We start from the raw sequence: 576,716 nt of genomic DNA on the forward strand, positions 1-576,716 counted from the left end.
CAACCATTTCCAGAAAGTGGCCTCATAGTAAGTGCATGCAAAAGATGTGACCACCAAAAACACTTGGATTTAGAATCTAAAATATCAATTTCATCAATTTTTAGATGTAAAATGATTTAAAAAACTCTGAGCCAGATGTTAAAATCAGCTGGATGTTTCCTAGGGCTGTAGCATCTTCTCCAGATGCACTTTGGATTACAAAGCAGTATCTCTGAGATACAACCATTTATGCTACTTACGAGAAAAAAAACATAAACTTTCGTTTCTACTTCTGAATCTTAATCACAAATTGCTTCAAGCTAGACATTTATTACAAGAACAAAGCATTGGAATCAAACGTAAAAAGGTTATTGTCTCCCAAGTTCTGATAACTTATCACTACACTTAGAAAATAAATAAGAACGAGAGGCAACTATTCAACTCCTATTAGACTAAACATGATGGGAATTATAGTCCACAGCAGCATGTGTGTGACTGCATAATCCCCTGATGTATTACATCACATGCAAGCAGCTTCCAGCTCCAATTAGGGCTACTTTAATAAATAAATAAAAACCCTAATTAACATTCAGTCACAAGAATGGTTCAGTTCCTGTTATCTACACAACTGCTGTTTGACAGTTTCTCAAATAAATGATTAGTCATTAACAACTTTCTACATTTTCTACTAACCAAGAAAAGGGGGAAAAAAAAAACCCACAGCCAAGCTTTTCATTTTCAGGCAATTACACACAGCAGGGGTTACATTATGTAGCGCAGAACACTTACTTTCCACGCCGGTTGCGTGAGCTCAGTAGTTACTCATCACAAACTGCCTCTTACGTGAAGTGCGATGCCCCCCCCCCCGCCCAATCCGAAATTCATTACTGCTTGCAATTGTCAAGGTCCTACCAGTTAAAAAATGGTTATTGTCAGTTGTTTGCGCTCACAATGAAAGGTCCTAGACCAAAAACAGTCAAATAAATCCTCTACAGGCCCAAGAGAACTAAAAGGACAGCGTTCTGTCCCGGACACCCCTAACAAAGACGACATATTAAAGCACTCCGTGAGAACCCTTAATATGCATTCTTTAAAATGAAAACTTACCCAAGATAGAAGCTGCAGCCCTGCAGCTGCTCCTGGCTTTGGTGGCCTCACAATTTTTTTGACACTGATTGGATTCACGCATTAGGAAAGGGTACACTACGATCATTTAAAGGGACTACTCGGCTAGCATATACATTAAAGGGCACGTAATGGCCGGGGTATCACTTTCAGATCAAAGACACATTATTCTGTTGATTGTTCCAACCGTCTAAGGTGGTATTTGCCCAATACTTGATGACGGGGGTTAAACCAGCTTTGACTAAAAGTGAATTGTAGCAGCGAACCAATATTTTAGACAACAAGCTATTTATGTATTTTGTCCTGAGAACTGCAATTCTTAAATTTAACTGTAAGCAGCATATAAATGTGATGTGCCGCGAGTAGATTTGTTTCTGACCCATTGTCTAGGATTAAAAGGAGATAACAATTCTTAAAAATTAATCCTAGGAAAATCCCGGATACCAGGGGCGGGCTGGGCAGGGGGGCAATTGCCCCCCCAGGCCGCCCTAAATCCGGGCCGGTGGGCCGGACGGACGACCGGCAGACGAGCATTCAATGCGGCTGCGGCCGCAAAGTTAAAAACTAAGCGGCCGCGAGCAGGATTGAATGCGGCCGTCATGCGTACCTGGCGGGCGGGGGAGGGGGGCAGTCCGCCCCGGCTGCCGCTCATCTGAGGGGTGCCACCATGCCGGCACGCCTCCAGAAACGATGCGCGCGGCAACTGCGGCTGTGCGCCGGGACTTGATGTGAAATCCTGGCGCACAACACTGAAGCCACGCCCACCGTCTTCCGCGCTCAGTGCACCGGAAGGACAGGAAGAAGAAGAAGAAGAAGAGGAGGAGGAGGAAAAGTGAGAGTGAAAGAAGAAAAGGTAGGAGAGAGTGGATTAGTAAGTGTGTGAGAGTGATGGGTGTTATGCTGAATGTAAGTGTGTGAGAGTGATGGGTGTTATGCTGAATGTTTGTGAATGAGGGTTCCAGATAGCATGGATGTGTACGTGTTGGGGGATAGCTTGGCATAGGGAGTCCGTAATCACATTCCTTTCATGCCCAGATTCCAGCATGTAGTGGCTGCCTAGGCATGATAGGAGTGTGATTGCTGTTATAAATTATTTTTTGGTCCAACTTCGGTGTGTTAACACTTTTATTGGACGGAATAATTCAATGACAGTATTAATAAATATATATATATATATATATATAATTGCAAACAGCAATCACACTCCTATCATGCTAAGTCAGCCAGCACATGCTAGAACCTGGGCATGATAGGATTGTGATTGTTGTTATATATGTGTGTATGTATATATATATATATATATATATATATATATATATATATGTTAATATTGTTGTTGATTTTTTTGTCTAATTTTGGTGTTACTTTTAATAAAGTATTTTAAAGTTGTTTTTTTCAGTTTTGGCCAAGTGAATGCTGAATTTTTAGTTTCAGTCCAGAATTTTCATTTCGGTGCATCCCTACTATATACTATGCCAGTCACTAAAGTGGTAAGCCTACACCACATCAATGTTTGGCTTAGTATATAGTGATAGGGGTTGTCAGTGTCTGGCTCAATGTATAGGCACACATTGACGGTGGTACCGCGTAATCCCTAAGCATATAATGATAACAAATATGCTGTACCCCTGTCAATGTTTGCCTAACCATAGAAACTATGCAGTTTTAAAGTGTGTGTGGGGGGGTGCCACATACAGGGTCTGCCACAGGTGCCAAATACTCTAGGTACGCCCCTGTATCATGCGGCTGTCAGACCCAACGGCCATGCCTCAGCTCCTCTTCCCACGTCTTAAAAGGGGTGTGATGAAGAGCTGAGGCATGCGGTGCGTGCACACCGGCCACTTTAATTTCATTAGGCGCTGGTGGTGTGACTGCCGCACGACGGCCGCTTTCAATGTCGCTCGCAGCCGCTTTGATGGTGCAATGGGCCAGTTGACTAGACTTGCCCCCCAGGCCTTAGGCTGCCAGCCCTCCCCTGCCGGATACCCAGTGCAGCACCAAAGAACAGCATGCCCTCAGCTTTCTTTGGACACACTTGGAGAGTTTCCCTGCATAGCGGGCGCTTCCAGCGATTTCTAAGCCTCGGCAGAGACTTTAATAGTGGATGTACTACTCTGGGGTAGTAATCTCATATATAAATCACTCGTGGGGCACAAAAGGCCGTGAAAAACACAGACAATTCGGCTTCAGCATCAAATGAAGCCACATAGACAACCATCAGAACCTATTTTACCAAGTTACGAGGTCATGGACTGTGCCTTTAAATATGAGGCTGATACAACTTAATTGTAACATTTTCCGGAGACATGAAGTATGATTCACGTTACGTCGCAGACATACCGTATTTGCTCGATTATAAGACGAGGTTTTTTTCAGAGCAAATGCTCTGAAAAATACCCCTCGTCTTCTAATCGGGGTCGTCTTCTAATCAGACCTCAAATAGAGGTCTGATTATGAGACTAAGATCCAGATCCCCCGCACCGCTGCAGGGGACCTGGATCCTCCTGTCTCCCCCCCCCCACACTTACTTACCGGTGCTTCCTGCTGTATTGCCGGGGCAGCGGGTTGACAACGTCCGCTGCAGCCGGAAGGAGGTGTGGCTAGCAGCGGGGGTTGTCTGCGTCCGTCGCGGATACCTTCCCCGACTGTCAGAAATCAGAGTTCCCCGCACAGGTGCCGGAACTCTGATCTCTGACAGCCGGGAAAGGTATCCGCGACGGACGCAGACAACCCCCCGCTGCCAACTCCACCTCCTTCCGACTGCAGCGGAAGGAGACGTCAACCCGCTGCCCCGGCAATACAGCAGGAATTTGGAAGCACCGGTAAGTGTGTGTGCGTGTGTGTGTTAAATGGGGGACATAGGGCATTTCTGGAATATGCCACTCTGGCACTTAGGGGGTTAAAAGGCATATTATGGGGCAGAGTGGCATATAGGGAGTTATAAGGCATTTCAGGAAGCAGAGTGGCGTTAAGGGGGCATTTAATAGAGCACTCTGCCTCCTGAAATGCCTTATAGAGTGCTCTATACAATGCCTTTTAACTCCCTTAATGCCACTGCCTCCTGGAATGCCTTATACCTCCCTATATGCCACTCTGCCCCATAATATGCATTTTAACCCCCTAAATGCCAGAATGGGATATAGGGGTATAAGGCATTTCTGGAGGCAGAGTGGCACATAGGGGGTCAAAAGGCATACCATGGGGCACAGTGGCATATAGAGGGTTAAAAGGCATATCATGGGCCACAGTGCCATATTGGTGTGGCAAGCCTGGGGGCAGATGTGCGTAACTGGGGGACAGGTTGGAAAATACAAGGAAATAAAAACAAAAAAAATATTTTTCTCAATCATAGCTTTTATTTAAAAAAATAGTTTACATGAATTAACATTTACTGGTAAAACTTTTTTCCTTTAGGGTCGTCTTATATTCAGGCTTTTTCTTTTTTTCCTAAGTTAATATTCAGATTTTGGGGGGTCGTCTTATAATCAGGGTCGTCTTATAATCGAGCAAATACGGTAATTCTTCCACCCAAAATGTAAATAGGAGAACAGGGTGATTGGACTTTGGTACAGAGGCCATATTCCAAAACTCACTAGCATAATTATATACATCTCGATCGTGTTCTAGTGTTATCATTCTCCAGCCAGTGCTTTCCATCTGTTACAGAAATGCTGAAATAGCCATCGTGTGACGTGATGCAGCATTTATGGATGTTTCATAGCATGCCGAAGAGTGACACATCCCCACATCCTGCGGCTGACGAGACGCTGATCGTCTGAGTATATACACCACACGATCACCGCCTTCACGGGAGGAAAACAATATAGGCCATCCTGTTACTTATATACTATTAGCTTTAAGTGCAAACACTATTAGAGCTCGTGAAATGATCTGCTGGAACAGGGGGATGACAGAGCCCAGACAGAAACATTTAACATGGATGTTACAGCACTGCCGGTCCACCAGAGCAAACCATCAAAACCAGTATCACCCAGTCCCAGTCTCACTCCTTACCCAAGGCTATGCCTGCAGCTCTCTGCTGTTACCCTGTTTATGATTTACTCCGTGTCCCGCACTGATTGATCAGGTTTTTTAAAGATCTGATCTTTAATCTGAAATTTATATTATAATATAAAAAATGGAGCTGATATTATTGTCAGTGCTTTGTGTTAAAACTAACCTTATATGAACGCCAATGCTTTCCGTGCACACATACAGGCCACGTAGGCGTAACCGGGTCTAACCAGGACGCCTGAATTCTATATAAGCACTCAAAAGAAAAAAGCCCATGATGGTCCAGGAGAGTCATTTCTGTCAAGTATTTTCTGTAACATAACTTAGGTTTATTGGTAACAAGGTTGCCATATCGGTCATTTTTTCCCCAGAACACTAATTTCTACACAATGCTGCCCTATAACCTGGAGGATGAATAAACCTGATTAAAAATGAAGTTACGTCCAGTGAACTTTTACCGCAGGGATTCATACACAGTGATCAGCGATACATAAAAACTAGAGGAGTCCTGGAAAAATTGCCCTATACGAAAACCCATAAACATTGTATCACGGAGCACATTTCTATACCATCTCCATTATGTCACATTTACCTATAGAAACCAGAAGCATTATTCAAAAAATGAGCAATATTCTGAACGTGCATCGATGAAGAATTCATTCACCTATTACAATATAAATATATATATAAAATGTTAATAAACACTACTTTTGGTGAACCTTTTATGGCTATATCAGCATTCTAAGTCGGGTGGGCCGCATTCTATGATGGTGCCAAGTCTATGTGTGCACACACGAGCGTATCAGAGGTATAATTATGGCCGCTAAATAATTTGATCTATACATTCGCTGGCACAATACACAGAATGAAGGTTATTTCGGCATCAAACCTTGTGAACCACACACATAGGGAATGGTGGGAATTATTGCCCCTGGACCCCCGCTCTGCGAGTACCAATATACATTATTCAAAAAGAAAAAAAAAAAACATCTGAGGTAGAAGCTGCAGCCATCCTCCTTCTACACAGATTGAAGCAGCCAGCGGCAGGAATGGGAGCGCTTTCCACGCATGCGCATGATATTCCAGGCAGACTCTCACCTGCACGGGGTAAGTAGATCACGTGTATGGAAAACAGCTTGGGGCAAATAGGGTTTGTGCCCCCATGCCCATGCATTTATAAGGGGGACACCTTGAGAATGTAAAGGGATCGAGAAGCTGTCATGTGCATTAAAGTGCAAGGGACTGCAGAATAGAATTTCCAACAATCTGAAGACAGCGCTAGTACCTCTGCGCATGTACAGGTGCACACAGGGGGCTTTACCATAATAAATTCATAATATATAAGCACTATACACACAATCTAATCATGCCCCATACATGTGCCTTACAGGGACTGCTTCACTTCCTGGCGGTTTATTTATACATTTGCACATCTCCCTCATGTGGCCCGATTCATTTGCTCTCTTATGCACAGCAGCCATTGTTGTTGGATATTGTGCTTTATGTGTCAGGTTTTACCCTTTCCCTCCAGGTAATCACACACCGGCAGTATACTCACAATTTTAGCATCCACTCTCCCTCCAAAACTAGGGACCAGTTGCTGGAGGTGACAGTCCTGACTGCAGACGCTTCCTGGGCCGCACACACCCGGGGGACACAGGCCAATGCTGTCGTGACTACGAGCCACATCGCGACTGCTTGTGTCACGGCGGCAGGCCTGACAGGAGTGGGCTTTGGCCACGCAGCCCCCGCTATCCGCGCTGCTCCCCTCCTGCAACCCTCCATACTGACAGCACTGGAACCCTCCCGCCACCAGGAAGTGCAGCGGCTTCTCGTTAACTCCTGCACCGCCGCACCAGTGCGATAGGGGACACCCCCTCACAGGAAAAAAACCAACAACGCGCGAAGAGAGGGGTGGGTGAGGGTAACATGCCAAATATTACACAGTAACATCCAAGGACAGTAAAGTAAGAGAGCTTAATGCCCAGGAGGGTGGCCCGGAGGTGGTGAAAAGATGAGCTTTGACTCCGAGTTACTAAAGCTTACGGCAGCTGTATTTTGCTTCATTGATTTTTAAATAAAGCTTTGCAGGGTGACGAAGAATCTCGGCCCGGCAGCCATCGTGGAAGTATATGGGGCTGAGGAAGCTCGTGGGGTGGCTTTATAATAACTCACTGTGCGTTGAAATGGTCACGTGGTAGCTCTTGTATGAGTAGTGGGGGCAAGAGATGAGAATAACTGCCCCTAGGGTTTTGCGGTCAGAGCCAGGTGCTTTTACTTCCTATAGACATATAGATTGTAGGTGGCATGTAAACCAATTATATATATACATTTATAGTAGGGTCAGGGAGTCACTTCAGCTCAAGATTGTAAGCTTGTGAGCAGGGCTCTCTACCTAACGTGTCGGATTGTCTTAGTCTGTCAATTCACATCTTGTCGTACCCCTTGAATTTATGTATTGTATTAAGCGCTGTGTAAACTTTTGACACTATGTAAATAAAAGATAATAATAATTACCATGCCTGCTCTCTGCGCTAGTTTCGCTTCTAGTAGCCAAGTGCTCCTTTTAGAGCATCAATTGCACATGCGCTAGATCCCTCATATCAACACAACTACGCTCGCTGCCACCATGGAGAATCCAATGAGAGATAGCGGCAGGAGAGAGCTTCCGTTTAAGTAAGCGGGAGCACCTTCTACACATGTACACAGGGGTCTAAATAACCCCGCCCACAGCGTTCCCGAGCCAGAGGTGGGGAGATGTGATTGGTCGAATACACAGAAACAACATGAAAATTTAAAGGTAACCAACCTTTATGGTGACCGATATTGATTGTTAGGGCTTACATAAATAGAGGCAGACGTGCAGCATATCGTGTGACTAAAACCTTAAATTTGGATAGCTGTCAAAGAAAATTAATAAAGTTAAAGAGCAGCATATTTTAAGATGTAAAAATATTGTGAAAGTTGTTTTATTGAAATTCTGCTGAATACCTGCTATAGCTGATAACCAGAGGTACTCTGGCTTATGGAATACTGTAAACTTTTTTCCCCATGAGATGTGTTGCTGGCCCCGGAGCCGCCTATACATCCCACATACTGCACAAAAACATGCAGTGCAACGCGGTCCATAGCGTAAACATGGTGCGGGTTTGATCGCCCAGGAGGGAGCTCTGTCCCCTGGTTTTATAACACGGGGACTGCCACCCCCTTGGACCTGCAGCCCTTGACCTGGGCCGGGATATTTCACTGTTTAAACGTGGTGGTCGGCAACATGTGAAATGTATATGTGTCCAGAAAAAAAAAATGGCAGATGTGTTCGTGTTATACCCAGGATGGGTCCATATGATCAACATTTATTTAAAGCCACATTCCTAAAGCTAAAGGGGTCTTCATTATTATTTATTGCTCTGTGTTATGAAACCCCATTTATCTCAGGACAAAACTAGAGTGTATAAATCCTGTATCTAACCCCCCCCGGATAATTATTGTAAGTTGGGCTTTTAGATTGTTGATTCTAGAAGGGCATTGGTGGATATATGGCTAGAGGTCAACCCCCTATTCTAATTAAGGTGTACCAAATGTCAGTGGGTATGATATATAGATAAATAATAGCATTTGCCCATCAAACGTCTGAGCCCTTCCATAAGATATGGACACCTTGGCTTTCTTAACTTAACACCAGTGTGAACCAACAAGGATTCTTTTCCCTCCCTCTCTCCTACTATCTGCTTGTTTTTGTTATGTTCTTATAATCTTATTGTATACTTTTTAAAACGTAGGCAACATTTCATTGAGTGCAGTTTATTGTATATAAGTGTGATTCATAAATATAATGTTGAAAAACATAATCTATAATGTTAATAAAATACATTATTCTTTGTCACAAAGCTTTGGTGAATTACATGACATGACTGATGATGCAATGAGGGAGATATTGCTGGTTATTTACACCCACTAGAAATGAATGAGCAGATCTAACACCAGTGGCATCTGTTTGGAGCCTCAATCAATAGAGCTGCTACCGTGTTTCCCCGAAAGTAAGACAGTGTCTTACTTTCTTTTTATCCCTAAAAGCCCCACTATGTCTTACTTTCGGGGTATGTCCTATATTGGGAAAAAATTGTCCAATTTTTTTTTTAACCATAAAATTAACATATACACCAATCCACACGTATACACAAATCCACACACATATACACTAATCCACACACATATACACTAATCCACACACATATACACCAATCCACTCTCACTTAATGCTTTCCTACCTTTCCTTTCTTCTTTCAGCTTCTTTTCCTCCTCTTCGCTCCTCTTCTTCAGTTCTTGTCTCCTTCCGGGTCAGAGGGCACGGACAGCGGTGGGCGCGGCTTCAGTGTTGTGCGCCGGGATCTGACAAGAAACCCCGGCGCACAACAGCTGTTGCCGCGGTGATCACAAGGGAGCGGTATCGGAGGTCATTAACAGACCTCCGGCTCCCTTGAGTGATCTTAAGCCGGGTTGAACCCGGCTTAAAATCACTCAAGGGAGCCGGAGGTCTGTTAAAGACCTCCGATACCGCTCCCTTGCGAGCCTGCTCCTCCAGCGGCGGACATTACTGTCCGTCTCTGGAGGGGTGCCGGGTGCCGCAGGTTGGCACCCCCTGGAGTGTGGCGCCCTGTGCGGTCGCACACCCCAAAGGTCGGCCCTGCTCTAAGGGGCCGGCCTTAGGGGTCTGCGGCCGCACAGGGTTTAAATAAAAACATCGGGGGTTTTTTTCAACTTTATTTAACATCCTCCATGTTAAATAAAGTTAAAAAAAACTTTATTTAACATCCTCCATGTTAAATAAAGTTTTTTTAACTTTATTTAACATGGAGGATGTTAAATAAAGTTAAAAAAAAACCCCGATGTTTTAATTTAAATCCTGTGCGGCCGCAGACACGTAAGGCCGGCCTTGGTGGGGACTTCCCGGCCCCTTAGAGTGGCGGACCCGGTCGCAGGTGCGGCGGGCCTAAGGGGCAGGCGCCCCTTATGCCCTGCGTTAATGCGGCCGTAGGCCGTAGGCAAATCCCCCGTGTTTCCCCGAAAGTAAGACATATGTCTTACTTTCGGGGTACGGCTTATATTAGCCGACCCCTCTGAAACTCCCGATACGTCTTACAATCGGGGGTGTCTTACTATCGGGGAAACACGGTATAATATAAAATATCTAGACAGTATCCATCATGTCATCTGACTACTAAAACCACAGTGCCTATGACACACAGCCACTCTTTGCCATATAGTTGAAGTTCAGCGGTACCCAAGGGTCTTTTTAGAACAAGCAGGATATGTATATTAAGCAGAACAGATTTTTCTTGAAAAGTTCTAAATTATTTTGTATGAAAGCATATGTTGCATATTTGACAACATTTTGTCCTGAACCTTTGGACAGAACATAAATATGGAGTAATTGTGTCACGCCCTACCCACATTTCTTAATCTATTATTGATTATTTAAGGGTAATCAATAAAATGAATGGCTATTAAGGATATGATTATGTTGATTATAGTAGTGATAGTTTTATAATATGAATTATAATTTACCTTTAAACTTTAAATCTTACTGTGACAGCTTCATATGTGATATGTGATATGTGGTTGGCAACGTGGAGAACAGGTTCCATATTTCATTCAGTGTAGGGTATCCTCTCTTGGTATATTTCTGTAGTATATTGGAGGGTTCTGAGCTGATCAGAAGACATGTTAACCCGTGCCGGTGGAATTCTTGCAAGATGAGGAGACAGCTACATATCACAAACCGATCAGCCGCTTCTTTAGAGATAAAACAAATTTCGTATCTCTGCTTTTAGACAACCTCACATGGCCACTTATTGTGAGGTCAGTAGGCTGACACCCTCATAAAAAGGCCTCGCTCTTGCTACCATGCATTGGTGGACAATGGGGAAAACCCACCTGAATTTTCTACATTATGCATAATTATTTGTTTTGCTTTGTTTAATAAACCATGGCATTTATGATGGCACCAGATTATGGCATCATTAAAATCTGCTGAACAAATACTCTTCTTAGTAGACTTAAAATCTGTAATTTATTATGCAAATTTCTACCCATAAGGCTTCAACGTTATCACCCGTATAATACCCATAAACTATTTCTTTAATAGTAGGTTAAATAAAAAGATTTACCTCCTCCCCTTTCCTATTTATTCTGTCCTTCCTAAAACACATATAACTGCCCAGTCACGAGAATAGGCAGCTCAGGCTTCTGTGATACCAATTAGGTCACACTGTTCTTCATTTGCTAGTAATGCTGGTTCCCCCGTTTTGTTAGACTAGCTTCTTTGCATTTTCTAGCAGACATGTTGTCAATTTGCTTTGCGTTAAGAGACTTTTAGCATGTTGTGGCTTAGCTATTTCACTATCTATACTTATCCCACAATTCCCTTTACAGTTCCGAAAAGTTACGCCTTACCATGATTCCCCTTTCTATGCCTTTTTCTGTGTTGCCACCCCCATCCTAGTTTAAAACCTGCCTCCAACCCTCCTCTTCTGCAGTACAGAAGCCCCTCAAATTCTCCAAAAGGACCCCTTACGTGCTATTTGTATTCAGTACCAATGTGTACTATAACTGCTGGATCATCACCAGTCCCCAACACTCTGAGGTGTGTGGGACCCTTGAGGTTTATTCGCTAAAGGAAGAGTTGACAAGAGAGCTGTGTTTGAGCTTTTTGACATCACTAGAGATTATGAGGTCCAACTCCAGTGATCTTCTGCTACAGAGCTTGGCTTGCCCTGTATAATGTATAGTTAATTCTGCGAGATGTATTTAAAGTGTCAATATACATTAAGATATACATTTTTAGAGGCAGTAGAGGCTAGGGTAACTGGCACCTGCAGTATTTGTTTGGGGCCCCACCCATAGCTAACACACATACATCCTAACATGCAAACTTGCTCTAACACCCACCTACTCTGACACTCACCTACTCATGCATGCATACACAAACTTTCTTATTTTCTGCTCTTCTCTCCATCTCCAAGGCGTCAGAAATGATCATTGAGATGATTAAGAGCTCCGTGTAGCTTGAAAAGGAGTGTAATATTGGTTCCCTGCCTCTGCTGTCACCCCCGTGTTACTGTGGCTTTCTACAATAAACATTACTTTAGGTGTCCTCGCAGTGGGTCTTTGTGATGTTTTTGGATCCTTTGGCTAGCACCAAATACAGACATACATATACTTGCACACTATAACACAATACGCTGACACTAACACATACTCTATCACCCTACAGTAACAGACAACACTCATGCGTTACAGCTGTTATGAACTATAACTCACATGATGCTCAGGCAATGTTTCAGCTGGAGTCCCAAAAGTTGCCCACCAGGGGACACTGTGAATCCCCACTCCTAATCAAGAAAAGAGTGATCTGAAATGAACCTAAACATAACGAAGCGGAAAGCCACATGACACCATTTTGAATATCCGTCAAAAAAAAGATGACCTGTTAGAAAGGTACGTTGGAGATAAATTATTACATGACAAACGACTGCATATTTTTTCTATAATTCTCCAAGGGACATTTTACTTAACCTACAAATCGAGATGAATTAATGATTTAGTTGATCTTTGCAGCTAAAGTGGCATTTTGTGTAAAATTTTGTATAATATTTCTTCCTCTGAAATTGTCACTGAATTATTTAAAGCGCATTGGTCACCAACATCGCGTGTACAGTTGGTCTCTCTGTCAATAGTATCTTTAAATCATTTGCAGTAGTGTGACGGTACGCCCTGTACCCTGACTGGGTACTCCCACCAAACTACGCGTCCTACTGCCAGGACACCAGTTAACGCCTTTGGCGCATGTACTGTCCTAAAAAGGACGGTGATTTATTACAGCAGCCCACCCCAAGCATCAGACAGCACCAATGTTGAGGTGAAAACAGGTCTAAGTTTTATTGAAAACACATCAAAATTTAAACAATACAAGGGGGTAATTTATATAAAATAGACACAGCAAACCACGCATAGTTCTCCATCAGGTCCTCTTTGCAACCATGGAGCTCTCTGTCCTGTGAGTCCTGACACAATGGATTGTAAAACACCACACATAAACCCCCTCCCAAAATGCAGGTGCCGCAAATCCACGTACAAGCGCCAGACTAGTCTCCGGTGATTGGTGAAACGTGGCACTCTGTATCATGGGGAAGAATTAGTCCTTATGGAGTCTCTGTACCCACCTCCCCAGAAACACATATCTTTCAATGTAGGGAAACAACCAGGTAAATGATTATATAGATTAAATGATTAGGGACAGCAGCACTACATTACCGCTTATTAAAGAGAGAATCCCGCAATTAAACTTGTAACAATACATTTGTCTTAATCCAATAAAAAGTATATACTTGGACTAAAGACTCTATTTTCTCTTGAAGTAATACAACAATATCCATTTTCCAATGAACCCTAAACCCATCATTTTGCAACTCTCCAGAACACAACATGTACATTTAGCTAGCTCCCTCAACAGCTTGACCCTTGGTGTCACTCATGGAACCCATGTTGATCTAGCGGTTTTGTTTTCCTGTAACAAGGGTCGTTCTTGGCAAGTTCCCAATGTGCCATATTCCAAATCTACTGTAGTGGAGATTATAAACCAAAACGTTCTTAAAAAATACAATTAACAAAAAATTGGTGATTTATGATCATCATTAATTTTATTCTCAATTGTAGACTGCGTAATTGAAGATATCACATTAGTTGCTAATGGCAAAAAATATAATGGGTTGTTGGGTGTTGATTGCAACAGTTACAGTGGGTAATATGCATTAGGAGACATTCTTTAACTGAAGTACTAAAGAGAATCATTGCCTGCTCATTAAGATGGAGTTGCTGGTAATTGGCTCTTGATGGATAGGAAGGTGTTATAAGGATAACTAAAAGGTATACAAGTAATGGAATAAGGATTAAAGCTGTCAGAATGGATGTAAAGGCATTTGTACATTGTGGGAAGCAAGGTACATTAGCTCTTGCTCTAATTCTGAGAGCATGCTTTTAAATGTTCATAAATTAGTACTTCTAATAACGTTTTACACAACCCATTGAAGCAGAATAATTATTGGAAGTAAATGTTTCTCCTTACATGTTCACATGCCTTTTATTTTCTTGACCAGCAACAGTTTTTGTTTTATCTAATAGATGTCCTCGTGCATAAATTAATTTGCCTCCCTCCACACAAACATACTATAAATTGTAAATTTAGAACTTGAATATACTCTCAGAAGTCAACAGATGACAACCCACTAATAGCAAAGTTCTAGTTATAACATTGCCGATTTAAATTGTGGCATAAGTCAGGTCTATAAAAAGCACAACTGGCTAAAACTTGGGCACTCAACAAATTCACCAGGGCAGCTCCAAATTTTGGATTTTCCTATAAGAGCTATTCTAATCAAGCTGCATTATTATTTCTGCACTTTGATCGGTGCAGTATGACTAGCGATCCCTCTAGGGGCCTCTCGAATACGTTTTTATGTTAGTGATGTCACAATGACATCACTTAGCTCACTTTGTTGTTTATTTTTGTAACTATTTTTACTGATATATTTTAAAAAAATGAATTTTTTTATTTTTTTTTTACTTTCCCACTAGTGGGAACAGGGAGAAACATTATTTCTCACTCTCTTCCCTGTGATCCCCCTGCACTGTAATCATCAAGCTAGCCTCCATAGACTGGCATTGGGGATTACTATGCATGTTATTGGCCGGTAAGATGTACATGTACATCCATACTGGACTGAAGGTGTAAATATACAGGATGAGGCCCTTAAGAGGAACATAAGTCCTGGTATTGTACAAAGTAGACTACACATAAAGATGAGCAGCTAGAATTAACATATACTTGAGATGGTACAGAAGTTTACCTAGTAAGAGGGTATTATTAAATAACCAGGAGAGGACAAGAGACGTTTAGACCAAAGTAGTGAAGTCAAAGGTAGTGAGAAAACTGGGTCACATTATATTTTTATGTTTTATCGTTTATTAGAATGACAGAGAATCTGATTTCTTTCTCTGTACTTTAGTTTTATATGATATGTTTATTACATATTTCTTGGCTGGTGCTTGGAGGCGAAGATATCCACCTGGACATGCAATCTTGGGTTTGCCTGAAGCCCTAAAGTATCAAGAGAAAAAAGGAAAATGAGAGGAACTGAAGTTATAACAGTGTAACAATAACTTTGACTGTATCATACTGGATTTATTGATCATCTTGGTTTGTTCTGATGCTTTTGACATAGGCAACCTTTTTTTTCTGATAAAGAGTTTTAAATAAATATGTAGTAGAAGTATTATTAAACACTCATCTACAGACACCAGACAAGCCAGAAGGCTTGCTTTTCCCTCAGAAATCTCATGGTGCTTTCACAACCACAAGGGATTCTGGGTAGGCGCATGCAAATAAGGTTAACAATGATCACCTTTGCCTCTATATCCACTTTATACATGGATCCCTTGAAAGTAATTGCCGCTGTACAAGACAGCCTTTAGACAAAACTCAGGAAGAGGTGCAATAGCCAGATCACCGCTCATGGACAGCTGTTTCGTCCTTCATGGGACTCGTCATATGTGAATCATTAGCAAGATGGAAGTGCACGTAGTAGTATAGTATGCCTACATTCAGAAAATCGACAATGTTTACTTACGCATAGCTAATAATGACCAGGGTTGGCACTTCATATTGCATCGTTAAGCTGCGAAGCTGAACTGTTTCATCTCACTTCCATTAGTGAATAAAGCTCCTTGAGGATGGCAATTAATGTCTGCATCGGCCAATTAATTCATTTTTAATTACTAATTTCAAAATATGAATTAAAGGAAAATAAACATCCTTCTTTCGTGGGATTATATATATCACTTTTCACCTACCTTATATTGACAGCATAATTTGGCTATAAATATTATAGATGCCAGGTTTTTGTTCATAGCACTTGTCTAAGTTAGGCTTGTTCTTTAAAATGAAATATAGTGAAAGAAAAAAAACATCTTAAATACTTAAAAGTCAAGTGGCATTTTTAAAACAAGTAACACAAGTAAACGTAAGATACAATAACATTGTACATCGTGTTTCGGTTAATATTAATCATTTACGGAATAAAAGCAACCATAAGTATGTAGCTTTAATTGTCTTAAGGGTGCATTTATACTTACTGAACTTCACAGACTAAAGATTTTGCATACTGTTAGAGTTTGAAAAATGTCAATGATTTCAAACAGTTTGTGTGCTTCACATTCAGATTTTGCCTTATTCACATTTGAAGTAATGATTTATATGTGCAAAAATAGTACTTACAGCTAGAAAAGCATTCTTTTAGCTTCTTAGTTTTAAAGCCATCTAGAGCTGCTTTTGTCTTAGCTCATAAAGAAAGTGTGAGCAACCTGCTGCTTTAAATTGGTTTCTTCTTTTCTCATTCTGCTTTACTGTAGTTGCTTGTATTTCAAGATTCACTGTTACCACATGACCTGGATGTGGCCCTCCAGGGGTTTGCTATAGCCCCCAGGCTGTCTAAAACCCATGCGGGTTCTATTGCAATAGTATCTGTCCCACCGATATAATATATATGGCTTTTCTGGGGATCTGTATCATCCACAACCCCTGGAACAAGCTCCCTGGAAGAAGCTATTTACTTTTCTTGCATTCTGAGGCTTCTGTTTTTATTGTTTTTATATGTCTATATATTGTTTTTATATGTCTATGGTCCCTATGATATATGGTGACCAGGTATCTCTGCTTTCAGGGGCTTCTGTCCCTGCAATTATTCCCTATAGTCCTAAAACTAAAGGTACTCTTTTTTTTTTAAAAAAAAGCTACTTGTTTCTCATGCTTCTAAAGCTACGTATTCCCACCAGCTGGGTTATTTAATTGAATAATGTTTGTTTGACATGCCAGTCACGTTGTTTTTTTCATTCCTAAGAAAATGAAACCTTACTTGTATTAAAAATGTAGTAAAAAGGTTTACACCATTGTTACCTTAAAAGATTCACCTTCCAAATGTGTCTTCTCACTGTCTCATTCAAAAGTGGTAGTCATCTAAAGTATGAGCAACAGCAGCATCCATGATGAGTTGTCAGATCTACACTGTTTTTTGGGCAACACACAGCTTCCATATGGGATGTTAGATGCCATTTCCAATGATGTCAGAAGTCCATTGTGTGAATTCACATATTGCGGAAAAGGCTACATATTGAAACATTTTGGCAATACGCAGTCTCCAGAGTTATACGATAATGGCGCACGCTACGTTGCATGCAATGTTCTCCTGCAGCGTTCTGAGTTCCAGGAGGCTTTCAGGTCACAAATTAGGTTGCTATAGAGTGCTTGAAGTTAACGGATAGCTTAGTATTCCAGGTAAGTAAAATAAAAAGTACCCTTTGACAAGAAAGGTCTTGGGGAGGTGGATATGGCCATAGCACCGAGTCAAGTTTAAGGCAGCAGTCCCAATGAATACATTACTAAATGATGGAACTAGAATTGGAGGACACTGCTTTACCATACAAGCTCTTGTGTGTAAGGCAACTAGTGGGGTTGCCAGCACGGCTCTCCTCTTCTACCAACAATAACTATGATAATAATTGTAACATTCATTTTATATTTTTGTGGAAATTTGTATACTCATTAACAACTCTTTTGAATACTAAAACATGTACTGATGTACATGTACTTTTCTGAATGTGCTATTTACTCACTAGCTTAAAATAGACACCCATCTGCTGTTCAGCAGAATTAAAAACAATTATTCATAAAATGTTTTATTGTAGTTTGTTAATTTACATGCAAGGACTCTATTCTAACTCCAGCTTTATTCTTTGTAAATTAGTTAGCTTTGTTAGCTCTAAATAAATAAAAATATACATACCTTTTTGTGATTCATTTTAGGCTTCTCTTTTATAAGATCTATGTGCAAGTTAGTTATTGTGAAAGTTTATCTCTTAATGTGACATCATTATAGGCGTCATAGATTTCTATCTTCTTGACACTCATCCACATACCTGAGAACTGTCTGGGTTTGGCGTGAAGAACAGCACCACTTTTACGGTTCTCTGGGTCAACACACAAATCCTCCATGTCCTGAAATGCCCCACTCCATGGGGCAACTCTATGTCAGTGTCAGATGGTGGTCTGCAGAGGTTTTAGGTCATAAAATGGGGCAGGGTTATGGGTGTAGGATGCCAGATAGGGGGTGGGGATCAAGATTAAATAATGTACTTTCCCAAGGTAAACATCATTTGGCTAAATAAAAAAGCAATGTCCCCTAAATACACATTTGGTACATATACAGAAAAATGCATAATTATACAAAATATGAATTAGTAGTTTTTAATGTATTTCATTTTATTTTAACTCACATTATTAAAAATGCATTAGATTTTTTTCTTTATGAAACAGAGAAGTACTTACGCATAGTGATTATGTACATATGTTAAGGAATTAGTTTATTACTAAAAAATATAATGAACACAATCCAATAGTTTATCCTTAAATCTGTGTCTGTCATAAACCCATCTGGCAGTCAGAAGGACAAAGAGCATTTCCCAGTTTCTTTAAAGGCTTTGTGAATTGTAAGAAATCTCTGAAGAATATAATGGTTTCTGGCTTCATCGTTTAAACACACATTGGTGTTTCTGAGGCTTCTGGAAACGAATGTTTTTTGCTATTTCACTCTGATCGTTATAATGTCAGGTGGAGGTACAGCAGGGGGTCTGCAGTACAAATGCTTGTCTAAGAAGACCACATTTCCACTTTAATGCATGTTTCTTATGAAATATTCATGCTGCAAGAGTGCATTTGTTTTAAACACACTTTGGCAAAATTAATTTTTCATATACATATTGCACTAAAGAGTATTTGTCACATTAGGTATGAAAACCCCCACCATTCCAATGAAGAGACACATTAGGTAATGGTGATTAGTTACTGATAAGCAGGAAATTAGGTGAGGAAGGTGAAACATACCCATAACTCCCAACATAAGAAATGGTTATTTTTTCGTTTCAGATAGTGTAGCCGCAGGTATGGGGAACTTCCCAGGAGAGGCCGGGCTACCAAAATTCCTCCAAGAGCGCATCGACGACTCATTCAGGAGGCCACAAAATAACCCATACTAACATGTAAAGAACTGCAGGGCTCATTTGCCTCCGTTAAGGTCAGTTTTCATTATTCCACAATAAGAAAGAGACTATGCAAAATGGCATTCATCTTGATGGCCACCAAGACTTTTGAGATAATATTCTGTGGACTGATGAGTCAAAAGTCCAACTTTTTGGAAGACTGTCCCGTTACATTTGACATAAAGCTAAGACAGTATTCAGCAATAAGATTATCATACCAGCAATCAAACATGGTGACGGTAGTGTGATGGTCTGGGGCTGCTTTGCTGCTTCAGGACCTGGGCAACTTACCATAATTGATGGAACCATGAATTCTCCTAACAGAAAATCCAGAAGGAGAATATCCGACCATCATTGGCCTAGTCAAAATCCTGACATGAATCTGATTGAGATGATGTGACATGGCCATAAAAGAAGCAGTTTATGTCTGAAAATCCTCCAATGTGAATGAATTAAAACAAATCTGCCAAGAAGAGTGGGACAAACTACCTCCACACTGGTGTAAAAGACTCATTGCCAGTTATCGTGGTGGCACAATCGGTTAGGTAAAGGGGGGATAATTACTTTTTCACATGGATGATTTAGATTAACTCTTTACCTTCAATAGATGAAATGATCATTTAAAAGCTGCATGTGTTTAGTTATGTTGTCTTTGTCTTATATTAAAATTAGTTGGATAATCCAAACTTATTTTTGCTTATTTGTCACAATTAAATGTAATTGTGACAAATAAGCAAAAATAGAAGAAATTAGGAAGGGGCAAATACTGTACAAATTACCATGACTGTAGAACAGTGTAATACACAGCATCTACAAAAGAGGGACATCAGGGACTCATTGTCATGTAATATATAAGTTCTCTGCCGAGACAAACCAAGATAAAATCTTGATTGAATCCATAATTGGATCCACCACTAAAAACCGTATGTCACCTGTATTATTATTTGTATTTAATGTTTTATTTTGCAATTACACAAATTTATATTTTCCAGTTGTAACATCCACCAAAGGCTCAGCCAAGGTATTTTCTTCAAATCTCCCTTCATATGCTATTCCTCAATTAAGATTTCATTGGAATCCTACAAAGAATCCAACCAGAATGTTATAACATACTTCCTGTAGTGCTTCAAGAACAGGGTTTCAGGGTAACCTATTTTGTGATACATTCATACACTAATCTGCCTATTCAGATACAATGAATATACAACAGAATAAGTAAAATATCTTTCCAAGTCACCTCTACTCTTAACGGATGGGGAGTGTATGATCTGTGAATAACAACCAGAGTGAGACCGCATATACTATTTTCATGTTTTAAAAAAATATATATTTTTATTAATTTAAAAAAAAGAAATAAGATAAAATCTACCCCCTTCACCCACACATAGAAACAGGAATGAAAAAAAAGTAAACCCAAACACCCACCCCAATCCCTCCATCGTCATTTGTCCACAGCCACCCTGTCACCCCGTTCCCAATTATCTTGATCGATCGTATAGATATATATAACATTTGCAGCAACTACCAAGCCATGTATTTAAAAGCATTCAAAACCAATATATTTCCTTACATTTTACATAATTCCAGTGTTTACAACTACTTAGTCGATGGTTAATCCATTGCTTTTGACTTTGTCACATGTGTGACATTTAAAGAGTTAACAGACCATTGCAAGTCAGTGATGTTCTGCTGTTCTGTGAGTAATTTTCTCTGCCATGGCATTGCTTCCTTCGTAATTGAAAAGCTTGTGCGATAGCCAGAATAGATACTTAAACTTTATGACAGACCGGTTTCTGAAAAATAATTTGGAAACCATTTCCAAAAAAAAAGAGACGTCAGAGCATTTTAAAAGTGATGGGAAATGATTGCGATATTGCTGTGTAACAAGATATGTTATTAGTAATTTAATAGATTAATTCCAGATAGGATTTACGTGACTCACAAGCATCTGTTACTTTTAAGTTCTTGAAAACTGTATACTACATTTCAAACATTAGTAAATAGTACTAGAGATAAGAAAGCTTTGAAATATTTCCAAGCTCAAGTAACCTTGGCTTACCTAAAATATTCCATGTTCTGTGCCAGGGATAGCTAGGACCGCCAGCTTATACTGAAAAGCAGAACCCACCATCCTTGGTCAAGCTCTACAGTTATTACCCACTACTGAAATATATGCCTGTCACTAGGAAGCAGGCATTACCCATCAAAGGCATTATATGGAGGCTTGTCCATCTCTGAATTTAATTATAAGAAAAGCAATGATCCCATTAAAGGGAAACTGTCACTCAGCTTTAGAACAAATGAGTTAGTTTATTAAAAGTATCTATAGCTTGTGTTGTTTTTCAATTAGTAGAATTGTTTTAGAGATAAATTAGTAGGCTATTTCCATCAGATGTGTTTTATTCTGCTTTATTACCCCAGACAGTTGACTTTTGCCCTAGGCTGAATTTTTCAGCCATCCATGAAGGATGTTCAATGGGCCCCAGAGGACAGCTGCCGTGGGCCCCTAAGGTAAGGCTTGTCCCAACAAGTGTGTTAAAGATGGCTTGATCCATCCTTAAAAAGCCACCTTAACCAATGGTATTTTGTAACTCATCAAAATAGGAGGAACAGCTTAATGGGAAGGAATAATCATGGAAAATAGGAGACCATAATATGAGGATGGTTGCTCTCCTAGTATATCTATGGAGTGGGTTCTAATTAATATATATTGACATATTTGGGAAGTTCCTGGATTTCTACAGAAATGAAACCTGATTAGCAGGCCTTTAGGTCATTGTGGGGTGGGGGGGACCTAATTGATAGTGGGTGTGGCCTAATGACACTCTCCACCAAGGTTTCAACCACCCTCTTTCCATTTCTGTTGGATGAAAAGCCTCATCCCAGCCCCACCCCTCGTATAAGGAGCGATTAGGGGCAAACCCTATGACATTTCCTGAGTATGTATGTAGAATGGTTAGATTTAAGATGTAAACTCTATTATAATTTGTAATGTTCTCATATCAGCTAAAATAAATACATGCATTATATATATATATATATATATATAGTGTATATACATATATATAGTGTGTATATATATATAGAGAGAGAGAGAAAGAGAGAGAGAGAGATCTCCTAGTAATGCAACAAACACAAAAACATTACTACAATTACAAAGAATTCCTTGATTGAAATATAAAGTAGAAAGCACTATTCATAGCAGCTGTCAGCTTTAGTAATGGTCCAAAAAGGTTAATAAAGAGGGTGTGGGTCTTATTAAGAAACAAACTCATGAAAAAATGTAATCTTGCTGCATTAACAAGCTGGTACCAAGGGATCACTTAGCCATTCTCAGGAGGGAAATTTACTGGGGCAGGCTGCTGCTCGTTTCGTTAATGCTTCATTAAGAGCTCCAGTAAGCTGTTTAATTCATGGCAGCAAGAGGGGACAGCCTTTTCAGAGTTTGGCAACACAATGCTGATAATGCCACTGTTTTTATATTTTATGAAATAAAGTTTCTGGTCTTCATATGGGATTTCTGGAGTTATGGCAGAAGATCATACGATCAGATAGTAAATTAATTGATATAATCATATAACTGCTGGAAGAGAGCACTTGTGCTTTTAGAATATTAGGGAATAAGGTAGAGTTCCGACCATCTGAATCTTGAACGGTCACATGTCCTCCATGCGCTCAATTCCTGCTTTGCTTTGTGTATTTATCGGTCATTATTATTCTAGCAGCAACCAGGAATCTGAATGTTTATGCCTTTGATGCTTTTAAGGTTGTGCTCTCCTCTATTTTTGTATATTTTTTATGCTGTACATATTTGCAGGTTCTGCCCAAACCAGGTTCTGCACAAACCTTAGGGTTGAGCAGCCCTTCTGCCACACAGGTTCCAAGAGTATCACCCTCCTCCTCCTCATGGATAAGGTCCATAATCCAAGCTTGCCACTACATTTTTGTAAAAGACGAATGCTCCCAGTCTCCTGCCATACTCATAAGCGTGGCCTCCTCCGATTTAAACATTCTGGGCCACAGTTACACTATATGGTGTGTTTTGCTTGCAATTCCATATACAGCCATTAGGGTATCTAGATTAACAGGGGCTTTACAAAGAATTGACTCATAGACAATGTCCTTGCTATTTTCCCCTGTTTCTTGCTTAAACTCTACTGTCATCTTTCATTTTAGTGAATACAGTAGATCCTAGATAGTTTTGGACTAGAAGCTTGCATTGAAAAGGGTTTTTTAAAAAAAAAAAACACTTTCAATATAGATACACAAAAAGCAAATATTTGAACTACCATATCCCACACAGTCTATATTTATTTTAAGGCACACTGTGCCAAAACCGATATATGCCTGGTTTATTCTCTAACAAACAGAGAACATAAAGTATTATTCTGTCAACAAAAAGAGTCTGACATAACCAGATGACATTGTTTTATCCGAGTATAACACGGTTAATTTTTTGCTGAATTGCTGAATCCTAGATGGATATAGATAAGTCTACACATATATAAACACATTGTGTATGTCCAATCACTATCTTAAAAAAATAGTTATGAAAAAGAACCATGCAAAAATAATCATTCCACTCCAAAGCCACATCTCAGTCTAATAATACCTTTTGTATTGCTATATAATTGATATGTGAATTATATGTAAATGTTATGGGGTTTTAGAATTTTGGTTTTTAGTACCATTTCAGGCAGCTGGCTTATTCTCATTTATAGAACGGAAAAGAAACACCTTCACGAGTGGGTAGGTCTTGAAAAATGAATATAAAATAAATTACAGTACCCTACAAATCTTGCTGCTCCCGCAGATCAACACTCCTCATAAGTGTTATAACAAATGATGTATAGGCAAAGGTCGGGGCGCATAGATATGTGGGAAAAAATAAAACAAATATAGTGTAATAAGTCAATACGAAAAAAATAAAAATAGAGATGTTAGTTGCACTCACAAGTGTATAAGAAATTAAAAGCTCGTGAAAAATCCATACTTTCTTTCGTCTTGGGAGCTTCTGTGTAGAAGATAAGAAACTTTATAAAGTTAGGTGGATGATCATCAAGTCCATGTACAGTCCAGGTTATCGATAATTGTAAAGTTTTCCAAAATATCTCAACGCGTTTCGCCAATATTGGCTTCCTCAGGAGAAAATTTAAGAAATCAATCTGTCAGATTGATTTCTTAAATTTTCTCCTGAGGAAGCCAATCATCCACCTAACTTTATAAAGGACACTGCTCTTACGCATAACCTAGTTGTTATGCCTACTTGTTTGTAAGTTTTTAATCTATATTCATTAAACAATATCTTTTTTTACTGCACTATTTCGTTTCTTATCTTCTACACAGAAGCTCCCAAGACGAAAGAAAGTATGGATTTTTGACGAGCTTTTAATTTCTTATACACTTGTGAGTGCAACTAACATCTCTATTTTTATTTTTTTCGTATTGACTTATTACACTATATTTGTTTTATTTTTTCCCACATATCTATGCGCCCCAGTAACCATAATTTCAACTATATTTTTTAAAACAAAAACTACGTTTTGGCAAATTAAGTGGTGAATTAGTATTTATAACAGCAAAGTCAAAGTTACTGACTATGGAGAGCAGAGTGAGATTGGTCCTACCAAAATAGTTATTTTTAAGTACAAAAAAAATCTTTAAAAATAATGAATAATTTGAAATCAATTTTATTTAATGTAGAGTTTTATATAAGACAAATTCCCTTTTTTCTGTAACATGTTAGTTCCATTAGATATAACCATTAATGAAACCGTAATGTCTTCTATTCATGCATATGTTAAACATTTGAGTTTCTAATGAGTGTGAAAAACAACAATAATAATACATTACATTTTTATAAGCTTTGTAGATGATCTTTTTTCCGCAAACTGAAACACTTGGAGTGTTAAATCTCAATGTAGTCTCCAGATCTGTTATATATTATACATCATTCTTGGCTACCCTTTGCGCTATTGTATGCCTGCATGTCTGTGAACACTGCATTCCTTCACATCATATAAACCATTCATATGTAAGCTCAGGAATGCAATATGGTTTAATGTCCATAAATTACATTAGATAAACATGCAATAATTAACGGCTTGGAACCATAATTTCCGACATCCAAACAACAGAAGATTTAATGCGGTAAGGAAAATATCATATAAATGATTCTTTTAGTATGAAAGAAATACATTCTCAACAGTCAAACCTACTCTTTGGGGAAATGGATCTCAGGCAGTACAGAGGATACGCTAATAGTTCTTCAATGTGTTATGATGGCAATGGAGCGTTGAGGATGGTCACACACCAGTAGCCTTCCCAGTCTGTTCTGTGATAAACTCGCTGAACCACAGCTGATATATTTTTCCTTGCCATACTGTTTATAACTTTAAATGGAAGTCAATTACATTTTAATATTTTCAACCTTGTTATTTAAAAGTCTGTGGTCTAGTCTGTGGAAGTAACATGTTCATCAAATTAAATGGCAAACATATATCAAACCACTAGTATGCTGTATATATATATATATATATATATAAAAAAAACATCTTTGAAGTAATTAAGGAGAATAATTATGTAAATGATGGGACATAATACTTATGATTACAAGTCAACAAGGTATGTTATAGTGATATAAACTGTGGAAACCACCACCTCCCATGTATTATGAGGGGGCCCTTATACCAATGGCAGCCCTAAGTATTATATGTTTAAATGGCAGTGCTATGTACCATAAAAGAAGATACATGTTAGTTGTTAGGTTTTAGCTTTTGGCATTAAATAGAGAATTTCTGGCTGAAGTTAACAAAGCATTTATAGCGAGTGATCTAGACGTCTGTATTTTTTATTAAAACCCAGTAGTTCACCAATAGACCATTCTGATGATCTCTTGCTTCTCAGGCTCAGCTTATACCGCTTGGTCCAAGAATCTCTTTCACTCCACATGCCCATTTCACTGTGGCCTGCTCAAGAATGAACGTGTTGCCAGGTAAAGGGGCAGATGCCAACACTGGAAACTGAATGCATGTACCACAGAACAAAAACAATGTATGTGTTATCGTACACTAAGAGCTTAATAAAGAAAACCTCATTAAGACAAAGTATGATGTTCAAACGAGGCAGAGAATAGGCTGGCCCTATTTAATTTTTGCCAAGCACAGCTTGACAACGTCATTATGTACTGTGCCGTGCCCTTGCCTTTACTTCTGTAATAGATCAAATGATAGGTAAACATCGATTGCACTTTATTTTCCTAATATAGTCTACAGGTATTCTGGTCATTGGAAAATATGCCAACACACAATGCACTCTTAACACTAGCCTGAAATGTTATGATACATCACTGAAGGTGATTAGAATAGCTTATTTCTTTTGTTCTATACATGTTTATTAAATTAATGAATATTAAATTCACCAAGTTTCTTTGCGATTAATAGATGATCTAAACTGTTGTTGAATTGTAACTCTCACCATGATCAGACAGCCTTAGGTTTCCAACCCAAAGACCAGTTTAAGTTGTACTTTGTTTCATTTTGCATAAGACTTGAAACATGCTAAGAAGCACATGGCAACCCCCCTTAGCTGGCTAAAGGGAAATAAATTCCCAGCCCTTTTTTCTTCTTATATCCCTGAACTTTTCATTCTCTGAAGTTGCTCCTGATCCTCATGGCTCTGCCTCTACTGTTCTCTGTGTTATAATATTTGGTTGGCCCTAAGGCCATTATTTATGATTCGATAGTAGAGTTCTGGACGAATTTGAACCCTGTTTTAAGGAACAAATGCATTCATGAGATTATTAAGGATGATTCCAAAAGTTTGACCTGACTATATTGCCTGTGTTATGAGAAACTTCATTCCAGAAATTATCTTCAAGTGACATTCCGTAATTTACATCCCAGCATCTGTTTGAAGTGGGTTGCATTTCATGTGACATTTATTTAAGTTCAAGCATCTGACTTGATTCAACTCACAAGGAGATCATTTCTCTCTGCTATGACACCGATAAAATTGTTGCTAACTTACAAGCAGGCCCTCAACTCCATCCTTTTAGACCAAACAGGAGGCGTGTATGAGGAGGGGTATATGACATCACTATTAACAAACATCAGCTGATTATGTAACACCTTACATTGCAAACGTAACAATTAAAATGCATGTTAAATTAATAAAAATACTTAAAAATGACGATTTTGAGATAATTAACTTACACCATGGACCTACCCATGATAATATTCCATTTATATATCCTATAACCTATAAAAGCCACCCACCCTGATTGAGCCAGTCTTAATGGTACATTTATATATTCTAATAAAAAAAATAGTCAAGAAAAGCTCTCCTTCCTCTCCCTTCGTGTGACTCAATAACATACATTGGTTAAAACAAAAATACCAGTTACTAACACTCTATAAACCCATTTAAAATGTCAAGACAACCAAGATGAATCTATTATTGGAATATTGTCTCATCTAAATGCTATGGTCACAATTTTATTGCATTATGAACATACAGATTGATATGGTAACCTTGTGTCACCCATTTCATGATGACTTTTTAAATCCAGTATAATGGCTGACATATTGACCCACTGGTGAACATTTGAGGAGAACCTATGAAAATGCTATCAGTCTACATTATTCACCTGTCCATCAATTTAAATTAAGGAATAAGCCATACAATATGTCTGGGTCTATAAATATGTAGCGTCAGGAGTACATGCCAACACATATTGGGGTTCTATCTTGGAATAATGCTATCCACATGTAAAGGAAAACAATTTATCAGTATGATAACTCAAGAAGATACTTGGGAACTTTCTGGGTTCGACTCGGAGATCAGGCGAAGCGGTTTCTTTTTTCTCCATGTAAGAAAGCGCTATTTGGTCATGCCGAAGTCCGTCTAGGGCTAGCTCTGACCCAATGACTCGAACTGTCAGTACATGAAGCCACCCTTCCAGAAGAGAATGAGCACTAAGTAGCTTACCCTGGGAAGTTCCCAGGTATAATTATGAAAAAGTATTCTAGGTTGATATCACTCTCTAATTTCCAAGTAAAAAAAATGGAGATGACAGGACGTGCTAGATGTGGGGTTTTGTATGAAGAATTGCAACTAATGTAATGTTACCCTTTAGGGCAGCCTTAGGGCTTCCAGTGCCCAAGGCAAGCTATGTCTCTGATGTTCCCCTCCAGCATGTACTTGCCTCATGCACCGGCTCAATGCCACAGTTGTTCTACTTTGTAAGTGCAGAAATAAGTGACCTTTATGTATAACCTCCTAACTTCAAATGTTATATATTTGAAAGCCAAGGTGTTCTTGCATATTTTAATAAATTGGATAAAACATACATTTTATAACAACACATTGACATCACTGCAGAGATATCAGAAATAAGATTATCGAGTAATCTTTATTATCTAAATGGCAAAACATCGTCCTGGTGCAATGTTTTTTTATATAGTGCATTCAAAGGGTCTGACAAGACTAGAGTTGACAGGCTAAGATCAACCGATACATTAGGTAGAGAGTGACCTGCTCACAAGAGCTTACAGTCTAAAGTGTATGAGAAGTAGCTTATAATTACCATAACAACCATAACTAGCCATAACCAAGCAACTGTGTTCCTAGTGATATCGCATTATATTCTTATCGTGATAAGGCTAATTTTGAAACTTTACACCATAATCACTTTTTTATACACAAGCCACATTTCCTTAGCTTCTCTTCAAGTTTACATGAAATAATTTATAGAAATCTGCCAGTCATTGAAAACAGAACCAAGTAGGAAATCTTATTAGTGGTTAAAATCAGATGTATTCAATCCGAAACGTGTACATTTTCCATGCAATTTCTGGGAATTGTTGTCCTGAATACACATGCTGATTGCTCCAGCCTGAGCTGGTAAGGTCACAGATGGGATAGCACGCAGTTGCATGTGGCTGCCTCTAGGTGGCGCTGTTCCGTAAGTCATGGCAGGCTAATTATAAAGTTGGCGTGCTGTGATTGCAGGGAGGGACACAAGGCGTATACATATGCATGTGTGCTCCTAGCTGTCATCTGTGCATGGCAAAGGGGGGAGAAGTGCTGAATGGTGCTAGCTGGAGGAGTAGGAGGAGGCAGCTAGAGGAGTAGGCTGTGATCAGTGTTGCCGGCTATCTCCAGGGCTCTGGCTGTCTACTGTCAGCTGGGCTTTCTTCTCTCCCATACCCTTTGCATCAGCTGTGGATGAAGGACTGAGGACAAACCCCCATTTCACTATCTGGGAGGTGGACACTCTATTGCCCTCGCACCCCGACACTGGGGACTGTTGGATTGTCTTCTCCTGTGCTTTTAATTTCTTGCATTCTGCTATTGGAAGTATAAATGTGTGGACATGGCTGGGGCACAGCCAGGGGTTCATGCTCTGCAGCTCAAACGTGTCTGCGTCTCTGAAAACATGAAGAAAGGCTCAAAGTGCATGAAATGGGATGATGTGAGTAGCTCTCCTGTCACCCCCTGATGCTTGATCTGCCCTATGTGTCGTAACCATGCTGCATTGAGAGATGGTACAATGTGTGACTGTGTTGGTGACATTGTCACAATGCATTAACCCCTTTCTGCATGCACCGATCCACTTAACCCAGACCATGCATGCATTTGGGATGACATGCTGTGACCTGTGCGTGGCTGCACTATTTGCCCCCAGGGGCTACTGAGATTGTGATCGGGGCTTGTGTGAGTGTAGGACGTGACTCTGGGGTAGGATCGACCAGGGAAGAATGAATGGAGCTCTTTGGACAACAGCTGGTGTGACAAAGTGCTCAGGATGTCTTAAAGTGTGGCCACCAATCTTTTATGCTTGATTTGGGGCTAATGCTTTGGGGACATGAAGCCATTTCAGACTGATCCCGGCTGACCTCCCCTTGGTATTACCCCTTGGTATTACCCCCTGTAATATGCACTAGTTAGGTGTTAATAGATGTTAATGGCATCTATGTAGTGAGTTTAACCATTAGAGTGCTGGTGCTCACAAATGGTTAATGCGAGTGCTTGCATTTTAATTGCAACCCTTTTGTTGTTCCAACACGATGACTCAAAGCAGGATATAAATACTACTCCAGAACAGTGTAAGATTTCTTCATCCCACACTGAATAAGGCTTCATGTCACACAGAACCAATGGCATCTGCGAGTGGGTGCCTGAAGAGCTCCTTCCTTCTGGTTTAAAGACCATGGAATGAAGTAGTGAGACTTTTAAATACCCCGGGCTAGATCCGGATGGAAGAAATGGCTATTGCCAGCCCCAGATGTCTCCCGATTATTGCCCTACAGGAGACCTAGAGGGGAGCTTTATAGATGCAGTGACAGCTGGCAGCTCCCATGCTTCAGCTAAATGAAGCCATTAACCTATGTTCTAATACACAAAGGGATTTAACAAAGTGCAAGAAGGAAGTTTATTTTAAAGGAGGAGAAATGTTAGAACAAGAGGTCATAGTCTAAAACTAGTGGGTCAGAGGCTTAGAGGTAACTTGAGAAAGTTTTAATTTTCTGAGATGGTGGTAGATAAGTAGAACATCTTCCCAGCAGAAGTGGTATCAGCTTTACAACGAGGGAATTTAAACATGCATGGGATAGACATAAAGCAATCGTGAACCTAAGACAAGACCCAGGACTAGATGGGCTAAATGGCTCTTATTCGCAATCAAATTCTATGCTTTGATCTGATGGCGTGGAGAGTCCGGAACAGGTGGTTGCTGTAGACCCCCGACAGGTAGCCTGATTCTGAGCCCATGCTGGGTAGACTGTAGAATTCCAGCTGCCGATTTGTTCTCACAATACATTCCACAATCCTTAGTTTGCAGGTATTTTACTAAATCAAGATCATTAATTTTAGAGATCTATTTATTTGAAATGATTATCTTTATTCCCACTTTACGCTGAGCACAAGTTACTTTATGCTAATGTAGCGAATAGGTAAATATTGACATTGTAACAGTTACATGTTTCCATCTCTTATCGCTTTGGGTGATAGCGTGTGCTGACGTTGGGCAGTAAAACACTACAGAAAATCTGAATACTAGCAGCCGTGAAAGACTTTTCTATACAATACAGGTCTGCATGGAAGTGCAACTAATTTTTCCTTTTAAAAATATATTAGAACAAACAAGTGCATGCATGAATGTCTGAAATAATATTGGAAAGTAAGAGCGTACGTGGTAATTGTATTGTAAAATATATATGTGTATCGTATACGTACATACGTAAAATACAGCAAGCTGTAATACTGATATAATGTCATTTAGTAACAGTCTATAAACACCGTGTCTGTTTCAAATTATATTAACCCCTTAAGGACAATGGGTGGTCCCGAAACCCATTGAAAACAATGCATTTTGAGCCTGTACATGTACGGGCTTTGTCATTAAGGGGTTAAATTAGGAAAACCCATAGCTCCATCTGGTAACACCTTTTCATGGTGTCTCGGTACCACTGGTACTTTGGGTGGGCTTCAGTTTGGAAAAATAAAATAATAGATTTAGAGGCTAGTAAACTGGTACATGGTTAATGCTAAACTACAATACCCATCACCCTCAGCCATCAATATTCTTAATATGATAAGCATTCCTTAAAAATTATGGTCAACTGATTGCATAGTAGCTTAGAGCTGGTGCTACATTGCTTGATAGATTGTCCTCTTCTGGCAGAATACAGTACGCTATGCTGAACTACAGTACTCATAACTCTCAGCCATCAATGGTCTGAATATGATGAACGTTCCCCAAATTATGGTCAACTGATTGCATATGAGCTTAGAGCTGGTGCTACATTGCCTGATGCAAAGCATGTTTTCTGTCCCCTTCTAGTGTAAAAACAGTAAGCAATGCTGCATTGCAATACCCATCACTCTCAGCCAAATGATGTAAGTGTGGCAGATGGCTGGATGTAAGGGGATCCATGCTTTTTTGCTCACATAGCTTGTGCCTGAGCATATCCGGCCAGTAACTACACACTGCAGCACCTGATCTGTCACTGGAGCAGCAGATTGGGTGGGCAATATTGGCCAGCAGCCCACCCGGCATTTCCCGGTGTGCCAGATGACCACTGGCTGCACACCCCTGTAAAATAAATGCATTTAAATAATAAATGCACCTAATGTCAACACACTCAGAGCCACTTGCCATGTTACAGATGTTATCAGTCATCGGCAGCATGTATTACCTTAGTGGCTGAATGGGACGAGCATAACGTTATCCTGAATCTAAGACGAGGTCTGAAAACCTACACTGGGGACTCGATTGGCCGAATTGGTTTTATGTGCAGTCAGATTCTGTGTTTTTACTGTTTTGGGCTAATAATTGTGTTTTTTAAGCAATATGATAAATGTATAAACTTTTAAGACACAGCCAACATCACTTTAGAAGCGTTAAGATGAATGGGAAACTAGAATAAAAATATAAAAAAATATATTATCAATTACAGATATAAAGGCTTCCGATGGTTCAACGATTTTAACTGAAGAGGAAGTATTTATCTCAATTGCATGTTTTAAGCATTTGCGTCTACATCTAGCTGTGATACCAGTACAGCGAGCAACTTCAGACTATCACTCCTTAAAGGAACAGTAAATGGTTTTGCGCATGTAGAAAAAAATCTGTGTAAGCTCTGCATACCAGAGAATAACAGAAACACACACAAAATGAAAACATATATTTGAAGTATTAGGGGTACCATCCCGATCATAATAGATTACTCATACCCTAGAGGGTGGTAGATGAACGGAAAAATGTTTCTAGGAATGCATGGAACATTAAGGCTGCTGTTCCGCCTAGGGTACCCTATAAAATGTCACTAGATAACTGCTGCAAATGTAATTATTTCCCCCCACAACCCCAGTCCCATAAAAACAGCATTACAATGTAAATGAACTTTCCAGTATTTCTTAGAAATGCCCTGTATGTTACATTGCTTGCAGGAGCGTTGTAAAAAAAACAACAACAAAAAAACAAACATAAGCACAAGCAGAGCTCGTGATGTCACAAATGGGCGGGCTAAGCATATTTAAGTGTTCCCGTAGGAAATTATTTGCACAGCAAATGACGAAAAAACAACATTGTCTTTTAAAACAATTTAGTGCATACAAGCAGGGACTATAATCAATAATTTAAGTAGTTAGTAATGTTTAAAAGAAGAGTAAGTGGGACAGCATCTTTAATGTATATATACCCACTTACTCACATAAGGTAAGCACGTATAATATGAATATATAATATATAAAACATATATTAAATGTCTCCTAGACACAAGGGAATGCTTCACCAAGATACCAGGGATAGTTCATTTTATGACTGGAGTCAAGCATTTTTTAGGACACCAGCTCATAGGTTAAATGCTTACAAGTTTTCTGTTACTGGGAAAACAGACCAGTGGCCCACTGGGAATTTTCCCTATGTGCCCTACAGCCAGTCCGAGCTAGGAGCTTTTTAGTCTTGCCAGCTGGCATTTTTTTAAATGACTTATTTGGATTAGAGTACATTTGATTTGTAATTTTAACATTTTAACAGAAAAAAATAACATAAAAAAAAAAACGTCTAGCCGGTCAACAAATATGTTCTTATATTAGATTTGCTGCATGTGCTTCTGTAACCATAGAAACATAAACAATTAAAGGGCCGTTTAGTGCAATAATTGGTAATAAATATACAGGATTAATCTGTGTTACTTTGCCATAACTTGGTCACTGTGACTTTAAGTAGTTCCACGAGTCCATGGAAATGTGATTAAAGGCTGGTGAGTCTGGCACTGGTGGTTGGAAAATTGGTGGAAATTTTTGTATTTAAAAATATTTCATGTAAAGAGTAAGTAAAGTGTCTGCTCGGGTTAAATGCGAGAGTTTACACTATGGAAGTGTACAATGGCAAGGAATAGGTTGCAAGGAACAGCGATTTGTGTGAATGACCAATGCCAGAGGGTGCTGTACTATCTAATATTACATTTGTAATACTACAGTATTCACAAACAAGAATCAGTCATGTTTCCATTGATTACCCTTGGGGTGAGGTGTTACATATGGAACAATCAGCAGAACAATATCACTGGTGGCTTCTGAATAGTTAACTTGTTGGCCAAAGTCAGGCCCAGGCTGCCCATCTGGCACACCGGGCAAATGCCCAGTGGGCAACAGGCCGAAAGTGTCCTATACTCACCTGATCTGCTGGAATTGCTCAGCTGCACACTATGTTAGCATAGAAATGTAAAGCATTACTGAGTATATTGAGCTCTCGGCCACATTAAATCATCAGACGGCCGCCAGCCTTAAAGTGCTAGGGCTGCCTTGTCATAGTCAGTCCTGCCCTGGCCCAGTTTAATAAATATTGGCCTACAGTATGCTGCTTTTTATGTAGACCTGTTTAGCGGAGATGGTAGTGAAGCTGAATTTTTTGAGGCATTTAGAATAGTTTTTTTTTTAGGACAGGTTCTTTCCATCTATGAATTCGGGTAGACAGATTGGAGGCACATATGTATGTCCAGTATATCCAGGACGTATACATACATGCTGATTAGACTATATGACTGAGTACATTTTATCACTCCACATCAGAATTATTCTTTATACATACATATCCCCAATATCTGTTCAAAGCAGTCTCATGGATCCTGTTGGCAGAAGAGACAAGGAGTTTTAGAAGTGCAGTTCATGTTGAAAAATAGGGTATTCCATGTTATTATTCCGTGTTTGCCTCCTGGCAATGATTAATGATCAGGCTTTTGACAGAGACTGACCTTGTGTTTGTACAAATTTAGTCTGCTCAGAGGGAATGTTCCTGGTCAATAAGATGCTTTATCAAAAATCATGGCGCTCACTTCCTTCTCTGTAAGTCTTTCAATTGGACATGACAGGATCGCATCAAGAGCAGAATCGTTATTAATACGGTTTCAACAGACCTCTCCACAAATAAATGATATTTCCTAAACTGGATATCTGATTTTTTTTCTACCTATCGTCTGTGATTTCAACTCAAGGATATTGATTCTTAAAACCGATTACTCCTAGAAAAACCAATTTTTTTGTTTTTTACCAGAAATGTAAAGGACACGCTGTCCGGCACACCAAGCTAATGTCGAGCAACCTCACAAATCTAGAAGAATATATTCGAATACTAACTACAAATACTAAAACACTGTAGATGTAGAATGTGGTTGTCTAGTCTTCTCACTGCTATACTTTAAAGGTGGTGGATGTAAAAGTGTACTATGTGGCCATGCGTACCCAGAAGGTGGCTTCAAGCCCGTAATTATCAGCCGTTAGCCGTACTGTAGTGCTGTGAGTGTTTCGTTTCCTCTTTTTTCAATATCGTAAAAATACCAATGGTTTTGGGGGGATTTACATTGACATATATCCTAAAGGACACATTAGTGCTCTTTTCTAATGATACTATTCAACTTCCATGACCTTAAAGTAAACCTGATCATTTAAGAATGTTTTATTTAATTGTCAAGGATAGTCTATTCACTAAAGTGAATATGTGAGTTGGCGGAAACTGCTAGTTCACGATTTACAACTCTCATGTGACCTTACAAAAATTAATTCTCCATTTGCATCCATTTAAATGCGGGACAGTTGATTTGATGCAAGTTGGAAAAAGAAAGCAACATGAACTCTCATGAACCCACAAGTTGCTTGCAAGTTGCAAATGTCAGCTGTAATTGTCTTTTACCTCTCATATTTGACCTTGCATCCTGAGGATTCACCCTGAAAAATCATTGTAATAAACAAAATAATCATTAAAAAAGAGGAGGGGGCTCCTATACCCTGTGTTAACCATGTGTAGTGGAGTGGGGGGATATTAAATAAAACTCACAGGGGGTATGGAACCAACCTATACCCACATCCTGTGCTCAAATAAATGAAACCTCAACCACTGCCCATTGGCATGGTGGTCAAGGTGCGATTAACCTTTTGGAGAAGCATGGAGCCCAAAATCAAAGGCTCTGTGTATAAGGGTAGTTTATTATAGTTGCCCCTCGCTATATTATCCTGGGCAAGGGATGGTATTCTGTGCCTCCAATAGGTTTATTTCATACACTTTAACCTCATCCCATCCCAGTGAGCACATGGCGGGGCAAGGGGGGTGGATAGGTATCTTCTTCTCCAATATAAACAGACAAATGACTCTTATAGTCACTTACACTGTAGGTCCTATGCAAGAACAGATAGTACAGCTTGTATGTAGCCTCAAGAGGACGATTATAAAGACTTACACTTGTCATAATGTTCAACAGGTGCTCGTGAAAGACTATTTTTTCCTTATGAGTCTGGGTTATGTCATGTGGGAAGACACAAGATGTAAGCCAGTGCGTATAAATTAGAAATTTGCAGAAAATGGGTTACTGCAAATTGTTCCAGCAAACCATGAAAAATTTTCATTTTAAGAATGATCATTTCAGGGTTCTCTATAATATGGCAGTTCTATAATTCTATGTGAAGGAACCCTTCTGTCTTTTAATAGGGTTCTAGCAATGCCTTAACTTGGGATCTTGGCATATGGAGTGAGAACTCGTTCACCTCACTGATGTTACATCCACTTCCAGAACAGAATGAAAGAACAAGGTGGTATAGGAGCATTGTAGCCAGGCTTTTTCAAGTGTGCCCTTCACCATAGCGCACCTGAGACAGCTGCCCTATTTGCCTTGTGGATGTTACAGTCCTGGATTCCAAAGTTGGTCAAACTACCATCACAGGCAGTTAGCCTGTAAACATATTAAGATGGGAACCTCACTTTTTCATGATAAGACTAAGTGAGAAAGCTAAAAGAATGAGTAGTAGTGCAGATGTATGTAACATATATAAGGGATGTAAGCATACCGTGAAATTATTCTGGGGGAATGGTTTTTTGAAGGCGCAAGGCAGGCTATATGTAGAGACAGAGCTACCCCCAGACAGCCTTTAGAGAGTGGGACAGAGAAAGAAGAAACTAACCCAGAGACCCAGTGAAGTAGGGCTTCATCCAGAGACTCTGGGTCCAGCCCAGAGAGTTCCAAGTATGTGGAAATGCTAACCACAGTTCCTCTACATTTTTGCTTGTTACATATCTAGGTGAGAAACTGCTTAAACTGCAACCTTTGCCAGGTTGTCCATAAAAGGAACTGTTGTGTTAAAAAAATCATAGAGCATAGCGGTCTAGATAAGGAAAAGCGATCCGTCTAAAAATACTCCTTATGTACGTCTCTATTGAAATAGAAAAGGTGAATGTAAGACAGCTCAGTATGTTACAGGATCAAAATTTCACATTTCCCACAACTGGTCTATATAAAATGCAGTTCTCCCTTTAAGGACTGAAACAATTTTCTCTTCATAGTCCGTTTCATGTAGTCCAAAAGGCTGAACAAATATTCCTTTTAACTCACAATTGTCACTTTTTATTTTTGTGTTTTATAATATGCATGTTTGTGCAGTGTTTCACTGAACAAAAGTGCAGATTCAGTACTCCAATTTCTATGTAAGCTTTTTATAACTGGATTTAATTTGAGTCAAATTAAGCTTTTTATATGTAAAGACATGTCGAATATGACCTTATTTACAGTTTCCTTGGAAACCGAAGAGCTTTAAAGCTTTTGTACAATCTGTTTAGAAGAGATATGGATTTTTTAAACTGTAGTTATAAATTCTGTAAAGTATATAAGAGCACATTGCTTCCATCATTTACTGAACCATTCTGCCCTTATGTTGGTTTATACACCCTTTATTCTGATTTATTTCAGTTATTTTGTACTATTCCACTTGGCAGAAGGGGTAAGTTCCCATGTTAACATTACCCTCATGGGTTTATAGCTTCATTCAGTGTTGCTACTAATGTCTCTTGTGCTAAAACACAACTAACTAGGTTGTTAGCTGAAAATCGTTCCTGGTCTTTGCTTATCCCACACACAACCATTGTGTCATTACCATTGTGGAGTGGACTAGCGCAGTCTAGAAGGAGGAAGAAGACATCATATCCTGGAACTATTGGTCACTGACTAAGGTGGCCTTGGTCACCTTGAGAACATGTCATAGGTTACATTTTCTTTTGCCTCCAGCTAAATATTGTGACTGAAAAGTGGTGTAGTGTTGCATCTGGAAAATGGTGGAGTAGTTGAGTCCTGGAGAAAATCATGTTATTGTAATGTTTCATGAAACAAGATTTATAAGTCACACAGGGCTGTTTACTGAGTCCCTTGGAATCTTCGCAAAACAAGATCTATCTTATGAGATGATCAACTAGATGCACACCGTGATGCTATTACAAATGGTCCAGCCAACCAGAACAGATGAAAAGATCCCCATTATTGATTTTGGTAATTAAAAAGCAGTGAGAAAGTGCTGGTGATTGGTTTAATGTCCATTGTTTGCCAACCTGAGAAAGCAGCTTGTACCTTCTGAAGTACGTGCTGCTTCTCCAAAATTTTTTATTAAAATATTTCCAATTGAACTATATCGTAAAATACAGTATGCACTGCGACACAGCAGAGAATCAAAAGCATAATCAGGAATACATTATGAGTACTGCGATGCAGGACAGTGAAATTATCAGATTAGTAGGAAGCCCAGAAAAAATACGATAGCAGTGGTTTAGGTTTACATACAGACATGGTGCATATGGCTTAACACATTGGCAGCAAACTTGGGGAAACAGGGTGGTATTGTGACTGGAGTGGGTGAGTGGTGTAGGATTGGACGAGGTGGAGATAAATACGGGGGTTGTGGAGAGTGGGTCAGGAGGGGATTGGGACTAGTCCTCCTCCTTTAGACTGCCCATAAAAGAGTAGTCCTCAGTAGGCTGTGAATGAACCTGTGGCAGTCACGGACTGTAACCTGCTCCCTCCTCAACACCAGGCGGTTGCTTGAAGAAAATAAGGTGTCCTTTGAACAGCACTTTAGATACCAAGCATTGACAATTGCGCCCTCCATGTGTGCTCGAGTGGTAGAACAGGTACTTTCTCTGAGCACAAAGCTTCTGCAAACAGGGCCGGCCAGAACAAGTGAAGGGCTGTTTCCACCTCCACAATGCACTGTGGGCAGTGTCTATATCTGCACAGCCGTCTGGCATGCATACATCCATACAAATGGCTTTATGCCTGTTTGTCAGCCTGCTTGATGCAAAATTTGCCCAAACGGTCATGGGTGGGTGCCCTGACATGCTCTCAACATTGTCCTTGGCTCTGATGAACTTGTGAATCACGCATGGTGACCACAGATCTGGTTTAACACCCTCCAATTCTTCAAAATTCCAAGTGCCACTGAAAATAACTGTTTCATTCTGGTATAATGAGGATGTGCCTTTGTGAAACACTATTACTTAAGAAAATACTTTAGTCTTGTTTAGAAGAGAATGTTACAGTCAGAAGCACTCTTTTCTTGGTAGCAAGGTATTAAGGTATTAGTGTCATCCATCTGATCTCTTTATGATATAGATGATAAGTGGAACAGTAAGCAACAATGTCCATCTGCGCAGAAGTCGTCCCTTTAGTACACTATGAATATCATTTGACGTGTTATGGGCCAGTGGAACAGCTGGTCTCATTTTGGAAGCAGAAATAATTTCAGTGTTACCACTAACATGTTTTCTGAGTGTTTATTTAGTTTTTAATAAACCCAAAATTGAATTATAATTATTTTAATTATGTTTCTCATGTTTGCTAAACACAGGATTCCACACTCGTCTATCCGATTTTCCTTAAAATGGATCCTAATGGATTTTTCCTATATTGGACAGATCAAAACAAGGTAAAAAAAAAAAAGTTTCTTAAATTCCATGTGTGATTATAGTACATGTAAGTGTAAAAAATGTATGTGTTCTTAAAGAAATGTATGGGCAAAAAATAATTTTCTTTTGTATTAAAAGTGATAAATGGCTACCTTAACTGAGAACACTTATGACAAGTGTTTAATACAGGGTACCAGTGATTGTAATGCAATGCAGTTAGTGATGTACTCTGGCCTAGGTCTGGGGCAAGCAGAAGCTCCTGTGTTACATTAGTGGGGCAGATCATCTTACTGGGCGACTAGGCCCCTCTGGTGGATTGCTGCTCAGTGGGTTTGTTTGGGGAGATCACAAATGAACCTGGTTCCTAGAAGTAGTACTATTCTTGGACCTTCTGGAGGGGAGCATCATACTCTGATGTTATCTGCCTATGCTAAACACAGAGGAGACATGGGGCTAAGATGAAGATATCATCAGGTAGGACATGGAGGGTGCCTGGAGACCTACAGGGCTGGACTAGCAATAATATAGCAGCCCTGGCACTTTAAGGCCAGCAGCCGTCTGATGACATAAGTGAGGCTGACAGCTGGATATGCGCGGCCGCACACTGCTGCACCTGGTCTGCCACTGGAGTGGCAGAACGGGTGAATGTTTGGCTCTGTGGGTCAGTGGCCCACCGGACATTTGGGCCTGGAGGCCTAGCACAGAGCCCTACATAAATACACCGCTGCTTACAGTATACATAGGTGTCCTCTGTTAAAGGAGCCATCTGGTTCTTTGTCCAACAGTCCATTGAATAGTCTTTTTATTTTTCATGTTCATGGGACATCAGAAATTTTCAGTCCTGATTTAACCTTGATATTTGTTTGAGTTTTGTGTTTTGTTCTTTCATAGCGATTATTTATCCTTTTGTACATTTGGTTTCATTATCTTGTGCACCTTTGAGCTGCTTCTCTTGTTTGGAACTGTTGTTATGGTGAATAGCTCTTTGCCACAAATTTGTGAGTAGGAAGGAACCGTGTAAGTACCGTATTTGCTCGATTATAAGACGAGGTTTTTTTCAGAGCAAATGCTCTGAAAAATACCCCTCGTCTTCTAATCGGGGTCGTCTTCTAATCAGACCTCAAATAGAGTCTGATTAGGAGACTAAGATCCAGATCCCCCGCACCGCTGCAGGGGACCTGGATCCTCCTGTCTCACCCCCCCCCCCATCATACACACACTTACCGGTGCTTCCTGCTGTATTGCCGGGGCAGCGGGTTGACGTCTACGCGATCCGCGTAGACAACGTCCGCTGCAGCCGGAAGGAGGTGTGGCTAGCAGCGGGGGTTGTCTGCGTCCGTCGCGCAAACCTTCCCCGACTGTCAGAGATCAGAGTTCCCCGCACCGGTGCGGGGAACTCTGATCTCTGACAGCCGGGGAAAGTATACGCGACGGACGGATACAAACCCCCGCTGCCAACTCCACCTCCTTCCGGCTGCAGCAGAAGGCGACGTCAACCCGCTGCCCCGGCTGGAAGCACCGGTAAGAGAGGGCTGAGAGGGGAGGGGAGGGGAGAGTGTGTGTGTGTGTGTGTGTTAGTTAAATGGGGGTATAGGGTGTGTGTGTGTGTGTGTGTGTGTGTGTTAAATGGGGGCATAGGGCATTTCTGGAGTGGCGTTAAGGGGGCATTTAATAGAGCACTCTGCCTCCTGAAATGCCTTATACACCTATATGCCACTCTGCCCCATAATATGCATTTTAACCCCCTAAATGCCAGAGTGGCATATAGGGGTATAAGGCATTTCTGGAGGCAGAGTGCTCTATACAATGCCTTTTAACTCCCTTAATGCCACTCTGCCTCCTGAAATGCCTTATACCTCCCTATATGCCACTCTGCCCCATAATATGCATTTTAACCCCCTAAATGCCAGAATGGGATATAGGGGTATAAGGCATTTCTGGAGGCAGAGTGGCATATAGGGGTATAAGGCATTTCTGGAGGCAGAGTGGCACATAGGGGGTCAAAAGGCATACCATGGGGCACAGTGGCATATAGAGGGTTAAAAGGCATATCATGGGCCACAGTGCCATATTGGAGTGGCAAGCCTGGGGGCAGATGTGCGTAACTGGGGGACAGGTTGGAAAATACAAGAAATAAAAACAAAAAAAATATTTTTCTCAATCATAGCTTTTATTAAAAAAAATAGTTTACATGAATTAACATTTACTGGTAAAACTTTTTTCCTTTAGGGTCGTCTTATATTCAGGCTTTTTCTTTTTTTCCTAAGTTAATATTCAGATTTTGGGGGGTCGTCTTATAATCAGGGTCGTCTTATAATCGAGCAAATACGGTAAGTTTTTTCAATGTAAAGTGCAGATACAGAATTACTTGTGTAACTTGTTTTCTTTATCATGTTTGAAACACCATATATTTTGTGTACTTCCTAAGTCTATATTTTGTCTCATATTAATTCTCAATACTCCCCTTTTTAATTATCTAATTTACACTCCATTGTTTTTCCTTTTGAAGTCTATACGCTGTGATTGTGTAAGTTAATGACCTTAGCTCAAAAGTGTATTTGTGATATCTGCGGAGAAAACCCTTAAACACATTGCTCGAGATGCCGCCTGTTCGCACAGAGAACGGAGTTAACTGTATTATGGGCAGAGTACATGGGCCAAATGGTTTTTATCTGCTGTCAAATTCTATGTTCCTGTGTTTCTACTCATTAAAGTGTGCTGCCTTTATGCATTTGGGTCAGAATCCTAATACTGTCAAGACTCAGTAGTATTTTTTGTTGGCGATTTCAGATTTTTTTTAAATAAATTGACTCTGTCCCGCTAATTCAGTCAAATTGTTACTCATTGTAACTTTTTATAAGTGCAGATTTTGGTGCTGTAACTCTATTATAAATCACCCTCATAGAGCACTATTTCACTTCACTATAGTTTTCCATACGAAGCTCACAATATCACTTCATTTCCACACAATGCAGCTGTCATTTTTATTGCCTTCTGATAAATCAATAGGTAGAGAATGGTGGAAATAAAAGACTACCGCTAAACTTTGAGAAATGATATTTCTACAAGGTCTTGAGTTATAACAAATTCTAGTTCTAATTATAACTAATTCAAGTTCTAATATATAATATATATTATTAGGATTCTTATTTATAGTTTTATATAGCGCCATCATATTCCATGGTAGTATATATAACATAATTTGACTTACAGAAACAAGTATATATATATATATATATATATATATATACACCTTTCATTACCATTTTGTGTAACCATGGCTACCTTTCTTTGCTTTAACTTGTGTGAATCTTAGGAATCAGGTAAAGAAAATAAATGGCTAAAGGAAAGGAAAGTGTTTTTTTTTTAATTGTTATAAACATGGCCTATTTATGGGATGAAAAACCTCTAAAGGCATAAGCCACTGAATAACTGCACACAGCCTTCCCAGTGAATGGCTCTTCATGTATTCTTGTTTTTGCATAACACTAGACCAGGGGTTCTCAAACTGCGGCCCTCCAGCTGCTGCAGGACTACATCTCCCATACTCCTCAGCCAGCCCCTTAGCTGAAGGAGCATTATGGGAGATGTAGTCCTGCAGCAGCTGGAGGGCCGCAGTTTGAGAACCCCTGCACTAGACTAAGAAGGCTTCCTTCTTCACTCTTCAGTTCTTGGATGGCTATCATACCCAATGAGCTGAATTAATTGTGAGACAGGCGCATGTCCATTACCAAGCTTGTTGTTGACTCTGACTTAATTCTCCAATGACCCAAACACCTAAAAAAAACTACATAAACATTCTTAGCAGCCAGGACTATTATATTTACCGATTTATATAGTGCCATCATATTCCACAGCGCTGTACAAAGAGGTTAATATATAATGCCCAATGAGTGAAATTTTAGAAGGCAGGGATCCCTAGTTTCTAAGATTTGGTCAGCCTCGTACGTACGAATACATGTTGGCAGGAACAGTTCAATTTATATACAATTTGTACAGTTTCTGTTTTAAGATTACTTCCAATTTGTATGAAGTTCTGTTGTAGTTTTGGATTTAGATTAGAAATATAATATATGATTTTACTATCACAGTATCACATTTTAGCTGCATGAACAGTATAGCGATCATAAGTGCAGGGCTACCCTTACTAGACCACAGAGGTAGTAGGGTGGGCAACTTCACCCTCCTTAAGATAAAAGGCTGCTCTGGAATCCCAGTAACCAGCTTTGAGTGTTCTAAATCATGCAAGTAGGATGTATATATCTATGTGGCCCCTTCATAACGGGGGCTAATAGGGTTTATAATAGTGCGTTATTTAATAATGGTTGGATCATTAACACGGAAGTTGATCAAAATCACCCTCATTAAATGTATTACACAGCAAAGACTTCCACTTCCTTTTTAATAGAAATGTATTATTTTATTGAGGATATTTTTTCAGAAATATGACTTAAATGTGTAACATTATTCATGATCCAGGGAAGGTAGGTAGAAATTATTTGAGAGAAAAAAAAAAAGAAATCTTAAATGGACGCGATTTTATCCCTCTCACTTTATGTTCCCGTACCACTTTTCTTCCTACATTGGTTACCATAGAAACTGTTCAATATGTACGGCATACGCCACAGCAAGAACTATTAAAACAACTACCTATACTGTGCTGTGAAGTGTGTAAGCTGTTCTTAAATAGAGCTGTAAGTCATCATAATTCTTGTGCCTAGTATGTTATGTTCTTACTAAATTATGCATTTCTCTGTCATAACATTCCTGAGCCCAAAAGCCATTTTAAAATAATGATTTCCGTCCGATTTGTGTTTCTAGAATTACTGCGCAACATTGAAAATGTTCTGGATTTTTTTTCTTTGTGTTAGTAGTTGAGTTTGGCACGGCTTTACCCCACTTTTTGCTCCCTTCTTCTAAGCAAAGTGTCCACTTTCATATTGGTGTCCACCATCATATTGCTATTTCGTGGTTGCTGGTGTCATTAGTTAATTTAGTCTATCGAATGGTAGATAAAGATGACGGATAGGTTAGTCATTAATGCGTTTACTATTTGGGAATGAAAAAGAGAGAGCGTTTTCTTCTTTATTCAATGCTCATGAGTCCCGGATGAGTATACCAATTGACTATAGATAATGTTGGTTCTGTTTTGAAGGATTTGGTCTCCATGCTTCTCACCAGTACCTAACTATCCATCTCCACCCCAACTATGGCCTCTCCAAACTCATTTCTACCTTCTTCCCAACTTCAATAATTACGAGGAAGGGGAGATGTCGGGATAGCATTCCTGAAATGTTTATAGATATACTGACCTGTGAGCCGCCCGTTGGTCTATTACTGTAATTAATACGTTCAGCTGACTTATCGTGTTTATTTGCTAGAGCTATGCACTTACTGGCATCAGTCTGCATAGAAATGCTATTAATGCTTTAACTGCATATATAATGCGGTATACACATCTCTCTATGTGCTCCAGAGACTATTTCACACAAACAATAATAATCCAGTAAAAACCCATTATGTTCATTGTTCAGCACCATTAGCACCTGAGAAAAAGATTTGTTAGTAACTGTTTCCAATAAGTAGAAAATAGCATGCCATTAAAATAGTTGAAAACTATCAAACCGATAACACATTGCAAGCGATGAGTGCATAAAATAATCTTGTCACTGTTATCGGTCTTGGGTATTAACAGTGGGGATGCACTACAGTCATTAACAGTAACTGTCGGAGTCTTAGGATGTGGATATTATGGGGAAATATGGATACCTTAAACTGGGGCTTTGCAGAATCATTTTATTTCTCTGACTATACAACGCCCTCCAGAAAACTTCCAATTTAGTAAATATACCCCTAAGACGCATAGCAAATTGTCTTTGTGTCCTGTCTCTAAAATGTCTGATAACGTAAGGCGATATAATCTTTTATATATCCACATAAAGGGGCGAGTCCTATCCATGTAAAAAGAAAGGGTATACTTTTTGTAAACAAGTGTGTATTCAATCTTAAATATATTCTTACTGTTACTTTGCTGTTTGTTTGTCGCTGGGAATTATAGTTTGGAAGCAATGCTACTGGGTATTGCATTCTGGATTATTATTGCACAAACCATATGCTTTGTCTAATATACTTTGCATTCATCTAGTGCTGTATCCCCGATGGATAACACAAATGGTACTCCAAGTAGGCTGTTTCTTGAATGTCAAACTGATTATATCAAGATAAGATAGTGATTTATAACATTGATAAAGTATGCTTTGTATGTCTGATCCATTTAATAAAAATTTGATCAAATGTGCTTTCCTTTCAAAAATGAGGACATTTCTAAGTGACCCCAAACTTTTGAATGTTCGTGTATATGTAATAAGACACGTTCTAGTGTCTCGCATAGAAGGTGGGGGACTCAGAAGGTGTGTGACACTACCCAAGCCGGGGGTGATTGTGACCCCAGGTTTGTTTTAACAAGTCATACGACTAGCCTGAATTACAAGTAAAGTCCTCACAAGTATCCAAACAGATTAAAACCATAGCAGAGGAGTTTGAGTCAGTTTAGCTTTGGCAGGTACTCTGTTACCGTGTCATTGCCAGCTCCCTCAGCTATAGTCTCCCAGATAGTATATTCACTGGTGAATCTAAGGCTTCTTCTACTTTCTCTGTTAAATAATTAAGTAAAGTGGGCGATATGTGCATGAAAGCGTTAAATCCAGATTTTATATTAGTTTGATGTCATCCTGCATTTGATCATGGCTGCCTGTGTTAAGTCACCCTAAAGGACAGTTCGACATACCACACTGAAGCAGTCCTACAGAAGCAGTGGAAGAGAAGATGAGTAGCCACATTGATCTTCTACTTATTAGTTAAATAGTATTATTTATTAAATACATAGGCAGTACATTAATCTTATCGTCTATTTATGCACTCCTGCATAGGGCCAGCTGTGTGTTTTTTAGTGCCCTAGGTGTACGTTGCTTTGAGTATCTCTCTCCTGCATGCACTTGTGTAATAACATAAGAGAACATCATGGTGTAGCCCTTGGCGGCTACCAGCTGGCCTCCTCCTGCTCACCATGCGTAACATCCTTCATGTTCATGGAATGGAGGACGTTCGCAGCAGAGCATTCTCTCTCTCTGTCACTCTAACTTAAACACCACCGGAGTAGTATAACCAGACTAATTCGGACTAACCGCACTAGTTCAAGTAAAATTAAGCCAACATTACCCCAAAGTGGTACAACCAAAGACTCAATGCATCGTCCAAACAAGAGAAACCACAATCTTCACTGGTAAAAGGATAGGTTTTACCCATGAAGACTGACAGAATTCTAATGGCATAAAAAACACACAGAAAAAAATATTTAAAACTCCAATGATATTGAAAAAAGTTTTAAAAATAATTATTGCAATCGTCCCCCCACAAAATAAATACATTCACTTTGCTGGTACCTGGAATCTGCCAATGAATGGATTAACATGCCCTTTGTGCATGTGCTAATGTCAGGGTTACCTTCCATCAGTGTATTTAATGATATATATATTTCTAGACATGGTGCTTCACCACCTAGAAGATCTAAAAATTAATTATTTCAACAAGCTCTACATGCCTATGGACACCATGGAATTACTTGAGTACGCAGATCTTTTCATTGTCTTTAATTGTAGCATTTTTTGATGCCACCGTCTTGTTTCTATGGCTGAGGATTTTGGACAGACTATTGAATCACAAACCATGCGTTATTCACCTCCGTTAAAACCAATTAAGGTTTAGACAGATTGTTGGATCACAGCCAATGTAAGTTATCTTATCACTAGAATTTGCGAATACATTTGCTAATTACACCAAGGAACGGTCTAAATTATTTATATGGAATTTATATGAATTACATTTACTTTGCATATCTTTCTGTTCTAAATACATCATTAGTATCAAAGTGCTTCTAACAGGTTTATAAGTCATGAAGCTAGGATTGGTGAACCCAAGTGTACCTGCTGAGTGCTTGGTCTACAAGCAGTCTTCAGTTAATGGGGAGATGGGGGAGATGGCGGCTGTTGGATCACCAGAAACAGTTATGACAATAAATGATGAATGATGTTATGATAAATGCTAATGCGTATAAATCCTCGGCAAGGCTTTGGTGCCAAAAAACTGTGTAGTTTGTGGTTTATGAAGTGTAAATCTAAACCATAATATTTAGTGTATTTGTTGTTATTAAAAAATACGGTGTATGTGTGTGTTGAAACAGTAACACTGAATCCACCTTATTGTGGAGTTTAAATTGTGAGGTTTTTATATAAAAAAGAAATTCCAGCCTTTTTATTGATGATTTCCTATTCTTGAGAGAGAGAGACCGAGACCTCGTTACAAGACCATTATAAGATCTCAGTAACAAGGTCTTTCCTTCAAGAAAAGGAAATCATCAATAAAATGCTAAACACCATTGTAACTCCCCAACTAACTTGTTGAACAGTTACCCTGTTTAAAATGGAATTAAAAGCCTTTATGTAAGTAATCTTCAAATGTTGTCGGAACGCCCCATTTGGTCGTACAGAGATGCCCCAGACATTTTAATGCATATGGTAGCTGTCACCTTTAAATTATTGAAGAATATTACAAATACATAGAGGGATTCTTTGTTGGTAGGGCTGTATAGAACATTATACGTTCCTTGAATTAACCATTATAGGGAAGGCTGAGCCTAAATCCTTAGGACTATGTCTTATACTACATTCCAAAACTCCTTACCTGCAACACAATAATTCCTAGGAACATACTACATTTTAACCTCTCACATCTTTCTAGCATCTTGTATATATGTGTATGGGTTGTTTTAAGTTCTTTTGAACATCCTCTTTTGTCTTGCGTTTATTGTAAGGAAACTCTTACACTCTTGTTGCTGGTGGCTGCGGTTTGGGTGCCCACGTAAGATAAAACAGTAAAACTAGCGACTATATAATGTTATACAAAATAATAAATTATTAGAATAGTCCTTGTGGAAATGAATCAGAATCTGTTTTTGATTCGTTTCACTTTAAAGTGTATACAGATCTTGACACAAATGCAGATGTATACGTCACACATGAGCCTTTTTTTAAACACAACTTGTATGTAACATATTTGTGTTTGACAAGCGTTCCCACCTCTAGTGATTGCCTGTAAATACTTGCAGACAGAGCCGACCCAAGGCAAAATGCCGCCTGGGGCAAATTTTAAAATGCCCCCCCCCCCTTATCTACCCTTCCTCTCCCTCCGCCCCCCCCCCCCTTGTACTTACCTTTCAGCAGTCCTGCGGCGAGTCTCCCTGTTCGGAAATCTTCCGCCACTCAGCATTACAAGCCGGCACCGAGACCGAACAGGAAGACTCGCCGCAGAGGAGAGAGAGGGGGGCGAAAACCACTCGGCGCCCCTTTCTCTCTTTCACTTTTTTAAAAAAAAAAAAGGGCTTGGGGCGGCAAGTGCCGCCTGGAGCCGTTGCCCCACTTGGCTCCATTGTCGGGCCGGCCCTGCTTGCAGATGTATCTAACATTACTGTAACTACATCACAACAACACAATCTCAGTCTAAATTTATCACAAGATGACAAAACTATGTACTGAAAAATGCAAATCATATGTTGCTGTATAAGCAAGATCTATAAGTATCATGTGAAGCCCAATAACTACTATATATATATACACTAAAGTGATTCCTTGTGGGGGTCTTTGGCTTTCTTATTTTTCCTTTTTGGTGGTTTTCACCTTTAAGGCGATGTCTAATCATATTACAGAGTCCTCTTCTCCGGCTATGACAGTGTTAAAGGTGCTGATGGAATAAACACGTGCATAGGTCATATCTTTATCGTGCTTCCTTTCTTTGTGTTTAAGAAGTTGCTCTGCAAATACTAAATTTCCTGTGGATGACTACTTAAGGTATTGTTTCAAACACTATATAACACATGTTACAAAAACCAACATTAAACACATCATTTGTACTACTGTTGAATGTCCAGGCTGTAGTCAGACTTAATTGCTTAACCAAGTAAAAGTTTGTCTAATTTATATTTTTTGCTGGGAATGGTTAACTGACATATGGCAAAACAAACAGACACTGATCTCCAATACATATTGTACTAAAAGCTTGAGTATTTATTCCAGACATGTATCTAGTACCAGTCTGTGTTCTATCCTTTTATGTATTCCTTATAGATACTTAAGTGAAATATATATAATTATTAATATACCAGTATATATATATATATAAAATTAAGTATGACATCCTCCAGATTGTAAGCTTGCCAGCAGGGCCCTTTTTAACGAATGTATAGGTTAGTGTTAGTCTGTAAGTTCCATTTTTGTCATACGTGAGATAATAATAATTACATTAGTTCGTAGCACACTCTGTGTACTCTGTGTACATGGAAAGACATAAAACAACCTTTTTCTGTCTTGTAATTAGACTTTACATTTTATGTTGGGGAGGAGTATAGAGGAGGTGAGTAGTCACGTGTGCCCTAAATACTCAACGACTCTGAGTTGATTACCACTTTGCATGCAGAATGCCCAGATTCAGCCACTGTGCATGTAAAAAGTTGACCATCCTTACATACTGTGTTTTTAATGCACTGGTGTTGGGTGACCAATTAAAAAAAAATCACGAGTTATAGCCCAAGCTTAACTCAATCTGCCAACATTGGTGCAACTTATATGTGCACATAATGGTGTATATTGGCATTTATGCTTATTTTGAATAGTTCAGCTGCATCCAAGTGATTGCCAGCCCCTGGTAATTATACCTGGGAAGTCTTATCGGGCTAACCCAGCCCCAAAGTGTGGCTAACCCAGCCCCAAAGTGTGGCTAGCCCAACCCTTAATAGGAAACCATACCCCATGGAGAGAAGGGGAACTCAAGGTAGCCAAAGTTGCTGAGATCCCGATTCCCAGGTGTCGTACCATTATGACGCACAAAATTTCTTGGTCATTTTTTAATGCAAGGGGTCACACTAGAAATGGGCATCCCGTAGCCCCAAGTGTTTATGGGTAATGAACAAGCTAAGCCAAACCTGTGTCCCTCAAGGGGTTAATTGATATTGTCTTTCTATAGCAAGTCATTTCGCTACATGATATGCATTATAAATGAAGTAACAGAGTTATGCCATCAATTTCTATGTGTATAATTACAGGATGTAGAGGTGAAATAGGAGCGTGGATAATGGCATGAAAGCAATCTAGGCCACAGAAGGTGCTGATCCTCATGTAATTGTAAATGAGCCATTTCACAGCAGATGATATTTCCTCTGTAAAAAGGTTGCCCCTTGGCTGCTGGTTTGTTTTCTTTTAAGATTACTTATGATTAAGATTTTACAATGCTAGAATAGGTATCTGGCCTATATATTCACTTTTATAAATATGAATGTTATCCTTCAACATAATATATGCTAATCACTCCAAAGATAAATACACATATTATGATGACTACTTAGTGCGCACAAAAAGAAAGGTAAACATGGGGGTATGTTTATGTGAGTGTGTTTTAACCCTAACCCTATTTAAAGGCACAGAAGACGGTCACATAGCAATGGAGAAGCAGTTTATTATAAAGTAGGATTTTCTTGGAGTATACAAAGGGTTAAACAGTGCAATTTTTTCATGAAAAAAAATGCATTCAGGGAATTGTAATAAGACGAGGCATCTATTGTCACTTCCTTAGCAGTGTATGCATTACCTAAACCCAGAATCGTTTTGCCCAAAAGAAGAGCTGTGTTGACCCGTAATATTGCATAATTAGAACAGTGAAATAGAAGTTGCTTATAGCTATAGCTATTCAAACATATGGTATATAATTCTTATAGTTACGTTTAACTCGTGACAATTTTCATGATGGTGACTTTTTATTCAGGACGACAAAACGTTACCAAATGCGAACTAAAATCCAAAATCCTGCTTTAGCTTGTTAAGATGAAATAAATAAATAAAATAATAGATTTCTTCTTATTTCAGATCATACAAAAATATGCAGTCAAGGAGAGAGGAGATTTTAAGCACATTTATCTAATATACTTCATTAGATACTTTCTCAAAGACCGTTGTATGTGACAAACCTCACTCTACAGCTGTCCATGAGCGGTGATCTGGCTATTGCACCTCTTCCCGAGTTTTGTCTAAAGGCTGTGTTATACAGCGGGCAATAACTTTCAAGGGATCTGTGTATAAAGTGGATATAGAGGCAAAGGTGATAATTGTTAACCTTATTTGCATGCGCCTACCCAGAATCCCTTGTGGTTGTGGCAACACCATGAGATTTCTGAGGGAAAAACAAGCCTTCTGGCTTCTCTGGTGTCTGTAGATGAGTGTTTAATAATGCTTCTACTATTTCAACCCTTCAAAGCTTTGTACTAATCATAGGACTTTATGTGGCAGGTGTTCATCCTTTTTCCTTTTAAAAATTCTGCAAAATTGGACGATTTAGCACAAAATTAACCCGGGGTCACACTCTTCCAGGCTTTACTTAATCATCCCTTGACACTTTTGATGTGTGTGGCTTATTTATAATTGATTTTCTTTAGTTTTGTATTCTTTAATGTAATAGATGTTTGTATTACAAATTAACAAAATGTTGACATATTTATTGTAATTCTTTTTTTTTTTACATCTTAATAAAATGCAAATACGTGGCACTAGCTTAACGTGCTTAATACAAACAAATGCTGAATGACATCTCAATTAATGCTTGTAAAATATTATGATATGATTAAAAAAGTAGGGATGCATTCACTGTTCAACATGCGTGATATATGTCGTTAATGTTTTGTAATTCATGTTGAAAGGTAAATATGCGCCAAAAAACATCATAGTTATGACACTTGGAAGTATCTTACTTGATAGGATATATTTGGAACACTTAAGTGGCTGTTTTGATATACAGAAGGATATTTCTTAATAAGTAAATGCTAGTAGCTGTCAGTGATGCATATGGGAAGCCACTTTAACCATTTGTGTGCCATAGGTGTGAGCGACCATTATCACATCCATAGGGCACTGAAGGGTTAAACTATGCTTTACAGTATATAGTTGATTGATAATGATAAGACAAATAGTTCAACATAATATCTAAGACCAGTGAACATTCTGAACGTACCAAATTTTTATGAAAGCATTATTAGTTCCTTAAAGTGACCCTTGAGATTTTTATTTTACTAAGATGATAAAATATTTGTTTTGTAATAATTAACATCAGTAGGAATGACATTTTGGAAATATTGGTAAAATACTGCCTATTGTATAATTTATTATTTATATTCTTAGGTACCGAAGGTAGGATGGATGTGCACCATTCTTTACATTGTTTCTTCAGGTCGTTTTAGTATTTCCTTTATGGATTTCTAAATTTTCAGGAAGCTAAAGGGTTAATGCCATCAACTAGCCAAATGAACTGGCAGCCGTGCTTAGCAGGTTTATACAATTATTTTTATTTTCTATTTGTATTAAAATTATATAAGGCAGTGTTAAAAATGGTTCCTGCATCCCCGGCTAAGTCTAGGCGTACATTGCTATTACATTGTTAGTGTTATTAAAAGACCTTTACTATGATTCACGTCAAGGTATCGCATGAGCATCGTTTGTCGTTTGACTCAATATGTCTGTGAACTATGATTATATTTTTCAACATTAACAAGCGTGTGTGCGTGTGTGTGTGTCAGCCTTTTCTGTATGATGTACAAATAAATGTATTACTATGTGTATGTTCTATGCTTTCTTTGTAAGAGTTAAAGCAATTTTGTGGGGGTTCCCCAGTTTATTGTGTCTCCTTCAAGCTACATTAATTGCTGTAGTGAATGCCCTTTGATGTTAGAGATCAATAATAATAATAAGCTCATTACACGGGATGGCAGCCAGCGCCTTTGTCTGAAGGACCGGGCCGTGGAGATAGACAGAGGGCCACCCTTTAACGCACTTGGGTGTCTGTTCATGATAATTTTGGATAGAGCAGCCAAAATGAATGCCCACGTTAGCAATATTTTCTTACATTGTATTTTCAAATGAAATGTATTTGCACAAATACAATGTAATTTAAAAACCAAATAAAATGTGTGACTTTATAGGCAGGTTTAAAGAGAATCCACTCCATCTTATTAAAATAAAGTAATAGAAAATGATTACAAATGCAGTGCTAGAGTTACATCTGTTCCTGTCGCACATGAAGTCCAGAGTTTGACACCAATAAATCATTAAGTGATCTCTTTTTCACGTTTGGACATGGAGGATGATTTATGAAGATGGTATTGGCTCAAATCAGGGAAGAAACATTAATTTGGTTTTGCGCCAACATTTTACAAAATGTGACAGCCCCTTCAAAAGAAAGGACCTACAATCCCACCACATCCCATGTGTATATGTAGGGTTGCCATCAGAAATCTTGGGGTCCAGTAGTATCTTAAAGACAGGGCCAGTCTGCCCCATCGCAGCCCTTGCTTCTCCCGCTGCGCCATGCATGCCAACGGCAATCCCTCGAGAGGGGCCACCAAAGCACACAAAGACCCTGACGTCGGTAGTGGACTGCAAGGGCTCAGTCTCAGATAGCACGCTGCAGGGGTCCAGACCCAAGTATTGGGTCACAAGCGCCAATGAGGTCGTCTGTGACAAATTAGAGAGACCTCATTTTAGGTACAAACTCTACCTAAAATGGTATACCTTTCTATTTTACCCCCATCTAATGAGGAACCATATTACATTCATGTGTTTTAGTGAATTTAGTAAGCATGTCTGTAGAGTAAGCTTTTCAGTTTCAGCCCATTTTGTTGTGAATATAACTGATAGCCTCTGTAGATACTTCTTTAGAATAGTTTAGAAGGTTAAGTGGTTTTTTCATCAAACAATATTGTCATCATTCAGCGCATCTCATCATCTGACAGTAGAGTATTTGGTTATATGTGTGGCATTCGCTCTTGGGAACTCCTTTGTCAGAGAATAATTAAATCACAATATGATATACCTGGCAAAAAAAACAGATCTATCACAATCTGTCCAAAATCAAATCAGTTCTTTTTGCGTATATCATTACTGGCCTTGGTTTTTATTGTAAAACGTGAAAAAGTTCTCACAATGTTCTATAGACATTCAGATTATCAAAAATTTACCACCCTACCTCCAGCTCCCTACAATGCACAAGGTCATGGCGAGCTCTTAGTGTTTAGATGTTTCTCTTCCTCACATAAATCTCAGCTGATATTTATAACTGTATTTCAGCCTTTAGGCTTCTGGATTCCAGATGTATTTTACTCTTTAACTATATGTTCTATGGAAGTGTTTATTATTGCAAAGACCATTGTAAATTATATAATGCTTGTTTGGGCCAAGCAAACATATTACTCTACATTTTAAAGAATTTGAACTATTATGTTTTAAGAGCTGTCTCTGTTTTTATTTATTTTTTTAGAAAGCTTAATCATTCCATATATATGTACAGTGCTTTGAAAAAGTATTTGTCCCTTCCCAATTTCTTACATCTAAATGTTTTAGATCATCCAACTAATTTTTATATAAGACAAAACAATGTGAGTAAACACAAAATGCAGCTTTTAAATGATCATTTAATTTATTAAAACTAAAACGTTAATCAAAACCTATATCACCCATTTAAAAAGTAATTGCCCCCAAACCTAATAACTGGTTGTGCCACCCTTGGTGCCTACAACTGCAATCAATCTTTTGCGATAACTGGCAATAAGTCTTCTACATCGCTGTGGAGGAATTTTGGCCACTCTTCTTGGCAGAATTGTTTTAATTCAGACACACTGGTGGTTTTTTGAGTATGAACTGTTTTTTAAGATTATACCACAGCGTCTCAATTTAAGTCAAGTCTTTGACTAGGCCTTTAAAACGTTTGTTTTTGTGTCTTTTGAGGCATTTTGTAGCGGACTTGCTTATGTGCTTTATATCATTGTCGTGCTTTATATCATTGTCCCAACTAAGCTTGAGCTTTGGGTCACAAATTGATGGCTGGCCATTTGCTTTTGGCTGGACATCTGGTAGAGAGCAGACTTGATTCCATCAATTATGAGATGTTGCCCAAGTCCTAAAGCAGCCCCAGACCGTCACACTACCACCGTATTTTAATGTTGGAATTAGACTTGGGCACCAGGGGGCTCTTCGTGTTCGTCTTCGGCAAAAAAAAACAACTTCGTATTCCGCGAATATTCGCCTGGTCCTGTCTTCTCTTCGGGCGAATATTCGCGGACATTCTTCGTGTTCGGGTTTTCTTCGTTTTCCCCGGTTAAGGGGTTAAAACGGGGTTAAAGCCGCTCTGGCACCAGGAGTTTAAATGTCCGTATGAGCAACTCTATTGGTCATCAGCAGGGGGCTCGTCTGCCATTGGTTGGCGTCCCTCTCTCTCCTCCGCATCAAAAAAAAAAGACAGTGTTTAAAAGCTGATCGCTGGTGCCCGCTGCTTCACTGCTGATCGCCGAAATATAACGTCATATTACGGCGCTCAGCATGAAATGCCGGCACCGGGACGGAGGTAGAGGCCTCGTGGAGGAGAATGAGGGGCGCCGAGCCGTTGCTTCAAAAAATCTCCGCATCAAAAAAACCCCAAAAACACGGCGTTTAAAAGCCGCTCACTGGCGCCCCCTTTCAAATGGCGCCTATGGCACGAGCCATAGCTGCCATACCCTAGATGGTTGCATCTGTCTTTAGAAATCTGATTGCTTAGTCCAGGCTTTAATCATCTCTAATCAACCTGAAACCAAAGTCTCCCCACCAAGTTTCTGATAAAACTGTCTGTGCTTTTATGAATTATTTTCCTGGCTGCTGAGGGCACTTACCACCAATATTACCACCTAATACAATGTATTCATATACACTATATGAGCAAAGGTATGTAGACCCCCCCAATTATTGACTTTAAGTGCTCCAGCAACACACAGTGCTAACAGGTGTATAAAACCAAGCACATAGGCAGTCATCACTTTAGATGTTTTAGATCACTGTAAGCTTCCAGCTTTGTGGGAACAGTTTGGGGAAGGTACTTTCTATTCCAGCATGCTGTGCCCCAGTCCAAAAAGCTAGCTCCATAAAGACAGGGTTTGACTCGTTTGGTGGGGAGGAACTTGAGTTGCCTCCACAAAACCCTGACCTCAACCCAATTGTGACATGCCTAGTTACTTGTAGAGCACCAGGAGCAAAATGCTTATGACTACCTGACCGCAGGAGGCATTTATTCACCCTGCCCAAGGTACCAACATCATATAGGATGAGGATGAAAACTCATTCTAATCATCATTGTGACAAAGCAATGCAGAGGTAAATATTACCACAATATATACAGTATTTCTGAGCCAGTACAATAAAGTGGAAGTTGGCAAACAGGTCTCTCCTCTCTGTACTAATAAACCACTTACATTTCTATTTTCATATTTATAAATCAGCAGGGTGAGTATTTTTATTAGCCTCTGTAACTTATTAAGACCTCTCTGGTTTCCAGGTTTTAAAGCAGCCTAACCATCTGGATTTGTAGTCAGACACCGTAAAGCCTAACTTCGTGCCAGTGTGTTTTCTTTATTTTATTCCAAAGACTACAAATAGGACCATGTTTTGTGACGATATAACTTTGGGAGGAATCTGTAATAATTGTAACATTTTTTTTAGTAGGCACTGTATTTCTGTTATTAAATTACGTGCTGTGCTAGTAAATTGTCCGGTTACAGGCTCAGGATGCTCAGAAAGACACAGCCTTTTTCTACTAATTTATTGAACCAGAATGAAATACAGTTGTTTTCTTTTTTATTATATTTGTTTTAATAATATTATCTTGCAAATGTATTCCAGAGACAAAATAGTATGCTCACAAATAGTTATTATGAAAAATCATAAAAGATCCTGGCCTGTGACAGTTCTCAGCAATGTAAAGATTACTGGATAAAATTAAGGAATAGACTGGACTGCAAGTGGTTTCTGTTATTGAAATATCCTTACATGGGTTAAAAAACCCTTAGGACTCCCTTTATTACTTAAATGGCTATCAATAGGTAACAGCCATAAAAATTCTAATTGAAGCTGATGTACCAACCAAGTAAAAAGTCTTGGGGAAGCCCTGCTCCTGGCCACGCCTCTAACCACAGCCATACCTGCCAACTTTCTGGGTTTGACTCTGAGTCTCTGGGGGAATTTTCTGGGCAGTTTCTGGCTGTTTGCCTTATTCCCCACTCCCTTCATACTCTCTACCCAATGTGGCAATAGCCCCAACCCTATAAGAGACTAACCCCACCCAATGCATGGTTAGCCACACCCCTTCACTAAGACACTCCCACAGAAGAGGACAAGCTTCCTATAGCCTATTCTGGCTAGCAGCAGACAATTAGTGACAGAAAAGCACTGCCATTGAAGTCAATAGGAGTGCTTCCCATGCATGTGCAGGGGGTACCAAAGAGACCCTCGTCTGGAGGATTCACAGAACCAACATTTAACCTGACTGTCAATTAGTACATCATGTGCCAGGAGATGTGTGTGTGACTGAACACACCTTCTGCATGGCAAATACTTTAGGGTGGGCAAGTGGCAAATGTATGGTGCATTCTACAGATTGGAAATGTAAAGGGATCTCTCAGCTGGAGCGCCCCTTTAAATAAGTACAAATCGAACAGTTAAATGACAAATGTATCAAATATATGAGCTAGTGGTTAGGAAAGTTCCATCATCCACCACAGCTTCACCATTTCCGCTCACTTCCTGGACTATCCAACAGCATCGACTGTCATCAGGAAAGAAATGTCCTTGCATATATAGGCGTTACGTGTGACCTGGTGTAAATTGACACTTTTTGTCAGACTCCCTTAAAGGTTCATTTCATGGTAACATTCAGAAGAGTTAAGTAACAGGGTGTCTCCATGGAAACCATTTCCTCTCAATGTTAGGAAGAAAGAAACCCAGGATATTTAGTATGGCAATGGTTATTTCAATGCATTCATGTAAGATAATAAATACCCTTCATGTACAACATGTCAGCACTTTAATCATGTAGTTATAACTACATGACCAAAACATTTCCATGTATGCTTCATACATGTATGCTTCATGAGTGTACATTTAACACATGCAAATACAGTATATGCTATAACATATATATATAGTTTTTTTTAAACATGATTATTTTATGCATTTCATATAAATGTGATATTTTATATATTTATGTTATATCTATCTATATATCTATCTATATATATATATATATTTAGTTTATATACTTTATATATATATATATATATATATATGTATATATAAAATGCCTTTTTGTCTGTCTGGGATAACACTATGGGTTAAATAGTTCTCAGAGGTAGTATAGTTAATATGGCACTTGAATATAAGAGGGAGATGTACTGAGTTGCACGTATTTCTATGAGTCGGAAAGGGAAGTGTTTCTGTATTTAAAGGGATAGTACACTTTGTTTATGATATTATCCTTTAAATGCAGAATTGTGTGTATTACATTTCAGAAAAAAACATTGTATTTCTCAAAGGCTGCAGCTGCCTCTATGGTTTCACCAGATAAATGCTGAGCACGGTTTGAATGTGTTGTGTTGCGGAATCGGATGAATGGACCATGTGAAAATAATGAAATGATATGACAAAGCCTATGCTGGTCTTAGGTGGGATGGGGCACAGAAAGGCCCGAGGGTCAGATCTAGTGCTCTAGTGCTAGATATGGGAATTACTTTTAATTAAATACTAACATCTGCATTGAGATACTGACAATGAATACAATACAGAATAGAAACTTTGTCATGGCAACTTGTTCTAGAATGACACTTGGCTGAGACCTTGGGAAAAATGCCATTAGCATTATCATCCTAAGGCCATCCCCGCACTGGGGAAGCTAATACATTTGTCTTGCAAACTTTGAAATAACAACTGTAATTTCTTAGTGATATTATGGGGGGGAAACATCCTTAATGCATATTTCTGTATGAAGAAGAAAATGTTCTGTTCTTCTGAAACTGTTCTAACATAGATTTGTGCTGTATATATCATATATGTTACCAGGATTGTTTGTTATATGTTACCAATGGCTTTATAGTTGTCAAGCTGTTACCATCATAATTGGATCTAAGTATCAGCTAGATCAGAGGTCCCCTACACATTATGTAGGCCCAATTCAGATATATGTACAGGTGACTCTCACTGGGGTTTGCTTCTCATTGTCAGGAAAAGCACCCCCATGTCTAGGCTCTCCTATTCTGGGAGAGTGGCTCTGTAAGGGGCAGGGCTAGCAGGCGTGTAGGTGAGGATAGACCTACAGGAGGCATGGCTAGTTTATAGTATGGGGTGTGGCCACATACTGCTCCCCTGCCCACAGAAAGAGGAAAGTGACCGAGAGACCAGGGGTAGCAGTGCTTCACTTGGAGACTTTGGGTTAATCCCGCAGGGGAGCCATGGAGCCTGGCCAAGCATCATCCACATCCTGTGTCCAGTGGGAAGGGTGATTGGATATATTAAAATATCCTGTAGGGAGATATGGAGCCCACCAATGCTTCATTCCCATCACATGCCCATCACATGCCCAGAATGAGGGTTGGCTTATGTAGCATGTTCATATTATTTAATCTTAAAATAGCTGTTTAGCCCCCATTAATTCTTCCAATACCATATTTGCTCGATTATAAGACGGCCTCCGCGGCCTCCACTGCCTCCGCGTTCCTCTTACCTGATTGGAGGAACAGGGGAGACTCTTCCTGTGATGCGCGCCATGGCCCTGTCGTGTGTCACAAAGATCTCTAAGAGGACAGAATATTTCAGTTTTGCGGAGAAAGAGAAGCATTTCGTACCTCCTTTTTCTCTGTGAATCCATATGCAATATTCTGGCAGGGTTAACAACAAGCCCTTAGGCTTAGCCGGCGTTGCCGTGGATCTTAGGTCTGAATAAAAGACGACCTAGATTATAAGACAAGATCCTTTCTGAAAAAAAAAAACCCAAAACATATAATTGAGTAAATATGGTTTAGAAACAGTCAGGCTTTTTCATTCTTTCCACGTCTGTTGCAGAGGAAAAGAGCCCTGTTCCCTAAAGATACAGAAGTAGTATAACATCTTGAAATGAATAGGCAAGGCAGGTGTTTGAGTGCTTTCTTGTTCAGTATTTATATGATAAAGTGCAGCTCAATTTTGCTATGTAGGTTCTTATTGTTAAATACTGTTTGGTTTTGATGAGTTGGGATGGCATGAAAGGGTTTAATAGGGAATAATAAATATGTGAAATATGTTTGAACCATTTGAGTGGTAGAAGAGTGTGTAATGGTTTGCAGTGCTACAGAAGAACCTTGTAAATAGTTCCTATACTTCTGTTCATATGATGTGTTTGCATTATTTCAGAAATTTAAAGGGGCAGTCTTGCCCTTTACTGCAGCCACGCACATTCCTGCCTCCTAAAAAGAGCAGGAGAGGGTCAGCTCCAGGCTCCAAGATGTATAGGAAGGCTCCCAGGTATAGTAGTAGTATAGTAAGTGTTTGCAAGTGAAGCACAATTTATATAAAACCTAAATTTTCACGTTTTTCACATTTCGCAAACCTATTCCTTGCTTGTAGGGTCACAGGTATAACTTTGCAGGTTGGGATTTCCTTTAATATCACCTTTTAATATCTTCTTAGATCACTGAAGTTTGTACTGATATGTTTATCTCCTAGACACCCCTTCTACACAACAAGGACTGTTTAGCAGTAATTGCCAATTCAGAAAAGTTGTCTTATTATGTTAAAGAAATATAAAAAAGGTAAACATTAATAATGTTCATGCTTATTATTTTGGCCATTCTGTTGGCCACTTTTCAAACATTACACCACAATTGTTCTTCGCAAACAATTCCTAATTTATTACGGGTGAAATATGGAGCACTTCAAAGGTGGAGCCGCACCTTGTTTTCACTAATGAAGTATTCTAATGGTAACATATCCCCAGAAAAAAAGGTAAGATAAGAGGGTTAAGTAGTTTCACTTATACCTTTGTCTACCTCCAATACCTCCCCTTGTTTTGTATTAAATATTTAATATTTGCGAGTGGCTTTTGGGTACATCAAACCTATTTTGCCCTACAGACTTACTTCAGTAAGAATGATTAGTGACTCACTTACCTGGTGGGTGACATTTGCCTTTGGTCTCCATGCATTACCCTTTACCAGCTATGGACCTTCTGACCATCTATCCATGTCAATGACACATTAGCCTGCTGAACAGGCTTTCACATTATAGGCATCAAAGGCACGTTGAAATGCTGCACCAGTATATAAAAGCTGAGAAGACCTAAGTATAATCACAGAAATAATGAAACATAAGTACATAAAATAACTGTTCATTTAACTTGCAACAAAAAACCACAAGCAATACATTGGATTCTTCCATCAGACGCACAAGAACTTTGTATATATATAGCTAACCACAAATATTTTGCATCTACGCTGTTTATTTTATCCTGTTGTCCACTTAACTTACCCCAACTATCCATAATGTAGGTAATCAAACTTAAAACCTGTAATCAGGCGGCACTAAAAGACCACATTTTGTGGGTCACCTATCTTGAGCACAGTTTTCTGGTTTGAACATCTATGTAGCCACTTTGGAACATTTATTCTTAATAGATAACTTTTCAGGTACCTAACATATAGTAGACATATGTACCATGTCACAAAAACCAGCAGAAGGAACAGTTTACCATTAATCTAATCAATCTATAAATGCACTAGCTAGTCTGTAAGATCATGCTGTTAAAAATATTGTTAATATCTATGATAATAACAGACTGAATATTGAAAAGACCCCTTGTGGAAGTACATTTAGGATGTATATACAGTTTTTCCTGTTGGCTTCTGTTTTCTATTCTTTACTAGAAGCACGGAATACAGTGCTCTCCTTGGCAGTTGAAGAGTTAATACACAGCCACTAGTAATGTTGACTAAGACAAAGTTAATCAATTTAACACATGACTTGTTTGTGACCCTATATCAACACACAAAGGACTGATAGAACTGGCGACAACCACATATAAATAATACCATCTGTTTCTTTTCTAAATAGCAGAAATGAGGGCCATTGAGCTCATTAGAAGCAATATGTTCTAAGATGACCTTTACAGAATTAAATATTCAGTTGACATTTGCTAATACAATAGGCATGTTTTGTGCTATAGGAGTGGATGTTGTAATACCCATACATAACTGTCTATGTGGATTATCTAACCAAAAAAAGCTACATAAATGGTTGCTCCGTAAGGGCTAAGTTGGCACAAGATGAGTGCCAAGATCGTATTGTTTATCCCTGGCTAGTAACGAAGAAATGTGAATGCCCTTCTTGGACAGAGATCTGAAATTGCAGTTCTATACTGTCATTAGGTTTCTACATGGATCAGTGAAAAAGGGCATGATGCCCCTTTAACGAAAAGTGATTGTTCAGGTCGAGAGGACTGGTTAAAGAATCTTTGGTTTGACAAAGCAAGAGCTTGTTATCTGACTCAATAAAATTCAAGACACATCGCATTATTCTACTGAATTGGCTGGTCACATGGAACAGTATGTATGAAGAGCTAAGGCTATAACAAAAATGAAATACAAATGGCTCAGACACCTCGGATAAAAATGGATTTAATAATGTCTGGAATTAGAAGAAGACAGGAAACAGATAAACTGAGAGAACCAAATTAGCTTTTTTTTTTTTTTTTAAATAAAAATGCATATTCTATCATTTTATTAACTGATGTGAGAAAAGGCCCAGTATGTTTGATTTGGTGCAGTAACTTCTGTTTGATTCCATTAAATATCAGAAACAGAATAATATAATATTGATAAATCAATTGTTCACTTAGTCCATTCAATGTAAATGTGCTATATAGGGCTGCAACAACTAATCGATAAAATCGATAATAATCGATAATGAAAATCGTTGCCAACGAATTTCATTATCGATTAGTTGAATCGATTTTTATCGATTATAAAATGAGGGTTTTTTCAGAGCAAACGCTCTGAAAAATACCCCTCATTATATAAACCGTTTCAGTGACTCGCAGCAGCTCCTACTTACCAGTCCCTCCCTGTAATCACTGTGACAACTGGCCCCGCCCCTTCCTTCTCCCAGAAGGCCAGAACCACATGGCTGTGAAACTCATCTAACTGTAAGTATAAAATTAATATTTGGGCTGCTGAAAGTTAGGGGAGGTGGGGGTTAATTTAGGGGCAGTTATGGTTAATGGGGTGTTTAGGGTTAATTTAGGGGAAGTTATGGTTAATGGGGTGTTTAGGGGCAGCTATGGTTAATGGGGTGTTTAGGGGCAGCTATGGTTAATGGGGTGTTTAGGGTTAATTTAGGGGCAGTTATGGTTAATGGGGTGTTTAGGGTTAATTTAGGGGCAGTTATGGTTAATATAGGAGCAGCTGTGGTTAATGGGGTGTTTGGGGTTAATTTGAGGCAGTTGTGGTTAATGGGGTGTTTAGGGTTAATTAAGGGGCTGTTGTGGTTGATGGGGGTCTTTAGGGTTAATTTAGGGGATGCTGTGGTTAATGGGGTGTTTAGGGTTAATTTAGGGTAGTTGTGTTTGATGGGGTATTTAGAGTTAATTTAGGGGTAGTTATGGTTAATGGGGTGTTTAGTGTTAATTTAATGATGAGGACTGAGGGTTAATTTAATAAAGTTAACTTAAGGTGCAGTTAGAGGTAAAGGGGGGCAGACTAAGGGGAATCTAAATCCTGGGGGCAGTGAAGATTGACCCAGTACTTATTTATAAAAGTATGGTCTGTGACTCTGAGGGGACTATGAGATATCTGGGGGTATAAGGCATATCTGGGGAGGATGGAGTGACATATCTGGGGGTATAAGGCATATACGGTATATAAGTCATATGTGGGGAGGGCAGTGTGGCATGTCTGGGAGGCAGTGTGGCATGTCTGGGAGGCAGTGTGGCATGTCTGGGGAGGATGGAGTGGTGTATCAGGGGGTATAAGGCGTATCAGGCACAGTGGCATATGTGGGGGTAGAGTGGAGTGGAATATGTGAGAGGCAGCGTGGCATATGTGGGAGGCAGCATGGAGTGGTATATGTGGGAGGCAGCGTGGAGTGGTATATGTGGGAGGCAGCGTGGCATATGTGGGAGGCAGCGTGGCATATGTGGGAGGCAGCGTGGAGTGGAATATGTGGGAGTCAGCGTGGCATATGTGGGAGGCAGCGTGGAGTGGAATATGTGGGAGTCAGCGTGGCATATGTGGGACGCAGCGTGGAGTGGCAAATGTGGGAGGCAGCGTGGAGTGGTATATGTGGGAGGCAGCGTGGAGTGGTATATGTGGGAGGCAGCGTGGAGTGGCATATGTGGGAGGCAGCGTGGAGTGGCATGTCTGGGAGGCAGTGTGGCAAGCCTGGGCTCAAATGTGCATAAATTGGGGGGGCTGGTTGGGAAATAAAGACAAGAAATGCATTTTATCAGTTTTTTTTTGTTTATTCTGCGTTTGTATTTAACATTTGTTTATTAAATTATTTTAAATAAATTAAAAATGTACATTCATTTTTTTATCCGATTAATCGATTAATCGAAAAAATAATCGGCCAACTAATCGATTATGAAAATAATCGTTAGTTGCAGCCCTAGTGCTATAATAATGTAGAGGTTCTCTTTTTTTATCTTGTTGTTCATGTCTATGAAATAGAAAAGTGATATTTTTAAATTTTCTTAAGCTAACCAATTGTGCTTCTGAAACTAAAAGGCATTGGAATAGAAAGAAAAGAAGACCAGATTAACACGAGAAAATAAACATGTATTTTTTTGTACATCATATATCCTGATTTTTCTCAGGATCAATTCTTCTAAGCACACAGAACAGTCAATTTATTCAATACATTAAACACATTATAAAGTATTGCCCATACCTTTCAGGCGTGTGCCAACTAGGTCAAATAGAATATTATACTTGATACTTGCAAAAAAATTAGCACACATGCCCAAAAGAAAATTTTTGATGTAGTTTTTGGTGCTCCTAACCCCCAAACACCAGTACATGTATTACAGCTAGACCCATAGAAATACACCCGTATTACAGTGCATAATTTCCTGTAGCATGACACCAATCACATAATCCCTTCCATGTTTAAATGCCCATCCTACAGCCCAATGTAGTGGACAGATTTCTATGGTGAGATATTGACCCTTACCCAGAGCCCCAGACACTCCAGTCATGGATAAGGATCTCACCTGGCTCCTCAGCACCGCCTGCCAGTCAGTCAAGGTTACTCACTAGCACCTGCTTGCAGTCTGACCACCTCTTCTTCTTGGCCTCTCTGGACCTCTTGACAGTGGACCTCTTTGTCTGACCAGCTCTACTTCATGCCTGATGGGTGTCTCCTGTACTCCCAGGCCCTTGCTGTTCTATTAACTGATGGACCTGCTTGTGACACAGGATCATTTCTACATAACTGAATATGGACTACATTGGCTGATCTCCTTTGGTTAGCTGGTCACCATCATCCTCTTTCGCAATGTGCTGAAGTGGCCTCAGTTGAGACACAAGACCCGCTGCCACCTCCTTTCTCACTTCTACTAAATCTTGAGCTCCTTACCCCCTTTCCACTGCCATAATGAGCACTGCCATATCTGAACATTAAATATTACACACAATAGACAGATGTGCCTTTGCATTCCTTAAAATGCATTGGAATACATGCAAAATCCATTTAAAAAGCTAAAGATTTGGGCATTAGGCTGTACCTTTAAGTAGTGCTGAAAAATAGTATTTTTTTATTATATGCTTTGCAAACGAGCTAATATATTTCTTGGAATTTTCATTGTGGAAACTCATCCAAAATGGGTTATTTCCCAGGGCATGGAAAAAAAACTTTAAATTCCATGGGAAAGCCATGAATGTATTTTGGGTATAAACTATGTAAAAGTGACTTTTCTAAACCAACATAACTAGTCCTAATACATTCATGATGGCATTTACATTATAAGGGTTTGAAATAATACATGTTATTTTAATGTTTTAAATAGGGGCGTTAATTTTTTAAAAAAAGATAGAAGATTAACTTGCGAAACAAAAAGAAAAAAAAACATAGAAAAAAATGTTACAAAAGCTTTTAAGACCTCAGAGGTCTCTCCTTTTTATGGAAACATTCAGGGTAAAAAATAAAAAGAGACATCTACTAAAGTGTATTTGCATAACATGCTTGAGAGAGCAAATAATAATTTATCTAAATGGAACAGCACCTTAAGATTTCAATTCCAATTACATTCCGGTGAGCATGATAGAAACATTACAATGATAAAAAATTGTGTAGCAACAAATGTTCCTTATCTGATTAGACATTTTAATAGCCACAGTGCATTGTTATATTTTTTATTATATTTATTTTAGTCGCATAAATACAAATAACTTGATTTTTTAATTTCATTTTATTGGCTGTGTAATGAATGTGTTCCATCTGGAAGCTAGAGACTTCTCCGATTTTGTATTCCTCGGATTGCCTGCTTTTAATTTGAGGTGTTGCATCAGGGGACATCTCACTGATAAATGTGTTACTTCTTGTCATTAACACTTAACCTTGTAAAAAAGGAGTCTTATAGAAACGATCCTTTCATTAATTTGAAAAACTGAAAGAAATAGATTTAAAGCATTTTTTTCTCAAATTAATCCACTCAGCTAAATATTGTAGAATTCTAATGCAATCTTAATTTCTGTTTATTTTCTTACATTACACACAAAAATAAAACTAATGTAACTGCATGATTAATGCGGGTGAACTATAGTAATTATAACCAGCTTTTAATTAACGAGGGGCAAAGAGAATTCAAATACGGTACGTGTTGCATATCAAAAGTGATTCTGGTGCAAAGTTTGAAAAGTTGTCTTATCACCATAGCAACCAATTGACTATTTCTGATGAGGTGGTATAATGTAGTGGCATATAGTAAAAAAACTAACACATTAAAAGCAATGTAGTTTAACAGTAGGATAAATATGAATGGAAAAAAAGAAGGTAATTATGCAGAAGTTATAAGTCACATAAACCATGTCTCAGAAGAAAACATTAGCACCAAAGCATGCTGGTGTCTGCAGAAATAATTGAAATGCTAATGTAAGAAAACTAAGTAAAAGTAATACATTCACAATATAATTATAATCTTACAAGAGGAATATCACAGATAAATGAAAGTCTATGCTAGTTTCCCTTAAAAATGAATCGGTTAATGCATTCACCCATTTAACACCCAAAGGAGCTAGGTTCTCAACCTGGAATCCCCCTGATTATTATTATTATATTTTATTTATACAGCACCAACAATTAACGCAGCTCTTCTTGCTGTCCATACATTCAAAGAGTACGGCAAAACTCGAATTTGCAGCCAGACAGAAAGGCGAACCCACACATTAGGTCATGAGGACTCTCCTCTCAAGCTTCCAATTCTGATACACATACAAATTCAAACTGTCACATCTCTAATGAAGAACTGGAATTGATATATTTATTTACCATTATATCTATTATTGCATTTTAATATCAGTGTCTAAACAAATGTGTTGGATTTGTACCCATTTTAGCTATGAATTTATATAGATATACAAATAAATTAATGAAGATATTCCAAATTATTTCTGTTCTTTGGACATTTTTAAGCGCTGCGTAAATTGTTTGTTTTATATAAATAAAATATAATAATTTTATTAACTTTTCCCCGCTCTCATTTTCTGGTGTTGAAACCTGCATTTTGAAAATGCCCACAAGGGAAGGCTACTGGAGAGTTTTATTGTACAGTGACAGAGACTTATGGCTTATGGGAGTTTATGACATTTAATGGGATAGATGGTCATGTCATTTTCTTTTATAGGGTATTTCCTTTAACTGAAGCTGATTATCTTCCCCTTTCTATGTGAAACCTCCAGAGAGCCACTTGGCTTTATAGGATGATGGTCTGCACAGCAATTCTAAACCCTGCCACTAGGGGAGAAAGACTTGCCAGCGATGCCCAAACGTGCGCGGTGTCGTGTGCTCATGTGCGGCACGCCTGGACACACTGTATCACTCAGCCATTAGTAAGCTGGATTTTGTCTGGAGTTAACTTAGTATCATTTCTTCATTGAATTATGCATTATACAGGGCCAGCTCAGTTCTTCATTTTGGTCCGTTATGATGAATACTGAAGTGAGGGAGTGGAAAGCACAACTCTCCTGCAGACTTCCCCGTTAGTGAATAATCTGTGGGTGGGGAACAGTGTTTTGCTGTGTGTATTCTTCACAATCTGCTTCATCACTTTCAAGTCTTTTGGAGGCTAGCCCTACACCTGGGTGACACATTCTCTCAGAGGGACCATCAGTGGAAGGTAAGTGGAAAGTGGGTATACTTACTTGGTCCTTGACCTTACTCTAAGCAGGGCTATAACTTCTGCGAGGCAAGAGAGGCGGCTGTCCCCGAAGCCAGCAATGCGCCTGCGCTTCCTCGTGCTTCCCCCAGGTTCTGGAAGTGGATTTGACATCAGTGCTGGACACAACTTCTTACCTTGTCCCAGGTGCCAAGATCTCAAGTTGCGGTTCTGCCATTAAATCATGGTAGCCTTAGGCTATACTAGGGCTATGGCATTATGTTCACCCGCTCCCCTCATGCAACACTTTTTCCCAGGAATATTTTGCACATTCTTTGGACCTTTCAGGAGTTAACAAGCCGTTAACGCTATCACTGAAGCCTTTGAGCTTTACAACAGATGTCACCATACCAAGGAAGGGAAAGTACAGGTTTATTACAACAATGGTAACATTTTTGAATATATAGTGTTGTGATAATGCATTTCATGGACCAGCATTGTCTTATTTAGATGATGTGTTTACCATATAGATGCATTCTGCAAATTGTGGACTTATCTGACTTAGCAGAATTCATGTTCCACATGAAACTTGTCAGCATTTAGCCTCTGGCATCTGCATCACTAAACCGATTGTGAGTCCCACGGGTTGTTAGCTGGTTGTGCCAGTAACACTTTAAAGAACGTGTTTGTGTGAATGATATTTTCCTAACACTAGCAGAGTTTGCCTGGAGTATTATTGTGTCAGACCTCTTCTCCACCCCCCCCCCCCCTTGTGTACAGTTCTTTGGTTTCTTCTTCTAAATGCTAGAACGTTAATCTGTGATGAAGATAAATGCTGTTGCGTGTAATGACATTTTTTACAAGCAGTGCGGTGATGTGCTTGGGGCTGCAATGATTATCCAAAGTGTTTGGATAAGGGCACCGCTGGTCGATTAATATTGAATTATGGTGTGCACTCAGCACCTTAAAGAAAGAGTCAACCCAATATTCTTTATTGCATTTCTTAGTCCCCCCAGCCATCCTTATCACTTCTTCCTTGTTCCTTTGTAAAATGATATGTATTGGGCCTATGCCCTTACTGCATATGACACTGTCAGCTACTGAACCCAGACAACAGGGATAAATACAGATTTGTAGGTGGCCACTAGGTGAACAAGATGAATTCCACAATAAAATGCTCCATATGTTGCAGTGAGATAGGGAAGCAAACCTAGCCATGAAACTAGTTATACCAGTTATTTATCCCTTAAGGACAATGGGCGGTCCCTAAACCCATTGAAAGCAATGCATTTTGAGCCCGTACATGTACGGGCTTTGTCATTAAGGGGTTAAATGCCTTGATTGCTGCCCTAGGACTGACCCAAGCCCCCTAGTTGCCCCTCTGTGCTACCATCCTTATGGCTGAGTGCTGGGATATGTATGCTGGTGGAACGCAAGGGAAGGCTCCGGGTAGCCGGAGCTAAAAAGTTCCCAGGTATGTTCATAAGTTTGCTGTGAACCAGGTGTTTGGAAGGTAATACATGTTGAAAAAAGTAACAATATATGTGCCTGTGTAGATACTTGGGCCCTTGGCTGATGGGCCTTTGACTGTTACCCTTTTTGCACCATGTGAAACATACACTGGCTTAGCGATTGTCCCCTTGTGCATGCACAAAAACTGCTTCCATGAATTTTAATGGGAGTTCTTTCCTGCCACCGATTGCCAACCAATGGTACAAATCATCAAGGAAGCAGGCTTTTTTCTCCAGTATTTGAAAAAAATTTATATTTATTTTTGAATTTGGATTTTCTTTACTTGTCATATTTTAAGAACGCTCACTTTATTATGCATTCTTTATTGGTAAGGGTTCCCAGGACACTTAACTTTGCCTTTTAAGACAGCCTTCCAAAAATTCCAGTGACTTACTACTTCTATGATTAAAAGCGATCATGCTTTAGTTGTGACATCACTGCTTTTTAATAAGAAAATGATTCATAGCGAATAATAGATGCATTACAGTTTAACAATGCATTGTATGTATTTCTGCGTAGGGATATAAAATATTTATGAAGCCTCTCTCTTAAAGTTGTTAAAACGTCTCGGGTCAAGGTTCCAAGCTCTGCACTAACTCGTATTATTCATAGCATTCTGTTTAATTACAAACGATGAATTAAGCAGACTTACCTGAAAAAAAAAACAGTTTATCATAATGGATCATGTAGGAAAACTGAGTCAGGATGGTTAGAAATCCAAATTTAATTTGTTTTGTCACTTTAATGTTGTTATAATTCATCCTCTTGATTGGATGGTGTGATCCCCTGCCAATTTGTATGAAGGCCTTGCAGCTTCCTAATTATTTCTGCGGTAGGTGACCCAAAAAGCATGCTTTTAGTTTCTGGATACAGATTTATTTCATTTTAAATCCTAGGTTGATACAGGGCCCAAAAAAAGTCGCCCAAATCCTTTTTGGTCCATGTGCACAGGTCTCTTCTGGTATATATATACAATATGTGGACCAAAGTATTGGGACACCTGACCATTACACCAACAAAGACTTTTACAAAGACATCACATTCTAAATACATAGACATTAATATGTAGTTGGTCCCCCTTTGCAGCTATAACAGCTTCCACTCTTCTGGGAAGGCTTTCCGCAAGATTTTGGAGTGTGTCTGTGGGAATTTTTGCCCATTCATCCAGTGAAGCATCTGTGAGGCATTGATGTTGGATGAGAAGGTCTGGCTCGCAATCTCCATTCCAGTTCATCCCAAAGGTGTTTGATGGGATCGAGATCAGAGCTCTGTGTGAGCCGGTCAACTTCTCCTACACCAAACTCATTCAACCATGCTCTACTGGATGAATGGGCAGAACTCCCCACAGAAACACTCCAAGCTGTGAGGGACCAATTACATATTAATGTCTATGTATTTAGAATGCAATGTCTTTAAAGTCCCTATTGGTGTAACAATCACGTTCCCAATACTTTAGTCCATATAATGTATAATACATATTGTGGTGATGGACTGCCGCTAGGCCTGGACTGTGCATTTTATACACCCGGGTACGTTACACAAAAGAGGATCTTTATCATGTTTTGTAGCCTATGATTGTGCGATATACAAACTCACATTATTTAGTGCATTATCTGTTTTGTATATTATTTTATCCAAACTACGTTCATCTGTGGCTTTAGTTATATGAAATATAATTTGGCTAATCAAAAATATGAACTAGGAAACGTTTAGTCTCCTTATAAAGTAGTAATCACATAAGCACTGGCATTTAGTTAATATAAATATTTGATCACTGGCATGCACAAACAGGTAACACATTATTACTAATAGATCTATTTTTACTTTTTAATAGCTTTCTTATGTAGTAGAGAAACCCGTTTCTCCAGAAGAAACATTTATATTGTACTCTTAGATATGTTTAACAATTCTTCCTTTGCTAAAATTCAGCCATTGTCCTGGAATCTTGTCCTCATGTCTGAGAACGTGTTTCCTGGCTCCTGAATTCTGTCTACTGTAGTCGTATTGCACAACAAGTATAATGCATAATTATTGTGAGAAGTATGCAAGTCTGTTTATAGTTTAATTCAGCTACCAAAAAATGAGCATGCCTATTCTTGGTATGACAGTGCCGCATCAAGCAAAGGAAGCCCAAAGCCAGTGGTAGGTTAATAAGGGGGCTAAATGGGCATTTGCCCCATTGGCTCCTAGTGGCAAGACCCCCCCACACACACACTTGCTGCTTACCTGATACTGCACAGCACTACAGGAACCCAGTGCTTGATGGTGGTGTTGGGGCTCAGATGGGGCCTACTTGGTGTATGGGGTACCTCTTTGTCTATGGGATACCCCAGGGGTATTTGAATAGACACATTTCTAGAGTATTATCAGTGATGGCAGAGGAAGCTTTTTACATCCTCTGATGGGAGAAGATCAGCCAGTAAGAACCGACATTTACAGCACCCCAGGAAAGAAGCTGTATCTCTGCTGCAATGACCATGACATTTGTAAAGAATTATTTTGATAATGTCTTGTCTAACATGTACTGTGGTACCTGGTTACAATAGCCGTCTTGGTTTGCACTGCTTTCTTTCATGGTCCTCCTAGTTTAGTCTGTGGTCCCCTTCTAGGGGATTTCCAGTACTAGGCTGAAGTGTGCTGTAATTGTAGAAGAGAAATGTAGCTATCCTACTGGTATCCTATGAGTTTACGTATTAGTATGTGTGTGTGTGTGTAACTTATGGGGGTCACCAAAGAAATACTGCACCCAAGCCCCAATAACCTTAGTCTCACCCTTGTGGTAACCTAGTTTTCCATTATTCCATGGATCCATAGAACTGTTCTCTGAAACCTTTTTAAGTCTTAGGCTAGGTTTCCACTTGTTTTTTTTTTTTGCTAAAAACGCCCATAATAACGCTAATTCAGCCACACGGCGGTTTTTTTGTGAAAAAACGCTGCGGCCAGATGTTAGCTGTTCTTCAATAGGAAATCGCACAATGCCATATCCACTTGGCGTTTTTCTGTCTGGCGTTTTTTCAGTCCTCTTTGGCGTTTTTCTGCTTTTTTGGGCTCTGTGGCAGTTTTTCAAAATCGCAGCATGTTGACACTGGCGTTTTTTGCAAGGAAATCTTGGCGTTTTTCTCCAATAGAAGTCTATGGGAGAAGAAAAACGCCATAAAAAAGCCATGTGGGTTTTGCCTTGGCGTTTTTTTCCACAGTTACAATGCAGAGGATGGACCCAGTATCTGTGTGTCCTACAAGAAATAGGCTGGAAACAAACAGTTTCACACAAAACAAAGTTCATATTGAACTTTACACCATTTGGAACAAACATGCCATTACAAACAAACAAACCAACTGGATCCTGCCTGCCAAAAGCAACAGCAAACAATTTGCACCATCATTTGGGGCCAATCTTCCTAGAGGAGCAGACATTCGGAATAAAGCATGCCTTACAAACCACAGAAAAGAGACAAAAGGGCCCGTCGGGGCGAGTTTAAGTAGAACTCTACCAAGGAAATGACATCAGGAGGGGGCAGATACTTGCCATTTATCCTAATCCCTTTTAGCTGGGTGACAATTCTAACGTGTAAAGGCTGGAAAAACTGCCTAAGCTCAAAAAAGCAATTTCCACAGAAAGCCTAAAACGCAAGAAAAAACTCCAGAAAAAACGACAAAACACAGGTAAATGCAGTGGCAGTTTTCTTGGTGTTTTTCCTGGGTTTTTTCCTGGCGTTTTTCATCAAGAAAATAACGAAGGACAAAAACCCAAGTGGAAACCTAGCCTTAGGGTAATTTTGTTTTAAAATAATTCACTATAGTCAATGACCGCCAATTTATTTTATTCGATACTGATCCTAAAAATATATAATCGATATTAAATGTAATAAAAATATTTGTTTATATTTACATCTCAGATAAAAACAGAGATTTAGTGCCGGTTGTATCCTTTATTATAAAGACATTGAGTTTTCATATCACTTCCTACTCCTTTGCCTGTAACTTGTTGAATTACGTTTTCACATGCGTAGTATATGTTTGGATTAACTCTTTACCTTCAATAAATGAAAGGATCAGTTAAAAGCTGCATTTTACATTTATTCACATTATCTTATTAACATAAGTTGGATGATCTGAAACACTTAAATGTGACAAATAAGCAAAAATAGAAGAAATCAAAAAGGGACAAATACTTCTTCACAACACTGTAAATAAGACAAGGTACCCATAAGGACAAGGTATGTTTGTGTCTCGAGACTGATGTAATTTGGGGAAGTGTGCATTTCTCTGCAACTCTACTATATGTAGGCTCTAAACAGTTTTTCTGACCCGACTGATTTCACCTGGACCACGGTCAGAAATCTGGATAGTTCCCAGGTATGTTACCCACCCTTAACACACAAGGGTCAGCCAGGGTATTAAGACAATCAGTGGGGAATGGCATTAGCTTTGTATTCTACCACTTTTGATTTTTAGTAGATTTTTTTTACTAAAGGGATTTTATTTCTAGGTTAAATACAGGACTTGCTTAAAATGTACTTTGCTCGAATGTGCAATCACATTTTTCTGTTTACTTTGTATTCTGGGTTCAGAGCCGTTTGCGGGTGGGCCTGAATGTTACTAAGTATACTCAGCAGTCTATTCATAGAAATATTTAACTATTGTTCAAGTAAAATGTGATATGAAAGGTCACCTATACAAAGCAAAATGTGCACTGCCTAAACAGAGCTAATAGGCCAATACATCTGTACAGCGCAGAAGAGAACACCGAAACGGAGATTTTTCAGTATCTGCTAAATTATCACACCAAATGTTTATTCTACTGCTTTACGCATTTACGATGATGAGGTTGGAAGCAATGTGTATACCAGGGTGACCAACCTTTAAAAATGTGTGAGCTGTAGACTAAAGAATGAATTAGAAATATTCAGTGTTTAAAGTAGGGGTAGCCACCCATTATCTCTTCCACTGTAGCCGCGAGGTTAAACCTCAGACCCTTACACCCCTTGCACTGCACCAGGTCCTGCAGATCCTCTTCTCTAAGTGGTACCTAGTAAACCAAAGATATGTGCAAGATGTTTATGATCATCTCTAGATTATTTTTTACTGTATATATGCAAAATGTGTACATATAAATAGTAATGCATGAATAATATGAATGCCCACACAAGTGTTTTCAATGCCCAATAGATTGAAACATAAACTTTTATGGCAGAGAAGAACCATCTGGCCCATCTAGTCTGCCAGTTTTTTTCTTGATGTAAAGGTTAAAAACTTCATCGGTCCTTGGCCTCGTTTTATGATTCTCCCATATATGTCTAGATTCCCTTTACTTCTTTTGATGAGAGGCTCTTCCACTTATCTACCACCCCCTCAGCAAAATAAAACTTCCGTACATTAAATCTAAGCCTCTGGCCCTCTAGTTGTAGACTATGGCCTCTAGTTCTAACATTTTTCCTCCTTTCAAATAAACTTTGTGAAATCCCTAAACATGGTATACATGGGGCCCTACATGTATTTTATATTACATGGAAGCTGCAGTTCTGTTGGAGAGTGTCTTGTTGGCTACTCCTTTTAAAATAATGAATGGCAGTGTTTTATTAAAATGTATTGGAAATAAACCAAACCTGTTTCACATTCCTTGGGTGTAAAATCCGTTGTGTTATAAAGTTACAAAAACCATCAGGGACAGGTGGCGGACCTTATCTGGCTCTGCATGAGCTGAAAACCCAGCAGCATCAGATCATTAAGCAAAAGGTAACCGTGTTCTTAATATTTTGAGTTTAATGATACAGAAAAACAAGAATGACAGTGAAACATTCTGTAATCAATATCTTTGGAGATATTGAAGATAAGAAGATTTAGTTGGAAGGACTCAATGAAGTATATTACTAAATGCAAGGTTTTTTTTTTTTAAAATAATCTTGTGTATATTAAGCTACCTGCACCTATTTATTTTGTTATGCTTAATTTAGCTAGGAAAGCCAATGTAGATTAATTAAGTGCTAGCCCGATATAGGGAAAAAAATAACAAATGATATTTTAGATGTAACATAAAAATCCTCCAGTAGGTCATGAGAACGTATGAGAACGCTGAGAGATGTATTTACATCCAAGAAAAATACAAAAATTGACAAAAACAAACTGATACGGTTGATAAAGAGGGCTCTACTAGAGAGGATGGTGTGTAGACACAAGGAGATGTAAGGGTTGTAGTAGTGGCAGATAAGAAGAAGATTCTCTGAAGAAACGGGTTTCGAGATTTTTCCTGAAGGTTTAAGGGGGGGGTGAACACTGGAGGTTTGGTGGTAGTGAGTTGGGGCAGCACGACACGAGTGGAGTCTTGTAAGTTCAATAGACTTTACTTAGTGTTTCCTGGAATGCAGTTAAATTGCCTAAGGACATATACACTGTGTGACCAACCATATTGTCAAATCTACTTTTTGTACAACTCAGTTCACTTTTACATATTTTCATGGAACTGTCACAAATAGCCATTGTAAACATTATTCCTACTACAACTGAACAGAAGACCCATCTCACAGGTCAGAATGTAAGCTGCACATTAATAGTTTTCTCAGAGCCGAAAAAAGTTATCCCATTATATGAATAGATTTTATTTTCAGATGACAGCAGCCGTTGTCACATTTTAGATCCTTTCGGTTTCTGACTCCCTCCGTGAAATCATTTGGCCACAGTGCTTGTTAGTCTTCTCTCTCCATGCTTACTGTATGCTGTAATCTGGAGATGACTCATATGCACACAGCAAGTACGGCTATTAAAATAGAATGTGTGCTGGTATATTGCGAATGAGATGAAGAGCGCTTATATAAACGTGGAATGAATGCCCTAAAGTTAGTTTTGCTGGGTCAAATATAGTTATGATTTTAAGTAGTAACATTGTGATCTAAAACTATATGTAAAATAGACTAAAATGATTCAAACGGCCCTTTCGGTTTGGACTTCGGTTCAGGCTTTTTTCAATTGGAAAATTCATTGTCACCCACCCTCACTCATGCTCTCATGCTCTCTCTCACACTCCCATTCATGCTCTGTCACTCTCTTTCTCTCATGCTCTTTCTTATTGTCTGCCTACATTCTCCCTCAACTGCTTCTGTGTTCTGTCTCCTTTCCCGAAGTTCCACTTTTTCTCTTGTCTCTTCTGTGTTTTTTCTTATTTGTTAGTCTTCTTCTGCCTGGTATCAGCTCCTTGGTCCAGGTACTTCCTCAAAAGGGAGGAGCCTCCAGGTACAACCTCTCCACCGATTGGATGAACGGGAGGAGATGCTGTCTACGTGGTGCACGCCATGGCTCCGGCCTTTTTCTCCGCCAATCAGTCTCTGATATTCTGGCCTCTTAGAGTACTTCTGTATGACGCGCACCACGGAGACAGCCCCTGCGGAAAAGGAGACAGGGAGGCGAAAGTGGTCGGCGGAGAAGTTAGGGAGACATTTTTAGGGAGTGTGAGAGAGTAAGTAAGAGTATGAGGGAGAGTGTAAGAGTGAGTGAGAGAGTGAATGAGAGTATGAGGGAGAGTGTGAGAAAAGTCAGATCTCTCTATTTTGTTGATTTTATTTGTTTTGTTGGCAAATTTTGTTAAAATTACAATTCAAAAGAATTCAAATGTAGAAGTGCAATGTTAAAGTGAAAACAATTCTGTTCAAGAAAACGACTTAAAGTGATGCAAAGGAAAAAAAAACATTTCTGTTTGTATGTTTTGTTTTATAAGCAGAATAGTGAAATGTTGCAAAAATTCTTTGTTTATACTTTAAAAGCAATATAGCAGTGTGTCTGCTTCCTGCAAAATGAAATCACACATTTACTACTATATTTGGTGGTATACATGCAAATCACAAGAAACACGTGGTTTCAAGTAAAATCTACTGGAAAAAAATTATTTTCATTAAACATATACAAAATCCTGTATATTGGTACATTTCTCCTACTCCTACCAATCCTACAAAGACTGCTATGTGATTATGGTGGACTAAATGGCTATATGAAGCCATTTCAAATATCTCTATTTTTGTTAATGTATGGAAACAAACCGTATACATGGATGTTAAAATTAGTTCTCATTCTTAAAGTGGATGTTTGACCTAAAACAAATATGTATACCTATATAAACAGTCTTTATGATGAATTACACTGGCAGTGAGCTCTGTCTATACAGCTTTACGGTGGGAGAAACTGCTATGGGAAAAACTTGGATACATCACTAATGCATACTGTAAATTATTTGGGCATTATCTCTACCCTGATCTGAGGACAGGAGAGACAGAGTATGGCTTCCTCCCTAAAGAGAGACAGAAACACACACAGAGACAACATGTATTTACAGTGGATCATCATTACCATATCATTATGTTTAAATCCTCTTTATCTTTCGGATATTACTTTCCTTTTCCTATGTTAAACTTTATTTAATAACCACTTGTATTCTTATACCTAATTTTTTACCTTTTGGGTAATTTTACACAATGTTTTTTAACTGTAAAAGGCAAAGATATAGTTCGCATAGCATCCATTTTATTGTAATTTTCCCTTAAATTATTACAATTGTTATTATTATAGATTTTATTTATATAGCGCCAAATGTTTATAGTCCATACGTTTAAAGGGAATAACAAAACAGACTAAGACAAGCCAGTACATTAGGTAAAGAGGGCCCGGCTCACAAGCTTACAATCATAATGTGCCATTCCATCCCCATAGCTGAATTTAATACTTTTTTGACTACATGCAGCTTTAGAAACATTATTGTCAGCATTCTTCCTAGAACTATGTCCTTAATCATGTCAAATTTTAGCTCATTCATAATTTTTCAGGGAATGCTTAATGGTCATGTGACAGGAAAGCAGGCACCTAAATACCTAAATATTGTATCAATGCTTCATTAGCATACTTGGGAACTTTCAAGCTCTGGCTGCCTGAAGCCCTCCCTCTTCAGGGGGACTGATGACATTTGTGGGCGAGAGTGATAACGTATGATGGCGAGAGTGATGACATTTGTGGGTGGGTTATCCTCAAACTCTTTAAATTTGTATTGGGTGGGCAGTGGGGTGTACCTAAACGCTGCCCCTGTGACCCCAACTTTTTGTGTCTTGACTAGACCATTTTTACATTTGGTTTATCGGCTTCTTTTGCTGACTCATATACCTGGATGATGGTGACATCTGCTGTTTTGTGTCCTCATGGATGTTGGCTCAAGCCGTATTGATTGCATGAATGATGTACAGTTGTCTGTTCGAGTTGTGTTCTTAGAGTCAGTAAATTATGTAAATGTATTTACTCTACAGCTTGCAGACTACTTATAAATATGTATATAAATATATATGTAAGAAAATAACTGTATGTTAAATGAAGTTAGTGATTAAATGTCATACATCATATGTAGATCATTATGCCCTAGACCATTAACTTGAGTAATGTACTTAAAGACCTCTGTCAGAGGACATTAAAGGACATTCAAGGAATACAAACACGTTAATGTGTCCCACTTAATGCGGGGCAGTCATAATTTCCTGGTCTCACCACATAGTTCTTGTAGGCCCTGGGTATCATGGGAATATTCTATAACCTCCCCTCAGGTACCAGATGGCCACCTTGAGGCATGGGTAAGCTGTGTGTCTGGATATGATGTAATATTCCATGTGCTTTGGTATATTGCAAGGGGTAACGTTGGTAGGTTGCCCTACCCTGACCCCTCTTTTAATGCCTCACTTGCCCCTAGCTCTGCACCTACCCAGGCTATATCTTTGCGCTCCAATGGAGTTGTTCTGGTTTTGTACAGCCTATGAAGGGCTTGAGCATTCACGAATACTAAGAATGATTAGGATGGAACTACACATTTCTTTGCCCTTGACCATGAGCCTCCAGGGAAAAACCCAGAAAGTTCTCAGTTATTCTTAGTGTCAATGATCAATAGGAGGCATGTCTTTGCTACAACAGGCATATTGCTGGGAAATAATGTATTCATCCTCATAAGTAAAGTGGTCTGTGGTGTCATAACAAAGTTTGGTCTTTTAATCTATTGATTGCCTCTGTGTCATGTTTACCAAACCCCTGACAAGCCTTAAGTTGATTTCCTTTTAATTACACACTATAAACATCCCGAAATGTCATAATTTTAGAGCCACCAATTTAAGATCTGACTTTGACCTATGAAGACAGAAAAAATCAAATGCCACTGTTAATGCTAGCTTGTAAAATCTAATGCAGTTTATAAGTAATATTTCATAAAGTGTAATTTATGCAAATATTCATTTTTAAACAACTTTAATGGTATTTTAAAAATCAGGGACATTAGATGAAAATGGGTATGATATTATGGAAAATACAAAAACATTTGTTCTGATAATATATTTTACCAGAAAGAAATGGTAGGGTTCTACAGAAACAATGAGAACCCTCGATTTCCTGTTGATGTAAAGTGCAGGAAGTAGTGCTTATGGGGAAGCAGGTCAAGAGGGTACGGTGTCTGGTGTGAATGTATGTAATCTTCTCCTACATATATACACAAAGTAACACACTTAGGCACACTAATAAACTTACAAGCACCCACAACCCTAATATATATACACATTGTCACAGGTTGGTCAAGATGTCAAATTCAAAGTACAACGCCATGACATAGAGATAAGGTTTTACCGTGTTTTATTGCATACAAGATACTGCATCTTTATACCAGGCATCTAACAAATAAAAGAGAAATCATACACACACTGTAACATACTTACACACCAACATACTAATATACTTACACACACACTCTAATACGCACACTACCATTTCAACATTGTTACACATACTAACACACATACAGTAACACGCACATACACACTAACATAATTACACACGCTAACATACTAACATACTTATGCACACACACGCCAATACAACTAACTTTGTTGGATCAGGAGGTAAGCTGGCTTTTCTGCTCACTCATGGTCCTCACACGCTGCCTATGTCTGATTCCAAATGAGGGACCGCGATTTGCTGTCCCAGCGGTATGCCTGGCACGGGAAGAGATAGGTGACAGATGGGGTGCTACAGTGTGGAGCCATCAGCTGCACATGTCTGGCTAAACCATTGCCAGTTTAGCCCTGCTTTGGCCCATGCCAGGGTTTTCTAATTTACTGTAATATAAATACTGTTGCACAGCTTGAATGTTTCACACCACATCCAGAAACTGCCCCACCTCTATAAATGGACTCAGTTTTGGATTGTGTCTTGGAACATATTATTATGCAGAGCGTTCCCAGGTATGACCATAAGGACCTCTGCAAGGAAACCAAACTCATTCTTAGTGTAAGTTGAGATCATTTTAGTGAAAAATCTCAAATAAACCAGAGTTTGAGGCATAAGCCCTGAAAAGATTTGAAAATCAAGTATTTGATCGAGAAGTTCCGTTACTAAATTCTGCAATTTTTCTATTGCTTATAATATGCTTAAGTAATACTTGGTAATTTCACATGAGGATAGTGTAAATTGTTGTTCCAAACGCCTTACAGTTTTTCCTGCTTTATACATTGAATTAAGAGTTATCTCTGGGAGGATCAAGAAAAGTCTGGCTTCATTTGAAAAGGCATTAACTGTTGTGCAAGGTCAAAATCTTTATCTGCGAGGCCGGATGGGTTTTAATCACTATCGATTGTACATGTAGAAAAAGGGTATTCACTTCTGTGAGAACTGTTGTAGTATCGACAGCAGAATACTACAGACTGCCATATTTATATGTGTAAATGTATGATTGGATTTTGGTTTTATCTAAAGTCAAGAAATCACAAAATGTTGCATCGTTCAATTTACGGAGGTTGACAGGCGGTAATTGGGAAACCTATCTGCTGTGTGAGATTATCACGTCCTCAAACCAGGAGTGTGTGGACGCGATAACCGTATCTTCAGACGTCTTGTGTTGATGAACGTTAGAACATATGGATTATAAGGATGGAGGAGGACTGTGTTTAAATTAAATTTGATAAAATGATCTGAGTTAAGTATAAAATACTTGGCACGTAGTAAGAGATACAGGGACTTATAAACATCTTTAAAAAGGTTATGGAAACCCCCTGCTCTCTATGCCTCAAAGGGTGTGAATGTTATAATATAATTTCCATCCAGTATGCCAGTGTACGGGAGGTCGGCTATGACTATTATTGACCAACATTAAGGCGAATGAATGTGACCCACATGATTTTCCTCCTGGAAATATTATTGTGAACAGTGTAACAGGGTAGTTACTAATTTATGGTATCTACAATCCAGTTCACAGCTAATATGACATGAAAACCAATTATCTGAGCGCAATATAGTTTATTCAAGAAAATGAGTATACTAAATGATTATTATGTTTACCGTGTGCTCACATATGTGTGTTTGTACAGAGAAGTGATATAAATGTTTAACGAGTTGAAAATTCAGTTTTATTGGTCCGAAGGGTAATATTTTTTATCTGAATATCATGCTTTTGCACACACACATACCACTAAAAAAATACATTGATTTTTATGAAACTGACCTAAATTTTAAAAATGCTCAAAAACATACACCGTGTATGTGTAAACATACAGAACATCATATATTTTGGTTATGTGATGCAACGTCTTCCACCTTCTATAGTTTAATGAGGTCATTTTTAAGATGGTTGACTGTGTAGGATCCTAAATTCATTGTTCTAAATACATAAACACATTGTAACCTAATATCTGATGCTTAGGCTTTGCAGGGAAAATACTAACACTGTTACTATGGTATTCATTAGTATCTAGAGAATACTCTTTTATTTAACACACATTCCATATTATGATTTTTATTATCCCTTAAGAATTCTAGTAGCGGTGTTCTTGACATAAGTGGTACTTATGTGTTGAAGTAATTGTATGCTGGTACCAAGCTTGAGTCTAACGCCTGGCTTGGCTCCAGCACATGAAGGAAGGAAAAGAGCTGGATTGTGGTTGTAAATGTACTCATGTTTCTGGGGCATCTGGTTTGGCCCATGGGAACTAAGAGACAATCCTCGTTCAACAGAACATGTGGTCACTTTATGCATTGTATATCCATGATCATATGTGAGTGGCAGCATGGCACAGAAAACAGGATATAGCAAAAAAAAAAAAAAAAAAAATACAAATATTTCAAATTGTATGTGTACTGAAAAAAACCCAACAAAAATGGTCCAATATAGATGTGTGTAGTTTTATTTGTACCATTTTCCATTTTTTTTAATTTTGTTACCATTGCCATTTTTGTCCATTCACAAAAATGCACATACATGTGTCGTTATTCTTGTTATGCTTATGATTTAAGTGAATCCAGTATTTACATATATATATTATAGTAGAGTACCATGTGCTGATGTGATCAGATATAGATTTTGTTTTTGGAAACACACACACACATACATATATATATACCGTATTGGCTCGGATATAGGCCGCCCCCGTATATAGGCCGCACCCTAAAAGTTTGGTGCTTTTTTAAAGAAAAAGTTTTTTTCTTTAAAAAAGCACCAAAAAAACATGCTGCCACTCTGTCCTCCCTCCCCGAGATATGCTACCACTGTCCTCCCTGCGCGAGATATGCTACCACTGTCCCCCCCCCCGAGATATGCTGCCACTGTCCTCCCTCCCCGAGATATGCTGCCACTGTCCTCCCTCCCCGAGATATGCTGCCACTGTCCTCCTCCCTGCCCGAGATATGCTGCCACTGTCCTCCCTCCCCGAGATATGCTGCCACTGTCCTCCTCACTTACCGGAGCAGACTCCCGGGTGTCTTGCGGGGCCGGCGGGGGACATCTACGCAATACACGTATACAACTTCCGGTGCCGGCACTGGATGTGCCGGCACCGGAAGTTGTATACGCGTATTGCGTAGATGTCCCCCGCCGGCCCCGCAAGACACCCGGGAGTCTGCTCCGGTAAGTCGGGGGGGGGGTCCGCACGATGCACTTAGACAACCTCCCGTGCCGGCACCCCCCCCCGTGGCAGGGGAGGCTGTCTCAGCGTATCGGGGAGTAGGATGCAGGTCCCCTGCACCGCTGCGAGGGATCTCCATCCTAACCCCGCTGCCTGCCCGGCGCCCGGGACTGCACGTCCCGGGCGTCGCGCGCTAGACCCCGAATATAGGCCGCACCCCCACTTTAAAAACTTAAAGTAGGGGAAAAAAGTGCGGCCTATATTCGAGCCAATACGGTATATATATATATATATATATATATATATATATATACAGGATATATATTTACTTTAAACTAGTTTGCACTTACTGCTTTCTATTCCAACTATGTTAGGTAACCTTCATAACAGTCTCATTATATCACGTGTGTTTATGTTGTGTTACCTGTAATAGCTAACAAGCTATTTATAACATTTTAAATCAGGTGACTAATATTGTACACACTACGGTACAGTGCGGAGGAACAAGTTAATAGCGTATAATTTAATATTGACATCAAAATGTATTTCATTAAATCAGACACCTATGCTAATATATTATTTATGGAGGTCTTGTCTTTAACACGCTTCTATATAATGTTGAATTTCGATAAATATGTCAGATTAAATATCACGTGACCAATAAAATATACTTGCGGACATCAAGGGGTAGGCAAACACATTCTTTGTGAAGAACATTGAAATGTCCCATAAGCAATGACTTGCCACAAGCCTTGTCACAGACACTGAGGCTGGGTACGGACACTTGCCTACCCGTAGGAGTCACTCAAGGCTGTGCTAGGAATAACTTATTTGATCCAATATTTATTTTCATGTCAATACTTTAAAGTTATCTAACTTGTTGACATACATGTTACCAGCGTGTAGCACTGAACTGGGTTAGATGGCAGACAGTGGGTTTCAGGGCATGTTTTGGGTTGTGATCCAGAGAAGTTGAATAACCCTCTTGGTGCAAGTCAACCACTTCCCGAATCAACAGCAAATACAACCAGACTCTGGCAATGCAGTACCATGGACTCACACAATTCATAACTGTCTAACAGAGAAAGTTCAGCCAAAAACATTCAACAAATGATTCACATTTCTAATTAGACAGCTGATATCCGATCCTTAGATTGCTTCTTCTGTCCCTTATCATCCGTAAACAATTTTGATATCAAAATTTCTAAACATCTCCAATATTTACAAACATAATGAATTTTAAATATTTTTTGTGCTGTTGTAACAGGCCATAACATTTCTGCATGTATGCATTGATATTTCCAATCATGTTATAAATTCAAAGGTGTTCTAACCTTAAAACAGAACAGACATTTTCCAAAATTCTTAAATATTTTCAGTTCAGTACAAGTCAATTTAGGTACCAGTTACAATAAGTAATATACATTATCACCTGGCTACATCTATACTAAATCTATCCACATAATTACCGTATTTCTCCCAATTAAGCCATTCCCACCCTTTGTTATTTTGCCGTTCTCCTTTGATTCTTGCAGCTGTTATATTGCAAGGGTGAAGATTTCAGAATCTAAGCACAATTTCACAAATCTACACAATATGCTAGATTTGCCACCTTTTGCCACTTATTCGAGCTTCTCTAAGACAAAATATTGCTTACTTTTAAATAAAATACATACGGATAACATTGTGGTATTACAAAAGAGACAACCTACTGACAATACAGCTAGAAGAAGGAAAATGAAACATGTTTAGCACGCATACAGTTTATGATTCTGCCGTCTCTAGAGGGCCGGGGCGTAAGTTATTAACATTGAGAAGAAGGTTTCGCTGCGGCTGTCAATTCCTGCGTTATAAACAACTCTACGTAGTGAGGATGTTCAGAATCAGATCCTTCCTCTCTCGACAGTGCTGATCCTGTGTGACTAACGTTCCTTGAACACTTGCATATCTGTTTTATTTTTCAAGTGGATCATTACAAAGCAACCATGATTTCATTTTATGTGTTTTAATACTTTTGTCTAGCCACCTGTTATTGAACCACCTACGTAATGCTGCCGGTAAAGAAACAAAATCACCATACAGCCCATTTCTACTTCTGCTACTTTTAACTTTTTATTTTTGTTTGTCTGGGAGCAATATCTCCTCATTCTCCTGTAATATTGGTCATCAGTCACAATATATATATATATATATATATATATATATATATCCTACCATTCAAGCGGTTTTCAGGCACTGTTCCTTGTAGCTGGCCCGCTAGCCCACTAAAAGCAGTGGGGATCATGGGCCAGTTGGAGAGATCATCAGCTCTTGGGCCCAGGGGCTGTAAAATCAACAGAGGTCTGTTTTCTTGGGCACATACATTTTTGCCTGTTGCTGACCATCAAAAGTAACGTGTGGTCAGCAACATGGGAAATTATATATAGCCTGTAAAAAATGGCTGATGCGGTCACCCTAAATTTTGTGGACTGCAAGTCTTCTGCAAACATAATGGCAAACTTTTGCTTTAGCGAACAAAATTGTTAGTAAAAAAAACAATTTATGCAATTTTAGGTTTGGTTGATCAGTGTAATAATTTGACAGATCAACAAAAAAATAAGTGCAATTTCTTCAAAGCCCCAATACATTTTCAAGTACACTGACATACTATCGGCTTTATTCCGTGTAAGGATTAAGGCAATTGTGTCGGAGACCTAGGAGAATAAATCCCCAATCTGACTTTCTATTCATGTACAATAAGATCAGAACCTGCAAATAACAATTTTTTTAGAGTGTTATTCATAAGCTTCTTGTAAACCTTGTACCTTTTCATTCACATCCTCTGTGTTTTTTTCTGTAATTAAACCTAAGAGGATCAATACATCAAAAATCAGGCACTGAAATGTATTTTGTGATTTCTGATTTATGTTGGTACCATCCAATTCAAAATGGATCGACAGCCTTTAACGCTGTTTCTACCCATGGCAACCAAAGGGTTAAACCTGCAAACAGTAAATAAAATTGATAGGTTCTGGCAGCCTATCTAACGTTGTTATAAATCATATTATTTCAATGTTATAATTTGTGTGATTTATTAATTAACATTGGTGTTCAATTTAAAAGCGTTCTCTTTTGAAACTAAAATAAATGTTATTTATATCCATACCTTTCAAGGAGGTTTCATTCAAGTTCTCTTTTTTTCCTGGGAAAGCCATTTAGCATTCTGTCTCTTTCTGTTTCTTATTCTATTACTCACAAGTTATTATCGCTTAGTGTATGTCTGCTACAAATTACAATGTGACGCGTGTCTAAATATGTACTAAGTAGCTCGTTATCTTCTGACATGTATTGACTTTAGTTTTTTTTTTTAAATGTCCAGCGATACCTACAATGGCTGGAAGTTATAGGAAACATATTGGACTTAAGGCATTAGTCATTTCAAGGTTAATCAGCCATCTGGTAAAACCGACGGTAATGAATGAGAACATTCCCGTCCTTTGAATATTAGCTGAACCGGGTGTGGACAGATCAGGCATATGGAAATCAAATTTTGACAGTTCATTAGTGACATGTGGTTACAACAGATTACAACAGATTTTCTCAGGACTCTACTCAATAGGAACATCAGTTCAGATATCATTTTTATTGTTATTGTTATCACTCTCTAGTAATGCATTATTTCACTCTGGAAGTGTGCCAAAATATACATGTGTCTAGGGCACTAGTGGGCACAGGTGGGGTAACTTAAAGGTGCTGTTCCAAGTATGGTATTATTTTTTTAAAAAGCATACCATTTTGGTGTATTTTCTTGTTTCACAGAGGCTTCTTGATCCTGTCTGTCTTCACTGCTCAGCCGGCCCATCTCTGGCATCACGGAAGGGTTGTTACCTTTAAGGCCTCTAACTCACTCTCATCACACATAACACTCATCACTCCCATTACATCTATCAGACAAAACACCTGAAATGCTGAAATGGCAGGTGGACGTGGCTGTAGGTGGTCAGACTGCTGCATGTTACACATAGGGGAGAGCTTTGGAAGAATGATAGGACTCTGGGCAACTTGCATAAATCGAGATGGAAAAAAATGAGGTAAAAAACAAAGGAGCAAATTCATTCAGCTATTTGTGATATTTTTTGCCATTTCAATCTATTTGAGAATTAAACCGGTTCATTTTAGATATGGAATTAAGCCAATGAATCTTATTGTACATATTAGTATGCACTAGACTTGCGCATTCGTCTTCGGGCGAACATGAAAACGAGCACGAAGAGGCCGTTTTTTTGTTCGTTCCGAAGACACGCCGAAGAGAATACAGTGCCGGCAAAACGTAGGAGAAGACGAAGACTCACAACCACGAAGAATCGAAGATTCTTCGTGATCGTCTTCGTTTTTGCCGCGCAGCCGCCAAAATTTCAAACAGGAGTGAGCTGATCTCGTCTGTCCAATCAGCTCACTCTTGTGACGTCACGCTAAGGGTCTCATCCAATGCCTGTGCTGCTGTTTTTTGAATTCTGAAGGCGCCTTTATAAGACCAGAGCTTGCCTGAGAGATCCATTCATTTTTCGCTGTGACTGCTTTGGCAACACTGCTGTGCTGCATCCGAGCGTTACAGAGAGAGATTGTTCTGTTCTGTGTGAGACTGGTAAGCCTTAGCCTGCCATTTCTCACTGTGTACTTCATCCTCACTTCAGTGCTACTTAATATAATTAATAATAATAATTTGATTCATTTAATTTTTTTTTATTTAATTTGTCATCAACTGTAGTGTAAGTGCTGTTGAGTTGACAGTGCACCCAGTGCCTCAGTGGCACTGGGGTGCCCTTGCCCTGGGCTGGCACTAGTGCCTATTGCCTGTCCTGCTTAAATAAATTAAATAGAATTTATAAATAATAATTTAATAGAATCTATAATTTAATAGTTCATTATTATATATATATATATATTTGTCAGTCATATATATATATATATTCTATAGTATACTAGTGTAGAGTGTACTGTAGACATTCATCTACTAGTGTCTAATTTAAAATCAGTAATATTAATGAATATAATTAATAATTGAATTCATTATAAAATTATATATATATTTGTCAGTTATAGTTAGTAATAGTATACTAGTGTAGAGTGTACTGTAGACATTCAAGACATCTACTAGTGTCTAATCTAAAATCAGTAATATCAATAATTCTATAATTCTTTCTTGTCTTAATAGTTAATTAAATTAGCTATAAATAAAAGTAATAATATTAATTAATTACTACTAGCGTATAGTTCAGCTAATCTTATTAGTACTGGTGCTGCAGCTCTATAGTTTGTGCTTTGTTTTAGCAACAGCAAGAGACCAAGTCAATTTTTCTTAATTAATCTTTCATTTTATTTCATTTGTTTTGCTCACCTCAGTCCATCAGTGAAGTGAACTTGTTGGGCTAGTGAGTGCAGCCGCATAAGTGCTGTGTTTTTTTTTGATCAGCAAGCAGTGACGTTAACTGTTTTGCAAAGATTTTCTCATTTATTTTACATTTTATTTCAATTTTATTAAAAGTACCCTTAGTGTTTTGCTCACCTCAGTCCATCAGTGAAGTGAACTTGTTGGGCTAGTGAGTGCAGCCAGCAGTGAAGCTAACTGTTTTGCTGTGACATTTTATTTTATTTCTAATTCTTTTCAAGAAAAATTGACTGTGACGAGCTGTACTAAGCAAAGCTTCAAGCTACTAGCTGTAGTACTAAAATAATTCTAATCTTCTTTAATCTTAATCTATAATATATTAATAATATATAACAATATAAATTCTAATTCATAATCTATAATATAAGTAATTCTAATTCTAATTCATAATCTATATTCTTCTATCTATAATACATAATATATAAGTAAATTATTTCTAATCTATTAATATTATATAACTTAATATTAATTAATAAATCATATACTGAATCTGATTTAACCTCACTTTAGCTTAGTGGGTTTGAGAGCGTCTGCCTAGAGGTAGACTTATAGGAAGGAAATATAGCTTTAGGCTAGCATAGTAGTAGGCTAAACTCTTAGGCCCGTGTAAATTCAAATTAAAAATAAAATACTGCTAGTTATTAAATAGTTAATCTTGAGTTAATAATTTAAATAACTTTAGCACTTTGGCAGATTGCACACAGCACAGTGCAGTAGTGCATAGTTTTACTTTTTAAGCAGTAGCACTGAAGAGAACTTCCTCTAATTTTTTGTCTTTAATTCGTTTTTCCTTTTTTTTTATTTTTATTTATTTTTTATTTTTTTTATAGTTTTTTAAACACTACACTACACACACAACACAAAATTTGAAATGGATCCTCCTTTTGGGACTAAGGAGGGACAAGCTCCATCTACCACCGCCACCACCAGCACCACCACCAGTTCTAAGATGCAGCCTTTGCGTCAGTCTAGTCGGCCAAGTAGGCCAAGCTCTTGCTTATCATTTGGGGAAGCATTGCTTGAAGGATCATCAAGTAAAGGAAAGGCACCAAAAGCAGGCAGTAGTAGTGCGGCTAGGCCCACAAGCTCTATGGTTTTTTACGGAAAGCCTAAAGCACCAGAAGCACGTTCAAAGTTAAAGGGTAGCACAAGTAGTACCAGCCCAGTGACTAAAAAGAAGTGCCTTTTGCCCCAAGCAGCATCTTCCCCATCCACCAGCAGCATGCAAGGTACCAAGCAGAGCCAAATTAGCAGCAAGACTCAGAGGGGTCCCAAACCAAAGCGATCTCATTCCTTTGTAGGGAAAACCACCACCACCCCCACCTCTACCGCCTCTACCACCACTAGTGCTGCGCCTACTGTTCCCACTGGTACCGCCACGCCATGTCCTCCTAGTACCTCTAGCAAGCCACCAAGTCCTTACAAAAATTTTGTAAAGACAGTTAGAGAGAGGGCTACACATAGTGGAACTCCACCTAGCGAGGTAGCAGAGGAGCCTGAGACTGAGAGGCCAAGTGCAGAGTCTATTCTTCCTGCTCGCACTACTACTAGTCACGAGTCTCACGACGATATCAGTCTTAGCTCCAGCCTAGCAGGAATTCCATTCGATCTGGCTAATGAAGAGCTAGACTATGAGCCAGAGGAAGTAGAGGAGATGAGTGGTCAGGAATCAGATTCCTCAGGGAGCAGTGTCCAAATGACTAGTGCACAATTTTCCCCTGAGCCTCCACCTTCTCCGCTACGATCATCACCACCACCACCAGCAGCAGCAGCAAAACCTAGCAAATCTAAAGCAATTAGCAGTCCCACTATGGCCAGTACTGTTACCACCAGTCCCACCACCACTAGTTCTGCCTCTGTTCATCCACCCCGAGCAGTAGGAGCAGCACCCAAGGCACACTCCAAGGCTATGCGCGCCCCAATTTGGGAGCACTTTGAAAATGTTGAAGAAGGGCGCTATGGAAAGTGCAAACATTGTGGGAAGCTAATAAGCAGAGGGAAAGTGTCTGGCCATTTTACCAGTGCTAGCATGAAGCATCACCTCAGCACTCAACACAACGCTGTGCTATTGGGGAAAGATGCAGAGGGAAAACTTAGTGCAGGCAGCATAGCTGGTGGCCGTGGAAAAACCCCAACAGCTTCTTCTTCTGAGCCAATAGCAGCAGCAGCAGCAGCAGCAACTAGTGCTGGCAGCCAGAGACCAAGGCAGGTTGGAGCACTGCATGTCCAGCCCACCCTGGAACAATTTGTGGCATTCCAATCCAAAAGGTCAATGCCCAAACAGCAGGCCAATAAAGTAACGCGACTGATTGGTCAGTTCATTGCTGTTGGAGGGGCATCCTTCTCTATGATCGAAGGGGAGCCTTTCAAACAATTGATGGCGGCTGTGGCTCCACAATATACAGTTCCGTCACGTTCCACTTTCAGCAGGAACATTGTCCCCTCATTGTATCGGTCCTGTGTTGCAGCAGTGAAAGAGGAGCTTTCCAAGGCTGCTGGTCAGTCTGTTCATTTCACTACAGATTTGTGGAGTGCACCTAGCGGCCAGCATGCCTTTCTTTCTTTGACAGCACACTGGTGGCAGCCCGGTGTGTCTAAGGAAGCTGCTGCAACAGGCTACCGATCTTTCCTTCTCCATGCAGAAGTGATGGATGAAAAGCACACTTCCCAAAACATTCTGCATGCGATGAGGAAAATGTTTAGCCTTTGGGTGGGAGCAGAGGCGGGCACCAATGTTGAAGTTGGTTTTGTGGTAACTGACGGAGGTGCCAATATGGTGAAAGCGCTGCGAGATGGTCATATTGTTGGTGTGCGCTGTGCAGCCCACATCATCCATCTTGTAGTGAAGGCAGCAATGTCAGAAGGAACTAATGTGGCAGCAGTAGTTCTGTCCCGCTGCAGAAAGATCGCTGGGCACTTTCACCATAGTGTTAAGGCTAGCCAACTTTTGAGGGAAGAGCAAGAGAGGTCAGGTCTTCCCGTACACTGCCTACGTCAGGATGTCAGTACACGGTGGAACTCCACGTTAGACATGCTCGAGAGGATTTTGGAGCAGCAGAGGGCAATCCATAATCTTGCCTCAGAGCACAATATTGGGATTACCTCTCCATTGAATAGGGAGGATTGGACAGTGATCGCCCAGCTAGTGGCAGTCCTTAAACCATTCAGGGATGCCACAGAAAATTTAAGCTCAAACACTGCCAGTCTGGCCCAGGTAATCCCAGTGTTCTCCCATCTAGGCAGCAAGATGGATGTGTTCCTTGGAAACCGTGAGGCTGTTCAAGGTGGCACTCTACATCCTGACATAGCAGCCATAGTCAGGAAGCTGAAGGATCTGCTAAAAGTACACCTTCGCAAACGAATGGAAGAGAGTCCCGAAATGATGCTAGCGTGCCTTTGCGATCCAAGAATTAAGGGAAAGCTAGCTTTGAAATTTAATGATCTCAGTAGCTACCGGGAGCAATTGGTCAACAAGGTGCGTGACTGGCAGCGTAAAATGGGAATGCTGTCCGAGGAGGGAGAGGTGCAGGAGGAGGAAGAGATGATGTGGTCTGCTACTCCTAGCAGCAGCATCAGCAGCAGTGCCACAAGCAGCACAACACAGCTGAGTGGAGCAGCTGCGTTTTGGGAAGAGGCACTTGGGAGTATAGTTGGACCATCTGACAGAGCTAGCAGCAGAAAGGAGAGTAGTGCTGCTGAAATGGTCAAACTTTACCTCTGTGAAGTTCCTTCTGCGCCTAATGTTGATCCTCTTAGCTACTGGGATGAAAAGAAGAGTGTGTGGCCTGCACTCTCATGGGTTGCGCAGCAGCTACTATCATGTCCGCCAACCACTGTTCAAAGTGAGCGCGTGTTTTCTATGACTGGAAACATACTGAGTCCACAGCGCTCACGCATGGCACCTCATCTGATGGAGCAGATTGCCTTCCTTAAATTCAATCTGCCCAAGTTGGGTTACCCAGCTCTTAGCTTGGAAAGTTAATTTTTTTTATCTGTAATGTTTAAGGTAGTTTCTCCCCCTGGTTGCACGTGTTTGCGGTGTGGCAACGTCTGCTACCTCCGCCGGTGTAGCCAATTTACGCTAGGGCCTAGTGTCTGAGTTCTGGAAGTCCGCTCCCAAACGCCATGGACTGACAGACTTTCATGCTTTGCCCTGGGGTGAAACAGGTGAGCGGGTCGTCAATTGCCCACTCATTCACCTTTTTCCTTTTCCAACGGTGCTGCTGGTGGTGGTGCCAGCATCTTTTGCCAGTTCGCTTCCTGGCTGAAATCATGCCTCAAATGTCCCTAATGGAGAGGGTAGTTTCTCCCCCTGGTTGCACTTGCTGCGGTGTGGCAATGCCTGCTACCTCCGCCGGTGTAGCCAATTTACGCTAGGGCCTAGTGTCTGAGTTCTGGAAGTCTGCTCCCAAACGCCAAGGACTGACAGTCTTTGGATGCTTTGCCCTGGGGTGAAACAGGTGAGCGGGTCGTCAATTGCCCACTCATTCGCCTTTTCCAATGCTGCTGCTGCTGCTGGTGGTGGTGCCAGCGTCTCTTCTCTGCCAGTTCGCTTCCTGGCTAGTGTCATGCCTTAAATGTCCCTAATGGAGAGGGTAGTTTCTCCCCCCCTGGTTGCACTTGCTGCGGTGTGGCAACGCCTGCTACCTCCGCCAATGTAGCCAGCTTACGCTAGGGCCTAGTGTCTGAGCTCTGGAAGTCTGCTACCAAACGTCTAGGACTGACAGTGTTTGGATGCTTTGCTCTGGGGTGGAACAGGTGAGCGGGTCGCCAATTGCCCACTCATTCGCCTTACCCAATTCTGCTGCTGCTGCTGGTGGTGGTGCCAGCGTCTCTTCTCTGCCAGTTCGCTTCCTGGCTAGTGTCATGCCTTAAATGTCCCTAATGGTAAGGGCAGTTTCTCCCCCCTGGCTGCGTCTGTTTGCGGTGTGGCAACGCCTGCTACCTCCGCCGGAGTGGCCAGCTTACGCTAGGGCCTAGTGTCTGAGCTCTGGAAGTCTGCTGCCAAACGTCTAGGACTGACAGTGTTTGGGTGCTTTGCCCTGGGGTGAAACAGGTGAGTGGGTCGCCAATTGCCCACTCATTCGCCTTTCCCAATTCTGCTGCTGCTGCTGCTGCTGGTGGTGGTGCCAGCGTCTCTTCGATGCCAGTTCGCTTCCTGGCTAGTGTCATGCCTCAAATGTCCCTAATGGTAAGGGCAGTTTCTCCCCCCTGGCTGCCTCTGTCTGCGGTGTGGCAACGCCTGCTACCTCCGCCGGAGTGGCCAGCTTACGCTAGGGCCTTGTGTCTGAGCTCTGGAAGTCCGCTGCCAAACGTCTAGGACTGACAGTGTTTGGGTGCTTTGCCCTGGGGTGAAACAGGTGAGTGGGTCGCCAATTGCCCACTCATTCGCCTTTCCCATTTTTCAATGCTGCTGGTGGTGGTGGTGGTGCCAGCATCTCTTCTCTGCCAGTTCGCTTCCTGGCTAGAGTCATGCCCAAAATGTCCCTAGTGGTAAGGGCAGTTTCTCCCCTCTGGCTGCGTCTGTTTGCGGTGTGGCAACGCCTGCTACCTCCGCCGGAGTGGCCAGCTTACGCTAGGGCCTTGTGTCTGAGCTCTGGAAGTCCGCTGCCAAACGTCTAGGACTGACAGTGTTTGGGTGCTTTGCCCTGGGGTGAAACAGGTGAGTGGGTCGCCAATTGCCCACTCATTCGCCTTTCCCAATTCTGCTGCTGCTGCTGCTGGTGGTGCCAGCGTCTCTTCGATGCCAGTTCGCTTCCTGGCTAGTGTCATGCCTCAAATGTCCCTAATGGTAAGGGCAGTTTCTCCCCCCTGGCTGCGTCTGTTTGCGGTGTGGCAACGCCTGCTACCTCCGCCGGAGTGGCCAGCTTACGCTAGGGCCTTGTGTCTGAGCTCTGGAAGTCCGCTGCCAAACGTCTAGGACTGACAGTGTTTGGATGCTTTGCTCTGGGGTGAAACAGGTGAGTGGGTCGCCAATTGCCCACTCATTCGCCTTTCCCATTTCCTTTTCCATTTCCATTTCATTATTTTCCTTCTGATACACAACCAACCAAACATAACACACACAATAACACAAATAACACAGTGACATAACATATAACACACATAACACATATAACACAGTGACAAGTGACAACACACATAACACACATAACACATACACGTACAATGCAAAAATCACAAGGACCTTTCCTCTTGTTATTTGTCCTGGCCTTCATTTCTACACTCACTAGCTATAACTCACACTTCATACTATAACATTTTTCCATCCACATACCTGCCAACAGACCCAACTTTTTCAGGGACAGTCCTGCTTTTTTCCAGTCCTGTCCCATCTAATTTAGCTAAACTAGGTATGCAAATACACGTTGGTAGTTATAGCTCGGTAGGTAGCACTAGTATAAACATTAAATAAATATAATAAAGTACTAAATAATAAATCTAACTTTAAAATACATTTAAATAAACCCCTAATTTTTTTTTAAAACCCATTAAAATTAAATTATTATTTAGACATAATACATCTTTAACCAAAGCAGTGCACTGCTACTAATCTTAAACATAACCGTACATTAACCCTAAGCTATTTTTTAGTTCTTGTCCAACATTTTTCCATCCGCATACCTGCCAACACACCCAAGATTTTGGTGGACAGTCCTGCTTTTTTCCAGTCCTGTCCAGTAAAAGTTGGGTTGTTGCAAAGTATGCCATTGTAAATAGGTAGCAAATGTTAGGCATGTATTACAAGTGGTCCAAAATCAATTTAAAAATGTAAAATAATCCCTATTCTTTTATTAAACATCTATGGATGTGTGATTGTGTATGATAAACGGAGGCCAAGTTCCTTGGAGCATTTGTCTCTAGGTCATTTTGTGTACAGTACACCTCAGTACGTGTGTGCAACTCTATTGGTCGTTTCGGCAGGGGGCTGGCCTGCCATCAACGAATGAAGTGCGTTCTGCAATTCACTAGTTGATGCCAGACCAGCCCCCTGCCGAAACGACCAATAGAGTTGCACACACGTTCCTTCACGGCAGCTGCTGCTGCTCCGATGTGTTGTTAACCCCGTATTAACCCCTGCAAGGCAACCGGGAAGGAAACGAAGATTAAACGAGCACGAAGAATGTCCGCGAATATTCGCCCGAAGAGAAGACAGGAACGGGCGAATATTCGCGGAATACGAAGGTTTTTCCCCCCCCGAAGACGAGCACGAAGACGAACACGAAGAGCCCCCTGGTGCCCAAGTCTAGTATGCACTGTTGCTTCAGTTTTACTTGGCCTTACAAGAAAACCTGGGAACTCTCAGGGTTTGACCCAGAGTCTCCAGATAATGCACGGCTTCCCCGGGTCTCCGGATCAGTTTCTTTTTCGCTTTTTGCAGTGGAATGGTGTTGGCCATGCCTACTCCCAGCTCTCTTCTCACCTAAACTCAATGTACTACAGGCTGCCTGGGGCTAACCCGGCCCTTAAGCAAGGCTAGTCCCACCCCAGCACAGAGACACCCTCCCAGAAGAGGGAGAGTATAAAAGTACATCATTTCATGGGTGTACTACAGGTACAGGTGGGAGACATCAGCACACACAGTGTAAAATGACTTGCAAGCCCTTTGTTACACTGTAGAAAATTAAGATCTACACAGTGAAGTAGGACTTGCCTTTATATACTTACATTGGGGAGTTTGTTTATGTAGACTTTTCAAAATGTCTTATTTGCTGCATTTAATATTTTTTTACATAATGAAAAACATTGACCTCGTTCTTTAACTTGAACACATAGTAGTTGGATTAAAATCTTAACAAGGTTGATGTTTTGCACAGCAAACAAAAGCATCCTAGAGAGTTGTTTTCAAATGAATTCAATTTAGATAAATAACTGCACATTATAGTGAGATGAATGAAGGTAGTGGGAACAAAAATTTCTTTTTGATGCTGTATCTTAAAACCCACTCTCTCAAATATTCCAGTAATGAATGTGAAAAGAAAAAAATAAACAGAACAAACAAAACCTTGTTTATGTGGATCTACGCTGCTTTATTTAGATTTTTCTTTCCCTTTTTGATCTCTTCTTAATTATGAATTTATATATGCAGTGGAACACATCATTAATCACCATTGCCATAGGAGAAACCCAAGCAGTTTTATCAAAGGTGAACAGTTCCATAAAATTTGATGACATGTTTGCCTCTTTGAACTAAAACTGCTTCTGGCTTCCTCTATTAAGCACATTTGCCGTTTGTGTAAGAACTGAAGGTAAGTGAGACCTCTCCCTCAGTCATAGTGGCATCTATTTCAAAGTGAGTGGGAACCTCTTTCTCTTGAGAGGGACTTCACTTGGTTCACACACTTGCTCCTGGAGCCAAGACTTTGTCTTAGCACAACCCCCTATTCTCCCTTATCTCTCCATATGTGATTTCTGACAAATGATACCCAAATAAGCATTAGCAGCTAGTCTTTATGATGTGAATATGAATTTCTATTCATCTAAATAGGCATCATCTGGAAAGAACCATTGGGTTCCCACAACCGACAGTCTGAAATGAGACTCTGTTCTCCACACCTTCAAGCTCTTACTCCACACACACTTCTCTACGTGATTCTAAATCCCCTAAGCTTGCGAGAGCAGGTCCTTCTCCAATCTCTGTACCAGATGTCTTAACATGTGTTAATGTTGTTGTCAATTTTGTATATGTTGTTTATGTTATTATTAATGTCCATTCTTCCATATTGTAATAGCTCCATGAATATTCCATACCATGATTTTTATAAAGATTGAGAAGCATTTCTTACTTTGAAAGGGTAGATGCTATTGGGGATACATTGCGTTTGACTAAAGTGGCAGTTCTCAATAGTTTCTCTTTGAGGACTATTATAGATGCGCAGTTTAGAAGGCAGTCTGACAGCTAAATATAGAACACTCTGTTTTTCTAGAGTGAAAATAAAGGCTATTGTTACTTGTAGGTATAAGATTTGTAAAGGCTGAAAAGCTTAAGTGTTGAGCTATCAGAGTGTATTATTTGTTTTTGCTTGCTCTTTCTAACATTTTTTTCCGTGATGTAGTTTGATTATGTGAGAGGGCAGAAGTCAACACTTGGGGTCCTTGCTTTACTCCTCAGGAGCACTATGAACACATTAAGACACAAATATTCTATATTATTCTTATTTCATTAAGTTATTCAACACATATTTGACTTAATTGCAGCCATGCCATGATTTGCCCGATATTTTGTGTTAGACCCTATTGTCCACTGATAAGATGTCTACTCCTGTCAACAATCTGCACAATATAACCAGATTAAGCAACTATATATATATATATATATATATATATATATATATATATTGATTATATGAGGAATGTGTATTAAAGTACTTAGCAGTGCTTTAATATAAATTTTGTAACTTCTAAAAGAGAATGACATCAGGGGGGAAAAAGTGGACAGAGGGATGTAGACCTGAAACATTTTGGAGTTATGATGTAAATCTCACATATCAAAGTTAAGCTAAATTTGGCAACATAAACATAATTTTCCCCCCATACCCATATGTATTACATACAATGTCTTAATTAAACACTAATCTATGTGTGAAATATAACTAATTTGAATAATTTGATTATAATCTTGTTAACTGCAGTTAGAAAGGGATATCATTCAACGGCCTACATCTGTATCAAAAAATGCCTTATCAAAACGGCTGAGTAGAAATATGCAGATAAAAGAATTAAAATATTAAAAGAGTAATGTGTGATAATACATTTATCTGTGCTTATCACTGTCACATAAGTACTGAAATAGGATCCCGATAGCAGGTATTCTGTGCTATTCAGGAGCCGTCACACATACGAGCCCCGAGAATAGTGCAGGCACCAATGGTCGCGAGAAGGAAGTCCAAAACAGAAAAACATAAATGCGGCAATCAATACTCAATATCAGAGAGCCCATGTCCAGAGGGCAGGCAGCTCAGTATCTAAATTGGTAAAACAGTCCGAGGGTCAATGCAAAGAGCAAAACAAAAGAGGAGTCAAAACGCAAGCAGGTCCCATAATAATACAAAAGACTGCTAAATTGCAAGGCCAGAACAAGTAAGCAAAAGACTATGGGAGACCTGGGCTTAAATACCTGCGTAACTGTCTGATGTTGGACAGGTTAGTCGATAACTTTTTGTGCTGGCTAGAGTTATTGGCGTGACTGACGGCTCAGCAAAGCAAACCAGCGCTATAGCTCACCAGGGAGAAAACCTGCCTGAAACATGAAGGGCTCTCGAGTCAATCCCTGGGAAGGAATCTTGACACACACATTGCTTCTGAGGTCTTTTCCAGATACGAGCAGGATTACGACAATTAGATTTGAATAAACATATTTAATAATACTGTACCTTATTGATACACGAAATGACAATTATAGAACATAGATATCACAACACAAATGCAGAATACTCAAACTTCCAACTTTACCCAAGTGTTAAAAAGAAAGGTCAATGTTATTCTAGACATCAAGAGGCCGTAACTTGTGAGTTTCACAATATAAGTGGGTTGAAATTTATTTGTTTTTATGAGACTTTACTGCCCCTTTAAGTCATCAACTAAAGAATCTGAACATTTTTTTATTATAGGTTTATTGGTTAGTTCTATTAATAATCCAGTGTGGACATCAATGTTTGTTTCAGTAAATGTTTATGTGTGTTCAAGCTTTGTTAGGTAGGTAAATTGTTTTTACAGGGCTACTGTTCTCCCTCTAAGATCACAAACGGGTTAAATGGTTAAAGGCAACTATAAACGAATAACTAGCAACTCTAAGAACAAACTGGTTTTGTCGGAAGTTTGACGGGTGGAAGCTGCGTGCCAGAGAGCGGAAGAGGTATGGTACTGAAGATTTGTTAGAGTAACAGCGCACGAAAATAGAGGCTCTGCATGTAATAGGTAACCTTGAGCATTGTTTCCATTCCTGTGTGAAACTAGATCGACTGTAAACAGAAGCTAATAAAAGAACACGAACAGGAAGCAAAAGAATTGATTTTAAGGAGAAAAAAAACCTCCAAAACTACTGAAAGGAGGCATGTCATCCTCAGATGTCAGACTTTGAGTACTTTGCCCTACTATATATTTATCTATACATTTTAGGTGACCTAGAGAGCTTCTGAGGACACTGAGCTGATAAGAAGCCACAACCAGATATCTCCTGTCTTCTTTTAGCAAGAAGGTGAATGTAGTCAGATGAGTATTTATCTCAAATGCTGCCCTAGGCCTGACCCAGGACAGTGCCCTAAGCTGCCCCCGCCACCGCTGCCTTCCTCACTGGCGGTCATATTCATACTCTTTCTAAATGAACTGAAACTAAAAAAACAACCTTTAATAATCCATTGTGAAGATTATGTGTAGTTCTTCTACAAATATATTAACCAAATGACTCTAATAGTGACCATCAATGAAACCTTGACCTAATTGAGTCACCTGTATTTAAGCAGGGATATTAAAAAAAAAATACTGATAGCAAAACACAAATTGAGAGTCCTAGATATGACGCAGCAGTGTAGAATGGGAAAGAGTCCGCTCCAGACTTTGTGACTCTGAGAATCTGCCCCTTCACCTTGAGACCCTGAGATTGGGGCAACAACTCTGAGACTCTGGGTCAATCCCTGCAAGTTTTCAGGTATGGTCTAATTTCAGTGCGCCTTTTCTTAAAGGCATGCAGCGTCCTGTACTGAAGACTGTCAACCATAAGGCAAATGAGCTGGTTGGGGAGATCCCTTATAACTGACCCACTAAGCAGCGGCACACTGGGTGACCTAATGGCCCAAGAGGGCAATCTGCTCCCCCATTTTACAACTGGGGGACTATGGCCCCCTAGACCTGTCACCGTAGGCCAGAAAATGCTGCACAGTATGCCTAGAATGCTGGATACCCTAGGCCCTGGTGGGCTGCAAGTGCACATTCTCATGCCTACTGAGTGGAAAAACATGAAACCTTATAAAGCCTATCCTCCATGCCAATAGGCATTCACATATTGTTGCATAATGGCATGCGAGGCTGGTTTTTCAACGCTGTCCGTGATTTTCATGAACGCAGATCGTTGCACTGATAGTCATCGAATATGTTGGGAGGTTGGCATATTGTAATGTGTTCACTTTTGTTCACCCATACAAGGAAATCCAGGAATGTGCAATCTTAGCTCATCTCTTTCAAGCACAGAAAATATGCCGCAATGCAAGGTGTGTTTCACTTTCTAAAAATAAATGGAGTGAAATATTAACAGAGCTGCGCTGCCATCAGCATGATTTAGAGGTGTCAAGCTCAGGTTAGTCACAGTTACTCATTTTATGTAAGCAATCCTCTTAAGCGCTGCCCTTCCCCATAAATAGAGTATATTTCCAACTAAATGATTCTACGAAGTGGAGAAAGAATGCATTACCATCTTGTGAAAATGTTTTTAAAAGGAACAGGAATATCTTAATTTAAAAAAAGACGTTTGTTTATCCTGAACCGTGGGTCTGGTTCTATATCCCTTTAGGATTAAATGTATTCATTTAAAAGGTGATATCATAGTAACATAAGCAAAATATGGTAAGTATATTGGTACAGTGTAGCAATATGTAAGGAAAATCACAATACAGGTATAAATGCATAAATAATATGGAAAAGAACAATTGTTTACCGATGCAGAAGGGTAAATGCCAGAGGCATAGTGTTATCACCAGTGGCATATTATGGCCAAGGACTGACTTATGTCTATGACATCACATCTCGGCACTTAGCGTAGAGGACGGTAGCGGCGTAGTTAAGTGGTGGTGTTGGCTGGGGCACTGTCCTGGGTTAGGCCTAGGCCAGCGCCCAACCTTAATACACCACTGGGTATCACTCAACATTTTGGCATATAACATTTATCAAGAATATACCTTATTTCAGTAAGCAGTTGTCAAAGTGAGATTACATAATCTTACTTTATTTTTTTTTACCAAATTTTACATAATTTTGTGTATTTTTATGTATTTTCATATACTTAAAAAAATAAAATTAATAATAATCGAAATAATACATTTTAAAATATGTGTTAAGCTTAGCAAAGTCCTAAAACATCGCTTTTCCCAGACTTATGGTATGAATAAATAAAGCTTTCTTTTTAACAGTGTGCACATTGGATATAATTGGAAGGAGTCCTAAAAATAGAACAAGACACACTGAATTACAATGTTGCACGGCTAAGCGCTGTATTTAAATATAAATACGATTATACACCAGTTGATGATAGATTTCTTTTAAGCAAGCTTAATGGGGGAAATGTGGCGAAAGAAGTTACCAACAAAGGAATAGAAATACATGTACGGAGCAGGAAAACAAGTTAAAATCAGCGTGAAAAATACTGGAAGTGATGTTATTGAGGGGGGACAAAAAAAACTAAAGATAATTCAGGCCGGGAAAAAGGCTCAAGCATGTTTATTTTCCTTTTGTTTAAAAGGAAATCCTGCTTTTTATCTTTACCCCGAGACCTTGCAGTGTTAGCTGTTATAGCCGCTTGCAGAATTTCTTAAGTATATATTTTTGGTCATTTTAAAGGACCAGTCATGGACATTATTTTAGAAACCAGCAGTGTTTGCATGCCCGTGAGAATTATCCCCTGAACCCTTCCACTAAATTATCCAACCCTGCGTACCCCCCCAACATTTCGGGGGTCCAAATGTTTGTTCTGTAATAACTGCTAACTCCCAAGGGGAATACATAACATTTAATGGTAACAGTATGTACAGGGAGAAATTCAAAAAGAAATGCTATTTTTTTTTAGCAAGAAAATACTATTACCATTTTATTTTAAGATTCAACACAATAAAAATACCGCTCCTCGTCTGGAAGAGCTTTGGATTCTTTATAATTGGTTTTCTTGTGTTCTTGTGATTTTCTATACTTGGTAAGTTATTTTACGGCAGTAGCAATACAGACATTTCAGCTGCGATTTTTCCACTTCATGTGGTTTGATTTAATGCCATAGGACAATAAGGATTTAAAATGCAATTCTATTGCAGACGAAAAATATATAGGCAACTTATAATGGGATGAGTTTCTAACATAACCTTTGTATCCTTATTATCATAGCCTCATTCTGTTCTTCAATAAACTAAAGCCAAGGAATTTACAGCCCCATACATTCCTGGTGTAAAATACTATCCCCTGTCCTGCAAAAGAACCCCACCGTCCATCCTCCGTTATAATCAGTGTTTCTTAAAAACGTAATGTTCCACTATACTATCCACAAGCTATAATCATAGCTCATGTCAATATAATAAAATATTTGTAATTTTAAAGGGTTACCATTCGAAGATACTCATTTTTAGCTCATTCCCAATAATGCTATTCACCCGCATGTTCTTAATTGAAACTTTTATTGACTTTTTGCTTTCTTTGTTTATTTTTATTTTATCTCTGTAGTGTTCTTTAAATGTTAAGTGCAGGAGGTGGAGGTGATTTTAAAGGATTAGTGGGGATAATTAGTTGATGGGCCAGGTCAACTTTAACTTATACAGAAGCATCTTTATCACCATGGAGCCCTTTCTTCCTGTTCATTAATTACATTAGAACAATAATCTTCATTCAATGTGTGTGTTTCACTTTCATTGCTGGAGGATGAAGTAGAATTTATTTTCTTAACAATGACCTTTGATTTTTAACAGTCTATGCATTATGGCACGCATGCTCGGATATTAAGAATTGCCACAGTGATAGTAACTAATAATCTCACTTTGACATTAAAAGGACAGTCTACGTGTACCTGACACCCAGAAAGAATGCATATTTAAGTACTTTGTGAATCGTTTTTAATATGCATTCTTCCAAAAGAAAAAGCAGTTTCCTGACACGGAAGATGCAGCCAAGCTGCAGCAGCTGCCCTCCTTTGTGGTCCAAGATTTGTTGCCACCGATTGGCTGCTTGAGGCTGCTAATCAGTGACAGTAAAGCGTTCCTATTGAAACCAATGGGAGTACTTGCTGCCCATTAATATGGGGCTCTAAACAAATCCCCTGCCTGTGACATTGGGCCAAGCCATCGCTGGGGCTGAATGGTGGTAAGTATATCTCATGCTGTCAAGGCTGAGTGGGGTTCGGAGCGCAGCGCAGAGAGACACCGGGTGCAAGGGAGTGAAGTAAGGGCAATCCAACACACAAAGTCCAGTATCTTAGCCAAGGGTCAAAAGACCGTGTAATCAAATAGAAGGTGCGCAGTACAACAAGGGTAATCCAAAGACAAAGTCCATAAATCCAGCCGAGGGTCAAAGTCCGTAAATCGATCAGAAGGTTCGCAGTACAAGGGGTAATCCAAAAACAAAGTCCAGGAATCAAGCCGAGGGTCAAAAGTCCATATAATCCAAATAGAGAAATAACAGCTACAGGGTATAGGAATCCGGTAGGGAACTTGAACAACCAAGTAATGAAGTTACAGGGTTGCAGGTTTAAATAGCCCGCCTAATTGATACTCCTCCTCTCTCTGTGGCTGTCAATTAGTCCCTAACCCCTCCCCTGGCTGTCAGTGAGGTTTGGGACCGCAGGACACGCCCCCCTGGCTGCCAGTGGTGGTTTGGGACCGCAGGACACGCCCCCCCTGGCTGCTAGCAGCGGTCTGGGACCGCAGGACACGCCCCCCCGCCATACTGCTATTCCCTGCGTCTGCCGCGTGCGGCTGCCGCCGCAACGGAGACCGGGGACGCGGCCTGCGGCACGGAGATGCCGTGCCGTGAGGCCGAGGACGTGGTTGCTCGGCGGGGACGCCGCCGGGTAAGGACCTCCGCCGCCGACGGGTTGGGACCCGACCGGAACGTGGCCAAGGACGCGGGCGCCCGGCGGTGTCGCCGCCGGGTGAGGACCCCCGCCGATTACCGGAAGGGTCCTGACACATGCAGGGAGATGCGTTTGGCTGAACAGATCATCTGCACTGCAAATAGCTGGGGTGAGGAAAGGGGCAAATGTATATGGGGGTCCCTTAGACCCCCCATGCATTTGCAACACAAGCAACACGAAGATCTAGAGTCCACGCAGCTATCATATACATTAAGGTGCATATGATGGCTGGAGTTCTCCTTTACCATGTTCTTTAATCTGTTAGCAGCGATGTGTATATTATTATATCTAACAGTAATGCATGTTCTGTGAAGCATTACCAGTTCTAAAAATAACACAAGCACGCAAACATTTTTTGGTGAATATACCCGAGTTTGTTTGCATGTATTTGATTAAAAACTCTAGTTCGTTGTTTGCGTTTATCTGCTGGTTGACTAATTCTATTCAAGATAAGAATACTGAGGTTTATAAGGTGAGCTGTAGATATGTCGCTGTGATGATATATCGAAATGATTAGTGAATACCCTGAGATGAAAATTCTAGGGAATATTTATCATGAGGCTAACCTTGGGCCAACTTGTTCATCAAGTTAAGGCAGTTCTGTACACAGCCATTAAATCTCCTAAGGGGCAGACTAGGTGGCGCGAATGCAGGGGAGGGTTGGCACCTTCTGGCCTGGGGGGCATGTTTTTTTTTGAGCCAGAGTATTAGTGACAATTAAAATACAGAAAAAAAGAAAAAGCAAGAACATGTGAACAACATGCGAATGTAATACTTTTCTCAAGTACATTTAGAATGTTTTTCTTTTCTGCATATATTTTAGACTTTTAAAAAAAAAATATTTATTTAACGAACATCTGCTTTGCATAACATGAAACAAAGTTCTACCAGCTCATATAATAAGGATAATTAATTCTTAGAATGGTCTGGAGCAGTCCGCTTAGGATTTAAATATTTGCCAATGTTTATTGTCCATATATAATTAAACATACGTTTAATAATAAAACATAAGATTTAATGAGGGCACATAATTTCTTAATTTGCAAAGAAAGCAAAAACATGTAGGAATATGTGTTACAGAGGAACTGTTCTACAATATATATATATATATATATATATATATATATATATATATATATATATATATTGACCTATAAGGCATTTGTGTTATGCTGGATGATATATTTAAAGGTGCTGTTCCTCAGCAGATTTGACATTATGTTCTTCCCCCGGAAAAAGACAACAACGAAAGCAGTACTAGGAATCATGTTTCTACTGCTTAATGTAATACCAAACATGGTAAATTCAGCAGAGTAGGTAGAAATCCTTTAAAAGATATCAGACATTCTGGGTTATAGTTTTGGAAAGTGGTGTTATCACCGAAACTAGGAACACTGCGGATTTGACCTTGAGTCTCCAGGTACAGCCCTGCTACCCTGGATCTCCGGGTCAGACCACGCTTTTTCCGCCCACTTCCCTCCCACTCACCACCCACTAAAGGCTGTCTGAAGCTTGCTCCGCCCATATGCATAGCTAGTCTCATCCCTTCACACAGCCACTAACCAGAAGAGGGAGAGCTCCGGGGATGTGGGATATATCACATTCTAGTGGCAAGATACTGGAAAAAACTGTATATATTGTAAGAAATGTTACTTACTTGTGACTTACAAATAAATTGCCATTTTCTAGCTTTTTTCTTAAAAGAGGTTGAAAGAAGATGGAAGTCCATCAAGTTAAATATACCTTGTTGATGCTTATTTATCTGTAACTAACATATATTAAGACTACATGATAATTTTTAATAACCAGGAACAACGTGCGATTACAAAATGCATCACCCAATAGCATGGTACCTTTTAAAAAATACATTATGACGTCATTGTGACATAGCCATCTGATTTAAAGTTCATGTTTTAATGTTAACTAGTAATGCCTATATTTTATTTACAAGCAAAAGGCAATCAAATCGAATTCAGCAATAATTGTGTAAACTACTAGTGGTACAACTGGCTGCAAAGTAAAGTCATTATCATTCATTATCAGCCTTTCAAGCCTCTATTTATCAGATTAAATTGCGCCTCTGTGTCGCTAGCAAACCCTGTTGGGAATGAAAAAGATGCACTTACACTTGAAACTGAGATATTATTGTAATAGCCAATAATTGTCCATCATTTTGTTATTAAATCATAGCGTTATAAGTTACTTGTACTGTTCGCAAGCATTAACTGTAAACGTTTTTATGTCAGTTTCAATACTTAAAATGAGACGCTAAACCAGAATCACTATAGTAAACTCATTTTATAATACCAATTTCTAGTAAAAAGGTGACAGGTTATTCAATAGGGCTTTAGACTAAAACGATTTCACACAAACAAATGAAAGGAAAAAAGGATCAAACTTGTATCATCCCCATATCTCTACACATGAATTGCTTACAACTTCATGGCTGCCTAGAGATACAATGAATTATTTACTAACTTGTTAAAAATCAGCAGGTTCCTTAGTGCTATTACGATGAAGTAATACTACAGATTACATAATAATATTAAGACTAACAATAACACAAAAACATATTTGTTCAGAAGGAGCAGAGTGTTTTGGGAGCTTACAATCTATTCGGAAATTGTGGGGAAAAGAGACAGAAGTTGAGGAACTCCTTGGGCGAAGACGCTTTTATTTGTAGTCAAGTTAAATGCAGACATTAGCGGTCTAGATATCACTAGTGGTGATAACAGATGATTTCTGATTGGGGGAAACTTAGTAGAAAGTAGACTTGTGCAAATGGACCAAAAAATGATTCAGACAAATGTTATTATTTCGTTTTTGTCCTATTCGTTTGGACACGATAAGGAAATGAGATTTTTTGATACTCAACCTCACTCATGTACTCTCTCTCATGCTCTCACACTCTTATGCTCTCACACTCTTATGCGCTCCCCAAATGTTTCCCGACCTTCTCCACCGACTGCTTCTGTGTCCCCATCTCCTTTTCTTCTTGTCTCTTGTCTTCTATCTTTTTTGTCCTCTTCTCCTCGGCATCAGCTCCATAAATCTGGCCTCTCAAAGCACTTTAGCAAAAAAGCCAGAGCCTCCACACATGCCCTCTCTCCTGATTGGAGGAACAGGGGAGAGGCTGTTCCCGTGGCTCCACCCTTTTGCAAAAGTACTCCAATAGGGGGGGTCCGCGGAGAAAGACAAGCATTTCTGCACCTCTTTCTCCATGAATCTGTCTGCATTATTCTGGCCTCATGAAGTACTTTTTTTTACCCTTTTGCAGAAGTAATCCAGGAGGCCTTGTTAACTGAGCTGTTACTGGGAGAGGCAGACAAAGATAGCCCAGGATAACTTCTAACGAGCTCAGTTTGGGTGAGCGAACATTTTTTGTACCAAGGAAAAACCAGAAGATATATGGAATCACCTTTAGTTTTTAAAGAGGTGATTGATGAACAAAATTCAAATACAATAACAAAAATTTATGAGCATAATATTTTTTTCTGGTTCATATTCTGTCTTTTATTATAATATCTGTTTGACTTTTGCCCCTGGGGGGGTCCTTTATTGCCATTAAAATTTGGAATTGGATCGAGTGACTAAGGGTGTGTCTGCCAGTATAGTTTATTTCAATTGTCAACATTGCACGATTCTGTTTCAGTTGAACATTCCAGGCTGTTACCTGTGACGTTAGATTAACAATTAAAAAATAACAAAACCATTCATTACACTTATGACAAATGAAAAGCATTAGTCTCTTTGATTAATTTGTCTGGTTTACATCACGGTTTAAACCACAAACAGTCAATAATGCTTATTACGTTAAGAGACAAGACTTTTAAGGATTAATTATGTTCTTGATTCTACTGTTGGAAACTGAGAGATTAAAATTTACATCTACATGTAGTCTGCGCTAGGAATGGCGGATTTTACGTTTTGACGGCTGCCGGAAACATTGACAGATATCAGATATTCACATAAAAGCAGAATAGGTGACCTGTAGAATACACCAAATCAATGTGCAATAGTTTACCTAGCGCATATTCTTTTAAATGAATAGGGATTAGAATAATTATTACTGTTACTAGTTACAAATACATATAAAATACACAGATTGATTCTAGATTCCTTTATTTTGCTTATGTTTGTAACCGGCAGATGATCAATGACATCGCTCTGTCTGTCATAATTAGGCTATAATAACATTGTGAATTTGGAGATAATAAGCAATTATATGCTATGAACTCTTGGATGATTGAAAAATTTAACCTGTGATCAAACTCAATAAAAATTTTAATTGCTTCCAATAAACTGCTCTAAAACATTTTCGTTTCTGGAGACCAGACATCATGCTTCCTCTTTAGTCCTCTGATGGTGTTCTGGTGTAACTTGTAACATTATGTCATAGAACTAAGAACAATGCACTCTCACTATATCATCTAACAAGGGACCAGGCTATGCAGACTCCAAAATTACTACAAACTCTGAAAGATACTGGCTAGTCATGCAAAAGCCAACACTAACTACCGTTAAGATAACATAAATCTTGATAGACAATGACCCTACCCATCCTTCAGAAAGAGCACAATGCCAGAGATTAACATCATAAAATAAAGTGACATACACCAATGCCTCTCACCATGACTGCCGTTAATGTTCGTTGAGTGATGCTGATGGAAGTGCTGATTACACAAACATAGAATTAGCCCAGCAATATGTATTGACACATTTCAAAGCTAACATGTTAGCAACTTTTAGTACAAGCCCTGAAGAGCATCCAGGAGGTCTAATAAGGGATCACGGAATGAGAGGTGTTCTGCAGCTCAGGAGCTGCAGCTTCTCCTGAAATTAAGTACTTTATTTTTTCTCCTCCGGGTACAAGATGCATGTTATATACTGTAATATTAATTAATCATTTGTGGGGCTGAATGCCACACGACTGCCACTTTGATAGATACATATGGGCGCATCTATATATACAGACAGGCTGGGAGGGGATGGCTCACCAGCGTTATTGCTGTATTATACTAAGCAGAACCGATGTTATGCCACCATTTTGCCTTTCTGTATTTCGCTAAAAACGTTAATCTTTAATTCTTTCAAATTCAATGTATCTTTAATCCATAAGAAGAAATGTTTTTCAGCAATTGCCACCATTAATATTAACCTAAATGTATCAAGTATGCTTGGCAATTAAATTCCCGTCCTTGACAGGCTGTTAATTCATTTTTAGTGCATTAAGTGAAACAGTATATATCCAACTACGCACTGATCTGAAATTCAAATTTGCAAGGAAAGATGTTAATTGGTGCTATTTGACCTCGGATTGTACATGTAGTTATATTTTCTTTTGGGAATTGAAGTTGTAATATAATGTTTATTTACTTTTTAGGACTGTTTTGGCCTCATACGATACATACAATATGTATCAAGCTAGAGATAGTCTGGTTAAAAATGCTTAGTGTTTGTTCCCTAAAGATAAGTGGCTTAAAATGTGCAACATGGTACTATTATGTTATCATATTTGGCGTCACTCCTACCAGATCAATCAGATCTATGTCGACATCGCACGGCTTATGTTCAGATATGTAAGCGCTTGCGGTTTCTTCCAGAGTAACCAGGGCCGGCCCGACAATGGAGCCGAGTGGGGCAGCCGCTCCAGGCGGCACTTTTGAAGGGGCGGCACTTCGCCGCCCCAAGCCCTTTTTTTTTTTTAAAGCGAAAGAGAGAAAGGGGCGCCGAGTGGTTTTCGCTTACCAAGCTGTCAGTACCCGCTCGGCGCCCCTCTCTCTCTCCTCTGCGGCGAGTCTTCCTGTTCGGTCTCGGTGCCGGCTTGTAATGCTGAGTGCCGGAAGATTTCCTCAAACAGGGAGACTCGCCGTAGGACTGCTGAAAGGTAAGTACAAGGGGGGGGGGGAGGGTAGATAAGGGGGGGGGCATTTTAAAATTCGCCCCAGGCGGCATTTTGCCTTGGGCCGGCCCTGAGAGTAACCTATCAAAGAAACTGCCATCCTAGGTTATCATTCTCTTTGCTGATATCACTTTCCATTGAACATTACCAACTTTAGTCATTCATTGCCCCTGGAGGCCTGGCAAGGTGATCTTCTAAGTGGTACTCATGTTTGAACAGGACAACTTCACCATCTGTTTCCTGCATTTCCAAATTATGTAAAATGCTTGTTATGTCGGTTTCCCCATTAAACATCACAACGGAATATGACGGCGCTAAATAAATCGGTAAATAATAATTGACAAAGACATTTCATCCTCCAGCAGGACTGTGTGTGCTGGAGTAATGCTCTACAGAACCTTAGGCAGTCCTACGTCTTCTAATAAAGAGTTCTTTCAGGTGGCCATAGGCTCCTGCCTAACGTGCCAATCAAGGAATCCAGCTCTGATAGAGCTTTAGTTTCTCTCTGTTCATGTGAAATAGATATGTATCTAATGCAGTCCTTGCAGCTATCATTGGAGATCCAGTAAGGTGCATACCTGGGGACTTGTGAGCTCCAGGTACTCAGAGCCTACCCTTGCCGGACGCGGCCAGGACTGCCCAATGATGTCGGTGGGTGTTCCCGCTGACATTGCGGGAAACACCCACATTTAAAGGGAATATGGGGCATTTCAGGACTTCTCCCGGAGAACCCGGAGAGTTCCCAGGTATGCTAATATGTATTTGAAATACTAATCCAATAATGTACAAATAGTTTAGCAAATCCAGTGTTTCATAATATTCAAAGAAAATCGCTACAACCACTAGGTCCCTATATATATATATACTGGATTCCCCTTCTAGATTGTAAGCTCTTTTGAGCAGTGCCTCCTTACCTATTATTTCTGTGATCCCTATTTGTTATACAATGCACTACTTATGTCCTGTTTACCCATTTCACAGCACTGCATAATATTATGGCCCTGTATAAATAAGAAATTATGATGATGAAATAATTAGTATTTCATTTACTGCAGGGAGACATTACAATGTATGTATATATATTTGTCAATATTTCATTACCGTTATCTCCAGGTAGGATAAGATACTTTATCTTTCGGTTTTAGCAGGACCAAGGTTTTTTAGACTGAGATTAGCTAGGAATAACGTGTTGCCAGTTCTTCTTCCGTGTTCCTGCTGGTGCCTAGGGCTAAACAATGGCATATATTAATAACAGCAATGAGGTTTCAGACAGGAGCCAACCAAGAGTAACATACCACCTGGTGGGCTGCATCTGGCATCTCTCATGAGTATTGTACTCACAAAATAGTAAAATACTGTAGCCTGTGCCCCGAATACCTAATCATTTTCCATATTATATATTTTTTTAATAGGAACATTTTTTTTAATGAAGAGGAGCCTTCTGAGGTTTTGAAAGCTTACTTAACTTTTTATCTTCTTTTACATTGGCTTAATAAGTTATATACATGTAAATTGATGGTTTCACACTTACGTTCGGTTATCTTCTCCCAATAAACAAAGTAAAATGCAATGATGTATGTCAAATAGGATTTTTACATAGAAATAAATTATGTAAATGTTATGTTCCTGACCCAAGGCCCAATTTTCTTATAGAATTGTGTGATGCTGTAGCTGGGGTGCAAGGAGAGACACTTATGTCCGTCAACTGCAACCCTTGCCAGGTTGTTCCTAAAAGGAGCAGGGTTGTACGCCTCCCATCATAAGTATAGTTATCTAAAGTGTACTGCTTTATATTCAGACATTTAAACATGGCAGAATTATACAATTCATAGCGCTCATCCATAATCGCATAGTGTGGGAAGGTTATTTAAATGGCATAGGCTACAATTAGATTAACTGGTTAAAAATCCATAATAATAAGAGGCACTTTAATCAAGCCCGAGTTGCCATGATGTGATTTGAAATCAAGACTAAAATAAAGCCCTAATGTGTGAAAAATAAGGGCTGTCTGAACACACAATTGTACCGAAGAATTGCGATGAAAAGCCTGGCATGGTAGATTTCAATCAATGAATCTATTAATTCTCCTGCAATCCAGTTTGATTGAATCCCTTATTCCCTTATAATATTTTATCCTGGCCATTCATATTTGAATAAGTGGCATAAATTAACCCATAATGTATCCTTTTCTCTACCTGATACCTGAGATGCTGCATAATGGAATAAATGAGGGCTGTGGAATATTGAAAATCAATACTAAGGGACCGTGGAATTACTGGCAGTGCTGGATGTCCCATTAGATCCAGTAAGACTGTGCCAAAACGACAGCCATTAGATCTAAATCTTATAAAGGAAGAAATAATATTATCGAAAGCAATCTAATTCCAGGCTGAGAGGGTTGGAACACTAAACCAATGTATTCATTAACCCTTTGTTGAAGGGAATCTTGTGAGTATGGAAACTCATACTCCTTTTTTGGGATTCCAAAGCTGTACCGGTCCCATCGGACAAATTCCAAGTGGGCTGCTGTTCCAGGAACTTCTTTTAAATGCACTGAAGGCATTGTCACTTGATCTCTAGTTTTTAATCCCAGTTCTCTCTTACACAATAGCAACAGAACTCACCATTAATAGCAGTCCACAGGCCAGTAAGTTTAAACATAGAAACCTTGAACTTCATGTACTCTGCCCATTTTCCATGACAGTTAAAATTTTGACAATTAATGGCAATGGATGGAGTAAACGAATAAAACCATTTTTTTCTCAATACGGTAGCATATTGTAGCCATTTTGGAGAATCTGACTTTGTTAAGGGTTTGATATAAAAAATGGTCTGATCTTACCCTTAAACATATCCATTCTATTTTTGTTTTCACAGGAAACAGAGCTTCTGGATATCAGTCTCGTGAAGGATGCGAGATGGGGGAAACATGCTCGAACTCCCAAGGTAAGTGACATTAATGTGTATACTCAATGACACTGGTGTATCACGGTAATATAACGTCTTCTATATCAACAAAAGCTGTTCTACCTACTCTGATCAATGATAAAGTACACCATTCTCATAATAAGCAATACTTATCTATGCTCATTTTAGCCCAATTATTTTAAATATTTAAAGCTCTAATATTCCTTGTGCTCTTATCAGAAATTGAGAGAATGCTGATTGGTTTTCATGCTTTGTTGCCATATAATTAGATATATCTATATATATGGAATAGTCTTTTAACAGTTGAAGATAAATGCATTTTGTCCTGATTGTTCTAAAAGGTTCTGTGTTGCTTCTCTGTGATTTATCCTTCTAGGGAAAAAGAAAATATATGTTTAATTGTATTTGTTTATTGTTGTAAGTGAGCCCAAAGCCAAAGATTTAATATATATATATATATATATATATATATATATATATATATATATACATACTGTATATACACATCAGAAAATGTGTTTGGAAATAATATATACCGTATTTGCCCGATTATAAGACAAGTTTTTTTTCCAGAGCAATTCCTCTAAAAAATACCCCTCGTCTTATAATCAGGTTGTCTTATAATCAGACCTCAAATAGGTCTGACTATGAGACTAAGATCCAGATCCCCTGCAGCGATGCAGGGTACCTGGATCCTCCTGCCCCCCCCCAACTTACCGGTGCTTCTGTGTCCCCGGTGCTTAGTCCGGGCAGCGTGTAGAGCTGTACCCGATTCGCGTAGCAGCGGAAGTTGTCTACGCGAATCGGGTAGAGCTCTACACGCTGTCCGGACTAAGCACCGGGGACACAGAAGCACCGGTAAGTTTGGAGGAGGGAGAGGGAGGGAGTGTTAAACGGGGGGGCATAAGGCATTTCTGGAGGCAGAGTGCTCTGTGAAATGCCTTTTAACCCCCTTAATGCCACTCTGCCTCCAGAAATGCCTTTTAACCCTCTATACGCCACTCTGCCTCCTGAAATGCCTTATACCTCCCTATATGCCACTCTGCCCCATAATATGCCTTTTAACCCCCTATATGCCACTCTGGCATTTAGGGGGTTAAAAGGCATATTATGGGGCAGAGTGGCATATAGGGAGGTATAAGGCAATTCTGGAGGCAGAGTGGCACATATGGGGTCAAAAGGCATATCATGGGGCACAGTGGCATATAGAGGGTTAAAAGGCGTATCATGGGGCACAGTGGCATTTAGAGGGTTAAAAGGCATATCATGGGGCACAGTGGCATATAGGGTGTATAAGGCATTTCTGGGGGGGCAGGTTGTAAAAAAAGGAAATAAAAACAAAATATTTTTCTCAATCATAGCTTTTATTAACAAACAATTGTTCACATAGTTTACATGAATTGACATTTACTGGTAAAACTTTTTTCCCTATAGGGTCGTCTTATATTCAGGCTTTTTCTTTTTTTCCTAAATTAATATTCAGATTTTGGGGGGTCGTCTTTTAATCAGGGTCGTCTTATAATCGAGCAAATACGGTATATATATCTATATATATATATATATTGTATACACACATCAGAAAATGTGTTTGGAAATTAATAATGATTATCAATAGATATAAATATATTACGCAGAATATATACATAGTATTGGCAGTTAGGAATGGATGTCCCTGGTACAGTCTTGCCAAAGGATTAAGGGAGGGAAAGGACACATATTGGATGAAAACGAAGCTGGTCAATATTCTTCTTCTGTGGTAATAAGCAAACCTGGGAACTTTGGTAATGAGGTGACCCTGAGACTCTTGAATTATTAACCCTTTAAAACTTGATCATGAAGATTCTATGTAGTGGCTCACACAATGTGTTAACCATAGGTCCTCATGGAAACTTTTACTTGTCATTATTTAAGATACATTTTATTTAGTCACCTGTATACAAGCCGGGATCAACCGTAACATACTGGTAGCGAAAACACTCATTGGGAGTCTAATATGATCTTGACGGTTTAGAATAGGAAGGAGTCAGCTTCAGACTGTGAGAATCTGCCCCTTCATTCTGAGATCATGAGATTGGGCCAATAATCTCCCCTATACCGAATTTATTTAAACTAAGTGTGACGTCTATGAAATGAATGTTATAAATTAATAATACCTAATATAAGAGTTACAAATCAAACCTACAAATAAAGCTGCAAACATGTAGACCATAAGGAACGTTTAACAAGAAGAAGTTTAAATCATAATAGAAAAAACGAAATAAACTCTAGAGATGCATTCTTAATAAGAAAAAAGAGTCTATTATTACAGGAATGTCTAGGAAAGATTGTGTTAAAATAAAGAAAAAGGTGTGGTGCTTCTTAGACATCTTTTGACAAAACCAGATTAACCCTTAGTCCGGACACAGATATTGATAAGCCATATAAATTCTAGCAGTGGGGACCAATGAATTAGAAGAACAGGTTTTAGATATAAGTAATCACTGTTCCATTTGTTTTCTATTTCTTTGGCCCTTTGGTATGTTTGCCCAAGTTCCCCATATATATTGAGAGTGCTGGGAGCTGCTGTCCAACATAAGCGCACACAACATGGTTTGGAAGAAAACTAAAAAAAAATAAAATAAAAAAAGCAGACAAAAATACTATAACTAGGGCTTAAAGCTCCATTGTTTATTTTACATTGTAATTGGTTTAACTATTCACATTTTTCACAGTGCAGCTAAACACTTTTCCAGAAGCAATTTCATTTAATGACTTATTCATATCTGCAGAGTTCTTAGTGATAATAATTTGAAATTTTCCACTGTAGTAACAAATAGTACACCAATGAAATATGATATTATGATTTTTTTTACATTACAATTTATATATATATATAAACTTAGTTTGTGCTGAATGGAACACTATTTCATGTTATATAACGAAGGTTAATAAAGTTGCTCTGATTTCAAGGATTCCAGGATATAATTGTTTATATATGTAACACATGTTCAGATTTTGTTGCAAATAGATTTTATACATCTCCCGCCCAGTGCCATATCCTCATCTGGGCCAACTAGGCAGCCCCCCTGCTGCAAAACTGTGGGGCATTTGCCCTCTTGTGGTAACCAGTGACCCCCTATGTCAGGGTTGTCCAACCTGCGGCCCTCCAGCTGCTGGAGGACTACATCTCCCGTAATGCGAAGGGGCTGGCTGAGGAATATTGGACATGTAGTCCTGCAGCAGCTGGAGGGCCGCAGGTTGGATACCCCTGCCCTATGTGGTTCACAGTGGGTGGGTTACAGGGGAGATCTCTGGTCTCCTTAACCAGGGACAGCCTCCGCAGAACACCAGGATATGATGTCATATCCCAGCGCCTTGTATCGAAGAAGGGGCCGCTGGGGCGCTGCCCTGGGTCAACACTTAAGGTAAAAACACTGCGTCTCCGCTTATCACATACATTTTAATGCATATTTTTTTTTAATTTTTATTTTTTTTTGTAAATTCTCCGTTTATTGTAATAGAAGCAACAGAAGACATCACAGCACAATACTGCGAAATAGGATGTTATACAACATTAACGTCGGTTCAGCATATTTAATGCATATTTTAGCTGAATGGTTACTTAAAGTTTTCATGGTGTCCCTTTTGCAGAATCCCCCCATATGCATTTGCCCTTTCTTGCCCCCGGGCTAAACATATATATCTGCACGTAATGTACTCATCTGCAGTCAGCTCCAGCACTGGCTTACCAAACACTGCAGGTGGAGAGTCTATTTAGACCGCTGCGCGCATGCATGGAAATCCATTAAATCAATGGGAGCACTTTCCTGCCACTGATTGCAATCAGTAGCCAATCAGTAGCAAGAATCGTCAGACGACAGAGGAGCTTCTTCCTCCAGTAAGTGTGTTTTTTGAAGAATGCACATTTTCTGAAGAATGCACATTAAAGTATCTGCTGGATATGCAAAAACATTTCACATTATTTTTTTCATTACATTTTCCCCAATTCAGATATACTTTTTTTATAATCCAAAAGTCTAAAACACTGTTCCTTTTTATATTAGATGATTAAAGAAAAATAATCATGTTACAAACGATCAAGTCTTTAAACTAGGTGGCATTTTAATCGTATGCCATATATTGAATATTGAAGCATTGTCCAGGGTGGAAACAAACATGACATTTTTTTTTCTGTAAACTGATTACCTTTAATACATTTTTATGCTTATAACAATGCATGCAGTTTTATAAAGGATGTTTTTAATATTACGGTCTTCAGACCACTTACTGCAAAGGATTTTTATTAAGCAAAAGCTTCTTAACGGAAGTGCTTTTTGATGTCCTGAAGGATTTTTTCACACATGGACTGGGCTTTGGAAAATTAATTTTTCAGCATATAATATTTATAACACTCTAATTTATTCAAGACTGCATTGTGAAGTCAATTGAAAAGAACAATATGTTGGCTCAGGACTTAAGACAAGACAGATTCTTTTTTATTGAAACACATAATAGCAATACCATTTTCTTTAAAAAAAAATGATGTACGCCTTGTTTCTACAGGGTAATACATCTGATATATTTATAAAATTAAATTTGAAATGTCAGGTGCATCGTATGGATGGAATTGTGGAGCACAACCGAGTCAATCTCATGACCAGGTACTCTTCACAATGAACCCATGAAGGACGTGAAATTTCACTGAGGCAGTGACAGTGGAGTTTAGCCACCGCTTGTCCCGTTTCAATCTGTGCCAATGATTTACCTAGTCTCCACCTGCTTGGTTTGGGGTCTGACCTTACCTTAAAAGGGAAGATAAAGGTAATAGACGGCAGATCACTCATCAACATACCCAGGAACTGGAGCTCTCCTCTTTCTGGGGAGTGCCTTTGTGAGGGAGCATGGCTATTCACGAACATGAGTGGGGTTAGCTGTCTGAGGAGTGATAGACTGGGTTAGCTGCCAATAAGGGTGAAACTAGAACCAGATATCATCAAGGTGTATAGAATGGAAGGAGAGTTGAATGGGGAGTGGAAGGAGAGTTGGATGGGGAGTGGACGGAGAGTTGGATGGAAAGTGGGTGTGGCTAAATACTGCCCCCCTTCCCTGAAGAAAGAGCGGAGTGACCCAGAGAGCCAGGGAGAGTTTCCCTGGAGACTCTGGGTAAAAACTCTACAGTTTAGGCATATCTGGGACCTCTGGATGATCCCTGGGTCTCTGGACCACTATCCATTTTTTGCAGGACAAGGGAGTGGTATTTAGCCTAATCCCCACCAATGTCCTCCCACTCCCAACCCATTCATTGCTATCTGCCTCTAACCTCCCCCGTCTGCAGCAAGCTCTTCCCCTCCTCAGCTAGCCACACTCCTTCAATGATTAGCCACTTCCTCAGAACAGGTAGAGCAACAGGTAGCCTACCCTAGGAGTTCCCATGTATGGTTATAGGATGGTCACTGATGAAATAACAAAATTAATCGTTTTTCAGTCATTCGGTTTTTATTTTGAGCAATCATTTGTTCTCGTCTGTTTTTTTTTTTATAATGGTATAATTCTGGTGCCGTTATACTCACTGAATTTGTTAGTTTTATAATATTGTTTTCTGGAGTTAAATTCGTTTTTTTCTACCTTTTTAAAAAAAAAAATATATAATTATAACTCATTGTCTATTTTGTTGTTTTCTAGCATATTTCAAGTTTAAGACTTCAATTCCCCAGAGCTGTATAATCGTTTATACTAAGGACTTTCTATAACATTTATTCTTGTCACTTTCCGAACCATGATTACACTAATTTTCATGTCTCAAACCACAAACTAATTTGTCACCACAAGCTCCCAAGAACAATGGCTGTTCCACTAGTAAAGCCAATTTTGTCAGATTTTGTGGCAAAATAATGATAGTATAAAAAAGGTGTATTGTTTTTTATGTGAACTTCTTACATTATCATGACACTTCCACAAATAAAGCGTAATTACATCCACCCATACATGTATATATAGAATGCCACAAAACACGTGTTGTCATACTACTTGATTATATATAACACATTCCTGTACCTTTGGTACATTATGGCAAAAGGGGAACCATTCTTAAAAACCATAGAAATCTGTAATTCAATTTATCAACATTAAGCTGCTTGTATTGTATTGTATTGAAGCAAAGTTTCAGTTTGGAGAACTGAACACCAAACAATCTAATGACTTTGGAGGAACCTTCATTATTCCACTTGTTATTACTTGATAAACATGGTTCTTAAAGCAACACTCCAGCCATCAAATGCACATTAATGCAGAGTGGGCTCTTTACATTTCCATGTGGTCCCTATTGCAAATGTATAGGGGGGGGGTCTGCACTAGTCCCATATGCTTTTACCCATTTTTCTAGAGCGTTCGGCTCATCACATCTCTGAGGCGTGTTCAGTGACATGAACATATCAATGATTTTTATAAGTTGATATGAAGAGCCCAGCCCGATGGGCTGCCCTTGTAGAACTGAGCTACTGGTATATAATGCATAGTTAGTTCAACGAGATGGTTCCTGAGAGGTCTCCCTACATTGACTTTACATTATGTACAACCCATCTGTAATTGTGTTGGACTTCCATAATGCATGGCAAGTATTCAGCTCACATACAAATGTCCAGTTCAGTTAAACCTCTCTCTTCCTGTCTCTTTACATATTTAACTCACTTTATGGTGATAATGCAATACATTACAATTATACATGTCATGGACTTGTTATCAAGTCATATTGGCCAATGTGGAATATTCAGCCACATCAGGTGAGTCACATATACTGCATTTTTAACCTTTTTTCACAATTTACAAGGACACTCTTACGAAACCTTAAGCCGTTTGGGAGGTATGTAAAACATTTATTTGGCAATAAAGAACTATAGCTATTTCTGAAATGGAAGAGTATTGGGTAATTTAAAATACACCCTGAGGGCACTCCAGGGCATTATGCTGGATTTAGAACCAAGCTAAATTCCTTGGAATTTTTAAGAGGCTCATTATGTATATTTGACAGCAGTGTATACACTCATCCCCGACCAACGAACACACAGAACAGGAGCGCCCAAGTACACAAAGTGTGAAGTTTTATTAACCTATTTTATTTGCATAATGCTAATTTTGTTTAATTAATCCAAATAATGTAATTTCACACCAATCTGAGCCTGAAATACTTCCTGCAAGGGTTGTAACACCAGCTTTGCCAAACATTTTGTATTAATCCTTAAAGCATTTAAAGTGTTAAAACATATTTGTTGTTTATATGTAAATATTAAATACAATGTTTCATCAAATAGATATTCTTCTTCTAATAAACACAAAAAAATGTGACAGGATGGTAATGATGATATCCAGCTACTATTAATCGCTTGAAAATATAGGGTTAATGTGAATTTAAAAAATTGGATAAACGAGGGAAACATTGCCTATATTATTCCAGAGAGATAATAAAATGGTTGTGTAGGTGAGAATCGCCACATATAGGTAAGAAAATTATAATAATGTCTGACTAAGATGCAAACACAAATTCTATTTACAAACATAAAGTGAAGGGAGCTATTTTAAAGGTGAAGTTCCAACATGAAGACAAAATATTATTATCGCATATCAAGCAAACAAATCTGTCATTTTATTCTTTCCACTGGAAAAACAGGAACACAGGTGTTTTTCTGCTTCTATGGCAAAAACTTTTTGGTTTACGGTTGTCACATGACAAAAATAATGAATGAATGGATGAGTTTACACAATTATATGTCAACAACTGAAAAAGACAGATGAAAGAGGATTTTTACATTTTTTAAATTGTGTCCCGCACAATTAAATTATCCTATACTGGATTCATCTTGGCTTCATCAAGAATGTTGGCTAAACAAAAATTACAGAAAGGCACAACACAAAGCTTATGTTATTTTAAGAAAGAGTTGTTTTCTGGATTTCATTCCTTTCAGCAAATTTATAATGAAGAGACGTCTATTTTTAAATCATTCATCTAAAGAATGTAATGCTCGAAACGAAGCAAAAATCACGCAAACAAAGAAATACTCTTAATGTGCGCATATCTGTTACCAATTATCTTCTGCGGCTGAACCTGAAATCGCAAACTTCTTTTATTTGTCCCCTTGTATTATTCCCAATGCTTCAGGCAATTTTAAACCATGATTAAAGTTGAGTTTTAATGCACCATAAAATGTGGATTTAATTATAGCCGTGGCAGAGCTATTTTTTGCTTTTGAAAGTCAGGGCATAGGGGACATTGTTTTAGTTTACCTTGGAACAGTTACATAAGTAGTAACAGAATTAGCTAAATAAATAAAACTAATTTCCAAATTTTATACTTTTTGCCATTTAAATCCTATGCCAGAGGACACAAATTTCATATATTTTAGAAATGCATTTCTCTAACAGTATGGCGGATTTGTTGAACCGCGTTATTTTGTAATGAAGTCGTTCATTGACCTTCAGAAGTACAGACAAGGTTAGAGGAAGTCCAGTCCAGCAGACGTGGACCGGGACTTGTGCGAAGGTGGACATTGTAGCCCACAATGGAGAAAAGACCTGGCATGTTGAGATCTGAAAACTCAAACCTTGGAAAACCTCAAAATCTTGGATTCAGGTTGTACTATCTTTGCAGTAGCAGAAGGAATGTAATAAAGTAAACCGATTAGCATAGTCGCTTATGTGAACGGTGAAGAATAAGTTATCTATAAGCATTTAATGAGTTATTGCGTCCTATACGTAGACTCCAAACAGGAAGAGAATCATTGTCAAATGACCTTTGTCTGAATCCACAGGAAATATACATTTATGTGCATCCTGCTCAGAGTAAACACCTTCCAAACAAACTACAGCATGATACAGTTAAAGGCCTCGTGAAATGCTGTGTACCGTGACAAAACACTTTAATGGTGTAGCCTAGGCTAACACTGCAAAACAAACAAATAAAATGACCAATAAAACACTGTGAAACTATTCACGTTTAATGCAGCAAGTAACAAAAACACCCAGGAGATTGATATAATGTATGCAAACACTTCCCTCGCAGATTACTGACCCTTTAACTGCGCCATTTATAGGGTTGCCACCTTTTCCTCAACCCATAGTTGTGGGTTGGTGTGGGCGGAGCCATAAAAGGGGTGGGGCCATTAAATGTTGCATCCCTTCGCACTCCTCAGTACTAGGTGCCTGGAGCTCAGTTATCGTAAAGCACTACGGATAACCAGAAGCACGGCAGTAGCCCAAATATTGGTTGGCATCATACTAATTAATCACTTGAGGATTTTTTAAGGTCTAGAAAAAAAACCCACTGATAAATGGAAAAAAAAACCTAAAATTGCTCAGCTTAGTCCATTGGTAACAGTTAATCTGTCTTAACCCCTTAAGGACTGGGCTCATTACTTTTGTGGTGGTTGTGTTCAGCTGTAATTTTCTCCTCACCCATTTAGTGTACCCACATAAGTTATATATTGTTCTTTTCAGGACAAGATGGGCTTTCTTCAGATACCATTATTTTGATTGTATCATCTTATTTACTATAAAGAAATAAAAAAAAAACATGGTGAAAAATTGAAAAAAAAAACATTTTATGACTTTTATTTGAAAAATCTTTTACTCACCTAAAAAAGCAAGTAAAAAAACTAGCTAAATAGATTCTACTACTTGTCCTGAGTTTAGAAATACCCAATGTTTTTATGTTTTTTTGTCCATCTCCTCTTTGGAATATCTTTGAAGCCGGTTAACTCAATTTAACCCATTCCGGAGCGGTCACAGTCCATCCAGAGGTAAGTGTTTGGTGTCGCTGGATGCCTCCTGATCGAGGCATTCCAGCGACACCATTTAAACACTTTTAAAACGGGCGTCCGCCACCATACAATGTATGGCGGATGTTGACGCCCCGGGGAGGGGCCAGACATGGCCCCCGATGCCGATCTCGGCGTTACTGAATGCCTTGACATCGAGGCATTACAGCAACGCCGTTTAAGCGAAGAAAGTGATCGTTGATCACTTTCTAAGCTTATTTAATTTTTTGACGGTTCAGGACCGTCAAAGGTCGTTAAGTGACCGTTTTTCCGTGATGGTCAAGAACTGGCAAAGGTCGTTAAGGGGTTAATAAGGGGATTTGTTGTCGTGTTAACATGGTTTTTCCACCATATCATTCTTTTTTCCGCTCCAGAAAAAGCTTTAACCCTATACATATGTTTAAATTGACAGTTTATTAAAATAAGTTTAATTGCTGGGTACCTGCTTAATTTATATTTTTTATACATATTTTATTCACATATTCCAGTGACTGCATAATATAAAGTAAGCATATCACCAACTTACTGCATGTGACATTCTATATTATTGTATATTTAAGGACTGTCTTACCGCTAGGCCTCAAGCTCCCCTCCATGAACATACTCTCTAACATAGAGAGTTTCATGGTGGCCCCAATGACCAACTCAGTGCTGCCCCCTAGACTGTCTCTCCGGTAATTGTAGCCCTACATTATAACATACAATTTATTTCATTTTCTAATTTTTAACATGCTGGCTTTATTTCTAAGGGTTATTCTACCCCATTTCATTTTTGGAAGTATCACAATTTTTTTCCTGTGTATAGCATACCCTCTGGCATGCCAGTGGTTAAAGAGCAGACTATCCCCAACCGCTGAAATAAAGTCTCTAGTGAATACCATGAAGCAGTTAAATGGTTTAACCTATTCCACAGCTAGCTGAACCTCCCAGGTCATATCTATTGAGCAACTCAGTGACATCAGTTAACAAAATGCTGTTAACCCAGGTCAAGGTTGCTGCGCAGGCTCGGGATTATTCTGGTTCAGTCTTTGCAGTGTGGACTGAATAGTAAACTGCATTGGCTCCTGTTGAAATTACATGTTATTGCGGTTGCGGTTAGCGTAAAATGAATTTACTGAGTGCCAGCTCATGGTGGACAGGGGGTGGACATGCATAGATTTTTTTTATTATGTCCAAGATCAGAAACCTACAGCAGAAGAACAAAGTGATCTAATGCCGCCAGCAGCATCGTGTCCTTTGCTTTTCTGTCAGTGGAGCTGTCACAGAACCAGAGCTGGCATCAGCAGCATTGCAGCATTGCTGTTGGCCAGAACGTTATATTTTAACCCTTTAGCCTTCAATCATTTTATCACCAAGTAACAATTTTGCACTTGGAGTTTTTACATTTTAAATTAATTAAGAGACAGGTAATAATACATTTATTTTCAAATATTAAAGGGTTTTTTTTTTACAATTTGTAATTATTTTTTTTCACATGCAATCTCCAATTTGGCCACAGGGTGGGTTTGGAAAAATATGCAGCCATATATGTGCTATAGATATACATTTTGCATTCAAATCCATACAGAGATTCATCAGAATCCATCTAGTATTTGGTGTTTGAAGAAGAGACATTTGAATGAACACATCTCCTGCTCAGCAATGCACTTGCACTCACCTCCAGCTGACTCCTGTGCTTGCCAGCGTCAGATTTCCAGGGGTCTGGCTGCAACACACTAAATTTTGGGATCTAGATACTTCAATAACAGTACCTAGAACGTACCAATGCATCAGCCCACCGATTATTTGCACAATTTGCCTGATGACTCTGTAGGTATCAATATGCAAATGTGCCTTAATACATATTTATTAGCAAAGCAGGCAAAAAATAGGGTTGCTGGCCGATACGGCATTGGAGCGAGCGAACTAATAAAGTGTGATTATATTTTTTAACAATGTTGTATTATTCAGAACACAGAGGCTACCCTTAAAGAACTGGACCTTAGTCCATTGTAAAGTGCCCGTGATATCCTTGTTGCAGAATATACTGTATGTGTAGTCTAAGTGTCCACGAATAATGTGCATGCTATTTCCAATGGCTAGTCAGGGGTTAATTATAACGGTTCTATACTAAAGGGATGTGTATCTAAAGGACTCATCAAGTCTTATGACGACAACTGCATCCTTTTTTTAATATAATGGAAGTGGTGCCATACATTCGCTCCACTAGCGTTCTTTCTTCTAAGATTTTCCACGGTTATCCCACACACTCGAGAAGTACAGGAAGAATGAAGTTGTGTTACACTTCTGTTCATTCTCCTTATGGTGCAGTGAGCAGGATTCAAACATAATTTACATTTGCATGGCAGTAGCACAGCGTGCAATGAGCAAGAAAACAGATTTCACAGCGAAGGTGGCAGCAGTGCTGAAATACCAGCATGGAGATATGAAAAGAATCCAAGTTCAATTAGGAAGGAAAAAGTAATTAAAAGTAATAATTATAGTTTAACCCTTTCAGTGGAGGGTTAGTACCTTAAATATATTCCCTCCACCCCTTGCTGAGAAAGGGTTTTATTTTTCTCCGCACAGTATTATGAAGAATCACAAGGTTTAACAATTCATTATATTCTATCCTTTTGAGATCATTATATCATTTACCGTACCCTTCCCAATCATAGCTGGATTAGATTCAGCTATCTCATTGTTATCTGATGAATGATATGGACTCTAGTTTGAATATTTGAGTTTGCCAACACCAGCTCATGGTGTTTGAAGTCGTTTCTGAAAAAGAACAAAGAAGCTGAAGGCTCGGTTTTATACAGCGCCTATGCGGCAAATGAGCAGCAAAAGCTACAGTGGAGTAAATCAGAGGCCAGTGGCCGCTACTAAAAACGCTGGGTCAGAGAGATCAGGAATTTAATGTGATGAAGGCAACTCATACCTACCAACTTTAAAGTGTCTCATTCTGCATGTATTCATGACAACATGTTACAAGGACGGTGTCATAAGATATATCTTTTTAGGTTACCGTCTTAGGCATTACCCATAGCTTTATTTTATAGCATTAACATAGCATATAACCATAAACCAACACATAAACAACCTGACAGCTGCTGAACCTTACCCAGCAGGCGGTTCTCACCCCGGCACTCGAAGAGTCCTGGTCCAGCGGGTGCTATGAGCCTCCCGTCAGACCCACCTCCCCATCTCACCACTTTCAGGCATCATCCTGCCTGTAGAATCCACCAACACCCAGATTAAAAACACTTTCCAGCCTACGACATTGTTGTAGACGCCAATGGCATAACTGCTGACATGCCCATCCTTTACCCATACTTGGCATGCCTAGGCCAGCAGTCATATTTCTCCCTTCCTAATGGTTCAGAGGGTCCTGAACTGTTGGTAGTTGTGGAACATTATGTGCTTATGGGATGTGTAATGTGATATGATAAACCATCTGAATGTATGCACCTTTATTATAAACATATTGCAATGGTTACAGCATCATGTTGTAATTTTACATTTAGAAGAAATAATGTCCACACAAGGTTACAATGAAACTGATTATTTTACCTTTTGAAGCACGGTTAAGTCAAGTAAGCCAAACTTGATATTTCCCTGTATTTAAAAAAGACAAAGATCAAACAAAGTTGAAACTAAAATAGTCACATCACTAATCCTCTTACCCCAACACTGCTACCGCTACATCTGCTGTTAGTTTATTTTAAAGAGTTATCTGAGAAGGAAGATGTATTTTTCATAACGCCCCAGGTTTGAAGTGCTGATTCTCTGGGTCTGTTGGTCACATTCCTCTTACTTTGGCCTGGAGAGCAGGTGTTAAGCCAAGCTTACTGCACCTACAATTACTCATTTACTTAAGACTGGGCCTAGCCCTGCCCCATACACAGCTAGCCCTGCCTACATGGCCAGTTAGCCCAAACATATGCATGGCTAGCCATGCCGCTATGCAAAGCCACTCACCAGAAGAGAGAGATTTCCAGACAGCCGACCCTGTCTCATAATTCATCGGTCTGACAGTACTTCTATTTTCTTCCTGGTGCCTACAAGCTTCTGGAATGTAAATTTTACCCTAAAAGAGGAGAGGTTATGAAGCCCTCAATCAAACACTACAAAACGTACATAAACCATGATTGGGCTTTATTAATCCACTGTAAGAAAAAATGGCGGCAAAAAAACAAAAACAGTGTTTAACAGCCCCATGACGTGATCAAACTGAGAGAAACCTAGCATTTGGCCCTGCATATGTCCCATTCCATTAATGTATATAAAAAAACAGCCAAATATATTCTAAAATCAGAATTCGTGGAGTTACTGGAGTTACAGGAAAGGGAACATGGTTTTCTAAATCCTTACAGACATGGGTGAAACAAGAACACAAGAACAGGTATTCACGCTAAAACATTAATAAGAAATGGAAAGCTTAATCAGCTAAATAGCAAGAAAGGCTATTAATCTTAAAATCTCAACTCTACACAAATGGTTTTATTTGTGCAAATGTAATTACAAAAAGTTCAAGAAAAAAAAAAGATCTGCTTCATTTGCTATTAAACATAAAATATGTGCATACTGATTCCCATAGATCGGTGGCATAAAGATAGCTTGCGGTCGGTACATTAATCCTTCCTTTAGTGAGGGGAGGGCTGGCACCTTCTGGCCAGGAGGCAAATAAAGCCCGTCGGCCCCTTACATACGCACTGGCACATGTATGTATACACGCTTACCCCTCCTGCCTTTAGTACTGTGTGTTCTAACTTACATTAATAGACTGAGCAGATCTGAGCAGATACTTGCAAAACTGACTATTTGGCTGTTAAAACATCTCGCTTCTTATTGTAATGTTATTTTGTCTCTTTTTATTAAAAACACAAATCATGTTGATGTCCAGAGATTTTCATTTAATTAAGTCATGAGATGCCGTTCGTTTGTAAACTACTTAATTACTGCATGTGGTAGTAACTCTTTGGCCTTGAAGTGATGAAAAGAAGTCCCCAGTGGGAATTTGTTGGGTCCATTGCTTCTCTGTAAAATAATGTATCTCAGCCAGAAAACTATGTGGATCTTATTATCTATATCAGGGGTAGGCAACCTTTGGCACTCCAGATGTTGTGGACTACATTTCCCTTGATGCTTTGCCAGCATTATGACTGTAAGAGCATTATGGGAGATGTAGTCCACAACACCTGGAGTGCCGAAGGTTGCCTACCCCTGATCTATATCATGCTATATAGTAAGGGTTAATCAACCAAAATAAAGATATATTTATCCTATGATTACTATATGAGAACAAAGTGGAACACATTAGTTCGTGCTACATTTAAGAACCCTTTTCCGTTACCCATAGATAAACGTTAAATTTTGTGTAGGTCGCCAGTATGTGATCATCAACTACATCAACATAAGAAAATGTTGTTTCATATGAGGCAATCTTATTAGTCAGCCAAAGCATGGGTGCAGGACTACATATTATGATATGTAAAAAAAAGTGATTCTGGTCTAAAATAGTCTTTACCATAGCAACCAATGGATTGGCCCAATCATCAGCAACGTGGTAGTTGTACACAACCAGTTGCTATGGTGATAAGGCCACTTTTTCAGATCTACTGCACCACATTAAACCTATTAATCTGATGCATCTGTTAATATGCATTACTTTTTATTTAATTTAATTTTGGATCTTGGTTTGAATATTTTTTCAATAGCAGGTCACTCTAATAGAAACGCAGGATGCAAAATATTAAAGGAGTTGGTTAAAAGAAATAAAATATCTAGTTCAAATATAAAATATTAAACTGGAGGATATGAAAGAGTTAGCTGTTGTAGACAAGACTATGATCTCCTTCATGGTCCTTGGTCATGATAGCCAGCTGTGTTTTCTATTTGTAGAAATAATGTTATTCATGCTATTAAGTGTGATGAACAAACAGTAAGCGCTTAAAAATTCTAAAATGTATGTATCGGCACGTCTTCTCATCTCAGAGACCACACAGTGTTAAAATATAGATACCAACAAGCTATGGGCCTAGTTGGAAAATATGAGCAATCAAGAATTCCCATATTATATATTAGCGCCTTCTAAGTAAAAGACCACGCCTCATAATCAAAGAAATTGATTGCAGTGATTGTGGTAAAATAGCCAAGAAGCTTTTTTTAGAATTTAAACTTAATTGGCAGCCTAATTTTTTATAATGTATTTGTTTTACGAGGGAAAATTGATATGGAATTGTTTCTATAAACAAAAGGACTATAATACCTATAATACTAGAAATTTAACAGCTACAGGCATGGCTTTGGAGTAGGTTTTTCAGGTAAATGGAGGATAAAACCAGTACCTGGACTTTACTTCTTTAGGTGTTCTGCAAACATTACAACGGTTACACTTCTAAACTTGTTTGACACCATACTTCTGTTCTGTGTGTAAAATTAAATGCGATTAGTTTTGGGCCTCTTGGGTATCCTGAAATTCTGTTACAACTTTGGTTTTGAAGTTTCCACTTCTCTAGAAATTGAGAGTTAGGACTTGTAAATAAATCAGCCATTTGTTACTAATTTGAATAAGCAACAAGCAAATAAGACATACAGCTAAATTCACAATTATCTAGCACCCAACCCCTGTTTATAAGCATTCTTGGTGCACAGGTTATTAGTGATATGCTTTTACACTTCACAGGTCTTGAGGCCAGAGACAAAGGCTACACACTGATGTGGAGACATCGGAAACTCTATGTCTCATGATGAGCAGAGATTGCACAATATACAGTTATTCTAATGTTACCTAAAGTGAGAAAGTAACATTGAGACAGTCTAGTAGTCATCTCAGGAACCTATGGTTCAGGAATAGGTAGGCAGGCCAAAGGATCCAAAAGGCAAACATGAGGTCAGGAGACGCTGAGTATCTCTAGCCGGATGGCAGAAGAACTGAATGCTAGTTACTAGCACCCAGGCGACGTTGTACATGTTGAACTACTTGTAAATAATCTGGTCTGGAGAGGCTTGATCTCATAAACTCTCTGATGACAATGAGCACCTGGTTAGCACCCATGTGGTTGATTATGTGGCCATCAGGATCAGATTGATGAAATTGTTGAAGATTTCTAAATGACCAGTCATCCACAAAACTCTGGGCTTTACTGGTGGAGCCACGTGCTTTTCCTTGGAAGTCCTTGCACATGTTCATACGAAATTAAGAGACAACCAAATACAGAAGGAGAGAAGGAGCTTGAGCCCACTTGACTCCCACTAGCAACCCGTATCTCTTAAAGAGGAAAATTTATGTTCAGTGCATTGATGATTTACAAACAGAGCACTGTGCATCATTACAAGTAGGAATACTAGTTGGTCTATCTGGAAAGTTGGTGTATGCTTTTGCTATGAACATAGCTCCTACAGTCCATAGCTTAAATACATTAAAATACCTTAATAGATAAAAAGCTCCATTATTGTTATTATTATTTCAAATAATTGTAACATTTATCATTGTATGTATGTATAATGGAATATTATACGTGATTTCTTTTGTATCCGATAACCCATTCAACTATTTTACATGAAACTCTAGATATTACGTTCCATTTCTACCCTTTTCTGTATTTCCATTTCAATTATCATAACATTTATTTTCATTATTCATTCTCATTTGTTTTCAGAAATTGAGGGATGAGAAACCAATAGTATTGCGATCTTAGAACAAAAAAGAACCTTCGGGGTGTTTGTATGATAATAAACTATAGAAAATTACCACGCAGTTCACAAAGGTCTCCCCTGTGTTTGCAGAAACTGGTTATAATGTGCATTCATGGACATTAAATCAGTATGTTAATAAGTGCAAAATACATTTGTCTTGCGTGCTATTGTAGAGATTATTATTATCGTTAATATATTTTCCCACAGAATACTTCATTATGTATAACAAGAAATTACATTAGAATCTTGGTAATAATAGGCACACATTTTCAATGTTCCAAGTTATTTGACACCCTAATTAATATTATAATAAATACCTAAATTATCGAATATTTATCTGGGCCATCTTCTAGCCACGTGAAGGAATAGCTTTTCATTAAGTGGGAACTGGTGGGGATCAAGGCAGAGTGGGCAAAGAGTAAAGAAACATCAAAGGTTCTCAAAGACAAACAAAGTAATGTCAGTAGAGTAGCTCTTGCAGTAAAGCAGAAGTCCACATCTAGACCTATATGGTTATAATGTGCATTGATATATATTAAATAAGTAGATTAAAAACGGCAAGGTATATGTGTTGTAATATACAGTATTTATCAGCATTGCACTTGGTTTTGTAAAGTGAGAAATTATATTAGAATCTTGGTTGTTACAAGTAAGCGTTTTCATTTTTTCACGATACTTGAAACAGGTATGCTTTAAGTTACTATTATATAAAAAATGTTAATACTTAACTGGGCCATCAACCAGAAGCATAGGGATCCGTTTATGTACGTGGATGTCAGATGACCTGTTATCGGCATGCAGGGCTACATTGCACAAGCAGCCGTATGGTAAGGTTGGGGTTAGGCATAAAAACTGAACTGCATATTCAACAAGAAGTCCCAAAGTGAAGCATAGAATGTGATGGCAGATTAGTATAATTTGACCTGATTCTGCTCTTCCAAGGATGTATTAAGGTTTGAGTCTTTACAGCATGAAAAAAATGTAATCAATCCTTGGTCTTAGATTTAGGATAGTCATCTGCATATGGCACACGGCACTATGAAGAACAGATTTATTTCCCAGGTACAATTCAGAAGACGAGAATCAGGTTAGTAAAAAAAGACCTTTTAGTATACTCTATTATACCAAATATAAACCCAGATTATCCTCCTCAAATGTGGCTCCATGTCTCACTTTAGATAATATTCAAGTAAAGATTCTCTGTCTGCAACACTGATACATTCTGGAGTGCTCTGGATTCCATTTCAAAGCAATCCTGGGTGTGTGTAAACATACTTTGATTAATATAGTTGCATCTTGGATAATATTTGATGAAAATAATTTCAAGGTCCAAATCATGTCATATCAAATGTGTCTGTTTAAACCCTTCCATAACAAACATCATATCTATCATGTGAATGACTCATTACATAATAGTACATAAACAAATGAGCCTTATTAACCCTTTAAGTGATAAAGAAGTGCTTTGCACTTTAGCCATCTGTCAGTCAAATAATACACTGTAATACGTTAGTAAAATTTACTAAAATTACTGTCGCAATAGACCTGTCGCTCTCCCAAAGCCCTCCTTTATGTATTTTATCACAGTAGTCTGACCTCCTCCAACTACTCCCAGTCTCCATCAAACTAATAGACCTGCAAGCAAACCCCCCTTCTGTGGTGTCAGAAATTAGCAGGCAGCTAGAACAGAGCAGTGCAGAGGGAACAAATTAAGAGATCCACTGAAAGATGTTTCCCAAAAAACTACAGACACATTTTATTTTTTTTAAAACAGTATTACGTTTATTTAATGTGTACTACAGGAATAGTACGTAATAATGTAAGTATTTAGGGCAGTTGGGGAAAATATCTAGGTGGTACAGCACCTTTAACTTGGTGAGTTTTAATGTTTCATCTCAAACTCACTGTAAACTCAACTGATACGAAGAGAGACATAAGATTGGGATACATTTTTTTTAGCAGGAACATGATTTTACAACCCATCTATTTTGTATAAATTCATTCTGTAAATTAAAGAAAATGTTTTTTGATGTGCAAATTGCCTTGTGTGCAAATGTACATTTATCAGCAAAGAAAATAAATAAATAAATAAATACTTCGGCATACCATAAAATGTCAGCATTTAAAGCATTTCATTATTTCACCCACAAAATGTCACTATGTAACTTCATTTTTGACACTATGACAATAATCTATAATAATCTAATCTTTTTTAGCAGCAAAAAATCCTCTTGTCAACCAAGTGCTCAACTCAATTAAACCCACTTGATTTATTACAATATATACCGTGTAACTGTCCATGTTCCTAGCTGCAGATTCACTTGTGAGCTATATTATATGTAACACTTTTTAATTATAACTTTTTTTTTATATTTCGATATAAAGACTGAGAGAACAGAAATATGCAATATTAGCTAGAGATCAGGCATATGTCAAATAATGTATCGAACACAACAAGAACTCTCTCTCTCTCTCTTTAAATATTATATTTTATATTATTCCTGGTGAAAGTAGTGACTTGAGTCTCTCTGGGCTCTAGAATGTCTATTGTCTGCCCCAGTGTCACAGCTCTCCCCTATGACCTGCATTAAATCCCTAGTCGTTGAAAGTTTAGACAGGCAGAACAAATATCTGAGATGCAGCAACCTGCACACCTTCATAACACATAGATTTACTCTTAGATATTCAACAAAACACATTTTGACGCAGCAAATGTTTAGTATTAATATGCCTTAACTAGTAAACTATGTGATATGTTTTTTTTCAGTAAATAAATGAGAAGGACATTATATATAAAGTACTTGTATTTATTTTTAATCTCTACATTGTTCATAAATATACAAAAACTACATATATAATAATAATAATAATTATTATATACATATAAGTCTGATACGTCATAACATCCTGTTATAAAATAAAAAAACGGTCTGCTGATTTGTTGGTAATAGAACATATCCAGAGATTACTTGGCCTTAATGTATGGCAGTTAATATTTAATGCTGGCAGGCATCAGCACTGATTTCGTTTTGGTCTTTTATTAAGTATTTTGGCAGTTTTATTGGTGCTGATGTTTTGTGTTTGAAAGGTGCCTCCTCACTTGGCACTGATTGCTTGAAGCTAATGAGTAAATGGAATTGCACCTCAGCTTAATTTACTAGAAAGTGATTGTAGTAACTTTACTAAATGTTTTACGTTCGCCATACAGTAAGCCTCATCAAAACAATTCCAGATTCAAATTTTTGGTTTGGTTCTTCAAAGTTCCAGACCAGCAGACGACTTCTCCTCAAACAATTGAGACGGGAAACTGCTGAAAGCGTCCTACTGAGAACTGTGTAGACTTGCTGGGTGCTTCGAGAGTTGATGTTGTTTCCTAGCAGCACTAACTTAGCACAGTCATGCATTTAAACGAAGGGATCATTATACAGAAACAAAATATCCCTTTGAATAAAAGCTAGGAGAATTGAGGTAAACATTTACGGTCCTTCCAAAGAATGTTGGAACTTAAAGGAATGGCTCTTGCTAAAAAAATATGCATTCTCATAAACCCAAATATCTTGCTTTAAGTGAAAATAACATTTTATTTGTGAAATGTGTTTTTCAGCTGACCCAGATAAGAACAATGTATTCATCATATACTTTCATTAACAATATTAAGAATATTAATGGAATTGGAGGACATTCAATCACAAATCTCTCAGGACCTACAAAAAAATAGAGCAGCATTTTTAAGCCTTTTAACAGGTGTTCCTCATTTCCATTTTATTGACCTCTGTTGGCACAGCATGTAACTTCTCCGTTGTATAATGCTTTACATTTAATATTGTTTGTGGGAGATTTATTTTCAAAAGCCCATTGTCCAGCGGAATAGTCATGGCGATCTGATCTCCTGCTTTTGAGGAGAAGAGGATAAAGAACAGAATACGCAATCCCACAGTAGTGCGTCATTAACCAGCTGAAAGCTTTCAGCGTTTACATTATCACCTCTGCCATGGCCTCATAAAATACTAAGCTATAAAAAGGTGGTAAAATGATAAATCAATCCTCTTTTACATGAGAGGTCCACTCTAATGTTCAAAACAGCCCTTGAACCAAAAGACAAACATCCATGATCTAGTTTGGCTCAGGTTTCATCCTAGATACCTCCTCATTCTGCTTATATATTTGAATCCAGGAATAATTAGTGATCTTGTGTAGAATTTTGTATTAGCTGCTACTTTTTACCTCCAAACACTCTTTGCATCACAGAGCTCCTCAGAAATTATTGATTTCTGCCAACCTATATCTTTTGACTGTGAATTGTGTACAATCTCTGTGTTGGTTACTCATCTGTTATGTAATTAAATTAGGTGATACCGAGTAAGGTCAGGGACATATTTTTGTGTTTTGATTTAGAGCCAATGAATGCATTTCAGAAGCTTTTGGGGGTCTTGATGTTTGTTTTTGCAAACGTCAGCTGGGCTTGGATGTTTTTCTTTGTAAGAAAAGGCTTCCGTCTTGTCACCGTACCCCATTCATATGAAGAATACGGGAGATTTGTCACATGTAGCACACAGCCAGTACTTGCCAGAAATCCCTGCAGTTCCTTTAATGTTGCAGTAGGCCTCTTGTAAGCCTCCCTGACCAGTTTTCTTCTCGTCTTTTTCATCCATTTTGGAGGGACGTCCAGTTCTTGGTAATGTCTCTATTGTGCCATATTGTCTGTACTTGATGATGACAGTCTTCACTGTGTTCCATGGTATATCTAATGCTTTGGAAATTATTTTGTACCCTTCTCCTGACTGATATCTTTCAATGAGATCTCTCTGATGCTTTGGAAGCTCTCTGCAGACCATGGTTTTTCCTCTGAGATGCAACTTAGCAAATGTCAGGTAAATCCTACTAGAACAGCTGAACTTTATTTGTGATTAATCACAGTCACTTTAAATGATGGCAGGTGTGTAATGACTTCTATTTAACATTAGTTTGAATGTGATTGGTTAATTCTGAACACAGCCACTGCCGTTACACACACGCTTACAAATACCTATACTGCTCTTACACACACCTGCCCATACACACACACAAGCTTACAAACACATACACTGCACTTACACCCCTTTCTCCCAATCTCTTACCTATTCCTCCATCCTTCTTTCTCCACCCTGTGGTGGGAGTGCAAGGTCTGTCACTTCAGACCTCGCTTTACTGCTCCCTCATCACTACACACCGGTAATAAATGCAGAGCGCAGGAGTACAACGCCATATCCCCGCGCTCTGCATTATTTGCCGGTGCATAGTGATTAGGGAGCAGTAAAGTGAGTGTAAACGTGAGCTATATATCAGCTCAAACGAGTGTAAAAAATAACTAAGGGATGAATTTGTCCATAAGAGAAAAGTGTTGGTTTTGGTCTCTGTTTATAAAATGAAAGTGCCTATTTTGTACTTTTGTTATATTTCAGTGTAACAGAATGCAGGTTCGGAAACAGGGTATTAATATTTTCATAAATATTGTGCTTCCTGGTAATATAAACTAAATCAATTAGATACCTCTATAGAGGGAGCCTGATTACTGTATAAAATGGCGTGCTGAAGCAAGTGAACACATTTTGTTGGTCTGTGATACCAGTAAAAAATGATTTTTTTCCATTTGTCTCAAGAAGTGCTTCAAATAACTGATATGTAATCCTGCTTAGCGATCAAATCATAAAACAGAAACCAGATCCGTTGTTAATGCATTGCAAACCTAGGTCAAAGATCTGCTTGTCCTCATCCAGTCTCATGGCCCCAAGTCCCTTACACAATGACCTGCTATACACCCAGCAAGCATTAGCGGATAGGAGGTGGTCTTGTCCTCCTTTCTGCCTCTCAAGAGGGCTGGACTTTGTAAGACACAACTAAATTGTATTAATTATAAATATGTAATTAATTAATAGTAGCTAATGCATAGAAGGATGTATTATGTCCGAATCAGAAGCATCCAGAATATGTGGGTCCCAGCGTGATGTCACACTTTATCATGTTACGTGGATGGCACTGTGATGTCAATGGGATGTTCTACCAATCATGAACTCCTTTGTGAGCCCTTACATAGTTTATGGACTGTTTTTTTAGTATTTGAACCTGGAATAATCCCCTATCAAGGTCAGCACACAATTTACTGAAGGTTGCTTGGGGCATCTGAATTTGGAAGGAACCTCTAATGCAGTGGAGCCCACACTAATGCAGTGGAGCTACAGAGACAAACCACAAATCTTAGAGAATTGGTTTATAGGACAAAATAGTGCCAAAGATGGTAAGATCCATCATTACATTTTAATAATTTCTAGGCCGGTTTGGAGCCCCAAATTCCATGTGCTATGCCCCCATCCCATCAGTACCTTTAATAAAAAAAGTATAGAAATCAAGTCATAATAATAATAATAAACACAAAAATCAGTTATGGTTATTATGAATTCAGGTAATAGAATAGACCGACATTTATTGTAAATTTTTTTAATGTTCTTTTCGCGTTATCCAGCATGGATCCAAATGTGCCATGTTTTGTTTTTTTTTTTCTTCCACAAATGTAAGGCTGTGTATCTTCCTGGAGGGCAGACACAACTTTGCAAATGTCATACATCTAGAAATGCAGCAACATGTAGTGTTGATATGTTTTATTCATACTAACACAATAAATGCATTACAGGCTGTTTTAACATGGACCCTTTGGTGTATTGTCTGCCTGATGTGCAATATTGTTTCTATTCTCATTATTTGTTCGCTTCAAGTCATTCTGGCTTTTTTTTTTAACAAATATTTTTTTATTCAGCCATAACAGCCATCTAGTTTAATAGCCCCTGTGGAGACAGATAAATCAGTTTCTCTTCTCTGCGTTGCCCCCCCCTCCTCTTTGGAATAGGCAAAAAGGGGAATAGACTTATTTACTTATCCATGGATCCATCTCTTGGAAAAGTTAGCAGGAGCCTACTGAAACGGGAGAGAATCTCGCTGGTACCTGACTTTTTAAACATTTTTTTTGTTTGGTGGTATGTATAGTTTATATTATAAAGTCATGTAATATGTGTGAATAAATCTGCATTGCAGTCATTTATTTTTTGTGTAACTTGCTTTATTTGTTGGTTTGCAGCACTATAGTTATATATACCACATATAACAACAACCATATTATGCACATGAGCAGTTCTGACAAATGGGCTACTAGTTGGAAAATCTAGAAGCCTTTAAATAACAGTGCCAACAGTGCCAATTTTCATGGCACAGTCCCAGTTTGCACTGTCCTGTTTTTTGGGCAGTGGGGATCATGGGCCAGTTGGGGAGATCCTCTGATTTCCCCTAACTGGCCAAAAAATCTGTAAAACCAAAGGAGGTCGGTGCTGTAGCAGTAAAGTCCTCCATTGCAGCTCCTATGTGGCCAAGGGGCAATGTGGCTCTTCAGGCATGGTGGACAGGTGCCTACATATCAACCCCACTTCCGCCTATGCCCCTATCCACTTCTGCCTCTGCCCCTTCTCTCTCCTCCTTTTGCTACTCCTGTTTGGGCTTCTTAAATGTTGGGGGTATACATATGTCTAGTTGTTAGGACAGTCCCAGCAAATTTGTGACTGCTGGAACTTAGCCTCTGAAAATAAACTCCTATTTCAGTCTACAGCATACAGTATTTACCATTCACTAATGAAATGGCACTGAATGAGAGAGAGATTCATGCTCTGTCTCATTTCGACGTTTAATCCACTCCAATTAATCTAGATGATTAATAATTCACCAGCAAAAATCCGTTCAAACAGTATCCAAAGTAAACCAGCCAGAAGATCTTCAGGCCCCCTTTGGTAAATTGTTTATTGTTTATTTATGGCAAATGTAAACAAATATTCCAGCTGAAAGATACAGAGTCCATGGTCTCTGACAAGCTGAGCTTCATTTCAGTGCTTATACAATAAAAACATATTGCTGTCAACAGATAAATTATGTTTTAAAACTTTTCCAAATTTCCATTCAGGTTTTATCTTTCAAACGGATGCCACAATGAAATATGTCCTATATTGTAATAAAATCAAAAGTTAAAATAAAAACATACTGTGAGAATAATGAAATCCCATTCTGTACCAATAACAACAGGGTAACCCCACTGTGAGCATGAAATAATCATCAATAATTTATCTCAGTGTCACCAATAATGAAATGACTATAGACGCATGCAGTAAGGTTCATAATCCTACCTGTCGGCATGCACCACCATGATTGCAGGGACTCCTCCCCAAGTCCTCCATCCTCATCCCCAATGGCGAGTGTGTAACGTCATCTCCCTTTTCTGACCTTGTGTCACTTATCGTCCGGGATTTCCTATTTTAGCGTTGGGCTTTCAGTGCCTCCTCGCCCTGGGTTGGTATGACGTTGTACACAGTTCCAGTAGTTTACTTGATTGAGCTACGGTTCCTGACCTGGCTTGGTTTTCTGACCCTGCTACTTGTTTATTATATAGACATGTTCTGACGTTCTGCTTTTTGGTATTGACCAGTAACATTGTGTTTGCCTCCTGATCTGGTTTATGCTACTTTCTACTTTGCGGTACCTGACCCGGTTAGTCTCCTGACCTTGCTCCTGCTTATTGCGGTTGTCGGCCTCTGTCCCTGTCTCTGAACTTGGGTTCCTATTTTCATTATATGTTACACCATTATAATTCTGAAGAGTCTCATTGTTCCATCATTCCCAGAAGCCATTCTATTAATAATAACACAAACGATCTTCATATTTGTAGATAAAGAACTTTCTACTGGCAGATTATTTATAACAATGTCCATAGCTCCCAATATGCCTTTTCTTTATTTACCCCAGGTCAGCGATACTCTTATGGTGTCTTAATAATTAATGTCATCACATTGACAGAGCTAGGCCACTGTAAAATTATCTTTTTAGTTCTAAATTTATTGGGCAGTATCCTTGGTCTCTGACACCAGACTGGGTTCAGGTTGTGTTTTTTGCATTGTATACTGTTGTGTATATTTCATGAGATGATTGTATTGAATTACCATCTTGATTAACATTTCTAGATTCTGGTAGATTTGCTGTTTAGGCCCCTGATACCACAATGCATGGCCAGACTGGGGATGACTTGGCAGCTATGGACTTGGCCACCCTGACATACAACTAGCCCTGCCCCTATGTGTGGCCATTTCCACCTCTACACAACACCACTCCTTTAGTTAAAGGAGAGCTCCTGGTAGCCCACCCTAGGTAGTATGCCTGCGTGTTAGGGTCTGCCTTGCATTATTGAGTACTTGAATGGGATGCTTCTGAATATCAGTGTAGGATCGGTGTGTCTGTTAATTGTTTAAGCTTTTCCCCTGTGATAAATGTATTTAAAAAAGGTCTGAATCACTTCACAATCTGTGAAAGCACACAGTGAAATAAAATGAAATAATAAACATTCACATCTAAACTAGCCAACATTATTTAGATGGAACACCAGCTTGTGAAGAATACAAAACAGGGTGTTAATAGATGAAGTCCAAGATTTAGACAGCAGCTGGTGATATAAATACCAACTAGTTACTTAATCTGCCTATTTAGTAATGAGATCTCATATTATGTGTGTTAACCTGCACTTTTTTCTGATTGACTTATTAGCGGACCATATATTTTATTTTAATAATACAAGAGGCAATACCATAGTTGTCTGTTAATACATGATAAACTCTATGGAAGTTTGCTTATCCCAATTGTATCTTCTTATATTGCTAAATGAGGAAGTCACATTGTGACATCACAATTCTTTCATCCTTCTTTATGTTTTTCACAATCATATTTTCCATGACAGCCGAAGAGTTAAATCAACTCTTAAATTTACCAAATTCCTTCATTCCTGCTATGATGATGCAGTTTTAATGAGATTTTAGAGTCTGTAGGAACATCATCATCTGGTATTTATGAGAATGTTCATTGAGTAATTGCTGGGAGGAAATCATTTATGCCATTCTTACACAGTCCGTCCCTGGCCTTCTCATTTGTATCTAAGCATCCGTAATCCTAATGACTCATACTTCCTCCACTAACTTTTTGAAAGCATGTAACAGGGCCTGTGTTATGTCCCACAGTGCAGCAACGTTGCCAGCAAGCCATTCACCGCCACACAATGGGATGCTGTGTTTCAAACAATTAAATTCTACTCCAATAGGCTCCAGAAGGCTGTTTTTTCTTTGTAAACCGAGGCATTTTTGGAACCAAATACTACACAGAGTGGATCTTTATTATCTCTCCATTAAAGAGATACATTACACTGAGAAACGAACAATGTTTTATTTTAGCGTTATAACCAAGCCAATGCCTTCTTTTCCTTTTCTGACCTGTTAAATATTCACGATAGGGGGAAACTGGTTTATATTTGTTTCTTGAGACATGGAATTTCTTTTGATTGAGTGTAGCTGAAACGAGCATGTTATCCCTGTGGAGGTACTGAGATACTATCTTTTTTTTTGGGCAGAAGAAAGCAATGTTGCTGGCTTATATTCTGAAGCTAAGATGCCACAGGAGACAGACAGGCTGTGTGTAGAAAAATAACAAGTGGGTTTTGTAAGACTGGAGACTCAGAGTCTTCTGAGGAAGGTTTAATAGGAATGGAATAGTCTATGCAGCTAAGCCATATTAATTGCGTGGATACAGTGGCAGCATTTAAAGTAAACCATTGACCAGTGGCATATCCTGGCTTAGCCCAACTTGGGCTGGGGCAACAGTCCCTTTGCCGTATAACAGGGGGGGGCAACTGAATGGTCAGGGAGTCTTTAACTCAATGGGCTGTTTAAAAATTAGATCACAGATCATCCCAGCTGCCTATTAACTTTATGGAGAGTCAGCACAGCCTCTACAGTTTACTTCTGCCTGGCGGCGTACATCCAAAAGTATATGACATCATTTATCAGCGCCCAGCCGTAATGAACGCAGCTTGGAGGGGGTGGCTGGTGGCCAGTGACCATATATCGTGGTACCACAGGAAGCAACAGGGATGCCTCTTAATTATTGTTCTACCCGCTCTTGTCACACTGACCAATCTCCTCCCAGCTTCTATCTATGCCAGGCCAACAAAAAAGGAATGGCATTTATGGGGTAGGGGTACAATTTTCCTAGATTTGCTATTAAAAGCAACCATAATGTACTTCTTGGGGGGGGGGGTGCTTTGGTTCTTTTCACTGAAAACCATGCTTCATATAAACATTGCTAGAACATAAAAATTACAGCTCCCTGTAGCCACATTTATATGAAAGGATTGCAGCCCTGAAAATAAGATCACATTTCATAAGATAAGAGATGCTTATTTTGATGTATAATTCCCAGTTACTACATACATTTTTAAAATGATAAATGTGCGTGATGACTTCATGATACATTGTTACCTATGGAGCACGGGCTTGGTTAGTAATAAACAAAAAAGGGTATTTTTTCAGTAGAGTTCCATACATAATGTAGCAAGAGACAAACTATCGGAAACACCTATTATGTTTAATATCGCCAGCATTTGAAATGAAATTTCATCTGCTTAGCATTTTTCTAAATGGGTATTCTCTAACATTAATAATGGCATTGTAAACAATAATTAATATTTTATCATGTCATATGTAATTTATTTCTCCTCGAAGCAAAATAATTCTGGCTAAAAATGTTATCTATGAAAAATACGATCTGGTTCTGTATAAAGACAGAAATGTCCGCTCGTAGCCATTGAAATCAGATGGTTTCAGCTATAATGAATTTCCGTCCCCGTTATTTGTATATTTGCAATTTAATTCTTTAATATGTAAAATGTTTCCTCATTCATGTGCGTAGCTGTCATGTGATACAAAAGCAGGCACTGATAAGTTGTTGTTATAGAAACCAAAAAGGCTCTGTTATATTTTTTTTTTCCATCCAAATGCAGAAATTTAATCACCAAAATCCTCTCTATGCATTTGCTCCTTACCCCTTGTATCTGTAAGTCAACTTTTTTTATGTTATATTGTACATGTTATGTCCTGTTTACAGCGCCGCAGAATATGATGGTGCTATATAAAACAATAAATAAGAATAATATTTTTCTCTGTTTCCCCTACACCAATGCATTTATATAATGCATCTGCTGCTCAGCAATGTACATGAGCACATAGTTGCTTCCAGCCATCTCATTACCTGTCCTGTTTCTGATACCTTGGCTTTTAGCACCCACCAGTTCATGATACACCCCAAGGGATTCTTCTCACGCAAAACTAAGGCATGCATGCAGCTCCCAACCGGTAGCATTACTAAAGTTGCCTTGTTTTTTGTTTTGATTTTTTTCATGATGCAAACGAGATTTCTGTTGAAGCTGTCCTAGCAGTGAAAATGTATCTGAGGCTGGGCATAGAAATGTAATCATTCCTTAGTGTTGATATTGACAATTCAGAGAAATAGCCATAATCTTATACTTTATTCAATCATTATTGAACACTTCATATTTGTTAAGTCCCCTGCCAATGGAAGCAAGAAACATAGAGAGACTTATGAAAGCGGGTCTTCACCCGAAGACTCCCGGTCAAACCTGAAGAGTCTTCCGGTATGTTTCTCAGTATTACATACATTTTACATCTGTTTTTTCCCCAGAGAAAAAGTCACAATTTTGAGCATTTACTGTTTCATCTGTAAAAACACTAGAAGAAGAAATAAAGTGAATTTGATATGTTTTTCCCTATTTCTGTGCGTCTTCTACATGAACATTGCATATGCAGTGGATCTCAACAGGAGCAAACCAGGAAATGTGGTTGATCTGTTACAGCAGATTTTTGCTGAAGCTGTTATTAAAACAGTGTACCCATTGATTAGTACCCCCTGCAAATAATTTGACATCAGTACTCCTCATCATCACATCACACCGGCCATACCAGTAATACTCTACATTGGGGTTTGAAAATGTATGTTAATGAGGTCCACTGCCTGTTCGTATTATGTATTTTATGTATATGTAGGTTATCATTGACAAAAAACTGGTTTTATCCCATCTTGTTCCAGTAAACATCCTTTATCTGCAGACCCGGAGGCTGCCATTGTTGTCAGTTGTGATATTTTGGGTGACTTTACCTGCTGAATCACCACACTGAGCTGATTCTTTATGGTAATGCTAATGAAGTCCATTCATCCCTCCCTAGACGCAGTTAGCAGCTGGGTGATTCACAGTAAGCTATCTTATTGTATCATACAGGCAGTATTATAAGGAATTCTACCAGAACTGTTTTAAAAAGCGCTATATTTTTTATTTTTTTTATTTGAAACAAGTAATAAAAAATGGTGTGAGTTTTTAAGAAATATATGTATACGTCCATATTACGAATAAGCAAGGAGCAAGTAAGAGAGAGTAGCCAAAGATGCAATGTGAGAATGTGATAAAGAATGGCACTTTTCTGCCTTTTATTTGTGCTGTTGCTTAGAAACCTGAGAATATTAGCTTGTGCATTAAACAGTAAAGCGAAAGAACTGCAGTTTTTAGAGTTAATAAACGTCTATCCATGCTCCAGAACAATAGTGCTATTTTAGGTGAAAGAAGCCATTTAACAAATGTTAAACAACACGCTTTTGGATAAGGTACAACACCAGCTAGTTTTCCCTGTGGAAATTCACTTAACTTTTCTTCTATTTCTGAGTGGCTCCTGGGCAGCACTTTCTAAGCCCATTATTATTCCATACACAGCCATAGCAGTGCCTTCAAACAACAAAGAACAGGAACTTGCATTTTCATGTTAAACTTGTTTTTTTTTTAAGTAAAAGGTCTTTCTTGTTGCTTATTGATTTGGGAGGGCTGTGTTCTTCCGTAGTGAATTCCTTTTATTACCTTATTTACCAAAAGCCAGTTCAGTGTTTTCTTTCGTATTGTAAGAACTGACAAAGGTTTCAACCAAGACTTTCACTGATCCACAGATACACGTTTGTTTTGTGCCTTAATGTTTCCGGGCAGATGATAATTTTTCTCGCTTTCAATGCTGATTTGTGTCAATAACAAAATATTTTTACTTCTTGATGGCATGTTGAATATGAAAAGACCTTTCCTACAAATAATTCTTTAATCATGGCAACTCTTGCCGTAATATTTTTTTCAGGGAATGCTTATTCGTCATGTGATGAAAAACGAATGAACCGTTTGTTTCCCATAAAACGTCAACAAAAGCTTCTTGGACATGTCTGTTTTGTTTTTATGTAATTAAAACTCCAGAGGAAAGAATAAAATGACAGATCTGCTAATGTTTATTTTGTTACTTTGTAAGAGAGCTCAATTAATGCTTTGTCTCAGTGGAAAAGAACAATTAACTTCCCTCTCAACACATATATCATTTCTCGTGCCTCTCGCCTGCACACTTAAAGGCTTGAGTGTAAATATTCTTTCACTTGTTACAGCTGCTACATAGTGGTGCCTTTTAATGCATCTATTTAGCTGCTGATATTTAAGAATTGGGTATCATGGAGAGTCCAATTTATTAAATTTGGGCAAGCTTTACGTGAATATTTTGGGGAATTTTACCAGTTTTTCATTTTGTGTGAACTGAAACGTGACTTTTGGTAGATGAAAATATAAAAAAGGTGCTTACAGAATATGCGATGTGCATGTTGGCAAATCTGAATCTGTGTTGTTTATTTGTCATATTTCTTACATGGAACTTTTTTGGTTTGAACCGGAGTCTCCGAGCAAAGCCGTGTTTCCTGGGTCTCCGGCTCAGTTTCTTCTTTCCTGGGTGGACGAGTGGTATCTGGTCATGCCCACTTCCCACGCACGTCCTACATAACCTCCTTTTTCCTCCTATTTTACTATACTATATTACTTCATGTCATATACAGTATGAATCTTAACAGAATTATTCTTTTTTGTCAATTAAATGTTTTTTGATAGACTTGAAGTCTTACAAATTTCATGAAATATGCTTTTGTTCCTTTCCTCCTGTAGAGACCAGCTTTAGTACTGTGGAAAATTGGCAAACAAATGATCATAATAAATATTTGTTTTCTAACCATATTATTTTCAGTTGTCTTCTTGCAGTTTGTGCTTTAACAAGGTTCCTTACAATTACTGAAATGCTCCAGTTAAAAAGGGGCTAAATGCCAAATGTAATTTTCAGAACCACTATCTCCAGTCCATGTTAATATTTACCTCCCTGCGGCATTTTATTTCATTCTGTCCAAATATCCTGCTTACTTCACAACAAAATATTTTTCCCGGGGTAAAAAACCCTTTAAGTAACACGTAAATAAACACAAAATAAGTTTTGCAAATGTAGGTTTTATTTTCTTCAAACAAATCCATAGACAGTATTTACAGGTAATTTACAAATATATAAAAAATACATTAAAATGTGCGAAAGCAGATGTAAAACTTACCAGTTTAACTTCTGTAAATCTTACCCCCTCAAATGGGCTGACTGTAATGAAGATACATGTTAATTATTTATTTAATATTCTATCTTTTATTCCCACATTTGTTTCACACAAAAAACATTTGTTTTAAAGTCAAAATGCATGAAACGTAGTAATTTAGAGTTTTTCTTGTACCACCTCTTTGGAATATAACACATTTTGTTAACAGAATTCCGCCTTGTTACTTTTGAATTCTTACAATGAATCCAGAAATAATTCTTTAATCACATCATTTAGCGCCATTCATATTTTCTAAGGGGCTGGTATATTCTGACCATGCGATGGATTGAAAGGTGATGACAGGAATGGCTTTGTTTCAGTTTCTGCCGGAAAATCGGAAAATATTCCAAAAAGTGCAATACTGCCGAGATTAGGTTTACTGTTAATTTGTTTGGCTGAAGAGGGTCCCTCATCATAGTCCAGTGGGAAGAACCAGAAGAGGTGTAGACACCGGTGTATTCATTTTTAGAACACCGGACATGAAACTAAAGAAGTATACGTCTATGAGTTCAACTACTCCTGGTGGTGCTAAAGATAACATCACATTGTGTAAAGTTTGGGGTCCCTGGTTTGGTGTTTGGATCCTAGTAGGGTCAACCAGGGGCCCAGTGAACATGACTGTTGGAGAATGCTTTCTTCATCTCCACTTTATTTAGAAAACACTGAGAACTTATTCTCTGTAAAACATTTTTTTTGTAAAGCCCATATAGGAAAAGATTATTCTTTTTATTGGTACCCTAAACCAAAGACGCGTCTCTCAACTCTTTAGAAGACACTGTCCCTCCTTGGGACCAAAATCCCTCTGTCTGTCTTCACTCTAGTGATGTCCCTATTTTCTGGGTATAAGATGACATCATATGGATAAGGAAAATGTAGTCAAGATTATCCTAGAGCCATGAAATAAGAGGACATTAAAAACAGCACAGATAAATGCATCTTATGCAGATTATTCAGACAAGTAAGTTAATTAGAGTCCCGTTTGTATAACGCTTAGATTGATGCCACATATCAGCCTATGTGTATAATAGAAGCCGAAAAGCAAATATTAGTCTCGCTCTGTGACAGAAGTGCAGCCACATGCAATTTCATCCTGGTCTAAGTGGAAGCCATTGGCTTAGCGAATAATGTTTTTATGGTAATGAAATAGTCTGTCACTCTAATGACAAGACGTGTCCTGTGTGTTCGAGCGCGGTGAGTCAGTGTTGTCTAAGCAGGTGTTACGCTTATTGTTACTTGGTAATTTTGTGAATAAGATAAAAATAAAAACCCTTACATAGGCTCTCTTTTGGCACACGGAGCTAACAGATGCTTTGCTGTTGGAGTAAAACTCCCACAATGCACAGTCGGCAAAGGGATTGCTGTTCCTTCATTTGAAGGGCCAACAATTTTGTTGTATATAAGTTTATACTAATTTATGTAAATTGTCATAGAACTGCTGCAGTTTTGTCATAAGTGTATATATTGTGACAGGGAACAGGGCATGGTGGTTGATAACACATATATTTCTCACAAAATACTGCAGTGCAATGTATTTGATAACCCCAGGGAGAATGTTTTGTTACCGGCAAAATAATGGTAATGTTGTAGTTACGTTTGGGTCCCTGGGGTGGAGCATTTGGAGAGAAGGGAGGGCCAGTGCTCCACTCCACACTTTACTTGCAGCAGGTGATGAAGCCGGTCCAGGAGTTCTGGTTATCCCACAGAGTTACTCACCTGTTACCAATGAGCAGCAGGGGGCCCTGTGAGTTATTCAGGTGAGAAACATACAAGCGGTGAGTGAGACTGCATTTTTCTCCTAACAAATCTGCTGAACAGTTCCTAAAGCAAAAAAAGGTCTGTACTAAATGTTTTTGTTGGTAGCGGGTAAGCCGTCCAACGATAGTTAGTTGTTGGTCAGTAAGTACTCAGAGAGCAAGGTTTTTCATTTTGTTTGTTTTATTTATGTTTGTTTACAGACCTTTTAATAAAAGGAGTACAATATCTAAAAATAATTCAGCCTTATGTGGTATTTCAAACCTTAAGACTGTGTGGTTACACGATCCCAGCTCACAATATACACTGGAAATCTGGCAGAGGGGGCAACTGCCAGGTAGGCTTGTAGGCAATGGCGCCCGGCACTCAACTTTCCTGCACTCAGGCAGTAGATCGGGTCGTCCAGCGATACATGATATCAGTTTGCTTGCTTCCCTTTATTGTCGGGGTAATTGTAATGTTTTTTTTTTAATTTTTCACAGTTTCAAATATTATTTTTGAGAAGCAAGCCTATATTCAGATAGTTGTTGGTTAATGAAGGGTCATAATTAATTCATTACCAATATCAATATGCAAACTCACATATAAAACTCATAAGCATGCCCACAAGCATAATGACTAATTCATGAGCGATAATCTAATTATATGCTCTGAAATTTGTTTTTTGCAGCATAAATTTGGTTTCCTATGGAAATGAGAAACTGTAATGCTCCAATGCAATTGTAGAAAAGAAAAAATGATAATCTGTGCCATGGTAGAATAAAAATGTATCTACGAACCACTGGATTGCCAGGGTGGACAACGCATGTTGATAATTTAGAGACATAGCTGGCCAGAATCGGCAGAAGAGTAGCATGCAATGATCCAGCATGCTGCTGGCCTTAAAGTGCCAAGGTCAATTTCCATTGTCTGTCTATTCTTGAAGTTGATTCATATATATATATATCCTTTGGAAAGTGAGACAGTTGGAGGGTACATAAACACTTGACACTGGACGACCTGGAAAAATGTATTTTTTTGTCACTATTACGTATGGTTCACATGAGTGCCTATATAGTTTTCCCAGTGTTACTGTAAATCACCAAGGCCTTTTCTACATTCTAGATGCCACCAAAGAAACCACACATTCTGCATATTTAAATGTAAAAAATGAAACGTGATACGCAGATCGTTTAAGTTCTGTAAGTTGCGAGGTGGGGCCTCCATGGATGCGTCCGGGTGCCATGTGTTCTCCAGGTAAGCGACATACCTGGCCATCCACGTGATATAAAGGAAAAGTGATTCATCAGACCAGCCCACCTTCTTCCATGGTCCAGTTCTTATGCTCGCGTGCCCATTGTAGGCGCTTTCGGCAGTGGACAGGGGTCAGTATGAGCACCCTGACTGGTCTGCGGCTACGCAGCCCCATGCGCAACAAACTGCGATGCACTGTGTGTTCTGACACCTTTCTATCAGAACCAGCAATTTGAGCTACAGTAGCAGTAGCTCGTGTTGGATTTGACCACATGGGCCAGCCTTCGCCCCCAACGTGCATCAATGCACGCCGCTCACCACCTTATCTTCCTTACACCACTTTTGTTAGGTACTGACCACTGGAGACCGGGAACCCCACAAGAGCTGCAGTTTTGGAGATGCTGTGACCCAGTCGTTTGGCCATCACAATATTACCCTTGTCAAAGTAGCTCAGATCCTTACACTTTCCCCTTTTTCCTGCTTCTAACACATCAACGTTGAGGACAAAATGTTCACTTGCTGCCTGATATATCCAACACACTGACAGGTACCATGATAACAAGATTATCAGTGTTATTCACTTCACCTGTCAGTACTAATATGTCATGGCCGATCAGTATATATATATATAAAATTTCATTTTAGAGGTTGGTTGCCTTTTTGGTTTTCTACTTCCAATATTTTAATCATTTCATTACAGCCAATACTGACATATTGTGCATTTTTGTGGACCAGACTAGATTTACAGTGATTTCTCAATAGTTAATCACTAATACAGTCTGGTTATTTAAAAATCACCCCATGATAGTAACATTGGAGGATGTAAATGACAAGAAATGTTGCAGATGTGATTGATAGAATGATGGCTGCAATCAGGAGCATATTGTAACTGTAATATTCCTCATCTTTTTTTAACAATGATTAAAATTATAGTTGCTTTTGAAAAATTAATTTGCCTACCTCAAGAGCCTTAGATAACCTCTAAACAAAAAAAGAATTTTGAATTTACTTGTATCACGAATCTTCTATGAAGCAAGATTAATCACTTTTAACATGGTTATAATATGCAAATATATATAATACGAAATGAATATATGGTCGTATTTTGGGCTGGATATTCCAGGTACATGTGTCATACACATGCTTGGACTGGCCATATGGCACACTGGGTAAATGCTCCCTATACTTACCTGCCGCTCCAACTGGAGATACCCCGCTGCACACTACGTGAGCGTAAAACCCGAATAGGTGCCCTGTCATATCCAGCCAGCGGCCACACTTATGCCATTTGGCAGTCACCGGCCTTAAATTGCCAGGGATTCCTTGTCATTCCAAGTCCGGCAGTCGGACTATATATCTGCAAATATGTTTTGTATTGGTACAAAGCATCAAAAGGGATGGCTGATTTCCATTCAGAAGAGACGACTTGCCAGATCATCCAAAACTACTTTGGTAGACAGTACACTATCCTTAGAGCCATGCGGCTTCCACTTTTACTGACTACAGCATGTGACCACGAAAGGGCTAAACCTATCACGTGGCAGAAAGTATGAAGCTCCTTCTTCCATCACTGGCCATACCATACTCCAGAAATGGAGTCTTTGTCTCTGCAAATAGCTCTGCTGGAGGAGAGGGCCCCAGCGCACCAAGTCCGAGCCTCATCTAAGAGCCACATCATCCAGAACAACAAGAACTTAAATCACTTAAATTAGACTGCAGCAAGTGGGGGTCTCTTTCCACCTGGGACCCTGGGGCAAATGCCCTTTTGCCCCACTGTTAAGCTACCTCTGAATAAAGTAACCAAAAATATTCCAACTAGAGTAGCTCTGGGGATTCTAGTCTGGCCTTCAAGTGTTTAAGTGAATAGTCACGTGTAAAATGTAGTTATTTATTTATTTACTGCCCTTTTTAAGTCATGATGTAGAAGATATCACCATACCAGGGACTCCAGGTTCTGGCGGGAGCGGGGTCCTGACACGCCCCACTCTTCCCGCACATTTCCCCTTTTAAGTGTTGGTGTTTCCCGCAGTGTCAGCAGGAATGCCCACTGACGTCATTAGGACCAGTCCTGGCCACGTCTCGGAAGGGTAGGCTCCAGGTATTGATATCACTATGGGTATGTTGATAAGCTAAGGAGGCAGACTCCAATAAATTCCCATAAACAAAACAGAATCCTATCGTACAAATTTAAAAGACAGGATCTGAAAGTTAATTGTAAGATTCATTCCCAACAGAGTATTGTAGTCGCACTACTCATATAAAAGCCTTGTGGTTTTTTTCGACATGTGAACTTATAATTTAAGATTTAAAGATTTCATATATCACGCAGGAAAACATCAGTTTTTTGTTTTTTTTTGGTTAAAAAAATTTCGGAACAAAAACAAATCATATTTACCGTACTTCTTAGAAATATGTTCCTTTTTGGAGGAGTCACATGCAATGTTCCATCTAATTTTTCTTAGTTGACGTGCGCAGAAAACTTCTCTTGTGCAAAAATTTTCACAGAGCAAAAATTTTGTGCGCACAATATCCGCGCCGCATAAAGTTTTTAAAAAATTATAATTTTTTTCTTTTTTGGGGAAAAACTTAAAAAGCTATGTGCGCGCGCACAAGCGCACAGCTTATAGGGAACACTGGTCACATGAGGATATCTGAGACTCGAGAAAAATTATGCATCAGTTTGGTAACAGGACAAAGGATACACTCCAGGCTTGTTTGTGTTTAATCAGTGATATAATGCACTGTTTTCAAAGCAAATACAAGGTTGGCGGTTAACCCATTGAGATACTAAGAGACTGAGTAATACATTGAATTAACAAAGTTAAAGGGAATTGGCAGCTGAAATTAATCAGCCACAGTTTGAATTCCGCTAATATTACCATCAATAACCGTTTGATTTTTAAACAATTATTCCTCCCCATTCAGTTATATTATGTTAAGTAAGAGGCAGCTGCCTTTGTAAGGATGAAAGAGGAGAAGGTGATATAATATCAAGACATGAAAACTAAAATCCCAGTTTTGTCACCTTTTGCCACCCATAACAGCTTCAATAAAAATAGGTAACATAAAGAAAGTCCATTCCCACCTATTCGGTTTGCCACTTTTCCTCGGCTGTGCATTATAATTGACGTGTCTATGTAGCTGATGACTACATTCTTTATTAGAATACCTGTCTTATTGGGTATAAATTTCATGATAATGCTCTTATCAGTATATTGATGCCAAGGGCAAACTTTAAAATCCCCTTAAGGTTTCTATCTTTTATCTCTAGTTACAAAGGCATACCTTAACATTTCAGCCACCATTGTTGGGGACAGGTGGGGTTGGAGTCAGTGCAGGGCGGACCATAGGCATAACAATAGTCTTTCGATGGGATAGGAGGGCAACAAGCCTCCAGTATTTGCTGTCGGCAACCGTTCACCCACTGATCGGCTCAGGGTACTGGTGCAGAAGACCCACAGAGCTTCAGCTTATGAGTAAGCGCCATCCTGAGCGAAAAACGCCTTAAGCTTTGTGCTTTTCTCTCCCACCTATGTGTATGGAGTGTGAAGCCTGAATATTTATTTGTTCAGGGGCGGACCACTCACTTTCCTTACCTGTCCGTGCACCTTGTGGTCCTCAGCTGAAATGCACCATAAGGTGGCCACACTGCACTGATTGAGGTCTGTGGCTTGCAGCACAAACATCAATCAGTGTCACAAATTGCTGGTCCGGTCAGGCCTGATCAGAGGATGAATGTAGATTTATGTAGAGCCGTCATACTTCACAGCGCTGTACCATGGGAATCCCAATACGTACATTTAGTTTAGAAACAGATTGGGGTTTGCCAACAATCACTTCATTTTGCAGAGAATTATGTTTTCATACATTTTCAGATATTGACACTTCATGTAAAGACATCTTTATTCTAAGTACCTACCCTTAGAGAGAAGGAATATTGTCACAATCAGCAGCGTATATAAAAACTGATTAGCATGGCAGCTGGTGCTGCGCTGTTACAAATGCAGTGGAAAGCCAAGCATTTACACACAAAAAATCTCCACGCAATGTTTTTAACGATCCGCTAACGATTACAGTGCCTTATTAAAAACTGGCAATGTTACTGCTTTAGAGTTATTGGAATTTTGCATAAAACTACAAATCTTTAGATTATTGGTCTAGCGGTGCTGTTTTTCATTCAAAGTAGCCATGGGAATGTAGTCATTAATAACCCTGTGTTTAACAATGAAAAATGATCAAGTTATGCCTTTACCTAATCAGATGGAAATCTCCGTTTTATTTTCTTGAGTCTGCCCAGAAATATTTCTTTGTCCCCTCATCTACCTTTTCTGAACAGCCGCTAGGTGGTCCCTTGAAAGGACATGCGTGATTTAGCAAAATTTGGGCATAGGCTTTGTACTACAATCCCATTTAACATGGTGAGATATGTGCGGCTGTGCATGGCGCTCATCCATTTTTAATTAGCCGTATTCCAAAGGGCCTTTGAGAGGCTTGTTAAAGTGTCTCTTAAGACACTCTCTTATTGTGTTATATAACGTAGAGCAATAAGAATGCAGTATGGTAAATGCCGTTGTACACAGTCAACATCAGACTGGTTGATTATTTTGGAAGCTGTTGTCCAAAGCCAGTACCAGAGTTAAGCTACCCCTTGAAAGGCTGGCACATCTGTTAATTCTCTTCTAATATAGTATTATAATTATACTGACACATTACACTGGGGACTCCAAACAAAACTATTCTTGGTAGACGAGATCCTGTTTCATGTTTTTACAGAACGCATAGGCTAGACACACAGCCAACATAACTTATTCATGAAGATCCAACCCATTGAGCTTCCGCTCCACGAATATCTCGGATGGACCTATGAACGTTAACTCATTGATAAAACTATGCATGATTAACTCATTAATGTCATTCTTGCAGACACATTTCTGAATTATTAGACTTGTGGATTCGGATTCATATGAATTTAAATGTTAACAAAATCTGCTAATTTCATCAGTTAGTACAAATCTACAAAAATCAAGGAGGACCCCCAACAAAACAAATGAAAACAAAGCAAAGGAAACTTAAATTGTTGTCTAAAAAAACCAGACCAAAAACAAAACAAAAAATTGTCCAAATCCTTTTGGTCCAATTGCAAGTCTACCCTTTATTATACATATTGAATACATGAAGTTAAAACTACAACTTCCCTGCCAACTCCCATTGAATAAATTGGATTATGAAGACCGTGACTGAAACTTACTTTGGTATTATCTCCGGAAAACAGTGACAACTATAGTCCATCAACAGACTGACTTTTCCCTGTGACAAGGTTTGCTTCGTCTTATAGTCAAACAGCGGCTAGTGGTCCAGTACTACTGTAGACACTTCCCAATATCACACAAATGCACACTAGTTATTGCCTAGACCTTTGGTTCCAACATGTCCCTCAAGATAGTAGAACCCTCCATGTTTTCTAGATATCCATACACAACCATAAAACCTGGTCTGTGGGCACCACTAGCCTACAGCATCACTTTTTAAGTTTGGTGACTTGGTGACTTCCCTTATTTTCCGTTGGTAACGGCACATAAATCTATCCCTGAGTGCTGAACAATGCATATTATACTATAGAATTTCTGCATACAAATTACTTTCTGTTTCTAGATTAACAGACGTCTGCATTAGCATTGCCTGATTGCAGGGACATCACCTCTCGGGAAGAAATGCATTTTATTGATCTTTCGTTAAATAAGGCCACTGCTAAAATATTACTCATTGGCTAATGTTTTTCCATTAACATAAATATGCCAGGTCCTGCATTTGCTCCATACATATTTAGAGTTGATGAATTCATACCTAATCGTAACTGCTCAGAGCATTTTGAAACCCCGCAGGTTTTTCTAGTTGTCTGTCTTCCTAATGTTATGGTAAGCATGAGCAAATTACGTTGAATTGGATTCTGTAATTATCCTTCACACATTAAAAGGATTGCCAACAAAGAGGAATGCAGTGTGTCCGTGCATATTTCTTTCATTGTTAACCTTGTCCGTTTATTTATTTCAAAGTAATACTTTGTTAATTCTATAATGATTATTTGACTTAGTAATTCTCTGCGTGTAATTGTTATCTCACAACTTCATCACAGACTCTAATAATGCTCACACTTTTAGGATTAAATATAACAAGTTCTTAAAACTTTTTTTTAAGACAAAAGACGCTGTATCAGTAGTTCCCTTTGTATCTAAAGCACAGTTAAGCCCTGGTTTACATAAAAGCCATGTGCCATTAGTAATCTACCCCCTTAATTGACGACAAACCGACGCTTAAACATTTCCCAGACTGCAGAACAGGCACACGTGCAACCTTTATCACAGGTATGCCTCATAAGTAACAAAGGCATTTATCACACTGTGGGCACACCTGGGAACTTTCAGATTTTGACCCTGATTCTCAGGATTTTTGTCCCAATATCAGGGTTTCAGGGTGAAGGGGCATATTCTTAGGGTCACACGGTCTGGAACTGACTCTTTCATATTCTACACTGCTACGGTCATATGTAACACTCACAATTGGTGCTTTTGCTACCAGTATGTAATGGTTGGTATCCCTGCTTAAATGCAGGTGAATCAAGTAAATGTATCTCTAAATAATAATAAAGTCAAGGTTTTCACGTTCACTATTACAGCCATTGGAGCAATTCATGGATTAATATTTCAAGAATCTCAGGGCCAGTATGTCCATCCACCCATCACCTCTACTCAAACAGCTGGCATTCTCACCATCTCTTTCTACAGCCTTGGATCAATTAATTGTTCTGTTTGCCTACACACTGGGACTGGGGACTGTTGGATTGGGACAACATCCATTCATGCTTCACCAACTTATCTCTCATTGAGCTCTGTATCTAAGCCCTGTCCAGCATGACTGCAATTCTCACAGTGATAGATTCATAAAGGAATGTAAGGATTCCATACATTGTTATTATTATCAGTTATCAGTTATTATTTATTCATATAGAGTCTACAGTATTACACAGTATAAAAAAAAATCAGCAGAGAAATTAGAATTATTAAAGATTTGCTTACTTACGTGAGGTTACTCTTTTTAGGGTTAGATATATGAATTCAGAGTCTCATTTTTTATGTTTCAAAAGACACATACAGAACAATATGACCATATTTATTGTCACAATTAAGTGTTGGAGGAATTAGAGTAGATCACCCTGTTTCTAAAATGTTTGTCCTGTCTATAAGCAAATATACCATTATTCAAGGCTGTATTGATTCTAGAACAGAAGACGTAAGTATCCAGAGCATTACAAATCATTGGAAATACTTCTTTCATTTGAAGCCCCCATGCTGTTCAATGTAGACTGTTCTAGATTACCAACTGGGTTAGAAAGCTGCATTTATCTTCGCAGATCCACATTTCCAAACAATTGAACATTATCTTACACGGATACTGTGTTCATCTTTTCTATGCTTGGAAACGCTGAAAACAATTGTGTACAGTACCAATAATGAATGCTACCATTCCTACTGATTGGGGTAATGAGCTGTAGCTATAATGTATTTTGTAGTTGAATACACAAATACATCAGTATAGATTGATAGACAGTGGATATTAATGTGCATCTGTATTCATCCAATCACGCTGGTGACATTTTTATAAGAACACATGCTGTGTCTAGAACGCTGGGTCGGTCATAATTATCATAATTACAATCATCCATATTGAAAATATTTGGCATAAATATGGAATTATTGGAGTCATTTGCACAACATTTAAACCTAAACACCCTTTTCAATATAGAAATACTATATATATAAATGTATTTGGTATAATGAAACGGCATTTAGAATACTTTTATTGGAAATCAACATCGCATTGTGAATACAACATCCCTAAAAGGTGCTCTTCTACCACAACAAAACATTAATTGTGTGTTGGCAATTATGGCATTTACTGTAAGTTCGGTCACTTAATACCAACACAGGGGCTTTCAGCTTTTTTGGCAACAACCTATATCACATGACAGTTATGAATTCCCTGAGAAATAATGAATAAGGCAACATTTATAGTTCTAAATCTATTTTAATTCAGTGGTGTAGGTGGCACAATGCCTTTAAATATGAAAATTAACATAGTTCCTAAAAAAAGATGTCCATCCCATGTATAGCCAGGGCTGACATCAGAAATCTTGGGGCCTAGTACATGCTTAACGCCTGGGCCCCCGTGCCACTACCATCAGCTCATCCCTTGTCCATCCCACTGTCCAAACCATTGCTCCTCTATCACTCTGCCTTTAGATCCTCCCATAAGCACACCTTTATGAGAACAGGGGCAAGCCTAGGGTAAGTAGCATCTGGGTGCAGAATTACTTAATAGCCCCCTATAACACACACTAACATACTTACACAGACTAGCACACACATGAACTAACATACTCACACAGTAACATACTGACATAGTTACATACACACACAAACATACACACATACAGTAACATACCTACACACCCACATTAATGTACTTACACTAACATCCCTAAACACATATACTAACATTAAAACATATACAGTAGCATACAGACTAACATCCTTGCTCACATGTATCCATACTAACATACACGCATACAACAACAATCTTACACACACACACAACCTACCTTTGTTGACTCAGGAGGCGGTAGGCCTGTGCCAGCTCTTCTGCTCTTCACACGCTAGTGCGGGGGAATTACGTCATATTCCGATGTTCAGACTGATCGTGTTGGGCCTGCAGTACAGGCCTAGTGGTATGTTGGGGGGTGTTGGTGAAGCTGGTGCTAGGGGCCCAAGAGGGCCTCCCTTACACTAGTGTCTTTACTATCGTAGTCTTGTAATGCACATTACGTGACCCCACTGAGCGCTTCCCTGGGGCCAACCAAGGGGCCTGGTACACAAGTACTGATCTACCCCCTTGACCTATACCCACAAAATAGTGAGGCCCCACATACTACGTTAAATAAGAGTGATTTAATTGTCTTCTAAGGAGTAGTAAAGTAATAATAATATGCCCTTTGATTTCATTAAGTATGCATTATGACGGGTCAAATTATGTGCACAGACCCAGTTGAGTTTCACTGAGCCCTACTGAGAGCTAGATCAAGCTACTCAGCTTTAAGCATACCTCCCAACAGTCCCGGTTTTCATGGGACAGGTTCAATTTTTGTCCCTCCTTTTGGTATTATTTCATTCTTTTAACAATAATAAAATTGTTAATTATGATTCGTTTGTGGATCTTTACCTTCATATTTGAACATGTTTTCTTCTCCTTTATTCTTTATCAGTTTTCTAATGCTGCATATCAAAACCAGTGATCATCAGTTTCCAAATCCTTCTTTAGAGGCAAATATTCTATTTATTTTTTAGTTTTAATGCTTGCTTTATAGAATTAGAAGCTTATCATCAAAAACAGTGTGTTGGCCCCACGCAGGTTACTGAGCAGTTTATTAATGGTTAGCTGATCATATTAAAGACATCTTTAAAAAGCCTCGTAATTTAGAAGTTTTGATGTTTTTGCTTTTAATTTTATCAGTGGACATTAGGAACAGATAGGGAATTAATGAGATCCTTTTTTCTGTTGTAGAATTTCTTTATGAGTTTTTTGAATACATTTGTAAAAAAGCTTTATAGAACAATGTCTTCAGCACAGTATGCTGATGCCTGTTAAGGTGCGAGTTCGGATATTCCGCCTTTATAGGTTTTTACTTAATATGCTGTTTATACATGCTGTAAAGTCACACGCTGTGAAGTCTTTTTTTTAAAGACACGCTATAAAGGATGTTTTTGGAAATTATAATTACTATTCTGTTGCAGATGCCTAACTCTAAAATATAAAAATAAATTTTTCAAGGGGGATGTTGGAAACATACCCATGCCGTGTTTCATCTCATCATCTTTACAACCATAACTGGCATGTCTGGAGACAAACATCTGGCATTCTATTTGAAAAACCACAATCGCAGCAACGGGAGAGGGCTGGCAACATTCAGCTTGGGTTATAAGTCCAGCCAAGCGCCACAGTAATAAAACAGCCCAGAATAAATGTAGTATACAGTGGTGTGTTTACCTCGCAGACCCAGGGCAGAACACCAAGCCAGGTCCACACGGGCCACTAGTAGCACACCGTTGAAGTGGAGCCAGAGATAAAAAATCAGTTGTGTTTGTCCATGTTCCTTCTTCTGCTTGTTGTATTAAACCATTTGTTTGCTATGATGCAGTTGTGACAGAACATTTTACTCTACTTGACAGTCCCACTAAATAATACCCAATCAAATACTTGAAGTAGTCAATGAGTGTTTTAATATGCATTCTTTAGAAATTACAACAAGAGGTAGAAACTGCAGCCCGGCAGCTGTCCTCTCCTGCCATAGTCTGACATTTCTTGACACTGATTGGCTGTAGGTAGCATCCAATAAGTGTCAGGAAAGTGCTTCAACTGAGATCAATGGGAGTTCTTTCTACACATCATCAAGGGGTCTAAACAGACCTCCCCTTGTAGCATTCGTCCAGCCTGCGTGGAAGACTGGAGGTAAGTAAATCACGTGCAGGGCTGAACATATCTCCTGCACAGAAAGTAGCTGGAGGAGGGGCAGGCATCTATTATGAGCATTAAAGTGCATATGTTGGCTGAAGTGCCATTTTAATTTCAACACAGATGAAATTGCCCACTGTTGTGTTGACCTTAAACCCTTATTTTTATTTCCTCTATGTTAATATATGGTTACCAGCGGACAACTTCTTATCTAGGGATGAGAAAATTGATATAGCCGTATTTGCCCAAGAGAAAATGGAATCCTCATATGAAGTTCAACATTTTCCTTAGGGTTTTAAGCTGTAATTTAACATTAAATGTACAAATTGTTGAGCGGTGGGTTGTAAAAAGCTGATAAGGCGACCATGCGGATATATTGGATGGAAAGACTGTTTCATTAATTATTTTGTTGTTAAAATTACTTATGAGAAGCTGTCATCGATCAGGCTAGAAATGTTTTAGAGAAAACACATCATTTAGCTAACATAATGCAACTTTTGAATTCCCAGAAACAGAATTAGAAAGGATCAACCACAAAATGCTGTAGCAATTAGCTTGCATTACATGTTCCTAGGCGTTATGTGTCATATACAAACCTATGTGTTTTTTAGACATATTTTAAGACCTTTTATGAATGAAAAACTTGTAGGTTTTTTTTATTTAGGGGTTTCTAGTGTAGCAGCCATACTTGGATATCTTTCCTGGTTAGTTTAGCGACTAAAGGTTTATATGTCTAGTGTCCCTCACACTATGATACATACGACTAACCGATCTAGAGCATATGAAACGACCTTGAGCTTTTGTTTAATTTATGATTATACATTTCTTTATTATTTTTTGCATGGTGAAACTTGGAAAACATCCACATTTCCCATGAGATAAAGCGGCCCTATGCATGTGCAGCTCATTTAGTATACATGTGATTGGCATAGATTTCAGGAAACTAATGTTTTGCTAGAATACCTGGGATTGAAAGCAGCTTTGGTGACTTCAGTGGGAGTGCTGCTGATCATGCGCAAGACGTTTACATACATACAGTAATGATTCTTGGTTTCAGTTCAGGCAGCCAAGGGAGGAAATAAATAAAACAGAACTCTTATCTTCTAACTCCAATAAAACAATGCAGACACCAATTTACACAGAATAAAATTTTATCTCATGTCTAAATATTGGTGGTTTAATGGCCAACATGTCCAATACATTGGTTTTCCGTATGAACAAGAAATTAAAAAATGTTACTTCTTCTCCCCAAGCTAAATAGCATCATGTTAAGAACCATCGATGCCCAGGAGGAAATGACTTCTAGTGGAGTCTGTGGGTCTCGTCTTACCCTTCATCTGCCCCCTATTTCCTGAAGACAGAGCCAGAGTTCAGAACAGTATTCCACTACCCAGTTGTCTTATCATGTGTTTGCTAATTGAAATTTACTCTTGAATTCCTTGGCTTAGTGTACTTACGTTACGATGTCACACTTTCCAATATGTCTTCCCATATGATCTAAGATGTTTGTATGTCATATTGTGCTGAAACAATGTCTACTTTGTGTATAGCTGCTGTTGTGTTTCTGAGTCTGCAAAGTCTTTCTGTTGACTCAAGTACTTTTAAAAAAAAAATAATAATGGCAAGGAAAAAAAAAAATGCTAACATGTTTTATTGTGTCGGTTCAATAGCTTTTAGTTTAAACCTTGAATCTGCCATGTACTAAGAGGGTGAAATATGAAATTGGAACCATTATATAAATGACTCTGTGCTTTGGCAGTTTATTATATATAGTGTTTTTGTTCCATGTTGTTATTGTAGAAAAAGAATTCAAACCATGCCCAACATAACCGGAAAAAATACGATTTCTTGGCAATAAAAAGAAGTAAAACTGGTTTGTCCAAAAAAAGAAACATTAATTATGTTTACCTAATAATGCATAAAATAAAGTAAAGTACAGCACTGAATAAATGGATGTAAAATGTTATTAATTTTGAAATCTCTCTATATAGAAGTTAAGTGCACATATTTTTTAAAGCTAATGCAATCGTTATCTTGCTATTCAGCACCTGAACCTGACCGACTAGTCTTTCCTAATATATTTGGCTTGCATTTCTCTTCCTTGTTATAATAAACATCCATTTAATAGTCATAAAAATGAATAGATGCTAAATCTATAATATATAATCTGGCCATTATGTTATAAAATGGAGCAATTTAATCTGTGCACAGGCTTTGGCAGCAACACACACACATCTTTCTGCCTTATATTTTCATGTCTTAATTGATAGTTCTGGGAATAAGGGCTGAATGAAATATTAAAAACATGCATTTGCTGAAGTTACCATGAAAATCTGGCTTTTTCATCTGGTTCCATGGTAATTTAAGTGAAAACGTGGACAAGCAAGAAAGTGGACATTCTACTGGGAATGCCACCGTTAAAGAGGGACTTTCACAGTTACGGCATTAAGCATAACTAAATTCATCTATTTTGATTACCTTTAGCGTGTCCTTTTTCTGTGTCATTGAATGTAATCGTTTAAGGTTTAAATGCTTACTTCAGGGAAGCTGAGATCATTGCGGCACAACAAGCATGTTTCATTGATTCTTTGCCTGATTTTTTCCCCCTGATTCCCTCCCCCTGACCCCCCCCTCTGATTTTCCCCCCTCTCTGATTTTCCCCCCTGACCCCCCCATGATTTTCCCCCCATCCCACGCACACAAAGGCTGCACAGACCAAGCAACAACAATCAGCAACTTAACAATTGAGGAGATATAGCTTTAAGGGAAGGAACAGTCATGCAGCTCATGATAAACTGAGGTAAAGATGGCTGCCCCCATGGTATGCGCATAAAATGAATTTCCAACAAATGGTATTGTTTATTTTAATCTGCATTTATTTAGTGTAAAGACCTGTAATGTGTAGGATCTGGAGCTTACATTCTAAAACATTCCCGATCCCAGAACTGATTTTTTTTAATGTGTCTACGTGTGAAGGTCGCTTTTTGACATTCACTAAGTAATTATGTGTTTTGATGGCCTTGACGACTGTCTTATCAATTGTAAGTATGCATCTGCATGAAAAGAGTTGATTTTCGATTAATGTGTTTTACTCGGTTTAACATTATTTCTTCTTCAGTACAGATGCATAAGGTCGCTCCTATTAACGCTAGCCTTTTGTTCCATTTTTTTTTTACTGTGAATATGTTTAATTAAAACATCGATTGAATAGAATGTTAAAACATTATAAACAAAATAAAAATAAATCTGAAGAATATAGAAAAAAATGGGGTTACTAGAATTGCTTGTTTGTTTCTGAAGAAAATAAGCAAACTACGGTGGAGTTTATTTGCAGATCAGGAATTATTCCTCAAAGTTTCAGTGCTGAGAAATACGGTATTATGTATACGTAGTATATTAAAGGTATATGCTCTGTAGAAAACAGAAACACTCTACAAGCCACTTGGCTCAGGCCTCTTCGGGTTGATGGTATATTATAGCTTATATGCCATTGGCATGGCCAGCTGCCAACAGGCTTCAATCCTGAAACCCACCAAATACATTGGCAGAGCATGCCCCAAAAGCCTATGCATACATGTTGTAGACCCACTAAACATGCCTGCCGTGGGGTCTCGCGAAATGCCATTTATTTAGCTGAAAGACAAGCATTTTGGTGAGGTAGACCTTGGCGTTTGAAAATTCTTCAACAATTTCGGCAGAATGTCCACACTGAGATACTTCAGTTTAGCTCACCGTATAGAATCATTTTAATTGGCTAGAAATAGGTTACTTTAATATTTTCAATAAGAATTTGCATTTAAATGTTAACACTAATAGCAATAGACTTTGAAAGCCATGTATTACCCGTGATTAGAGACAAAACCAAGTCTACCCAGAGAAAAAAAATGTTACATTGGTTAAGTTGAACAAGATATATTTTATCTTGTCATGAAGAGTTGAACCATTTACTGAGGAACCCTGAGGATAAAATCAGTTTGATCAGCGTGTATAATAGTTATTGTAATAAACATATTGATGGTCAGGGTAGTGGTAGACATGTGCTGCATTAGTAACCTTTGGGCGCAAGCAAACACAATTTGCTTGAGATTCTAGCCTTTAACTAAAAAAAAAAAATCACCCATGCTCATTATGCATGCAGTCTCGGCTAATATCGATACCATTCAGTCTGTGAACTTTAAAGATGGCATTTATATTAATTATGAGTTTTCATTAAAATTAAACAGAGTGATTTTACATAATTTTACAATGCATTATGGCTAAGTTATACTCGAGCTTTTTACTATACAATTCTATACTTTGATCTCTAGTAGTCGTAGTCAAATCTCTTCGATAAGCTAAGCAATTATATATATATATACTGTATGTATATATATATATATATACTGTATGTATATATATATATATATATATATATAAGATCTGTGAGTGAGCCTCATTTATTTCCTTTATTTTTCCATCACAAAAGCATCAGATGGGTATTATGTATAAAAAGTGGTTCCAATGCACAGTATAAAAGTGGCTTTATCACCAGAACCAGAGCGATGTTCCTGACAACTGGAGCATTCCACCGGTTGCAATGGTACGATGACCACTTTTCAAGCTAGAACCCCTTAAATACATAACCTCTATGGCATTATTTTTTGTAGCGCTTGGGTTATAGCTTAAACTTTGTTTGCGTTGTCTAGTTTGGAAGAGAGGTGGCCAATACCAGAGGCTAAGAGAGGCTATCTGGGTAAGGTCATTTAAGAGCTGGGCTTTATAATGGATCATTGGATTTCCGATCAATCTTAGTTTTGGTTCTAATGGGAGATCAGTGTCTAAAGAATAAATCTCAGAATAGCGTCTGTGTTTATTTTACTTTAATATGGGGACAATCAGTGTGTAGGAAATCTGAAACTAATGGAATGGTCAGTGTGTGGGGAATGCAGACTCATATGGCTCTAGTAAAGCCTGCAATGTCATACTGTACCGGACCCGCTAGCTATTAAGAAATACTTCAAATTGTACTATAAATAGAGCTATAACGAAGTCGCAGAGGCAAAAAAAGGTCCCACCTGTTTGCTTAATTTAAATCATTTGTACCAATAAGCAATATTGGAAACCTACTTCCTAGCATTGTTGAATGCCCAGACTGTTATACATTAACATGTCAAATTTAGTCTTACCCATCATTTTTGCTAGAAATCCTTAATTGTCATGTGACACAAAGGCAGGTAATCCAGAATTGCCATAATTTGTAGCCATCTAAATATTATTTTATTCTGTAGCAAATTAGGGGGGTTTTTTTAACCATGGAAGCTAAAAAGCATCTGAAGCTCAAATTAAATGTAAAATTAAATTGTGCGTGTATGAAATAAATGGCAGACGTGCAATCAGAGTCAAACATTTCTTCATGTTGTTCGAGGACACCATTTTAGTGTAATTATAATGGTGTGCCAAGTCATAAAAATACTGAAAATGTTACCACTATTTAATTCTCTACCTAAATATTATTTTTATATATGTGTGTCATCTCTCACATTTACAGTTTCACACTATATTTTGTTATTTAACAGTTTTTTGTAGTTTAAAATATTTTACTTGTGGAACATTTGTTTTTTATATTTTTTATTTTTTGCTATATATACGCAGATTACCCAAATAGGCATAATTTTGAATGGAATTTTTTATATAAAAAAAAGTTAAACTCTGCATTCTATTATTTTCAGTAAATAAATAATAACCGTTCTCCTATTGTGCTCTTGTCTGATGCTCATGCTGGCACACTTCTGATCTCTATGTTAGCTGTAGGTAAAAGCTTTCAAAGATTCCAAGTGATGAATTTAGGCTGTCATAAGAAGAGCCAGGCATGTAATCACAATGTCAAAATGAGCGCTTGATGTGAAGAGCTGAGGTATTTTGTTTTGGCATTTCAAAATATATGAGTTCACAATTTTGCAAATTTCTAATAAAAATGCATGGCAAGAAAATAGTCAAGGTACAATATGTAGCATAAATACATCTACATACTATATATATATATATATATATATATATATATATACATACACATACATATATAATGTAGTAAAAATAATAATGATAAAATAAATATATATATATATATATATATAATTTGGTTGAAGGGTACACCCAGGTAATTATCATTGTGTGCACGGCTACTTAGTCTCTTTATCGCTCTCTCTATCTCTGCTTAAACAGTTCTGTATATATATATATATATATTCTTTTTGTGTATATAATGGAATGTGTTGGTTTAAAGATACTGAGAGCTAACACTGTTTGAAAGCATATTTGAAACAGAATTGGTCATGATTTGATATCCTATTCTGTAATGAAAAGTACATACAGACAGTTCTTGGCTTTTGGTTCTCCGCCATTAAAATTTTAATATTTTCCTGCAGTATTTTGAAGCACATGCTGAATTGTTCATCATTTGTACATGAACAGAATAATGTACACCATTGCTAACATCACATTTTGTGTTATCTCATGAACCTTTATATATCAGTGTGATTTAAAAAACAAACATCTTTTCTTATTAGTTTTTTTACCATTTTTGGCAACAGAGGAACACTTAATTCCTAAATGGTGAGCTACACCATGAGATTTTTCTCGGGTATCACAGTTTGGCTCTTAACCTGGCCTATTCTCTCACTTGCCCTCATTTAGCCAGTTATCCATGCCTTGCTACTGTCTAAAGAAACTAACATAAAATCCTATGCACTGACTCCTAGCTGCACTTTTCTGCCCCATCTACTGGGCCACACAGCATGTGAGTATAAAAAACGTAACAAACAGCCGTGCATATCCAGCCATTGGCCAGAGGTTTAGCATTTGGCGGGAGTTGTGCGTAAAGTGCCATAGCCACTGAGCCATCCCCCGTCCAACCATGATTTTGTTTATCACAATTAGTGTTAATATTCCCATCCCCAGCCTCCCCATTCTCATTATAATGAGGGTCTTCTGTACTGCATAGAGGAAGCGGAACCTAGCAGAGTTCACGTGACATCACATGACTCTGCTACAGTCCTGCTTTCTCTGTGCAGTACCAGGGAACGCAGAGGGAGGCTGCACCCTCTGCTGAAGTCTGTGAGCGGCATCGAGGAGCTGCAGTGCAGGTAAGGGGGTGGGGAGGCTGTTTGAATGAGTATGCGTGATTGAGGGAATTAATCTGTGAATGAATGCGTATATGAATGAATGAGTGTGTGTGTGATAGCATGGATGTGTAAGTGCTGGAACCTAGGCATGATGGGACTTTGATTGCTGTTAGCAATCACACTCCTATCATGCCAAGTCAGCCAGTCCATGCTGAAACCTAGCTAGCTGCCCCCCTTGTGTATTGATGCTGCCAGCAGTATGGGGTCTGCACATCACTTACAGCCACCCTGTACCAGCATGTACTGGCTGACCTGGCATGATAGGAGTGTGATTGCTAACAGCAAGCACAGTCCCATCATGCCTAGGTACCAGCATTTACTGGTTGCCTGGGTATGATAGGAGTGTGATTGCTGTGTGGGCAGTGTGGACGCCAGGGCTGGCTTTGGGGTGTGCAACCTGTGATCTATGCCTGTAATTTAGGGGGTTTTAAATATACCTTTTAATGACGTGTTTTTATGTGAATTCCAATTGATCTATACCTGCAAAGCTGGGTTTTTGCGTTATTCTATACACCCATGTCTATATATTTCCATACATTATTTATGTATACCTGCAAATACAGTGTTTGTATGTCTTATACATGCAGTGCTACATTTCATATACTATTGTATACCTGCAAATACAGGATTTGTATGTCTGATTCTGTTTATTTGATATATACCTTCAGTGCTGAGATCACAAGTGAATTTCAGTTGATCTATACATGCAAAGCTTGGTTTGTGTGTTAATGTGTTGATCTATACCTGCTATCAATACACAAGGGGCAAAAACACTAAGGGGGGTATAAACGACAATGCAGTGTGAAAAATCCATCCTGATGTAGACGTCTGTGACGTAGATTGTGTCCTGCTGTTTGTGTGTTTTTGGTTATCAGTGTAGCAGAGCCTGCCCTCGGGTGTGTGTGTATAGGTGTTGGTGTGGCAGAGAGTGGAAGTTTCGACAGGGGCGCAATTTCAGTGCTTGCCATAGGCGCTATTTTCACTAGATCCGCCTCTGCTCCCATGATGTCCAAATTAAGATAAATATGATTGGGCATAAATAGGCAAGATCTCCAGTTTTTCTCACCTTTGATTACTGATTTTACAACAGGATCTCCTTTGAGTATCAGATTTATATTAAAATACAATGTAAAAAATACATTAAGCACAATGCATATTAAAAAAATATGTAATAGTGTTTACAGATTAAACTAAGCATACATGTTCTCCATTTTAATAAAAATAAAGTAATTTGCCTGTATAGTGTGTACGTATGACGTTGCCTTTATTAGACAAAGTTAATTCATTGTTACTGAAATACGCATGCTCCCAGGCAGAATGTATAATGAGAACAGAAGAGCCCCATAGCAAATTAATACTACAAATGATGGTGATCGTGTGCATTGCATGAAAAAATAACCCAGGGAAGACATGAAAAATCTCTGTAGGAGTAAAACATTACATTTATTTATATAGCGCCAGAAGGCTTAGATAGGACACTGGCTGAGAGTATTAGAAGGAAAGGTTGTACGCTTCTGCAAGAGGTGAGTTTTCGAAATTTGAATACGAGGGAGAAAATCTGAGGGAACAGGGAAGGGAATTCCAGAGAAGGCGTACAGATCGGGTGAAATCCTGGATGCGGGATTGGGAAGAGGTAATGACGGTAGAAGAGAGACGAACGTTATGAGAGGAACGAACAGGGCGGGTAGGGGTGTATTTGGATAGAGATATAAGGGGGTGCAGAGTTGTTGAGGGCTCTGTAGGTCAGGGTCAGAAGTTTAAATTTGATTCTGAAGGGAATGGGGAGTCAGTGGAGCGATTGGCATAGTGGAGCAGCAGATGAGGAACGGTGGCAGTTAAAGAATAATTTAGCTGCAGTGGATGGATTGGAGCGATGAAAGGAAGGAGAGGGGAGACCGGCTAGTAGGGAGTTGCAATAATCCAGGCGGGATATCACAAGAGAGTGGATTCGTGTTTTGGGTGTTTCTTGTGTGAGTAATGGGCGGATTTCGGAAATGTTTCTCAGGTGAAGGGGTTAGGATTTGGTGAGGGACTGGATGTGGAGAAGAGAGTAACCAAGGTATTGTATAAAATAAAAACAACCAAGGAAAGATATCATTAATCTGTTGCAGTAGAACAGGTGTAACTAAATTTCAAATCACATGATGACATTTACCGTGTGTCCAAAGACTTACTTGGGATCGTGGTCATTTTAATTTAAAAATAGAAGAGCTACCCTTTCGTTAGAGATGTGTCTGTCTTCACCAGAGAGACCATCAAAGCTTTACCGTTTAGAAGAGATGCTATTTGGTTGGGTTCCACCATAGCCTAGAGCTCTAGACCCAGGCTTCACCCTCGTAGTCCCTCTGGATCATCAGCAGGTAATCAGTTTTTTTTCCTTTGTTTTAACAGGCATATTTATAAAAATAAAATTTGTTTTTATATGGAACATAAAAAAATATTATGACCAACAGGAATTACTAAGCTTAATAATGTTATTAAGTATGAGCATTATGCTTTACATTCGGCAACCTTAAAATATTCAAAGCAATTTGGCCATCTTGATTAGAAACAACATGTTTGGAAGCTGGATTAAAAAATGTATGGCTTCAAAATATGAAATAATGATGTTTAGAACCATAATGATTTGATGATATAAATTAACATAAGATAAAATAAAAGATGCAGGTATTTTGAAGTCCATTTTTGCCCTCTAGCTGCTGCTTAAATTATCATTTTTATCTATGCAGTTAAAAGTACTAATATTTTCCAGCATTTTTAAATGACATTAAACCAAAACTGGAACTTTGCAGATGAAAGAAACTTTATGATTAGCAATGCTTTTAGATGTTTTATTCAAAATGACTTTTACATATATAGAAACATGAAAGTACAAGAGATTAAAATAATTATGTAGCTGAACAATGTTTAAGAGATATATCTATATCTGTATATTTATGTATGTGTGTACACTATAAGGGAAATACATTGGGACATCTGACCGTTACACCAACAGAGAATTTTATGACATTGCATTCAAGACTTTGTAGAGTTTCTGTGGGAAGTTTTGCCCTTTCATCCAGTAGAGCATTTGTGAGGTCAGGCACTGATGTTTGATGAGGAGGTCTGGCTCGCAATCTCCGTTCCATTTCATCCCAAAGGTGTTGGATAGGGTTGAGATCGGGGCTCTGTGCAGGGCGGTCAAGTTCTTTCACAATACACTCATCCAACCATGTCTTTATGGACCTTGCTTTGTGCGCTGGGGCACAGTCATCCTGGAACAGAAAAGGGCCTTCCCCAAAATGTTCCCACAAAGCTGAAATCATAGCATTGTCTAAAAAGTCTTGGTGTGCTGAAGCATTAAGATTTTCCTTCACTGGATGTAAGGGGCCAAACCCTTGAAAAACAGCCCCATACCAGTATCCCTCCGCCACCAAACTTTAGAGTTGGCACATTGCAGCCAGGGAGGTAATGTTCTCCTGGCATCCATCAAACCCAGACTCGCCCATCAGACTGCCAAACAGAGAAACGTGATCCGTCACTCCACAGAACACGTTTCCACTGCTCCAGAGTCCAGTCGCGGAGTGCTTTACACCACTCGATCCGACGCTTGGCTTTGTACTTGATCTGAGTCTTGCATGTAGCTTTTCAGCCATTGAAACCCATTCCACTACCACCGCACAGTTTTTGTGCTGATATTAATGCGAGTGGAAGTTGGAAACTCTTTAGCTATGGAATCAGCAGAGCATAGGCGACTTTTACTCACCATGCACCTCAGAACTTGGTGACCCCGCTCTGAAACTTTACGCAGTCTTCGTGGCTGAGTTGCTGCTGTTCCAAAATTCTTCCACTTTCCAATAATACCACTTACAGAGGTGTGTCCCAATACTTTTGTCCATATAGTGTATGTGTATATGTATAAGGCTTATCCATGAAAAAGTAAGTGTCCATTGGGTCACCTTGACTTGCATGTACCTAGCATGTGATAATTCTCAAGTCGGCTGAGTGGCAACTCTTCAGACTCATCAATGTAGTCTGCACCAGGGAGCTGGCTTAGATCAATACTAATTGAGAGAGATATGATTGCTGGCTATATGGGTAGAATAGACATGGATATATATAAAATGTTTAAACATACATCCATCTGTTTAACACTGATACAAATATATTTTGTGGCATATGTACACAGTTCACTCCTTGTCTGCAGAACGGCCAAATATTCCATCTCCTAATGTATAAATGACAAAGCCATTAGCAGTGTTTGCTTTCTTCTGCTTTCAGGTTTTAAGTGTCCATTTGCTTGAAACAAGGGGCACCATTTTAGTACTTCCCATTCCACGCACTCTAGCCAGGAACCCCACAGGGACCTGATTAATGATTGTGGATTAGATTCAGCTCTGTCAAGTGGGCTTCACTGGTCTTACGTCTTCAATTGCTCAAGTCGACCATAAGAAAAATGTTTTCTGTTGGGCTGTGGATCATCTTCTCAGTAGTATACAGAAGGCTTTCATCTGCATTTCAATTCAACAGTTTAATTGAGACAGAGAGATTAGTCTTGATGACTTAGTGTTCAGTGGTGGGAACTCTCTGGGTTTGAACTTTTGTTACTTTTATTGTTTTGTCAAATATGGAGATGTATACGGAAAAAATATGTTGTTTTTTCATTCTTAGAATTATAACATGTGCTTTTTGGTTTGCATTCAATGAAGTATTCATAAATAGCTTTACTTGTTCTAGAAAAAAATGGTTGCGTAAATAGAGTGTAATGTACTAATTGGGTTGTCTCCTAAATATTAACAAGGTTAAATATAAACAAATGTGTTTTATCAAAGCTTGTAGACAATGCACACAAAAATCACTACTCTGAAATTAAACACTGGCAATAATAAACAGTAAGTGATTGACACTTGGAGATTAAATTTACCCTTTTAATGTTCCTTAGAAAATAAATGATAGGGATGATTAAATAAGAGAAGCTGAATTAGAAAGAATAGAATAGGATTATGGATTGCTGTGACCATAAAATAATGCCTACAGTATAAATAAGCCATAATTTATGTTATGTGGGTAAATATACTCCCCCGATCTGTCTGATATGGAAATATAATACTGATCTTTTACATGAGTTCTGGCGGTGAGTGCTAAATGAACTCCTAAACTAACTGTAGAATAAAAAAGATACTTCTAATGGGTGAGTTTTTTAGGGAAGGTGGATTTTAAGGTCAAAATCAGATACACGTCAGATTGTCTATCTCTCCAGTAGTCATCCTTCCAGGTATTTCTACACCACAGGGATGCAAATCTATGTTTCACTTTCATCTGGCACAAAAGGCTTATGATGCCAAGCCATATCTTTTTTTATTGAACATCACTTTTCAGCAGTATTGGTTTTCAATTTCTGTAGTTGTTCTCAGTGTCTGCCTTCAGAGATCGAGTAGAAATTCCCAAAATGTCAAAGCTTCTATCTTAATTAAATCTTTGTTTCTGCATTTATTTAGCCTTGCCAATCAATCCCATGCCACTTTGATAGCTATTTAGAATTATTTGAGATTCTTTCAAGTTTGGGATCAAAGGATTCTTAACAAAATCTATTTAACTGCTATCGGTGTTCAAAAAATAGTTCAGTCTTAATTCTCCAGCACTGCAGTACTGGGTAAGAATTTAAACATTTGGCTTGTATTTTAATTGACCCAGAGACTTTGGGTAAAGCAACGCTTCTGGGGTCTCTGGGTCTTCAGCCAGAAACTCTGGGTGGTGCTCCAGGAACCTCCACTCCTCACCCTCTCACAATCTAACCATGCTATGTGTCCTGAAACGTCCACCTACGTCAGCAGGACCACCTATCCAGAGAAGGGAGGGTTCCAGGTAGCTGGAGCCTAAACGTTCCTACGTATGCTGATTTGTGACAGCAAGAAGACAGGGATACACTGTGCTAAAACATCTTGTTGTTTCCAAAATGCTAAAGCTGAGTTTTACACATGCTGAAGGCAGAAAAATACTAGGTAGGATGGTGGGGGACACGGTGGTGGAGAGAGTCATGTCAGACAGGCCTGCAAGGCTCCTGACCTGACATACAGCTTCCCACAACGTAAGAAAGCTTTAGGTAATCTTGTCATTACAAATATTAAATTTCCTTTTTTATTGCATGCATATATGGCATTTCATGCCCTACAGGGTCTAAATCTTAGTACCTATTCATATGTAGGTGACAGGTCCTCTTTAAAACAATATGTGTTCATTCCACAGTTTACAAACTCAAAATCCCATTCATTGATTCATATGTTCTTTCATTCACCATTGTTTGTTTTTTTTCAACCCACAACTATTTTTAATAAATGTGTATGAGGAAATGTGTATGCAGGAGGAATTCTAGCGGTGTAATCTGGCCTAGGGTGGCAGGTGGAGAGTCCTTGCAAAATGGGGGGAAGGGTTTTTTTTTCCTGAATATATAAATAATATTTATAAATAATATATATTCTGAGCTTTTATGTTTGACTTTAGATTTTCTGAATATTGAGTTCTGATAATTTGGCATAAAAAGTTTTTGATAGTTCTTAAAATGTAGCATCAATAAGGTGTATCTCTCGCCATCAAAACAGATCCAGATAAACCCCATATTGTTTATTTTTGCCCCTGCATAGCTGCCCATGTACAACTACTCATGTTCATTATTGTACCCATTTAACATGTTAGACGTCAATGTGATTTTATTGATGGTCGGGAAAAAAAACATCTTGTGAAAATGATAGAAGGTGTCTATAATTTTATAGGGAACACATTTGAGAACAATGTACAGTGAAATATCACATCTATATTGTCAGATATCCCTAACAATATAGACCTATAGACCTCCAATTACAGCCTATGTTATTCTTGTTCCACCAAGGCATCAGTTCTAGTTATTCAAAATATACAATTTGTGCATGGTTTATTTATTGGAAATATCCTAGTACGAGGTTGAACATGAACACCAGAAAAATCTACAATTTCAAATAGTCTCCTTCTGACATTGGCTTTTTGTATTTGGTGGCTAGATGAATCTTTTTAGTCTTTTTAGAGGTGGAGCAATGTTTAGCCCCACCCATACTCCACCCCCTTTCCCTCCCACTCAAGATGGTTTTGGGCTAGCCCCACTTCTGTGTGCAGTTAGCCCCTCCTATATGACAGATAGCCCTGCCCCTTTGTGGAAGAACAAGTGCTACAGGTAGCTTTTCCAGAGGAGGTCCAAGGTATAAGCGTGAGCTACCTACTGGGGAATGGTCTGGACACTGCAGAATGCGGGCTGTATGTGTGATTTGTTTATGTAATTTAAACTTTAGTTATTTCATAAAATCTCCCATCCAGTTGGACATTTTTCGTTATTAATGAAAGCTCTGAAAATCCTTTTATCTGCCTGTCACTGAAGCTGATTCGCTAGCCTAGTCTTTTCACTTCAATCTATGAAAAAGGATTACTAACAAATAAACCGCAGAGACATTCTCTTTCTTTATCAAAGGGCAGGCAAAAACAAAATATTGATTTCTTTGAAAGATGAGCCTTACAGCTTTTTGATTGTAAGCCCCGTAGTCTTATGTTGGTTGATGGTATGTGACAGATTTAATATTTGAATCAGTCTTTTATATTAGCACTGAAGAAATCTGAATTCACAGTAGATGAGTACCAAATACCTTTAAGCTACTCTAAAACCTGAAGATTTAGAATGTAATTTTCCCCAAAACAATTCTATAAGGTGTAAAGCAGAATGCCTCTTTATAGTAAAGAGGTATAAAATGAATGTTTGTATTTGTTTGTATTGTTTATTATCTTCCTCCTCGTGACACAATCCAGGTGAACTGTGCAAGTGACCACGCCTCCTGTCTGCCCCCACCTGCCTCTTGCCACACCCCCAACACGGATGTCCCAACTTGGACACCTGGAATGCGTGGGGTGGATTTTCATGGCAATAGAAGAGTTTTCTTGAAGAAAAGGTGTTTTTGGACAATAACGTCAGTCACATTTATAGATTGTTACACATACTGTGCACTGAAACTATTTAAATGCTACTATATATATATATATTTTTTTTTTAAATTAATATTTTTTGTAAGATTTATTAAATCTACCGGTAGCTTGTGTCTTTTTATGTTCAGCATTGTTGCTTTGACAATATTTCTTTTAAATGGTAAAGGGCTATTTTACCTCATTGAAAGTAAGTTTGCTGTATGGTAATGGGACATCTGGTATGACCAATTCATTTGCTGCCTCTTTTTCTTGTCCCATCCTTCCAAGTTTACCAGAGCTAATCAACTTGCACTAAAGAGGAGGAATAACAATGAGTAGTGATGTTTATGTTAAATCACGGGCCAGAATACTATCCCTCCCAGTGCAAAGCTACCAGCAGATGCAATTATGTTGGAACAGAGCTGAAAACAGAGATTATGTCCTGTCCATCAGATGTTCTGGCCAGTGTCCCAATTATCATTGTACGACATAGTAAAGACCATTTTATTGGAGTTTCCTGAATTATAAAAAAGTTTCCCAGAAAAAAACCTTTAATACAAATTCTTTTTTTACACCATGTAAGCAATATATTATAGACCTTCTCATCCAACATCAGTGTCTGACCTCACAAATGATCCACTGGATGAATGGGAAAAACCTCCCACAGAAACTCTCCAAAATATTGTGGGAAACCTTCCCAGAAGAGTGGAAGCTGTTATAGGTGCAAAGGGGGGACCAACTCCGTATTAGTGTTTGTGTGTTTAGAATGAGATGTCATAAAAGTCACTGTTGGTGTAATAGTCACCTGTCCCAATACTTTTGTCCGTATAGTGTACTTAAGATAGATGCGTTCAATGCTCATAGCATCACAGATTTATTTAGAAAGCAGTTGTAATCTATTTTTAACTTATACTAAATGTTTCTCAACAAAATCAATTGCTAAGCAACAGTTCATCTCTCTACATTGATTAGTGTAGACTTTTTTCAGGTTACAGCCAGCTGCATTGAAAATATTTTAAATGCCGGTCGTTTCTGGATTTTTAAGACATTCTTTGAGAGCTGATCCATAATATGACGTGCTTTTATTCACTGGCAAACTACAGAATTGTGAAAAAATACACATTTGAATGTTTTCATCTGGAGAAAATCATGAGCATGTGTTTCCAATAATGGAATATTTGTTATGCAATTTCACATTGTGCTGTTGCACAGAATTTTTTTATTATCTGTATGTACATCAGCGGAAAAGCACAGGAATATAAAAAAATGCCACAATTTTATATGAATTAATCTCACTCATTAGAATTAGCTCAAAATCTGGAATTTGGTACCAAATATTCCTCATATTAATTGCAACCCATATACAGTATGTCTTCAGATGGCCAAAGGGGAAGACTTTTGTTGGGGGGTCATGTCAGGAAGCACAACTTCATTAAGACTTTTTATGTGGCTTTATGACTTATTGATGCATGTATTTAATCCACTTTATATGTAAGCACATTTTCTGCTCTTATCGAAGATAAGCAATTACCTTGAGCGTAGTGTTAGGGATGGTGTCAGAGTCTAATAGGTGTTACTAAATGCTAGTCTTTGTATATTATATTTAAGCTGGCTCAACTTCTTCTATCCACAGCTTTCAACATACCCCAAGGAAAAGCCACCACTAAGGTCATGTGTCTCTATAGAAATAAACCATATGCTGTCACATTAGATGCATAGGGGGGTTTTTTTTACTTGTATGACTAGGGTTGGCTAGGTTGGATGGCATTTATATTCAATGTATGTAAAGGGGAAACTTATGGAAACTACACATTTTTGTACAATTGCACCAAAGTATCTCCGTTGCTGTACTAGTAAACACCCAACAGGGTAGAGATCCCCCCTGGGCTTCGGAAAGATTTGGCCCTGGAAATACTGAAAGCTTCCACAAAGGGGTAACATAAAAAGAGGAAAAGAAGGACCATTGGGAATTTCGTAAAAGTGGCACTACCCTGTAAGCATATTCGTCAGCTCTCTAGGGCCCACGTTCGTTTAACGGCCCCTCTCAGAATATATGAGTGTTAAAACACAGCTTTTGTCAATATACACTACAATATATCTCTTAAGAAAAAAATGATTACAATGTTTCTATAATGTCCCTTCTTTTTACCAAAACAAACTTGTTATTGTAAGCTCCTTTTTACATTATTATGTAAATTTACATAATTGTTTTGTTATTTGATTGTAAAATATTTTCTTAAACTGTGGTTTGTAACTTTACATCCTGTACAGATTAACAATCTATTACTTTGCTTTCAGATGTGTCTAGTATGAGTGGCACAGCAAGTAACAGGTTAGAAATTGCAGGAAAAAATCCTGTGTCTGGAGTGTGCTGAAACAGCTCTGCAGAATGTAAATAAGCATCCTTTTTGTGCTAATAGGTTCTTGCAGAGAGATCTGGTAGTTGGACTGGATGACACTCTTCTGAAGAATGCTTTTGTCGTTTTCAGCGATTGATATAATTCCCTAAAGCTTCTTGCACTTCAAGCCAAGGATGCTTTACCACATTTAACCCTGAGAGCAGCACGTTGTATAACTATGGACTGTGTTGTTTTCAAAGGGTTAATACATGAACTTATAATAAAATAGCCTTTGTCATTTGTCAGAAGCGTTAACACACATATTTAAAGGATTTTTTGTTGATCTAAGAAAGGGTTAATACTGGAATTCATTGAAAGAATCTAATTGCTAATTAAATGTCTGTAATACCATATTTTTGCAACAGCTCCCCCTAGTGGCGTGAATTAAAAACTTCTTCTCTGTGCCATGGAAACTGTCATAAATGCACATTTTTCTATTAGTCTTATATCCCTGAATGTTTTATTTGGAGATAGGAGATTTGTCAATATGTGTATTATACAAAACAGTCCTGTATTTTTTTTTTGTTTGTTTGTTTTTACTTAATAAATAATTACACATAATCTAAGATAAATTGATTTACTTCAAATCCCTAACATCTGGAAAAGTCTAACAAATAAATAATATTACTGATTGGCTACTATATACACACAGGGCTAAAGGCACAGGCTGGATTAAACAATTAAATAAACCCTTAATCTAATTTTCCAACATAATAAACCAATGTAGTAATCTAGTCGATTAAGCCACACGTTTTAACAACCGATATGCCGGGAGTTGCAGTACATGCCAAAGACTTTAGGACGGGTATTAAGACACGCAACTTATTCCCTATCCTGTGCAGATATTAGTTAAATATTAGACGAAACATTAACTGAGCTCTCTAGCATGCTAAGTAAATTAACCGTAATATATGTCATTTTATTTTTTCCTCTAAAGATTTATTCTTTGTATTTTACTTGATAAGTGGAACAGCTTCCCGGCAGAAGTAGTAGAGGCTGATCCAGTGATGGAATTTAAACATGTATAGGAAGACGAGGCCAAGGTCTGAGTCTTAACATTACAAAAAAATGAGCAGACTAGACGGGCTAAATGGCTCTTATCTGCCTTATTGTTTGTTTCTAAAACAACACAGAAACCACAAGTAGCCAGTTCTGTATCTATCAGCCTATCAGTGACTGCTTTTGTCTCACATGTCAATACAGCATTCCCAGCAAGAAAATATGAATGAAATTTTGAAAAATAGGTATTTTTTGGACATTCAATAGTACGATCAATTAAGTAAAGTAAAGTGTTAAATTGTGCAGAGTAGGAACGTTCCTTTTGTTAATATGTGAGTAAGATGTGTTTTTTTTTAACTTGCTTCTAGGATCCCAAATTACGCGAGCAGTTGGAAGTTGGGAATTTTGGAGGCCGCCTGGAGTATCGCATGTTTACAGTTGTTTACGGACCTGACCTCGTTAACATCTCTTATTTGAACTTAGTGGCATTTCAAGAAGAAATTGCAAAGGTAATCTGATGTTATTTTATTAAATGCTCCAATTAAATAATAATGTTGAATTTGGTTTTTAATGTGGGCCTTTGGCAAAGTCATAGCAAAAGTCGTGACTAGAATGTCCGTTCAGACCAGAGGTAATATTTCTAGGTGAATTTATGAAGAATCTAATTCTGCAGACCATTAGCATGCCTCCCAACTGTCCTGCTTTGCGAGGGATAGTCCCAATTTAGAAACTCTAAGCCTGGTTTCCCGTTTTTTTTTCCTGGTTACCACTGTCCCGTGGTCTCAATTTAATTATGCAGCATCTGGGACACCGGGCAACGGATGTTCAGTATTGTGCGCATGCACAGTAGCATGAGTAACACTCTACGTTACACACTCTGCCCCCTGTCACTGTGATTAGCCAGGTTTGGAGATTGGGAGTTATGCTGTAGATTGTAAGCTCTTGGGAGCAGGGCCTTCTCTAACTAATGCATCTTAATGTATAAGAGTCTGTCAATTCTAGTCTTGTCATATCCACTAATATTGGCACCCTTGGTAAATATGAGCAAAGACGACTGTGAAAAAATTGTCTTTATTATTTAACCCTTTGATCTTAAAAAATACACAAAATATATATTTATAGATACACAAAATAGATATCAAACAATTGCAAACACAAGACAGGTTTCTTTTAAAAACAATGTTAAATATATGTGTGGCACAATTATTGGCAGCCTTTTAGTCAATACTTAATGCCACATCCTTTTGCCAAGATAACAGCTCTGAGTCTTCTATAAGGTCTGGTGAGGTTGGAGAATACATGGCCAGGGATCTGAGATCACCCCTCCATACACAATCTCTCCAGAGCCTTCAGATTGCGAGGTTGATGCTGGTGGACTCTCCTCTTCAGCTCACCTCACAGATTTTCAATGGGGTTCAAGTCAGGAGACTGGGATGGCCATGGTAGGACCTTGATTTTGGGGTCAGTAAACCATTTTGGTGTTGATTTTGATGTCCTGCTCGAAGATCCAACCACGCCCCATTTTAAGCTTTCTGGCAGAGGCAGTCAGGTGCTCATTTAATATCTGTTGATATTTGATGAGTCCATGATACCATGTATCCTAACAAAATGCAGGAAAACAGCCCCAAAACATTAAAGATGCACCACCATATTAAACCATGGGCATGAGGTACTTTTCCATATGGCTTCCTCTCTGTGTGCAGCAAACCCTCCTCTGGATAAACCTTTGTTGTGTTTGCTGTTGTTTGATATCCATGAGAGTGGAGTATTTGTGTATTCTTTGAAGAAAAGCGCTGTGTAAATTCTTGGTGCTATATAAATGAAATAATACTAATAGTGATTTTTTTTTATAAATAAAAGCTGCTTCTGTACTAACTTCTAACTGTAGATAGTGGTCATACATGGGAACTCTCAGATGCGGTTTGATATCAGTACAAGCCCAAGTGACTTCTTTAAGAGCTCTGAGACAGCTTGATAAATAGATGTACCATAAACAGGCAATCATTAACAGAGATTTATTCCATCTGATAATTCAATTCATTACCTCCATTTAGAAAAACTGCGTTTCTGTCATTTGTTACGGGAAACGTTTGCTTAGTTACTAAATTGGCCATGTGCAAATTGAAGATATTTGGGGAGACACTTTCCATAAAATTAATTTCTTCCTGTATGGGCCACACCAGACATGGACTAGCAAGTGAAAAATGGAACACTACCTGCAAGTTTAATGTTCACTACACTTATTAGTGATCATGCAGTCTGGAGTCATTTCGGGAACCCTTATTGAAAAAGACATAAATCTGAATTACAGATCCAGTTATAGCAAAATGGAGACATAATTTGCGAGTCTCTCATTATTAAACCGCTGTGCTTTCTTGGAATTGCTTGTTCAGTCTGGAGCATGAAAGACATAATAAACAGCGGCAGATATGTTCTGTCTAAAGCTTTGTGAGCTGTGGTTCTGCTAATAAATCCAGAGCATTTCTTTAATTTCCAATTAGGTCAGGTAAGGTTGCTATTTGCATGGCAACCTGGCTAATATATCGTTCAACCAAAGATCGCATGCAATTAATGCCCAGTTTCTGTCTGCAGATTAGAAGGGCAGATTCAACCAGTCCCAGCGTTCCCATCCACATCCTGACTTAAGAAAACAGCGTGTTCTCAAGCCGTCTTTTGTATTCTGTTCTGATGTGCGCAGCCAAGTCTTACTAAACGTCATTCACTATGAAAGGGCAGAAAGTGTCCTATGTCTTTTATTCATGATCTGTTTTGGAAGTAGAAAATCTTTCAAATGCTGTCAGGGCCATTTTGTGTGACATTTAGGGCAGAATAATAATGTAAAAGCGCTTTGTTTATCCTGTTTTTACTTGGTTGCTAATCATAGAAACCATTTGGCTCATGTATTCTGCCCATTTTTTCCCATTGTAAACACACAGTTATCGGCTCTTATGTCATATGCCTATCCGACGCATGTTTAAATTCCCTCGCTGCATTAGGCCACTTCTGCTGCGAAACTAATCCACTTAGCTTCCACTCTCTCACTAATATATATAATGAAATGAATGTTTATGGCACAGCATCTTCATGGTGCTTTTACTGAAGCCTATAGTCTACTTAGCACTCATGGATAAACAGGACAAATCAAGTATTTGCATACTGGCAAATGTATATAAACAAACATAGGTCTTATTTACTTTAAAGCAGGCCATTTTAAAATAGAGTAGCCAAGCATTTTGACTCTCCGTGAACCTGGCCTCATGGAACACTTGTGCAAAAGGGCGGTGCCTCATAGAGCAGTTGTGCAAAGGGCGGTGCCTCCTGGAGCACTCGTGCAAAAGGGCGGTGCCTCCTGGAGCACTTTTGAAAAACGGCGGTGCCTCCTGGCAAATCCACTTCCTGGTTTGAGAAACTGGGGAGAGGCGGTCTCCGTGGCTCCACTGTTTTGGGAAAGTACTCCAAGAGACCAGAATAACGGAGATTCATGGAGAAAGAGGGCTGCAGAAACGCTTCTCTTATTCCGTGATTCTGTGAAAGAGTCAGTTAGAGAGAGCGTGAGTTACATTTTGAAGTGGGGGGGGGAAGGGGTGCTAAACATAGGACCCCCGGGTGCCAAATTCTCTTCTGCCAGCCATGCCTCTTACCCAGGGCCAGCCCAAGACAAAATGCCGCCTGGGGCGAAGTTTAAAATGCCGCCCCCCCAATTATCTACCCTTCCTCTCCCTGCCACCCCCCCATTATCTACCCTTCCTCTCCCTGCCGCCCCCCCATTATCTACCCTTCCTCTTCCCCCCCGTACTTACCTTTCAGCAGTCCTGCGGTGAGTCTCCCTGCTCGCTCTCGCTGCCGGCTTATAATGCTGAGCGCCGGAAATGACGTCATCTTCCTGCGCTCAACATTACAAGCCAGCACCGAGACCGAGCTAGAGGGCTCGCAGAGGGGAGAGAGAGAGGGGCGCCGAGCGGGTACTTGGTAAGATAAAACCACTCGGCGCCCTCTCTCTCTCTCTCTTCTCGGCCTTAAAAAAAAAAAAAAAGGGCTTGGGGCGGCAAAGTGCCGCCCCTTCAAAAGTGGCGCCTGGAGCGGTTGCCCCACTCGGCTCCATTGTCGGGCCGGCCCTGCTCTTACCATACCCCTTATAACATAAGTGTCCCTTTTTTGCCTTTAAAATGTTGGGGAGGATTGCTTAAATTAAAAGGCAATGTGAGTCACCATAAATTACCTGTAGATTTCACAAGTGCTTTTCCCTAAAAGTTCTTTAAAGCGGATTCCTACTCCTATGGGATTCATACAAGGAATGTCATCCCCACACCATGCATTGGTTTTTAGTTCAGTGTTCTCAGGTAAGAATAGTATTTTTGGATTATGTTTATCCCTGTGTTTACATCCGTACCATGCAACATAGAAAAATATTTGGTTGGCTACAGACATAGATCAAACTAAACATCTTATGGCTTCTGTACTTTAGCTAAAGCATGTTTATTTTATATCTACTTAGGAGTGGACAGATGAGATATTCAGTCTGGCTACAAATCTACTGGCACAGAACATGTCCAGGGATGCATTTCTGGAAAAAGCGTAAGTAGCTTCGTTATTTATTGCAAAGGGTGTGACTTCTGTTTTCTGAGTCAATTTCCGCTTTTTCTTGTTAGACATTTCCATGGCTATCGCTTATTCCCAGATGAGTTGTCACCTTTTTTAAACTTGGCTTTTATTCCTGGAAGTAGCTGAGAATATTTACGCAAAACAATAACACAATGTAAGATCTAATACACAGGGAAATCAACAGTTTCCATAATTCAAATATCATATTTTTTTTATGTGTGCATGTGACTATTCAGATATAACCTAAAAATGATGTACTTCCTTGATGAGAATGATTTATGGGTGAGGTATATACCCTAAATATATATATATATATGTATACACAAAATATTGTAAATATGCCTTAGAAAGCTTTTTGAGCTATACATTTGCTAGCATGCTGTATTTACATGTGCATATACGCCTATAGGTTAATCATTAGGCACCCATACATTACTATACACAAAGTAAAATTTGGCAAAGTTCACTGTGTCCATTCTGCATGAGAGAGGATCCTGCTCTGGATTTGGCCTTGCCAAGTAACTAAGACAATTTTAGCTACTTGTGTACATAAGGGCCTTCAGGTTCTTAAATAAAGTTGAGAAAGGCTCTTTTGGAACATTCTGCCAAAGAAAATAGAAAAATTCATTGGAAAATAATGCAAATATAGATCTCTGTTTAGCTTTATTCCTAATATCTGATTTTATATCACAGGTTGTCTTGGTATTATTGTGTTTTCCAGTATTAAATATTTACAGTAACTTTGAAGAGGAATTAAAAAGCCATTGCATCAAATAATTCTGGGTTATCTTCATTTTGAAGGATGACGCCATATTTGTACAGAACCTTTAAAGCATTATTAGGAACTACGTGCTGCTTTGAAATTACCATCGCATTCACTATGTAGACAATGATATTGTCCAGAGCTGGGGACGTTATGCCACTATAATTAGAGTCATTGGGGATAATATTAGGACAGATGGGTGAAGTTAGGAAAACATTGTACTAAATCAGCATAGTATGAAGACTAAATTACTGGTAGCTGGTGGTGTTGCAAGAAGGTTCAAAGCCCAGTTACTCTGAAGTAACCCTACCTGGTGTCCTGGCTTTTGTGGCATTGATCTGTGATAGCTTCTCCATCGTGGGCTACTCATTCTGTCACTGATGCAATGGTGCATGCCTCTTAAGCACAGCTCTTCTATTCCCCTCTGTACAATGCATGGTGAATATAACTGACACCCATTCATTCCTGCCTTATTCCCACCAAAAAAAGAGGACAAAGGGAGAACAGGTCCATCAGAAGATCTTCCAGTACCATGTAAACTCTATTGGAATCTCCCATCACAATTCAGGTGTGTTGTGTCTTAAAAGAGCTTAGCAGCCTTTAATGCAGTCTATGCCAGCACAGCCTCCATAGGATGGCCAGTTAGGGTAAACAAAGATCTTCTAGATAGAAGCATTGCATGTAGTTTGGTGCAGAGAACTTGATTTCTGCTTTGTTTATTATTGATGGTCTCTGTGGGGAAAATTATTTGGTTTTGGTTACAGCTATTAGACACTTGTGAGTTGTGACACCTACAATAGTCTTTTTTCACAGCTTCTTATTTCTTTTCTCACTAGGTACACAGGTGTCTTCACCTGCTTCCCTTTTTATTGTCGCTATCATGTCAAAGACCTTTCTAATTCCAGGACAGCTATCAAAATAAATAAATATAATAAAAAACAAAATCTTAACAGTGCATTCATTTGTACTATATACCTGGGCCAGATAGGACATTAAAAGTAGCAGGATAAAATGATGTAAATGCTTGCAGGCCACACAATACACTATTTTATGTCCTCTGTGTGCAGATGCATGTATCCTGCTGGTGGTCCCACATTAAAGAATGGGATCTGCAGCACGAGGAGCAATAAAGGTACATTATAGACATCTTTGGCCACCAGCCCACCAAGCTCGGTTTTCCCAATGACCAGTCTCATCTTGCTATATACTCACTACATAGTCAATGTAGACCCAACATTAATGTGCCAAAGACATTGTTCTACAAAGACATTTTATGGATTACGTGGGATATCAACATCCAAACAGGACACTTCATGCCAGCAGTGGGCTAAATCAGGAACATATAGCACAGTATAGACATAATTACTAGTAGCACTATGATAAAATAAACTATTTTATTGCAAAGTTGTTAGCAGAACATTTGGCTTTTAAATTAAAAAAAAAAGTTTATATGTATTAACCACAAACCTGACAAAGACATTTTCCAATAAGTAATAGTTCAAACAAGGTATAGTTAATTTAGGCTATTTTCGGTATTAGGGTTATTTTGACCTTTAAGGTAACAAAGTTTCATATAAACCTTCATAGGAAAGAATACAATTACAGATCTGTTATGCTAATATTAATTTGCTTAGCATACCTAGAGAGTGTACAGTATATGGAACAACACCTTTAAACGGCAAGCCTTGGAGTCTCATCAGTAATATTATGCTTGATATTACATCTCATACATAAATGTATGACAATATTACAATTTACATTACTAGCCATGACAAAACAGATTGATTGTAATATTTACAGTTGCTATTTGTGTGTATTTACCAACTTTAGCTGGATCGCAGCCAGAAGCTCTAACTTAAGATATGCCTCAGGAGGATATAAGCAGCATCCTCACCCAACAAACTGCATCTATCATTTATGAAACAAATGTCGGTAGAAAACCTGCCTATTTAAGCGATATCGTCTCTATATATTAATGCTACATGATACAAAATAAATACATGAGAACCATCATGACCCATTAGGTTGCATCACGGTTAACCCCTTCAGTGAATGAATGAGAAATGCATTCCCTTTTGACACCTAAATAGTTCCATTTCCAAATCATCAAGTCCAAGAACACACCTTCTAATATTTGTTTACTCTTTGTCCAATAAAATAATTTAATGCATAATATAGAAATACTGTATGTAAGATCTTCCTTGATATTTGAAGGATTATGTGTGCATAAAACTAATTATGGAAATATACAGTATAATCTGCTGCTGCTCACTGCAATTTATCGCTCATAGACATGGTGCTGAAAGAGTTAACTTACAAAATACAAGCACTTGAGCCATGTATCTGACGATAGGTATGTATTCCTTTAATTCTGGCATTGGAAGTACAGTATACCAATTTATGAGGACCGGGAATCTACAGTGCTTACTGCTTAGCTCACAGGTTTTTCTTGCGAAACAGTTAAGTGTACCATAGCCGTGACCTTCCATGCAGATGAACCATGTCATGGTTTGCTGTCCCAACAGCTGAACTCGAATACTTCGTATGAAACTGATCACCCTGCATTGCATCAAACAATGAGGTTATGCAGAATGAGTAGATGTACAAGCTGCTGTCTGCTTCTTATTAGACATATCTGTTGTTTGATGGATTTCCCCCTCATTTCCCAGTATTCTGCATATTTTTTACTTCTAGAAAAAAACACTCAACCTGCGGTTTGTAATGAACATCTAACATAGGAGGATACCATTTGCTTCTTGTCAATGGTGGCTAGATTTTTTTTATCACTTACTCCTTACTTACACCGAAAATGTGTTATTTTTTATGGATTTATATAGCACCATCATATTCTGTAGTGCTGTACAATGGGTAAACAGGACATAACAAGTAGTATATAACATAACAATTTGACTTACAGAAACAACAAGTGTGGAGGGCCCTGCTCAAACAAGCTTACGATCTAGAGCATGGATGATCCTTTCATTAGTAATGTGTGTGCAGAGAGGGAGATCTAGATATATAGAAGTATAGAAGTGATGTCTAGAACATAGTGTCTGTGAATATACAGCAACAGCATATACACTGGTATTTTTGCCCCTTTGAAGGTAGAACTGTTTTGACCAATAACAATTTAAAACAAAATAATCAGCAGTTTTATATTCACTTCTTGAATATTTCCTAGGAGTTGCACAACAACAACTATGGTCAATTTAACTAGTTGTCTTTGTATTTTCATAGTTAACATTTTTAATACAGAGTTTAAATTAGCTAGTTCAAGTAGAATCGATGAATCCTGTGCTTAAACATGGTGCACATGTGTGGAAAGTGCTGCTATTGATTTCAATGGGAGCATTTTCCTGTCACTGATTGATTTCTTCAAGCAGCCAATCAGCTGAAAGCAATGTCAGATCATGGGGGAGGAGGGCAGCTGCTGCAGCAGGACTGCACCTTCTGTGTCAGGCACATGCTTTACTTTATTATTACTTTTGAAGTGATGCATTCGGTACTTTAAATGCATTCTTCCTTAGAGAGGTTGTCAGAGAGTCCCTTTAAATCCTGGGGAGCTCTATATTCTTGTGATTATAATTCCAACATGTCTACTCAAAAGAGACCAAAAATAAATTCAACGGGCTTTTTTCCAGTGACCATATCATGTTATTAGTAATATATTTTGCATCCAGGATGCTGTACTTCAGTTTGGAGTATATGAAAAATTACAGAAACATTAGTTGCGATACATATGCGGGGAGTAACAAGTAAACATTACAATGTAACTGAGGCTTAATATTTTGTAATCTCAAAAAAAGGAAAAGCTAATTTGGATTTTATGCAAAATATTTGATTAATCTTTAATAATTTCAACATTTCAGGAGTGTTCTGACTCCCATCATCAGGACATAACCTGTTATGAATTTTGCTCCCGGTGCTAAATAGCTTTGCAGTATCTACCTGATATAAGAATGCTGGATTTACACTCTCATTATCGTGCTTTAAAATGTTTCGCTACAGAAGACAAGTTTAGAATATCCACAGAATACACATCGGCTACAGTAAAACAAATTTAACTAGGTTTATGATTTTTTGATCTATTGAATATTTATATTTTTATTTTATATATTTATATTTTTTCTAGGTACACAAAGCTTAAGCTCCAAGCCAACCAAGAAGGACGGATTCCTGTTAAGAAGTAAGTTGTCTCTGTTAAAATAATGTAAAACGTAAAAAGTATGTCAGTAAAGCCCTGACTGCTCAGGGTACCAAGAAATAAGACTGTTTAAAAGTGATTGTGTGACCTGAAAAACAAGGCCAGACATGATGATGATGATGATGATGAACAGAAAGACAATGCATGGAGTGTATGCATGTTTTTTTGGTCTGTATACATACTGTATGTGTGTGTGCATATTGGGATTATAATGGATATGTTTCCTGAGTTGGGAATCACAAATAGCATTTGATATTCCAATGGGAAAAATTAAAAAATAAACAGAATAAGACAGGAACTTAGCAACTGAGTAAGAATAAGTTACAGTAGAGGAAGAGACATTAAGTTGAGAGAGCAAAAGTGGCGTAGTCTGTGATTTGGTGTTCTTCACTGCTTGCTTGGTAAAAATGTTGTAAGCATTATCCAGGGAGACACTATCAGGGCCGGCCCTACCATGGAGCAGAGTGGGGCAATTGCTCCAGGCGGCACTTTTGAAGGGGAGGCACTTTGCCACCCCAAGCCCTTTTTTTTTTTTTTTTTTTTTTTTTTTTTGTTAAAAAGCAGAAGACAGAGAGGGGGGCCCTCTCTTTCCTCTGCGAGTCCTCTAGCTCTGTCTCCGTGCCGGCTTGTAATGCTGAGCCCTGGAAGATGATGTAATTTCCGGCGCTCAGCATTACAAGCCGAGACCGAGCAGGGAGAATCGCCGAAGGACTATTGAAAGGTAAGTACAAAGGGGGGGGGTAGGGTAGATAATAGGGAGGGAGGGAGAGTAAGGGTAGATAATAGGGAGGGAGAGGAAGGGTAGATAATAGGGGGCGGCAGAGAAAGGGTAGATAATGGGGGGGGCATTTTAAACTTCGCCCCAGGCGGCATTATGTCTTGGGCCGGCCCTGGACACTATTCTAATATTCTCTGTCTCTATCCTTCTTTGTTCTTATGGGTTTCTCATCTCTTGGTTTCCTTTTCTTCCTGATAAAAAATATCACTCGAGTCATTAGGTTGTGGTCACTTCTTCCAGCACATCGTATATTGAACATCATTATATTACTCTTTATGTATACAAATAGGAAATTGTAACTATTGTCTTTTCTGATAGCTGAGAATTTGAAGAATATATGCCAAATAATCCATGCCATCGGTATTGTTAAAGTCCTGAAATTAAAAATTGTTAATGCTTTATACTGTAACTTCCCCTATGAAACATAATACAAATCTAATAATAAAAAAGGAATGTTGAAAGCTATCATTGGCTTTTAATCTGAAGACAACAGAAAGTCTGGAAAATACTTGCCTTTTGGGCTGTGATACAAAGAAGAGGGAAATGATTGACTCTTCAGTTTGATGGAAAGGGCACTAGGCTGTTGAGTAATCTTAAATCCAAAACTGTTCTACTGCTCAGTGCTTTTGGTTATTGTTTTTTCTTTTTTTTATAGAAATAGAAATGTATTGGAAAGTAGTTCCATTAAATGCCTATTCACTACCATTTTTTTGTCTTACTTATTGTTCTTGCTAAATGTCTACTTAGTTTGTCGCTTTCTTGTTCTATTTCATTAAGCTTTCTTTCTAAAAGCAGGTTTTGTGTGTCATACCATAAACACATTCAGACTTAGAGAACAACCCACACTCTGCCTGCAGTGAAAATACCAAATCGCCGTGTGCGCTATTATTCACACTTGTGACTAAGCTCTCTAATCACGAGACATTTTGGCAATTGTTAGCCTTTTTCTCCCCGTGCCTGTAACAATGTATTAATAAAGTTGTGGATTCAATGAAAATAAATAATGCACATTTTCGTCCAAGTTCGTAACAATCGTCTCTTTAGTAGAAATGCCTTACTGAGCGCCTTTAAAAACATGATTTTATAGCCAAAATTTCCAATGGACACAAATGGGCACTTTTGTTTTAGGGGCTTGCATCAGTGTTAATTTATTTAAGAATCATGTATTTATATCAATAAAGCATTTTATTGCGGCCTTAAACCTTGTTGTATGTTGGCCCAATAGGAAGGTTCAGCTTAAACTAAAGACTCCATTTTCTCTTGGGCTATCTCTAAGAAATGTTCTTATTTATCTATAAGATAAGGTCCAAGAGATCAAAATGAAATATACTTATGATCACTTTGCATCCTGACTGGTTTTATTAAAAGACTTTAAAAATACAACCCTATTAATCTTAATGACAAATATTATATGTTACATATTTATATAAAACAATTCAAAACAAGCTTAAAAATCTTAACTGAATAAAAAATACTGTTACTGGAAAATTGTACGGTAACCTTTTGAAGCTAGTTGTAGCAAGTTATAAAAAAAGAAAAATAGCATCTCATTATTTCCTGCATAATAAGCACGATTTATGTAGGTTTATCGTTTTAAAAGGAAAACAAATATCATTTGGGAATATACCAGAAAAACTTAAAAGAGCAGAAAACAAAAGATAAAAGAGATGTAGAAATGGTCTCACCTTGTGTTTTTACTAGGTCACAAAATTAAATTCTACTGCTCAAAAGTTTGTCAGACTTTACTAACATATAACTCATTAAATTCCTGATTATGGTAATGATTCTTGATCTACCGGAAAACAAAGATTGGAATCAAAACGTTAGTTATGGAGGTAGGTCTCCATGCAATATTCAGTATTCTATCTGTAAACACATTTTTAAAGACTGTTTAATAAATACCGTAGATGTAAGTGATGGTAAAAAAGATTTTCAAATTTGACAATAAAAAGGCTGGTATTTAAGATTACAAATTAGGTAAAATAGGCAGATTAGGCATAATTAAGTAATATTGCATAACAGTTTATCATAATTATTTTATTAAATGTAAATATTTTCTAATATGTAAAAACATTAAAGGTTAGAGTCACAGTAAAATTGATGATGTGGCTTAATTTATATAACCTGAATGTAAAAATAAAACTATTGATCTATTTACTTTATTAATTATTATTTATTTTTAGAAACACAGTGCAACACATATGACTGCAAATACTGGTATCTTTTTTTTTCTTTTTTCTAATTTCATATTATTTAACATAACATCCATCATACAATAAATCAATAACAATAAATATACCGCGCACACCCTCTGCCATATGGTGCACTTGTGTCACTAAACTTTTTATTTTACATATTACAAAGTTGGGCAAATGTTTCGGGGTAGTTGTGAGGAATATTTGTCGTTATTGATCATTGGAGTAGGAAAACATTGGCCAAGCAGTGATTTATATACGTATAGCGCCCCATGAAAGGATGTTGATTGTGTGAGTACCACACTATTTGTTTGTCTGTATACAATAAATCATGCTGTCAACAAAAATCTTGCTGTGCTACAAATCTGTAAATCTGTACATGTAATGTAACATTGCATGTCATGTATGTTGCAGCTTCAAACAACTATACAATAATTCATATAGTTTTGGACATACATTTCCGTGGCTCTACAATTTATAAAATAATGCAAAACAATATGCAAATTAATCACTTATATAAACTGCTTGTAATTATTATTGCATCTTTAAATGCCTTGCTTGAAATGTTGCACTATTTTTTAATATATATATTTGTTTATGCACGGCCCTCTTAAGGTCCCGCCACAGCATTTCAATCGGGTTGAGGTCTGGAATGTTGCAACACCTTGAGTCTTTTCTTTCTCAGCCGTTTTGTTGCAGATGTGCGGGTGTTCTTGAGATCATTGTCCTTTTGCATGACCCAATTTCGGCCAAGCTTTGACTGTCAGACAGATGGCTTTACATTTGACTCTAGAATAAGTTAGTATATACAGAGGAATTCATGGTCGACTGCATGGTTCCCTGGTCCTGTGGCTGCAAAACGAGCACAAATTATCACCCCTCCACCACCGTGCTTGACAGTTGGTATGAGATGTTTGCATTTGCTTTTCGCCAAACACGGCGCTGTGCATTATGGCCAAACATCTCCACTTTGGTCTCGTCTGTCCAAAGGACATTGTTCCAGAAGTCTTGTGGTTTGTTCAGATGCAACTTTGCAAACCTAAGCCCTGGTGCCATGTTCTTTTTAGAAAGAAGAGGCTTTCTTCTGGCAACCCTTCCAAACAAACCATACTTGTTCAGTCTTTTTCTAATTGTACTTTCATGAACGTTAACATTTAATATGCTGAGGCCTGTAGTGTCTGAGATGTAACTCTTGGGTTTTTGCAATTTATCTGAGCATTGCACGGTCTGACCTTGGAGTGAATTTGCTGGGACGTCCACTCCTGTCTTGAATGTTTTCCACTTTAGAATAATCTTTCTCACTGTAGAATGGAGGACTTTAAATTATTTGGAAATCGCCTTATAAACCTTCCCTGATTGACGGGCAGAAAATTTTTTTTTCTTAGATCATTGCTGATGTCTTTCCTACTTGGTATTGTGTTAACAAACACTGGAATGCTCCAGATCAGCATATTGATAAAATGTCAGCTTTTATAGAGGTGGTCACACTTGCTGGTGATCAACTAATCAAGAGCATTTAATTAGCAGCACCTCTCTGCTACTTAGCTTCTTAGTTCACACAAACTATGGCTTCTCCATTTTGACTTAATTTTTGTTGAATAAATCATGACACAGTGTTAATATGTCATGTGTTGTTGTTCATCTGAAGTTGTATTTACCTAATTTTTAGACCTGCTAAGGAACAGATGTTGTTATTATGTCCTGATATTTAAAACCATATAATTCAAAGAGGGTGTATTTTCTTTTTACAGGACTGTATATTAAAAGTGCCACTAAACCACCTCAGGATGCTTAGGTTTTTTTTTTTATAAAAGTTATGATTATTTTAATAGAGCCGCTAGCATTTTAGAAAACGTTAAAGTTTTTAAATTTAATTCTTTCCTCTGACTTACTGCCTTCAGCTAAATCAAATGAGAAAACTGCGAGAAGATACACTAATTTTTGGTACTACTCTATCGATCAAAGTCAGATGAATTAGAAAACAAAGATATCTTGTTGCAAAAAAAGTGAGCGTTGACTGCCAGATTCCTGCCATTAAATTTAAGCAGACCGAGCATGTCGTGATATAGAAAAACTCAAGTTCTCTCAGACTTTACAGGGTTGCTTACAAGTCATTTGGCTCAGGTAAAGTTAGCGTTTAGTAGATCTGCATTTGATTGGACTGGGCAGAGGACCCATCGTACAGGTTTATTTAGTAGATAGAGCCAGTCTGTCTTCCTTTGATTATTGTGCTATACAACATGAAAAAAATATATTCAGATGAGCCAGAAGTCTTAAAGCATGAAGTTAATTTTAGTTAGGGATTAAAGGATTTGCATTGCATTTATTTCAGGTCATGCTTCAGATAGGGCAGTACCCTTGTGGAATGTTTATTTCATTAATCTGGTTGAGTTCCAACAATACAGTAGACTTACTAGTGCACAGTTATTTAGAAATAATTGATGCTCCGCTGGTGTTCGATAATATGAAACTAATGCAATTTAGAATGGAGCATGAGTATTGCCAGAAAGAACTCTCCATCAATCATTAAACAATATGATAACGGAATATTTTTGCTGTGTATCTGTTTCAAAACAAAGAAAACTCTTAATTGTGCCATTAGACATGACCAACCTAGTTAAATGCTGTCTGACACTGGATCACAAAATTTTGAAGGTGTGTCTACTGATCTTCTAAATTTCAATAAAATCTTTATGACTTATATAACCTCCAACAGGGAAATCTTGTTTGTATCCTTTTTGGAGTGGAGAGGTGGAAATTTAATTTCTTGGGGGAAAAAATGGTCTTGTGAAACTGTACAAATGATAAGGAAAGCATCGCATCAAAATATTGGGCAGAGTATTGTTAGATCCAAAGTGAATTTCAAAATTGCATACATGGCAGAGCAAACACATAAGTCTGGTAAATGTCCATAGCAAATGCTGGTGTTTGGCATACTATATTAAACAGCTGGAGCAGGTCATGGGAATTGTTTATGTAAAGAGCAGGAGGGTAGCCATAAACCTAGCATTAAACTTCTGCATGCTTTGATATAGAAGATGCATTTGTTTCCCATGTATTAGCATCTCATTGTTTTGCCATAAGAAAAAAAAAAGCAGATGAATTAGATGGATTGCAGGTACTATATAGGTACGTAAATGGGTTACGCAGACAGGTAGTTACTGCAGGGGGAATTGGTCATCATGTCTTTCCATGGTTGCCGATGTCTTCAAGCAGCAGTGCAGTTATAAAGCCCAATATAAGCAACTAATGGATATGCCCTAAATCATTTATTGCTTCTGCCTCACAATAAGGATCCGTGTGAGAGAAAATAAAATACAGAAATGTAACGCTTAAAGGTGCATTGAAGCTTCCACGGAATGTTTTTGGCATAAGTTGTGTTGTCTTTCATTATGTACGATCAATCGAATAATATGACGTTTTTCTTCTTTTTTTATAGTATATATCGTCTGTTTTCCGCTGATAGGAAAAGAGTAGAAACTGCATTAGATGCCTGCAGTCTTCCATCTGTCAGAGTAAGTGCCCGAGATGTGCCACGGAACATAATTCACTTTAGAGTTCAGTTCAATTTGCAAATGAACAAGAACAAAAAAACAACTGTAGTGTTTTCTTCTGTTTCTTTCTTCTTATGGTAAAAAACATGTATTATTTTATTCCCCGATGTAACATACAGTGGCATACTGAAATATTAACAAATTCCTAACAAAGTAGTCCAATTGGGTTCCTAAAAAGCGAATGTACAATTTGGGGCAGCACTTTTTCAGTTGTGCTTTATTCTGGCTAATTTGTTTGTAGTACTAGTATATTTTTTATTCTTTTTTATGTTTTAGGCATACTTTGTGTGACTTTAACAATAGGGTAGATTAAGGCCGTAATACGTAAAACAATACACAAAGGTATAAAGTGATGGAGAAGCAGTTGTGAGACCTGAATCTGCGTGCTTATATTCTGAGAGAGCCCACATCACGACGCTCTGAAGTTGGCTGTTCATGTAAGGTTGGCGGGCGGTCATGCCCCAACCCTTCTAGGGATGGTCCTCCCCCTCCCCACTTTAAACACCCCCAACTCAGGTGTCTAGATGATAAATACCTGAAATGTTGTAAGGGATGTGCCTAGGGCCCAATCCACTGATCAGGAGAGCCTCAAGCATATTGTGAAGGTGTTGCTCACCACCCTACAAAGATTAACAACCCTTATTTTACTTACCTGTGAGCATTATATACCACTGTGGTTCATGCTTTCTGAGTAACTACACTTTGCATTTTTATAGGCGAAATAACCACCTGGTAGCAGAGCAACAGAGTCAAATGCTCGTTCTGACCACAGCGGTATATTTACTTTAAGCCAATTGTGAAGATAGTGTTTCAGACAGTTTTAAGAGGTTCAGTTTTTGAGCACACAGAGATTCCTATAAAATTGTAGTTTTGATTATTATTTTCTTCTTCTTTTATCAGCTAATTACCTTGGAAACAATTGGTTTGTATGTATATATATATATATATATATATATATATATATATATAATTAGGTTTTAAAAGAGTCGTTTTATTACCATGACAACCAGTGGAATGGTCAGCATGAGGTTTATCTAGATATTTTTATCTAGATATTAGTTTGTAATTACTGCAATATGTATTATCTTTTTTTTTTTCAATAGAGTGATTCCATTCCTCAAGATGACTTCACTCCAGAGGTGTACAGAGCCTTCGTAAACAACCTGTGCCCACGGCCTGAGATTGACAGTATTTTTTCTGAATTGTAAGTTTTTTTTGTTTTTTTTTAATGATTATCTAATATTATTAAATGTAACAATCCAGATTGTCTGACCCTGGGAATGTCACCCATTAAATAACATGTTTATTAGGTCACCAAAGGGTTTTGGTAAATAGGGCAATGTAGGTATAATACAGATGTACTATTAAGCCAGTATCACAACCTCATGCTGACGAGTCCCATGAAAACAGCTGTCCATGAGTGGTGATCTGGCTATTGTACCTCTTCCCGAGTTTTGTTTAAAGGCTGTCTTGTACAGTGGGCAATAACTTTCAAGGGATCTGTGTATAAAATGGATATACAGGCAAAGGTGATAATTGTTAACCTTATTTGCATGCGCCTACCCAGAATCCCTTGTGGTTGTGGAAGCACCATGAGATTTCTGAGGGAAAAACAAGCCTTCTGGCTTGTCTGGTGTCTGTAGATGAGTGTTTAATAATACTTCTAACTACCCCTTATAATACAGATGCAAACCCCGAATGAGCCACGAAGCACTAAGAAAAAACATTATTTCACCAAGTGTTTAGAATTACATAGAATGGATGATCTGGTTTTTTTTAGGGCACCTTTTTGTCATAAAGTATTCCATTAAAATAAATATTACATACCCATTTGAAAGGATATCAAATGACTAAAACGTGAAACAATACTAATAACCACAAAGGAATGATTTTATGTTTTTCTTGCTGTTAAATAATTAACAAAATTATCATGTTATTTTTCTACAGTGGTACAAAGAACCAACCGCACCTCACTGTTGATCAAATGACTGAATTCATTAATATTAAGCAAAGAGATCCACGCTTAAATGAAATTCTCTACCCGCCATTAAAGCAAGAACAGGTTCAGCAGCTGATTGAGAAATATGAACCTAACAGTGCTTTGGCAATGAGAGGTGAGCGAGTACAGATTTAGTTTGATTTCTAGTTACCGTTCGTTCTTCCTACGCATGCTGCACACGGTAATAACAATCAAGTCTCTAGCAGCTTCAGCCCCTACCTTGCTCACAGCATATTATACCTTTTATAGCAAAGTTGGTATTCATGCTTAGTCTAGGTGTTGGGATTGTAACAGGGCCTGGGTATGTATATAATGTATGTGTTATAATATACCGTATTTGCTCAATTACAAGACTTTCATTCAGACCTTGGATCTCCACTACCTACCATCTGATATAGCACTTCTGCCACCTACTATAGCGCCCCCGACATATTATATACGCTTGCATGCATTCAAAGGCTTGCCAGTCTCTGAACTGCAAGCCATATGCAGAACCACATAGGCGCGGGTCTGTGAGGAACGACCTTCACAAAGTGTATGCTGCATAATTCAGCATGATCTCCCACTCTCCTTCCTATGTAGAGTTGGTTGAAATAGTGGCAAATCTGGGTGGACTTTATATCCCATGATTCTCAACCTTAAGGTTGACTGAGCATCGTAGGACTTGTTCTTCCTAAAGATGTGGTACTCATGTCTGAGTCACTGACTGAATTTTGTACATGAAGTTACCACTCCATATTACTAACCCCACTCCTACTCCCACACTACTGTACATAAATGTCTTATATTCAGGTATTTTCTTTTTTTTTTCTTTCAATAAGATCCAAAGATTGGGGGGGGGGGTTGCCTTGTGAAAATACAGTAAAATGTATTTTGAACAGAGTAACACTATTATCTACAATAATTGAATTCACCATAAAAAAACATATAATAAATGTAACTAATTATATAATTTATTAAACATATTTTTTCTTCTTTTCTTCATAATTTGATTTCATACCATGTTTTCTTACTGGAAAAAGCTTCCATTCAATCAGGTCTTTTTGTTCAACTTTTATAAAAATATTTAATATTCTTAGAAAATATATATTCTTTAAATCATAGTTATCAGATAAAATTTGTGTGCATTTGTGAAATTTCTTACATGGCTGCCTTTTACCTAGCATTTAAAACTATATTTTTTATATATTTTCACTGTGAACCTGAACATTGTAATTAGCTGGTACCCTATCTGGGTTTAGACTGACTTTTTTTGTTACTTATAGCTTGTGTATTTATGGAAACAAACATTAAGTGTTCCAGAACATTTAACTGGAACCTGTTAATGTGTGTATTGCAGCTTGCAGTATATAGAAAATATAAAGCTGCCAGATCATTGTTTCCTTCTCTGCAAACAAGCTTGATCTAAGTGACCTGAAGCTGTAAGCACGTTTCGTTCTATACCTAAAAGCACGAACGGACTGGAAATGGCAGCCACACACAAAGGCATGAGTTGAATGATCGACTGGCTACTATTAGGGAACCGCTATTAAACATTGGCCCACATGTGACATACCCGGTGTGCCCAGCAGTGGCGTCGGCAGGGGGGGGCCAGAGGGGGCCATGGCCCCCCCTACATCATGCTGTGCCCCCCGGTGTGCCCCCCCAATTGAAACGCCGTCTTTTTTTTTTTTTTTTTTAATAGACCCGGAGGAGAGAGTGAGAGGCGCCGAGCGGTTGCTGAGGAATAAGTTCTCAGCAACCGTTCAACGCCTCTCACAATTCTCCGCGACCGCGAGGCCTCTGCCTTGTTTGCAGTGCCGGCATTTCAAGCCGAGCGCCGGTATATGTCGTCATATCCGGCGCCCAGCAGTGAAGCCGGCAGAACCAGGGATACAGAGACCTCGCGATCTCACCGATGGACAAGCCCAAGGTAAGTGAACTTCAAAGGGGGGGGTTAGAAAGTTAGGAGGGGGTTAGAGAGTCAGAAGAGGTAGATAGGAAGTGAGAAGGGATAGATTGGGAGGGAGGGAGAGGGGGTAGATAGGATAGATTGGGAGGGAGAGGGGGGTAGATGGGGTAGATTGGGAGGGAGAGGGGGGTAGATGGGGTAGATTGGGAGGGAGATGGGGGTAGATGGGATACATTGGGAGGGAGAGGGGATAGTTAGGATTGATTGGGAGGGAGAGGGGGTATATAGGATAGATTGGGAGGGAGAGGGGGTACATAGGATAGATTGGGAGGGAGAGGGGGGTACATAGGATAGATTGGGAGGGAGAGGGGGTACATAGGATAGATTGGGAGGGAGAGGGGGGTACATAGGATAGATTGGGAGGGAGGGGGGTACATAGGATAGATTGGGAGGGAGAGGGGGGTACATAGGATAGATTGGGAGGGAGACGGGGGTACATAGGATAGATTGGGAGGGAGAGGGAGTACATAGGATAGATTGGGAGGCAGATGTGGTAGATAGGGAGGGAGAGGGGGTAGATAGGATAGATTGGGAGGGAGAGGGGGGTAGATAGGATAGATTGGGAGGGAGAGGGGGGTAGATAGGATAGATTGGGAGGGAGAGGGGGGTAGATAGGATAGATTGGGAGGGAGAGGTCTTTATGGGACAAAAATGGCGTACGTTCAGCTGTTTGGTGACAAAGTTGACACAATGTGTAACTTAGGTGCTGGTCAGGTTCTATGTGGGCAGTGTGGACACCACTGGGGTGTGTGACCAGTGATCTATGCCTGTAATTAGGGGGTTTTATCTATACCTTTAATGCAGAGTTTATATGTAATTTCCAATTGATTTATATCTGCAAAGCTGGGTTTTGTGTCATTCTGTTCATCTGTATCGGCTATATTTCCATACATTATTAATGTTTACCTGCAAATATAGGATTTGTATGTCTTATTCAGTTGATCAATACCTGGAGTGCTGTTTCCATGTGTTGATTATTTGATCTAAACCTTCAGTGCTGAGTGTACATGTGATTTCCAGTTGATATATACCTGCCATGCTGGGTTTGTGTGTTCTGTTGGTTTATACCTGCAATGCTATGTTTCCATACATTATTTATGTATACCTGCAAATACAAGTTTTTTTTAATCTCATTCAGTTGCATGTGCTGTTTCCATGTGTTGTTTATTTGATCTATACCTGAACTACAGGGTGTAAGTAAAAGAGCGCTATGGTTTAGTGAATGAGGGGACAAAGGGACTCTGGGTATGATTACAGGGGAGAGGACCTCTCAATGTCACGGTGCAGGACTGACTCTCGCGGTCTTCCCCTGATCTGCAGTCAGTGTGGGAAATATTTTTTTTTTTAGTACGGTAGCAGAAGGAGTGATTGCATGCAAGGAAGCGTTGAGCGGGGCCCAAGGAAATGCTTGGGTAGGGTCCAATTTTTTCACTATAAAATATATTGGCAGCAGGGTCTAATATTTATATATATATTTGCAGCAGGGGCAAATATTTATATATGTTTTGGCAGCAGGGGCTAATATTTATTTATATACTGGCAACAGGGTCTAATATTAATATATATTGGCTGCAGGGGCTAATATTAATATATATAGGAAGCAGGGACTAATACTATATATATCGGCAGCAGGGTCCAATATTAATATATATCAGCAGCAGGGGCTAATATTAATATATATCGACAGCAGGGGCTAATATATATTGGCAGCAGGAGCTAATATTAACATATATTAGCAGCAGGGGCTAATATTAATATTTATTGGCAGCAGGGTCTAGTATTTATATTCATATTGGCAGCAGGGTCTAGTATTTATATATATATATATATATATATATATATATATATATATATATATCGGCAGCAGGGGCTAATATTAATATATATTGGCTGCAGGGGCTAATTTTATATATATTGGCTGCAGGGACTAATAATATATATTGTCAGTAGGGGCTAATATTAATATATACTGGTAGCAGGGTCAAATATTAATATATATCGGCAGCAGGGTATAATTTTTATGTATATGGGCAGCAGGGTATAATATAAGTATATATCCGCAGCAGGGGCTAATATCAATATATATCCACAGCAGGGGTTAATATTAATATATATCAGAAGCAGGGTGTAATATTTCTATATATCGGCAGCAGGTTCTAATATTTATATATATTGTCAGCAGGGGCTAATATTAAAGAATGAGAAATAACTGCCAGTTTAGCTGTTATTTTGAAATCATATTTCAATCATGGTCTTTACTTCAAAGAGATAAGTGCATATTATGTAGTTAAAAATGCACGTCTAACGTGTGTGTGTATATATATATATATATATATATATATATAATATATATACATACATAGTGTATATGTACCGTTTTTTTATTTGCCCCCCTACTTTGGTCCCTGGCCCCCCATGTGCCCCCCCTAAATATGAAAGCTGGAGACGCCACTGGTGCCCAGTAGGCACTCCAGACCTGACTGAAAGATATGGTAATGATCTGCATTGCAATTACCAGTATTGTCCAATGAGAAAGCGCAGCCCAGAGAACTAGAGCCAAGAGTAAAGTATTTTGGGCAACAGATCTAATACAAATCTAAATACCCCCCATTATTAGATAAAAACAGATATATACAGGGCCGGACTGGCAATGACAGGGTGACCCTAGCACTTTAGGACCAGCCACCTCCTGGTGATCTTTTTATGCACACGTAGCGTACAGCTGGGCATAAACAGTCCTGGCTGCGGTGAGTGGATGGCTTTGCCGGCCAGCAGCCCACAGCCACTTGCCCAGTGAGCCAAATGGCCAGTCCAGCTTGCACACAAACAAACTATATATATATACTGGATGTGTGTGTGTGTATTTTTGTGCAGGTTAAAGCTCTAATGCTTCGAGTGGTTTTACCCAAGGTACATAGTCAGATGAAAACCCTTATTAGAAAGGGATGACATCTTGCTTAGATCTGGGATGTTTGTCAAGTTCCCCCGTTCATTTTTAGATACAGTCTGTTTCACTTTGGATTTCACTGTCAAGATAGAATTAAGTGTTCTGAGAGATGAATGTGAACATTATGCAGATATTGAGGGAGATGAGCGAGAGCTGGTGGGAATGTTAAATGCACACAGATCTTCAGAGAAAACGAATGATTCAGAACAATGGTGCTTTAACCCTACTGACACCTTGATCATATCAAATGTACAGATTTTTAGAGAGGAGTACAGACTCATATTTTAAAGTTTTTATGTTATGTGCTTTTAAAGGTTTGGATGATTTTGCAACACAGCGATGAACTTTCATTAGTAAAATGTAAATGTGGCAATCAGAAAGAATGGGCTTAGGTCTTCATTCAGTTACCATTACTTAATAAAAAGTTACTTTTTATAGATGAAGAGCAAATTTATTGATAGATTAAAAGCTTGCAAAATCAGACCCTCTGCTCCTTCTCTACCCATATGTCTGTGTTAATATTATTGTCAATTATATATGGTGTGACTGGCTATGTAATTTGATTATTTTGCTAACTGAAGTGAAGTCATGATTTTATTAAGGACATGAGGCAAATATTATGCTTTCCTTTTATTTGCAAACCCCATAGCAGCAAAAAACAGTACAGGAATTAAGCAGCCAATTTTTTTCCTGACCGGTCCTGAAGGAAAGCTTCCACGGCTAATACTTGCCGATTCGGTCTCAAAATGAAGAAAAGTGGGAGTTGGTGGTTCAGGCAAGAAACAAACAGGTCTATGTGCAGTGGAACCCATAGATCATAAATGTGATTGATGATGAAGCAGTTTCTGATAGGGTCTGATAGGTATCTGCTACTTATTTGCAATTTATTTGCTACTATGTTGGATAAACCCGAGACATAATCTGCATGTATAGTAATTCCACTATCTAAACAGAAACACCAAAAACTCTTCACAAACTCTGTCAAAGGTATTGACTTGGTGCCGCTGAGGCGGTTGATATATTAAGCTGTGGAGACGTTGTCCATTCGAAGAAGGATGCAGCAATTACCTTGTCTTTGGAGAAGGATATTAGAGTGAAGGAATCCACTAGAGGTTTCAGGCAGTTTATGTGGAGATGCGATTCCTCCGGGAACCGTCCGGTGAAAGAGAAATGACATCTGTGTAGCTGAGACCTTTCTGTAGATGTTTGCCTCCAGCCTTTGCAGGGCTTAATAGTGAAGAAGAGCTGGGAATATCCCAACTATCCTTATGAGGCGCAGTAACAATATCAGATGCTTTAGAAGAATGGAATATATTTCTTTTGTTATCATTTCCAACTTGGAGTTTAGAAGGCTTAAAGTGCCCTGTCAATAATTTGTAGTAAATCCTAAAGGATAAAGGGTAGACGACTGAATTGATACTTTTTTCCTTCCAATTGGAATTGAAATTAAGGCTGATAAAAAGGTGACATTGGGACTGATAGGTACTGATAGGTTTAACTCCATTAGCCGATCTCTTTGATCTTGAGTAGGAAGATGAGAAAGGGCCATAGACACTGATTTGGCAATTGAATCTGACATTAAAAGTCATTGCCAAATGTGGGCATGAAATGGAGGCTTTTGCGGTATATCCTCCTCCTTATGATAATTAAGCGCAAACTCTTATCACCCAGTATAGCCAAGCAGTATACAATAATAATGAACCAATAACTCTCTCTCTTTATATATATATATATATATATATATATATATATATATATATATATATATATATATTAGATGTGGTGCTTAAAATCAATTAAATAACTAATGGATTGATTGATGTGTAGGTAATTATGTAAATACATTTTACTTATAATCAAATACAAAACTAATCAAATGATTGATGCAGAATCATATAACTTAAATTCCAAAGAATTGTAATCAGCTCAACAAAATTCGAAATCAAGTATTTTAGGCAAAAAACCCAGTTAATGTTAATAGAAATTCCTATAAAGAAAAGGGATATTTCTGGTAATCTGGGCAAACTGCCCAGACATCTAGTAACAATATCATTAAAAGGCTGAAATAGAGAAAATAGCAAGTTGATGCACAAACGCAACAATGTACAGGCCTGTCTGCCCCAGCAATGTGTAATCCTGGAAGTGAGTTGGAGAAGGGGGATAACGCAAAAATGAGTAGATCAGTAGAAATAATATATTGGATACTGTGGCTGAGTTAGACTGGAATAGGTGATGTTTAGGCAGCAGTGGGTGGACCTATCGGCCCCATGGTCATGCCATGGAACGTTAGCTCAATTTCTTCTTTCTGTGGGCAGGAAGGAGCCTTTAACCGTGCCCACTCTCCGCCCACTTTAACACTTTTCCCCACCCACGTCCCTCCCAATAAAGGCGTTGTAGGACTTGCCCCACCCTTACACAAAGCTACGCCCTTCGAGGAGAGAGTGGTCCTGTAGCCTACCCTGGGATCATCACAGGTATGCCCATAGTTTTTCATCTACTGGAGCCACTGAAGATATGGTGCCGATTGTGTCCAGAGAGAAACCGTGCTCTGACCGCCTGTGTCTAACTGTGTTAGATATGCGACGTGGTCATTAATCTTCATGCACAACATGCAGATGATCCAAATAGGTTTTTAACTGTGAAAAGGAAAAAGCTTTTTTGCTCTCTTAATGTTGTTTTTGCCCATCTGGCTCTGTGTCGGTATCAATAGTAGAACCTCCTCTTCTGAGTATTAACATTATATGTCCACGCTGCGCATGTATTTTGTTTTATTCAAACCTATGAGTCATAACAAGAACTTTATGATATAATTATACTTTGAGACTCTCAGCAGTGGAACTGAGCTGTGATAAATATGATATTGGATGTTTGTGTGTATGTATACTGTGCAAAAGGTTTAGGTTCAGGTAATGTAAGAAAGCTTTCAAAAAAAGACATGTTCATGGTCTATTTTTATCATTTAACAAACTGCAAAGTCAATGAACAGAAGAAAAATCTAAATAAAATCAATGTTTCTGTGACCACCCTTTGCCTCCAAAACAGCATCAATTCTTCTAGGTACACTTGCCCATGGTGCACAGTGGAACCCAACAGGCAGTTTGTGTCAAACATCATGGAACAGTTTTTCTGTAGATTTAGGCAGCCTCAGTTTTTTTCTCGCTCTCTTCATGTAATCCCAGACAGACTCGATGATGTTAAGATCAGGACTCTGTTGGGGCCATCACTCATTGTTGTTCTTTACGCTGAAGATAGTTCTTAATGACTTTGGCTGTATGTTTGGGGTTGTTGACTTCCTGCAGAATAAATTCTGACCAAACTCCTCTGGACACAGTTGGAGTGTCTCAATGTGTCGGTGGTCCTCAACATTTTCTTTGTGCTTCTTCAAGAGAGTTCGGACAGAATACGTAGAAACCTCTGTCTGCTTTGGAATTTATGTTTGGACGAGACCTCGCTGATGCAGTATAACTTCTTTGTGTCTTGTTGCTGTGCTTACCATGGTGTATGACTTTTGACATTAAACATCTCCAGCATCCTCAACTTGTTGGTGAGTTTAGCTGTTCCTTATACAGTTGTATTCCTCCTACACAGCTTTTTCCGTTTCACTTAATGATTGTGTTTCAGCCTTCATATTAAATTGATGATCATTAGCATCTTTTTGGTATAATTGTTTAATCGTACACCTAAAAATATGCTACAGAATCTCTGACTTTGTGCAAGGGTACCTAGAAGAATTGATGCTGTTTTAATGCCAAATGATATTTGGTCACACCAAATACTGATTTGATTTAGCTTTTTCTTCTGTTCACTCACTTCGAATTTTGTTAAATGCTAAAAATATATTAACATGTGTATTTTTAAAGGAATTCTTACTTTACAGCATTTTTTCACACCTGCCTAAAACCTTTGCACAGTACATTAATTATATATACACATTTTGTATTAAACATAAAATATTAACGTATATTAATGTATATTGCTAGCTGATTCTTACTTTTTTACTGAAAAATGAGTACTACCTTAAAGGTGCTAATATACATTAAGAAGAAAAAATGTCAACTGAATTATGGAATTTCAATAAAAAAGTTATTTAAAAAAAAAAACCCTGACTTTACAAAATGACAATTTATGATTTTTAAACGTATATGGCCATATATGGTATTAAACTTTAGGGCATGCTACTAACGCAATAAGCTTTGGTTTAATTTAAATGTGAATTTTAAAAATAAATATGTATCTGGTACATATGGCTATGTCACTGGTTATTAACTATGATGCTGCATTTTCACAATCGTTATAGATTTCACAGTCTGCTGTTTACTAGGAAGTACTGAGTGGCAACATGATGTGATAAGACACCCCCACACCCCATCTGGGATCATGTTATCTTCGGATTTTCACTATGAAAGAAGAAAGTTGCTGGTGTCTCATTACTCTTTTCCAACCTAGTTATCAGTTCCCTGACTCTCACAGTGAGCTTAACGGGTCTATTTTTTTGTGTGGAAAGATCTCTTTTCATACAATATATAGATAATATTTTTTACTCTTTGGTCAGTTGAATAATGTTGTATTTGGCAACAGGGTTACCGTTAAACTATATAATTTATATATAATAAGCACTAAGTCAGGGTGTAATATTATAATGACAGACACTGCAGAAATATTTTAAAATAAATAATTATTTGAGGTTGTAATACCGGTATATTGGTTTGTAACAGGCTTACACGCTGCCAGAGGGCTTTCTTATGCATTTTTTAAAAAATTGCAAACTTTACATTGTTCTGTAGATTGCCCTGTCCATGACAACTCCATTTTAATTGAGAACACAAATGCAAATATTTATTATTTAAAATATTGAGTTAAGAATGAACCCAAGTGTGTGCCATTTGCAGCTTTCCTTCACAAAGCAGATGTAAACCGGCTTGTTTGCAGACGGCATTTTGCAGGCGAAATGAAAGGTGGCATGTTGTATATCTAATTAATCAAGTTATTGATTTAATTAAGGAACAGTCTCAAGTAACACATGCTGTGGGCAGATGGTAAAAAACATAAATTATCTACATTGTTATTATAGGGGACCATGGGCAGCTCAGCTCATGGAATATCAGTTATAACCATGATACATAAAAAATGAGGACAGACTTTGGGGGCGAAGAGGACAAAGAATGAAGAAAATGAGGCAGAATAAAATAGGGAAAGAAAAGATAAATGTGAGAAAGTTAATAGGTATTAAAAATTATTGTTGATGGACGTTGATCTTCCTTAAATTAACTAATTTCTTAAGAATTTAACACATTAGACAAAATCATAATTTAGGTCAATACTAATAAAAGTAGTCGAATTTCTATAAAGGATGTTGGGTTAAGAATGTGTTACAAATTTAGTGTTAAGTTTTAAAAAATGTATGGATCCATAAACATAAGGTTAAAACATGGTCATAAATAATATTCAGTGGGTGCGCCACGTGTGTATGCTGTGAATTTTGCATACCGTGAGTGAAAATTTGGCATCCGGACACCGGTTTAGCACGTTTTGTACAGAATGACGCACTCCATCAATGGCTCGCCTTTATATAACATTTAACCACTCGGTGACCACTCATTTCCCCACTCATACAGCCAGGCCACAGAATGTTTTTGCATCTGAGATGCTATTTATCTTAGATATTTACACAGAGTTTTCCCCAGAAAGAAAGCAGCAAGCCTGTCCTTCAAATTTTATTTTATTCATTTTTGTAAGAAAAAAACAGTTTGTCCCTTTAAAATGGGCAAACGATATACCGGTATTTATCCAATTCTTCTTCTATAATTATGATTTGCGTTTCTTCCTAACTGTGCATATATCCAAATAATCTCCTTATTATGTATCTATTGTTTCCATGTTGCCTGTAATGTATCTGGTAGCAATGAATGGAAGGAGATAATTAAACATCATCAAATATGAGAAGTTCACAGCTCAAGACAACGTCTTTGAAATCTTTTTTTCTGTGTCCAAATGGACGCTCACTGCTACCTAGTGGATGTTTAATGAACCAATGCCGAACGTGGCAGTAAGAAATAAGAAATCGGTGTACTGAAATAAAATAACTGAATGTATCATAAAAGTATGTATTAATATAGTTTTATTTTATCAGCCCAGAAATATAAAAACTATTTAGTATACACCACATAGCCCCTGCCTATGAACTGGGTATTATTACAGTAGGTCTATACTTTTTAGTTTAGCTAGCTTTATACAAATACAATATCGTAATAGTACATAATAACATATATCATAGATATATGTATATTGTTTCTTTTTTGTATGCTCATTTCTTTTTTACAGGACCTTTCCTCCACTCCACCATTCAGTTCCTTCATTAATTCATTTATTCATTCATTCATTTATAAAACTAATTTATTAACTGTATTTTGCAACAGTGGAAATGACATATTTTGTGGTCACTGAATGGTTAAATATTACTAAAATTGCATGCCTTCTCTTTTTATGGGAGCTAGGAAATCTAGGCTAAGGGTTTATGAAGCTAAAAAGGGAAAACTGCAAACTCCAGATGGACCTTTAAATGAAGTTAATTTATGGTTCACACAAATTTCACTGATGAAATGTGGCCCGGTTTTAAGTAAATAGTCAAATCATCATAGCACAATTCCGAAAAATGCAAGCATAAAAAACACGTTTTGTATGAATAATTTAAAATGAAGCATATTTGTTTCATTGCGATGTGCGTAACGCTTGCATTCCATTTATACACAAACTATTATTTGCACATATTTCTCCTTGACACATTTTATAACTATTTCTATAGAAAATAATCAGAAAAGGTTATCACAGTTTATATGGCATTTAGAATTCATAAGCGTTTCATGAGCAAAATCAAAGCAATATATAACTACGTACCACGGTAATCAGAGTTAGATAAATATTGCAGGATCACAATGAAATTGATTCTGCACAGTGATTTCAAATGTTGATGATCTCATTCCAAACGTGCACATTTTCTAAAGACGCGCTGAACTAAATATCAAATTTGTTTCAGCTGGTAAATTGCTGTTAATGGGGCATACTGAACCCACATCTGTTAGGCTAAACGCGTCCAAGTTTCCATTTGATTTCATTGGTTAACAATGTAGTTCGAGGTTTGCAATACTCTTCCAAATTGGGTGTTTCCAAAGCTCAAGAAACTGTTTCCAAGTGTTCAGTAATGTCACACAAAGTGTAGTTTGTGTGATGGAAATTAAAATATAGACATTCTAAAGCAGGTAGCTCAGGGTTCATTGAGGAGCAAATGAATGAAAAATCCTTTCATTCTGCTATTTTATGAACAAAAATAATGTAAAATTATCAATATATACATAGTAATTATTACTAATTACTTTTGTATTGTATTCTTATTAATTTTACAGAGAAAACATTAGTCACACAAAAATAAACAAAAAATAGTGATAAGATAATAAGAAGTAATTAAAATAATTCATAATTGAAATAAGTTCTGTAAGTTGCGAGGTGGGTCCTCCATGGATGCGTCCGGGTGCCATGTGTTCTGAAGGTTAGCGACGCACCCGGCCATCCACGTGATGTAAAAGAAAATGTGCTTCATCAGACCAGGCTGCCTTCTTCCATTGCTCAATGGTTCAGTTCTTATGCTCACGTGCATGCACTGTGTGTTCTGACACCTTTCTATCAGTAGTATATAACAATAGCAATAACTTTTTCAGCAATTTGAGCTACAGTAGCTCTTCTGTTGGATTTGAACACATGGGCCAGCTTTTGCCCCACATGTGCATCAATGAGCCTTGGGTGCCCATGACCCTGTTGCCGGTTCACCACTTTTTCTTCCTTGTACCACTTTTGTACTGACCAGATCGGAAACACCCCACAAGAGCTGCAGTTTTGGAGATGCTCTGACCCAGTTGTCTAGCCATGACAATTTAGCCCTTGTAAAAGTGATCAGATCCTTACGCTGCCCATTTTTCCTGCTTCTAACACATCAACTTTGAGGACGAAAGGTTCACTTCCTTCCTAATATATCCCCCACTGGGGACAGGTGCCATGATAACAAGATTATCAGTGTTACTCACTTCACCTGTCAGTGCTCATAATGTTATGGCTGATCAGTGTAGATTGTCCTATTATGGAGGACATACCAAATATACACTTTGCTCAAATACAAAAGTCATCATTGCCAGATGCTATAAGCACCAGCTTCATAGGGCCAACTTTTTAACCAAGAAGTATTGAGGTGGAGTCCTCTAAGATTTGGGGGCCAATGTACTGCCTCTGATTCCAGGTAGCCCTCTAAACAAAGGCCTTATACACTAAAAATTATTTAAAAAAAATAGGAGACTGGAGGCAGGGCAAAGGCCGTATCTCCATAAGCACTTTCTCAGTTGGGAGGTGAATGAGTCCCAGGGAGCCCCAAAAGAAAGTACTCTTGAACCATATGTACAGGCTGTAACAAGCCTAATTGTGAATCTGTCTTTATTTAACTCAGTGTCAGGGTGGTCACTACAGTACTTAATCTATTGATATTGTAAGACAGCATTTTGGCTCCAAATCTTTTTTTATGAAAAGATCATCAAACAGATGTAAGCAAACAGAAATACTATTTCACCACTTCATGTGTATGAATTTCTAGCAGATTTCAGCCACTATTATAAAAATATCCCAGAAATAATCTGAGATTGCTTCATCTCTATTGCCATATGATATAGCACAAAAAACCCCACCAAAACAAAAAAGGAAGTTAAGGCTCATTACTTAAGTTCCAAGTAAAGTAACGTAATGCCTTATAAATGGATCTTTTATAAGATGTTATTATTTGGGGTCCTCTTTGGCTACTCCTGGTGCAAGTGAATGTAGTTAGGTTCTTAATGCAGAAAGGACACCAAGCTTCCTCATTCATATGAGTGATTCCTCATCAAGTGAATGACATCTAAAGAGACCCCGTAAAATGTAGAAATAATTAAGCATGATATTATCTTAATTAGATAGTATCTTTAACAAGATACAGCTTTATTAATATGCCAGGACAAGATTTTTGCTTTAGTTTTTTGTTGGATGCGGTACAAAAAAAAACATTATACAACTAATATGTGTGATCCCACCTGGCTCAATATTAATTCAGAAGCCCAACATAGATGATATTGTCTATATTATCTACTCACCGTGAGAATAATAATATACTAATTGTTGCCTTGTAAAGCCAGATTTCATTCTTCCTGACAAAACTGCATTGCCAATATTAATTTCCACACTAAGAAAAGATAAATCTGAATCACTTGTGCCATGTGTGCTGCTATCATGACATAAAAAAACACTAAATTAGTTAATCCTTCGTGCGTTGTGAGCATTTATATGATTTTCTACATTCTTGTAAGATAAAGGTTCTTGTTACAAGATGTTTGTCTTGATTATACTTTATTATAAAAGTGTAAAAATAATGCAGGGATTATGCATACGTAGTTATTCTACTCCAGAATTCTAAAAGGGGAAGAAAACAACAATAACATCCCAAAAGCAATAAAAATCAAATATTTGTTGATTAATAACTCTGCACGTACTTTTGTCATTATGAGAGATTTCCTACTGTAGGGTTTTCTATTCTAGGGTATACATTAATGTTACAAAAGATGCTTTTTAAGAAGCATAATGTTATTAATCCTCATTTACGCATTCATGCAAAATTACTGAATATTTGGAAAATGTTCCCCTACAAGAAGAAATTGTAGAAATATCGTAATAGTGGTCTTACACGAGACAAAGTCCGTAGTTATTGTTGATAATTTTTATTTGGGAAATATATTTATGGCGTAAGCTCTCAAGACCGTTAGGTGTGTATGTTTGTGTGATACACATGATATGTGTGTGTACATCACACTATATGAATGTAGGGATCTGCTTGAAGGTACAATACGGCCATTTTGATTTTATAGAAGTAACACTTATTGTAGGCAGTGATGGAGTACATTTTAGTATCACTGCAGGAAGCAGAAATGTTCTCACACTAGAAATGGTAGGATATCCATTTCTGAATAGTGTGGGTGAAGCAGAATTATACATCCCACAAAAGAGATGGTTAAAGAAAAATAATAACATCCAATCTAAATATGCATGACCGCAGCTTTAAAGAACACTCTGTTTTATCTACAGAAAGTAAAATGCAGATTTGTGGATCTGTAGACAAAAATGGCAGTATGTATTTTGAGAAACACAAGCAGGCTCTTGCTCTTTTTAATGCAAATAAATGTTTTGCAGATGATTAGAATCTACTTTTGCAGAAGATCTTTGATGTATACTCTCTATCCATTTTTATTTAATGAGAACAAACTGAATCCTTCTTGCATATGCATGGGGGCCGCATGCAACAGCTGTTACACAATCCACACATGTGCCAACAGCACGTTGGTTGTCATGGCAGCAGGACTCCTCCCTGCCACCCGTCATCTCAGTATATTCTGGATGATACCGCCAGATTGGCCATTGGCTTTTATTTACAAAGAGCTGAGTGGCCCAAGAAATCCTCAAATATTCAGAAAACTCGGCCCCTCTTAGAGACCAGTAACAAGGTCGCATAAGACCCTGGCAAGTGCAATACTAAGTGCATCAAAGAGACCGTTGCTGAGTGTCCATGTGTTAAATCAAGTTCCTTACAGACAATTGGGACTCAACTGAGTGAAGGATGGAACTAGTAGGCCTAAAGTATTGGTGCTGTATAGGTTTATAGAATATAATTAAGAGCACGAAACACATGAGGCAATTGGCAAATCTGAGCCACCATAGCTTGTGGGTATCAGTCCTTACTATTTTATGCATGAAGAAAAATAAAGCTTACATTTTAGACACTGAGGAAGAGCTCCTGTGCAAATACATGTATAAAAACAAAATAAACAATAATAGTGTAGTATATTTAACCCTTCAAAGTGAGCAATGAAATGTTTCTTTATCTACTCACAAAAATCCCGGATCACACATCAAACAGTTCTTTAATTCCACCTTAATTTACTGATTACTAACTTTTAAGCAATTTCAGCTGAATGGAAGTGTGGATCATTGCAATTTTGCCATTGACAGTGCAGTTCTTGGAACCTCCTATATTTTTGGTCTTCCATAAAGTAATAGACAATAACGCTGTTTCATCTGGAAATAGTGAAAATGATCTTGTTCATATTTTTTACTCCCACTAACAAAGTCTGCTAGCAAACATGTCTTGTCTCCTTACTTGGGAATGCAGGAAGAAAATGTAGGATATATATGTGATCATTCAAAAAAAACTGATTATTAATAACATACAATGAAACATGCCTTTGATGAATATTCTTCACTTGAAAGTCAAAGCACAAAAATATCCGTGTGTATCTGTGATGCATGCTGAGCTTCAAAGTCTTAAAATGTCTTTTTCTTATTGAAGAAAGCTTTGAGTTATTTAAAGAATATGTGAAAAAATGTAAGAATATGTTTTCAGTGGCATAGCCAGACATAGCTAGATAGGGGGAAAAGATCATCTTGTCCCTGCTCTGATTTGGAGCAGCGGTTTGAAGATCCCGTCAGTTCACAAAGTTCTACGCTGTAATTGTTACGGACTTTTGTTCAGAGATGGTGCCAGATTCTTATAAAATGAGATTTCATGGCACCGAGGAAAGAAAAATCTCTGTGTTCTGTGCAATACATATATACTAAATTTTGTTGTGATATATATATATATATATATATTAACGTTTTATAAAATTATATTATAAATTATTATAAACTATTATAATCCAAACAAGAAATATTAGCATTCAGTCATTATTTTACTTTTTGTAAAAAATCGACTTTATATTCCCTTAAATAGTGGGCATTTTTAATAAATAAAATGTAGACCTTTTTTAATACCATTGGTAGCCTTTTTTTCTCACTTTGGTAGTTTCTTCCCCATTCCCTTGATCTTCTGGAAGAACTCATCATTGCTAAACTGATTAAGACATATAAAATATAAAAATATTCCAGAAATAACGTTACATCGCATAATCCAATGACAATTTGGAAGACTATGATTGTGCCATTGCTGTCTATGCCATGGTGCTCCATGGTAATTTGGTGGTCCAACAGGGCTGGCTACAAGTTTTATTTTAATAACTGTGAACTTGATACTGGATAAAATAATTGTTTTACAATTTTTAACAATGATAGCTAACTTCACATACCCTCTAGCTACTATTTTGTGATTGCAGATATGAAATATAAGGCTAACTACGACCGACACTAGTTTTGGGCTATATAAATAACATGTAAGCATCAGCATGAGGACATTTCTACCACATTTTGTAATGATTTGATGATATGGCAGAAAAAATGAAGAAAACATGTTCCATTTAAATCTACTGTACTAAAATAAATTGTCTCATTACTTGATGAAGGAAATAGGGTATGCATCAGTAAGAAATATTTACAGTGACATTACTTTGTCTTTAACTTGTAGATTGTCTTAAACAAATAATGGTGAAACATCGTTAAAAAAGTCATTATTACATTTTGATGTCATACTACTTGATAAAATATTCTGAACCATGCCTGGCATTTGTTTTATTAGTTTTGTATAAAACCTGTGTTTTTTAGTGAATTTAATGTATACCGTTGTCTCTCTGACACTTCCCTATGATTCTCTAGTGTTGCAGACTTGTTTTATTTTAATTTCATGTATTTCCTTCCCCTTTTCTCTTTTCCAGGTCACATATCGGTGGAAGGATTTATGAGTTATCTCAGTAGTGAAGAGAATGGGGTCGTACCGCCTGAGAAACTGGATTTAAATGAAGACATGTCACAGCCCCTCTCACATTACTTTATCAATTCTTCCCACAACACCTACCTCACAGGTAAAATCCCACATTTCATAAAAATGATTTTGTTTTCATTTTCATGGTATACTTCGATATGAAAAAAACTATGGTTAGCTAATAACCAGCAAAACACAACTAATTAGCTTATAAAGGGTAAAATTTTATAATTTGCTATTATATACATTATGAATATTTTGCTTTTCTGGGATTTTCAAACCCCAATGTACACCATGTCCATAAATTACCTATATGCGCCCATGTTTCGTGGTTCAATATACAAATCTGTATTGTAGTACTAATTTAGCAGTGATGCATGTTCAAAGACAGTCCTTCTTTTTACATACTGAAAAAAGAAAATATAAAAGAGACTATGAAAAACAAAAATCTAATGGAAACTCTATTGCAAAATAAAAAAAACGAAGAAACAAAGAAGCACGTTTACATTCCATATAAGTTTAAATGCATGTAAATGTTTAACATATACATGACCTTATGTAAAAGTAAATAGTGTGGATTACTGGTTAAACTGAGAACAGAGACACTTCAAAAGGAAGGTATTCCTCTTAGTCAACGATCCAATAACATACATGCAAGTTCTCTTTTAGGATCATCGCTTAAGGCCATTGACTGAGGGTTCCTTTATTTAACCCCTTAAGGACAATGAGTTGTCCTTAAACCCATTAAAAACAATGCATTGTGATTATGCATTTGTCATTAAGGGGTTAAACCTTGAGCCTGTAGAAGTGTTTTTTTAAGTGATTTCTTCTTTGGGTGGCCAGATCTCTCGGGGAATAACTGTAGATAATGCGTTATACAGGGCTGCAATTTTAACTCACCCATGCATAACATTTAATGCATCCACGCACTCTGTACGGATGTTTTCCAGGTTAAATAACATTCTTATTTGCTCTGCCATTGTACTTGGCACTGGAAATAATTTTGATCTTGAAAGTGCTACCTATTACATTCTAATACATCTAATTCCCTAGATACATACAAAAAATCTGTAATAAAAATTGTATCCCTACCCAAATTAGAGTTTAGTGTCAGATTTCCTGTTAATAGTGATTATCGCGTATGGACAGCGCATACAAAATTATTTTAAAACGGAAATAGTCTCAGCTATTTATACCTGCAGGCGACCAATAGAGTCGCTCGCACGACCCTTTAACTCCTGACAGCGAACCTACGGATTTCCGCTTCCGTTAACCCCTGCGATGCTGCGTAGATAAGGTAGGATAGATGGGGAAGGGACCAGAGAGATTAGTAAATGAAGACGAACACGAAGATGAACATGAAGACGAACTTCGTGTTGTGTGTCTTCGTCTTCATATAAGTTTTGCCGCCGCCATGTTCGTATGTTTGGTATTCGGGCTGAACAACGAAAACACACCCTTCGTGTTCGTTTTCATGTTCGCCCGAATACGAATGCACAAGTCTAGTTTTTACAGTATATTATTAACCATCTCCATATGTCCCCATCTTTGACTTCAAATATCTCATTATAGTTTTTTTATGTGTAATAATACACACACAGTTACTATTGATAAATGCATTTGAGCATCAGAGATTCTGTAAATTTGGCTGTGTGTTATGTTTACAGCTGGGCAGTTGGCTGGTAACTCTTCAGTGGAGATGTATCGTCAAGTCCTGTTGGCAGGCTGCCGTTGCGTTGAGCTGGATTGCTGGAAAGGAAGAACTGCCGAGGAAGAACCGGTTATTACACATGGATTTACGATGACCACTGAAATATCCTTTAAGGTATGACACATGCAAAACGGGAGATGAGTAATGTTGCCATCTGTTGCCTTGTAGGTGTTTTCATCCATTTGATGAAGAATGGAGTGTAAACATTATGTTTACGATCTATGCTACTAGTTTCTCTTGACTTGTCCGTAAAGACCATCACCATATCTATATTTGATAGAAATCCCACCAATCTATTATACTGCATATATATATATATATATATATATATATATATATATAAAGTCCAAAAATAGTTACCGGCACTCCAGGGACTTTCCAAATAACCACACAAACAACTTCGGTTTTCAAGTCAACGTTTCAGTCTTGTTTATTTCAGACTTTCATCAGGACATATATATATATTCTTTAGAGCATCAGGAACCGCTCATCGGTGTTAGTAGCTGCTATTTCTTTCTTCTATCGCTCATCTTTTCTTATCTATACTTTTCTATTCTTCTACTGGCACAGACGTATGCAGAAATTTCTCAGAACCTTTGATTTTATACTTTCCCATCGTCCAGCTCCCTTCATTAAAGCGCCTTGTATTTTACTTTACTTGGCTTATAAAATAGAATTTCCTCTGGAGACAAGTTCTCAAGGCAGGTGAGCAGCCCCTACTCCAGTTCAACGAAAGCATAGGTGGGGACTGAGCCTCTCTGTTCTTGAGTCTAAATGTTTGCTCATTTACTTCCTGTGTATCAGAATCCTTAAGAATGTCATAGCTATTACAAATGACCTAATACATCCTTGAAACATCGTGAAAATCAGAAACCAAATTGCAATTTCAACTTGGTAGGAAAATGAAAAAATTGGTTTATCACCGAAAGGTGTACAATGTAGAAAATCTCTCGTCATGCCTTATGTTGTTGAAGCAGCATGAAGCAGAACATTGCTATCTTTAAAAAACTGAAAACAATACTTCTAGAATTCAAGACACATAATGCAATGTAACTCTTAAGCCTCTTATAATTGGAAGGTCTGAAATACATGTTTGGAACACAATAGGAATTTGCTATGTTCTCCTCCATTTGAGAGGCTTATTAGTGCTCAGCCGTGAGGGATAAGCACCATAGTTTAATTTAATACAGAATATAGTGTGACGATTCACAGCAAATTAGGTTTGTTAGCTTATATGCATTATTTGTTCTTTTTTTCCGATCAGTATTCCAAATGTTTATCATAACTTTCTGTAGTTAACACCCCAGCCATCATATGGACTTCAACGCATTTGATATTTGGGAGCTCCATTGCGTTAAAGTACTCACAGAGTTCTTCAATACAGATTCTTCTTTAGAGCGGCTTTCAGACCGTAACCTTTCCCTTAAAAGTCAGTGATGGATTTCCATCCAAAGTTTCCACCAGTCAACGTAAAGTCAATGCAATCATATTAAAGGTACTGTTACAGTTAAGCATCTTTAATGCATACGGTATAGATGGTTTAGGGTCTTGGAATAGAAAGCCATTAAACTAATCAGCCTGGATTAATACTATAGTATCTAAATTCCACCCTATCAATATCAAATTCCTTTTGAGTTTGGACAATGCTTTTATGCATAGACTACATAGACATCCATTTGGAGGTCTTGTGGTTGGGTGGCCCCTGTTTATTACAATGTTTTTAAGAATGTGTTTGAGAAGTTCTGAAATGTTATTCTGATTTCAGGAAGTTATAGAAGCCATTGCTGAATGTGCATTTAAGACCTCACCGTACCCAATTCTCCTGTCTTTTGAAAATCATGTGGATTCGTAAGTTGTTGGACAGTTTTATAATTTGTCAATACTTTTAGGCGAACAGTCTTATCAGAAAGTAATGATTAGGATACCTTTTCCTTGTTTGTAAAACGTATTCATTGTGTCCTTTTAATTAACCCCTTCAATCCCAGGGGTTTTTGGTACCTCAAAGCCCAGAGCAATTTTGCCATTTTTGGGGTATGTCGGTTTAGCGATGATTCTCTTTTCCTGTGAATAGTGTACCCATGTAAACTATATATTGTTTTTTCAAGGAGAGACAGAGCTTTTATTTGATACCATAGTTGGATGATTAGCTGAAAACTGAGAATGAGAAATTTAGTAAAAACTAGCGAAGATTAGAAAAATAAACAATTTTTTTTTTACATTTTCCCTCTGAATCCTCACAAAATTAGGTAAAGTGATGGAAAATCCCCTCCAAGTTTATCAATTCAGGTGTCCTGATTTCAGAAATACCTAATTTATATAGATTTTCCAGACTTTCCCAGCACCAGGGAGCATACTATTAGGTGTACAATTTTGTATCATTGTTATGCCTATGGCTTAACGGGTTTGGGGGTTGTGAACAGGGGCAGGAGGGTTATACTGGCTAGATGTTATGCTAGGGCAATGGGAAGTAAGGTTTTTTTAAGAATTTTTTTATTATATTTTTTTATATATTTTTTTAATTTTAATTTTTTTAAATTTTTTTGTATTTTTTATATATTTTTTTTTTACACAGTAATGGTTAGAGGTCCTCCTAGGGACCTCCTGAACATGCCAGTGATGTCACAATGACATCACAGCTCACATTATAATTTTTTTTAGTATTATTTATATCATTATTTTAATGATTTATTTAATATTATTTTTTTAATGGTTTAATTTTTTTTTTTTTCAGCTTTTCCGTTTCAGGACGGGAGGGGGAGTGAGAGACATGGACAGTCTCTGTGCCTCATCGGAGGGCAGGATATCCCCGCAGGGGATATCCTGTCCTCCGATGACCTTCCGGGTTACGTCAGCAGTGACGCAACCCGGAAGGGAATGCCCGATCGCGCGTTTGAAACTACGCGATCGGGCACTTTCAAATGTAACAGCTTACCGGCTTTCATGCCGGAAGCTGTTACAGGAGATCGGGCAGCAGAAAGCCGGCGATGCCGGCTTCTGTTGCCAGGGGGGAGTCCAGGCTGTCAAACGACAGCCTGGTCTCCCGTGCAGCGGCAGGGATGTGTCCCTGACGCTGCACGAAGGGCTGGACGTAACGGGACGTCCATAGGGGTTTCTTAGTGGGCGTTTTTTGGACGTCCCGGTACGTCTATAGGGTATTGAAGGGGTTAAACCATATTCTGCGTCAGGGCCAGCCCAAGGCAAAATTTTAAATTTTAAAATGCCGCCAACCCCCTTATCTACCCTTACCCCCCCCTTGTACTTTCAGCAGTCCTGCGGCAAGTCTCCCTGTTCGGTCTCGGTGCCGGCTTGTAATGCTCAGCATTACAAGCCGGCACCGAGACTGAACAGGAAGACTCGCCGCAGAGGAGAGAGAGAGGGGCGCCGAGCGGGTACTGACAGCTTGGTAAGTGAAAACCACTCGGCGCCCCTCTCTCTCTCTTTCGCTTTAAAAAAAAAAAAAAGTGCTTGGGGCAAAGTGCCGCCCCTTCAAAAGTGCCTCCTGGAGCGGTTGCCCCACTCGGCTCCATTGTCGGGCTGGCCCTGTTCTGCGTCATATCTTTAAAAAAAACTGACAGGTCAACTATTTTTGCTTTTAAAACCTGCCCTAAGTGTTCAGAATTAGTTTCGCAACCTGCGTTACTGCTCACATCATTAACACTGCATGTATTAGTTCTGTGCTTTCTGACCTCATACATTTCCCCCTCACCTTAAAGCTACATATACGGCATTTTTATGTTTGGTAAAAAATTTTATATACAACATTTTATATATACGACCTGATCCTAATACTTTATCAGGGGCTTATTATACATTTCATAGACTAACATGACTCCTATTTTATTCGCTAAAGGAGTAATGTATATTTCAAGGCCTGATGTGTATCAATTCTTTCTCCGTGAGCGATGGAATAAAAAGTCCAGGTGCTTTGCATATGAAAAAGCCTCATGTTGTTCAGTTCAAAAAGTGTTACCTTACAGATAAGCCCTTCCATAACAAAATCACCGGTATTCTGCCTGTTCCACTCAACACACACAAAACACACAACACACACAAAACACACAACACACAAAACACATGACATTTTTCCACTTTAGATTTAACACAAACAGATGCATAAAGAACAGTAAAAGAGTACGTAGGTGGACTAGGCAGCAGACATGTATGTGTTTACCATTGAACAGAAAAAACAAAAGATAGCCTTTCTGTTTCATGGGATTAAAGTTCTTAAGAAACCAAAGTGTCATTCCAAGAGATTTCGTACTTTATTTCATGGCTTTGCTTCTGTAATTTAAATACAATAAAGGAAGTATCAGTGTTCCTTTAAGCCCTAATAAATATTTGTTGCTGTGCCATTTGCTGTTAAATACCCCCAAGCAGTTATTGTTTATTCATTTCATCTGCCATGCACCCATCTGTTGTTTTAGTCCCCGGTGAGACAGACTCTTCTGTTCTTTAATATATATATATATTATTATTCGGGAGGCTGCCAAGTTAAAACTAGGTTACTTCTCTATATTTGGTTACTCTTGGGAGTTTCATCTCATGCCATTTCAATCATCCTTTCAGCGGGACAGCAGACCGAAAAGGCAATGGTAATAGACTTCAGGGCTTAGTAAGATCCTCTGTGCCATTGCACAATTTCCCCATCCATCTGCACTCTCCCAGGAAGTATGTTTTAACAGCTATTGATAGTTCGATGTTCCCTTGAGGATTTTGTCAGATCAGCTATGCACAGCTGCCTACCACGCTGTCGTATGTGGTCAGCACAGAGTGCTCCACGGGCAAACACATGTTTCCATACCCTCCAGGCCAACTCACGTCAAACTCTATCTCTTACTCACACTCTGCTGGACAAAAGACCATGGTGCCTCCAGCGTGATGACCTCTTAAGGGACTGTATATATTTCTAATGTGACAGAATGAAGTTCATGAACATTTAATGTAGTATGGAAGCTCTGGGACTTCATGCTGGAGAATTACGTGAAGATAATAAGCAGTGTACCTATACATGTGATCTCATTTGGACGCATATTATTTAGTTATCCAGAAGCTAAAGTTGAGTGAGGATGGATATACCTCTTCAAGGTCACTCAGTGGCTAAGGATTAAGGAACAGCCTTAGGGATGCTCATGCATATTTTACCTCCATAAATGTCAATTATTGAGGCCCGTTATCACAAGTGAGTGCATACTTTCGCGCCCCGTGTGTTGAGTGATATAGCTAAACAATCATTGAACGGGTGTGCTGTATATTTGTATTATCTTATTTTTTAGACCAAAGCAACAAGCAAAGATGGCAGAATACTGCAAACAAATATTTGGAGATGGACTTTTAACGGACACATTAGAAAAGCACCCAGTAAGTTTTACTTCTTCAGTCATGTTAAATATATCTAGAACATCCATAGAAACAATTATGCACAATGCCAGGCTGATGTCTCATCAAGAGGTACATGGGGAGTTAGTCGATCTAAGCCTTACAATAATATCTCCTATAATGTTAAAGTAACCAAATTATAGTAAAAAGTGGAAGCCTCGTTTTGATAGCTGTACTTGGGTTCTGGAAGGGTCTTAGATATGGAACAGCCTCTCAGTGGTAGATGTTAACACAGTAAGGGAATTTTAACATGCATGGAATAATCTGCTTATTAGTTGCTTATTATTCTATTTTGGGCACATGAACCTGCTACCTATGTTTGTCTTTTATGTCGTAGCTTGAGCCTGGAGTTCCTCTTCCAAGCCCTTTGGATTTAAAGTATAAAATTTTGATAAAGAATAAAAAGAAATCTCACAAGTCATCAAATAGGAGCGCTAAGAAGAAACTTTCTGAACAAGCATCCACCGCGTGCAGTGACACCTCTAGCGTGTTTGAACCATCATCCCCTGGAGCAGGTGAGGCAATAGGGTTGTTACACACGCTTGGGGATTAATGAAATATTGGCGTGTCAAAATAGAGAAATTAATTAACAAAAATGCCTTTGTACAAATTAAAACAAATATTGTATATACCAGAAAAAAATAAGTAAACGGGGAAAAATGGGGTAATTGCCGATTGGAAATTGATAGCAAAAGGGTCTTGAAATAATGTTGTAGCTTTAGAGTATTATTATTATTGTTTTATATAGCACCATCATATTCCATAGCGCTGTACAATGGGTAGACAGGACATTACAAGTACTATATGACATAATTTGACTTACTTACAATGTTCATAAGGAGTCAACCTTTAACCCTTTAAGGAGTCATCCTTTAGCCCTTCCTTAACTGCTCATCTCAGAGGGAAAATCTGCACTGCTGGGTTTACCAAATTCCACCTAAATGTACATACATAAGCTAAGCAAAGTCTCCAGGCCTAGTGAGACTTGTTTTTTGGCTGGCATTATGGTGGCTGTCACTGAACGGAGAGGGGACTAACGAAGCAGGAAGGCTTGTAGCTGTCATAGAATGCTTCCAGATGTATGAAATTCAGTACCATATAAAAAAAATAATATCAATTCTGGGATGGAAATTTTAAAATGCCATCTATTATCCAGCTCCGCAAGGCAAATACCACAAGAATGGGCAAACAGGAAAAGCTTATTAAATCTAACTTTTAGTCCAGAAATTGGTAATGATTTAAAAAATATGCATTTCACATATATTTGGGAATATGAGCCATATCGGTTGGAGTTTGATGTCTTTAAGGAAGGTTGACCTTGTACCGTGCAGCTTCTAAAACTTTTATACAGATCTAGCTTACAGACAGATGCCGCTTTTTATGGGAAAATAAATTAAAAGCAAGCTCCACATAACCTGCAGAATACAATTAATCTTTTCTTAAGCCTACTGGAATTATTTAAGTCTCTTAGATTGTACCATTTTACAATCAGTGCATACGGAGGAAATAATATAACTGTTTGAAACCTGAATCGTCTTTAATGCTGAGATGATCAATGAGTTCTCCTCGTTGTGTATGGAACAGATACCTAAAGATACAGCTATCTAAGGCATAAATATTGGGGATTATGTCACACTATATGGCCATATGTTGCTTAGCCGGCCACTACATCAAAGTACCACTAGTTTGGCGAGTCCTATGTAATTTTTCATGGGTATATTGCTTACCAACGAGCTGAATCATTGGGACTGCATTTTAACCTAAAAGAGACTCTTAAGCAACTTAAAGCCTCACCTGGACACCATTAATGGCGTCTATATACCTCTATATACCTCTTTCGGACTGTTCTTCATCACTTTGTTTTTTCACCATTAATGAGGCATCTGTGTGCTGAGGTTTGGTCAGTGCATACCCAGTGAATAGCATTCAAAACCCCCCATGAAGACTAAATACCCCACAGGCACCAATTTTTTCCATGATTCCAATTTTCACATTATTTTCTCCACTGCCGCTTGTCAGCTGGAATCTCCAAACGACAGACAAGGAAGTTATAGAGTCCATGCATGAGCCATTCTTTTTCAGGTTTGCCCATTCCACTGCATAGTTTACCTATGGTATCCTTTTAAAAGTGTTCCAGGGTCTGAGTTCTCAATTTGGCTTGGCCTATGGGATTTCATTGAAACAGCCACAGTGTGCTAACGTATAAAGTTAATACTGTAACAAATAGTCTGATAATTCTACTAGGTGTCATTGCATGTTTAAAAAGATTAGACAATTAAAATCTGTTTGCGAACCCAAACAATACATGGTTATCCAGTAAGCCTAATACACTCTTTTTCATATAGGTATAGGCATTTAATTTTCATGGTATCAGTCTAGTTGAAGGACAAAATGCAATATTAAGAAGGATTAAATTACTGCCTTTTCTCACACTTCCAGCCATGCAAAACCCGCTTTCATCTTCCAGGAGCCCATTTAAGATTAAATGAATTTTAAAAGGTGAATATATATTAAAAAAAAAAAAAAAAAAAGGCAATTTGTTCTAGCTTTTGGGAAGATGATATGACTGCTCCTGTTCTGCTTGTTCTGGGCTGTTGGCAGCATGCCTGCAGATAGGATTAGCCAAAATAAAGTAATAAAATGTTATACTTGGATATTGAAAGGGAAAAGATATAAAAAAAAATACAAGTTTTGTGTACGCAAAACATTCAAGAATTCTTATGTAAACCTTACCATTGCCTTTATGGGATATAGGCTAACAGAGATGGCTTTGTCTTTTTCACAGGGGATGGGGGAAGACATTTGTTTTGCAGGAGACCGTTTGTCTATACCACGATATAAACCACAACAAGGCTTATTGTAAGTCTGTAGAGCTTTAGTATATTTTAGAAAATCAGCCTTGGTTTCAGATGAACCCTGGAATACACTTAAAGCTTTTCCTAATATGAAAAATGTCCTAGTGTGTATCACCTATGCATATGTTCCCAAGTGTCCCAATTTCTGGACAAAGATGTCCATTGCGGCTTCCACGTGGCTACCTCATGATGGTCTGCAGTGAATATGGTATGACTGGTGCCCCTTTCCACCAGTAGCCACACTCCCCAACATAGGTGTCTCGATTTGGAGACCTGAGATGTTGAGGTGTGTATGTCCTTAAAACAAGTCCGTCGGGTTCTTCCAGAATTTCTGCCAATGTATTGGAATATATATGCAGACTTGCTTTCCCAAAACAGCTTGCTCTCAAAGAACAAAACCACTCCCTTTCATGTTTTCATGTGAGAGAGTAAAGATGGGAAAATACTCAAAGCTAACTAATAATAGGGAAGTAAAAGTCTGCTTCCACCCGTGTGCACCGATCACAGAGAAGACAGTGTAAAGCTGCATCACAGAAATACGCAAAGCATACAAGTGATCCCGCCCAAACCAAAATAGGCTAGGCTTTCTTTTCATTATAATGGAATTATAGAATAGAAATGGAAACGCCAGTAAATCTTTTGTGTAATGTAAAGAAATTAGGAAAATGATTCCTAAATACGTTTTAAGATTTCTTTACAAAATGTGACTGTTATGTCTGCATTTCATGGCCTAAGGGATGACATGTTTAGTATTTGCGGCTGCCAAGTCATAAATACAGAAGTTAAAGTGGAATCAATATTCAGTGGAGTTCAACCATTCTGGTGATTTTCATAGCCCAATAAATGTATATTTGAACTTAAGTGATGAATTAAAAGACATTTGTTATTGACCACTATTGGTTTTCCAATAGCTCATCAGCTTTATATTCATCACACTTAACACATCAAGATGCATAGGGGTCATGGCTGTCTCTGGTAGATAAAACATATCTTCATGGAAGCCTAGGCAAAGTCTTACCCTAATGGAGGCAATTCCTTCTACAGTGCAGACAGCAACTGAGGGGCAATAATCTACTTTGCTTCGGGAACCAAAAGTACTTTAGCCGTTAACCTGCATAGTGGCATATGCTAATTTACCACCTAATAAATTCCATGCAATCCATGGTAAGATTAAGTTATAGTTAGTTCGCAATTTATAGCGAAGGAGCATGACGTCTACACTGGATGTTTCAGTACAATCAGAAACAAACATCACAAATCCAATTTTTACTGTCATTTTGTCATTCTTAAGGATAGCATTATATAAAATAAAAGGTTTGGTGTGGATTATTTATAGTGCTATAGACTATGGCGTATTGCTTTAATTGCATTTAAGAGAAAAAAAAAGCTTTTAAAAAATACTTTACTGTCGGAAGATAATTTTTGGGAACAATTTCAAGGACCAATAGAACCTGGGGAAAACATACTTCTGATCTTCTGTCCCAATCAGGGACCACCTGCCCACTATTTTCGGAGCTAATCTTCAGAGTGTTGCAAGGTGGCCATGTGGGAGCTTCCATGGAGGCCTGTGCTGTACATCAGAGGATCTCCTGACAGCCTCATAATCCCCATTGCCTGAGAAAGAGTGACAGTATAGCAGCTAGGTGGGACAGTGCCCAAAAATCTGGAATATGCCACTCTAAAATCCCCATTGAAGTGCCTGCATACTGCAACATACAATTTCATGCTTGGGTAATAGAATTTTATTTCTGATTCTCTAAACCTTGCAATGCAATATAAATAAATATATCGTAAATATAATATCTACTTTTTCCAGAAATTAATTAATTGTGGAAATTCTTGATAGAAAACTCAGGAGTAGACAGCTGTGTATTTGCCTAAAGGGCCAGTAGGTTAGGCGCACTGGGGGACTGCTTTCACGAAAAGTGGTGCCAGTTGGTCTCATTCTCTTCCAGTGCCACAACCTGAACAACCAGTTAAGCTGAAGGACTAATGATTGGCTATTGCTGTAGTTCACACCAGATCACTTAGCACTCCTGGCATTGGTATCTTAGTGGACCAGAGGGGAGGGCGGACGATGCAGAAATGAATTGCGGTTGCAGGAAAAATACTTTTCGTACCAACTGGGCACCAAATGAACGGCCTCTGGTGAAACTGGAATTTGACCTCTCTCTTATTTTTTACATTTAGAAACCAGGCAATTCCATCCAGACACTTTAAGAAATACAAAACAAATAAACACAAGTGTTTATCTTTCTGTATAAATGGACTTTTTCATAAATAGAGCCTAGAGGTACATTCCATTTCCAAACGAAGTTAGTGTTATGAGCACATGTTAAAAAGCTGCGTGAATGGTTATAGCGCACACTGGGAAGCAGCTGCCTTTGGGAACGGGAACATTTAGGTTTTTCACTGCTCTAATTATTTGTATTTTAAAGGCAACAATTCACTTGTCGCCCAAATGTCCGTATTATACATCAAATACCTGCATAGTGTATAGTAGGACTGTAAAAGCGATTTAAGGTGTCAGGAAATAAACAGATGCGAGTCACTAATTCTGTCTTCAGAGACAAGCGTCTGTCTTAAGACAAACCAAAGCTGGGCGATAGCACCATCCTCTGGTCAAAATGTACAGATATTTTCAATACAACATTATGATTATCTGTGTTTTTTTTGCTGTTACTATTGTTCTTAATGTTTTTACTGGTTGTAGCAATAGTAGGAAAATTCAGTATTTTAAAAATAAGAATATTTAAAAATCAAATATGTTGAGGGAAGTCGCCTTCCAACCCCCAAGGTAAATGAATCTGCTTTTTTTCCCCCACTTGCATCAACGCTCCTACACATAAGAGTATGTTAAGAGTTTTTTTGGGGGGGGGGTACGTGTAAATGTGTGAATTTGCCAGTTGGACTTTTGCCCAACACGTGTGAGTTTGCTGACTCACAGTTTAGTGAATAGATCCCAATGATTGCTACTCCGCTAGCGCTGCTTAAGAACCAAAAGGATAACCATTGCCTTACTGTTTATATCTTTTCAGAATTATATGACAGGCTGAAAACTAAACGTTCTTAGAATCAAATAAACATTTGTAACTATGATTTATTTATTAAATGCCTGTTGCTCAAGAGGTCGGTAATACAATGCACATTTCATATGTCTTGGCACAAATAGTCCTACACTTAGTTTCTTGTTTTTTGCCAAAGCAGCTGTTTGTGTTACTTTGTCATTCTAATTCCACTGAGTAAGTATAAATATTAGAGATAACTGGGCAGTATAGCACTGCTGCATTTCAGAGCAAAGAATTTACCGAAGTTGGCAGTGATTTCCAATCTGTGAACTATTAAAACTTACCTTAAGAGTCAGGGGTGAGCTTAGCATTAGTGGTACCTGGTTGTAGTACTCTTTGATGTCCCCCCTGTAACTAACACAGACGATACCTTTAAACATATGCACATACCCATATGTTCACACACACTAACACCATGCTGTAACACACACTTTAATTCTCTCCTAGACCAAACACTAACACACACTCACTCTATCACTATACAGATGCATACACACTATCTCTCTCTCAACTCCTAGGATCATCCGTGGTCCTCATAAAGCTCTGCCTCCCTGTCCTCATCTTTCCTTCCCTTCCCTCTTACCTCACGCAGAGCTCTGTCTTTGGTGCAGCTTGGATACATGGCACCGCACACACTCGCCACACCTGCCTTTGTGCACCCTGTTAAGAGTTGGAATGACCAGGGAACCATACACATCATATACATCATACACATAAATCCCTGTTGGTTCTATTCACTGATTACTAATTAGTCACATATAGATATTAGATGACACAGTGGTTAAAAACCCTTGAAAATAGAAGGTTGTAACATCTACACACCCTAATCATTCAACTCCTTTGGGTAGATGGGATTGGTAGGCATTATTTTATACCTTTCAGAAATGCATTTATTACACATGATAATTCTAATATGATACAGTTCATAATGGTACTTATTACATATTTAGATAAATAGGGTTTTATCAAGGGTTTCATGAGATCGCCTATAGAAGTTGTTTTTCTTCCCTACTCTTGTGGGCATGGTTGACTAGCTGGAAAGGGGGTGTTGGGGGGCATGGGTGGGCACCAACATTTCTCATGGTGGGCATTTACTGGGGTCTGTGGTGGACAATTTAATGATGTTCTATGGACGTTCACAAGCCTTGCCATGGAGACTGGTGCCCTTGTACAAACACTTTGCCTATCCTTGTGGGGGGGAGGTTGCCTTCATCTCGGATAATTAAGTAATTTAATGGCCAAGTTGCATTTCCCTTATTTAGATTTTGTTTTCAAAACCTTAATAACTAAGAAACCTTTTGTGTTTCTAAATTTTACAAGTACATTTTGGACGTTTGGCAATATTTTTTTATGTTTCCAGTAGAACCCTGCCACAAAAATGAGAAGAAGGTCAGTTTATCAGTTGGAGTGAGGTGACTTTCCATTATCTCCTCATTCTCCTCATTGTGGCACAAGCAGTGCAAGTGTATAAATAAGTTACTATCATAATGAAATTACTGAGTCTAATTCGAGCAACAATGTTAATACATAAACATCAGCTCATACAAGAACACGAAGGCTGCGAATATGTAAATATTTGAATATTTGCTTTAATCTTGCATCATGTTTCAGTACATGGGCCACTGGAATAATATTATTTATTGTTTTATATAGCACCATCATATTCTGTAGCGCTGTACAATGGCTGTCCTAAAACTGATAACATGGTAAAAAAATCCTTATGAAACACGTATATATTTTCCAGGGGAAGCAGAAATCGAGAGTGAGGAAGATGATGATGACGATGATGATGACTGTAAGAAATCTTCCATGGATGAAGTAAGATCTTTTTGTGTCCCTTCAGTTCCAAAATCATACATTATATTTTTCATGAAACCATTATGGTAATCATAATAACAATGGATTCATTTAAATATGTAATTTTTAAAGGGTAGATGCATCGATAAAGGGGCTGGAGCACCAAAACATTTGTGTGTATGTCAGTGCAACCTATCTCAAAATGGCATTATTTTTGTAGGACCTACATCATTTTTGTAGGAATTTTGTAAATTATCTTGGCAACCAGTAAGACACTTAGGGTATCGAGTGCAATCTGTTGTCCGAAAGATGTAGCAAATCATAGAATTGGTACATGGTATGGTATATAATTATGTCACTTCTCTAGTAGTAAATACATTCATTTGTTCTATAGAATAGCTGCCAAGTGTGGCACTGTGGGAAGGGGGCAGTACCTCTTTGGAACTAGGGTTAGCTCAGAAAGCTTGCCGAGTATGAGTGTATCACAGTGTTCTAGAGCTTTACGATCACTTATTAAATAAGTAACTTGAACAGTTGAAAGGTGTTTATATTTTTTTAATTGCCTGGATAAGATACACTACTGTTCTTGTAAATGCATTACTCCGATAAATAGGTATCAGCAGGCCTGGACTGGTCATCTGGCACACCAAGCAATTAGCCAATGGGGGACATTTACGCAGAGCTTACATTTTATTTGGATATATATATATATATATATATATATATATATATATATAAATTACTCACAGTTCTTCACAAATATATTAAAGATTAATAGTGCGTACATTTCTTTGGATAGATATTCTTTGAATACACTGTACCCAGGCGGTTGGGTCATTGTCACTGTCATTACACTAGGTGGTAAAAGGGCATGTTAAAACCATGAAAACAATCCCATTAAGCAGAAGGTAAAAGATTTGACTCATTTTCCTGTTTTAAATGCAATATTGTAAAACACATCTATCAAATATGCCCAGCATAAAAGAAAGGCTAGGTCTGAATAGAAGAACTTATACAGCGCTATGGAATATGATGGCGCCATATAAACCAATAAATAATAATTAGAAGAATCGCCGTAGGTGTGTTAGCGCTGGGATTCTTTAAAGTGCTTGGCTGCCATCTACTGACCATGATATAGAGAACTTTATCTGTGTTAACCTATATCCACAAGGCACAGTCATCACTGCCTACTTTAGTTACTAATTAAATACATACTTCATATACACACAGGCAAGAGAATATTACTTTTTCATTCCGAATGAAGAATGGTGATAATAATGCTCAGATTTGGGTTGTGCAGAATGTAAACAGTAATTTGGCTAGGTTTTTAATTTCAAAGTGTTAATAAATTTGTGCTCAGAAACTGATGCATTTTCAGGGTGCTTAACTTTTTTTATGTATTCTTAAAAAATAAGATATAAAGCAAGAAATGTTAAGTGTTTCTAATTTTGGTTGTTTGTGTAGATTTAGAAACTAGACAAAACACGAGGGGGTCTATATTTACTGCCAGTGCTTGTGGGTTGGCAAAAGATTCTGTAGTTTGCATCGCCTGCGGGAGATGTTTTTACTTTACTGAGATGAAGGTTGCAAAGTGACTTGTAAGTCCAACTCGTACCATCACTGAACAATCATCACATGGAAAGAAGAAAAAAAGACCCAATATTTACCCCTGTGTCCATCTAGTGCCATGCCTTGTTCAGAGGGATGGAGGGGTAGAAGTTATAAAATTTCCATATTGGACACACAAACATCAAGCTGTGCTTTTACCATTGGCCCTACATGGGCTGTATGTCTGAGGAAGGGACCTAAGTAGTCTCAAAAGCCTGCATTTGGTTAGTAAATAAAAGCATTAGCTGTACCAAAGTTGCTGTCTTTCTTCTCATGGCTAAGAATATAGTTGTGACCAAAAGTTTTGAGAATAACTAAAATATAAATTTTCGCTAAGTCTGCTGCCTCAGTTTAGATTATGGCAATTTGCATTTACTCCAGAATGTTATGAAGAGTGATCAACCAATTGCAAAGTCCCTCTTTGTCATAGAAATTAACTTAATCCAAAAATACATTTCCACTGCATTTCAGCGCTGCCCCAAAAGGACCAGCTGACATCATGTCAGTGATTCTCTCGTTAACACAGGTGAGAGTGTTGACGTGGACAAGGCTGGAGATCACTCTGCTGATTGAGTTACAGTAACAGACTGGGAGCTTTAAAAGGAGGCTGGTACTTGAAATCATTGTTCTTCCTCAGTTAACCATGATTACCTGCAAGGAAACATGTGCTGTCATTATTGCTTTGCACAAAAAGGGCTTCGCAGGCAAGGATATTGCTGCTAGAATATATACCAGTTCATCAAGAACTTTAAGGAGAGAGGTTCAATTTTTGTGAAGAATGCGTCAGGGCGCCCAAGAAAATCCAGCCAGAGCCAGGGATGTCTCGTAAAGTTGATTCAGCTGCAGGATCAAGGCGCCACCAGTGCAGAGCTTGCTCAGGAATGGCAGCAGGTAGGTGTGAGTGCATCCACACGTGCGGTGAGGCGAAGACTTTTGGAGGATTGCCTGGTGTCAAGAAGGGCAGCAAAGAAGCCACTTCTCTCCAAGAAAAACATGAGGACTGGGGTAAAGTTATTTTCTCTGATGAATCCCCTTTTTGATTGTTTGGGGCATCTGGAAAAAAGCTTATCCAGAGAAGACAAGGTGAGCGCTAAGATCAGTCCTGTGTCATGCTAACAGTAAAGCATCCTAAGACCATTCATGTTTGGGGTTGCCTCTCAGCCAAGGGATTGGGCTCACTCTCAATTTTGCCTAAGAATACAGCCATGAATAAAGAATGGTACCAACACATCCTTCAAGAGCAACTTATCCCCACATTTTGGTGATGAACAATGCATTTTCCAGCATTATGGAGCACCTTGCCATAAGGCAAAAGTGATAACTTAGTGGCTCGGGAATCAAAAAATCGAAATTTTGGGTCCATGGCCAGGAAACTCCCCAGATCTTAATCCCACTGAGAACTTGTGATCAATCCTCAAGAGGTGGGTGGACAAACAAAAACCCACAAATTGTGACAACACCAAGCATTGATTTTGCAAGAATGGGCTGCCATTAGTCAGGATGTGGCCCAAAAGTTGACAGCATGCCGGGGTGGACTGCAGAGGTCTTGAAAAAGAGAGGTCAACACGGCAAATATTGACTCTTACCATAAACTTAATGTAATTGTCAATAAAAGCCTTTGACATTTATGAAATGCTTGTAATTATACTTCAGTATACCATAGTTACTGTACATCTAAAAAAAATATCTAAGAACACTGAAGCAGCAAACTTTCTGAAGACCAATACTTGTGTCATTCTCAAAACTTTTGGCCACGACTGTACAAATTGTCTGAGCAAAATCTGGAGATGTTTGGACCTTGCAGAAGTTCTGCAAATTACAGTGGACTTTTCTTTGCCTGTTATATATGGGCTAGTTTTTGGGGTTTTTTTTACAATGAAACCGTCATTTACACGCGTTATATTATATAGTTATAATTTGATTATTTTAATGATAAACTGGACTTGAAGAAACGGAGAATGTGAGATGGAGTCCACTAGTGATTAAGCAGAGCTGTAACAGATGTCACTTCTGGTTGTGGAAGGAGGCATGGGTGCATTGCTGTCAGGCAGCTCAAGTGGACAACTTAAATGTATTTTAATATCTTGTGGGTCCTGAAGTGTAACATAAACAATAAAGCTGCAGGGAACAAATATGTGAACCCATAATGTATTATGCAGAACCAGATAGGGTTTGGCCCTTTAGTTACCATCGCCTTAAGCCAAAAAATCCCAGAAAAATGTCTCTTTGGGAATCATCATTTTTGTTTTATCAGCCATTTCATTGCTATAATTTCTCACTTATGTGTATGTCACTTTCATATAAGGGAGTTAGATTAATGTATGCATAGATTTGCATTATTAATGATGCTGTATGATTTTGTCTGCAGGGCACTGCTGGAAATGAAGCTAGCGCCACAGAAGAGATGTCTAACCTGGTTAACTACATTCAGCCAGTGAAGTTTGAGTCTTTTGAAGTATCAAATAGTGAGTGAAAAAATAATTTCAGATTTCTTAAAATGATTTAGACTGTGTTTATTTACATATCTTGATGATAAATATGCTTACTTTTTCTGTGCTTTAAAGAACGTAGTTGGGTTGCCCATATTTTAAAAATGACAGAAAATGTTATTTTCTACTTTGTGAAAAGTTTCACAGAAAAGGGCTGTTTTCACGCATAATCTTCTGTGACCATGTTATGTGGCATGATGCTGACATCCAGTGGCGTAACCAGAGTTGCAGTGGCCCGGGGCAGAAACATTTTTTGCACCCCCCCCCTCCCCGACTGCAGATTAGCGGAACACTGTGAGAGTCAGTACAGTTTTCCCTCCTCCTGACCCTACCGTGACTTTGACAGGTCCTCTCCCTGTAATCATCGCCAGAATCTCTTTGTCCCAAGTCACTTTTCCTTTTTCAACTGAATAAGACATACAAACCCTGTATTTGCAGGTATACATAATGTATGGGAACATAGCATAGCAGGTATAGCTCAACAGAATAACACACAAACCCAACTTTGCATGTATAGATCAATTAAAAATACTGAACTGTATACAATAACAATGTATGGAAACATAGCATAGCAGGTATAGCTCAACAGAGTAACACACAAACCAAGCTTTGCAGGTATAGATCAACTAGATTGTTTCATTTAAACTCGGCACTGAAGATATAGATCAAATAAACAACACCGCAGGCCTGGGTCAACTGAATTAGACATTCAAAACCTGTATTTGCAGGTATACATAAATGATGTATGGAAACATAGCATAGCAGATATAGATCAACAGAATAACACAGAAACCCAGCTTTGCAGGTATAGATCAATTGGAAAGCACATGTAAACTCAGCATTAAAGGTATAGATAACCCCCCCTACAGGCATAGATCACAGGTGGCACACCCCAAAGCCAGCCCTGGCATCCACATTGCCCACATAGAACCTGATCAGCACCCAGATTACACACATCTTGTCCCATAAACACCCTGCCTATGCCATCTTGGTCCCCAAGGCTCAAACACCCTGCTGATGCGATCTTTGCCTTTTTTCTAAATCACTTATACATCTATGATACACACAAACACTTATAAGTCACTTACTCATTTACTCTTTCATTCACACAATCAGGTAGTTATCTCATTCACACAGATAATTTACACATATTCATTAATGCATTTTTAAACATCATTCAAGAAATTCAAGAAGTGTATGAATTCTCTCATTCATACACACAATTCATCCACACATTAATTAATTCATTCTCTCGCTCATTCACACAAATCATTTAAACATATTCATTAATGCATTTTCAAAAATCTTTTAAGAAATGCATCCACACATTAATTCACTCATTCATTCACACATTAATTCACCCATTCTCTCATTCATTCACACAATTCATCCACACATTAATTCTCTCACTCATTCACACAATTCATCTACACATCTATTAATTAAATCTCTCATTCGTTCACCAATTCATCTACACATTAATTCATTGTCTCAATCATTCACTTAATTCATCACATTCATTATTCATTCTCTTACTGATTCTCATTCTTTATTTCAATATTCTTACTAACCTTTCTCACTAGCTACCTCTCCCCTTTTTCACTATCGATGTTTCCTCCTTCTCCCCATCTTTCCCCTCTCTCCCCTTCTCACTATCTTTCCCCTCTCCCCCTTCTCACTATCTAACCCCCTCCCCTTTGTAGTTCACTTTCTCTGCTGAAGACATGCGGAGGGATGTGCAGGGGCTCTTTCTTGCTACTCTGCCACGGTGCGCGCTGCTTCACTGCTGAGCTCACCGACAAATGCCTGCACCGTGACCAATAAAGAGACACAGAGGCAGGGGGTAGCAGGGAGTGGAGGGGCGCCGAGAGGTTGCTGAAAACTTTTTAATTTGCGCCCGCTATCTCTCCTCTGCTCCCTTCTGCCTAAGTGTGGCCCTGGCCTTGGTGTCAGCGCCCCCTTGCTTTCTGTGACCCCGGCAGCCTCACCGCAAGCCCCCCTATAGATAAGCCACTGATTCCAGGTAAAGTGAACTTTCCAGGGTAAGAAAATGTTTAGGAATTTAATAAATGAACTAAATGATATATTTTATTTGAAAAGACCAAATGCGCCAGGCGTAGGTTGAGACCGGGTGACAAACGAGTCTAGACGCAATGTCCAACTCAGCTAAACTGGGTCACAAGAAGCAGCTTGTGTGGCCACTAAAGTACACTCTATGGCTAAATAGACTACATCCCCCCATTATGATTGATCACACTGACCACGCAAATTGTGAATGGAATTCCATTTAATTGAACAGGACCCGCAATGATTTACCGAGATGGAATACGGTTTTGGTAGATGTGACAAGCTGGTAACTTATCTAACAACTATCTTGAAACTAACAACTATCTTATAACTTACTAAAAATTCAACAGTTTCTTCTTAAGATGAAAGGCGTTTGCTGGCAAATATCTTCTGGAGAGCTTTGGTGGGCTGCCGTTGGGTAGATGTCCTCTTGGCATAGAGCTGCTTAAATTTACAGATGACATCATTGGGCTTACTCTCCTTCTTTGGTGGCTGCCTCTTGATTATAAGCTCTGCAGGCTGCCCCTTGGATGTAGGCTGCTGTGGCTGTGGTGTTTCACAGCGCAGTGGAGGCAATGAAGAGGCAGTGGTGGCTGGCGGTAGTGTTGGTGCCGAAACACCGACAAAGCTTGGGGTGACGACCGCTTTAGTCTGCTCACGAGTCGGGGTTCCAATCTTACTCAGGATCTGTGACAGGGCCAGGCTAGCTGGCTCATATGTCATATGAAGTTTAGCCGGGTCACGGAGCACTTTTGTGTCCGATTCTGTATACTGTGACCCGGTAATATATTATATTGTGTTTATTGTGTAACCGGCCCAGAGACTGATGTGGATTCAGCCCCAGCCTTCAAAGAGACGATCCTATAATCTGGCTGGGGCTCTTAATCAGCCAACACAGCCCTGTCTGCCCAGACGGCACCCGCACTACAGGGGGGATAACACAGGTGGGGGAACCCATTGTATTCTGTAATCCCCTCACCTGATACATCCCCTGTATACTGATGGGATTTGTGATGGGATGTGGCTGATGGGATTGGGGGTTGGGTTCGGTACACATTGCATTGAGATTGTATATAAGTTCTGTGTGTTTGTAATAAAGAGAGTTCTTCTTGGTTTACTACGAATGGTGGTCTGGATGATCCGTGGATAGCTGAGTGCTATCCGTATGAGGGACTGACTGGTGATTCCTCAGCCCTCAAACAGGGGGTACCCAGCCTTGGGTACGGTGACCCTGTAACATTGGTTGGCAGCGGTGGGAAGAATCCCACGACTTGGGTGAAATCCAAACCACCAACTGGGATTGCAGACGAGAGACACCAAGAGAGCTCCTGGAGGTTTGTAGCAAAGGAAAGGCTACTCTGATTGCGGACTGCAGAGAGATGGACCGGTACCAGGATGCCCCAGAGGAGAGCCTCGGACTGAGTGCTCTACAAAAGAACATTCTATGGCACCTATCCCTGTACCCAGGAGGGGCTACATCGGAGCAAGTGACGGCGGTGATTGAAATGTGTCACCGGGAACTGAGCCAGAGTGGGTCTGTATCTCCCAGACTAGGGGAACAGAACACCAAAATATCATACCAGGATATCCAATCCTTCCGAGAACCAGAGGGTGAGACAGACCGGGTTACAGCCGAGGTGTGTGAGCTGGAACACCAGCAGAGGCAGTTAGAGTCTGCGCCCGCAGACTGGAGGGATGATTTCTCCCATCCCCACTTTGAAACGTACTGGGCACAGTACTGGACAATGTGGGATCTACGAGTTCCACTCCTGGGGGAGAACCCGTTGCCGGAGTGGGAAGAAGAATTGAGAGGTCTCATATATGCAGAGCTTGACCTCCAGAGCCGCTACCAGGGATTCTTCCAGCAGTTAGCAGGTGAAGACCACAGCGACCCTCTGATGCTGTATAGCCCCGTCGACCCAGGACTGATATATGATGCCTTCCAATTTGACTCGTCCTTCGGAAGCCCCTGCCAGTACCGCAGGGATACAATCTGGGACAACCGTGCAGAAGTCCTGGTTTATGCTATTCCCCCCGAGCTGGAGGCTGTTATGGATTGCCTGGTCCAAGAGGAATGGCAGCTCGAGAGGGACTATAAAGAATTGCTGCGGAGAGTGGAGCTCCAGGAGTTCCAAGGAGACTGGGAGCATGGTACTACAACTTGCGGGAGTGGGACCGAGGTCCTCTTCACCTACTCCTCGGCCCCTGCCCTGGTGAGAAGAACCGAGGTCCTCGCCAGCAAAAAGAAGCGGAGGAGGAAGCCAAAAGCTCCGACCCATGTCCCCACCAACAACCCTGGCTGCTCTACCCCGGCAGAAGAGATGACTGTCCCCACCGCCCGAGTAAGTGGCACAATCCCCCTCACCAAACCCTTATCTATGCCCGTAGAAGCCAGTGCCCCAGACTGTCCCCCTGATTTCCCGAGTGTCCTGGGAGAAGTCCAGGTCACTGCCCCAGAGGTTCCCACTGAAGTCCCCGGTGACCCGGTAGAGGCACCGTTCCCCGACCTAGTGAGGACGCCAGAGGGGCTGCCGAGTTCCCTGGGTCCTCTCAGTAGCCTGGCGCAGGCCCTGGTTCCTATCCCTGTGTTCTCCGAAGTGATCCCTGGTTCCCCAAGTGTCCTCCTAGAAGCCCAGGTCACTGTCCCAGAGTGTTCCTCTGACTCTCCCCGCGCCCAGGCAGAGGCACCTGTCCCAGAGAGGAAGATCGAGGGTCTGCTTAACCCTCCCGGTGGTCCAGTATTGGCACCTGTCCCTGCCCCGGAGTATTCCCCTGGGTCCCCTGAGTACCCCGCAGAGCTGCTTAGCTCGCCCAATAACCCTGTAAGGGCACCTGTTCCTGTCCCAGAGTGTCCCCTAGGTCACTCCAGTGTCCCGGTAGAGGCCTCGCTTACTACCTCTACGTGTTTCCCTGGTTCCCCGAGTGCCCCCGGCCCGATCAGCAGGGCTTTCCTTCCATGCAACCACCCTGGCCTTGCAGCTGCCCCAGACTCAGTTCCCAAGACTAGGGAGCAAGAGTCTCCACGTGCCCCTGTTACCCCGGTGAGGGGGATAGCCATGTGCCCCCGGCTGAGCTGGGACCGTCCTCCAATTCACAGAGGACTACTGACTATCCTTTTGGGCAACCAGGGCCCTGGCCCACCTTCAATGGATGATTCTGACAAAGGGGGCCATGAACTAAGGCCTGCACCTTTGAACTTTGTCCACTCGGACAGCCTGCAGCAGACCCGTGTGGATCTGCCTGGTCTGCCGGACCGTTGGTCAAGGGGGAGATCTGTGACAGGGCCAGGCTAGCTGGCTCATATGTCATATGAAGTTTAGCCGGGTCACGGAGCACTTTTGTGTCCGGTTCTGTATACTGTGACCCGGTAATATATTATATTGTGTTTATTGTGTAACCGGCCCAGAGACTGATGTGGATTCAGCCCCAGCCTTCAAAGAGACGATCCTATAATCTGGCTGGGGCTCTTAATCAGCCAACACAGCCCTGTCTGCCCAGACGGCACCCGCACTACAGGGGGGATAACACAGGTGGGGGAACCCATTGTATTCTGTAATCCCCTCACCTGATACATCCCCTGTATACTGATGGGATTTGTGATGGGATGTGGCTGATGGGATTGGGGGTTGGGTTCGGTACACATTGCATTGAGATTGTATATAAATTCTGTGTGTTTGTAATAAAGAGAGTTCTTCTTGGTTTACTACGAATGGTGGTCTGGATGATCCGTGGATAGCTGAGTGCTATCCGTATGAGGGACTGACTGGTGATTCCTCAGCCCTCAAACAGGGGGTACCCAGCCTTGGGTACGGTGACCCTGTAACAGGATCCACTCGAGGTAGTGCTGTGTGTTGGAATATATTGCTGGCCTTTTTGACTTGGACCAGCCCTGGCCCGAGCTTGTCACTCCGATTACATGGTACGTGGAGCTCTCCGGGTTTATGCACATCAGTAGCCTCCGCTGTCGCCCTACAGGAGAAAAGCACAGTGGCGTCTCCAGGTTTCATATTTAGGGGGGGCACATGGGGGGCCAGGGACCAAAGTAGGGGGGCCAATTATAAAACGGTACATATACACTATATATATATATATATATATATATATACACACACACACACGTTAGACGTGCATTTTTAACTACATAATTTGCACTTATCTCTTTGAAGTAAAGACTGTGATTAAAATATGATTTCAAAATAACAGCTAAAGTGACAGTTATTTTTCATTCTTTAATATGAGCCCCTGCTGACAATATATATAAATATTAGACCCTGCTGCAGATATATAGAAATATTACACCCTGCTTCCGATATATTAATATTAACCCCTGCTGCGGATATATATTAATATTAGCCCCTGCTGCGAATACATACTTATATTATACCCTGCTGCCGATATACATAGAAATTATACCCTGCTGCCAACATATATTAATATTAGCCCCTACTGCCGATATATATTATTAGTCCCTGCAGCCAATATATATAAATATTAGCCCCTGCAGCCAATATTTATTGATAATAGGCCCTGCAGCCAATATATATTAATATTAGCCCCTGCTGCCGATATATATAAATATTAGTCCCAGCTTCCGATATATATTAATATTAGCCCCTGCAGCCAATATATATTAATATTAGACCCTGCTGCCAATATATTTGCCACACTGACTGCAGATCAGGGGAAGACAGTGAGAGTCAGTGCAGTGTTCCCTCCTTCTGACTGCACCGTGACATTGAGAGGTCCTCTCCCCTGTAATCATCCCCAGAGTCCCTTTGTCCCCTCATTCACTAAACCATAGCGCTCTTTTACTTACACCCTGTAGTTCAGGTATAGATCAAATAAACAACACATGGAAACAGCACATGCAACTGAATGAGATAAAAAAAAAAAATTGTATTTGCAGGTATACATAAATAATGTATGGAAACATAGCAGATACAGATCAACAGAATTTGACACACTATTTGACATCCAAACAACTATAAATCATTCTTTTTTATCACATTATTAAAATCCCAGAAATCAAAAAAGTTAAAAGGCCCAAATAAATTAAGGAGATTAGACATAATGGAAACTTCAACAAAACTTTTAGCCATTAATGCATCACAACCATCTTAGCGCTGCGTCACCAAATGAACACCTCATCACAGATAACACAATGCATACAGCTGCATATAACTAAGCTGAGTACCACTTGGTCTGTGAAGGCCTGTGAAACCAAAGGGGAATAGCGTCCTGTATACTGTAATCAAGAATTGAGTTTCACAAACTCTGAACCAACATCTAACTTTTAATAATATATTCAGATTGAAATAACACAAAACCTTTACTTTTCCTCTGATTTCTAGGCCTAGAAAGTTTTGTCCTCTGAAGTGACCACAAAATCTGGATAAATAAAAATTACAAAGTTCTATTTAACCCTCTACAGCAAGTAAAGTGCCAGGAAACAGATGACCAAGCACATATCAGGACAGGCTCTGCCACACTGACACCCAAACACATACCCCAGGACAGGCTCTGCTGCCACATGGACCCCCACATCAGGATGGGATAACCTACTAATATTATAAAAAATGCCTTCCACATTGCTTTGCTGTTTGTGTGTATTGACCCTTGTGTATTTGTGCCCCCCCAGCCACCCCCCTTTGTGCATTTTTGCAATACACCCTTGTGTATTGATTTATTTGATGACCCCAGCCAGCCCCCCCTCCCTTGTGTATTGATTTATTTGATGCCCCCAGCCAGCCCCCCCTCCCTTGTGTATTGATTTATTTGATGCCCCCAGCCAGCCCCCTGCCTTGTGTATTGATGCACCAACCCCTTGTACTGGTTAATATAGTGGCCCCCATACCCATGTGTATTAACCCCCTGATCTAACCACCCTGATGTGTAATTATGTCCCCAGCCACCATCTTTTTGTATTATTTAATTTTCCCAATGCAGCCACCCCTTGTTAATGTCCCTCCTTCTGTCACCTCCACTATTTATTTAAAATAAAATACTTTTTTTGCTGGCCTTCATTCTTTCACTGTAACACAGCAGACTGCTCTTCTCCCTGTCAGGCAGTGACAAGCAACTGTTCCCCCAGTAACGCATGTTTCAGAGAAGATTTGAATCGTATTTTATTATCCACCAGGGGGCGGCAATGTCCGAGATTCAATCTACCGCTGGGTCCAAATAAAAAGGGCTGGGAAAATTAGGTCATAAACAGGCAATTTATCCTTAAAAACAATTCATATCAGGCCAACCGAGCGGTTGCTGAAAACTTTTTCACATACACGTCTGCCCATACACTACACACATACACATGTTTTCCCGCAAACACGCTTGACCTTACACACACTGCATTTTTTCAGAGTTGCAATAAATTTTTCACTGAATTGGTTAACTTTATGACATTTCATGCAAAAAGGAAACACTGCTGGAGATATCCTGAAAAACAATGTGTTATAGTCCTACATCCTTCATCTTACACACACCCTCGCCCTTTCGTCAAGCACCCTAACACTTAAACACTTTTACCCTAACATACACACAGTTTTCCATACACACAAATGCCTGCCCATACTTACAGCATACATATATACATGCGTGCCCATACACACATGTATACATGCTTGCCTGTACAAACACATGTATTACCCTTATTATTATTGATTGATCATCATATTCTGCACCCCAGTACTATGGGCACACACACTTGCTCTTACACACAAGCACCCTAACACACACTTACCCTTACACACTCTTACCCTTACATACACACATATACATGCATGCCTTTACACACATCCCTACTCATACATATGCACATGTATACATGCTTGCCCTTACAAACACATGTATTGATGTTTGCCCTTGCACATAATAAAGTGCATGCTTGCCCTTACACACAAACACCCTAGTGTACACTTGTCCTTGCCAATATCATAATGGAGGGTGATATTACAGGGTTTTTGTCAAAATATATAATTTTGACTTTGCTGGGTGGTTGATGAGTGGAACAGCCTCCTAGCAGAAGTGGTAGAAATTAATAAAGTGTGGTAAATGAAACATGCATGGGAGACGCATATGGGTTTTCTGAATCTAAGACGAAACCAAGGAGTGTTTAAGGTTTGAGTCTTTACATCAGGAATAACAGGAAGACTACACCGACCGAATTTCCCTCTATTACATCATAACGAAGCAACACAGCTACATCAGCTACAAAATATATGGCGTTTTCAGCACTGAGTAAATACGGTACTCTCATATACTTATTTGGAGTATTTCATCAGTGCTAAAAGAGTACAATGACACCAACTGGACACTTCAATGTTGTAGATTATGAATACTTAAGCGATGTTTTCAGCCTGCGTCTGTTTTATGTCTGGGTTACGATGACTTGGGAAAGGCTCTTAGTAGAGCAGAGCCAGTGCCTGGTTTGTACCCGTCATTATCTGGCATAAACAAAATGCGAGCGAGAAGCATGTGTATGAACAAAGGATTCCACCGGCTATTCACTCATCAGCATTCCTGCAAGATTAGTCTGCATAGATGTCTTTTCAGGCTGCGCATGATGATATACGGTATTTCATAGCTCTGCTCTTGTGTAACTGCATTAGATTGGTTTAGTTTGAACTCCCGGGGGATATTTTGGCAATAATGGATGGGATTGATGAGTGTGCACTGCATTGTAATGATTATAGAGTCATGTAGAAACTGCAATAGAGTAATACAAACACAAAGCAGACTACTGGAAAAAATGCTTATTAAGACTCTTTGGCTTGAGACTATCTAAGTCTCTCTATAAGGCATATCTTACAACAGTCTGTGAGCCCTAGATTGTCTTTAAAGCTTGCAATCAACTATACTTAAGTTAGCCAATAAAGATATGACACTTACCAAAGTACAAAAATCTTGTCTTGGAACATCAGTTTAAATTAAAATCCACTGTGTCCTCCAAAACACGTTTTGGTGGAAAAGAAAATTCCACACATTCTGACTTTGTCCTAAAATTTATGTCTTTTATTCTAAATTGTTTAATATTGGTATTGTTTGGTAATATGGCGAAGAAGGATAGAATAGTTACATGTATGAAAAATCTAACATTATGATTCACTAGTTATATATATATATATATAATTATTATTTTTTAAAATAAAACCTTCAATTAGCAAAAGAGTATGACTGCTTTATGATCTAGTTTACAGCACAGTAAAAAACCATGACCCTTCTCACTTAATTATCCTATAAGGCATTAGTTTGATAATTAAAGTGCTTGCGCAAACCTTAAAAATTAGAACATTTAGAGAACGTTTGGAACAGAAGCACCTGTCTTAATCATCTGTTTTATGATTGTAAATACCCAGGTAAAATCTTTATAAACAATCATGTCTAAATTTTGCGTTGCTCTTTTTTTGCAGAAAGGAACAAGAGTTTTGAAATGTCCTCCTTTGTGGAAACGAAAGGTCTCGAGCAGCTTACAAAGTCTCCAGTGGAATTTGTTGAGAATCCTTTTTTTGGTGATTTCTATTTCCAAGCGGACGGTTTATTTCCTATTGCTTCATAAGCTAGTTTATGGCAGCAATTTAATTAAGGAGGCTTTGGGGGTATTTGTATTCTTAATGCAAATTAAATACCAATATTGCTTTACCTAGCAATAATAATATATTTTTGAAGGTGTCCAGAATATGTCATTACTGAGCCAAAATCAGCTCCAACAGTTCAGCTACCTCAAGGTCATTATATATAGAAGGTTGCGCAATAGAAATAAGCGCTGAACTAAGCAATTACTTTACAGTGCTATATAATTATTTGCCACTAGAAGGAGCTGTTTCACCATCTGCCTGATTATTCCTACCCCTTAAGTTGCTTTGATGCTAGTTCTGCCACAGATCTCCTTCTGGTGCAAAAACCCTGTTAACCTAAATATTCAGCTGTGTTATACTGAGTGAAATAAAGCCCACACTATATGTAGTTTTTAGGCACAAATATAAAATATTCACGATTAAAAATGACTTAACTGCTGCCTCCCAGATATAACAAAATGCAGCTCAGCCGGATATATCCTAAAGGAACGCGCGTAGATTCCTCAAATTACATGCCTCAGGTGTTTTGGAACGCTGGCTGTCAGATGGTGGCTCTTAACTTCCAAACAATAGGTAAGGACTACTTATTATTCTCTATGGCTACAGTCCTATATACTTTAGATGTATTAGATATTAGTTAAATGTATGACACCAAATGCTAGGGATAATGATACTACAATGATATGACATAAAGTGAAATAGGGTGATTTAGGGTTGACCATTTGTAGACCCATAAAGAAAAACATATATATAGATTATAGAATAATTATATATTTGTTAGATTCCGCTATGATTTTGTGACCTAGATTCAAAGCTTTATCATGAATAATTAAGAAAATTCCAAAGTACTTAGTGGAAAAGATGATTATTTCTGGATGCTACATCACAAGCCTTGAATATTAGATTTTTACAAAGGGTTTTCTTTGATTGCAAAATGTATGAGTGGTAGGTTGTTTAACAATGTATGTCTTACACTTAATATGTTTTTGGGGGAAATAAAATAAAGATGTGTTTTAAAGCTTTAAGTATACGATCTGTAGCATTGTAGTTTTGATAAACCACACTCTTTTCAGGTACTAAACCTCTAGCTAGCCGTAGGTAAATGGACCTCTTGGACTTTCAGTTGCCTTTTAACATTGGTGGGTTGGTGTCAATGTCTTCCGTCTTCTGGAATAATTGAGGGATCAAACGATCTTCACTGCTGTCCCCACTCAGAATATTATATCAAATTAGCTTAAACATCAAGATTTAAACCCTCTATCCAAGCTTCATATCCAAAAACGAAATACTTTTATATAAGGTTAATGGCCACAGAGCCTCAAAACCAGACACATTACTGTATTGTAACGTTAGGTAGGTTCTGGAGCTTCTGCATGGTCCCCAAATGTTCTTCTCATTTTACAGATTTCTCTATGCAACTGAATATGGGGATGTACGAGTACAATGGCAAGTGTGGATACAGACTCAAGCCAGAGTTTATGAGAAGACCTGACAAGCATTTTGATCCGTTTACTGAATCAACAGTAGATGGCATTGTTGCAAACACACTTTCCGTAAAGGTATAGATTTCCATTATGTTTACAGTGGTTTCATCCCCTTGCGTCCGATTAATCCGCTCAAAAGTTTGGGGTCACTTGTTGTAAATGACTATTTCAGTAATTTGTCACTGTTGTACCAATTATGTGCATAATATTTTCCTTTGCTTCTCTTTTGGTGGCTTTACACCTAATGGGATGTTTCTATCTACCGCAGGGTTTTTACGTTAGTCTGGCCCATTCAATCCACAGTGCCCAGTTAAGTCACTATCGGCTGAACAAGCGTGCCTTGTGTTGTCCACAGTTTAGTCTCAATCTATTTAATGCCAACGGCAGACGAATGCACCAGTACTGTGTCATTTGATAAAGTATTTAGTACATTTAGTGTTGTTTTGCCCGTCACCTGGGCTGTGGTGGTCGTTAAAAGATATGTTTTGGCCCCTAATGGGAATTGAATCTTCTTTGTAAGCAGCTGTATGTACAGTAACTGAAACATTTCAGATATTTACATATACACGTCTATTTCTTCCAGGTCATTTCAGGACAATTCCTTTCGGATAAGAAAGTTGGCACGTATGTAGAAGTAGATATGTTTGGGCTGCCTGTTGACACAAAAAGAAAAGCTTTCAAAACAAAGACTTCTCAAGGAAATGCTGTTAACCCAGTTTGGGAAGAGGAACCATTTGTATTTAAAAAGGTTACACAATTTATAAATCCTCCTGAGATTCCATTCTTATACATTAAAAGCTTTAGTAAATGATTTTATGAATACAGGAGTGTATATTTGCGTTTGAGTGTATGAAATATAGTTTTTTATATTGATGTGAAATTGACACTCAAGGTCGTTTGATAAAATTCAATAATTTGAGTTAAGTATTAAGTGAGACTCACAGTAAAACATAGAATTTCACGGATAAGACGGATAAGAACCATTGGGCCCATCTCGTCTGCTCATTTTTCCTAATGTAAAGTCTCAGACCTTAATCAGTCCTTGGTCTTGTCTTAGACTCAGGTTAACCATTTAGGCCTACCCCATGCTTTTTTCAATAATACTAATAATAATTAAAGCTTTTTTTCCCCAAAATGTATTTTGTTTTGTCAAAAAGCATAGAATGACTTATAGGATCATCTTACTCAACAGAATATTATAAGGAAATGACACTTAAATACACTGGTTTTGTTTAATTATATCTATTTTTTAGGTGGTACTACCATCTCTGGCCTGTATCAGAATATCAGCTTATGAAGAAGGAGGAAAATTCATAGGACATCGAATATTACCTGTATCAGCCATTCGGCCAGGTAGGGTTTTACCGGCCTAAATGTCTCTTATGCTTATCGTCCCTGTCAGGCCGAGATAAGCCAGGCTGTGGGAAAGCTCCCTTTTGGCAGCATGCGCAGGGCCAGGCAGGTACTGCCACACTTGGCTCAGGGACTCTTTTTCATGGCTCTCCTTGCCACGGGAGCACAGAGGAACTTCTTCATCTCTCCGCAGTCTCCCTGATAGTGAGGCTTCAGGGCGATTAAATGAGCATGGCCTTTACCAGTCTGTTGCAAAATTGGAGTTGGGACATTGGCCTACCCTATTCTCCAAATCTCCAGGGACCCATACATATAGTTTGCACATGATCCAAACATCTCCCTGGGGCTCTATAGTATCACAATAGATACATATCTCCATTATCTGGTGGAGTTTCATATCCGCAGGTGTTGCATGAAAATTATTTTGTTGGACCCGTTAAAATGTATACAAACTGTAACTTGACATTACAGGAAGCCTATTTTAAAACTGTTGTAAACACTACCTTGACTTGTGCTTCTTTGTTTTATATTTTCCCTAGGGTATCACTATATTTGTTTGAGAAATGAGAAGAACGTGCCCCTGACATTGCCAGCTTTATTTGTCTACATAGAGGTGAAAGATTATGTTCCTGACACATTTGCAGGTAAAGGTTAATAATACGTATTTAAGTGAGTAAAAGGTGTTTAGTAATGAGGAGCTCAATTCCAAAGAAGCAACATATAACCTTAAAGTTTCAGAAACATCTTATCATAAATCGGTATTGATTTTTGTACAATTTCATTGAAAAAGAAACATTTGTTCTATGTATGGATTTAATAAATAAAGGGATAACATTCAAGAATTAATTCTACACAAAATCTCAAATACTCATAAAATTCACAATAATGTATGTAAGTGCACACCTGCATGCACTAAAAATTGAGAATTTAGCTGGCCGCTACCTGAACTTGAGAGAAACCTCTCCCAATGTAACCAATATTTAAAAAATATCATATACAAATAAAGAAGATATAGCCGCACTGAGGTCGCAAAAGGATTTGTGACCGCATCTTTTTCTTTTGCGTTTGATTAATGGCTGGAATGTGTTAAATAATGTTCCCGGAATAATGTAATGGCTGGAAGTTGGGAATGTATTTATTTTTTTCTGTTATAGATGTGATTGAAGCATTATCTAATCCAATTAAATATGTAAATTTGATGGAGCAGAGGTCAAGGCAACTGGCTGCCCTTACACTCGAAGATGAAGAAGAAGTTAAGAAAGAGGTAAATTGTATATGACTATGTACACAATAAACAGAAATAACCCCGTGCAAATGAAAGTGGAAGAGCCGGTATAACTTTCCTTCAATACACATTGGGAGTTATATAAAAAGTTTATTCTGGTGCAAAGTTTGTAAAGCTGTCTTATAGCTTCCAGCAGAATGGTCCAATCAATAGAATTTTACATTGGTTGTAGCAGATATTTGTTTTCTCATAAGCTCAATTGTGTTACTCCACTCCTTACAGATTGATAAATGATTGTGGGATATCACAAAACATACTCTTACTATCAGCATTGGGTTAATTGTTACTGATTTTGGCTACATGCTGTACATTCACCATAGCACAATTTTCTCAACCACATCTACATTTGTTAACTAACAGCACTGAAGTACTATTTTTTTAAATCAATCTGTGTGTGTTTCTATGTACTGATATTTCTGGTTTTAATTGATTAAAAAAAAATGCCCACATCCATTACCAGCGAGGCTAATACTAACCTCCCTACATGTATAAATCTGTATGTTTTACTTACATTGCTTTTCTTCTCAACCATGCTCTCCTCATGTCCTACAAGGATTAGGGCCCTAACAATTTGCACTAAAAGTAAAACATGCTACCTTTAAATGATGAATAACGTATTGTAGGTTGACCTATATTTGTCAAATTGCAGTTCTGTTCTTACAAAGCGGAGTTAACTTAGGAAAAAATGTAGTGCTCCTCGCATGCCCTGCTGTCACCGCTCACTGTGAATGGGGGCATTAAGCCGCGCCTCACGTACACTTTTGTCTCAAAAGAGCAAGCTATCTGGGTTATCAGCCGCTAGAGATACTATTTCAGTAGAAAGAACATAATCCATCTTTGACCTTTTTTGTGTGAAACAAAAATGTCTTGCTGAGGGAATCATGGGAGAAAGCTTCTGATGTTTTAGATTAAGGCTGGAAAAAAAAACTCTCTTGCTAGACCTTGAGAAATGGCATGTTTCGCACAGGTTTAAAAGAGTTTTCAGAGTTAGAATCATCTTACAATTTACTTTGGGTCAGGTGTAACAGTTTTTGATATCAGAAGGCCCCGGCCACCTTGAATTGGGGAAGGTGGCCCTCCACCAATCAAACACTCCAGCTAGTGTGCTCCAACTCCCATTTTATTTAGTGAAATCAACGTTTGCAGGCCTATGAAGTATCAGCTATATTTTGAATCCATTGGCTTGGTTACTGTTACTGTACCATTGGCTTCTCAAGTCACTAAAAACATAACTATAAGGCGTGTATAGCTATTTTGTATGTAGTAGGAAAGGGGCATTAGCAAGCAGACACTCAATTAATGTCCTACAAAACAAGCAAAATTCTAAAACAAGCAGAATGTGGATTTTATATACTTTAAGGTGTTCAGTACTGTTCATATTTGACACAATGTTCTATACCAATTGCTGTAATTCCTGGGTTCAGTAATATGAGTGCATGTATTAAAGCAAATTATATAGAAAAGGATAAAATGTAACATAACAAGATGACATACAGAAACAAAAGGTATATATATATACTGTGTGTGTATATATATATATATATATATATATATATATATATATATCATTATAGAGTATGTATATGCGTTTACTGAAAATGGAGAAATTTTATTTAAAATAATGAACTAATGAGTATTTTATATAAAGATTTCAACCCCACTTGTAGATTGTTTATAAAAGCACTTGCTGGTAATTTTCAGAATGTGCAGTAGGTGGCACTAGAATTTTGTTAAAAAAACAAGAAAACCGTTGAGTAGAGTATTTACTCACATGCATGAACATATGGGCCGACGTTTACCATGGAAATTGATCGGTTTTGGAGCAACTCATGAAAAGCATTCTATTGTAAAAACAAAAAACACAATTTTTTTTTTTTCAAATATAGTTTTTTACGCAAGAACTGCTGCCACTGCAGATATCATCATGTATGTCCAGAAAACCCTATGGTACTGTGAACACAGCCTGTCATAGACCTTGGGTTACCTGGGTTCAGGGATCGTTCAAAAACATAATATTTCAGAAGTAACAATAATTGTATTTAAGAATAAATTGTAAAGGATTAGTACTAAAGAAAAAATGTACATGTGGCAAACCTTGTTTGAGAAATCAGGTAGTAGTAACGATGGGGGTTTATGGTCTGTTAGGTATAGTAATGCTGTTTTAATACAGGGTTGTTTAATTGTAAAAGCTGTATTTTATTATGAGTCACCAAGGCAGTATGCGATGTGTCGTATCGTAGGCAGAAGCTGGTGAGGTGCCATCAGAAGCTAACAGCGAACCCAGGACAGCGCCAGCTGAAAATGGTTTAAATCACGCGTCCACTCTGACTCCTAAAACATCATCTCAGACAGTTCATAGCCAGCCAGTGCCCGGTAAGAAAAACATTTCTGTGTTACCCCCATAATAACTTCAGCCAAATGTGTCTAGGTTCCAAAGGAAAATTACCCTCACACCGTGAAGCAAAGTTTGAAAAGCGGTCTTATCACTGTAGTATCTGATGGAAAATCCCTACTAATTGGATGTAGTAGATACAGTATCTGCTCTTGATGGCTGGACAACTGCTGTTTACGAGGAACCAGAATCACAACCCAAATCCCTCTGCCCCTATATACTATTTGCCATGGTTTTAAACCCTAAAAGTAATAAAAAGTTGAACAGATGTGGTTTATATGAAATCTAAATATAATATTATTGTGTAACTTACTCAAGTTACAGAAGTAGCTGTCAATGGGTCATAAGCCAACACAAAATAGTAAGGCCTTGTCCCATAGCCATACGTCTAACCACGACTCCTAAAACTAAAGTCCTACTCCTTGACCATGCACAGTAGACCTGATGGACCTCCCTGTCTGAAGACGGGCTGTAACATCAGTGAAAGTAAATAAACAAATGAAAATAAGCTGTAAAATGTAAATTATCAAAATGACAATTTCAAAGAATGCTGAATATGTATTTGTTTTTCATTTGTAGGTTCTGTTAAAGTTCCTGCTAAAACAGAGGACCTTATAATCAGTGTCTTAACAGGTGCGTGATGTGCAAAGTATTGTAAAATGAATGATACCCATGTAGCATTTTTTTAAAAATAACAAGAAATGAATTGCAAGGTACATTTACGTCTCCTGACCACATGTTTCTTTTATCAGGAATCTAGAATAAGGACAAATATTCTGAAAAATATTTTTAGTATGATCAGCCCTTACATGTATAAACTAATATTGTCTCCATAAAATCCCCTTTTAATCTGGATTCATACAAACACACCATGTCTATGATGTGTCCACACATCAGAATTCAGCCTTATTATGTCATTATTCATCAACATTTTAGTTACTACAGCGAACGCTTGTTTGGAAGTTGGGAGCTAGCATCTGAATGTGTACTCATGAGTGGTGGGGTTAACACAAAATTTCCCTACTTAAGGAGTCCAAGTATTATTTGATGTTGTATCTTGATAGCAGGTTGATAGGATACATCGATATCTTGCTTTTCGCTCCAAATTTCTTGTTTTTCTTGTTGGTTTTTCCAAGGTTCCAAGGTAGATTTATGTTGCAGTTCTTCCATTATGGTAGTTTCAATGCTCTTTAATTCTAATCGTGTTTTCGTATAATTTTCCTTCTAATGCTCACTGTAGAAGTGGAAGCTCAGACTATTGATGAGCTGAAACAACAGAAGTCTTTTGTTAAACTTCAAAAGAAGCATTACAAAGAAATGAAGGACCTTGTAAAGCGGCATCACAAGAAAACCACAGATCTTATAAAAGAGCACACTACTAAGTACAATGAAATTCAAAACGATTACTTGAGGAGAAGGGCAATCCTGGAAAAAACTGCAAAAAGGGATAGCAAGAAAAGGTAAGTAACAGAGAGAATTTGTGAATGTCTCCATTTACCTTCTACTACGATTAACACTTCAAGTGCCAGCATCATCATCATTGACCAATTGCCAGCATTCGTGTCTCCTGGAGCTGTTGCCATTCTCTCACATGGGTATAATGGGCATCTCGCAGATACATTAAAACTACGAGAAAGGCATGGTTGGCCTCTTGGGTCCATTCGGCCAACCACAAATCTCATAAGTGGTTGGCACTCAAAAGATAACGGAGAATGGCAATTCTACCATAGATGCAGAAAAAAGGTGAGAGGCCCAGATCAACTAGCTGAGATAGAACATGTTGACTGTTTTTATATTTTTTCAATTGCAATTTCAGTCCGTGCTAAAGTAGGAAGTGTTTACTTTTAGTCGTGTTAATTAAAGTGCTATATGGTAACCAGCCTGAAATAGCAGAGAGTAATATAGTTGATTACCAAGACTCAGACAAAGTCACCATATTCAAAAAGGAATAAAGTAGGTGATCATTTTCTGAAATTGTATGGAATGATGTAAATATTTTTTAGCAGGCTGTAGCTATTGTGTCTCCAAGATCATTTAAACTGTCCAAACGTTACATTTGTATTAGAACAACCCATAGGGAATGGTTGTTTGTGTTTTTTCACTACAAAGGATGCCCAACTATAAAATCCGTGCTGGAGTTTTGATAGTTGGGCTGGGGATTTTACTCTATATGGTACATCAAAAATCCCACATCTATACACATTACTAAAAGCCATACAGAATACACCACCATAATCAAGCTTCTGCCTGTAATGCATGGATTAAACGTGTTTTTGTTTCTGTAGATGTGAAAATAACAGTCCGGAACATAATTCATCATCTGTGGAACAAGATTTAGCTGCGCTAGATGCTGAAATGGCGCAAAAGTTGATAGAACTGAAGGAACAGCAGCAGCAGCAACTTCTTAATCTCCGACAAGAACAGTACTATAGTGAAAAATATCAGAAGAGAGAACATATTAAACAGGTTGGTGAGAGTTTGTGGACAACCGTGGACTGTGTCCTTACTCCACTCACCTGACTAATTGTCCTGGCTTTCTTTAAAACCCCTGGCTGTTGGCTTCAAGAGGCAAGGGAAATTCTGCCTTTATAAGATATGGTCATGGTTAGTTTGAATTCCAAAATAACATTTGGAGCCCTCACTACGATGTTGAGTGACTCCATATATGTGTCAGGACGTGCGTGTGCAAGGAACGTGGATTGTGAGGAAGATGATGCAGGCTATTTCCTGCTGTCAGAGACAACTATTTCTTTTTTTAACCTTAAAAAGGACTCCACACATACAGCAATTAATTTAGTTATTTTAAGGTCAATTTAAATTCCTGATTTGTTTAATTATCCCCAATGTTTCTGTAATGTTCTTGGAGTAAGAAACAATTAAAGTATGCCCCCAGAGCTCAGTCGAAATTAATATTTGTTCAGATTGAAATTTGCATCACAGATCCAAGTGTTCTTTAATAGGTATTTAATTGAAGAATTGTTCCATTCTTTTAAATAAGAAATAACAATACACAATAAGCCTTTGCATTCGTTCAGGTCAAGCTCTAATTATCACATTCTTAAATTGCGTTCACATAGCTGTGGTATTGGCGTCTGAATAAAAACGCACCTCCCAGAGACAATCCACCACCACAATAAATCGATCACCAATAGGATGTAAGGTACAATATTTTATTATAACCAAGAGTAGTGTTATTGCTATAGGCAAGACTTCTGAACACACCTGGGAACTTCCCAGGGTAGGCTACCCGGAGCTCTCCGTCTTCTGGAGGAGGGGCTTAATGAGGGGGCGGGGCTCAGCACATGAAGGTCAGGTAGCTAGCCCCAGATAGCCTTAAGTTATCTGGGGGGAGGGGAAGTGAGCAGGAGTGGATATGACCAAACACTACTCCGCTGCACTTGGTAACCCCGGGTCAAACCCGAAGAGTTCCCAGGTATGACAAATGTGAAGGTGAAGGAAATTTCCTATTTGATATGTTCCATAAAAACATCGTACTCAGAGTACACATTATCTGCATTATTATTTAACTTTAGTTTAGATCCACGTGTCTTTTGAGCTAGTGTGCGCATTTCATATACACTGCTTGGATGCATGAGGACACTGATATGATTTGCAACAATTCTGATGAATATATCTGTCTGAGCCACAAGTATCCCATTGCCTTTTTTTTCTTTTGAGTTACTTCTCATTTAACAGACTAAAGCTTTGTTTATTGACTTCTTCGGCTGCCTTGACCCTCTGGCTTGTCATTATTACAAGTTAGTTTTGTCCTTAAGCAATGTAGTTTTTTGTCCCAGCAGCCATTCAGGGGCAAAGGGAATGTCTCAGGTGAAGAGCCAACTCTCTGTTTAGTAGGATCCTCCTCACTGAGGTTCTAGACCAGACCTGGGCAAAGCACGGCCCGCGGGCCACATCCGGCCCGCTGAATAGCTCGGACCGGCCCGCAAAGAGTGTCCTGGTGACTCACCAATGAGTCCGGTGTCAGCAACGGGAAGCATCGAAACTATGCACTCCGAAGCCTTGTTCATTTTGTTCACTTCTGTGCTGTGCTAATAGTTATTCAGGCCTTACTTATTCAAGCACCTCTACCAATGACGTAGGCTTGAATAACTTTATTGAACAGCACATAAGTTAACAAAATGGACAAGGCTTCGGAGTTTGTAGTTTCACTGCTTCCCGATGCTGAGTAAGTGATGCCACTGTAACTTCTGAGTGCCAGGATGCTCGTTGCGGACCTTGGGGAGTGCCAGGACAATCGTTCCACGCTCGTCATTTACCATTTTTTTAAGAAGGGATAGTATATGTATGCAGTATACAGGTATTGGTAGAATGAAGTTAAGGGCTCATGCACACTGCTGTAGTTTCGCCCGGGCCGTAACCCAGGCGAAACTACGGCGTGCTGCTGCGGAGAGGAGATGGGAGTGCTCCTTACCGCTCCCCTCTCCATTGGCAGACACGGGGGCCGCGCCGTAAAACGGGGTGAAACACCGGTTGCTCACCGCGCCGTATTACAGCGCCATTCATTTTCAATGGCGGCCGTATTCTGGCCGCAAATCGGGCGGCTGGAATACGGCCCCATTACGGCAATGTGCATGGAGCCTTCGTATGTTGGTCTGGCCCTCTAAAACCATTCCAATTTCTCATGTGGCCCCATGGGAAAATTAATTGCCCACCCCTGTTCTAGACTTTCACAGCCATTTGTTACACCGGGTCCTGTGAACTTACCTACAGCCATAATCACCAACTTCTGGGTTCCCTGTGTTGGTACAAATGTATGTGTGTGATGCTTGGATCCTTCCTTATTGTGTAGGCAATGTTGTTATGCCTGCTGGAGCTAAGGAACATCCCACAAAGAGTAAAGGCTCTTGTAAGTGCACAGTGCCAATTTGGGCATTGAACATGTGCTGTTGCCAACAGTTCAGAGAATCACTTGCTAGCTAGTTGACACAAAAGTCTCTCAGGCCTGACCCACTAATTTGTGACTGTTGAGAACTTTGGTATATTTAATATCATTAGAAAATTGGAAGTGAGATTTTTACTTAGTTTAGCTAAAACTTGATAACATTTCTGAAAAGGTGGGACCGACACAAGTTCAATACATCTATTCCTTGGGTTATCTAATAAACAGATAAACTAAATGATATGCTAAAATAACATTATAACATATACCCGCAAAAATATATGACATTAAAAAATGTAACCAAAAAGTAACGTAATTTAAAATAAAATATTTCAATATAATATTGCTACTTGCATTAGTTGTATCATTGTGTGGAACAATAGGTAATGCTTTTAAAATATATATATATAGAAAATATACTCAAATACAATACACATGTATACATGCCGCTGCATGCTATACTCTTGCACTTCTGTGGGATTGGAGGAATGTGAGAGGGACAATTGGGCACTGGCTCACTGGGCATTTGCCCAGTGACTAGCCCGACCTGGATCCACTGCTTGAACATACAATCCGTAACTATTTTTGTGTGTCCTTGCATTAATACTGTGTGTTTCTTTTTCATGCAGCTCATTCAGAAACTGACCGATGTAGCGGAGGAATGTCAAAACAACCAGCTGAAAAAACTAAAAGAAATCTGTGAAAAGTAATTCTCTTTCTTCTTTTTTTCTTTTATGACTCGCTTGGATGCAGATAAAACCCATTTTCACATTTGCATATTGTTTTCTCCTCTAGGGAAAAGAAAGAGCTAAAGAAAAAGATGGATAAGAAAAGGCAAGAAAAGGTTACGGAAACAAAATCCAAGGATAAAAATCAAATGGAAGAGTGAGTATTTCTTTTTTAGAAATGTATATATATATATATATATATATTGAAAAGGGTCACACTAAAGATTATATATATATATATATATATATATATATATATATATATATACCGTATATAAAGAAAGACATTTTAATTAGAGACATTTTATCTATTTACAGTATGTGACGGTGTTTAATTCTTTAGAATTAGCTATAGAAAGGCCCTTGTGAGTTTCTTAAGAAATACAGAAGAGGGGCTAATGCTCGTTGTATCTTATTATTAATCTGCTCCGGCAAATATCCATGTGTTTAGTAAATCATGGCTAAAGTTAGAGAATTTGCCGATTGAATTTGTATGACGGCGATGAACTGGGTGAAATACCACTTTTTAGAATCTTGTGTGCTTAAAGGTGGTAAGATTAGAGGAATTGTATTACTTTAACAGAATATGCTAAATAAGTGAGATGTCTCATTGGTTGTTACAGAATGTATTACATATATTATATGTTTTTGCAAATATATATATATATATATATATATATATATATATAGATATATATATACTAAATTTTGATTTATATTAATTTATTTACAATATGGTCTCTATATTTCCCATAGAGAGAAGACGGAGATGATTCGATCATATATCCAGGAAGTGGTGCAGTACATTAAGAGGGTATGTAATGCATATGATTTCTTATTTCATATACTGTGTTGACAAGTACACTATATGACCAAAACTATGAAGGCTCCTGACCATCGCACCTATATGAGTTGATTGGACATCCCATTTCAAAACCATTGGCTTTAAAAACAAGTTACTCCCTCTTTGCAGCTATAACAGCTTCCATTCTTCTGGGAAAGCTTTCCACAATATTTTGGAGAGTTTCTGTGGGATTTTTTGCCCATTCATCCAGTAGATCATTTGTGAGGTCAGACACTTGTGTTGGATGAGAAGGCCCGGCTCGCAATCTCCGCTCCAGTTAGTCCCAAAGGTGTTTGATGGGGTTGAGGTCAGGACTGTGAGGGCCAGCCAAGTTCGTCCACACCAAACTCATCCAACATTGTCTCTATGGACCTTGGTTTATTTGGTGGGGCACAGTTGTGCTGCAACAGGAAACGGCCTTCCGCAAACATACACTTCTCTAAAATGTCTATGGAGACGGCTGTGTCTGATTTTACGCCTAAACTCAATAATTTGGAGGGATGTCCACATACTTGTGGACACTTGGTATATTGGTAAATCTGTCTTTTTCAAACATATTTGACAACCAATGTGAACCTAAACCTGAACGCATGCTGTGGTTTGATTAACCTTAGTGTACTTATTTGCCTTCATCATACACCCATGGCCCCGGGACTTCCTCCCATTATGCATCACACATGTGCCTTGGAATAGCACAAAGATTTCCCAGAGATGTTGCCACAAAATATAACAGTATCTGCCAAAATTCAACAAAGGATAGCAGAAAAACAGAATGGGTATTTAAAAAAAAAAAAAGAAGCAATATATTCGTGGAACTTTTCTTTTACAAAAAACAAAGTATGGTCTCATGTACAATAACATCATTGGGGTTTCAGGTAATATGGAATGATAAAACTATCAAGTAATTATTATTATTATTATGCGATAAACAATCGCTTTTATTAATACCGTTTTCATAAGTTTTATTGTGAGAACTAAAAATTATTTTTTTATTATTATTAAATGTATTAAAGTAACTTGTACGCATGTCTATAATGCAGGAGGGTCAGGTTCAATTCCTGAGGATAAGCTCCAGGTTTTTAGGGAAAATAAATGACCTCACATTTTTGGTTCTGGGCTGCACTTGTAGCTGGGATCAGACTGATAGGCCAATGAAGATCCTTCCTCTATAATGGCAGAGGTGAGCTCAAATCTGAGGGCCACCATAGGGCAGGCTATTAAGTTGCTGTCCACTCTTGGTTGAGCTGGTCTCATACCTCTATGAATACATAGGGCCCTAAAGCATATATATTAAAAATACATTGTAGTGCAGAACATACCTGGGGACTCTCCGTTTTTTCATTTGGAGACTCTAGGTTGCGTGAGCGGCATTGTGACGCACCCCGCTCCCCACCCATTTCCCCCTTAAATAGAGGTTAGCGGGACAACCCACCGCCATTAGCGGGACTTCCTGCCCACATCCCGCGAGAGGGGCTTTGGGTGGCCAGATCCATAAAGTCCCCAGTTATGGTGATATATCGTTCATGTATGGTGTCATCCATCCCACAGCTTCAGAGGGGTACAGAAGCCCCAAGCAGCTCCTTAATAAATAGCATAAATAGCCACCTCTGCTTGCATTTCATACTCTACCCGAACTTTTCAGTGTTAACAGGATTGTTTTTTAAGTATTTCCACAATAGTTTGTGGTTTGAATCTTTTTCTCCTATACTATATTGTGAGATTTTATGGGGTGATTTGCTTGTTGATGGCTTCTTGAGCTAGCCTTTAAAATGAAATAACTAAACTGTTCAAAGCTCTATAAATAAACCTCCAACCATGATGCATGACCTGCGCGCGAGAGGTAGAACAGGTTTGCTAGAAAAAAGAATCTGGTTTGTTTATGTAATACATCGATTTCTAAAGAAATGTGTTTATTCAACCGAAGAAACTCAATTATACTGGCTTTGTCATTATTCACCTCTAACATACCATGTCTCTTAAATTCAACGGAAAAACCAACACAAACACCCTCATTCATATAGTTTAAAAAGTGAACATTCTCTCCAATTCCTAGAAAACATTTGCAATACCTGGAAATATTCCACCAATCAACCTTTCTGTAGAATATCTGTAATCTGTTTACATACGGGCCTGGTCAATATTGATGACCAGTATGAAATAAATACAGACATATGCTTTCACTTATACTCATTGTCATGCAGTTGCAAAGTTAGTAAGGTTGAGTTATACCTGTCTAAGACATCTATAATTGCACCGGTCAAGATAAAGGAAAAAACATTTCAAGTGCTAGACAAGTTGTGGTGGAGAGAATCCTTCACAACTCCATGGGTGGTCAGAATAACCCCTGGATCAACAACCTTCAAATTACTGTATTTACCTCCGAATCCCTTTCTTGTCCCCACAAAAAATCAACAGCCACCAACCTGTTTATTGCAGAGTGCATTTTATACATTAAAAAAAACAGCTAGCAGTGATATCTACAAAGAAAACACAAGGAATGAAAATTGACAAATCTTTTTAAATTACTGCTTGGATGAGTCTTATTTTGGAGCAATTACAACAATCTTTAGAGGTCTTCTAGGTATGGAGCAGGAGCAGAGAGGAAGGTTGTCCAAATCTTTCCTCTGGTTTTGGATCAAGGGCACGGCCGCCCCTTGGACTCAACCTAGAATAAGTCGTTGTGTATGCCGTGGCTACTTTTCTCTCCATTTGTTATGGGAAGATTGTTGAGCGTGACTGAATTTAGTCTATAAGTCACACCATGGAAAAATCTACAGAGCTACTGGGACAGCTGGTTTTGTGGCATTTGCAAAGTGGTATCTGTATGTGTTAGCTGTATTTTTGTTGGTTACAGAGATCAAAATTGAGAATGGGGCTAAAAGCAAGGGGGTCATTTCCATGTCCTACCATCGGGAACCTATATGACCCTGATTTACTTTTATGTTTAAAAGTATTTATGGTTTTCTCAGCAACCTGGTTTTTTGTATTATGTTTTTTCAGCTAGAAGATGCACAGAGTAAAAGGCAAGAAAAACTTATAGAAAAACATAAGGAAATTCGTCAACAAATACTGGATGAAAAGCCCAAGGTACAGTGTCCTGTTATATATATATAACTAGTTGAACAAAGTTCTGTCTTCAAACCAAAGAAGTGTAAACACTAGCATTGGAGGAAATATGATTTTATATAACTTACACCACAATAGTATAAAAAGCCATTGCACAGTACACACTCCCATCTTGGATAGTTGGTTAATAAAGAAACATTTGTCTCCTTTCCAGTAGCTCCACTTCTTCTCTTGCCTTTTCTGCCTTCGTTCTTCTATCTTTTTTCTTTGTCTGCTTTTCTGTGAACCAGGCCCTCTGAAGCACTTCCGCAAAAGAGTGAAGCCTTCGGGTGCGAGGATTGTCCATGTCGCCCACCCTCTTGAGTAAGCACTCCGGGATGCCAGAATAAAAAAGACTGATTCGTGTAAATCTGTCTGCATTATTCTGGCCTCTCACATAAAATAAAAAAAACAGTGGTAATTTTTAAAGACACATCCGCTAGATTGTAAGCTTGCAAGCAGGGTCTTCTTTATCAGTTTGTCTTAGACTGTCAATTCCAGTTTTTGTCCTACCCTTTGAATATACTGTAACAAACACTACATTGGTGCTATATAAATAATAATAATAAACATACACATAATGGATGGGCAGATGGGAACTTATATAATGTACAGAAACCGCCTCTTCTACCAGCAGAGGGCACTGTTTACTAGACTTGTGCATTCGTATTCGGGCGAACATGAAAACAAACACGAAGAGTGTGTTTTCGTTGTTCAGCTCGAATACAGAACATACGAAAGTGGCGGCGGCAACACGTATACGAAGACAAAGACATACAACACGAAGAATCTTCGTATTCGTCTTCGTTTACTAATCTCCCTGGTCCCTTCCCCATCTAGCCTACCTTATCTACGCAGCATCGCAGGGGTTTAACAGGAGAGGAAATCCGTAGGTTCGTTAAAGCGCCATGCGAGCAACTCTATTGGTCGCCTGCAGGGGCCTCCTCTGGCATTAACCAACTGGTATGGCCATTTTTTTTCGGATCACTTGGTTGATTCTAGGAGAGACTAACTGCCCAGGTCCTCCTTAAGAGCTTGGTACTTGATGTTTTGTGCAATCATTTGTTTTTTTTTAGTGATTCTCAGGTCTATTATGTCATTATCGATGGAACGTCCCTGCAGATCACTCCCTTGTCTTTTAGGGGGTTCATTTTAAAGTTAATGAACGTTAAGTCCCATGGAAATGTATCTCCATAAACTTTCATTAGCCAGATTGTCAAGGTTTGAGTGATTAAGACTGAGCCATTCTGTTGCTTGCACAAGACAGTATGATAAGGAGGAAACAGCCAGCTACTTTTGAAAATGGATAAATTGTGTGATACTGCTAATTAAAATGGTGTTCTCATTTAACTTGACAAACTTTCAAATTCCTATCTTATTTCCTATTAATTTTATAATAGAAACTGTATAGCCTTTTATTTCTGAAAATTAAATAAAGTAACAAGGAAAGCAGAGGGCAAGTTCCCACCATGTCCAAGCTACAATTCAGTGGAAAATCTCTCTCTGTATGTTCTACTTAATGACATTCTACATCCACCAGAAAACAAGCTTGCAATTATTGTGGAAAGAAAGTCCTTGTATAACGGTAATTAGATACTATTGGGATAACTACCTATTAGGTGAAAAGTGTAGAAGAAGAGTATGAAGGCAAATTAACACACTATTTGTAACAAGACTTCTAACAGTCATACTAAAAGAGTGCATTTTAAATATATAAATATTTTAATATGCATTCTTTATATATATATATATATATATATATATATATATATATATATATATATATATATATATATATATATTGTGTCAAACCCTGCAGCAGGAGGGCCATACATGTCACTTTTAGGGGTCCTAAGCACAGTCCTCTAGGGCAATCAGTCTTGGAAACACCAGCTTGTAACAAAACAGATCTTTATTTTTAATTGCTGAAACCCCAAAAACCAAATCATAAAAAGAAAACCTAGCTCCCAATTGGAGCCCTTTCTAACTGAACTATGCTGGTCCAGACTGACCAGCCTAATCACCCACTACCTCAACCTCCCAGCCAGACCCAGCTACGCCAGGCTCTGGAAAACCTCCCCCAGACAGCACACAAAATGTCCAGGCAGGTATTGCCTCACTTGGCTCAGGGATGGTCTTCTTCAGGGTCTCTCCTTGCCCTGGGAGAGCAGGGAACTTCCTCTTCCCCCAACAGTCTCTCTGAGTATCAGGCTCCAGGGCTTTTTAATGCCCAGCACCTGTGCCTGATGCCGGCCCCATAGGAATCCCGGACCGGATCCTGCAGATTTCTTGCCTTCTGGAAAACCTGGCATGGAATTTCCACAGAATGGGGAAACGGAGCATTGGCCCACCCTGCTCTCCAATTGCTCCACCCCAGGGACCCATATTTATGATCTGGATAGCACCTGTAACCAGATGTCATGCCAATCAACTCCCTGGGGTTCACAGTCTCACAATATATATATATATATATGTATATATATATATATATATATATATATATATATATATATACATATCTATATGTGTGTGTGAAGAAGACTGGGGTACCTTTACTTTCCAACAAGTTTGGAGTTTTGATAATGACCGGTTTTCAAAGCGGTTTAAACTTGACATATGAAAAATGGTTAATATTTCCATGGTTCATGTGACCTCTAGAAACCTTGCTTCAAGGGCAAACTGAATGGAAATCTACCCATGATGACTCTTCACTAAATGTTTTGGGCATTTCATATGATCGCTTATTAATGTAGGTCATCTGTAAGTAAGGAGGGGATTTTATTGAAAGTGGATATGACATGATGGTTGATGGAAAAGGTCCCTAATAAATTCCATTTCCTCTCTCATTGTGCTGTAAATGCTACTGCCTTGGCTGCGCCAAGCTATGCTTAGAGCTTTCTTAATAAATTCAAGGAAATCCCTGCCATGTAGAAATAACTACACAAAGCAGCTGCCTGACAGGCATTCATCTAAGCCATGGTTTATACTGCCTGTTTCCTCCAGGCTAAAGATCTCTTGATTAGCCAGTAATTAAAAAAAAAAGAACAATTGAATCGCCTTAATAGGATTTGTTTTCTCTGTTACAATATATGCATATATTTATTGAAGGCAGTGGCATTACAATTGGGTTGGCATAGAGTGCAGTTGAGGAAAGTACTATTTCCTCAAAGGTCTGCTGACCTGAAATGTATCTACCATGGATCTAGTGGAAGGGAGATGAGATCTGTACCTCAGGTGCTAGTTGGTGGATTTTGATTGCCTCAGCAACAGAAGTGAAGGCAGCCCGTTGGTTTTCTTGTCATATTGGCCATGATAGACAATTACAAGAAGTTAGGCCAGAAAGGATTTAAAAACCACACATGTACACTGTAATCAGTACATTAGGAATAGTGTTTAATAGCACCTACTAGTGCAAAGTATATGAAAAGGTAATACATATCTCACACTCACATTGCGTTATACCTCAAAGGTTGCTGTGCTTATGCCTGAGTCCCTGGATTAGTTCAGTCTTGCCTGCTCCATACTTAACATTACCTCCTACAATACCATGAATGCTATTACACTAACTACACAATACATTGGGGACAACAGTCTATGGGGAGAAAGCCTCCAGGTTTCAAACTCAAGACAAACCTACAAAGTAAGAGAGGTAAAACACAAAGGTTCTTTCTTTGTCAAGGGTGGAACTGAGGTTACACGCATAAATTTACCATCATTGAAGGAGGACCAAGCAGATGTCACTGCAAATCAACAAAAGGCAATACACGGACTTGTGGTTACTTCTGAATTTTAAAACGATTATGTTCTCAACTATCTGCTTCTTCTATGCACCATTGGCTTTTTTTCTGAAACAACAATTTTTTCAAGCATCCTAAAAATATCTCATTCTTATAGTGCAAATAATACAAGCAAACAGAGTAAAGGAATTAAATAAATCTTTGGATGCATTAGTATCAGGAAGAGGTTCAGTCACTTTACAGAGAGAGAGGTGAGCTACGAAAAATCAGGAAAGTTAATACTTACAGTGGCAAGAAAAAGTAAATAAACCCTTTGCAATTACCTGATTTTTTTCCATTTATTGTTTATAAAATGTGATCTGATCTACATCTAAGTAAGTATAGACAAACACAATGCTATTAAGCTAATAACACACAAACAAAAATAATAATTCATGTCTTCAATACAACCATTAAGCATTCACAGTGCTGATGAAAAAAGTTAGGGAACCTTTGGATTTAATACCTGGTTGAATCTCTTTTGGCAGCAATAACCTCAAACGAGTAGCTGTGGACCACACCTGCACAATGTTCAGGAGCGATTTTAGACCGTTCTTCCTTACAGAACTGCTTAAGCTCAGCCATATTCCTGGGATGTCTGGTGTGAACGGCTCTCTTGTGGTTTATTCCACAGCATCTCTAATGGGTTACGTTCTTGGCTCTGACTGGGCGACTCCAAAACTATTCTGTTGATTTAGTTTTGATGTTTAGGGTCATTGTCCTGCTGCATCACCCAACTTTTACTGAGCTTCAGCTGGCAGACCCTGGCATTATCCTGTATGATACCTTCATAGATTTGGGAATTCATTGTCTCCCCGATGATGGCAAGCTGTCCAGGCCCTGAGGCAGCAAAGCAGCCCCAAAATTGTGATGCTCCCTCCACCATACTTTACCATTGGGTTGTTGTTTTTGTTGGGTATACGGTGCCCTTTTTACACCATGTGTAGTGCTGCATGTTCTTACCGAACAATTTAACCCTCATTTCATCAGTCCACAAAACATTTTCCCAGTAGCATTGTGGAGTGTCAAGGTGCTCTTTGGCAAACTTCAGGTGAACAGCGATGTTTCTCTGTGTTGTCCTACCATGGACTCCATGCCTGTTCAATGTTTTTCATATGGTAGACTCATGAACAGAGATGTTAACCAGTTCCAGTGATTTCTTTAGCTGTTGTTTTTGTGGTAGAATACAAACCACTGAACATTTCTGCAGGTGCCGTAGTCCTAGGCTTGTTGTGTATTCTTGGTTTAAAAAAGTAGCTCAACGTTTTAAGCCATATTTTCAAAGCTGCGTTTCATTACATTTAGAAAAGTACTTTAATATGAATTACATTTTTAGGGGACTGCCTGAGACACTGGAGTGTTCCTTTAAATGGAGGTAAAGAAATGATGGCATTAATAGTTTTTAGATGTACTTGAGGTTGGTGGCTGAAAGAAGAGAAAATGAGGTAGAAAAAGAGACATTAGACACAAGAGGTATAAACTGCACCAAGGGAGATCCCTGGTTTATAAAGCTAAAAATCCTACAGTTGAAGTAGTGACCTCTCTGGATCATAACGGGTAACATGAACAAATCTAGATGAAAATGTGAATTCTTCCATAATATGTTTGCTTATTCCCATTTCTTGTAAACTAGGCAAGCAGTTTGCTTTAAAATATTATTAAATGCCTTTACCCTGCTTTGCCCAGTGGTTTATAAAAGAAATATCCACTTTTTTGTAGAAATGGAAATTAAAGTGCTTTGTGACCTAGTTTTCAAAGCTTTTAACTTATTTTAAAATGTACTTGACTGTGCAAAAAAAAAGATTTAAAAAATAGTTGGGATATATTTTGCATTGGCGTTTTCAACAGAAGAGAATTATCCACGTATTACATTTATAAACATTTATTCAAATTAGGCTTTTTCATATAAATGATGCAGAAGCGGAATATTCTGTGTCTGCAGATACTCATTAGAAAGATCTTCCCGTATAAGAGGATAATTTCTCGAGCTGTCTCTCAAAATGTGGCACAATTTGCTGTCAGCCAAGTTTGTCTATCTTCTCCCTGTAACTGGTGTGATTACTTCTTTTTGTCATCATAATTCAAAACACTGCTGAAGTCTTATTATCTTTCCAATAAGCAAATTTATGGTAGTAATGTGGTGTACTGATCTGTTTGTTACCATAAAGAAAATAACATCCAACAAGATTGTGTCTTTTAGAAGCTAAATTTATGGCACAAATTCATGGGTTGGGGTGCCTAAGGGTGAAATACTGCACCCAGGTGCCAACAACCCTAGGCTCACCTGTGTACCTAGGCTCTCTGAGCATACCTGTGCTTCTGCATACTCCCAAAACAGCAGGTGCCTGTTTTTGCAACTTGTTGAATCACGGTGACAAGATATTCCTTCAAATTTAGTGAATACATGAAGATTTTGGTTGTTTTTTTGGACACTTGGTAAATAGCACTCATACAGTAACATTGCATTTGTGCTGCACGTGGTACACAAGGAGCTAGTAACAAAAGCTAACTCTTTTAACAGACCTGACACGTTATAATACATTGAGGACCCTTTGTGTAATTTTAATGTCTTGGTGGGCTAGTTATATATTGTAAAAAAGAAAGATCTCCGTAGCTGTGCAATTTATGGATTAAATATAATTTTCTATATAAAAAAGCAGTAATAACTGATTTGCCAGTTTTCAGATAACATAAACTAATGAGTTCTCCTGAGATTTAATGTACATGAACATTAATAGTTATCTTTATCTGTATAAACGCATACATTCAGTGGGTCGCTGTTAAATAAAACATATACTTTAGTTAAGATTTGTCATTGTCTCTTCTATTTTCCAAAGCATTTCCTGCAATTTACTGGTTATTATAGTAAAAACTAGTTCCAACAGTTTATCAGAACTTTAATCTTAAATCTTTTTTCTTTAAAAATACAATCTTAGTCAAAGCATTTTTGTATGCATTACAGTTATTTATATAGCACCAGCAGAGGAGTCAGTAACATAAATAAAAATCACACACAATAACAAACTGATACAAAAGGAGAAGTGGGGCCCTGCTCCTGTGAGCTTACAATCTAGTCGGTGGTTGAAGGGACATGAAACAATAGGAGAAAACTGCTTGGATAGGGATGAGTTGATCGAGTAAGGATGATCTGTAGAAGCGGGTCATTTAGATGAATTAATTAATTGATGTTGCTACATTACATTTTTTTATATTTTTTGTATATTTTTTTGAGCTCCGATATAGAGATGTTTAATAAATAAAGAGTGGGGTACATATTGCTGTGATTTTGGAGTGGTCACCCCAAGGTCAGCAGGATATCAATGTCATTAACTGCAAAATGGGCTGATAAAAAGGACATTCTCTCACATATACCGCATGTTCTAATGGTTTTATTTGGTTATAACTCTGGTCCGTAGGACTTTAGGCTTTATTAACACAGCAGCACTGTGTCTCCATATCTTACACTTATTATGTCTCAACTGCATCTGCGTCTTCTAACTCCCATATATCTTTAGTGTTGAACTTCTCTGCATACTAATGATATACAAATTGCTATAATCCCTATAATTGTCAAGGGGAGCTTTTTCCTGACACTGATTGGCTGCTTCAGACAGCCACAAGTTGCATTGAAACAGCACCATGGAGTTGGTGAACTGCAGAACTGGAGCTGCAGCTTCTCCTTAAGGAAAGTACTTGTATCTATTTTTCCCATACAAGTTGAAGAATGCATATTAAAGTATTCTTCATTGGTAGGTCTGTATTGATGAGTAAACTGTCCTTCGAGTTTAAATATATCAAAATAAAAAATTATTATTTTATTGTATGCATGCTAGATATCCATGAATACTCACTGCCTCACTGTCGGTGAGAATCATTTTGAAGGATTCAGGACCAGGCTTGCAAAGGCTGCAATGATCATGTTATCACCTTTCAAAACATGTCTAACCTTAGAAAGCAATTACCAGTAATGTGAATATGCATATAAACCAATATAACACCCATCAAAATCCAGAATACCGGTACATGTGTGAATGAGATAACGTAGAGGGTTATATGATCTTTGTTAAAATGTGCAATACATTTTTTTCTGTTAAATAGCATTTATTTTATATTATTACATTATCAACTTGTACCATTTTTTTAAATTATTCTTATTTATTTTGGGTCATTAAAAGGCTCTCAGCTCCTTTAAGACACTGAGCCCCGGAATATGTCCTCAAATGTCTATGGAGGCGGTAGAATTTAATTTTGATAAAGCAAAACACATTCATCTGTAAAGTTATCTGTAATATAGGAAATAATGCCAAAATAAAAGAACTTTTGTTGTCAGAGTATAGTCCTTTGATGTAAACTTGATAGATAGCACAATATACTTATAGTTAAAAAAATTATTGATCTTTTTTAAAGGAGAATGTTTTTTGGGTTAGATGTATGCACAATTGAGCAACAAAACATTTTCCACTATATAGCAATTTGTCTCTGATCTTTTTCACTTATCCTTGAGAAATGCTTTTGACTTGATAAAGGGAGGACTCCCGAAAGCTCGTCTATTATTTTAAATACTGTTAGACCAATAAAAAAGGTATTACAAGATTCTGCAACATTCTGTTTTTTTGCATTCTCACTTATCCTATAAACTGAATTATAAACTAAAAATTAACATGTGTCCTGAGCTCTAATGAGTTGGTATACAGGGCTAAAACCCAAGAGATCTTTACCCTCATACAAGGAATGTAGCCTCCATGTGTAGATCAGAGGGATTCCAGCTCTGTGTGCCAGTACCTAATCCTTACCCCGTTCCCTGCAGAGCACAAACCACACGGACTTGGAGTGATTCCCAGACACCGATTCTCAGTCTCAAAGCACTGAAACCTGATCTCATACACGGTACCAGCAGTTCCCTTGTGATATCATTTCCATGCAATTATTCGTTTAATGAAAGTATAAAGATTGCATTCCCACATCAGTGACATTTACTAATAATTATCTTCTTACTATACTGGGTATTAGTGATTTTGGGTAAACCGGAAAATATTTTTATACATTTGTAATCCACAGCTCAAAGAAGTCACATGTTTTACTAATTTGTTCTTTTAGGGCACAGAAGCAAAATTATATGTTGTGCTTTATATATTGTGTTGCATAATTTAATGGGGTAATAGAAGCATTGCTAAACAGTAAACACTGATCTACAAACACCAGACAAGCCAGAAGGCTTGTTTTTCCCTTAGAAATCTCACAGTGCTGCCACAGCCACAAGGGATTCTGGGTAGGCGCATGCAAATAAGGTTAACAATAATCACCTTTTGCCTCTATATCCACTTTATACATGGATCCCTTGAAAGTAATTGCCCGCTGTAAAATACAGCCTTTAGACAAAACTCGGGAAGAGGTGCAGTAGCCAGATCACCGCTCATGGACAGCTGTTTCGTCCTTCATGGGACTCATCAGCATGAGGTTGTGATACTAGCTTAGTAGTTGAGGATTGGGGTAGCCAAGAAATACCATTACATAAGTTATGGTGGGTAAAGGTAATGGAAACCCTTCCACTTAAATTTAAGGGGTAGTAGAAGTATTATTAAACACTCATCTACAGACAACAGACAAGCCAGAAGGCGTGTTCTTTCCCCTCATGGTGCTAATAGAATGAAAACAGAATACTTTTACGGAAGGCAGCATGTTTTTTTTATTTTCGCTGGGCAACAGATTGTTGGTCTCTTAAGTAGGTCACACATCGTATAGACTAAAAGTGCTTTATCCTTTGCCATCTGGCAATACATGCTAACATCTGATTAACTGAAATATACTCTGGAAAGTTAAACATTGTGGCTATCTACTTATGTAGGGTACAGGGTGCAAGACACATGTGTATGCAAGTATATACAGTAGATATCAACTTCCATTTATTTAATAGACATACTTTGGAACTCTATGGGTTTGAGGTCTCCAAGTAAAGAACTGCTTCCCCGGTTCACTCTCTTCTTTCTCCAGGGCAGGGGATCAGTGTTTAACTATGCCCACTTCCTGCCCATTTCTACTCCCAACCCATGTAATGTTCTCTGGGGCAAGCCCTGCCCTTGTCGTGACACCCCCATCCCTCACATGTCTTGCCAATCCCTTCTCATGGCTACCCCTGCCTCCTTATGGAGCCTCTCGCTCAAAAGAGGGAAAGCTCCGGGTAGCCTACCCTGGGAAAGTCCTAGGTATATTTATAGAGCTCCAGTAGATTCCATACCATTATTACAATAGGGGCAAAAGCATTGATACTCATTAGGACATATTGGTACAGAGCAAGAACAACGTCCTGCTCTTTGGAGCATATAATCTATAAGGAGGTTGAGGGGGAATCAAATAAAGAGAAATTCTGGTTTGGAAAGGTGGTCTGATTGTAGTGAAGGTGAATTGGAGTAGTCAGTGGCATGGAGATTTCAAAGGTGGGAGGACGGATGGTTTCTTCAGGATACACCGACACAAATCAAACATGTTTGTGATGAAATAAAGTGTTGCATTTTACAATCGTATAAAAAATATTTTTTTATTACTGACATTTTTTTGATGAGATGACAGATGTCCAGGCATTTTATAAAAATAAAATCACTTCCCGGCAATGTTTCCTGTAATTTCTAGTAGTGGGTGTGAACAGAAATGTTATTTACCCCACCCTTCTTTCCCTCTCTCTCACCTTTCTGTTTATCTCTCCCCCTCTTTCTCGTTATATCTCCTCTTCTTTATCTTTATCTTTCCATTTTATCTTATCCTTTTCTTTGTTCCCCCTTTCTCATTATATCTTCATTCCTCTTTCTCTCCAATTTATCTAAATCCCCCCTTTGTCCTCATTCCCCACTTTGTCCCCATCTCTTCTGCTTCTCATCTCCCCCTTTCTCTCACATTTTTCATTATCTCTCCCCTTTCCCATGATCTCTCACCTTTCTTCCCATATCTCTTCTTTCTCATTATCTCCCTTCATCTCTCTCTCCTCATTATCTCTCCCTATATCTTTATCTTTATCTCTAAATCCATTTTTTTTATTATCTCCCCTTTCTCTTTATCTCTTACCTTTCTGAAGTCCAGTGGTGGGAGCCACTTACAGTCCTTTCTATCTCTCACATTTCTTTTTATCTCTTTTTGTCTTTCTTTATGAGCCCACCCTTTCTCTCTCCCACTGCACTCTCTTACATGCTTCACCACTGAGCTCCAGAATATGATGTCATCAATGGCTGGAAGCATCGCAAGAAAGCAATGACACGGACCTCAGACTCCCTTTATTTTGGGTCTGTTAGAGAGAGATCCATGATCTCCCCAACCAGTACTGTGTTAATAGCTTTATACGAGGGATCACAAGTAGACTAATCATTTTATGCCGTCTAATAACAAGGATAATTCCGTTTCTTTGGCTGCAGATTTATAATAAACAAACAAATAGGTCCATCTAATTTGTCATTTTTAATCACTTTTACTTATTAATTCTTGAGAAAAGCATTATGCACATCCCAAAGGTTTCTTAAGTGCATGTTCACTGTACTAGAGGAAATCAATTAAATCTCTATCCGCTGAGGGTATTTCTTGACATATGATGTAGGGCTCTAACATGCCTACCAAGCGTCCCATGTTTTATGTTTCGTGACTGATGTATGGATTTTGACAAAACACACATTCTAACATGCCAATGGCCATTATCATTTTGTGTTCTGGTTTAGAAGTGCCTATGTGTATAAAATATGCAGTAGTTACTCTTTTTAATGTGTGATTCTGGCACCATGACATATATAATGTGTGAACAGAAATAGCGTGGTACTTGCCATGCGTGATTTTGTGAGCGGTCAGTGGAATCTTTCTATAGACTGCCCCACAAAGGACAATCTATCCTGTAACTGGAGATTTTTGCCTGTCTGCCTCTGGTCTATTTTAAGTTTTAACCATGTTTCATATCAATACAAATAGAGTTAAAAATAAATTGTTTCCTTAATGTGTCCTAGAAGGGCAATTTCATGACTAAATGTTCTTCTCTGAAGCTCTTTTTTCCAAGTAGGATTGTATTACAGGCTATTTTTGTGATTATCTGTTTACATTGAAATATCAGTTCAGGATTCTATTACTAAGTAGAAAGTTATATGGTAAATATTGATAAGTTAATAGTATGAAACCTGTGCAATAAGTGACCATTTGTCAACACAGATCTATAACATGTAATACCCTGAACTAATAGATAGTAAAAGATTAAAAGCTTTAAGGATGAATCCCAAGCTGCCATCCTCCCTCTTCAGAATTTTGAAATGGACAAATGATAAGTATTGTTTCTGCCATGTGAACTGGAAACATTATTCACTGTTGCACCAGTTTTATCTATTTGGACCAAGGCTTTGGAACCAGTATCACTTTTGTTTTTCATTTATACTGAGTAGGACAGTGGTATGTATATATTGCCATAACACCTGTCACTTTTTTCAAATTCTACATTTTACAATTCAGTAAACAAAAAAATTTAATTGTGTTTTCAGATTAACATAAGTAATATACTGTATGTGTATTATAAATCAGCCTTAAGTGCATTGTATAAACTGAGAACATCCATGCTAACCTTGTTTTCTCAGGATCTGTGTAATTGGCCCCCTCTCTTGTTACCCCTGTTGTTGAGTTGCTGACTGTTGTTGATTGGTTTATAAATCTTTTGTGGAAATTGATTAGATACTACTGTCTCTGCCAAAGGTTGCTGCCGATCTCCAACACCAACTGACAGTAATTTATATGAATAAGTGTGGTGCACGTTGAGATTGCGTTGCTTCTACTGTGCAAAGCTAGCAGGGCACATCTCAGGAAGGGAACTCACACTAACCGACACTCACACAGCCAGACACGCTAAATCACATGCACACAGACATTGACGCTAACGCACTAAAACACTAACACATATACATACAGATGCACACACTAACATACCCAGACCCACACACTAACATACTCATACACAGCCACACACACTGACAAACGCAGACAGGAATCGTTTTAAAGTCATATCCCATTTTGAATATTTTTGTTTACCGCCAGGTGTTATTTCTTACAGTATGCCACAACTTCCATATGTGTTCTTTTGACTGCTTAGGTCCAGAGGCTGGTACCCCAAGCCCCTTTAACCACCCACTTTAATTAAAGACAAGAGTCGTTATTGTGTTTTGGGGCAATGGCCACAACTTTATTAATTCCCAATGTAGGGGTCTCTTCACCTTCTAAACCCCTTCACTGAAATATTGTTGCACCCGCGCATCCAATTGGGAAAATACTGACAATACCCACACTCCAACCTAGCAGTCATATTCCTCCTTCCCTAAAAGTACAACGTGGCCCTTCCTAGCAATGTGATTCCTACACAAATGTAAATGGAAGTAGACATTGCCTTTTCTTATCTTAAGCCTGCCACCACCCACCATCTCATCGACCACCATCCTTACTGTTGGGTGCCACCAATTAAAGACATGCAGCACCTAAGAACTGGGGCCAATGGGGAAGTCATTGATCCCTCTTGTAAAAGGCTCATTGAACAGCAACTCCCTGATGAGCCCCCTGAACCTGCCACCCTTGGCCAACACCAGAATATGTCTGCACTGAAACACCTAAAATATGATTCAACTGAAAACAAAAAAAGATGCAATAAGAAGAAACATTTAACAGTTATAAATAATTAAGGACTGAATTTGGAGCGACGGGTCATACAGTGTTGTACATGTCTGTTTTATTGCAGATGTGAGTAGTCATTAGTAGCTCAGTGAGTGTTCTGATTAATATTCTGTTAGCAATGAGCTCAGACTTTGTAACCAACAGACACATACGTTTTCTGCTGTATAATTGTTTTGATGAGAGCTCAATGGTGAAGTCTGTACACCACAAATGGAGACAATATAGAGCCTACATGAGTTATCTGAATGTAGGTTTGTTTTGATTTCTTTTTCATCCATTTATTATTGTCTCGAAAGCCTTGTAATGGAGAGTAAAAAAACTGTAATTATATCATTATGCACAGTACACAATTATTGTTACATTGTGTTTCTGTTTAACTTACAAACTAAAAAGGACCCACCTTGTCCAGAAATTCATTTACTTGAAGAAGTAGACTAGTTAGAACAGAAGTTTGTGAAGTTCAGAAGTTTCATGTTATAGGAGAACATTAGTAAATACAGAAAAAAGGTGTTGTACCAGTCACCTGTTCGTCAACAAGAGTAGAACGGCTTGGTTGTTCCAAAGCTGAGGTGAACTTTAATCTTGTAGTAAATCTTGTTGATTGAAGTAGCCATGGTGGCTCTGGTTTGCAGGTGTTTGGTTTGTGGTGGAAGCCTTGAAAATATTCTTGATTGAACCCTCTAACTTTCCACTAGGATACCATATTGCTTGTTAAGAATGATCAGTTAATATTCTAACTTGATTGCCTTTGTTGCTGGTTACATCTGAATATAATATGCCCCTAGTTTTAGTATGGATGGATTTGCCAGAAACCATCACAGTGGTAAACATCCGCACCTAGGATTTTTAATACACCTCAATCACTATGGATTGTGTTATTAAATGGAGATCTACATGCAGTATTGATTATTACAACATACCAGGCACATTTATTTAATTAATATGTAGAAACCATCCGCCTTGACCCCATATTGTGAGTTGTGGTTTAGTTTGGTTTTTAATGTCATATACATCCTTTAATTAGGTGTCACGATAGCTGAAGCAGCGGGCTGACCTTCATCTGTATTACAGTGCTATTCTGTATGAGTGCTTTAAAAATGCTCTTAGCATCACTACAAGTGAATGAAATAATAAAAAAAATGTCAGAGATGTCATCAGACTACACAATTTTGTTACATAATGCAAGGTTGCCTTAATACTACACAATGATAAAGCCCATATAAAAATATAAATGTGCCATTGGATGCACAATATTGAGCAGAGCCTTGCCTTGAAACTTATGTTGTACACAAAAAGTTGTTACCATACACGCTTGTTTTTATTATATAACCTCAACCTATTTCCTTCATGTGTTCCTTCTTTGCACTCCATACCCTTTAGTAGCCAGTTATTCACTGTTTAATGGTCTCCTTTATCTCTTATCTCTCCTCCCTTTCTAACTTCCTATGGTTCCTCATTTGTTTCCTGCTGTCTTTCTTATCTGACTTAAATCACCTCCGTTTTTAAATGTGCTCACCAAGTCAGTCCTTCCAAGCTTCACACAATGCTGAATAATCCCATCAGTAACCCTACCAGTGGACTGGATTATTTTAGCATAGCAATTTAGAAAGAAGGTGCTCTTGAGCTAGAAGAAGGCAAAAACCCTACATTAAAGTGATTACTCATTGTGCCTCAGAAATACTTCTTACCGACTACAAAATGGCAATTGGATTTCTTACTGGATCAACAAGCTATTAGTAATTGTGTCCTTATAACCTGTTATATCCTGTATATTCTTCTCTGCTTAAAAGTTATCCAACTCATATTGTGCCTAGTGGCTCCCAATTTTAAGCTTTACACACAGCCCCACATCCCTTGTAATTGGCCGATTGAGCAGTGGCACACTGGGGGGCCGATCGCCCCCATATGATGATCTTGGATAGGTTAGCATTAGAGTTTTTCCTGTTACCATAATCTCATAATGCAGCTCAGCCCTTCCTAAGCAATGCAGTTTCTTCTCAGACCAGAAAAATGTGATGATAATATCTGATCTGAAGGTCAAAAGAGTAAACACATGAAAAAGTAAATTTGTGAATACCGTTTTTTATTCCCACTGAAGATCACATTTCTTCAGATTAGGTTACCGTTTCATTGCTATGAGTTTTGTGTACATTGTATTCTACAGAACACAAATACTCTTATTTATAATGGTTTCTTGTCCTATATGGAGTGAGGGAATTCACTGAAATACAGTACAGAGTCTGCTGAGTCTCTTTGTCAGTAAGACTTACTTGAAGTGGATACATAAATAACAGCATTTTCATATTTACCATATGGAACACATAACCAGTTGGATTGTAGTGTGATTGCCCAGTGGATAATTAATCTCATTCAGACACATTTCGAATAAATTAACTTCATAACTCATGTTTATTCTAGTAATTATTTTTTCTCAGTGGAGCGTTAATACTTTTACATATTTATGCAATCACTAGTAAAGACTACTAAGGCAACCATTTCTCTACTACTGCTACTTATCAGTGCGCTGCTGGACACTTTGACATTGGAAGGGAACTCCCACCATTTTTCATTTATTTCTATGTTTATTCAAGTACTCACATACCCATCATTCTCTGCTATTTGTAAAGCTTGTTTGCCCGTTCTCAAAACTTCTTGGAGATCGGACCACGGCATTGATCGTAACACAATGTGTAATGTAATTGTGTAAATACATATATCACAAATGACGTCAAATGTCCTTATGCAAGCTACAAAAATGGCTAATTGCGTCTCTATTTGCGACAATAGTCTGGCTTTACATATGGCACACCTAAAGTGTATGCAAAATAAAACCTGATGTACATCAGAAATAAACACACATTTAGGAGCTGGAATATGCCTTAAAAGTGGACCCGTTAGCTGTCTACACTGTTAGAAGGACACGTCCGTTTACGATATTGTTGAGAACTGCTATCTTATATTACCTCCCATTTGTGCTTTTATATTTCCCATAATGAACCGGAACCCTCTCCCTTATGGCTTATGATGTTATATGTATACATTTTGGAACTTGTTATTAAAATCTTGTGCAGAAATCACAATGAATATGTAAAGGGTTGCCATTGTACATAAAGGTCTATGGCATAACAATCATAACATATGCAGGCTTATACAATGAATAAAACAGATAATTCGAGAATGTTGGTATATTATCCAGAATTATATTACATAAACTTCAATTCAGATATTCAACAGCATTTTAGAAATTCATATGTCAGGGTACAAAATTAAGATCTAATATAATATAATGAATGCAAGCGTTTAATTTGATCATGTTGCCTATATGAGGCAACCGTAAGAGCAAATTTGGTAAAGGCATTTATTGGCTAACTGAAGTATAATAGATTGCAAGCCTTCAAAACTATCTAGGTCTCTTCTTCACAATAATATGCTTGAAGAGACCTAGATAGTCTTAAACTGCTTGCTGTCTGTTATCTCTTTCTACTGCCAGCGCAGTATAACTCTATGCCCAAGAAATTAGCCAACAGACAAGGCTTTATGGTATATTGTATATAAGTGTAATTCATTTTTTATAATAGATAAGTGATTGTTTAGATAATATGCTAACTGGCAGAAAATGTAAAACCATATCATAAGTCATTTGTAAGCCCATCCTGTATTATTAATTTTGTGTTTTTCCCCGGTTCTCTTTTCCCTATGCTACAAGAAAATCCCGTTTGCCATGTGGACTTCATAACAAGCCATCGTTCTTTGGTAAATATTTATCTTATGTGATGCATGATTTCAAGGGTTTTTTTGTATTTTTTTCCAATTGTTTTAATGATTTGGTTCCTAATTTAATTATAAGGGTTTAGATAGACAATAGGCAGACCATACTAAAGGTTAAATATACTTTTACCCTAAAGGTTAATAATAATGTTGTTATTTTTGTTTGCTGTATAAGGAGTGTATCCATATTACACCATAGATAAAGGATAACCTTAGCATTACATATGCTAACTGAATTTTTATTATATTGTATATTATAATTCTACCATATTCTAGTTCTCTCCTGAATTGTACAAAGGCTGAAGATTAAAAGGACTCTCCAGTCATCCTATATAATAGCTGTGTTATTTTTGGAATTTAACGTTTTTAATAATTTTATGGCTCCAGTGCAAATGCATGAAGGAGTTCATCAGAATCCCCTCTATGTATCTCTTCTCTTGCTTTGCTATCCCAAGCTATTGGTATTGGGGAGACGAGCATTTTTTTTGTGCAGTAGCACACATGCACCCATAATTTTTTTTTTAGGATTCAACCAGAACTCACGTAGAATGTTGAATATTTACCATTCTCATTTTCATATTATTCAGGGCAAAATATACAGGAGACTAGCCCAAGTTTTATTGATACCAATACCATTAGATGAGAAATAATCCTTGCTGCAGGTACATTTAATATAGATCGTTTTGGAACTTGGCTAAATAGATGATTGTCACAGGAACAGAGTGAGTACAAGTAAAATGGTCGGCGTAGCTTCTGTTCATGGAATTCTTAAATCAATATAAACATAATCAATATTTTGTTATTCAGTTACTGCAAAGACACAGCATTATGTTTTTGCAAAAAAACCCATCTCTTTATTCTGAAAGAACCTAACGAGTTTGCATTAGAATTAACTTGCATAAACTATTAGGATTGACTTTTTGGCAAGTAAAACATTTCTGTAAATAATGCTACTTATTATTATTTAGTTATTATAATATTCATAATATTAATGTATTATTTAATTTATATTATTATATAATTGGTGCAACTCCCACCCCTTAAGGACATAAAGCTACCTGTACAGGGCATTGGTGAGAGGAGTTATTGATACTGTCCAGCAATCAAGGGGTAACTTTAAACCTTTTGTTGAAGTTTCATCATTTTCATTGACCTCCTTTTACTGCGGTAAGATGGTCTTTTCTATAAGGAATGATGTAAAAGGTAACATTGGCTGGTTAATAAGCATACATGGGAACTCTCAGCGTTGGCTATCCAGGGCTCCTCCTCTTCTGGGGGTGTGGCTTGATGCAGGGGGTGGAGCTAACTGCATCTAGGAATGAGGCCATTCCTAGCTGGGAATGACCCAGAGTCTTGGAGAAGCAACACTTCACTCGGAGACTCCGGATCAAACCCATCAAGTATATTCATTGGGGTAAAGTAAGACTAGAAAAATAAAGATATATTTGAGTAAATGATAAATGAACCTAGTTTTGAATAATTAGCTTCTTCTCCTTTGCTTTAACTTTGCAGTATACTCTGGTTGATGTAATGAATCAGCAGCTCTTTATTACAGGAAGACTGCAGTTATGTATTATATAGGGACGCTATTAAGTAGAGAGAAAAAAGCAGAATGGTCCCTAATAAGGTCTGAAGATTCCAAAAAATGAAGAGTGTAAAAAATGTATTTGTCAGGATATTTTGGGGGAAAAACCCCTAAACAAGCCACAGGAGAAAATGCAATTCTGCGCTTCAAACATATTGAATGCATATTTTTGTAGAATTCTGGGAAGATCATGTTGAATAAAATACATTTTGACACTTGTATAATAATGTGTTCATGGGAAACGAAAGAAAGTTTGCTGTGAAACTTATTTCCCCAGAGGGACATTTTATTTTGTTCTATGAACTGGTTCTGTAGTTTGTTTTATTTTGTGTGTGGCCTGTGCAGTGTCATGGAAAACAAATACAGCTTATTAAGGCCGCGTGGTTTAGACTTTTAATCTATAGATTTATCGGTATAGACAATCTGTTAGTCCATTCACTTGGCAAATATTATTTCATACTGTTAACAATCCTGTGCGTGCATTATAGGTTAGGAAATGGGGTGCTATGTAAATACATGGCCAGAGACTGCAGGACACACCATATATTTATACATCCCAGCATGGGACACGTTAAAGTTGTTACATAATTAATTATTATGGGGAATAAACATCAAATATGTGATTTATTTTATGAGCAGAGCCGTATAACCCACCTCACAAATGTTAAACGCATCTCATGATCCAAACACCTCTGTCCCTCTCTCCTCCACTGACGTCTCTCTTTTTTTTGCAGCTCATAATAAAAGAGGGCAAACCGATGATTAAAACCTTTAGTTTAAAGGTGACCCACAGCTATCATATGCGTTAAAGTGTATTGGATGACCGGATTGTCACTTTAGCATTGTTATTCTGTTTTACATAGTAGCAAAACTAGATACCAATAGATCTTAAAGTTACATAAAAAAAGAAACTTTTTCCCCCGTTTGGCTATTTAAAATCTTGGGGTTTATAATAGATTTAAAGCACATATGAGAAGGGCCCTCTCCTCCTTCTGTATAAACGTGTCTTAACATAGGTTACTGTTAATTTTTCACACTTAAAAGCGCTACAAAACCTGCTACAGCTCTATTAATAATGTAATGTAATAGTATACTAGAAAATATATACCAGTATATAACATATGGATTATACAAACAAAAAACACATTTTATGCACAGTCGATAAATGGAGGCCTCCTTATTTAGCACTATAATTGTTACTGAGGCTTCTGTATGTTCACACATAAGGTTGTGCTCAGGGTTACCAATTCCTTCCACTGTGTGAAGTGAAGTGTGACTCTTTAATAAGACTACATGTTCCAATACATGCACGGCCATTATTACTTGCTGATACAACTGAATCGTACGCAACGGTCCTGAGCCATAATTGTTTTTACATTGTATTCAGCCTCTCTGATGTTTTAAAAAGAACAATAAATTACATTCTTTAAAAATAGGGGAGCAACATGGTCAGATTAGTTGGGGGCAAGGAGCTCACCTACTTGCCACAGGGTGTGCAATAGAGGAGCTGTGTTTCTTCAGGTCACCCCAAGTCCTTAACCCAGATCCATTGCTGTCTGCCATTTTTGAGGCTGTTTGAAGCAAGCCCCCTCCTGCGCACTTCTAGACCCACTCTCTCACTCACTCCTCGTCCTTCCTTTAAAGAGCACAATAGGGAGACCTCCAAGGATTCTCAGAAGTTCTAAGCTATGCTTATAGGAAACCTGGCCCTAGTCTTTATAAGCTCTTATTGTTATGTTATATACTACTTGTCATGTCCTGTTTACCCATTGTACCGCACTATGGAATATGATGGTGCTATAAAAAAACAATAAATAATAATATAATCTATGCTTAAAAATATGAAATGCGTATTTGCAGATTGGGAGTGTATATTTTTTTTCCAAACCGGTTGAGCGAGTTCCTAGTTGTGTAGCTCCAAGTGCTTAATAATTCGTCACAACATTTCTTTGTTTTTATTTCAGCAAGTCCTACCTAAGGGGCTTAACACGTTCAGTGCAGGACTGGTGACGTTACAGTATGTTTACGTGTCAGTACCAAAAAACCAGTGTGACCTGTTTCTAAAGGGCTCCACCTTCATTATTTTTTACTGGAAATATATATCATTTTTTGCTTATGTTATTGTACAATAAACACAAAGAATCGTTTATTGCTGTTATAATAATGGGATAGAGTGAGTAAAAGTAGCCAATTCCTTTTTAATACTTAGAATGAAGAGGCTCAATCAGGATTGTTACTGTTCTCATAAAAGAGTGACCCCTTTGCTCATGATGCAGATTTGTGTGCTTTGGAACTTTAAAGAACCTAGATGGTATGCTGTGGATTCTTTAAACATATAACACATGTGCACTGTGAATAACCTCAACCGGCCATTGTGATGAAGCCATCATTTGGGCGCATGGTGGTTCTTCTTTTTGAGGTTTATTTACTAAACTGAGAGTTGGCAGTAGAGTTGTGCGTTCCTGTATTACAGAGGGCCATCTTTGGCTGAGATGGTCTGCATAATGCATCGTTTAACCAGCGAGGTGACTTTCCAGAATTCTCCCTGATTTTAATATGCTTTATGCAGGGTATTTTTGGAGCAGAAGCTCACGGGGGTTGACCCTTTATAATGTAAAGTCATTGGGGTTATTCACTAATGGAGGAGTTTGCAGGAAAGTCGCGGTTTCAGCTCTCGTTTGGTTTGCTAGCTATGGGAAAAGTGTGTCTTTTACGTAGTACCACCGATGCTATGTTTGCAAAACAACACATGAGAAATAGCTTAGTTATAACTGCATCAGTTTGCTACCTTTTATGGACACTTAATTACGCTAAATATATTCTGAAAATATGTTGCCTCGAATTACCTCTCAAAAGGGAATACATCCAGGATTGGTATAATCTCCCATGGTCTCTGATGTTTTGGTACAGTACATGTAATTGATATATTATGGTTGCAATGTATTTTCTGATGGAAACTAAGAGACGGTAAATGACAGCTATAAAATTCAACAGCTATTACCTTTGGTGCACGTTTTGCCCCTTTACAATATAATGCGAGGTGCAGCTCTAACGGAACCAACGTAATAGGTACTTAAGCATTTCCAACTGACCAACTTCATTATTTAGGGAAAGGGAGATGTTGGGTTTCCTCGCCTTGAGTTCTACATAAAGTGTCTCGTTAAACCTTAGCGAGAATCGACATTCTTCATGTTCTATGTTTTATCTTCCAGTTGCAGGTGGAACTGGATCAGGAGTACCAAGACAAATTCAAACGACTCCCCATGGAAATTCAGGAGTTCGTACAAGAAGCCATGAAAGGGAAATTAGGAGATGAAGGAGAACACAGTGCTGCCACCAACATTGTAACGCCCGACAGCAGCAAGCCAGCAATTTCAGGGAATCACAAAAGCCAGGAGAACGATCCCGTGGCTGAAGAAGAAAACCCAGAAAAAGTATTTAATACTACACTTTAACAGGCAGCGATGGCTTGTGTTATTTTACTTTTGTGCTCCTGGGCATATGATGTTTACATGTTGCCTGTCACCTATTGTCTGCAAGGGATAATGCTGACCCCGGCTCTTTAAATGCACATTTCCCAAAGGAGCAGTTTTGTATGACACACAGCAGTGTAAAACTAAGTTTTACTATTCAGTTACATTAATCTTTGTCCTAGTGCAGTTACAATGCAGCGATTAACATGCGCGCTGCATATTCCGTCATAGGCAGTTGTATGAAGACCACTTGTTTTGTGTAACAATGGTCCTATACGTGGTTCTCATTAAAGTACAAACACAGTGGGGGTGAAATACACCATTGACATGTTTGCTTTTTAACTGCTCCTAAGCAGCTCTCTATTTGTTTTTTTGTTTGCACTGAAATATTCAACCCTGTTGGCTTTGCAAGCACTGGCTGCTTGCTCTTGATATTTTATGTACTTGTAAAAATTGCTACTCCTAATATCTTTTTCAGAACTGTGGATATTCCAACTGTGTTCCAGTAGGCATGCAAAAAAGGGAGCCCATGTAATAGTCTATTAATATCATTTTTCAGTAAAAATCTTTATTGAGTTGTTTAACATGACTACCAATTGAAAAAATGCTTCTTCATGAAAAAAGCATGTATTTTTGCTTGCTTCAGCGTTAACTGCCATATAAACAGTGAATAGTGCAGAAGTCATGCCACACGTGATATTTACTAAATGACATATACTTTAGGATGTTCGTATCATATACAAGTTTTTCCCAGTGAGGAGTTCCCCAAATTAAGTCACCTAACTCTAGTACCCAGAGGAGAGGAGACAAAATTTGGGGGTTGAACAATTTAACTTTTGAGTTTGAGCGACAGTACCTTAAAACTATGAAGGATCATGTTAAGCTCATGCCGACAGGGCAAACTTAATTTCTTACCTTGACATAGAAAGATTATGAATGTTACATTAGACTGTGCCACTTTTTTGTTTCCACTGGATACAATGGCAATATTAGCAATAATATGTATTAAAATTAATAGGAAATGGCATTTCAGGTTCAGGTTTAATAGAAGAATGAAATAAAGATCTCAAGTGGGCCAGAAAAAAAGTCTAAACCTTCTTCTTTCTGGTCTAGGGCAGCTAGATATGCTTGAATTTAGAAGGCTATCTATCATTTCAATAAATGGCTAGTGTTTCAGATGTTCTGTTGGAGAGCGTCCAGGCTGTCTTTAGTAGAAGACGTTATCACGGCAGTATGGGGTTGTACAGACGAAGCAGAGTGTCGGGTTGTATAGAAGAAGCAAGCTACAGAGTTGTACACCAGTGCGGACCTTTAGTAGAAGACACACTGTGATGGCAGAGTGTAGGGTTGTACAGTTTTGATGGTATTCTTTCACCAAGGTAGACCTGGCTCCATCTTTCCCACTAACCTAATGATGGCATTATATAGCTAGTTTGTGTATATTTACTTTTTCTGCAATTAGGCGCCTTTTAGAGAAGAGAATGATCTGATTGTAATACGCCCTTCATTTCTGCACATCTGTGTTTCAGCTGCCATGTTAGGGCCTCATCTGCAAATCTTGCAATATGTCCATATTTACATTTCTTCCATTCAAATATGTATATATGAGTTATACTACTTTGTATTTTTTTATTATTATTTTATTTGCACTACATTTTACACTCAAAACTTTCCAGTATTATTCCTAGCAGTGGTAGAAAAGAAACGTCACAACATAAAATCACAGAGCAGTCAGATGTATAATGAACGGCCAGATTTCCACCTAGACACATTAAGCATGTGCCTAGAGCTCTAGCGTGTTGTCAACAGAAAAACAGGGGCATGTGACATTAATCCTACTCATTTTGGCTATTCTTCTGTTCATACACCATGTATTTCATGCTTTTTTTTTTCTTCCATCTGTAGTCTTTGTATATAGCGGTGTCTGAGGTGTAACTATTACAGTATAATACATTTCTCATGGACAGCTTATGGGGGTTTATATCCCGAAACTCAGCTATTGCTTTAATATAATAAAATCATTTTTGATATCGTATAACCCTAGTTTCAATTGGACTAGTCTTCTACAAATGTTTGGATGACATCATCCACTTCAATTAAAATGGAAACTTTAATATATACATTGCGCTAGAGAAATGGCTAGCAAATGCATGTTTTAAAAGCTAAACTTACCTGACGTTTTCATGCTAGTCCCGTGGTTTGGTAGCCACGTTCCTCTGTGTTCTGCCACAGAATGCAATGTGTACATTGGGTGCCCATCTTTGTAATTCATGCCTATAGCTCAGCTGGACACCATAGAGATATAGATATTTGCATTGTTGGGAAGGGTTTGGTCTATAAAGTTTGCTAGCAAATTGGCTATCACAATACATAGGTATTAACCCTATATATAAAGTGTCACTGTGACAGTGACAGCTTCAAAAGGATGTGGAAGGTGTTTTTTGGGGAAATGGGATTGAGCCCAGAGTTTACTCTGCTCAGTCTGTCTCAGTTTTCCTACATGAGAACGGCTTCTGAACAATTTAAGCTTTTTTTCCGCTATTAAGGCACATATAATTTGTGGCATTATTATATTTTGAATCATGTGGAATAATATAACAAGGAAAAGTCGACATTTCTGTGAATAGTAGTTGATCACAAGGTGCCCATAAGGCCTACACTGCTACACTTTGTAAAATAATTTAATTTAAAAAAAGGTCTTCATTTTAAGCTATATCTATTAATGTTTTCCAAGACGTGTATGTCATTTAACAGTTGTGTTCCTACCAATACAAGTATCAATTTAAGATTTATTTCTAAGATTAAAAAAAAATATATTGTATTAGGAGAGAGATGTATATTGACTATATTCATTTAAAAAAATGGTTGTTCCAGTCATTTATTGTATATACTTTTTATACATTATGAAGTGACACTTTTTTGCAGTAATGTAGTGTGTTATAATACATCTTGCATTGTTTTATCTATATCCGTGATACAGATATCAGTTAAATCTTAATATTACTTGAACTAGATTTAAAACAATTAGCAAGACGAAAGGGTCTTTCTGATGTATTAGTCTTGTGCCTTTTCTGTGTTTGCCTTGTTACGTGTTGAATGTGTGAAAATTTGTATGGTGGATCTTTTTGTTCTATACTGAACCATATACAATTGGTATTTAGATTGTACACATTGGGTATATGTACACTACTGAGAATAGCTTTGTTTTCACAGATGGAATGAAAACAATCTCTTAACAAATGCCGGCCATTTTGAATCTAATGTTCTGTAAATGAAAGCTTACTTATTAAAGGGACATTGTCGGAAATAATGAAAAAAAGTGAATGCTATTATTGAACATGGTATAAGTATTGTCAGTGAGGTATTGGACATTGTGACTTACATGTCAACGGCATAGGAAAAAAAAGATGTATGTATAGTTAGGTTGTTTATTTCAAATTTATTTATGGTTCACAATTTCCTATTTGGGGTAACAATTCTATGCAATTTTGTGGCATGCCGTTTCTTCCAGCTGTAACTTTATGTGCTTTCATCACAGATCCAAAGGACAAATAAAAATATTGACACAATTGTGGATTACTGTTTTTTTTCCATTCTAAATTCAACAGAGATTTCTATGTTCTGGTACTTTAAGGCCACTGGACGCTAAATGACATACATACGTCCCTCGGCTGCGTACAATAAATAATCTCTAGTTAATGACCTATTTACAGACTAGTCAAGAGATTTTGTTGACCAATGCAGGCAAACCTTTTTTGACCTGCATTTTAAAACAGAAAGGTGAAAAGGCTCAATACCATATAACGTCACCATACAGTCTTCTCCTGTCAACGCTGTAGCAAGAATCAGTACGCTTCAAGTGATGCTTATCAATTGTATACTGGAACTGTTGATTTAGTGTAAATAAATATGAAACCTTACAAAAACCCTTCCTCGAAACAAAATATTTATACAAACAACATTTTCAACAAAAGCTTTGAGTTGTCACGAGCGCTGTCCTTGTCTTTTGAAGTGTTTGTTTCCATGCCACAAAGTTTGTTTTTTTTCCTTCTCGTAAAAGTAGAGTGTTAACATATTTGTTCGGCATGGTGGCAGCTGCCATAAAAGCCCCTTTTCAAACATTAAGGTGCATGTAGTAAACCAATGCAAGAAAGTAGTCCCACCAATATCATATATGGCTTAGCCCAGGTACACATACAATTCAGATACATTTAGGTACAAAAAACACACATATAAAAAATATGTATATGGCTGGTGAGAGAAATATATGCATATAACTGATGGGCATGAGTACAAAATAAGCCAAGGTAGCTGTTTAGATAGGAGTAGCAGATTTATTTTAACGCCACTGATCGTGCCCTCAGTAACATGCCTAATCTGCCTAGTGGTAAATCCGGCTACATCTATGGTAGGTTGAGAAGATCATCTGGTCGCCTGCAGCTGGATCTGCTCAAGAAAACCTAAATACCTGGCATCTCTCCACCATGACATGTGAAGGGAGTATGATCACACATATTACCCATTCCCATATTGACCTGAAGAAGTGCGTATTGTGTATATGGTTCCAGATATGAATATCTCTAGTTACAGACACGTGGAGGTACTACCAAAACCTACTGCTCCCCAACCGCTCTCCAACTTAACACATCTTTTGCCACCATACAACAGGTACCCTTACCCTAGGGTTGTATAAAAGTGTTATATAGATGTGATGAACAATGTTTATCTGTTGTAATGTTCAGTAATCCAAATACCTAAATGCATGTTAAATGTTGACATTTCCCATGAATGTTAATTTATGACATTGCGTTCTGCAGACCCTACTAAAATTACAAGCATGAAAATGGAAATAGAACATTGTATTACAAAATGAAATGTTCTCAAAAGGTTAAACAACTTTATTTTAGTACTATATTGGTTTTATTTTTAGAACCAGCACTTTGCTTTACGCAGACCTTTGGGGGTTTTCAAATGTCATTATGCGCGGCTTGCTCAGAGTACATTAGTATTTGTAAAGAAATCTTCAGAATTCTATCCCTAAAACTAAACAGAAAATGCAGTAGAAAGGTTTACTTCGTGAAATGACTTTAGTTTGTTCACCAGTAACGGTGCCTTTACAAGTTTCAAATGGTAACCCTGATCCTTTTTAATTTTGTTTTGTAGGGTCAATTATTGATTTATTTCCCAATGCAGTGCAGCATACAAGGTGTTTGGCTTTTTCTATCAAGATGTTGGCCACTAAATGGTATCACCATACCAGTGATTTTCCAAGGGCAGGCTTGCTGGAACTCTCCCTCTTCTTGGGATGAGGCTGGCCCCAGACCTAGTTGGAGGGAACTAGGTGGGATGCAGGGAGTGGGCAGAACATAAGCAGTGAGTGGGCGCTCCCCTGCCCTGAGAAAGAGGAAACTCACTCTGGGTCAAACCTACACGGAGAGAGTATAACTCAAGGGATGGCAACCATATGCATAAAAATTGGTGCTTTGGCTCTAAATGGAGAAGTAGATACATTGAGATAAGGAATTTCAATTCACCACATTAATTATGCATTACACAGGGCCTATCTGGTCCTCCTTGTAGGGGTGTAGATGTTACATGAGAACTGTATTGGCCTGGCTAAATGCAAATATGAAGTTGGCTATTAGATGGTCTGATTGTATATGAAGTGGTTTTGTAGCTATTTCCCTAAATGGATTTCTTAAAATTATTTTTAGGCCAGGGAGGGGCTGCTGGAAATAATGCATTTATTAAAACATTTGTGAGGATTCCCATTAAAAGATCAGAGTTATAAGCTTGGTAAAATAGCGAAGAAAAAAATAGCTAGACAACATTCCGGCTGGAGAGGAAAGACAAGTTTAAGAAGTTTATGTGAACTTCAGCTTTTTTTGGTACAAGATGAAATAGATTCTTGGCAGACTGCCAACAAACTGCAGAAATGTGTAATCTGGGGACATGAATAACAAATAAACAGAAAAAAAAACATCTGGCAGAAAACTTACAAGCAAACTGACAGTGCCAACTTCTTTGATGCCCAGTTATATCCACTCTACATGAGCCTGGAATGGCGAAGAAGGAATCCAAACCTGGTTGTCTCCAGGGTATGAGAACATTCTAGATACATAGGAAGTATAATTAAGGGAACCCTCCCCAGGCGCAGCATAAACGGAAATCGGAAGTTGGAAGCAGAAACTATTAACACGTTTAATGCTTTTTACAGTAATACTGTGTTTTAGATAAGAGTATGTGCAACAGTTCTAATACCCTTATTCAGACATTTATTTTTTTTACTTATTAGTCCATGATTACTTGTAATCCTATGTTAGGAAACGACTTTTACTAATGCAGAAGACAAAACAATAAATGAATAAAAGCAAAAAAGGTAGTAAAAAAAGTGTGAAAAAACATATGCTTTTCATTTTGGAAATTACCGAAAGGGTGCTAGATAAAATATGGAATGGCCTCCAAAATTATATAGGCTAATACAGTGGAGGAGTTTTAAAATGCACGGGACAGGCATATGGCTTTTCTGAATCTAAGACGAGACCGACGGCTGATTAAGGTTTGAGTCTTTACATCAAGATAGAGGCTCGAATGGTTCTTATCTGCCCTCAAATTCTGTGTTTCTTGGAAATTCATTGAAATACAGAATGAAATAAATACTCTGAAGATGTGTGTGAGATACTGTACATGCGCTACATGTTTATTTGTTCCAATATCTAATGACACGTCAAAATTGCTGTCAGATATCATTGAACTTATTGCCCCAGCTAGTATAATGAAATAGTTGCCACGTTGCCTTTTTTAATTGGGAATGTCTATGAAAAAGTCTTAATGATAATATGTAGGCATTTATCATAACTCCCTCATTACAAGGGTTTATGTACCAATTAGTTAAGGTGATTTGGTGGGAGGTGATAAGCTTGTCATGGCATTTTAAATAAAAAATCTGACCCTTATCGCCAGAGGAACATTCTAGAATCAGTCAACCTATGGATAAGCTGTTGGTCTAGAAAGGGTGTACACATCTCCCCTTTTCTGTTTAAAAGTATAATAATGCATTGTTTTGTCATCTACCGCCGTGCCTTGAGCACAAAATCGTTGAAGAAATTATACAAATTGGAAGCATTATTTCAACCACAATTCATTACGTACAAACTATTGCTCTGTAGATCTTTTGTGGTCTTGGAGTGGGAAATTCAATTAAGAGGAAGTTACTGGAACATATGTGACATGATCTCATTTTACCTGATAAATAGGACAGCTAAGGGCAGAATTTCCGTACAACCCTTACAAGAAAAACCGATGTTGACATTTTTCTGCGAGCGGACCGGACAGGCTATATCTGTTTATTCATTTTTCATGTGAAAAAATAAAATGCTAATTTAACGAAAACACAGTTGAATTCTGAACATTCAAAAGTGCGCATTTAAACTAGCCTACAAAATGCCTTTTGTGTGTAAGGAGAATCATATAATCTATTTCTCTATGCTATATCTATATATATATCTTTCTCTGGCTCTCATTCAACCTCAAATTGTGCCTATCAATACAGTTTGGCTTATCACTCCTATGCAGGCATGTCTTCTGTCTCATCCTGTATGTTATTATGCATCAAATACAACTCTTCTTGTAGAAAATCCAATACTTTGTAATTCACCATCTTTGTCCTTTTTATTACCAATATTACTCACCTACAGGACATGGGCATGAAAACTCTAAATATGCCAGTTAATTAAATTATTGATAATGAGAAGGAACATGTCACTGTGTTATGCAAATATGTCAACATACGTGACTCTGGCGTACGGACGTAAGCATGCTATGGAGAGAGCAAAACTGGGATGCAATAAATAGTGCTTGTAATACCACGCAAAGTCAGATGTTTTGTCTTTTTTTCTAAGAAAAGTCTAAATATTGGGAAGAGGTTTTAGTCACAAAAATATATCAAAATAAACCTGACAGTAAAGGCAGGTTGACGTCTATATTAATACATAACATGGGAACCATTATAATGACAGCATAGGTTACCATGCCTTTTGATAATTGGATGATATATATTGTGTCTTCATTGTGTTTTAATTTTTTTTTTTTATAAATATATTTTTTTTAATAGGAGAGCACTGGACATAAAAAAATCCAACAATAGTCCAACATCTTAATTGTGAAAATGAATGACCACATTCAAGAAGATGTCGAGCCAGTAGGAGTTTATGACTTATGATCCTTTCTTCATCTGTTTGTCCCCGGTATCATCTCCACTTACCAGGCGGAGTCTCAGCGCACACGCTCTCCGCCAGTTGGAGGAACGTCAACGTGGTTTATGAAAAAACTAACCTCAGACTTTTCTCACTGGTAGCATTCCAAAGATTTACCCTCAGCTGTTGACAATTTCTATGTAAAAAGGATGAAATGATAAGATGCTATTTATTTGAAAAATCCCCATCCAACCATTGCTCGTAAAATACCAAGGGTCGGCGAACAGGAGACCCCTTCTCCCCAGTGTTGGCGGTAAATGCAAGGAGTAAAAGTCTCTAAATAATTGTGGACACTAATTGCAGGCACATGGCTCTCTATATATAATGAACATGTTTACAGTGTGTCCCCACATGTTTCCGGCAGACTCAAGGATTCCATTAGCCACCCAATATTAAAGGTAAAATGGAAGCACTATAGGGCATTCCAGATATGGTGGACTTTCGGTAGGGTCACAACAGACTGAAAATCTTGAAGGACATTAAGGTCTTCACCAGAAGCCCATCTAGAGACTCCCTTTTCCTCTACATATGTATGACACCTTACTGATCGACACTGAATAGCACTGAGCAACGGGCCAAATCGTTTTTTATATATTTATATAACTACCGCGATAATGTATTAAGATTTTTTTTAAGACACAAATTAAATGTCTATGACTTTGTGCCACACTAGTTGAGTATATTCTGATTACATAACAATTATCTACCTATTATTTCATTTGTTAAAGAGCAGATTTTGATAAAACGTTAAATATGCACCTCAGTAAAGAATATTCATCAGCATCTGCCAGTGAATTATTTCAAATGAGAATTGAATTTCGCAGCACTATTATCAGAGCACTAATTGAGTGCTAAAGCGATGGAGTCAGTTCAGTAAAAAGTGAGAAGACATTTGTGTCACAGTTTAAAATGAAACCACAAGGAAAAGATGAGAGCCGGGCAATTAGTGGTGTAATTGTGTATTTGAGCTACGGTTTTGTATACAATAAAAAAGACATATTGTGAATCTTATAAAATTTTAAGGCACAAAAATGCTCAGCTCCTGATATATTTCAAAACAGAGTCTGACCTGGATTTCTGCTACACATAAAATATACTATATGCTAAACCAGCCAAGTTCCGCCGTCAGGAGTAAATTGGTTGGTGCCAGAGGAGGCCCCTGCAGGCGACCAATAGAGTCGCTCGCACGGCCCTTTAACTCCTGACCTCGAACCTACGGATTTCTGTTCCCGGTAACCCCTGCGATGCTGCAAAGATAAGGTTGGCTAGATGGGGAAGGGACCAGGGAGATTAGTAAATGAAGACGAACATGAAGATTCTTCGTGTTGTATGTCTTCGTCTTCGTCTAGGTTTTGCTGCCGCCATGTTCGTATGTTCGGTATTCGGGCTGAACGACGTCTCTAGATTCATTCTTCTTCAGAAATATTACAAATACGCTTCTTTTTTTAATCGTTATGTTCCATGTAAAAATGTATACATTCCTTTATTAACCGTGTACAGGTTTCTGCTAGTAGTTGCAATTTATTAACTTAGAAGTTAAATAGCAAATGATAAATGGCATGTAATGTGCAGTAAATGTGGAAATGGCTGAATGATTTGGCCCATACTGCAGCTGAAAAAGTTTCACTCTCCATTATAAAATATTAATGGTAGCATTTACACTAAAACAAGGAAGCTGGCATTTTGAGTAAACTAATTATATTTCTCATTATATTGTTGAATTGTTGCTATATCTAGGGCTTTTAGCATCTCATTGCTTAGTCCAAAGGGGGCGAATAAGAGATGCCAGAGACACTATGTTTGACCCATAGAGTTTTCTGTCCTATATGTAAATTAACCACCCCGTTTGGACCACTTTATTCGACCAATATAGGTAAATGCTAGACACTTACAGTATATGTGTGTGTAATTCACATACATGTGCAGTTTATAGATAAAAGGAAAAAATAAGCATCATCACATCACACAGAAATGCATGTCCCTAAATTACATCTGAAAACTAGGGCATTTCATTTAGTTGATTTTTAGATTTATGTTTTAAACATTGAAACCGTTTGCCAAAACCTTATACTTTGGGTTCTCCCAATGAAACTTTTTTTTGCAAAATCAGCTATGAGATGTTCACTCAGCTCTAGCTACATATAATGATGAAATACAAAATTGCCTTTAAGGAAGAAAAGGGACATATTAGGAGTTTAAGTAAGGTAAGAATATTGCAAATAAGTAAGTGGGTCAGTGACCGAGTGAGAGGAACGGCTCGATTCACAATGTAATTCAGGAAGTGCGGAGCTCCAAGTGATTTAATAGCTGGGAGTAATGAGATGTGGACTGGTCTGGGCTTTTAGCGTATACTGTCCAGGATATGGAAAATACGAAATACGATGTGTTTAAAAGCAGCACCTAGTTTTCAATGTCCAGTGTAGATATGATTCAATTTGTCAATTTTCTATTCAGTTCTCCATGAGAAGTCTATGTGGAGAACTTTTTCCACCAATAAATACATCTAGGTCACTGTGAAATCCAATAGACTGCTTATAATAAATACCACAACATTGCATTTTCCTAATTATAACAAATTACAAATTATTTAATTCCTACAGGAATCTAAATTGCAAAAAGGAGGCTCCTTGATGGTGGCCTTTGGACTTGCTCTTGTACAATTATGCCCATTTGACATTAAGCTAAAACGATAAAGGGGGATTAGCTAAGGCAGGGATAGCTAATGGGGAGCTCCCTACTAGCTTTTGCACTACATCTCCCATGATGCTCTGACACAATGTACAGTACAGTATGTGTTCAACGCATAACTGAAGATCATAGGAATTGCTGTTGAACAACAGCTCTATAGCTAATAGTTAGGCAGTTGTTCTTCTGTCTGCATCCCAAACATTATGATGCAATAAAGCTTATTTACTACTAAACTAATAATCTCATGATCTCCCAGGGCTAGCCCTTACGAAAAATTACTGCAGTTTTTTATGAAGTAATACTGCAGTTTTTTGGACATGAAAAAACTGCAATACTGCACTTTTACTGCACATTTACTGCAATTTAACTGCATTTGTACTTCACTGTACTGCAGTTTTACTGCAGTTATTTTTGTACGGAAGTACAAATGCAATAAAGCTGCAGTACATTAAAGTACAACTGTAGGCTTGCAATATAATGACGTAAAAGTGCAGTAAATGTGCAGTAAAAGTGCAGTATTGCAGTTTTTTCATGTCCAAAAAACTGCAGTTTTCTACAAACAAACTGCAGTATTACTTCAGAAAAAACTGCAGTCATTTTTTGTAAGGGAGATAATGCCCATCATGTCTGCTGTAAAGACTCAAGCCTAAATGACTATCCCATGGAAAAGACATCTAAACTAGAAGCTTGTTAATCCATTCCATTAAAGCTCTGTACACAATAGGCACAATAGATTCAATAATATTCTATTTTAGGGCTTGTTTTAAATGTGCCTATATTGTTAGAATGATTTTTATAGCCAAAGACTCTAATGAACTGATCCCCGTTTAATAGTTTGCAACTTTGACCTGCAACATTTTTAAAGTGCAAGAAAAATGTCTATTAGTGGTGTTGAATTCCAAATTATATCGCAAATGCAGATAATAAAACATACAACCCTACACTTGGAATTTGAATTCAAATGCATGGAAAATCTTACAAGTATGCACATTAAATATTTCATGATATGGATTTCAGTGCATCTGTTTTTCCATTCCAATATATCATAAAAGGTGGAGATTTAATTTAAAAGCAAGCCGCTAAATTTTTCTTAAGAGGTAAAATGTCAACATTCTAACAAAAGTAATAATAAATTATCAAATTTGGATTTTTAAAATTCAAGTAATAAATAATAGTTAAAAGAAAATCAGACGGCCAACAAAATTCTGCGTGCTCTCAGCCATCATCAAAACACTGAAATAGCGAAAGCAAATTTGATAAAGATGATACCTTTATTGGTAAACTGATGTATAACGGATTGCAAGCATTCAAGACTATCTAGGTCTTTTCTGTAAGGAATTGGCCAATAAATGTATCATTTTTAACGAGTTTGTTTCTCTCTTTCTGAGGCTAACATGGTACAACTCTATAGCTGAAATAATGGTCAGCAACCAGAATATAGACACCTGCAAATGAACTAATGGAAATTGAACATTAAGTCATAAAACTAAAAATTTTCCAAGCCTCATAACAATTACATATATGTATCTGAACTTCTCTAAATGTTATCTTTAAATCTGTCACTATTTTTTTTTAATTCCCATACTCTTCTGTTTTAAACACTAAATCTATGTAATAGTGTTTACAGACTGAAACTTTCACCTATGTTTATACCATGTGGGAAGCTATCTTCACTGCGAGTTATCAGGATCTTCTTGATTATGTATGCCTATTATGTTATTCTTCAGTTTCTTTGAAGATTGGGAGAAGGGCAAAAACATTGGGATGGAAAAAAAGTATGACATAATGCTAGATGACTCTGCCATGGCTTCCCAGGGGAAGAAGAGCCCCTTACTTTTAAACTAAATTCCTCTACATCTACAACTCTGGTAGCTACCCAGTCATACAAGACAACATGACATCTCAAAAACATAGATTACCCGACTAAATACAATTATCTACCAAGAAGTATACTGGAGGAACAAATAGGTCATCAGATGTCTGACATTATGGACAACCTATGACACATCAGACAAATGAAATGCCTGAGGCAATCAAACACAGTCTAAGCTTGCGACAACCCAGAGTGGTCCCGGCTCAATCAGAAAATGTATTACAGAAGTTATACATCACACATCTTCAGTACAAGGAGTTACCTTCTCATTATTTTCTTTATTTATGATAATGCTCATCTGTGACCTACAGAGAGGTTGGTAAAGTGGGCATAAGTGCAGGTGGGACTTCCTGTAGGTCGTTAATTACATTCTCATCTATGGATGATGTTCCTACTTCTAACTGTTGATGCTTATAACTTCTTCTTGAGGCCATTAGCAAGCACTTGAATAATGTAAACCACTCACTGTTGCTATTAGTATGATTATAATTTGGTGCCCATGGAGTTAGAGTTGAAGTGGAGATGTGTGCCAAACATGCTAATTCTGAAGCTAGTGATTTGGGACACTGTGGAGACTCTGTAATAAAGCTTTACCAGCTTTAGGAACTCACTAAGGAACTCACTAAGGGAGAATCCCAGTAATAAGGGCAAAAGGGCCCTTAGAAGGGCAAATAAAACTAATCGGGCCTATTGGCCCCTTGTACCTCCCCCAGTAACTAACATACACATTGGCACACATTTTTACACACATACTCACATAAACTTACACACACATGCTCATGTCACACACATGCACACATATAATGCATATAATGCACTTATGCCAACACAAACAATTATACATACACCCACATGTTAACACACACTTAAACCCTCATGGTAACACACACTCACTCCAATTTAATAAAAGTATTATGGGGGATTTTTGTTTCCTTGTAATTCTTTTGCTCAATTATAGCTTACAAAGAGAAAAGATATCCTGCACATTATTCTCAAAATGTTTGCAATTATAAAAAACAATTAATTTTAGTACATACTACGGCCATTTTGAATTCTGAACACCTTGTGCATAATTGAAAATAAACATATATCCATTTGTATTTCCACTGCAGCCAAGCTTCTTTATAGCTGACATGAGGATCAAGTGCAGTCTAAGAGTACCCACCGTGGTCTCAGTTCAGTAGTTCCTGCAGAAGGATGTTTTTTTTTTGTACGTAGGAATGGATTTCTCTGTGGAAAGGGCTTTTAAAATGTAATTCACCTGCTGTCTCTAATGACTTCAAGTCTAACAGACATTGATACCATATAATTGGTTCCTATGCCGCCTTATGATGCACAATGTGCCTCCAGCATGAAAGAATTACTAGCACAGAAGAGTTAATCCGCAAGTAAGCGCCGCCGATCAAATATCAAACTGTAAACCTTTCTTAGTTATACTCGGCCCACTTACAGGACTAGATTCTCGTTCCTATTATACCTAGATGTTTTTATGTTCAATCTTTGGCCACAGGCCCAAAATTGTGGAAGATAAAGTAAAGCACAGAGATATAAAACTGTATTTTAAAAACATGTTGAGAAAAGGTGTTTTGGAAGAATTTTATATTAAAAATGTTAAAAACAAAAAGTCATGACTGGGTCTATAAATACACAGACATATGCACAATATACTTGTAAAATCACCAACAAAAGTACACTTGCCTGACGTTTTGGTACAGAGCTCTATATGGGCCCCCATAGTCCTCTCATACATCAGGGGCAAGTTGTAAAAATACCTGGAAACTCTCCTGATTCCTTCCACAGTCTCTTGGTGAAGAGCTACTTTCCCAGGTCTCTGAGTTACTCCCCCTTTGTTCTGGGACAAAGGAGCGGTGTTTAGCCATGCCCAGTCCCCACCCATCTCTCCTCCCACTAGCCAGTCCTTATTTGCAGCTAACTCTGCCTCTCTAATAGCTTACCACACCCATTACAAGATTAACCCTGCCCTCATGTATAGCTAACCCCACCTTCTCAATTAGTCCCACCCTCAGAAGAGGTGGGGCTCCTGGTGGTCTGCCCTGGGAGATTATAGAGAGCAATTGTGTTACAAGGTATCAAACCTTGTGTTATCACCAAAGCAACCAACAAAAATTTTCCAATCAGCATGCCCATACGTATGTATCTCATGGTCACCAGATTTTAATCATAGGGTAATGTCTATTCTAGATTATTAAAAATTATTATGTGATGCACTACTTGTTATGTCCTGTTTAGTCAATATGATGGCCCGATATAATAACATGTAATAATAACTCTAGGAAACAGGCTAGCACAGATGAATATATAGATGATTTTTCTGAAATGTAAAAAGTTCATATATATATATATATATATATATTTATGAAAGAGAGGAACAGAGAAAACACAAAGAAAAAATCTAAATCTAAAAATATAAATGGAAAAAAAAAAACATGGGATAAGTGCTTGCCCTGCCTCTCCCTCTAAAGAGATGGTCCACAAGGTTATAGGGGGTACACATTGCCAGCAGTGAGAAACAGATTATGAGTGCGGCCAACATGCCATTTTTCTGACGACAGGGGCACATGATGGGATTTATCTCATTTGAGTCCACTACAGTTTCATTCTCTGGGAGGCTGCAGTTGTGACCTCTGCACGTGGAGATAACCCTACTCCAAGGGTCAGTTAAGAAAGTGGCCCTTTACTATGTCAGCTGTGGGAGGACAAAGAGTCAATGTAATGCTTTATTCCTTTCTTAGATCCACAAATAGTTTATTTCAGCTTTCTCGACATTCCTCAGATGTGCCCAGAGGGGATATGAGCATAATGAATGTATTTTTCTTTTAGCGTGTCTTCCTAAAATATGTAATTTATTTGGATGCTCGTTCTCGCTGGAGCCTAAGAAACATCTCACTATCTCCCAAACAAACATTGTTAGATAAGCATATATATAATGACTACCCATTCAGCTTAATTTAGACATTGTTGTGCAATTAAATTAATTGGGATTAGACGCTTTGTTGTTAATTTTATGTTGAAATTGTCCTTTTTCCCAGACACTGCTGAGACATTGTATGTGCATTGTAGAGGATATGGGTTATCAATATGATTTCCAGAAGAGGATCAATGATCTTTAAAGGAACAGTTTAATGTAGCCTCATCAAAGAAGAATGCATACTAAAGTGCCTCCACCACGGTCTCACAATTTGCACCACTGATTGTAGCAGCTAATCAGTGGCAGGAAAGCACTCCATTCGAAATAAATTATTAGACAGCCCCCCATCTTGGAACACCCACCAAACCAGAGCCTGAGCTGGCTGGTGGTAAGTATATGAGGGCCAAATATTTAATGGCACCACCCAGCTATTCTATGCATTAAAGTGCGCATGATGGCTGGACTGTCCGTTTAATGGTTTCCTAAGGCAAAAGACCAAGGAGCTACTGCAGCAGTTGTCATAATAACTCAGCGTAATTTGCCATGCAATGGTCATGATAATTACTTATAGAACATATTTTATAGTACAGAAGTACATAAAAATAATAATATATAGATTTTCATAGATCAGCTTTAAATCGTCAACTCCCCATAGAGGTGAAGGGTTGGTTTATCTATTATCATATTAAAGCCAATAAAATTAATAGGAGTTCATTGAAAGCTATGCAATGAGTGGCAAGGAGAATAATCTTTTGGGCTAGGATTTGAAACATAGTGATTTCACTTGCAAGTAATTAGTACTAAAACACCCAATATTTGGATATCCTTCTGTGACAACCCAAATATCCTTCTTGTTCCCCCACAATATTCCTCTCCTATCATGATTAGACAGTTGAGCCTAGTCTTCCAATGTGTATTGGATTCTTTTGCTTTTAAATAAGATTTCTGTATAAACGCATTTTTGGTTGGATGAATAACAATCAAAATATTGCAAAACAGATTGGGATAAAATATGTTTGTGCAGTCTAGTCTACCCAAAAGCAATTCTTCTGGCATGCATGTAGTAGTGAGTAGGCAGGGAAATGGTAACGAGCTTTCACACTAAATATACAAGGTTACTATTATTGCAGCAATGGAAACTGGCACAATTCTTTGACATGGAGGCTTTGGGTATCTTGACGGGTGAAAATGTGAACATTGTCCTGAAAATATATAAAGTTCCAACGTTTCATAGGAAACTCGGATGTCTTGAAGCATTCATCTGGCCATTATAACCCATGTTTTTTAATAAAGCTTGCAAAATATACAAAATAGTATTCAGTAATAATCCAGATGACTTGTGATTCTTAATGTTACATCATGATAAAGACTTTTGGGTAATTGTTTTCATCCACACAGGTACTCTGTAAAGTTATCACAAGATATTTCTGAAAATAGCTGCATTTCCCCCCAAAAGCTTCTCCTAATCTCCCTTTTTCTAGTAGTGCATTCCAGCAAGTGTTGACATGAAGCCCCTTCATTGACTCACTGGGGGGGGGGTGCTGGATCTTCTAGGTTCCCCTCACTTAAGTTTTTAAGGGGAAGTGGTGGCCACAAGACACAGGCCAGGCCACCCCTACTACCACCAAAATCCTAATCTTTGGGGACTCAGCTCCAGTGGCATAACTACCATAGCACTTCTCTCTGGGAGGCCTGGGATTACCCCCGCAAGCCGTGACCACTTGTTCCTGTTCTGTATGTATGTATGTAAACATGAATGTCTATGTATAAGTGTGTGAGCATGAATGAATAACTGTGTGTATTGATGCGTAATTGTGTGTTTGTGTCTATAAGCATGGATGTATAAGTGTTTGTGAGCATGGATGTTTGGGGGTTAGGATGGCAATGATAAGCTGTTTGGGGCAAAGGTGGCAATCATATGTTGCTTGGTGAAGTTGGGGGGCCTGGGGCAATTTTTGCCCTAGGGCCCTGTGGCTTCAAGTTATATCTCTGCCTGGCTCAATTAGAGCATTTCCAATGCAACCAAAAGCTTGATTCCACATTGAAATGAAAAAGGCACAAAAATTCAGTAATGGCAAATGCGATATCCAAACTCAAAAATAGAAATGGTATTGGCTTAAGAATGTAAAATGAAATAAAAATAGCAATACAAGTAGTAGTTTTAGGGCTATATTAAAACTGTGGTGTAATCTCAAATAAGGGCCTTTTTACTTAAAAAGGGGATATCGATTGGTGCTTGATATCTTTGGCCACAAAATGGTTTTGTTTAAGGACTGTTCTACTAAATTATAATCACTGTAATAAAACTGACTAATCCAATGAAAAATATTTGCTCAAACAGTACCCTCCTTATCCGCAAATAATGATAAAATCGAAGTTTTACATGTTGCTGACCAGCCCATGTAAAGTATTGCCCTGTAGTAGGTGGAGTACTGCAATATAAAATATTACATTTTCTATTGAACTAATATTCCATTTTACGGATAAGCTTTTGAAAGTATTAACTTTCCTTTATAAAGTCGAAAGTGATATAAGTCCGTAAAATGGAATGTTAGTATTTACCGTATTTGCTCGATTATAAGACGACCCTGATTATAAGACGACCCCCCAAAATCTGAATATTAACTTAGGAAAAGAAGAAAAAGCCTGAATATAAGACGACCCTAAAGGAAAAAAGTTTTACCAGTAAATGTTAATTCATGTAAACTATTTTTTTAAATAAAAGCTATGATTGAGAAAAATATTTTTTTTGTTTTTTATTTCCTTGTATTTTCCAACCTGTCCCCCAGTTACGCACATCTGCCTCCAGGCTTGCCACACCAATATTGCACTGTGGCCCATGATATGCCTTTTAACCCCCTATATGCCACTCTGCCCCATAATATGCCTTTCAACCCCCTAAATGCCAGAGTGGCATATAGGGGTATAAGGCATTTCTGGAGGCAGAGTGATCTATACAATGCCTTTTAACTCCCTTAATGCCACTCTGCCTCCAGAAATGCCTTATACCCCTATATCCCATTCTGGCATTTAGGGGGTTAAAATGCATATTATGGGGCAGAGTGGCATATAGGGAGGTATAAGGCATTCCAGAAATGCCCTATGCCCCCATTTAACACGCACGCACACACACACACACACACTTACCGGTGCTTCCAATTTCCTGCTGTATTGCCGGGGCAGCGGGTTGACGTCTCCTTCCGCTGCAGCCGGAAGGAGGTGGAGTTGGCAGCAGGGGTTTGTCTGCGTCCGTCGCGCATACCTTCCCCGGTTGTCAGAGATCAGAGTTCCCCGCACCGGTGTCAGTGATCTCTGACAGTAGGGGAAGGTATCCGAGACGGACGCAGACAACCCCCGCTGCTAGCCACACCTCCTTCCGGCTGCAGCGGACGTTGTCTACGCGGATCGCGTAGACGTCAACCCGCTGCCCCGGCAATACAGCAGGAAGCACCGGTAAGTGTGTGTGTGTGGGGGGGGACAGGAGGATCCAGGTCCCCTGCAGCGGTGCGGGGGATCTGTATCTTAGTCTCTATTTGAGGTCTGATTATAAGACGACCCCGATTAGAAGACGAGGGGTATTTTTCAGAGCATTTGCTCTGAAAAAAACCTCGTCTTATAATCAAGCAAATACGGTATTATTTAATACATGAATTAGTTGCAGTACTCAGATTTTTTACATCTACACTACTATATATATATATATATATATATATACACTGTATACTGTTTATATATAATGTGTGTGTACTGGGAAAAAATATCCACTCTGGTCCCCCTAATCACTCTGGATTGATAACTATCTTTAAAGAGAATGTTGGCCTCTTCTTTATATATTATATATACGAAACATTATCAGATTAATCTTGTTATGTAATAATCTCGTTATCCCCTGTTTTTCCTATTTTAGGTCACTTGGAACAGATGCATGGTATACGCATATAAAAATAATTGACTTTTTGGGTCATGAAAAAAAAAGAATTCCATAAGTAACAACATTACAAGAAAAACATTTTAAAATTCAGCCAATTCCGTAAAATGTAGGCCTGTTGTTAGCAGCCTTCATCATGGCTTTTATCCAGGGTCGCTGGTGGGAAGTTCCGTGATATTTACTATTACAACGAAGGATGGAAGGACACAAAATATACATCCACTTTAATTCACAATGAACTTTGGGTCTAAAATACGCAAGCATGTATAATATGCAGATTTTTCTGGAATAAAGATGCATGCAAGGATTCCCTATAATACCCTATGTTAGTATTCCCTACCAGCTAGAGGGAATAGAGCCATCACATGTAAAACGCATATCCTGCATCACCTGTGTAACGCTTTGTAAAATAAATGTTAGCACAGCAAACAAACAGATGAACCATAACTTTCAATTTGGTCTAAATGTTGGAGCACATAATGATTGTCTGAAAGCGAACAAGCTGTGGACGGATTTCCCCAGGTTACAAAAGTACATCTCCTGGGAAAGTATATATTGCTATGGGCTAAAGAATTTAGTCACGCAGGGGCGTAATAAGAAACCCCAGGATCCTTGCCCCCTTCCAACATACACTCTGGCACACATATGTAAACACACTTACACAAATTACACACGCTCACTCATACTTACTAACACACACATACACACTCTTTCTAACACACACTCCATCTCACCCCACTTACACATGCATGCTTACACACAGACACACACACTACATCCAGGCTCACACACACACAATTACACAACAATGTTCACATACATAAATACACACAAACACATTTACATATATCCCACCTCCCTCACGCTCCTGTTTACCTCCCACCGCTCCTGCAGCTTTCTGTCCGGCGGCCTGCTCACTGTCCAAGCAGCCTCGGTTTCACCGTGGGGTCACGTGATGAAATGTAACCCCAATATGTCTCCCCATCCTGGTTCAAAATAGACCTTCTGACCTGGACTGGTGCGATCAAGGTCGGAAGGGCCCTTGCTAAACAATTTTAAAACGGATAGGAAGAGACAGAAACAAGGGGTCGCACCGGGGCCCCCTAGAGGCACGGGCCCCCTAGAGGCATGGGCCCCGTCGCAGCTGCGACCCCTGTAGTTATTTATGTTATAAATATGCTTCTAAAACTATTCAGGGTAAAACCATAACCCCTCCCCAACATTTTAGGTGTCCAAACTGGGATTTGAGCTGTCAAGAGGCGAGAAAAGGCAAGGTCAGTCCTAGAGGTTGGTAGAGTAACAGGCACAAGGTCAAAAGAGTTTAGAGAATTACCCCAACCAACCCATGCTCCGACTGCTCGAGACTGCGGGACTGTCCCACAAAAACTAAGATAGTCAGGAGGTATGTGAAACTATTGTAGTGGTACGTTAGTCTTGTATCCACTTAGAGATACAACAAATTCTTAAAACATTACAAATTACACCAAATAACGCAAAATAACCTCTCCCTGCTTCCACAGTGCTATTGTTTTATTGCAAACAGTATTTTTAACCTTCCATGATTTTGCTTTTAAACATCAACAGCGGGGGTTATGTTTAGGAAATGATTCTGGTGCAAAGTTTGACAACTGGTCTTATTACCATAGCAACCAACACACTATTCCAAACATCAGGGATATTTCAATAGTTGCGAGAATGACAACAAAATGTTTTTATGTAATCCCAGTTGTTCCAGTTCCACTATATTTAATTAGAGTATCAGCTTGCTCATTCTAAGCCACATTTCCACCGAATTTACATCTGTGTTGAACCAATTCAGCGATTGGGAGGATATGGGGTTGACTCAATTACCACAAACATTTCTGATTTTAACTCTTTTAGATTTTATAAAACATAGCAACACAGAATGTGTCAGCAGATACGAACTATTTAGCCCATCTAGTCTGCCCAATTTCTAAGTACCTTCCTTAGTCCCTGGGCTTATTTTATATCTAGTATAGCCTAATGCCCATCTCCTGCACACTTATACTCCTGTAATAACAATCTAGATTAAGGTGTTAGTGGGTCTAACACCTTTAGAACGGCTGAATATGACTTGCTGCTTTACAAATGTAAAAAGACAACTGCTGCTTTCAGGGCAACCTTAAAAATATCATATGACATATGACACTGTGCACTGCACCTCCATGGGATCTTATTATTGTGAATAAAAGCAAGAAAGTGAATGAAGGTGCTGCGCAAAGGTAGGAAAGGTGTTAGGAGAACAGCGCCTGTGAAGGCTCTTGGAAGCTCTTGGTACTTATGTGGAAAGTGATAAAATGCCCATTCTATTGTTGCCTATCCCAGATGTTAAACATACCTGCCAAGTGTTCTGTTTTCTCAGAGCTCAGAATGTTTGCTAGGTATGTGTGTCACATTGTTCTACAGCCATAAAAGTCATAAATCATAAATTATAGTAGATAATGCATAACATTGTTTTTTTCTGATTTAATTGGATTACCCAATCTCGAAAAGAGTACCTCAAATTGACAGTTTCAAATTTTGAATATGATGTCACGACACCACTTTTTTTAAAATTGCTCTTGCGGAACTCCTCATTGCCCCCAACCCCCCCTGCAGCTCCACCTGAGTTGAGAACGACTCTCGCCTCACCCTACCTCTGCCCCTGCAAAGGTAGGGATAGGCGGGACAGAGACCAAAAATCGTGACTGTCCTGCCCAAATCGGGACAGTTGGGGGGCATGCAGCACAGCAAATTGTAGGAGACATGAACACAAAGTGAATGGATAATGTATTTGATATGCATTTGTGTTTGATATTTCACATATTTGTGGGTTCAAACTAGTTGTATAGTGAAAAACATATTGTTAAGTGTAGATCGATGACAATCTCTTGGTATTTTTACACAATCTCTATTAGTAAATTGAGCATTTCCACTACACACAGTAATGTTCACTTCTCCACATGTACAAATCTATATGAATCGATTACCTGCATCTCAATGTTCTTTATTAGAACAGTGAGCAGAGCCTATACGAGGCCAATATATATATAAAAAAAAATCCACCGCCCATCATTTGCCTTCCTTCCTTCGCAGCCGGGGTTAGACAGTGTTATATGGACTCCAGCAGTTCATGGAGATCAATCATGCATTGCACCTGCAAACTTTCTAAATGAGCTAGCCTCCAGACTTTTTAAATATTAAACCCTTAATAACCCAGTACAGACATACTGTTGTGATTTGCTAATGGTAGGAACCAACTTATTCTATTCAGTGTAGAATATGAAGTCTTATTCTGACTGTGTGGCCCTAAGAATTTGCCTCGAGACCCTCACATTGGTTTAATGATTGCAGAGTATTATGGTTAAACCTGTAGAGCTCCTAGGTATGAGGATGGATATTGGGTATTTGCATCTTCAGTAACTTTATTGTGATCTAATGTTGCTCCACCAATGCCACTGCTTCCCTGAACTTAAACCAGCATAAGCATTGCAAACTCCAGGGCATCTACTCTGTAAAAATCAGTGAACAATTCAAAGATCAAGGGGAAGAATTGACTACCGTATATTGTGATCTGCCTCATTTCCCAATAGTTCTAATGATCTAGAACAGTTTATGTAGGGTGTCGGTCAAGGAGAAGTGAATGGAAGCTATCATGGTTGAAGAACAGTATTTGTGATTGTGAATACATATTCCTGTAGCATCTGCATGCCAGACAAGTTATCAGTGCTTTCATACACTGCTTAAATTATATATTAGTTCTGAGTAAACTGGTATAATCATATTAAAAATAACAAGCTCATATCAGGCCAGCCTTAGGCTAACTGGCAATTAAAATAGCTGAAAGCGCCACTTATTTACATCAATTTGTGTGATGTCCTTATATTAAAGGTGAGGCCTTTTATTGAACCAACACAGAAAAAAAAAGATGTAGGGGTACTAAGCTTTTGGGACCTTAAAGGTTTCTTCTTCTGAATGAATAAGGAAGATACATTTGAGGTCCTGAAAGAATGCAATTTTACGTGTTTGTTGGCTCAGTAAAATAAATCAGGGTATTCTCAGCATTAATATACGGTCTAGCATGTTCCTTTTTTAATACCTGAAATGCTGGCAGGGTGTCATTATTGCATTAAAGATGTCTTAAATGGCTAAATCCCAGCTATGTTAACAGTAGGGAGCTACAGTAGGTGTAAGAAAACATTGAAGCACAACTTGCATCCAAAAACAGCTTTGGTGTTTATGTCCCATAGGATGAATACAATATATTGAAGGTACATATTAATACTTTAGGTGTAAACTAAGGCAAGAACAGAAAGCAGACTGTATGCAAAATGTATAGAACATTTCATAAGCATCATGGCATGGAGAGTTGTTATAAATGTGACATTGTTGCTGTAATGGGAGTTGGGTTTTCTATAGCTCTTCAGTCCTCATGCAGCTGGTCGTTCTTCTTGGTGTTCTTTCTTATCTTTCTCCTCACTTTACTGGATTCTTGGCACATGGCCATAGCTTTACAGACATAGTATTTGCATAGTGTGGATCACTGTCCACTCAGAGAAGTATGTTCCGCTACTGCCCTATCTAGAGAGTATAAAAGGATTTGTTGCCCAGTTATTAATTCTAAGCTCTACTGGAATAGCTGACTGCGTATTCGTGTCCAGCTATTCCGTACTCTCAATCGTGGGCTGATGCTGACGCGGGCTTCCCCCACAATGCGAAATTAACCAAAGCTAAGTAAATTATTTTTATATCTTTTGACATAATAAATCACATTTAATTGCAAGAATATGTCTCTGGTGTTATTTCAGGATTTGAACTAGTTTGCGTTAGGTATTTTGCTGTTGCAGACACTTACATTGGGGGTTATTTATAGGTCCTGCATATTGTAAAGAATAAGGATATTACATTTACATTTAGTGCAATACATTTGTATAATCACATTATAAAACTGGGTAGTGAACTTTTCTCCAGATGTCTATTTTAGAGTGATTTGATGAAATCGGGAGAATAGTCTGTAAAATGGCAAATGAGATTCAGCATTCATAAAAGTTTGGGGTTACCAGGTGACTTCAAACTCAGTTATCACATTTCAAAGAGCTGCGCCTAAAACAAACAATATATTGTCACGTATTATAAAGGGTACTATGCAAAACCAGAGTGCGATATTACTTTATGTCAATAGAAAGCATTACTTAGACCTGAGTGCTGAGTGTAACTGAAAGGCTGAGTACCAATGGAAAAAATAGTTACTATGATTTTCTCTCTTGGCATTCACTTTTCTGGGAAGTATCTGGGAAATGCCTTCTGATGTATAGTATCTTTCCTCTGTGCCCAAGAGATAACTCTCTAAAGGGGGGCAATTTCATCCCCCTAGATTATTCCTTGCCCCCCACTGAATTTGGGACCTCCATCTAAATGTATGAGCACACTGGGCAGTTGACAGTTATCCCGGTGCTCTGCATCAATAGCTGGCACATAGTGATGAGGGAGTACGAAAGCAGAGATCTGAAATGACAGACCTCGCTTTCATCACTTTGATGTTTGGGATTTTGAGTTTTTAATGCCAGACTTAGCTGCAGTCTCATTAATGCACTTTAAACTTAATACACCTAATGATACAGATGTGGTTGAGTGACAAATTATCAGCTCTGTATGCTGTAGAACTAAAATGATGAAGTAGTTCTAAAAAATGTCATGTAAATCCCTGGGAACTTCTGGGCTCCGGCTACCCAGAGCCTTCCCTTGCGGGACGCGGCCAGGACTGCTCACTGACGTCAGCGGGCGTTCCCGTGATGTCGGTGGGTGGTCCACCCGCTGACGTCAGGGGCGTTGCCACTGATGTTGGGGGTGTTCTCGCTGATGACAGTGGGAAACACCCCTATTTAAAGGGAAAGTGGGCGGGAAGCAAACCCGGAGAGTTCCCAGGTATGGTCATTTATTGATGATTGTGTCTCTTTGTTGTTATGTTACCAGAAATAGAATGACAAATCTATGTTACTCTAAGCACCACCACATCACACAGGGTCTTTCTTAGCATGTTCACATGTTATGGGCTAATATATTTCATACAGTTGAAATGTGGTTGGCTATTTGAGTGGGTTGTAGATAAGTAGAAACGCCTCCGTGTAGAAGTGGTAGATGCTAATACAGAGAATTTAAAAATGCATGGAATAGGCATAAAGGTTTACTGAATGTAAGACAAAACCAAGGACTGATTAAGGGTTCTTAAGATGGGTCAAAACATTTCTGCCATCAGCTTCCATGTTTGTTAATACTAACCTCAAGGAGTTACTGCTATAAACTGTATATACTAAATATACTGTATATATATATATACCCTCACCCAACTAACGTTATAAAATAATTTCTTCTCTGCTGATGTCTCTTTTCTGAGTGTTCAGAACCTTTGCTGAGTATGGGTCTCTCACAATGTGTCTTGAAACAGTAAGGAAGCATTTATAAATTAAATTGTCACCTCCACAAGCAGCATTTTATATTAAGAATAATGTAACAGTATTGTAATGAATGTATTAAAATGATCACAAAAAGTAATAAACAATACCCGATGCACAGATTCATGCTTTAAATGATTCAGAAAGCAGACAAGCTGAATACCCTTTCTCCAATAATACATTGAAAAGCTCCCCTGAAGTTACCTACTGCCTCTGCCAACAATTTTCCCCGACAGGTCATTTTTACCATTCTTACTATAATCAATCATTTCCTTTCTTCCAGATTAAATCTCATTTCATCTAATCGTGTTATTATTAAACGTTAAGATCCAAGGGCTTCCTGATAACTTCTTTTTACCACTATTTTGAATTCATTGGATTTGCTAGGGGCCATTTTACAAATAAATGGAAAAAAATGCTTTTTTTCAAAATACCAACTTGAGTGCCCCATGGGAAATACAATTGTTAATGGTTACTTTGCTACAGCGCAGGATCCAATCGGCGGCTGTGTGATTATTTTGCATTAACTCCTGCTCCGTATATGAGACAGGGAGGGTGTGTGTCTAGGTTAAACAGGTAGGGATAACCTTCCATAAGAGTAGGACTAGTCTCCAAAATGGAAAGGGAGAGATCAGCCACCTCTTCCCTCCCAGCAGATTAAAGGGACGCTCTAGTCATCATATGCACTTTAATGCACATGATAGCTCTATGGAACTTTACATTTTTGTGCTGTCAACCCTTTCAATATGTATTTCCCTCCCTCCTCACACTGCGGCATCTCTCATCTAGTAGATGAAACACTCATTGGCATACTTGGGCTTTCTCTGGGTTTCACCCATAGTCTATGCGTCACTCTTGTCTTTATCCAGGCAAGGGAGTGGTGTTTAGCCATGCCCACTTCCCACCTAATTCGCCTCCCACTCCCAATATATTTAATGGTTTTGGGGGCTAGCCTCACCATTGTCTGTGGCTTGCCCATTCCTCTATTTAGGGCACCCTGGGACATCGGAGAGTCCATTTTATCACGCTGTCCCAGAGCCTTGGTAATCAGAACCTCTGGGGGTTCTTATTATACTCCTGGAGCTCTTCCACATCCGGGTGGAGCCTCAGCACACGCCACAGGGACAACCTCTCCACAGATGGATGTGTCTGCATTATTCTGGCCTCCTGGTGCGCTTCCACGTCACGGCTGAGCAACCACAGGGACAAACCCCAATGAGGGTAACACAGTGGATCACCGAAGGGAGCAGATCGCTGGAGAAGAAAGATTAATTAAAATGTGGAGAACACTATGAAAGTGAAGAAGAAGCAGAGAACAAAAAAGTGGAGAATGAAGGGAGACATTGGGAGAGAGAGAGAGAGTGATTGACAGAGAAGTGTGATAGAGTGTGAGTGAGAGGGTTTGAGGACAACAAATTTAGTTTCTGAATAATAAAACCCCTCTGAATTTCGTCCAAATTAAAAGGGGAGGAAACTAAACTTGTTGTCTGAAAATGCTTGCAAAAACAAACTGAAAAATCTGAATTGTTTTTGGTCCATGTGCACAAGTCTACCATGTATGCATATTGGTATACATGGTAAAGTATTGCTTTTAAACACAGACCTTCAGAAAAGCCTACAATACATTTTTCTTCTCCAAATTGGAATGTTGGTGTATGTCAGGAGCCATTCATTCCGTGTAAAGCAAAAGATGGGGCAATGTGCGCAGAAAAGGAGACATTTTGCTTTTGATGTCACTTAAAATTCTTGTTCTGCGTTTTCCCTCAAGGTCTCCTTTGTTCGTTACAGACAGATGCATTTATTACACTTCCTGAGCAGAACAAATAAACACATCAAATGTACACAAAGGAGTTATATAAAAATGCAATGCAGAAAAATCCATATTGCACTTTTCTGTTATGTATGGATGGGGGTGTTTATACAAGACTTCAATGCAAACTGGGTTCTGGGCAACACATTGAGGATAGACTCTTCAGTGAGTGAAAATTCTTTATATCAGCCTGTCAGCTATGTCTGTGCCATAGCAGTTAACCGTTCCCATCCAGTCCCACCAATGAAGAATACATATTAAGGTACTTTGTAAAATGAATATGCAGCCCCTCTGTGGTCCAGTTATTACACCATATTGACTGCTTAAATTAGTCAATTAGTGGCAGGAATGCAACTCCATTAAAATAAATAGGAGAACCTTCTGGGAATGTGCATGGGGGTCTTGTTAAATCCCATGGAACTGTTGTGCGGGCCAGTGGTGGAGATGGTTGGCGGTGAGTATACCGCGTGTGCACACTATGTTCTTGGCTGAACACATCTCCTGCAAGCCATGGAGCTGGAGGGCAGGGAAAGAGACAGATACATATAAGAGGGAGTTTGCTGAATCCTTCTATGCACTCGCAAAGGGGAGAAAACAACAGTTTAAAGGGGACACTCGGCTACCATATGATGGCTGGAGTGTCCTCTTAATGAAATAATGAAATAATAATTATATTATAAAAGATTCTACAGCAGGGAGTAGTTTGTACATACTCAAAACATATAAAACCTGATTGTTTGTTTTAAATCCATTTATTTGGAAAAGATTTTGCTTTGTTGGTTTAGGTGGAGTTGTTCTTCTTTTTCGACTATGCTTCTGATAGAAATCAGCTATGGTCCGGATGTGGTACGACTGCAGGTAGCTGCTCAACAGGAAAAACAGGCATATTTTTCAATAAGAATAATAATCACGACCGTTTTGGTGTTGCTGTAGTCCTTAGTTTTGGGTTTTTTTTATGTCTGCGAATGTATACAGATGACAATAACATTTGATAGTGTATCCAGTAAAGCATTGGCAGGGTATACAAGATATTGTGAAGTAAACAGAACGTATCTACTTCATCATTTCTCTTTTCTTATAGGAACTGGGTGTTTGGGAGATCCCAATTATGGATTAGTAGAGAAGACACCGACCCTTCAAAATTAAACATAACAATAACATTTAAAAAATAAACAAACAAACAAACAAACATGTCTTCATCTGTCATGTGCTGAAATAGGGTATAAAAATAAGATTAGGGCTCCTCCAGTACATATTAGTTCTTTCCAGCCATGTCCCAACTGTGGGATGGATCAACCCAGAGGGTCTGTGCCAAGGCACATGCTAGGCATATAGGGCCCTATCATGGATAGGTTGTATACAGCATCAAGACGTATTCCGGGATGGGTCCTTTATCTTAAGTTGCGCTCCATCTGTGAGTGTCAAAAAACTTCAATCAGGACTGGAAAAAAAACATTTTAACCTTCGTTCCCTTGTCCACAATAGTCTTCAACCAGCCCATTAAATTTCCATGATCCATAAGTGCATAACAGATTTCCTCGCCGCCACCATAAATATCCTAGGCTGAGTTTTGTACCCCCCTAAAAGATTCTTCATTGATACCTAAAATAACCAGCTCGGGGGCATCCATTGTAGTCATATCCCTACCTGTTTACAGAAGGTTAAGAAAAGTGGGTTTTTTATACCAATTTTCCGATTTTCTTCATTAAATGAGCTATATATGATGTCATTGCTAGCCTGTAATTGAATAGTTTATTACAAGCTGCTAGTGATGTCAATACAATACAGCCTCCATCCCCTGCCAGCATTCATAATTATTTCACTTTAAACAGCAGCATGATTTCCATGTAGGATCTCACAGCAATAATGGTTTGTAGCCAAACAGCAAAACATAAAAAACAGAGGAAATAAGCCCACAACGAAATCGTAGTCTGCTTGAGCGGTTTGTGTTTGAAACCATCTGAAAGACGGCAAATTGCTTCTTTACAAATTATTTGATCCTACACGGACAATCCATTTAGCCTCTGAGGCAAAAGATTTTACACGTATGGCTTTTCGTTACACTTTGTTAAACGTGTGTGAGGGGCTTTTCAGGAACGATATCAGGATTTCTGCTACACTCAATATGTTTGTCCCTGGAGCAAATCTATAGCTGATCTCCATTACAGGTGGATTTCTTGTAAGCTGACATTTCTAATCTAAACTCACAAAAACATTAAAAATAGACCAAGGTACTATGGGTCCTTTATGGAAAAAAATAATAAAAAATTTACAGAAAATTGATTCTCTTGTTCGATCAATACTGACTTTCTAGAACATTTGTAAAGGGAAATTATAGCCACCCATGTAAACTCTTGTAGGGAAATAAGTCATATTTTGACCTAGAACAGGGGATATAGAGTTTGTTACCCTAAATCATAATTTATTTGCTCGGAATTCCTTTTTAATTCCCTTCATGATCTGGGCAGCATTTCCAGTGAACCTTGCAAAGGTTTGCTGTCCCTGACAGAAATGTTAGGAAACTCACATCCAGGAAGACTCCAACAATCAAGTATAAATGAAAGCCCATACTCTGTCCATTTCAAAAACATCTTTGTGTCCCACTAATTCCCACACTGATCCTTATATGATGTGTATCAGGCCCACAGTGATGCGGAGGTACATTTTCTTTCCATGATATCTGCCGACCTAGGTAAGCAATAGGGTATCCAGTGTGAATACCCAGTGGGCAGTGAGCTACAGAATGATGTCACAGGTATACTCGTACATATGACATTAAAAATGAATCGACCAAACTGGCCTAGACACCAGAAAACTCAACAATATTCAGCATTTTTCTCCTTTATGGTAATTATTTAAAACAATTGTTTTTTTTCTGCCATGCTATTTATACTAGTCAATGTGATATTAAACAGCAGAGTAGCTTGTATGGATTAAAACAGAGATACAAGTCAATTAAAGTCAAACAACCTGCACATTTAAGCTATGGCTATTACAAAATGTTCTACTATTATATGTTGTCACCTTCTAGTCTTAGACGGGAAATGCGTAATATAGTGTGGTATTCAACAAAAGTGGGCCTTATGTCATTTTGTTCCAATAACACTTCAGTGTGATATTTTTGGGTGACATACCCTACACAAGCCCCAACACTGAACTGATTTATTTATGGTAATGTTTATGTCTAATGAAGTCCTTTCCTCTATAGTCTTAAGCCTTTCGTTAGTCAGAGGGTCCTGCGGGGTGAACAAGAACAGGTCTATTGCTTACCACCGCCTGGGAACTCTCTGGCTTTCTCAGGGTCTCCAGGTAAAGAGGGAAATACTCCGGATCACTACTGCCAATGACTTGCAAAGAGGGCCGGACTGGCCTACTGGGATAGCAATTTCCCCTGGGGCCCGGAATATGGTGATGGTGAAGGGTATGATATGGAATATGTTGATTGTTGGGGACAGCTCTACACTTACAGAAACATATACACACACACACTGTGCATACATACACATGCAGCCACTCAAACACCATACAATACATTTACACATATACACTTACAGGCACAGCCAGTCTCACGTTATACCCTTAATATAACAATCAATATTTTTAGTATGACTTTATTATTATTATTATTATTATCTTTTATTTATAAAGCGCCAACAGTTTACGCAGCGCTTAATACAATACATATATGACAAGACGAGAATTGACAGACTAAGACAAACCGATACATTCGGTGGAGAGAGCCCTGCCCGCAAGCTTATTAGGTATATTATTATTATTATTTATTGTTTTATATAGCACCATCAAATTCCGTAGCGCTGTACAATGGGTAGACAGGACATAACAAGTAGTATGTAACATAACACATTGACTAACAGAGGCAACAGGTGAGGAGGGCCCTGCTCAAACAAGGGAGTTAGGGTGTATTACACAATAGGTAATTACTGTAATATTAAGACCTTGCTGCGATATTATATTTATTGTTTTTTATGAAAGCTTATCACAAGTGGTGCAAGTGAAACCAATATACATAAAACCTCTATTAGGAGTTTCCCTTTAGAGTAACAATTTCATTTTAGGACAGCAAATTGATTAGATTGATCACGTTAACCACAGACATCAGTATCTTTAAGAAAAAGTAAAATCTATAGATCAGTTTAATAAATATTTTAAATAATGTGAAATATACATACCTGGGAACTTCCCAAGGTAGGCTACGTGGAGCATGCCCTCTTTCAGGGGAGTGGCCTTTTAGACAGGGTGGGGTTAGCCACATGTAGAGGCAGGGCTAAAGTGGGAAGAAAATAGGTGGAACATGGGTGGGGAATAAGTTTAAACTCTTTGCGACCAAAGACCGGGCACATTACGAAAAGTTGTCCCTTGTGCACCAAAGACGTACTTGGTCCCATTCCCATGAAGACACTAATATAATGATGTGTTTGCTTTTCAACTAGAGTTTTCCTTGAATAATCGGCAAAAGAAAAAAGTAATAAACACCATTAAAATCATATTTAACCCCTTCGTGACAAAGGCTGATTTTACTTTTTGTACCCTTCGTGACAATGGCCGTTTTAACATTTCTGCGCTGCTCGTGTTTAGTTGTAATTTTCTTCTTTCCCGTTTACTGAACCCACACACATTAGATATTGTTTTTTTTCAGGACAAGAAGGGCTTTCTTTAGATGACATTGTTTTGATTGTATCATATTATTTACTATTAAAAAAAGTATAAAATATGGTGAAAAATTTAGAAAAAAATGACTGTTTATAACTTTTAGTTGAAAAATCTTTTACTCATCTATAAAAGGTAATGAAAAAACCTGCTAAATAGATTCTACTATTTGTCCTGAGTTTAGAAATACCCAATGTTTTTATGTTTTTTTGCTTTTTTCTACACATTATGGGGCAAAAAGTACAGGTAGCGTTTTGCTATTTCAAAGCCATTTTTTCCAAATCTGGTAATTCTTCCCCCCATGTGCCATTTCAGGTATCTTTGAAGCCGGCCAATGCAATTTACCCCATCAAGTCATATATTTTTGAAAACTAGACAGCCCAGGGTATTCCAAATGCTAGTATTTTAACCCTTTCCATGCACTAATTCTACCATCAGCCTTTGTCAAACTTTATGGTAGTCATTTTTTTTGCATTTGTTTTTTCACACGCATTTTACTTTAGGTATGAATAAACAGGTTCTGGTATATGTCACTATCATAAAACACCCCAATATGTGTTTAGCAACATCTCCTGAGTACAGCGATACCTCACATGAATGATTTTGCCTGGCTGTTTGGGGGCAAAAGGGCCACATTTGGGGCATGCGCATTTTCAATGTTGAACTTTGGCATTTGGGGATCCACTGCCCATGCCCTATTTGGTACATCTTTGAGCTGGGCCATTTCATTATGCCCAATAAAGCCATACATTTTTTAAAAGTAGATACCCCATGGGCATTTAATATGCCAGTATTTTAACTCTTTCCATGCGAGAATTGTTTTAAGCTAATGTGCTAATTTTAGGACTTGCTCACAAAAATATATTTTTTATATATATATTTTAATTTTTTTTTGCCTTTTTTAAAACATTTTTAACATTTTTTTTCAACTTGAAGGTTCCCCTGATAGTGGCATCAAAGGGAAATTATTTTTACATTTTACTGGTTTTTTACTATTTTTTTTCTAATTATTATTAATTTTATTTTATTTTTAATTTATTTTTTCTAATCACACTGTGATTAGAAAGCTGGGCTCCATTGACTTGAATGGTTGAATGCAGTACCTGTAATCAACCTGCAAGTGGAGCCAGAGTTCTCTAGAGGGTCAGGAGACCGTCTAGCGAACCTTTTCATCTTTATTATTTTTTTTCCCGGGCCGCCGCATTCTTGCTGATGGCGAAGATCACCAGCAGCTGCGGCTGTGACCGCTCTTCGGAGCGGTCACAGTCCATCAAGAGGTAAGTGTTTGGTGTCGCTGGATGCCTCCTGATCGAGGCATTCCAGCGACACCATTTAAGTTTAGGAGGTGATCGTTGATCGCCTCCTAAACGCTTTTAAAACGGGCGTCCGCCGCCATACATTGTATGGCGGATGTTGACGCCCCGGGGAGGGGCCAGACATGGCCCCTGATTCCGATCATGGCGTTGCTGAATGCCTCGAGGTCGAGGCATTACAGCAACGCCGTTTGGGTAAAAAAATCGATCACGGATCGATTTTTTTTACCCGTTTTAACAAATGGTGGTCCTGGCACGTCATTTGTCGTTAACAACATGTTTTTCCGTGACGTGCCCGGACCGGCAATTGTCATCAAGGGGTTAAACTATATACACTCGATACTGTCAATTGTGTAAAACAGATAAACACTGTTTTAGGAAATGTGTGTTATGTCAGATTGAGCGGGAGTCAATATAATCAAGTGATACCATATATACTAAAATATATTTAATTGATACAACATAAAAAGTTGAACTGCTGCAAAAATCCACCAATATATATATATATATATATATATATATATATAACTATTTTTGGCCCATTCGTGCTCGGGCAACTAAATTTGGGGTCATTTTTAATTTGGGAACAAAATTCCTTGCCTACTGCCCACATTCACTCTCACTCTCTCTAAATGTCTCCGTACCTTCTCTGCCAACCACTTCCCCTTCTTGATCTTCTATCTTTTGTTTTCTCTTCAATCTTCATCAACATCTCTGCAGTCACTGGAACTTATGCCAAAATAAAAGGTCTCGCACTGATGTCCTCCCCCCAATCCTCCAATTTGCAATTCGTATTGAATCCAAATATATATATATAAATACCGTATTTTCCGGGGGATAAGACGGCTGGGCGTCTAAGACGACCCCCAACTTTTCCAGTTAAAATATAGAGTAAGGGCTATACTCGCCGTATAAGACTACCCCTCTACCCAGTATACCCAGTATACAACAACCAGCCAATCACCTTACCGGTTATACAGACATATACATACAAACACTGCCCTTACACACACACATATATATATATATATATATTGTGGTAAAGTGTATGGGAGAGTGGTTGATGGGATATATGTCTCACCTGGTTACCTCAGCCAGGCCTGGTAGCAAACCCAGGTGCTCTCAGGTGAGGCTTCCTAAGCTCGTTACTGGGGAGGAGGCCTTAAAAGAAAGGGCTGTTAGGTTTTCAGAGGGAGGGAGACACTGAATGAAGGAGCAGCTACAGCCAGCGCTGCAGCCCACCAGGTATGAAGCTTTACCCCATACAAAACTGGTTACTTTGCTTTGCGTCAGACCTTAGGCTGCTAGAGAGGTATCCTGCTGTTTAGTTAGAGCCGGACAGGCTTATAGTTTGTTTTGTTTACAAGGTGCTCTGTGATTACAGCATCTAAATAAACACGCATTTACGTTGGAAACCTGTGTGAAACTGTCATTGCCGCCCCATGCGTGAGCTGTCCCCTACAATATATATATCTACACATACTAACATACGCTTGTCCATACATACACATTTATACACTGCCCTCACCACACACCCCTGCCTTTACACACACACACATAAATATATATATATATACGGTATATATATATATATATACACAGACACCAGCTTACAAACACACAAATACCTACACTGCTCTTACACACACCTGACCATACACATACACTGACCTTACACACACATATATATACGTACACCCCTTTCTCCCCATCTCTTACATTTCTCACAGGGCCGGCCCTACAATGGAGCAGAGTGGGGAAACTGCCCCAGGCGGCACTTTTAAAGAGGCGGCACTTTGCTGCCCCAAGAGCTTTTTTTTGTTTTTTGTTTTTGAAGCGGAGGAGAGAGAGGGGCGCTGAGTGGTTTTCGCTTACCAAGTTGTCCGTACCCACTCAGCGCCCCTCTCTCTCCTCTGCGAGCCCTCTACCTCTGTCTCGGTGCCGGCTTGTAATGCTGAGCGCCGGAAGTGACGTCAATTTCCGGCGCTCGTCATTACAAGCCGGCACCGTGGCAGAGCAGGGAGACTCGCCACAGGACTGTTTAAAGGAAAGTACAAAGGGGGGGGGGTAGGGTAGATAATGGCGTCGGTGAAGTTTAAAATGTCTTGGGCCGGCCCTGCTTTTTCATCTTCTTTCTTCCATCCAGTTGCTCGCCCCTCCCCTAGAGATACGCTACAGCTTTGTGGGGAATCGTCCGGCTCGGTGAGTTTCAGTACCCAGCGTATAAGACAACCCCCGACTTTTGAGAAGATTTTCATGGGTTAAAAAGTTGTCTTATACGCCGGAAAATAGGGTATATATATATATATATATATATAACACTTCATAAAATCTTAAAACGTATGTGTGTATTCAATTCAGTACTGGGCAGGATCAACTAAAATATTTCAAATATATATATATGAGTTTATTAGAAATTATCATATATATAATTTATTTATGATTGAAATAGAATTACCCTTTAAACACCCCTAAACTAAAGTCAAGCAATGTGTGCCATGTAATGCGTGGCCCCTGTCAATAGGTGCAAATTAGATTGTTGCGCAGGGAGGTAAATGTGAGAGATGAATTCTCAATATCTTTGTCATTATTCTAAGGTTCCTTCAGGCTCTGCATTTGATGAATGAAAACGGATGCTGAATATATTAGAATTTTGATCATGATTCTGATTAAATGCACTCTAGCAACACATAATCGTGACCCTGGCATTAACGTCAGAGGTAAAGCTTCATGAAAGATTCACTATTTATATAGGAGACTTGGTAACCCCTGGTGGAAAATATTTGTTTAACATTAATTAAAGCTATTTCAGTGCATGCAGGATACAGAGGTGACACCGGTGACCCAGAATATGAGGTGTTTGAGTACGCTGGTGTTCAGCTTTCGTTCATATTTACATTCATACATAAGGGGCTTTGTATCAAAATCATTGTTCTAAAACAGACAGGAGGAAAAATTATCAAAATGGGTAATGGTAGATGTGTGTGGGGTTACCATTAGCCCCCTTTTGCCTCCCATGATGCTCCTAAAAACATTGAGTCGCTTGCATGACCAGGAGCTTTTCTTCTTCTTCTTCTGAGGCAGTAGTTTCATGAAGGGAGGGGGCTGGTTACAGAAATGAGTGGGTTTGCCACAGAGAAAGATGGGGAAAGCCCATGAGGATATTAAATTGGTTGGGAGAGCTTGGAGAACTGGGTGGGGAGTGGGAACAGCTAAAAGGGGGCAAAGAGGAGCATGACCTAGGGATGCAGATTCTACCTTAAACTAGCATTACATAAGTTATGGTGGGTAAAGATGATGGAAACCCTTCCTCTTAAATTTAAGGGGTAGTAGAAGTATTATTAAACACTTACCAGAAGGCTTGTTTTTCCCTCGGAAATCTCATGGTGCTGCTGCAACCACAAGGGATTCTGGGTAGGCGCATGCAAATAAGGTTAACAATGATCACCTTTGCATCTATATCCACTTTCTACATGGATCCCTTGAAAGTTATTGCCCGCTGTACAAGACAGCCTTAAGACAACACAGCTGTCCATGAGTGGTGATCTGGCTATTGCACCTCTTACCCGAGTTTTGTCTAAAGGCTGTCTTGTACAGCAGGCAATAACTTTCAAGGGATCTGTGTATAAAGTGGATATACAGGCAAAGGTAATCATTGTTAACCTTATTTGCATGCGCCTAGCCAGAATCCCTTGTGGTTGAGGTTGTGGTAGCACCATGAGATTTCTAATGAGTGTTTAATAATACTTCTACTATACCTTAAACTAGAGAGTTCCCAGAGAATCCCAGAGTATTATGATGGACATTTACAACACATGATTTCTGTTGCAATAACATACCTGCCAAAACATTTTTATTTTTCATATATGGTTTCTTCTATTATCTTTTCTGTCTTATTGTGAAATGCCAATATGCTGAAAACTGTACACAAATTCACCATGATACTACGAGACTTATATAGTAGACTGCTGACATACTTTTATATCAACAGGAAGGCAAGTGTATTAAGTGGTGAACTGTATATTTCATTACATCTAATAACACTGTCAGGAAATTAAGCTAATACATGTGTCATAATAATATATACAAATGAAGGCATTAAATTACCTTAAAACTACTGTATGTAAGTATGTCTCTTACCTGAATTGTGACCTTGAAATCACAGATCACGTCATCCAAGGCTTTCATAGAACTTTAAGCAATATACCGAAAGAAATGTAATAACATTTGATATGCTTATATACATTATAAACGAATGGACAATATACACAGAAGATCATTTTCAAATAAGAAATTACATTTTTGCTTCTCTAAGGATCTTTAACATTCCATGCAGATATTTCTGCAGCGAGGGCATACATGTTAATATATTAACATATTTAACAAGTGCCTTATACGGGAAAAATCATCTATAACCTGGAAGGGCATGTGTCATGGACACATTGACAGAAAAGTAGATAAATAATTTGAATCTGTCATGCCCTCAGCCCAGTCTGGACATAGCAAGGGTAATTTAATATTCTCAGTAGTGGTTGATCTTGGTGCCAACAGCAATATAATGAAATTTGAATAATAGACTTTTAACATCACTACATAGACAATTGTGCGCTTTAGATCAACATGGTTTATAATACTGGCTTCCCTTCCAGGAACAAATGTCTGTATTCTGCTGACCCCGTCAACACTAAACAGCTGTGAATCTCAATAAATCACTTAACCTATTAACCGTTAAACACAGGATCAATGATATAACAAAAAATCGAGAGGTATCCAAAGAAAATGTTAAAACTAGGGTTGTCATGTCATTTTTTCAAGGACCCAAAATGGCCAATATAGCAACCGTAACTAAACCCCCCATCCCATCGTATTCCCTACCATAAACAGCGGAGGGGGCCATACTGGGCCTTTCAAGTAATGTAGCCAAACAAAATATGGTCTTTGTTTCCTTAGGAGTTCTGGCTGGTGCACAAATAACTAGGACATTATTTTGGTTTCCATGGTGATTGTTTCACTCTTAGAACTTTGCTTCAAAACCGATCATTTAAAATATGAACTCCAACATTGTGGTAAGCTACAGTAGTGCATGCATTTCTTTTGAGACCTTTTTTTCACAGGGACTATTCGCTCAATTTACTTTTGTGGAATTTGTGATTTACTGTATATAATATACGTATAATAACCCCTTATCTCTGCCACCAAGAAGCACAGGATTCCTATGCTATAAAACCATTTTTTTGTATGGGATGCCGTGCTTGTCTTCTTCTGTGAAAAAGAAAAAAGTGACAAGTGCTCCAGAGGGTTTAAGGCCAGAGGGACACACGAAGGCTCCAACCTTCTCCTTCGGAGGCTGCACTCCCCTCTAAGGGCATATGCAGCCCCTTCCTTCCCTCCCACACTAAAGTCAAGGGAGCTCTTAATCTTCTAAGGTCTCCTCCAAAGTAGAGAGACACTAAAGTCTTCAAAGGGGATTGGTGGCCAACCCCCCCCCACACCAAAATGCCAGGTCTTCAGTAACCTGGCCAGCTGAAATTAGGAAAACCCCAATTCTCATGAGATGCGCAGGCATTGTAGGTGCCAATGTTTGCCCTTTCACTGGCTAAACACAAAATATTTTTAAATAACCCAAAATAACAATTTCAGAATAGTGTATTATTACCAACTACAAACCACTGTTACAGTATTTGGGCAGAACATCTTACATTTCTAACTATAGGCTCTAGGTAAGATATACATATTTTAAACCCTGTGAGCATTTTCATAACAAAAAAATAATAGCATTTTTTTTATAAACTCTTCTTGCCTAAAAATTTAGTTTTCAGTGCATTGTGATGCATTTTTTTTTTTTTGCTTCGTGTTTATGACTGAGAGCAGGTGTGTGTGTGTGTGTGTGTGTGTGTGTGTGTGTGTGTGTGTGTGTGTGTGTGTGTGTGTGTGTGTGTGTGTGTGTGTGTGTGTGTGCGCGTAGCGAATATCCCCATTTTGACAGTACTCAGGTCAGCCTGTCCCTTTGATGGATTAACCACTTAGCACTTAATTGTAACTAATGTGACAGCTGTGCCAAAATTGCAAATTTACGATAAAAGTGTTGGAGGATTTCAATTTACAGCAGAGTACGGTTGGGTTATATCAAATAGAAGTCGTGGTGCAAAGTGGTAAGAGAAGAGCAGTCGCCATGGAAACAAGGGAAGCGTTCCTGCAGGTTCTGCCACTTTTACCATTTTGCACTTTTTTACGCGTCCGTCTCCAGTCTTTAGAGCTACTGACAAAGCCTGACAAAACTATGTATACAGGGATACAATATCTCTCCGTTTATCTCTCCCCTGAGCTGGGGTTACTTTAAGGTACCCTCACCTTATGTACATTCTAACAATTTATTCTAAAATGCATTCATTTCCAATCCTCAAAGCTTATTGATGGAGAGAACCTTAATCTACAACTACAAACTATTCAAACACACACAAAAAAACTTAAAACCTAACTTCAGATATACATTTCAAATATAATCTTTTTTTATTTTTTATTTGCTAATTCATAATTAAAAGTTTTTTGCTAGTTTCTCTAGCTCACTAAACTAATGATTTTAACAATGTATCTTTGCAAATTTGATATCAATGTTATGTCCTTGGGCTGCCCCCTATAATTTTCTCTGATGGCGGACATAGGTACGACTGCATACATTTACCTCTGCAAGAGGTAAAAGGAGGTTGCTTTAGGACGGCAGAGCAGATGGTATGAATGGTTCCTACCTACAGTCAAATTTTACGTTTCCATCTCAGCATTGTGGGCAAAACAGCTGGACCGTTTCCTATTGACTTCTCCTGCTGTACGTTCACCTTCTGAGCCTCTATCAATATACTTAGTTTCTATTAGGGCATAAAACGTCCAGATGTTGAAGTCCTTCTAGACATGCAAGATTTACAGAAAATGGAAGGGGGACATTTATCCAGCTTGGCTCCAAACCACACTACCTCAACTTGGTGGGCCAAGTCAAATACTGGACTGGGACTACTCTGCCTGCTCAAAAGCTACAAAATACAGGTTGTGTGCACACTTATCACACAATATATATATATTTTGTAAGTAACATTCCAGTTAACGTCTACTACAAACTAGGAATTCCTTTTGGCTTTGTGGTCACTATGATGTCACCTCAGCCTGGAGACGGAAGATGTTATGGTCTCTGAGGGGACTTCCCTGCACTCCTGCCATGGAGAATCATCCATCTCTGGGGAATTCTCTTTGCTTTCAAAACTAGCTGTCAAAGGGAAAACTTCCAGCCCCGATTTCAAATTATTATTGCAACTTTCTAGGATTCAAGGTTTCAATCATTTTATTCGGATGTGCTCTTACTGTCAAGGAGCCCACAGAGTCTCAATGCTTGTAAGCGCACAGTATTTTCTAATTTTACTTATCTGAATTGGTAACTAAAACATATCGATATGCACTCCATCAGTTGACTTTAATAAGTAAGAGAGTCCCTCTATCAGCATAGGTTTGGAGAGGAGGAGCGGGAGAAAGAATATATATATGTATATATATATATATATACATATATATATATATATATATATATATATATATATATATATATATATATATATATATATAAAAGGGTGAAGCCGTATTAGTCCAGTAGACACAATGTCAAAAAATAGAGTATTTCAGAGTATGCGGTGATACCTTTTTTATTGGACTAACATAATATTAAAAAGACAAGCTTTCGAGAGTTATCCTCCCTTCATCGAGTATTGCTTCGGACCTGATGAAGGGAGGATAACTCTCGAAAGCTTGTCTTTTTAATATTATGTTAGTCCAATAAAAAAGGTATCACCGCATACTCTGCAATACTCTATTTTTTAACATCGTATATATATATATATGTGAAAATGTACGCAGTTAGAGTGAGTTTGTCTGTTAGTATATGTGTATTAGTTATATAGGGGGAAATATATACACACACACATTGTGGGATCACTTCCTGCTTCCTGCAATATTCAGAAAAGAAAATAAGAGGTTTTACGATATTAAGACTCTTTCTCCCAATAGTTATACTCTGCTGGCTGAGGATTCTGGGTTAATAAATGTACAAGACTGGATTTTTTATATTTTTTCCAGATGTAATTGTTGAATTTATTCCTGTTTACCCCTAATAAAAATAAGCATGGGATGAGGCAGCATTCTCTGATCTTTTTTCTCACATCACGATCATGTACGAGTCTAAATGAGAGAAGCTGCAGGGAGGGCCATGCAGGGTAGTGGAAAACATTCTCGCCTTCTGTCGGGTACCGCCAAGGTTTGGCCAAAGGCACGATGAATGTTGGCGTATTGTACTGATGACAATTTGTGAATACACAGTCCAATGAGCCAACAGAGTATTGTTGAATTGTTTCAATGTTTTCAACCCTGAGAGTCTGCACTGGTGTGGCCATTTAGATGCACACCTGTTCCTTCGTAGAAAAGAAAGGACTGTTGCAGGTAGTGGTATCTCTGGGCCTTGATATATCCCAAGACGTGTCTTTCTAATAAACTGCTACCCACCAATTATATAATCAAGCATTTGATGTATTGTGGAAACAGCTGAAGATATCCTTTTGGAAAGGAAGAATCGTTTGACAACTAATATGTGCACGAGTGGCCAGAGCACAGACTACGTGACTGTCACTACCCACTGCGAATCCTTTGCACCACTGCGATGTGTGCAGCTCTGCACCTCCACCATTACTATCCTACTTGTGTTTGCCAACAAATTATGCAATGCCCAACCCTTGATTAAATGACACTTGGTTCAATTTCGAGCAGGATTTGGTGAGGACATGCAAACACCTCCTGATGCAATAAGTGGAGAATGGATGATAAACAACATGAAGGCAGGGGCACACGGAGCTGCAGAAGGAAGCAGAGCACAGGAGGACACCAAAAAGGTCACCGTGTATACTGAAAAAAACTCTGTAGCCACCTCATTGCAAAGTATTATGTTTGGAAGAATAGGAATACTCCATAGGCAGCCCTAAATATCGTTGCAGTTAATGCCAAAACGCTTTTGTGCCCTATTCCAGCTCATCGCCGCTGACCAGATAGAAATATACCTGTCTAGTATATATATATCAATATGAATACAGGTATGTAGATGTAATTATTCAACAGGTGCTTATAAACAACTAGACGTTTGGAATCATTCTGTGACAGGAAGGGGAAAGGCCACGGCTTATAAAACTTTCCCTGTGGCAAGTAAAAAAAGTAAGAAAATGTACATAAAGCTTTATAAAGAATGTGAAATCTGAGAGGAAGTATGTGAGCAGACAGCAGCGCACACCTGTTTGTGAAGAAACACCATTGGTAATTTTATTGAAGAATAAATAAAAAATAAAAAAATAAAGAATTTATTATAATTTAAGGAACTACCCTCAGCTCAGGGGCAGTTCCATGATGCTTCTTCACCTTAATATTCTGCCTCTTAAATAGTACCCCAGACCTTTTTCCGTGCTGTTTGGTAAATTGGTATATCATGTTATTATATAAAAAAAACACAACTGGCTCATTACTTTATTGTGTTTTTCAAATTGGAGGAAAAACCCCATTGTTGTTTGGTGTACGGTGTGTGCAGAGCAGTATACGGTGTGCGCGGAGTACGTACGGAGCAGTGTATGTGCGGAGCAGTGTACGGTGCGTGCGGAGTAGTGCGTAGGGTGTGCGCGGAGCAGTGTGTAGGGTGTGTGTGGAGCAGTGTACGCAGAGTAGTGTACGGTGCGTGCAGAGTAGTGTACGGTGTGTGCGGAGCAGTGCGTAGGGTGTACGCAGAGCAGTGTACGGTGTGTGCGGAGCAGTGTACAGTGTGTGCGTGGAGCAGTGTACGGTGCGTGCGGAGCAGTGTACGGTGTGTGCGGAGCAGTGTACGGTGTGTGCGGAGCAGTGTACATTGTGCCACCCCGCACACACTCAGTAACTAGGGAAGCCACCGCAATAATCACAACACAACCGACACAGGACGGCCTGCAGCAGCCCCGGGATCGTTTACCCCCCCACCTTGCCCTGCCTCAGCGGGTGAGCGCCCGTGCTTCACCGCTCCTGCCTGGTATGTGTATTTCTTTATGCAGCCGGTATACACACCAACAGCCATTACTACTGATGGCCAGGGATCTGATGGTGGGGGGGGGCAGGGAGGAGTGTGAGGACAAGCCTGTGAGCGGCTGTGCACGCGCGCGCGCCCCCTCCCTCTTTTTTTATGTCCCTGTAGAGAGCGCGTACCCGCGGCGGCGACACGAGCTTCCAGGGCAGGAGTCCAGGCGCCGTGATACGAGCGGCGCGCGCACGCCCCTCCAGGGACGGGTGTCTCGGGCTCACTCCCGGACCTGGCAAGTCCTAATTAGAAGGAGAGAGGTATATAAAGAGGAGAGAGGACTGACGGCAAAGGAACAAATCACCGGAGCCGCGGCAGGTTAGCAGCCGGATCGGACGGGGTTATTGGTACTGGCGGGGGGTTCGGTTATGCTGGGTAGTACGGGTTATTCCGTTGTGACAGAGGCGATGCTTCGGTGACATCCCGGCTGCAGCGGCTGATGGCAGGAGGCAGAGGTCGCGTGGTGCCCATCGCACGCACAGGTTCCTGTTCTAGGTGCATCTGGGGCTGCACACCGGGGTAGGGGGGCATCTATTGCCCCATGTTGCTTCTCCCTGTATTATGCATTGATGTCGGTGGCTGATGTGTGTTGCAGAGCGTTGCCTTCCGTCCGGTAAGACCGGATCCCCTGTGCATGTGGACCTGCGCCGCTGACAGCTGCTGTCCTGTTATTATTGCCAGACATCCCTGGGAAGCTGGGGCTTCCCTGCTTTCACTTATTGGCATTCTCCTTATGGCAGATCAGAGCTGGCAGCTTCATTGCAGGCCCTCCCAGCATTAAACGGGTTAAGCTACATCTTGGCACCGTTTGCAGACTTTAGGCTTGTGTTCTCTCCCCATCATCGGTTCCGCGGTGCCTTCCCTGAGCTCGTTAAGCCCCGTGCTATGTTCCTGGTTCCCCCGGCGGCTGCGGCGGCTGGCAGGGAATGGGTTAGGTTTGCTGAGCTGCCGTAACTTTGCTGATATGTAATGGGGACAGATAGTATTGTATACCAAGTACCCCTATACGGGGCGGGAAATGTATAGCGGGCACCCAGTAACTCTGCTTTCCGCGGTTCTATGGCTGCCCCTGAATATTACTGTATATATTACTCCGGGCTACTATATGCATTTTCTGTCAAACTACATACCCGTTACCGTACATTAATACGCCACATTATTACCCCCTGATATTCTATGATGTACCTTTAGCACCTCGGGGGCAACCATGGGTGAGAGGAGCAGCTGCCCAGCTCATACTGTTACAGCTTACTGCTGCCATACATTTGGCGGGTATATATTTGGAAGATATATTTGAGGGGTGTATATTTAATGAACATATATTTGAAGATTATACTTGACAGGCATATATTTTAAGGGTATATTTGAAGAATATATATATTTGAGGAGTATACGTTTGAAGGGTATGTTTGAGGGGTATGTGAGGAGTATATATTTCAGGGGTATATATTTGAGGGGTATGTGAGGAGTATATGTTTGACGGGTATACCTTTGATGAATATATATTTGAGGGCTGTATATTTGATGAATATATATTTGAGGGCTATATGTTTGCGGGGTATATAAGGAGTATATATTTGAAGTATATGAGGAGTATATATTTGAAGGGTATATTTGAGGACTATATATTTGAGGGGTATATATTTGAGGGGTGGATATTTGAAGAGTATGTTTGAGGGGTATATATTTGGGGGGTATATGAGGAGTATATATTTGAAGGGTAAGTTTGAGGGGTATATCTTTGAAGGGTATATATATATTGAGGGCTATATATTTGAGGGGTATATCTTTGAGGGGTATATATTTGAGGGGTATATATATTGAGGGCTATATATTTGAGGGGTATATCTTTGAAGGGTATATATATTGAGGGCCATATATATATATATATATATATTTGCAGAATTCCTTAGCTGCTAGCCTTGGTGTAAATGGCTCCTCGGTTGCCCCGCTCCCCTCCTTCACGTTGGGAGTGTGTACTGGCGGTGGAATGCGTGTTTATGGCGCGCAGTTTATGGCAGGTAATTCCTCGCTGCATTATGTAACGGGAATGTGTATTTGTGATAGAGGTCCGGTGTTTTCCGGTAACATCGGTATACCCTTCACTCATTGCTACTATTGCTTAGAGATGGCTGTGGGATGTCTCGCAGCGGCTAGCGTGCCTCCTAGCACCTGTTAACTGTCTTTCCAGGCTTTTCATTGTCATTTTGTTATTTTGCAGAACATCCACTTTAACACTGAAGGGAAAATGAAGCCTTGGGGTGCGTTCAACTAATAAAAGTCAGAATTAAAGCGGAAAGTATAAACGGCTAGATTTACATCTAGGACTATCGGTTTGGAAGGGATAGTCTTATTGTGGCTAATGGATAGATATTCTGCGTTATTCAATGTGGTTTGCTGATAGTGGTATTGAACGGTATAAGGATCTTGGCAGTGAAGAGGTTAAAGAACCTTATTGGAATTGTTTGGATATAACGATAGCCCTCCAGCGATATACAGAATGGGAATAGCATAGCTTGGATGTGTTCTAATGCTATAGCTTTAATGTGTTTTAAGTATCATGCATGTCATTGTTCAGCATATTTATGAGTCATTTTTGTCCTGTAAATATGTTACTGGTCTAAAATATTGGTGACTAATTTTAACCCTGCCAAAAAGCATATTTCTAACTTTCACAATTATTCATCAGTCTTATGCCCCAGCAATTGATATCCCTTGCTAGATTGGTTCTGTGGTTAATTTTCCTACATGTAAAAGTATTCTGTATGTCCAATCATTTGTGATATTGTCCCTGCTGTATATGAATATGCACAACATTCAGTGTGGTTAACATATATATATAACATACATAACACACACACATATATATATATATATATATGTATATACAGTAAATATATATACGATATGTATATATATATATATGGTAAAAGCAGATAATTATCCTAATGTTCTTTAAGTGTGGTTGCTTTTAACCCCTTTAAAAGGAAACACAACGCACTGCTCACCTAGTTTGCACAAAAAATGGTAATTTTTAGGGTTAACCCTTCAAGGGACGGAGCAGTGCTTTGTTCGCTCCTCTGGGAATATAAAGGTTAAATATAGTTCATGTTTAGCTGTTTGTGCTTATGTTATGAGCATGGTGAATATAGACACATACTATACCTTCAAACAATGTTTCTATATGAAAACACTGCCTATAGATCTTATTCTGTAATGTAAGTATTGTCGCTCACAGTCTGGCAGAAGCCTTGCTTGAGATCTGATGAGGAAACTTGTTCCCAAGCAGTCACGTACTGTTTGCGCTCGATATTTTATTTTATTTGGAAAAGTATTATATTTCACTGCATGCCTGGTTCTTGAGATAAGATCAGTCCCACAGAAGAGACTTTCTTTTAGCTTTATGTTTTTACGCAGACATTAGTATATGTTTGCCTCGTTGGGTAATTTGAGTGAGCCACTTGGCTAATGCTTTAAGAGGAAAGTATTTCATTGTTTGCTCATTGTTTGCTTTCGATGTATTTTAAAATGAACATAGTGTAAGATGCTGTTACATTAATCAATAATATTTATTCATATTGTTGTTTGTTTTTTAACTTACTGGGCTGGAAATTGTTACTTTTTTGGTGTTAGGTACAGATTTTGCTTGAGTTGCATTACTAGGGGGTGTTTTTTTGGGATGCCGATATACCGGTAGTCATAGTAGTGACAGTTATGTTGTGATGTGAGAAACATCTTTGTAATTTTATCCTTAAAGTCCAGAAAATGCAGAACCTTGCATTTATCTGTGTTAAACCTAATCTATCGCCTGCTCTTCCATTCCCCGGTTTGTCTGTTTTTGTTCATATCCCTATGCAGAGAAAGAATTCCCTCTTCTGAATGTATGTTATATACCATATATCAACTACTTATGAACTACTTGAGAATGAAGGGTTAATCCTCTGTATTTAAGCAGCCCATGAAACTGTTGTTCTTTAGTAAAACTTAAGGTTTCTCTCTCACCTATTTAAAGAATAATCCAATGTATGTAAATATATTGTATACTACCTGGGCATATCAAAGGGGTATTTGCTATCTACGTCAAGAATTCGCTGTTCCAAAGAAAGAATGTGTGCGGGCTAAAAAATAATACAATGGTAACGTAAATTCGAGAGAAGGATATTGTTCTTTTTGTTTTAGTTTTCCTTTGAACCCTGTAAGGATATATTCTTTTCTGCTTCTTTGCGTGTGTCACGGACTCTTTTTAAACCGAGAGACGATAACTCAGCCCTGATACAAAATCACATCACTTCCTGGGAATCCCGAACCTTACCAGCCACCACAGAGCATAAGAAATATCCCAGCTCTTATTTCCTAATCAATTGGGACACTAGAATGTCACGCAAGTTCAATCGAGTATATTTGTATCTTTGACATTTTTATACAGATGTCAAAACGCTGATTGAAAAAAATCCTTTCATTTATTGTAACAGGACGGTTATTTGCTTTGCACATTACCCTGACAGTGAAATCATAAACAGGACTTTGTACCCATATAATTCTCAGCTAGAGTGTTTTATAATAGAATTACTTCTTTTAACTCCTTACATAACATGAAGTGTTAAGGAGAGAAGGAAGGGACTATATATCCCTTCAGGGACTGTGGCTCCAGAAGAAGAAGACTGTTGAGCCCGTGTTCCTCTGTAATCCTACAAAGGCACAGGCACCACCACCAACCTCGCTTGGGCTTTTAACCAATATCACACAATTACTGTTAAGGAAGAGATGACTAACTAAAAAAAAGTACTATTTTCAGGTTGAAACTGACCATGTCCTTTTCATCATGCGCTAGTAACCTAGAATTGCAGATATGTTTTTTAAATTCTAGGTGTCTAAGACTGCAAAGACCATGTCCATGTCTTTGTAGATCAAACCAGATCACGGCTCACAGACTTCCAGCCCCAGCATGTATATGCAGACGAAGGAGATCTCGTGTCCATGTGTGCATTTCTTGTTACTAGACCCGGCCACATTGGCATAAATGGGAATTATTGGAATAATGGCCTTTACATGATGACATCACGGCAAGGGCACGGATTAACACAGGTGATGTCAGAGAGGTGAAAATATGTAGGGCAAGGTCAAGATTAAGAAAAAAAGGTGTGATTTCTACTCTTAATGTATGGTGTATATATATAGGGGAACGCCCATGTAGGCTCATAGCAGCGTCTAGTGATAAGCTCAGTAATAAGTGATTAATAAACTGTGAAGTCATTGCTATCACTTGCAATGCTATTTACAAAATACTTCATGAGCAGTGTTACGAGATATTGTGAATGCCTTGTGACAATACAATCGAATCACAAGATGAATACATACGGCGACTTCATTTTGCTGCGTCCTTTTAACACTGAAGCTACCGAAAAGCTTGTGGTAGGATCGTATCTGCATAGGTTGGTAATATGGTTAGGTGAGGCCGCTATCTGGCTTGGCCTGGCTGTGGGCCAAGGTGGCACCGGCTTAAGTGCTCTGTCCTCTGCTGGCAGAACTTGGCCTGACTCCTCAAGTAGATCAGGAGTCTGCCTTGCAGCTGCAGCTCTATCTTATTATTATTATTATTTTACCCTTTTTGCATTTAATGTCATTTTAAAGGCTTAAAGCGGATTTATCACATTTGATAAATCACTCCTCCTCTGTGCTTTGTCACTGGTTGGCTGACTGAATCAGCTAATCAGTGGCAGGAAAACACTATAATTGGCTCTTGACCCCTGCCTGCACAGTCTGCCGAGCCAGCCCTGGAGCTGGCTGGAGGTAAGTATATAATGCATATGGAGATGTGTTCAGTTAAACATGTCTCCTGTACACCATATAGCCTGGGGTTGGGGAAAAAGGGCAAATACACGTGGGGGGATTCTGCAGAATCCTCCAGGCATTTGCAAGGAGGAACAAAATGGAAATTTAAAGGCATATGATGGCTGAAAAGCCCCTTTAACACACCATGTACCCTCTGAGATGCCCCCTGTCCAACTCATTTCTTGCATATATGTGATTATAGCTTAGCAACCTGTGGTATGTTTCCAACTTTTACTATCGCGTCCAAAATGTGACCGGAACCAAGACTTTCCAGGTTGAAGTTGATGATGTGGAAAACCGCACAGAAGCTAATCATGCAATCAGTCATACATCGAGAAGAATGTTATGGCAAATTTATTTTGCGATTTACAATGAAGTTCATATCAGTCCTTTTTTTTCAGTACAGGTCACCATGTAGCATATATCTGTCTGATCTTAAATAAGAAATATATGCTACGCAGCCCAAAAAGCTGTTGCAGTGAGTTCTTCTTGCTCTAGGGAAAAGTAGCCCTCACCACACCTTTCTTATCGGCGCAGAAGAGCAGTTGGGACCTCATCTTTTAATACATCTTTTAATCTTTTATGTACACTTGCTGCCTCTCACTCCCCGTGGTACCTGTATTCATGCTAAAAAGATTAAAAGGGGATTACTTCACTGTATGAAGAATATGTATTTTAACACACATTATTAAAATAAATGCTTATTTCAACGCTAAGTGGATAAGAGTGCCTAGATCTTGTGTTATCAGTGCCAACATAGACCTAGAATTTTGGTAATTCACTGAACACGATTAAAATATACAATTGCTTTTAGCTTTACAGTTGTGACGAACCACTAGATGATTGAATTTGACATTTAGGAATCATTCAGTTGATATTCCCTTTGGAAATGTGTATTTTTTTCATTTTTTTTTACTTTTCCCCCCACTAATTTGACACTTTGAGTACCGGAGGATTGGGAAGAATAACCAGCAAGTTAATGATGTTACTTTGTTTATCAATGAGATAAAACACAATTATTTAATTACAGTACATTATTTGGAAATAGTCATTTGTATATTGAATGATTTTTGAAGTAGAACAGGCTGTCCTTGTTTTAGATTTAGAAATGTGTTATGAAAACCCAATTACTTTGTGAGAAAACAGGACAAACAAATATTAGCGCTCCTATTAAAGTCAAAGGAGGGGTCTCTTTAGACCCCCAGTAACTCTTGCATGAGCCAGCAGTATAAGGACGTTTCTCACACATACACACCCTTATAAATACATATAATAACAACCTGAATTATTATAAAGCATCATTTAATAAATATATATTTTCCATAGGAATTATGGTACTTTCTAGTTAATTTTCCACAAACCGTTTTGTAGTCTGCTGAACTTGTTTCTATATAATTAACCATCCATATTGGGCAAGTTTAATGGACATTACGTTAGTCTATCCCCAGCACGGGCAAAAACATAGGGCAGAGGGGCCCAAGCAGTGATAAGGTGCAACGGACTTACAGTCGTAGACAATTTGCCTACGCATGGATGAAAGTCGCTTGTTGACTTTGGTGTGATCTTGTCTAATATCGTTCCTGATTGAGAAAAGTGCATTTTGCTTAGCGCTTACCAACTCTAAATTGGTGGGGTTAAAGGATTAAATGTATTACAATAAACGTGTAGATCATATAAAACAGGATAAAGAATTAGGTCAAACGAAATACTGCCCTGTCTGGGGAAAAAAATTGTAAAAATTGTGCTTTTGTACTGGCAGGTGCCACAAATTACCCCGTAATGACAGAGGCCAGGCTTTCATTATGTTCTTTACCATTTAACAGCAGATGAACTAATGGTTTTTCAAGATGAAAAACAAAGCTGCTAAAGACGTGCCTGTTATATTTATAATGGGTTTACTGTGTCTTTTCTGTCCGGGTCACACAATGGAGAACCGAAAAAACAATGTTAAGGAGACGCACTTCATTAAAATGAAACAAACAAGTCATTTTATCAAGACCCGCGTGGTCTTCAAAAGCGCCAGATTTTGTTTAGGCGACAGAGCTCTGACAAGACGGACTATAGACACAGATCTGAAAAAATGTGATAAAGGTATTTAACACAATTAGGAATAAGGCGTAAGAAGGAGTAAAATAGTACTGTTTTTACTTTTAACCCTTTTGGGCGTTTTTAGTTTTTAGTCTTTTTATGCAGCTTCCACAAAATTGAAGGTGCTACATAATCCTGCAGATATAGAAATAGGTTTGTGCTTCCGATTCCTCCCCTATGTAGTAAGAAGATATTTGTGGCTGAATTTGGCTCTTGCTACAGTAGCAAATTGCAGCCATCTGTTCAGAGTACAATATTCCTGTCTCTGGCCCCGATTCACTTTTTAGCACTTAATGACTAGAGCAAGAGATAAACATATGTACATATAATAAAAAAATACTGCAGTCAGTGCAGTCGTCTCACAAATGAACAACCAGTCATCAAGGATATCAAGAATGCTCCCATGTCGTTCAAGTCACCTAAATACAAATATTGACAGCCCCCTCATATTATGATCAGCATGTAAAGCATTCTTCACTGTAACACCCCTGGACTCAGCAACAGAACCTGGTAAGGCTCCTTGGTAGATTTAACGCAGTCGACAACTTAGGCAGGAGTCCATTCACTACGGCGAGAGTCGCCAGGAGAGTTTGCAGGAGAGCTGGGGTTTCAGCTCTCTCGCTTCATTATTCCTTATGAAGGGTCAACACTGCCAGGTTCCTCCCGCAAGATGGGCTAAGCTGGCCGTGTATAATGTATAGTTCAATGCGTAAGAAGAAATCTCAGTAATTTAAATGTTTATTAAATGGGATCAGCCAAGCTCACTATTCATAATGAATAGTGAAGTGTAAGAGTTAAGACCACAGCTCCTGCAAACTCTACCTTTAGTGAATAGACCCCATAGTTACAGCATTCAGCTATAATTACTAAGAACATGCATCTGCTGAGTGCCTTGGAAATCATTTGCAGACTGTTAGAAGTCAGCTAGGTACGGCTTTGAGTGCTAAACGAACAGGGACTTCTCCAAGTTGGCTCTCCTAATACTTGCCTGAGTGCCAAAGCTTTGGGAGTTATAGATCCCTAATCTGGGTCTTAATGGTTGTGACAGAAACTCTAGATACATTGGGACAAAGACTATATGTTGCCTATATGTTGTAAAGACTATAGGCAGTGACTGCTTTCACATTCATTTTAGACGAATAAGTAATTATAAACCCAATGCTGTAAATTCTAAAAACTTCTCTCTGACAGATTAATACTTTGTACTTTCAAAAAAACCAAAAACTATTGTCTATCTTATTATATGACTATAACGCACTCTCATTTATTAATTGCAGATAATGCTGTGTGAAAGATGGTGCATCTTAAAGGGACAGTTTAATGTCCTGGACACCCCAGCTAAAGTAGAGTGCATATTAAAGTACTCTGTGAGTACTTCATTTTACGTTCTTCTAAATTAAAAAAAAACAAACAAAACTCATATCTGAGATCGAAGCTGCAGCCCTGCAGCTGCAACTGCCCTCTTCCTCGCTATTCTGACAATTCGTCTAACGATTGGTTGCTTGAAGTGGGTTGCTATATCCGCAACACAGATATCTCCCCGTATTTAAATTAAAAGACCGAACATATAATGAAAACACAGCGATAGTTCTATGACTTTATTAGCCTTAGTCCCTGGTTAATAAACTAGGGGTTGCTTGGGCTTTTTCTAAGGACCACAGAGGTTTCTGGAATACATTTACTCAACTGTTTACATAAACACATAACTGTGTAATGTATAATGTAATAATAGCGTTTGATAGAATTTTCCCTTTTTTTTGCATTGCCATTAAAAAAAGTATTTTCAAACAAGTCAGTTACCACATGTCTTGGTAACTGTACGCCATTGGCTGAGAGATAATATGAAATTAGATATTAAGGCAGAACTTTTAGGAGCATTTGAATCAGGAGCAGGCTGACACCATCAAGGGACCCTGAGAAAAATGGAGACAGCCCCCTCTAATCCTAATAACTTTGGCTACACATAGAGACTCGGAGGAGATTTCTTACATTGTACAGCTGGCCACACATTGGAAGAATGTTGCGACTGGACCATGTTGATGTCGGACCCCTCCAACCTCATATTTAAATCACTTTACAGTATTGTCCGTACCTTTCTACCAGTGGAAAGGCCATGCCACTTATTCACTACCCTTACTTATACTTCCTCACTTTACCTCTAAGCCCCTGTCTGGGTTAAGAATGTCCAGGCATTTCAAAATACAAGTAAGGCTTCAAAAATGTTGTATACTGGATGATTCTCTGTCAACCGGTGGGGGTCTGCATCGCACAGACAGCCTCCGTTACTGCCCTTCACTTACGCTGAGGCTTCTATGAAGCTGCAGTGAAAGTGCCTGTCAGCAACGGAGGTTCACAAAGCACCAGGGAGTCGGGAGAGAGGCAGAGTGATGTATGGGAGGGGGGAGGAGTCAGAGGGGTGTATTGGAGGGGGGAGGAGTCAGAGGGGTGTATGGGAGGGGGGAGAGAGACGGAAGTGAGAGACCGGCTGACAGTGAGGGGAATCCAGGTCCCCTGCAGCGTTGCGGGGGATCTGGATTCTAGTGTTATAATCCGATCTCTGTTTGAGGTCGGATTATATAAAGAGAGGAGTTTTTCAGAGCATTTCCTCTGAAAAAAACCTCTTTTTATAATCGATAAAAATCGATTCGATTAATCGATAATGAAAATCGTTGACAACTATTTTCATTATCAATTATTATCGATTTTATCGATTAGTTGTTTCAGCCCTACAGTAGTGTATGCTTTCTTTTACGCAAATTGAGCCAACAAGACCATAGTCCTGTCCATAGACCTCCACAAATGAGACGTATGGATCATGCTCACTGTTATAAAATCTGTTTTACAGAAAAGTGTGGCTTTCATTCCTTTCAAACAGCACAGTAGTATCAATATTTATTTTTTATTGGAAATAAAGGGACGCCTTAATGATAGTTAATGTTATTGCGTTCATTTGCGCTAATTAGCTCTATTACTAAAATAACTTTAAATCAATGATATGGCGAGAAATTTTCAGGTTAATTGTCAGAAAAGGTAAAGTCAAGGGGTCTTGACACATATGTTGGCACCTGATAATGTCGCAAGCACAGACATGTATCAATCTCTGGACAGCTACAATCTAAATTTGCTGTAACTTTGATGCCAAGGTTTATTCCAATTCTTTTTTTTTAAATTTTTTTTACATTTTGTCGTTTACGTTCAGAGCAGGGAACTAACATGATATGCAGACTGTGCCCCCCCGTGCCATTGAAGTGGGAGGACCCATATACACTTAAAATGTTGCTGACCCTTGTATAAACTCATAGGTGGCATCGGTTCCATTGTCCTGAAAAATGGGTAATGTGGCCACCGTACACTAACTGACCATTGCTGATTTTAAAAAGTCCCCACTTTTAAACCAAATATGTTACAATAATTACACTCACTAAGAAACAGAAATAATGGGCTATAGGTAGTTTTGATACGTGCATGATGTTCAATGCCGGGTAGGTAATAGGCATACCTGGGAACTCTCTGAGTTTTGTCCAGAGACTTTGTGAAGTGGTGCTACTCCAGGAAAAGGAAAACTATGGGTCGCAGGAATGGTGTTGCCACATGCCGCACTCTTGACCAACTTCTCCTCCAAACATGGCACTTTCTTGCTGAGGCCACATGCAGCGAGACCACCTGAGCCGTCAGTGGGACCGCCTGTGCACCTCAGGGCTTTAGTTAGCAGGATCCTGAATGTTCCCAGGTATGGTAATAGGCCCATGTTAAATCACTTGTTCAAAAAGTAATACATTCTAAAATCTTGTCAACAGGCAATGTTTAGTCGCTTGCTTGACAGTCCCGAGGCCAGTTGAACGGTATGATCGCAGTCTTATTTTTTCAGTACATAGGTGGATCAACACATTTCGGGAGACACTAAATTACCATAACATTAAAAATGTCTCTCACAGGTGACCGGGACGATATCCAAAACCTTTGAGTTACAGAACTTACCCTGGGAATTCCAATACGTTTTGTTGTCTTTTTTCCTTTTCATATTTTCAGTTGTCTTTGATTGGTTTTGTTCTTTTCAAGTGCAGTTTCTTCCAAGCAGTCATCTGTTGTTGGTAATGAGTGGGTAGCAGTGTTTTCAGACTGCTAAAGTAGAGAAAGGAATTTGACATGCTAATTATGCTGTCAAATCTTTGTATCATATTCACTGTTACATAACTTGGCGCGCTCCATGAAAATAATATAATACGTCGCTCGCTTGCCAGGAAAACGAGGATAATTCTACAAGCACGTATATAAACAGCAATCTTGATACAAAGTGGTAAAAATGGAACACTCAGCTAAATTATCACTTTGCCCCAGAATTCCTTGCTATATATATAATCATTCTTTGAAGGATGCAAGAATCCAGCCAATGTCGAACAGCTCTCCAGCTAGTAGATGACACCTTTAATAAACATGGAAATGCATAATGAATTTTGCTGTTGACGGACATAGCCTAACAAATGTACGGGTAGACTAAGTAGTGCTCAACCTGTACGAGCAGATTACTTTTTTCCCGCAGTCGAAGCCTTAGGTGCCGTGCTTCTATTTGCCATGTGAAGATTTAGTGACTGCCCTCCAAAGTGCTAATAATTGGTCCTCCACACAGGGATATGCAGTCACTTTCTTACCTTCATAGCCAAAATTTTAGGGACGGCCAGGCCTTCTTGGTCTCTTTCAAAAGAAAGGAGCCTCTGAAGCCTTCAAGGGGACATGGTGGCAATAGAGACTGACCCACTCTCCCTTCGACAAAAAGGAGGCTTCAAGGACCCGGCCTCAATTCTAGCAATCAAAACTGTGTCAAAACCGTACTATTCACCGAGACACCGCCGTGATAGCCCTGACAGACCAAATCTGAAGGCTCCAAATCACACCTCCGGATTCAATGCATCTTTAGTCTTAAGGGGCAGAGGACCAAGCTTTGCCCTTTTCGGAGGCACTCACTTGGTCTTAGCCGAAATGATAGATGATTATTAAATGTATTACCTGGTAATGCTATTAGCCCGTGTTCTATAGTACATTAACATTGTGACTGTAATAGGACTGTTGTAAAGGGAGGCTATTACGCTGCAGTCTTTACAGAAGAGCTTTGTAATGCAAATCCTTTCTGTATGTTATTTGTCCCTAAGCACAATCAACCTACCAAAGCCTCATTTTATACATCCAGTAAAGTAAAGCCCCATCTAGCCACCTGAAATATGAAATGTAATTTTCTGCTTAAGAACACATTCACAACAAGCATAATTGGTTGCAAGAAGCAAAAAAAAATACCAAGCCACATAACACTCCCTATTTACTGCTTATTTAATCATGCGTATGTGCTGAATAGCTTCTTCACATTATACCTCGCACGTAAACCCATTAATGTGGGGAAAGGAGTACATGGTGTCATGGTTGTGTGAACTGATGAAACTTAATGAGACTCCTAACTACTGTAAATTGGTTTAAAAAAATATCAGATTAGTGGTGTTTGTATCCAGGATGCATGGAGTGCTATAAGTTTAGGAGATTGTATTAGGTGTGTATGCTAACCTCAAATATATTGTATCTATACATTTGCTAGAGATTTATATAGATGTAATTCTGTGCGCCAGTCTATAAAATAACAAAATAACTAAATTGTAAATCTGCCATGAAATTTAACTATAAATACCTCTATTTAACCTTTCTCCATAACGTTTTCATGTTCATTAAGTAATAATTTCCCCCTAAAAGCCTTGTGGATTCCTGTAAATATGTTAATGATGCAGAACCAACAATGACTCTGCTGTAGGAAATGGGATGTTTCAACAAATCTGGTAGTCTGATTAAAAGTAAATGTTGTATTCTGCAGGGGGGAAATTGCCCCATACCTTGTTACCCTCAACTTTCTCATATATATATATATATATATATATATAGTACATTCATTTTTTATTGTTTTTATGTGTTGATTACCAAAACAACACAGCTGTTGGTATGTGTGTTGGTATGTGTGTTTGTATGTATGTGAGCTCTGCACCATTACATCTAAAATTATATCATTGGAAAACGTCCACTATTTGCCTTGATGTCAAATGTGATGTCAAAACATATAAAACAGAATCTGGGGTAACATTTCCAATGAGGAATATGAAAATTTAGTTTTTTTTCACCCTCCAGCCAGTTCCTCCTCAGATTGAACCCTTGAGTTTGAGTGGCCATGGGAATTGCTGATGATCCATCTGAACATTCAGGATACAGAACAAAGTCAGACAAGACAAGTTCAGCAATGCAGAGATACAGATAGTAAGGAACCAGGCCAAAAGTTGGTACAGGAACTAATCAAGATGAGGATTGGAGAAGTCAGGAAAAACAGTACAACAAACCGGGTCACAAAAGGAGATCAAACTTCTGAGAACCCCTGCCAAGTGCACAAGGGCAATGAGGATAAGGTGGAGGTAACACTCAGTTGTCTATGTGTATTTTAGTTGCCACTAGGGCACTAGCATAGCCTGAAACAGAGTCTTTGTGTTGGATTGCTCTTGGCTCAGCTTGTACCACGCCATTGGCTGGTGTTTTCTTCCGTGTTTGCATTTTTTAAGAAAAAAGTCCCTTGTAATCAATAAAACTGGCCCCAGATGAGTATCCATCTCTGCTCACGTTATGTCTATGTTTAACACTGATAACGCTACAAAGCCTTTTATTTTTTTGTGTATATGAAAAAATGGGAGCTGTGCCAGTAAATAATTTTGGCTGCAAATGTGGTGACAGCTAGAACGAAACTGGAGATAACCTGGTCAAACAAAAGTGCTTCCCTTAGCCTTGTGCGTGTAGGGATTTGGCCGAGGTTAAATGTGCAGATCAACAGCAGTGATTACAAGACAAGCTGCTAATTACTACTAATTGCCTAAAAGTAATAAAGACTAGTGTATCTATCATAGCGATCATTTTTGGTTATCTCTTGTAGTTTTTATTTTCCTTTTTTCCAGAAACAAAGGAGAAATAATGAACCTCACAATTATGAAAATAAAACAATTAACTGTGACTAATCAATCTATGCAAATAATTAGTGTGGATTGCTATAGTGTTCTATCTTTTTACCTTTTAATTCAGTGTTTCTAAATGGTGGTTCTTAATTACCCCCAAAAGCCCATATTTTCAGCATTCACCAAGCTAGCATAGATCAGTTGGTTTCTATCTGTGCTGATTTATGGACCTCTAAGAACCTTCTTGCTTTAAACGCAAGCTCTTGAATATTTTGTGTGTCTGTAATTCCATTGTTTTAGCAGTCAAAACAGCCTTTTAGATCCCAGAAGGTTTCCTAGTAAGAAAATAAAATGATTAATCTGTAGTCACAGATGGTAAGAACTTGCCTTGCCATTATACAGTTATCATTGTTGGTAGCTTTCTGTGGTTTTATCCAGCCCATACTATTTTCATCGTTTAAGCCCCCGGGACATTAAAATATGAAATATTACTACACGATAATAACCTCTAGATTAGATTAGGTTTTTATGGATGACAGAGGGTAATGTGACAGCTGCCCCTTGGATCTCTGCTCTTGAGTCACACATATTGATTAGGTAACCTCATGAAAGTCCATTCACTGCCAAGAAGCTCTGGTGGCTGCTGTAGAACCTGTTCATCTTAAAGGAAGCAGAGAAGTCCATCATCATTCATCCTTTCTATTCATTTTATAACAGGTTTCCTTCCAGTCCGAAGATGTCCAACAGAAATGTAGCATCCAGTTGATGCTTACAAGAAAGAAATGTTACCCTTCTTGCATTTTACCTTGTAAACTTTTGTTGGGTTTGAGATTTAGATACTAGCCTTAGTGTGGAAGAATGTGCAATCAAGAATTATGAGAAAGTATTTTTTTGTTTTCCCCTTTTCTCATATATATTTTGAATTGTAAAATAAGAAAGTTTGATACTTCAATAAGTTTGGGAAATGTCACCTGTGTAACTTTATTGGATACAATAAATTGGATGAAATGTAGTGGTATATTCTGCATGAGGCAGATGGTTAATGAAGCACAGGAAAGAAATGCAATAGAAGGAAATGCAATAGAAACATAAATGGGAAATAAAAGCTGTCAGGGAGCAGTGCCCCATATAGCCACACCAATAAGTAATGTGTTTGGTCAAACTCATCTTCTACATCCAAGGAGCTTGGGGTCGGGAAAAGATTGACATTTTTATTTTTAATGGGACTCTCCCACCAGCACATGCATTTTTCTGCATATGATACCTGAATGTACCCTTTAAATTAACATTTTCCCTCTTGGAAATACATTGAGGGATTTATCAGACCCCCCCCCCCTTCCCTCATTGGATTTACCCTGTGTATGTAAAAGGCATGAGTCTCCAAAAGGTAGCACAAGAGCTAATAGGGCTAAACAGTAGGCAACTGCTACACTCAATGCCTGTAGGAGAGGGGTATATGTATTTCTAACCATAACACCCACTTCAGCCATGGCCATGTGTTTTTACTAAATCCTATATAACATTAACCACAACATAAAAAAACCAGGATAGATGTCCTGTCATAGCCACTTCTAATGGAGAGTTAAAGTCCACTGTCTTTATAAGGCAATTATCAGTAATTTCACACCACTTGCACCATAACGTAGTGGCTAGTGTTACAAAGATAGGGTAGTGAAAGTGTACAGCTGTTGTTAGAATGCGTATACGCGTGTTTACATTCCATTCCTTCATAGATGTCAGTCAATCTATTAACAGGGAACTTGTCATCAAAAGTTGACTTACAGTCTTCTAGTGAACTTGTTGGTTTTCGCTGCAATTCCTGCTGCTTCATAGCTGATTGTAAAATGTATGGATACAAGAGATGTTCTCTGTACCTGTCTCTCCTGTAGAGATTATTTCACAGTATCATATGAGTTTGCATATTTGTACTGATTGCATACATCAAGCCCATTGGCCTCTTGAAGGGTCATGAATCGCAGTTCACCTGCCTCCTGTTTAGCCTCTCTTCCGCCCCATGGTTTTTCATGAAACTCATGAAGCCACAGAGGAGTATGGCTCATTATTTACATGGACAACATCCTCATCATGTCCCAGGACCTGCCTATGCCAGGACAACATGCTTGGTGGACTTTAGACCTACTCCACAACATTGTTTTATTTTTGTGAACTGGAAGAAACTGCTTCTGTTTCCATCATGTCAGATGGAGTTTCTCCTCTTTGCGGTCGACTCCGCTGAGCTTAACAAGGCAAAAACTGTGAATGATCAGGAGTCTACCTCCGTCACCTGGTGGGGATTGTCTCCATTTAGGCAATTATTCTGACTCTGCTGCATTATCAGGCACTGCAATGCATCAAAGCCCTGCATCTCTGGTTTCTCTGACGCCAGATGCCTAGGAGGAATTCCTATGGTGGGATTTCAAGTCTTCTCAGCTGAAGTGCAAGGTGTCAAGAAGTTACCAAGGGAGGAAAGTGGTCAGAAATGGAACAAACGCTCCACATAAACTGTTTAGAACTGTTGGCCGGCTCTTCGCCCTGGAATGCCTTATGAAATTATTGTATGCTGCTGAAGATGAAGAGTATCTCAGTGGTGCAATACACCAACTGCCTGGGTGGTAGACACTTCAAGGACCTGGCAAAGTTGGCATAGGAATTTTGGAACTTCTGCCTGCTTGGAAACCTCATTCTCAAGGTCGCAACTCTATGTTGGCACTCATGGCAGAAGTGTGGGCTCCAGGTGCCAGGTACATGTACAAGTCAGCATGGGGAAAGTGGTTTCACTGGTGTGTCAAACGTAATGTAGATCCTGATCATACCAATATCACCCCAGTGATCAACTTTCTGTCCTGGATTCCTGGGTAAAACCTATGCCATCAATCTCTATTGTTTCGCTATTTTGGTGGGTTTAGGTCTTTTGCAAGAGGTTGTGTTGGGAAAACATCCTCTGATCTGCAAACCCCTCAAGAATATCAGGCTGTCCAGGCCACCGAAACCCATATACGACACCTTGTAAAATGTCACTCTGGTTCTTTGAATGTAGGAAAAAAAACAAAAACCTGCATTAAAAATCTGGCTTTAGTTAAAAAAAAAAAAGAACATAGTAATTTGTTTAAGCTGCTAAAAGCTAAAACATTGCATGTACTTTTTTTATATTTTTTTTTCACCATGTCTGATATATTTTCTTATTTTCCAATACTCTACTCTTTTCAGTTTTGCTGAGCTGAAGGATTGCCCTGGAGGTCTGTGACTCGAATGGTAATTTTGACCCTTGTGGTGTATTCCAGGCCACCCAAGCATGCAGTATAAATACCATCAGACTACATGTGGCCCTGAAGGGAGCAACAGGTGTTTACATGTCTGCAAACGTCTGATTTCTTGTTAACGCGCACAAAATGTCGCTCTATCTTGACTCACCCTTGGCTGGAAAATCCTAATAATTTTATGGAGGTGACAGTTAACCCTTTATAGGTCAAGTGGCGAATCTAGCATTTCAGCATAAATCTTCTTTAGACATTTTGGTGGATATAACCACCAATAGAATACCTGTTTATTTTTAGGGTCAATAGTAAATGACCAGATATGGAATATTTTCACCCTATCAGAAATTATCTGAGAATAATAAAAACAGAAGAAACCTCCTTTTTGTGTCGCTGCAATGATTGTCGAAATGTTCCGAATAATAAACTTATGTCAAGTATAATTGTATGTACGTTGGCTATTAGGCTCCTTTAAATAAATGCCAGTTGTATGAATCAATATAAAAATGTGGCTGTGCATAAAGCTTCGCTAAAGAAAGAAAGAGTGCATGTTCATTTGTGCTTTTCTGGGTTTCTAGTTTTATATGCTATGTATGTGTATATATATATATATATATATATATATATATATATATATATATATATGTATATATATATATATATATATATATATATACAAGTTGTATAGATTTTTTATAGAATACATAATTTATGAGCAAACTGGTTGAGATGCAAAACAAACAGTTCTCCCGGATCTACAGTGCAAACAATAAAGCTCTGCCGGCTTGTTCAAGACCCACCTTTACAGCTGAATAACACACACTACATATATATATATATATATATATATATATATATATATATATAATTCTTTTCAATGTATATATTAACATTTTGTCAACAAATATTATATACCAAATACATCTTTTTTATGTTTGTAACGCTTTGTAGCCGGTACATGTTTCGTCTTGTAGTAGTAATGCCCATGGGACCAGACCTAGAACATCGTTTGTGCCATAAAGCTATAGATGAAGCAATCGAGTCAGGATGAGAAAATGACTGTGGGTACTGTTCAACATAGACAAAACATGATGATACTCAAACCTTAGCATATCTGTCATTTTATTATTTTCTATGAAAACAAAAATACATTAAAACAAAAACATTTTCTGTTGGTGAGTCTGCATGGGACACTAGATTCTCCCTTTAATGCCATATGAATAATATGTTATACAAGGATGTGATTTTATCTAAAATTTTATCTATTGTTATCTTATTTTGGATCTAGCACAATGTATCGCGGCAAATTTATAATCTTCCAGACTGGATTCTGATTTTTGGATGAACGTTCCGGTATAAACCCCCGAAAGCCCTAATAAAATAAAGAAGCATGGCTTTGAGGGCAGAGGTCATACCCTATCAATTCTATGTGTGTTCTCCGATACACCACACAGCAACATTTCTTTGTCTTTTTAACTCAACTAGACTTTTTAAAGGTACAGATTGAAATGGCGTAATTTAGCCCTAACAGAGAACAGGCAATATAATTCAAGAAACAGGCAGATTGTGTCGTCCGATGCTGTGCTCATTTTGCGCAGGTGGCTCAGTTCCCAAACCCCACCAGATATTCATGTATTTTGTTTTTTAAATAAAAATGTAACAAATGCATAACTCCCAGGTGCCCTTCTGTTGGAGATACAACTCTGTTCACAAGCATATTAGCCAGATGTCTCCTTTAACTGGAGACACATTGTGTGTGTGTGTGTGTGTGTGTGTGTGTATATATATATATATATATATATATATATATATATACCCCGTATATATAATAAACACATGTTTCAGGATGGCACATGTACAAATTTCCATTTTACAGTAAGGAAGAAATTGCATTATTCTCCCTTTCTCTGTTTTCTGGGTCCAGATGATGTTTGAGGCTGCGCGTAGCTACAATAATTACTCAGAATAAGTAGAATAATGATTTTTGGCTGATTACAGTATCAAACATGGTCGATGGACAATATTTAAAAACACAGGAGTCTGTATACTTCATGGTGGCGTTGAAATCGTTATGATTTATGCGTCCATGGTAATACTTGCAGGAATATCTCCCCGCGGAAGGCTTAGTTCTGTGTGCTTCCCGCGTATGGTGCCGCTTGGAACACTTTGGATGTTTTAATGGAGATCTTTCAGGGTCTGACTCAGCGAGTAACCTGGCATGTGTTCTGGAACGGAGGCTTCAGGATTTTAAAATGATATCTCTTTATTGAAGGTCAAAAATAATAAAAAAGTGAAAAATCACAGGGAGGATCTTGATGTTGGATTGCACTTGGCAACCCCTTGTCACAGTAAATGGATCAGCAAGTGGAGGTCTTTATATACTTAATGGAGATCGGGAAACCTAAACTCATGTGTAATATATATGTATTTAATAAAATAACACATTGGCAAATATGTATATCATGTCATTGAAATATTTAATGATTCATTCTAGTTATTCTATCCAATGACAACGCTGGTTTTAAAATGCACTTTCCCCGTAAGCTCAGGAAATGTTCATGGGCTGTTTCTGGAGACAAAGGACTCAGTCTGATGCATCTATCCTAACAGCAACCATCATACTCATGTTGTCTTGTGGTCAGTATTACACTTAGGTCGGGTAATCATTAACCACTGAGTTTAAACACGTTCGAATGTGAGGGCAACTTGCAGAAAATGTGTGGTTACCCTCAGATGTTGAATTTAATGAAGTATCTCTCAGCTCTCACAAAATCTCTCTCAGTTCCCAGATAAGATTTATATGAGTCACAAGAAGCTACAGAATCCGCAAACTGGTTTACAAGGAACTCAGCCCAATTTGAGTCCTTATTGACCTTTAAGAAAGAAGGTGCCCAGTCCTTATTGACCTTTAAGAAAGAAGGTGGTCCTTCAAATTTTGTAGTCGATGGCCTATAGCAGGGTGTTAACTTTCAAGGGGCAAGATGAGGGTCAGCAGCCCCAGAGCTGCAAGGTGAGGGGCATGCTTGAGACGCCATTACACGGTGGGACCTCTAATTCTGCCCCAGGTACCAAGAAACGTAGCTATGGCCCTAATCTTTAGAGTTCCCATCTCAGGGGTTATTATTGGGTCAGTCAACATAGTTAGTTGGAACACAAAATGTTTAGTACAACAATTAAAAACCCAATAATATTATTAGTGAAAATGACTAATTATATTACATGTCTACATTCCCTACAAAGAGGAAAAATATTCACAAGATAATATACATACTGCAATCCAAAATCTAAATCCTCTAACCAGGAAAAATTGAATAGAAATCCCAAACATATATAAGTAATATGTCGGGATGCTCATGCACAGTAGTCTCATATAATAGTATATAATAGTTTATAGATCCCCAGTATTTTAACTAGACATGGAATTACTTCCAGTGCCGGAGGATAGGAATGTGCCGATATATCGGCCGAAAAGGGCATGATCGGCAAAATGCCGAAATAATAAATATTTTATTATTTATTATTTTTAAATTAATATTTTAATTTAACTTAAATATATTAATATTTTATCATTTATATTAATAAAATAATAGCAGCTATTGTTCAGGTGTTACTAGCTTAATTACCGGCTACATTGGGAGTGGGAATTGTTCTGTTATAAGTAGCCTACTTCTATGGTAACAATTTAGAGTTTCTTTGATCTTAGTGAATGTGCCAGGGTCGTCCCTGTATACAGGTTTTGGGAGCACACAATGCATTCTTCCCTGTTGGGGTTCAGTATGGAATGAAGAGGCTTCTCATTGTGTATCATATTGTTGCGTTTATCTTAAAGAGACTTACCATTAATTTCCTTTAACTAGATTGTGGTTTTTGTCACATCAGTCGGTAATTACATAAATACAGATCTGGTCATCTTGCTTTGAAGCACAAATTCATCCATACTTTTTATTCACCGTTTTCAGGTGGATTTATATATAATAAGCTTTTCTGTTTAAATGTATTATTCTGTTAACTTTACTGTGTTGCGTTAACAAAAATGTATCATTCTCTTACAGAAAAGAAATGGATTTTCTACAATGAGCAGTAAAACAATTACGTTGCATACATAGGGTCAAGGTGAGATAATTTATTATTATTCTTTAAAATAAATGCGAATTAAACAGCCACTGATTTGAAATTGATATCAAATTACCCATTGTCCACACATATGTAATAGGTGACCTGGTTATAGGGACAGTTTATTGTCACTGCAATCCCTCTAAAGGATATTAACCCCTTGATGACAATTGACGGTTCCAGCATGTCATGCACAGGGCCGGACTGGGACTGAAAAGCAGCCCTGGAAAAATTTGGAGACCAGCCCCATATAGTTTATCTCACGCTGAAGCTCTTATACCCACACGCACCCCTTATACATACCCGAGTCACACTATGTGCAATTCTTTTTATCTCATTATTTGTATTAAAATGCCAGAAAGCAAAAGTGTTAAAAGGCCCTAATAAATTAAATACATTACACATAATAGGATCAAAACATTTACTACTGCGAACATTGTTAGATGAAAGAGTTCCATTTTATTTAGTGGAACAAAACACTGATCACATTATTCTTCACGATATTCTGGTAAGAAACTTTTATTTCTTTATTAATTCATGTAGACTATTTTTTTCCATATTTAATAAAAGCTATGATTGAGACATATTTGGTTTTTATTTCCTTTCATTTGACAACCTACCCCCGAGTTATGCACCTCTGCCCCCAGGCTTGCCACTCTGCCCCCCTGATATGCCTTCTAACCCCCTATATGCCACTCTGCCTCCAGAAATGCCTTATACCCCCTATATGCCACTCTGTCCCATGATATGCCTTCTAACCCCCTATATGCCACTCTGCCATATAGGGGGTTAAAAGGCATATCATGGGGCACTCTGCCTCCAGAAAAGCCTTATGCCCCACTATATGCCACTCTGCCTCCCTGATATGCTTTATACCCTCTCTTTATACCCTCACTCTGCATCCAGAAATGCCTTATACCCCTATATGCCACTCTGTCCCATGATATGCCTTCTAACCCCCTATATGCCACTCTGCCATATAGGGGGTTAAAAGGCATATCATGGGACAGAGTGGCATATAGGGGGTATAAGGCCTTTCTGGAGGCAGAGTGGCATGAAGGGGGTTAAAAGGCATATCATGGGGCACTCTGCCTCCAGAAAAGCCTTATGCCCCCTATATGCCACTCTGCCTCCCCGATATGCTTTATACCCTCCTATATGCTCCTCTGCCCCATGATATACCTTTTAACCCCCTTTATCCCACTCTGCCTCCAGATATGCCTTTTGACCCCCTATATGTCACTCTGCATCCAGAAATGCCTTATACCCCTATATGCAACTCTGGCATATAGGGGGTTAAAAGGCATATCATGGGACAGAGTGGCATATAGGGGGGTATAAGGCATTTCTGGAGGCAGAGTGGCATATAGGGGGACACACTTACATACACACACAAAAAACATTATACAGTACAAAAAATACATTATTTTACTCACCTTCTACTTCTCTTGACTTCCTGGTAGCTGCACACTGTTCTCCTCTATGCTGACAGGATGCCACTGACCTGACATCCGGTGCTGCAGCAGTCTGAGTGCGAGGGGGCGGAGCTTCCACCTCACGCTGCTCCCATCACTATGCAGCCATCAGACTGCTGGGAATGTAATCTAAACGGCCGGTGCGTGCTGATGCCGCCGGCCGGAGCTACTTTAACACTTTTTTTTTTATTTATATGGTAAGCTGGATCGGCTTGCCATATAAAGTAAAAAAAAAGTATTAAAGCAGAGCCGGCCGGCGGCATCAGCACGCACCGGCCGTTCAGATTACATTCCCAGCAATCTGATGGCCGCATAGTGATGGGAGCAGCGTGAGGGGTGAAAGGTCAGTGCGAGGGGGCGGAGCTTTCACCCCTCACACTGCTCCCATCACTAGACGGCCATCGCACACGGCTGCTGGGTGCTGATGCCGGCCGGCCGCATCAGCACCCAGCGGCCGCTTTGATTAGATTTCGGGAAGCCTGGGGGGCAATTGCCCCCCTGCCCAGCCCGCCCCTGGCACCGAGGGAGGCGTTCATTGCCATTTGCAGCCGCTCAGCGGCTGTCTTCATGGTAAGTCTGCCGGCCGCCCAGCCCACGGACCTTCCGGCCCACCGGGAAATTTCCCGGTATCCCGGTGGGCCAGTCCGGCCCTGGTCATGCACTAACATCCAGTTAGTGACAATTGACGTGCCAGGACCGTCATGGCTTTAAACGGGTGCAGAAAGTGTTCGGCCAAACACATCTCCTGCATGGAGAATAACTGGTCGGGATGGCAAAGGGGCAAATGCATATCCTGCAGAGCCCCCACGTTCATTTGCAAGGAGGACATCATGACATATGAAAGAGACCACACAGCTATGATATACATCCCATTCCAAGTATCTCTCTACACAATTTTCCATGTATCATTTGGTTCTCATAAACAGTGAACCACTCTATAGGTTATTTGCAGGCAGTTATACAATGCTTAAAATTTTAAGGGATGTTATAATAAACTTTCCACCAACCTTTCCAGCTGCACCTCCAGATTATGGAAATACTTCACATGTATAGGTTTTTGTATAATTTTGACATGCCGCACTACATGACACGCTCATGCGCAGCAGCTTGCCTGGGGGTGATGAAAGTTGTACTCATCAGCCCATTTCTAAAATGTCTAATTTTTATTTTTTTTATTTGAGATTTTATGATATTTATTAATTTTATTTGCTGGTTTGGGGAGGGTGGATGGCTGTGGCACAATGTATGATTCCCTGCATGACTCTAACTATAGATCCGCTAACAACCTAGTTCCCCTGCAGCGGGTACCGGCAGGTAGTTCTATGCCATCAATACACGTTTTTGGGCACGTAATGAATGGTTTTAAGGGGTTAAGCTGTATACTGTAAAGCACTAAGTACACGTACTCTAAACAAGTAAAAAAAAAAAAATCCATCCATACAAGTAAACATTAAGCCAACATGAACCATCCTGTAGGACAAAGATTTTCCATCATAATGCAAATTGTTATGAAAATTAACCATCTCATCTACAACCCATACATGGTTAATAAGATACAAATGTAGCATTTTGAAGTCTCCAAATTCGTTGATCCAGAAGGGGCAAAAAAAAAAAAGCCATTGACAAAGATGACAAAAAAAATCTCCTTCAAGGCAGTAGCCATTTATTTCCTTGGATCAGCATTGGCGGGTTTTGCTAGAAGATATGCTGGGAGATATTGACGGAATTTGTCAGAATGATTTCACGCAGAAGTGAATCTGATTCTGGAACTACTTTTAGGCTGGCATGTCTTCTAGTAGTGTGAGGATACATTATCAGTACAAAGCAACGGCAGTTGATAGAGACATTTCTCTGTAATGGTACAAGTGAGCTTAAATATGAGATTGTCTGCCGAGGAGGTTTGTAAGGCATTTAAGGTGTTGCCTGTTCTTGGCTGAGCTACTCTGGCCCTTATTTGTAAATATGGACTGCAGACATGGTTAAAAATGATCATATATCACCGTCATACAGATTTATGATGAAGGTTATCCCGTAGACAAGAAACATTAGCTAGCCGAGGATCTTGGGAGATGTAGTTCACCTGCGGATAGCACTCTTGCCCTCTCCGGTATATTATATATATATATATATATATATATATATATATATATATATATATGGAATGCAATTCCTTCTAGGTCAGAATGCTGGCACAGCGGGATGATTTTGGAACTTTCAACACATGAAATAAAGAAATAGTGTTTTATCTTCTAAAGAACATAGACTTGCTCGGAAGGACATGTAACTTTGCTGGAAGGAATATTTTGATTCCTTTATCTGAAAGAAAAGTTTGATGAAAGGTGTGAAAGTAGAAAAATGCTATTTTGGATTTTGAATGAAGATTTTTAGTTTTTAATTCGTATCCATATGAATGTTGCGATGCTTATCTGATGTTAGGCTTAAGAAGAAAGTTTCCTCTGATATTCTCTGTGCTGCAGTGACCCTCCCAGAGGTATTTTGCAGGACCATAATTACAATATATGTATAATCTCCCTTAAGACGCCAAGCAACACGATACATGTATACATCTGTCGCTATGTTGGGTCTTTTCTAGAATAATGAATAAGCCCACGATATGCTTAAATACTACACAATTATACAACCACAAGACCACAGCAGCAGTGGAGTCCACTTGTGCTGGTTAATAAATCATCTGATCGTTGAAATACAGTGTTTTCCATAATTGTTAAAATTTGCTTAAAATAATTTTGGCTTTTTTTTTTTTTTTTTAAGGTTAGGGTTTTTTGGAATAGATGATATTCCATTAATGTATTTCAATATGCGCTAAAGCCTCCTGCCGTTATTGTGACAGCAGCCATGAGCGTATAGCCAAGAAACCATATTCAGGTCCTCCTTGTTTCTGCTGCACTTCTTCTGCCGTGTCCCATCCTTGTCCCAACCTGTCTCTGCTCCATCACATTCATAGAGTTCCTATGATGATTAACCGATGAAGGGGAAGAAGTGGGATACCTCAGACCCCTCAGCCTGCTATTACGCCGTGTAAAAATGTTTTTGTGTGTATAACCTGCTATTACTCCAAAGACTTGATGTTAAATAAATGGGGCGGTGCGAAGCCGCTGTTTCTGTGCTCTGTAACATCACCCATTCATGTGACTCTTGCGTGTGCGTGTGGTGTTATATGTGCAAAATCATTAGTTAACAGCAGCTGTATATGCCGTATGCTGAATGCTTTCCACCTCCTGCCTATAATGCTTCACAGCTGGGTAATAGGTTTCTTATGGCAGCGCTCTTCATAAAAGCTGGAGTCAAGTGCTATCTAGTGAGACCTCTTCAGTTTAATGGTCACTTAAATAGGACTAGAGAGCCGGTGATTGACACTTATTGTACGGCTCGGTTGCCTGAACGCCCCTGATTTTATTTATATGGTGCCTACCAGGCCACATGAAAAACCCAAAGAAATGCCTTGTACTGCGTTACTTTATTTCTATAACCTTATCTATACCTATGGAAGACATTTGGCCCTCCACATCCAACAGCAGCAATATTACTGATATACTGATACTACTGATATGATATTACTGATAGTGAACCGCTGGCATACCAGAACATAGATGATACAATTATTCTAAGCAGACATTTTGGTACCATTAGGATGCCGGTACGAATGAACTCCGTGGATTTTCTCAGATTTTTAGATAGGACCACGGCAACCTGTTATTTTCCAGCTGTCAATAACTAAAAAACCTGAGATCCTTCCCTACTTTCGCAGGTCACAGTAAGATCCAGCGGGCAGCACCGAGAGAAATGAACTTATATGACAATATAAAAAGGAGATTAAGGAGCTTTAGTGCCTTTAGTTGCAGACGTCTTCATTAAATCAGGTCTATACCGTGATAGCAATATCACCTTTTCTATAATGAAAAGAGCCCTGTTTTATTTTGAGAGGATTTCTTTTGTATGCTTTGTAATTCTTACTGGATCCAGAAGTGCTGCTGAGGTTGATTTGATGAAAATGGGTCTAAGCTACTGAATGTATTACGTCATAACTAAGAAACGTCTTGTGAAAGTACTCGGTGCAGCCTCCAGACTTTATTGTGGGTTTTTGTCGGACTCAAAAGCAAATTCTATAATCCTCTTTTTTCCTTATGGCTCTTATTCTCTTAGAATTCAAAGAGGATGTACTTTCTTTTTCACAGGACTGTATGTAAAAGTCCACTCTACATGCCTGATGAAGGGACCTGAGAGGTCTTGAAAACTTGCAATCTATATAGGGCTGCAACTAACGATTATTTTCATAATCGATTAGTTGGCCGATTATTTTTTCGATTAATCGATTAATCGGATAAAAAAATGAATGTACATTTTTCATTTATTTTAAATTATTTAATAAACAAATGATGTTAAATACAAACGCAGAATAAAAAAAAAACTGATAAAATGCATTTCTTGTCTTTATTTCCCAACCAGCCCCCCCAATTTATGCACGTTTGAGCACAGGCTTGCCACGCTGCCTCCCAGACATGCCACTCCACGCTGCCTCCCACATATACCACTCCACGCTGCCTCCCACATATGCCACTCCACGCTGCCTCCCACATATGCCACTCCACGCTGCCTCCCACATATACCACTCCACGCTGCCTCCCACATATACCACTCCACGCTGCCTCCCACATATGCCACTCCACGCTGCCTCCCACATATGCCACTCCACGCTGCCTCCCACATATGCCACTCCACGCTGCCTCCCACATATACCACTCCACGCTGCCCCCCACATATACCACTCCACGCTGCCTCCCACATATGCCACTCCACGCTGCCTCCCACATATACCACTCCACACTGCCTCCCACATATACCACTCCACGCTGCCTCCCACATATGCCACGCTGCCTCCCACATGCACATTTGAGCCCAGGCTTGCCACGCTGCCTCCCAGACATGCCACTCCACGCTGCCTCCCACATATACCACGCTGCCTCCCACATATGCCACTCCACGCTGCCTCCCACATATGCCACTCCACGCTGCCTCCCACATATGCCACTCCACGCTGGCTCCCACATATGCCACTCCACGCTGGCTCCCACATATACCACTCCACGCTGCCTCCCACATATACCACTCCACGCTGCCTCCCACATATACCACTCCACGCTGCCTCCCACATATGCCACTGTGCCTGATACGCCTTATACCCCCTGATACACCACTCCGTCCTCCCCAGACATGCCACGCTGCCCTCCCCACATATGCCTTATATATCGTATATGCCTTATACCCCCAGATATGTCACTCCATCCTCCCCAGATATGCCTTATACCCCCCAGATATCTCATAGTCCCCTCAGAGTCACAGACCTGTTCGCATCACACTGACACCATACTTTTATAAATAAGTACTGGGTCAATCTTCACTGCCCCCAGGATTTAGATTCCCCTTAGTCTGCCCCCCTTTACCTCTAACTGCGCCTTAAGTTAACTTTATTAAATTAACCCTCAGTCCTCATCATTAAATTAACACTAAACACCCCATTAACCATAACTACCCCTAAATTAACTCTAAATACCCCATCAAACACAACTACCCTAAATTAACCCTAAACACCCCATTAACCACAACTGCCTCAAATTAACCCCAAACACCCCATTAACCACAGCTGCTCCTATATTAACCCTAAACACCCCATTAACCATAACTGCCCCTAAATTAACCCTAAACACCCCATTAACCATAGCTGCCCCTAAATTAACCCTAAACACCCCACTAACCATAGCTGCCCCTAAACACCCCATTAACCATAACTTACCCTAAATTAACCCTAAACACCCCATTAACCATAACAGCCCCTAAATTAACCCCCACCTCCCCTAACTTTCAGCAGCCCAAATATTAATTTTATACTTACAGTTAGATGAGTGTCACAGCCATGTGGTTCTGGCCTTCTGGGAGAAGGAAGGGGGCGGGGCCAGTTGTCACAGTGATTACAGGGAGGGGCTGGTAAGTAGGAGCTGCTGCTGTGAGTCACTGAAACGGTTTATATAATGAGGGGTATTTTTCAGAGCGTTTGCTCTGAAAAAACCCTCATTTTATAATCGATAAAAATCGATTCAACTAATCGATAATGAAATTCGTTGGCAACGATTTTCATTATCGATTATTATCGATTTTATCGATTAGTTGTTGCAGCCCTAAATCTATATTTACTCAGTTAGCCAATAAAGGTATCATTCAAACTCCACTTGTCTCCTGTAATTCTACGGCTAACTCGGTACCAACTCTCATCGTAAGTCCTCTCTGCAAGACAAGGAACCCTACATATATACTCTGGTGACATCGACAACAACTGTCCAGGTCAACCATCTTGTATTCCTACAACAATATTTTACAAAATACTTTTTCACTAACACAAACCAAGACTCATTTAGCCAACAAATTGAGATGAAGGGTCTGCCAGGATCTCTTATTCTCCAATAATATGTTAAGACGCTGATCACTTATTTGAACCAGGAAACTGATTATAGAATAAGTTACAATATTAAGGTGAAAATGTGCCTTGAAAACAGTTGCTGGAAAATAAGGAATTTGCGTCATCCAAATGTTTCATTTCACGGCAGAGAAATGTTTTTAATATCCCTCCTGAAGCAAACCGGTTAATTACAAACAGTGTAAGAGCATTTCATGGATAAATGAAAACATAATCTGACCCTCTTGAGAATATGTTGCTTAATGCAAATCTCAAAGTGATTTCAAACTAGCGATTTTAATTTGTATATTCAAATCCTATTTTATTTGCATTCATACTCTTTGTAGTAAACATGATGCGTGAAACATTTCACAGTAACTGTTACCGTTATCTCGTCTTTCCTTGGGAAATGATATATATATAATATATATATATATATATACATATACATTACAGTTCAAAAGACCCTTAGAAATCTCCTTGTTTTTGAAGAAAAAGATAATTTTTTCCATCACAATATCATGAAATGGATCAAAAATACAGTTCAGGCGATGTTAATGTTATAAATGAGAATTGTAGCTGGAAACAGCTGACTTTATAAATAAATACAACTTCATAGGCGTACAAAGGCTCATAATCACTCCCATCACTCCTGTGTTGCAATGGTTCTTTGTGTTCGCTAATCCAAATTTAAGTGGTAAAAGTGCCATTGTATTGAAGGACCAGACACACTAGTATTGTCTGAAGACAGGTAACGGACTAGGAAAGGTGAGCCAAAGAAAGATGGGAGGAAGGCCGTTAATGTATACGTTCGTAGGCATCACTAAAGACTTGGGTCCTGAGGGATTTTTTTGAAGGACCAAAGGCAGGGAGAAAGACAGATAGCCCTTGGAAAATCTTGCAAGCGTGCATGAGAACCAGAGGACAGATGGAAATCCTCGGATTAGCAGAGAGTAAGCAGCATCACCACTATGAGGAGCTTTTAAAGTCAGAGTCAGGAAGAAATGGAGAGAGAGAGAGAGAGAGAGAGGTTAGTAAAGATAAGTCAGGCAGCAGCATTCATGGTGCATTGTAGAGGGGTGAGACAGGTTTGAGGGACACTAGCTGGGAAAGGGTTACAATAGTCAAAGAGAGATAATGAGACCCATTTTGTATTAGGAAGGGACAAATGTTTTAAAGGTGGAGATGGCAGATTTTTGAGACAGACTGGATGTGGGGGGTTAATGAGAGGTCTGAGTCAAGGGTGACACCAAGATAACGAGCATGAGGAACGGGGAGATGATGGCAACCTTAACATTAAGAGAAAGTGTGGAAGGAATGGTAGAACTGGAAGTTAAGGAATTTGGATTTGGAAAGGTTGAGTTTTAGAAATTGTGCAATCCAGTTAGCGATGGAGGCATATATAATATACAGTCTATATATATATATATATATATATATACACACACACACACATAGATGTAATCTCCCCCAAATTGTAAGCATTTATCCTAAGATTTTTGGAAGCAATGCTGGATTTCAGCAGTGATATGTCTTGATGACAATACTCATTTATAGTACCTAGAATAATGTTCTGTCTGTACATTATTCTAGATAGTTGGATTTCTGTGTAAATGAGCATTGTCACGGTGCAGAAACCATTGAACATTTCCCCACAGCTTGCTAAGGCTTCTTGTAACTTTGTCCCCCAATTCGTAAATGACCACAAGGTACACATTTATTATAAACATTACCTCCAACATTGAAAAATGCCATCAATATTGCCTTGACATTTGACTGAATAGAACCATTTTGAACAAAGAGAGGAACTGCAGTTTTTTTAGGTTGTAACCTTGAAAACCATTGTACATTACCAATAATACAAACATTGGTACGACGTTAAGGTCTGCAGCTTTTGAGATCCTCCAGTTAACGATCTTGAAATACATTTCGTGGACACTTGACGCTTGCAGATGTGTTCTGGAAAAGAGATTTCCAGTTCATTAGCGATTTCTCAAGGTTAATTGCCCATCATTTCAAAGAGGTTTTTCTATCACTTTAGTGACCACTTCACCATTGCATGATATGCAAGGTCTTCCAGATTTTTTGCCATCTTGACCAAAATCTTGGCCATCTTGAAAATGTTTTATACATTGATAAAGCACAGCCTTACACAAGCAATCGTCACCTAAGGAAGTATTTAACATTTAGAGGATCTTTCACATCGCCCTTCATAAACACACAATATATATACAATGTACACGCAGGTATAAAGAAATGATTTGTTCATGTAATAGTTCCGCATCGCACACACTTCTGTATTACCTCGGTATCACATCTACAAAAGACACAGTCTGAGAACTTGTACTTATTTATTATAGTGATCGAATAAAACAACGTAGAATTCTGTGTAGTAATAATAATTACATAGTAACAACGGTATAATATGTTTTTGTCAACTATTTTACCATTTAAGCCATATGGCACCATAAGACATTACTACTAATGTGCTGCCTCTTACAGTGAAAGGGTTAAACGAACGACTTTCTAAGTAAATATTTGACCACAAGTTTATTTTGTGTCCCGGTAATTGGCGGAAATAGCACTGCTCTCTGTTCCTATAAATCATCGGGCTGTTAATAATTACACAATATTCAACTCTGTCACTGCTTTTTTGGATTTAAAAGGAGCCACTCCCTGGGATAGGCTGACTGTTTTTAACATCAGAGAAAGGATCATTAAATAATCAATATAAGCCTCTGACTCAGCCGAGTCAGTGTGTGGCAGAAACCCCGGGTCCTGCGCATTGTATGTAATAATAGGTTTAGTAAGGTACCCAGAAGATATGAATGTAATATCAACATATGCAGCCAAACTAGGTTGTAATGCGCTGTGCTTTACAATCTTACTCTGCTGTATTGTTTTTAATTTGTGAGTGGAAAGCACTTCCCAATAAATTGGTTCATTTCCTGCAATTGATTATTTTGTCTGTTAAATAGTGTTATTGGTGACATGGCTTTGAAACGTTTTTATGGGATGTAACCAACCCCGTAGTCATGAGGAGACGTGGTGTATAAGCATGAATGTACTAGTTGCTTCACTGAGCATGTGCAGGAAGTGCTGCTTCTGAGTACACTTCCTGGTTTCAGTAGAGGCAGCCGAGGGCGGAGTTACACGAAACTCTGATTTTCTAACATAGGAATGCAGAATTTGACCACAGATAAGAACCATTCAGTCCATCTAGTCTGCCCAATTTCTAAATACTTTCAGTAGTCCCTGGCCTTATGTTATATCTAGGAAAGCCTTACGCCTATCCCATGCATGGCTCAGCTCCTTTAGTGTATTAACATCTACCACTTCTGCTGGAAGGCTATTCCATGCATCCACCACACTCTCTGTCAATAAATACTTTCTGATAACAACATGAACCTAATGAAGCACGATTCAGTTTCTGTTAAAAGTATAAGTTGCGATCCGTGCGAAATGGACTTCATCGTGCATTAAAGAAAGAAAAGTACTAGGCTGTACCTTCAATACCTGCTGATCTTTCACTTTGGTTTAATGTCTACTTCATATATATTGTGTATATATCTGAAATCTGCCAATGGAAATGAAACGAACTCCAGTGCGTGTATTGTTGTTCATTGTCTTTTGTAGCCGAAAGACACAGGAGACTTTTACAGACCTTCTTCAAACTCAGTGCGATAAAGTTTTGCAAGTAAATCTCACGGTTAATGAAGGAATGAAGATGTATCATGTGTCTAGTTTATTAGTTTCCCCGCATTTCGCAGGCATGCCTCCGTGCTTCTCACGTGAATCTACGTCTGTCGTACCTGGAAAAGGAGATTACTGTGTGTGTGTAAACACGGTGAAAGTCCGGCTCCTCCAGAGGCTAAAGGAAGTAGATCTAATAACGCACGTCCTTCCTTAATTAAAATCCATTTTCCTTGCTAAAGAGGGTATTTTTTCCCATTCTGACATTTGCAGATAAAATGTTTTTGCTGCAGAGCCAAGTGGTTAAACTTCGAATGAGGTCAGGTGCTGGTTTTCTGCCAGTAAGCGGGGATTGTCCGGCAAGCACTAGTATGGTGAACACTAGTCGAATATTTATTATCGGTAAATAAATGACCTGACAAAGAGGCAGGCGTACTAGATTATTTTAAGCTCTTATTTCTTTTACTTATTTATAATTTAGGCTTTATTTTTATTGCGGCGAAGTCAGGCAAATAGAACTGAAATGTTTTAGCCCCAAAACATTTAACAGTGTCAAGTAAACATAGTCCACGTTTAATCAGAAGGACTTCGAGGATCCAGTCGGGGCGTATATGCTACCTGGTGGATACATAATCTAACACTAGAAGGTCAGAGGCTTAGATGTAATGTAAGGAAGTTTTACTTCACTTAGGGAGTGGTAGATAAATTGAACAGCCACCTAGCAGAAGTGGTAGGCGCTAATACAGTGAGGGAATTTAAACGTGTAAGACAGACATAAAGCTATCTTGATTAAGGTCTGAATGTTTACAACAGGAAACAAAGTAGATGGGCTGAATGGTTCTTATCTGCCATCAAAGTCTACGTTTCTATGTTTACCGTCACATGACGTTACTCACATGATCAAACCTAAATACATGCATCGCAAAGTGGGTTTATAATGGAGCTTTTACACTTCTGACTCATGAGCTAACAGGATCAAAGGTTTCTTTGGCTGAAGACGGTATAAGTATTATCATGTAAGCCTAATATATTTTCTATACTTTAAATTTAAGACAAGGCAGCTACAGACGCGGAAATTAAACAAAGTTCTTGATTTTGCTGCTTACGGTTGGGCACTTTATCTGCCTACAGAACAAACACATCCAGCTTCTCACAGTCTAACAACCGGGGAGAACGAGGCTTGGAGGACAGCCTTATTCTGCGTTACATAGCCCCTTAGATAGCAGCTGGTGGTCTATCTCACTGTCATGTTCTCCGGTCACCGGTAAGGTTGTGGTGAGTGTCCACGGGAGGTCACTCTCTGCAACTGCACTAGAGACTGGAGAGGAGACCCACGGAGCGAGATGTCCAGACCAGGTGCATGACAATCAATTATAGAACAACAGACAGAGTCATGGGTTAAATCTAGACTGCAAGCAGGATCGTAAACCCACCATGCTGCTCTGTAACTCCAACCACGGGACCCCGGGGGCTCTGGCTTGTAGATACACACCATTTAGAATGGCACATCGCATCTTCTCTCTGCCTCTTTCTCCGTACGCACGTAATATGTAAATAAAGCTAGCTGTCATGATACTCTCTTCTGAGTCGGATATGAATATGCTGTTCTTAAAATGTCTTTATTTCTGGTTTTCTTTTTAGTTCTCTGAAGTCTGCGCACTCACATAATAATTACAGCTCTGCAACTCAGTCTCCAGAAGCTGTAAGGTAATCACGTGGTCTTTTGTTTAGAACAATATTGAGAAATATAAAGTATGTATAAAAGTATCTAAAACCCCAAATATTTCGTTTCTGCGCTCTAGTGAAAAGTCTCATTAGTTTGTAAAGGATACGTTTCTCTGGACTCTGGACCTTCTCTAGCTTTGGTATTTGTACGTTATCAGTATCCTTGAACTGGATTGACAGCCTAGAAACACGTAGATTAGTTTAGTGTTTTAGAAGCTAGTTTGCATATAGATGATGACAAAAGTAAAATAAAATGATCAGATTAACAATTTTTAAGAGATTTGTAAATGATGCCAACAAATTGTTTAAAAAAGTCATATTCCATATGATTTGCCCTGTGGGGGTTGTAATCTGTTTTGGGACATGTCGCATGATTGGCATCATCCTTTTTTTTTTTACTTATTAATTTCTTCAAGACAGTCAATAGCCAAAAGGGGCAGCTGTGGGCTTCTGAAGGTCATCGGGCCCTGGACTGTTCCCTCTTGTTGCCCAGCGGCAAAGACAGTCCTTTACGAGAAGAACATTTGTACTGTTTTCAGTGTAATGGGTAATGAGTTGAAAAAAAATCTCCCTAAAAACATTCCTTGTAATCAGTTTACAGTTTTATATAATGGACAATTTCAGATTTTTTTCCCCATTTCCTAATACTTTGTCTTATCATTGTGTCCAATGGGCGTTTTTGTGTCTCTTGGTGCTGTGGCTGCTTTTAGATGAAGAAGAACATTATGATCCAGTTATTCTTGTTCAAGAGCAATTAGTTGGTCTCTATACAATAGAAATAAAAATAATTAAACAACTTTTCCCTTCTTTCGGCTTAGTAAGTTATTGCAGAGATTAAACTCTATTAACTCTGAGAGTGTCTGAAAAAGGCAAAGTGGTCATATGTCACGGATGCTGCACAGTACTCTTCTTACCACAGTATATTGAGAGTAATTTATTACCCTTATACAAAGTAATAATAATAATAATAAAAAATAAGAATAGCCTTTTTTCTCCCTTAAAGAAAGTTTGCTAAAAATGTATGTTTTATTGTGTTCACTTTTATTATTTTTTTAGCATTTCTTTAACTAATCTTAAAGAATAACTCCCAACTACCTTTTTTCTTCCTGTTCCAATTTGTAGTATTTTATACTACAATCAATAATTTATATTGGACACTACAACTATATTCAAAAATTCTCCAGCACTTCTACATTTCATTAATGGTTTTTTTTTAACATTATTCCACTTTATTACTTTTAACTAAACTCTCACCCAGCTGAAATACAGAATGCCGTTGTAACCGCAGTAATAGCTGATAAGCAGTCATGTAATCGCTTGGAAATTTATATGATGTCCATTTATCAGAGGCTTCAAGCAATCATGGAATTAATATTGTGGTGAACCAAGGCAAGGAATTGTTTTTTGGAGACTTGCAGTTGCTTGATTTCCCTGTAACTCGGCATCAATGGATCAAGGTAGAGCTAATGAGTAACTTGTTGGTGGTCAGAACGCATTAAGTGGTAAAGAATCTCATTTTACTTCTTTCTTCTATAATTTGCTGAAACTGAGAGAAAGTTGTGTTCATTAAGCATTCATTGTGAAAGTAATAGATACTTAATGCGTTATCTTAATTCCCTCTAATATAGTTACCGTATTTTGATGTACCTTTCCCTCACTCCTGGAGTTCCGGGGACTTAGTAAAATGATAGTTATTTCTAATTTAGATCAAACTGTTTAAGTCTGCAGCCCTTTCCTAAATGGCCTTCGCCTTCTTGTTTGTATACTATTTCGGCTTCCTTGTCAGCGATATGCAGAGTCGGTCTGGGTGTTTGCAGATACCCAGCCCTTCTACCTAATTGATTTTAGAAATGCAGAAGGCAAGCATATTTTCTTCAGCTATTTCATGGAGAAAAACTGTCCCTTTAAATCTTCTATTTTAACTCTTTCAATGAAGCTTACTGTGTAGCTGCTTGCCAGCACCCCTTGTCATAACCCTTGGCTTTGGCCTGTGAGCCAGTATCTGAGCAGCAGAAACAATGATGCGTATTACTAAAGCTTTCTTTATCAAATGGGTCTGAGGCTACCACCTTCACTCCTCTTAAAGTGGCAAGGAGATCCAGCCCTGCTTTCATATTTTGGCTAGAGAGGAAATGTAGGGGCCACACATTTATTAGAGAAGTGTGAGTCCAGAGGAAGAAGACTGCGTGCCCAGGGATCCTCTGTGTCCCTACATGGCACAATCCACCCTCACCTCTTCTTCACGTGACCTGGTAAAGAATGGCATCACCTTTTGATTAAATTGAATTGTTTCCCCCACTGGTACGTGAAAAAAAAAACACATGACACCCTGCCCATTAGCATTTTGGACACACATGCTGTGAGGTCAACATGTTTGTATGTACATATTTGCCCTTATTTTTCTTGTTGGACCTTTTGGTGAGAGGGGGTTCTCTTTGCTCTACGTTGTGTACGTTTTTAGAATACGATTTTAGAATTTTTATTGTTTTCTTTTCCGAAACTATCAAAACAAAAAGAGGAGAAACAACTATGTCATTCTTGCTACAATTTGGAATATATTACAGTAGGACGCCATAATTAAATGTCCTCAAATGATCTGACAAACAGCTGGTTTGTTTGTTCTTCTGGTTGTTTGGCATGACAATTAAGAACAATGACAATATCACTCATCTAGTGCTCTTCTTCCTCAGAGGATCACGTTCTCCCGGGCGTCAGAGTGGTCTTACTGGCTCACAGTGGAAAACTTGATATTACCCATTCCAGAGGATGGGGGTCCGTGATGCCAAAGAGTACCTCAGTCTGCATCATATTGTGTATGATCTGCAGATCCTTTCCATAAAACTAACATAATTTAACATTATCTCAGGACTGTCATTGCCTCTGATATGAGAGTTAGTAATTAACCATTAATTTGAGTTTGTACTTCTATGTGTATACCCTCACATAAAAAAAGTGTTCATATTCTTTTCGTTTGCCAATGTAGCATTCACCCCGTCCAGATAAAACAATTTGGATTTAAAGAGCGCTAATTAAAATAGTGCTCATACAAGTGATAATATTGATAATGTCACCAAAATGCTCCACTTCCTGCCAATATGCCTCTTTAATGTAAGGATAGCAAAAAATGTGCAAAAATATTGGATTTCTCAACCCCAGGAACCTAAAGGGTTACGTCCAACCTGAAACATAACCAAAAGTAGTCTCTTTTGCTGGAAAAACGTCCCCAACATAAGTGATCCAACCTGAAAATCTCCTTATGTTTATCCTGATCCTTTGTGTTTCCAATCTCACATTTTCAGTAAATGAATCTCGACTCTTAAATCTTTTTATATAATCTACTCATGTAATATAAGCTGATCTGCATAAATATGGAAAAGATAGTTATCAAGATGATTGCAAATTTAATCCAATTGCAGTGCACAGGAGTGAAGCAATCCCCAGTGACCTTGAACGTAATGGAAACTATTGCAAGGTTAGAGCAGAACTCGGTATTAATGGACGTTAAGTTCGTATCAGTCCGAGGATTTGTGATGGTATTTAAATCCTGCTGTAGCCTAATTGACAGAAATGGTGGTTTCTATACCATTTAGGTGTAGAACGTCCAGGTTAGACAAATGATGCTAAAACAGAGAAATCAGGTTTATTGGAACAAATATGATTATTTTTGGCGTTTGGGTTAATTTATCCTTTTCGATTTTCACTCATTAAGATGGTCAAAGACTGTATAGAAGCTATGTCCCTTTTTCCTCCCCTGACCAAATCACGTTCTGTAGCCCATAAGGTCACCTCCATAAGTCTAAATGCTGCATAAAAAGTCTCAGTAAAGCCCAGTACCGTAGCCATGTATCTAACTACGAAAAACAAATGTGTTTATTTTTTCTTATATACCAAGCGATGCAGTAAAGGATGCATGAATAAGAAAGCAACATGCCATATGCTGCATGCTAAGGTGCTTTCATCACCGATACAATGCATCCATTCATCTTCCTTTTCCCATCTGTTTTCTGTCAAAATTTTGATTTGCATCTTGCTTTCCGCTAGAGAAGCTGAATTATTGATGAGATTCTCATAGTCCACAAAGCAATTTGCACTTATTTCCCAAAGCCACATCTGTAAAGTGCTTTAGCTACATATTTGGAGATGGAGTCCAAGTAATTTGTGCCTCTACTCGCTAAATAAAATTGTACTAATCTTATAGACCGTTCGAAAGCACTTTCTAAATGCTTTTATATATGTTGATTTGGTTACTGGCCCGGTGGTGGGCGGCAGTCTTGAGAATTTTTTTTCAACTGCTGGAAACAGGGCTAACGTATTTTTTCGAGAGAAAAAAAAGTTTGTTATGGATCTTCCCGTGTGAAAAGCTTGAGCTCGAGCAGGTGTCTTGTAGTATCTTTATACTTATCTAGTGACATGGATACATCTGAAGTCATAACATAACTACATAGATTTCAGGAGATGTAGTTCCTCTTGACCTCAATTTCCAATAAGATCAGGTGTTCACCTGGTTCTCCTATATCTGATTGCCTTGGGCAGTTATCTTTTTCCTCTCCCTGGCTGATACATTACTAGGAATATAGTCTCTGATATCATAATCCGGTGTCCTCATTTACACTGCACAGAGGTCTCCTCTCTCACATTACACAAACATTTTGACCTACCAGAAATAAGTGGGTCGGAGCCCCTTGGCGAGCTTGACTACCCTACTGCACATGCTATTCGGGTATAGTCCCGGTGGTAACACACCAATTCTAAACAGCTTTGTGGAAGTGACGATGTCTAAGAAACTGTAAAACTGGAGTCCTGTATGAATTACTTTGCATGATAAAAAAGTGCCTTTCGTTAAATGTAAAGCTTGAAAACCATATTATGCCTCTGTGTAGCCTGGAATCAAAGGGTTAAAGATGGCCTAAGGAGCGATATCATAAATAATAGTGTCGGTAGAATCTTTCCCTTTCCCAAGTCCTTTTTTTATGTATGAGGAATGCACCGTAAGCGTGCTGAGCAGGTTCTGGGGACCTGCATGATTATTCTTCTCTGCTATTTAACGGCTTCCCTTTTTCACCTGTCTGACTATGTTAAGGGTGGGTTCAGGATAATTGTTACACAGCCTCTCTAGCACATATTCTATCTTCCCTCAACTCAAATAGACTTAATATCTTGAAAACAGTAACAATGTTTATTTTTCACTAGGTCGTGATATATAATCATGCATGGAGATTTCAGACTTATTGGGTTAAATCTTTGTGCAGAGTTTAGCAGAGTATGCCTTACAGTAGCTGGTTTTACATACCTTTACATATATCAGAAAGAATTAACACATTAATAGATCACGAGCTCACAAAAGCAGGGCCCTCTTCTTCTTCTTACCAGTAACGTGTTTGTGATATTCATTTTCTATATAGTCAACTTATTGGCATTTTTGTTATATATTGTAATAGTGCTTCTGGCACGCTGTAAATAAAATGTAATATGACACATTTAATACTTACAGGGAGACACTACTTTTTTTTTTTGTTTTTTTCTTTCTTTTCTTCCTAGAAAAGAAATCAGACTCTAGATTGTCCCCTTATAGTCATTGTTTTAGACGTTTCTTTTGTTGAGTGGTTTGTACGTATAAGGAGGTTTCTCTTTTATCTTCGGTCTGCGAGTGCACGGAATTCTTCGCGTTGCCTAGTGAGTTTAATTGAAAAGAGAATTAAAACGATATTATGCAAACCTTTATTGGCACCGCGAATGGAAATGTGTAACGGCTCAAGCTGTGACATGCCTGTGGTTCTTTTTGTTGTAGTGAAGAAAATAAAAACACATTTTTGTTTGACGAGGGACTATAGATTGTTTTTCTTTTGTAAAATGTTAACATGTTGGGTGATACGCAAATCAGTATCCGCATATTATACATTGATTTCATTTTTTTATTTGTTTTTACACTTGTTATATAAAACTGTTTTGTCAATTTTGGAACCCTTATTTTGAAATGATTTACATTAAGCAATTTAAATATATTTATTTAATTATTAAATATTTAATAATAATAATAATAAAAAGCAATTTTTTAGTCTCAGTTCTTGTTTCCAAATATATGACATAGGGGTTATCGGCAGGTACCTGTGCAGCTGATTCAAAACTATAGTTCTCATCATCCTCTATAATTTGTTGGCACTAGATCATGGGAGTTGTTGTTTAGAGGAAGCGCGTGTAAGCGAGCGCCCAGGCATGTGCAGTGACTTGGCTCTCCTGATTGACTGGGTTCTTCGCCGACTCATTGAACTCATGATGTGTGGAAGCTCCCGGCAAGTAAATGAAAGAGCATTGAGTCTCATGAGGACACTGCTAAGAACTGGGGCATACTTGGTTAGTGAAGCAAACATGGCTTGGTTCATTGCTTAGGTTAAAAAAAAAATTGGACATGATGGATCACTTTTTTAAAAAATGTGATTGTTTTACATGCATGTTTAAGAAAATGTGCAAGATTTGCCATATAAATGTAAAGGCAGTTTTAACTAGAAAGTGCAAACATACGAACATGATACTCTTATTTATGTATTTTATGATTTATGATACCCCTAAATGTATTTACAGAAACAATACTATATATATATGTATATGTAAGTGTGTGTGTGTGTGTGTGTGTGTGCGTTGGCTACTCGTTACAAATTTAGTTATATCTGAGATTGAATGTAAAATATTAATGCAAAATATACACCCTTTTTAAAGCTACAGGAGTGAGCGCATTTTCCTCCAATTCCCTCCTCCAGAAACTGGTTTTAGGCAACATTTCAGTGACACTAATTGTCAGTGGCTAAAGAGACAAGGGCAATCCAATAACAGGTGCCTTAGGTACATTGTCCTCTGGGCATTGTATCTTTAAATATTTCTGGATAAGACTAAAGACTTGAGCACACCTCAAAGTTTCCATTAACATTTCATTTGCTTCAAAGAGTTAGAAATGAAAACTTTGACAGCACTTCAGCTGAATCTGGAACAAACTGGAAAAAAAAACTTGAAATGCTGGAAAGGCAGAATTTTATGATCCATTTCAGGCGATGAAGAAGCAGGAACTGTGATTGCTTCATGGATGGTGTCAGTAGCCTCACACAGCTTTTGTTTTATAAAGCTTCTTGGATCTGCAATGCTTGTTAAGCAAAATTTGACATTTACTCTTAAGTCTCTACGACTCCATGGGGAGCTTCCTGATATAAACACCGCTCTTTTTGTGTTATGCGAAAGCTGGTGGTAGAAATGATAAGGTTTAGGTTACGTATCTCATGAACCAGAAACTGATCTAACTGATCTAAAAAAAGTACATGACAAGGAAAACGTGCGTGTATATCTTAAGTCAGAGCCGGCAAGTTGGGGGACTTTCCAACTTTTTGAGAATTTAGAAGTCAGAGTCTAGTTGAGCTATCACGATTGGGTACAGGATGGGTAAATGCAGAGAATTTTGTATCAAATGCAGGAAAAAGATGTTGTCTCATTAAAGGAGAGCCACATCATCGGGGCTTTCTCTTTCTTTTATTTATTGGTTACAGTTTGCATTTGCAAAGTTGCGCAATTTTTAACAAGCTTTTTAATTGGAAATGGTTGGACAAGACTCTGAGTCAGAGAGGTACCACTTTAAGTTCCCCTCAGGGCAGTTGTTGTCGTGTGGCCAAAACGACCCCAAGCAGGCCTACAGAACTTGGATGTGGATACATTAAGAGGCCACATAAAATCCCCGAGAAACAATGGTTCAGATCTGATCTCCAACTCTAACAAAGTAACGGTTTTATGTAAGTAGACGCATGGAACCTCAATTAGACCACAGTCATAAAACAGATGTAAGCAAATGTGATATCAAGCGCCCATAAATATTGTTTAAGACCTACAGTTTACCAAATGCAACATAACTCTTTTCATTTATACTGGTAAGCGTATTGTATCAAGAACCTGAAAAGAAGAAAAAAAATGGTTAAAATGCATGGTTAAAAATGAACACTTACCAGATCAGCTCCAAAAGAGACTTTTCCCTTTTGGCTTCAAGGAAACTTTAGGATTTATTCCTCGATGCGTGGAAAAGCTTGTATGCTAACTGGAAAAAAAGGACTGTTGTTTTGAGGCTGGCATAGAACATCTGAAGTTAAGGTAAGAAGATCCCCTTAAGAAATGGACAATGTACAGTTGCATTACATTTTATTTATAGAGAGCTAGCAGATTCCATCATGCTTACAACAATAGACAGTGAGAATTAACAATAATGCTAAAATAATATTAAATTATTATATAAATTGCACAAAACTGACAATAATATCAACACGCGTTAGAACATACTGGTACAGAAGGAGAAGATGACCCCGCTCTTGCATAGTAAACTGATGTAGCCAATCCTACTATTTCTACTATGTAGCAATTTATATAAAACTACACAGTGAATATTGTAACATTGCGATGCTAAGTTTTGGCAGAATAGTTGGAAAACAAATCTAATCACGCATTAAATAAATAATATAAAAAAGCTGGTGGATTGTTGTGTTTTTGGGGTCAGAGGGCAAACTGTTGGAAGAGAGATGAAGATGAATTGAGCCGGAAACAAGATTTATATAGCAAGGAAAAAAAACACATTCATACCAATTTGGGCATTTCAAAAAAAAAATAAATGCAAAGTTTCCAAAAGCACTGTGAGAATTTTAGTTGGAGATACGCAGATTCGGATATAAGACTTTTCATATTTTGATTCCTTACCAATGGAATATGCCTTCAAATCCACAGATGCCTTTTAATAAAAAAAAATAATAAAAAAAAAATATATATATATATACAGGGATATAATCGGCTATTAGGACGGGTATTTGTAGCTTGTCCATCCATTTGCAAATCAGATTACCATTTGGAGTAAAAAAAAGGAATTTTTCCCCATTTGCTGCACAGTTGGGAATCGGTTCAATGTGGGTTTTTTGCCTTCTTCTGTATCAATAATGGGATTGAGCACGATGGACTTGTACCTTTTTTTCAACGTAAATGAATATATTACAAGATACATGGGCTCCCTTTTATAAATGGCTTAGAACACAGGACAGAGTTGGTCTTGACCGGGACTTACAGTTCCACCTTCGTACAGATGCTTTGATCCTACTAGATGTAATCAGTGCAGGATGGGAAAGGTTCCTTCCCGTGCAAGTCAAGCTGAGAACGGCTGTGAGCTGCAGATTCAGCATGCTTATAAACCATAGTATTATTATTGTAAAACCATTTGGCACTTAAAATAAATATATTAAACTGAATTAAAGGGACATTCCGGATACCATACACTTTAATACATAAAAAAGCTGAGTGGTCCCTTTACATTTACATGGTTACCCCCCAAATGCATGGGAGGATTCTGCATAATTCCCCCATATGCATTTACCCCCCCCCAGCTATTTGCCGCACAGAATCTCCTAACACATGATAAACTTACTGCCAATGAGCACTGGCTCATCGAGGACTTAATGAGATACCCAGTGCGCATGCGCAGAAAGTGCCTTTGTTTCAGTGGATTTTTATTGATTGGTGCAAATCTTCAGGCCATTGAGGAGGCGGTGGGCTGCAGCTCTGTAGCTGCAGCTTCTCTATGGAGCCCATTAAAGCACTCACAAAGAACTTTACTGTGCCCTTCGTAATGATGTCTAGGACATCAAACTGCCCCTTTAAAAAAATAGGAAACCTGTTTATTTTCTGAACAGCAAAGCCCTGTACTCATCCACATGAATTCATTTCTCTTAATAATTGGATCCTAGCTGTTCCTTCAGCGGTATGATCAATAAGGGGTCCCTGGGATGTCACTCTGTGATCTCTAGAGTATTAGATCGTTGTTCCTGAATTCTTTTTAATATTGACTTCATGTTCTCTCCAGCAATCTGGGGATTTTCTAGTGCTGGCAGCATAGCAGCCGTGCAAGCTTTTTTTAGATCTGGCTCAAATATTTTTAGAATGCCGTTTATACTTTGTTCACAAGATATATCGATGAACACAACTACCACTTCCATAATATTATTAATGAGCGCGTGCATGGAGAGAAAAGGTTTACAATCATCGCTTGGCTCTTGCCGTGTCCAGTACAATAACGTTATAGTAACTATAGCCGCTCTGTTGCTTTTTTTTTAAGGGGAAATGTTATTTGAATATATTGAATATTAGAATATTCCTAATTATTATTCTAGATCCTACAAAATATAAGTTTAGGATAGAATAAAGTTATTATTTTTTTTAACGTTCACCTTTCATATGGAGACAATGAGGGTCTTGGAAGGCACTGGCACACAGTACACGGCGAAAAGAAAACAGATATGATGTCATAATAAAGTATATCAGGTAGGGAATCCATAAAAAGTAGAATACCATGTATACTCGTAATAAACACCTTTTATATGAGCGTCCATTGCATTGTAATATATATATATATATATATATAAATATATATATATAGATCAATATATATATAATATACAGATTAATATATATATATATATATATATATATATATATATATATATATATATATATATATATATATATATATATTACCGGTAAATGAGATTCTATTTCTGTGCATCTCTTTTTCCCAAAACCATGCTTCTGTGTGCAAGACAGCAGACAGCGAAGGAAAGTTTAAATGCCCCATCTGTGGGGTTTATTCACTAAAGCATGGGTTGGCAGGGGAGTTGTGGTTCCATAATTAGCAAGTATCTCCGGCACTAAGGCCTGAGCTGGCCCTGTATAATGCAATGGAAGGATGTTTTACTTTACTAAGAGCGTGGTAGATCCTCCCAGTTGTAAACGCAACTGCATCTGTATACCAGAAATGAAATGTTTAATGAGAAATAAGTACATTTAATAATATTACATACAGTTTGTAACTATATTTGGTCTTTAATTATCCAATTAAAACTCAAAAAATGTGTCTTTTCAGCGCATTTTGGGTAGCTATCAGTTACTACGGAAATCATATACCTAGAAAGCCGACTGTAGTTTAAGTTTGCCTTAAATGCATAACATAGGAGCCAGAAACCGTCGGGAATATGTTTATTCGAACTCCTTACTTACGCCGTGTCTGCTTTGTCAGCAGCGAGGAGTGCAGTGGAAGCAGGAAAATACAGGAGGAAATGGAAAATGGCAGATACAAGATAAACAAAAAGTTTGACAATCTTTCAATAGTCATTAACTACCGCGGCACGAAAGCCGGCTACATTAAAACATGTCTTAGGGCAGATAAGTCCCGAGCAATATATCCTAACAAGAATGATGCCAGTAAAACCTTAACGGGAACTCCATATGCACAATGAATGCACAATGTTTTCTTTTATTGGCAGACTTAATAATCTCCCATAGTATCCTACCAATGAGGAGTACTTATTAATTACCTTACTCTGCATTCTATGCGTTGTATGATTATTATTATATTGTGTGGTTTACAGCATGCATGTCCTCCAACGCTGAATCTACTATAACAGTTATATGATATGAGGGTTTGCTGTACCTTTAAGACTTGTTTCATCCAGAAGGTGGTAGATAAATGGAACAACCTCCCATCAAAAGTGGTAGAGGGAATTTAAACATGCATGGGAAAGGCATGGAGCTATCCTGAATCTAAGACAAGACCAACGACCGATTAAGGTCTGAGTCTCTACATCTGGGAAAACTGGCCGTCTAGATGGTATGAATGGTTCTCATCTGCTGTCGGATTCTATGTTCCTGTGTTTCTATGGAATCAGAGAAGCTTAAAATGGGTCCTCATCTGTCATCAGATTCCGTTTTGGGGTTGCAGGGACTATTAATGGAAAAATATGATGCTGAGAGCTACCATGTCTTTTCTGGGCATTACTGAAGGTGTTTTCTGAAAAGCTTGGGATCATGCTGTCGTATGACGAGGCGGCGTGATCTAGCAGACAGGAAGAATAACACGAGGCACATGAGATTTTTTAAACTAAGTTTTGTAGACTACAGAAGTCACGTCTTCAGAAACCTGGCACCTAACATGTCTTTTTTAAGCCGATATAAGAATTTCTCATTTTTTGTCCAGCTAATAGCATTTCAGCATTTGGACTACAGCTCCCATCATTCTTAGCTAGTACACGGACAGTCTGTAGATGGCTGAGGAACATGGGAGTTGCTGTGTTGTCCTATATCGCTAGTGTAAGAGAGATGTTAATCATATGATTGCCATCCTCATTGCTCTGATGTCACAAGGCAAGCATCAAAGTTACAGAACGTTGTATGTTACAGTATTGAAAGATCTGGTTCAAGAGTTCAAGTTGGTTAATAGCCTGGGTTTCTTTTAGAAAGATTGCATAGCTTATTTTACTTTCTTAGGAATAAGAACCCTTTGTATGTAACCTACAAAGAATCTGAGTAATGTCTGCTCATATCATCAGTGTTAAATTAGAGCACTTCATTCTTACGTGCGCCTAAATATTAAGGAATAAGTTGTCGGGGAGGGGATCTTACATTCTTTCAGAGCTCCAAAAAAAGTTATTTTTATGCTCGTATCAAGAAAGAATATGTTTATTCTAAATACTGAGATTGTTGTACTTAGTAGATGGGTGGAATGTTCTGTATTAAGACACGATGGAACCAGTGAATTAACCACACATTGAAAATCATTGACATACAGTATGCTTATAGTGATGAATGTTAACGTTAAACCCTCACTTATTCACAATATCTATATTTTTACAATCCACCAAAACATAAATGAAGAACTTTTTATATATAGAACGAGGAGAATCTCATAAATGACCAAAGTAGACTGATTCTTCTGCATTGATTTTTATATAAATTTGATGTAGAATGATATATTATTGTGATTGATGTACAATTATGTCTCGGACTTAAAGGGACACGCCAGCCATCAAATGGACTTTAATGCATATGATAGCTGCGTGGTCCCTTTCAATTTTCATGTAGTCCATGTGGATTCTGCAGAATCTCCCCAAATGCATTTGCCCCGTTTCCCCGCTCTCCAGCTAAATGCTATGCCGGTGATATACTCACCTCCTGCGCTGGCTCGGGGAAAGCACAGGACAGGAGTATATTAACCTAACTAAGTACACCTAGCAGGTTCTACACGACATTAATCTCTACAGCTATTGTTAGGCAATGATTTCCAACCCCATACGTGGTGCGGGCTCATGTTCCCTATAAACTCCCTTTCATATCCCGACCCTGTATCTCAGGGTCAGTCTTCATAAGAGCGCTAAACTTAGCTTATTTTCATTGCAAAAAGAGCTTTATTCTCTAATAAGGATAATGACTTTATTATGAATAAGTACTACAACGGACCACTTTATAATATTAAACATTCTTCGGCTAAGCAATGATTATTTCACACTGTCTCGCCCGAACCATAAACATAGACATGTAATGCAGTTGTGTATTTTAAACATTATTGCAGTTCGACTTCCCACAAGGAAGCCTTTTCCTCACGATTTATTTTTATTAGCAGTTAGCCGGCTACATTATTGCCGTCCCAAATAAGGTAAGTCGTAAGCACTTGCTTTCTCCGGATACATTCTTGAGCGGTATTGTAAAAGTTCCTTGCTAAGGAACCAGAATTATTTGGGTAAATCCTCTTTTCTAAGCTCAAAGTAATAAATGGCAATCCCAGTGTGCAGCGAACCTCCCAAGATGTTTTATGCCTTGGTCTGTGGTTTTCCTCGTTCATTCTCTTAAGACGAGACATTGTTCTTCCCGAGTTGGAGAAGGTAACTACTAGTCTTTGTCTTTAAGGAGATCGTGGCGTGTTGGGAGTGACCGTCTCATATTATGGATTGCTCTCTTCTAGTCTTTGTCTTTAAGGAGATCGTGGCGTGTTGGGAGTGACCGTCTCATATTATGGATTGCTCTCTTCTAGTCTTTGTCTTTAAGGAGATCGTGGCGTGTTGGGAGTGACCGTCTCATATTATGGATTGCTCTCTTCTAGTCTTTGTCTTTAAGGAGATCGTGGCGTGTTGGGAGTGACCGTCTCATATTATGGATTGCTCTCTTCTAGTCTTTGTCTTTAAGGAGATCGTGGCGTGTTGGGAGTGACCGTCTCATATTATGGATTGCTCTCTTCTAGTCTGGTGGTGATCTATATTGCAATTAATGTCCGGAACAAGAAATGCTCATAATATCAAAAACTGTTTATATTCTATAAAAGCTTAGTGCACGATAGCGTGTCACTACACTAGGATGCTTTACTAACACACCTTTTACAGGCAATGAAACAAACCCCATTGGGATCTCGCATTGTGTAGACTCTGTTTGTGTATGTTTAGTACGTATACACAAAAGGATCTACGTGTGTTTCTCAATGTTTATTTTTTCAGACTTTGTTCCTCGGTTGATAGAATCTTGAGAGGGCTTGAATCGCCCACAAAGGATAAGAACTTGTATAAGAACACGGAGGCCTTGGAACAAGAGCCTTAGAAATCATCTCGCCTAGATTTTCCGTATCAGCCATTTTTGCAGGACACGTCTAATTCATACGTGTTGCTGACCACCAACTGTAAGGTGCTTCGGTAAATTAAGAGGAGGTGGGAATTATAACTTGATTAAGGGACACCAACAAAAAATGCATACTAAAGTAATTGAATATACGTTGTTTAACCTCTTAAAACCAAATGCCTTTAAGAGAAGCTGCAGTGATTACCATGGCGATAAAAACACTCTACAAACGTTGCATGAGAGTTACGTTTTATATACAGATCTCTATGACTGTTTTAACGCTGACTGTGCTGTTTTAATGAAACAACGCCGGATTCCCAAATGATTATCTTAATTATAATAATTATATAATATATTTTCCATGAGCCATCTTTGTGGTGGCTGGTTGTCTCTGGGTAAAAGGACCTGAACGCAGCATATTTTTAGATCCCAGGGATGATAATGACAAATTGCTTGCATAATGTTATTGCAAGTTAACCTGTTCTAATCACTCTAGGAAAATTACTCCACATATGGGGAATTTCATCAGTAAATGTAATCAGGGCTAACATAGAAAAAAAAAAGATTATTTAATAGGGATCAGTCATTTTCCAAACTTCTACGGAACTAATAGTACATCCAAGACACTTGGCATGCTTGACTTACCGGGTTCATTCACTGGACCAGTGACTCACGGAAGATGATGATTGAACATAACAGATAGAGGTTCTCAGAATCATTGCCGGGATCTGAGACAGTAAAGGAAACATTTATTCCTAAATTCAGACCGAGCTATGATTTTACCACTTATGTGGTTTCAGGTTGCCCATTAGTAATGACTGAGTGTTAACTCATTGCTATGATTTACAAGAAACCTGGAAATCAGTTTTGTGCGCATGGGGCTCCATCTGATTTGGTTTCCCCCTTTCGTTTAACCATAGCCAGGCTGGCAATGAGAACTTTGAACTCCATCTTGCCACGTTTAGTTGATTGACACATGTATACGGACTGCCATTTCAATGATTGGTAGTCGCAACAATCAGATTGTGATTGATTATGGTAGAGCTCTGCGTATGTCCGAAACTCCGCACCATTACTAATCCTTACTGCCCTCCTTTGCTGTAATGTAATTTGCGACCCAAGGAAATCTCTGTTTTCCTATTTGTGTTCTTCATGTGCTTACCCCGCAGTCCTTTCTAATATTAGCAGCTGTCCTCAGCACTGTGTGTTTCTCGTTTTGACACTTTAAGGTTAATGGAGCAGCTACATCTGTTTTCATTTGGAACTGTTCAGGCTAAACCAAGGAGGGACAAATTTAGATATACAAGTGTCAATGCATATTAACTCCCATCACACTCAGCTGGGTCACCATGCACCTTATCACTGTGTAATCTGTTGCACAGCCCTTTGTAGCAGTAGAGAGGAGCACCTTTGTAGCTGTATAGTTACATGGTAACCAGAGACGACTGTTTTATTATTATGCATTTATAATGACGGTGTACGCGCAGATAACGCATTTTCTATGTAATTATTTACTTATCATAGTGGAATGCATGGACTGAAACCAAACCTCCTTCCCAGTACCTGGGCAACAACCACATCACTCATGTCATGTGCTCTTAACCTTGCATACCTAACCTCCCTCCGCACAAAGAGACACTGTCACCTAAACAGCGCTAGCTCTACGTGAATGAATGTTAAAGTGGCCTGGTGCTGCCTTTTTCAGGATGCAGATTCAACTAAACATGGTGTGAGTTTAGAATAATTGAAAAGTGGCTGAAGGATCTACGGGACTCAGATATTGATGGCACAATGTAGGTAGGAGGAGTGCGGCACACACATGTACAACCACAATCTATAATATGCCGTATCTATTGATATTGCCATGCATAGTTAGGCATTTATCAGTGTAGTGGTATAGAAGACCACCGAGCTTTTACTTTTAAAAAAAAATAAAAAAATAGACACCTGTAACAAATACAGAATTGTCAGCAAAACAAAATTTTTGGTTTGTGATTCACTTCTTATAAGGCTCACACAACCAGTATTTATGAAATTGGTGGCAACATTTATTGTACAAGTGGTGATAATCGTGTATGTGTATATATACATATTATATATACGGTATATATATTATATTATTATATATATATAATAAAATAGCTGGGTCATCTCTCACGCATTTTCTGAATGGTTGCCAGTTAACCAGTTAGTTGTTACTTTTGGCGTCAGACAGGCTTAAACAAGCCTACAAATGTAGTTAAGGTTCAAAGTGCGCACACCAAGCATTCAGAAGTCCAATAAATCTAACAGGTGCTACTTATTGAGTGTTAGCAAACACAAACTCCCCAGGAAACAATCTAGATCAGCGTATACTGAAAAAGTCCTACCTCACATTGCTCTAAAACTAAACTTAATATTATAATATTTTAAAATATTAACCCAAACACTAACGTATAATAGAGAGGTGCAAGATGAGGGGTTCTGTGGACCTCAAGCTACTTCTGCTAGGAGGCTGCTCCACATACTCACAACCCTTTCAGCAACGTATATATTCCTTACATTAAGTAAAACTTTCTTACATTAAATAAAAGAAAAAATCTCAGGGGTTCTGTGAAGAACCATGTCTGATCTTCACTGTTATTATTATTATTATATTTATGTGTACCCTGTTTGAATGTGGCTGCAGCTCCGGCCTTCAAAGAGACGATCCTATAATCTGGCTGGGGCTCTTAATCAGCCAGCACAGCCCTGTCTGCCCAGATGGCACCTGCACTACAGGGGGGATAACACAGGTGGGGGAAACCCATTGTATCCCTTAATCCCCTCACCTGATACATCCCCTGTATATCGATGGGATTTGTGATGGGATGTGGCTGATGGGATTTGTGATGGGATGTGGCTGATAGGATTGGGTTGGGTTCGGTGCACAGTGAATGTAGATTGTATATAAGTTCTGTGTGTTTGTAATAAAGAGAGTTCTGTTTTTAACCTCAAAGCATGAAGTCCTGTCTCATGATTGAGGGAAGTGCTGGTCTGTGACTGCTTTCTTCGGACAGCCGCAGCGCGTCCGCTTACTGGGAGAGGGAAGGAGCTGACGGGCGGATGTGTCCAGTCTGGGGCACAGGACGATCCGTCACATTGGTGGCAGCGGTGGGATCTACTCCTTCCAGACCAGAGCGGACCAAAGCAACTAGCCGCAGAACAAAGTTATACCCTGGCGAGGAAGAGCCAAACGGATCCACAGATGGAGTGGATTGAACAGTCACCGGGATGCGGGGTGACTTGGAGGGGAGTCGAGACCCTCGAATTGGAGACTCCAGTATGGGAGTTTGAGAGACGGACCCGAGCACGGCTCGTGAGATGGAGAGCGGCCCTAGAAAAGTTGAGCGCCCAGCAAGGTACACATCTGCCCACCCTAGAACAACGAGTCAGGGACCAGGTGAATGGGAGGCTGTACTTGTTCGGGGGACCTGCGTCTCCAGGTGAGGTTGCAGAGCTAGAGAGGCTGGTCCGACAGGAGATTGGGATCGAAGAGGAGTACAGAGCCATATACTGGGAAGCCCGAGGCCCGCAGCGGAAATCCAGAAAGCCCCATTCTCCGGAAGAGATGGATGTTGGCGGGCCTGGCCTGTTGTGGGAGGCATTCGAGGAAAGGGGTGTCTTTGGCAATGGCAACATGGACCGATGGTGGGACATTAGTGACAAGCGCCGGAGAGCCCTGCCGCCCACTGCAACAAGTGAACTCAGCCAAGACCTTGAGAGACTAGTAGACAGAGAATCGTGTCTCGAGGCAGAATACTTGGCACTGTTCGAGGGGAGCTACGCCCTGCAGTGTGAGCCGACAGATGTCACAGAGCGAGCTCCGGAGGCCGCTCACTGTAATTGGCAAGCCTCCGGACTTGAAGGTTCAGCCACTCTGCCCCTGGTATTGCAGCCAGAGCCCGAAGAGGTGAAAGTGGGCAATCACTTTTGGGAGGAAGTCTTCAGGGCGATTATGGACCGCATGCAGTCGCCGGAATTTGAGGCAGCGGTCTATAGGTTTCCACTAGAGGCGGCAGAAGTGCCGACAACAGGGCAGAGAGACGCTGGTCTCTGCCCAGCACCATGCGCCCCTCCTACTCCGGCTGAAGCGCCGGCAGTGGGATCCCACAGTGAAATGTTCCTGCCTGCTAGCAGGGACCCACCAGGACAGTGCGACGCGATCCTCTGCCCAGCACCGCAAAATGCCAGACCGGCAGAAGAGCCGGCCACGGGGCAGAGTGCTGCTGGCCTCTGCTCATCCCCCAGAACAGTGTTCCCGCCGGCTAACGAGGACCAACCAGAAGTGCTGGCACCCGGAGAGAGAGTAGCTGATCTCTGTCCTGCACCAGCAATCCTCGCTCTGGCTGAAACCCCGGCAACAGGGCAGAGGGACGCTGTTCTCTGCCCAGCACCATGCGCCCCTCCTACTCCGGCTGAAGCGCCGGCACCGGGGCAGAGTGCCGCTGGCCTCTGCTCGCCCCACAGTGAAAGGTCCCTGCCTGCTAGCAGGGACCCACCAGGGCAGTGCGACGCGATCCTCTGCCCAGCACCGCAAAAGGCCAGACCGGCAGAAGAGCCGGCCACGGGGCAGAGTGCTGCTGGCCTCTGCTCATCCCCCAGCACAGTGTTCCCGCCGGCTAACGAGGACCAACCAGAAGTGCTGGCACCTGGAGAGAGAGTCGCTGACCTCTGTCCTGCACCAGCAATCCTCGGTCTGGCTGAAACGCCGGCAACATGGCAGAGTTCTGCTGGCCTCTGCCCGCTCCACAGCGAAGGGTCCCCACCTGCTAGCAGGGAACCACCAGCGGAAGAGCTGGCCACAGGGCAGAGTAACGCTGTTCTCTGCCCAGCACCATTCCCTGCACCAGCAGAAGCACTGGCAACCGGCCAGAGCGTCGCCGACCTCTGTCCTGCACCAGCAATCCTCGCTCTGGCTGAAATGCCGGCAACAGGGCAGAGTGCTGCTGGCCTCTGCCCACCCCACAGCGAAGGGTCCCCACCTGCTAGCAGGGAACCACCAGCGGAAGAGCTGGCCACAGGGCAGAGTGACACTGTTCTCTGCCCAGCACCGTTCCCTGCACCAGCAGAAGCACTGGTAACCAGGCAGAGAGTCGCTGACCTCTGCCCTGCACTGCTTACACCCCCATTATCAGGCTCTCCCCAGCACAAGCATCCGGGAGGGGACGCAGGCGGCGACCCTCCCCAGCGGCTGTCACCAATTATGGGAGGAAGGGCAACCGGCACTCCTCCCCAGCGGCATGGTCCAGTGGGCAAAACGAGCCCTAGCTCGGAGAGCCAGGTAGGGGTAAGTGAAACTGCTGCTGCTTTGGAGTGGGCTCTTGTTGTTTGGGTGGGGGAATGTGGAGCTGACTCGGGACAAGCCCGTAGTCAGGGTAACCATGGGAGGGTTCCATCAGGTTGGGAGGGAGCCGAGTCTGGGCTGAGGGCCCAGAGGGGAAAGGAAGCCCTGGAGAAAGGTCTCCCATGCCTGCAGAGGAGACTAAAGAGGGCTGCCCACTGGAGAGGCTTCTGGGCTGGCCTCTTACCCTTTGACTACGGGCCAGGCCTAGGAGCCTGGGTGACTGACATGGGGCTGCCAGGGTGCCCAAGAGGCCGCACGCCCGCTCTCCCTACCCCGCAGGACTAGAGACAGTAGAGGCCCGGTCATCCCCAAGCCGATCCGTTAGGGATCTGGCTGTGTCTGCCGGACGTTTGTACAAGAGGGGAGTAATGTGAAGAACCATGTCTGATCTTCACTGTTATTATTATTATTATATTTATGTGTACCCTGTTTGAATGTGGCTGCAGCTCCGGCCTTCAAAGAGACGATCCTATAATCTGGCTGGGGCTCTTAATCAGCCAGCACAGCCCTGTCTGCCCAGACGGCACCTGCACTACAGGGGGGATAACACAGGTGGGGGAACCCATTGTATCCCTTAATCCCCTCACCTGATACATCCCCTGTATACCGATGGGATTTGTGATGGGATGTGGCTGATGGGATTTGTGATGGGATGTGGCTGATAGGATTGGGTTGGGTTCGGTGCACAGTGAATGTAGATTGTATATAAGTTCTGTGTGTTTGTAATAAAGAGAGTTCTGTTTTTAACCTCAAAGCATGAAGTCCTGTCTCATGATTGAGGGAAGTGCTGGTCTGTGACTGCTTTCTTCGGACAGCCGCAGCGCGTCCGCTTACTGGGAGAGGGAAGGAGCTGACGGGCGGATGTGTCCAGTCTGGGGCACAGGACGATCCGTCACAGGTTCTTTGGAGCTCAAGCTACTTCTGCTAGGAGGCTGTTCCCCTTATCAACCACCCTTCCAGTAAAGTAAATCTTCCCTACATTAAGTAAAACTTTCTTACATTAAAAAAGGAAAAAATCTCAGGGTTTCTTTGGACCTCAAGCTGCCGTAATGAAATTTTAGTATGGGCTACTAAATGTATGAAATGTAAACCATTAGGCCCAACAAATGTCCCTCCTCCTTTAACCTCTGTGTTCAAGCGAGGATTCTGTAACATTTTAGGGCAGTTGAGTGAGACAATATTAGTTTTCTTTTTAAGCCAATGTTTTTCTTGGGGGGGGGGTCTTGTGCTGCTCCCACAGTTTCAAAACTAGCAGCTTGAGGTCCCCAGAACTTAATGTCAGGAATATCTACTTTACTGGGAGGGTGGTGGAAAGATGAAACAGCCTCCCAGCAGAAATGGCAGATGAATTAAAACATGCATGGCATATGGCTTCTGAATTTAAGGCAATATCCGAGACTAATAAGTGTTTTAGTCTTTACAGCAGATTGAACAGGCAGACTAGGTGGGTCAAATGGGTTTTATCTGCTGTGAAATTGTTTTTTTATGTCACTTTACAAAAAAAGGAAACATCCCAGGAATACTTTGCCACCATCTTTCCACAACAAAAGAATGATGTTAACCATACACTTTACGGCAGGGGAACCAATGTTATCAGACTAATACATCTTAGGTAATTTTTATAACAGAGCATAATTAAAATGTAAAGCATAGTTAACCATTTCAGTGCCTGCAAGGAAAACTGCGCATTAATTTACCTCTACAGAGAAGCAAGGATTATATTATAGTTTATTGCAGCTTCTATCGCAGGCACTGTGTACACTATATGCTTTCTCCTCTCCCTCCTCTCATTTATTTTCTCTGCAGCTGAACACTCTTTCACATACTGAGTCGCTCTCCCTCTCCTCTAAATGGAAAAGGAAATTACATTTGTTGTCCAAAAACCAAACGAAAAAAAAAATGTCTGTAATATTAGATTGTTCTTATCTATGTCTAATATTGGCTATAATTGTTCCATGTACCTCCATATAAACCTCTGATTTATATGGCTTTTTCCTGATTTGTGATTGTAGGGCCTTCTTCACCTAATGAATTGGTTTGTCTTTGTCAATTCTAGTTTTGTACCCTTCATTACTTTTGAATGTATGTACTGAAGAAAGTGCTGTGTAAAATGCTGCCGCTAAATAAATAAAAGATAATATTAATAATAATAATGATAATGTATATGATAGCTGAGTGGTCTATCTGCACTGGCTCGCCAAAGGTTTGGGGGGGATCTAACAAGACATGCATAGAAAGCACCCCATTAATTTCACAGGGAGGACTTTCCAGACATTGATGGGCTGCTTTAAGCACCCAAACAGTGGCCTGAAACATTGGGCCAAAGGAGGAATGGTCCACTACAGATCTGGATTTGCAACTACTCCTAAAGTAAAGTACTATATTTTATTTTATTGGCAGGTTATAATGAGTGCAAATAAATAAAAAGTGTGACTGGAAGAACGCGGTGTAACATAGTCTGCATTTCTAGCAGAAGAAACACAGGGTTACGTTTTAGTGATGAGGCTGCTAATGCGCACTGCCTTAACTAGGGCTGTGTGAGATTAACAAAGATAATACTTGGTGATTTAGGGTTTTTAAAGTGAAACGTTAAAGGATGGGCTTTTCACCTCTTCTGATTTATAAGCACGTGTTATTAAAAATTGGAGGTTGCCTCCTTTAAGTGAATGTTTGACATATGCAAGTCACCACCATGTCGGCCTAGTTCGGATATGTCCTGCTTCCTTCGCATGCTGAGTGGCACTCACTTTCTAGTCAGGGGTAGGCAGAAGGAGCTCTGCTCCCATTAAACTCAATGAGACTAGCAGCAGCCATTTGTGTTCATGCTAGCCAAGCGCGTGTGCACCAGGTAAACACGCTCGCCTCCCAGTGACTAGACGATTGGAGAGCTACAGCGCCTGTGCGGGAAGGCTTACACTAAGTGGCTTCAGCAGAGGGAGCCGGGGGGAGTTATATAAAACCGTAACTAATGTATTTGAATGCCATAACATGCTTTGGAGTTAATGCAAGATGGACTCCAATATGAATTAAAAAAGGAAAAACGTTATCACTTTAACAGTGCTAGGTGTATCAGATTTAACATACCTTTCAACACTGCTGAAGAGAACACCAGAGGTGTGAGTTGAAACTTCTTTATGGTGGCCATGGTTTCCACTTGGGTGGCAACTAACCAGTCCTGATGCCCAGCTAAGCGTAAGCGTGTGCAGAACATAGCAAACCACGCTCACATGTACACAGCGCCATCGTTTTTTTGGCACAGGCAGAGAAACATCTCTCCCAATTTCCTTTCCCAATCCAAGGCATGAGTCCTGAATCAGTCGGCAGGTATGGCAGTAGGACCAGGCCGCTACCTCTGCATTGCTCCACAACCTTAAATGTATCTCCCAGCTGCACAATGCTTTGCAGTGGGAGCGATCACTGCGATAATAAAAATACTTAAAAGGTACGCACATGATTGTTTCCTGATGGAGCTGTCACATAATCTCTGCACGCCACAAGTAGGCCAGTCAGCGGGACGAGTGACATCAGGAGGAGGTTTGTTTACATTAAGAAATATTCATAACTGTTCGAAACACACAAAATCAAGCTGTGTAACATTCTTATGGTGCGAAATCTACTGTAAGAATGTGCTTTTGTCTCATAAAACCACTCAAGTTTGTTTTCAGTTCACATCAAAATAATGGTTTATATATTATTTTACCACAAATGGTTTAAATAATTTATTGACCAATTTTAGAACTTTTGGCTCTTTCTGCTTTACTGAATTTTAGTTATATTTTGCACCAAACAGTGTTGTAACAAACTAAATTGGATAAAAAAAAACATTAAAACGATAAAAAAAATCTGTTTCTATCAATTATCTTTGTTTAATATCGAGGCAAATACTGTAGTGTACCTTCTGTGTGTCTTTTATGGTGATTAACATATCTCTGTCGCATTAAATATAAACATCATTGCCCGGATTTTTTAAATGGAATTGATCAAGTATTTTGTGATGGTTGTTTAATTTATAGTTTCATTTCAGTGAATTTCATTCTGCACTTAAGAGTTAATTGCCTACCCGGAGGTTTTTGGACAGCAGTGCAATTAAATAGATGACAATACTTTATAAATACGTAAGACAATGGAACAGAGTACAAGAGGGAAGAATACTTTAATGGAGAGGGGCAATAGGTTATAATCGAAAACCCTCTAAAAATAAAAAAAAGGCTTAGATCTAAGACAGTCTTACTTAGTGTAGAGAATGGTGGATAAGTGGAACGGGAGAAAGGGTAGGGCAAAACTCGCATGGGATGGATCTAATGCTATCCTGGACATAAGACCAAGGACCAATTCAGGGCTAGTTCTTATCTGCCATAAAATATGCTTCCATGTTTCTATTTCCCACCCAGAAATTGGTAGGCCTCATTTTACACATTTGTATTATTTGAGCCTGGGACTAGCTTAGCGCACCGACGTTTTTCTCAGAAGCCCGCTTGGAGCCACTTTGTGAAGGCCTTGTGCGTCTTCTGCCCCTTGGCAGATCCGTGGCTGTGCGACTGCTGGCGGGAGCATTGGGGGATCGTTGGCGTGTAGCCCGTTAGATTTGGCTATTTCTATGTTTGGACATCCATTGTGATATATTTTAGGCAGCTTTGGGTGAATATAAAGTTGCTTCATGTGAAGGTCCCGCTAATTTCTTTCCCCTTGATTATGATTCCTGGGGATGCAGCTGATTGAGTCTTTCCCATCCCAGTCTGAAATATGCTGCGGCTCTTATGTGAATTGTGTGTATTCATCGAATGAAAAAGAGAAACTTCTAGAAATCCTAGAGGCCGGCAGTAAGAACACTTTAAAGGATTAACTCCCTAAACTAGGCCAAAACATAGCTAAACATGATGAAGAATAATCCTAGCAAAGGCAGACAGCTGTTTTGAGTGCGTTGTCGATATTTATTAACGTTAATCCGAGGGTGATTTCCACCATAAATCACCGTACTTCCCTGTGCCTTTCATTTGGATTTAAATCATGTTCTTTTTTGAGAAAATACCAAGGCTTGCGTAAGTACATCAACAAATTATTTAGGATTCTCACAGACCTATATACTTTTAATAATGTTATATTTTTTTTCACGGCTATCAGCTACATATGTCATTTATGTTATGCCTTAAACTATGTATATAATAAGCACACAACCTGTTCTAGAATAGAGTTATGACAGGGGACCCATCCCGAAATAAAGGAGGGCACTCAACAAACCACTTCCCATTTCAAGAGTTCAATATTAGTTGTTCAACATTTTGTTGAGAATTCCACTTTTATTGTGTGGTTATTATTAAAATTGATTATGTTTCAATTTTCTGAATACAAACCTTTGCGAAGACTTTCCATAGATTTTCTTAAGAATACGTTTTGACAGAGAATCTGCATAGTATCTGGATTGCTGGTTTGACATCGGATAGCTCTTTGCTCTAATAGAAAATTGGATTATACAGGATTGTGCCCATCTGTATAAATCTATCCTGTAACATTTAAGGTTTTTGGCAAATATTATAGCAGTATAGTTTTTTGTAGGCATATTGTTTTTAGGATATACTGGATTTTAATGCAAATGTGTTTGTTTTAATTGGGGATATGTGTAATAATATAATTATAATATTAGAATATATATATATATATATATATATATATATAAATAAGTATAAAGTCAGTTAAAGAAATGCTGACATGGACTGACATGAAAATGCTGATCTGTTTTTTGTTTTTTTTTGTTGCTTGAATAAATTTCATGTCACAGAGAATTAGATGTTTTTCCATTTGATCTCTTTTCCTTTTATAGTTAGAAAGAATTTCTCAATTTCTAGGTCATCACCACAACTAGAGGCATCAAAACTGGCATCGCCAAGATGGATCATTTTATCTTATTCAACAATCCTTTTTTTAAAAAACGTTTTTATTTATTATGTTAACGTAAAAGACATGGATGGAATATTGCAAATTATTTTCTATAATAACACTTTATGAATATAGTTATTTAGCTTGAAATACATTTTTATGCCAATGCCAACATCTGGTTAATAATTTATTCAAATACCCCTTACCAATGTTGTCCAAACAACGAATTAGCTAATGATTTTTAAAGCATTATGAAAATAAAATACCTTATGGTTGACTATATAGCTTTTTTTTAGCAGTCAATGAATAGTAATGGCAATTTCTACACACAGTTGATTTGGTTTTCTTACAGGAAACGTATTGTCTGCTGTACTTTAAGTACTTTAAGTAGTTTAATACTAGATGGGTTTACTTACATCAAGGACACACTGGGGATGGCTAGGTGGCCCTGACACTTTATGCCCAGGGGCTACCAAATGCTATATGTGCAGCTACCGGCTAGATATACACAGCCACGCATTACATTTTTTATTAATGCACATATGCTTGTTTATATCATCAAGTCCAGACCTGTCACCAAAAATAAACGTAACATTAACAAACAGAGCAAATTGAGTATTTTAACACCAAATGGATTTTTTTATTATTATTTTAAGAAAATATTTTATTTGTGAAAGTTATCATGCTTTTGGCATTTTTCTAAATCTACTCACAGCCAATCAGGAAGTGATCGCCAGGTGCGTGCTGGGATCCATCATCCTCCTAATAGATAGAACTAAACTTTGTTACTGTAGTATGTGTAAAACACGCTACAATAATATAAAGGCACACCTGGGAACTGCGGGTTTCACCAGGAGTCTCCGGGGGAAGCTATTCCTTTTCTGGTCAGTTTCTTCTTTCTCCGTGCGGAGGAGCAGCGTTTGGCCGCTCATACTCTTTCATCACACTTCTCACCCACCAAAGGGAGAGCTCCTGGTAGCCTTGTCAGGTTATATCTAGTTTCTAAAGTACTGTTGACCAAAGAAGCTGCCAGGTCACTATTTTAGACATCTTATCAAAAAGCAGAAGACCTTTACCCTTTACACACTTTACACCGAAGAATGAATATGTTACAAAATGATTACCCTCATAACCATAAAATACACGGACAGCAATTAACTATCACTTCCTGCAATATGTTTCCTTCGGAGACAAAAAATGGTATTTAAAGAATGACATCCTTCATAGTCGCTATTTCTTCAGTTTCCTTTTGTTTCTATTAAAGGGCTGCAGATTATATATATATATATATATATATTTATATATATATATATATATATATACACACACATACTGTACCATTCAAAAGTCCTTGTTTATAAAAGAAGAAGCCCTTTTACAATGATGTTAGCACAGCTAGAAATGTCCTTGTTTTCCATGACCCCAAGCGTTTGGATGGTAGGATGGTATATATATATAATCAAGCAAAAAAACATGGATTCTGAGCACCTGTCTTTATTCATTTAAAATATAATATTTGTTGGGTTGTTTGAGAATGGTAATAAATCCTGACTTATGTCAGACTCCTTCTGCTCATCCGGTTCTTGGTTTCTGTCAACTTATACAGCTGGTTTTACAAGTGTCATTGCCGTTCACAAGACCAGCCAGTCCGGAGAGATACATGCTGGTACTCAATACATGCCGAGCCCAGGAAATCACTAATCCGAGTACAAATGTGAAAAATATAACTTAAATATGCTATGCTTTTCTACAAACTATAGATTTTTGAATAAACCATAGCTGATGTTTTTGACACATCTGATCTTAAAAATCTACCCCAATAAAGGAGAAATACAGCAAAGCTCACTGCAGAAACTACACTGATCTGGTTGGGGTATTTTTTTATGTTTTTTATTTTTTATTTTGCTTATTTCATTTTTTTTTTAAAGCAATCACTTGATGATAAGCAAATGTTGAGGGCTACCAGGATGGTTGCGCGGCACGAAAGTATGGGGCTGATAGAAAATAATTATTAATCCTTATGCATGTAGTGTCAGTATTGCAGATTAGCGCTGAAGAAAACTTCCTTTATCTGCAGACCTGGGGGCTCTTGTTGTAGGCAGTTATATATTTGTTGAATTTCTATGCTGAGCTGTCAATAAACTTTGATTATTCTGACTATCTGTCTGTTTGATTAAGACTAAGCCATTCTATGGTTTTACCACAATGCAGTATGGTAAGGAGTCAGGCATAATGGAGCACGAACACACATATAAGTTGTGAATATGCGGCTGCCTGAAGCCATATTATGTAAAAAAAACATCTTTATTGATTTAATGTAACCAGACCTTGGTGATGCAGAGGGGTTAATGTAAAGCTTTGCTTTTTGTCCAGTTTGCCTCAGCGTCTTATAAGTGGAAAAATGATGTCTTCTTATAGAAAGGGACCTACCAACAAAAAAATGCTGACGGGATTCCAAATTACGAATTTCATACACTCTATAAAATATATATATAAAAAATTATTATTATTAATATTATTATTATGTATTGCTTTATATAGCACCATCGTATTCCATGGCGCTGTACAATGTTTCAGATCCAGTAAATTCTCAATTCTTAAAATGTGTGTCCTACCCTTTGAAGGTGACAAGAACCTGCTTAACTAGGTTCCTCTCGAATTTTAAATAAGCATACTTTACCATTGCCCCACAATCTCTTGCTGAAATATTTCTTCCCGAAAATCTTAATTCTGTCACTCAAATTCCTCTGCTCCTGTATTCCTGTCCATTTCTGACATCAGAGAAGGGGAGTAAACCTGTGAGAGCTCGCAGCTTAAATTAGACTGCTCTATTCACTAACAGGAGAGGAGAGCGACAGAAGAGAGCAGAGGTGAGCAAAAATAATATTTACTTAAGCAGTATGGGAGGGCTAGGGTGTATGACAGCTCTTTGTTGCTAAGCAGCACCAGTTAAAAGCACAAATGCAGTGATGGGCTGTTGTCTGATGGCACAGGACACTTGACTTTTCTGCCGCTTGTGTGGCATGTCCAGTGTTTTAGTTGGTTGCACATGGTTGCACTTTGTGAGAATGTAGAACATAGCGTTTGGCCACATGTATCCAGTCAGCGACCGCATTTACATCATTTATTGGCTGCTGGCCACTTTTAAGTCCACACACATCAGTTTCACCTTCTTCTCTTTACATCAAGTAGTTCTCATCTGGTGATATTTATGAGCTTACCTTAAACATGTATATATATAGACATTAGAAGCATGTTGTACTTTCTGATCTCAATATCTCCATGATTGTTCCTCCCCATATGTTGTTAATTTTATGGTTGGAGAGAGAGGAGAAGGGACAGGACGTTGCGTAAAACATGACACAGGTTGCCACTATTTTTTTGTGTCATTTTATGTTGATCTCAAAAGGTGCACCTTTTTCTGGCTACTAAAAAATGATGAATCTGGCTCATTATTTGTCCCTGTGGTTTCTACACAGATGCCCCAGCCCTGAAATGACCACCTACAACCATGCAGCTCAGGATTAGCTAAACATACCAGAACCTAAGAATTATTACGGATATGGAGGTCTATTGGTTTCCATGTTGTTTAAGAAAAAATAAGTTTACTAAGGTTGTAAATACAATGTTGCTATTCTTGTATAATCTGTTTTTCGGCAGAGGACTTGTGTCGCTCAGGGGCACCAGGTATGTCGCCAGGTATGTCTCCGGTTATTGTCGCCAGGTATGTCTCCGGGTATTGTCGCCAGGTATGTCTCCGGTTATTGTCGCCAGGTATGTCTCCGGGTATTGTCGTCAGGTATGTCTCCGGTTATTGTCGCCAGGTATGTCTTCCGGGTATTGTCGTCAGGTATGTCTCCGGGTATTGTCGTCAGGTATGTCTCCAGGTATTGTCGTCAGGTATGTCTCCGGGTATTGTCGTCAGGTATGTCTCCGGGTATTGTCGTCAGGTATGTCTCCGGGTATTGTCGTCAGGTATGTCTCCGGGTATTGTCGTCAGGTATGTCTCCGGGTATTGTCGTCAGGTATGTCTCCGGGTATTGTTGTCAGGTATGTCTCCGGATATTTCACACCACTGCTAGATAAATGTTGACAAATGGTGTCTACTGTACTTCAATGGGCCTTGGGGCTCCATAATCCTGTGTATATTTGACACGAAGGCTAACAATATCAAGCTGAAATGAAATTTAATGTGGCTTTAAAATGTAGGGAAGATTGCTGAAGTCATATGTCTAAATTACATGCGGTAGTAATGAGTATAATGCTTTGCGGAATGGCTTAGTATAGTGGAATATTAGTTCTGTATCTAGATGATGTTTAGATGATATTTGTTGAAGAATACGAATATTTTATTGAGTGTTAGTATGGATTCAGTTCTACCGTGAACTTATCCCTAGTATTTGTATCAATATGTTAATTAGCTGAGTTATTTGAAATGTGCCTTGTTTTATTATTATTTTCACATTATTTTCTTTGATTTATATAGCGCCAATAATTTATACAGCTCTTTGTTAAAGTGTCTTAAACCTAAAGTTATGATATTTGTCACTGTCAACAAATCAGCAACCATATAGAGAAAGTGGAAACGTATGTTTAAATCTATTTATTTCACAAAAAAGTGGGTCTTTTGCTGACCATAATTCGGGCATCACATATTGTCCGTTTGCAGAGCTGCCAAATAAGAGATGGACCATATCTAACGGGCATTGTGATGAGACACTGTCTATGTTTGTATGGCTTGTAAAGGGAAAAGTAAACTTGGTTTCAATCAATATCATTGATGTACTCATCTATAGAATTTTACACTCGTCTCGGAAACAAAGACACCTTTTTTTGTCATCCAGGATATAAATAACCATTAATATTGATGTCTAGAAAAACAGGTTACTTCCCGCATGTATAGAAAATACCGGTTTTACTAGTAGTAGTAATCTTTTTACACAGAGCCTTTTAGGGTTTTAAACAGACCTCATACAACGGGTTTAAATGTTCATCAAGTCGAATCACTTTATTTTTCAGCATGCACTATTATTGCATAAAGAGCAATTTAATCATAAAACTAAATTGTAGCTCTCTTGAGTACTAACTAAACGACATGTCAGTCCTGGCTACCAGAAACAAAATCACCTCCTGCCTTGCAAAGCAAGTGATCTACAATCTCAAGTAACTAGGAACGCAATAATAGTTGATACCAAACCTATGGGCAATGGGTTCGTTGTCAGGTGGGATCTTAAGTGGGGACCTTAGACTTGTGCTCTGACATTAGGATACTAATACATCCTCGAACCTTTGTGTCATAGAGTATTGATCAGCCCTTATGTCTCGTGGTTAAGAGGACAAGCTGTAAGGACTATGTCTAGGCCCTTAACTGAGGTACTTGGAGATTCAGGGATCAATGGGTCGCCTTCTGGTACCTGATTATCGCATAACAAGCAGATCAGCAAGAGAGAGAGAATGCAGAGAAACACATTAGCAGTGAGGGCATCCGGCTCCCTCCTGCCCTCATACACAACCTGGTGCAGGGGTGAAGGAGTCGAAGAGTCATTATAAACATTGAACGTGGAAACAGTTGATATGTTGAGGTCGACAACCACATTGCTGTTTTTTTAGTTTCATATGTTTCATTTAGACAGAGCAACATTTAGAGTTTTGTTAAGTGGGTTCTCTTTAATTATCCTAAATAAATGTAGTTTCAGACATTGTGTGATTGATCGTTCTGCTTTACTTTTGTCTAAAATGCACAATAAATCCAAAATCAAGTCTGTTTCAGGGAATACACTGTGGAATTGAAGAAATAATGACATTTCTATGAGAAACACTTTTCTCTAGACACATAATTGGCCATTACCTTTCATTGTAATGCCTAAAGCACCAGTCTTTCTGACATATTCCCCGGTAACTCTATACCTTTCATGCACTGCCAGCTCGTAGAACATTTGTGTCTTTAGCTACCCAAATGCTCACGTAAACCAATGTGCCAGTGCATAGCGGAAAAAATATGCAATAAATTGTTCTCAAAGGATTTAATGAAATAAAAGAACAAAATGATAGCATTTTACTAAAATGTATGCATCCGAATGAACACGCGGATCGTTATTATTATAATTTTAGCTGTGAAGAGCCAACATGCCTTTTCTAGAATGCAAAGGGCTGTTTTGTTTCCCAGACGCCGGAGTTTATTCTTGCTGTATGATAACAGATGGCATGCGGTTAGATTAGCTTCCTTCTCGGAGTGAAAGTTTTATAACATAACACTGAATCCTCACAACATACAAACATGTATGAAATACCCATAATAAGGCCTGTTTTGGACTTTTTTTTTTAAAGAAGAAAGAACAGAAAGAGATGCAGTGTGTACTTTTTATGTTTTTGTTGTTTTTTTTTGCGTTTTATCAGGGTAAATGCGGTATATAATGCTAACTATTGTAGTACCGGGCGATTAAACAAAGCAACTGCAAAGTAAAATTGCTTTAAATATTCAAAGGATTTTAACCTCCTAAGTCACAAAGAGCTGTGTGCTTTCTTTCCAAAGCCAACTTATTTCTCTGGAAGCCACTGTTGGGCACCACTGCTTCTCCCCTTTTCCTTTGACAAGAAATAACTATACTTCCCAGAACTGAGTGAAATCCCAACAGTGTTTCAGAAGCACTTTTCGGTTTTATGGCAAATGGCCGCCTCCTGACAACATTTCTAGCATGTTCACGTGTGCACAATAAGGCACTGAACCCATATGTGACTTGCTTCTGTCATATGCATCAAGACAGAAAGTTGGAGGACTCAGCAGGTCTTGTCTCTCCACTTATCAAGTTCACTCAGTTTAAGACAAACCTACAGTTTACTATAGAAGATTAGCAATAGGGACATGTGATTGGCAGAACATGATGGATTTACATCAATATTACATATGACCTCCGATGCTGTTTCTGAGGATGACATTACCTGTGCAATTCTTCTTGACTAGAGAATCATCAGAGCCAACGCATTAGGGGAGTGTTCTGCATGTGATGATGCCTCCTTCACTGGAACAACCTACAGCATCAATTTTTAAGGCAAATTGGACATTTTTCTCTCTTTGTGTGGCAGCTACTATTGGTGCACTGCATGTATCTGAAGTCCTCTAACACAAAACAACAATCTCATTATCCTTTAATCAATGAACTCTCCTACTGAGGTTTTGGGGTTACCTTTAATACATTTGCAGTGATCAGTCATACTAAGATGTTTGGCTCTTGTCCCTTGGGATACCAGTAAGAGGGATTAAATGTTGCTATGGTGCAGTAGTAATCCAGCGTCCTCATTAGGACCACTATCGTGCTAGAAGTCGCATGTAGTATTATCCCCAGTGCTACTCTGGAATGTCTTACGTTAATACATGTATAGGTCATTTAATGTATGCCTTGATTAATTAAAGTTCCCACAGCTGGGTCTCTATTAATGACCAATCTCAGGTGTCATAGCATGGTACTTAAGTCTTAAGGGGCTTTATGATGTGCGTATTCTAGGGGGCTACACTATACAATGACATGAAGGTGCCCACCCTTTAGTCCAAAACACTAATCCTTTCTTCTCGTTCCCTATTTAATCTTTATCAACAAATAAAACTCTTTGTGTTCTCCAATGTTAAAAACATTTGTACTGCATGTGTATAAGGACAAGACTAAAACCCAATTATCCCAATCTCTTTTATTCCTGTTACCTTCATAACAGAATTATCTTGTTACGTGATGCAAAAGCCTTTTCTCGATTCTGACATTACAAAATGTACATATGGTCAGCTCTGTTTTTTTTAATTTAATTTTTAATACATCTATTGTAAGTAAAATACTTGACTTTCCAGCTATATACAGCAAGTTAAAGGTTTTGTTTGACGATAAGTAAGACATGATTCTATTATGACACATTATTCTTGTCTGTGGTGTAAAGAAAACACTTTAAATAGGAGCTTTGCCCCAAGGCTAAATTCCAAATTAAACAAAGTGTGAAAAGGTCCCTTGTGTGTGTATATTCTCGGCAGCTGCAGCACCATGAGATCCTCTCTACCTGTCCAAGTGTGTTTGGTTCTCTTCTGCTGAGCTTGAAACCCGGCAGCTTTAATGCTAATAACGCAAACAGCCATTACTATGTATACACTCTTAGATATAAAAATGCCCCCAAAATCAATCTCAATTAGGGTGACCACATTTTATTTCTGCCATTCAGGGACACACTTTGAGATTAGCCCCTGTGTTACCAGGCATGAGCAGATTCAGAGAATTAACTCATCTATTACCAGACATTACACACACAGTCACGCAGACAAACACAGTCACACAAACTTCCTTGGGCTCCGCTCCACACTCCCCAGCATCCACTCAATACCTCCGCTCCCGCACCAAAAAAAAAATATTTGCCACACTGACTGCACATTAGGGGAAGTGCTGTCTTCTTCTGACCCTACCGTGACTTTGAGAGATCCTCTCCCCCGTAATCATCCCCAGTGTCCCTTCATTCACTAAGCCATACCTCTCTTTTACTTAATCCCTGTAGTTCAGGTATAGATCAAATAAACAACACATGAAACAGCACTTGCATGTATAGATCCACTGAATAAGATATACAAACCCTATATTTGCAGGTATACATAAATGATGTATGGAAACATAGCATAGCCGATCAACACATTAACATACAAACCCAGCTTTGCATGTATAGATGAATTGAAATTCACATGTGGACTCAGCACTGAAGGTATAGATCAAATAAGCAGAATCAGACATACAAATCCTGTATTTGCAGGTATACAATAATAATGTATGGAAACATAGAATTGCAGGTATAGATCAACAGAACACACAAGCCCAGCATTGCAGGTATAGATCAATTGGAATTCAGCACTGAGGGTATAGAGGGTATATTTCACACAAATCATTTACACATATTCATTAATGCATTCTCACAAATTCTTTAATTCTCTCATTCATACAATTCATCCACACAATAATTCATTCTCTCACTCATTCTCACCCTTTATTTGAATATTCTTACTACCCCCTTTATCACTATCTACCCCCTCTCCTACTTTTTCTCACTATATACCCCCTCTCCCCCTTTCTCACTATATACCCCTTCTCCCCTTTCTCACTGTCAACCCCTTCTCCTCCCCTTCCCACTATCTACCCTCTCCACCCTTTGTAGTTCACTTACCTTGTAGAAGTCCTGCAGTGGGAGCGCGAGGCCTCTGCCTCCCTGCTCTACTGCGACCGAGCGAGAAGCCTCGCGAAGGAGAGTGAGGTGCACCAAACAGCAATACAATACTATATAATGTATAAAGAATGCTCCTGGTTTGAATTGTTACGCGTCTAAATCTAAATGGAAATCTACACCCACCGCTATCCTTCTCTGTATTATGAAGAACTGCAGACACTCAGGGCATTGATGTTCATCTTAAGAATATGTATGGCTTGATCATGTTAAAATGTTTTTTTTCTTGTGCTTTGCAGGAAGAATAACTAATCTGGTTGAGCAGAACACAGCACCATTCCCAAGTTGTGCAAACACTAGTTGGTAAGTACCTACGGTCTAATACAGGGGCGTCCAACATGCGGCCCGCGGGCCAAATGCGGCCCGCGGGACCTCGAGGTGCGGCCCGCGTGAGATCGGCAGCCAGGATCACAAGAGCCCTGCTGCTTACTTGTGGGAGGGTCTATTCTCTCCTCCAGCTGCTTCCTCTGTGGGGAGAACGAGGGAGGCCGCGCCCCCTGCTGAAGTCTGTGAGCGGCATCGAGAGCTGTAGAGGTGGGGAAGGTTGTGTGAATGAGTATGTCTGATTGAGGGAATGAATCTGTGAATGAATGAATTTGTGTGTGTGTGATAGCATGGATGTGTAAGTGCTGGAACCTAGGCATGATGGGACTGTGATTGCTGTTAACAATCCCACTCCTATCATGCCAAGTCAGCCAGTACATGCTGAAACCTGGCTAGCTGCCCCCCTTGTGTATTGATGCTGCCAGCAGTATGGGGTCTGCACTTACAGCCACCCTGTACCAGCATGTACTGGCTGACTTGGGATGATAGGAGTGTGATTGCTAACAGCAATATGCTAACAGCAATCACAGTCCCATCATGCCTAGGTTCCAGCATTTACTGGTTGCCTGGGTATAAAAAGAGTGTGTTTGCTGTTAGCAATCACACTCCTATCATGCCAAGTCATATTGTTGATTTTTTTTGTCCAATTGTGGTGTGTTACTTTTAATAAAAGCATGGTTACACACTAAAATTGGACAAAAAATACAATGCCCAGCCAACCAGTACATGCTGGAAAATGGGTATGCCTGAGATTGCTGTTAAAAATCATAATATAGAATTTTTTGTACAATTTTGGTGTGTAACTTACTTTTATTAAAAGTGTGTGGGGGGTCATTTTCAGTTTCGGCTAAGTGAACCCTGAATTTTCGGTTTTGGTCCAGAATTTTCATTTTAGTGCATCGCTAAAATAAATAGAGCTATTTTATTTTTACTTATCCAGAATCCTGAATTTGTAGGCCCAGAAATCCCAGAAATCAGTGAGAGGAAAAGTAAAGGTTTTGTGTCATTTACTTTTTTTTAATCTGCATATCTTATTAAAGGCCATATTTTCTCACAGTGAAAAATGAGTGCGGCCCGCGCACGTATACAATTCTGATGAAGTGGCCCACTGCTGAAAAAACTTGGACGCCCCTGGTCTAATATATAAATATGACTACTGACTACTTAGGGATGCAAGTGTTCAATAATTCAGTAGTGTACTTTTTTGATACATTATTCCTTAATGTAAGATTGTTATTTTAAATTATATATTCAATTATTATTATTAAGGAAAATTATGGGGGTTTTATCTGTTGGTGCTGGGCCAGACCATAATATCGAATCTGATCCATTCAGCTCTTATCCGTGGGAAAACGTCTATGCTAATAAACTGTCCACTGACAAAAAGTACAAACATAAAATTTCCATGATTAAATGATAGATTTTCTTTTCTGAATGAAAAAAATGTTGAATATTCAACATGCTAAAGCTGTAATTAACTTAAATTATGTTTGATGTTTCTGTTTATATTTGTTTAATTTTATATATTTTATTTATTGTATTTTAAGTATTACCGCAGCCCTAACAAATGCATCTATTCCCTTTTCATTCACGGATTTATGTAATAAAATACAGGAATAAGCTTGTTAAACATGAACACACACAAAAAAAACCCTAAAGCATCTCAGTCTCAGTCATGTCAGAGGGTTTGAGTTGGTAGAATTAGCTGGTAATAAACCTGTCTGTATATTATAGAATAGTTTTTGTATTGCCCTGAATATCTATGCCATTAGTTCAGCAGCACACCTCCTAGATGTTGACCTTTGAGAACTTCCTTAGTGATATAGTTCTAGAAGACCAGGGCAGTACATAAATAGGTGAGCTTGCATATACAGGCTCTTCTCAGAGAATGGTAATTTCACATGAAGTTGTCCCTTCGCGCTGTAGACTTTGAAGTCGCTGTAGGACCGACTGATGCAGAGACTTCCCTACCTAAATATAGTTCATTGTGCCTTAAGGAACAAATGTATTACCACTATCCAAAATGGATACTAGAAAACAAAGTGTCATGTCAGATTGTCCCCTCTGATTATAGACAATAACGGCATCTGATTCTAAACATTAACATTAACAGTAACCCCAAAGCCAAACATTAATGTCTGTGATATAAGGCTGCGCATGGTAAACCTGCACCACAGTGTGGACGTTCCTTCCTATTCATTTTTCATGAAGTTCTATGTAAAACCGTAATTAAGTCTTTACCAGAAGAGCTTCCAAAAAAAATCACTGTAAAGCTATGATAGACCTTAAATAACCCCTCGAGTCTTGGCTAAAATGTCTGTTCAACAGCAAAAACCTAGAACTCAAGACAGTTGGCCAAAAATACAACCATAAATATCGACTGCAGGCTTTTCCAATTCCAGCAAATGTGTGTTCCATTTTGGCTTCTCTTTTTCAGTTCATGCACGTTGCGTGGAACCTTCTGTCACGGTCAGGACTACTTGCCAATCTGTGACTGTGTGGAGGGCGTGGGCATGAAGGGGTTAATAGTACCAGGCCTCTGGATTTACTAACTTGACCCCTTAACAAGGCATAAGCTACACCAAATTACTGTATCCCCCCAGGTAGTCACCACTCACAATTTTGATACCGGATTCGTGAGAAATCCGGATTAGAACCTTTATCTCTATATATATATCAACCCACCCCGGGCAACTAACATATATATATATATATCCTGTAGAACTTAATAACAATACGGTAACGTGTTATCCTCTCTTAGGGTTCGTGGATATCGATACTAGAGCCCAAAGACAGACTTGGATTATGAATATTTTAATAACAAAAAGGCAAAGATTACACAGTGCCAGAATTACAAAAACAAGACATACAAAATAAAAATAGAACAGCAAACAGTTCTTAAAAACGATGGGACTTAAACACAGGACCCTCACTCACGAGTTTCTCCAATAAGCAGGCCTGTGGGAACTCCTTAAGTCCAGATGGTTTCTTACGATGTTGTTCCGATCAGAGTATATCATGGAGTTCTGCTTTGAGGTCGCTGCATTGTCCCTAAATCAGACTTTTGCAAGCAAACGCCCCTCTGACCACATGACTGATTATATGACCCCATCCCCAAGAATCGGGTCCCGTTTTGATGTGCCAATAAGTTACGGTGGGGTAAAGGTGATGGAAACCCCTGCACTTAAGATAGGAATGGAATTCCTATAACTCAGGGCCATGAATCACCACAGGGGTCCTTCGGGAAGATGACACCTCTCCCCAGAACAGATACAGAGGGCATGCACAAAGAAACACATTTAAATCAACATCAGATTAACTCATTGAATGTTTAAACTAACCACCTCTGCTGGGTTACCCTTCCATGCATCCACTACGTTATATGAGTTAATCATGACACCTTCACTAGTTAAAAATGAAATCATTTTGTAGATGCGCTTTCCATTTCCATTTTCTTTGGGTTATGCGGAAACTTGTCACAACGGTTTTGTAAATGTTTTTTAACATTTATATTTAGGATGGCATTTGGAGCTATGATTCCCTTTAGCAACATCCAGTCAAACTGCGTCTAGAAGGATGGGCCAGACTATGGTGTCAGTAAGGACATCCTTGTGGGAGAAGATATAGGGATTGTTCTTAAACAAATCACACGAGACTTGCCTGGTTTTGCTAGCATGCTGTATTTGTATCTGAACTATGCACTTCTATCCAGTTCATTTAAGGTTGAATTATTTTAGCCCTCCTGGTGCCTTTAAGGCATGCGTCCCCACACTACATAGAAATAAAAAAGCAAACTTACAGTAAAGAAACAGTTAAATCATCCCAAATATCATGGAAAAGGAGATCATGACCATTCCCACCAGGGATTAGAAACCTGTCCTGTGTAAAATGTGTGTCTAAAGCCCTTTATTGAACTGTAAGCAGAAGAGAGGATTAAGTCGAAGCCCCCTGGGAGGATACAGGTGTTACTGGAAGATTCACTTTAAAAGAAAAATCTCGTTATTTACCTGGATTACTCCAAACAAGTACAATGTAGCCATATACATTATTTATAGTCGAGAGTAAAACCTCAAAAGGCTCATTGAAATCTCTAGTTACTAGAGAAAGGATTAGCCCTTTTGCAAAGACAGAATGGGTCCATGATACACAGCAGGCAGTATACAAAGTTGCTGTCTATAAATATGAACCGATTAGTCTCATGGGTTTTTTTCCACAAATAAATAAACCCACAGTTCTTCTATCATAGATGAGATAACGAGGGGCTTGAGGCAGAAGTGCATATATATATATTTATATATATATAAAGGGATAATTCAACCACAAATCATACCAATTCTCATAAAACCACTCCAATGCTGCTACAAAAAAGAACATGGAGCGTCAATATTATAGAATACACTTTTAAAAATTGCATGCGCTAGTACCTAGGGCAGATTTACATATTTTCACAATGGGGTATGTACAAATTCTGTTTGGAGGGGTAGATTATGGGGTTAATTTCATCATCGTCACTTGCATTAGCATGTAGTGGCAAAGTCAATGTAGTTTCATGGAGATTATCTGCCAAGATGGGTTCACCATCCTGAGTCCCCGTTGAGGTTGGCTCAATGGTTTATAGGCATGCTTTTTAAATCTTAATAATAGAGCTTTAGCTTTGCCTTTCATTTATAGGCATGACACGCCAATACTTTTGATCAGGTGAATAAAGGGGAAAGAATGTGGAATCACAGTTTCCAGGAGTATAGAACCAAGAACGCATTGGCAGAACAGCTATTTTTAAACCTATAAGATTTGCTCGCGTCAGATTGTTATCCAGCATGAGCATTGAGTGCCTGGTGTGCAAAATGACAGAGACCCTTAATCATGCGGTAATGATACTTAGGATACCAGGAGTGCTGACTGTGGCAAAGTGGCTTTACAGCACTCAAACTGCAGGGAACATGCACAACTAATGTGTAGAGGGCTGGAAAGGAACCTTATTTTTCTTGAAAAAAATTAATTTAACCCGGCAACAAGCCAGGTAACAAGCCACGCATGTAAATTCCAGGAACAAGGTCTTTCTGTGATGTACCTTTCAGATAGCGTGATAGAAAATGATGCCTTCTCTTTGAGATCTGCAGCCGTTTTTAGACCGTTGCCGTGGAGATGCATGGTGGTACATGGTGCATTGTGTTCTGTGTTGTTGGTGAATTAATTGATAATTTACCCCATACAGACACAATCAGCAGATAATAGCTATTTGGCCCATCTGATATAAACATATTTTCAGCTTGCTGTACACCTTAAATGTTGCGTGGTTTTTGGCATTGCCTCGTGTTACAGAGGTCTATGTATGCTTGCTTATCTCATTGGAAACACTTACCACATCTGCTGTCCACCCACCATTATTTAAGTGAAGTAATACGATCGTTTCTCAGTTACATCTAGACCTGTGACTCCGTTATACTGCGTTCATCTCCTAGGATTCCTCCTCCTAAAGCGTGCTTCCATTTCCTTTATAGAATCTTTTAATGCATTAAAATATCTCTATCAGATCTACCAATTCCCGTCTTCCCACCAACCTATTTGTGTTAACCATTCCTGAAACCATTTCATATCCCCGCTCCACAGTATCCTCGCGCAGACAAGCTCTGACTGGAGATCTGAAGAGAAGGATGATCACTTCTAGCCAAATAACAATGGCTCCTGCCACATAGCCAGTCATTCTGTTTATGTCTCCTTCTGCTTTGTAGTATTACCGTCTTGCCTTTAAGTTTTCAAGAAATAGAACTCTTCAGTTCACTGTGAATTCTTTGCTGGGTCCTTCATTAGTCCACCTTCTGTTATGAGAGAAAGCCAGAAACACTGATGCTTGTTGGCTAACTAAGACAAGTTGGGCATTATTTCAAATAATAGAGTATCCATTGACATCATTTTTTTTTACCTAAGGATTATCGCCAAGGGAGTTGTACTTTAATTAATAGACCCATAAACTTTGCATTTTTATTGAGGTGAGAGAAGAAACAACCAGCTCAAAAAAAAAGAAGAAGTAGTGATACTTGATACCTTGTGCCGTTACGGCCTTTGTGATGGCTAGTACTCCTGGTAACTGGACCTATCCTGGGGCTGGAGACTTTCCAAATATACTTTAAGCATTTTCTATGAAACGTAACATACACTTTAATGGTGAAGGTTTCTCAAACAGAGGTTGTTGCCACCGCAGCTTTTAGCATAACTAAATGAATGAAACCAATATATTACGGAAATACTGTATTGTATTGTATTTTTACTAATGATGGAATAAGCTACGTGTGAAATATATACATGTTTTCAGAAGATTTACACAATAACACAATTTGGGAAGCGTTGTCTTATTAAAATTATTCATAATTAGATTACTGTTGTGATGGTAGTCCAGCTGCTGGTAGCCCAATAAGCGCCCATCTCAGACTATGCTTGCTTTGTCCTGAAAATAGATGAAAGGTGAACATTTTTAAGAATTTTACATTTTGGTTATCTTGTCAACTACTTAAAGGGTGACTTTGTTTAATTAGACAACACTTGTCATGGTTCCTTACCAAAAACTGCCAGATGCGTTAAGACTTCCTAGAATAGTCAGCAAGGGAAGTTGTGATAACACAATTGTGTCACCATTGAAATCAGTAGGAATGCTCCATAAATATTATGGCAATTTAGCGCCTTCTTCTCCTTCTGTGCCAGAATGTGTAAAGTTATTGTTTATATTAAATTGTCTTTGTTTTCACCGCCTCCTATTCTGTGTATTGTAATGATATTCCCCAGTTTTAGTTGAATGTACACTAGACTATTAAACTTGGCTGGTCTACAGTTACCAACTGGAGAATCCGGCAACACTACGACGCCCCTTGTTTCTGGAGTTTTGTTTTATTGAACCTTTGTATTTTACACACTTTCATTCATTTATTTTACCAATACATTCGGGTATGTGTCCGTCCCTTGTCTCACGTGCCACAAACCCAACAGGTTTTCAGGATTATACACAAAACACCATTTTGTCGATCACTTTAGAGAAATCCTAAAACTGGCAATGTTCCGGCGTTAAAGGTCACAATTATGTATCCCATTATTTGAGGACTGAGAAGTATAGCAAATCCTGTTACTGTATAGGTTAATGCTCCATATGGTGTGCTATAACTCCTTATTTGTATTTTAGAGAATAACAATGATTCATTCTAAGATGACAACCTGTAGAATATCCTATTAGATCTGTCTTTGTTTACAACTTCAAATAATTATATAAGCAAACCATTTTTTTCCTAACTGATGATATCTTACATAATGCTGACCTTTAAATACGTGGAGCTGTTGTGATGAAAGTTTAGTTTAGGCTATAATTTAAAGCTTAAATGAACATACCTGTAACTCTTGACTGTTGTACACAGTGCACACGTCACACCTGGAAAGAAATCGGATACATTTATAATGAAGAAGGCCCATAGATTTTTTGTAGAGCGTAACCCATATAGTATATTTCGAGAGGCATAACGCTACGTCTTAAGCTAGGGAGACAGAGTAAAAAGAGTTGAAGACTCACCTGTATGTATGAAAAAAAACTGGGGCTCCATTCTTCATTTTACTTATTCATGTTCGACTTTATAAATATAAGGCAAAAAGTATTTTCAAAAGGTGCCATAATGAAAAAGGTGTTGTTTTTTTCATAAAAAAAAGTTGTGCATCACAGCGCAAAGTTAAATAGCGAGCCTTCTAATTAATCATGTGGCCTCTGTGTTTTTCCTTTTCCCTAAAAAGCACAGCTTGAGCTCGTTTTACGGCTTTTTGCAAAGATTTCCCTTAAAGGACATTTGATTTAATAGGGGGCACATAGCCTACATCTATTGATCCAAAAGCAATTTTACTACAGTATAGGAGGTTCTTTAACTTAAGCTTTAAGACTAAGGCAGACAAAAGTATTGTGTTACCAAAACCACCAGGGCTGTTTGCGGTTAATGGTAAATAAAGTGACTATTTTAATATGTACGCTTGATTCCCGGAACCTAGAATTCATGTTAAGTGATGTGACTCTGGAATCTCAGTCCTTTTTTCCTGGGACAAGAGAGTCTTGATAACGTCACCATTTTACCAAACAAATCTACCAACACTAGAGATTATTTTAAGATTCATTGACCAAACTTTGGCAAGTTATGGTAGCTTCGAGTACTTACCACCCAGAAAAGATGTCACTAGGGAGACCTCTGGGGTTCTGATAGCGTATGTGACTTTTTTCTGCATTGGCCAACTAAAATCATCACCTCTACCTAAGGACTATGTTCTCTTGGGGTAATACATATTTATCTTTATAAGTTTATTGTTCAAGATACATGGGCTAAAACAAGTTATACCAGTGTGTGTGTGTGTGTGTGTGTGTGTGTGTGTGTGGAGTTCTTCTTTTCTTCTTTTTTTGCTTTCTGGTGGTCAACACTAAAAGACAAAGACATTGCCAACTCTCAGCATCAAAACCTTAGGTTTTAGTGAAGACTCCTTAAAACCGGTCACATATGTGTGGATGAGATCCTCCTCAGATTGGAAACCTTGTAGATGTACATTGTGGTAGCAAACACACTTATGGGTCTGTAGATGTTGGGTTTGATGCTGATGAGTTTTTGTAGGTAGTATTGTACAAAGGTATTATCACGATTCAGCCTTTGTCCACATATCTGATTTTGAGAATATTAAGGAATGTAGAATTTTTCTATAAATATACAGTAAATCAGCATCTGTTTGTCACTTCATTTACTGAGTCATAGAGTGGAGGAAATCCATGCCAGAGTAAGCAGTTATGAATGGTTTTGTTGTCTGGTGACCTCATCTCTATTGAGACAAAACAATTGCTTACTTTTAAAACCAAATATGTCCAGAACAATTATACTGAAAAGGGAAAGCACAAGGTATATGTAGATTTAAGAATTGAATGTCATGACAGAAAGAACTCTAAAAGTAATAATTAATTAAAAAAAACATGTAGTATACTTTAACTTGCACCACAGTCAGCATGTAAGCTTCCAAACACCAAATATAATATTATTCCTGCAGATGGTTATTGAAAATGAAATAAAACAGCTTTCTATTTTTACTACGCGCTAAAACGTTAATTTACTTTCTTCATAATGCATTTAATGCCAATGTTTTGCTTTTGGAAAGGCAGCTGTGAACTTTAATTAAATGTAGATCCACGATACTTATTTAACAATTTAAAAGATTACTAAGGTCTCAGATGTAAGCTGAGGATTTCGCTTATATGAAAAGATGTTGACTTGGATTGTAGTTTAATAATGTACGATGAAACATTAAAGAACATCTGTGTCGTACAAAAAACCCATAGTTTCAGAGTTATGTAATTATTCTATATTTTTTTTTAGTAGAAGAAGACACTTGCAGGTGCAGAAATCCCCAATCACTTTAATTAAACCACATCATTATTTTGACCTGGCTGGATAATTTCTCAAGCCTTGGGACTCGGCAAGGACCATAATGTGGCCAAAACGTTGCCTGTCTTTGTGGTGGCATAAAAGTCAAGCCTTAAGTATTGGTAGATCCTCACACTCTTGACACCAGCAAACCCTGTGCAGAAATTAAAATGGACTGCTGCTCCTGGCAATAACAAATTAACATAAGCAGTGAAGTAAGCAACACTACCACATTTTACTTCCAGATTACATATTTGTCTACATGTTTGGGTAGAGTAACATATCCTTGAACATGGAAAACAGCTTCATTCACAGTACAAAAGGTTCCCAGAGTGCCTAGACCCTCCTGAGACCTCTGACAGGTATTGTGATCGGCAATGCAGGGCTATGGAGCCCTGCTTACTGATCACTCCGTCATCACTAGCAATTGGGATAAAAGTGAAAAGAGGGAGAAGCAGTGTTTCGCCCTCTTAAAAAAAAAACCATGAAAAAAATCATAAGGGGCACCATCCAGTTCCAAGAGACCTCAACGGGATCTGTAAAAACATGTAAAAAAAATAAATAGGTGCCCAAACACCTTAGGGCCCTCCAGCTAGAAATACACACTAAAATAAACACCTTTCTTACCCAAATCCAAAGTACAAAATAAGAATATATCAAATTATATAAATTCTCCCTTTTTCTGTAGGCGGCATGTCTATACATTGGCCTCGCATTTTAGGTTCACTGGGAGATGTATATTTATACAATATTGGATGTGGTATATGTTTTTAGTGATATCATTCATTAAAAGTTATGGTTAACTTTCCATGGATTAACTGTAGAGAGTCTGATCATTTTTCAGGTTTTTGATTTCATTATTTTCTGGGTTGCCCCCATAGCTTTTTGATTGGATCACATGTTTGATATTAATACATTTGATAATTTTGTTTCAAGGCCAAATCAGGATATATATAGATATATATATAGATATAGATATATGTGAATAAAAGCCGTATTAAGATACTATCTGTCCTTGAAAAAACAATTTATAATTGGGTACGCTAAACATGGAAAAGGAGGAACATGCTCCAGCCACTTAGGGGGGGGTCAACTCTTGTGTCACAAAAGGGTTAACAGATCTTTCCCAGCCCTGAGTCAGGCATTTAAGAATAAGAATGTACCACAACAAGCTCAGTGCGACCTGTATATTCGGCGCCTTCTGGGGAAACAATGATTCATCTCCGTAGAGGACACATTTGCAGAATGTTAGATGGCATCCTAATGTTTTCCCATCCCCCCTGAAGTCGGATCTTGGTTATAAGCTGCATTTAGCAGTTAACGTTTAGTGTGTAGACGTACATTATTTTAAACAAGCTTCATTGGATAATGTCCCAGTAATTGATAACCATGTTATATTGACATTGTTTGTATGTAATTTCCTTTTTTTTTTTTTTTTTTTTTCTTCTCCATTTACTCCCACACCTTATGTATTTATACATATAACTTACCCCTAGTAATTCACTTTTTGCATTTTTGTCTTCTACTTAACCCTTTGAGTGTGAACAGTTGTATATAAAGCTTTTCTGTTAAGTGTAATACGTTAATGGAACAAAGTTTTTTATTCTAATTTTGGGCAATTGGCAGATAATCTTTAAAGGACGTCTCACCAAATGTTTTATTACTAGTATCAGATTGAAATGACTTTTTCTAAAACAGTGTGCTGTGTAGTTTTTGTAGAATGTAATGTTTTCAGGCAGCTGCCTATTTTCCATTTGTATGCGTTCTAGATCTGTTATTTTAGCCCAGGGTCAAACACTCTGACTCTTTCTTATACTGCCTACAGTATGCAATATGATAGCTTAATGCAAGTCTATGGAGAAACAGACTTCATTAGCATTTCCATAAAGAATCTGCTTCAGTGTGGTGTTTGAGCAGGGGAAGGCTTCCTCAATATGACAAAATATACCAATTATTGGAACAAAATGAAATGTTTTGTATCCGTGCTATCCTACTGTATTTTATGTTCAATGTTATGTTTCTTTGCCTTTAAAGACTAACATACAAAAAAAAAAGAATTCACTTGCAGGTGTACAGTAAACCATAGGGTAGTTTAATGTCATCAGAGAGACACAAGTTAATTAAATGTTCTATACCCCCCACTTTGGTTAGTTATCCCAGCAGATTTTATAAGAAACAGTCTTTTCGATTAATGCCCGGGACGTGGCTCGGTGAGGTTCATACCGCGCCACGTTTAATTAACTTATCTCGCGGTAAGGTGGTAGATTACCTTTTATGGGCTCTGCCATTTCAGGGTGCAGTAAAAGCTTGGATCGTTTGTACTGCTATAATATTGCTTTGCATTTTTTTTTTTAAAGCCAGAGAATTCCAGATTAGATAAGGTCAGAAAATGAGGCCAACCGCACTGAAGCTTCATTAGCGCAGCAAATAACATGCGAAAGCTGGTCAGAGAGAATCTCCAAAAAGCTGATTAACGTGGCATGACTTTCCTGACCATAAATGAAAACAATTTGATACGACGCTCGATAGATCCTCCCTAGCTGGGCAACTCCCACCGTCATTACTGAAACACTTTACTTGTTAATTCTTTATGCAGTTAAGATGAAGATCGTTTGTGTCTTTTGAGTTTTCCCTTGTGGATGCTCTTGAATTTCTTTAACCAGTGAAGAGCTGCTCCAAATTGCATGATTCATGAATATTTGAAGGTATAATTAGTAACCATTCTTGAACTAGGGGTAGTTCTACATAAAATACCCTGAAGTATGGGATCCCCAAAAACACCCAAACGTCCCAATAATAGTCAATTATGTTGACAATGGAAAGGACCACTTCCTAAGACATTAGCTGCGTTTTGTTCTTCGGTTTCCTTGTGTGGTCGCTCATGGAATTATAATTCCTGCTGTTGTAGCTCTACTGTAAAATATTCAGATTTAAATATCTTGTCCCCGTTTTTTCATTGAGTTCGTATTATAGACAGATATAGAAAAGCAGGCAATTTATATAAATTTATTCTGCAGCTTTACTTCTAAATTAAACATGCGTTATATATATTAATGTTTATTTTGCTCAAGACTTTACAATATATTCATACTTACAAACCCTCAGGGTTTGACCCACAGTCTCCAGGTCAAACATAAATAACGGTACTTGTATATTAAAAAATAAAAAGCAAAAATTGGGGATAGTTATGCGCTTAACATTTTACTAGATATTTTTCAATCATTTTGGGGATAGGACAGGGAAGGCCATTATCAGGGGCAGGGCCGGCCCAAGACAAAATGCCGCCTGGGGCGAAGTTTAAAATGCCGCCCCCCCCCCATTATCTACCCGAGCGGGTACTGACAACTTGGTAAGATAAAACCACTTGGCGCCCCTCACTCTCTCTCTTCTCGGCTTTAAAAAAAAAAAAAAAGGGGCAAAGTGCCGCCCCTTCAAAAGTTTTGCCTGGAGCGGTTGCCCCACTCGGCTCCATTGTCGGGCCGGCCCTGATCAGGGGCATTCGGATCTCTTCTTGACTGTTAAATAGTGATGATAGTTTGGTGGCTTAGCCACACTTTTACAGCGGAGTCAGAAACACAACTGCCATATTTAGGAACCCTTTTTAATGCGAGGAACAAAGTCTTTGCATCTGCTTTGTGCGTCTCAAAAATTACAGAGCAGTTCTTAAGTGTGGAGCTTTGTGGAGTATACGCTGACCTTCAGAAACGCTCAGCGTTCACTTGCCTTTTAATTTGAGGTAGTGATAGCTGGTAGCCAAGCGCCCCTTTGTCTATGACATTTCCGGATCTATGCCAAATCCAAATCTAGCCTTGACGCATTCTCCAGCACTAGATTGTGAAATGTCAAATAACTGACCGTAATGTAGCTACAAATGGTAAATTATTGCCCTTTTAGCAAAAATAGATCATAATTCTGCTGGTTACATATATATATATATAAATTTATCAGCATGCATGGTTTAGAATGCAATGTGGAAGGCAAGGGGGGCATTTAAATGAGAAATGGTAAAAGTTGCATTTTTTGCATGATGAATTTAATTTAAAGGGGAATTTAATTATTGCATTGGCATTGAGAAATAGTTGGATGCAAAAATTAAAACTGGAAACCTGTGCATTAAACATAAACTATAAAATAGACTATACCCTTTACCAAAATGAAAGGTAAATCTATTTTTTATATTCTGGTACTCAAAACCTTGCTAAAAAAATACCGGAGCTAGAACTGTACACAATAAACTGGAATTAAAATGATAATTAAAAAGCAAGCAGCCAGCTTCTCATAGAGACTGTTACCAAGGCCACATGCAACAGACGGAGAATTTGCCCCAATGTAACCTTTACTTTAGATGGAGGGGGATTTATCATACAAACAATCTGTAAATTATATATATATATATATATATATATATATATATATATTTAATAGTAGTTTGAATGGGAAAGAAAGTAATACTTGTTTATCATTATTATTATTATTATTATTATTATTATTATTGTAATTACAGTTTTACAAGCCTTAGCCCTGGTATATTACTTAAGTAATTGCAGATTTTAAAGTATTAATATTTCACATGTGTGCAATATGTATCCATGAAGTGCCATATACTATAATGTGCACCATAAAATGGGTGCGTTGTATTTTTTATAGTTAATCAACAGAATACAGTAGTAGAAGGTAAAAGATTGTCATGAATCCTTGCTTCACATCTGGACTGTCCTTTGCTCTTGGGATATCCCCAGGACTCACTTATAGACCAAGAAGTGATCAATACGATTGACCGGTAATACCGCAAGCAATAAAACTGATTAAATCAACTCAATGGTTTATGAATCAGTTATACAGAAATCAAAACACTTAGCAAAATTGTATGTATGTGAGCGTATAATATATATATATATATATATATATATACAGTATATATTGTATATATTATAACTTCCATGTGGACACAGAGAAGATGATTTACCATGTATTATAAAACATGCAAGACAAAGACACAAAGCTTCCTGAAGAAGAACTATAGAATGGAACTACGGGGAATTGAAATGTGTTTACCTACTTGTGCCTTGAGTGACAGTAAAAATATTACACGGGAATACGTGTGGGTATGGATATGAACTCTTTAGAGTGTGTTACAGTGACATTCACTTTGAAGCATATTAAGATACTTACACAATGATCTCCTTTCCCGTGAGTAATTAAAGAAGATTTCCTGAAATTGTCCTAATGTCTGCCAGCTGTTAAATGACTTCCGCCGACAGCCTTTAGCAATGGATGAATAACTTACAGCACCTTTCTTCTGTGGCTAACCTGGGAAAGCAAGCTCCATCTAATATCTTTCAGTGCATGCAATGTATACATTATAAATTGACTTAAATGCAGATTTCATAAGACTGTGGAATGCTTGTCCTCATCATTGGCTTGTCTGTGTTTGGGGTAATGATGGGAAAATAAGAATTGATTGAGAGAGAAGACGGACACTGTTCACCGGATGGAAGCACAAATCATTCTTCATGGGAAACCATTTTGCGCTTTACACTCGCTTTGTACATCCTTCTCATCGTTAGTAGACCTAATTTCCTATCTGCGCAACTCACATTTCCAATTAAGCTCTTTAATAGCTCGAGAACTAGCATTATTACTTCGTAGCATTATCATTCAAATGCACTTAAAACGAGTGTGTCACATAGGAATACACTCATTAAAATGAAATATTTGCCTAGAAATTCACATCTTCTACAAATATTTCCTGTACAACTTAACAGCAGCTGACACATTTGTCTTCTCTTCTTTCCCATGGAGCGAAAAGAAAAAAATAGAACAGCTTTAAGCAGATTGCCTGGAATTTAGCTTGATGCCATCAGGACATGGATTAAAAAAAAATAACAATGCCTCATTATGGACTGGCTAATCAGTATTATTATTATTAATTCATTCTATGGCCAACAAGATGCACATCCTAATAAATTGTGTTACAAACACAATGAACATTACAGAAAATTGTGAGCACTTTATGCATGTGCTCCTTGTAATTCCACACACAGCCACCAGGGTGTCTACAGTAACAACAACTTCATGCAGCATTTACAAACAGACCCCGTCTCTTTTGAGCTCATTTGTATCCATGCAGCCCATCTCGATAAATGCGTGATAGACATTTTGGGACATTTTTTGTCTAATAGATGTGTTTTGAGACACTTTCATACTGGACATATTGCTGGATTTCTCATTGGCCTAAATACTACTACCCTCTGTTTTTTGTGTCGGCTTATGGACTACAACATAAGATCTACAGCAAAAACCGAAGGAGTACTAAAGTTGATTCCTAGGCATTCTGTGATTTATGTGAGCTATAGTTATGTCCCATGAGTGTCTTCTCTCCAGTACAGGAGTTATAGTTATGGGTTTGGTATGGTCAGTCCATTCCTGGATCACCTCTTTTTTCAGTCAGCCCAATAACGTGTTTGTTGGGTTTAATGCAGGGCTTAGAACTCGGCTGTCTTCTATAAACCTTATAATTAAGGATAATGTTATGATAAGTCTATGGCTTTTGTGACCAAAGATTACCCGATTGCTTGACAGGATTCTGTTACGTTAAAGTTAGCGTTGGACCTCACACATTTATTTTTTGTTATTTATTTCAGCATTTCTAGAAGAAAACATGGCAAAACCATATGAGTTCAACTGGCAGAAGGCTGTCCCTTCATTCATGCAGGAAGGTGCTATGTTTGACCGATATGAAGAGGTAAGATTTTCTAACTAGTCCTACAATTTTGCTTGTGGAACATCATCTCCCAAAAGTGGTGGAAAGTTGCCATCCTGTTAATGAAAGAGAAGATGGGTTTATAAGGGTTAATGTTAGGTGAAGAGCAACTTCAGAAAGACTAATTGCATTTGTCAGCTGACTTTCTAAGATCCCTTTAAACTTACGTAATAACCTGGTTATTACATTACTATCGGTTTCTTTTATGTTCTCTGTATTGATATATTGACATCCTTGTGGGTACTGTATCATTTGTTTGCGGTCCTTTTCTTTTCTTTTTTTGTGTAGGAGTCATCTGTGTTTGAACCGAACTGCCTCTTCAAAATGGATCAATTTGGTTTTTTTCTTACATGGAAAAGTGAAGGAAAGGTAAACTGTAAATCTAAAATTCATTTTACAGCTCAGTGTCTTATGACTTACTCAGAGTGGAATATTCTAAGATTTCAATTAAATATTTTGGACTGGTTTTCGTGAAATTGAGCCCACTGTCCAATCTGGGGTTTTTCTGTCATCGAGGATCTGAAGGATCCCCCTATATGGAAACAAGTGAAGAAATCAGTGATGCCTCTAATTGGGGATTTAGTGATCTCTGATCCCTCGGTTGAAATCTGTAACAAATCAGTGTGTTACTGTGAACCATAAAGGTCAAAATTTAAGAAACTTACAGTAGGATAATTTCACTTATATAGAAGCATTGCACCAAAGTATCCAGTGTAGTCTTTAAACAAAAAAGACAAAATATATTTAAAAGTGGCAAAGGAATTGGGTATTGTCTTGGACCCCAGACATGTTGGTAACTCTAGGTTATTCTAGAGACTTTAAGAATAAAAAAAAACTAATTCCAGTATAAGCATTGAATTTAGAAAAAAGTACAGTATTTTTTTAAATTTGATGTTTAATATACACTATAAACCGTATATATATATATATATTAGTGGTAACATAATGTAAAATCGGTGTCATATTTGAATACGTCTCTCTCTGTTAATTGATAAGGACCCCATAGACAAATCAGTAGGGGGAAGGCTTACCAGCTGCATACACTGTATTTTTATCACTAACATTTAAACTGTATTATATATTATATTATGCCACTATTAATTATTTTCCATAGTAACACAATTATAATAAATGTACGGCTTTTTCTTTTCTATAATCCAGTTTCCCATTTATTTTCTTGTATTTAGGAAGGCCAGGTTTTAGAATGCTCTCTAATCAACAGCATACGTTGTGGCGCTGTACCAAAGGTAAGGTTCTGTAATATTGTTGTTTCTTTATATCTATAGTGAACTAAATAAACCTGAAAAATAATGTAATTCCTTTTTTAATAGGCTAAGGAGAAATTTGAATGAATTCTTAAGGAAAAGAGATAGCAGAAAGAGAGACAGACATAGCAGAATAAATCTCATTTTAGATTAATTAGCAGTCACTTAATGTATATATTTTAATCATTGAAATCATCATTTGTTATAATATATATATTTATATTTATTCTGTGTATACTTTCTATTGTACATATTATTTTATGCATTTACAGCATTATAAGCCTTTTTTAATCTTAAAAAAAATGTTGAAAACAAGATTCTGCAAGTGTTTATGACATTATTTTGGGTAGCTGGTGCATTATAAATCATCAATTGGCTTCCTTATGAAATCTTAGTAATGTCAGGTCACTCAATCATTGGTTACGCTACAATTTAAACGTTATTTCTTTCATTCATACAGGACTCCAAAATACTGTCAGCGCTAGAGGCAGCCGGGAAGGCAGAGCAGGAGCTAGAAGGCCGGATAGTGTGTGTCTGTAGCGGTACCGATCTGGTGAACATCAGCTTCACGTACATGGTAGCGGAGAGTGTGGACGTGGCAAAGGTATAGTATTTCAAACCGCGGCTACCCTGATCTGTTCATGTTAATTACAGCGTGACTCCTGCAGCGAAATAATTATTGTATTACCAACAGCTCTGCATTCGGTAGGCAAAGTACGCGGACTCGTACATCAAGGGAAAGCAAATTAATTCTTCGGGCTTTTTTCCCCTAAACAATGTCCCTTGCCACCTATTGCAAATTACCGTAACACAATGACGAGCATAATGCCGAACAGCAGCGCAGATTAGTGTACATCTCCATGTAGCTGTCTAGGGATCATCTCTGTGTGTATAACGCTTTGTCCTTTCCAAGTAATTGGAAAGCTGCGGTCTTTAAGGTAGTATTTAACTCCAGTTCCCATCAGTCTGGTTGGTTTAGGATGATGGGAGTTATTAAAAAAATTAAATAAAGCAGCTAGAGGGGCACAAGTTTACAAGATGCACATCTCAGCCCACACACTATAACATAAATGGGTTACATTGACTTATGGACACATAATATATATACCTGTATATACCGTATTGGCTCGGATATAGGCCGCACTCTAATATAGGCCGCACCCTAAAAGTTTTGTGTTTCCCCCTGGGAATTTCCGGCAAGGGAGATGGTTAAAGCACATCGTGCATACGTGCCGGCAGCGGAGGCTGTTTACGCGCATCGCCGCTGCCGGTGAACGTCTGCACGGTGTGCTTAGACAACCTCCCGTGCCGGCACCCCCCCCGTGGGAAGTGCTGGCAGGGGAGGCTGTCTCAGCGTATCGGAGAGTAGGATGCAGGTCCCCTGCACCGCTGCGGGGGATCTGTATCCTAACCCTGCTGCCTGGGCGTCGGGCGCTAGACCCCGAATATAGGCCGCACCCCCACTTTAAAGACTTAAAGTGGGGGGGAAAAGTGCGGCCAATACGGTATATATATATATGTGCTTACCTGCTCTATTCATTTCTATAAAGATTTTATTCGAGCCTATTGTATTATCAAGCCTTACGCAAGAATCCTGTTAAACTGTGTTTAATGAGGTCCCTAGATCATAGAGAAACCCTGTCCTTTTTGTGTAGAATATATATATTTATATATATTGTATAGTATTGGCTTTTGTAATGATAACCCTCTCAGTGCCAGAGTAGGGATTTGCTGGTAGAAGCAAGGGGGTTAAGGCTCTCACAGCCAATAGTTAACAGCAACATTATAACTAAAATGTTAAATATGGGGCATTTGTTTAATATATTTCCAACCACGCTCCCATATACTGAAGAGGTGGCATGATCCTGCGTCACAAGCTCTCCCTTGCCTAGACTTGGCTGTTACTTTCTGTTGACCTTTCGTCTCTCGGTGGACACAGAGACATGTCTTGCAGGCACCTGTAGACACGTCACTGAGAGTGATTGATGTTCCTGCCGAACAATGTTAATCCTCCTGACAAACCTGTGGAGGTCACAATAGAAACCTGTGCTGGAAAGCTACAGAAAATGAGGACATATAAACAAAATAAATGGATTGAAAGGCCCAGACAGCACAGAATTGGTGACACTGCAGTGGAAGTGTATATATATATATATAAATATATATATATATAGTGTTTCACATGGGCTTCACTAGGTCGTTGCCACACGCTTGTGCTGGAATTAAACCTTCAGATGGAAAATTGTAATGACAGACCAGCAGCAGCTTCTCATGTTGACAAATAACATGTTATTTTTGGGTACTATCCTGTTTATAGAAAGACTATATATTATTTAGTATCACCAATGAAGGGGATATTCTCAGCCACGCATGTTGTCAGATATGCTCCTTTACTTGTTTATTTGTTCCTCACTATATTAATGTTAACATTTGTAAGACCAAAAGTGTGTTATATAAGAAACGCCATGCTTGCTTTGCTTCAGCTATTTCATAAACTAGAATTATACAGGAACAATAAGGATATTGGCTGAAGAAAGCTTAACGCGTTTCGCGTCTGCGCTGACCCCCTACTCAAGTTGCGTTATACTTTGGCAAAGCTCATTTGCGTTACCTCTGTACTGACACCCAGTGGCTAAACCAGGAACAACAACTCCCAGCACCTCCACTATAATGAACATAATAGAGTAATCTAGAGAGGGGGTACAAAATTGAGCCACCTTGTAAGACTAAATTTCAATACCATTTACTGCATCTCAAACTATAAAATAATACAAAATTTAAAGTACTTGTAGCACTCCAGTGTTATAGATAACCCCTGCTAGCGTTTTTGTGGTTGCAATATTTCTGACCTGGGGGTAAAAGTCCATCTATGGTTCCCGGGTGACCCTTTAATTGTTTTGTACCTGCTTTATGTTGTACAGTCATCGACACACCACCAGCTGGATCGATTTGTCACACTAAATAGTGTTAGGACACACCAAATATTTTATTATATTTCACTTCATTACTATGATTACATAATTGCTGGAACAATGTTATTTATTCAGTAACCCAAATTTCTTGAAGATGTATCTTCATTTAATAATCAATACGATTATCTTGTGCTTGACTTCAGGTCATTCCAATTCAGTGCACACAATCTTAAATAATGAAAGTTCATTCCATTCTAGTTATTTTGATTGCATTCCAACCAAGTGTGAAATGAATAAAAATAGGTTTGAAACTGGACAATCTTGATATACAAACGTGTAAATGAAATTAAAATCCTATGTTTCACATAAAGTAACATTTGAAATAAAATGTGTGTATAAATTGGACAGGGGGAAATTTCAATTTGCCACATCACCTTCAACAAGTAAAACAAAAATGTTTTCCTTAAAGAGCTTGTCATGTATATCCATGATGGTATATCCAACCAAAGGTGCCCATGTTAAAAACAAAAAAAAATAACAAAAGCCCAGGATGCCAATTAGTGAAGCAGAGTTCTACCAGCCCATGGTTACATGTCAGTAACCTTGAAAACAATGTGTTTGAATTCAAATTTGGACTGTCGTGTCCAGAATCTGTACCCCATTGATGGTGCCCTGGTTTGGCGTAGAAGGATCCTTCTCTTGGTGACACTAGATACCATGTTCTTACCTCCCACATGTGCTGACGGTCAGACATGGTTATGACGGGAACAGGGACTTGAGGCAAGAAGAACACGCTTACCCCATATTATTACTGAGACCCTGACCCGTTCCTTTATTGTAGGATAGGGGATGTGCACGTTTTGATGCTTTTTACGGTAATACTGATAAATGTTGACTCTAGTGATGAGTGATTTGTATGAGGACCACACCAACAGATTAGATTTTGGACCAAACCACTATTGTGGCAATCTTTCAAACCTGTTCTCGGTATTATGAGGCTTTCCTTTGGCAAACCACCCTCATAGTTCCTTATTTAGACTTTTTTTTAACACATGCTGTAAAATTACCATTGTTTATTTTCTTCCTGAGTCGTGCTGGCTGTCTTTCAGCAGCCGAACAATGAAGGGCTTGTTAACGGTGCCATTAAGTATAACTAAGGTGGCTGAGAGTGTCACTACACAATTTTATTAGAACACAACTTTCAGGGTGTTTTCCTACCCAAAGTGTAAATCAGCTCAGTTTATGTATATGTTGAAAACATATGTTATGTATTATTGTCTCTCTTTGAACATGCTGGTATGTTTGTTGTTGTGTTTATATATTGTCTAGACTCGATATGTGAAATTACATTGTTGATTGTATTTGATGTAGTTGATAGCCATATGAATTGCAGGGGAATATGTTATAGAAATAAAAGGATATATGGTGTACATTATTATATAATAACACATGCGTATGTATATATATATATATATATATATATATATATACATGTAGAGTATATATATATGCTATATGTACTGTATTTTTAAGTGCACCATGTTCATCTATATGTACCTGTATATATGATAACATGTGTAGACATATACATTCCCATCCCTATATTCATCGCTGCATTCCTATTCCCTGTATGTGAGCACTAGCATCTTATGGTTTTGTTTTTTTTTTGTCAATTTATCTTCAGCAGTGCTAAAAACCCCCCTCAAAATTCCCCACTCAGAACATTTATGACCCTCTGGAGGGACACATACTTTTACAACATCTCACCCTCTCTTATCAGATCTGGGTAGTAAGCCCCCCCTCCGCATTTCAGATTTTGTTGCATTTTCCAAGAGTAATAGCGTTACCAAATAGGGATTTTGTTCCAGTAACCTAAGGCTCCGAAAACTTTTAAAGGTCACATTAAACAATAATGCATTCTTCATATGAAAAGGAGTTTAACCAGCAATACAAATTTCCAACTATTGCCGGAAAAGAACAGGAATTCCCTACCAAGCCGGGAGACCCTCAGAAGTATCCAGAAATAACACAATGCTGGTATTATGGCTTTCCTGAGTACATTAGTGTATTTGGAACTCGTGGGTTTGCCAGCAAACTAGTGCATGTAGTTCTCAGAGCAGATTTGCTTGCATGTCATGATCAGCAATTCCAGATCTAAATAACCAGATTCTTTTTTAGAAAATGGAAATGCTCAGCGCAGTTAGAGACCAGATTTTCAGGTTTTGCTTTGTAGTTACAGATACGCATCAAATGCTCTTCCGCTTAAGGCTGCAGAACCAGTCGAGTGAAAGTAATTTGTACATGTTCTGTAAAACTCTTTCTACTTTTACGTGAAGTAGCTTACTTCAAGCTATTATTCAGTAAGAGACAGGACCATTGTTTCCTCTACAATAACCCATCACAGAAACAGTAAAAAACGGGTCTATGCCTTTTTTCCTGCCTGTTGTTCCCTTAGAAAGCTTATTTGTCTGGATTCAGTGCCGGTAATACATATCACAAGTAACTGAATAGCAACCCTTGGATATATTGTTCCACATATATAAACTGAGATGAACGGTCGCACTCCTTTTTGTCTCTTGTTTTACGTGACAATCGTTATTCCATTGCTTGTGATATTTTTTACCTGTGCTGAATTGCTCGCCCTAGAAGGGACACTAGAAGTTCTCAGCATTAAAGTAAAACAACATTTAGCTGCTAACTACAGATTAAAGTTACACAACTAAACATGTAACACTCCTAAATACTTATTTCCCCTAATAAATAAAACATGATCACCAGTTATTTACCGTCTTGTATGCTCTTAAAGATACATATTAACTTGCAAGAGAAGTTCACGCTAGATGTCTCATCATATGTTAGGATTTATATTTTACACTCCTACAGAATATACACGTCGTATAAGATTTGAAAAGTGACCCTTATCCCTTAGGAACCAATGGAACAGACCAGACAGCAAGAATAGTGGGCTGCTATTGTGTCAAGACTACTTTTCACCAAACTAACTTTTTATACTCTTATTGTCATGAATCTGTGGTTTCTAAGACTTTAAAGGTAGAAAGCACAGTGGTTAATATAACATGAAACAAAGGACAAGGGGTTAATACCAGAGTTGGAAGGGGAACTGTTGCCATCATAGCTTTAAGCCTAACTACTAGTTTATAAATTACTGATTACTTAAAACTGCTTTTAGCTATTTTATATATCATGGCTAATATGTTATTTGTTTGGAAAATTTGCATTGAAACATCGATGCTATAAGGCTATAAAAATTGGAAGCAGACTTTAGCAGACTAAAGGTTACACAAACCAATTAACAACAACTCTTTCTAAAAACAGAATCACATTAGTCCTAGCAGTTGGTAAGCCGTTGTCCTAGCCGCACCCATGTTAGGAATAATCTGGTGGGTCAAAGAAAGTTGGTCCAGAGCGATACTCAAGCTTATATAAAACTACAACTCTATGATGATTATAGTCCACCATCAGTGATGTTTTGAAGCTGCCTCCAACATACTCTAGTCTCTGTGGTGCATTTGGTTTGTCTCCTACGTGTCTTCAGCCGTTGCAGCTCTTACTGATTTTGAAATTAATTTTGTCAAAGTGAATGGCAACGTTTCCACTGTAAATGAACCCATGACGATGTCTTGCTTTGGTTGTGTGTCAATGGGATGTGCACTTCCTTATTTGTTTTATATGTTTGTATGTCTTTCAGCAATGGGTAGAAGGGCTAAGGTCTATCACGCATAACTTTAGAGCCAACAACGTCAGTCCAATGACATGTCTCAAAAAACAGTAAGTGTCTTTTATGTGTCTGCTTTCTTCATGTTTATCTTATGTTAAAATTATGAGTTTTAATGAAAGGACATTCACAACATCTCTATTAATTAGTATCTGTACATTTTACTAAGCAGTTCGGCATACGTTTTAGCTGCTACTCTGTGTGTCTGTAGTGTATGCGCAAAAGTGGAACTTTGGGCAAAGGGTTGCTGCATAGACCATAATTAGGGCAAGGTAAGTATATATACATGTATATTTGTAAATTGGGGGGTTTTTTCGCCCTCACTCACTTTCTCACACACTCTCTCTCTCACTCATTTCCTTCTCCTTTGTTCCACTTCTCGTTCTCTGTTTCTTCTGGCTTCTCCGTCATTCCGCTTGTCCTGGCTCTCCACAGTGTTGTCCCACCCTGGTGTAGTAGCTCTGCGAGAGGTGGGGAGCCTCGGCGATTGGAGGGATGGGGGAGAAGTTGTCTCTTTATTGTGTGTCGAGGCACCGCCCTGATGTGGAAGTACTACACCTGGGCAGAATAACACAGACAGATCAGCTGTCAGACAGATCTCTCTGCGGATCCATCTGCATTATTCTGGTCTGGTGTACTGCCGCAATAAGGCAAGGCTTCGGCAAACACTCTCTCACCTGATTGGTGGAATGCGGAGAAGCTTGGTACTACACCAGTCCAAAATAATGCAGATGGATGAGCGGAGAAGGAGAAGCGTTTCTACACTTTCTCTGTGGAACCATTTGCATTATTCTGGGCTGCTATAGCAGCCTCGGGGCAAACCACGGAAACGGCCTCTGCATTTAGTTAATGTTAGAGGAGTTCTTGGAAGTTACTCCACATTTAACTGTGCGTCATACAGGGCCAGTAGTTTTGAGAGAAGCTCATTGGGGTTGGCCCTTTCTACAGCATAGATAAGTTATAGACTCCCAGTCTAATGAATACATATATCAGTTGTATTTAGTGCTATTGTTTTTTCACTTGGGTAATTTATCCCGAAACTGGTAAAGAAGACCTCAGGGTATAGACCCGGTTAAATGGACTATACAAATCAAATTATACTTTTTGTTCATTTCCTAATGTTGAATGATTTTAAGAACTCTTGCCGTTGTTATATCATTATTTTCATGTCAGCAGTAGGAAATTAACAGTAATGAATGAATTTGTTTTCTACGTCCAAACTTAATTATAGATAAACAAGGGCTGACATCATTTATTTAAAGACTTTTTTTTAACAGTGATCAATGACTGGCATACTAAAGTAATGGGTTTCTTTGTGTGAAAATCAACAACAATCAAATTAGCAGAGGGAAAGGTCTCAGTACTTGTGTCAGCCGCCCCACGAAAATCCTGTTTCTGGGAACTGATTGTAACGTTTTGAATGCTTATTGCGATTCATAAAATGTGATGCAAGTTGGCCACATTCAGTATTTTACATTTGCTGCTGCCGACTTGATCCATTAATGACCTATCTATGTGTGATCAGAAAAGAAAAAACATCTACACCCCAAAAATGTAAAAATAAAAATTTCATTATCAAATTATAATCTTAGATGGATAGATAGATTGATAGGCGTTGTGCTGTATTATTACATACTCTACACGGGAGTGCTGACTCAATGGCTAAGAAGGCTTCTAACAATAACGCTAGATTAAATCTGCAAATCAGAGTAGAAACTGGGCTAGTGACTGCCCTGGCCATTACATTTTATGAAAGGGAGATAGTGATGGGGCTCTGTGAACAGTGAAACTAACATAAAAATGTTTACTGATGTGAGAGGTTAGCAGAGTATCTTTATATGTAGGTATTATATATGTTTTCGTCATGCTAAAGAATGGTCTAGTGTTTTCCTTCTAGAAACATGTTCTGTAGTAGAAGGTAGAAAATTCATCTAATTCTCCAGTTTATCTAGTCATCACAGGATAGAAGCAGGCCCAATGATGATACATCTTTGAGATTTGTTTTGATATATATGATGCATTTTCATATGATTCTCTTTGCATTAATACCAGTAACATAGCTGGTCCACACACTAATTCACCACGGATTTCCACTCTCAAAGTCCTTCTTCCCCAAGCCTGAACTAAAAAAAGCTATATATATAGAGAAATGCTAAAAAAAATTAATTATCAGCCAACCAAGTGTGTGGAGCTGTATGCAGATACATAAAGGTGGAGAATAATGAGGACAAATCAATTGGTTATTTTAAAAATAATAAAAAAGATGCAATGCACATCGCCCAGGTGATGAGAATAATACTTAAGTCAAAAAGGATCTAAAACTTTGAGTGGGCTACAATCGCTAAAATTAGAAGCAAAAGCCCATCTACTGTACATTACACAAGAGACGGTTAATGTACTTACAAAGATCTTATTGAATTATTTTGAAAATGATTTATGTGATTTCGTTGGCAGGTGACTATCATTCTTAAAACACAATTGAAATTATCATATCGTTTACATGGTGTTTGGGAATGCGCATCAAAACCAGTACTGACCTTTATTCCCCTTTTTTTCAGCTGGATAAAACTGACCTTTCTGACAAATGTAAATGGAAAGATCCCAGTAAGAAGGTAAGAAGCTTTATATTTTCAAAAATAGAAATCATAGAGAAATATGAACAAATAAAGACGATAGTAATATTATTTAATAGTGATCAATGTTACAGATATATCCAGGGTCCGGTCAGGTGGCACGATCAAAAGTTAAAGACATCTCAATTCTCATGTTAGGGATGGTTGCCAATAAAATATATTAGAAATTGTCCTATTTCCTATTATATTTTCAAAGGTTTTTTCTCTCTTAACCCCCTAAAAACAGCTTTATAGATGGGGTGTAGCCTTAAAGTAGATGGGTCATGAGCAGAAAATAATAGTAAGTGGGTACAGAGCTATAATTAAGCCCCCCCCCCCCATTTGTGTCCTGTAACGTCCCATAACCATGGGGGCTCCTGCCCTGGGCACGTCTATTAGTTTCAAATATTTTAAAGAGTTATTTATATAATATTTAAATTTTTATGACATTTGCTATTTTCATTTTTATGATATTTGATCATTTATTTTCTCTTTTTAGTATTACAAGAACCTTTGCATCAGGAAAAACAGAAAAGGTCATTTTTCAAGCAATTAAGGAGTTAGGCTTTCCCTGTGGAAAGGTATGATTGACAGCTGTCTATGCCTTATGTTTATTCTGTTGTTTGCAACATTGTTTGCATTTTCGTTTCTTGTGTTGGCTTGAAACGGATAATAAACCAATCCGTAAAGTAATCTTTGCTGAGCTATCATCTAGAGGTGGGATTTATTTGCTATTAGGCATTTTGGCTAAAATCAAGTGGAGTACGTATAACATAGGACATCAGTTTGATCCTCTAGCCTTAAGCCTGCGGAGGCCATGGAGCACAGGGTATGCTTGGAGCCCCCTGGGTAGGTCAACAAGGGTGCTCAAAATACGTGTTGAGCACAGGACATGTTCACGCTGTCTGGGACAGTAGAAGCACCAAGGACTATTTTTATTTTTATCCCTCACTAGCCTATGGCTGTGGGTCTGAGGTTATCCTCATCCATGAACTAGTTTGTTCATAATGCTTACCACGCTACCTTGTTTTTTGGCCAGTAAAGGAAGGAAGGGGTTGTATATTCCCATGTGGGAAGTGCAGTCCCAGCACCTTGGATCATCTGCCATTGTCTTCACACAACGAGAGGAAGCACAAGATACCTCAGACTTTTAAAGAAAACAAATGCGGTTTATGGATTCAATACCAAAGGGCAGCTTTTTGGTTCCAAATTATGTATCATATAATATTAACAATAATATGATTACTATGTTTACTAAGACATTATTTGTGGTTTTTTCCCCACAGAACGATGAAATTGAGCCATCTGCATTCACGTTTGAAAAGTTTTATGAACTTACCCAAAAGATCTGTCCTCGAACTGATATAGAAGAGCTGTACAAGAGAACGTAAGTCAATACACATACCATATGTACTTGAATATGTCATTTTAATAACACAAGATTATCCCTCAGAGGGTTATTTAGATAGTTAAACTCAAATTACTAAAGCCCTAACATTGTGGTGGTGTTATGGGTTTCCATGACTGGGTTACAAGCAGCCAAACCCCTAGTTAAGTCATGATTGGGCAAATCCACATTTTTCCATACTACTGATAGAAGATGTTGTGAGCTGCAGTCAACCAAATATGGTGGCTGGTTGCCCAACCGTGAGTTGAGTAGGCATATGTACCCCATAACACCTATGAAGCAGGCATTCTGCACGGAATACTTGGCTCATATTCTTGTAATGTTCTGGCTTGCTGTAACCATCTATAGATTAATTTGCCAGTTTACAGGTTAACAAAGTACACAAAGTAAATGAATTAAGGTTTCACACAACCATTGCCTTAACTGTAACAGAATAATCAAGGCAAATTGTGGTAACTATTTGAGATGCATTATATTCTGAATGTAGTTATGTGAGCATGTAAGCCATGATGTTACACACACACATTTATGTTTATATATTTTCTTATCAAACTCATTGTTTTTCTAATAAATTTCTTTTCAGCATTGGAGAAAAGGCAGAGTTTTTAGCGGTAGACCAATTAGTGAGCTTTCTAAATGAAGTAAGCGATTTCATCCATTAACTTGTCGGAATTTCTTGTTTGCGGTGGCTTGCCTGTTCCAATGTGTGCGTTGCATGTGTCATGCAATCAGTGTGCTCTTGGTTCCTGCCCGCTGATCCTTCTCCTGTTTCAGAATCCGGGTGCAGTTTAGCAAATTTTTCTCTGTATTCCCTCTCGCTTTCTACATGCCTGCTTCCTACTTGCTTTTTTTGTGACGGCAGCCTTGTGTTTGTTAGCCTGTTCTTATTGTTGGGGTGATTTATTTTGTTTTGTTTTTGTTTTTTATGTAGATGTGCTTATTGTCTAAATTGTGACTCTAGTTTGTCAATTATAGTTATGTTGGTTTAATGGCGTGATTGGTGTTATGTAGACTGGTAAATGTAATGGTTTCGTAAGCTTCAATGAAACAAGTTCACAGCAGCTATTCTTTCTTCATAGACAGCATGACACTGAAGGGACAGTCTAGACTCCAAAAATTATAATAATGCATTTTGCCTGGACTCTAGTGACTATTTCTGCATGCAAATAGTTGCATGCATTGTTTAGCTATGAGACTTTAGTCTCATTTAAATAGTCCCCATCACCTATACTGAAACCTGGATGTGCAAGCAGAAAACTTAATTCCTGCACATGCTTAATAACACTGCCTTTGAGGTCACTAGGAGATGAGCTGCTATTATAGTCAATGGAAGTAGCATCAGCCAATCACATGTAAGCTGAGCAACCATTTACCGTAATGAGAATACTAATGAGCACGTGCAAGAGGTGTACACAAGAATGCTCTCTACTTTCAGTAGTGAGAGCCGAGGGAGGAGCTAAATGAAACTTTCTAAAAGTTTAACTTTCTAATCTCTGTAAATGAAAGAATGCACGCAACGATTTGCACGTGGTAAAATTCTCCAGTATGCACTTAGGGTTTGTATAGGCCTGGGGTTATCCTTTAATAAATATAATATGTTTATTAATATTTGTGTTCTTTATGAAACAATAGTTAACACATCTTCTTTCCAGTCCAGCATAAATTATAAAATTAAACTAGTTAACAGTGCAGGAAGCAAACTACCAGCAGAAAGAATAGTTCAGGTGAATGTATGCGGAACTATAATTACATTGTTTAGAAATTATATGTTTACAATAATATACACTATAATTATTTGATGATTCTTAGAATAAAGGCTCTCATTTGGGTGTTTTTTGGAGTGATGTTGACTTAACATTTTCAGAGTATAAAATGAAACAAGAGAGTAGTGTTGGTTAAACACGAGATAATAATGTAATCATACAACATATAATATAAAGTGTTATCACCTGCTTAATATTCATATATAATGTAGCCTTTCTTAAAATTAGCAAATACACATCACAAACCATGCAAGGCTAAGCACATTTTAAATGGCCAGAGATTAACTCCCTCACCACAGCTCATTGATGCAATACAGAGACATTATCTGCATAGAGTAACATCCATATAGGCCAGCCGGCTTTATAGATAAACACACACATTGAGTAACAGTTGCTCACCAGCTCATTGAGTGACATTGGCATATTGGCTTTATAGATCAATATTGGCTCATCTACCCTACATAAATATACAATGAGATAAAAAAAATATATTTTTATAACCAATATTGAAGATTTCAATTTGCCACCTTTTGATCACTTAGTGTCTATATTACCAAATAAAAATATTTCACGTATATATGGTGTATATGTTTGGCTGCTAAGTATACTCAGACACAGTGTTTTTTCTGTTTTTTTACACTAAAGACAAAGTACAATTAAGGAAAAATAGTTGTTCTACCAAGTGCACATTGAACCAAAAAACTTAGACATGGAGAACCTTAAAGCTGGTAAATGCTAAGTCTTTAAATGCAGAATTAACTAAATGCTGGTTACTGACAAGTGCCTCCCTATATCAGTGTTTCCATATGTGCCTTACATGAATCTAATTACCTTTATACATAGAGCATTATAGCATGTAGCATGTCCAGAGGGTATTAGTGTTTGCTGCTTCGGTAAATGTTTTTTTTTTTTGTATCCCTTACATTCAAGTATGTATTGATTATTTGTTTGTTTTGCTATTTGTAATTATAAAACAATTGAGGAAAACTCACACTCACTATTTAACATGTTACAAAACAATGGAGTATAACCTATAAACATCAAAACATGTAGCCTGACAGCAGATAGCCCATTACCATACCTGGGAACTCTCCGGGTGAAAGACCGGTTCTCCAGGTCAACACCCAAATCCTCCAAGTCGCACAAGCGGGTCTTGACACGCGCTGCTCCAAGTCCATTTCCCCTCTAAATGGGAGTGCACACTCACATCAGCGGGAACGCCCCCACCTCAGCGGGACCGCCCACCGGCGTCAGCGGGAACACCCACTGATGTCACAGGACCGCCTTGACATGAGTGGGACCCCCCGACATCAGCGGGACCCCCCAACGACATCAGCGGGACTGCCCACCGATGTCACTGAACCACCTCGACAATAGCGGGGCCGACCGGTGGCATCAGTGGGCAGTCCTGCCCGCGTCCCGCAAGGGAAGGCTTTAGGTAGATACTCTAGATTAGGTCTGACCAGAGATCTGTAAAGTGGCACAATCACCTCCGTCTTCCTGCTATTCCTGAACATCCATGGAAATACATCCAATAATGCAGCCTTCTTATAGTGTATGATTTCTATATGTGTTGCCTGTTAAAGGTGATAGTTCGCCAGCCTGCGGTATGAGATTTTTTTCAGTTTACATCAGATATTAGAGGTTTTTACGTCGTATCTATGTTTTCACTTTGAGCGTTTAACGCATTCTTGTTGTTTGTCTCCGTTCCCAAAGCCATTAGCACCACAATATAACAAGGTTCACTGGCAGCGATCTGTAATCCCCTGACAATAATACGAACGTTATTAGTCCCTAAAGGCTTGCAAAGGAAGGCTGTGCAGATATGGATAGTAGACCCAGCTATTCCATGGAACTCTTTCCAACGGTGCTGGAACCCTTTAAAATACTATGATATAGGTAGAAGGGGTCTAGAGATAATAGCACAGGTCTTCTATTAAATCCCACGGAATAGATATTCGGAAAGTAGAATTTCCATTGTGCTTAAAGTTGGCGTCTCAACATTTTTTCAAATTGTTATTACCCTTAAACAGAGTATCTGTTCACTGAAAACCGTTAGAAACAAATATTCCCTGCGAGGTTGATGATGACCCTTCTCACATCTTAAAGACACTAAGACAGAGATATCCATTTTACTTTTTTATGATCGTTTTAAACTACCGGCGGTCTAACGCTCTCAGCTTATTTCACACACTTATGACTTTTGTTATTTTGGAAAAGATGCTTAGTTTTAGCTACATCCTTTTAATGAAATAATGTGTATTTTTGACTGATGTGGAACTGCATGATTACATTCAGAATGAATCAACATAGTCCCTACTTTGTGTGATTATTTGTTTCACTGTACGATGAGCGAATATCATTGTCTAGTAAATATGTAATGCCTATTGTCGAAAGATATTTTTTTAATCTTAGGATTTATCTTTGATCATCACAGATGACTTGGCCACTAGTTATAGAACCTATAAAGCCACCTTAGACATTTTATTATGTTATTAGAACACAATGTGCGGTGGTGTCTCCAGCCACCAGTCTTTTTACATGTGCAGATGTTATTATTGGAGGATTCACCGGTGTGGACATTAATGTAATTGCTAAAAACATGCAACTGTAATGATAACAGAAACGCCCGTACCCCTTTAATCTAATGATAACAGAAACGCCCGTACCCCTTTAATCTAATGATAACAGAAACGCCCGTACCCCTTTAATCTAATGATAACAGAAACGCCCGTACCCCTTTAATCTAATGATAACAGAAACGCCCGTACCCCTTTAATCTAATGATAACAGAAACGCCCGTACCCCTTTAATCTAATGATAACAGAAACGCCCGTACCCCTTTAATCTAATGATAACAGAAACGCCCGTACCCCTTTAATCTAATGATAACAGAAACGCCCGTACCCCTTTAATCTAATGATAACAGAAACGCCCGTACCCCTTTAATCTAATGATAACAGAAACGCCTGTACCCCTTTAATCTAATGATAACAGAAACGCCTGTACCCCTTTAATGATAACAGAAACGCTGTACCCCTTTAATCTAATGATAACAGAAACGCCCGTACCCCTTTAATCTAATGATAACAGAAACGCCTGTATCCCTTTAATCTAATGATAACAGAAACGCCTGTACCCCTTTAATCTAATGATAACAGAAACGCCTGTACCCCTTTAATCTAATGATAACAGAAACGCCCGTACCCCTTTAATCTAATGATAACAGAAACGCCCGTACCCCTTTAATCTAATGATAACAGAAACGCCCGTACCCCTTTAATCTAATGATAACAGAAACGCCCGTACCCCTTTAATCTAATGATAACAGAAACGCCCGTACCCCTTTAATCTAATGATAACAGAAATGCCTGTACCCCTTTAATCTAATGATAACAGAAACGCCTGTACCCCTTTAATCTAATGATGACAGAAATGCCTGTACCCCTTTAATCTAATGATAACAGAAATACATGTTCCCACTTGAACAATGCTGGAAATTCCCAGACAATAGTTATTTTCCCCCAGACCTACTAACCTGTCTGCAATTTGCATTATAGTTGAAAAAAAGGTGGTTAAGCAACACCTGGGACTTACGCACACTATACAACCTCGCTGCCTGCATCTAATTTTTCAACCAACTCATGGGCTTGCTACCAAAATAAAAATGAACAATATCTCAGAAGAGCGACAAATGCATTTCACTTGGTATCGGAATCTACACGTTTTTCTTGTCCTTATCACTCCAGAGATGTGTGATAAAGATAAAAGTGTTTCCACCCTGGTGAATCTTTTAGCATCTTTGATCAAATGGAGTGTAGGAAATAAGCCAAATAAATCCATAAGATCAGTTGTCAGCAGCGACTAAAGTTTTGATTTATTTTAGAAGTTCCTCTGTACGTCTTCAGAACTGAGCTATAGGGTATGGATATAGGACAGCAATGCATACCATCTGTGTGACTACTGTGCACCAATCTCCTTTCTACCAAACTTAAAGTAATTAAAATACATAATATCATCATAATCATATGCTATTATTATTTTTTTTTTTTTTCAAACTTAGCACCAAAGAGATCCTCGACTGAATGAAATTTTATTCCCATTCTTTGATGCAAAAAGAGGCATGCAGATAATAGAAAAATATGAGCCAGATGAAGAACTGAAGAAAAAAGGTAGGAGCTAATGGATTTTGTCTACTGCGACAATGTCTTTGATTACCTATTAATTGGAGAACAGGCAAGGCACATCTGGCCCCTAGGAACCCAACACTTTTTTGCAAAATGTCAAAAACAAGCTAAATCCTTTTAGGTCATGCAAACAACATTCTTATGTTATACACGAAACCTATGGTTTTTGTTCCTAATTGGTTCGTGACAAGACGGTTACTTATTTGCAAGATACAGAAACATGTTATAAGCGACTGGTTGAAAAGAACTTATTTTGTGTGCCCTAGTGCACTTTTACAAGAACCAGTAATTATATGCAGATACATGTGATGTGGACGTCTTTAAGATTTGTCCGGCCATTGCTGTTTTTCTCATCTTCTTTTGCAACAATGTAAATGTCACCAATAAAGATCTTTTGAAAGAAAAAAAAAAAGGTTCGCTAATTGGCGAGCAAGTTAGCAGGTCAGCGCCCGCCATCTCTAATGGATGGGGATCCTTGACAGCAGATTTTGTAGCGCTATTACGTATAAGTAGCATAAGCTAATGAGTAGGGGAGAATCTGACAGAACGGAGTAGGGAATTTCAGAGGATAGGTAAGGCATGCGTGACATTTGGAAATGCTAGTGGAAAGAAGCTGTAACATTTGAGGAGAGGTTGGTTGGATATTTGGAGATAACAGCAGATATTGGGATGGTGCAGTTTTTTTCTAAGGGCTCTGTAGACAAGAAGCGTATTTCTAACTAGAGCCATATATTCATTTAAGTTACACACATTGTGGGGTTTGAGAGCCACTGCAAATAACGTTCTTATTACACTTATATGAAAATATATGGTGCATAGAAGGTTTGTGAAGCACCTCTATTTTTTTTCCTTTATAGGTCTTATATCAAGTGATGGATTTTGCAGATACTTGATGTCGGATGAAAATGCCCCTGTGTTTCTTGACCGTTTGGAATTGTATCAGGAGATGGACCATTCTCTTGCTCACTATTTTATCAGTTCATCCCATAATACATACTTGACTGGGAGGCAGTTTGGTGGGAAGTCCTCCGTGGAGGTGTATAGACAAGTCCTTCTGTCAGGATGCAGGTAGGTTGGCAGGTTTCAAGCTGACCCGTCCAGCTTCCACAATGGCAATCATTTGCTTCCCCAAACGGAATAATTTCAAGGTGATTCAAACTCTTATATGCACATTTAGTTTTGTTATTATAAATGTCAGCCACAATATTGCCTCAACAGCAAAGTGTTGCTATAAATGTGTTTTTCTCCTTGAGAATAACAACAGGTCACTATCTCCAACGCTATGCTATGCATCAAAACAAAAGGATAAAAGGAGACAAGAGCGAGGCGCGCAAGGTTTCACGAGCCCATCTGCTGTGATGTCAGCAGAGGAAGGGGAATTAATAAGTGGCATAATCGTTCATTGCCATAGCAACACTTTGTATAAGGGTTTGTTTTGGTTGTTTTCTAGAATGGTTAATCACCTTGGAGAAGGTGTAGAAATAAAATGGAATAAAACTTTATAGCGCATACAGGTGATGGAAACACAGTATGAATTCTTTTACTTGAACATATGAAAATCATATGGCGCACACTAATTGCAAAGATGTTTAACATTAAGAGATGATAAATGTTTTGCACGATTGTACTTGACAATGAACTACTTAAGTGCATTTCATATTGTTGTTTATGTGGTATAAATATTAGTGTTGGGATTGGTGTTAATCCTTTAGTCCTTGACTACATACGGCAAGTGCAACAAGCTTGGGTCCTGGCAAGAATCACTATTTGGGAGGGCGGATGACAACTGTATAGGTATTCGTATATAAAGAATCTGAACATACACACTATTGTTATATGATTGTTTTAACATTTTCCCCCACGCCATCTTTTAAGAAGGTGCACCAAAAGAAAAGGAACTTCAATTGAGAACTAATTTGTATATACTTTCTCCTGTCATTGTATATTTGCCAGTAGTTCCGCTATTACAGTGCACAATGTTTAGATGATATGGTCTTTTATGTCTGCTCTTAAATGGTATTCTCCAGGCGTTTTTGGATGCTTGTGTGGTTGTTTGGTTATTCTAATCGTTTGGTTTTATTTGTATTATAAGGTGTGTTGAACTTGATTGCTGGGATGGGAAAGGAGAAGACCATGAACCTATCATAACACATGGGAAAGCTATGTGTACGGATATCTTGTTTAAAGTAAGTGCCCATCATATTGGCAATCATGGTTAGTGTTGGCTGCAGCAGCCCATACATCACGCTATGAGTATCTTACCAGCATTAATCGAAATGACGTAGCACTAGCTGTACCCCTGGCAGGTGCTTTATTTCTTACCATGCCCCAGCCCATTCTCTCCCTGTTTCTGACCCCCTCCCATTACCCTTTTATGATATTTTTAAGAACAGCGGCTTATTAGTGACTGTAGAGGCCTGGAATATAAAATTAGACCCTTAGTGATTAATTGTTCTATTTACATAGAAAATACCCTTACTGAGATGCTATAGAACTTAAATTCCCATGAAAGAAACTGCAAACAAAAATGTACTTTTTGTTAATTGTTATTTCTCTTTCAATGGTGCAAAACAATTGCTGTAGAGCAGCAGGTGCTCTTCTAACATTTCCATAACTTTATTTCCCATGATACAGTTAGAAACTCATTTAGGTAGGTTTAGTTACATAGCCTTTTATCTTTATTGGGAAAAAAATAATTGCTCTTATAGACAACAAAATCTTGATGTTATTTTGTGTTTCCATTGAATTGTCATTATTTGTAATCAGATTTTTATTTATTTTTTGGTCAAATTAACAACGTCGCTTTCTGCTCTTTTCTGAAGGATGTGATTGTAGCTATCAAGGAGACCGCGTTTGTCACATCCGAATATCCTGTAATACTTTCGTTTGAGAATCACTGCAGGTGAGATCCCCTTTCTGCTTTCTGAACATTTTAACATCTATGTATTAAACAAATGAAGCTACAGAGAATTGGCTTCACCGTGGAATTGCCTTAATGAAAGAGAAATGTAGCAAATTATTCCGCCTCATTCAGCTGGTCATAATGGTGTTTCCACTTTGCTTATATTTAGGTTTTAAAGTGTATAATGTGGCATCTGTGGCCTGTGTGTGAAATTGGAGATTGTCTCTTTTTTGCCCTTGCCTTCCATAACAAATATTTAGAGTAATTAGAGCAGTTATTTGTAAATAACCAATCAATAGTGCATGATCCCAAGAAATATATTATTGTGTCTTAACTGAGGATCATGTATCCTAGTCTTTCAGACTGTGATTAACACATCTAATTTCGGCCATGTTACCAAGTAAAACTAGCTAATGCTTGGGATCTTTAGTAAGAAGCCATAGATCTATCTCTGCCTGTCGCCACCCACTGCTCTTGAACGTACAAATGGATAATAATTGCCGTCCATCAAGACTGGGGGCTCTACTCACCCTGCTTAGTCTTGGTAGGACATGGCCAGCTTGTAACAATGGTGGGCTATGGCTTCAGAGATCTACCCACATTTGAAATAATTGCCACGTTTTGTTCCAACTGCACAGAACAAAATGATAGCATGCATAGGAAACACGGATCTCAGCACAATGGTCCACATGTGCCAAAAGTTCCAGGTGTCAGGGTGTAGCTGGGCTAATCATCACATGTAACCGTCAGAAGAACTGAGCGACTGCGAGGGGATATTCTTAATTCTTCCACGGGTAATACGAAATAACATTTCTGTTTCATTTGTAGCAAATATCAACAGTACAAAATGTCCAAGTACTGTGAAGAAATATTTGGAGACCTTCTTCTGAAGCAACCTCTGGAGACGCACCCAGTATGTATACCTTGCTTGTTAGTTATTATAGTTCATGGCAGGGTGAAGCGCTTTTTTCATGTTGCTCTGCCATTCACTTGAGTGCAGGAGTCTCTCTGGGTCAGAAGCTGAGATCTATCGTTCATTCCCACAGGAACAGGTTACTGCATTCAACCAAGAGAGCAAAGTGACGCAGGCACAACATACTCATCACGTAAAAACCTTGAGCTTTGCTTCCATCTAGTGGGGGAAAAAAGTCCCTAATCATGAAAATGGAAAAAAAAAAAAAGAATTTAGGAATGAACAAAAAGCTTGTTTTCCCATTTTATGTATTCTAAAGGTGCTATTCCTCTAGGACAAAATGCTAATTGAGCTCTGTAGTATATTAAACAAATGGAGGTTTAACCAAATAAAGACCACAAAAGACTCCTTTGGGAAGCTAGCATCTACCTTTGTGTCACATGACAAATGTTAATAAGCAACAAATTCTGAATTAAACAAAAATTTACATTAATTAACGAATAAATTCTGTGAAGGATGGAACAGCACCTTTAACAATTTGCCATATCTCTTCTCTTTGGTTTCTACTGTAAGGAAATAGAAATGTATTATTTGCTTTCAGCCTCCACGATTCTTCATTAGCTTCTCATGGTTGATCATTGTTACGTCATAAAAGTGTAAAGAAGATTTGCTATAATCAACATATTTTTCTCATGGGATCTATATTAACACTTTCATATTTATTGAGGCTAAATTGTTGATCCCAATATTACTATAGTCAGTCCTTCCAAATAAATAGCTGAGAGGATTCACCATTCATTGACTTTTTCATAGGCACCCGACAGTTCAACCAGCTATACTTCATAACCTTCTAGAATGCACATATTTGTTTATAGAATGGTGGAATATTTAATGAAATTTGTAGCTCACAATCAAAGTTCTCTTCATTATTGTTGAGCTCCCCCTCAAGTTAATGACTATATTTTTAAACCGGGGGCATTGGCAGGCTCATTCAGGATCTGAGGTTTTGGCCCGTAGCTTCAACGTAACTTTACTTATCATATACACACAACCATCGTCTACACGCTTACTACATACATACTAAACATGCTATGCAAATAAGATTACACATCCTAGGAACACACACGGAAGCTTTTTAACATGGCTTTGCCATTGTGATTATTGGCTATATGTGGCGACTGTGACCTGTTTATCGAGGACACATAAGGTGCAATCTTGGTGTAAATTCTAAGTATGACGAATTATTGGAGAGCCATCATTAATACGGCAACTGCTCCAAATGTAACATTTAGCCAGTTTGTCACTGTGAGTAATCCGATATGATGCTCTCTGTTGGCTAGGTCATTTTAGGTAGGCCTTTGCCATTTCTTGTCATACCCCAGTTCCCAAATGGTGATATATAATACAGACCGTAGAAGGCTCCCTGTACTGATCATTTCTTTTTCTATATGTGGCCAATGCAATAACACATTTTTTTAAAGCAAAACAACCAATGCCAAAGTATAATATGAATTCTACTACTAAAAAATACATTTTAAATTCTTGAAATTAATGATTCAACAGAGAATTTGAAAGCAGCATTAGTAGTTTATAGCATTATAGTAAACGTAGCATAATTTTAATCTGATTGCATTATTGCATGTCAAAAATGCTGTTATAGCATGCCTAATGTCATAACATGGTCTCTTTAACTGTGTGTTAAATAAAATGAATGTTTTAGTACTGATATCCATATAGACTGTAAGCTCTTTGAGGCAGGCATACCCCTTTTTTGCCACATACATCACAGAATGTGTAGGCTACGGTGTACTTGGCTATTAATGTTTTAAAGATGGGGCTACAGATCCCATAATCCTCCCCCAGACATAAGCAGAAATTAAAGGGACTCTTAAAAGCTGCAAAGCAGAGGTAAGCTTTGAGATGTAAGTTGCATGCTTCTTCTCTAAAATCACCACTCTGTTTATTTTCTTGCACTGTCGGTGGAGGATCATGGGATTTGTGGTGCAATAACTACTGGAGAGCCACAGTTTGCATTCCTTGCTTTAAAGCCACCATTCTTTAATCTCATTACTGGAAGACCTTGCCGCCTATTGCAATACATTGTGTATTGCTGTAGCACTCTGTTATCATTTTCAGAAGGCTATCAATTTCTGGGGTTTTCAGAGAAAAATATAAAACATGAAAATGACATCACTCCAATACAGCTAGCCATTGCTTGGTTTGATCTCTGACCTGAGGTCAGCAAATCCCCTGTGTTGTTTAGATAACATAAACGTGCATTAACCACTTTCTATACTTTCTAAATTGTGTATCGACAGTTAATGACATGCAACTGTTATTAACGGATTTATCTTTGTATTATCATTAATAAGTTACAGAGCAAATATGCAATAAACATGGTTATAATGCATACGTAGACATTAATACTGCTTCCCTTAGGGCGTTTTATCCAAGGTGTGATGCTAACACGCTTGTGAAAATGATGCACATTTTGGAAAATGACTGCACGTTTCGTAGCACTTTATCCTTTTTGATGAGTTTTTTGGAATATAAGACTTGCTTTTTTTTTCAAAAGAAAACAAGTGCCCTTCAATTTGCCTGCATCTTATATTCTGAAAAGGTTTCAATAGCTGCTGAAATTGTTTTTTTGTTTCTAAAATAATATGTGTTATCAGGCGCATTAAACTAGTATGTCGCTATGTAGAGGGGATAAAATGTTCCTTTAAAAAGGAAGGACAGGGCTTGTGCATTCTATGTTTAGATCTACAAAGTTACATAAAAATATAAAGAATTAATTCATTCATTCATTCATATATTAATGCAAGGATATTGCATTATTTTATCCTAATGTTAAAAATAAGAGATTGGTGTAGTATGCTTATAAGTACATCCCTTTATAACATATACATTATTAAAATGAAAAGAAGTGTGATATATAAATATATATATATACACATATAGACTATATCAATATATATATTTATATATATATATAAATATATATTTTTTTTTATATATATATATACATGCACACATATGTTTGTATGCTAGAAGTTATTATTTGCGCTTTATTTTAAACAATGCATAATAAATTTGTATTTGTCTCTTACAGCTTGAAGCGGGGCGACCTTTACCTTCTCCCAATGATCTCAAAAGAAAAATTCTTATTAAGAACAAGCGACTGAAACCGGAAGTGGAGAAAAGTATGTTAACATGATAGAATAAACTGCAATTAATTATCCATGTTATATATTTTTAGGTGTAATGGGTTAAGCATTACTAATTATAATTATGTATCTGTAATATCTTCTAGATTTTGTTTAAACGTTTTGCCCAAGGAAAATCTTGCCCAAAATCCTGCTGTAAACCATGCCTATTGGTTACAACAGCAGAGCAGTAATAATATTCAGCGCTAACTGTGTACTAACTGTGTTTATTAGCGGTGTCTTATATAGAAGCATATCAATGAGTACCCTGTGTCTGTCTCTTTGGTGGTTTCCTCTTCTACTTTTAACTCCTCTCTTGATGATTTTGTTGATTATCCTTATATCTCAACAGAACAGCTGGAAGCAATAAAAAGTATGATGGAGGCTGGAGTAACCGTGGCTCCTGTTAGTATTCTTGAAGATGACAACGAAGAAGAAATAGAAAATGGTATGCGTTACAAACAATTTGTTTAAAGACTTTTACTAATAAACCAAAAACGCATTCATGAAATAGTGTGCACTTTGGTTAAAACCAAATCATGCTCCTGGATTATAATTAGTAATGAAGAATGTTTCAGAATGGGATAATAAGTTAGCCCTGTAAAACATGTCATACAAAGTCTGTTTATTATACATATATATATATATATATATATATATATATATACACACATATATATATATATATATATATATATATATACCATATGTATGTATATACCAGATACATTTTGTGACCAATTGGTCATTTTATTTGATCAAAATGTTCTAGTGTTTTGGCTTCCATAATATACTAAAATACTTTTATTATGAATGATTCAGGCGGGGGCCGTAAGTCGCCATAGTCATTAATATTCTAGGCAAATAATTTTAGCGTATTTGCCATTTCTAACCTTCCGACAAATGAAAACATCTCTAAAGAAAAGTTTAGAAAGGTTCATGCCATGGACCTTATCCCCAACATTTGTACTGGAGACAACATGGAGCATATGAGTGGTATCAGACACGTCATCAGTTGCTACAAAGAAGAAAATCTGAGACTTGTCATTTTTCTTTCAGCTGATCAAGAAGAGGAAGCTCATCCCGAGTTAAAATTTGAGTCTGAACTATCAGCCGATGACCTCAGTCAAAAAGAAGTTGCATTAAATCTGGCAAAAAAGGTACCTGTACTTAAACATAGTCCCGTTTTCTAGGCAACCATTACCTGCTATAAGCAACTTCTCTGAGCATTTTGTCTAGAACTTTCCATACATGTTTATTGTGCCTATATAATAAGTACATTGTACAGACACTCCGGACACATCAGGCAGTGAGTGTGTCTGCATCTGTATGGGAATATATTTTCTGAAATGGCGTTGTTATTTTTTTAGGCACTTGAAGATGCCGAACAAGAAAATAACAATAAGAAGGTAATTATGTTTCATTTGCTTGCAAGAAAGATATCTAGTGTTTTGCTCCACTCTCTGCACAGTATCTAGTATCTAGTAGGCATCCAATATTGATAAAGTAACGCATATGTGCATGCCATACCAGCAGGATCCATGTTCAGGCCTGATCCGATGGTACAGAGGCAGATCCAGATGGCAAGCCGGTGTAAAGGACAGGGATACAGGCAAACGTTAAACAAAAACTGAAAAAAAAGCATTGTGCCGAGCTCTGGAACCTGACTCAAATGTAAAACATGAAGATTTAGTTGATCATATGGCCATACGATGGCAGCTTGCCACCCCTTCCCATTAGGCAAGTCCCAACACTTTCCCTAAACTAAACGGAACACCGAAACTAAAACAGGGGAAACGGAACCCAGGGCGCTTACCTGTAGCAAGTAGGAACCAAGCATAGTGTGGCAGAGAAACAAACTCAGGCACAGATATACAGGGAACGGGGTGCATAGTACTGCGGCAGGACCCAAAACATAGAGCCTGACACCAGCTGGCTTCACCCGCGTGTCATCACCACACAGCCTTACACGTAAATTCACTTGTTATATAATGTAGCAATTCACATTTAATGCATTATCAATGCAGAGCCCCACAGATAAATGAAATAGTCTCTATTCTGGCTGTTCATCTGTGTATTTAGCATCGTAATGCCAGTGGATCCAGATAATGAACCAAAAGTCTTTATGGGAAATTGTGGCATTGCAGGATAATGCCGTGGGCTACACTTTAACTTTTAAGTGGCCCGATCCCTTTGAAACGTGTACATTGCACTTGCCCTAGAGCTGAGAAGTAACCCAGAGCTAAATACACATTTTCTCCAGTGCTAATAAGAGTCTGATGTAATTCAATGAGAATATGTGTGATATATTCGGTTTTAGGGCACGTTATCCGTAGAGGAGGAACAGGTGTGGATGGCAAACTATCAGCATGTGCAGGCTACGACCAACATCCATCCATTCTTGTCTACATTGATCAACTATGCCCAGCCAGTAAAATTTCAAGGCTTCAAAGTGGCAGAAGGTAATGTTTTCCTTGCTTTCATAGCACGTGGAGGAAATTTGACGTTTTGTTCTTATACAGGGCCTGAAACTGAAAGTAACGCAGTAACTTCTTTCTATAGTTCTGTCCGCTAAATACTCTTATGTAGTATTGTTTACAGATTAAAATAAGCACAATATATATGTGTATACATTGAAATGAGCCTTATATGTATACCAATATATTCTAAGCAGTTATACTGATTACCAAACAAAAAATAATAGCTAAGGGTTTAATAAATGAATTTATGAATTAATTAGTATATGTTTGAAATAATGTATTTATGCAAAAAGCTATGGACACATGCAGCCACACACCATAAGCGCCTAAGAGTGAAGGCACATCTTCTACACTTTATTGATATATGCCAGTATATATATATATATATATATATATATATATATATATATATATATATATACATACACATACATATATATACACTACAGTTCAAATGTTTGGGGTCGCTTTGCTGCTTTCAGGGAAAGCAATTCTGATTTCTATCTGTAACATAATTGCCAAAGGGGTTTCTAGTGATCAAGTAGCCTTTTAAACTTGGATTAGATATATATATATATATATATATATATATTTGTGTTAGTAACATACTGCGTTTATAAATATGGAAGTTATGCATGTGTTTTTATAACAGTTGCATTCAAGAAAAAATGTTTTAAAGCTTAAAAGGCAACATAATGAAAGCAGACAGATATTAGAAGGCAAGTCCTTTCTAAAAGCAACATTTAATATGGAAACCGTATTTAGGGAAATATCCACAAGGTGGCTCTGAATAAGTCAGTCCTGGAGTACATCTTTATTATTGATGGATGCAGCGTGTACCCATGCAATCCGCGTGTTAATGCCTTTGCATCTCTTGTGGTTCATTAACTTGATTTAGTAACATCATTTACATGACTCTATATTTAGTTTTAAACCACCAGGGTCATAAAAAAACCAGTAGGATGTTTAGAAAACAGCTTGATTTTCCTGATTTTGTTTCTTCTCTGACAAATTAAAACACCCCGTTCTGATCTGCTCTGTATTTTCGTACATCTCTCCTCTGTTTTTTTTCTTCTAAGGTGTCACATTTTCTACCAGGATAATGTAAATGCTTTTACTTGTGCATGTAAGTTAAAAAAGATAGTTACTCAGGTAAAAATAATTATGTACTTTCTGATTTTCTAGAAAAGAACATTCACTTTAACATGTCCTCTTTTAATGAGTCGGTTGGGCTAGGATACCTGAAGACACATGCCATTGAATTTGTGAAGTATCCTTTCAGTTTAATGCTTTCCCGTCTTTCTACTTGAGCTGTTTGTGCTACAATCCGACAGCTTGGAATCTAATTTCTTTGTAGTGGTGAAATGAATGTAGTTTCTTTAGGCACGCCATATGTATCCGATGAAAATGTTGAAATGTTTAACAGTTTGAAGCGTAACTTCTATTTAAAGCCCTGATGCCCCTGTGTCCTACACTCTAGAAATCTGTCCTAATTGTATGGTTGGCCAATTCCAAGTCCATCGTTGGGTGGGTGATGAAAATGTAAGTGAAAAGCTGCAAGTCTCTATTGAACACCAATAGGCTGGTTTGGTAATTGCTTAGTTTTATCAATGCTAAGTTTGCACAGACCTCTGTAGGACACCCTAACATTGGTTTCAGAAGGTCACGCGTTCAGGGGAACGCGTGACCTTCTGAAGCCAATGTTAGGGTGTCCTATGCCGGCACTCTTCACAAAGAGCAAGGTAAGTCCGGGGGAGAGCTGGGTGTTTGGTAAGGTAGCTCTTAAGGCACCCTAAAGTACTCCCCATCTAAATGCATCATATGATGGTACCAGTTCCTATTGTAGACACCAACCAAGGAATATATGAAGAACGCACAGTGTGCTTCTTTTATTGTTTCAGAGGTAGATATATTAATTTTATCCGTAAGTTCACAATTATCCATTCATTTTCACAATAACAAATTATTATCTATAAACCATAATTTTATTCTAGAAGCTTTTATTGTTTTAGTTATTTAGTCTAACCTTTTACTATGCCTGGTCTTTCCTTGAGTGATCTTGAGATGTCTGCTTTTGGTCCTCACATGGACAATGTTGGCTCCTTTTATGATCATGGCTGTATCTGTTGACAAAATTGTTACATGTCTTTATGCAACTGGTTCCTGAAACTTGCTCTAAAATAAGTATTTGAGTACTGAGAAGCTGTACAATGCACAACGTAATGTCTTAGCAAGTAACAGTCTGATAATTTGAGGAGCACATGTGGAGAACACAAGGGTTTTATCATATACTATGGACTAAAGGGCTCTCAAATTGTAGCTGTATTAACGTTCCATTTTTGATGAGCTGTTCCGTAAGATAACGCAGATACATAAAGCATAGTATTTTGGGGTTGGTTCATAAAAGGTAAAAATATTTTGATCTCCTATGTTCATCGCGCACCTTTTTAATTTAAAGATTGACTTCCTTACTGCAAGTATAATGAGTCATAAAGCAGAAGGCGGATATAATGGGATGTCATGCTCATTTTTTGCTCATTTGCAGCCCTGTATTATTTCCCTTAACAATTTCAATAGCTATAACAAACGTCAGATGAGTCGGATTTACCCTAAAGGGGGTAGAGTGGATTCCAGTAATTACATGCCTCAGATTTTCTGGAACGCCGGCTGCCAGATGGTGTCTCTGAACTTTCAGACCCCAGGTAGGTTGCAGCGTCCAACCATGCTTCATGCCAAGAACTATTTGCTTTGCAACTATTAAAACAGATGCTACAAAAACACTTTTTGGCATTTTATGTATAAACACGATTCTGGCGAAACAATTCTAAGATGTAAAACAAATGTCTAAAACAATGACCATCCCAGTTAATTCATCAAATTACATTATATAGTACACTCAATTAGTGACATAATGCATGAAGCAGCACTAATGTCTGGTGAAAGGAACCACATTAATCAGGGCTGAAACTAATGTTTGCAATGGGTAATGTTATGCTAGTATAACATCTCCAAGATCATAGGGGCATACTATAGGAGATGGCTCTAGAAGACATGCAGTACAGAATTTTAGTTCATCTGGCGTAGGATTATGAATGTCTTTTGTTTATTGGCGATGGATTTTAGAGAACTGTGATCTTTAGAATAGCACCGGAGTCTTTGCTGCAGTACTAAGCCGACTTTGTTTAATATCAAAGTAAGATCTTCAGTTATTGTGTTATGATATGTAACTTTTTCCAAAAATCTGAAATTTGAGAAGATAATCTTGAAGCGTCACACACTCCACCTTCATTTGTCTAGAACATACTGTCAAGTTTTAATCTAATTTAACTAATGCATCTATGTCCAGTTGGATTTTGTTTTTGGTAAATTAAACACTGCGGCCATAAAGTCTATTTTAGAATTGCATCAGATGTCTGATTGAGGATCCAAGTTAAGCTGAAGCCAACTCAAGTCAACTCAATATTAAGGGGAGAGAAATGTGACTTGTACCCAGGGAGTTCCCTTTAAACTGTCCTTGTGGCATCCATCAAGTGCCTTAGAGGACATGCTTTCTGGCTTCATGATATAGACAACCCCTAAAGAACTGTCTTAAAGTCCATACTGGGACACCAAATGAGAAAGGACCATACATTTTGTGTCTTAACAGATTTAGCAATGCAGCTGAATCAGGGAAAGTTTGAATACAATGGATCATGTGGGTAAGTAATTCTGCTTGAATGAAACAAATATGCAAATATAATTTAAAGAATTGACTGTAAAGTTTAATGGATCTCCAAAGCTCTACTTAAATAATCAAACTGGCATTAAATGAAGAGTGATTTAAAGTATATAAATTATGTATATAGCTGCACTTAAGGTTAACCCTTTTTTTAACGGACTTTATAGTGCAAGGATGACCTTTTTTTTTCATTTTATATGGAGATTATATATTTTCTTCCAGTTCTCTAGTGTGTTTGTTAGTATAAGACCCTCTGCATTAAATATGGGTTAGGGAGGGAACCAGAGATGTACTGGTTATTGCTCTATTGAATAGACCTGTCCAGATCTGGTACCTTCTGTCAACCCTCAACAAATCAAAGTTTGTTCCATAAGCTCTATAGAAGACATGAAATTTGATGTTCTATTTCACATCATCATAAAATCCTTCAGACAGCACAACTATTCAGCAAATAGAGGTCAAGGAGCTTAATGCTGTCACATCTCTTATCACGCGGCATATTTCTATCCTGGTTCATTCAGCGTAAATGCCAGATTTTATTATTAGATTGCTATGGGTTTTCATTTGGAAAACAAAGTGCTTCATCACGTATTAAATCATTTCCACAAGGTACCTCCTGAAACCAGATTTTATGCGACGCCCCGATAGAACATTCGACCCGTTCTCGGAGACCCCTGTGGATGGCGTGATTGCAGCAACCTGTTCTGTTCAGGTAATTTATTTACAGTTATTCCAAATGCATTCACAAACAAAACTAACACCTTTTGTAGCAATGGTTCTAAAACAGTATATGCACAGCGTGAATACGTACCCATCAGCATGCTGAAAGGACATTACGGCCACAAATGGTGGGGTGTCATTTTCACAATCCTCCCAGTTTCGTTTGCTTTGATGAACACAGCTTTTTATTCTCAAATGAACTGGAAATGGAGTAGCCATTGGTAACCACAGCCATGCACCTTTCTGTTCATTTAGGTTATATCTGGACAGTTCCTATCAGACAAAAAAATCGGCACATATGTAGAGGTTGACATGTACGGGTTACCCACAGACACCATCCGGAAAGAGTTTCGTACGCGCATGGTGATGAACAATGGCCTGAATCCTGTTTACAATGATGAACCATTTGTATTCCGAAAAGTGAGTATAGTTTGATGAGTGGAATAAAGAAGACGGATACCTCTGTGAGATGGATCCTAACTGCGTTCTCTTTTTGGTGCTAGGTTATCCTACCTGATCTAGCTGTTCTGAGGATAGCCGTGTATGACGACAACAATAAATTAATAGGCCAGCGGATATTACCTCTTGATGGTCTACAGGCTGGTTACCGTCACATTTCTCTACGAAATGAAGGCAACAAGCCACTTTCACTACCCACTGTCTTCTGTAATATTGTTCTGAAGACCTACGTTCCAGATGGATTTGGAGGTAATGTTCCCACAAAACCCTAAAGCTCATGCCCAAATCCCTCTGAATGTATTAAATGGTGCAAAATACAGTCACTCACAAAGTCATCACATGACACTGACTACTGTTTGTAGAGAGAAGTTGCTTAAAGTGAGTGTTGGTTGAAAGAAGCTTTTTCTTGATTTATACATTTGCTTTGTGAATAATGCACAACTAATTTGTCATTTCTATGGCTACAGATATTGTGGATGCTTTATCAGATCCAAAGAAGTTTCTCTCTATAACTGAAAAAAGAGCAGACCAAATGAGGGCAATGGGTATTGAAACCGTAAGTATATTTACCAAAATGTTACAAAAACTCTGTAATTAAAGAGTCAAGAGTATATTTATGAAAGAGTAGAATATGAAAGAGAGTATGAGAGTATGGTAGAGGATAGTAGAGTGAGGGAATTTAAACATGCATGGGATAGGCATAAAGCTATTCTAAATGTAGGACAAGATCAAGGTCTGAGTCTCTACATCAGGAAAATGGGAGACTAGATGGGTCAAATGGTTCTTAGGTGCCATCAGATTCTATGTTTCTGGGTGTCTTAAATATATCATTCATAAAAATGACTAGGTTGCACTTACTAAAACATGCCTGAAATACACCATTTTAAAGCAGCTACTTATAGCACTTACACTTATTATTAAGAAAGAAATATATCGGTGTGCCTGCAGGCTGGTTCAAAATACTCGACTGTCTGCAGGTGATAGAGCAATGAAACGCGTCATAGTGAAAATCATGTGTGTGCTTTCCTAGATGTTGCCACTTCATCATTGACAGGGTACAGATCATACATCTATAACGTTTAATCGCCCACATAAAGAATTCTCTTACATCCATTGCTGGAATCCAATTGTTTATGCATTGACCTTAGATATCCCAGAAGGATAGAGTCACAAAGTAGTGTGAAATTTGCTATGGCGTGTCGATCCCAAGTAGACTTGGCCGCGCCAAGCCTGCCCCTTTAATAGTGCTTTTACAATGCAGGGTGAGTATTTAATTACTAATAAGGATGGTCCACTCTACACACTATAGGAAACAGTCAGATCATTCATTACATTATATTTTATTATATAAATGTATTACATGAATATACCAAATGAATGACATGAATACACTTAAGACATAGTTACGTATTTCATAATGCTTGTGCCTACAACAAAAACCTAACTCATGATGTCTGTATGACGGCTGTACTTACTATATGACGGCACTTATTGTCCTCCCCCTCTATTATACTATAAACTATAAAGTACTAGTTAATGCTAAATAAATACTGTATATACATACGCTAATAGAGAGTTGAAAGGTTTCTTATTATAAAGCAGGTTACACTTGGTAGTTCACATTCCATTACACCAACAGATAGCAATAATGCTAGTTTTTTAAACTGTTGCTAATACAGAATATCTTTTTTTAGAGTGATATAGCGGATGTGCCAAATGACAACTCCAAAAACGATAAGAAAGGGAAGGTGAACAATGCCAAAACAAACGTTACTCCTCAAACCAGTTCAGAGCTGAGACCAGCGGTAGCTTCATCCTCTGGCACAGGACCTGAAACTAAACGAGGTAATTTGCATTTTAACATCATTTTCATTAGGAGATATATATATATATATATATATATATATATATATATATATATATATATATATACGTATAAAATTACGAAATTCGATCTTTTTTTGTATTTTAGTTATGGAGGTTATTCCTCAAGTGAAACTTGAAGATTTGAAACAGATGAAGGTATGCTTTGCGACAATTATTTGTTTTTTTTCCATTTGTTAAATAAAATAGGATATTTAAGTAAAAAGTACATTTTTGGGGCATCTGTCCAAGTAAAATCCAAGGAAATCTGGATTAAGTGGCCTCCAGTAAAGATTTTTGCATGGGGTCAGTGACCCTGAATGTCCTCCTTTTTGGTATGCTGAAGATTAGGAGGTTAAATATATATATATATATATACATGTCTTTTGTTGTTTAACTAGGCATCTTTAAATGTTATTGTTTATTAATTGTTATTCCTTTCGGAAAGCAAAATTATTTAGTCTCTGTTTGTTTAAAAATGATAATATCAACGCAATGGTATGATTGGAAATTAAAGTTTCATATGTGACATGATTTGTTTTTTGGGGGGGTTGCTAATTTTAGGCATTCATCAAACAGCAGAAGAAACAGCAGAAGGAGCTCAACAGTCTTAAGAAGAGGCATTTGAAGGTTAGTGATCTGGTCAGTTAGAAGATGCCATAGAACCTGTGATATAACCAACATCGTGTTTGCAGCAGTTAGGATGATGTAACCTAGCACCTTTTAACTTCCACATCGCAGGAAATTACCTCAGAGATGCCGAGTGGAACAGCGATTAATATTGTTTAGAAATGTCACAAATGGAAGGGTGCTGTTTTGTAATATTATGAGTGGGTTTTGTGTACCATTTCCTATGTACCCGTTAGGATCTGGTTATACACATCGCTTCTAATAATTCAACTTCGGTAACTAAACTCTCTCCTGTTTTTCCTTCCTCTGTGTCACCAAGAGCCGAAAGCTTTGTCGTCCATGGTGGTTTGAGATGATTCCTAACAGCAAATGGCACAGACCCCCAATGAGGTGTATACAGTACTTATTTAGGGTGCCTACAGTCAGAAACCTAGATCTGCTCCATTGAGGAGGTTTTTTTGTGGCTACATCCATGTTCTTCTACAAGCACATGCACAAACTCACCCTTATGCATGTATACATAAAGACATACATTCTCGTATGCATACACATGCTATCCTAGTAACAGAGAGAACGTACAGTTGCAGTCAGGCCTGCTGTATTCTGAGAAGTCCCTCATGGTCTGCTGCGTATATAAACAAAAACACATTTGTAAGCTCTTGGGATCAGGACCATTGTTGTACCGTCATGTATGTATGGTGTGTTCCCTACACTCCCTTGCAATAGAGTTATGGGATATATTGTTGCCATGGAAATATAATAGCGTTGTTATGTTTAGGTGATTTCATCGGTAGGTTTTTGTACCTGATCTTATCTGTGTACCGCATGAGCTTATAAATGGGTGTACGTTTAGAGGGTCTTCCGGCTGGTTATGTAAGAATACGTTTGACTGCCTTGAGCCTTATTGCACAAAAGCGGTTATGTTAGATTCATTTACACGTTGCATGCGCTGCCGCAAGTATTGCTTCTTTCCTTTTCCTTTTGTGGGTTTGGTTGGCCAACATTTAAACATTGTAGCTGTTCATGCATAAAGAAAGTACCGATCTTACGATTGCCCAGCTGCGATATTTTTAATATAAAATGAAAAATGTCATAATTAGAGCATTTACTTCTATTGATTACTGGTATAGATAAGTGTATCTCACATCGTCCTTCTCAGCCCGCTGTCACGATTCTAGAACTAGAAAGCAACGCAGTAAAATGCAATGAACCTATTAGAATAGTAAGCAGAAATTAATAAATAACACCCTAAACAAATCTTATTTTCCCTATGCTTCTGTAGTCTAAATAGAGCAGGAGAAACATTACCATGTAAAATAACATCTGTACCTGGGGCAGCACAGTAGAGTTTTAACCCTTAAGGAACAGTGTGTGTGCCTGTGCCCGGCATCTTCAATGGGGATTCGGCTATGAGTTTGAATTCAGAATAGAATTCTCGTTTTCTCCAGTAAATGGCTATTGATTAACAGAATATCCTGTATTAATAAATTAATAGTACAGCTGTCTAACGCAGAACAATTTTTGATGGGTTTATAGAACTGCTTATCACTGCTAGCAGCTCACAGGGTGATATTTTATCAGAGGGAGAGGTGGAATCATACGTGACTATTTTTTTCACGGTGTGCATATGTTTTTAAACATGTTTCATTGTAAAGCATTGTAATGTACCAGTCCAGGCATCAAGGGGTGCAAGAAAACCAGCTATTCTGTGTATCTTTACCTGAAAATGATGATTTTTTTACTTCAGTATTCAAACATTGCAGCCTTTTTGTGGGTTTGGGGGCCTGGAGTTGTGCCACATGGTCATATCTGGCATCTATCCAGGTTCTAGCCCCAGATAGCATTAAATGGGTTAGGAGTGGGAAGGAATTGGATGGGGGTTTGTATGGCTAAATGCCGCTCCCATGCCTGGAGGAAAAAAAAGAGTGACTTAGAGACCCTGGGAAGAAGCTCTTCACCTGGAGACTCCGGGTCAAACTCAGAGTTTTCCTAGGTATGGATATGCCATACTAATTCTCTGTGATTCCAGAATAATCCCTTTGTGTACATTGGAACTCAAATACTCCAAAGAAAGTATTAGTAAATAATGAAGCATACAATACAATAGAAATTAACATTAGAATTAGCCATTGGACTCCACGCTAGTGCTCCCAACTGTAAGCCAATCCACCCACCCGAGGTGCCCTTTCACACCAAATAACAATCCTATGCTTTGCCATTGTCTGAGCGCGATATAAAAAGGCTAGATGTTGGAAACCCAAAAGCAGCAAATTACACAGAAGAATAGAACAATAATACAGAGCAGCCGAATACAACAATACAATACAACAACACTTGTCACGGATGCTGTCAACCTCTGGGTTAAAAAAAATCCCAGAAAACAAATTGTATTCCGAGGGAGAAGAGGAGCTGGCTTCACTCTGTTGATGAGTCATCGGTGTGGGTGGAAATCATTATAGCTTAATAAGGCCCATCAGATAGCTTTTATCTAGAAGCCATAGAAGTCTTTTTATTACCACTGTTATGATTGAAACGGCACAGATTGCTGCGCTGTACAAGTACTTTTGATCACAGGTTTGAAATGCACGTGTGTCTGAATCGAGGCAGTAGGAGGTTGTCTTCCGCAAACCCACCGAACTGAAAATGATTTGTTAGTTTGGTTTTAAATAATAAGCACAATTGCTGCCATCCAGGTGGTAAAATCATTGGCTCCCAAACCGTCTTTGCTGTAGATTTTCCCTTTCCTATTATTTGTTTGCAGGAAGACGTCCTTAATATTTCTGTGTGTGCCTTTTTGTTGGTTTCCTAGGTAACCCTTTGATAGATGGCAAATCACTCTGCTACAGAATAGATTTAACGCGTTGGTTTTGTTAATAGAACTGGGGGAAATTCTTGTTCCTGCTTCTGAGTTTCTGCTATATATAGGCCGCACTTCCCCCCCCCCACTTTAAGTCTTTAAAGTGGGGGTGTGGCCTATATTCGGGGTCTAGCGCCCGACGCCCGGGACATGCAGTCCAGGCAGTGGGGTTAGGATGCAGATCCCCCGCAGCGGTGCAGGGGACCTGCATCCTACTCTCTGATACGCTCAGACAGCCTCCCCTGCCAGCACTTCCCACGGGGGGAGCGCCGGCACGGGAGATTGTCTAAGCGCATCGTGCGGACGGTCACCGGCAGCAGCGATGCGCGTAAACAGCCTCCGCTGCCGGCACGTCTGCACGATGTGCTTTAACAATCTCCCTTGCCGGGAATTCCCACGGGGGGAGTCCCGGCAAGGGAGATTGTTAAAGCACATCGTGCAGACGTGCCGGCAGCGGAGGTTGTTTACGCGCATTGCCGCAGCCGGTGAACGTCCGCACAATGCGTTTTACCTCTGCCCCCAAGACTTACCAGAGCATCCGCTTAGACATCCGCTGAGTGCCGGCACCGGAAGTTGCATACGTGTATTGCGTAGATGTCCCCCGCCGGCCCCGCAAGACACCCGGGAGTCTGCTTTGGTAAGTCGGGGGGGGGGGGGCAGAGTGCCAGCATATCTCGGGGGGGGGGGGACAGTGGCAGCATATCTCGGGGGGAGAGTGGCAGCATATCTTGGGGGGGGACACAGAGTGGCAGCATGTCTATTAAAAAAACTTTTTCTTTTAAAAAGCACCAAACTTTTAGTGTGCGGCCTATATACGGTGGTAGCCTATATCCGAGCCAATACGGTATATATATATATATATATACATACACGCACACACATCACGTGACCACTAGTGACATTTCGTGCATTAAGGCAGCAGTGGGTAGAATAAAATTTTCACACCCATGGATACTTCAGCAGAAAGCCCAGCCGTTGTCCCATATCACTCACTTGCTGGTGATTTGCATGTGCAAAAGGTTGTGAAAGCGCCGTACTTTTGTCTTAGGATCACATTAAAGAAAAAGAGCTTCCAAACCAGAACACTTGTTAGCTGCCGCTACAATAGTCTTAAGAGTCTTGCACCAGTGAGGGACCTTGCAAAATTTAGAGGCACGGTACGGTGGATTCAGAAGGACTTTGCTGTCCTTCCGTGTTGGAGTTGAAGGTACCTCTCATCTGCTCGCTGGACTTTACATACAGGATAAAATTTCATTTTCCATCTAGCTCCTGCTGCTATGGATGAAAAACATTGTTGTTCATTCATACCTCTTTCCCCCAGTAAAAATACTTAGATAAATGGAGAAAATATGGGCTATTTTGACGGCATATTCATTGACGTTATGGTACGCAACGTGCTGGTGTGGGCCATGGAATATAAATGAATCGAAATTTCTCAGCTGTATCAAGTGCGCAGCCCAGTGTGATGTCTAATCATTCAAAGCTACTGTTTTACAGGAAGACAGCGCTGTGCAGAAGGCGCACTGCACACAAGTTGACAAATTAGTGGCACTGTATGCTAAAGAAAAAATGTCTCTTGAGAAGACCTTAGAGAAAGCAATCAAGAAAAAAGGGTAAGAGCTAAACCAGCTAAAAACAATTCATTACAAGGTTACTAACTACATTCTGCCCAAGCTATACGCGGGAATCAGCAGATAATTCACTCATTCAGATCAAACACAATGTTGCCATTTTATACTAAATAGTTGAAGTTGACCTTTTAATTGATTTAGTAAAAGATCCATATTGACACGAATTACACGATTGTCATTCCCAATTATTTAATCGATTCCAGTTCATGTAATCCATGTGAGTCAAGCTGATATTGGTTAAGAAGAAGAATTGATAAGAAGGGTAAGATCTAAAGTAAATGAGTAGGTAGGATTAAGACTGTTTTTGAAAAATAAAAACACTGGGTAGTTTCGGAAATTAATTGAAGATTATAAATATGTAAATCCTCTTGAAATCAATGTGACAATTGTAGGGTCCAGTAAAGCACCCACCCGTTCCAGCGGCATGCTGCCGCACTAGCTGGCTAACATGCCTTTACCATTATAAGCCAAAACATATAGTATTACAGTATAGTGAATATAACCGACAAAATATCCTTTTAGTATGTGAAGAGAACTAGTTATAAAATGTAGGGCTGCAACTAACGATTATTTTAATAACCGATTAGTTGGCCGATTATTTTTTCGATTAATCGGATAAATTTTTTTTATTTTTTTTCAATTTAAAATAATGTAATAAACGTACAATTTACACTTTCATCTCTTTATCACAATGGCCTCTCTCTATTCACCTTCTTATTTTACGGACATAATAATAAAAGCTACAAGAACCCAAACACAGTGTTTCTCAAACTAGGTTTTAATACAAAGTTATTAGTAAATATTAATTCATATGTTAACTATTTTTCATATTTAATAAAAACTATGAGAGAAAAGCCTTGTTTACATTTTTTTTATTTACCAAACTGCCCCCGGTTATGCACATCTGACCCCCAGCTTGCCACTCTGCCCCCATATATGCCTTATACCTCTTATATGCCATATTCCACTGTGCCCCCTGATATGCCTTATACTCCTTATATGCCAGTGATATGCAACTGAGCCCCCTGATATACCTTTTACCCCCAGATATGTTTTATGCCCCCCTGATATGCCTAATATCAATATGCCTTATACCCCCTATATGCCCTGAAATTCATAATACCCCCCATACACCACTATAACTCACCCATACACCACTCTGGCTCCTCCCCCTCCCATACACCACTCTGACTCATCCCCCTCCCATACACCACTCTGACAACGATTTTCATTATCGATTATTATCGATTTTATCGATTAGTTGTTTCAGCCCTAATAAAATGTACCTTTTTTTAATAAGAGGTAATATTTTCTAGTGATTTGCACATTTTCCATTTCATTTAGCTTTATTTTACCTTTTTACGTAAAAATCTAACATATTTTGAAGTTTTTCTCTATATTCACTCCCCAAAATACTTGTTCTACTCATCGAGGCGAGAAGGCACCTTCAGTTGGTTCTAAAAGTATACATCTAAAATGATGAGCAGATTTTTAACCTTTTAAAACAGGTTTAAACGTCTTCAGACATTTAGAACCCAATATCCAGCTGGATGTTCCCTATCAAAGCCTTCTAATTATACTCCTACATTTGAACTATAGAATAATTAAGCTTAATTAGTTTTTTAAATTCCTCTGAAAATGTAAACATTTTCGTGAGTGGGTTTATAGAATTTTAATGCCAGATTTGTGAGCAAATGGGCTTACAAATTCTCCATTCCCCACTAAATGTGTAAAATAAAATCAAGTACTATTTAACATCTTAAAATTACTTTCTCACATGAATTTTTTTTTTATTAATATGCAAACAAATTATGGTAAACATATAAGCTTCCATTAAGCTATTTTTTTCTTGTTACATCAAATTTTGTATTCTTTGTGATGAGGAATATTAACTATTCAGGTGATGTTAAACTGGTTAAACTAGTGTGAATAATTTGATTCCAAAAGTTCTAAGCAATTTCAATCCATCCTATTAAATTTTAAGAGATATATTTGGATTGATTGAAATCTAAACCTATTTTCCTTGTAACCTAAGGATACTATTCCTCTTAATAGCCTTTGATGTTTAATTAATTGCTTCAGCTTATTAAATGGAACAAAATTAGCATGTACAAAGCATATTCTTTAAATTATTAACCTTTAATAAGCCTTACAACATTAGGAAAACACATAATACAATACCGCGGGCCAGAATTCATTAATGTATGGTCATACAGCCAATTGAAACGTAAATTTAACGCCTTGATGTACCAGTGGTAATAATAATATAGTGGACATCCCAGATGCTTTAGCTTGGACTGGAGGTGCTTTGAAGTTGGCAATCCAAGCTAAAGCATCTGGGATGTCCACTTTTTGTTTAGCAGCTGAAGTCCAGCATCCTATACAGGAACGATAATATACAACAAATGGAAAAAAATCAGACATGTGTCAGCATTATATTGTAATCTGTGTTCAGGGTGTAGAACTGTAATTTGTAGCTTTGGGGAAAGTGACAGATCCACTTTAAAGTTTTGTGAATACGTTTCCCTTAAACCAAAGGATTTGTAAGCATTGTGATGAGGTTTCACAATGTCTACTTACTGTTTTCCGTATGTATTTTAAATAAAATACGTGATATAAAGACATGAGTCTAATGTGTTACAAGTTATTCTGAACATGCAGACCTTAAGGTAGATCTGTTACTTTTCCTAATTTTCGATCCTAAATAAACACATGATTAAATGAACCCTTTAGTTCCCCATCACAAATAATGCATATTAATGAAAATCGTAATTACTTTAATATGCATTTATTTACCTTTAGGAGAAGTTGCAGTACACGGTTTAGTTTTACTCTAGGCAAAACTCCACGGTCTAGTTTTTTCATCAGTTTTTGCTGCTAGAAGCCAATCGCTGATAGGGAAGCCGTCCCATTGAAATCAATGAAAAAACTTTCTGCCCATGTGCACAGGGGGTCTTGTGAGACCTCCTGTAAGTTTCATGCAAGCGAGGGCCGGAGCCGACTAGCGGAGAGTATAGCGTGTGCGCAGAGGCAAGCGAAGAGAGATGTGTCTGTCTGAACACAGAGCCTGCAAGCCTAAGAGATCGAGGCTGGGCAAGAGGCAAATGCGTGTTGTGTGAATCCCCCCTATACATCTGCAATAGGGAATAACTCCTAAAGGGGTCACTCAGCTATCATATACTTTAAATTGTATGTGAGGGCTGTAGTGGCTATTGCTTTTAAAATAAGCAATAGATATAAAAAAGGAACCCATCTTTCATTATATTACAGCTATCCTATTTATACTAAAATGATCAATATCTGTACATCATAGTTTACAGGGACTCATGCTGCAGGTTGAATTTCATATCATATAATTTATAGAACCTCACTTTTAAACTGATAGGTAGTGTCCGTAAAACCATAGATATATAATTTAGTACATCGACATTTTGGATTTTAGTTACTAAATGATGACTTCAACCCCACCCGAAAATAGCAATAAAAATAAAATCTTCTTATAAGAGCAGTATAGGTGGAAAATGTATATAATGGGTGCAAGAAACGTGGGAAGTGCAAAGCTTGAGCAGGTAGCCAATAGCCAGGGGTAGGAGGTATTCCATATGGGTCTGGGATCAAGGAAAATGCATTGTGGACTGGCCTACAATATATTCATTTAAAGCTCAATAAACGTTGAAGATGGAAGATGGATATTTTAGCTTATTAATAATTATTTGCTTATAAAGACAATAATGCTTCAGATCATAGCATGCTATAAACACAGATCATAGCATGCTATAAACACAATAATACTTTAGCTTAAATCTTGCTGTTGATCCAGAAGAAGGCAAATACAGAAATCCACATTGAGTCAATTTTGGATTCCATTAAATGAAAATTACTCTTACAACCCATTGGAAATACATTTCATATACATTTTATACTTTTTTTTATTAGTTTAGGACTTTTATACTCACCATGAGCATATACGGCGTAGGTAATGTATGTTGGAAGGGAGACCATAGATTTTTAAAGGTAATAATTCCCATCTCTCATTTTTGGCACACAAAAAAAAAAAGCTGAACCATGACAAATCTAGCCATATAATTATTACTTTACATTTAAATTAACAAATTAAACAGGTTATAAATAAAATGCCATTAGATGCTTAAGAAGATTTGCAAGGCGCTCAGTGTGATTCTTAATAACAGTACAATATATATGACATAAATGGCTGCCATGATTTCAGCCAATAGAAATGCAGTATAACAAAGCCTATATCACACCATTTAACCCTTACAGTGTCAGATGGGACAAAGGGTTTCATGGATGCCCGATCATGTGTGTTTTCCGAGTCACCAAACTATAACTACATGATGACATAAAAGAGATTATATCTAACTATGGAACATATTTTACTGTTTAGAGGAAGTAACTGTCTTGAAATGAAGAAAGAAACAGAAAATAAAATTCAGGTATTAACTTCAGATCATAACTACAAGGTAAGACAAAGTTCACCACCATTCACAGTTTCATTCGGATTTGATTCACGTTAATCAGCCATGCAACTAACTGCACGCGGTGTTCTAGAATCCTAAATGCCTCACCAGCAGATTCCATTGGGCTAAAGGGTTAAACATGGAATATAACAAAAAAAATGTATATCTTTTATTTTCTTGTTCAACCATAATCACCCTAATCTATGCCCTTCCTGCAGTTTTCAGTATTGTTATATTTTAGATTTAGGACACATTTATCTGGAGCATGCAGTTGTCTGGAGCTGTCACAAGAATACAAGAAAAACAATCATACAGATCTGACGTGATACTTAGGGTTGTTTTTAGAAATATTATTTTAATCGCAGAAAATATATGTTTTCATAGAGCGTCATAGTTACATGTATAAGCAATTCAGAAGAAATTAGGCTTATATACTGAAAACTGCAAGTGAGGGGTACTTGTCATCAACACTCCTGTGTCTGGTCTGTATGGCATACATCAAAAGCGCTTTAAAGGACTGGTGGCTTGTGATTGGACTATTCTTTGCTCTGTGTTGGCAGCCATTTTCCTTTCTCACTTCCTGCACTGATATACCATCCCTGTGGCTCTCTTCCGTGGGATCTACACACGTGGCTGTTTGTAAAACTATCGTTCTCACAATATATGTATATGCTGAGGTTGTTTTTTAGTTAACTTTTCCAATGAATCCCAACATTCTATTCAATTTAAGAGCAAAAGTTGCAACCCCATTTAGGGCTTTACAGCTTTTTTTATATTAAAAAAAAATCATTCTTCAAATGGCATAATGTAAATCTAGAAGAGGAAGGATTCGTTGTAAAAGTGACCGAAACCCATGAGGGTTTGTGTAGAATTTTCTTTGTGTGACTTAAGCACGGTTCGTCGCTGATTTTCCTTCAAGGAGAGGGTTCTCATGTAACATTATAAATCTTTGAACGCCACTTTTTTGGGGACGCTGGGTTCTAAATTAGGCATTAATGTATTACCTATTATTCTATAGATTTGTTTGGTTGCTATTAGGACTATATAAGACTCCAAAGGTTTCTGTTAACCCTTTAAGTGTCAAACTTTGCGCTATGCTTTTATCGCTCAGCCCAAGGTTAACTTGCGTTTATTCGTGTTTGATAGAATGACTCTGCCATGGTTACACTATTCCATTAAAATAATTTCAACGTAGACAGCATTCCAGTGCCTTTTACCAGCCCCAGTACCCTGTATTTAGCAAATCCTATGCACTTTATTTTTTTACATAGCCATGAGTCATAAATATATATATATGTGTGTGTGTGGTTTTGTAATCAGAGAATTGTGTTTGAAAAGTTTGTTCAATTGATTATATTGAAACATAACAATCTAGAGATTTTGTAATACACAATACCAGATAAACTTTAGGCAAGAGCATCTGTATTACACTCTCCTGATGCTTTGCCATCTCATTGTAGAATTACAGAATTACTATATGATTATGTGCAATACTGTATGTACATGTGTGTATGAATGAATATATAGCTCAAACATACAGCGTAGCAAAGTACAAGATTCTGGTTCATAGCAGACCATAAAAATAATAAATCATATGTCTGCCACATCACAATTAATATACTAAATATTACTCGTGATATGTTGAAAATTGTTAGCAGGACAATACACATTCTCCACGCCTCTCGCTCCCAAACGGTTTCACTATACGTACCTGTGTCGTTCATTAACGGCCTTGTTTTTAGCTGTTTCGCAATAATTCCCTAATGACATAATGTGCCTTTCAATACATAGAACATTTTAGTCCTGAGTTTACATGTGACATTTTCTTACATGCGTATTACAGTACTAACGTCGCAAACAAGAGTATGATCAGTGAGAGATCAGAAAGACAGAAAAATTGTTTTTCAATGTGATAATATTAAATAGAAGCCTGTAACTCTCCGTTAATCCAAGGAAAAGCATCGTAAATTGATCACATTAGAAAGTGAGTGCATAGAATGTAAATCCTTTAATGATAAGCACATGGCCCATTCACTAGTGGACAAGTTATTATTATTATTATTATTATTATTACTATTGTTTTATATAGCACCATCATATTCCATAAATAAGCTTTCCTACAAGTTATTCACCAGTTCAGGATTTGCTAAACTGTCCTGAAAGAGACTAAACCCATTTCTATCAGTATTTAATGCATATCAGCTGTGATATAGGTATTATTAATTCATTGTAACAAAAGAGAGAGCTCTCTTTAATATGAAATAAATTGCCCCTAACATTCTAGAAGTCCTATGAAATGATTTAATAATAATAATAACCTTATTGCTTTTTTAAATTTAATAAACGTGTGGTTTTTGATCCATGTGCAGATGCTATAAGCTATAAATAACATATATTTTTGTGTTAAACAAAATAAATTTCACTATATCAGCTAACATCAACAATGGAAAATATTCATGGGTGGTATCTGGCAGGCAGAATCTTGCTACGATGTGAGTATTTTACAGGTCGGCAGTATGAAGTCCATTATAAGACTGGTTTAATTTCTAACAGTAATATTAAATGACAGTGAGGACCGGTATTCAAGCGACATGTTTTATTCTTTGCTATGTGTTCACTAACTCAGAATTTTGCAGGAGAGTTGAGCATTACAAGTCCCTGAGATCATTGCTACTTTTGAAGGGCCAACAGTAGTGAGATTGCCTGAAGAAGGACTGAACCTGTGCTGCGTAATGCATGGTTTAAAGTGAGATGCCCTTAAGAAAGCTCCTGTGCATTGTGGATGGCTATGTAATTCTTTATAGAGAAGCTCACCGGGGGTTATAGCCCTTTATAATTCTTAGTGGTATCAGGAAGCTTCTAAGTTAAACTTACCTGCAAATGTCTGGTTTAGTGAATACATCTATTGTGGCACAAGGTTGGTAAGAACGTTGTGGTAGACCAATGCTCACCCCGCACTCACCACTGAGCTATATTACAGTATTGTAATGCTGTTCATTAAATGTAACAAGGTAGCCTGTCTCTCTCACGCTAGGTAGCAGACTGCGTGGCCAAGCATACAAAAGAGTGGTCCGAGCTAGTTAGCACCCACAGCGCTGAGGAGCAGGAACTGCGGGACCTCCACTTAAGACAACAGTGTGAGCTCCTCAAAAAACTGCTTATCTCCGTCCAAGAGCAACAGGCACAGCAACTAAAACTGTCCCAGGAAAGGTGAGCGTTCTTAACCATGCGTTTACCCCGAAAACCATCTACTCTGTTACTTCAACTCTGTGTGACATCCTAAAAAAGTATTTTATTCTAACACAATGGCCACGCAAAAGGCGTACATACCTTCAGTAAGTGTAGCTAGCTTTATTAGTTCTGCTTTCATAAATCTCTGACTGGGCTACTCTGATTTTAAGATAGTGGGTGTTTTCAATCTTTTTTTTACTCATAGTGTGCATTTATTTCCAATTCCACCAAGGGTCTAGATGACCTTAGACACAATTTACAGCGTGTCCTTCCTAGGCTCATGCTCTGTTTTGTAATGCGGTTCCTTATGGGGAAGATGTTGGATAGGATATTGTCAGCTGGTTGTGTTTTGGGCTGTTGTATTATTGGCCCAGTAGCCTGTAGTTGACCCTCACCCTGTGGCTGCCAGTCCAGCTGTGCTCTTTAAGATGGAGAATTAGCATTAGGTTGCCCCCTTTCCCGCCATGAAGCGGGGAAAGACCTGCGGCACATTCAGTTATGGCATCAGACTGGTGACTTTTCAGCCGTTATGTGTATCAAGCGTGATGTCAGACTTGTATTCTTTAAATACCAAATGACGATGTTTTGAAACAAAGGATTTACACATTTTCGAAATACATTTACATAACAATTTAAGGCAGTAATGTCATTTTAGCTACAACTATTGAATCAGACTTTGGCTTTGTATAACTGCTAAAATGATTATTTTAATGTTTAATGTTACAAACCCCACTATAGCTTAATATCTGGAGGATCACTGCCTCCTGTAACCAGCATTTGTATAATTACTTAAAGCAGGGGAACCCCTTAACAACCTGCAATGTCCACATTATGTCTATGAGGAGTTTGAAGATCTGCACAACCAAATGAGCATAATTTTACAGCGTTTACCAGGGAGTCTTCATTGATATTAGAAGGCACCCTAGTTTTTAGGGCACGTCTGGGTCAATTGTGTTTCTCACCATATAGCGACTTTATGGAATTGGCACTGATGACTTCTGTCCACATTCAGCTTGAGTTGTTGACAAGTTTCCCAATAACTAGAGCTCTTGGCTTTGTTAACAGACTTCTCTCTCAATCATCACCGTATTATTTGGCATAGGATCCGAGCGACATTTGAACGCATCCACGGTGTGTGACCCAAATGATCTCATGTATTTCATATGTTCTATTCACAGAGAAAGCAAGGAGATGCGTGCAAACCAAGCTAAAATCTCAATGGAAAATAGCAAAGCCATCAGCCATGATAAATCTATAAAAAATAAAGCTGAAAGAGAGAGGCAAGTACTTTCTTCATCCAGTTAGGTCTAATTGCTTCAAACTCTATTACATATGTAATAGGACTGCCTCATTAATACTTGACTTACTTTTTAAGTGTATTTGCCGCACAAAGTTACTGTGTATTTAATTTTTTTATTGCCTTATTTTTGCCTGGATTAGTCCAGGTTTTGTTTAAAATAAATTAGGGATGGTTATGAAGGATCATTTAGTGCAGCATGGTAGTATATATATTACAAGTATATCCAGCATTCCCTAGAAATCTAGATTTACTATGTCAAGAATTTGACACTATATTCAAAAAGTTGTATGTACCACATCCTAGAGCACACTGCCACAGACTATTAGGAGGGAACAACTAAGTTCATTACAACCCTATCTTAGTATGTGTATATTTAAAAAATACCCTATATGACCAAAGATATGTGGACATCCATCTCAATTATTGAGTTTAGGTGTTTCGGCCATACCGATTGCTACCAAGTGTATCAAATCCAGCACATAGGCAGCCATCTCCTTAGACAATCATTGGTAGTAGAATGGGTCATACGGAAGGGCTCCGTGACTTTAAACATAGCATGTCGTAGGATGCATGCTTTACCAAAAGCCAGTTCATGAAATATCTACCCTGCTAGATCTGCCCCAGTGCATTGTAAGGGTAATATTAACGTAAAACAAACTTTTCCAACTTTTCTGTATGTTTCCAACTTTGTGGTACCAGTTGGATATAATGGTACACTTGCAATATAATGTCACGCTCATATAGATGAAAGGGTCAGGTGTCCACATACTTTTGGCCATATAGTGTTTTGTGTATTTGCTTTGATGACCACAAATATCTCAAATATTTTTTTCTTTTAGGCGAGTCAGGGAGCTGAACAGCAGTAACACAAAGAAGTTTCTTGAAGAGAGGAAAAGAGTAAGTAGAACTGAGTCATGTCCTTGTCTTCCAGTCCGTGTAAATGAATATCAAGGAATTGTGTGTGTGCCTACTTCTCTGATGAGACATCTTGCTGTCCTTCTCCACCCACCCATACTTAATGTTCTTATGATGACTTATCTCCAGCTGGACAGACTGGCTGCCAAACTCTTCCTCTCTGGCTGCATTATATATATATATATATATATATATATATATATATATATATATATATATATATATATATATATATATATATATAAAAGCATAATACTGGATAAAACCAGGAAATTTATCCCATGCACATATTGTGGTTATATATTGCTCTTAGACTTGTACCCATGTGCCACAAAAAGAACAGTTCTCAGCAAAGTGCTTAGTGATGCTTATGTTATTAGAGATATCTTGAACAGTCAGAATATAGACTCAAAAGACCAGGCAATGCAGCCTTCTTTAACCATTCGAGTGCTGGAGGGCAGAGTAATGCACTGAAATGTAGTTAAAACACAGGTTGGCTATCAGTGACAGCTTTTCTCTTTATTTACACATTAATGCATAAAAGCTAATCATTAGAATAAACTATATATATTATGATTTGTTGTTATATTCAAGAGAAAGATGTTCCCTATTATTAAACATAGATTTTATTGCCACAGGTTACTAGAGCTATGTTTTTACTAAAACTACTATCACTTAACACAGACCCCTGCAAATAATTGAGTACCTATAGAAAAGGGATTGATGTATACTATTTTGGAAACAAGTGGATGAATAGTTACATCATTCTTTTTCTGTTGGGTTAGTGGTTTTATTGCCATTTGGTATATACTGTAAATCATGTAAGAGAGAAAGTCATGATATATAATATGAAATGGTTCTGTTATTTACACATCTTAAAATCTGGAAATACCCATTTCCATTATGAAACGTATTAGCAATGTAGATTTGCCAGAATGAAAGATGTTACTGAATTTTGAACATGCTGAAATAGGCCTTTTGTAGTTGGGTACCACTTTCCTGAAGTGCATGCATTTGCATTGAGAATGCAGGCAAAAATCTCCATCTCTCCATCTTCTCATTACTGTGACAACTGCAAGAGTCTGCAGGTTTGTTCTGTTTAGGAAGGTTTTCACTGTGCTAACAACAAGATAATAGAACTTCCCTCACGCCAAATTAAAATGCTGAAGCCTTAATGGTGGTGTTGAATGAAATATATATACATATATATATATATACACGTGTATATATACCCGCACATGTACACGCACACACACTACTGTGGGGTCAAATTGTGTCAATTAAAATAACATCAAATGGATCAGAAATACAGTACAGATATTGTTAATGTTGTAAATGACTATTGTAGCTGGAAAACAAATGATATATATATATATATAAATATATATACACACACACACACACACACATACAAACACACATACATACATACACCAACATTTTTAAAATGGCTAACATTTTTTTGGGTTCCTTTTTCAGTTGGCAATGAAACATTCAAAAGAAATGGATCAATTGAAAAAAGCTCAAGATGAACATTTGGAAGTCCTCGAAAAGCAGAATGACCAGGTATTCTTGGTTCCAGTAAATGATATATAATAAACTGCACTTGTACATTTTGAGATAATTGCTGGTAGTTATTTGGTGAGCCGTCAGGGCACCGCTTTTCATTCTGTTTAGTTCAAGGATTATTTTCTTATAAATCAAACTAAGAGTAGTGATAGAATAGATTCGGCGGCTGTGTCATAATGTGTGTACTCATTTGACCCAATTAAGGTAGTCATGGAAACTACAACAGCTCCTTAATGGCTGTTTAACGATGGAACTGTGGCCACCTATAGGACATTGGCTTGTTGCCTAGTTGTTGTATGTAGATTCTGTGTGGATAAGGTAGATTAGTGACTCATGAAATGTTCATAAAATACCCCAAAGCATTTGTTTTTTGTTGATGTAATATGGGCCGCATTCACAAATATGTCATGAAAACCAAGGAAATATACACATATACACATGTCTCAAGTTCACCACTCACCTTTATCATTTATTAATTATTAAAGTTATCTTCCGTTTTCATAAAGTCAGACCCTAGCCAAAATAAAATCCTAAGAAATAAGGAAGAATTGCCAAACACTAACCTACATCCACCAGGCAAGCCTAAAGACTTGTTTTTCCCACAGAAATCATATATTACATATAACTAGATACAGTATATACACACTGTATGTATACACTGTGTATATATATATATATATATATATAATTTCTGTGGGAAAAACACGAATACTTTCATTGGAATTATTGAGATCATTATAGATGTCCTTGGTTGATGAAGGGAGCATCATGGCGCTGCTTCATCTTTAACTCTATATGGTTTGCAGTAGAAGCAAAGAAAAGTAAAATGTTTTTTTTATGCATCAAAACGTTATGAAAAATAAATATATGAATGTTAACCATAGAAAGGTGAATGAAAGAATCCCACAGAGTGTAATTATACAGATACACACGGACTCACGGCATCATCACTTTGCCAATAAAATGTGCTTTTTAGCTCCATTCTCCAGAAACGCTTCATGCTTTAATATTTTTATTATTTGCATCATGTCATCCTGCATACGTTGACATTATTTGTTGTTATTTTACAAACAGCTATTGAAATCCTGTCACGCAGTGTCTCACCTGCAAGGTACGGTCGGTCTCTTCTCCATCTTTCAGTCACTTACATTACTGTTCTAGTGCAGAATTATCTTCATGTGATTCTCTACCAAAAATGTGTCATTTGTATAAAATTCCATTTAATATATTTGCTAAAGTCTTTCATTGAGTTGTCAGCTTATCAGTTTTATTTAATTTTAGTATAATGATTATATAAGGGTCAACTTTATTGAAAGGCCATGTTAATCAGAATAAGAAAAACGTATGTGGATTCATTACCATAGCCTTGGCTCTTGGTATGTGTCAAGCTGGCAGAATGGTGGTAGATAAGAGGAATGGCCTCCCAGTGGAAGCAGTAGAGGCTGAAACAGTAAGGGAATCTAAATATGCATAGGGTGGGTATCCTGACTCTTAAGTTGAGACCAAGGACTGATTGAGGGCTGAGTCTTTAGATCGGGAAAAATAGGCAGACTAGAGGGATGAACGGTTTGTTTCTGCCGTCAACGTCTATATTAACATGAGCAGCAAATACTTTGTGATTTGGACAAGTTGATATTTTTTCTGTAACGTTTTGTGATGGGAACAGATGATTATTTTTGTGCATATGCTTCATTGCCACGGTCACGTGTGATCTTTTTCTGTCCGTAGGCAAAGGAGATGCAGCAGATGGTCAGATTGGAGGCAGAGATGGGCCGCAGGCCAGCAACAGTTGTGTAAGACTGCAAAATGCTAACTGAAGTCAAGAAAATCCACTGTCCTCTGAAGAACACTGTACAATACAGAGCACAGACACTGACGATGGAGCGTGCGCTCATACTGTACCCCTGTGTGCAGGCGGAAAGTGGGGGCACTAGGTTCTAGGACTGGCATTTTTCCCTTTAACATTTTGAGCACTGTTATATTTATTCTAAAGAAATAGAGTTCTAAAGCTACTGAGAGATCGTTTTATTTAGCATAGCAGTATGTTCATATTTTTATTATTTGCAGCCTGTGTCTTGTTCACCTTTTTAGTATTTTATTTTTTACTCACATGGATACTGAGGTGAGAGAATTGTAAGCGAACCATGTTTTTCGATTGAGTGCTACGGTTCTCTGATGACTTCGTCTGCGCTACATGCGGCTCATGTTTAAGAGCCGTGGGCTGTATTCACTAAGCAGTGCCATTGCATCAAATGACTTTGAGAATATATCAGGTACCTTGCATCAGTGTTCACTGGCCGGTGTCTCTATTTTGCATGTTTTTTTAGAACGGTTAATAATTGCGTTAAGGTGTTTAACTCTAGGCGCGCAGAAATAGGCCCATCTGGAAACTGTAAAAATGTCCAGCAAGCACAACGTGTTCCCATCTGCAGGTGTCCCCAAATACCATTCTCTTAAGCTGTGCCTGGAGACCATTACCATTCACTCTAAATTGTATATTGAGGATATCGAAAGGTAAAGAACAAAACAGCAAAAGTGACAGAGGGTGTTTGTTGATCACAAATCCAAATTGCTTACCGTATCCAAGCAATTTTCTCGTTCTGGCTGGCGTGGGCAGCAAGAAAATCAGCAACTTTATTTTAAAAAAAAAATATTCTCCCTCTTCTTGCCGCTTAGTATCATAATTTTATCCTTAATGCATATCCGAGAGCTCAGCCTTGTCAGGATGAAGAATAGAACTTGGAAGGATTAAACGTGTGCTCACAGAACATTCAGTAATATCCTGGGAAGAACAGCCTTTCATTTTTTTTAAATCATTTTTTTGCTTCTTTTTTTTTTTTATTTTTTTATTTTTTTATTTTTTTAAAGGGATACAAGTAAAAGGGAGGAATTTTAACAAATTACGGAAATATATTGGGGTAATATTATGTTAATCATTAATCGGTTGACATAACTGCTTGAAATGATTTTTAAATGCAAAAATAAAATTATAGGTCACTTGAAAGACGAAAAATGCAAGCCGTGTAAAAAGCTATTGTGGGGTCCAAATCGATGCAATCGATGCAAATGTAGCATCTGCTCATGTATATAAAACAGGGAAAAGCGGAGAACACTGGACCAAAATAGACGATGGAACTGAAATTGTGGATTATTTGATACTTGGGTTTTGGATATGATGCAATATATTTAGAACGACGCAACAGTGCTACAATTTTATGTCAATGTATCCTTTGCACTGTTGTAACTGTGTACGAAAAAAGTCACCCTTTTAGACTTTTTAGTTTAACACTGAATTTTTTTTCTTCATTTTTCGGCCTCACTTTGAGAGTGTTTTGTAAAAGAAAAAAAAAAAAGACTGGCGCTCACCTTCACAAAGACATCTTTTTAGATACTACTGTAATAAATGGAGGGGAAAAATAAGCCTAAAGGGATCTTTTTCATCATTAGCCGTCTTTATTTTTACATATCCTTCAGTGTCGCAAATGAAGTATTTGTACTACTTTTTGTGTATGTTATAGAATAAAAGCCTAGCCGGCACCAAAGATATAACATATAACTATAAATATATATTCTGAGCTGCAACATTAGGGTTATGTTAATAATTTAATAAATGTGCGATGTTTTAATTACTTGAATTTTGGGAAATGTGTAACAGAGTGCTTTCATTTGAAGCGTAACGGGTTGTTTTATCTTTATTCGCTGGTAAATACAGAATAAAAAAAAAAGATTTGGTAGGATGTTATGGAAATGTTTTAAAGCAATAAATAACACAGGGATGTCCCTTTTGGAATCAGTGCTCATATGTTAAAAGGATCATGCTATAGGCACTTTAAGACAAGTTTACAGCCAATTGTACAGAAAATGCATATTCATTTTAATGCTGCAAACCCCTGGTGTCTGTTTGTTGTACACTGACACTGCAACGAGAGAAACAGTAGGTTTGTAACTGTGAAGAAATACAAGATATATATATATATATATATACCTGTAATGAAATATTGTAGACTATCCATGTTAACACAGGGACTTTGTAAACATGATTATTACATTTGCATGTTCTGCAAGAACCTGTAATAAGTACCTTTTATGCATTAGATCATAGCCATGCTGTATTTCTGAAATATACTGTTTTAACGTAGCACACATCATATTATTTACCTATGAAATGATTTGAGGGAGGGAGGGGGGGGTTCTTTTTAAACCCTTTGTGTGCTTGGGCAGCCAGTCTTTGCCCATCTGCAAGTCAGAGGATTATATATGCAGTTAAATGTGGCCAATAAAGATTTGTGGTTTCTCGTATATATTATACAGGATAATTTCACACAAAAAAAAGATGTATGCAGAATTTCTAATGTTTTATGGTTGATTATTGGTCACGCAGTTTTCCAGGGAGATTACTTGCATGGTCCCTCAGCCTGCAGTATGTATATTCCAGACAAATGCATGTTGGTGAACATACTAGCAACATATTCATGTTGTCAGTACAAACCGTGTTAAGAAACTAGTAGCTTAGAACAATTTATTTATGAATCTCAGTGTTCTAAACACCGGTTCTTTGTATGTTCCTTCTTCTGACACTCCAAGCAGTAGACGTGCTTAGTAATGAAAAGTCCTGTTCATCTCCTTCCTTACGACATAGTGCTTTTCAGTTTCCATCCTTTCATCTATTAGCAAATCAAACATATCAAAATGTCTAAATGTGGGGGGGGGGGGGTTTGTTTTTTAAATCCCAAATATTATAGAAAATATAATCCACAACTACAAAAAAAATGTAGCATTTTCAATTTTCCTGTTCTTTGTGGATGTATTGTTAGCAAAAAAATGGTAAACCAACAGAATTGTGCTATCAAACGTCATTAAAATATTTTGTTACATATTTACAAATATTTGCAATGTTTATATGGTATAAAATGATACCAACACCACTTTCTTCTGGTCTGTTGATACACAAATGCTAGAATTGCTGTGAATACTAATTGGTCATTTATTTGTGCCTGTATCCATGTCTCGGTCTTCCACTAGCTCACAATTGCCTTTATTTACACTGCTGTGATTTGTGGGGTAAATGTGTCCATTTTTGCTGTTGTGACTATTATTCAACAAATCCTATTGTGACTCTTTTTCACCTAGAAATGACATAAGGCAACTCTTATAAACTTTTTAGCTCACAGCCATCACGATAGGTCACAGCCTCCATTGTTGATAGCATAGCATGTAGATTCATTTGAGGCTCAACAGAAGTCCACTGACCTCCCAACCTCCTAGTGAAAAGACCACAAATGTGTTGAAGAGGGTAGTACAGGGGGGGTAGATTCACTTTACATTTCACTTTGTAAGCCTCCTTAAATTTACTGTTACCATTTTAAAAAACTTCAAACCTAAAGCAGTCAGTTAACGTCTGCAATGATACCAACTTCAGAACACTCCAGCTTTCCATGTTTCTGTGTGGAGGCCCTTCACAGCAAGGAAAGAATTATGCTCAGACCTGCCTGGACGTTGACTGGCATCCAGCGGAATAGAAGACACAAGACCCGTGATGATCTACCACTGAGTGACCAAAATACTGGGTAATTGTCACAGAGACATATTTCCCGTCCAGTACTCTATATTTTTCCATCCCCATGTAGTTATACATGTTTTACTGCAGCACTGGTGGCTCCACCACAGCTAATGGTCCTGCTGTATTTGGTTCTGGTCATCATTTAGTTTACAAATGAAAGCACCATACCAAACGATTGTAAGGTGGTCTGTAGGCTTTGTAAGAAGGTCTGGGGAGCCCATTCCCGTTATAGCAAGAAACTCAGGATCTTAAAGGAACAGCACAGAAATGGTCAAAACGGTTATATGAAAACTTGATCAAAGTAAAAGTGAATGCAATGCTAAATGAATAATCACTTAAAGATATTGTACAATATTGTTATTCATACCCATATAGGTTTAATTAAACAGAATAAAGTGGCATCCACAATAATGGTAAACGGGTTTTCAGGACAACTTCATGGAAGCCTGGGTTATTCTTTTACCTGTCACTCAGTAGTAATTAAACTCTACATCTCTTTAAGGAGAGGATGCTATCCATGCCTCATTAATGATTGGTGTCATTGGCCAAAACAATTGTGTAACTCTGCAAGTTTAATTCATGCTTTCAAATAACTCAAAATAAACAATTTCTAGATAGAAGAGTTGGTGGCACAATCCATGGGCTTCCATGTTCACAGAAAAGATTGCAGGAAAGATATAATTGTTCTTTTGAGAGGTTAACATATTTTGACCACTTCATTTATGATTTGCTCTGTATTTGAGTTTTGTATCACTAGCAACCTTCTTTGAGTATTAGCATAATATGACACAGTCCATCCTGAAGACCACCTAAAGACTATTTAGACCAGACTTTCTCAACATTGGTTACTTGGATCCCAATCACTTCTGTTTCCCCTTACTTGAGCACAGGTGTTTTTTTAATTGCAAAAACATCTTAATGTCAAGCACTGAAAATGATAGACTAGCGCTCATTTGAAGAGATCCTGACAACACGTTGACACTTGAGGAACTCAAATTTAATATTTTCTTTTTTTCCCACATTTAACTGTTCTCTGTAGAACTTCATAAATCCTTAATCTCGCCTATGACTGGACACATGTTGAGCTTACTTGCTGTGAAATTGTTCTGTTTTCTATTTTTAAGAAATTTCTCAGTTAACGACCACCTTTTCTAAAGACATATTCATGGCTAAATGCTTTTTTGTATAGATAACTTTTTTTTTTTCTCTTGTAAACATAAATCCCCTGCTGTCCTGTAATTCTAACATCAAACATTTTTACTGATGTAACCTTAATAATTCCTCATTTTCAACACCGATACAGAAGGATGCTGTTCAAACATTGTCTTTTGCAGTTATTAAGAAAGAGAAACTTAATCTTTTTCCTTACAGGAGGCTTGTGCACATGCAAGCGAACATCACCTCAGGTGTTCAGTTTTTAATCAACAGAAGACAGCATCGAAAGGGATGAAAGCTGGATGTGTCTTTTATTACTTTGTTCATTTAAGTACCAACTTAATCCCTTCCAAAAATGCTTATATTATTGTAAAACCAATGAACGATGATCCTGTAGCATTATGTTATTATGTAGCCGTCAACACTCTAAAGTCTTAACTAATCTTTATAAAATAGCAAATCATATTCATTGTCCGTATTAAAAATATAATGGTTTGTTTGTGATGCTGTCCAGTATATAAACCCATAGAAATGAAATTGCGTCATCATTACCCATTTTCTATATGCCCAGACCATGAACGGGGCAATCAGTGGGGTATGGAATATATCATCTGTAATGTACATCCTATACCATGCAGCTTAGAGTTTTTTTTCTCAAGGGCAGAAGAGAAAATTACAGTTTTTTTCTTCTGTCTGATGAAGGTTTTACCACGGCAATCTGCTTTGTCTGTTACCATTATAATAATGTTTCAGTTTTATTTATTATTGCATTGCATATTATAGATCTACACAGTCAGATTGTTTTGTTTTCTGTTCTGTAAAAAATACTGTAACTTATATTGTGTTAGAGTTTGTGCAGTGTATCTAAAATTAATATATCGCATAATCTTAAAATTTAAATAACCGAAAAATAATTGCTGAATATATTATGCCGATGATGCCTTAGACGAGCTTCCTATTGAAAACATAAAAGTGCTCGGCCCTTTCTGGGTTACTGTCATATAGCACTAGGTTACTACCTGTGCTTGGCTAAGGGTTTCTAGCACCCTTGGTGAACTATGTTCTGGTGGCACCTCCATGGATCCACTTGCTTGGTGAGCTGTCTTCACTGTCTAGACCACCGATATGATGGGGCCAGCCCGGATCATGCTCACTCTACAGTCAAACTTTAATACCAGTTGACTATTAGATGCTAGTTACCAATTCTAACATATAAAGCAACAAAAGAACATTTGTATGGCTTCTCCTGAGACTGCCATTGATAAATATCATTTAGAAAAACAGGTCATAAAGCATTTAAATACTGTATTTTATCTAAGATTATATTTATTTGGGGGTTTTTAGAGAAAAATGTACCTCTTATAACCAGTTACGTAGATTTATAGCCACAACTACACAGTTCATATGTTATAATTCATAATTATGTCTAGGTAGCATCTGTTCAGAGATCGACCTATTTGATCTGTGGGTAGGCAAGCTCTCTCATTATCAAATTCATTGTAAAGCAGGTTAAATGGATTTTGAAGAAGATCTTATGTTGATTTAATTTACTTGCCTGTTAAAAGATCTTTACCGATAGATCAAAAAAACACCATGTATAATTCCAATACCTTAACAATTCCATATTATCCTTGTTATGAATACACACAAGAGAGGGTTAGCACCTTCTGGTCAAGGATGCATGTAAAACCAAATCCAGAAGCAACCTTAGATTAAACTCTTATAAGTGTCATGGTTTATATGATTGCGGCACGAACATCAGCATTGATACTAATTGATGTCTAATCAGTTGGGCAACAAGAAAATAATTAGTTTTTCCTGGGACCTCATCAATATTCAGATTTGCTCTGTATTTCATGATCATTTAACTAGTGTATGCTCTTATACATTTAAGGCCAGATACTGAAGGAGGTAGGTTGCTATATTATTAAATCTGACATGAATTAAATCAAGTAGATGCAGTATTCTACTTGACATTGATGGATACGCTACTACGTAATTAAAATGTTTTACTGATGAAAATGTATTCCCACACACATCAGCGGTTAATATCGGGCATAGAATTATGTATTAAATTAAAGCTCTGTTAATATGTAGCATGGACGGGATGTATTGAAGCTTTGCTATGTAGCATTGCAGTTAACACATAGCATTGATGGAAGTGTATTGATTCTTCATTTATATGTAGCATTGTTGGAAATCAAATACATATAAAGAAAGGTATATAACACTGTTAACATGCATATATTTTTGGGGTTTTTTGCCATTTATTTATGATTAGATAAATATTTGCATATATATATATTTGTATTTATACACATGTGTACATGATGGAAAACCCTTCCACTTAAAATTAAGGGGTAGTAGAAGTATTATTAAACACTCATCTACAGACAACAGACAAGCCAGAAGGCTTGTTTTTCCCTCATGGTGCTGCCACAACCACAAGGGATTCTGGGTAGGCGCATGCAAATAAGGTCAACAATAATCACCTTTTGCCTCTATAGCCACTTAATATATGGATCGCTTGAAAGTAATTGCCCGCTGTACAAGCCTTTAGACAAAACTTGGGAAGAGGTGCAAGAGCCAGATTACCACTCATGGACAGCTTTCTTTTTTTAAGCCCCGAGATGCCAAAGTGCCATAAGGCTACAGCGGACACCAGGTCCCCTTCTTCGTCTTCTTCGGTGGTCGCACTCCTGAAGGATATGTGACCCCTTCCTTCAGTCCCTCCATAAGGCAGGTGGGCCGGATCTTCTTGGCCCCTTTGGGGTCACTGAAATTGTCGTTTGGAGGAGGGGGGCTGCTCAGAAGAGCTACTTAACTCACCTCCTCACCAGAAAAGCCAGACCTTTAAGAGACCTAGCTCTGCCATGGCTTTTCAGTGTCATATCCTGTATCAACAAACTTTCAAAACAAAAAATATATCAAAAAGTAAAAACACACATTCACTGTAAAAAAAAACAAAAAACCAGTGCAATCATGTGACAAAACTATATACAAAATGCTCCCAATGGAAGCCCCAGCCTTACTGGCTGGTGTGAGAAGAAATTGTCTGTATACACTGCACACCCAGCCAGAAGGCTGGAGCCCATAAGGGTCAAGTAAAGGGAAGTGCTCCAGTAGTAAGGCCTTCAGTGCTTCATTGTGCGATTCACATCCACAGGTGGGGAGTGCAGACCATGGAAAGTGGCCCAGCGTACTACAAGCTGGGGCTCAAATACACACCTCAGGCTCCATGCTATCTCAGCCCTAAAGCCAGAGGATGAATCTTTTCCCCCTTCTGTCCTAGGAGTACTACACTTGATCTTAACCAAAAGGCAGAGGAACAACAGGTTTTTGGGGGTTTTTTTGGAGCCCAAGGTGCGTGCTCCTTTGGTGCTGTTCCGTGCGGTGAGACATCGGAAGCCCAGAATACGGATCTTCGAGTCTCACCCCAAAGGGTGAGACCCCTTTAGCCTTCAGGGCACTCCCGCAAGGGAGTAACCCCCTTTAGGCTTCACTGCCTCAAAAGAAAAACAGTGATCCAAAAAAAGTGGTACAAAATCGTAAGTCAAAACCGTGAACGTGGCCTCGCATGTGAGTCAAAGCACAAAACCCAAAAACAAATTTTAAGACGTGAATGTATAAATTAAAACTAAACAAGGGCAAGCCATTTCTGGCCTAGCCAGATTCAAAAATAAAATTCTTAACTCCAAGACCAGAGGGTACAAGGAGAAGAAAGTGCAGGAAGGCCGCCGGTGGAAAATGTGCGCTCACCGTGTGCAGCGGCGTGCATTACTGCCAGGGCAATTTAACACCTCAGGCTCCATGCTTTCCCAGCCCCAAGGCCAGAGGATCAAATGTTTTCCCCTTCCCATAGGGTACTACATTTGATCTTAGCCAAAATAGCGAGAAGCGAGGAACAACAGCTTTTTATTTTTTAATTTTTTTTTGTGGAGCCCGAGGTGCGTGCTCCGTTGGTGCTGTTCTGTGCATGTAGCAGAAGCCCAGAATAAGATACTAAGTTCCCACACAGGGAACCCAGACAAATCCCCCCCCCCCATGGGGGAGCCGGATCTTCGAGTCTCTCCCCGAAGGGTGAGACCCCTTTAACCTTCAGGGCACTCCCGCAAGGGAGTAACCCCCTTTAGGCTTTACTGCTTTAAAAAAAGCAGTGTCCAAAAAACATGGGAACAAAATCGGGAAAACAAAATCATGGTCGTGTCCTCGCCATGAGTCCAAAACAAATTGTGCAATGCAAAACGCGAAACTAACAGGCACAAGTGTAAAAACATTGTGAATGTATAATTTAAGAAAAATAAATAAGGGCCATTTCTGGCCTAGCCAGATTGAAAAATAAATTCTTAACTCCAAGCCCATATGGAGAAGAGTGCAGGAAGGCCGCCAGTGCAAAACGTGCGCTCACCATGTGCAGCGGCGTGCAATACTGCACACGGTGACTCCGGCATTTCTGCCAGGGCAATTTAACACCTCGGGCTCCATGCTTTCCCAGCCCTAAGGCCAGAGGATCAGTGTTTCCCACCCCCTGTCCAAAGCTTTTTTGGAGCCCGAGGTGCGTGCTCCTGGGTGCTGCAACTGTGCCATGGGCAGCAGAAGCCAGAATACGATACTGAGTTTCCTCACGGGGAACCCAGAGAAATTCTCCCCCCCCCCCATGGGAGGGTCGGATCTCGAGTCTCACCCCGAAGGGTGAGACTCCTTTGCTGTCCTTTTTGGAAAAGAGGAAGGGGCCAGAAGGCTCCCAATCCTCCTCCAGCAAAGTCCAGGCTTCACTGCCTCTAAAAAGAAAACGGTGTTCAAAAACAAAGTGACCAAATCGTGTGCCAAATCGTGATAAAGGCCTCACCATGAATAAAAAAAAGATGAAATCAATGAAGGGAAAATTAATTGGCACTTGTGAAAAACAAAGTGATACATAAATTAAAAAAAAAAATTTAGGGGCAGACCATTGCTGGCCTAGCCAGATTCCTGATGGTACAAGGGAAAAAAGAAGTAAAGGAAGACCACCAGTGAGATCATGCGCTCACCGTGTGCAGTGGCATGCAATACTGCACACGGTGACTCCAGCATTTCTGTTGGCTCCAACAGAACCTCAGAACATTTCAGCACCTCAGGCTCCATTGCTTTCCCAGCCCTTAGGCCAGAGGATCAGTGTATCCCACCCCTGTCCAAAGGAATACTATACTTGATCTTAGCCAAAATGCCAAGAAGTTAGGAACACCAGCTGATTCATCCTTAAGGAGGTTCATCAGCAAGAAGTTATGACATTGGCTTAGCACTTGATGCTTGGAATAGCTAAGAAATACCATTGCATAAGTTATGGTGGGTAAAGGTGACAGAAAACCCTTCCACTTAAAATAAAGGGGGTAGTAGAAATATTATTAAACACTCTTCTACAGACACCAGACAAGCCAGAAGGCTTGTCTTTCCCTCAGAAATGTCATGGTGCTGCCACAACCACAAGGGATTCTGGGTAGGCGCATGCAAATAAGGTCAACATTAATAATAAAAGGTGATTATCTACAGACTTCTACTCCTATGATCCTTTGCAAGCCCTTAAAGAATACCTTTTGTTAGCTAAGAATTATCGTATTCCATGAATCATGGTTCACAGTAGCCTTAATTCCAAAATGTGCCCCTTCACTTTAGCAGTAGTCAATCTACAAATTCACTTGTATTATTCTTCCCAGCACGAGCTTACGACAGGCTGAAAAAGAAGTTTTACATTAACGCATACCCAGATATGCCAAGGTTGGCCACCTCTGGTGTACCAGGATATAATATTCACAAGTTATTATACGTGACAATTTATGTATTTAACATTTATACTCCCCTTTCCACCCAGCTTTATTTTTCATGCATTGATTAAAACAGTGAAAAAACTAAAACTGTAAAACTTTGAAATAGTCACAATCCTGCATTGTGTATTCATGCAAACTCCAGCAGCCGCAAGAGTCTTTTCTAACGCACCTTTTGTTTAAATGCACAATTGCATAATGTAGTTGCATAACTACTGCTTTTATTTTTGACATTGTGACAAAGGATCATCGGTCTAGTGTTTGAATTTTTTCTTCTGGATTTGTTCTGTTTAGATATTTTATAGTAACCTTGTTAATAAAACTGTGCTAAAACACAATATATGTTTTGGTTTTATATGATGTGATCTTAGTTCAAATGTGAAAGACTACTATGGCAATAAGCAAAAGCTTTAGAGATTTATGTGAAAAATTACTTTAGTACCTTCTGTTATTATTTGCCAAGAGTACATAAAACATTCTGCATTCATAAGGAACAGTTAAACTTCCAGTTAATATATTTCTTTGGAATAGAGACAGGCAGGTTTTTATATAAAGAACAATTCTGGTGTAGTGGTGCTGCCACCATAGTGATTAGTTTTACCACTTTGTACCCAAATGACTCTTCACAACAGTCAGAAAGTTCTGTTAAAGACGGTTCTCGATTTCCTCCCAGATAAAATCTCACCAGCTTGATGCCATCATGCAGGAGTAACCATAAGAGTATTGGTGGTACAGTTGCAATAGTACTCTGGGTTCTAGGAGATCCAGCCACTCAGCACCGCCTGCAAAATCATTACTTGGTGGTCCAGTTGTGTAGTAGGAAGATCTGTGCCACCTTCCCCACAGTTCTCTCTCCTTACGTTTCACCAGTTTGTATGCTGTTAAGAAATCAGATGCCATGTTGTGACATCATAACCCGTTAGCAAACATACTACCAATGGGTGGATCAACAGTAGATCAACAGTAGCAGAAGACGAAGGAACACTAGGACAATGTGTGCAACATACATTGACCCCAGGACAATGCCTGCATCATACATAACCCACAGGATATCACTTTCTCCAGTATTTCATTGCCTCCTTGCTTTTCACTTACTGTTTCATTCCTTTGCAACTGCCCCCACCTTGCTGCCAGATGATAACCATGTCTATGGCATGTAAACCATTATTCTGTGCTTCACAGTCTTCTTGGACATTTTTTTTTCAATGACCATGTTTTGAAGTTGACAAGAAAGCAGTACTATATATAGGCAAAATATGAAACAAGTTGTTTTTAAATGAAGATTACAAATATTTGTACTGGAACATAAATTAAATGCTTGTTCAAAGATATATTGCGGTGGATACATTTTACAAGCTATTGTGTTGAGTGGTTTCCAAAGGTTATGGCGTTGGAGGAATTTTTTCAAATATTTACATTAAAAAGGTTTCCAGCAATCAAGGTGTTGGTGGAATTTTAGAAACCCTTACATTCAGTTGTTTCCAAAGAACAAAGAAATCAAGCGAGCTGGGTTAGCCGGCAAAATGAAAGTTTGGAGAGTAAAACTCTATGCCCTTCCTCTTGTATGAAACCAAATCTAACAAAGCTCTTTGAAGCAGAATTATACCTTGTCTGAAACATTTTTTTTGGGAAAGAGTCTAGCCCAATGTCAAGAAAAATGGTCTCTCTATAATTAGCTTAGAACAACTGGTGGATCATACTTGGTCTAAGGAATAACTTACAAAATAACATTTTAACTAAATTTGGGATGATCGGGCTAACCCCCACAGATTATTAATACTGCCGCGTGCATTATAGCTTTAACAGAATAAACATTCATGTAACCTGATCTAACAACAATCTATTAACCCGAATAATCCCTTGAAATTTTTATTTAGGGGGGCGATGACCCACATGAAAAGGGTAAAATCTCTGGAGATAGTTTAGAACTAAAGAAACAACTGTCTGATAATCTATCTTTTGCTCCTTCGAACATCCCTACCCTTTATTTGTCCTGCATCCCTTTACATATAACCACCTGCCCCATCTGATGTCATTTTTTTTTTGTGTGTGTATTTTATCTGACAAATCTTCAATAAAAAAAGAAAGATTTTATTATTAAAAAACTGGCAATAATCTTAGTTACTTTATAAAAAGCCAAAATGTTCACACACAAAAAACTGACGTTTCTAAAAAGAGCTCAAAAGGGTAACATATTGGAAACATACATGATGAATGCAGCTGCATGTTTCATGACAGCTATAAAAATCACCTTCTGTGGCAGATGTTAGAATTCTTTAATAACATCTTTTACACAACAATAGAAGGAAGCATTCAGTTGCATCTACGTTTCGCTATTTTCCATATTCTCTATTTTTTCATGTTGCTTTTCTTATGCATCATATATGCTCAAACCCTTTGGCTTTCTGTATGTCTCTGTTTTAGTAATTTATGTGGACAGAATCAGCACCTTAAACATGCATACTTTAGAAAAATATGACCCAACTTTTGTGTATTTTAATGTTATTGTCAGGAACCAATTTTTCGCTGCCTGAACCATGGGTTTTCTATACCTGTGGTGTTTACATCTGCAACCACTAGTGGCCACTCTCCACTCTCTGGAGCACTCAGAACTCAGGTGTGCCTTGTTACCTGGGTTGAGCCCTAGTCTACATCCAGCTGGGCCTTGTTACCTGGATTGCCCTGCCTTTATGAACCTGCCCTGCCCTTCCCTTCAGTCAGGGCCTTTGTATTGAAGTCTATGGACCTTCCTGCTGTGGCTCTGCACCTGTACTGTTCCTGGTTCCCTGCTTTGTGTCCTGATCAAGTGGACTCCCTGCTATTGTGTCCTTCCATGTGGACTCCCTGCTATTGTGTCCTTCCATGTGGACTCCCTGCTATTGTGTCCTTCCATGTGGACTCCCTGCTATTGTGTCCTTCCATGTGGACTCCCTGCTATTGTGTCCTTCCATGTGGACTCCCTGCTATTGTGTCCTTCCATGTGGACTCCCTGCTATTGTGTCCTTCCATGTGGACTCCCTGCTATTGTGTCCTTCCATGTGGACTCCCTGCTATTGTGTCCTTCCATGTGGACTCCCTGCTATTGTGTCCTTCCAAGTGGACTCCCTGCTATTGTGTCCTTCCAAGTGGACTCCCTGCTTTGTGTCCTTCCAAACGGGCTGTGTGCCTTTCGTACCCTTCCAAGCGGGCTGTGTGCCTTTCGTACCCTTCCAAGCGGGCTGTGTGCCTTTCGTACCCTTCCAAGCGGGCTCTCTGTCTGGCGTGCCCTTCCAAGCGGGCTCTCTGTCTGTCGTGCCCTTCCAAGCGGGCTCTCTGTCTGTCGCGCCCTTCCAAGCGGGCTCCCTGCCAAAAGACTTATTACCTGTATTTTATTTTGCCATACATCCGGTTACTTGCTTAGACTATATTACCCTTATTTGCTGGTCCTGTTATATACATGAAATACACTGCATTACCTGGATTTCTGTTTGTGGTGTCTTTGTTTGCATAATCATGCACCGTGGGTTACATACTGAACCCCAAGTATCCCCTGCGCATGGGCTCCTACCTGACCTGATCGCCCGAGTCCTGACAGAATACAAAGGCCATTACAAGGAGTCAGCGGGGTTAATTTCAGTAATCAACGTGATAGGAGAATGTTTACTTGAACTGTGCAAATCATTAATGCAAATCTGGGACTCCAACTCCAATCACTCTCATGAAGACCATTCACCTACACCTGTTACATCACCTGAGAAATCCAACAAGCCTGTTACCAGTATGAAAAAGAAATCTTCTAGGAAACGTGAACCCCTTACCGCAACCGAATTGCAACAAAGGCGTGATGAGGAATCTTGCTTTTACTGTGGCAAAAAGGGACACTGGATCACCCAATGTCCTCTGAAACCAGCTAAACCCTCTGCAACCCACACCAACAAACCCCAGGCCCAGGAACCTGCATGTGACAACAGCAACACATCAAAGCTGGAGCACACCCTATCTCTTCCCCAACCTGGTGATCCTGGGGTTAACCAATCCACAGTACCTGGCACTTCTGCGCCATCTGAAGCCATGTCGGATGACCTCCAGACCATCTCTGATGAAACCGACTGGTCTGATATGGACAGCGTGTCTTCAGATGCTTCTGTTGCTGATACAACAGACACACCCGCAATTGATAACCCCACGGCTGTTTGTGCAGTTGGGACCATTACTCCCAGGAATAAGAATCGTAGACCCCAAACAGCAAAACACTCCTTAGGGGCTCCTGGTTACATCCTAGCATCTGACGGGAAAATTGTGCATAGGAAAGAACTTAACCATTACGAGCAACAGCTGCGTGAACAGAAGTCTGTTAAGCCTGCCACTCCAGCCTTGAACCGGCGCAGTTTGGGTACTACCCCCCTGCCCCCAGAGGTGCCCTGGGTACAGGGCAGCTTCGTGACCCCTGGTGCATGGACAGCCAAGAAAGAGAGAGTATGGAACAGTGCCATCATGTCTATGCATCCAGCATCCAATACCACTATGTCTTACAACTGCACTGCAGATGACCTTTCCTCAGACTGCGTCATTGCCTCTAACGGAACTGTAGTAAGAAAGGAGGACCTGCACGTATTTGAAAAAGCTCTACGTGCTAGGGCTAAGAATTCTTACCACAGGTTTTGATACTGCCTCTCTACAGTCCCAGGAGCACCCGGAGGCCGCTCCTTGGGGAGGGGGTACTGTCAGGAACCAATTTTTCGCTGCCTGAACCATGGGTTTTCTATACCTGTGGTGTTTACATCTGCAACCACTAGTGGCCACTCTCCACTCTCTGGAGCACTCAGAACTCAGGTGTGCCTTGTTACCTGGGTTGAGCCCTAGTCTACATCCAGCTGGGCCTTGTTACCTGGATTGCCCTGCCTTTATGAACCTGCCCTGCCCTTCCCTTCAGTCAGGGCCTTTGTATTGAAGTCTATGGACCTTCCTGCTGTGGCTCTGCACCTGTACTGTTCCTGGTTCCCTGCTTTGTGTCCTGATCAAGTGGACTCCCTGCTATTGTGTCCTTCCATGTGGACTCCCTGCTATTGTGTCCTTCCATGTGGACTCCCTGCTATTGTGTCCTTCCATGTGGACTCCCTGCTATTGTGTCCTTCCATGTGGACTCCCTGCTATTGTGTCCTTCCATGTGGACTCCCTGCTATTGTGTCCTTCCAAGTGGACTCCCTGCTATTGTGTCCTTCCAAGTGGACTCCCTGCTTTGTGTCCTTCCAAACGGGCTGTGTGCCTTTCGTACCCTTCCAAGCGGGCTGTGTGCCTTTCGTACCCTTCCAAGCGGGCTGTGTGCCTTTCGTACCCTTCCAAGCGGGCTCTCTGTCTGGCGTGCCCTTCCAAGCGGGCTCTCTGTCTGTCGTGCCCTTCCAAGCGGGCTCTCTGTCTGTCGCGCCCTTCCAAGCGGGCTCCCTGCCAAAAGACTTATTACCTGTATTTTATTTTGCCATACATCCGGTTACTTGCTTAGACTATATTACCCTTATTTGCTGGTCCTGTTATATACATGAAATACACTGCATTACCTGGATTTCTGTTTGTGGTGTCTTTGTTTGCATAATCATGCACCGTGGGTTACATACTGAACCCCAAGTATCCCCTGCGCATGGGCTCCTACCTGACCTGATCGCCCGAGTCCTGACAGTTATGTTTTTTGAAGCATCTGTTTGAACATCAAGTAAAATCCTCCTGACAATTGGTTACTGTCCGGAAGATCTGTGTGAGCATCTGGGTGATTATTTAAGAATCTTTGGTTGTTGGTTGTGGAACGTTCTCTAAGATCTCAATGACATCATCTTTGACAACCAGAATCCATGTGATGCATTAAGGAGTGTAGATCATTGGCAATGCCATCAACAACAATTAATAGTATGTTGTGTAATGCCTTATATATAATAATAATGCCTTAAATATATCATGTCGGAAGTGACAGAAAAAGGCAAATATTGGCCCAGATCCATGTCATTACTAGTGTATTAGGGCTAAGGTGTATTGGGCTGCCAGAAGAAACCTATCACATGTAACTGAATAGTAATCCTCACATACACCGCAACTTAAAACCATGAGATCAAAAGTTAATCATTGTGACATCATTTTCTTATTCTGTAGCCTCAGGCTTGGTTCTTCAGGTTCAAAGTATCAACTGATATAAATACCAAGCACTTATTACATTTACTTAAATGTCATTGCCCCAAGCATAATAGGCAATTAGGTTTTTACACTCTGTAAAGTGTAAGTAATTTAAATTCCATTTATTTCCTTAAACATCTAATGTAACTGCGATCCCTGACATCTTTCTCGATAAACACCCCTGGAACCTGAAACATCTACTAGCCAAAGCACAATTGTAGGGGCACCACAGCAGTTAATTTAATCCAACAGATTCTCCCTCTTGCCATTCTTTCCATATCTTGCACATTCTTTAATTTTTATTAACATTTTTGTATGGGCAAAAAGGACCATGCATTCCCGCCAAAATCACAACTGATGTCATGGTTCTGTCACGATCCAAACTGTTGATCTGTTATGTAGAAGCCAGTGCATTATCCTTGGAGCCACCAGGAGCTATCAGCGAGCCACCAGCTTCCAACCTGATAATCATGTGGCTATTGCTCTAATCTGCTTCATCAGCTCCCACTGTGCAATTAGGTCTTTATAACACACACTTTCCCTGGCTCCTTGCTTGGTTATTGTACAGTGCGAAATTGCATGTGTCCAGTGTTCCAGGTTCCAAACCTCAAGTTCCAGCATTCCTGGTTCCTATTCAGTTCCAGGTTTGGATCCTAAGTTCCTGTTCCCAGCTCGGCCAACCTTGGTGAAACCTGCCTCCACGCTTGCTCCAGTGCCATCCAATGCATGACAGATTGTGGTTCCGCAGCAGTCACAAAGAGCTTTGACTGTCACTGGGCTCCAGATCCATTCTATGAACGTTACACCTATGAACGTTGTACACCAATGAGCTTTAAAAACGTCATTTACTAAAGCAAACAGATATTTACATCCAAAAATCTAAATTCATATTTTTAAACAAAATCAATTTATGATTGACGGCAAAAGGCATACAGTTGGATGGCAGTACAGGTGAGAAAACCACATCTAATATATATATTTTTTTTAAAAGCCAGTTCTGGGTGTACTGTGCATATGCGACTACCTATACAACAAAATCCACTTTAAAAAAAGAGTTATACACAACTGCTTCTAGAGAAAATCAACATCACCGCTGTTGCTGAACTTAAATTCCCATGAATCTTAATCAGACCTATGCCATCAAAGTAACCAAAAAAGTTGTTTAAATCGGTTTTACACCCCAAACTTTCTATTTAGAAGTATGCCTGACATTATCCTGCTCCGCAGAGTTTATTGCTTATAGCTCTGTTCCGTTCTTCTCCTCTCTTAACATTTTATTAATTAAGCTGCACTAAGCTCATATTTAGACATCTGTTTGATGGTGAGATTTTAAAGAACTTCGGAACGTAATGTACCATCCCAGCAGCATATGTGTTTTTTATTGCTTCTTAGGGAACTTATGTTGTGTTGCAGGGAACATTCTGACAATTTTGAAAAAGTTCTGATTATTGCTATATTTTCTAATTTTAATCTCTGTTTTTTTTATTTCTATAGTATTGTGGAAATTCAGTCTTGCTCCTCAGGGCCACACTCACCTTAGTCCAGTCTCTGTCGGTGGGGAGGGAGGCACTCTCACTGTGAATATTCACGCTCCTCTCTTCTGGACACCAGCGGTAATGATGACGTTCCGGTCCCTACCCTGGCTCCTCCTCATGTTATTCACTTAGTTACCCAAGTCTGTCTTATTATAGAGATACTAGTACTAACTAAGTCTTACAATGCATTTCCAATCCAGAGCCAAATTAAGTTAGCTTCTTCAGTTTTACGCCCATGCCTCAATACAATCTGACATAATGCTATCCCTGCCATCAGGTGTCTGGGGATTTGTATGGCAGTGCAATTAATTTTGGTCTTGCTGTGCCTGATTATTAAGTGATGCTTTATTTTCTGTAGCATCCCTAAGGTGTTGGTACTCAAACCATGGGGCCCTGTAATGGATGGCAATGCTCATTTATCCATTTAGAGATATGAGCAAACATCATCACCAGTTTAGCCCTGATGGTCTTACACTGTAGCTTACAGTATGGGAAATGGGATCCTCATCCACCTGTGACAAAGGAATGATTTTGTTCCCTGAATGTGTAAACTTTGATATGTTCCAGGGGAGTTATCCTCCAATTAAGTTACTATTTGTAATGGCCACGCGCCTGCAAATGCACAGATCAAAATATATATTGGTGTAAACGTTGCTTCGGTGCTAGTGTGCAGTCTTTCCAAGACGGTAAATGGTTGTTGTATCATCTGTGCAGATGTTTATATCTTTAAAACAATAAAGAATAATAATAATATTAATAATAAACATTATTCTTTAAAAGTCTGTATTGCTGTCCATGGTGCTGAACTAGAACACGATTCACAAACTCTGCTAAAGAGAAATTGTTATTGTTGGCTTACTAAAGACATAAAAAGAGCATTGTCATTAGCATGTTAAGTGTTCTGGTTGCCATGGTAATAACCCAGATCAAGCAAAAGTGCCACATCATTAGTATAACAATTTATCTAAAACAATAATGGTTCAAGGGGAGATATTACATCTATATTGTCATTCTAGACTGCTGTTTACCTTTATTTCTGTAGCATGATGTGTTTTCTGTTATTCTGATTACCTTTGTGTCTTTGCCTCACATTATTGAATATTTAAAAGGGGTACTGCCCCATGGTAGGTTACCCCAAACCATAAACACAATAGTCTCATTTTCATTTCACTTAAATAATATTTTCACCATTCAGCCTGCCCATTTTCTTGATGTAAACACCTTAATCTGCCCTTGGTCTTGTTTAAATACCCTATGTTAACCTCTACCATGTCTACTGGGAGACTTCTCCATTTATCTACTTCTCAGTAAAGTCAAACTTTTCTTACATTACAGCTAAGACTCTGACCTTCTAGTTTTAGATTATTACATCTAGTTATGATACTTTTCCTCCCTTGAAATAATTTGAAGTACTTTGTTAAATCACTTTAAGTATTAAAATGTTTCTATTGCATCCTCCGTCTCTTTTCTCTCCTCCAAGCTGTACATATTGGGACTGCTTTGAGATCTTTCCAAAATCCCACAGCATCACATTCTGAATTACTGCTTCACCCTTAGATAATTGAGACAACTTTACCGGGGAAAGGAAAAAATACCAATGAAAAATCATGAGATCAGAAGGGAAACTTTAAAGAAAACTCACTGGCTGGTGGAGTTGGATGAGATGTCTGAACTGGAAAATATAAATCTAGAGAGTAAGTTAAAAAAAATGAATGTGAAATAAAAAAAACACATCAATTATGGTTTCATCTCTGCTATTGTATGTCGTTTACTATATATACATATATATATATATATATATATATACACAATTTACTTCTTCGCTTGGGAGGGTACCTTCACCTCAGCAATGTTGTTGTAAGTGGCTGCAGCCTATTTAAGGGTCTTTCTTTGTTTTTTTTCTAAGAAATCCCTGGAATTTTATCTCTTTTTATTACTGGAAGAATCTGATTAATGTAAAACAGGGCACTTCCATTGTGTGGCATTAATGGGCAAAGAGGAAAGCCATCTTGGGAACAACTACTACACACTAACCACATTATCGAACATTGTTCCGACACAGTTAAGTGTCTTAGTGCATTAAATAGAACGCTGCTTGCTGGCCCCTTGAGTAATCTAACGTTAGTATTGTCAAGCCGGATTTGGTATTGATCATCTCTCTTGTGTATTGCTTACCATTTTAGATCTAGTATGTGACTTGAGACTCGCATCTAGCCAATTCTTAAAAAATGTATATTTTTAAAAAGAGGGTAATTGATATAGTTAAGACATACACTATAACACACCTGAAATATGTAGGAAAAAGTAACAAAGTAAACAAAAGTAACAAAGTAAACAAAGTTTCAATAAGTGGGTTTATTCACTAAAGGAAGAGTATACAGGAGAGTTCGACTCCCTCACATCACTTTGCGCTGCATGGCACAGGTATGTTCCTCCAGCAAGAAGGTCTGAGCTTCCCCTGCAAAATATATCGTATCATTTAGAGAGGAACTTCCAACATTATTTTTAGTGGCAGGGAAACATCTCCATCTCCATGCTGGTGATATACTTATCGCCAGTCAGCTCCGGCACTGGCTCTGCGAACGCTGCAGGTGGGGATATATTCAGACCCCTGTGCGCATGCATTGCAATCACTACCACAAGAGCTTTCCTGACATTGATTGGCTACTTTAAGAAATGCTTCAGCTCATGGAGGGTGAGAGCAGCTGCAGGGCTGCATCTTCTGGGTCAGGTAAGTGTTTTATTTTAGTTATTTATTTAAAAAGCATATTAAAACACGCACAGAGTGCAATCTTCTTTAGCGGGGGTGTCAGGGACTTTAAACTGTCCCTTTAACTTCAAGATTGTAAGCCCTCCTCACCTTTTGTTTCTGTAGGTCCAAATTGTTATTCTTATGCATTACTCAATATGTCCTGTTTACCCATTGTACATCCCTGCAGAATATGATGGTGCTATATAAAACATTAAATAATAATAATAATAATAATTTAAAAAGAAACCATAAAACACAGGGTGCTTGAACATTTCCTTATTTTATAACTGCCTCCCCTCTCCATGGGTGCTTCTCATTTTCACTCCCATTAGGGTTTTTCGCTCCAATAATACTTTTGTCTCTGGATTTTTACCAGTGCTGGTCCTTTTTGATGGATGTGATGTTATTGTATTTAAGAAAAAAAATAATATGTATATATATATATATATATATATATATATTGTGTATAAATATATATATAAAAGTATATATATATATATACACACACACTATATACAGACAGCTGTACCATGATTTTTCTTACCTTTGTAATAAATATGGCAGACATCACAATAACTTTCCCACATTTATCACCTAATCAGGATGAAACCCCCAGGTGTTCAGTGTCCAAGCATCATACAGTGACCCTTCTAGCCATGTCATCTTTGCACAGAAGAGTGAATAAGGATTCATTATAGCAAATCCAGCCAAACCCCTACCACTAACCCTTTCAGTGCCTCGGAGATGAAGAAAATGTGTTGCTTTGAAATGCATAACTAACCCATTTAAAGAGTTGAGATCATTCATGGTTTATGATAAATGTGAGTACACACACACACACATACTAATCACACAGTTAACCATTTGAGTGCCACATGGGTATTTCTAATCCAAGGGTTAACCTAGTGAGGGTACCAATACCCATTTTAGTGATTTTAAGGCTGTCACCGTTTGCAAATGGTTTTTTTTAATCTCCATTAACCCCTCTGACTGATGACATATTTAAATCAGTCTTTTCTTTTGCTAACCTGTTTTGTTGTTCTCCGTTTTGTTATCAGACTTGTTAACACCACCAGCACTTAAAAGGTTAACCCTCATGCAACCACATCCTTGGCCATCAGGATTTGTTAGTTTCCCATTTTGATCCGGTAAACACCAGAAGCACCACCCAACTCTCTCCCACCGGGAGGCTGGGCGAGCTCCTCTACAAAGACGCCTCTTGCTAAAGCCCCGGAGCAAAGACCTCGGTGCTCCGTAGGGTGAAGCTCCACAGCCCTCCAGAACTTGTATGCGGACGAGGAGGAGAAGCAAGAACTGGATATCCTTTCTAAACAAACCGATTTATCTGTCTTATCAGATGTGACATGAAGGTCACTCTGTGAGCCCCAGGAGACAAGAGCTGGATGAGCAGGGAGAAGCTGGAGGACAATGTCCTGCTGACATCATACTGAGGACCTCATGGACCCCTCACGACTCCTTCCTTACTGACCTTCCTAAGTGGGGCTAACCTGTTGCAGGATAAAGGAGCTGTCCATAGCAAAGCGTCTGGTTTATGTGTCTGTGGTGAGGATACTTATTGGTGAATGCTATTTTATGAGGTTAGGAACCGCATCAAAGACTAATGGTGTGTTAAAGAAGGGTTATGGTATCTTGGCATGATGCTTAATACATGTATGTTCAGAATGTTATGCCTTGAGTAGCAAAATAGAACGTTGGTTTTATATTAAGGACTGTGCTTACAGGAGACTGATTTACAATAACTTCAGTAACAGCAGTATATGTTATATATTATCTATGTGGAAGAGGAGCACAGATCTAGCATAGTATCAGTGAATACTTTACAGTTGAGTGTTGGTTATAGTGATAATTGGCTATAAGGTAGGTTAGGACTAGCAGTTGAATGTATAGGTGATCAGTAATTTGTTAGACTGGGACTTGCAGGCTGGTGTAATGAGAACTTGGAGTTACTGTGGTCAGACTAGCTGTTGGATCTAAGAGTTGACCCCTGTTTGGACAAGGCTAGTAGCAGAGTGTAATTAGGTGAGTTGACTAGCAGTGGTAAGTATAGATGTGCAGGCAAGAAGATTAAGACTTGCAGTAAGGAAGGAGTTGAGGGGATCCAAGGAATAAATATGCTCAAGGTATCTGGGAAGCCAACTAGAGAAGGAAATGGAACCCAGGCTCTTCTGGATGCCATGTGCAATGATCAAATGCACCTGGCCCGATTTATTTTGGAGGCACTGGATGGGAAGATAGTTAACACCAGAGGGGGGGACTTGAGCCGAACCCCACTGATCTGCAGCACTCTGCTACCTGAGCCCCGGGCCCGGCAGCGCTACATGCTGCTCCTTCTGGAAAAAGGAGCAGAGGTGAACAGCCGTGACCGCGCAGGTCGCACCGCGCTCAGCTACTCCTGCGAGAGAGGCCACCTGCCCGAGGTCAAGATCCTAGTGCAGCATGGGGCTGACCCTGAGCTTGCAGACCTGTGGGGTAACACCGCCCTCATTTATGCCTCAGTGTCCGGCCATGCCCAAGTGCTGGACTTCTTGACCCGAGCATTCAAAAGGCTGGGTTTGCAGGTAGATCGAGCAAACAGGGTGGGCAATTCTGCTTTGGACGTTGCAAGGTACCTGGGGTATCGAGACTGTGAGCTTACCTTGAGTGGGTGTAACTGGAGTCGGAAAAAGGAAGAGCAAAATCCCTTGCAGGGAAACTGCGAAGAGGGTCAAAGTGGGTCCCGCGGAGCTGCACACAGTATTCTCTTAGGGCGAAGTCGTTCCCTGGCCTCCCACAGACGCATGGAGTCTATGGACTCTATAGAAGAAGAGGACGGGGACAAGGGAGGCTGTGCTGCAAGCTCCTCCAGCCATGAATTTTCCAACGTGTTGAACCCAAGACCCCGCTCCTGGAGCCTCCAATATGGAGGTCGTGCAGGGGAGCGCAGAGAGCTCGGACTCCACCTTCCAGCACTTAGCAGTGCCTCCATCCAGATCTCCACCAGCCTCTATTCACCTCGGCCTGGGAAACAACATGAACCAGCTATCTGCCCTCTACCTGGACCACTAGGCATCCTTCTTACTCCGCTTTCTGCTAACCCTCATTCAGGTCCTCTGGGGGGCAATGATCATCAGCCTGGATGTTCCAAAGAAACTGGGTTTAGGAGGTTCAATGATACATATTACAAGAAGAGGAGCAGTCTTCCCTCTACTCTGCTTTCCCCAACACCACCAGATAGAGGACTTTTGGGTTACCAATCTAAAGACTCCCAGCCACATGCATGGCCAAGTAACCCATTTACTGTGCTGGGGAACAAACTGCTAAGACGTTTCACCTTCCCTGAATTTAAAAAACAACAAGTTTCTGGAGGAAGCAGAGAAAAAGTTACCCTTGAGAATACGGAGACTGGACACAGAGGGATGGCAAGGTCTGAGACCTTCCCTGTCAGCAAAAACCACCCAAAGGTGGTCAGCAAACCCAGTGTAGACAGCATCAGCAGTGTAAAATGTGAATTTGATTTCCAGCAGCAGACCAATTCTTGATGCAAATCTCTAGATTCAGAAATCACAGCTTGCTTTCATGCCCCAAGGAAATCAGAGTGCCATGTTTGACAAACTTCATTCGTGCCCAATTATTTTATGAAGTAAATGTTGTACGTTTGTGAATGATTGGATGGAAACAACTTCCTCAGCTTCCTCCTGCAGTTTTAGCCCATCTTAAGAACCTGGTTCATTTTACAGATCTTTATCTGCAGCCCATCCAGAGACCCATGTGCTCCTCAGCATGAACCAGAACTTATTGTGAATTGGGCATCAGTGAACTAATGGGGATCCTAATGCAATGCTCAGTGGTGCCCTAAAAATTGGGTGAACTTTTGAAAATCAGCCCCTGGGGCAGAATTCTTTGGTATCAGAAGGCGGCCATGTTTATTTTCGCTGGCTGTAAATGTTTTCCTGACCTCACTTGTATTTTGAGTTCTTAATCCTTTTTGTTTCAAAGAGGCAAACTTGCTGCTCACCCCTATAGCATAGAATTAAAGGTCATTTAGGTATTTTCATATCCTTTGGCCCATAGAAAAACACAATTCTGGGAATTAGAGCTAAATGTGGTGTAATCAGCAGAAACATTCTATTTGTTTCCATGGTTGGTGTTTGCATTACATTTAACAGGATTGTGACTGAAAAATATAACCTCATATTAGTTTGTTTGTTTTTTAAAAAAAATTTGTAAAATGGCAAACTAGAAATTTTATCTTTCCCTAATTTTTTTTTTAATATGTATATGTTTTAGCATATTTAAATGTGTGTAATATATATATATATAGATATAGATATATATATAGATGATATATATAGTTGCAGGTTCTTAAAGACAAACATTTGGTAACAATTTCCCGTTAAATTCATTATTGGCACAACATATGTTTGTTTTGGAAATGTCATTGGAATTTGTATTAGAAAAACAGTTGATATGTATATGTTATTATTATGTGCAATGCAAATATTGTGCCAACTCAGGGTGTACTACAAGCTGTTCGTTGTAAATAGAGACTCAGGGAAGATATATATGAAATATACAATGTTTTCTTCTAATTTATAAATGCAGCATGTGTCCCCCTCTATTGTAAGCAGCTAGCGATGGTGATAAAGGTGATCTCAGTGCAGGCAATGGATAGCCAGCTGTTAACCTGTGTCAGCATTAAGATGACCATAGAACGGCTGGTAATTGTAGGAGTTGTAGTTGCCCTCCTCTCCCTTAACCGAGCCACTGTATTAGATCGTCTTGCTTATCAGCTTCTGCGAGCCTTAACTTTTCCAGAGTAACTTCTGTTAACAAGTGCTGTTGGACTATAATTCCCATCATTTGTGGGATAGGATCTCTATTACAACACTAAGTATAACACCGAGTCTAAGTTAGTAAATCATGTATCATTGTCCATAACCAAACAATGTATCTCTGAGGGGCGTTTAGCCATTGCTAGGGAAGCCTGGAATCATGAACCCCCTCACTGAATTTGTATGGCTGGGAGTCTTGGGGATTTCAAAAGTAGCTATACAATTAGTGTTTGACTACTATCTACTACTATTTATAATACTAGCGAATAATTATTTTTTTATGTGTGCTGGTGGAAGGGGCTTACTTTTAGTAACCTAACTCGTTTAGTAACAGAAGCATCAGAGTCTTTTTGCTAAGGAAAAAATATAATTTTATCTTTTCCCCAGTAATAAGCACCTAAAGATCAGACAGAATTATGGGACCAGTTAAGAAAATGGGATATGGATCTGAATTATTGTGAGTTTATCATACTATATCATAGATATCATAGAAATACATAAATCCTTAAACCATGTATCACTTTACATTTTTTTTAATAAATAGATGTTTTGTGCAGGTTAAAGCAGCAACAAGTTTTTTGAAGAACATTTCAGGAAATGCCGCATTGTTTTCATTCACTTCTTAAAAAATCCTGTTCTTCTATGGCACTCTGCCCCCAGTTTTGGTAGATATGTAGAAGCTCCTATATTCTGCTGCTCCTTTAATCATGATGTTGAGGGATGCTAGTGCTTCACGCTGCTTAATGACCTCAGAAGAAAACAACTAGATTTCAACTGTAAGATACAGGGATAACAGAGGGTCTCTGCGTGTTAGAAATAACTGAATCTCAGCCATTTCCAAATTGGTTTGAAATGAGAACATCAATTTAAGGCAGTCATATATAGTCAGAACCTGACAGTATAGAGTTTGTTGTTGAGTTTGTCATATAGGCTGGATTTGGGTCTGCAGGTGCAAATAGCACAGGACCTGCAGGAAAGTAGATATTAAAAACGTTTATGTTGAGGAATTCTAGGGTGAAGCTGTAATGTGGCATAATTGACAACATATCATTGGTCACTTTTAAATGTTTGCCCAGAATGAATTGTTAGGTGCAGCATCTCTCATATTACAAAACCTGGCACACAACTTGTGCGTACTGGACTGTGCTGGCTAACACCTGACGCTTGACTTTAAAGTAGATGCATCTTATATTGTACAATTCTGTATGCTAAAACTTGTAAGCAAAACCCACATTATGTGTATAACATGGTGAAGCTTATCTTCTTGTTCTAAGGACACGCATGATTATTCCTCGCCATTATTACAGTTGATCTAGTACTCAGCTTGATAAGGCCCCAGCTGCCAAGGGATGCTGTCAAGTTTAAATTCAGAGAAATTCAGAGAAAATCAGAGAACGGTTTGGGTTTAGTAAACTCATGGTCTTACTGGAAGTCAAATCCCTCTGTCCTGTTTTGCCTTCCTGCAAGGAAGTACTGGCACCTTCTGGCCCTATCGGCCCCTTGCACCCCCCCCCCCAGTAACTCATATATGCACTGGTACACATATTTACACAAACGTACACGCTAATACACACATACACATTCATGCTTACACACACATTCATGCTTACACACACATTTACACATTCATGCTTATCACACATATATGCTTACAGACACACATACATATACACTTATACATACATTCTCACGCATTTTGCCTCCTTTACACACTCACCCCCCTACCTCACCCACAGCTTTGTCTCTGGCTGCTCACACAGTGTGTGACTAGCCTCGCGGCAGTGTCACGTAACATCACTCAGGAAGGCATTTGGGGTATCTCTTCAGGAGTAGCCATATTAATAATTATCACACCTCCAAAAACATTAAATGATTTGAAAAATAGAAACACAATGTATCTAGAATTTCTGGTGGTTTGATGAGACCAAAATGTCAAGGGCGACATCTCAACTTCAAATGCTATTGGGTGATGGTTCTGACTTTTAGAGTAGCGCTCCAATCATCCTAACAAAAGTACTTTAAAATCAGATTTTATAATTACATTCTGTTTGTGTATAAATGGTCCATATAATAGTAGAAAAACTGTACATTTTGCCCAAACATCATAAATTACACAAAAAGGTGTGTTAAATCGATTGCAGTGGTGTACTCTAAAAATGCCGATACTGTGTTTTCTGCTAGATGTATATCATGAATTAGTATTTTTGAAATGTTAACGTTTTTAACCTATTAAATGCCAAGGGGCTCTCATCTGCATGTCTCATACAAGGAAAGAGTTATTGTTGATATCTGATGCTTATTCTAGGTGAAACTTTATGTAATTATTGAAAATCTCTTACGGATATTGCTCTGCTGTGCTATTTCTATTGCAATTCAATTTCTATTTTTAATGCTGATTGTATTGGCAAAGCAGATAGAATTAAAGAACTTGCATTTTCTCAGTTGTTTTGAAGTTTCTTTTGCAGCATGCATGTTTATTTTTCACCCCAGCTGAGATGTGACATGCAAGAGCATTTTATTGCTTTTAGAGATTTATTGCTACAAAGGCATAGAGGTTAAATCACATTCTTCTAATAAGTGCTTTTAAAATAGGCAGTTGAGTGATTTTAGTGTATTTAGTTGCTCCACCATCAGTTATAATCATTGTTTTTCTACACATTTTAAATGTGAAACAGTCCAAGACATTTCCACAGACCATACTTATCATTTCCATCACAGCTAGAATAGAGGAAATTACAAAGGATTCTAAAGAACATTTGTACGGGGATGAAGTCATCCTGTTAGAATATAGAAACTAGAAAAAGCAAAGTATAATAAAATACAATAAGGAATAAGGGGACATAATTGCACTCGGTAGAAGAACATATACATTTGGTCCTGGAATAGTGGAGATTTGTAAAATGATATGTGGGCCGGGCTCTGTAGAACAGCTTAAGACTTTGCTTTGTAGAATGACATGTAGAGATTTATTCACAAAAAATGGTGTTTGCAGGGGAGTTAAAGAATTTAGCATCCTGATATCATGATACATTATAAACGCGAACTCCAGTGACCCTCCATGCTAGTAGGGAGAAATGGCCCTGTTTAATGCATAGCTAAATGAGTGAGAAGTGTGCAAACAAATCTCCCACAATACCTATGTGTAGGGCTAATTTAGATCTTGTAAAAGGCGATAGTAAGTGGGGTTGCCCTTCATAATGCATAGAGACATCAAAGATTTGAAAGCATCCCTCTTTAGTGAATATACTGCATAGGTTTGGCTTGCAAAATAGCATACGAGCTGATGAGGTTTCTCTCAATGTAGCAAACGCTCTTTATGCATTGCAAGATTAAAATTCTTCCAGAAATAAATAGGAATTAAGGGCACTGTACCAGGTAACTGCCCCACCGGCCTTGGGAGCTGTAAAATCAATGGAGGTTACTTCCATTACTTCTCCACCTTTTTCCACACCTCCAAACATGGATGTCCCCATTTGCACAACTGAAATATTGAGGGGTACGGGATCAGCCATTTGGAATCCATAGTTAGTGCAATAAGATAAAATTTTCCATCTACCATAAGTTGTGATTGTTTTCAATGAAGTTAGGCTATATGAAAAGAATTCACAGATAACCAATATTTACTTTATTAACAGAATAGTGGCATGACTGGGCTGATCGCCTGTACCCCGAATCTTACACTTCCTCTGTCAGAAATATATCTGCAGCATATATATTCATTTTCGCTCCAGTTTAGCCCTTTAAATGCTTTCCCAGGAAACTACGGCTCTCATTTAAATTTAACTTCATCAAGAACTCACACTATAGTGAACAACCATATAGTGAATAGCCATTGCTATTTATGTATACGCTAGGCATCTTCTTAGCTGCGCATATAAGCCCATTGCTACCGTGCAGCACTGTGTCTTAATGGGCTTCTTCACAGATTTAGTAGTAAACTAGCAAAGGCACACTTTAATTTATATATGGTTAATGAAAGGTTAAAGCCATAATGACCTTTACTTGGAAAACAGTTTAACATAATTTAGTGTAGGATTTAGTATAACATCATTATTAAACAATCCAGTGGCATTGGGAATAATAGTAGTCTGTTAAACACATAAATATTCAATAAAAACATGATTAAGCTAATCAAGTCTTTATTCATGTTGGTATTTAAATGCATCTGTGCATCTGGCAGTGTGTTAACCGAGCTGAATGTAATTAAAATCAATATAATTAGGGGGCAAGATGCAAAAAGCAAAGGCATACATGCAGTATGTAGGAAAATGATTGAAATAAAATCTTATGAGCAATAGGGATGTGTTTGTAAGGATGAAAAGCAATTGACAGCAAGCAGATGGAGGTCATGAAGGGGAAGTTATCTTAGCTTAAAAAGCACAGGTCCTGTCAACTTAGCAGAATTTGGTAAGTAAGTACACATACATTGCGTACAAACTGCACATTAAGATGACTCTCAGCCAATATATATATATATATATATATATATATATTGAAACTACATGTTATTGAGAAGTAGACAACTCAGGTTTTTAACGCCTTCATGACAGCACTGTTTTTAAAATGTTTGTACCTTTCATTACAGTGGCTTTTACCGGGTACAATAGTTTTACCATTACTGCGGTGTTTGTGCTTAGATGTAATTTTCTTCTTTCTCATTTACTGTACCCAAACAAAATTATATATTGATTTTTTTAAGGGCAAGAAGGGCATACTGTTCTAATTTGATATTAAAAATATATACCGTATTTTTCGCTCCATAAGACGCAGTTTTTTTCCTCCCAAAGTAGGATGAAAAATCAGCCGCGTCTTATGGAGCGAAGATGCATGCAGGCAGGCAGGGAGGGAGGGGGGGCAACGATATACCGTATTTATCGGCGTATAACACGCACTTTTTTAACTAAAATCCGGAGCTTAAACCCTACCTGCGTGTTATACGCCGATAAATCCGGGGTCGCAACTGAGGCAGGCGGCGGCGGCCGCCAGCAGAGGAGTCCTGGATTTCTGCCAGTCAGGGGGGCCCAAGGGGTGCCGAGCGGTTGCTGAAGACAACCGCTCGGCAACTCTCGGGCCCCTCTGCCTGACAGATATACAGGAATCCTTTGCTGGCGGCAGCCGCCGCCACCGCCGCCTGCCTCAGCGCTTCAACTCCTGTGTTGGAAGCGTTTGTCTCGGGTGCCGGCGCTTTACGCTGGGCGCCGGCATATGACGTCAGACGCCGGCGCTCAGCAGTGAAGCGCCGGCACCCGAGACAAACGCCTCACGCTTCCAACACAGGAGTTTAAGGTAAGTGACCGGGGCGGGGGGGGGAGATCCTGAGAAGGGGGGGTTAGGGAGTTAGAGGGGAGATCCTGAGAAGGGGGGGTTAGGGAGTTAGAGGGGAGATACTGAGAAGGGGGGTTAGGGAGGGAGGTCTTACTGTGTGTGTCTTACTGTGTTTGTGTGTGTGTGTCTTACTGTGTGTGTGTCTTACTGTGTGTGTGTCTTACTGTGTGTGTGTGTGTCTTACTGTGTGTGTGTGTCTTACTGTGTGTGTGTGTGTGTGTCTCACTGTGTCTGTGTGTGTCTTACTGTGTCTGTGTGTGTCTTACTGTGTGTGTCTTACTGTGTTCATAGCTTATTCAGTTATTGTAATAAATATTTTAGCCCATTTTTTAGCTCAAAATATTTTTTCCTTTTTTTTCTCCTCTAAAATCTAGGTGCGTCTTATCAGCAGGTGCGTCTTATAGAGCGAAAAATACGGTATATGGTAAAAATTGTCAAATCTTATCTTTTTGTTTTGTACTTATGTTTTGTAAACTAATGTTTTGTATTTATCTACAAAAGCTAATGAAAAAAGCACTGCTAAATAGATTCTAATATTTGTCCTGAGTTAAAAAATACCCTTTTTAAAAAAAAGTTATGGGTTAATAAGTACAAGTAGTGTATTGCTATTTCAAAACCATTATATTCCAATCTGATCATTCTGTGCCCATGTCCTCTTTGGGAACATCTTTGAAGTCGGTCAATTCAATTTAATTTACCCTCATCAAACCAGCTTTTAAAAAAAAAAAAAAAAAAAAAGCCTAGCCATAGACTGGAAATAAATAGGTGTACTACAAATGGGTCTGGTGCTCCAGTAGGAGTGGATGGAGTAATTCTTAATAATACCCAGAACTTGCCCAGAACTTAAGAAATGTGGGTACTTCAATGGGGGTCCATGGCTGCTTTGTCAAAATATAATTAGAACTAGAAGCATGGAACTGCTCGGCATAAAGCTTTGATTGGGAGACAATATTGATGCCAGGAAGTGTGGTAAAAAGAGGGGTAGTTGTCCTATAACAATTAGAGACTACCCATTTGCTCAGCAGCACTTTTTATGTGGCAGGGAATCCAGCACCCACAGATGCATCACTAGATTTATCAGTGAACTGACAACTTCAAATTCTGAAGCTGAGCCAGTTGCTTCCTAAGCTCTTTCCAGCAGCCGGGTGCCGCCATATTTAATATGGTGAATGTGATCGCTCCGGGGAGTGCTCAAACAGGTCCTTGCATGTTTTTTGGTGTTGCTGAATGCCTCAATATTGAGCAACACGAGCTGAGTGAAGAAAGCCATAGTTGATCACTTTACAAGCTCATTTAACCCACAACGCTCCAGGCTACTCAATTGTCACTAACTGCATTGCCATTAAGGGGATAACTAGAACCATTTTGACACTTTTCAGTATGCACGGCATATGTACAAAAAACCCACCAAAATGCACGGAGTACAGTGATGCCTCACATGCATACATTTGGCATGTTTTGGTAAAGCTATGGGACCAAAAATGAAACATGCTCCGTTCAGTTTTCGAATGTGGGGACCAAATTCCATTTCCAACAGTTTAAGAGCCTACATTTCAAATTGCCTCCCATAAAAGTGTTTGTTTGTAAACAGCAGACAACCTAAGGTATTCAGCTAGGGTAATTTCCACCCGTTTTAATTCTAGATTATCCGACCTATTCTGACGTCTGCTGCAAAAAGAAAATACAATGTTGCAGTTATGTCTTATTATTAGACTTGGGTGCCGTCCTACTCTTCGCGTTTGTGTTCGTCTTCGTGGGGGGGAAAGATCTTCGTATTCCACGAATATTCGCCCTTTCCTGTGTTCGGTTCGGGCGAATATTCGTGTACATTCTTCGTGTTCGTTTTTTTCGTAGTTTTTTTGTAGAAGGGGTTAATAGGGGGTTAATGCGGTACGGACTACGCAGCAGCTTTGGCGCCAGGATTTTAAATGTCCGTACGAGCAACTCTATTGGTCGTCTGCAGTGGCCTTCTCTGCCATCAACCAATGAAGTATACCTGTGCCCCATGATGGCAACCAATAGAGTCGCTCGTACAGACTTTTAAAATCCTGGTGCTACAACTTGGCCTGGAGAGACCACTGGTCTCCCTGCTCCAACAGTTAAATGTCCATACAAGCGTCTTTATTGGTTCTTTTTACGTACTTTTAACTCTTGGAGCGGGGTGACCAGTGGTGTCTCCCGGCCAAGTTGCGGCACCAGGATTTTAAAAGTCTGTACGAGCGACTCTATTGGTCGCCAGCAGGGACCTCCTCTGGCATCAACCAATCAACCGTTTTCATGTTCGCCCGAATACGAATGCACAAGTCTACTTATTATTTGATATTTTTTCAGTGCCAATTCAGGCATGTTTATAACAATTTCATTTAAAAATGTGTTATATATCCCCACCAATGAAAGAAACTGCCCTATGGTGAAAACACTTCATATTCTATATGCTGATAGCCTTGTCAGACTGCACCATCTGTATCTACTGTATGTTCTAACGAAAATTCATCCAGCTAGAAATAGTCTGAGTGTCTGACAAGTCCGGGAAACCTTATTTAAACCAATCTGTCACTTGTTTGGCAGCTTATTAAATCCAGCTATTATTTAGAATTTCTGATGCATGGACAGAAACAGAAGGAGCATATCCAAGCCAAAAGGCAACAGTGCATCATGTATCACCATTGTCTATTGGCTAACACAATGTATAGTTGAAATGTTAACCTGTATAAAATAACATCTGATCATTGTCCATGACTGATTTAAATTAATTATAATAAAAATAATTAGCTCCATGCTGTCAGTATAGAGAAAGCATACTACAAGCATGGCGGGGCTACACGCATGTGCGCACAATCATAATTCTGTGGACAGTGTCACAGAATACATACAACATTATAACAATGTCTATAAAAAGCACAAGAAAGGAAGTCTATCCTAAAAGCACAAAACATTACAATTTAGGGGTGCTGCTGAAATGACCAATATGTACATGATCCAAAGTAAGAAATCAGTGGCCCACCTCCCTGTAGAAAAACACCAGCATGCTTCAGATGAAGAGATGAAGAGGACTTCTGTACTTCTTTATGTCCCTAATTTCAAGGAGGAGGTCAGGTTCGGTAATGCCACACAACATTGCATTTTAGAAAGATTAGAAATTTAGATGTTGTCTAATGTTTATTGCATTTGAGGCTTTCATTACTTAGCATGTGATTTGACCATTTCCCTAAGTGTACATACTTACACATATACATTCATACCTACACATATACATTCATACCTACACAAATACGCATGCTAATACACACACTTTGTCAGGGCCCGGGGTCAGGATCAGTCTTGGGACTGTGCTCAAGACAGACGAATGTTGCTTTTTTTTAAAAAAGGGCACAATGCATTATTATGCAATAGTGCTTCCTGTCTGTGTATTTTTTTTTTGGGGGGGGGGGTTACTGTTCTTTTTTGTGAAATACCCCTGGTTATGAAGCTATTAACCTTAGGATGTACAAGCAGTACAGATAGATTCACAAAGTGTCCACATGGTGCCACTATATAGCCAAGATTAGTTTACATGACGAATAAAATGATATTTGCTTTTTTTATCAGTGTGCAATGTGCAATTTTACTTCATGTGTTAACAACGTTTCAGCCAGCAGAACACTATTGGATTAAAAAATGTTTTTTGATCTATACAGTTGCTAGAACTTTTTTTTTTTTGAGACAAAATGCACCCATCATCTGTGAATGAAATATCTTTCTTGCACATTTTTTATATTATCCCAGTACAAAATCCCCTTTTTCATGTTTATTCATTTGTCACTTATGCACATGCATCATATGTGTATACATTCCATGCTGTTTATCACTCCATCTTATTTCTATATGAAAAGTAGCAGCTACTGAAATTCAAACGTAAAGTCCCCCACTGCAAGGTCAGCATTACAAAAATAAAAATGAAACATGAACAATAAAGACTTCTCTATAAAACCTTCTAATTAAGTCGTCTGAATGACCAACATCCTCTACAGATCATCCTGACTCCACCAACTCATCTCCATCCAAGCAATTTTCTCCTACTCTTTCGCATCCCCTCAACTACTACTAGATTATAAACTCGCAAGAGCAGCACCCTCTTCTTCATTTGTATCAATCTGTTATTGTTTGTGATTTTAATTTATTTTTACTGACTTTACTGTGCATACAGACACATGATGTTATATCCAAAGGACTGACGATAACTGTCCAGCCTTGCATCATTAGCAGCTATTTAGTAACAGAACGGGTGGGACTCATATATATTTTGCTAGGTATTGTTCCCTGAAGTTTTTTTATGGGTGTCTTTGCATCCTTGTTCCCATTGTGTGTACAGCATTTCATTATTTCCATCTTCCACAGCACTCCAACATCGCCTCTCACACCCAGGGCACAGACCTACTAGGTGACATCTCTCGATCACATCAGACGTCCTTGCGTGAAGCCACATATTGCCCAAAATCAGGATGCAATGCATGGCCAGAAGTAATGATGTTGTTGCTGTAGTGTTCTGAGTTCTAGGGGGCTTTGAGGTCACGAGGGAAGATGTTACATTGCCGTTTACAACCAGGCAGTGGCGGCTGGTGGGTAATTCCAATGGGGGTTCACAATATATACATTTTGAAAATTAAATGTACATTTACTACTTAATGTACAGGTTAAAATACATTTCCCTAAATTAACCCTAAAAATCCCATCAACCGTAACTGCCCCTAAATTAACCCTAAAGACCCCATCAACCATAACTGCCCCCTAAATTAACCCTGAACACCCCATCAACCATAACTGCCCCTAAATTAACCATAAAGACTCCATCAACCATAACTGCCCCTAAATGAACTCTAAAGACCCCATCAACCATAACTGCCCCTAAATTAACCCAAAAGACCCCATTAACCATAACTGCCCCTAAATTAACCCTAAACACCCCATTAACATAACTGCCCCTAAATTAACCCTAAACACCCCATTAACCATAACTGCCCCTAAAGTAACCCCCACCTCCCCTATCTTTCAGCAGCCCAAGTATTAATTTTATACTCACTGTTAGATGGGTTGCTGAGCAGTGTGGACGCTATAAGGAAAGGAGCGGAGCCAATCATCAGTGTGACTGCAGGATTGCACAGGGGAGGGCAGGGAGACTCTGGTCTGGGTGGGGAGTGTGCTGACGGCTGGGAGCTCCTCCCTCCGATCGCTCAGCCGGCGCTTTGGCAAGCGCGGCAGTAATTAAGCTAAATAGGGTCTTTCTTCCTATAGCATGTGCGATAGGCAGAGGCATAGGCAGGCTACATCAGGGAGCAGGGGGGCTTCATGGCATGTGAACCCCAAAGCGCAAAAAGGGGGAAAAAATGCAAAATTCCTCAAAAATCCATTTTAATCTAATTTAGATTAAAATGTATTTTTGATGAATTTCGCAAATATTTTTTTCCTTTTGCGCTTGGGGGTTCACGTGCGCATGTGCTCCTATGGAGGAGTCTCCACTGAAAGCAAGTACATTAAAATGACTATATTTGAAATATCAAAATAGCCACAATCTTCCTAAGGATTTTAGGATTTATTTTATTGCCATGCAATACAACAATTAAACAATTCATTGCCATGCAATGGGTCATGATCTTAGATATAATAATGAAAACCCGCTGGGATCTCAAGGACCTCAGCTAGCATCTCTGTGTTGAAGAACCAATGAACAGAGTAGGACTGAGTGTCCATATGAAACCAGCTCTACTTCTTAAATGCGTATCGCTTGTTAGAAATGTACACATTGTAGGCAAGCAGGGACTTGCTTATTAAAATGTTACATAATCAATGCTGCTCATAGAAATCCTGCATCTGCTAATTATATTCACTGCTAATAAATACCTTGACTTTAGCTTTCATGCCGGTTGAGGAGAACATTTGTTCTTGTCCGTGTTTTTGTAACACATAATACTTACTCTATTCTTATTGAGATGTTTAATTGTTACTTTTTTCAAAACTGTGCTTTCAGTTTGAGACAACATTGCTATTCTGATGTTGCACAATGTTTGAAATGACTCAACATTCTTTGTGCTAACATTGGTAAGGTTCCTTTGTGGCTGTATATTGTGCTACGAAGCCTGGAGAAGGTGAAGCATGGCTTCATATGTCATTAGAAGACCTCATATGCCAAAGCGCTCTACATGGAGTACAAGTGTAACAGGCGTACAAATTAATGCACAATTAACCCTAATGTAAATAGGGTGACCGCATGCCACCATACCCTGCGGTATAAAGAATGTATAACTGAGTAGCCTAGCCCCTTGTTAGTTTATACATCCCACATACTGCGGGGGGGCAGCACCTTAAACTTGGTGGTCTGCCACATATGAAATGTGTATGTGTCCTGGAAAACGGATGACTACAGGGTTAAGGTATTACTGTAACCACATTAGATTAAGTATAATACTTGTCATTGAAGAGTTAAAACCTGTGTGCACTCATGGCATGTGTCCACCCCTGCGAATTACTTCCAACTGGAAACAGTAGCATGCCCCCCCTTAACAAAGCACAAGGTATTTAACCCCTTAATGACAAAGCCTGTACATGTACGGGCTCAACTAATGTCTATGGTGACTGAATATGCTCCCTATGACTTCTTTTCCATAGATAGAATGGGACCACGTAAAGAGGGAGTTTTTGCATTTCTCCAGTTTCTAGGCCTTATTACATAATTCTCTAGATTGTAAGCTTATGAGCAGGGCTCATAGCAGTGACTGGGGAGGAAAAATACATGATTAGAGGTTAGATGCCTTACACATATCCTAAAGTTACTGCCTGATAAAAGCACCATTGTGTATCTTTTTGCCTTGCATGTTTTATATAGAACCACTAGAGGGCACCTGACATCTTCTTCCTGGCATTTGCCAGAGAACTTATATTGGTATGGCAGGGGTCCGAAGATTTTATTTCTTTTTATTTATTTATTTTTTATTATTATAAATTTTTTTTGTTTGTTGCCTTTTTTCTTCCAGGCAAATTTTCCTCATTTAGTTCTGGTTATTTTGAGGTGACAACCAAGAGAATATTTGTACATTTGCCATTAAAAAAAAACAACAAAAACGTATGTTTGCTACTATTTTCCCTTGTATGACAAAGTAATGTATTACAAAAGAAACTAAAACTATGTATTTTTTTTCTTATATGGGCAGTAGAAGTATTATTAAACACTCATCTACAGAAACCAGACAAGACAGGAGGCTTGTCTTTCCTTCAGAAATCTCACTGTGCTGCCACATCCACAAGGGATTCTGGGTAGGCGCATGTAAATAAGGTTAACAATGATCACCTTTGCCTCTATATCCACTTTATACAGGGATCCCTTGAAAGTAATTGCCCGCTGTGCAAGACAACCTTTAGACAAAACTCGGGTAAGAGGTGCAATAGTCAGATCCCGCAAGAAGGCCAGGGCCCAGCAGTCCCCCTTGAACTGATGTGGGGGACCATCCAGAGCCTGCCAAAAGGCCAGGGCCCGGCAGTCCCCCTTGAACTTCTGTGGGGGAGCATCCAGAGCCTGCCAAAAGGCCAGGGCCCAGCAGTCCCCCTTGAACTGTGTGGACTTCTGTTGCAAAAGTCCTGATAAATTATTACTTATTTATTTTTTTGTCAAATAACAATAAAGCATGACTGTCTCATTGTGATACTGGATTAATAGTTGAGAAATACCATTATATAAGTTATGGTGGGTAAAGGTGACAGAAAACCCTTCCACTTAAAGTTAAGGGGTAGTAGAAGTATTATTAAACACTCATCTACAGACACCAGACAAGCCAGAAGGCTTGTTTTTCCCTCGGAAATCTCACTGTGCTTCCCCAACCACAAGGGATTCTGGGTAGGCACATGCAAATAAGGTTAACAATTATCACCTTTGCCTCTATATCCACTTTATACATGGATCCCTTGAAAGTAAATGCCCGCTGTACAACACAGCCTTTATACAAAACCTTGGTAAGAGGTGCAATAGCCAGATCAGCCCGAGGTGCCATGCTTCTCTTTGTGTGCTCCAATCCAATGTAAAACTGTTTGCCCGGCAACCCCCCATGAAGGCCTGCAGGAGGGTCGGATCTTCTTGGTTCCCACCGAAGAGGAGAACCGCTGTAAGGAAGAGGTAGGCAGCCACAAGACTTCCCCTACTTCTCCCAACAAATAACTGGAATCCAGTCTTCACTGCGGTGCAGTGCTCCAAAAACATCAAACAAAAACATGTCCAAAGAAGTCCATGTATCCATCCTAAATAATAGGCACAAGTGCACCAATGGAAAGTGCAAATAGTGAAATAAATAAGTGTCCAGCCATATCCGTGCGGCCGAAAACACACACCCATAAGGATCAAGGATCTGTAGCGATGGCCTTCGGTGTTCCTCGTGCTAACACATCCACACCGATTAGTGCAGGGTTGTGAAGGTGACTATTCTGGGGCTCAAGTGTACACCTCAGGCTTCAATGCTACCACGGCTCTAAGGCCAGAGGATCAAATTTCCCCCCCTTCCCATAGGGTACTACACTTGATATTAGCCAAAAGGCCAAGAAGCAATCACCACTTTTTTTTTTTGGCAGCCCGAGGTGTCAAGCTTTTCAGGCTTTTTTCAAGTCTTCGTCTGACATTCCCCGTGGGGAGATGTTAGACACAATTCCTTCCCACCCCGTCCATAAGACCTGCAGGAGGGTCGGATCTTCTAGTCCACCTCCGAAAAGGAGGACCACTGTACGGAAGAGGTAGGGAGCCACAAGGCACCGCACTACCTCTACCTATCAGGACAAAAAAGTCCAGATCCACTGCTCATACGAAGTGCAAAGTCCGTGATCCAAAATCAAATCCTCGCCGTGTTAAAAAACAAACAAACCATGAAGTGGAAGCCCAATTAATTCGCACACGTGCACATTGTGAAAATAAATAAAGTGCTCACCCATCCATCCTTGGCCAAAATCAGAAAAACTGGTCCGCTTTCAAGCCCATAAGGTAAAGGGAAGAGCTTCATCGTGCAATTCACATCCACAGGTGGGGAGCACAGACCTTAGGAAGTCACCTAGAATACTGCAAGCTGGGGCTCACATACACACCTCAGGCTCCATGTTACCTCAGCCCTAAGGCCAGAGGATCAAGCTTTTCCCCCCTACCACTAGGGTGCTACACTCAATCCCAGACAAAAGGGGGAGAAGCAATCACCACTCTTTCATCCTCAATTGGAGTCATCAGCACAAGGTTGAGATACTCGCTAAATAGGTGAGGCTTGGGGTAGCCAAGAAATACCATTACATAAGTTATGGTGGGTAAAGGTTACAGAAAATCCTTCCACTTAAATTTAAGGGGGTAGTAGAAGTATTATTAACCCCTTCGTGACAAAGGCTGATTTTACTTTTTGTACCCTTCGGGACAATGGGCGTTTTAACATTTCTGCGCTGCTCGTGTTTAGCTGTAATTTTCTTCTTTCCCGTTTACTGAACCCACACACATTAGATATTGTTTTTTTCAGGACAAGAAGGGCTTTCTTTAGATAACATTGTTTTGATTGTATCATATTATTTACTATTAAAAAAAGTGTAAAATATGGGTAAACATTTAGAAAAAAATGACTGTTTCTAACTTTTAGTTGAAAAATCTTTTACTCATCTATAAAAGGTAATAAAAAAACCTGCTAAATAGATTCTACTATTTGTCCTGAGTTTAGAAATACCCAATGTTTTTATGTTTTTTTGCTTTTTTCTGCACGTTATGGAGCAATAAGTACAGGTAGCGTTTTGCTATTTCAAAGCCATTTTTTTCCAAATCTGGTAATTCTTCCCCCCATGTGCCATTTCGGGTATCTTTGAAGCCGGCCAATGCAATTTACCCCAGCAAGTCATATATTTTTGAAAACTAGACAGCCCAGGGTATTCCAAATGCTAGTATTTTAACCCTTTCCAAGCACTTATTCTACCATCAGCCTTTGTCAAACTTTATGGTAGTAATTTTTTTGCATTTGTTTTTTCACACACATTTTACTTCAGGTATGAATAAACAGGTTCTGGTATATGTCACTATCATAAAACACCCCAACATCTCCTGAGTACAGCGATACCTCACATGAATGATTTTGCCAGGCTGTTTGGGGGCAAAAGGGCCACATTTGGGGCATGCACATTTTCAATGTTGAGCTTTGGCATTTGGGGATCCACTGCCCATGCCCTATTTGGTACATCTTTGAGCCGGGCCATTTCAGTGTACCCAACAAAACCATATATTTTTGAAAACTAGACACCACAGGGTATTTTAAATGCTGGTATTTTAACTCTTTGCATGCACACATTTTACCACCAGAATTTTTTCTAAGTTTGCAGTAGTATTCTTTTGTGTGTATTTTTCCCCCACACACCTATGTTATGTATGAATTTACAGCTCCTGGTATATGCCACTGTCACACGACACCCCAATATGTGTTCAGTAACATCTCCTGAGTACAGTGATACCCCACATGCATGTGTTTGTCATTTTTTGGGGGAACTAAAAGGCCACATTTGGTACGTGTGCATTTTTCTAATTGGAAATTAGATGTGTGGCCATCCTTCCCCCCGTGTTAATTGGGACCTTGTTGAACCCGGCCAATTCAATTTACCCCATCAAATCATAAATTTTTTAAAAGTAGACACCCCATGGGCATTTAATATGCCAGTATTTTAACTCTTTCCATGCAAGAATTGTTTTAAGCTAATATGCTAATTTTAGGACTTGCTCACAAAAATATATTTTTATATATATATTTTTTTTTTTTTACATTTTTTTTCAACTTGAAGGTTCCCCTGATAGTGACATCAGTGGGAAATTATTTTTACATTTTACTGGTTATTTACTATTTTTTTCTAATTATTATTAATTTTATTTTATTTTTAATTTATTTTTACTAATCACACTGTGATTAGAAAGCTTAGCTCCATTGACTTACATGGTTGAATGCAGTAACTGTATTCAACCTGCAAGTGGAGCCAGAGTTCTCTAGAGGGTCTGGAGACCCTCTAGCGAACTTTTTCGTCTTTATTGGTTTTTTTCCCGGGCCGCCGCCATCTTGCTGATGGCGAAGATCACTGGCAGCTGCGGCTGTGACCGCTCTCCGGAGCGGTCACAGTCCATCCCAAGGTAAGTGTTTGGTGTCGCTGGATGCCTCCTGATCGAGGCATTCCAGCGACACCATTTAAGTTGATCGCCTCCTAAACGCTTTTAAAACGGGCGTCCACCGCCATACAAAGTATGGCGGATGTTGACGCCCCAGGGAGGGGCCAGAGATGGCCCCTTTGTGCCGATCATGGCGTTGCTGAATGCCTCGAGGTCGAGGCATTACAGCAACGCCGTTTCGGTGCAGAAAGCGAAAATAGATCGCTTTCTGCACCCGTTTAAAGACGTGCCGGTCCTGGCACGTCAATTGTCGTTAACGACTTGAATTTCGGTGACGTGCCCGGACCGGCAATTGTCATCAAGGGGTTAAACACTCATCTACAGACACCAGACAAGCCAGAAGGCTTGTTTTTCTCTCAGAAATCTCATGGTGCTGCCACAACCACAAGGGATTCTGGGTAGGCACATGCAAATAAGGTTAACAATGATTACCTTTGCTTCTATATCCACTTTATACATGGATCCCTTGAAAGTAATTGCCCGCTGTACAACACAGCCTTTAGACAAAACGAGGTGCAATAGCCAGATCACCACTCATGGACAGCTGTTTTGTCATGGGACTCGTCAGCATAAGGTTGGGATACTGGCTTAATAGTTGAGGCTTGTACAACGGGCAATTACTTTCAAGGGATCCATGTATAAATATATATTTATTTATTTGCCGTTATAATGTTTCCACTTTAACCCAGATGGAGATCTATTAACAGATTTCTTTGCAATGTGAAACGTTCTCCCCTGGGGATGGTTCTTGTATTATTCCCTTGATCTACTCTTGCAAGGCTTTTTGTCCTGATGAGGTTAATCAAAAAGGTTAATTTAAGAAGAGATTAAACCCTGACCAAGTGGAGCCAGGATATATGGTAATAAGGTTGCTAATTCTTTAATCGGAGGTGCTGTGTCTAGACCATGCCACCACAGACTTCAAGCATTATGACTCCAGTGCTTCTCCAGCAAGGACCAAGCTGGCTCTGCATATTACAAATAGCATTTTGCCATGGCAACCATAATAAAGATTTTATTTTATAAACCCTTCAGTACATTTAACCCTTGTTAACATCTGCAGGTGCTCATTGGACTTTTGATTCAGGTTTACAGATACAACATTGCCATTTTCTTGCCATTGTACCAGCAGGGTTACCACTCACTGGTAAGTTGTGTTTTTTCTGTATATTCACAGCAATTTCATGTATCCCATTCTCTAAAGACTGCTGTTTGATACGACATTACAATGTAGGCCCTATAAGAGATCTGATAGTTATTGGCATCATTGCATATCCCATTACCCACCAACCATTTTCTTTTTGCTTTGAGTGCCAATGTCCTTTCCCTTATCCAATGATCTTGTGATTAAATGCTGATCTAAAATATGACAATGTTTATAAAATAGATTTCATGCACACACACCAATTATTTGTAATGTCACTGAAAAAAACCCATAAAACATTATACTATATTTTCTAATTTCAAAACAATTATAGTCTCCACATAAAACATTTTTATATATGTATGCTTTACGCTGTTTCTCTGTCATCTTGGACCAATTTGGTAGACAAACACAATATTGACTTATTATACTGCCTTGTAGCAATGTCTCAGGGACCACGTAACTAATGAATGTCTAAGTGAAAGGACTTCATTAGAGAAGCTCTGCAATAGATTGATTTAGTGCAGTTTTTTGGGTAGGGAATATCACCCATTTATCACATGACTACTTACAATAGCTCTTGGTCTGCAGATAAAAGAAAGTTTATTAGTTCAATATTAGATAAAATTCACCTTGTAGAAAACAGCGAAATTGTCAAAAAAATATGAAACTGCTGATTTCAATCATGAGATGTGGTAGTGGTAGAGAGAATTGTATTGTTTATTAAAGCAACAAAATCTATTTATCAAAATTACCAACAACCTGTGTTTCGTGTCAGTCAGTATAATTGCTTTGGAGATATTCAGTATGAAAGTTGATCTCATTGAACTTGAATTCAGTGGCAGTCTGTGGCAGGGCCAGCATTATTTATTGAATGTCCTGTATTTTTAGTTAATCAAGTTATATGCCTTCTCACCCATCCTGACAAAGACTGCCTGAAACAATCAACACCAATCGGCAACGTAACAAGTGGGGAGGAATAATCCCATTGATCCCTACAATGGCTGCTCTCTGGCAAGTGTTAAGGTCAGATATGGCAGGCAGCTGTCTTGGTGACGGGCTCAGGAGGGTACCAGCAGCCACCCCAGAAAATGCCACCATGAGGGACATTCACAAGAGATCGATGACTACACAGACATTCTAAAAGTATCAAAAAACCCATAGAATATCAATGGGTGACAAAGAGCCAGGTTGGCCCCTGAGGAGTCAGTAGGTTGAGGACCGGCGCTGCTCCAATGTATATATAGATAAGCTTTATTTTTAATATATAGCTTACTTTAAGCTACATATAGATTTTTTTAATGTATAGAACTTAATTTTACGTTTATAAGATCCCTTTATCTTAAACCATAACGGTTATCAGGGTCTCCTGTAATCCATTCCCTTTCAGGGTCTTTTCATACAGGACACGACACTACATCTTGCTTCGTCAGCTCATTTTGGATGCTTTATATTATTTTTATTACATTCCGAGAAGCACAAGCAAAAAACATTTTATTTTATATTTTTTATTTTGATAACAAAGACAAAAACAAAGCAATGCGTTCATAGAACAAATGCATACAAAGAGCCCCTCTTTTTCGAGTAACAGTGACAATAATAGCCCCGAGTGTCAATTTGTTTGATGTGTTTTTTAATTAGCCCCAAACAATGGAATTCCAGTAACAGTCGGAGTCAATGATTGAAGTCGATTCGCCTTGAGACTCAATAAAATAGAGCGCGTGGAATGAGTTTCGTAAAACATTAGACGCACTCCTTGACTGATTCCGATCCTTTCTGCAGCTTGCAGTTCTACTTCATCAAGCTGGAGAACGAGGCTGCAGATCACAGACAAAAATTTATTACAGTCAATCACAATCGCCTTTGGTAATCTTGCCCAACGCCAGGCCACATGTAATTAATTGACCTTTTGTTCCTCATTAATACATTTTACTCACTGATCTTAAAAAGTGTAGCATTTTTAACCCCGTGTTTACTGTAAGATTATAGAGAAAGTATTTGGGAGCAGGCATCTATCCTTGGAGATGCCATCAGTGCTTTGTGGAAATGTATTTAGTAGCTGTGCTGATGGCCTTTGTCTTTCGGCAGCGTACATGATTGCCCATGATGCCATATTTTTGGTGCAGGGTAGTGCATTGTGATGGGTAAGGTGTGGCTTTTTGTATTGTTACATTGGGTTCGTGTAACCTGCTGATTTAAGGCCTCCATAGGCGATATTTTCCTGCTAGGCATTTTATGGTCTATTACTCTTTTAACCCAAAAACATATATCTCTGCTATTTGATTTATTTAAATTCATTTATTATTATTATTTTAACTACAAACCAGCTTGATGGCCAGTTTTTACATTTCTTGTGTATATTAATACTTGCTTGCATATTATTGAAATATGATTATGAAAAATGCTGACTGAGTCAACGGGCTCTGAATGAGAACTGGGATGCCATATATTACATCTTTACAGTTGGGAACCAAAACATAGCCATATATATATCCAAAATGCATTTTCATATGTATTTTTTTTTGCTTCTGTTTCACTAGAATTCTAGACTTAGACACAAACTTACGTCTTAATGTTTTACTGCTTTTATGGGTTGAATGGTATGCAAAACATGCAATATCATGAGGTTTTCAAACGTTCTCATTGGCATTCCCTTTACTAAAATGAATCTAATCCCCCTTCTGTAATGTAGAAGCCTCTTAGTACATTGCTGCATAGTTACGTAATGCAATCTACAATGTCTTCATGTAATCTATAATGTTCTAAACTGCATAGTTTTGTATAAATCTATCCAATATTCCTAATTTATTCCTATATATATATATATATATAATTTTCTGTTGTTGTAATATTTTATTATAATCAATATGCCCCGATTTAGCTCCGCGAGCCAAGAGCCAAGAATATATCTTACCCGGTCATCAATGCATTCTTCTTACACAATTCTTTGTTCTGCCTAAACATTTTTTTCTATCTTGCTCCATAATGCATTTTTAAAAATGCTGCAGCTCTATATAATATAATATGTTTTTTTATTTATATATATTATTAATATTTACATATCATTTATAATTTATATATGTAAACGTGTGTATAGATAGATAGATATACACACACAATTGGGGTACTTTGACTTAGTGGTAGGCTAAACAATATACAGCCATATAGTGTGAGAGAATCCCATATATATATATATATATATATATATATATATATATATATATATATATATATATATATAGTGCTCTTCAATAGTATTTGCTGGGTGTGTGTGTGCGTAAATGTATGTATGTATGTGTATATATATATATATATATATATATATATATATATAATTACACACACTCCACAGGGCTGTATCATCCCTTCAACACTAAGCAAGCATTGCAAAGCCTCAATGTTGTGTTACATATTTAAATACACATGTTTTGGAATGATCTAATCATCATAGAGACTTAACATACATTTTCAACACATTTTACTGTAATGACTATTTATATTACTTCCTAAACTGCTGTTGACACATTGATCAATAAAAGTTTTGTCTGAAAAGCCTTATAAGAGGTTTTCATGTTCTGTAATTTATTCTACACAATAAGGATTGCTAACAAATACTAAAACTCATAGGCATTGGCAGTGCCAAGGTCATTAAGATTTTAAACCTAAGTACCTCTTCAGAAATGATTGCCGCCTCAAAAACATTACTTAACATTACTCAAATTTGTTTAGTTTCGATAATTCTATAGTAATACTGAGCATAACATTGTGGTTATAAAAACTTTTAAATATAACTCATAATACTGTGCAAAATCCAGATGAAAGAAAATGGTACCTTTAAAATATTTCTTTCCTACAAATATTATTTCAGACACGCATGCTTTCCCAAATAAGACCTCTGGTAAAAAGAACTTTAAAGTAATTTATAGAAGAAAATATGCGATGTCAATCAGATGCTTGTTAACATTAAAATAAAGTAACATTTCATTTGTTCCCCTGTTAACAAAAAAAAATATTTTACTGACTTTATTTTCCTATTAGAAGATCATTATAACAAGTTTTTTTTTTTATTTAAATGAACTTTCCAGTTTAAAAGAACAGTAAAAAGAGCAAATTTGGAGTTAAGGGGTTAATTATCTACCACTATTGGTAGATTGTCAAATCTAGAACCACCCACACAACATGTTAGTGAAGCTGTTTCTCTTACCTTGGGAAGCAAAGCTTTAGGAAAGGATCTTTGGGAAATCATGAGATAGACCTGTAAGAAAGTGCAAACCGAAGAAACAAACCACAAATGAAGATGAGCTTAAATTCAATGTACTATCAGAAACAGTATATATCTGCTATAAACATCAGGAGGGACATTAATCTTATTTGTGCCCCAAAAAAGTAGGTTCCATCTCATCTCTACAAAACACATTCCAGGCCCTGATACATTAAACTGTATCTAGAACTTGGATCTCTGTTGTGCATGTCTCCATTCTTGGATTTTAATCCTTTTTATTGAGATGCATTTTTAAGGAAATCTCAATATTTGTGATGAATTCCAGCATTATCTTCTCTCGAATGACATAGCGGATATGTAAAGCAATCTTTCCTGGGTTCTAGCTAATAATGCTTGTCCGCGCATTGTGCTGAGAACTGGCATATGGTCCTTCATGGCATTCGCTGTGAACATCACAGGCTGCACGCTCGGTCTCATGGGCTTGTGAGGCTCTTTCACCTACACTCTTGCTTCACATGCTTCTCAGAGCTGCTGAGGCCAACCCACTTTGCTAGGTGAGGGGGCTTATTAATGGATCAAGGCTACCAGGCTTTGTTGAGGTTACGCTTTGGAATGAAGTCATCATATGTTAGTTTGACAACTCCTATCTTAGGCTACCAAGAACCAAAGAGCTCTGCAAAGAAAACACAAAGCACCAAGGTGTGCTACAGAAACCCACAATCACAATCAGATACAGTGAAGATGATTGCGTCAAGTATGATAAATGATAACGATGCAGTTGATGTCATAACATCCTAAATTTCACCTGCAAATTAGAGGTTCATGTATATAAAAATATAAATGGGTAATTACACGCAACTATACTGTATACGCAGCTGTACAATGTATATTATTATTATTATTATTATACAGCGCTAATAAATTAACGCAGCACTTCTTACAATACATGCATTAAAGGGTATGACAAAACTAGAATTGGCAGACTAAGACAAACCGATACATTAGGTGTGTGATGTTATGGCTGTATGTAACACTGAAAATTTTTATTTTTAGATAAATGGAGAAGATGCTTTATAAGATAACTGTATCCTAATCGTGATATCTGTTAATAGGTGATAAGTCCCCTACAGAACTTTTAGTGTCATTTGTCATTAAACTCATTATAACTTATATAATATATATAATGAAAATGTTTATGTTAGTTTTGGGCTATACCCTTTCCATTAGTGTTAGGTGGCGAGGCTGAATAAAGACTTTTATAACAAGAACAATGATTTTTGGATCATTTAGATATTATAATTTTCTGACATTTTAGATGGAGTTCTGTATTACGTAGTCTGCTTCCAGCAGCCGTGACGGCGGGCTATATAATCCTGTGCATTCTGTAGAAATATAGCGTTTGATGGCAGATAAGAACCATTCGACCCATCTAGTCTACCTATTCTCCTGATCTAAAGGTTCAGACCTTAATCAGTCCAGCATTGCTTCATGCCTATCCCGTGCATGTTTAAATTCCTTCACTGTATCAGCCTCTACCACTTCTGCTGGGAGGCTGCTCCACTTATCTACCCTTCTCTCAGTAAAGCAAAACTTCCTTACATTACATTTAAGCTTCTGACCTTGCAGTTGTCCTCCTCTAAAACAAGCTTCTGTCTTGTACCTGAAATCCATTTATGTATTGAAATGTCTATCACATTTTCCTCTCTCTGGTCTTTCTTCCAGGTTATACCGTGCCCGCATCCCAAAGAAAGTTGCATAGTGGAGATTGAGAGCTCACTACCTATGGAAGAAATTGGTCCCCTATGCCAAGAGAACTACCCGAACAATGGCATTTCCATCTTAAGGACTCACCAGCTTATATGGTGGGAAAGGATAGCTGCATCAGCACTGGGGACCATGCAGCTAGATGGATACAAATAGATCAGCATTAGGAATTGTGTTTATATTACAATATTGTGATTGTGTGATTTTGACACACATAGTAAGATTTCAGCCACATATTGAATGATCATTTCTGATGTATATATTTATTTATTTTTTTGCCATGGTTTTTTTAATCCTAATATTTATTATGTTACTGAACTATCCCGTGTGGCATATAAAAAGTTAAAAAAACAAATCCCATAACCAGAGAGTGAATCGCCTTTAAAAAGAAACACGTTGCGGGTTTTCTTGTATATGTATACCGTGTCTTCCTCATCAAATAAATGGAGTCTAACCGGAACAAAAAAGTACCGTATTTGCTCGATTATAAGACGAGGTTTTTTTCAGAGCAAATGCTCTGAAAAGTACCCCTCGTCTTCTAATCGGGGTCGTCTTCTAATCAGACCTCAAATAAAGGTCTGATTATGAGACTAAGATCCAGATCCCCCGCACCGCTGCAGGGGACCTGGATCCTCCTGTCGTCCCCCCCCCCATTTAACACCCTCCCCCCACACACACTTACCGGTGCTTCCTGCTGTATTGCCGGGGCAGCGGGTTGACGTCTACGCGATCCGCGTAGACAACGTCCGCTACAGCTGGAAGGAGGTGTGGCTAGCAGCGGGGGTTGTCTGCGTCCGTCGCGCATACCTTCCCCGACTGTGCGGCACCGGTGCGGGGAACTCTGATCTCTGACAGCCGGGGAAGGTATCCGTGACGGACGCAGACAAACCCCCGCTGCCAACTCCACCTCCTTCCGGCTGCAGCGGAAGGAGACGTCAACCCGCTGCCCCGGCAATACAGCAGGAAATTGGAAGCACTGGTAAGTGTGTGTGTGTGTGTGTGTGTGTGTTAAATGGGGGCATAGAGCATTTCTGGAATGCCTTATACCCCTATATGCCACTCTGCCCCATAATATGCCTTTTAACCCCCTAAATGCCAGAGTGGCATATAGGGGTATAAGGCATTTTTGGAGGCAGAGTGCTCTATACAATGCCTTAATGCCACTCTGCCTCCTGGAATGCCTTATACCTCCCTATATTCCACTCTGCCCCATAATATGCATTTTAACCCCCTAAATGCCAGAATGGGATATAGGGGTATAAGGCATTTCTGGAGGCAGAGTGGCACATAGGGGGTCAAAAGGCATACCATGGGGCACAGTGGCATATAGAGGGTTAAAAGGCATATCATGGGCCACAGTGCCATATTGGTGTGGCAAGCCTGGAGGCAGATGTGCGTAACTGGGGGACAGGTTGGAAAATACAAGGAAATAAAAACAAAAAAAATATTTTTCTCAATCATAGCTTTTATTTAAAAAAATAGTTTACATGAATTAACATTTACTGGTAAAACTTTTTTCCTTTAGGGTCGTCTTATATTCAGGCTTTTTCTTTTTTTCCTAAGTTAATATTCAGATTTTGGGGGGTCGTCTTATAATCGAGCAAATACGGTAATACCTATTGGCAGGATTTTCCAAAATACTATTGTACAGCTCCAATTGACTCATGTCTCCGATTGCCTTGGAAAGAGTCATAATATCCTCAGCGTGATACAAAATTGTTCTGTAAATTGTTGAAAGATAAGAAAAAGCAAAAAAAAAAAATAAATGAGAAAAACACAAGGTCACTGGAAATTCACCCCCTCCACACACTGCAGTATTCGCTGAACCAATGATAGTTCCCTGGGCTCCTAAACAGGATGGGACCCATACATTAACGCAATGTCATCCTTACCATTATGTTACCAATGGGCTTTATGGCAACGCAAATATATACACCGTGAAGACCCATCGTCTCCGACCTTCCTTGCCTCTGACCCTCAATGTCCCTGGAAGCTACTTCAAGTAAGAATAAATCATTATTGGGTGGGGGGGGTGACATGGAAACATGCGATATGACCCTTTCTGCCCATTCTTTCTGATGTAAAGACTCAATGTTTAATCAGTCCTTGGTCTCACCTTAGATTCAGTATAGACACATATCCCTGGCTGTATTAGCCTCTACCGCTTCTGCTGGGAGGCCATCCCACTTACCTACCACCATCTTAGCAAAGCAAATCTTCCTTACATTATATGAAAGCCTCTGATCCTGCAGTTTTAGATTACGACCTCTTGACTTGGCTTTCTATCATTTCTGAGATAGTAGTGGTGAGGCATGTAGCAGCTGGGTGCTCTCTGCAGGAGAAGGAGGCAGTGGATGCGCAGCACAGCCTGTCTGACACTTCCATGTGGGCGTTCATCTAACTTTACACAGATCATCTGGCTTTGCAGAAATGCAGGCTTTGCTTTGGCAATCTCAGGTAGGCAGCGATCAGCCAAACCCCTACATGTCTCGCCCTGCATTCTCCTGCTTTCATTAGCTATACCTACATTTCTGATGAATCAGTGAGATCAGCTGCAGACATACAGCTCTGGATTAAGACCTTTTCACTCCTGATCATTTGAGGCTCCCTGTCTCCCCATCTAGATGACTGCTTTGTGCCTTGTGGATGAATGCAGCAAGGAGCCTGTTCTTGCATGGAAGTGTTTCAGCACCTGGACAGCTCCTCACCCAGCCTCCTCTGTGTGCATGTGAGTGATCTGCATGTGCACAGCTCTCCCATTCAGCTCACGGTTCGATCAGCTCTGTGCGGAGGAGCTACAGCTGCCTGGGACCTGAAGCTAACCAGATCCTGAGATCCTCTGTGATCACTTAAAGGACAAGAGGACTGGGAAACCTGGCAACATTACTAGAGAAATCCTAAAAGGGGAAAGCATGGCTTCCAGGAGTTCTAGTGCTGTCCTGGGACTGCAAGCATTCATTCTTCTTCTGTGTAGGTGTTTTATACGATTCTTACCCATTTAATGGATTGTGCAGGTGTTCTACTTCTATCAGCATGTAATCAATTAGAATTATGTATCATGTATTGCTGAATGAAGATGTGATTTAAAGTGTTCTTTAACAGTGAATGGATTGCTCAGTGAAAGGGATACTTGTCTTTGTCTGCAGAGTAGTTGGGATCTCACCGTTTAGATGACATTCATAGGGCAACATGGCACTCATTACATACACGTATTACACCGTGTTGCTGAAAAGGGATGTTTTCTGTTACAGACACGGTGGGTCGCAACATGGCAGAACAAGAAGTTGAAAATCTTTCTGGTCTGTCTAGTAACCCAGAGAAAAATATTTTTGCCATTCGAGAAAATGGGACAACGTGTCTTATGGCGGAATTCGCAGCTAAGATAATAGTACCCTATGAAGTACCTTCCATCAACGAAGTGGATGTAAGTCCCTGTTTACAATTAAAGTATTGTACTTACTGTATGTTTATTTATTCACAGACCTTCCAAAAAAGATCCTTATGTTATAGTTTGGGCAGGTAAATGCAGCAATCATATATATATATAATATTCATGTTTTTTCTCCAATGATTACACTTGACCTACAGATATATATATATATATATATATATATATATATATATATATATACTGTACATACATTTTTTTTTCTAATTACACTGTCTACACTGTGGTTCTGTGTCTGTTTTAGTGGGATCTGGAAGAAGCGATTATCCAGTTGCCCAGAGATACCGAAATAAAAGGCAAATGTTGGAATAATGAGTCTGAGCTGCATTTGTCCTGGTTAGACAAAGCTTACACTCTCAAGCTGTCTTTCCTAAAGGTAACTGAATTTGTAATTACAGTTTTCACATGTATCACGATACAGAATGTGATTTTTCTATACTTATAATGCGGTAGATTACCTGGTAGTGCGCAGAGTGAATGCATGTTATTTTTTTTAGCAACTTGCTAGTTATGATTAATTCTCTACCGTCTACCGTGAATGCCAAATTAACCCCCATCATCGCAGATAATCCGGATCTAACTGTAATATAGCAAGAAATGTTTTTAGTACGTTATGCTATCCAGGAACGCAAGTAACCTTACACATATTACTGATGGGAGGTGTAAATTTTAGTTATTGGGGGTAACTGTATTATTAAATGTATTGAGTACAGATTTTTAGGTTTTAGTATCTTGATGTATCAATTATCTATCATTTATTTTATAATTACCAGGAAGATTCCACTAAATCCCATGGAAAAAACTGGAAACTGAATAAAATCCAATTTTCTTATAACGTTTCGGAGCGCACAAATTTCAAGAATGGCGCAAGACGTACGTATCCACAATGACAATTTATCACACAAATATAATCGTCTTCCGAGGCTTGTTTGTGACATTGTTATGGTACGCGTGACATGCTCGCTGATTTGGAAGCGGTGTGCACCCGTTATAGTAAGGCTGCTGCATTGCGAGGATACTCGGAGTAAATTACGTAACACAAAACAAGGCCTGGCTGCGCTTGAGTGATTTATTTTGCGGGAAAGAAAAAGAAAATACGTCCTTAATTTGTGAAACCCCACAATTACAGCATTAGCATAACAGAAGGAAAATGGGCTCTTTTATGGCCAGATGAGATGCTAGCTGCAGTCGCTGACTCATTTTTGCAGTTGGCTGCTGACGTGTTACTACCAGATGTTCACTTAATGCTGCCTACCATGCCGTCCTCTGTTGTCTTCTTCCGTCTGTCTATTAGAGGTATCCCTCCTTCCAGTCTATAGAACGAAAGAACACGAGCAGAGGATCTACCTTTCTTATTCGTCTATCCATGAAGCCCGGGTTACAAAGAACATGCGGCTTTTATGAGTCAGACCTAGATACACCACATTGGCAGTCTAAGAGTTCAATGAATACTCTGATTTCAAAGGGGAAAAAAAAACAAACAAACTAGCCCCAACAGGTATTATTCACATCAGTGAAATTTAATCCACGTGATGCTCCTTTGAAATCCAATACAGGCAATTTGTTGAAACAGCAGACTATAGTATTTATTTTATTCCATGATATTTGATCTCATATATACGATGGTTCTGAGAATGCACCTTTATCATTTCTAGTGAGTCAACTCCAAGCACAATAGTCTAGTCTTTAATATACTGTAACCGCCACGTTGAAGTGTATTTACTGACGGGTGACCACATTATGCGTATTGGTCGTATATTGCTGATGCTATCTTTATTTTTAGCTGGGAAGCACACAGCCAGCAAGCAACATCTTTCCCTCATGGTCACCCCAATTGGAATGTCCTACGAATGTGACTCTCCAGAAAGAGTCAGCCTGACCTCTACCGATCACCAGAAAGTCGTGACCCTGCTCCTCTCTGACGTTCACATTCAGCCATTCGATATCAACAGTGATTTTGTTTACAGCGAAGGTACAAGTACTGCAGCTACCGTTACGAACAAAATCTGTGTTTGTGATACTGTTTGTTATTGGACAATAAGAATGTACTCATAGAAAGTTAGTTCATGCAAATACACTCATATTATTATTATAATTATTATTATTATTAATGGCAAAAAAAGAACACGCTCTCCCGGTTTTCAGTGAAATCCGTATAACGTGTTTAATACATTCGATAAAGCACATGCATTGGGAGCATTGCATGTTTTGGATTTGGGATGGTGTTTAGACATGCTCACACATGTATTTTATTTTGCTAAATGTATTCGGTACTGAGTAGAACTGAGTAGAATCTGTGGCTTGCTATCATTCTCAGACTTATATGAATGATCTGAGATGATCCGGTCCGGCACTGATGAGATCAAACGATTGAAGCGGCTGTATGTAGACAATCTCTCTGACCTATGCAATCTTACGCTGTACATTGTATACAGTAGCAGGGTATGCAATTAAGAGAGCCCACAGAACCGACTTGAAAAGTGCCACACATTGTGTTGTGTGCCTTATATGTTCTTTGCATGCTACTGCCTATAAAATGTTATTCCAGTATAAAGACTTTGGTCTACATGCCTCATATACCTAATGTAAAGTACATATAAATACACACGCACACACACATACATGCATACACACTATCGTTCAAAAGTTTAGGGTCACTTACCAATGTTTGTGTTTTTGAAAGAAAAAGCCCATTTTGTCCATTTCAATAACATGAAATCGATCAGAAATACAGTGTAGACGTTAATGTTGTAAATTACTATTATAGCTCAAAACGACTAGTTTTTAATGGAATATCTTTAGAGACGTACAAAGGCCCGTTATCACTCCCATCACTCCTTTTAGATGTATTAAGTAATGGGTTAAATGTTAGTTATATTGTTTACCTGAGTGGTAACATTTCTTATAGTACGCAGTACCTTAGGGATAAGGAACATAAGGGGTTAGTTAGTTAGTTAGTTTCCCTGGGGGGAGGTATTTCTGGTAGTACCGTGGTTGACCCAATGTTATGTCTAGAGAAAACTCTATGGTTTTTGTATAAATGTTGATATTTTGTCCCAATATTATTACGCATTGATTGATTTGTGCTCCGATATGTTTATTTTGTGTTTTTTCCATTCCAGATTACAGGTGTCAAACAGATCAAAGAAAGCAGCTGGAGGAAAGTCTGCCGGTGATTCTGGGCATAACTTTAGGAGTGGCCATCGTGATCATCCTTGCCGTGTATCACATTCATCACAAAATGACAGCAAACCAAGTTCAGATTCCTAGGGACAGATCTCTATATAAGCACATGGGATAAACAAAGACTTATTAAATGCAGGGCACATGAATCATCAGGTAGATAAAGCAACTGCACTTTTCCTATTACCACTTACCTTTGATGCCCTTTAATCTAATCAGTAAAAAGTTCTTCCCGGCTTTCATACATGTACAGCTAGGCATTGGGAACCGATCTATGGATTTAAATATAATATGTGTGCCAATAATTTTTCAGTTATAGCATTTCGCTAGTTACTTGTATCCTTTTCATTTCCAGCGGTTTACAAAATTCATCTCTCACCCCTCTAGCACCCAAATAGTTAGGATGGGGGGGTTCATAAAAGTTCATAACGCACAATTCTAGTGGTTGCTTCATTATGTATTTATTTGCACACATCATCTGTGGTTGGAATCTCATTGCTAATAGGACCTATGCATGATAAGTATTTATATCTTAGTACAAGATAAAAATAACAGAATATTGAAAATATATATTGTTAAATAAGTTTAGGCTTTACAAATTATTTTATACAGACAATTGAAAACACCAAAATTGTCAACTTTGTTTTCTAAAAGATATAGCTAAGGAAATAGCGTAAATAATATAATGTAAATGTTAAAATATTATATTATATTTAATATTATTATATTATATTTAACGTTTCTTTTATATAGGAAGCAATGTTTGATGATAGGAGAGAAATAACTTTTGCAAATGGAACGATTCCACTTTGCATACCTGGCATGCTGCATGTTTAATTATTATGTGATTCTGTACACTATGACATCATACTGTTTGAAATATGAAAATACAATGACTATGCATACCTGTCCCTTTTTAAACGGCACTTGAAAAGACGAAATAGATCCTGTAACATATTAAACTCCTTTTAATTAAAAATATGTGTTTGTTTGAAATATTGATTTTATTAGTAGTTAAAAACGAATCAACGAATCGACGAATCGCATACATTGATCTGTGTCTCTTTTTGAACCTAACATCTGTCACCAGGTTAAGAAGGTTTAATGTTTCTATAGCTGGATAGCTATGTACTACCATTCCATCCAAGACTATGGTATTAATGTCAGTAAGTGTACAGTTTATAGTGAATTGGTGTATGTGTTTGTTACGTTAGCCAATAATTTACTATTGTTACAATTTTAGCCCTTTACTTGGCCCAACTGGATTGTCTAATAACATTACTTGAAGAAGCAATACATTGTAACATTGCCCTAGGGGTATGTGTTAATTAAACAGTGAGTTTCTCCAAGGGGACAAAAATGTGTTAATTCTTGTATTACTAGCGTGACCATATGGCCCCCTAACCTCGGAAGAAAGTGCACTCTGCAGGGCTGCCGTAAAATCATGGATACTCTGCATGATCATTTGGGGTGAGCCTTTGGGTCACCTAATTCTTGAGTGTGACCCAAAAATAATAATAATAAATACTTTTCATAGGGTTTAGACTACACTTATCTTTAGCTCCACCTGGGTGGCGAACCTGTCGTCATTTGTCACATGACATTGGCGAAGTCAATTCTTTTTGGGAAACAAGTTGTCAAGCTGAGAGAAAATGAATTACCGCTTGAACCAGTTGAACGAGCAGGTTCTCTCTACCCAATAAATTCTCTCAATTCTAGTCTCGTCATATACCCTGAATATATGTATTGTAAGATGCGCTGCGTAAATTGTTGGCGCTATATAAATAAAAGATTATATATATATATATATATATATATATATATATAGGAATAATTGTAAGTCTATTTTCGTGACATCATAATTTTTATTTTATATTTTCAACAAACAATGCTATTTTTCCTACCCTACAACCATCCCCTCACTTAATACATTATCGCTTCATGCTGGAGGCAGGTTTCTGAGGCTTGCACATTAAGGGATATTTAATTAGATAACAAAAAAAATGTTAACCTAAACATTTACCGCTGCAGGGCTACATACGAGCGATGAGGTGTATCGCACCCATGGCAGCCATACGAGTGATAACAACATGCATATTCCTTTGTGTGGAAGGTAATTATAGTTTCTGCTGTGTCCAAACACAATATACATCAGTACATTAGAAGCACAGACTGATGGGCCACGTAATGCACTAGTGTGCAGAAGCGCACATTATTTTTTGTTATTTTTATCCATTGTTTCCTTTGATTTGTTCATGTTCTTTATATTGGTGGGGACTTTAGCGAATCAGCTGTTGCGCTGAGGGTAATGCGGATGATGTAGTAACACTTACAGCGTTTCTGGAACGCTGAGATATAAAGAAGTATGACGAGGAGGCAATATGAAGGGTCTCTAAAGCACTGGTTCAGGGGTGCCAAGAGAGATGAGTGGGCAAGACAACTCTGTTTGTTGATGTCTACCAGAGCACCACGCTCGTCTTCCCAGGTCCTACTCACATTACACTATTACAGTTGGTTGGTACTTTGTGCCATGGGGTGTCTGCTATGGACGTCCAGTCCTGGGTGTTCCTTTTGAGCTTTATACCTCTAGAAGTAAAGCCTCACAGCCCAAACTCAACATATTATCAGGATAAAACATAACACATAGATCATCGATGCACAGCATATCTATGAACAAATATTCAAACTCAGGCTTGTATGTGGACTGAGGAAATGTACCAGTTTAGGGTGATGGGCTGCCCCAATTAATAATTATATCAACAACCAAGAGATACATAAATACGATCAATCAATTAAATGCAAAGAACAGTTTGGGCTGCATTCAAAAAAATGGTTAAAGCTACGATCTGTATCGTTCTCCCCTATAACAAATAGAATAATTTCTAACTTAAGAACAATTAGGATGCTTCAGTTTATTTTTCTAGCGCTTTAATGCAGTGAAATTCACTGGATTCCTCTTCGATTCATTCCAAACAGGAAGTTTTTTTATGGTTTTCACAATCGTATGTAATATCTTTGCAGCACTTTGGCTTCATTTACCATCCTTGGATTGTGTGTGCGTTTGGACAAGTCTACAGAGAAAAATCAGCTGTGGAAGTTGGCCCTTTGCTAAAAATATACAACTATAGAAATGGATGCCCATAATTTCCAACAGAATAGGGTCATTTTACTTACTAATCAAACAGCTTTTGTTAGCTCCAGTTTATAAATAATAATTCCGAGTCATTTATTCTGAATCGTCTTTTTTGATTGCCTTATTGGTTCCCTGGAAACAAAATAAGGATTTGATTTTGATGCAATGCTTTCCTACAGTATAAAGTCCAGTGAAAAATCTCCATAATTTGACAGAAAATCAAAATTTATTTTTTGGATGAGGCAAATGTATGTATAAATGCCATACTGAGGTGTAGGAAGTGTTTCAGTTTCAGCCCCCACTTGCTCGCTTGGTTCCTGCTGCTTTGCATGTCAAAATATAAAAAAATTTCAGAAATGTGAAAATGATCTAGTAGAATAAAAGCTGATGACCTGGGAATTGATGCTATTCTTTACCGTAACCCGTGTATTCTTGGGTGGGTTCCAACGACGTACTGTATCCTCTCCAGAGTTTGTAGATTAGGTGTTCAACTACCTGACTTTATTATGGATTACGAAGGGCCAACCCCAGTGAAGAAACCATTGAGAGCTCCACTGGTTAAGGAGCCACTACCATAAACCTTGTTCTTCTGTTACCACCAAAGTTTCCACCCATTTTTGTTCTTTAAATAAAATCACTCATGATCATTAATAAATAAAGTTTATTATTTTGCATTGAGATAATTATGAATCAAGTGGTTGCAAAAACACAAATCTATTTACGCCTAGCACTGACATGCAAGTTTATTTGACAAGCAACACAAAATTTTGTAGCCATTCATTTTTTTTTTTTTTACATAAAAATAAAACAGACAGCAGCACAAGTGTATCTTAAATCAAACACATCCTACAACAACATCACAATGAAATTATGATGGAAATATGGAAAAATACCCGCTTTATGTTGACTGCTGTAATCAACTGGGTTTAAATAATAATTATAAAAAATGGAGTTTAAATAAAAAAAAATTGAAATATAATAAAATAAATATATTTAATTCGGTCTTCTCCTTTTACTCAAGTAAAAATTCAAGTAGGGTTGTAAAATAATAAATTAAAAACGTTAAAAAAAATGGCCTTAGAGTTACAAAAAATCACCTAAAACAAAATAGGTTTTGACAACAAAATACTGCGATTTCTGTTACACAGTCACCCCCTCGGAATGAATCTGCCGTTAATGACCAGCAAATATATTTATGCAATAAATAAATTACATCTGGATTCTTTTATAGGTTATTTGATTCTTTAAAGGTAAATACTGATTGATGCCAATACATGTATTTGATCTTTCTTAGTATTTAATAACGTCAACATTGATGGAGGCAAAAGGGCCCAAAAGAAAGCATTGCAAACCACTCCTGGAAACTTTATGATATTCCATGTAAATTTCATGTAAGCAAAAGAGACATTGAAACTGAGGCATTTGTCTTTTCCAAAAGGGATATAAAAGTAGGAATTGTTTGTTAAAATGTTTGGTAAATTACACCTGGTTTTGAACTGGCACAATGTTTACATAACATCAAAAACTGCAAATTATCAAAAGTATTATACAGAAAATTACAAATTCATTTCAAAATACATTACACTCCTACTTTTTTTTGAAAAAAAGTGCAATTTTACCTCAAAGAAGGATTTACAGTATTTAAAGAAATACCATTTGTGTTTCCCTTTATTCAAATAAATATTGGGGATATCTCTAGATTATTAGTTAACTACTATTCGACTATCTCAAAAGAATAATAGTAAAAAGTCTGCATTGATATTTTTAAAAAAAAAAAAAAAAAATGAAAGAAAGCAAAGAAAGTGAAAAAGTGAGGTTTTTGTTTCGACACACCCCAGAGTCTTGAAGTAATTGTACAGAAATATAGGCAGTTTTGCTAAAAAGAACTGGATTTTGTTTACATCTTTTTGTGGTTCCTCATATGGTAGCGGCCGATCATCAATTTCAGATTATAATGGTATAAAACTGTGGCTTAGTGGTGTCGGTATTGCCTCATGAGTGGGATGATACATGACGGGGGTCCTGAGAGTTTCAAGAATGGATGTCTTAATAGTCCTTGTGCTGTTGCTCTCTGTGAAGGTTCCCGCACCAACATTAAGTCCAAGAATCCACGAAGGACGGAGGAAACCTGAAAGGAAAAGGCAGAACATGGAGGAAATGTACCTTTTACACAGCATCTAAAATGCATTTACACGTAGGCCAAGAGACCATGTACATTCAGGCAAAATTTTAAGGATTTTAGATGATCAACCTTGTTATACAAAACCAACTTTATCGTAATGGCTTTGCGGTCTTCACGAACCTTTCTGTTATTACACAAATATCTCTAAGCCATGGACACTTTAAGAAAGAAGGAATCCTCCTTGCCTGTTTATGAAGACGTTACCTAGCTGACCTAGCTGGAAAAGGCATGTTCCTTTGAAGGTGGCATGGGACAGGTAGTAAAGATAACCCCAGGAATCAAATGTATCCTAATTACACTCCAAGCTGTGTATGCAGCCAGAAAACATAACCTTTGAATTAAGATCTCAAAAATAAAAGCCCTTAGGAACACCTTAAATAAAACAGCTTGGAATCTAGGAAGCAAACTGTATTTGAAAAAAAAACCAAAATGTTTCAAAATATTTATTTATGAAAAAAAGTATAGACACATACTTTTTGACACGTAATCACTCTGAATGCAAGTATATGATGCCAAACATTGTACATTGTCCTTCCAGAAGTGCGGAACAATCTATGCATGAAAATTTAGGCTACCTGATGTATATCTTTCACTCGAGGAGGTAAGTTATCTCGTATCCGACGCATTGCCTGCAATGGCGGCTCGTTGAAATATGGCGGTTCGCCGTCTATCATTTCTATCACCATAATACCCAAAGACCATATGTCCACCTGAATCGAACAAGAAACATAAATATTACTCAAGAACGATAACTTAAAAAGGTGCTATGGGATGCTCGGCGTGGTTGGGTGCCAATAGGGGAATGGGAGAGTAAAGTGGAGAGTCTAGAAGCTTGTGTTCTCAATGCTTATCAGAGAACGCAAGGCAATCATAGTAATATTTTGGTGTGAGTGCTCAAATAAGAGATAAAAAAAAAAATCTTAAAAATGTTATGTATTTAGGTACATGCATACAAACATGATTATATAAAAATAATAAGATGGAGAAAAATTATATAAATTATTGCTAGATTTTGAAGTGATTGTTGTTATGGTATAAATGAGATATTGGATACTGTGCCTAAATATATATATATATATATATATATATATATATATATATATATATATATACCTAAATATGTTACATTTTTAAGATTTTTTTTTTATCTCTATCACCCTGTTCTTTCCTTGATTTGAGTGCTCACACCAAAATATTACCCTTAAAAAGGTGCTATAAAAAATGTTTTAAATTACAGTCCTATACAGAAACTGAATGGACACTGATGCATGCTAAAGTGAGGCATAAGTTTATAACCGGAAGCTTAGCAACCATGGCTAATAAATCCTTATATATTTTAAGGAGATGAGATTTAGGAATGATTAGAACTGCATTCAGATATATTGTTATACGGAAAGGCTATACTGTCTACTAAATTTCTTGGGAGCCCTAAATATATAAAACATATACAGTACCAATGAGTGCTTACAAGAGATGAAGAGGAGGAATTGGGAGGAAAGGGAAAGTTAAGGGCTGGGGTTCAAACAATGGTAAGATTGGAAGAGTGGGGTAAGCTTGGCACATGGGAACGTATGACAGGTGAAGGGAGCGGTAAGGGAAACTGTTAGATCAAAATAATCAAATCAGATGAAATATAAACTAAAAACAGGACATGGAAAGCAAATAGAAATAAAATTGAAAGCAATATGTAATGGTGAGGATTCTAAATAATCTAACTATCCAACTAGTAATGTCATGAATGCACACATGCCGAAACACTAACAAAAGTTCTTGATTTGTAAAATGTATTAAAAAATACAGCAATATTTGATCCCTTTACTATATTAATAATAGTAGTTTTGTTGAATAAAGTGGAATAGATCATGCTACTTATCTAGCTCTACTCCTACCTACCTCAGTCCCATAAGGCAGTCTTGAGATAACCTCCGGCGCCATCCAGTAAGGAGTGCCAACCAGTGACTTTCTTTTGGGAACCTCCTTGGAAACTTGAGCGCAAAACCCAAAATCAGATAATTTAATCTAAAAAAATTAAAATAAAATCAGATTAAAGCTAGCTAGTAAAATCTTTGAGTGCTCCACTATCACATAGATAACACCACATAAATCACATAGAAAACGGCATAAATCGGAGGAGCAGAGCAATTACTCGCTCTTGTGAGCTTTACAATACAATGCAGGCAGCTCATCGTGGTATTGATAGATGCTAGAGGTTCAAAAATGGTAGCAGAAGATGGTGACCATTTACATACGCTACCCTTCAAAATGTTACAAAAGGTTACATCGAAATGTCCTTGTTAATAAAAAAAACCACATAAAATGTTGTAAATGACTGTTGCCACTGGAAACAGCTGATTTTTTATGGATTATCTTCATAAACGTAGAGGCCCTTTATCACTCCCATCACTCCTGCACACTTCCACACAAGCACGTTGTGTTTGCTAATCCACCTTTATGTTTTTAAAAAGGCAAATTGGTCATTAGAAAACCTTTTTGTGATTATATTACAGCTAGAAATGTCCTTGTTTTCTCACTAAGTGACCCCAAACTTTTGAATGGCGGTGTACTTAAATAAGCAATTACAATTCCTGTCATTGTCAATTCCTGTGTACTTCTAGTAAACAACCAAATGTCGTAACCCTATTGTATGACCTTAAAACCAAGGTAAGTATTTCCATTATGGATGCAGCTTTAGAACTCCCACCTTCCTATGGCAACAACTAAGAATGATGGGCAAGTTCATTATTACCAAATATTGCTTGTTTAATTCACCATAAGTATGTCTTGGAGAGCCAAACTTTATTTAGGAAAGATCCATAGGTACCCTCTCTGAGTTTTACATTAAAATAGGATTGTTTTTGTTTGTGGAGCTGCTCCGTTTAAATCAAACGTTTACTTACCCTTCCATCACTGGTAAGGAGTATGGAGTCACTTTTGATATCCCTATGAATAACTCCCTGGTTATGCAGATATGACAAAGCTTTCAGGACAGACAAGCAAACTGTGGCTATCTGCTCTTCATTCATTCTAAAAAAACAAAATATTACACCTGTGATACCCAAGGGGATAAAAGCAACCAAGGGTTAGCAATTACATTCAATGTCTATTCTGCAAGAACAGGTATTTCAGCATGTATATCCTGCATTCACCAATGTGCGTGTTAGAATTCTGTAAACATGTTGCATTCATCGTCAGGTTACGCATAGCTGCTAACAGACGACAATCTTCAGCTCATGGGTCTGCTAGGTTCAACGGGAATGTCCAGTGGGCAAGTGGTCTCCTCTCACTCCATTTGTATTGACATACCCTAGTTTCCGACCACATGTGATAGGCAAGATCCACGTTCTATAACTTGTTTTGATTTAGCTAGTGTTTCAATGCAGAAAAAGTGAAGAGTTGGTTGGAGAAACCTCACTATAAGTTGGGCAATATATAATAAAGGTCTCACGTCGACCCAAACATACACCATGAGATACATGCGTGTTTTTCAAAAGATATGTTATTTCTGTTCCATTAGTTTGATCTACTCTACCGGGTTATTATTCACCTAAAACAGCTGCAATGAACAAACATCTTACATCCTATATATGACATGTCTCTGATAGTATAAAGACTATTGACAAACCTTGTGTGAGTTACAATATCCGTCAATGCACCACCTTCAAGAAACTCCATAACGACCCACAGCTCATCACAAACCAGGTAGCTATTGTACATGTCGACAACATTTTCATGATGATAATCTCTCATTATTACAACCTATGGGAAAACCAGAGGGAAATCATGTCACTTCTATATTTAAAACAATGGTGATTTTTTTCAATAAAACGTAGTGTTTTCGTTGACATACGGTACCTACGGTAGAGGATTTTACTTCTAAACCAAGCTCATTCTTGAAAGTTAATCACAAAAAGGGTAATGCCTGAAAATGCATGAAAACTGAATAACTGACACTAACTATAACTGCACTTTAGCCAAATGCATACCTCATTCACTTAATCCAACGGCCAAAGAGGGACACCTTTGTTTATAGACACCTAGTTTAAGGCATGGCACGTAGATGATCTTTTACGTAATTTCATGATCTGGTTTTCAGAGAATTTCTTTAATAAGCATATTTTGTTATACAGGTTATGTTTAAATGTTAGGTTATTTGGAATCCAGAGAGGGCCACTCAGACATTTGTTACAAAAATATTCTATGCCAGATGATCTAGTGAAACATGATCTATGCCAGATGATCTCCTAAAATATTGGAGGGGAAAATTGTGAAGGTAAGATATTGACTTATAGTGAATATCAAGCAATAGACGTAAATACTCAGCACTTTGAGTTTCCAAACTAGGCTCAAGTTGACGTACCTCATTAAAGAGAAGTTCTCTTCTCTGCTGTTTCCTGAGATCCATCTTTTTCACTGCTACTTGTTTCCCTGTGTGTTTCTCAGTTGCTATGCAAACTATTCCCGTTGAACCTTCTCCAATTTTTATGAAGTCATCCAAATATTCTCTGGGGTCCCCGGGGCTGACCACAAGCTGCAATGCAGCCCTAAATTGTTCATGGGACACTCTAGATGGTTGCTGATCAGAAGATGAACCCCAGCTGGGAGGATGATAGACACTCGATGTAGTACTTGGAGAACTGGGGTACGAAGCTGCAGACATGAAGTGGGGGCTTGTATGAAGAGGTGACTGGTGGTAAGGTGATGGCTTATGGTAAACTGATTGATACTCGTAATTGCTTGAGGGATAACTGGATTTGCTCTGAGACTGAGGTAGCTTTGTGGGACCTCGGGGGTATGTATCAGATCCGGTCAGCGGAGGACTCATGGATGTCTGCGTTCTATCGTAATCTGCCTACAAGACAATTGGTTCACAAATTACATTTTTAGAATGTGTATAAAGTATCAACATAATTTCAAGAGATGCTAATTAAAAAAATATATATATAATTAAAAAAAAACATTTCCATTTTAAGGACGAGCCAAGCAGGAAGGCCTTGTCGGATACAAAGTCAAGTCAAAGTTTTTATTACTGTTAAGATTATCATGGAGCGAGTAATCTCATGAGATGCATCTCGTTCTCGGAAGCTGTCTGACAGCAGACTGGCTAGAGACGTGTCTCAGCCAATCACATACGACGGAACCCCGAGTCGCTCACTGCTCCCGCAATAAGAAATATCACTTTTCAGGCCCGATTTGTAGATATGGCGACATAGAAGTTCAGGACTGATGAGTGACTATTCCTAATCAAAATACCGTATTATCTGGGGAGCACCTAGGAAAAGCAGCGGGTTTTCAGAAAATTAAAAATGCATTGTAAAAATGTTTGCTTTTTCTTTTTTTATTTAAAAACATCAATTTATTTGATTTTCTGGAGACACAAAGGAGCGTTCACAATGTATACACCATATAATCCATATAATCACTACAGCTGAAAACGTTGTTTTTTTTTAAATGTAGATTTTTGGATGTTTAGAATTTTTTGTTGTAAATATTAAATATCCCATAATCAATTTTTCAGTGCTACAAAATTCCTAAGTTCCATGCCATATAGCTTTTTATGCTTTAAAAAAATACAATGTTATGGACATAAAATTGTAAATTATTTTCAACAAAAAAACTTTTTTTTGTGAAAAGCAGTGAGAAATGCGCATGAAACTTCCTTTCAAAAGATACAAATAAAAAAACACATATACCGTACTTAGCATCAAAATGTTTTAGATCTGGTGGGTTTTTTTTGTAATATAACATGCAGACTGCTTCCAAAGTAGCCCCATCCACAGCTCGCGCGTCTAAGGTGAGTGTGACTTACACATATCACGTATCACGATTACAAATAATTATACCACTGAATTAATTTAATCAATCAATCTCACCGGCGGTGAATGGGGAAATATACGTCAACCTATAGTATTACAGCTGGCTGTCAGCCAGAAGTCCCTTGATTCATGTTAGTTAAGCGTACATTAATCTGAATTTGGCAGCATAATCAAGGACCTAAGTGAACTGTGAAATTGAATTCCGCAGTCGAACATCATCTGACCATTTTATGTGAAGACTGCAAAAAAAAAAAAAAAAAAAAAAAGACAAAAAGAAAAAAAAAAAAGAAAAAAATTCAGCAGAATTAATTTATCGCGGTACTTGCAGCACAATACAAGGGAATGCTTGCAAAGCTACATTGTAGTATGAGAAAAGAATTGCGTAATCGGAACCGCAGGCAGCAAGCTATATAGTATTCTCTATAGGTTCATATAGTCTACTACCCTGTGACGTGACATGCAGAAGTAACCGGCTCCTTCTTCCTATTATTATTGTTATTAGGATTATTCATTATTGCTTAGATTCTTATTTTAAAGCAGTAACCTAGCTGCGATGACTGCTGCACCACCTTAGCTGCAAAACGGGGGGAAATGTAGGGATTTTTACAATTTTTATGCAAATTGCTGCTGAAAGCCGCAGCTGAGCCAAATTAATGAAGCTCATTCCATTTCACAGCCGAGTAGTAATTAGCTTTGTGTGCGGCAATAGTTATTGTTTTAGTTATGACGCTCGTAAAAGAGGCAATAGCGAGACTCTCCTGGGCAGAGAACAGTTAACATCGAGAACACTGCAAGCAGAAGATAAAACAAATGCCTTGGATACGCGTGTTAATAGTATCTTGTATCTATGGAAATGGATCGCGTGAGGAAAGCGGGCGATACTATGACTAGTATTTAAAGGCTTTGTACACTTAATGTGCTTTTTTCTTTTCAGCTCTATTCAATTAAGTCCCCCTAGGACTGTGGGATAGGCGGAAAATCCAGAGCCAATTCCAGATCAGATCACTGGAGCGGATTGTGAGCTGACATGAAATCCATCACTGTGTTGCAGAGGGATGCAGCTCCAGGTCGCGTTGCGGAGCCGGGTCACTGATGGATAACGGAGCGTGATAATATCATCGCTGAGAAGGTCTCCTGATATACCTTACATGCTGCATTTCCCTGCACTCCGTCTAAAGGGCCGAGGCGCTGGCGATTCTATGGTTTGCTGTCGCCGCTTAATACCATGTAAAATACGTGAACTCGGAACAGCGGGATGCCGCGGCACACATGGCTGTGTCTATTCCACAGGGTAAAAAGAGACAACTGCCCGGGGGGAGAAACAAAGCTTGGGGGATCACAGCTGCCGCATTTGGTTCCTGCCAGATGCCTGGCGTATATGAAGCGAGAGGAGGAGAGAATAACGCACGTGTAGCAGACCCTGCGTTACATTTGGGGGCCTCCAGCACATGCACCCCACAGAAGGTTGTTAAAAAGAGTAGATTTGTTCCTGTAATGTATAACATATATGAATGCACAATAGCATATACGTATAGGTGCGCACTATTTTGATGTATAATGCAGAAGAATGCTGACTGGTATGAAACCCGCATCACATGTAAAGCGTGGGTTAACTGCTCGCATCATAGCTGAATCCCCCATACAGCTGCGCTCTCCCCAACCCCAGCATCGGCTACTTGGCGTGCCGGAGATGTCTTCGGTCAGACGAACCAAGGAGCTGATGATTTGCCCATTCCCATCGATATTAGATCACGGCTTCAAGCAGCCAAAACTGGCACAAATATTGGACAATGGGCATGGCAGTGATCTGCAGCTCTGGAGCAGCAGCTTCTTCTATAGTTTTTTGTCAGCTTAAGAATGCATATTAAAGTAATTACAAGGAAATTTTATGTGAATTCTTCACTAGGGGAAAGGCATTGGGGCACTAAGAGTTTACAAACTGGCTAGACTTTGAAATGGTTGCCAGACATTTCTAATCCAGATACCATGTAAAATATCGGTTAACAAAATTAACAGATTTTTTTTTTAAAGATAAACATCATTAGTGAAATTGGGTAAACTATTAATAAAATCAAGTGACATGAAGGGTGAATGCGCAACTCTGTTTTTACAGACATTAATAGCAAATTAATATGACAGTTCTGCATCTGTGCCTCCCAAGTATTCCTCTTCCAGACCCATATCCAACTGTCCCTTTTTCCTCCCCTGATGTCCCTCTTTTCTTGGAGCGCGCAATGTTTGCTGGGTATGAGTAGTCATGCCCATGAATGGGAATTCAGATTTTTCATATTGCTGAAGATCAAAGTAATGTTAAAAATAAATGTAGCTTTTAATGATTTGAGCTTTCTTTCATATAATTAATCCCTGGCAGAAGTCTGATAAATCTCGTAGCATTTGATCTAGAGTACAGTAGCTTAAAATCTTAGAATAATCTTTTTTTTCACTATCCTAGAAACACAGCACAAGATCGAGTACGTCACTAGATCTTTATGAATAACCACAGTTAATATATTTGCTCGAATATAAGATGAGGTTTTTCAAAGCGAATGGCAGAGACCTGGTGTGACATGATCTTCTGGTCATAGATGCCCTGGTGGAAGTGACCACCGGCTGCCCCCACTGGAGCACGGGGGACATGTTTGGTGATGCGTCGGTAATGTACGGGGGGTCAAAGTGGCATATCAGGGAAGCAGAGTGGCATATAGGGGGTATAAGGAATATCTGGGGGGCAGAGTGGCAAGCCTGGGGGCAGATGTGCATAACTGGGGGACAGGTTGGCAAATAAAAGGAAAAGAGGAAAGAGAAAAAGACGGGGAAGATGGAATGCGGAAAATATATATAAAATTCTTGGCCACTTCACTTCAATGGCATACATGCTCTGTGCAAAACCAGTGCAAACTCGGGGCTCCATGCTATCCCAGATGACCAAGCTTTCCCTCTCTCACAGGTACTCACTTGATCGTAGCCAAAAGGCCAAAAAGCTAGTATAAAGTATCATGGAATAGGAACAGGTATCAGTATCAAAAATGTGCACTGACGCTAATTTATAAAACTTTCAGGGGGAAACTCCACCTCTACTTAATAATTAATAAAGAGATCATTCCAAACTGGAATCTCCTATTTAGATGTTAAAATGGCGTTTTAATTCCAAATGAATTCCAATTAAAGAAAACATATACCTGAACGTAGTCCAAAGGAAAAAAAACTACTTAGATCAACAGAAAAATTAGCCCTACAACGCAGAAAGCATTTTATAATCTGTATTAGCGTCAGGTAGCTCAGTAGCGGTTGGAATTGGTTTCAGAATTCTATAGCAGGGAAAATTCTAAGAAAGGATTATGTATGAAAATTCATAAGGGTTAATCTAAGAAGCCTGTAGTTTATAACAGCATGCCGGACAAATAGATTGTGATTTTTAAAAATTAGTTATCGGGTTATTAAGCTCTAATCAATAATGGTTTCCTTCGAACTAAGCTTTCTTAGACGGTGGAACTGATTTTGACAAGCGCGATAGATCCGCTGTTGATTAAAGTCTAAAATAATTATTCATTAGACTACGTCAAAGCGCTATTGGCGCTAGCAATTCGGCAGTTGCTAATTATGGTTCACATTGCTATTATCACGGTTCAGTAACTGGCGTGCCATTTCTGATTCTCTTTTGAGGTCCTGATATAATACATTTATATTTTGGTTCATTAGTCTACATGTGCTGGGTTGGGAAATCAATCCAAAATCCGAAAAAAGTCCTTTAAAAAATGTTTGTAAGACATATAGAGTTATAGAAGGGCAATGGCTGATTAGATTGTCTTCTTTAAACTGTGCAAGCTGCAGGAAGCAAAGAACTTGACAGGAGATATAGAACCATTCGGCCCATCTAGTACACCCATGTTTCCGGCTCTAAAGACTCGACCTTGTTGAGCCTTGCCATACATGTACATTAACACACTCTAACACCATATAGTAACACACACGCTAATATTCTATGCTCATGTACACACATGCTAACACTATACACTAATACACACACTAACACTATATGCTGGCATACACACTCTAACGCTACAACGGATTTATGATGGCAGCCCCGCAAAACCCTGGAAGTGTTTGTCGAGCACTCTTATCTACTACCCTCTTCATAAAGTTAAAAGAAAAAGGTATTAGCCCATTCTGTACCCAAGACATGCAAATGCTTCACCTATACGAGGAATTATATTCACAATGTTTCCATATCTTAAACCAAACTGATTACCGTATTTGCTCGATTATAAGACAATGTTTTTTTCGGAGCAAATGCTCTGAAAAAGACCCCTCGTCTTATAATCGGGGTCGTCTTCTAATCAGACCTCAAATAGGTCTGACTATGAGACTAAGATCCAGATCCCCTGCAGCGCTGCAGGGGACCTGGATCCTACTGTCTTATGCCCCCCCCAAACTTACCGGTACTTCTGAGTCCCCGGTGTGTAGCCGGGGCAGCGTGTAGACATCTACGCGATTCGCGTACACAACTTCCGCTGCAGCCAGAAGGAGTTGCGGTTAGCAACTTAACTTTTTTCCAATAGGGTCGTCTTATATTCAGGCTTTTTCTTTTTTTTCTAAATTAATATTCAGATTTGGGGGGTCGTCTTATATTCGAGCAAATACGGTACTCTCTGCATTCAATAGATGAAGCTCTTCACTTAGTTTATACGGTACAATTTGTTCATGATAAATTTTTAAATATTTTGATGTTGTTATATTATAACTTGAAATATAACTTTGGGAATCCAGATTTTAATTTGTAAGAGGATATATATATATATATATATATATATATATATATAATAAATGTTTCAAACTGCTATGGCAATGAAACATCCAATAATTATAGTATTTATAAATTGCTGGGGATGATATGAGTATAACAAAGCTTTGTTTCCTTAGCTGCTCTCACACACCTCTTTTTCAATAAGGAGAAAGATACATATAATTACAAACATCATACTTGATACTATTTTTATCCTTTTTACTTGCTCATACAAACAAAATCGCCAGTTTTTTTAGATGGATTCTGAAGCGTGATAATTAAAAGCAAATACCGTATTTGCTCGATTATAAGACGACCCTGATTATAAGACGACCCCCCAAAATCTGAATATTAACTTAGGAAAAAAAGAAAAAGCCTGAATATAAGACGACCCTAAAGGAAAAAAGTTTTACCAGTAAATGTTAATTCATGTAAACTATTTTTTTTAATAAAAGCTATGATTGAGAAAAATATTTTTTTTGTTTTTATTTCTTGTATTTTCCAACCTGTCCCCCAGTTACGCACATCTGCCCCCAGGCTTGCCACTCCAATATGGCACTGTGGCCCATGATATGCCTTTTAACCCTCTATATGCCACTGTGCCCCATGGTATGCCTTTTGACCCCCTATGTGCCACTCTGCCTCCAGAAATGCCTTATACCCCTATATGCCACTCTGCCTCCAGAAATGCCTTATACCCCTATATGCCACTCTGGCATTTAGGGGGTTAAAATGCATATTATGGGGCAGAGTGGCATATAGGTGTATAAGGCATTTCAGGAGGCAGAGTGCTCTATTAAATGCCCCCTTAACGCCACTCCAGAAATGCCCTATGCCCCCATTTAACACACACACACACACACACACACACACACACACCCTATACCCCCATTTAACTAACACACACACACACACACACACTCTCCTCTCCCCTCCCCTCCCCTCTCAGCCCTCTCTTACCGGTGCTTCCAGCCGGGGCAGCGGGTTGACGTCGCCTTCTGCTGCAGCCGGAAGGAGGTGGAGTTGGCAGCGGGGGTTTGTCTGCGTCCGTCGCGTATACTTTCCCCGGCTGTCAGAGATCAGAGTTCCCCGCACCGGTGCGGGGAACTCTGATCTCTGACAGTCGGGGAAGGTTTGCGCGACGGACGCAGACAACCCCCGCTGCTAGCCACACCTCCTTCCGGCTGCAGCGGACGTTGTCTACGCGAATCGCGTAGACGTCAACCCGCTGCCCCGGCAATACAGCAGGAAGCACCGGTAAGTGTGTGTATGATGGGGGGGGGGTGAGACAGGAGGATCCAGGTCCCCTGCAGCGGTGCGGGGGATCTGGATCTTAGTCTCCTAATCAGACTCTATTTGAGGTCTGATTAGAAGACGACCCCGATTAGAAGACGAGGGGTATTTTTCAGAGCATTTGCTCTGAAAAAAACCTCGTCTTATAATCGAGCAAATACGGTAATAAAAATGATGGCTCGGTAGACAGATCTGCACACATATCTAAAAGGAGATGTTTACCAATGGGTGGTACTAACTGTTCTGAACTCTGCAAGGAGAAGAAGAATTAAAAAAATTGCGTAAAAAGAGATGTTGCGAATGGCATCCAACATCCTATATGGAAGTTGTGTATTGTAGAAAAAGCAAAAGTAAGGAACATCGTCACTAAGGGATGCTGAGATCTATGGTGAAAGGTATGACAAATGTCTAGATATTCTGAAATACTCTTCTTTCACCCCTTCTCCCCTTACAAGGGCAACAAGAACTGGTCAACTCCCAACAAAGGAGAAGGGAATCAATGGAGAGGCCTAATCACACAAACCCAGAGAACAAGAAGACAAGATGGCGGCCCCCATGGTATATAGCATATAAATAAAGTGGATTTCTAGAACACATAGTTTTTTTCAAATCTGTAAACATCATTGCAGGATATGGAGAATATATATACTATTGTTCGAAAGTTTGGGGTCACTTTGGTGTTTTCATGGAAAACAAGGACATTTCTATCATGATTGCAAAATTGTTTTATGACGATTAATTAGCCCTTGAAACTTAAACTTGGATTAGTGAACACAATGTGCCATTAAAACACAGGAGTGATGGGAGTGATAAAGGGTCTCCGTACGTCTATGAAGATATTCAATAAAAAAGAGTTCCAACTATAATAGTCGTTTACAACAATAACAATATCTACACTGTATTTCTGATCCATTTGATGTTATTTTAATCGACTATACTTGTGTTTTTCTAAGTGAAACAAAAGATAAATAAAGATTAATGCAACAGGGACAAAAGGAAAATAACATCATGGGAGTTAAAAGATATCTGTCCAATTTCCGGGAGTGCTTTATTTTAAAGCCACATGGAGTAAATAAACGTGCAGCGTAAAAACAGGTAAAATTCCTTAGTGCCTAGTCATAAGTAAAGGACTCGTGGAAATTGGACCGATATCCTTGGACTCCCATTATAATAAGTTGACCCCAAACTTTTCATCTATACATAACCCCTAATAAATCATAAGGGAGGAGCAATTTTGATGTGTCTTCAATAGTTAGATTTCATTTTTTTCATATTTTTTTCCTCCAAATTTCAATACCATTTTTTCAATAACACTTTGAAGAAGAAAAGCTTAATGCAGATGAATGTATTCACAGGGTTAATATTACCTTTGGAATGCACGCAGCAGTTTCTGACAAGCGGGGGTATGTGTATGAACTGAATGGATGCCCCTGCTGGTTTGTTTTCAGAACACTTGCCCCATATGGCATGAGAGGTTCCTGAAGACCAGATCCAGACCTCGACCTTTGTCTTATGGCTGGTTGAGGACTTGTCTGGGTAACATATGATGACTTTGGCCTCTTATCATACTCATCCGTGGGTATTCCATCACTCCATTCAGTATACTCAAGTCTTTCTTTTGAGCCCTCACTCAACATTACTGTCCCTGTAATTGAAGGTGGAAAGTAGTCCCTGTAGTCCTGAAGAGATGTCCCAGTGAGCCTGTGATAGTCCCAGGGAAGTCCACATTGGTCAACAGATTTACTTTTCATTTCCAGTTGTGGGTGATACTCAGATGGATAGCTGGACATATCTGATTTCACAGACCTTGTTTCAGGAAAGTATGCTTCATATGACCTCATTTTTATGGGATGTCCATTGGGTCTTGCTGGCTTGTTTGTTCTGTAATAGGTTTCTGCTTCCTCTGCACTAAGGCTTCTTTCTTTGTATCTTTCGGAAACGTTACTCCTTGGAATTTCCCAGCCTACATGGGAGAAGGTAAAAAAGCCATTTTCTTCGGGGTAGCCTTTTAAATGGTTAGAATGTCCCTGATGAGGAGTCGGTGGGCTTTCTTTTCGAAGGGAATTGGAGCGTGTTACTGAAATATTGTCAAAATCTTCAAGCAAGCCATTGATGGAAGCATCCAGTGGTGGTTTACTGCCTCGGACAATCCTCTACAATGGAATTAAGGAACACATTGTTAGTTAAGACTGAACAACACTTCATAAGTAACATCAAATTGTGATAAAAATCACTAAATGCCACAGCTTAGTGCATTTGAAAACAAGTCTGCACATAAATATCAAAACCACTGAAAACCAAAAATGTATAGTTTATTCAATGAATTGCCTGAACAAATCACATTGACACTGCAACTCCCTCTTTAGTGAATAACCTAGCTAACTTGAGTAATCAGCTTTTGAATAATGTTCAAATTACCAACATTTTGAAGTCTAAATCTTTTTTTGTGTGATTTTTTGGTAGTGCGGAAATGTGTACTTGACACCTGACCCTGTCAAATTTCTGATCCTGTAATCCTTTTTTTAATCCTGTAGAATGTTAAAAAAAAAAAAAAAAAAAAAAAAAAAAAGGTCGACTAAGAAGAAAAATATATGCCTAGTGCGGTTTAATGGGTAAGGCAGCACCAGATACGAAATATCTGTGCAACATAATAATATGACTTGAAGAAAAATAAAATAATATCTATGACAACCAAATTGCTCCCCACAGATACACGATTCTAAGCAGCTGGTTAAAATAATCAGGGCAAAATTGTATATTAGTCACTTTTTTCAAAAGCCTTAAAGTATAAGCATTAGTGCATTAAACACGGTGCTGCATATAGTGACAAAGTCTAGTATTGAAGAAAAGTTTGATTTCTGTTCCAATAATCATTCATTCCCACCAGTTATGTGATATTTTAGATTTTTTCCCCTGCTCAAGCACCACACTGAGCTGATCCAATTCTACTGAGGTCCTGCTTATGTAAAGAAGTCCTTACCGCTTTAGGACTTCCATGTGTCTCTCGGGGGGGTAAAAGGACATTATATTATTTCTCACCAGGAAGAATGATAAAGAGCCAAGATGTCTGTCAAATACACTGGAGTAAGATAAAACACCTTAACACATAAATGTGACAAATATACAGCTTCTAAAACCTTTAGAGTATGCAGTGATGTATTTATCGCACTGCGTTCCTTACTACTGGGCTCCACGTTTTAAAGAAGCTCTGCAAGGGATCTCTTTTTTTAAGTAGAGTTGCAGAAAGCCTGAGGCTCCCTGTTATGTGGCAGAGGGGCTGCACTACTTCTCAGTTCATGGTAATTACTGTATTTGCTCGATTATAAGACAAGGTTTTTTCCAGAGCAAATGCTCTGAAAACCCCCCCTCGTCTTATAATCGGGGTCGTCTTATATCAGACCTCAAATAGGTCTGACTATGAGACTAAGAACCAGATCCCTCGCAGCGATGCAGGGGACCTGGATCCTCCTGTGTTATACCCCCCCCAACTTACAGATATATATATAAAAACACCACAAGGTAACAATTTTTACATAAGATAATGATATCTCACACTTACATAATACATTATTTATAATAGTGGAAGCTGTCATTACTACCAGCTCCAAATGGCCTACTTGCTAATGATAGATAATCTCTTGATAAAAGCCCCAGAGAGTTCCTATTATGATACCTACAATGTGTGAATACATCGTCTACTGTTTCCAGCAGAAATCCTTGGTGTGCTCTTTTACTTTCTTATATATGGACACTGGTTTGAAGACACACTCAGGTATGAATCTATAACCTTGAGAATGCTTTCAAAAATACAGTTTTAGCAGTTTATTTTTTATTATTTAACAAAAAGCAGAAGAAAAATATAAATCAAATAAATATTTGGTGTGACTACCCTTTGCCTTCAAAATTGCACTGATTGTCCTAGGTACACTTAGTTTTGGATCCATATGGTTAGGTGTATGTCTAAACAATTATACCAAACAGATGCTACTGATCATCAATATGCAGGTTGAAACTCAATCATTAACAGAATCAGAAACAGTTGTGTAGATGGACCAAAACTGGAAGAGGAACAGCCAAACTCAGTAACAATGTGAGGTTGCTAAAGACAGACAAAAGTCAAGCACGACAGCAAGAATGAGCACAGCAACAAGACACAAGGCAGTTATACGGCATTAGCGAGGTCTCCCCCAAGCAGACATTGGTTTCCAGATGGTCTGTCCAAACTCCTTTTAAGAAGTACAAGGAAACGGACAAACACTGGAACCCTGGTACAGCCATCTATTGTCTGGAAAAGTCTGATCAGAAGTTATCGTCATGTAAGACTTGTGGCCAAAAAGCCGTACCTCTGACGTGGAAACATGGCCAGGCGACCCAACTGGGGATTTGGTCAGAATGAATAGTCTCCTTAATGCTGAGAAGTACAGTCAGATACTTATACCTCATGTAATACCATCAAGGAGGCATCTCATCTCCAAATTTATTCTGCAGTAGGAGAACGACCCCAAACATACAACCAAAGTCATTAAGAACTATCTTCAGAGTAAAGAAGAACAAGGATTCCTGGAAGCGATGGGATGACCCCACAGAGCCCTGATTTTAACAGCAAGTCTGTCTGGGATTACATAAAGAGAGATAAGTAACTGAGGCTTAATCCACAGAACAACTGCGGTTAATTCTCCAAGATGTTTGGAACAATCTACCTGCTGAGTTGTGAAAGTGTATCCAAAAGAATTGATCCTGTTTTTAAAGCAAAGTGAGATCACACAAATAATGATTTGATTTAAATTTTTCTGCAGTTCACACACTTTGCATATTGTTAAATCTTATACTATTAAAATGTCTATTTCAGTAGACATTCTAGTTTACATTCTAACACTTTACAGCATTTTTCACACCTTACTAAACAGAGAGAAGAAAAAAAACAAAACCAAAAAAAAACCAAAGGAAAACATTCCAGGTATATATTTGATAATCAATAAGCCATCCTGGAAACCCCCTACTCTCACATTTACATTGAAGAGCACAATGTCCCATTATACACCTGGGTGCATGTAGCCACTGCAAAGTATTTGTTCAAAAGCACTGAACGCAAAGGTTAACAAGTGAGAAAACATCTATACATCACAAAAAGAACAGAATGTAATCTATTTAAATTAGGGTGAGCTACTCTGCGTGCACTGCTTCCCGAGCACTTGCTCTACGTTTGTTTGGGGGCAGCGGTGACAGTAGCTATATTTCATGGTGTTCCTCTCCTGGTCTGTTCTCTAGTGATAAGCTCTAATGGATCTGACTATGAAAACATCTGTCTACTCCAGTTCCAAAGAGAGGATGAAAAACAGCTTGTCTCACAAACATTGAATTCACTTTGACAATAATGAAGTAGGAAATTAACAGTTTGCCCTCAGAAGACCTTACATGTAATGCTTCAAAACAAATCACAACTATATACACTTTTGGGGTTATAAAAGTCATCTGTTCTCTTTTGTCATTGTATCGGTTGCATTCTTTCACTTGTATGCAGTATTAAGGAACATTTTTCAAAATCCACAGGGTTTTTTTTGTTTTTTTTTTTGTAGGTACAGATAGTTAAAAAATGAAAAGATTACAATTGATGGCTTCTGCTGCCTTTGTAAAAAAAAACGCACCATTCACATACCTGGGAACTCTCCGGGTTTGACCCGAGGACTCCGGAAGAAGCACCGCCCCGGTTCAACACCAAAATCCTTCCCATGCCCCACTCCCCGCCCATTTTCCCTTTAAATGTCCATGATGTCAGCGGGACCGGCCCCTGACATCAGTGGGCAGTCCTGACTGTGTCCCACATGGGTAGCCAGAGCTCAGAAGTTCCCAGGTATATCCACACAGCACACTTTTGACTGCAGGACTTTATTGCATTTTTAGAAACATCACCAGTAAAAGAAGCTGTGCTTTCCACTTCTTCATGGCACTATATGTTATGAAGGACCAACCCTAGTGAGCTTTTGCTGCAGCAAGAGTTTGGCTGGCTCTGTATAATGCAGTTAAATCAACTAGATTGCTTTAATCTACTCGCCCGCTGAATGATGCATTATGCAGGACCAGTTCCGTCCTTCGCACTGTAGAAACCTGCTAGCCTTGGCCCAACGTAACGCATAGTGGAGTGGGCCAATCGAAACTCCAAGTCTTCTGCCAACTATGCCTTTAGTGAATAAATCTCAAATTTATTGATGTTATTGGGGTTCAGCACTTTGCTATAGAATTTTCATGGACAGCAGGCTTTTAAAACAGCAAATGTAAAATGTTTTGGACAGAAGCTTGAATGTATTCATCCATCTTGATTTTGGAAAATACGAATGTTAATCCGTTTTTGGCAATTGCAGGGCTATCAATGGTTCCAAAATAGAGGTATTCAAAATCAGGTCTGTGCGGGGGCTGTCACCTTCATAGCGCTTACAGACCAAAACACTATATATCTTTTAAATAGAGTAATTGACACTTTCAATACAGTCAACTATGCAGAGTCTACTACATAGTCTACTACAAATGTCTTTACTACATAGTCTAATAAGGATTTAAGAACAGATTAAACTAAAATGGCTACTATTTATGCATATGGGGTTTAAAATTATTTGTTCTGGTAAATTATATATTTGGATGATGGTAATTAAAAAAACCTTAATAATTATTATTTATTGTTTTATATAGCACCATCATATTCTGTCACGCTGTACAAGGGTAGACAGGACAAAACAAGTAAAATTATACAAAATATAGGTTTTTCCATTGATAGAGAATACCTTCTTAACGGATCACATTAAAGCGAAGGGATTCCTTTAAGATAAGTACTACCTTCAATGTCAAGAAGAAAATAAAAATCTTGCCAGAAGTTCCTCTGTTAGCAGGATTAAATGGCTAAAATGTGTGGTATATACCGTAATTATTATATATTATATTCTTTTTTTGTTTCATGTCTGTTAACATAACAACACTGGATACATTTAATTGTAATCATACTTGTATGTCTTATTCCGTGATGAGATAATGAAGTAATCTGTCCTACAAGGCTCCTAGGACATTTCACTCGGTTGGAAGATTTTTACACGATTTTAATAAAAACACTGCATGGGATTTTTTTTCAGTGGCAGAATATATTCTATCACGTGCAGTAGAGCATTCTTCCGCCGATGAACTCATACTTGTCGGGTATAGTCCTGTTGCTATGCTTTGGTCACTTCTGTGTTCATAGAGATATTAATTTCCCATCTGTGGCATGGATCTTGGCTTTCTATATCCCAGCTGACCATGTTTTTTTTTCATTTTTGTTATCTGTGTATACTGGGTTTTCTTTTTACATAGTGTTAACTCATTTTTCACTTTTTCTGACATATAACAATCGATAATAGTGCTAATGTGTGCTTTTAGCGGTGGATTTCAGATAGAATGTTAATGGATGTCATTTTGTAATTAATTTCCAAGGACTATGGTTATTGTTTCAGATTCTATCTTGTACCCAATGTCCCCATCAGTAAAAGTACACCAAAGCCATCATAATGGATATGATAACTGGGTTTTATCTTAAATGTTAGCCTTTTGAGTACCTGATTTACTCTTGTTTCTTATATCTGATTGTACTGAAAGCTGGAAGCATATTTAAGTACCCTCTTGCACATGCACAGTAGTGTCCCCTTGCACATGCACAATAGTGTTCTCTTGCACAGTAGTGTCCTCTTGCACATGCACATGTATTGTTTGGGGCGGACGGGACAAATAAAAGAGTCGCGAGAACTGCCTATATGTGAAACCAGCCTTAATGCCTCAATTAAGATATTCTGTTTTTGAGGGGTCTTAGTGAAACCCTTGGTGGGAAATGTCAGCGGTGTTGGAATTCAGAAGGTATTAGAGGGCATTTGACATTAACCACCCAACTTTGGATGGCTTGAAGAATTGCAGCTGCTGATGCAAATAGAAAAGGCTGTGCAACTAGGCAAAGGTATAGACGTGGGGATTTAAATGGATTGGAGAAAGGACATTTCTACTATTTAAACCCACCAGGAATGATGCATTATTGGATGTATTGGACTAATATCCAAGTTAACAGTTTGAAAATATATATATCACAATATGGTCTGTTTCAAAATACATTTTAATAAGAAAATCTTGGGGTTAAATTGAATAACCTAATTTCTAGAAAGGCTAATTTTAATTTGCTAAACTGTGTTAATTAAGCACAGAAGATAAATGGACTAGCTTTAATCTATTAGTAAATATATACTTTTCTGAAACAGTCATTGAAAATAACATGGTTTAATAAAGAGGTAACATGTAGTGGGAAACAAAAAAGCTGTTCTTGAAGGATTTGAAGTCACAAAGCTCAGTTGCTCCCTTTCAGAGAGATAAAAGCAACACGCAAAACATAAAAAAGTGCAAAATGAGAAAATTATCGCAAAAGGTACGAGAAAGGAAGGAGAAAATGTTGCATGCCTGAAAATGGAGGAGGGTACAGATGACAAGGCAAAAACGCTTAATACATTTTTTTCTACACATGTTCCAGTGATGTGGCAATGGCAGATATCACACAATTATGAGACTTTTATATGGCTGACCCAGGAGAGAATTCAAGAGCAATTTATTAACACACTGAAGGTTAATCAAGCACCTGGACCTGATGGGATTTACTCTCGAGTATGTCGGGAGCTGAGTTCAGTAATTGACCTTTATGAAAGTGCAGCTGTTATCCATGCAGAATATATCATCAGTAAAATGTATTTGTCGCAACGGTAAAGTTCAGAGGTTTATGGGGAGAAACGTGTATCAATAATGTGTATGCTTGCTATATGGAACTCACTCTGCTTCTCAGTCCTCCTTCTAAAGCCAAGCCTAATCAGCTTGCTCTGTAGAGCAGTAAAATATACCAACCATTTAGGATTTGGGAGAGTGACAGATCACATTTACAGGTCTTTTTAAGCTGTAATCAGCTATTGCATGCAGCCTTTGATCTATCAGTCAGAAGTTGCAAATATAGTGACCTGAAAAAGTAAATTAACCCTCTGGAATCACATGTTTTTCTGCACTAATCATTCATAAAATGTGATCTGGTCTACAAGTCACAAGTATAGAGAACACAACGTGCTTAACCTAATAACCAACAATGATCATCTTTCATGTCTTTATTGAACACATACATTAAACATTCAAGTACTAGTAGAAAAATTGAATAGTTCTATTTATTCTAGGGATGCACCAAAATGAAAATTCTGGATCAAAACTGAAACAGAAAATGACCCCCCCCCCCCCCAATTAAACAGCACACAAATTCCAACATGTACTGGGTGCCTGGGCATGATGGGAGTGTGATTGCTGTTAATCATATATAAATTGATATTGTTATTGTATTTTTGTCCAATTTTGGTGTGTTACTTACTTTTAATAAAAGTGTGGTGTTATCACACCAAAATTGGACAATAATATACAATAACAATATTAATATATATATAATTGCTAACAGCAATCACATTCCTATCATGCCCAGGCAACCAGTAAATGCAGGAACCTGGGCATGATAGGACTGTGATTGCTGGGGAAGGTCTGCGCGATGGACGCAGACAACCCTCGCTGCTAACCGCATCTCCTCCCGGCTGCAGCGGAAGTTGTCTACGCGAATCGCGTAGAGCTCTACACGCTGCCCGGACTACGCACCGGGGACTCAGAAGCACCGGTAAGTTTGGAGGAGGGAGGGTGTTTAAATGGGAGGCATAAGGCATTTCTGGAGGCAGAGTGCTCTATGAAATGCCTTTTAACCCCCTTAATGCCACTCTGCCTCCAGAAATGCCTTATACCCCCCTATATGCCACTCTGCCCCATAATATGCCTTTTAACCTCCTAAATGCCAGAGTGGCATATAGGGGTATAAGGCAATTCTGGTGGCACATAGGGGGTCAAAAGGCATATCATGGGGCACAGTGGCATATAGAGGGTTAAAAGGCATATCATGGGGCACAGTGGAATATAGGGGGAATAAGGCATTTCTGGGGCAGAGTGGCAAGCCTGGGGGCAGATGTGCATAAATGCAGGTTGAAAAAAAATAAATAAAAAGGAAATAAAATCAAAATATTTTTCTCAATCATAGCTTTTATTAAAAAAAAATGTTCACATAGTTTACATGAATTAACATTTATTGCCAAAACTTTTTTCCTATAGGGTCGTCTTATATTCAGGCTTTTTCCTTTTTTTCATAAATTAATATTCAGATTTTGGGGGGTCGTCTTATAATCAAATACGGTATGTTTTACAAGAAGACCATTTTTTAGCTGTTTTACAGCATGTACACACCAGATCACACTGCTATGTTATATACACTGCGTTATACTCTAGCTCACTGCAATAAAGAGGATCTAATTGAAAGGTTCTGATACACCACCATCTGGTCAAAAGCAGAACTGCAACAGACGTACGTAGAAACAAAACGTTCCTCTTTAAAAAAAAAAAAAAGAATAAAAAAAAAATAAAAAAAGATTTCTTTTATTCTACATACTGGTATCGCCCAGGCCACCCCTATACCCCTCCATTTGTTGCAACATGATGTATTTAAAATCTTTTACCCTTTTTTATGTCTTTGAAGCTTGAGGTGCAATGTTTCTCTAGCAAACAGTGAAAATATGACATTGATACTGTGCCATAATGATGCCACAGCGGGCCCCCCCCCGATGCCCAGTTTTAATCTTCTGGAGCCACGCTACGTAAAGGGATTTGCTACCCCAGCCTTCTCTCCTTGGCCAAAAGGCCAACAGGAGAATCAAATCTTCATAGATCCGTTTAAAATAGTAGCGGGGATATCCAAATGAAAAAAACAACTTACTTTATCTTTTTTTTTTCCATATGGAGAGACTCTTCCAACCCAAACCCTTGGCTGTGAAATAGAAATATATTCAGTAAATTAAAGGATATGCAAATGAAAACATGATGAACCCAAAATGCCAAGAACCCTATCAACCATAAAGGGGGCACAGTCTAATAAAACCACACAAACACTGGGGTTTGGAGGTAGTCCTTTTCTGCCCCAATACAATCCAAAATGTAACCCTCCAACTGCTCCTCAACTACAGTCCCCATGATTGTCAGCTTTTCAGATACCCCAAATTTTCAATTAGTCCATTTTGGATATGGGGGAATTCTCGGGATCCCCTCACACATATTTGCCCCTTTCTTCACCCCAGCTGAATGCCTCTCACTGCACAAGGTGCACAAGCGCTGACCACATGTGTAAAGTCTTCATTAAAACATTGATTAGCTTTAGTAATAAGAGACTGATTTTAACCATTTTTTAACCAATTAAGTACATTCTATGCCTTAACAGAATACACATTAAAGATTATCATTCATTGTTCTTGCATCCCTTTTTCAGTAAGACAAATTTAAATCATGTTTTCCAGAGAATGCAGAAAATTATTCATCCCAACCCACACACTGACTAATCCCCCAGTATGTGTCATCACTCAGATATCTGCATTAATAATGTATTTTATCTGGGTACCGCATACAGATTTTGGCTCTCCCTTGGGTACAGATGGAATCTTTACATGCAGTTTTTGCTCCAGTCTTTAATACCTCTGTAATCTGGATTTTTAATCCCCGATTTGTGTTCGTGGAAGGATACTGATAAAAGCAGTAATGATTCAGTCACTTAATTTTCCAGATGAAAAATGCTTATCTAGACTGATAAACTAGTAATATATTTTACATTGTGTTGAACCCCAATCTAACAGATTACATTTTTTGATTGGAATGTTCTGTGACATAAATATGGAATACATAACTTTCCATGATGTTGCCTCCTATCCTTAACTTTCTGAATGCATGCAGAGTATATAATATCAAAAATCTGTAAAGGTAGTACTTACAGTAATGCCAATTATTGGTTTTTATATCTCATACATGTCTGCCGATTTTTCCACCTGCTCTAAGACGTCCAACTTTGCTTGGTCCTTTTATATTATTATAGATATATTATAGTATTATATTCTGGGTAGCCTTATGGTATCCTATACATACTTATACCGTATTGGCTCGAATATAGGCCGCACTTTCCCCCCCCACTTTAAGTCTTTATATTCGTGGTCTAGCGCCCGACGGCCGGGACATGCAGTTCCGGGCGCCGGGCAGGCAGCGGGGTTAGGATACAGATCCCCGCAGCGGTGCAGAGGACCTGCATCCTACTCTCTGATGCGCTCAGACAGCCTCCCCTGCCAGCACTTCCCACTGCGCAGACGTTCACCGGCAGCGGCGATGAGCGTGAACGACCTCCGCTGCCGGCACGTCTGCTCGATGTGCTTTAACAATCTCCCTTGCCGGAAATTCCCACGACGGAAGTGCCGGCACCGGAAGTTGAAGTGTTATGTGGAGATGTCCCCCGCCGGCCCCGCAAGACCCCGTGGAGTCTGCATCGGTAAGTCTGGTGGGGGGGGACATCTTGGGGACAGAGTGCCAGCATATCTGGGGGGGGGTAGAGTGGCAGCATATCTCGGGGGGGAGTAGAGTGGCAGCATATCTTGGGGGGGATAGAGTGGACGCATATCTCGGGGGGGTACATCTTCGGGACAGAGTGGCAGCATATCTCGGGGGGGGCAGAAACCTTTTTCATTAAAAAGGGTGCGGCCTATATGCGGGTGCGGCCTATATCCGAGCCAATACGGTATTTCCTTACTGTATTAACATCTACCACCTCTGCTAGGAGGCTGCTCCATGTATTCCAGTAAAGTAGTCCTAGAATCCACTGCACAGAAACAAGTACATGTACCTATATGTATAACAGAGGGAGAGATTATTTTCTCAAGGTCTGGTCTTGCAACACTTTCTTCAGTTTCACCTTCTTCATAGCCTTTGATTTGGTTTTTTATTACATATGCAAGGTGAATATAAAATAATATACTACTACTATGAATAATAGACTTATGACTCTAAAACAGGAACAAAAATCGCCTTTTGCAGCCACCACCGGGAAGAACATATTCTCATTAAAAAGTAGATATAACACTACAGAATAAATCCGGCATGACATGCTAAAAAGAGGAAGAAAATCCCCCGTGTGATCACAGATTTGTTAGTAAATTAATCTTACAACAGCCAGTAGTGTTATGTAATTATGTAATACAGGTAGTGTGTGTATATATAAATATTTACACAAACCCAGAAATACATAAATGTATATTTTATTATTTATGGTGCCAAGAAAAAGCACTATGGGACTCTGTAAGTACTTTAATATGCATTCCTTAGAAACACACTCCCCAAGGTAGAAACTTGCTGCCCTGCAGGTGCAGTCAGCATCATCCTCAATGGTCTGGCGACTGTTGCCACTGATTGGGTGCTTGAAGCAGCCAATCAGTGGCAGGAAAGTGCTCCCATTGAAATCATTGGGTGTGCCTTCCCCACATGTGCCGGCCTTTCGCAGCATTTCCCAAGCAAGCAAGTTGCATAAAACATGCATGAAAGTTGATAATCAAAAATACTTATTATTTGGTTACTAGTGTACAGCGTAACAAAAATTTTTATCAAGGAACACCACCACACTTACCTCAAACTAACACTAGGTGGCGCCTGTACTTTATTTTTGATGTTTCAGACGCAGACCTACGCGCAAACTATGAAAAAGTGGTTTGCATTCTGATGAGAATTTTGTTATCAAAATCATTATTTTCAGGTAAGAAACTGTATAAATGGCCTTAACCCCTAAGGAACAGTCAAACAGACTGTAAGCTCACAAAAGCACAACCCATTTCTCCAAACTAGAAATATTCCCATTCCTCAGTACTAGTAAAGTCTGTGTGTTCAAGTTGATTGTGTATATTGTCAATTTAAACATTATTGTTAATTTTTTTTGTCATGTAATGTAATATCTTAAACTACAGACCCAGAGGACATATACCACATTAAAACAAAAACATAATAATACATTTTATAAAAATGTATACAGGACCAGTGTCCCTGCTAAAAACAAACTCAATTTATGTTTGCCGACAAGCCTCAAGTACCCTACGTGCATTGATTTTTTTATGCTCTGGGGTGCCAAGACTCTTAAACGTGAGTAGTGCAATATGACTAGAGATCACATTGTGCTCTTTTGAAGACCAAAGGGATCTTTCTTGTAACTAGGATAAAAAATTATCAGGAAAGACTAAGGGGGCTCAATATGTATAGCTTGGAAAGAAGAGAGAAGGGAGATGTGATATAAACAGTTGCATACTCAAAGGAGGCGAAAGGTTAGCAAGAGGTCATAGTCTAAAGCTAGTGAGTCAGAGGTTTCGGTGCAATGTAAGGAAGTTTTATTAAAAGGCTGGTAGATAAATGGGACGGATGGGCCAAATGGTCCTTAACTGCCATCAAATTACATGTGTCTATGTAACTAGACGTTACCCCTGATTATACAACTCTCACGGGGCTCCTTTTACTAATTTTTTATATTTTGGACTTTTGATGGGGATGCAGGGCTTTGCAGTCCTTCATTCTCAATGCGTGATCAGGAGTAAAAGCAGTGATGTTGGCTTCTTCTGAAAGACGAGAAACCAGTCTGATTCCAATGTTCCAATTGGGGCTGCAGTGCTGATTTTATCCATGATGTAACAGGTACATGACTGGTCAAATAGACATGGTTTTTACGACATACCTGGTACATCAATGGACCCAAAGGGGTAAAAAAAAAAAAAAAAGTCCAGTTACATCATGTCTACAAGGAAAAACATATCCCAGTAGCTTCAAAAAGTGATTCCATTCTGTGGTTCAAGTTGTAATTTTCACTACTATCCAAAACTACACCTCTTCTATATACTTTAGCCTGATTTTTTTTTAAACCAGTACAGAAGGTAAGGTCAATTACACATATAAATACTTAAAAGAGAGAGAAATCTCAATGTATTCTTTTTTATAAATAAAAGTATCCTAACCTTAAATCTCAGCTCTCCTTATGCTCCCCTATGCAGATACCAAAACTATGTTTACAGATTTTTCATTGGTCAATTTTGACTTAAGTCTCTAGGACAGGCATGTTGTAACAGAATCTACATGAATCACAATACTGAAATAAGATTAAAAAGCTTGCCAACAGCTTTTGAAAGAAAGTTTTAACATTCAAATATTAATACATACATACAGATACACACATCGGTAATTCCCACCGGGTTTTTCCTTCAATATTTATTATTAAAGGGACACTCCAGCCATCATATGCACTTTAATGTATATGATATAATATTTTACATCTGGTAAATACACGCAGGATACATCAGAATCCTCCTTATGCATTGGCATTATATACCCCATACAAAGACCAGCAGCACCTTGGATGGCAGGATTTCCTGCTTACATGTATGCATGCGCATTATTCTCGCTGCTAGTTCAAGTAAGATTTCCAGGGGGCCTGATTGAGACAAAAAAAAGCAACCAGAAGTGGAAAAAACTTAGAGGGTGGTGAGCTGCAGCTTCTTCTAAAATAAGTGCGTTTATTTTTTCCAGGCGAGGAATGCATATTAAATTACTTCTAGAGATCTCTCAGGTTTATGGGAGACTACATGTAAGTGCTCGAGACAATCGAAAATAAATAATATAATTTAAGGCTCCCCATTAAACTTATACAATATATGTGGGTGTACACATGTAGATTGCACAAGCAAACTGTGTAGTTCAAATTTATTGCAGGGTAGGCATACATAAGAAGAAACTCTTGGTAGTAAACACACATGATGTATACTACCTTCCCTTAATTGAGAAAGAGACTGCTTATCTGGCCTACTAAGCCAAGTTTGCAGGCACTTCAAGGCGAAAAGTACCGTATTTCCCCATGTATAAGACACACCTTTATTAGAAAAATTTGGGGTCTAAAAACTGGGTGCGTCTTATACAGTCGTGGTAGATTTTTTTTTTCCCCCGGAAATGGGACCTGCTGCATACCTGTGTTGCTCAGCAGCGTCTCTTGATCCGTCACAGCGACACAGGAACCCAGTAGAGTCACGTGAATGAACATCGCATCACATGACTCCGCTCAGTTCCTGTTCCTGTTCGAGCAACGCAGAGGGAAACAGCGGCCACCACAGAAGTCTGCGAGCGGCACCAGAAGATCTGCAGTTCAGGTAAGGTGGGGGAGTAAATGAATGAATGTGTGTGTGTGTTAGCATGGATCCATGTGTAGGGAGCACAGGGAGGGGGCACAGGGAGGCTGAAAGTAATGTGCATGTACTGGCTGCCTGAGCATGATAGGAGTGCGATTGCTAACAATTGCTAGCAGCTAACATCAATCACACTCATATCATGCCCAGGCAGCCAGTACAAAAACTTTATGTAATATATATTTATTTTTTTTCGGCCCCAAATCATCTTATACTTGGGGAAATACAGTATATGTTGGTATTTGACATTATATAACAGTGCTTTAACTAGCACAGAAGCACACCACAGGGATGGTAGGTCCTGGTGGCCCTGAGTCAAGCCAAGGACAATGACCTCCATAAACACATCACTGGACATGACAGGAAGACATCTCAACACTGATCAGCAGACTGGAGTCAAGTTGAACCCCTGGCTAGAGATGCTTGTTAATGCATTTACAGTATGTTCCTTAATCTTTTATTAATATAGAAGGATAGGACAGCTTTATGTTGAACAAAAATTATAGTTGACAAACGTATTTTTTAATACACAAAATATAAATCGATGAATCCTCCTCCTCAGATTTTGTTCTGGAGACAGCTATGGATCATATTGTCAACCCATCTGGAAAGTATTTTCTCCTCCCACCATCCCACATCACTGAGCTGTCTACATAAGCAAGGTTCAAATGCATGGAGTTGGAAAGACATGATTTATAAGCAAATTAATTTACATCTGTATAACTAGTTCACGTATCACACTAGACAAGATACTTATGGACTTTGAGGAAGTTACTCAAAATAACCACCAACTAAAGTCGTCAATGAATTTTACCTATGATTAGAAAGACCTTTTACATATGAGAAACATCCAAAAAGTATTATTAATAAAAAAGCAAGGGATATTCCAGCACATACGGTAGGGTTATGAGTAAAATTTGTCACTGGTGCAAGGTGGGGAAAAAATTAAGGTTTTGCCCATTCTCTGTGCAGGATGCAGCCTTACGGTACATAAAAGCAGGATTTGCATAATCATTTTCATAAGAACCAAAGAAAGAAAAGTTTAGTTGCGCTTTAATTTTTCAACACATTCCACTAAACGTTTTAGCAAATAACTTTTATTTTCAAAATGTGCAGTACTTTTCATACCCTTTTGTATACTTAGCAGCTAATTACCAACATAACTCGATGCATGTTCTACCATCCTCAAAAAGAAAAAGAAACAGGTTTAGCAGATGGATAATACGCTGCAGTCACGTTCCTGAATATTACCTTTTTTTTTTTTTTTTAAAGTATTTTAGTACCTTTAAAGCGAATTAAAAAAAGAGTGACAGAATAAAAAGTATTAACTAGTAAATTAGAAACTTCACCTGTCAAAACCCTCTCTAATCAAAATCATGCAGTGATGTCATAGTTTCTAACAATGCGGAACATTACTACGCTATCTGCCACTCAGCATGTTAAATAACCATTAACCAGCACCGCCACCTACTGGCCAGCTGTAGTAGTGCTCCACGTAAGCTAAAGGCACCAGTTTATTACAGTCCTTATCAAAGCTAGCCACTTGTCCATTATTTTTTGAAACTTGTGCTATTAATACCTCCCTCCACCAAACCTGAGTCTACTTAAGTAAAAGCGATATCTGAGTAATCATTGCATAGCAGTTAATCCGAGAATCTGTAGACAAGATAGTTAATCAGCATGGAATCAGCATTGTTAAAATGGTTAAAATGGTATTTAAATAGATGCAGTCCCTTTATTGTCTCTGAGGCCTTAATTTTTTGAAATATAAGGCCATTTTGGTGCACTAATGTCATCAACATGCATATGTGAAATGAGGGACCAAACTTATTATAATCTTAAGGAGAAACCACAACAACGAAGAACATTTCAAAACACGTATTTTCATTATGGCCAAAGTTTATAGCGGCACCCAGCCAGGAGAACCCATCTTCCCGGCTTTAAAACCTGAGGCACAAACTATAATTTTACCAAGATTATTATTCCATGTTCCATTACCATGAGAGACATATAGGTGTTTTGCCAGTAACTAAGATTAAATATTATACTTTTGTTATATATTTTTTGCACAAGGATAGGTTGCCTACCTTGTTTGTTGCTTCTGGTTCCAGTTTAATGTGGCTCTGAAGGTGAAAACATAATTTACATATACATCAGCATGCACTGTGGCAAAATGTGCGTATAAAATGTTATTGTTTTTACTTATTTTGATTTATTTTATTTTACTTAATCATTTCTAGATCCAAAATGGAAAAACAGTTTTGTCTGTATTACGCAATGTGAGGAGCCAACCAAAGTCCAACCAATAGTATAGTAACAAGGCTTTGACCTGTCCCAATAATAGGGTTACATTTATATAGAGAACATTCAGGCTCCATATCAGGGTCTGCAATGTCTAGCAATTCTATTTCCGAGTAAATTGATGACCTCATCACAATGATCAAACACACCATTACAAACGTTTTAATATATTTTCAGTGTGCTGTGTGTCATTATACAGTCTGACTCAAAGTGTTGTAACTATAGAGAAGAATTATTAAAAAAAAAAATACTGATAGGTTGTAATGTTCCCCTAAGCAAGTAGGACTTCTATAGGGAAAGAAACGCTGCAAACATTCTCATGCCTTGTTTATAGCTAAAACTTGTGTTTTAACATAAAAAAACGTAGCCCAACTTTCATATTTTGTTCTACTGTCAATGTATCCAGATGATAGGAGGCATTTATTGATAAGCAATATATTTACATTCATTTACAACCGATTGTTAAGCTACAGCTCAGCAGTCCCTACTACCACTGGCTACGGGACAGTGTTGTATTCTTGTTGGGTGATGAAGCCAACGGACCCATTCCATGGAGATCTCGGATCTCCTTAACAAGCCCATGTACACTATACAGGAGCGTGCCGAGGCACAGCCTCCATAGCACATTGTACCCATAGCCATACATGTTTTCAAGGCAGAACATGGGATATGAAGTCATATCCCGACGTCCAGTATGGACAGGGCATCCAAGCAGGTCCATGAGGGAGCAGCCCTGGTAAAGGTCTAGGGCAACACCTGACAAAAACGCACAGCTGCAGCTGTACATATACAAAATGATATACTTTACAGTAGGAGTAATTTAGCAATGCAATACTGTACCTTCATGGGAGCAAGCTGTATCGGTGTGATGCAAGATGGGTCCACCATAGGCTTAGGCCTATTGGCCGTGTCTGCCAGCAAACTTTGCCATTGTTGGGGTAGGCCAATGAACTTCTGTTCCTTATGGTCAAATCCAGTGTGAACCCTGTGTTCAAAGTTTGAAGGCCCCGAAATCTCAATTTTTTTCTTTTTCTTCCCAAACATTTTGGGCAACCCAGTGAGACCTAAAATAGAAATAAAAATAATAAAAAAAACATTTTAACAAACCAAAAGAAGTTTTTTTCTTTCCTAATAGGTAAACCATCCATGTGAAAAAGACAATGACGAGCAGGCCAGCACTGACGGTTAATATAAAAAATACAACAGGAAAAAAACATAATAATAATAATAATGATAATAATAATAATAAAAGAAACCTGTGGAAATATTCTAATAAATCATTAACACTGATGAGCAGGAACATAATATACCATATTGCATAGGTGTGGAAAATGAGTTATATCTTGCATTGGTATTGCATGCTGATACCTGATGTTTTGCCTTTTTTGGATTTACGCAAATATTTTAAAACATTAAATTAATCCAAGTGGGGGCTCCTGATGAGCAACACCATCCATCATCCTTCCAAAAACAAAACTGGGAGACTGAGTGCAGTCCAATTAACCTCATTCCAGCTTCTAAATATTTAGATGTCACATAGGTAATGATTTATGCCATGTTACATGCAATTACAAAGCGGCCCATCAGTAAAATATACAAAAAGTATATTAGTTAGTCTTCTAACTGCAACAAATGTATACAAAATAGTCTGGTCAGATATAATACTTATATTTTTCAACAAGGAATATCAGGGAGGCAGAGGGGCATATCGGGGGTTAAAAGAAATATCAGGGAGGCAGAGTGGCATATAGGGGGTTAAAAGGAATATTAGGGAGGCAGAGTGGCATATCGGGGGTTAAAATAAATATCAGGGAGGCAGAGTGGCATATAGGGGGTTAAAAGGAATATCAGGGAGGCAGAGTGGTATAAAGTGGGTATAAGGCATTTCAGGGAGGCAGAGTGGCATAATTGGGTGTATAAGGCATATCTGGGGGGCAGATGTGCATAAATGGGGGCAGGTTGGCAAATAAAATGCAATGAAAACAAAAAATGCATTTTTCTCAATCATAGTTTTTATTAAATATGAAAAATAGTTTACATGTGAATTCATATTTACTAGTAAAACATTGTCTTTTTTTCCTAATTTAATATTAACATTTTGGGGGGGGGGGTGTCTTATAATCGAGCAAACACGGTACTTGCATCTTGTGCTTTATTTATTCATATAAAATATTTTACAGTGTACATATTAAATGATTTCCCGGTGTGTTGTGTTAGTAAGACCATGTACCATTTTAGTGGCCTTCCTTTGAAATCGTTCTTAATTATTTATTAAGACAGGCATGGTCTCCAGAACTGGACAACGTAAATTATACATTTACTCTATACCTACCACTTCCACCCTACAAACACTTGAAATTAAGAATCATTAAAAATAGATAAGGGGCTATCTGCTGTAGTTACTGAGTTTCTTAAAATAAAGAATTCACAAGGCCAATATTACATGCCCTTATGTATATTTAATATCCAAAAGCTTTAAGATGTACGCAAGGAAAAACTCATTAACTATACACAGTTAAGTGACCGATGACAAATGGTTTGTCAATGGACTCAATTACGGCTTGAATGCAATGAAACACATTTGTATGTTACCTATAATCTTACATTGTCTCGGAGTTTAAAACACTTATTATTATAGCTAAGGAGCTATAGCCAATAGAATATCAAAAAGTAATATTAAAGCCCACTAAAGAAGAAAGCAGATTAAAGTACCCCGTGAATACCTCAATATGCATTATTTAAAAAAATAAACAAAAAGACAAAAAAAAACCCCTTAACAGAGGTAGGAGCAGCAGCTGCCCTTCTCCTCTGTTGTCCATCAAATCGTATGGCAGTGGCAGGAAAGTGTTCCCATTTAAATCTATTGCAGCATTTTCTGAGCATGCAGGGATCTGAATTCACACGTTTATATATATATATATATATATATATATATATATATTAAAAAAAAAACAATAATATGCTATTGCACTCCAAACCAATTCTGTAGTAGCCTGGTGCTAGGTAACAAGGTAAAGTAATATACACAGTCTATGGATGGTTACCAGCACTCTAGGTCTTTTTCCAATAAATACAGATTCCTCTTTTTTGAAGCTATGGAAAAAAACAATGTTTCCCCATTTTTTCTTTTTTTGGAAATTTTCAGAAAAATTAAAGAAACAAAATGCAGATCGGAATAGCTTTACAAATTGAAAATCATTGTGTTACCATGGGAACACGAATGCAGTGTATATAAAAGCATAATGTTTGAAGTAAATAATAAACTAAATTTGCTTTTTACAACTTTATTTTTCGTTACAAACAGAAAAAGGTCTGTATGCGTGAAGAATATTTCAGCTACACACAAGAACAACATATTGGTCTCACAATATTACCGAGAGGAGGAAAAAAATGAATTTACTGGCCAGACTATAGGTACACATTACACTGTGACGGGGGAGAACATTAAAAGTTATCATTTAGATAAAGCTTCTAAATATAACTTCATTTTTCAGACACATTTAACCTCTTACCATACCTGGCAACTTTTGGGCTCCAGCTAGGACTGCCCACTGACGTCGGCGGGAAACACCCCCATTTAAAGGGAAAATGGGCGCGGAGCTGGGCGTGTCGGGGGATTCGGGTCTTGACCCGGAGAACCGGAAAAGCAGTGCTCACTCGGCAATTTCTAGGTCAAACCCGGAGAGTTCCCAGGTATGCCTGTCAACTGAGGCCTAACCGAGAGGACAGAAACCATCAACTACTGTATACCAACAAGATGGACTCCGGCCACAACCAAACTAAACTGAAACGTTTCCCTGCAGCGCCGCTAGAGACAGAAATTCATATTGCTCTTATTTACTCATTGCTAGTATTTGAATTGTACTCCAGGATTTGCTTGTCTTCAGGTGAGAGAACTTGCAATGCTTTGAGACTTTACATCAAGCCTCATAAGTCTTTCATGAAGGTCCTTATGTTATATAGTATGAATACCATGTCATAAAAATATTATTTATCACTGTGAAAGAACATTTTCCACTGCATTTTTTTTTCTATTTCTCTAGAAGTTTCTTCCAGGACTTACCATCTCTAGTCTCACAGTAAATTGGCATAGTCCATGGTGATAATAAACTTCCCCCAAAAAAGGCCCACTTAAAGCATACAGAGAATTGTCAGTGGTGGCATTAAATAATTGATTCTTCGGAAGCAGATGAAGAAAAAAAAGAAAGAAGACAGAAGAACAAGAAGATAGAGAAGAAGAAAAGAAGTAGAGCTGCACAGCAAGGAGACAGGGGAAACGGTCAGCAGAGAAGGTAGGGAGACATACAGAGAGAGATGAATGAGAGTGTGAGAGAACATGAACGAGAGAAAGAGCATGAGTGTAAATGAGTGACAATTACTTTCCGAATGTTAAAAGCTTTCTGATTTTTGTCAAAATCGAAAGGGCAGAAAACAAAATTTGTTGTCTGAAAATGTAAAATGGACCAAAGCAAAGCTAAATATTTGTCTTAACTGTTTCTTGTTAGCAGTCAATGGCTTGCTAATGCACTGCGTGTGTCACTAGAAACGTGTGCTTGTGCGTGTATACAGAAATGTGTGTGTGTGTGTGTGTGTATAGATGAGGGCCCTTGTATCACTGTTGCCCCAGGGCCCCACCTGACGTGGCCCCTGACTCCCACTGCCTGTGTAAGCCTGTGGAGCAGCCCACACTCCTACTGCACAGAGACTCAACAGTTCTGCTACAAAGTATGTTGACCTCAGAGCACATTTTGCTTTACGGAATAAAAAAAAAGCTTTTGACCATAAATACCAATAATATTTAATATCATAATAATATCATAAAAGTAACAATTTCCTGAAACAGCTTTCCTATTTGTGTACTAAGGCATCTTCTGGGTGTTTCTGAATGTGTTCTACTTTCCATTTCTGTTCCATTTTAGCCAAACTATAAATAGTTGTTATACGCTCTGATGCACTGAACCTATTTATAAATGCATAACTGCTTTTCTCTGCACTAATGGCAATACGATGCTGCACAGTTATGTCATAACCATACTGGTAACAAGCAAGTCTACTTCATGAGATATTTCACTTAGGGTCTGAACTAACTAGTCCAAATAATTTTCTTAGTGCAAGCTGCAACCCCACATGAGCTGGCTCTGGGCAGAGGTAAAAAAAACAGACCCCAGGATCGACATATCTATTCCCGGGAACCTGCTGGCTTTCACCCTGAGTCTCCAGGTAAAGCGCTGCAGCCCCATGACTCCTGGTTAAAACCTCAGGGTGAAGGAGTTTAGTTACCATTCACTTCCCACCCATGTTCCTCTAACTCTCACTTACTCGATGACCATGTTCCACTAGCTCTCACCTACTCCCCTCCCACGCTGTGCTAGCTGTCACCTCCTCCCCACTCACCTCCTCCTCCCCACCCATGTTGTGCTAGCTCTCACCTCCTCCCCACCCACGTTGCCCTGGCTTTCACCTCCTCCCTAGCCAAGTTACGGTAGCTCTCACCTCCTTCCCACCCACGTTGCGCTACCTCTCACCTCCTCCCCACCCACGTTGCGCTACCTCTCACCTCCTCCCCACCCATGTTGCGCTACCTCTCACCTCCTCCCCACCCATGTTGCGCTACCTCTCACCTCCTCCTCCCCACCCACGTTGCACTACCTCTCCCCTCCTCCCCACCCACGTTGCACTAGCTCTCACCTCCTCTCCACCCATGTTCCCATAGCTATCACTTACTCCCCACCCACGTTTAGTTAGCTCCCTCCTACTACACACCCTTCACATTCTAACTGGGCCTGCCTCATAAACACAGATACAACCTTTCTCTCCGATTCCTTATGTATTTCTTAACATTTTCTACATCGATTTCTAATTAATTCAGTTATTTTAATCGAAGTGAACGTTAGACACATGAATGGTACGAGTTATAAGGAAAAAAAAAAAGAGTTCAAATTCAAGTAGCATATAGATCTGCTTTAATAGCTTACTAGAGATCTACAGTGCATTCAGGAAACATAAGTGTAAAAAAAGTAGGAAGCTGGCAGTTTAGTGGATAAGAAATATTTGGCAGATGTGACAGCAGCTCAGACTTAGAAAAATGTCACAGAAAAGTCAGGCCACCAATCAACGTGTCACGGTGGATTAATAAGGCAAGCAGTCCTTTATCCCCTCTTTAGCTATAGAGGATTAGATCTAGAATCAAATGAACTCATCTTTTACGGGATTGCTGGTCATAGCCATTAGACAAGCACATATTTGCTCAGACTACATCATCCCTTCCATAAAACAAGCGTGTGATGCCTTATTATTAGTCTTCTAAAGTCATATAATACAATGATGTCAAATTGTTCAAAGGTCACCGTGATGCTCCCTTTATTAACACTCTAATTAGAAGCAATAGGTTTCTGACATCTCTTTGAACAAACTTTCCTACTTGTGCCAAAAGTCTTGTGTCAATGTGGATCAGTTAAAAAAAAAAAAAAGCCCATCCTTGGTCCATCTATAAAGAAAATGTGGGGATCCCTTAAATGGAAACAATAAAAAGCTGCAACTGAAAAGAACATAAAAGGCTTATTGAATAAAATTACAAAAAGCTGTCACAAAACCACCAAATCTGACCATGTAACCCATTGTGATGAAAAGGTTAGACATAAGAGGTTGGTATGGCTTTCATTAAATTGTAACCATTAATACAAAATGGGATAGAAGTCCCCATATGGCAACACACCTGATCCATCACTTATCTCCGCTTATCCTGAGAGAAGTGATGGTTAAAATGATGAATCCCAGCCTCTGTGTCATTCTGCGGGATGCAGTCAATGCTTGGCAAGGGAACTGAACAGAACCAATGGGAGTGCTTTTTGCGCATGTGCACGGAGGTCTGAACCCACCACAGTAATGTTACCAAGCTGACTGAAGGAAAGTATATCATGCACACGGAGATTTATTCAACTGAACACATCTTATGCTCAGCAGATAGCTGACAGGGCAAATGCATATGGGGAATTTTGCAGAATTTGCAAGTGGGACACCACAAAAGTATGAAGCGACCATGCAGCCATCACATGCATTAAAGTACATGACAGCCAGAGTGTCCCTTTTAGTACATCTGTTGGTGCTAAATAAACCTATACATACGCACAGGAACATTTAAGGAGAAGGTAAGACCGTTTTAAAACAGGGATATTCTAGGAGAAAAATGTATGATACTTTCTAAGGTCGAGATGTTTTTTTTTATAGAATTGTTTATGGATCGGTGGACATTAGTCCTTAGTAGAAGGCATCAAATCACCTGTTTTGATGCTGTGATACAGAACACTCTGTTTTGTGAAAAGATCTGAATATAAAATACTGCTTTACTTAGAGCAATTGGGAGCATCTAGAATGCGTCCCCAGATGGCCAACAAAATGAATCATTAATGTTGTAGGCTGGAGCCTTTTAACTGTGATTTTGCAAAAAATTTATATTTAGCAAGCTTGCTGCTATACCAATAAATCCCACCATAAAACTACATCCCCAGACCTAGGAATGCCTCAACTAGTAATAACACCATCACCTTAAAGCACCATCTCACTGCTAAGCCCCACCCACTTCCTCATAACCACACCCACTTTAACTAAACCCTGCCCTTCTCCACCTGACATTGATGATGTCATAACAGTGCTTCCAAAATTCCAACATCTATCCTATCTAGAAACCGAGATATAAAAAAATGACATGTTCCCTTAAATATTATTTCTTCATTTTGTTGAGAGTTTTTGGACGTTATTAGACTTTGGTATTCTGACAATATATATGTTGAGCATTAACGTTACCCCATCTAATGATGCTTTGACATTAAGTGAAAGAGGAAGTATATTTTAGGGTCTACACATCACTGCCTGCTGAGATTTTTATAATAAACATGTAATACATGTAAAAACAGCTATTTTAGTTAAGTATAAGCCTACACTAATTTATATAAACTTGCTAGTTTACCTTTAACCCCTTCGTGACAAAGGCTGATTTTACTTTTTGTACCCTTCGTGACAATGGCCGTTTTAACATTTCTGCGCTGCTCGTGTTTAGCTGTAATTTTCTTCTTTCCCGTTTACTGAACCCACACACATTAGATATTGTTTTTTTCAGGACAAGAAGGGCTTTCTTTAGATGACATTGTTTTGATTGTATCATATGATTTACTATTAAAAAAAGTATAAAATATGGTGAAAAATTTAGAAAAAAATGACTGTTTCTAACTTTTAGTTGAAAAATCTTTTACTCATCTATAAAAGGTAATAAAAAAACCTGCTAAATAGATTCTAATATTTGTCCTGAGTTTAGAAATACCCAATGTTTTTATGTTTTTTTGTTTTTTTTCTGCACGTTATGGAGCAATAAGTACAGGTAGCGTTTTGCTATTTCAAAGCCATTTTTTCCAAATCTGGTAATTCTTCCCCCCATGTGCCATTTCGGGTATCTTTGAAGCCGGCCAATGCAATTTACCCCATCAAATCATATATTTTTGAAAACTAGACAGCCCAGGGTATTCCAAATGCTGGTATTTTAACCCTTTCCAAGCACTTATTCTACCATCAGCCTTTGTCAAACTTTATGGTAGTAATTTTTTTGCATTTGTTTTTTCACACACATTTTACTTTAGGTATGAATAAACAGGTTCTGGTATATGTCACTATCAAAAAACACCCCAATATGTGTTTAGCAACATCTCCTGAGTACAGCGATACCTCACATGAATGATTTTGCCTGGCTGTTTGGGGGCAAAAGGGCCACATTTGGGGCATGCACATTTTTCAATGTTGAACTTTGGCATTTGGGGATCCACTGCCCATGCCCTATTTGGTACATCTTTGAGCCGGGCCATTTCAGTGTACCCAATAAAGCTATATATTTTTGAAAACTAGACACCCCAGGGTATTTCAAATGCTAGTATTTTAACTCTTTGCATGCACACATTTTACCACGAGCATTTTTTCAAAGTTTGCAGTAGTATTTTTGTGTGTGTATTTTTCCCACACACACCTACTTTATGTATGAATTTACAGCTCCTGGTATATGCCGCTGTCACACGACACCCCAATATGTGTTCAGCAACATCTCCTGAATACAGCGATACCCCACATGCATGGGTTTATCATTTTTGGGGGGAACTAAAAGGCCACATTTGGTACGTGTGCATTTTTCTAATTGGAAATTAGATGTGTGGCCATCCTTCCCCCCGTGTTAATTGGGACCTTGTTGAACCCAGTCAATTCAATTTACCCCATCAAATCATAAATTTTTTAAAAGTAGACACCCCATGGGCATTTAATATGCCAGTATTTAAAATATTGTTTTAAGCTAATATGCTAATTTTAGGACTTGCTCACAAAAATATATTTTTTATATATATTTTTTTTTTTTTGCCTTTTTTTTTATTTTTTTAACTTTTTTTTTTCAACTTGAAGGTTCCCCTGATAGTGACATCAGTGGGAAATAATTTTTACATTTTACTGGTTTTTTACTATTTTTTTTCTAATTATTATTAATTTTATTTTATTTTTAATTTATTTTTTCTAATCACACTGTGATTAGAAAGCTGAGCTCCATTGACTTGCATGGTTGAATGCAGTACCTGTAATCAACCTGCAAGTGGAGCCAGAGTTCTCTAGAGGGTCAGGAGACCGTCTAGCAAACTTTTTAGACTTTATTGTTTTTCTTAATTGAATTTTCCCGGACCGCCGCCATCTTGCTGATGGCGAAGATCACCGGCAGCTGCGGCTGTGACCGCTCTCCGGAGCGGTCACAGTCCATCCCCAGGTAAGTGTTTGGTGTCGCTGGATGCCTCCTGATCGAGGCATTCCAGCGACACCATTTAAGTTGATCGCCTCCTAAACGCTTTTAAAACGGGCGTCCTCCGCCATACAAAGTATGGCGGATGTTGACGCCCCGGGGAGGGGCCAGAGATGGCCCCTTTGTGCCGATAATGGCGTTGCTGAATGCCGCGAGGTCGAGGCATTACAGCAACGCCGTTTCGGTGCAGAAAGCGAAAATAGATCGCTTTTTGCACCCCTTTAATGACGTGCCGGTCCTGGCACGTCATTTGTCGTTATCGACTTGAATTTCCGTGACGTGCCCGGACCGGCAATTGTCATCAAGGGGTTAAGGGACACTCCAGCCATTATGTGCAGTTTAATGCATATACTAGCCAGGTGGTCTGCTTACATTTCTGTTTGGTCCCCATGGGGGGGGTAGATAATGCAGATACGCTCATATGCATTTGTCCCTTTCCCCGCCACGAGCTATACGCCGTGCAGGAGACGTGGCACATATACCACCAGTCAGCATTAGGGTGGGCGCTGTGTGCATTTGGGGGGATATCAAACTGCAGCAGATATGCTTCCCATGCGCAGAAAGCCCTCCTATTGATTTCAATGGAGTATGCAGAAAGTCTAAGCATTGGAAAGGAGTTTTAACTTAAATACCTGAATATGCATTACTTGTAAGACTCATGTCTTATCAGAGTGTCCCTTTAACAATCCATTATGCAGAGCCAACACAAACCCTTGTTGCATTATTTCACAGAGGTTGGCCCCCGTTAGTCTGTAGTGATATCTGTTCATTTAACCTCACTGAATACTCTAGATGTTTTCCTAAAGTATTTTGCCATTGGTTTTCTTTTAATGAACAAAGCTTCTCCCTACATGTTCTGTTTTAAAACAGCATATTTCCTGTAACTAAGTTATGGATTAGCTCCCCGTGCAAAAGCCTTTAAACTAGCCCCAAAAAACAAAAAGCAAGTTAATATATGTTGAGAAAAGGATAGGCAGATTTTATTATTATTATTACTACTACTATTATTAATAATAATACATCACTCATCTAAACCAAGCCACATAAGTAAAGTGGACTATAAAGTTCAGAAAAACCACCCACGCTGAAAACGATCCAGTTTATGGTTATCACAATTTCCGCATCCTGAGATGTTTTGTATTTTGGCTTTGATGTTAACAGGGTGCGTCCCTTCCTAATTACAAAAGTGTCTTTGCTAAAGCAGGAATACATCGATTTCTATGGATTCTCCATAAAAATGCAATGGAATTCAGTACAAATCAGTTTTACAATATTCAGTCCACACAATCAAACCTCCTTTCTTTTCAAGCCCCTGTTTACTCATAATCATCCATTGTGAGTCATTCTATACATCGTTAGGAGTAGGAGTATAAATCAGCTCTGCAAAAGACAAGTTTTGACACCACATTTCAGCTTGAACACATCTCTTCAGTGTTTTACGTGTGATTTGATTATTTGGTTGTATAAGCATTCAATTATTTTAAATACAGATACGACTGGGCTGTTCATTAGCAATCCAAAATCCACCTTTCCTAAAGCAGCACTTACCTCCGAGGTGAATCATCCTCTGGGGGTTAAAACAATGGCAACACGTATATACACTTTACACTCTACTACACACGCTAACTCCGTATCTAGAATGAATAATTCTTCAAAGAGAATGTTGGCGCTTGGATACTGGGTAGAATAGAGAAGTCAGAGAACTCTGTGTGGATATTCCAATGAAACTGCAAACGCCAGCAGACCCATTCAGGCAGTCACCGGGAGCACGGCTGGGAGGTGTAATTGGATGATTGCTGAATTCCATTCCCGGTCAGCCGCTTTTGGGATGAAGTGTCTGTGGGATTGTGCTCAGTGACATGATGTGTCCCACACTAGCCATTCCTGTCATAGGCATGAACACATTACTGGCATTCACAGCAGTCAACCGGCATGAACCATGCTGACAATGTCCAGCACACCCTTATCTGTAGTCTCCATTCTTGCTGCATACGCAGCACTCTGAAAGTAAGGGAAACTACAGCTCGACCAGCATTAGACAAGCATGTTATCTCCTATAAAACATTAGGATATTATCAAAACAAGCAAAAAAACACAAAACCCCACCCATTTTGCTTTACACTTTTTGAATGTGAGTGTGTGATTCCGATTTGATCTGTTACTCTCGCCCCTCTTCAGCTCCAATATTAATTCTCCTGAACATACTTCAAAAGAATAAAATGATAGATCGTCTACCATGTTCTATGGGTTATTCACTTAAAGGTACACTCCAGTCATCATACACACCTTAATGCATATGATAGCTGCATGGTCCCTTTAAATTTTCATGTTGTCCCTTTTTTAAATGAATAGGGGGATTCTGCGGAATACCACCATATGCATTTGCCCTTTTCCTCACCCCCAGCTGAATGCCATGCAGGAGATGTTCAGCCCTGCGATGGCTCATGAAAAGCTGCGAGTGGGGGTCTTTTTAACCCTGCGCCAAAGTCACTCCCACTGATTTCATTGGGACTACTTTCCTGCCACCAGAAGAGTACAGCAGCCGATCAATGGCAATCATTTTCAGACCACAGAGGAGGACAGAAGCTTCCTTTAATATGCGTTCTTTTTTTATAGGGAGTGTAAACTGTCCATTTAAGTGGAACCGACCCTTTAACTGTACAGAAAAAACACCACTATTAATGTAAATAGTTATTTTATCAAAACCCAAATATTCAAACGTGCAAAGTGTCTCTGTGTACAGTGAAAAATAACAAACGCAACACGACGCGGAACAAACATTACCGGAATAACGTATCATCCACATCCTGCCTTAATGAATGGCCAACATTTAAAGGGATTTTATTTCTCAATGGGATCTGGCATTTAAAGGGTTAACAGTTACCCAGAAACTGTATCCAGATTATAAATACACATGAAGAGTCTCAAGTACCTGCTAAGGGTACTTCATACTTTCTATAAAAAGAAGTTCTGCTGCCTCCCTTTATTCGTCGTGGTATTTTCAGTGGCGGCCAGCGTCCGGAGCTGTTTTATGTTATATCTGTGTAACATGAGCTTGTATCTATTCATGTGAGTGAAACCTAATTAGTAGAAAACTACCTTTGGATCGCACGTCATAACTCAGGGCTCATTAAGGAAGCCGGGAGATAGTCTTCTAAACCAAGGTATCGACTTTCCCCGTAGAAGTACAGTATTTGAGCATACTCTCCGTGGCTGATGTAACTGCCCCTTTAATAAATTAGGCACAATTGAAATGTGGTATAAATGCTAACTATAATGATATACATATTATATATACTAATCATTGACCTTTATTTATATAGCGCTTCTTGCAGTACATACATTCAGCAGACAAAACTAATATTCACAGACATTAGGTACAGAGGGACCTTCTCGCAAGCTCACAATGTAGAGGATCTTTGTTTCTTATGGATTCTGGTAAATAGACTGCATCAAAATATAATCACAGTCCAGCTATTTGTGATGTGAAAAATTCTACAAATAGAAGCTAAAAGTCCATATATGGTATAAACAGTAGTCTTCTTGAGGATGCTGACAATGACCTTGGTACCCAATATGTCAATGTATATGATAGCGGCAGGGCCCCTTTAAATGACCATGCTCTCTGATTCTGCAGACTCCCCCATATGCATTTGGCCCTGCCCCCCAGCTATTTGTTGTGCAGGACATGTGTTGGGCCGAATAAGTCAGATAAGGGAGGACAGACCAGCTCCAAGATCTCATCTGGTTGATCTCTTTGATATGTACAATGTAAAGAGAGCCAGATAAGCCAATAGAGGTATAGAGTTGTACCGTGTTAGCCATAGAAAGAGAAAAAGCAAATCTGGTAAAGATGATACCTTTACTGGCTGACCTATATTGGATTGCAAGCTTTCGAGACTATCTAGGTCTCTTCTTCAGGGATATTATACCTATATTGGTATACTGTCCCTGAAGAAGAGACGTAGATAGTCTCGAAAGCTTGCAATCCAATATACTTAAGTTAGCCGATAAAGGTATCGTCTTTACAAGATAAGCCAGCAATCACATTCAAGATGCACTGGCATAGAGAGGCAAAAGACACAGACATGAAGGCAATTAAATTCGACTAAGTGCATAAATGTTTGTCAGTGTGTGGGAATCCTTCCAGAATGACTCGGTGTGCGAATAACAGCAGTAGGCTGTATCGCCCCCCACCCCCGCCAGCTGCCTATTCCTCGTGTTCAAGCTTATATTTCAGCATTTCAAATCAAATACATAGTTGTATATCTTATTACTAACATAGAATACATGATATATACACATTGTATTATATTTAACACTAAAACCGCGCTAATGTCACTAGTGCCCTTCTTTTAGGCAAATAAGTGGTCTTTTACTCGAAAAAGCTGTTTAGTTGACCAGTGACTGCTGCCTGCCTCCTGGCAAGACGGTTCCACCAGAAATCCAGAGCATGTATGCGCATGGCCTGGCGTTGGAGGCATGCTTTTCCATACTCCCAATGCATTCACCTTGATGGCAATCATGCAACATAAGGGCGCACCAAATTGAAAAAACAATAGGTAAAAGTGTTTTGGATGTGATTTTATCCATTTGTAGACATCTCCATTCAAATACAGTTGGGTGTGTGATCTCTAATCACACCAGGCGTTGATGATTTGAGTCAGTCTTTGTCTGACTCATCAGAATGTGAGGTTTTTTTATACATTTTTTTTAAAAAATTTGCTATATTTTATCATACAGAGTGCACTATTATTATTATTATTTTTAATTTTTTTCATGTCATTTATTCTATATAACCCATTGGGGTGAGGGTGAATTACGTTTATATTTACTTCTGTCGCTCCGCTCACTGTTGGTGGGTTGCTCCACCAATACCTGTCTTTTATAAGGGCGCACCAGGCTGGCATGACATCAGGTCAAAAAAGGGCCCTGTAGCAAGTTGCACACAGAAGAGTCAGAGGGTTGAACAAGCTTTTTGCCACAACGTATGTCAACGAACTGCAGACTAGTGCAGACTTCATGCGTTCTAGAAAGATTCAGCAGCTGATATTGAGTTTAAATTTAAAAAAATCAGCCCATTTGGTTAGACTTTTATGTACACCGATCAGCCATAACATTATGACCGCTGACGGGTAAAACTGATAATCTTGTTATCATGGCACCTGTCTGTGGGTGGGCTATATTAGGCAGCAGGTGAAATTTTGTCCTCAAAGTAGATGTGTAAGAAGCAGGAAAAATGGGCAAACGTCAAATTGTGATGGTTAGACAACTGGGTCAGAGCATTTCCAAAACAGCAGCTCTTGTGGGGTTCCCAGTCTGCAGCGGTCGGTACCTATCAAAAGTGGTCAACTGGCGACAGGATCATGGGTGTCGAAGGCAAGCCTTGCCCGTGTGGTCAAATCCAACAGATGAGCTATTATTGTAGCTTAAATTGCTGAAATACTTAATGCTGGTTCCGATAGAAAGGTGTCAGTGCATCGCGGTTTGTTGCGTATTGGGCTGCGTAGCTGCAGACCAGTTAGGGTGCCCATGCTGACCCCTGTCCCCCACCAAAAGCACTCACAATGGGCATGTGAGCACAAGAACCGGACCACGGAGCAATGGAAGAAAGTGGCCTGGTCTGATGAGCCCATTTTTTTTTTTACATCAAGTGGATGGCCAGGTACGTGTGTGTGCGTCGCTTACCTGGAGAACACATGGCACTGGGAATTCCCTGATGGCATCGGCCTCTTTCAGCAGGATAATACGCCCTGCCACAAAGCAAAAATTGTTCAGGAATGGTTGGAGGAACACAACAAGTTCAAGGTGTTGACTTGGCCTCCAAATTCTCCAGATCTCAATCCAATCCTCAATCCAAAAAAGTCCGATCCATGGAGACCCCACCTTGCAAAAATACAGGACTTCAAGGATCTGCTACTAATGTCTTGGTTCCAGATACCACAGCACACCTTCAGAGGTCTAGTGGAGTCCATGCCTTGAAGGGTCAGGGCTGTCTTGGCCGCAAAAGGGGGACCTACACAATATTAGGCAGGTGGTGATGATAATGTTGTGGTTGATCAGTGTATAGCTGCTTAAAGCAAAGGTGTCTCCAGCTCCTAAGTCATGACAAAAAGATTTTAAACGAAGATACATTTTAACACCAGTAATGCAAGCCGTACGTTTAAACTATGTTTAATTGAACAGGATGTCAGAATTACCCATCTGTTCCAGCACATTTTACAAATATTTGAAAAATCTTGATGGCAAAAATGTTGACTAAGCAGATACAAAATGTAACAAATGTGCATTTCTGTGTCTTGCTTTAACGGGCCACAGCGTTCACCAAGCCATTGCAAGAGGAGATGTGTTCTGCTACACAGAAAACAGCTGAGGGTTGTGGAACGAGGGTAAATCCAAATGCCCCCCCATGCATTTCCAAGAGGAACACTATGGACATTTAAATGGACCTCTCCGCTTTAGTAGAAGCTAATCAATGCTTATATTTCTTGGTGACCTTGGCCCATCCATGGCATGTGGGTAGCTGATATCATTGTGAACTAGTTATATACCCACTTCTCTTAGCTTAACATGAATTCTGGATATGGTGGGTCTAATTTTAAAACTCTGTTTCAGACTGATATAAATATGACCTGCATTTTGGCTCTGGTTTCACCTGCTGAATATATGAAGCGGGTCTGTACTGACCTAGTTAAAAGTGTCCATAAACCAGCAGCGTTAATAACCTGGCAGCTCCTGGATTTTGTCTCTGGCTCCTGTGTGTGGAGAATTTTTCAAGCTCTCCTCCAACACTACAGAGGAGGATTAAAGGAAAATGAATTTACGTGAACAAAAAAAAATATGTTTTCGTTCTCCCTCCAGTAATCAAATCATTTTATAGGGACAGAGGGGGAGCAGTAGTTGGAAACGAGTTTGGAGGCTGTCGGTAATAAAGGGAATGGAAATTAGTTCCATATAAATGCCTCTGGTCCCTGTATCTGCAACGGCTTAGTGCAGGGACGTCCAACATGCGGCCCTCCAGCTGCTGCAGGACTACATCTCCCATCCTCCTCAGCCAGCCCCTTAGCTGAATGGGATTCACATTATGTGAGATGTAGTCCTGCAGCAGCTGGAGGGCCGCAGGTTGGACGCCCCTGGCTTATTGTGAACACAGAGCAAGGGGCAAAGAAATCTTTGAGTGGGGACTCCACCTAATCCAATATATATCACATTAACACAATGGACTTCTGCACTTTCTAAGGGTATGTGCATGGATCACAGGTGACTATGGCTGCCTTACAATTCCTACACTTTCGCATTGGTATAGCCATGTAATGAAAACTTTTCATTTTAAACAGAGCGCTGGTGGCCAGGGTGTTGAGTTGAAGTTTTAAGAAAGAGGATTCACAGACGTTTTGAAGTTAGAGGTTCCTTTGAACTGCTCCAAAACAACATGATGTTACACAAATTAGCATTTTAGTATTACGTTAGAGGAGATCTTTGTGGCACATCTCGAACGGTTACAATTGAGGCATTTTTCATGACAACTAAGTCTGAGATTCCATTATGATCTACATGCTGATGTTGGACGAGAAGGCCTGGCCCACAATTTTCGCTATAATTCATCCCAATGGTGTTTGATTGGGTTGAGGGCAGGGCTTTGTGTTGGCCGGTCAAGTTCTTCCACACCAAACTCATCTAACCATGTCTTTATGGAGCTTGCGAGCCGGGCCTTCTTGTCCAACATCAGTGCCTGACCTCACAAAATGCTCTGCTGGATGAATCGGCAAAAAATCCCACAGAAACTCTCCAAAATCTTGCGGAAAGCCTTCCCAGAAGAGTGGAAACCATTGTTCAAAGGGGGAACCAACTACATATGAATGTCATAACAGGTATTTAGAATGTCATAACAGGCCCTGTTGATGTAAGGGTCAGGAATATCAATCCTCTATATATATATATATATATATATATATATATATATATATATATATATGTATATATTAGGGCTGTAACAACGAATCGATAAAATCGATAATAATCGATAACGGAAATCGTTGTCGACGATTTCCGTTATCGATTAATCGAGTGATCGATTCGT

General features: G+C 38.7%; 5 protein-coding genes across 8 annotated transcripts in view; 3 read left to right on the plus strand and 2 right to left on the minus strand.

The window, feature by feature from the left end:
- Positions 1-6,807, minus strand: part of LOC149303206 (thioredoxin-related transmembrane protein 4-like) — a 20,850-nt gene extending 14,043 nt beyond the window's left edge. Inside the window, exon 1 of the mRNA XM_089481379.1 lies at positions 6,677-6,807. Within this exon, the coding sequence (XP_089337505.1) occupies positions 6,677-6,807 (131 nt within the window). The remainder of the gene's footprint in view (positions 1-6,676) is intronic.
- Positions 6,808-29,641: 22,834 nt separating this feature from the next.
- On the plus strand, positions 29,642-283,293 carry LOC149303207 (1-phosphatidylinositol 4,5-bisphosphate phosphodiesterase beta-1-like). The gene is made up of 33 exons (XM_089481675.1): positions 29,642-29,740; positions 39,931-40,008; positions 97,662-97,667; positions 114,703-114,771; positions 180,030-180,170; positions 184,157-184,236; positions 189,159-189,212; positions 195,643-195,718; positions 196,861-196,961; positions 197,705-197,871; positions 215,356-215,502; positions 217,070-217,227; positions 218,879-218,961; positions 222,387-222,471; positions 222,827-223,004; positions 230,157-230,230; positions 234,186-234,282; positions 244,782-244,866; positions 245,395-245,519; positions 246,351-246,505; positions 247,014-247,178; positions 247,684-247,783; positions 248,323-248,427; positions 248,938-249,047; positions 251,309-251,441; positions 252,040-252,093; positions 252,701-252,920; positions 253,746-253,926; positions 256,990-257,066; positions 257,156-257,245; positions 257,845-257,902; positions 260,933-261,019; positions 283,051-283,293. The coding sequence occupies exons 1-33, from the start codon at positions 29,642-29,644 to the stop codon at positions 283,291-283,293; spliced, it is 3,681 nt and encodes a 1,226-aa protein (XP_089337801.1).
- Positions 283,294-414,283: 130,990 nt separating this feature from the next.
- On the plus strand, positions 414,284-466,957 carry LOC149303208 (1-phosphatidylinositol 4,5-bisphosphate phosphodiesterase beta-4-like). Of its 4 annotated transcripts, XM_089481474.1 has the most exons (37): positions 414,284-414,367; positions 414,674-414,754; positions 415,573-415,632; positions 416,111-416,254; positions 422,272-422,351; positions 424,857-424,910; positions 425,410-425,491; positions 426,197-426,297; positions 426,902-426,959; positions 432,145-432,253; positions 433,126-433,336; positions 434,361-434,454; positions 435,091-435,170; positions 435,999-436,083; positions 439,196-439,286; positions 439,642-439,737; positions 440,349-440,449; positions 440,660-440,698; positions 441,610-441,751; positions 442,955-443,039; positions 444,347-444,471; positions 445,416-445,467; positions 446,097-446,199; positions 446,463-446,627; positions 446,711-446,915; positions 447,134-447,222; positions 448,361-448,511; positions 448,639-448,688; positions 449,094-449,159; positions 453,514-453,629; positions 458,053-458,128; positions 461,160-461,335; positions 462,535-462,636; positions 463,496-463,553; positions 465,051-465,137; positions 466,215-466,251; positions 466,869-466,957. In XM_089481474.1, exons 1-37 carry the CDS (start codon positions 414,284-414,286, stop codon positions 466,955-466,957), a joined length of 3,624 nt encoding a protein of 1,207 aa, XP_089337600.1. The 4 variants fall into 4 exon arrangements, with proteins under 4 accessions (XP_089337600.1, XP_089337601.1, XP_089337602.1 ...); XM_089481475.1 differs by lacking the exon at positions 440,660-440,698; XM_089481476.1 differs by lacking the exon at positions 466,215-466,251 and having other exon boundaries at positions 466,869-466,937.
- A 52,825-nt stretch (positions 466,958-519,782) lies between these two features.
- Positions 519,783-523,296, plus strand: LOC149303209 (lysosome-associated membrane glycoprotein 5-like). The gene is made up of 5 exons (XM_089481380.1): positions 519,783-519,971; positions 520,240-520,371; positions 520,769-520,868; positions 521,779-521,967; positions 523,118-523,296. The coding sequence occupies exons 1-5, from the start codon at positions 519,783-519,785 to the stop codon at positions 523,294-523,296; spliced, it is 789 nt and encodes a 262-aa protein (XP_089337506.1).
- A 4,987-nt stretch (positions 523,297-528,283) lies between these two features.
- Positions 528,284-559,860, minus strand: LOC149303210 (serine/threonine-protein kinase PAK 5-like). Its single transcript, XM_089481467.1, has 8 exons — positions 559,657-559,860; positions 541,750-542,535; positions 532,851-533,342; positions 532,116-532,249; positions 531,391-531,517; positions 530,387-530,512; positions 529,069-529,203; positions 528,284-528,439 (listed from the first exon to the last, which is right to left on the minus strand). The coding sequence occupies exons 1-8, from the start codon at positions 559,858-559,860 to the stop codon at positions 528,284-528,286; spliced, it is 2,160 nt and encodes a 719-aa protein (XP_089337593.1).
- Positions 559,861-576,716: the final 16,856 nt, after the last annotated feature.

Source organism: Sceloporus occidentalis, unplaced genomic scaffold (assembly GCF_023333645.1).
Source record: "Sceloporus occidentalis isolate IW3139 unplaced genomic scaffold, rSceOcc1.0.p SCAF_15, whole genome shotgun sequence".
Classification (NCBI taxonomy): domain Eukaryota; kingdom Metazoa; phylum Chordata; class Lepidosauria; order Squamata; family Phrynosomatidae; genus Sceloporus; species Sceloporus occidentalis.

What these genes read in the sequence shown, in the direction of transcription:
- LOC149303207 (XM_089481675.1), top strand. Translation starts at nt 29,642, where the DNA reads ATGGCTGGGGCACAGCCAGGGGTTCATGCTCTGCAGCTCAAACGTGTC. An exon ending in TTCAAGAAGAAATTGCAAAG is followed by an intron (nt 180,171 to 184,156) that starts GTAATCTGATGT and finishes ATATCTACTTAG; the next exon opens with GAGTGGACAGATGAGATATT. An exon ending in TGTTCCTGACACATTTGCAG is followed by an intron (nt 248,428 to 248,937) that starts GTAAAGGTTAAT and finishes TTTCTGTTATAG; the next exon opens with ATGTGATTGAAGCATTATCT.
- LOC149303208 (XM_089481474.1), top strand. Translation starts at nt 414,284, where the DNA reads ATGGCAAAACCATATGAGTTCAACTGGCAGAAGGCTGTCCCTTCATTC. An exon ending in TCTGAACTTTCAGACCCCAG is followed by an intron (nt 444,472 to 445,415) that starts GTAGGTTGCAGC and finishes GTGTCTTAACAG; the next exon opens with ATTTAGCAATGCAGCTGAAT. An exon ending in AATAAAGCTGAAAGAGAGAG is followed by an intron (nt 462,637 to 463,495) that starts GCAAGTACTTTC and finishes TTTTTCTTTTAG; the next exon opens with GCGAGTCAGGGAGCTGAACA.
- LOC149303209 (XM_089481380.1), top strand. Translation starts at nt 519,783, where the DNA reads ATGTTTTCTGTTACAGACACGGTGGGTCGCAACATGGCAGAACAAGAA. An exon ending in TTTCAAGAATGGCGCAAGAC is followed by an intron (nt 520,869 to 521,778) that starts GTACGTATCCAC and finishes CTTTATTTTTAG; the next exon opens with CTGGGAAGCACACAGCCAGC. An exon ending in TGATTTTGTTTACAGCGAAG is followed by an intron (nt 521,968 to 523,117) that starts GTACAAGTACTG and finishes TTTCCATTCCAG; the next exon opens with ATTACAGGTGTCAAACAGAT.
- LOC149303210 (XM_089481467.1), bottom strand. Translation starts at nt 559,860, where the DNA reads ATGTTTGGGAAGAAAAAGAAAAAAATTGAGATTTCGGGGCCTTCAAAC. An exon ending in GATATTGTAACTCACACAAG is followed by an intron (nt 531,518 to 532,115) that starts GTTTGTCAATAG and finishes TTGTTTTTTTAG; the next exon opens with AATGAATGAAGAGCAGATAG. An exon ending in GACTGCCTTATGGGACTGAG is followed by an intron (nt 529,204 to 530,386) that starts GTAGGTAGGAGT and finishes TGTTCGATTCAG; the next exon opens with GTGGACATATGGTCTTTGGG.